At 44.5% G+C, this 576,716-nt stretch overlaps 1 protein-coding gene across 1 annotated transcript; it reads right to left on the minus strand.

Annotated features, from left to right (window-relative positions):
• Window positions 1-6,567: 6,567 nt before the first annotated feature.
• Window positions 6,568-483,482, minus strand: dclk2a (doublecortin-like kinase 2a). Its single transcript, XM_068041163.1, has 17 exons — window positions 482,259-483,482; window positions 383,375-383,706; window positions 220,526-220,628; window positions 209,648-209,752; window positions 208,499-208,546; window positions 170,498-170,592; window positions 115,084-115,156; window positions 108,943-109,051; window positions 90,628-90,685; window positions 86,051-86,170; window positions 81,555-81,701; window positions 55,132-55,265; window positions 51,822-51,899; window positions 49,838-49,934; window positions 42,424-42,504; window positions 30,058-30,171; window positions 6,568-13,228 (listed from the first exon to the last, which is right to left on the minus strand). Exons 1-17 carry the CDS (start codon window positions 482,701-482,703, stop codon window positions 13,088-13,090), a joined length of 2,280 nt encoding a protein of 759 aa, XP_067897264.1. The 5' UTR covers window positions 482,704-483,482; the 3' UTR covers window positions 6,568-13,087.
• Window positions 483,483-576,716: the final 93,234 nt, after the last annotated feature.

The raw sequence follows: 576,716 nt of genomic DNA on the forward strand, positions 1-576,716 counted from the left end.
GGGAGATGGTTAGATTCTCTCTTGTTGGAGATGGTCATTGCCTGGCACTTGTGTGGCGCAAATATTACTTGCCACTTATCAGCCCAAGCCTGGATATTGTCCAGGTCTTGCTGCATTTCTACATGGACTGCTTCAGTTTTTGAGGAGTTGTGAATTGTGCAATCATCAGCGAACATCCCCACTTCTGACCTTATGATGGAAGGTCATTGATGAAACAGCTGAAGATGGTTGAGCCAAGGACACTACCCTGAGGAACTCCTGCAGTGATGTCCTGGAGCTGAGATGATTGACCTCCAACAATCACAGCCATCTTCCTTTGCACTAGGTCTGACTCCAACCAGCAGAGAGTTTACCCGATTCCCATTGACTCCAGTTTTGCGAGGGCTCCTTGATGCCATACTCGGTCAAATGCTGCCTCGATGTCAAGGACAGTCACTCTCACCTCACCTCTTGAGTTCTGCTCTTTTGTCCATGTTTGAATCAAAGCTGTAATGAGGTCAGGTGCTGAGTGGCCTTGTCGGAACCCAAACTGAGCCTCACTGAGCAGGTTATTGCTAAGCAAGTGCTGCTTGATGGCACTGTTGATGACACCTTCCATCACTTTACTGATGATTGAGAGTAGGCTGATGGGGCGGTAATTGGCCGGGTTGAACTTGTCCTGCTTTTTGTGTACAGGACATACCTGGGCAATTTTACACATTGCAGGGTAAATGCCAGTGTTGCAGCTGTACTGGAACAGCTTGGCTCGAGGTGTGGCACGTTCTGGAGCACAGGTCTTCAGTACTATTGCTGGAATATTGTCAGGACCCATAGGCTTTGCAGTATCCAGTGCCTTCAGTCGTTTTTTGATATCATGCGGAGTGAATCCAATTGGCTGAAGTCTGGCATCTGTGATGCTGGGGACTTCAGGAGGGGGCCGAGATGGTTCATCAACTTGGTACTTCTGGCTGAAGATTGTTACAAATGCTTCAGCCTTATCTTTCGCACTGATGTGCTGGGCTCCCCCATCATTGAGGATGTGGATATTTGTGGAGCCATCTCCTCCAGTTTGTTGTTTAATTGCCCACCACCATTCACGGCTGGATGTGGCAGGACTGCAGAGCTTAGATCTGATCCATTGGTTGTGGGTTTGCTTAGCTCTGTCTATTGCATGCTGCATATACAGTTTGGCAGGCAAGTAGTCTTGTGTTGTAGCTTCACCAGGTTGACACCTCATTTTGAGGTATGCGTGGTGCTGCTCCTGGGATGCCCTCCTGCACTCTTCATTGAACCAGGGTTGGTCTCCTGGCTTGATGGTAATGGTAGAGTGGGGGATATGCCAGGCCATGAGGTTACAGATTGTCATTGAGTACAATTCTGCTGCTGCTGATGGCCCACAGCGTCTCATGGATGCCTAGTTTTACATTGCTAGATCTGTTCAAAATCTATCCCATTTAGCACAGTGATAGAGCCACTCAACACGATGGATGGTATCCTCAATGTGAAGGTGGGACTTCGTCTCCCTTAGGGCTGTGCGGTGGTCACTCCTACCAATACAGTCATGGACAGAAGCATCTGCAGCAGGCAGATTGGTGAGGACAAGGTCAAGTATGTTTTCCCCTCTTGGTTCCCTCACTACCTGCCGCACACCCAGTCTAGCAGCTATGTCCTTTAGGACTTGGCCAGCTTGATCAGTAGTGGTGCTACCAAGCCACTGTTGGTAACAAAGATCTAACCAAGGTTCTACTGCTTTTATATTCTATTCCTGTAAAAATGAGCCCAAATATTTTGTTTGCACTTTTTTTGGCCTTGTCAATGTGTGTTGTTACTTTGGTGTTTTATATATCAATTTATGTACCAGAGAGGTTGTCTGTGCAATAGGGCATCACCTCTCATCAGTCTCTATAGGAACAGGTCACTTTCCAAGAATGATCATCATTGGAAGAATGACTCATTGCCGTCTGTGAGGAACTTGAGGGCAGAATCGTAGAATGGTTACAACACAGAAGGAGGCCATTTGGCCCATCGTGTCCATGCCAGCTTGCTGCAAAAGCAACTCAGCTAGTCCCACTCCCCTGCCTTTTCCCCGTAAGCCTGCAAATCTTTTCTCTCCAGATAATTATCCAATTTTCTTTTGAAGGCCTCCATTGAATCTGCCTCCACCACACTCTCAGGCAGTGCGTTCCAGATCCCAACCACTCGCTGCATAAACAAATTTTTCCTCATCTCGCTGTTGCTTCTTTTGACAATCACCTTATATCAGTGTCCTCTGGTTCTGGATCCTTCTGCCAATGGGACCAGTTTCTCACTAGGTACTCTCTAGATCCTTCATGTTATTGAACACCACCATCAAGTCTCCTCTTACTCTTCTTTTCTCCAAGGAGAACAGCCCCAGCTTCTCCAACCTATCCACATAACTGAAGTTCCTCATCCCTGGAACCATTCTCATCAATCTTTTCTGCACCCTCTCCAATGCCTCAACGTTCTTCAGTCATGATAGCATATCACTGGAAAAAAAACGCACTTGGACTAAATTGTCACTTTTCGTCAATCCTAATGAAGTTAGTAGAGCAAAAAATTAGGTGGCTGATGGCTGTATGTATTTTTGAGGAGATCCTCTCATTAACTTCTTTTTAAATATCATTACGTACTCCCTCAATTATACAGTAAAATTCTCACTGTGATCCATTTATGGGATTTACCTCATATGTTCCAGTGTTTAAATGGTTGTTCAGTGTATTTTATTGACTGGAAAATATTCATGAATTAGCTGAGACTGGAAAAACTGAACATTGGAAAGAAAAGGGCAAAGAGGCCCAGAATGTATCAGGTTTAACTTAAAATGAACTGATCCCTTAACATTTGTTTTACTTCTTTGATCAGTAACTGTGGTGAGTTTACTGCCCTTCCCCCACCACTGCTGTGACTGATAGGCTTCTTTCTCCTGCTGTGCCTGTGACTGGCCATTAGTTATACAGGTTTTTCAGCTTCTAGTCTCCTCCTGGCCAGAAACTCGCTCCTTTGGGTTGAGGTTTACAAACCTCTGCAGCTTCTGAATTTTATGGTGCCCTCTAACTTTGCCATCATCTTTCTGATCCTGCAACTGACTCTGTACACCTCCTGCATCCTCATTCCCATGAAAATACCTCCATCAGTGTATCCTCTGATACTCTATTGTCAAATAGTTACACTCGGTACACCTGTTTCCAAATTTGGAGAACAGCTCCATGCTGACTCCACCCTATCTACCTCTAGTATCCCACAAGGACCTTTCCTTGGCCCCCTGCTATTTCTCATCTACTTGCTGCCTCTCGGCGACATCATCGGAAAGCACAGCATTAGTTTTCACATGTACGCTGACAGCACCCAGCTCCACCTCCCCACCACCTCTCTTGATTTTTCCACTGTTGCTAAATTGTCAGACTGCTTATCCGGCATCCAGTACTGGATCAGCTGAAATTTCCTCCAATTAAATATTGGTAAGACTGAAGCCATTGTTTTTCGTCCCCGCACTAAACTCAGTTCCAGAGCTACCGACTCCATCCCTCTCCCTGACAACCTTTGTGTCACATTTGACCCCTAGATGAGCTCATGACCTCATATTTGCACTATCACTAAGACCGCCTATTTCTACCTCTGTAACTCCTGTCACTCCAGAATTGGCCTTTATAGCCACTCCAGGCGCTGCTTCACAAACCACTGACCACCTCCAGGCGCGTATCCATTGTCTCTCGAAATAAGGAGGCCCAAAAGAAGAAAGAACATTGCCCAACTTTGTCCCTGTCTCAGCTCATCTGCTGCTGAAACCCTCATTCATGCCTTTGTTACCTTTAGACTTGACTATTCCAATGCACTCCTGGCTGATCTCCCACATTCTACTCTCTGTAAACTTGAGGTCATCCAAAACTCTGCTGCCCATGTCTTAACTTGCAGCAACTCCCATTCCCCTTTCACCCCTGTGCTCACAGACCTCCATTGGATCTCAATCAAGCAACTTCTTGATTTTAAAATTTTCATTCTTGTTTTCAAATCTCTCCATGGCCTTGCCCTTCCCTATCTCTATAATCTCCTCCAGCCCCACAATCCTCTGAGATAGCTGCGCTCCTCTAATGATGAAGGGTCATTGACCTGAAACGTTAACTCTGTTTCTCTCTCCACAGATGCTGCCTGATCTGCTGAGTATTTCTAGCATTTTCTGTTTTAATTATGTACTTTTACTACATTTACCTGCTATTGCTCCATGTCCCTTGATACTGTTACTGTTGAAAATTTCAATTGAACCTGTCCCAAAAATGAGCTATACTGAATGATGATTTGTTAATCCATCAGCTGGAAACCTGAATTAAATTTTTAAAAAGGAAAAAAGGAACAGATAAAAGGTGACTGCTAGCAGCTAAAATGGCTGCCACAATTTGCATCACTATACCCTACATTCCAATACATCAAGATGGAGACGGGTTGTCTGTCCAGTCCCCTCCAGAACAATGACCTAAAGAATTTTGAGTGAACTACCTGTCCTGCTCCCATTAACAAGACATTAAGGCAATCACTTTGGACATTAAACTGGTGGAGATGAAACACTCAAACCTAATCATTTGAACAATGGGATGGACCCTGGTTGAGAGAAGGAATTCCTAGACATGAACTGATTAAGTTGCAAGAGGGAATACACACTAATTGCCATCATGTTGAATCACTGGGTCATGACCATGTGATAGGTTCACCATCTGTGTCTTTAAGCTGGTGTTTTCACTGCAGCAACGAGACAAGCAGCCAGACACTGACAAGAAAATACCCAAGTGGGTCCTTCCTCTCTCTCTTTCCAGTCTACCTTACAAGCTTTGAGCCCTGCCTTGTGGCCGTAACCACCCAGGCCTATCACTGCTGCAGACAGAGACCCTGTGAAGGAAATCATCTGCATTGCTGTTTCCAGGAGAACCACCAAATCAGTGGTCCACATCTGCAAATTGGAAGCCTCAGGACTACTGAATTCAGCCTGAAGCCAGATGAATCACCAAACTCCACAGACTGTATACCCCTTTTTATTGTTTCGGACTCGAATCTGACCAATCTATCCTGCCCCACTCTGGAACCTATTTGTGTGTGTTTGTGTGTGGACCTCGAGTGTGTGTGTGTGAGAAAGTTGGAGTGTAGTTTGTTATTTAATTTAATTTAGATCAGTTTCAGTACAATAAAGCTAACCTCTTTCTTTGTTAAACTCAAGAAAACCTGTCTGACTGGTTCTTTTTATGATCATAGCACATTAATAGTTAAACACTCATTAAATTGGCAAGTATATCCACTTAAAAAAAAAATCTGTTATGGTCAAACTAGGAAAGGGACAAGAGGGGAGCCCTTCGCTCCCTCCTCACCTGATAGTAACAAACCATAATCCACAACCTTTTGGTTGTGTTCAAGATTCCCATTATTCTTTGTGTGAAAAATGCATCCTGATTTTACTTTTAACCGGCTTAACCTAATTTTAAGATAATGTCCCCCAGCCTATTCTGGAATCTCACCAAAGAGAATAGTTTCTTTGCATTTATTCTATTGAATTCCTTTATCATTTTAAACACTTTTGATTATATCATCTTCAACCTTCTAAACTCACAGAAATACAAGCAAGTTTTTGCAATTTAATTTTCATAATTTAACCCTTTAAACTTCAGTATCATTCTGGTGAATATGCACGGCACCCTCTCCAAGACCAGTGTCTCTTTCATGAGGTTTGGTGCCCAAAACTGAAAGCAGTACTCTAGATGGGATCTACATGAGACTCGTACAACGGAAGGATAACTTTATCACTTTTCTATTTCAACCTCATTGAGATAAAGGCAATATTCCATTAATCTTTTTGGTGCTTTTTGTATCTGTGAGCAGCAGTTGGTGATTTGTGTTCAGGGACACTAAATCCCTTTGCTTGTCCACAGCTCCTTAGCTTTCCCCATTAAGAAAATATTTTTATTTGTTTTTCTCAACTCCAAAGTGAATAATCTCATGCTTCTGCACATGGATCTCCATCTGCCACAGTTTTCCCCACTTTTACTATGTCCTTTTGCAACTTCCGGCTCCCATCTACCCTCCTTACCATGCCTCCCAACTAAGTATCATCTGCAAGCTTGGATATAAAACTCTGAATTCCTTTAGCTAAGTCGTTAATGTACATGATGAACGGCCCTACAGATCCCTGAGGTATACCACTTGTCACATTCTGCCAATCAGAGAATGTTTCCTTTACTCTCTGTCTCCTACCTCCCAACCAATTACTAACATGTCACAAGGTTATCTCCAATTCCGGACACTTTCATTTTTGATAATCTCTTGTGCAGTAGGTGGCACTGGAGAAGCTAGGAAAAAAGGATGAAAAATAAATGGGATTCCTTTCACTGTGGAATTTCCTACCATTAAATTTGTTCACTGGGGTACACTCTTAAGGATTGGCTGTCAAGCATCTATACATATAATGTGACCTTCTGTCCTGCAGATTGCTGAGTGCACTGGGGATATTTTTCAACCTTTACATCATATCAGGTGTGTGAAATGGACAGTTCAGTGAAAGAAAGAGACCACTGCAGTTGGTGGAGGAGAAACGTTTATTGTATGAATTTCTAATACAAAAACAAAACTAGCAAGAGAACTGAAGAACAGAAGACAGGACCGAAAGACTGCTGATGACAAGATAACACAATTTGCCATGAATGGTCTGATTGAGAATTCAGTATCTACTATTTGAATGCTTTGGTTAGTGTCTCCTTAATTCACTTCCTATACTGCTATTAGATATTCAGATAGTTGTCACCCCACCACCATCTAGTAACTTCCTGGCATTGGTAACTTCAGAGCAGGAGATGCTAAACAGCATCCTCAGTAGTGAATCAGTTAAGTAGAATTGCCAATGTTTGTGTAACATGCAGAATAGGTTACTCAAAACTGTCGAGCAAGAACTAGGTTAGAACTGTTTATTTTAAAGATTGTAGTGCAACAATGGGATAAGTGCTGAAGAATCAGATAAATAGCCAAAAAGAACAAATTCCTTTAGAAAACTACTGCACTTCCTTTTCAGGTTTTGCAGATATAAATACCTTTTATAAATTACCCCCAATAAATAAAACTCCAGTTCTTTTTATTCACACTCAGTGAGGCTGAACATGGTTCCCAACGAATGCTGGTCACATTTCTCTGACTTGCACATGATAAACATGGTCTGAAAGGCCTTTATTAGGAAAATGTTTGGAATGATTAGACTGTATCCAGGAAGGATTGGAATATTTCTGGAACTCCTTGAGTGCTTTGCCCAGTGCTGTACATAACAAATGCATCCCTCTTCACATTGATAAAGAGTTTTTGTTTCAAAATGCATATAGACAAATAAACATACTTTGATTTACTATTAATAATAAACATTGTTAACTGTGATCAGTATTTTCTGGAATTTCTGGAATTATCATTGTTTTAAATGAGAACTCACTAACCATTTTCAGTTGGGTAAAGGCCAATCTTATTAAATCCATCAAACCATGGACCTAACTCTGACAGCTGCATGCATACCTGCATTATTTAGGCAATGAGTCACTTACCACTTATATGAGATTTAATTAATTTCTACAAAGTTAGAACTGTGTGCCCAGACCTGTGAAAGTGCAGCAAGACATTGTGCAAGGAGAGTATTTAATCAACAAAACCTTTCTGCAATGAATCCTATGGAAAGGCAATTCAGCAAATGCAATTTTGCTGTCAATGTTTCCTTTATTTGATTGCCAATCACATCCAGATGAAAATGCAAAGTGTCTTGTAATTTTAACCTCAGTGTGATTTAACAACCCATTTATGACATCATCAGTATTTGATTTGCATATTTAAAGCAGAATCCCGCTGCCTTCCTGCAGGTGTCCTACTCGCCTGTTCAAAAGAGGTTAATATTGGGACCTGGTGGGAAGGCAACAGGATCACAAAGGACAATGATAGGTTGGTGCCCTTGTTGGGAGTTAAAATTTGGGCCCATGACTAGAGCACTGAAATTTAATGATGCCCACTTAGAAGTGTTTCATCTGGAAAAAATGACAAGGAGGGGTCTTTTTGTTGATTAGTAATGAGGAAAGGAGGGAGATTTAAAAAAAAATTGTGCAGCATAATGGTTGGAGGTAGCCATGATAATCTGTCACCAACCATATTCCCTGCACAGTGACTGAGTGCTGGAAGCTTAGTGACTTTTTAAATATTCTTTCACAGGATGTGAGTGCCGCTGGAAAGGCCAGCATTTATTGCTCATCCTTAACTGCCTTTGAGAAGGTGGTGGTGAGTTGCCTCCTTGAACTGCTGGAACGTATGAGGTGTAGATACACCAACAGTGCTGTTAGCGAGAGAGTTCCAGGTTTTTGACCCAGCGACAGTGAAGGAACAATGATATAGTTCCAAGTCAGGATGGTGTGTGACTTGGAGGGGAACTTGCAGGTGCTGGTGTTCCTATGCGTTTGCTGCCCTTGTCCTTCTAGGTGGCAGAGGTCATGGGTTTGGTAGGTGCTGGCGAAGGTGACTTGGTGAGTTGCTGCAGTGCATCTTGTAGATGGTACACACTGCTGCCATTGTGCACCAGGGTAGAGGGACTGAATATTGAAGGTGGTGGATAGAGTGTCAGTCAAGTGGGCTGCTTTGTTGAATGGTATTGAGCATCTTGAGTGTTGTTGGAGCTGCACCCATCCAGGCAAGTGGGGAGAATTCCATCACATGGCTGACCTGTGCCTTGTAGATGGTGGACAGGCTTTGGGAGGGGTGGGGGGGGGGGTCAGAGGTGAGTTACTTGCTGCAGAATTCCCAGTCTCTGACCTGCTCTTGTAGCCACAGTATTTATATGGCTGGTCCAGTTAAGTTTCTGGCCAATGATAACCCTATGGATGTTGATAGTGGCGGATTCAGTGACGGTAATACTCTTGATCGATAAGAGATGGTTAGATGCTCTCTTGTTGGAGATGGTCATTGCTTCACACTTGTGTGGCACGAATGTTACTTGCTACTTATCAGCCCAAGCCTGAATGTTGTCCAGGTTTTGTTGCATGTGAACCTGGACTGCTTCAGTATCTGAGGAGTTGCAAACGGTACTGAACATTGTGCAATCATCAGTGAACTTCCTCACTTCTGACCTTATGTCAGAAGGAAAGTCATTGATGAAGCAACTGAAGATGGTTGGGCCTAGGATACTGCCCTGAGGAACTCTTGCAGTGATGTCCTGGGGCTGAGATATTTGGTTTTTCACAACCACAACCATTTTCCTTTGTGCTAGGTATGACTCCAACCAGTGGAGAGTTTTCCCCCGATTACCATTGACTTCAATTTTGCTAGGGCCCCTTAATGCCATACTCGGTCATAGGCTGCCTTGATGTCAAGGGCAGTCACTCTCACCTTGTGTTTTGAATTCAGCTCTTTCGTCCATGTTTTTGGACCAAGGCTGTAATGAGGTCTGCTGCTGAGTAGTCCTGGCATATCCAAACCGAGCATCGGTGAGCAGGTTATTGCTAAGTAAGTACTACTTGATAACACTGTTAATGACACCTTCTAGCACTTTACTGATGATCGAGAGTAAACTCATGGGCTGGTAATTGGCCGGATTGGATTTGTCCTGCTTTTTGTGGACAGAACATACCTGGGCAATTTCCCACATTGTTGGGTAGACTTGAGCACAAGTCTTCAGTACTATAGTTGGGATGTTTTCAGGGCCCATGGCCTTTGCTGTATCCAGTGCCTTCACCAGCTAAGCTAAGAGGATGCAATGACACCTTATAACAATGACAGGTAAAATACATGTTTCAGAGTTGTAGCCACTTTGTTGTCACTGTGGGTGAGCACCATATACAGTGTATCTAAACATGAATTAGGTACCACATGGTCCTGCACACCCACTTTCATCGCCTGCAAAGCATGCTGGTTACCCTCTTCATGTGCGAGCCAAAACAGAGCAAGTCAGCGGGCTACCGAACAATAGGGCCATCACAGCAAAGCTTGGTCCTGTCCTCATCTGACATATTGATGCATTCTAAAGGGAATTAGACTGTTAAATGAAAAGGAAGAATGTGCAGGGTTACGGGGAGAAGGCGAAGGAATGGAACTGAATGATTTGCTCTTTCGGAGAGCTGGTGCAGACACGATGGGCTGAATTTCCTCCTTCTGCATTGTAACAATTCTGTGATTCTGCAATATACCAATAGAATACCCTTAGAAGTCAGTGTCCTTGCTGTATGACTGCACAATATTAAGAGGGGTGGGTGTATGTTTGCAGACTTGACAATGATGGACTTTATAGCTGAGAGCAATTAGCTGTGGTATCACTTTAAGTTTTAGCAGTAAAAGACCAGTCCGAATATTTTAAATTTTCTGCCACAATAAGTCATAAGAGCTACTAAAATGGCACGTCAGAAATATCATAAAATAGAATCATAGAAAGTTTACGGTACAGAAAGAGGCAATTTAGCCCATCATGTCTGCACTGGCTGAAAAAAAAAGCCATCCAGCCTAATTTCACTTAACAGCATTTGGTCCATAGCCTTGCAGGTTACTGCACTTCAGGTGCACATACAGGCATCTTTTAAATGAGATGAGATTTTCTGCCTCTACCGCCCTTTTTGGCAGTGAGTTCCAGACCCCCACCACCCTCTGGATGAAAAACCTTTTCCTCATCTCCTCTCTACGCCTTCTACCAATCACTTTAAATCTATGCCCCCTAATCACTGACTTCTCTGCTAAGGTATTTACCTTCCCATCTTCCCATCCACAATTTTGTACATTTCAATCAAATCACTCCTCAGCCTATCCAATCTTTCCTCATAGCTGCAATTTTCCAGTCCTGGCAACATCCTCATAAATCTCCTCTGCACCTTCTCCAGTGCAATTACATCCTTTCTGTAATGAGGTGACCAAAACTGCACACTACTAAAGTTGTGGCCTAACTAATGTTTTATATAATTCCAGCATAACCTGGAAATGTTGTACTGGTTTGGGGGTCAGGTTGAAAAGGCAGGAAATATCCAAAATGCAAACCTGAAAAATCTATCCTCTGCAGGCAATGAGTTTGTCTCTGAATCAGCTGATCTAGGATATAGTTATGTAGTTCTGTTTTTGCATTTTAATTGAATTCCCCCCACCACCCACAGCCACAAATGCCATTTGCCACAACCCAGCAAAGGAGGCAGCCAGCATGCTCCCAGATTCCTGACAATGGCTTCTTGAATTTGAGGTTGGCTCACATTGATTTTTCCTTCAATTTCTCTTCCTGGACTTAGCTCAGAGCTTTCCTCACTTGGTGCTTTCCTCTAGACGCCCTACCTCAAAGCTGAATGCTGTATGGGAAATAGTTAATGAACCTACATCCTACTATTGTGAAATGCAGAGTTGTACAGTTTCATTTTAATCTCAGTCCTAGATAACTGCAATTTATCACCAAAAATTTCCTTGGGACGTCTCCTACTCCTCTGCTGTAACTTTGGCATAAATCCTATTTTCCCACCTAAAGGGGGTTCCCACTGAACTTATGGCGATGGAGCAGAAGAAGCCCCAAGGACATTCCAGATGTGTTTAAATGATTCTGCTTAGCCCCAAGTGCTGCAGATAGCAATCCGGGCTAAACCAGCTTTATATCAGAAAGATATTTCTATTATTTTTCCCTAATCCCTTCAATCTGCTCCTCTCAATCGCAGCACTCCAGCCAGATTGTTGCTTATAATGAAAGGCTGTTTAGTGGAAGACCTGCAGAAACCCCCGTGAAAACAGCAAAGAAGTGGTTACATCAAATCTCTTAGTGTTTCTACCCCTTACAAGACAAATGAGTGTCTGGGGAGAGAGTGGAGTCAAGGGAGAGTCCCAAAACTAAAATTTACACTCCTGAGGCTCCCAGGAGACCTGGTGTTGTAGTGGTGGTTGGTAATGAGTGAGTTGTGGCATACCTGCCTCCACAGGGGTACATGTGGGCCCCACTGGTGGGTCCAAGCCCTGCATGCAGCTCAATTTTACAAATACTCATTTCTCAGCTGTTTTAGTCCTTCCTGCAGAATAAGTCAAAGTTCTTTCATTGGTCTGATGTTTAGTGTAGTGATAACTGTTATGCTGTGGGTTTACACCTCTCTCTATTCACCAATTAGGGAAACCATTTACACCAAGGGGCAATTTGGTGTTTTTCTCCTAATTAGAGGATTGCTTTAGTCGAACATCAACTAAACTGATTATTTTCTAACATTGAACCAGAGGTTCTCTATTGATGTGCCATCACCAGATTCGCTTACTAAGGAAAGTTAATTCACAAGGTACCACCATGAATGAAGTACACCAACTTCAAACAGCCTCGTGCTGATTGGCCTTTATCTAAATCAGCTAATTGGTGGCCCTGAAATTCGATGGCGGTTCTTCTGATCTCCTGCTGTAATTTTGGCAGAAAATCGCAGGAATCCCCCAGAGAAACTATCAATAGTGCCAGCAGCTGTGCTCGCTGTTTCTTTGTGGGAGGATCTGCCAGTATCCTGCAGAAGTCACAGAAGGAGATAGGAAGGTTTTTCAGAACCAGAGTACAGAAACAGTAATTTTGCTAATTCCAACGAGGTGTTGACAATTATTTCTGACCATGCTTCTCTTTTCTTTATCCCATTCTGGACAGATCACAAGATGATATGATCCATTTACTGAACAGCACAGCACTTAATCTCAGTCAAATGAGAGCTCTACCATGGAATTTGATGAGGGTTTGAGAAGTGGAAGTGTTGATGGAGTACCGTGCAGTAATGCAACACCTAAACCCATTTCAAACTTTTCTGACAGCCTTCTAGAGTCAGAGTTCAGTCTCACTCACATGTCTGCTGCTGAGAAACCCTGACTCTGCCAAATGCAATTCAGGTTACAGGTGGGTGGCAGAAAGTATTTTGACACAAAACCAACACTTTACAAGCAAGTTTGTTTAAAACTGATTCAGCTGTGGTTTCTTTTTAAATCTTGGATGTTTTGTTAAATAGAGTTTTTTCTAACACCAAGCTTCTAGAAAGCAGGATATTTTTAGTTCCTTGAGGTGTGGCTGTATCAGGCCTGCAGAGCACGCTCAGACAGTGGGTGCGGGGGACACGACTGGCTCAGATGATTAAGGGGAAAAGGTCATGGAGCCAGACATGGAAGGATCTTCGGCTAGGAAGGGCTGAGACGTTTGCTCCATACCAACTCCTTCAATATCTCGGTGGGGCTTACCACTGAATATCTGACTTTCTTTATCGAGAGCTGTGTACTGGAAAATAAAAAGGAAAGAGAGAATGAGCGAATGTATAAGATATAGAATGGATTGATGTACTTAATGTTTGGATTATGTTGGAACTGCAAAATAAGGAAGAGAGCATCAAAGACAAGTCTTCTTTGTGAGCCTGTAAAGCTCTTAAACATCATCTCCAAATTATGGAGGGGGTGACTTAGGGCAACATGCTGAATTCAATATAGTTTGACTTTGTTGAAAATTATGAAACCATTTTGATGCAGCTTAGATGATAGATACGTGAAGCACTAACAAGCTGTTTGATCGATGGTGCAGCACTTTGTGAAATGGACTGAGAGGGTACCTTATTTTGACCATACTCAGACATCACGAAGACATCTAGGCAAGCCTGCACTGGAGTATTGTCACTCTTTGATGCTGTTTAGTTTCAGATGTGGAAAATAGTTGTGTATTAGATAAACTGTAACAGTGTTGCATAATAAGAGTGTGATACACATTACTATATTTTTAGATATGAAAGGAAATAAAAGCAAAAAGAAAAATGATTACTCACCAATCTGCACCAATCACGAATAGGCCACCTATCTAATCTTGGGGTAGGAAGAAGAATCACAGGAATGTGTGTCCATTTACAACAACTTACATTTCTATCAGCTCCTCACATAGTAGAAAATGTCTCAGAGCACTTAGCACAGTGGAAAAGACAGACGTGAATGGAAAAGATACTTTTGGGAGTAATCGTGTGCAATCCCCTTCTGCACCTCGAGTACTATAGGACATTTCAGTTCACACTGGAGATACCAGCATGAGGGTAGCATTTCTCTGCTGCTGGGATCCAACATCTTCAACCATAACAACCGACATTCCAATTGTGTTCTTCATGTACAGACAACTCAACCACTTTACAAGGTGGAGGAAAGACAATTGGGGCAGATTAGAATGGAAAAGTTGTGGGGTGGGGGCAGGGATATGAAGGCAAAATCTGGAGTTTTCAGGCAACTTTTGAAAGCAGGACGGTAAGTGACAAGTGTAGGAATTTCAGTCAGACGGGAGCTCCAGAGGGCAGGGGGTGTAGTGACCGAAAGAAGCCAACAATGTTGGAGTGGAGAACAATGAGTACAAGAGTGTTGTGTTCAGGCAAGGACTTACACCTGGAAAAGACTGCAGGATTAGGGTGGGATGATGTTATAGAATGATTTGATAATGAGAATTGGAAGTTAGTATGCTAGGGCATGGGAAGAACAGGGTGATGGAAGTGCAGACCTTTGTATGGATGAGTACATGGGCCAAGTCATTCTGAGGGAATTGCAATTTATGCAGTAGACATAAGAGGCTGCCTAGGAGGGCATGACAGGTGAAGCTTTGTGGTGATAAAGACATAGATGAAAATGTGGCCAGCAGTAGGAGGGAGGCAGGGTAAAAGGCAGATGATGCTGCCTAAGTGGAATACAGTGGGCTGAACAATGGAATGGATGTGGGGCAGGTTCCTTTTGTAATGATGTTCATAAATAAACTATTTACCAAAATAGGTTAAAACACCAGGTTTGCACTAAATTATCTATTTACTAGCCCACAACAAGAAAAGAAAGACTGAACCTTTCATTACCTCCAGATATTCCAAAGCAGCAAATGAAGTACTTTTGAAATGTAGTCACTATTGTAATCTAAGGAAACATGGCAGCCAATTTGCACACAGGAAGGTCCCATAAAAGCAATATGATAATGAGCAGCTAATCTCTTTTAGTGATATTCGCTGAGGGATAAATATTGGTCAAGACACCAGAGAGAATTCTCCTGATCTTCTTCAAACAGTGTCAAGATATATTTTTCATCCACCTGAGACAGCATATGCCCCCTTGGTTTAATGTCTCATTTGAAAGATGAAGGTTATTACTGAACTGCCTGGAGAGAAGGTGAGTGGGAGCTTTGGTATATGGAGCAGATATTCACTTGAAAACAATGACTACATTTTTCATCCCTTCCACTCCACATACCATTGATGACCTTTACACCAGTGATGATTCAAGAATGAAGGAGAACTTGTTCAGGGTTTGAATTGAGGCTGGAATGACCAAAGCTCTGCTGAACCATGAATCCTTGTCAACAAGCTCAAGGTTAGCTTGTCGTGGCAAGTCTGCAGAGCAGGCCAGGCAACTGCTTTGCAGAAATGAACACATTAATTACCCTGCAAATGGTGGGGGGTCCATCACTACATTCTAGAGTATTAGTAGGAATCAATTGGATCAGGAAACATGTGTAACATCAAAGGTAAATGTTGCTATTGCCTGATCCTTGTAATTGTATTCTGGAACCTCAATCAGGTTGAATATATATGGGCGTGGCCTTGTACCTTGGGTTCCATTACATTGGTACCATTCATTGCTATGGCTCCATGTGTGTAGATATAGTCGCTCCAACATACCTGATAACTTGCAGTGGGGAGGGTCTACCTCATGGTTTGTAGTATCTTTTACAAGGTAATCATTCTTCAGTTCTAGATTCTTTAACATAGAGGGTACTAGCTTCTTCCTGAAACTCTGGTGAAATGCCAAGGTGTCCCAAGATTCTAACTGATCTGGAGTCTGCAGTCAGCAATTTATATAGCTTCTTAGACTTGTTCCCAAGCATGTGGTGCAATCTGTCCAGCCACATAGAGGAACCAAGACAGATGCTGGGAGATTTCAAACCATTGGTCATACTTGTTGATATTACATTGAAAACCTTGGTGAGTGTGGGAAACCATAACTGATCTCCCTCTGGAAAGGTACTGGATCCATAGGATCAAAGCCAACTGTGCGATACAGTGGTCAAACGTACTTCAGTTCATACCAAGACTATAATGTCTCATTCCTCCTCTTTCTTGAAAAGTGTCTTTTACTTTCTCTTCTTCTGTGGAAAAGCATCTATTTTGTGTTCCTCTGACATGGTGAATAATCTTAATTCTTAGGCATTGAAGGCACTGACATTCAAGGACCTGGGCGTGATGTTTACTTGGCACAGATTGATCCAGCCAATACATTCTATGGTTGGATACAGGGCTTAATGTTGAAGCCTGAACCTCAAATAGCAGAATCACAGAAAGCCAGTGGCCAATTCCTCTTGTGCACAGCATTGAAGTCTGTGCCAGGTTGGGTGGAGCGTCAGGTGAGTATTTCTGAGGTATTTTAACAAGATTTTGTCTGAAGTTGGTGGTGGCACTGAAGTTTAACTCCTCAGTAACAGTGCTAATAGTTCCAAAAATATGGAAATGAAGCACTAATGGCTTAATCATGATCCTTTAAATGATTTTGGCAGTTCATTCTCAAGAAAGCTTGTAGCAATTGAAGTCTGTTTTCCTAATTTCACCCTCTTCTGAAAAAATTGATACACTGGTAGACTGGAAGGTTTCTGCATTCAAAGATGCACTTAAACTTTGGTGAAAATACAGAAGAAATTGTACTTCTACAAAGTAGAATTTTTTAAACATTTCAGGCCCAAAAGACAAAAAAAGTTGATTTGTTTGACTGACATGTGGTTCTGTCCTATGTGATTGCAGTAACTACAGGAGGTGGCACAACTGCTAAAGACCACCTTGTACATTCCTATAAGACGGAAAGAATAACACTAGGTGGCTCCACCCAAAATTCTGTCAGAGGAAATCATTTTTCCTGTCTGCCAAGGTAATCTGCCTACTGTGTTTGTAGTATGTGAGTGAGGGAAGGAGTGAGTGAAGAAAGTGTTAGTTTTGTTCAAATGTCACTGTCTTCCTCAGGCCTAAACGTTCACACTAAAATGCTAAGAAACTTACACCTTCAAAATAAAGTGATTTTTCACACAGCCTTTCCAGGGATCATTGTATGTGAAATTATTATTGTTCTAGCTAACAAAAAATGAATTTGTAGTGCTTGACCACACATTGAAAGTGCAGGTAGAAATCATTCCACCTCTATAACCTTACCATAATACTCCAACATTCAATAGTTTCTCATTTCAACTATGTTAATGTTTTGCATGATTGCCAAAGGGGCACAGTTTCCATGAAAAAGTATTCAACAAATTTCTTTTTAATTTGTGGATTGCAACTTTGCATCATTGTCATCACAATGATATCACATGCAAATGATGCAATGGTGCATTTTGATGGAACATGTCCTTGTATCATGTCTCTATAAATGAATCAAATAGGGTTGTTGGACATTTCTTGAATAAGATGCTCCTTTAAAAAATGTTCTCTATTACTTTTAGCATGTATCCAATAGATTTTCCATATCATAGAGAACACTCACTAAAGACTACAGAGCTGAAGAATTAAAAGCATGCCAAAGAACATCTTAGTATGATTGTCACACTGCATTTGCTATCACTCTGTTCTGAACCTCAGGTTGGTTGGATTCTGAAATAATGCACACCTCCTTGCACAATGTTGTTCCATCACACATCTCCAAAAACAGAAATGTAGAACAGGGTTCACCCACTTTGTCAAAACATTCACAAACTAAGTGTTAAATCGGTTGGGTTGGGAAGCATGCAGGGCAAATAACAGTAATGCCAAACAAGCTGTTTCTCCTTTCCCCCTACATTTGCAATTGTTTTTTAAAAGGAAGAAGCAGTGTGCGTGCAGCAGAAACGTGAGCAGTGCTGATGCAGTTAGTACATGCCACTGTCTTGGACCTAATCGGAGAGAAGCAATGCAGCAGTGGGAGGGAAGAAGCACAGAGATAGAGACGAGTCACATTTCAGACACATTTATATTTGTATATCTAAAACACACGACAAATGTGGCTGCAAATGTTTTTTTTTTCAAATCGGTTTGCTGATTCCACTGCGAATGTCATAAATATTACCCCCGCCGATTACAGATTCCAATTCAGACATCGCACTGAATACAAAAACCTCAACACAGTTCTTACTGCTGGTGGTGACACTGGAGTGCAAGTTGGTTCAATTCTAATCATCTCCTTATTTTTGTGATTACATCATGCCAATTATTTGTACAGATTTTTGTTTAGAAGGTTTGTTTATGGAAACAGGCAGCAGTATTTGTAGTTGAAAACAATTGAAGTGATATGGGATGAAACAGCCCCTCCCTAAATATCAGACTGTTGTATGGCTGCACTACAGGACAATTATTACAGCTTGTACCTCATTGCAACATGCAAAGTACTTGGCTTCTAAAAATTGTGCTTTAATAAGGGTGGAGTGCAATTGCTTTTGCTAGCTAATAGATTATCCTGTAATTAAAAAATCACTTTGATCACATAATCATATCCTAGAGAACCAAGCATTCACATGAACATAATACATAATGCAAAGCATTCTAACAATCAGGGCTAAATGAAACATTTCTGAAAAAAGGGACATGGATTTAGTGGAAAGCAAATAATTTTTAGCAAAGCTTTTGACATAGCATCTGTTGCATTTCAGCCTTGCTAACACCAGATGGCACTCAAAGACCACTCTGCCCACTTGAAATAATTTCAGGTTGTCTTCCCTTTTTGGAAGTTCTTGGTTTCTTCTGTTATTTCTGGAGCATTTTTAATATCAGTGCTTATCTTAAAACCAATTCTTGTCCACGTACAGTTATGAAGTATGCTTTTGGCCTTTCAAATCAAGAGTTCACATGAGGTCTATTATGTGGTAGATTTTTCTGAAGTTCCTGTCAAATATTCAGCAGTCCAGAAATTTTTGATTCTCGAGTGAGTCTGAGGTGAACTTAATCCAGTATGAGCAACAGAAAAGAAAAGTATGTGCTCTCCCATAAACAGCAGCATCAGCCTGAATCCACACCATGAGAAGTTCTGCCTTGTGTGAGCTGGGAAAGCTTAGAAAAGGAGCTGTGAGGCACAAGGCGACAGGCCATGCAAATTTGGACCGGCTGGGAGTTAGTGAATGGTCCCCCTGTTAGGGCACTGCGTTCTATACCATGGTGTTGTTCCAGGTTTATCCAGTGTCTCAGTATGAGGATTGGAGCTCACCCTCTCCCTCTTATACTTCAAACTGTCAAAGGAAATGAAACATACAAAAACAAAACAAACATATCAAGGCCATTTTCAGAAGTCAATGCTGGTTAGAACTCCAATCAAATCCATGTCTGGGCAGTCTCCAGTTATTTGAAGTGGAGAGTATGTCCATACTCTTTCAAGGTATGGAAATGTAAGGCCCAATCACATTCCTTTGGTCTGTACAGTGAAACTGTGTTTAGTACAAATTGTTAACAAGAACAGGTGGCATAAACTCTAGCGTTTTGTATTACCCACCAGATGGTGGCAGTTCAAGAACCCATGGTTTTTCTCTGTCATAGTTGAACTATTTTGCCAGGCCTCAGGTCAGTCGCTAGCTGATAGGTTCATCCCTTTGCCAAAGTGGCATATTCTACATCCTAGGAGGAAAAACTGATATTGTAATTCCTCATCCTGTGTTGCATGATCATAAGTGGTATAGCAGATGGTGGTTTTGACTGTCTATGCTTTAAGCAAATACTAAGGAGTGGCACTGATTGGAGGAATCAAAAGTTTAAATCTAAAATAATTAATCTCTTATTGCAGTTTCTCCTCTCCAGATGGTAGTGACTCCTGTTGGGATACTGGCAGCCCTCTGGCACCTCATCCAAGTGAGACTATTCTGTTCCTTCCCACTCGGAGATATACCTAGGCCAATTTACTTGGTCTCTTCCCCACCCCTCCACCATATCCTTTCCCCTCCATTGCTTCTGTCTATAATGAAATCCAGAGTCGCTTGTCAGACTGAGACTCCTGTAAGAGCCTGAATGAGGAAACTCCTCGTGTACTGCACAGGCACTTCAGTGTATTGAACCACTGGGTACAGTCACTGTGCTCTTTAAAGGACAATCAACCATTTGTTGTTGATCAAGAATTTATCCAAAAATACTAACGTCTGGAATTTCTGTGGGTTCCCGATCTCCTGCCATAACTTTAGCAGAAATCTTAGCTCAAAGGCTTCTGCTGAAGTTACAGCCTGAAATCAGGAAAACCGCCCACCTGTCCCTCTCCCCAGCCCCCCAGAACCATGGGAATTCTATATCCTAATCTTGCTAGAGTGCTGGATCAGTGTTCCCAGCTGAGGCCAATGTTCCTGGTTTCAGCCACTATCACCAGGAAGGAAAACAACAAATGGGGCTGGATTTTCCGTAAACATCCAGCCACTAGGTCATGGATCATTATACATTCAAGGCTGGATCTCAGCACAATTCCTGGCAGCAAGTGAAAGACCACTGAAAGTCTTGGTTGAGGCCATGGCCTTCAGCAGTTGAGGGACTGCAGGGAGAGGTAGCCTCAATCAGGTTCTCTCTCTCTATTACTGAATTCAAGGACATAACCACTGTTTGCCCAGGCCTACTGCCACTTTTCACTTTGTGATCTTCGGGGGGGAGGGGAGGGGGAGGGGGGGACAGCAGTGAAAGTGGCAGAGATGAGTGAAATGGGCCAGGCACCCAGCCCCCATGCTGCTCTCCTAGCAACTAGATGTGTTTACTGGGAAGTGGCAGCTCGTGATGATCCTGGCTTGAGTGGGTGATGAAAAATCAAGGTCTTGGAAGGGATGTGGCAATAGGCTTCGCTGTTACTGCCAGTATTGGGCCTGATCTCGAATAGGATAGTAGAGGAAAAACCAAACCATTGAGTGCATAAACTTCATCTTATGGAAGAACGTTGCTGGTGGAGGTGAAATTGTAGAGGGGTAAAACTTTTTAAAAAGGAACAATTCATGGTTATCAAATCAATTAAGAGATCTGGTATGTGCTTCTTGTATCATATCAGTTTCAGAGGCAGAAGCAAAGAAGGAAATATGAAAATTATCCCAATAAAGAGTTCCACTGTTTTCATGTCATACAGGAACCATCTGATACACCATTCAGTAATTTCACTCACTGCACATCAAGAATTCATTTGAGAGAAATCTTAAGAGTAGCTCCCCACCATTGCTCAGCTGGTGAAGCAAACATTTAACTGAACTGTAAAAAGCAAAAGGTCTCAGGCTCCATATTCATTCTAGGTTAAACAAGTTACTCTTAGATACTGCAGTGATGGTCACCCCGACAACTGTCTTTACTAGCGGGGAGTGGACATTTATCCAGGGTTGCAGCTCCTGATCACTATCCAGTAACAGCTACTGGAAGTGCTTGTATGTGAGTATTGACTAAGGGCAGAATTAGGTTTGGTTATGCTGCCCTTTGATGTTAAATAGTTGCAGACACTGGAAGTAAAGGCTTACACATTAAGCGTGGTATTTTATGCTCTCCCCTGTGGTGAGTTTGGAGTTGGGGAGAGCATTTAATTAGGTGGGATGGTGGCGGGTGGGGACCCTGCCACCTTCCCGCTTCCACAGCAATAAAGTCCGTGGCGGGAAGGTCCGTGAACAATTGAGGCCCTTAATGTCTCTCCAGGTTTTTATCTTGCTACCTGAGTTGCTACCCCATTTTCTGCAGAACTCGAGTGAAAGCTGGCTGATAGTAGGTTCCTTGAGTCCCTTGACTAGGAACCAATGCTCTGTCATTGGAGCTGACAGGCAGCATGTGGTTGCTCTTTTATTGCTGGGATGAAATCTGGCCTAAAATGAATCAGTACAATGGTACCGCAGTAGAATTCAAAAAGTTAATCAACAATGTATTTGTGCCATCATTTGTCTATATCTTCAACCTCTTGATTCCTTGCTGATGCAGCACCTGATAGAAAAACACCATTACCCCTTCTAGCTCCATCAATTCTTATCTCAGACCTATCTTATAATTTTTTAGTGTCCAAAAAGGATATTAATCATTTCACTGCACTTCTTGCTGCGTCTAGCTAATCAAAAAAAGGGCTGACGCCTGTCTTTTTAAAAACAGTGATACACGGGCACTCTTGCAAAAGTGGCAACTTGAACTACTGTTTAAAATAAATAATGCTCCTTACTACCAGTAAATCGGAATCAGAAGCCATTGATTCTGTCTCTACTGAGCTGATGTTGATGCTCCCAGTCTCTGTACGCTGGGTAAATATTTACCATCGTTCCCAGATTCTATTGTTCTGCAGCAGTTCTCGTGCTGTAACTTTGGTGGGAGATCAGTAGAAGAACAGCGCTTATACTATTTCAGTGTGTCTTCTGATGATCTTGCACTGAAGTAATGAGGTAAGGTAGATAGGGAGAATCTCTGTGGAAATTCTACCTCAACATGTTCGCCTGCAGAAGAAAGAGCTGAATTTTGTTGGCGCGCTGGGTCCTGATGCTGGGCTGGAAAGCTAGGGCAACCCCAACTGTTTGGGGTCCCCGGCTACATTTTTCAGTGCTCAATTAACTGCCTGCCATCAGGACTCCCATTTCTTTAAAAGATGGCAGCCCCCCTCCATGTTGAGGTGCCCTCACGGTCTCCGACTTGCCTCAGCAGTGCCCACCTCTCCCGGTGGGACTGCTGAGGCTCCAGAGCTACTGGCTGACTGGGCCTGAACCTGCAACATCAGAATGAATTTGGAGGCCAGGAAGATTGCTGAGCTGGCCTTGCTCCTGACAAGTGTGGTCTTGGGACTGTCATTTGGTCCTGACATTGGGATCCTGAAGTCTGCAGTGAATCCAGCTCCTACTCTCAGTATCAAATGCTCCCAGGTCGGTTAGGTAAGGAATAAAATGAAACGAAAAGCTTCCTCTATCCTGCACCAACTGATTTTCCCCAACTCCAACCTCAGAAGAGAACCAGCCTCTGCAGCACTGCCAGATTTTAATTTCCTGACATCAGCCATTTATGTTGAGCGATGGTGCTGATTTGGGCCAAGTTTTGTAAGATTTTGCGTTGTGGGCCGACATTCTCTACTTACTAGGCTGTTCAAACTCATTTTACTGAGAACATTTACAGCCACCAGAGAGATGATCATAAGTTCCTACAGCAGAAAAGGAGGCCATTTGAAGGCCTTGATCCATTAGGCTGCAACGGATTTGAACCTAGGTCCCATATCTAAGGCAGTACCTAACCCACAGCACCTAATCCTCTGAGATACACCATTTTCAGCAGCAGGGAGAGAGAACAACCGGAAAAATCAAGTGCCATTTATGTTGCAATTTTATTTTTGTAGTGGGGGAGATTCTCACTGCCTCCATGGGGCAGAATCAGGCAATAACACCTCAAAAATTGCTGGTAATATTTCCTTTGCTGTTCTTTATCAAAGTACTTACACTTTCCCTACAAATATTGACCTGAGAAATAATCCCAAACTCATTTACGACATCACTAGATGTAGCGACAAGAAGAAATCAGGACCTAAATTTGTAGTAACTGATAATGGTGTGAAATTAGTGGCATGCTGGACTTATATGCCAGAAATGTGTGCCAATATTGTAGCAGGGAGGTTTGCTAATGCTGTTGAGGAGAGTCTGAACTAACTTGACAGAGGGATGGGAAACTGAACATAGGTTCAGAAGGAACAGCAAACCTGGAAATGGAAGGCAAAAAATTAGCAAGCGAGTATGGAGGAAGAGAAAACAAAGGCTAAAAACTAGACAGCAAATGAGTTGTTTAGTAATTCACATATCATTCAATGTAACTGTTTTAGTAAGTATGTAGCCAGCCTAACACAAGAAAGGACAGTTGTGGACTTAGTTTTTTTTATTTGTTTGTGGGATGTGGGCATTGCTGGCAAGGCCAGCATTTATTGCCCATCCCTAATTGTCCTAGAACTGAGTGGCTTACTAGGCCATTTCAGAGGGCATTTAAGAGTCAACCACATTGCTGTGGGTCTGGAGCCACATGTAGGCCAGACCAGGTAAGGACAGCAGATTACCTTCCCTAAAGGACATTAGTGAACCAGATGGGTTTTTACAACAATCGACAATCAGCTTTTAATTCCAGATTTATTAATTGAATTCAAATTTCACCTTCTGCCATGGTGGATTCAAACCCATGTCCCCAGAGCATTAGCCTGGGCTCTGGATTATAGTTCAGTGACATTACCACTACCCCACAGCCTCCCCTGTTTTAGGGAATGAAGCTGGGCAGGTGGCAGGGGTATCAGTGGAAGAGCATTTTGGTGGTAGTGATCATAATTCAGTTAGACTTAGCACAGTTATGGACAAGGACAACGATGGACCAAGAGTAAAAGTTTTAAAGGAAAGGTCAATTTTATTAAGCTGAGATGTGATTCGGCAAAAGTGGACTGAAACACCTACATGAAGGTAAATCAGTGTCAGAGCAGTGGGAGGCATTCAAGGAAGAGGTAGGGAGAGTATAGAACAAATATGTTCCCACAAAGAAAAAGGGTGGAACTCCCAAATCTAGAGCCCCAAATCTAGGCAAAAAGGGGAAGCTTATGCCAGATACCGAGAGCTCAATACTGCAGAAAATGTCCAGAGGAGTATAGAAAGTGCAGGGTGAAATTATAAAGAAAATTAGAAAGGCAAAGAAAGGCCATGAAAAAAATATTGGCAAGAAAAATCAAGGAAAATTCAAATTTGTCTTATCAATATATAAAGAGCAAAATGAAAGGAAATAATAGAGCCAATTAAATGCCAAAAGAGGAAATATTAAGGTGTTGAGCATCTTTGAAAGTGGAAAATTGCCAGGTTCTGATGAAATGTATCCCAGGATGCTGAGAGAAACAAGGGAGGAAATAATGGAGGCTCTGACCATCATTTTCCAATCCTCTCTGGCTATAGGCATGGTGCCATAGGATGAATTGAGAGGCCCGAGCACTGTCCTAAATTCGTTCTTAATCCTCATTAGAATAAATTTGATGAGTTACAGGCACCTTGAGAAAATCTGTAGTCTGAACCATTCAAATTTTGTCCATCTTGGATGCACAAACCAGCCCGCAGTTAAGTCTTTGGTGGGAGAGGAGGCACAAGTCAAATGGGAGGAGGCACATATGGGCCAGTAGTGGTCTGCAGTATTAATGTAGAGGCAAAAAAAAGCACTCCTGCTCCTTCTGGCTCCACAGTAAGGTAAGTTTACCTGTCGGATTCTTGGATGGCCTCAACAGTCCATTTAAGAACCTCTGATTACACCACCTTAGAACATGAAAAACTAGTCAGAGCTTCTGCAGAGCAAGCTTTAACTAGTCTTAGTAAATTTCCCCAAAATGGTCTCAGCACACTAAAATAAAAGCAAAATACTGCGGATGCTGGAAATCTGAAACAAAAACAAGAAATGCTGGATTCACTCAGCAGGTCTGGCAGCATCTGTGGAAAGAGAAGCAGAGTTAACGTTTCGGGTCAGTGACCCGAAACATTAACTCTGCTTCTCTTTCCACAGATGCTGCCAGACCTGCTGAGTGAATCCAGCATTTCTTGTTTTGGTCTCAGCACACTCTTATCAATATTGAAATGAGGCCTATGCTCATTTCAGGCAGGTGCCAGGGTGACCTAAAATAAGAGTCCCTGATGAATTTAATGGCAGCCTGAACCCATGTGTGAGCCATTTCGCTAATAAATTCATCACTGTTTAATTTGTTTCCACAAGGGAAAATGGGGGCAAGACCTCATTATTTTAGCAAGAAGAATAGAACAGCAGAATGTTATTTAAATGGAGAGAGACTGCAGAATGCTGCAGTACAGAGGGATCGGGGTGTGTGTCCTTGTACATGAAACACAAAAGGTTAGAATGCAGGTACAGCAAGTAATTAGGAAGGCAAATGGAATGTTGGCCTTTATTGCAAAGGAGATGAAGTATAAAAGTTGGGATGTCTTGCTACAACTGTACAGGGCGTTGGCAGGACCGTACCTAGAGAACTCCGTACAGTTTTGGTCTCCTTATTTAAGGATATACTTGCATTGGAGGCAGTTCAGAAAGATATATTGTATATAAAATGGCACGGCAAAAGTAGTGAGGCACCTCATGTTCTGCATTGAAAGAAACTGTTCTTAAAACAAAAGGGTTCTGAAGAAGGGTCACTGACCTGAAATATTAACTCTGCTTCTCTCTCCACAAGTGCTGCCAGACCTGCTGAATGTTTCCAGCATTTCTTGTTTTTATATCCTTTCTTAAATGTGAAGACCAAAATTGCACACAGTACTCCAGATGTGAGGAAAGGTTGAGCAGGTTGGGCCTATACTCTTTGGAGTTTAGGAGAATGAGAGGCAATCTTTTATTGAAACCTATAAGATTCTGAGGGGGCTGGACAGGGTAGATGTTGAGAAGATGTTTCCCCTCGTGGGGAAATCTAGAACTATATTATGTATGTTCTTATCCCTGCTCCAACCAAGTTTCCCAGCCACACCACCCCCCCAGCCGGGAAAGCTGCCAATCGCCCCTTCACGGTCCACCATGTGCAAATGCAGGTAAGGAGGTCGGCCTTGGCAAGCAGCTTGCTTTTCTTACTCAGTGTTACTTTATCTAACAACCCCAGGGGGGGTGGGGGGAATCCCTGGAATAGCAGCAGTGGCAAGTCCTGTAACTGGCTCTGTCCAATCCAAGGCCTTTGGTCAAATTAGTACAGCAATTACTAGGGACTCTTTGCCCCATTTAAGGTTGTTCCTCTCCCCTTCTGGTGCTTCAGCAGGTGTTTTGCTGCAATGTCACTACATTTTTCTCCTATGCAATGGTGGCCTCTCTCTTGGTGGTGCAGATCCTGCTGAACTCCTGCCTTGCAATTTAAAAATGTCTTGGAAAGGAAACTAGGCTGGGATAGGGGTGACAAGCTCGTCCCTCCTGCCCTGACTCTTATGGGGTGAAATTAGGGAAATCCAGCCCCTGTCTCGTTCTTCCACTTGCTGGTCAATAATGTATCAAAGGGGCCAGGCTTTAATGGATTTACATAATTTTTATAGATCTGGTTATAGGAGCTGGTATGGTTCAGATTGGGTAGCCTAGTGCATGAATTAGTAAAACATCACAGCAGGGGTTTCTCTTTTGAGTTTGGAGCAGAATAGAGGGAGCCTTGTTCTACAGCTGGCAGTGACACAGCCAACCACAGCGTGCTTGATGCTGACACTGGGTTCCCAAAGCATCCCATTCCCTAATATTCTCCATATTCTTCATCTCCATCAACACAACATTCACTGGCAAAAACAGCTTCAAAAAGAGATTTTTGAAACATATATAAAAAGAAACTACTGGAGTGAAATAGTACATTAGCAACTGAGAAGAGAAAAGATGAGAAAAGATAAGTTAATGTTTTGGATGCTAATCCTGCTTTAATGACTGGATGTTCTACATTAACCTCTGTTTTCTCTTTTCAGACCATGAGCAATCTGCTATTTCCAGCATTTTTGGTTTTAATTTTAGTTTTGTGTGAATTTTTCACATTAAGGCAGCCTTTCCTGCACCAGGTCCAGGTAAAGCTCTGTAGGCTGTCTAGTCACTTGAAGGAAATACTCAGCAGATCTGGCAGCATCTGTGGAGAGAGAAGCAGAGTTAATGTTTCAGATCAGTGATGCTTCATCAGAACTGTTCTGAAGAAGGGTCACTGACCTGAAACGTTAACTCTGCTTCTCTCTCCACAGATGCTGCCAGATCGGCTGAGTATTTCCATCATTTCTTGTTTTTATTTCAGATTTCCAGCATCCGCAGTATTTTGCTTTTATATTAATCACTTGAAGGTTTATGTTTGTTTGTCTCTTCCATACTGTAAGGCATTGGAATCCTGTCCCTCTGAAGACAGGACCCAATTTACAACAATAACAACTACTTCTATTTATATAGCACCTTTAACATAATAAAATATCCCGAGGCACTTCATAGGAGCATTATAAAACAAAATATGGCACCTAGTGATGTAAGAAGATAGCGGGTTAGATGACCAATAGCTTGGTAAAAGAGGTAGGTTTTAAGGAGTGTCTTAAAGGAGGAAAGTGAGGTCGAGAGGCAGAGAGGTTTAGTGAGGGAATTCCAGTGTTGTGGGCCGAGGCAACTGAAGGCACAGCTGGAGCAATTAAAATCAGGAATGCTCAAGAGACCAGAATTAGATGAGCACAGAAATCTCAGAGGGTTGTATATAAATCTGTATCAGTACTGATGAGACTGACTGCCATGTGTACACATTCTGGGATGGGGTCATTGGATAGAGTCAGGAGCAGGAACTCTGGCTGATCTGTTTTCCTCCCTAGTCCATGAGTGTCAGACCAATTGCTGTTCACCTCTTGTCCCGAGCTGAGGTCAGAGAACTTGGCACAGGCCCGCAATTTAATTTGGGGCTTTCCTGTTCTGTATAGTACTGCTTTCAAGGCAGTAAAGCCTCTGAGGAGCTGATTCTATGGCCTTATTTCAAGTTTGTGACACATAGATAATTCCAACATTGTGACAATGGGGATTAAGCTGTTTTTATAGACAACACAATTTGGAATAGGGGATGGTTCCACCTAATCTTCAGGGAAAAGGCTGGGGCAATCCAAATCATGGCCCTCTCTGTTACCACTGCCAGCTCCGGTCTGCAACCAATGGAATGAAGATACACTTGCAGTGGTATGATGTTGAGATATATTTTCCAACAGTAGCTGTGCCCGTGTGAACACTCAACGGCTTGTGCTAACTGGGCAATTTCCAGCATTGTACTACCAGTTGGAAACCTGGCCTGATTAAAAGTGCTGCTTAGTATAGGCCCAATTTCAGACATGCATTGCCAGTGGGTAAGTCTCAGTGCTGACAAATAAAGCCAAACAGTTACCCCTTCATTTTGTGTACTTTTTTAAAAACCCATTTAGGAATAGCATTGGTAGGAAAAGATACCATGTTTCCATAGTGAGGCTGAGCCCAGAATCTAACAGATTAACATATATACTTTTAAATCTAAAATGCAGTTGATTCTTATATTGCCAGCAATATACAACAAATGGACATGGACATATCTAACCAGTAGTCTTCCTTTAACTCGAGTGGGATATATTAAACTATTTGTATTTGGCAGATGGCTTACTGGCCACTTGTAGCCCATCTCCCACTCATTGCTGCTCCATACATTTCCCTGTCTCTGATCCTGAAATAGGAGGGGTAATTTTGACCTAACCCACCCAGCAGATGGGATCAGATTGGCACCCTGTTTTACACTCCACCCAACTTTACAATCCACTTACTTCAAGGGAGGAAGCAGGAGGGGAGACAGAAATAGAGGGAGAGGTAGAAGAGAGGAGGGAGAAGGAGGAAAGGGGAGAGAGGAGGAAAGGTTGAGAAAAGAAAAGGGGAAGGCAGGCAAGGGAGAACGAGGAGGAGGAGGAGGAAAATATAGAGTGAATGAATTACATAAAATTTACAGCACAGAAACAGGCCATTTGGCCCAACAATTCTGTGCTGGTGTTCATGCTCCAAATGAGCCTCCTCCCATCCTACTTCATTTAAATCTTTGAGCATATCCTTTCCCCTGAAGGAGCACAGGGGCAAGGACACAGTGTGATGAATGGAAAAGAGAGAAAGAGGAAGAGGAGGGTGAAGCAAAGCCCGAGAGGGAGAGAGAAAAGAAAGCAGGAGGAAGGCAAGAAACAGGGAGGATTAAACAAAAGATGGAAACAAAGAAAAAGAGAGAAAGCCAATAGAGAAGGGAAGACAATAAAAAAAGGGATAAATGGAGAGAATTTTCAATCCTTCCAGAAAGTGTAATTTACTTTTTGCTTCTTTTTCCAGCTGGACATTTTCTCCTTCTGAGATTATATTGTAGACTAGATCCTTGATCTCAAGTCTCTACCAGTGTCACTCTAGAGGTTGTTATTGCACTAAGGACACATTGCCCATATAGTTAGTCCCCCCTAATGGACTCAGTGTGGGAAATCACAGGCATGAACCTGCAACTCAACACTCTGAGGTGGAGCATGATGGAGCATTCATCAGTGGCCTTTGATCAAGACACTGCTTGCGTGGATGGTCATGGAGAAAAAGTTAGTAACACTGTTGAAACGGCAAATTTTTGGTTGAAGGTTTTTCTTAATTGACATGAGGTTTATTTGTGTATAGTTCGACTCACCATTATAACACTGACGCCAGCAGTACTGTTGCTCTGCTTTGCCACTGGATTAAAGTGCTTTCTCAATTTGCCAGTTACTGCTATCTGCATGTCTCGCTCTTGTGCCATATCATCCTGCAGGAAGGAAGCATTAAACAGATAAAATCTCCCATGGGCTTCTGCTGATACAACTGACACTGGACAAATACAGCAGTATTCTGTATCCAGAATAGGAAGCAGTATGTTTGGGCTAAACCTTGCTCGCAATGTGCTGCCACTAAACAGCAGTATTGCCATTGCCAGTGAAGTTGATACTATTAGTGACATGCTAAAGAAGCAATGTACTTTCAGCCTGCACTAGTCAAACATCTTTATTATTGTGACCTTAACCCTACACTATTAAAACAAACACCGGAAAGTCATTATAACAAAAAAAAGAGGGTAATTTTGACTTTGGACGAATGTATAAAACACGTACTATCAGGTCAGCCTGTTATTCATCTCCACTGAAGTCAATAAAGAAGAATTAGTCATAAAATCATCTTTTACTAGTTTGAACTAGTTCTACTTCCATGGTTTAATTTAAAGTAATATTTCAGACAAACTGTATCAATACCCTCAACCATCTTGTATAACTCTACAAGATCACCTCTCAGCTTTCCAGGCTGAAAAGTCCACATTTACCATTGAATGTACTAAAACTCCTAGGTTTCTGTCAGATTCATCCTTCGCTATTTCAACAGCATCCATAAAGTAAATAGGTTGCCTATTTTTCTTTTCTGTATGTAGCACTCTGACACTTACATAATTCATACTGCTCATTGTGTAATTTTGGAAATGCCTCCTCTGATTCCACTGCCCTTCTTAGTTTAATATTAACTGCACATTTCAGCATATTGCATCGAATTTTTGAAACCAGATCATTGTTTAAATTTAACACAGCAATAATCGCAGCTGCAAGTCCAGTCTGTACACCCACTCTCCCCAAACAATGACAAATCTCTTTTAGCCAGTACTGTTGTTTCCTCACCTTCAACCATTCTCAGGGTTTATCCTGAATCTACACAGCTTTGAATTTAATTAATGTGGAATTTCATGGGGAACTTTATCGAAAGCCTTTTGAAAGTCAAGATGCACCACACTGTACAACTTACCATAGTTCACTTGGCTTGTCACATCCTCAAAGACATCGAGGAGGTTGGCTAGGCAGGACATCTGTATCCATGCTGATGACCACAGCTAACCAGGTTATTGTTGTACAGATCATATCATAGAATCATAAATTCTGACAGCACAGGAGGCCATTCGGCCTATTATATTTGTGCTGACTTTTTGAAAGATTGTCTAATTTAGTCCCACGTTTCAGCTTTTCCCTTAAAACCCTGCAACTTGGTTCTCTTCAAGTTTATGATCAATTGCATTTGAAGGTTCCTATTGAATCTGCTTCCACCACTCTTTCAGCTAGTGCATTCCAGATTTCAACAATCCTCTCTATGAAATAATTTCTCCTCATTTCCCTTTTATTTCTTTTGCCAAATTATTTTAAATCTGATTATTTATGGTTATCGACCCACTTGCCAGAGAAAATCGTTTCCCCCTACTTGCTGTATCAAAGCCCCTCATAATTTTGAATACCTCTATTATGTCACCCCTTAACCTTCTCTGCTCTAAGGAGACAAATCCCAGTTTCTTCTATCTCTCCACATAACTGAAGTCCCTCACCCCTGGTACCATTCTAGTAAACTTCCTCTGCACCCTCTCCAAGGCTCTGATATCTTTCCTAATGTATGATGTTCAGAATTGTACACAATACACCATTTTAGGCCTAACTAGTGGTTTATAAAGGTTTAGTATGACTTCTTTGTTTTGGTATTCAATGCCTCTATTTACAAAGCCAAATAGCCCATAAACTTTCTTAACTGTCTTATCAACTTTCCCTGGCAGTCGCCTTTAGATATTTGTGAATATACACCCCCACGCCCTTCTGCTGTTGCACACCAATCAAAATAATATCATTTGGAATATACTGCCTCTCCATGTTATTCCTCAGTAATGCAAGACTTCACACTTATCCACATTAAATGACATCAGCCATCTGTCTGCGCATTTCATAAACCTGTCTAAGTCCTCCTAAAGTCTGCTACTATCCTGCTCACTACTTGCTACATTGCCAAGTTTTGTATCATTCGTAAACTTAGAAATAGCACTCCCTGTACCAAAGTCCAGATCATTTATATATAACAAGAAAAACAATGGTCTTAATAGCGACCCCTGGAGAGCACCATTGCACATTTCTCTCCAGTCAGAAAAATATTTGTTCGCTACTCTCTGCCTCCTATCCCTTAGCCAATTATATACCCAAGTTACCACCGCCCCTTTAATCCCATGTTTACTTCTGATAATCAATTCCATCATTTTATTTAAAATGGAAGTAAGACTAATGGGTCTGTAGTTGCCAGTGTTTGTTTTTGTCGCCCCCATTGAATATGGTCACCACATTAATATGCTTTGAATCATTTAGTACCTTCCCAGTGTCCATTGACTCATGATGATCAGTAGTGCCTCACAAGTGCCTCTCTGGTGTTTCTCAGAACTCTGGGATAAATGTCAGATATCCCTGAAGATTTACTTTTTTTGGGTTCATTTATCCGGTCTATGACTTCCATCTCATTTATAATTAAATCACTGGGATATCTTAGTCTAGAGAGAGCATGCTGCTTATGACTTCTCTTGTGAATACATGGAGGAAGTAATCATTCAGAATGTCTAACATTTTCTAGTCTCAGCTGTTATGCCTGTTTTTCCCTCTCCCCGAAGAATATGTAAAGACCATTTTTATTCTTCAGGTCACTTTTCGCTTGCTTAATATATTTACAGTCACATTTGCTTAGTCCTGGTTTTGAGAATGTATAGTCTGGATTTTTATTTACCTGTCTGGCCAGGTGTGGGCAGATCAGAAAGTGGCAGGGAGCCCCGAAGTCAGGATTCTCCTACCTGCTTGATCTTTTAACTGATTGGCAGGCTGGCTTCCAGTCAGACGGGGAACCGGTCAGGAAAGGTTGTATGACCAGGTTAAGTCTGCACTGGGTGAGGTTGGTGGGTGGCGGTTGAGGTGCAGGGGCAATTTCAGGGGGGAAGGGTGGTGGATCCTGTGGTGGGGGGTGGGGGGGGGCGTTGCTGATCCCGGGGTCCTGAGGTCAGGGGGAATCAGAGGGCTGGGGGTAGGTTGGAGGCCTTGTGGGGTTGGTGAAGAGATGCTGAATTGTGTGGATTCCTCAGGCAGGCATGTTGGATCCAGGAGGTAGGTGTTAGACACTCACAACCTGGATCCACCCAGTCCTCGCCTGGATGTAGATGCCAGGTTTCCCGAACCGACAACAGTTAAATTCGAAAAGCTGAATGACAATGAGATTTGAAGTCTTATCATCATATTTAAAGTTCCAACCCGCCTCCTCGGAGCGGGATGATCCCACGCCCACCTTCCCCTCTCAGGTAAAGGCAAAACTGACCCAACTGAGGTGATTTTGGGTCAGGAATCTGATTTTTAAGACTTTAATCTCCCAACCAACCCAAACCTGCACCTTTTTTGTGGTTAAAATTTCCTCCTATTTCTCCTGAATTCTCAGCATTATATGGGCATTTTCCCACGGCAATCCCACTCAATATCAGGCAGGATTGTGGTGAAGAAGGTCGGAATGTCCAGGCAGTGAGGTTTACTGTCATCTGGTTGCCCCCAAACTGGTTCTTCCTCCTCTCACTGCACGATTGCTGCTGGTTGGCCCTTCCTGCCTGCTCACAGAATCATAGAATAATACAGTGCAGAAGAGGCCCTTCAGCCCATCGAGTCTGCACAGATGCAATAAAGACACCTGACCTGTCTACCTAATCCCATTTGCCAGCACTTGGCCCATAGCCTTGACTGTTATGACGTGCCGAGTGCTCATCCAGGTACTTTTTAAAGGATGTGAGGCAACCCGCCTCTACCACCCTCCCAGGCAGTGCATTCCAGACCGTCACCACCCTCTGGGTAAAAAAGTTCTTCCTCAAATTCCCCTTAAACCTCCTGCCCCTCACCTTAAACTCGTGTCCCCTCGTAACAGGGCGGCACAGTGGTTAGCACCGCAGCCTCACAGCTCCAGTGACCCGGGTTCAGTTCTGGATACTGCCTGTGCGTAGTTTGCAAGTTCTCCCTGTGACCGTGTGGGTTTCCGGCGGGTGCTCCGGTTTCCTCCCACAACCAAAGACTTGCAGGTTGATAGGTAAATTGGCCATTGTAAATTTCCCCTAGTGTAGGTAGGTGGTAGAAGAATGGTGGAGATGTGGTAGAGAATATGGGATTAATGTAGTATTAGTAGAAATGGGTGGTTGTTGGTCAGCACAGACTCGGTGGGCCGAAGGGCCTGTTTCAGTGCTGTATCTCTAAATAAATAAATAAACTGACCCTTCAACTGAGGGGAACAGCTGCTCCCTATCCAATCTGTCCATGCCCCTCATAATCAGTGAAAACAACTCAAGCCTATCCAACCTCTCTTCATAGCTTAAATGTTCCAAACCAGGCAATATCCTGGTGAATTGCCTCTGCATCCCCTCCAGTGCAATCACATCCTTCCTATAATGTGGCGACCAGAATTGCACACAGTACTCCAGCTGTGGCCTTACCAAAGTTCTATACAATTCCAACATGACCTCCCTGCTATTGTAATCTATGCCTCGATTGATAAAGGCAAGTGTCCCATGTGCCTTTTTCACCACCCTATTAACCTGCCCTTCTGCATTCAGAGATCTATGGACAAACACGCCAAGGTCCCTTTGTTCCTCAGAACTTCCCAGTGTCAGGCCATTCATTGAATACTTCCGTGTCACATTACTCCTTCCAAAGTGTATCACCTCACACTTTTCAGGGTTAAATTCCATCTGCCACTTTTCTACCCATTTGACCATCCTGTCTATATCTTCCTGTAACCCAAGACACTCAACCTCACTGTTAACCACTCGGCCAATCTTTGTGTCATCCGTGAACTTACTGATCCTGTCCCCCCACATATATGTCGTTTATATAAATGACAAATAGGGGACCCAGCACAGATCCCTGTGGTACGCCAATGGGCACTGGCTTCCAGTCATTAAAACAGCCGTCTGTCATCACTCTCTTTGTTGAAATCCATGTAAACTACATCAACTGCACTACCCTCATCTACACATCTGGTCACATGCTCAAAAAATTCAATCAAATTTGTGAGGCATGACCTCCCTCTGACAAAGCCATGCTGACTATTCCTAATCAAATTTTGCCTCTCCAAGTGGAGATAGATTCTCTCCTTCAGAATTTTCTTCAATAGTTTCCCTGCCACTGACGTGAGACTCACTGGTCTGTAGTTCCCTGGCTTATCTCTACAACCTTTCTTAAATAGTGGGACCACATTAGCTGTTCTCCAGTCCTCTGGCACCTCCCCCGTGGCCATAGAGGAATTAAAAATTTGGGTCAGAGCCCCTGCAATCTCCACCCTCACCTCCCACAGCATCCTGGGACACAAATCATCCGGACCTGGAGATTTGTCCACTTTTAAGCCTGCCAAAACCTCTAATACCTTGTCACTCCATATGACAATTTGCTCAAGAACCTCACAGTCTCTCTCTCTGAGTTCCATATCTACATCCTCATTCTCTTGGGTGAAGACAGATGTGAAGTATTTGTTCAACACTCTACCAATGTCCTCTGGCTCCACCCACAGATTTCCCCCTTGGTCCCTAATGGGTCCTACTCTTTCCCTGGTTATCCTCTTCCCATTGATATACTTACAGAATATCTTGGGATTTTCCCCACTTTTACCAGCCAGAGCTTTCTCATATCCCCTCTTTTCTCTCCTAATTGCTTTCTTAAGCTCCATCCTACACTTTCTGTACTCCACTTATGCTTCTGTTGATTTGCTCTCCTTGTATTTGCTAAAAGCCTCTATTTTCCTTCTCATCGTACCCTGAATGTTTCTGGTCATCCTGCTGCATAACAACAACAAATTGTATTTATATAGCACCATTACTTCACAGAAGCAATTTCGACCAAAATTTGACAACAGGTCATATAAGTAGATATTAGGGCAGGTGATCAAAAGCTTAATCAAAGAGGTAGGTTTTAAGGATCAAAGGAGTAAAGAGAGATGGAGACGTAGAGAGGTTTAGGCAAGGGGCAGCTGAAGGCAGGGCCGCCAGTGGTGGAGGGACTAAAATCGGGGATGTGCAAGATAGAGTCTTTTTCGACATAGAAGGAGGCCATTCGGCCCATCAAGTCCATGCTGGCTCTCTGCAGAGCAGTCCAGTCAGTTCCACTCTCTCGCTCAATCCCTATAGCCCTGCAAATTTAGTTCCTTCAGGTGCTCATCCAATTTCCTCTTGAAATCATTGACAGTCTCCGCTTCCACCACCCTCATGGGCAGCGAGTTCCAGGTCATTACCACTCACTGCGTAAAAATGTACTTCCTCACATTCCCCCTTGCATCTCTTGCCCAAAACCTTCAATCTGTGTCCCCTACTTCATGTACCATCAGTTAATGGGAACAATTTTTCTTTGTCTAACTTATCTAAGCCTTTCATAATCTTGTACACCCCTATCAAATTTCCCCTCAATCTCCTTTGCTTCAGTGAGAACAACCCCAGCTTTCCAACCGAACCAAAAAACCCCATCCCTGGAATAATTCTGGTAACTCTCCTCTGCAGCCTCTCAAGGGCCCTCACATCCTTCCTAAAGTGTGGTGATTAGAACTGGATGCAATATTCCAGTCGGGGCCTAACCAGAGCTTTATAAAGGTTCAGCATAACTTCCCTGCTTTTGTACTCTATGCCTCTATTTATGAAGCCCAAGATCCCATATGCTTTTCTAACTACTCTCTCAATATGTCCTGCCACCTTCAAAGATTGATGCACATGCACCCCCAGGTCCTTCTGTTCCTACACACTCTGTAGAACTGTGTCATTAAGTCTATATTGCCTCATCCTATCCCTTCTGCCAAAATGCATCACTTCACACTTGTCTATTAAATTCCATCTGCGACCTACCTGCCGATTCTGATAGCCTATCTATGTTCTGTTGCAGGTGGTTCATATCATCCTCACTGTTTGCCACTCCTCCAAGTTTGGTATCATCAACAAATTTTGAAATTCTACTCTGTATTCCAAGATCAAAGTCATTTATAAATAGCGAAAAAAGCAGTGCTCCTAGCACTGACCCTTGAGGAACACCACTGTTTCCATCCTCCAGTCTGAAAAACAACCATTTACCGTGACTCGCTGTTTTCTGTCCCTTAAGCCAATTTTTTTATTCAATTGGACACTGACCCTCCATTCCATGAGCCTTAATTTTGTTAACCAGTGTTTTATGTGGTACTTTATCAAATGCTTTCTTGAAATCCATATAGACAACATCCACTGCATTCCCTTCATCAACCTTCTCTGTTACATCATCAAAAATTCAATGAGATTAGTCAAGCATGATCTGCCTTTTACAAATCCATGCTGGCTATCCTTAATTAACTCGAACCTCTCCAAGTGCCTGCTGATTTTTTCCCTGATTATTGTTTCTAAAACGTTACCCACCACTAATGTTAAACTAACTGGCAGAAATGGAAGAATGCAGAGATCTCAGAGGACTGGAGGAGGTAACAGAGGTAGGGAGGAGTGAGGCCCAGGGATAGGCTTCAACATGTTGCACCATTGACATTTGACAAAATTACTGACTCAGCCTCAGACATTGGGGCAATTAATCTGTATATAAAGTGTATAGCCAACCTAATGCCATCAAAACACAGTTCAATTTAAAACACATTTCTCCCTATTTAGTGAGATACCTGGCATTGTATTTGCTTGCACAAGTAGTCAATGATTCCCGCACACTTGATGTAACGATGCGGAAAATTCGGATAGATGTCCATCTGTCAGAAGTGATTTTGATCACTTTCTCTTATCTCTCTCTCTCCCTCTCCATATCCAAGCCTCTCCCCTCTGTGCCCATCTCTCTCCCCTCTCTGTGCCCATCTCTCTCCCATCTCTTTCTCTCCCCTTTCTGTGTCTGTATCTCTCCACTCTCTCTCTCTCTGCTCCCTGGATTGATGCTTATTTAAAGGGCTGCCTGACTCTCAGCGTGCTCCCTCAGTGCTGCGCCACACCTTTGGCCATTTGCTGGCCCACTTCCTGCTCTCCCCCTCCCCCACAGCAGCCAAAACAGCGAAAAAAGCACGGGCAGCTGATCCCAGCGCGCCTGTGCTTCAAACCGCCAATCAGCCCACTGTCAGTCGCAGACACTGAACAATCACAGACAGGTGGCCACTGTCCGTCAGATGCAGGTCCAGCCTAACCCGTCTGCCTGACGTACACTTTAATAGGAGAGCCGTCAATCAAAGCTGGGCAGCTCGCTATCAGTCACAGAGGATTGGGAGGCTGGATGGAAACCTTTGGCAGGCCGGATTCTGGCCACTAGGTTATTTTAAAACACGTTTAAAGGCTTGGAGCAAGACATTCAAAATGACCCTGGACACTGGTGTCTGTTCAGACACAATGTCAACCCCTGGTGAGGCCATGGAACGATTTAAAAACAATCATGAGAATTTTAAAATTGAAGTGTTGCTGCACTGGGAGCCAATGTAGGTCACAAGAGTGATGGGTGAACAGGACTTGGTGTGAGTTAGGAGTTAGGACACGGACAGCAGAGTTTTGGATGATCTCAAGTTTACAGAGAGTAGAATGTAGGAGACCAGTCAGCAGTGCATTGGAATCGGCAAGTCTAGGGGTAACAAAGATATGGATGAGGGTTTCAGCAGCAGATGAGCTGAGCCAGGGGTGAAGTCTAGCAATGTTAGGGAAGTGGAAGTAGGTGGTCTTGGTGATGGAGCAGGCATGGGATCAGAAGCTCACCTCATACAAGAGAGCATAGCCCTTATCTCTCCATTTCATCCCAGTTACCACTGCTTCTGGGGACTGGTTCAATGAAGAGTGTAGGAGGGCATGCCAGAAGCAGCACCAGGCATACATCAAAATAAGGGGTCAACCTGGTGAGGCTACAACCCAGATCTACTTGCATGCCAAACAGCGTAAGTAGTATGTGATAGACAGAGCTAAGCGATCCCACAACCAACGGATCAGATCTAAGATCTGCAGTCCTGCCACATCCGGATGTGAATGGTGGTGGACAATTAAACAACTGATAAGGAGTGGTGGCTCCGCAAATATCCCCATCATCAACGATGGGGGCGCCCAGCACATCAGTGTAAAAGATAAGGCTGAAGCATTTGCAGCAATCTTCAGCCAAGGGTGGCAAGTGGATGATCCATCTCGGCCTCCTCCTGAAGTCCTCAACATCACAGATGACAGTCTTAAGCCAATTCGATTCACTCCACATGATATCAAGAAATGAATGAAGGCATTGCATACTGCAAAGGCAAAGGGCCCTGACAACATTCCAGCATAGCACTGAAGACCTGTGCTCCAGAACTTGCCGCACCCCTAACCAAGCTGATCCAGAACAGCTACAACACTGGCATCTACCCAGCAATGTGGAAAATTGCCCAGTTATGTCCTGTACATCAAAAAAAAGACATATCCAATTGGGCCAATTACCGCCCCATCAGTCTACTCTCGGTCATCAATAAAGTGATGGAAGATTTCGTAAACAGTGCAATCAAGCAACACTAGCTTAGCAGTAACCTGCTCAGTAATGCTTAGTGTGGGTTCCGCCAGGGCCACTCACCCCCTGACCTCTTTACAGCCTTGGTTCAAACATGGACAAAAGAGCTGACCTCAAGAGGTGAGGTGAAAGTGACTGCCCTTGACATCAAAGCAGCATTTGACTGAGTATGGCATCAAGGAGCCGTAGCAAAACTGGAGTCAAGGGAATCAGAGGGAAAATACTGCATTGGTTGGAGTCATACCCAGCTCAAAGAAAGATGTTTGTGGTTGTTGGAGGTCAATCATCTAAGCTCCAGGACATCATTGCAGGAGTTCCTCAGGGTAGTGTCCTAGGTCATCAATGACCTTCCTTCAATCATCTGGTCAGAAGCGGGGATGTTCGCTGATGATTGCACAATGTTCAGCACCATTCGTTACTCCTCAGATACTGAAGCAGTTCATGTAGAAATGCAGCAAGACCTGGACAATATCCAGGCTTGGGCTGATAAGTGGCAAGTAACATTCGCACCACACAAGTGCCAAGCAATGACCATCTCCAACAAGAGAGAATCTAACCATCTCCCCTTGACATTCAATGGCATTACAATCGTTGAATCTCCCACTACGAACATCTTGGGGGGGTTACCATTGACCAGAAACTGAACTGGAGTAGCCATATAAATACCGTGGCTACAACAGCAGGTCAGAGGCTAGGAATCCTGCGGTGAGTAACTCACCTCCTGTCTCCCCAATGCCTGCCCACCATCTACAAGGCACAAGTCAGGGGTGTGATGGAATACTCTTCACTTGCCTGGATGGGTGCAGCTCCAACAACACTCAAGAAGCTCAACACCATCCAGGACAAAGCAGCCCGCTTGATTGGCACCCAACCACAACCTTAAACATTCATTCTCTCCACCACTGATGCACAGCGGAAGCAGTGTGTACCATCTACACTGCAGCAACACACCAAGCCTCCTTCGACAGCATGTTCCGAATCCACGACCTCGAGCAACTAGAAGGACAACGGCAGCAGATGCATGGGAACACCACTACCTGCAAGTGACCCTCCAAGACACACACCATCCTGACTTGGAACTATATCATTGTTCCTTCACTGTCACTGGGTCAAAATCCTGGAACTCCCTTCCTAACAGCACTGTGGGTGTACCTACCTCACATGGATTGTAGTGGTACAAGAAGGCAGCTCACCACCACCTTCTGATGAGCAATGAGGGATGGGCAATAAATGCTGGCATAGCCAGCTATGCTCACATCCGATGAATGAATAAAAAAAAAGGACTGCCAGCTGGACAGTGGTGCTGAACCCCAGGATGCAGCAGTAAAGGCCCACAGCTCCCCCAGTGAAGGGTGAGGGCTTTGTGATGTTTTCTTCTTCCTCCATTCAGCTCCAGAAACATTCGCTCCTAACACTTTGGTCTCAGCCAAGGCCTTCAGAGGGAAATTTCCTTCTGATCTTTGAGGTAGTTCTGCTCCTTTAGGGTCCCTTGTCACTTTTTCTGATGCTACAACAGCATCCCCTCTGTAGCACCAATGACATTCCTTGTTGCCTTTGGTGTGCTCCCTCTCAACACTGGGAATCCATTAGGAGCTTGCTGTTGCATTGTTAATGAGTCCTGACCCAGGAAAATGAGTCGGATTTAGTTTTAGTTTTAGTGATACAGCACTGAAACAGGCCCTTCGGCCCACCGAGTCTGTGCCGACCATCAACCACTCATTTATACTAATCCTATATTCCTACCATATCTCCACCTGTCCCAAAATTCCCCTACCACCTACCTATACTAGGGGCAATTTATAATGGCCAATTAACCTATCAACCAGCAAGTCTTTGGCATGTGGGAGGAAACCGGAGCACCCGGAGGAAACCCACACAGACACAGGGAGAACTTGCAAACTCCACACAGGCAGTACCCAGAATTGAACCCGGGTCGCTGGAGCTGTGAGGCTGCGGTGCTAACCACTGCGCAACTGTGCCGTTCCTCAAGGACAATACATGCCCATGCCCCGCAACCCGCTACTCCACCCCAAGGACAATGCCCCTGACATCTGTAAAGATTCCACTTGTTTTCTATTGACATGATATTAAACAACAATTTATTTGCTTTCGTTTTTTATTAGCTTTTATTTTTTATTAGCAACAATTTATTAGCTTTTCCGTTCTCACATACCTCTCTGATCTTTTCATAGAGAAAATGATCCTCCTTCTTATGCTGATCTGAAGGTTATATAGAAAACCCCCAGCGTTAGCTTTGATGTTTTGCACATAAGCAACATCTAACCAGAGCAGGTCATTTTGTAGCTTTCTACCTATTATGCCTTCAATTTCGTTTACCTTTCAGGTATTCCCGCCGTTGAGACAGAGCCCACCAATGCCAACAAGAAATGTCCAGTGGTTCTGCAGCAGGGATGTGCTGCTGTACCACCTCATTTTCTGCAAAACTCTCTCTTTTCTAACCCCTAAATACTCTGAATGTTGTATCCATTTCCATCCTCTTGATCGAGCCATGTTTCTGATATTCCCCCTGCCACAACAGACTCCAGTTCCAGCATCTTATTTCAAATAAATAGGCTAGAAAAAAAAATTGAATTTTTAATTCAGCAACGCAATGGTGCACTTGCTGTCACTGTCGATATCATCTATATTTTTCATAGTGCATTTTGTGCAGCCTATTCATACGTCTGTATTTCTCACAGTATTATCTTGATACTCACAGCCACCCAGGGATGAGCCAGAACTTTCTCAGCTGTGTAGCGTGCCTCGATGTTCACCTGCAACATTCGGCTAATCAATTCCTGCAACAAAATGACAGCACTGAAGCCATAGACATCTACAGTAAGAAGAAAACAGATTCGAGGTGTGTCCAAATAACCATATGCAGCTTCTGAATCATTTTACTGGTAAAAGTTGCTTTACAGGAACAAGACATTACTTGCAAAGAACAAACAGCACAGAAACAAACCTTCCAACCTAAGCAGTCCATGCCAGCATTTATGTTCCACTCAAGCCTCCTCCCAATGTTCCTCATCTAACTCTTTCAGCATAACCCTCTCTTCCTTTCTCCCTCATATGCTTATCTAGTTTCCTATTAAATGGATTTACACTATTCACCTCATCTACTCTCTGTGGTAAAGGAATTTTCTCTGGGTAAAGAAGTTTTGTCCAAATTCTCCATTTGATTTCTTGGTGACTATCTTATATTGATGACCTCTAGCTTTGCTCTTACACACAAATGTGCTTTGTGTCAATACCGTTCATAATTTTAAAGATTTCTATTAGGTCACCTCTCAGCCTTCTCTTTTCCTGCTGGGTATAACCTTGTATTTCTGATATCAGCCTTGTAAATCATGTTTCCACCTTCTCCCGTGCCTCTATAGCTATTTTATAGTATGGCGACCAGAATGGTACACAGTACTCCAGGTTTGCTTTATATTTACATCAGTCAGCCACTGAATTCAGTAATCAGCAGCACTCATTTCAGATGAGACTGAATAGGCCAGAAATACACTGTGAAAGAAAATGACTCACCTGCTCTCTTATTTGCAAGCAGAAAAATTAATGAACATAAGCATCTGAGGTAATGGTCCTCCTGTTGAGAACTTGCCTTATCACTCGGCCTTTAGTTGATGAAACAAGAAGTACAGCTGCTGTTCAGTCCAGTAGCAGTTAAACTGCACCAGTAAGAGACACGAAGAATGTTGTTTTACCTCACATTTAAACTCCTCAATTTATTTTCTGTTTATCACCGTCTGGGACAATGCATTCCAAATTCTCACAACCCTCTGAATGTGTTTTCAATTTTGAGATTACATCCCATGTTCTGGATTCTTCTACCTATCTTACACCTAAGGAATGACTTTTCCCTCTAGTAGGGAAGATGCTGAAATTTTCTCTGGTCGTATTGAGCAGGGCTCAGTAGCAGAGTCTGTTTCATAAGGTATTCCAAGCAGATTAGAAGTGGGTCTTTAAACGGGAATGGTGATGTTGTGGTAATGTTCCTGGATTAGTAATTCAAAAGCCTTGACTAATGCTCTGGGGACATGAGTTCAAAATCTCACCATGGTAGCTGGTGATATTTAAATTCAATTATTGAATAAAATCTGGAATTAAAAGCTAGTCTCAGTAATGGTGACATTGAAACTATCAGATTGTTGTAAAAACCCATCTGGTTGACTTTAAGGAAGGAAATCTGCTGTCTTTACCTGGTCTGACCTACATGTGACTCTAGACCCAAAGCAATGTTGTTGACTCTTAACTGTCCTCTGAAATGGCCTGGGAAACCACTCAGTTATACCAAACCACATAGAAACGTCAGGATGGACCACCCAGCATTGGCCTAGGAACCAGTAATGACAATGGTACACCCAACCCTGTCACCCTGCAAATTCCTCCTTACTGACATCTGGGGACTATCGCAAAAATTGGGAGAGCTGTCCCACAGACTAGTCAAGCAACAGCCTGACATAGTCATGCTCACTGAATCATACCTTACAACCAATGCTCTGGGGGCATGAGTTCAAATCCCAAATTCCTCCATCACCACCACTGGGCATGTCCTATCCCACCGGCAACACAGACCCAACAGAGGTACAGTGGTATACAGTCGGAAGTCCTCAACATTGACTCTGAACCCCATGAAATCTTATGTGATCAGGTCAAAATTGGGCAAGCAAACCTCCTGCTGATTACCACCTACTGCCGTCCCTCAACTGATAGATCAGCACTCCTCCATATTACATAATACTTGGAAGATACAGTGAGGGTAGCAAGGGCACAGAATGTACTCTGGGTGGGGGACTACAATGTCCATCACAAAGAGTGGCTCACAGCACCACTACTGACCGAGCTGGCCGAGTCCTGAAGGACATAGCTGTTAAACTGGGTCTGTGGCAGGTGGTGAGGGAACCAACAAGAGAGAAAAACCTGCTTGACCTCTCCCTCACCAATCTACCTGAGGCAGATGCATCGGTCAATGACAGTACTGGTAGGAGTGACCACCGCACAGACTCTGTGAAGACTTCATGCTAAGGATACTTCCATCGTGTTGTGTGGGACTGCCACCGTGCTAAATGGGATAGATTCAGAACGGAACTGGGCATCCATGAGGCACGGTGGGCCATCAGCAGCAGCAGAATTGTATTCAACCACAATCTGTAACCTCATGGCCCGGCATATTCCCCACTCTACCATTACTATTAAATCAGGGGATCACCCCTGGTTCAAAGAGGAGTGTAGGAGGGCATGCCAGGAGCAGCACCAGGCATACCTCAAAATGAGGTGCCAACCTGGTGAAGCCACAACACAGGACTACTTGTGTGCTAAACAGCAGAATCAGCATGTGATAGACAGAGCTAAATGATCCCACAACTAACGGATCAGATCAAAGCTCTGCAGTCCTGCCACATCCTGTCGTGAATGGTGGTGGACAATTAAACAATTGACAGGAGGAGGATGCTCCACAAATATCCCCATCCCCAATGATGGGGGAGCCCAGAACATCAGTGCAAAAGACAAGGCCGAAGCATTTGCATCCATCTTCAGCCAGAAGTGCTGAGTGGAAGATCCATTTCGGCCTTCACCAGAGGTCCCCAGCATCACAGAGGCCAGTCTTCAGCTAATCCAATTCACTCCACATGAAATCAAGAATTGGCGGAAGTCACTGGATACTGGAAAGGCTATGGGTCCTGACAACATTCCGGCAATCGTACCGAAGACGTGCTTCAGAACTAGCCGCGCCGCTAGCCAAGCTGTTCTGGTACAGCTACAACACTGGCAACTATCCAGCAATGTGGAAAATTGCCCAGGTATGTTCTGTCCACAAAGAGCAGAACAAACCCAACCCAGCCAATTACCACCCCATCAGTCTACTCTCAATCATCGGCAAAGTGATGGGAGGTGTTGTCGACAATACTATCAAGCTGCATTGAACAAAGAAGAATACAGCACAGGAACAGGCCATTTGGCCCTCCAAGCCTGCGCTGATCTTGATGCCTGTCGAAACTGAAACCTTCTGCACTTCTGGGGACCGTATCCCTCTATTTCCATCCTATTCATGTATTTGTCAAGATGCCTCTTAAACATCACTATCGTACCTGCCTACACCACCTCCCCCGGCAGCAGGTTCGAGGCACTCACCACCCTCTGTGTAAAAAACTTGTTTCGCACATCCCCTCTAAACTTTGCCCCTCGCACCTTAAACCTATGTCCCCTAGTAACTGACTCTTCCACCCTGGGAATAAGCTTCTGACTATCCACTCTCTCCATGCCACTCATAACTTTGTAAACCTCTATCATGTCGCCCCTCCACCTCCGTCGTTGCAGTGAAAACAATACGAGTTTATCCAACCTCTCCTCATAGCTAATGCCCTCCAGACCAGACAACATCCTGGTAAACCTCTTCTGTACCCTCTCCAAAGCCTCCACGTCCTTCTGGTAGTATGGCGACCAGAATTGCACACAATATTCTAAGTGTGGCCTAACTAAGGTTCTGTACAGATGCAGCATGACTTGCCAATTTTTATACTCTATGCCCCGACCGATGAAGGCAAGCATGCCGTATGCCTTCTTGACTACCTTATCACCTGCGTTGCCACTTTCAGTGACCTGTGGACCTGTACGCCCAGATCTCTCTTCCTGTCAATACTCCTAAGGGTTCTGCCATTTACTGTATACTTCCCACCTGTATTAGATCTTCCAAAATGCATTACCTCACATTTGTCCAGATTAAACTCCATCTGCCATTTCTCCGCCCAAGTCTCCAACCGATCTATATCCTGCTGTATCCTCTGACAATCCTCATTACTATCCGCAACTCCACCAACCTTTGTGTCGTCCGCAAACTTACTAATCAGACCAGCTACATTTTCCTCTAAATGATTTATACATAATACAAACAGCAAAGGTCCCAGCACTGAGCCCTACGGAACTCCACTAATCACAGCCCTCCATTCAGAAAAGCACCCTTCCACTGCTACCCTCTGTCTTCTATGACCGAGCCAGTTCTGTATCCATCTTGCCAGCTCACCTCTGATCCCGTGTGACAATAGCAATAACCTGCTCACTAACGCTCAGTTTGGGTTCCACCAGGGCCACTTGGCTCCAGACCTTATTACAGCCTTGGTCCAAACATGGATTAAAGAGCTGAATTCAATAGTTGAGATGAGAGTGACTGCCCTTGATATCAAGGCAGCATTTGACGGAGTGTGGCATCAAGGAGGCCTGGCAAAATTGAAGTCAATTGAAATCAGAGGGAAAACTCTCCACTGGTTGGAGTCATACCTAGTACAAAGCAAAATGGTTGTGGTTGTTGAAGACCAATCATCTAAGCGCCAGGACATCACTGCAGGATTTCCTCAGGGTAGTGTCCTAGGTCCAACCATCTTCAGCTGCTTCATCAATGATCTTCCCTCCATCATAAGGTCAGAAGTGGGGATGTTCGCTGATGATTGCACAATGTTCAGCACCATTCGCGACTCCTCAGATACTGAAGCAGTCCGTGTCCAGATGAAGCAAAACCTGGACAACATTTAGGCTTGGGCTGATTAGTGGCAAGTAACATTCACACCACACAAGTGCCAGGCAATGATCATCTTAAACAAGAGAGAATCTAACCATCTCCCCTTGACATTCAATGGCATTACCATTACCATTACCATCATCAACATCCTGGGGGTTACCATTGACCAGAAACTTAACTGCACCAGCCATATAAATACTGTGGCTACAAGAGCAGGTCAGAGGCTGGGAATTTTGTGTCGAGCAACTCACCTCCTGACTCCCCAAAGCTTGTCCACCATTTACAAGGCACAAGTCAGGAGTGTGATGGAATACTCTCCTTTGTCTAGATGTGCAGCTCCAACACCACTCAAGAAGCTCAACACCATCCAGAACAAAGCTGCCCAATTGATTGGCACTGTATCCACCACTTTCAACATTCACTCCCTCCACTACCGACGCACAGTGGCAGCAGTGTGTATCATCTACTAGATGCACTGCAGCAACTCGCCAAAGCTCCTTTGACAACACCTTCCAAACCTGCGACCTCTACCAACTAGAAGGACAAGGGCAGCAAATGCCTGGGAACACCTCCTGCCTGCTCCGCCATTTAATAAGTTCATGGCTGATCTGATTGTGGCTTCAAGTCTACTTTCCTGTTTACCCACGATAACTTGTGACTCCCTTGTCAATCAAAAATCTATCTAGCTCAGACTTAAAAATATTCAATGACCCTGTCTCACTGCTCTCTGGGGAAGAGAATTCCACAGACTAACAACCCTCTGAGAGAAAAAAGAATTCTCCTCATCTTCGCCTTAAATGGGAGACTCCTTATTTTAAAACTATGTCTCCTGGGCTGGATTTTATTCGCTCGCCGTGCTCCGCCCTCCGAAATATTATGTGCAGGGGCTGATTTAAATAGAGGGGGCAGAGTGGATGCCCCCGATGACCTCGAGAGGGCGGCCGCCGTGTCCCCGGAAACAGCATCTGGCGCCATTTTTAAAGGGCTTTAAGCCCTTAGATGAAATTTTAATTTTTCAAGGTAACGTATTCTGAAGTTTTAATTAACAGATAATAAAGATATGGAAGCCCTTTCCCAACACCCCCAATGGACATTTCAATACCTGATATGACCAACACTTGCCTTTTTCCTGACCCGAACCTCCCCCCCCCAAAACCTTCTAACTTTTGCCTTTCAACCCTTTTCCACCATCCCCACATCTAATAAAAAGTGAATTCCCCGCTCCCCCCACCTTTCCCGCCCTGAAAATTTTATTCCTCTCCCCTCCCCACCAGCTTCTCGCCTCGGAACGCCATATGGAGTTCCGATGGTGGCTGTAAAGTTGGCGTGGGACGTCTGCCGCCTGCAGGTAAGTTAATATACATGTCTTTATTGTTAATTTGAATATTCAGATGAAGGGCGGGCGGCAGGGGGTGGGGGGGGCCGCACAGAGGTCCCCCCACTGCCGGTAATACGCAGCGGGCCCTTCTCGACGTCGCGGGTTGAGGCAGAACTCTCCCCGCAGAATTTTACCAGCCCCCCGCCACGACCCACGGCATCGAGGTGCTGGCAAAATTCAGCTCCTAGTTCTGGTATCGCCCACAAGGGGAAACATCCTTTCAGCAACCACCCTGCTTCTAATGCAATTATATCTTTTCTCGTGTAAGGAGACCAAAACTGTACACAGAGTTCCAGATGTGGTCTCACTAATACCCTGTACAACTGTAGCAAAACTTCCCTATTTTTATATCCCATTCTCTTCAAGAGCAACTCACCCAGTTCCATTCCCCAGCCCTTTCCCTGTAGCCATGCAATTTTTTTCCCTTCGGGGGCTTATCCGATTCCTTTTTGAAAGCCATGATTGAAACTGCCTCCACCACACTCTCAGGCAGTGCAGTCCAGATCGCTACATAAAAAGGTTTATCCTCATGTTGCCATTGGCTCTTATGCCATTCACCTTTATTGGTGCTCTCTGGTTCTTGATCCCTCCTCCTTTCTTTCTTTCCCTGTCTTTCCTGAACACCTTGTATCCAGGAATATTTAATAGCCTGTCCTGCCTCTTTTCGAGCCATCAGGTAGCAGGAGTGGCAAACTGAACAGTAACAGCAAAAAACACACGATGTGAAATACAGACTATAATCATGTGTTGGGCAGAATTCTACGTTTTATTTAGGAGCTCAAATGTTGTGGATCTTTACTTAGCATAATAGATAACTGCACAAATGGAAATATAGGGATGAAAGCTTTGAGAAACTTAAGGAAAATAAAACTGTAGTAAACAAGTAAGATATTTGCTTGGTGTAAACATGGCTGCAAGGAGGTAACTGAGTAATAACCTCAACCTGATGAATTAGAGATCACATCTTCATGAAAATATGTTTGGCCTTTTTGTTTTCAGGACAGTAAGAAAAGCTAGAAGAATCTTGCCTCATTTTCAGCACAGTAATAAAATGTGCAAGTGACACAATCATCCAGTTTGATGCAATTTGCACTACTCCATCATGTGGTTCAACATATACAAGTAAATGTTTGCCAAACAGTTGTTCATGAAGGTAGTCCTCTTTAAGATCCTGTCATAATACTTCTTTTCCTGATTCTATGTGAAGTGATTAGGAATAGAACCCTGTACATACTTTAGCAGAGCCAGTGATGGTGTCCCAGTAGGGAGAGGGAAATTCCAGTCGACCAATGAGAATCTGGTCAAAGAGGTCCTCCTGGACATTGTTCTCACTGTAGGAACACAAAATTAGGATTATTCCAGTAAAATTTGAGAATGACTTGGAATCAATCCAGTTCATTTTCCATTTCTGGAATCTTAAACTCTCAATAAATACTGGAAAATAATTTTGGTTTCAGGAAATAGTTTTTTGTGTTCCTGGAAAAACCTGGGATTTAGAGAATAGGACACAGGAGAGATGTTTTAAAAGCGATGTGTCATATGGACTACCGTCAGCGCTCCTAATCTGTAAAATAAACAGGTCTGACAGATATACAAAGATGCTAGTTTGTGCTCTGAATACAGCTTTTGTGCATATAATGGATGTAGCTGATGGAAGGGCACCAATAAATACATTGGCTTGCATTTTGTGGTGAGAGTAGCAGTATGGTTATCAGCGCACACCATTATTAAGCAATAAATTGGACAGCAACGTCCAGTGTCTGCACATGCGTAGTTAAATGTGGAAATCAGGAAGTTGATGTCCGATTTGTCCTTCTCCTCCACAAGCTTCACTACATTGGTACCTTGCTGAAAGACTTTGGCCCTTACCTACTATATACCCACTAAACACACCAGAAAGAAATAGTTAGGGCTTGTCCATTCAAGTGTAAGTGAATTTTTAACAGCATAATATATCTTAATTACTGCCAAACAACCTCTTTTGGCACTGAAAATTAACCTTTAAAAGTGTTTTTAAAAAAAATTTGTTCATGGGATGTGGGCGTCGCTGGCTAGACCATCATTTATTGCCAATCCCTAATTGCCCTTGTATGAAGTTTCATTTCTTCAGATTTTAATTATTTCTGTAGATTGAAAAAAATGAACAAATTAAATTTTTTTAAACTTTTTTCTGTCTCTGCTATCTCATTTAAACCCATCTTTCGTTCTCTCTCTTTATTTTGCTTTTCGACCATGATTTTGCATTGAATTAATTATTCTAATTTACTTCCTGGTTTAGGCACTGCATGCCTCAAGAAGAACTCTTTAATCTGATTGGTTGAACAGACACGTCACCGTTTGCCCTGTCTGCCCCATTCACGCAGGTTCCAGATCCCCTGTAGAGGGCATCCCACTACATTAAGGATCTGATAACTGCAAGTTGTAATGTAAAAGCCGACAGAAATTTTTAGGGCAAGGGTAAGCATAATGAATGGCGAATGGCATTCGTTCACCACTGACCGTAAGATCTGGGCCAATTGCTTTGTCAGTGTTTAATGCTGCGATTGACACTAGAGGGAGCTATTCAATGCCGTAGTTATACAACGTAAGTGTACCACTGACATCACCTTAAGAGCAAGGTGAGTGCAGACACAAAGTTGTCCTGCCTACTCACATCACATGGGTAGTTGAGTGCAGGGAATTTAGCGCCCCAAAAACTCTTCATACATACAGACTAGAAGGGTCCCATGTTTGAGCCCCAGTCTGTGGTGGTCTCAGTGAGGGTGGAGGTCAGGCACTACAATTAGCATTAGCACCTCTGGGTTAAGTAGGGGAAAAATGCCCAAGATCCTGCTCCCGATCACTATCCAGCGAGCCAGTTGGAATTGTGGAAAGTCCTTGAGCAAATATGTTCCCCTAACTACAGACATTTTACACTGTTACTTGGGCCCTGCAAAAGTGGTACTTAGGCAGAGGCTGGTGACATTGGAGGACTGTATTTCCACAGCCTTCACTTGTGTTTTTGCACCTCCAGCTTTTGTTCTCAGCACCTGCATAATGTTGGAACTTCGGCAGCATCAAAAGTCAAAGTTCACCTGTGTCTTACTACTAGTGTGTCACCAACTGCAAGAGCAGCATGCTCCTGTCACCAGCTTCATACTGTCAATATAAATGTGCTTGTTCGTACTGGGATTGGAAAGAGTCCCATTCTTTACTGTGAGAAGTTTAATGCAGATTACCTGCGGAATGGGGGGAAGCCACACAGAAGGATGTATGTAATGACGCCTGCTGCCCAAATGTCAACCTTTAAGCCATATCTGTAAGAATATTAAGAACATAAAAACTTTAAAGAACAGGAAAAGGCAATTAGGTCCATCACACCCATTCGTTTTCCATAGATGAACTTCACATACCCACCTTCATTCCATTTCATTTCATCCCTTCTCTCCGCAGAAATGCATCTAATTCTCTTTTAAGCCCACTTATGCTAGTTGCATTAATCAACTTCCTTGGTAAGTAATTCCACAATTTTATTATGCTTTGATTGGTGGGGGCGGGGGCAGGGACAGGGGGCAGAATTTTGCCTGACTTCGTTTCTGGCTCTTAACTTTCTAATATTTAACTTGTGCCGCACAGTACTTGAACTCTTCACTACAGCAATACATTTGCCCGGATCAGCTTTGTCAATGCCCTACATTAATCTTGAAAACTTCAATCATACTTCAGCAGGAGACTGGTGGAAAGCCCACAGAAACAGCATGAATGACCATTAATACCAGTTGCTTGTTTGGATGACAGGAAAATAGCATCCCATTTTTATCTGGCTTAGCATTCTGAACCCTCTGGATAAGGGAAACAGTTTAATAAATGTCGGGAGCTGATACATGGGTATAGCTTTCCCGGGATGTGAACCAAGCATGTATCAATGTAAAATTGCCCCAAACTTTTCTTTCCCCATCAAATGGGAGGTTCAAGAAATGGCAGTACATAAAACAAGGTCCGTATTCACATGAGAAAGTCTGCCTGGTAAATAAAACTCATTTTTCCTTCTGGTATTTGCATTTTAGCGAAATATAATGGTCTGTAACAGTGCTCAGTGGACTGGTGAGAAGTAATAATCTCTGTGGACAGTTGCCTCCATTTGGGCAATAATGGGTCCAATAACAGGTTCATTGCAATTAAATCAAGTTAAAACAGATTTACTCGCTTTCTCACCAAACTATGACAATGGATTTCAAACTATTCTATGTGGGATCCTATTGAAAATTATCAACACATTTCCAGTGGCACCCTTGCAAATACTGACTCCTTATCCCAGTTTCCAAAAGAACATATCAGCTACCTAGAGGAAAACAGTCTTTTCATTATAGAAAGTTCTTTTTATTAGTGTCATGCAGACCCCAACCTGCCAAGAATGAGGCATATTAATTTTGTCATATGAACATTGATTTTAAACTGTTGCTGGAGTGAGGAAATGACTAGTTAAACAGATCAGCCATGGCTGGAAAAAACATTTACATACTAACAGACAGTGCTTGTGGAGACAAAGGACCATTCCCTGACATATTCAACCCACAATGGACTTTGATCATCAGACATTGAAGGTGAGGAAGCTCACATTCCAGGATGATTGCTAAGATGTCCAAATCCACAAACAGACATGGTCAAACCAGTTAGTCACATGACTAACCTGCTGGGAAACCTGAGTTTTTTTTTGAATTGTACAGACAGTTTGAGAGGAAGAGACTGTTTGCTCCTGGACTGTAAAGACCTCTCCAGGCTGCTTCCATCTCTTTCTCACAAGCCTCTGAACCCATAGAAGACACATGAATTTCAAGAGCGAAAAGTCTCCGACATCAAACAAGGTTTAAGAAGAATACTGGGCCCCAGTGAAAAGCAAGACCTACCTACAATCAAAGACTATACAGCAAGCTCAATGAACAGTAACCAAAACCATCTTCAGATGTTGCCTCAAAATTTTCCACTTCATTTCTTCTGCTCTTTTCTGTCTCTATCTGCATGTGTGTTTATCACGTATGCATGCTAGCGTGGGCGTGTCGTGGATCCAAAGGCATTAACCAAATTAGAGTTTAAGTTTAATAAATTTCAACCTTTCTTCGTTAAACCTAAGAAAACCTGTTTGTGCTGGTTTCTTTGCCTTATAATGGGAAAACAGTGAACAAGGATTCACCAAGGGGGAGCTAAAAACACGGTGTGTTTAAAATAAAACCCTGTTACGGCAAGACCAGGTAAAGGCTGAGAGGGAACCCTAGACCCCTTTCTCACCTGGTCGTAACATTTGCTTCATGAAAGTGGCATCTTGTCCTTAACGTCCCTGTGATTTTCATAATGTTGCTGCATTTGTATACTAATTGCCCATTAATCTCGTGACAGAAAGTTAAATCTAGTACCTAACAGGGTAATGACATGATAATGGTTGCCAATGAACCTCTCTTGCCTAGAAAGTGAATAATTACAAGTCGGATTTGCATTCCTTCAGGCTGTGAATTGTTCCAGGAGATTTAAAAAATGTAAATTTGAAAACAAGTTTTTCCCTTTCTGTCTATTTTCTCTCTTTTAATCCAATCGTTCTATTCCTTTCCTTATTTCTCTTTCGGTACCTGATTTAACATTGAATTCAGTCACTCTATTTCAGCCTTCTTTTCAGTGCTTCTATTTATTTTTCAATCCTTTCCATAGAACCACAGAAAAGTTACAGCACAGAAGGAGGCCATTCAGCCCGTCGTGTCCATGCCGGCCGAAAAACTAGCCGCCCAATCTTTCCAGCACCTGGTACATAGCCTTGCAGATTACAGCACTTCAGGGGCATGTCCAGGTACCTTTTAAATGAGTTGAGGGTTTCTGCCTCCACCACCATTCCTGGCAGTGAATTCCAGACACCCACCACCCTCTGGGCGAAAAAGGTTTTCCTCATGTCCCCTCTAATCCTTTTACCAATCACCTTAAATCTGTGTCCCCTGGTAATTAACTTCTCCACTAGGGGAAACAGGTCCTTCCTGTCTACGCTATCTAGGCCCCTCATAATTTTGTACACCTCAATTAAGTCACCCCTCAACCTCCTCTGTTCTAAGGAAAACAACTCTAGCCAATTCAATCTTTCCTCATAGCTGCAACTTTCAAGCCCTGGCAACATTCTTGTAAATCTCCTCTGTACTCTCTCCAGAGCAATTATGTCCTTTCCAGAACTGTATGCAATACTCCAAATGTGACCTAACCAGTGTTTTATACAGTTCCAGCATTACATCCCTGCTTTTGAATTCTATACCTCATATCCCTGCTTTTGAATTCTATACCTCATCACATTTCATCACATTAAAGAAATACGCTGTAGGTCCCGTTGTTTACCATGGTCCCAGCTGCCTGATTGTCCTTGCTGCACTGTTATCAGCTCACACTTCCAGCAAAAATGTGAGCAAAAATTTTCAAAACTTAAATGTGCACGAACAAGTCTGACTAATGGCAGGCTGCAAGATGCCCCATTCCAGCAGAATCTGAACTAATATTCAAAGGCTTCTGGTCACTACTTACCCACTTTCTGCGATGATCTCTGGAGCAACATATGTTGGTGTGCCACACACAGTGTAGAGAGGCCCATCCACCACAGTCGCTAGACCAAAGTCACCCAGTTTCAAGGACTTGGTGCCATCTACATATTCACATACCTATAGGAGAAGGGAAGAAAAAGTGCTGACTAAAAGGCATACGATCAGGCAAACCTAAAATTACTAGTGAATTTTCTTTATATTGAATGAGTATAATAATTAAAACCAATGCAATATTTTTTTCCTAAAATATTTTCAAACACAGTGATTGCATAATTCTCCAAAGATTATACCCATTTCAATTGACTACTTTAAAGTTCAATGTACAGCTCAATGTCATCCTTTTTCTGATGCAGCACTCAAATTCATTCAGAAGTTAATGTCTGAAATAAAGTTGCCATATTTTCTGCCAAATGATGACAGAAAGAAAAGGGTATTGTTATATTTCAACTTCTCACCAGAGGCTTTGTTCACATTGAAGGTAAAAGTCAACTCCTACAGGCAAGCACTCTTTTTTCCTATGATCCAAAGAGTAACTTAATCTACGATCTGGAAGAATAGCATGCCTTTGGCAAACATAAGATCTGTTTCTATGTCAAATTTCTACTACACACGCATCATTTCTGAGTGACATCAGATATGTTCATTGACTGAATTACCAAACAGATTTTTCAGAAATAGAGCTCCGGATTTTCAAAGTGGAGGTGGGAAACAGGAGTCTGACCTGGTTTTTGGTCTGAAACCTGCCACCTCTGGGAAGCTGATTCAGATTGCAATTTTCAAGTGGGAAAGCCATAATTGGTATGGAGACAGATCTCCTGTCCTCTCAGACCCATTCGGATTGAAAATGAGACTGGGTCAGATGAAGTGTGGGGCTCATGCAGACACCCCACAGCAGCCATCACTGAGGCTACTGGTTGTCCTGAGGGAGAGATCTGCCGTCCACAACACCAGAGATGTCACAGGGGAGGTGGAGGCCTGGCACTAGGGGTAGGGCAGAACCTCGCTTCTGATGCTGCAGGCCGTGAGGGAGAGAAGGGAGGCCAGCTCATCATGCAGCAGGGGCACCACTCTGTTCAGTGTTATCCTGCTCTGCCTCCCATCCTCCTTCTCACTTATCTCCTGCTCCTTCCAGCGCCTCGCCATCCTCAAAGTCCACACCTGTCTGGAGAGCCATGTTATGGAGAGTGCAGTGGACCACAACAATGACCAACACCCTTACAGGAGGGTATTGGAGGGTGCCACTTGACCAATCCAGGCACTGGAATTGCATCCTCAGAAATCCATGGGCCTGCTCAATGGTTATCCTGCTAAGCAGGTGGCATTGTTTGTTTCACCTCTGTGCCTCTGTCTGGGCTCTCACAGAGATGTCAGTAGCCATATCTTCAAGGGATTTCCCTTGTTCCCTTGGAGCCAACCATGCCCTTTGGGGGATGGAGTGAAAGACCGAGGCAGCCTGGACTGGTGGAGGATGAAGGAGTCATGGCAGCTGCCAGGAAAGTGAGCACAAACATGGAGGAAGCTCTTGTTGTGGTACAGTACCATTTGGATGTTGAGGGAGCGGAATCCCTTCCTACTAATGGATCTCACTGGCTGGTCGCTGGGTGTCTTGATGGCCACATGGGTACAATCGATGATGCCCTGCACCTGAAGGAATCCATTAATGGCGCCAAAACCCAAAGCCCTCTGTGCCAACGTAGGCCCATCTGTGTCAAAGTGGGTGTAATCCCTGCCCTCCTGAAAAGGGCATCCATTACCTGCCTGATGGCCTAATGAGATGCCAACTGTGAGATGCCACCTAGGTTCATAACTGATCTCTGGAACGATCCGGTTGCATAGAAGTTCAGGGCACCTGAGACCTTGATGGCTGCAGGTAGGGAACTGCCGTGGGGGCCGTGAGGCCTCAGGTTATTGTGGATCAGAGCACACAGGACCAACACCATCTGCCTGGATAGGTGTAGCCTACTACAGCACTGGCACTCTGTCATTTGCAGGTAGCTGACTCTTGGGCTGTGCACCTGAAGTCTTGGGTAGTGCCTTCCTCCCCTTGCAACCTCCCCGCTGTGCTCCTCTGGTCTCCAGCTGTCCAGGAGGTTGCATCTGCTGCCACTCATCCTGGCTGCTCTGTCCAATGTCAGAGTCACCTGTTCCCATCTGACCTTCATCAGCTAGGCCTTGAACGCTCACCAGGCCTTCCCATGCCAACTCCAGGTGCCACAGTGATGCCGGGGGCTCACTTCCCGAGCTGGTTTCATGGCAGTCTCCAAAGTAACATTTAACTCTTCCAGCTTCAACAATATCCACACTGAGATACATCTGAGGCAGCTCAGCTTTATTTGCTGCCTCTGCTTTAATTTAATCAGCCCTTTCCACAGCCCTGATGTCCCTCCACAATGCTTATGTCTTCACAAATGTGTTGTGCTCCCATGGTGTTTTCCCCGTTCCCAGACTTTAAAAATAACTCCCTGCTCCTGACAAGCCTGTTAATGAGCTCTATAGTGAGCTAAACAGGCAATTAATTGGATGCGGGCACCCAAACTGCCCCTCCCTGCCTTCTGAAATTTATAAATAGCATTGTGTTCCAGAGGCAGCAGAACCTAGTGCTAACCTCCGGGAACAAGGGCTTCAAATCACGTTTCCTGCCATTCCTGCTCTCAGCAGGCTTTGAAAATCCGGCCTAGTCACTTTTTTGGCAGCAGTAAATACAGTCAGCTGTTGAAGTATTCAGAACTGTGCAGGTCGTCCTAACTCAGGAGTTCACATCTTACCTACATGTCCAATGCGCTTGGTCAAAATTGCAACTAACTAGGATGATAGAAATATTTAAAATGTATACTTCTTATAATTTTTACTCTACTGTCTTGTCACATGTACAAAAGCTTGTCAAACATCCATGGGAGTGAGAGGTTGGCAAGGGCTATCTAAGCCAAGAAGATGCTGGAATCTGCAGCATGTCAGGCAGCATCTGTGAAGAGAGGAATTTATATTGTGGATGCAGACCCTTCGTCAAAACTCTTCTGACAAAGGGTCTAAACTTGAAAGGTTAACCTGTTCAAATGCCTCTCCTCCATTTCCAACAGACTGTGACTTCCATTTTCTTGTTCTACTCTTGCATATCCAGTCATAGTCAGAGAATCTCCTGCAAAGACTTCTCTTCCCGCTCCTGAATCATTACCTCTCGTGTCCTCCAAGGATCTATCCTTGGTCCCTTCTATTTCTCATTCACATGCTGCCTCTCGATAACATCATCCAAAGACACAACCTCAGGTTCCACATGACACCCAGCTCTACCTCACCACCATCTCTCTCAACACAACAGTTATCAGATTGCTTGTCCAACAGCAGTCTCGGATGAGATGCAATTTATGCTAATTACACATTGGGAAGACTAAAGCAAGTGTCTTAGGTCTCCACCACAAACTTGGTTTCCTCACCACGAATTCCAGCCCTCTCCGTAGCCACTGTTTGAGGTTGAACCAGACTGTTCACAACCTCTATGTCCTATTTGACCCTGGGTTGATCTTCAGATCCCATATCTTTTCTATCACAAAAACTTACTTCTATCTCTGTAACAACACCTGTCTCTGCCCCACCTCAGTTTATCTGCTGCTGAAATCCTCATACATGCTTTTGTTACTTCCAAGCTCAACTATTCCAATACTCTCCAGCAGACTCCCACCTTGTACCTGCTGTAAACTTCAGCCCATCCAAAACTCTGCTGCTTGTATCCTAACCCACACCAAATACCACTCACCCATCGCTCTCTAACCTACATTGGTTCAGGTCCACCAACACTTTGATTTGAAAATTCTTACCCTCGTGTTTAAGTCCTCCATGACATCATTCCTCCCTACCACTGTAATCTCTCCAGCCCTACAACACTCCACAAAATCAATATTTTGGAGCTCTTGTGCATCCCCCATGCTCTTCGCTATACCATTGGAAGCTGTGCCATCAACTGTACAAGCCATTAGATCTGGAATTCGCTATCAAAACCTCTTGCCCTCTCTTTCATTCTTTAAAACCATCCTTAAAACCTATATTTTAGCCAAGCTTTTAGTCAGCTGTCCTCATATCTCCTTCTTTGGCTTGGTGTCAATTATTGTCTGATTATGCTCCTGTGAAGCAACTTCGGGCATTTTTATACATTAATGGTGCAACGTAAATGTAAGTTGTTGGGTTTCCAGCATATTCTGTTTTGTTTCAGATTTCCAGAATCTGCTTTATATTCCTATCATCTAAGCTAAGATTTTCCTGAACAGTTTACGAATTCAGCTAATTGCTTGGTGAAGCCTGTTAAGTATCTCTCGCGCTTTGGTGATTGTTTCCCTCAGGCACTTTGGTAGCAAAGAACAGCTTGGCTAGCTTCTTTCTGATGTGCTTCAGGCATGGCCAATGAAACATGACCATCTTCTGAGCATGCAATGGCAGAGCTGTTTTCAGTGTATTACCCTCTTAAAAGAAACTGTGGCTTTAATCTACAGAACATGGCACACTGTGAAGATTGATAAATTATGGACACAAATCTTCATTTTTGTCACAGCAATGAGTGCATTTTTTTGCTTTAAAACTAATTGATAGAAGGACTTAACCATCATCAAAAATCACCACTTTAGAAGAATAAAATCAGCTGAAGTGGATAATGTGGATGATCAATTAGTAGTGTGCAGCAGAAAGGCAAACTGTAAGTCCAACTAGGAATGCTTCATACAGGAGAGCTACGTCTATACTCCACCCGTCTAATTTTCCAGTGAGTTCTACATTGCAATTATCAGCCATGAGATCTTAACAGAAAGTAAGTCTGACTCTCCACTGGATTATTCCTGAGTGTGATTGTTTGCAAAGTAATCTTGTACCAGGTGTGTAGCAGTTGAGTGGCTGCTCAAGGTCAAGTCTGTCAGCATTTCCGGTTTTTTTGCTTGTATACTCAGTGATTAAAGCCTTGCACTTAGTACATTTATGTAGAAAGGAGGTACATCTGGTGATTACCATTCACATCAGACCCAACAGAAACTTTAAGCTCTTAGTGCATTGAGAAAAACATGGCAACCAGACAGCAGCCCTTCAACAAGTGGTGCTAACATGGTAGTTTTCCTACCACACATTCAAAAATGAGCTATAATAGTTTTAATCTCAAAATGGCTAATAATGCTGCTGACCAAGCAGGTTTTTTGTTTCATTTGATGGCACGCCAGCTGTTCTTGCTCTCACACCTCATCTGGCATACTTCATAGTGAGTAAAACAAATTTAATTCTTATTTTAACATTTTATGTCTTCACTGAAAGGCCGTAACAGTTTGTCTGGAAAACTGGGAATTCATTAATTTGTGGAAAAACTCACATCTTTGGGTTACAGTTTTCTCGTACTTAAAGAACCATAAAGGACACAATGATGTGATACTTCCTGCAGTGCATGATAGAGGTGGGCAGGCTGCTTAAGGAACAAATGTTTCTTTGTTGTTGGTTTTAATTTGTTTTGTTGGTGAACACACGCAGTAGCTCAGTGGGTATCCTCCAACAGAGATGTGCTTGATGCCCAAGGTAATACACAGTCCTATTCTGGCACAATCAGTGCTTTCAAGCAGCTTTCCCCATGTCTGATGGTAATACTGCCAATGACAGGAAAATGTAAAATTACACTATCTCTCTACCCCCACACACATTTTCTGACAGCCTGCCTTCTCTCCCTTCTCTTAGCTTGAGCAACAGACATTTACTGCTCGTGTTAAGATAAAATTGAACATGTGATCTGGTAGCATTTTTGGATAGTAAGTATTCAAAAGCAACTAAGTCCTGATAAAAATGTTGACTTGTGCCCCTCTTCTAAAACCAATAAAAGATATAATCAGAAAAGAACCTGGCCTCAGGTCCAATAAAAAATAAGATCAGTAGTTTTATCATGCATTAGAAATAATGTGGTCTGAAGTCAGAGATCTGGCCATCTGGAGAACATTATTTTCAAAGTTCTTGACAACTTGAAGCACTTTTATCAAAAATGTAGCACTGGCCTAAATTGAAAGAAAAATAAGCATGTACAGGATCAGGAAAATGCATTTCAGTCCATCTGGTCAGTCAGAAAACATAGTTAACTACCAATATTCCTCAAATGATTTTCTCACCAAATTGAAAATGACTGATATTATCACTCTTGATTGCCTCCCGACGCAGTCTATCCCAAACACAAACCATCCTCTGTATGAAGTAGTTTTATCTGATCTGTATCACAGAATTACAGAATTGTTACAGTATCGAAGGAGGATATTCAGCCCATCGTGTCCACACTGGCTCTCTGAAAGAACAATTCGCTCAGTTCCATTCCCCTGCCTTCTCCCTGTAACCCTGCACATTCTTCCTTTTCATAAAACAGTCTAATTCCCCCTTGCATGCTTCAATTAAACCTACCTGCACCACATTCTCAGGCAGTGCATTCCAGACCTTGACCATTCTCTGTGTGAAAATTTTTTTGCTTATGTCACTTTTGCTTCTCTTACCAAATTCTTTAAATCTGTGCTCTCTCATTCTCGATCCTTTCATGAGTGGGAACAGTTTCTCTCTATCTACTCTGTCCCGACCGCTCATGATTTTGAATACTTCCATCAAATCACCTCTCAGCCTTCTCTTCTCCAAGGAAAACAGTCCTAACTTCTCCAATCTATCTTCATAACTGAAGTTCTTCATCCCTGGAACCATTCTCATGAATCTTTTCTGCACCCTCTCCAATGCCCTCACGTCTTTCCTAAAGTGCAGCGCCCAGACTCGACACGATACTCCAGTTGAAGCCAAATTAGTGTCTTATATAAGTTCCACATAATCTCCTTGCTCTTGTACTCTATGCTCCTATTAATAAAGCCCAGGACACTGTATGCTTTATTAACAGTTCTCTCAACCTGTCCTGCCACCTTCAATGATTTATGCACATATACACCAGGGCCCTCTGCTCCTGCACCCCCTTTAGAATTGTACCTTTTATTTTCTATTGTGTCTCCTTGTTGTTCTTACCAAAATGAATCACCACATTTCTCTGCATTGAATTTCATCTGCCACCTGTCTGCCCATTCCACCAACTTGTCTATGTCCTTTTGAAGTTCTACGCTATCCTCCTCACAGTTCACAATGGTTCCAAGTTTCATATCATCTGCAAACTTTGAAATTGTGCTCTGTACACCAAGGTCTCATCTTCATCTCATCTTTGGCCTCCTTGTCTCGAGAGACAATGGGTAAGCACCTGGAGGTGGTCAGTGGTTTGTGAAGCAGCGCCTGGAATGGCTATAAAGGCCAATTCTAGAGTGGCAGACTCTTCCACAGGTGCTGCAGCTAAAATTGGTTGACAGGGCTGTTACGCAGTTGGCTCTCTCCTTGCGCTTCTGACTTTTTTCCTGCCAACTGCTAAGTCTCTTCTACTCGCCACGCTTTAGCCCCGTCTTTATGGTTGCCCGCCAGCTCTGGCAATTGCTGGCAACTGACTCCCATGACTTGTGAACAATGTCACAGGACTTCATGCCGTGTTTGCTGACGTCTTTAAAGCGGAGACAAGGACGGCCGGTGGGTCTGATAGCAGTGACGAGCTCGCTGTACAATGTGTCCTTGGGGATCCTGCCATCTTCCATGTGGCTCACATGGCCAAGCCATCAAGGTCTAGGTCATTAATATATATCAGGAAAAGCAAGGGTCCCAACACTGATCCCTGGGAAACTCCACTACAAACCTTCCTCCAGCCCAAAATACATCCATTAACCACTACTCTTTGTTTCCTGTCACTCAGCCAATTCCATATCCATGTTGCTACCATCCCTTTTAATCCATGAGCTATAAGTTTACTCACAAGTCTGTTGCATGTCACTGTATCAAATGCCTTTTGAAAGTCCATGTACACAATATCAACAGCATTGCCCTCATCAACCCTCTCTGTTACCTCCTCAAAAAAAACACCAAGTTAGTTAAACATGATTTTCCCTAAAGAAATCCTGCTGGCTTTCCTTAATTAACCCTCATTTGTCCATGTGACTATTAATTTTGTCCTGAATTATTCTCTCTAGAAGTTTCCCCACCACTGAAGTTAAACTGACTGGCCTGTAGTTGCTGAGCTTATCTTTGCATCCTTTTTTGAGCAAGGGTGTAATGTTTGTAATTCTTGTGTTCTGGCACCACCCACGAGTCTAAGGAAGACTGAAAAATTATGGCCAGTGCCTCTGCGAATTCCACCCTCACTTCCCTCAGTATCCTTGGATGCATCTCATCCGGTCCTGGTGCTTTATCCACTTTAAGTACTGACAACCCATCTAATACATCCACTTTATCAATTTTAAATCTTTCTAGTGTCTGAAGTACCTCCTCTTTCACCATTGCCTGGGCTGCATCTTCTTCCTTGGTAAAGACAGATCCAAAGTATTCATTTAATACCTCAGCTACGCCCTCTGCCTCCATGTGTAAATCTCTTTATGGTCCCTAATTGGCCCCACTCCTTTTTACCACCCTTTTACTATTTATATGTCTATAGAAAACTTTAGGATTTCCTTTAATGCGAGCTGCCAGTCTCTTTTCATGCTCTCTCTTTCCCTCTGAACTTTCTATCTTCAGCCTGGTTCTCAATAGCATTTTCTACCTGGCATCTGTCCTAAGCACACTATTTCTTCTTTATCTTAATCTCTACGCCTTTTGTCATCCAGGGAGCTCTGGATTTGTTTGCCCTACCTTTCCCCTTAGAGGAAACATACCTTGACTGTGCCCGAACAATCTCTTCTTTGAAGGTAGCCCAATGTTCAGCTACCGGTTTTCCTGCCAACTTTTGACTCCAATTCATTCGCCCCAGCTCCATTCTTACTCCATTGAAGTTAGCTTTCCCCCAGTTAATTATTCTTACTCTGGATTGTTCTTTGGTCCTTTTCTATAGTCAGCCTAAACCTTATGATACAATGATCACTGGCCCCTAAATGCTGTCCTACTGATACTTGATTCACTTGGCCCACCTCATTCCCAAGAACCAGGTCTAGCAGTGCCTTCTTTCTCGTTGGACTAGAAACATACTGCTGTAGAAAATGTTCCTGAACACACTGTAGGAACTCTTGCCCCTCACGGCCCTTTACACTACCACAATACCAGTCTATGTTTGGATAATTAAAGTCCCCCATTATAAATACCCTATAATTTTTGCACCTCTCTGTAATTTCCTTGCATATTTGTTCCTCCACGTCCTTCCCACTAGCTGGTGGCCTATAGACAACACCAAGCAATGTAACCGTACCTTTATTGTTCCTTAGCTCTAGTCAAATTTATTCTATCCTCGATCCCTCTGGGATATCCTTTATCTCCAGCACTGCGATGCTCTCCTTCATCAATACTACCACCCCTCCCCCTTTTTTTCCCTTTCCTATCTTTCCTGAACACTTTGTATCCAGGAATATTTAACACCTAGTCCTACCCTTCTTAGAGCCACATCTCTGTTATAGCCACAACATCATATTTCCACATGCCAATCTGAGCTTGTACCTCACCAGTCTTATTAACAACACTCTGTGTATTCACATACATGCACATTAACCCTGATTTAGACTTTATTATTTTCTCCCTTACCTAATAACTTACTATTCCCTACTCTAGTGCTATCTATCTCCCCCAGTATTCTGTACACCTTGGTATTCCTCTCTGATAGAATCATGTTCCCTTATCTGAGCTTCACCCCACTCCACCTTGTTTACATTGCTGTTCTCCAGGCCATGGTAAACCGTTTTCTCATTATTCACATTGTTTATATACTTAAAGATCTTGAATATGTCAGTAATATCCCTTCTCAGTCTTCTCTACTGTAAACAAACTCAGCTTCTGCAGACTTCTCTTGTAGCTTGGGTGTTTGATGCCAGGTAACCGACTGGCTGCCCTTTGCTGCCTCTTCTCAAGTGCCATAATATGACCAGCAAATCTACACACATTACTCCAAATGGGAACAAACAAATGCCATGTATGGGCTCTCTGTCATATTCTGTGATTTTTTGTGTTCTATACATTACTAAAACCTATTTGCCTTACTCACTGCTGTTGCACACTATGCCAACAGTTTCAATGAAGTGTCCATCAATATTCCTATTACGAACTTTGAGTCTACTATCGATATTCTTTCAATGTCACCAGTCATTCCTATAAATGGACCCTTTGTCCCCTATCATCAGGAGTACACCTTTAGTTCTCAATATCTAGTTAAAAGATAGCGATACCCAGGTACTATTAATAATAAGATCCCTTTTGTGTGCACTGGACATTGTGATCTCACATGTGCCACAACAAGCATGTCTCCTATCTTTCAGAGGAAGGTTGATAAGCACTAGTGGGAAGAGGTGAATAGTACATCAGAAAATTGGTTTTATTATACATGAAACATGTTAACAACAGAATAGCAATTTCCTATTGTTTCTTATAACATAAAAATGATAAATTATGCAAACTTTGCTCTTGATATGGGCCTATCTCATTTTATAAATCAGTATTGTTAACTGTCTGGCACTGACTCAGATTGTCTTTTACCACCCAGAGGGAGAGAAAACCAAAGCTTAACTTCTTCCCTCCCTAGTTTTCTGTGTCGACGACTGACTTGCCACATTGCCTGTCAAAGCATCACCTCAAATAAGGAACCCCTTTCCCCTTGGTGTGAGAAATATGGTAATTACATTTCCTGGTAGGTCTCCTGCTGTGCTTAATGAATGAAATCAATCCTACATTATATGTGTAAATGTCTCTGGAATGTGCTGATGACATTGCCCTTCATTGCTTCAAGCTAATAACGGTATGCAAGAAACACTATTCTGAGATGGCTGGTTTTTCAGCTACTTAACCTGAAACATCATGCCAGATAGCTGAGGGTTTTCTGTGAGTTGACCCATTGTGAACCAAATTTAACCCTATAACACCATAATATAAATACATAAATGTACTCCAAAATCATTTTCAAGCCAATAGGTAAAAATCTCAAAATGTGATCATCTCTAGTCTTTTCCTGTGTTGTATCCTGTAGACTAACACTATTTATTCTAGTCTCTTTGCTAGTGTCATCAGTTTGCACTTGTCTACATTGAAATCCATTTCTCAGTTCAACTTCCCAATCTGTCTAGGTTCTTCTGCACCTGATCGGCATATTCTCCATTGTTACAACTGCCACCTCCCGTTGCCTCCCATCCAACATGGTCTCATGGGAAAATTTTTACAGTTTTGATTCCCTTTGCACTCCCACATCACTGATAAACAACGTGAATGGCAAAGGTTGCAGCACTGATCCTTGAGACACCCTGTTAGTCACATCCCACCATTCTGGTGGCATTTCCTGCATAACCACTCTCTGTCTCCTTTGATATAGTCAGTTTCTAATGCTCATCGATAACTGACTTCGATTTGTGCTTTTTTACCATTTGGAACATTCTTCACCACTCTCCTGTTGCAAAACTTTTGTTGAAGTCTAGGTAAAGAATGTCCATGGAGCTCTTTCAGTCATGTGCTCCAATTCCTCCTCAAAGAATTCGAATAGGTTTGACATGCATGGTCCTTTCCCAAAAACCTCTGTTGTCTGGCCCCAATAACATCATACTGCTCTAGGTGTTGAATGAGACTCAGCAGCTTCTTGCATGAACACTGAAGGAAGGAAGCTGATCCAGTAGCTGCAGGTGTCCTGCAGCAGATGACACAGTTCTGCAATTACCTTTCTGCTGACCTTAGAGCCTGTAACTTTGGCAGAATACCACTGAAATCCCAAAGAATCAGTGTAAATAGCCCTTGGTGCTGTTCCTGTGAGGGTTTTCACTGATCGTCCACTGAAGCTACAGGGGAGAGATCAAGGGACTCTGCAAATTATCCTCTGCATTTTTTAACCTTTTCAATTATAATTCCAATCCAATGGAGTCAAGATTTGGAAGCATTTCCCTCAACCTTAGGTGATTATTCTAACGGAGAATACTATGAAAAAAACCTGCAAAACGCATTTCTCAATGTTGTACGCTGGTACTGTGTGTGCTCTGTTTAAACAACAGATTCAATGGGGTATGCAGTTTGCAACTGACTGAAACAGGAACCAACATGAATACTGACAAATGAATATTGAGTGTTGAATTCTGTGGTAGAAACAATAGAAACAGCTGCTTACTCTGGTAAAATGACAGGAACTAGGATGGTCACGTCAGCAGGACTCTCACAGCACACAGCTGGGACACTGCTAATGTCAAGACATCTTAAAGCTAAGCTGTTGCCAAAGGAAGCCTGCAATTATTTTCTGGAACGATCTTAGATCTCTGCAGCTGCCTCACTGTACAGTGAATGGGCAGAAAATCAATGGCATGTGCTATCAGTAGGGACATTGGTTTATAGTGATTGAAAAAATCAAATTGAATGGGATTCTGGGACCTTTGATGGTGTTTTGGGATCACAATCTATAATTCCATCCGTAAAAACAAAACAACAAACAAATTGGATTCAAACAAAACTCCTTCTGCATTGAAATGAAGGTTCAGTGCAGTACATGTTGTCATGCAGGCCCCCACCTGCCAAGAATGAGACACATTAGTTTTGCCACATGAACAATTACTTTTTCAAACTGTTATTGGAGTAAAGAAATAACTTGTTTTTTAAAAAAAACCACCAGACCCTTGACTGAAAAGACATTTTTGCATAGTAACAGACAGTACTTGGAAAGGACAAAGGGGCCACTCCCTGCTCCAATTCAATCCACAATAGACTTTTGATTACCAGATTTTGAAGGTGGAGAGGTTAGCATTCCAGATTAACTGCTAAAATGGCCGAATACACAAAAAGACATGGTCAGATCAGTTTAGTCACATGACTAACTGGCTGTTGGAGTTTTTTGAATTTGAACTTGCCACAGAGAATTTGAACTCAAGAAAGCTGTCTGCTCCTGGACTGAGAATGTCTCTCTCCTGTCTGCTCTCATCTCGTTCTCACCAGCTTCGGAATCCATTGAAGACATATGAACCCCAAGAGAGAAAAGTCTCCTAAAGTGAACAAGGTTCAAGAAGAATACTGGGCCCCAATGAAAAGCAAGAACTACCTACCAAAGGACTACAGTGAGTTCGAAGCACAGTAACAAGAAACTCTTCTGATATTGCCTCAAACCTCTCCACTTTACTTTTCTTCTATTTTCTGTCTCTATTTGTATGTGCACATTGCGTATGTCTGCTAGCGTGGGGCGCAGCGTGTATCCGTAGCTGTTAACCCAATGAGAGTTTAAGTTAAAGTTTTAATAAATTTCACTTTTCTTCTTTAAACCCGTTTGTGCTCATTGCTTTGCCTTATAATTGGAAAGTGGTGAACAAGGATTCACCAAGGGGGAGCTCAAAACACAGTGTGTTTAAAAATTAAATCCTGTTACAATAAGACCAGGTGAAGGCTAAAAGGGACCCCTAGACACCTTTCTCACCTGGTCATAACAATGTACAAGACATGCTGTATCAACTGTCAGTGCTTGCATGATGGTTTTAGTACAGTCTGCGATTGAGATTTAGAGTGGCTCCAAACTGCCAGCACCATATATTTATTTTCTACCCCAGACTGTGAAATCTAGGCGCCCCTGGGTGTCAAAGAGCATACAGAAAAGGATAAGGTAAAAAAAAAGAAAGCTTATGTCAGTACCAATTATGCAATAGCTGAATACTGCAGAAAGCATCCAGGAGTATAGAAAGTGTAGGGGTGAAATTAAAAAGGAAATTAGGAAAGCAAAGAGAGGGCCTGAAAAAATATTGACAAGTAAAATCAAGGAAAACCCAAATATGTTTTATAAATACATTAAGAGCAAGAGGATAACAAAGGAAATCCTTGTTCACCACTTTCCAATTATAAGGCAAACAAATGAGCACAAACAGGACTTCTTAGGTTTAAAGAAGAAAAGTGAAATTTATTAAAACATAAACTCTAATTCAGTTAACGCCTATGGATACACAATTAGGGACCAAATAGGTAACTTGTGTGTGGAGGCACAAGATGTGGGCCTTGTTCTTAATGAATACTTCACATCTGTTTTCACAAAAGAGAGGGATGAAGTGAACTTTGTAGTTAAGGGGAAGGAGTGTGGAATATTGGATGGGATAAACATAGTGAGAGAGGAATTGAAAGTGAATAAATCACCTGGCCTGGATGAAATGTATCCCAGGCCAGGGAAGAAATAGCAAAGGCTCTGAACATCATTTTCCAATCTTCTCTGTTTCAGACTGGAAGACTGCTAATGTTGTGTCGTTGTTTAAAAAAGGAGGAAACAATTGAGTAATTACAGGCCAATCAGCCTAACCTTGATGGTGGGCAAAGTTTTGGAAAAAATTCTGAGAGATCGTATAATTCACCATTTAGAGAGGCACAGAGTATCAAACAAGGACAGTTAGCATGGATTTATTAAGGGAAGGTCTTGTCTGGCTAACTTAGCTGACTTTTTTGAGGAGGTAACCAGGAGGGTTGATGAAGATAGTGTGCTTGATGTCGTCTACATGGAAAAGCGCATGGGAAAGGCATCTGCTGCTATGTCCAGACTGGCCAAGAGTGTGTGGGAAAATTGCGCAAAAGTCCGAGTGTTTCAAGCCTGTGTCCTCAGTACCTTGCTCTACGACAGCTAGGCCTGGACAACGTATGTCAGCCAAGAGTGACGTCTCAATTCATTCCATCTTCACTGTCTCCAGAGAATCCTTGGCATCAGGTGGCAGGATCGTATCTCCAATGCAGATGTCCTTGAGGCGGCCAACATCCCCAGCAAGTACGCCCTACTGAGCTAGTGGTGCTTGAGATGGCTTGGCCATGTGAGCCGCATGGAAGATGGCAGGATCCCCAAGGACGTATTGTACAGCGAGCTCGTCACTGTTATCAGACCCATCAGCCATCCACGTCTCCGCTTTAAAGATGTTTGCAAATGCGACATGAAGTCCTGTGACACTGACCACATGTCATGGAAGCCAGTTGCCAGCGATCACCAAAGCTGGTGGACAGCTATAAAGGCGGGGCTGAAGAGAGGCGAGTCGAAGAGACTCAGCAGTTGGCAGGAAAAGAGACAGACGTGTAAGGAGAGAGCCAACTGTGTAACAGCCCCAACAACTAACTTCATCTGCAGCACCTGTGGAAGAGTCTGTCAGTCTAGAATTGGCCTTTATAGCCACTCCAGGCACTGCTCCACAAACCACTGACCATCTCTAGGCGCTTACCCATTGTCTCTTGAGACAAGGAGGCCAAAAAGGAAAGGAAAGGAAAAAAAGGAAAGGACATGGATTTTAGCAAGGCTTTTGATAAGGTCATACATTTTTTTTATTATTCGTTTGGCGGATGTGGATGTCGCTGGCGATGCCAGCATTTATTGCCCATCCCTAATTGTCCTTGGAAAGGTAGTGGTGAGCTACCTTCTTGAACCACTGTAGTCCTTAGGGTGTAGGGAAACCAACAGTGCTGTTGGGAAGGAAGTTCCAGGATTTTGACCCAGTGACAGTGAAGGAACGGCGATATAGTTTCAATTCAGGATGGTGTGTGGCTTGGAGGGGAAGTTGCAGGTAGTTATGTTCCCATGCATCTGCTGCCCTTGTCCTTCCAGGTGGTAGAGGTCACAGGTTTGAAAGGTGCTGTCGAAGAAGCCTTGGTGAGTTGCCGCAGTGCATCTTGTAGATGGTGCACACTGCTGCCACTGTGCGTTGGTGGTGGAGGGAGTGAATGTTGAAGGTGGTGGATGGGGTGCCAATCATGTGGGCTGCTTTGCACCCATCCAGGCAAGTGGGGAGTATTCCATCACACACTTGTGTCTTGTAGGTTGTAGACAGGCATTGGGGAGACAGGAGATGAGTTACTCGCCACAGAATTCCAAGCTTCTGACCTGTTCTTGTAGCCACGGTATTTATGTGGCTGGTCCAGTTCAGTTTCTGGTTAATGGTAAACCCCAGGATGTTGATAGTGGGGGATTCAGTGATGGTAATGCCAATGAACATCAAGGGGAGATGGTTAGATTCTCTCTTGTTTGAGATGGTCATTGCCTGGCACTTGTGTGGCGCAAATGTTTCTTGTCACTTATCAGCCCAAGCCTGAATGTTGTCCAGCTCTTACAGCATATGGACATGAGCTGCTTCAGTATTTGAGGAGTCGCAAATGGTGCTGAACACTGCAATCATCAGCGAACTTCCCCACTTCTGACCTTATGATGGAGGGAAGGTCATTGATGAAGCAGCTGATGATGGTTGGGCCTAGGACTGTACCCTGAGGAAAACCTGCAGTAATGTCCTGGGACTGAGATGATTCACCTTCAACAACCACAACCACCTTCCTTTATGCTAGGTATGACTTCAACCAGCGGAGAGTTTTCCCCTGATTTCCGTTGACTCCAGTTTTGCGAGGGCTCCTTGATGCCATTATTGGTCAAATGCTGCCTGATGTCAAGAGCAGTCACTTTCACCTCACCTCTGGAGTTTAGCTCTTTTGTCCACATTTGAAACAAGGCTGCAATGAAGTCAGGGTTTGAGCGGCCCTGGTGGAACCCAAACTGAGTGTCACTAAGCAGGTTATTGCTGAGCAAGTGCCGCTTGATAGCACTCTCGACGACCCCTTCCATCACTTTGCTGATGATCAGGAGTAGACTGATAAGGCAGTAATTGGTTGTGCTGGATTTGTTTTTATTCGTTCATGGGATGTGGGCGATGCTGGCTGGGACAGCATTTATTGCCCCTCCCTAATTACCCTTGAGAAGGTGGTGGTGAGCTGCTTTCTTGAACCACTGCAGTCCATGTGGGGTACCTACACCAACAGTGCTGTAAGGAAGGGAGTACCAGGATTTTGACCCAGCAACAGTAAAGGAATGGCAATATTGTTCCAAGTCAGGATGGTGTGTGGCTTGGAGTGGAACTTGCAGGTGGTGGTGTTCCCATGCATCTGCTGCTCTTGTCCTTAGAGGTGGTAGAGGTCGTGGGTTTGGAAGATGCTGTCTAAGGATCCTTGGTGTGTTGCTGCAGTGCATCTTGTAGATGGTACACACTGCTGCCACTGTGCGTCGGTGGTGGAGGGAGTGAATGTTTGTGGATGGGGTGCTAATCAAGCGGGCTACTTTGTCCTGGATGGTGTCGAGCTTCTTGAGTGTTGTTGGAGCTGCACCCATCCAGGCAAGTGGAGAGTATTCCATCACATTCCTGACTTGTGCCTTGTAGATGGTGGACAGGCTTTGGGGAAACAGGAGGAGAGTTACTCATTGCAGTATTCCTAGCCTCTGACCTGCTCTTGTAGCTAAGGCTACTCCAGTTCAATTTCTGCTCAATAGTAACCCCCAGGATGTTGATGGTGGGGGATTCAGAGATGGTAATGTCATTGAACGTCAAGGGAAGATGGTTAGATTCTCTCTTGTTGGAGATGGTCATTGCCTGGCTCTTGTGTGGCGTGGATGTTACTTGCCTCTTATCAGCCCAAGCCTGGATATTGTCCAGGTCTTGCTGCATTTCTACATGGACTGCTTCAGTATCGGAGGAGTCGGGAATTGTGCTAAACATTGTTCAATCATCTGCGAACATCCCCACTTCTGACCTTATGATTGAAGGAAAGTCATTGATGAAGCAGCTAAGATGGTTGAACCAAGGACACTACCCTGAGGAACTCCTGCAATGATGTCCTGGAGCTGAGATGATTGACCTCCAACAACCACAATCATCTTCCTTTGCGCTCGGTATGACTCCAACCAGCGGAGAACTTTCCCCATGATTCCCATTGACTCCAGTTTTGCTGGGGCTCCTTGATGCCATACTCAGTCAAATGCTGCCTTGATGTCAAGGGCAGTCACTCTCACCTCACCTCTGGAGTTCAGCTCTTTTGTCCATGTTTGAACCAAGGTTGTAATGAGGTCAGGAGCTGAGTGGCCCTGGCAGAACCAAAACTGGGTGTCAGTGAGCAGGTTATTGCTAAACAAGTGCCGATTGACAGCGCTGTCAATTACACCTTCTATCACTTTACTTATGATTGAGAGTAGACTGATGGGGCGGTAATTGGCCCGGTTGGACTTTTTGCTGCTTTTTGTGCACAGGGCGTACCTGGGCAATTTTCCACAATGCCGCGTAAATTCCAGTGTTGTCGCTGTAGTGGAAAAGCTTGGCGGGGGGGTGTGGTTATTTCTGGAGCACAAGTCTTCAGTACTATTGCTGGAATGTTGTCAGGGCCCATAGCCAGTATCCAGTGCCTTTAGCCGTTTCTTGACATCACGTGGAGTGAATTGGATTATGATACATGGCAGACTGGTCAGAAAGTTAAAAGCTCATGGTATCCAAGGGAAAATGGAAAGTTGGATCCAAAATTGGCTCATTGGCAGGAAGCAAAGGAGTTGATGGATTTTTGTGAATTGAAGAATCTTTCCAGTGGGGTTCTGCAGGGCTCAAAACTGGGTCTCTTACTGTTTGAGGTATATATCAATGATTTAGACTTCAATGTAGGGGGCATGATAAAGAAGTTTGCAGATGATATGGAAATTGGCGCTGTGGTTGATGGTGAGGAAGAAAGCTGTAGACTGCAGGAAAATATTAATGAACTGGTCAGGTGGGCATAAAAGTGGCAAATGGAATTCAGTTTGGAAAAGTGTATGGTAATGCATTTGAGGAGGACAAACAAGGCAGGGGAATACACAATAAATGATAGGATTCTGAAAAGTGTAATGGAACAAAGGGACCTTGGAGTGTATATCTACAGATCCCTGAAGGTGGCTGAGCAGGTACATAAGGTGGTCAAGAAGATAGATGGGATACTCTCCTTTATTGGCCAGGGCCTAGAGTATAAAAGCAGGGAGGTTAGGCTAGAACTGTGTAAAACACCACTTAGATCGAAGCGAGAATACTGCATAAAGCTCTGGTCACTGCATTACAGGAAAGATGTGATCACAGTAGAAAGGGCAAAGAAGAGGTTTATGGGGATGTTGCCAAGAATGAAGAATTTTAGCTATGGGGAAAGATTGGATAAGTTGGCATTGCTTTCTTTGGAACAGAGGAGGCTGAGGGGAGATTTAATTGTGGTGTAGAAAATTATGAGGGGCCTAGGTAGAATGGATAGGAAGGACCTATTTCTGTTAGAAGCAAGGTCAATAACCAGAGGCCATAGATTTAAAGTAATTGGTAGAAGGATCAGAGGGGAGTTGAGCTTTTTTTTCACCCAGAGGGTAGTGGGGGGCTCTGGAACACACTGCCTGAAAGGATGATAGAGGAAGAAACTCTCAATGCACTTGAAAAATACTTGGGTATTACGTAACCTACAGGGTTACAGACCAAAAGCTGGAAAGTGGGATTAGGTTGGATAGCTTTTTTCTGGCTGGCAAAGACACGATGTCTTCCTTCAGTGCCATAAATTTTTCTGTGTTTCTATTCTTCTATTTTCTATAATTATAGGCCAGTTAGCCTAACATCCCCATGGGAAAAATGTATGAGGGCAACAATAACAACTTAAAATGACTTATATTTATATAGAGACTTCAACATAATCAAACGGCCAAACGTGCTTCACAGGAACAATACAAAACAGAATATGACGCTGAGCCACATAAGCAGATATTAGATCAGATGACCAAAAGTTTGGTCTCTACCATAGCCAAGGTCTCTGAAAGCACGGCCACCAATGGTGCAGCGATTAAAATCGGAGATGCTTAAAAGGCCAGAATTAGAGGAGCACAGATACCTACACCCCAAGGACATCAGTAATTCAAGAAGGCAGCTCACCACCACCTTCTCGAGGGTAATTAGGGATGGGCAATAACTGCTGGCCTAGCCAGCGACACCCGCATCCAATGAACGAATAATAAAAAAGATTAGTCCCTAGCGGGTGCATTGGGTGGAAATGTCTGCATGAGAGTTGGATGAGTTGCTGCTCATTACAAATCAGCATTGGATGTCTCAATGAGCCCTTTGGAGAATGGAAAGAGAGGCATGTAGGAAGCTGTAGGTTTATCTAAGAGGAAGTCAAGGCTGGATGGCAGCAAGAGAGAAGAAAGGTCAAGGAGTACTGAAGGTTTGGGGTGGGGAATTTGGAGGGCCGAGTACATGAGAGGGGAGGTGAAAGCAGGCATGATGATAAAAGAGAGGGGTCTAGGAGGGGTAAAGAGTAAAGAAGTAAAACAAAGAGCCAAAGTGAAAATAGAGTGATGGGATTGGGTTCGGAGTGGCAGCCAACACGCGCACGCAAATGGACTTGGAGAAAGCTGAAGTTACATTGGCCTGGTTACAAAAAAATTAGGATACATAAAAACACGATGGTAAATGGGAAATAGGAAATAGATAGGAGATAACAGTAAAGAGATCAGAGGTCAGAGATCCCATGCTGGGATAATAATGATGTAATTATGGTGGAGCCAAAATGCTACATCGACGAACTGTTGTCCAAATTTGGGGACAGGTGTAGAGAGTGAAGCCCAATAGCTATTTGAAGGTAGAATATCAGAGGATGCACTGATGGAGGTGTTTTCATTGGAATGAGGATGCAGGAGGCGTACAGAATCAGTTGCAGGATCAGAAAGTTGATGGTGGAATTGGAGGACACCATAAAATCCAGAAGCTGCAGAGATTTGTACTTCAGCCCAGAGGAGCGAGTTTCTGGCCAGGAGGAGACTAGAAGTTGAAAAACCTGTATAACTAATGGCCAGTCACAGGCACAGCAGGAGAAAGAAGTCTATCAGTCACAGCAGTGGTGGGAGAAGGGCAGTAAACTGAACAAAGTTACTTTACATATTGGAAAAGTGCAGCAGATCAGAGACATGGGGCTGAATTTTATGTTGTTGCTGCCATAATCGGCAGCTGCCGTAAAAAATGGCGGCCCGCACATCTGGGCCTTCCTCCACGGAGCTGCCACAATATTAAATGCGGCAGCTCATTTACATGGCCAGGGCAGACTGCTCCTCCCCGCCACCCCCCCACACCCCCGCCGATGATGTCGAGGGGGCGGGCAATCCGTCCCCGGCAACGGCGTCAGGCACCATTGCGCAGGCGCCGATGCCATTTTTAAAGGGCTTCCAGCCCTTCAATTTAAATTAAATTTTTAAAGAAACATGAGTGTAAAAAATTTAAATAAAGTTATCCCGACCCTCTCCCACCTCATGCAATGACCATCAAATTTATTACTTGCCCTCTACCCCCACAAAAAACTTACCTTGTGCTCCAGACCTTCCCCGTCCAAATTTCATAAACTCTGAACTTTACCCCTTCCCACCACCCCCTAGATGAATCAAAAATGTTTGACTCCACTCCCCCCCTCCCAACCTGAAAACTTACCTGCTCCCCCCTCGCCACCAGTGTTCTGCCTCAAATCTCCGAACGGAGATCCGAAGGTATGGGAGTGTCGGCCACCACCACCACCAATATGGCACCAGGACCAATGGAAGGAGCAGGTAAGTATTTAATTCATTACTTTCAATACATTTACATATTTATATTTTGATGCTGCCGCCAAGTGATGGGGCGCTGCCATGAGGCCTCGCTGTCACCGGCAATATCGGACGGGCCTTCCCGGAGGCATTTTCCAAGCCCCGGGGGGGGCTGTAAAATCCAACCCACAGTCCTATGGTAGAGCCAATATAGTCCAGGGCAGAAGTGTCTTCTTGTTGTTGAGAGAAGTCCAGGAATTTTCAGCTAAGCTTGAGAGAAAATCTTGATCTGATTTTTCCAGATCTTTTCCACAGCTCACAGATAAAAGCAGCAGATTATAGACAGAGAAGAGTTTTACTGTTTATGCCAATGTAGTCCAGCGCAGAAACGTGGGGCAGAATTTTCCGCGCGGACTTTCGAACCCTGCCGCCAGGCTTAAATGGGGGTCAGAAGCCCACACTGTGTTTGAAAACAATCACTCAATGTGATTTTCTGTGAAATGTCTAATTAATGGCCAGAGGCCACGTTCACTGTCCAAATAAGGGTGGGGGGGCAGGCTCTCGAAGCTGGAGGGTCAATCAGAGGCCTTACAGTTTGAAAGCTGCAGCAGGATGCCATGGCAGAAAAGTGAGGGAGTGGGTGCTTCAAAATGGAGGCACTCTCTCCAAACTTTTCAAAGTTTAAATAAAAAATGGCCTTTGCAGCCATACCATTGTTGTGAGGGGGGCCCCTCTACAGGGCATCCTATTGATATTGCTGCACCCAGGCAGGCAGGGAAGACCTCTAAGCCTGCCTGGAGCGCTGGCCCCTGGTCTGCTGCTGGGAACCTGGAGGTTGACTGGAAAATCCCAGATGGCCTACTTCAATTGGGCTTAAGTGGCCCTTAACAAACTGAATTGGCTGTCCCCCCCCCCCCCCCCCCCCCCCGCATATCAGCCGAGGAAAATGTCCCAGGGGCAGATGGAGCCAGGAAATTGGCATGCTGGCCAGTGGTGCTATTTTTAACACCCACCCGCCTCCGTTCCCGACCCCGGTGGGGGCTGAAAATCCTGCTCATGGTTTTGATGTTCAGAGAAGGCAGGAATTTGAAGCCAGATTTGAGAGAAAATCCAGGTCCAGGTCTTTTCCAGATCTTTATCAGAGCTCACAAGTTAAGATCAGGGGATGGGGTTTGAACTAACAAATAGAGGATGTTTAAACTAACAGTTAACTTGAAGTTTGGGCTAAAATACCCCCACTGTTAGAAGCAAGGAAAGTTAAATAGTAGAAGAGAGGATATGGGGGAGAAAGAGCAACAGATGGCAGCAGATGGCCACAGATAAACATGGCTCCCTAGGGAGCTGATTGCCCAGGAGCCATCTTGCAGGCATTACAAGAGATGCTATAACTGAGCATTTAAAGAACACAGGTCTCATAGAGACTAGTTGGCATAGTTTTAGAAATAATAGGACACGCCTTACTATTGGAGTGCCTTGAGTGGACAAGTGGTAATTCAGCAGATTAATGTACTTGGACTCTCAAAAGGCAAATGACAAAGTTTCTCAAATGAAGCTAGTAAGGAAGCTTAAAGCTGGCATATAAATTGACAAATTGTCTAGATGGGTTGAGGACATCACTTGGCAGGGAGTGGTGGTAAATGGAAAATGCTCTGCCTGAGGAAAAATGACCAGCAAAGTTCTGCAGAGCTCATGTCTGGGACCGCTGCTGTTTGTAATATTCATGAAGGATATAGAACAAAGCATCTGTAACATTATTATTATATTTTCTGATGACACAAAGCTCTGGGGGCAAGTACTGAGCAGAACTGGGCCAATTATGTGGAAGGGTTGAGATATGGCAGATGGATTTTAAAATTGACAAATGTACAGTAATACACAAAGGAACAGGTAAGAAAGAAAGAATTTCATTTACATAATGTATTTCATGTCCTCAGGAAGTCCCAAAGCATTTCACTGTCATATGAAAAACATACAATGACTGAATCACTGTGACCAGATACACACAGAACTGGGCAGTGTGTGGATAAATTGGGGCTGATTTTAACTGCGACTGTCTGGTGTAAGTGGGGCAAGAGTGGCCTGAAAATGGTGTCAGGTCACTTATCACTGCCGCCATCTGGGTAGGAGCCTTTAGAGGGCAAATGGGACACTTGCCTGTTTCAGGCAGGAAGCAACTTAATCAACTGCTACTGGAGGACCATCAACTCGGCGAAAGCACTCTTTTGGTCTGCCCGAAACCTGCTGGTCGTCCAGTGCAAAGAGTTGTCCACGACCGAGTGTTGCAGACTAGCACATTCCAAGGTCCAGGACTACATGTGGAGGGACGCACTAAAACTTGGGGCAGCCGCTGCAAAGGCTCAATGAGGAAAGACCACTGTGTTCACTCCCGCCATAGTGAACCAAGGGTCTGGAACCTGTGTAAAGCCCCTCGGGCTGTATGCACCAAAATATGTTTTTGCTGTGTAATGCAAATGTTCATTGCATGTAAAAATGGAATGGCAAGAGTTGTGAGGAAACTCGCGTTCTGTATCGAAAGAATCTGATCTCTATTGCACTTTCTAAGATGTCAAGTTTGAACTGTTTTGCAATGTATTTTTAAAAGATTTTTATGAATAAAGTATACTTTTGGAAAAAAAGCAACTTGTAATATGAAAATTAGGGTCATATGACATGCATAGGATTCAGGTTGCAATTTTAAAGTACAAATGAGTATCGCATATGCTCTGCCCATTTGTACCAGCTCTGAGCCGTGATCCTTAAAGGAAACACTTAAGTAGGCTGGCCACTGACGTAGCTCAAGAATACTGGACACCAGATCAGCTGAAAACTGAACGTCCAGTATAAAACTGGATGAATGGCCACCCTAATTACTCAGTGCTCTCTCCCAATCATAAACAGGGGTTCGAAGTGGGCCGGTGCGAGCCTGGATAATTAAAATTAAAAAAAAATATATAAATCCAACCACTGACTAATCATAAATAAATGGCCCCTTTAAAGTTTTAGAAGTTTGCAGTATTGGGGTATAATTCAATGAGTGTTGTGATTTTCTATTGTCATGCTAGGCCCCCACCTGCCAAGAATGAGACACATTAATATTGTCATAAACCTTGATTTTAAACTGTCCCTGGAGTGAAGAATGGACTTATTAAACAGATCAGCAGTGGCTGGAAAAGACATTTGCATATTAAGAGAAGGTGATTGGAAGGACAAAGGACTATTCCCTGACACATCCAACCCACAATGGACCTTGATCACCAGGTATTGTGTGTAAGAGGAGCATTCCAAAGACTGCTGTAATCCAAGACGTGGTCAGACCAGTTAGCCACATGACTAACCTGCTGGCAACCTTTTATTTTCTGAGTTGCACAAACAGTTTGAACTCAGAGAGAAAGTCTGCTTGCTCCTGGACTGAGAAGATCTCACTCCTGTCTGCTCCCATCTCTTTCTCACAAGCCTCTGGACCCACAGAAGACACGTGAACCTCAAGAGAGAAAAGTCTCCTACATCGAACAAAGTTTAAGAAGAATACTGGGCCCCAACAAAAAGCAAGATCCACCTACAATCAAGGACTCTACAGTGAGCTCAAAGAACCGTAACAACAACTCTTCAGATACTGCCTCAAACTTTTCTACTTTATTTTTCTTCTCTTTTCTGTCTCTTTTTGCATATGTATATCGCGTATCGCTAGCGTGGGGCATGTCATATATCCTTGGGCGTTAACCTAATTAGAGTTTAAGTTTAGGTTTAATAAATTTCAACTTTTCTTCTTTAAACCTAAGAAAGCCTGTCTGTGCTGGTTTCTTTGCTTTATAATTGGAAAGCGGTGAACAAAGATTCACCAAGGGAGAGCTAAAAACATGGTGTAGTTAAAGTTAAAACCTGTTACGATAAGACCAGGTGAAGGCTGAAAGGGAACCCTATACCTCTTTCTCACCTGGTCGTAACACTATGTTTGGGTTTTTTTTAAGGGGCTCGTGGGGACTGGACATCCCCTTGGAGGTGCCGTACGGTTGCAAAGTTCCCAGTATCATTTTATTCAGAATATTATTTCTTGTATTCTAAATGCAGTCAAATTCTGCAAACCTGAAATGAGGAACTATGTTAGTACAGTCATGATTTTTATTAATAGTCTATCAGTTCCTATGGGTTGCTTCTTTAAATTCAGGGAAGAAAGGATGCATTTGTTTTACCAATGGAGAAGCTGAGTGATCCTGTTGTTTGATTAGACCATTCACAGGCTCAGGTAGCACTGGCAGTCACAATCCCAGGACTTCTGACCCGTCTCCCACTCTATTAACGTCGCCACAGGGGCCACTCCAGGAACTCACTACCTCGAGTGACGAGGGACTCAAAGTTCTCTCTCTGGGAAAGGACATGCACAGGCCCCTGCCAGTGTTTCAGTGTGAGGCACAGGGATGATCCTGTTCAGGGCAGCTACCGTCTGCATTGTTAGTGACCCTAAAATAAAAATACCGGACATAATGGCATCTGGAAGCTGACAGGGGACAGACCAGCTGAAAACCGGGCTATCCAGGATAAAACTGGACAAATGGCAGCCCTACACTTAAGCTATTTTCAGCTTTTACTTTTGTTGATCAGAAACAGCAGGATTGCCAGCCTATTCATGCCCACCCTCTGCCCCACCACTCGGGTCACTTCCCTTCTCCCAAGGCCCAAACTGTAATCCGGATCCCATGTAGTAGCCGGCTACTGGTTTGGTGCACGCAGCTCGCTGGATCCATTCAACTGAGGCTCAGGTCTCAGCTGAAGCAACAAAGCAGGGGAGAGGAGCCAAGAATACTCTGTGGCCAACTGGCAGTTTTGCAACAAATATTAAAATTGTCCCCATTGTTTCCTATCTTCAGTGCTGACAATATCAAGTCAATAGTTTTGTTGAAAAAAATTGATTTTAGTGTTTCCCACTCACTTTTTTGTTAAACGAGTCATAATTGTCTTTATATATACCAGCCATACTTTGCACACTGCATCCAATACAGATGAAATGAGAAGTGACATTTTGTTGCTCACTAGACACACATACCCTACAGGAATAAAATCATCTGCCGTATATTCCTCCAGGACTAATAACATACCAACAAGTTCTCCGGCTTAATGTCCCTGTGCACAATGTTGAGGCTGTGCAGATATTTGAGTGCAGAAACCAGGTTGTACACCATTGCACTGGCATCCCGTTCTGTGTACTTAGTTGATGATGTAATGGCATCAAACAGATCTCCGCCCTGCCAGGAAAGTGAAAGGGATATTAACAAACTGACAAGATATATATGAGCTATGTACCATAACAAGGAATGGTGTAACAGACTCTTTGGGGCTGAGAATCCAACAATGTAAGTTCAGCAAGAGTGCAGAGGAAGGGTCAGAATTTAGACTGGGAACCAGATGTGCTGAGTCTTGGCTTTGCAAGGGAATTTGTGCTTGTTATTCTAAGGGGTGGAGCCTCTACCTAACCATAGCAATCGCATAACGGGTGGGACCAGGGGAAGGGAATCCCAGGGTCAAGAACACCCATGATCCTGGCCTGGGAGATGTTGGGCAGGTGATCGCTAAGCCCAGAACGAAGCGGCATACAGTCCTCAGGAATGGCAGCTGTGAGGTCCACTTTGGGGCCTGAGGCCTGCATTCCTTGAGATTTTTTTCAAAGGTAGAATTATTTTGACCCCTAGGCCAGCGGACAGCTAAAACCTTCTTTTCAGGGGATGGTCTCTCCACACAGCTCCGTGGGATAAGTGGGTGCCCTAAATGTGCCTTTCATGTGCAAACAACCACAGGGGCCACATAAAGTGAGAGGGAGTGAAATTAGGCATGGGTGGGACAAAAAACAGATGGAATCGCTCTTGCTACCCATTATAGGACAGGGCTGATATTGACGTCAATGAAACTGAACATTGATTGACATATAACTAGCTACTGATGCAATACCACTTGTTTCTCAACCCCGTCCATGTTGAATCTCACCCCAAGACATTCCCCTAACTCTATCGAATATAGGTGGGGTCAGCACCGGATCTGCACAACTCAGGACTTACCCAGTGAATACACGCTACCTACCTTTTCCATGCACCCAGTCAAAATATTTTTCAAATGTCCTTTTCTCTTAGCAGTCAAAAAGGTACACAAGACTTGTTTCATTCATCAATAAAAGAGGTACGAAAATAAATATCTTATTCAAGAGGCTGATGTTCATTTTCATTACTATGCAACACCAGAATAATGTCTTTACATTCTGCCCTGGGCATTCTGTGAGAGAATTTGAGGTTAGCAAGAAAAATCTAAGCATATAATTGAACATATAAGTACTAGATCCTGAGGGCTACACACTTGAAATTCCAACATACATACAACTGTCATATTTATAACTTTTAATAGACATCTTTAATGAGATATATGCAATTGTAGTTAGTTAACAGAGGTGATATTCCCTCAGGTACTGTTTGATTGCAGATATATTGTTACTGATGGCTTTTGATTGATGGATACAATTACATTTTCACCTCAATTTTCCAATAAACAGCCCTGAAGTACATAATGATTTTCAGTATGGAGTAGTGACATTTAAAAAAATATTTTCAGAGTTTCATATGCAGGCTTTGTGGTTCCAAATTTAAAAACAAAAAAAATCACAAAGCAAAATACAGTATTTAATTTTTGGAAATTAATCTTTTGGTGCTGTTCCTTGTTCAGAAGTAAAATTGTTACATGGTCCATGACAAAGGACATAGGTGAGGCAAAAAAACAGGTAAAAACCCTGGGGCCAATAAGGAGGGGGAAAATATGGAAAATTCCTCTCCAATCAATACCAGTCCAGGGGATTGATTACATTGACCATGCTGAAGTTCCACTTTCATTTTATACAATGTGATCTCTGTCCCAAGATAGTGACATAATCGCTCCAAAACTGAGAAAATCATGATGGACTGACATCCATGCCTTATTTTCCATACTGCATTCTAATACAGTGGAGCTCTGGGTCAGAACCAGAGTCTCACAATTATAGAGCCAGTGAGTAGAGGGTGAATTTTCGAGACGGCCATAATACTCTTGTACAAAATGTATGAGAATTCCATCAAGGCTGTGAATCGCGTATAAATGAAGAGTAGTTTCCTAAAAGCAAGACTTTCCAATGCTCTCACTGGTAATGTGTTGCATACTCAGTTTACTTGGATAAAACAGACAAAAAAAGGTAGACATGTTTTCAGGCTTTCAGGTGTTCGGTAATTAAAGCTGTACTGCTGGATTTTTTATTGCTGCAACCTAAATTCTGAAAATGGGCATTGGGTTGAGTGTTTCTGTCTATTTGAGTTTTTTTTTTAAGTGGAAGAAAAGGATGGATCTGAGGCAGGTTCGCTTGCACCACGGATGGATTGCTGGTATCCAGCCTTACCCATGCAAGTAGGTGGGCAAGTGTATAGATAAAGCTACACCTATTTGGGAATGTCTTTGCTGGTTCTGATTCACCAGGGAGGCTGGGACTGAGGTGTGCTGTCTGCTGGAATCAAATCTTCAGACAATGCTTTGCTGTTTGTAGTATATATAAATGATTTGGAGGAAAATGTAGCTGGTCTGATTAGTAAGTTTGTGGACGACACAAAGGTTGGTGGAGTTGCGGATAGTGATGAGGATTGTCAGAGGATACAGCAGGATATAGATCGGTTGGAGACTTGGGCGGAGAAATGGCAGATGGAGTTTAATCCGGACAAATGTGAGGTAATGCATTTTGGAAGGTATAATGCAGGTGGGAGGTATACAGTAAATGGCAGAACCCTTAGGAGTATTGACAGGCAGAGAGATCTGGGCGTACAGGTCCACAGGTCACTGAAAGTGGCAACGCAGGTGGATAACGTAGTCAAGAAGGCATACGGCATGCTTGCCTTCATCGGTCGGGGCATAGAGCATAAAAATTGGCAAGCCATGGTGCAGCTGTACAGAACCTTAGTTAGGCCACACTTAGAATATTGCATATAATTCTGGTTGCCACACTACCAGAAGGATGTTGAGGCTTTGGAGAGGGTACAGAAGAGGTTTACCAGGATGTTGCCTGGTCTGGAGGGTATTAGCTATGAGTAGAGGTTGGATAAACTCGGATTGTTTTCACTGGAATGATGGAGGTGGAGGGGCAACATGATAGAGGTTTACAAAGTTATGAGTGGCATGGACAGAGTGGATGGAAGAGTCAGTTACTTGGGGACATAGGTTTAAGGTGCGAGGGGCAAAGTTTAGAGGGGATGTGCAAGGTAAGTTTTTTACACAGAGGGTGCTGAGTGCCTGGAACTTGCTGCCGGGGGAGGTGGTGGAAGCAGGTACGATAGCGACATTTAAGAGGCATCTTGACAAATACATGAATAGGATGGGAATAGAGGGATACGGACCCCGGAAGTGCAGAAGATTTTAGTTTAGACAGGCATCAAGATCGGTGCAGGCTTGGAGGGGTGAATGGCCTGTTCCTGTGCTGTACTGTTCTTTGTTCTTTTTTCTTTAATGGGGAGTGACCACAGCAATGAGCTTTTATGCCTCCAGCTCCTACCAAATGATATCATGTGATATGCGCATCATCAACACTCAATTGTACATCCGACCCCATATACATGATACAATAGCCTTTAGAAACAATAAAGGGCTCCATTGAATCTATGCCCACGCAAGAAGCAACTGGATCATACAGGTCAATGTTTACTTCCCAGACAACAATCATGATTCCTTCCTTTTACAGCAATCGTCTGTGCCTGGTTATTTGAAGGAGTTGGGAATTAGAAGGAGGTGGGAAAGGGGTGTTGAAATTAGATCCCATTGTGTGTAAAATGCATAAAAAACACCAATTTAGTGAGGCTATTTCCGTACCCAAATGATGTTGAAAGTATGTCTGAGGTCATATTAAGTCGGGTGATACTAAGGCAGACCTGAGTCCCTTTGATAATGAGGGGTCTAACGCCTGTTTCACAAACCTACTCCGAAATTCAATACCACTGAGTGGATCAAATGCCGTGTAAACTCCCCTCACTTTATCAGGTACTTCTGCAGCCTAACCAGTGATAAAGGAGCTGCTGGAGAATGCCAACAAAATGGTAATTTTAGCTTACCTTGAAGGAGGAGAAATAGTTATTCCTTGTTCCACAGTAAAACTGTAGGCTGCTGACAGCCTGTGCTTGTCCCCTCTCTAAGGATAACTGCTGGCATCACAACCAGTCCCAATTGGTCTCAAGCGATTGACATCTGTAGCTCGCAAGAGATGAGGCCCAAGGTCCTATTTGGGATGGGCCTTGGCTTCTGGTGCAGGTACCAAATGTGTCACCAATCTTGTGTCTGAAAACTGGCCAAAACCAAGTTCTCCCTGGTCTTCATTTTAGCGCTGGCTTGGACACTAACTATGCATATCTAGCCAGGGTCATTCCTTGCAAATATAGCAGGGTTGTCTGTTCCTATTTAAGGGAAGAGGTAAGGCTTGCATTGCACCAAATTCACAGCCTGCATGTTGGGACAGGAAAGCCTGCCTGTTATCAAAGCTCTTAATGAGTGAACAGAATTCTATTTTTTCCTCAACAGACAAGTTTCCAATCTCAGCAGGCCCTCTTACCTTGACTAACTCCATTACCAGGTAGAGTTCTGTTGGTGTGTCTACCTCTTCGATTAACATGATGATATTGGGATGTTTAACCTTCCGCAGCACCGCCACCTCATTCTCAATCAAGTGCTCCTAAAAATCAAAGCATAGTAGAAATCTCACCTACTGCAACAAAGTGGTCTTAATTCAAAACAATAGCAACCAAGCTTCATTTAGGAGAAAGCAGCAAGGCTCTACATCCAATTCACATCAAGGTCAAGCTCCTTTTCCCTAATATTACATCCATCCACAACTGGCAATGAGAAAAATCGATCTAATCTGTTCAGAATATTTGAATGGTCCTTGGATTCCAAGTTGCTCTGTTTTGCTGTAACTCCTTTCCTTCTACCTGCACACTAGACCTGCTCACTCTCACTGTCTTGGCTCACAGGTGAAGACAGGCTACTTGGTTGAGGTACTGAATGGAGCCTGGCACACATGAATCAAACGCCATCACGAGTCTGGACATTCATAAGTCGAAATAAATTGGAAGCAAACAATAAACTAAGGAGTCAAGATGCTTTGAAAGGACCAGTCTAATAAAGTCATAATCAGAACTATTTGTTCATTCTCACTGCTGACTCCTGAAAATAACTAGTTACAAATTGGGCAAACCTTACAATCTCTGAAATTATTCTGCCATCAGGACCAAGAGCGGGTTCTGACCCTGATAATGTCGGCTGGCCGCCCAATTAAGAGGCCACCTCTGTGTTCATCCAATTAAGGACGGCGGATGGGTTCCCGAGGCAGGAAGCCCAATGAGAGGGCTCAAAGCTGTGGACAGTCGACAGCCCCACAGGGAGAGGTGGGTGCTGCTGATGTATGTATGGGACAGCGAGGGCGCCTCATGATGGACGGGCTCTCTGAAGACCTCTGCAAAATTAAAAACAAAGAATGACTACAGCTATCAGGCCATCATTGTGGAAGGGGTCCTTGCCACAGGACTGCTTGTGGCCGTGACTGTGGCCCTCTGATCCCTGCAGCTTCGTGATGGGGGGATTGAGAGGAGGTGTCAATGGCCCCTCCATTGGGAGGCCACTTCCAGGAACCTGTCAGACTCTGTTCTCAGCGGGGGGCCTGTATGACATCAGGAAGACCCCAGCGGCAGCAGCATCTTGCCCTTAATTGGCCTCTAAGCTGGGCTAATTGGCTACAGGTCACTGCTGGGGGGTAGATACTGCCACGTTGACTCCACTTCTGGCAAGATCGCTCAGAGACAGGAATGCATCCTGATACGCTATTTTCTAATTTTACTCCCAACTGGCCTCCAACTCTTCTCTGCAGGACCGGGAAGATTGGACCCATTGTCACCAAGCTATATTTCAAATAACCATTAAGGATAGGCCAGCCTCCATCTGAGCCCAAAATGACACTGCACTCTGCTCAGAAATGTCCCACTTTCTTCACTATCTGTCACTGTCTCTGTTCAGCCTCCTACTGAAAACTTCTATCCAAGCCCAACATGTTCCCCGATAAGAATTCATGCATGATTTCACATCAAACTGGTCTCGTGCAGTTCAGATATCACCAGCATCACAGAGTTTGTTTCAGCCCAACTCTGGTACTTTTTCCGGTACGTTGACGACTGTATTAATGCCACTTCCTGTTCTTGCCCTAAACTGGAAAACATAATCAACTTTGCTTGCAATTTCCACCCTACCCTCAGCTTCAAATCGTTCATCTCTAACTCTTCCCTTCCTCAATTTCTCTATCTCCATTTTTAGTGCTTGGTTGTCAACCAATATCTACTATAAGTCCACCGACTCTCACAGCTTCCTCCCACCCTGCTTCCTGTAAGGACTCTATTCTATTCATCCAGTTTCGCCGTGTCTGGCATATCTGTCCTGATGATACTACCTACCATAGTAGTGCTTCCAGAATGCTTTCCTTTTTTCTGAACCATGATTGACAGGACCCTTGACCATGTCCTGCACTTCTTCCCCTCCCTAGCTTGCAAAACCACAATAACATTCCCCTCATCCTCACTCTTCAATCACCCCCAACACCCCTTCCCCTTCTCACAACACCTTCCTTTGCAGGTATAGGCAATGCTAAACTTGCACTTTTATCCCTTCCCTTCCCACTGTCCAGGGCTCCAAACACTCCTTCCAGGTGAAACAGCAATTTATTTTACTTCTTTCAATTTAGTAAACTGTATTCGCTGCTCATGATGCAGTCTCCTCTACAGTGGGGAGACCAAACACAGATTGGTTGATCGCTTTGTCAGACACCTCCATTTAGTCTGCAAGCATGACCCCGAGCTTCCAGTCGCTTGTCATTTTAATTTTCAGCCCCACTCCCGTTCCGACCTCTCTGTCTTCGAACTACCACACTGTTCTAATGAAGCTCAACAGAAGTTCAAGAAACAGCACCCCATCTTTCGATTAGGCACGTTACAAAGTTCTGGACTCAGTACAGATTAAAAAATTTCGGATCATGACCATTTTTTTCAGGTAGCAGGTGCTAGTAATGATTCTGCTCTGGTCAGTTTCAGCTCCTCTAGACCCATCTTTTGTTTCTTGCTGCATTACTACATCTTTTAGCCTTCCATCATCCCTTTTGTTATTTAATCTCCTGCTTTTCACCCTAACAGGGACCTTCCATTTTGTTCTATTCCCTTCTCCCTACTTTCCTTGTCTCTCTACTTAAAATCTGTTAAATCTCTAACTTTTTCCAGTTCTGATGAAAAATCATTCAGCTGAAATGTTAACTCTGTTTCTCTCTCTACAGATACTGCCCGACCTGCTAATTAATTCCAGCATTTTCTGTTTTTATTTCCGATTTCCAGCATCTGCAGTATCCACAGTATTTTGCTTTTGTAAACAGTATGCACTGCTGAGATACACTGCCCATGCAGATGGCACAATGGTACAATTAATATATGTGCATAAAATTGTCGTAAGTGTATATCTGAATTTGCGATATACACTCCCAGTGGGTAAGGCATCAGAAGTATGATTTCATAAAATCAATACTTACATTTTCATCACAAACTGACTTCATGGTTGTAGGTAAAACCTTTGTCCCTCATGCTCCAGCCAGTTTTTGTGAGGTGAAGATAGATTGTAGCATCTAAATTTTAGATGAATGCTTCACTACTGCTGCAATGGAGACTTTAAATTCAAAGCTTCGAAACAAGGGTAAGTTCTAGAAAATCCCCACCTTCCCATTTCTTTTCAGGTGTTTTTATAAGTATTGATGGATTTTTAACAAACATTTGCCAATAATCGACCATCCCCTCTCATTGCACACAAACCCTGCCTCTGAACAAAATCAGTGTTTCCGCTTCTAGTTTTCAGCAATCAAAATATTAATCATTCTTTGAGTAAAAAGGCGCTTTCTGATATAAAATCACAAGTTTTACTGCACAAAAGGAGACAATTCAGGACATTTGCTTTTCACTAATCTCAAATTATATCCTCTGGCCCTACTTTCCGGACTTATTTTGAAGTCAGAATCTATAGCTGTGACTTTGCTTGGAGCTGGTCCAGCTATTGTAACTTGACCGGAAATGTGGCAAAGGCTCCATTTGTATGAGGTTTATTCATTATTCGGATGAAGAAATGGTGGCAAAGCAGGAGAAACTCAGAGGAAATTCCCAGCCATCGTTTACCTCATCTGCAATAGTTTGTGCTTTATACAGTGTGATATACGTTCCAGAATGAAAAACTCAAACTTCTCTACTCTTTGCCGGTAGTTCGTTCCCTTTATACTTGTGATCGATATTATTGATCACCTCTGGATTGTTTAGGAACAAAATAATTAAATAACGGCCATCAGAATAAATTCAATCAATGATGTCTTGATTTCAACTGGAATGAGAAACAACTGGGAAACGATAATCATTGATTTCTGGATAAAACCAACTAGTCTCTCGTTTTCTTTGACTTCCATCTGGATGCATTATCAGACAGAACAATGTGAGCGTGTGAATATACAAAAATGACAGACAGGGATAGACCAGCTGATCCATGGAGCCTGTCCCATGCCATCATGGTTGTTGTATGAAAGGTTTAGTCTGGCTCACAGGGATTTCTGGGACTTCAGTAAAGTTGAACCATAACTGTTTATTACATTTCAGCAATTATATACATTTTACTTAAACATGTCTAACTCCTCTGATGGTCACGAGGCTTCTTCTTCTTCTCCTCACATCTCCTTCACATGTCATCTCTTACAACATCATAGTGGGAGGTGTTACTCACAGGGTGTTAACCCTTTCAAACCCTTATACTACAATGATTAACACCATGACACTCATCACTTCTCGACCCACCACTAAGCCTGGAGGAAAGGCAAAAAAACTCAGAAAAAAACTCGGCCAATTTCGGGGGAAAATGTATGAAATTCCTCTAAGACCCTCTAAGGTGATCAAACATATTCCAGGAGACACATTGTTCAGTACCCCATCTACCTTCTGTACACTGAGGTACCAAATAGTGCCGATTCCATGCTTATCGCCACTTGTGTTACTGCATGAGGAACATCAATCACACATTCCAGAGCTTAGCCGAATATCACAGATAAACAACAGACAGAAATCTTCTTACCTTACCACTGCACTTGGCCTTGTCGATTATTTTTAGTGCATACTCCTTGCCACTGGATCTAAGCAAAATACAGATAAATAAGTAACTTCTTAATGGTACCAATATAATTTTCACTCTCCAAAAATATTTTGAAATAGTTTTTCTCTTTCAAAGTGATATCTCACCCCCTCCCCCACCAAGCACTATATTCATATTATTATTTTCAGCTGAGGAACCAACACAGTCAAATTTTTTCATGTTAGCATTTTGGGTTCTGATCTGGTCCATTGCCAACCAACAGGGGAATTGTATAACTTTACAGGAGGGTTTTCATAAAAGCACATTTGTGGAAACTACACAATCCAATGCCCTGTGATTCTATTTACCCAAAGACATACTGTTTTTTTTAGCTGTGAAGATAGATAATTAGTTTTCCGACTTTTCACACCTTCTAGTATTAATAGACATCGTGGGCGAAATTTTATTTCGACCGGTCCGCTCACAGTGGGGAGGCTGGCTGCATGTCAGGAACCCATTTGTTTTAGCAGTGGGCTTTGCCATGGCTGTTTAACTCAGCCATGGCATTAGCATCCCACTTCCAGGTCTCCCGGCCAATGGCAGAGTGTGGCCGTGATGTGGACCTGCACTCTGTCAAAGGAAGGATCTCTATTTAAAGGGACCCTGGCAGGGGTCAGAATGGCTGCATCCTGCATTCTTTGTGAAGGCTGCAGGAAGAAGAATGACAGCAGGAAGACATGGGAAGGCTGCCCCTTACCCCCCCCACCACCCCCCTCCTCCCTCCGGTTCTCTGACTCTTCCCTGAAGCTGATGCTGGACAGGGCCAGAACAGAAGAGCTGTTTCCTCTGAATGGGAGGAAGAGGCCAGTCACCCAAACCAAACAGGTGTGGCTGGAGGTATCAGAAACAGTGAGCAGTGGGAGTGTTGTTCCTCACAGCTGGATGTGTGCTGCATGAGGTTTAATAACCTAATAAAGGCAAGAAAGGTGAGTGGTGTAACACTTGCAGGTGCCAGCCCCATTCTCTGACTTCCCCAGCATTCTCCAGCACAGCATTCCTCAGATCAACACAACTTGCAGCTCCACGCATTCCTCCCTCCATCTGAACAGCCAACACTCACACTCACCCTCATCTTATTGACAAATCACACCCATCCCTCTCAGTCACCCTACACAAATGGTATCATTTCATCCTCTCCACACGTTCTACTTCTCACACATGATTCTCTGCTTTCTCTCATTGCAGGAGAAGACAGCGCACAACTCCAGGGAAAGGCAGAGAACTGGGGGTGGAGCTACAGTCGTAGCCACATTGAGAGCTGCAGAGGTGGCGGAGTTAGAGATTGACAGAGTGGCACAGACCATAGGAGTAGACAATGGAGAGGTGGGGGTCTCCCACATACCTGGCAACAGCATTAGATATCACACTGCCACTTGGCACACAACACTCACTCATGCTGAATTAATCTCACCACTAACTGAAATGTCACGATATGCAAATAATAATAAGCAGTCCATCCGACTGCTCACCGCCTCTGGTCTAGTACACCTACTCAGCATCTATGCTCCAACACTCTGCTCCCCACCTGAAGCTCAAGACCAGTTCTACGAGGAACTCTATAATATCATTAGTAGCATCCCCAACACCGAACACCTGTTCCTGCTGGGGGACTTTAATGCCAGGGTTGGGGCCGACCATGACTCATGGCCCTCCTGCCTTGGGCGCTATGGCATTGGAAGGATGAATGAGAATGGACAGAGACTGCTTGAGTTGTGTACCTATCATAACCTATGGGTGGCGCAGTGGTTAACACTGCAGCCTCATAACTCCAGCGACCCGGGTTCGCTTCTAGGTACTGCTTGTGCGGAGTTTGCAAGTTCTCACTGTGATCGCATGGGTGCTCCGGTTTTCTCCCACAGCCAAAGACTTGCAGGTTGATAGGTAAATTGGCCATTGTAAATTGCCCCTAATGTAGTAAGTGGTAGGAGAATAGTGGGGATGTGGTAGGGAATATGGGATTAATGTAGGATAATGTAGTATAAATGGGTGGTTGTTGGTCAGCACAGACTCGGTGGGCCGAAGGGCCTGTTTCAGTGCTGTATGACTATGTACTATGCAACCTCTGCATCACCAACTCATTCTTTCATACTAAACCCTGTCACCAGGTTTCTTGGAGGCACTCAAGATCACATCATTGGCACCAGCTGGACCTCATCGTCACAAGGCGAGCTTCTTTAAACCACACACAGCTTCCACAGTGCGGACTGCGACACCGACCACTCCCTGGTGTGCAAACCAAAGAAGCTGCATCACTCCAAGCAGAAGGGCCACCTGCGCATCAACACGAGCAGAATTTCTTATCCACAGCTGTTACATAAGTTTCTAAATTCACTTGAAAAAGCCCTTCAAAACACTCCTACAGGGGATGCAGAGACCAAGTGGGCCCACATCAGAGGCGCCATCAATGACTCAGTAGTGACCACCTATGGCAAATGTGTGAAGCAGAATGCAGACTAGTTTCAATCTCACTTTGAAGAGCTGGAACCTGTCATAGCCACTAAGCGCTTTGCACTGTTGAACTACAAGAAAGCCCCCAGCGAGTTAACATCCGTAGCACTTAAAGCAGCCAGAAGCGCTGCACAAATGACTACTGGCAACACCTATGCAGTCATATTTAGCTGGCCTCCAACACCGGAAACAGCAGAGGAATGTATGATGGCATTAAGAGAGCTTTTGGGCCAACCATCAAGAAGATTGCACCCCCCCCCCACCCCCGCTCAAATCAAAATCAAGGGACACAATCACTGACCAACACAAGCAAATGGACCTCTGGGTGGAGCACTACCTAGAACTGTACTCCAGGTAAAATGTTGTCACTGAGACTGCCCTCAATGCAGCCCAGTCTCTGCCAGTCATGGATGAGCTGGACGTACAGCCAACAAAATCGGAACTCAGTGATGCCATTGATTCTCTAGCCAGTGGAAAAGCCCCTGGGAAGGACGGCATTACCCCAGAAGTAATCAAGAGTGCAAAGCCTGCTATACTCTCAGCACTCCACAAACTGCTTTGCCTGTGCTGGGATGAGAGAGCAGTACTACAGGACATATGCAATGCCAATATCATCACCCTCTATAAGAACAAGGGTGACCGCGGTGACTGCAACAACTACTGTGGAATCTCCCTGCTCAGCATAGTGGGGAAAGTCTTCGCTTGAGTCATTTTAAACAGGCTCCAGAAGCTGGCTGAGCGTGTCTACACTGAGGCACAGTGCGGCTTTCGAGCGATTGACCATTGACATGCTGTTCTCCCTTCGTCAGCTACAGGAGAAATGCCGCGAACAATAGATGCCCCTCTACGTTGCTTTCATTGATCTGACCAAAGCCTTTGACCTCGTCAGCAGACGTGGTCTCTTGAGACTACTAGAAAAGATCGGATGTCCACCAAAGCTACTAAATATCATCATCTCATTCCATGACAATATGAAAGGCACAATTCGGCATAGCGGCGCCTCATCAGACCCCTTTCCTATCCTGAGTGGCGTGAAACAGGGCTGTGTTCTCGCACCTACAGTGTTTGGGATCTTCTTCTCCCTGCTGCTCTCACATGCATTCAAGTCTTCAGATGAAGGAACTTTCCTCCACACAAGATCAGATGGCAGGTTGTTCAACTTAGACGCCCGTCTAAGAGTGAAGACCAAAGTACGGAAAGTCCTTATCAGGGAACTCCTCTTTGCTGACGATGCTGCATTAACATCTCACAATGAAGAGTGTCTGCAGAGACTCATCGACAGGATTGCGGCTGCCTGCAACGAATTTGGCCTAACCATCAGCCTCAAGAAAATGAACATCATGGGACAGGATGTCAGAAATGCTCCATCCATCAATATCGGCGACCACGCTCTGAAAGTGGTTCAAGAGTTCACCTACCTAGGCTCAACTATCACCAGTAACCTGTCTCTCGATGCAGAAATCAACAAGCGCATGGGAAAGGTGTCCGCTGCTATATCCAGACTGGCCAAGAGAGTGTGGGAAAATGGCGCACTGACACAGAACACAAAAGTCCAAGTGTATCAAGGCTGTGTCCTCAGTACCTTGCTCTACGGCAGCGAGGCCTGGACAACATATGTCAGCCAAGAGCGACGTCTCAATTCATTCCATCTTTGCTGCCTCCGGAGAATCCTTGGCATCAGGTGGCAGGACCGTATCTCCAACACAGAAGTCCTTGAGGCGGCCAACATCCCCAGCATATCCCCCCTACTGAGCCAGCGGCGCTTGAGATGGCTTGGCCATGTGAGCTGCATGGAAGATGGCAGGATCCCCAAGGACACATTGTACAGCGAGCTCGTCACTGGTATCAGACCCACCGGCCGTCCATATCTCCGCTTTAAAGACTTCTGCAAACGCGACATGAAGTCCTGTGACATTGATCACAAGTCGTGGGAGTCAGTTGCCAGCGATCGCCAGAGATGGTGGGCAGCCATAAAGGCGGGGCTAAAGTGTGGCAAGTCAAAGAGACTTAGCAGTTGGCAGGAAAAAAGACAGAAGCGCAAGGGGAGAGCCAACTGTGTTACAGCCCCGACAACCAATTTTAGCTGCAGCACCTGTGGAAGAGTCTGTCACTCTAGAATTGGCCTTTATAGCCACTCTAGGCGCTGCTCCACAAACCACTGACCACCTCCAGACGCTTACCCATTGTCTCTCGAGACAAGGAGGCCAAAGAAGAAGAACTTTGTCAGCAATAATTCATGCCTTCCAAAGGTCCTTCAAGTGTGACACAGGAACGGGAGCGGGAGGAAGCCGAGGAGTGCTCAGAGGAGGATGAGCACTCTGAAGAAGCATTGTGACACAACTCATTCACACTCTCCACCAGCACAGATACACACACTTTGGTGGGTACTATAATAGAAATAGGTTGTCACATGATGAGCTGCACATGTGAGCAGGATGTGAGCAGCAGCAGATGCTGGAGACAGGGGTTGCAGTGGAGAGTCCCCATTGGAGGGCGTAGGACACTCCAAGCTGTGCTGAGATGCTGAGCCTTGGGGGTCATCCATGAAAAGGGCATTTCTGCAGCAGCAATGGGAAATGTGCGTGCTTCTGTCAACATTTCCAGAGGCAGTGCACAACCTGAGAGAGAGACTGGAAGAGTCCGACTCTAGCATGAGTGCCATGATATCTCAGGTATTTCCTCTGATGTCCATCCACCTCCATGGAAAGTGTGGCCAGCTTCATGGAGAATCAGAAGCTGCAGGCAATTGAGTGCTTGCTGGCCCTGACCAATGGCCTGAACACTCTGTCTGCCACTTTACACAGGATGGGGGAAAGCCTCACCTTGGTGGCTCAGATCCTCACTGAAATGCAGCAAATTGCTCTCCAGCTGTTGGCCAGGAGAAAAGTACAGGTGGGTCATGAGAGGGAAGATGGAGAAAGGGCACATGGCAGTGGGGGCTCTTCTCAAGGAGTTCTCACTTCTCATCCTGTGCTATCACAGCCCCCTCAGACACAGCCCCACATGCTGCCTCCTGCCCTGATGACTGAGTTTGCCCCTGCACACATGCAGGTGGGGCAGTCTTTGGCGGGGCCCTCACTGGCTCCAAAACACAGAGGACGTTGCCACGGGCATCTCAGTTGTCAGTGCAGGGAAATGCACAGCCTGTCTCTAGCTCTGCTGAAGCCACAGGGGTTGCATCACTTAGAAGTGATAGGGAGCGGATGAGAAAGACTTTTTGGTTGCACAAGGGGATTAACTTGGGTGTGTATAACAATGTTTATGTCTTTATGTGTATGCTTATTTCAATGAAACACTTTATTTGAGCTCTTCATTCTCCTACCATCTACTTTATTGCATTCCAAATGGGCAGTATCCTTCAGGAGAATGCTATGACCAGGTTGGAAGATGAAGAAAGGGTGTGAATATAACGGTTGGAATTTTGACTGTGGGAATAATTTATTTTGGGGCAGCCAGAGGGTTTATGTTTGCACCACCATATGGCCTCACGCACTCAGATTAGCTGAACTGTGCCTGTATGAGGCTGTCGAGGGCTTCTCTGGCAACCTGGTAAGCGGCTGCAGGCACCATGTCCACATCTGGCTCCTCCTCCTCTGATGCCGAGCAGTTTGCACCTTCCTCCTCCTGCAGCTCCAGTTCTCTCTGCAGTGTGATGTTGTACAAGGCACAGTAGACCACTACCATTCGGTTACACACTGAAGGGGATCCCCAGATCGGTCCAGGTACCTGAATCACATCTTCAGCAACCTAATGACTTGCTCAATGATCGTTCTTGTGCTCCTGTGGCTCTTGTACCTTTCCTCTGCATCAGTGGCAGGGCGCGGCACTGGAATTAATGCTTGGTTCTCTGAGGGACTCCTTGTCTCCAAGGAGCCACTCGCTCACTCTGTGTGGGGGTGTGAAAACCTGTGGGAGATGTGACTGTCGAAGAATGAAGGACTCAGAGCAGCTTCCAGGATATCCGCACAGACAGTCATGAAAACCTTCCGGTGGTCACATACCAGCTGAACACAGAGGGAGTGGAATCCCTTCTGATTGGTAAATACTCCAAGCTGGTCTGAGGGTGCCTTGTTTGCTACTTGTGTGCAGTCAATGACTCCCTGTACCTGTGGTAATCCAGCCACTGCAGCAAATGTGAGAGTCCTCTGTATCTGACTGGCCTTATCAGTGTGAAAGTGGACATAAGTGGTGGCAAACATGGCATTGGTCACCTGGGAGAAACATCTGTGGGCAGCAGATTGTGAAATCCTGCAGATGCCACCAGCAAACCCCTGGAAGCAGCTGGAGGTGAAGAAATTCAGGACTGTGGTGACCTTGACAGCTACTGGCAATGTGTGATCTCCTGATCCTCTTGCAAGGAGGACTTGATCCAGAAGGCTGTAGATGTCAGCAATGACCTGCTGTTGAAAGCCTGACCCTCCTGATGCACTGCTGCTCTGTCACGTCGAGGAGGCTGATTTTCTGTCTGTACACCCTGTGCTGGGGGGTATTGCCTCCTTTGAGCTGGAACTCTATGTCTGTCCCCTCTGTCCTGTGGAGCAGCATGTGGCTGCAGAGAAGGCAGCTGCTTTTGGTCGTGTTGCTGCTCCTGTTGCTGCTGGTGCTGTTGATGTGGCTGCTCCTCTTCTTCCTCACCAGAGGTCCATGATGTAGCTGTACAAGCTGCTGGCAAGCTGTAGTAAAGGCTGGCAGCAGGGAAGTTCAAATCAGTAAGATCCCAGGTAAGTGAAATGACTTCCAAGAAGTTGGAAATCGCCTGCAAAGCAGTGAATCAGGCTCTCGGAACAAGTGCTGTGAGTGCAAGCCTTTCACATAGGCAAGACAACAGCTATGCAGTTTTACTGTTTACTATCAATGGCTCCCTGCTGTGCTCTCACCTTGTTGACCCTGGCGACTTCCACACAGCTCAGGAAACCAGTCCGTTGGCTGTTAAAACTAGAATCCTGAGTTAAAAGCATAATTAATTGCTTGTTTGAATATTTAAATGACTGACCTGTCAGTTCCACAGGTGTTTCCTGCTTGCCTCGGAATGCACTCTGGTTACACCCGGAAGCGGCAGGATTATCTCAGATTTCCAACACGCCGACATTTTTGAACTATTTAACCACCCCCTCCCAACCCACACCCGAGCCTGCCCCCCTCCCCCAACCTTGGTAGTTAAAATTCTGCCCTACGTGTGAACTCAGCATGAGAGACTCATGGAATGAGAAGCTCTGATTGTGCAAGAACCTCCAACTTATTATTGCTACATTCAAATATTTATCAGTTTCAGGCAGGTGTGTCACTGTATGAACATGAAGGCAACATCCTAACCATCAACCTACAGGCAATACATAGAGAGTTCTGCTTAAAAATGACACACAAGAAGTAATTCTTTGATCATGCACTTCCAATGGTGAAGCTACATTTGCAAAATCTCGACTGTGCTCCCCGTGAGTGCAACTTCCAACTGCAAGTTTGGTTCACCACTGGGAATCCAAGACTGCAGATGCACCCTTCCTGTGTATTAGTACTTTGTATCCCTCCTGAAAACAGGATTAGAGGAAGCTTCTGGGAGCACCGCATCTGTAATCAAAGGATATAGGTTCAAATCAACAAATTAAAAGCAAAATACTGCGGATACTGGAAATCTGAAATAAAAACAGAAAGTGCTGGAAATACTCAGCAGGTCAGGCAGCATCTGTGGAGAGAGAAGCAGAGTTAATGTTTCAGGTCAGTGACCTTTCATCAGAACTGTCACTGACCTGAAACATTAACTCTGCTTCTCTCTCCACAGATGCTGCCAGACCTGCTGAGTCGGTTCAAATCAAATAGTCTTGTCAGACATCCAAGCTTGCAGTCCTCTGCAAGAGAGGCCTTTATATGCAGCACTTCACAATAGCAAACAGGGGTGATAAAAGCATGCATGTTCTGTCCCATTCTAAAAAACTTCATGACTGTCAGCAAATTGGTTTGCATCTTTCCATCTATAAAAGATGACGGACAAGGAACAAACAATCCATTTAGATGGGGTGTCTTCTTTTTCTGCAGCTTTGTTGATGGCTGTGAAGACCAATCCTTGAGAGGCAGGTTCTGCCACAAGTGCCGCGCGTGCAACTGCCAAGTGACGCTGTGAGTTGTTGTCTTTGACGTTGGCACCTGTTGCCAACCTGCTGTAGCAACTGGTCATCATGGGTAGTGCACACCAGTCCACAGGATGTGTTGCCATTCCCCTCTTTTGCCAGCTACTGACTCCCAGGTGCAATAGTCGACATTTAGGGCCTTCATGTCATGCTTGCAAGCATCCTTGAAGTGGAGCTTTGGGCACCCCACTGCTCATCTGGCCCCGGCTACCTCACCATACAGAAGGTCCTGGGGTATGCGGCCATCTTCCATCCTGTGGACGTGTCCAATCCACTGAAGTCGCCTCTGTTTGATTAGTGCCAATACACTTGGGAGCTCTGCCTTTGACAGGATTGCCACATTTGTGATTTTGTCATACCAGGTGTTATGACTGAGGCGGGAGGAATGCACTGTTAATTCAGTCCCACTTCTCCATGTGTCACAGTATATCGTTAAAGATTCCCAGCTACCAAAAAACAGCCAATTACATACTCTATTTGTCCCCCAGAATAAAGCACACCAACCAGGTTTCTTTAATCAATAACATTAACTATTTATTATAAAAAACAAGCCTTAACCAATAATGAGATAACTCTATATACGAAAAGCTCCTTACTTCCCTAGCCCTCATGCACACACACATACATTCAAAAAAAATGGTTAACCGGGGAAAAAGGATTTTTTGGTTTACAGCTGTTTCATAGGAATGAAAGGAAGAATAAAATAACTTAGGTTGTCACGTTCTGGCAGGAAGTTTTTCAGTTTTGTGAGTTGTCCCAGAGTCGAATAGTTGGATGCCACTCGAAGTCTCTCCAGACGAGGTTGATGAACAGTCTGTGATGGGTAGGTATTCAAGGCAATTTGACTGCAGCAGGCTTCATATAGGTCTTTCATCAGGGGTGTATTAGGTTTTACAGCAGCAGGAAACAGTAAAAGATTTCTTCAGATTTCAGGATTTCTTAACACACAGGAGGAAACAGGAACCACACATGATGCAGGGATTCTTCAGAGACAGGAGGCAATAGGAATCTGCCACCTCTGAAATACAGGGTTTCTTCTCAAGAGATGCAGGATTCCTCCACAGAGAGAGGTAACACTTTTTCTGGGTCTTCCTCTCTGATCTCCAGGCAGGTCAAAAAACAAATTTCAAATTCTATCTCTTTGTCCAACTCACTGGCTTTTTAAAAGGTCCAAAGTGAAAGCAATCCTTCCTGAACAGGGCACATGTCCAGACATAGCATCTCCCTTGCCATTGAAAGAGTTACTCTGAGGAGGTCAAACCCCTTGCTAGTTTCCTTGAAATTGTCTGCTTTCCTGTCCTTGTATACAAAGTCAGCTTCCTTTCAAAGCATCCAAAAATTTCAGCTATTTTCAGGTGTCAATGTCCACTGAAAAATACTTTATCAGTTTTTTAAAACACACAGCATTCTAAATTTTTAATACAAAAACAAAAACCTTGCAACACAGAATATACCCATAATGCACCACAGATAGCGAAAATGGAAATTATTGAACTTCTTTTCCTGGTAGCTGTAATTCTCCCATGTTTCATAGCCATACAGCAAGGTGCTTAGAACACAGGCTTTATAAACCATCAGCTTGGTCCTAAGGGTCAGCTTGGCGTTATCCCATGCACGTTTTGCAAGACGACCAAGAGTGGTAATTGCTTTCCCTATGCGTATATCAAGCTCTGCATCAAGGAACAGATTGTCTGTCACTGTGGACCCAAGGTAGCAGAATTTGCTAACCACTTCCACTAGAGTGTTATTTAGTGTGATCAGAGCAGAGATGCAACATCTTGTCCCATGACCACAGATTTCTTGATGCTTATAGTCAAGGAGAACAAGTTACAGGCATGGTAGGGACGGTCCATGACAGTCCAAATTATGGCACAGCATTGAAGGCAGCCATGGACAAATCCTTAACCCAGGCTTCCGTATGGTAGTTGGAGATCATACCTGGGGATCTAACATGGGCAGTATAGTCAGTTCAACTCACAATCCACCACCATACATACAAGGATAGTAAGCCTATGGAACAAGTTGCCTGCTCATGCAGTGTAGATTTGCTGCATACCTTCAAAAGAGAGCTGGACCAGGCTAGGGTGGAGATCACAACATACAAAAGATGGGTGGAATACCAAGTAATATGAATCATGGTCAATGTGGTCTCCTGGACAAGTTCAGATTGCCAAAGGGAGTCGGAGAGAAATTTTTCACAATTTTTGTCCTCTCTAAATTGGTCTTGGAATTTTCATTTAATTTTTTGACTGTCCCAAGAGATTGCATTGCTGTTAGTGGGTGGGAGCAATGTGAGTCATGATGCTTCAGGCATCACGACTGTGTGGGCAGGCTTAATTGAGCAGTTGTTTTTTGTCAACCATCATTTTCATACGTTCATAAATGAAAGTTAAAAAAAGTCAGAATATATCTAGTCCTCTGCAATGTTTTTTATTAGATGGGTAAACAAGGCTGAATCAGGGCAACGACGAAAGAAATAACTTTTAGAATGTCTGCAGAACCAAATCTCTTTCCTGGAAAGAACAAAAATTACAGCTACATTTTTGCTTTTTAATTGGTTTTTCTAGCTCATTTGCTAAATATAAAACCAAGCTGCCAGCAGCCCCTGCATACATAGGTAATTTTATTAGACAACACATACGTTTTTCACAGCAATGATGTGTATTGGTAATTCCACCATGAGTGTGTGTAACATGAACATTCTTTTGGATGAGGGGAACATTTGACTCAGCAATGGATCATTAATGGTGTGATATTCTGGTTATGTTGTGAGGAACTTTAACATCCTTGTATTTGTTGATATTGTTTAAATGTACAGTAAGTGATGTTGGTAACACGGAGGACCAGCAATCCATCAGTGTGAGTCTTGCAGGTTGATAGGTAAATTGGCCATTATAAATTGTCACTAGTTTAGGTAGGTGGTAGGGAAATATAGGGACAGGTGGGGATGTTTGGTAGGAATATGGGATTAGTGTAGGATTAGTATAAATGGGTGGTTGATGTTCGGCACAGACTCGGTGGGCCGAAGGGCCTGTTTCAGTGCTGTATCTCTAATCTAATCTAATCAGGTTGTGCCAGTTGGGAACCTGCCCTGCACACCCTCCGGGAATATTTGGGGTAAGAGGAAGATTCCTTTGGTAAATATTCCTGGCAGGCACTGTGACACAATGGGCATCCACTAGACAGGGGGAAGGGAAGGCAGGAGAAGCAGGGGTGGGTGGCCCTTATTAGGTTTGCTGCAACCCAAAGCTGAAATGACATTTTGAAAGGGCCTTGTAAAAGAGGTCAATCAGGCTGAATGACAGACTTAAGTCTTCAGGAATCCAGGTTAAGAACCATGCCAGGCCACCACCCCCCCCCACCCCCGGTGAGCTCTAAATATGCAAGCCAGGAGGCCAGGATTCCTTCTTTTTCTTGGCAAACAGGCTGCCTAATGCAAACCAGACTAAGCATGTACTAATTTCCTACCTGGGAATTCCCACCCCCAGCCACAGGCCTCTCTCTGCTAATGGGGAATGTTTGGGAAGGATATCAGTTCAGCCTCAAATCTGAAAAATGTAATGCAGTGGCCTGATCTAAGTTCTGTGCCTTTGTCTACATCTTTGCTGGCCTTGTGGGAAAGCACCAGAAAGACTTGAGGATTTTTGGACTCACTGGGGTTAATTTAAACCCCCAAAATGGGTGGATTGTGTCACATCTCAGGCTAAAATGAATCACACTTGAAATCACAGCTGTAGTTTTAACAAAGATTTAATAAGTGTTTTATTAAAGTCTTCTGTAGAGTTCTTGCTTACTGCTCTCACTGTGCCTACAAAGCTATTTAACCTTACAACAACCCCAAGGTCAGGTGTTTAACCCAAAGCACAAAGCTACTTTCAGTTTCCCTTCCAAGTACCATATATTTATTCTCTAATACTCAAGTCGACACATAAAATCATGACAGATTGGGGTCTGGTGAGATGCTAACATTTAAAACATTTAAAACCTTACCCCAACCTGCCCAGTTCTGGGTTTGATGGAGATGGGATGGGGGCTCCCAGGGGGTGGATTGGGCTGGCCATTTAAATGTTATAATGAGGCTCACATTTAATCTGCTTTTTAGATTTAACCCAGCTGCTCAAGGGAGACGAGGTCAGCGTCACCTGCTCGTGGGCCAGAAAGAGCAGGAGTGCTTCACCCTCGACACCCCCCAAACTGACCTGCTTCCCTGGCACCGCATCCCCCCATCCAAAGGAACCCCTCCAACCCCACCCAGAATTGAACCCCAGGATGAGGAATTGAACCTCTTCTCCTGTGTCAGGAATTGGATCCCCACCCACACTCCCATTAGCAGCTGTGGGTTTCCTACCTGCAGATGTGTCCTGTTCTGGAGTGTTCCCTGCCCGATTGGAAGTCAAGCAATCTGGCTGACTTCCGGGCAGGGATGGTGTTAAAAATTTCCAGGAAAGATTCAGCAAATTAGTGTCTAATTATGCAATTCACTATCCTTATCTTCCTTGCCTGCCATTTAGCACTCTTTCATTTCTAAGCCCAGATAAACTGGATGTTCAGAGTTGCTAAGCACCCGAGCTCAGCAGAGAGTAAATTCAATTGCTACACTGTCGTGCCCCATTACTGAAGATTTACTCTCTTTTAATTTTTTTCCCCTATTGCCATTATGGTCACTGAAGAGCCTTTGTGGTGACTGCTGTGATGCTGCATTTTTTGCACTTCCTTGACCAAGAAGCAAAGTCTATGCAGGCTTTGATTAACCAGGGAAGCTGTGACAGAATTATCCCACATGCAGCAAGCAAAGCTGCAGCCAAAGTCCACCAAAGGTACAGCACTACCGTCGGAGGTAAAAGTCACAGCTACTATGAAGTCATTTCAAGCTATTGCTGTGGGCATTATGAGCATCAGACAATCAGGAGTGGATGGATGTGGGAAGCAAGACACAGGTATATCATTTTCTTCAGCCAAACAGTTCATTTTCTTCTCTGTGGCAAGAGGCTGAACAACGGTACACAGTGACAGTCTTCCTGACTATAATTTGCACCCACATGAGCCCTTGCAGGGATCTGTGGAAAGAATGGGACGAATTGAATAGCTGATCCACAGCTGGAAGAGGCATGATGGCTGATTGGCCTCCTTGTATGCTGTAAGAATTTATGATACATGCTCCCTCACACAATTCCATGACCTACATGAATGGAAACTATCAGCACTCCATCATGAAAGTCAGTTATTGTTACGCAGGCGACCATCACCATGGACAATATTCATTTTTAAATGTTTTCTTCCTGTTTAGGGTGAAATGATGAAAATGTACTGGTGCTTGGAAAGAGAAACTGCAGGAATATCCAGTGTGTTAAACAGGGATTTCTTGAAGTTTGGAGTTTCATGTAATGTCCCGCAGTTTCCTGTAACTGAGAAAATATTTGTCCCACATCCAGTTCTCCATTAACGCCTTGCATTCACTAATGTGTGCAGTACAGTTCTTCATCGCAGACATGACCTGTACCTGGTCAAACCTGATTTTAATTTAATGTTCATGTATTTTATGTAGCATTGTAACTGCCTGTGCAAAAAACCTTCACATACATTAAATATGAAGGAAAGAAATAGCTTGAATAAAAACAAATAGGTTTCCCAAGGCATTTACTCATGGGTAGGCTGCAACCTACAGCGCTGTTTCTGTCGTTTATCACAGTCGCCTGACAACATTAACAAAACAGCACTTTCCCCATCATTATACTGCAGCAAATTTACTGAAGCAATGAATGACACAAAATATTGAATATTAAAAACAGCGCTGTTAAATTGGATAGCCCCCGCCAATGGGCACGATGTGTGATTAGTCCCCACCTGTTACATGTAATGCAGGCACACACCATTTTCATGCTGCCTGCTCATCATTATGATTTCTGCATGCAGTCAGTACTAACCGTACTGTTCATTGGCTGCACACTGCAGCAGGGAGCCCAATATTGTTACTTGCTAGCACAACTTAAAGCTAGCCTGCACCTCTTAAAGGGAAGGCACATTGTGGCTGCTGAAGGTGCTGACATCACTGGAATCATGCTATGCAACAAGGAACACTGACTAATCATGGGAGAGGGTGTGCACCAATGTTTTCCAACACTGCACTTGAGGTCTTGGTGGAAGAGATGGAAAGGAGAGATCTCCTATATCCACAGGAGGGCAGAAGGCTCTCCAGACAACCATCCAAAAGGCAGTGGGAGCAGATAGCCGCAGAGGTCAATGCCAGGAGTTTAGTCCTCAACCTAGATGCAGTGCCGCAAGAAGTTCAATGACTGTACACAAGTAGTAAAGGTAAGTAAATGTATTTTCAAATTCCAAATTCTACTAACTGTACCACTACCCTCAGCCATTGCTCAATTTACCACATCACTCACCTATCAACAATCTCTATCCATCAAGACTCATACCTAACATTCATATGTTTCACCTCTCACAGTGTTGCAAACCTCACACCCACATCTCACAGCTTTCACACACTACCAACTATTCAACTATGACAGCCACATCACTCAAACATATTGTACAACACTAACTGATGCACTTCCTTGTCACGTTCAGGAGAAGGTGGCACCCAACCAGAAGCAGCAAGAATTAACTGGATGGGGAGACGCATGCCTGCATGGGGGAGACAGAGCTGAGCATTATGGGAATAGCTATTGCTGAGGCCGTGGCTACCAGCGAGGTTGAATCCATTGAAGATGTGGGTATCCATATACTAATGCTCCCTCTCTCATCCTTAATGCTACTTAACACATGTTCAGCTGTGCGGGGTTAAGAGAGGGTGAAGGCTGGAGCACAGAGCTCCAGAATGGCAGCACTGGCTTAAGTCTGTATTGCACACTTATTGACATCATGATCTGCTTGCTCTGCATACTTTCAGTGGATGTTAAGTGCACGTGCACTAACCCCCTTACCAAGATAGCATCTGATGTGCTTTGTGGCAGTAGTGGATGTAAACAGTGGACGCCATTTTGGAACCCTAAGGGTACTCATAGCACCCAAAAACCAGGGGCTACTGAGCCCAATTTTTCATCCTGTGTTGCTAGTGAAAGAAAGCAGCCTTACACATATATTTGCAATACTATTTACCAAACATTTTGCAAAGCTTCTGTTCATTCCCCCACCCCTCCCAAATCTTCTTAATCTCAGTTATACATATAATATAATGATACAGGTAAATTTTATGAATGTGTGATCCTTACATGGAGTTTTGTGCCACTGAAACAGATAATGGGAGGCCTTGGGCAAGGAAGCTGGCACGCCCTGCATGATTTTCAACAAACTCTGCATCGGGAATAATAATTTGTAAAATTTACCCTAGTTTTGATTCCATCAACCACCACCCCACCCCACCTCCCTACCTCTTGTACCTCACCTTAATTTGTAATTTTTTTGGTCTGCTTGTCACATGACATGCACTGTTCTAGGGCACTGTGAATATTGCAGTTCGACAGGAGCTAAGTGAAGACTAGGAATCCTCAGGTGCCTTTCTCTCTCATACAGAATTAATTAATAGGTCGAAATATCTGCTAGGTGGAAGGATTTTTTTACAACTTGCTTATCATGTCATGGATTGGCATTGTGCACATGGGGCACTGTAGTTCCATCGGAGCAGGATGAAAAAACACAGACCCTAACCCTAACTCTCTTGCACCTCCTTTCATGCAAACTCTCATGCTGTCATGCACATAATTTTTGTTCAAAGAAGCTGGAAATCTCCAGGCAGGGACTTTCAACATGTAATGACTATCTTTAAGAATAGATTTAATGATTTCAGTACAAGCTATTTTATTTTTACATGTTTTACGCTATAGATGTTACTCAAATGGCTGGATGCTCAGCTGTGTATGAAAATAAATTAGCAGCTAGGACCATTTTTTAAAAATAAGCTAAGCAAACTGCTGGGTCAAAATTGCAAAATTTGAATTGAATGCAACTCTGCGAGATCTTATCCAGATCTTTATTGAAGTGAAGCATTATGCTTATTACTGGGGCTGATCAAAAACATGTGACAATTTCACAAAAGTAACTTGCAGTTATAGAGCGTCTTTCACAATCGCTGTGTGTCCTAAAGTGCTTTACAGTCAACTTTTGAAGTGTGGTCACCTTTGTAAGTAGGAAACATGGCAGCCAAATTGTGCACAGCAAGATTCCAAATAGTGACTAGCTAATCTGCTTCAGTGATGTTAGTCAAGGGATAAATATTGGCTAGGATCCTTGGGAGAAGCATTGTTCTACTTTGAAATAGTACCGTGAGTTCTTCTGCCTCTACTTGGGTGGGCAGCCAGTTCCTTGGCTTAGTGTTTCATCTGAAAGACAGCACCTCTGACAATGCAGCACACCCTCAGTACTACAACAATGTGTTAAGCTGTACTTTGTGCACATGTCTCTGGAGTGGGTTTTAAACCCACAGCCTTCTGACTTGGAGGCAAGTATGCTACCATGTACTGAACCACAGCTGACACTGTGCCAACCTTACACATTTAGGGCTGGATTTTATTCCCAGCCCGACTTTGGGTTCCATAGGTGGGGTGGGGAGGGTGGGGCACATTACTGGAAAATCAGAGCGGAAGTAGCCACCATGGAACCCGACACCAAGATTGTCGTACTTGATCTTCACGGCTGCAGGGAAGCTCCATGGCAGCCCCTCCGCTGCTCTCCAACGGGACCCGACTTAGCATATTTAAATAACATATTTGCATGAATTAAAATATAAATAGCAGCGACCTTACTTTCAGTTTCTTCACGCGCCTTCACTTTCCCATCCAGGGAAAGCTGGTGCCACCAAGGTAGGGAAGGGGGTAACTCTGCACTCTAATGGGTGGGGGTGGGGAAGGGGGTAACTCTGCACTGTGATGGGTGGGGGGAAGGGGTAACTCTGCACTGTGATGGGTGGGGGGAAGGGGTAACTCTGCACTCTGATGGGTGGGGAAGGGGGTAACTCTGCACTGTGATGGGTGGGGAAGGGGGTAACTCTGCACTGTGATGGGTGGGGGGAAGGGGTAACTCTGCACTGTGATGGGTGGGGGGAAGGGGTAACTCTGCACTCTGATGGGTGGGGGAGAAGGGTAACTTTGCACTCTGATGGGTGGGGGGATGGGTAACTCTGCACTCTGCACTCTGCACTCTGATGGGTGGGGGGAAGGGGTAACTCTGCACTCTGATGGGTGGGGGGAAGGGGGTAACTCTGCACTGTGATGGGTGGGGGGAAGGGGTAACTCTGCACTGTGATGGGTGGGGGGAAGGGGTAACTCTGCACTCTGATGGGTGGGGGAGAAGGGTAACTTTGCACTCTGATGGGTGGGGGGATGGGTAACTCTGCACTCTGCACTCTGATGGGTGGGGGGAAGGGTAACTCTGCACTCTGATGGGTGGGGGGAAGGTAACTCTGCACTCTGCACTCTGATGAATATGTAAAATGGCCTCCTGCCATGTAATCGTGGTGGCGTGGGTCCGTGGGGGACGGTTGCCAAGTTCCACGCCCGGAATACAAAATCCAGTCCTTCATGTGTACATGCTGTCGGCAAGAGTTTTATTTATAACTTTAGATACAAAGAAAACTTCAGTGATGAGTCTTAAGTGAAAATTTGCTTGTGGACTGAATTACATCAGAGGCGTTCCTTGCTGGACTGTAAAGATTTCCATTGGTGACATTATTCTGACTTACCGTTCCACACATTCTTTAACAACTGCAAAATTCCCATCTCCGATCACCTTCCCAACTTTATATTTATCAAGAATAGTTGAAGCTGAAAAGGATCTATTTCCATTCACACCTGTGGAAAGATTGAAGAGAATCTAGGTCACTATTCTCAGGCCTAATTGCTCCAGAAGTATCCTCCACACCACTTAACTGAGGAATAACTTTTCATTATCAGGGATCCACCGACAAAGCACATTGGTTGTGGGCCTATCTTTTCCTACAGAAGTAATTAATGTTAGCTTGATAAGCTGATAGTTTAACCGTCAAAAATGAATAATGATTGTTTCATGCTATCTTGTAGCATGGGACCCACTTGTTAATCCTCTGATGGAGTTTTTAACTTTTTTCTATAATCTCATTTCTCAACAGATATTGAACTACCTTCTTTTGACCAATTGAGATAGCAATAGGAATAGTCCATTCAGCCCCTAGAACCTGCTCTGCCATTCAATTAGATCATGGCTGATCTGTGCTTCATCTCCATTTACCACCTTAGCTCCATATCCCTTGATACCCTTATTTAACAAAAATCTATCAATCTCAGTCTTGAAAGCTCCAATTATTTCAGCATTCACAGTTTTCTGGAGAGAGAATTCCAGATTTTTACCGCCCTTTGTGTGGAAAAGTGCTTTCTGATTTCACTCCGAAACAGCCCAGCTGTAATTTTAAGATTATGACCCCTCGTTCTTGAATCCCCCATCAGACAAAATAGTTTCTCTGTACCTACCACAGCAAATCATTTTAAAATTTAAAACATTTTGATCAGGTCATCCCTCAATCTTCTACATTTAAGCCATGTTTATGCAACCTGCCCTCATAATTTAACCCTCTAAGTCCCAGCATCAGTGTGAGGAATCTGTGTTACATCCCCTCTTTCCTGAGCTGTCATGCCCAAAATTGAATGCATTACTTTAGATGGGGGCTGACCAAGGCTTTATTGAAGCATTATTTCCTCCCCTCGGTAAGCCAGCCCACTTGAGACAAAGGCAAACATTTCGTTAGCTTTTTAGTGGTGTTTTGTACCTGTCCACCAACTTTAAATGATTTGTGTACTTGGACTTCCAAATCTCTTTGTTCCTCTAGTTTCTAGTATCTCACCATTTAGAAAATACTCTGATTTATCTTTCTGAGATCCAAAGTGGATGACCTCACATTAAACTCACTCCCTTAATCAGTGTCTATCCTTTTGCAACTTCCTGCTCCCATCTGAACTATTTACTATCCCTCCTCGGACTGCAGACATGGTGGGCCGAAGGGCCTGATTCTGTGCTGTATAACTCTATGACTCTAATTTAGTGTCATCTGCAAACCTGGATATACGACACTTAATTCCTTCATCCAAGTCATTGATAAATATGCTGAAAAGTTAAGCCCCCAGAACAGATCCCTGGGGAGCTCAGCTTGTCGCACCCTGCCAATCTGAATGCATACTCTTTATGCACACTCTCTGTCTCCTACCTCCCACGCAATCTGCAGGCTAATTCAAAAGACTACCTCCAAGTCCAGGCACTCTCATTTTTTCCAATAAGCTGTTGTGTAGAACCTGACTGAATGCATTCTGGAATTCCATGTAGAGAACATCCATAGACGTTCCTTTGTCTACCTTATCAGTGATCTCCTCCAAAAGTTCAACCAGATTAGTCTTACATGATTTACCTTTAACAAAGCCCTGTTGGCCTTCTACAATCAGCTCATATTTGCTTGTGCTCAGTCATTTTGTCCTTAAATGACAGATTTTGGTAGCTTTCCCACAATTGACATTAAACTGACAGGCCTGTAGTTACCTCATTTTGCTCTCCTACCCTTCTTAAATAATGGCGTGACATTAGCAATTGTCCAGTCTAACAGCACAATTTCCAAATCAAGAAAGCTTTGAAAGATTATAACTAATGCTAGAATCAACTACCTTCTCTGAAACTCAGTTCCATGTGTTCACTAATCTATGAGAATCTTTCCCCCCCTAATCTTGAACAATATTTGAGATGTGTGAATTTTACACTTATGTTCTCTCAACCTGTGCTCATTGTCTAAGCCTCCATTGCCTTCAATGGAACTGAAAATTGTGCTGGGTGTACAACCGTTGGGCAATCTGATGCCAGCAGATTTCTGCTCCACCGCAGTAGAAAGTTATCCCCTGCTATCATGAGGTCTTTATAAAGTAAATCATATTAAGGTATTTTAAGAAAAGCTTTTGACTAGAATTTGCCTTGTCCTCCTAGTACCTAATGCTGATGACAAGCAAAGCTAACACATTAAAATAAAGTGTTCCCAGCAAGCAGCTTTCCTCATCAAAACTGTAAACTTGGGCACACTTGAATTCCCAAATGCAATCCAGGTGTGCAAGGCTCCATGGCAGAAGTGGGATTTTGTAAAATCAGCCCGTGAGCTACAGCTCTGCAAGAGTTTTAGAAATAGTAATTTCATTGCACTTGCCCCTTTGAAGAAAATGCATAACACTCCTGAAGCATCAAAACGCCATGTCTATAAGCATCATTTCCAAATAAGAGGGATGAATTCCTGAAAATGGCCTTATGAATTTGTACATACTTGAAATATTGCAACTAATCTCGAAGGAAACAAATGATGAGTTCTAGAAAAATATTAATACAGTGAAATATTTTCTAAAGTTTTGACATCCCTAATAAGGACTTAAATGGGGCAAGGGATACTCCTCTGGGAAGAAATAGTACCCACTGGTAATACATTGTATTTCTGTTTCTATACATCAAGGCACTTTACCACACAAGCTAGGCTTGCCCAATAAGAACTGGATATGGACAGAATCATGGCTTGATTTATGATTTTGTTTTTCTGCTGATGAAAATACATTCCTAACTCTTGCCTGCACAAATGAGACACAGCAGAAAGTGGAAAAAAATGACTTCCATTTCAAAAACGGAACGTTTGGTTTCAGATTTTTATTTTAGAAACTTCCAGAAAGCCCACTGAAACATCAGTATCCTATCCAAAATTGAACAAACTAAATAGGGAGCTTGAGAAGATATTTTGTAATGTCATTGCATTCTTATCATCCACATGATTATGGTCAAAAAAAGTTAACAAATGAGTCTTAAAAACTGGGAATGATATATAAGAGCTGTTGATAGGCAGAGCATTCCAGTCCAAGAATTTTTCACATCACTAAGGAACAGAAGTTTTGTCTAAATTTTGTTTCCCATTTACTAGAAAAAATTCTGAAGCCTGAGGGAAATAAAATTCAGCTGTTCATAAAGACAAAGAAACTTAGCACTTCAAAGCCATTAGCCAGTCCATAAGAACATTTTTAATAGCATAATTATTTACCATTTGTATCTTTTCACTTATTGAGATTGGGATATTTGTTACACATTTGGCGCCCAATATCAATTTTATGTATTCCCTGGTCAGGTATAGAAAAGACTAAATGCATAATTAAAGTTCCCTCTGATTCGCCAAAGCAACCTACAGGGAAGATAGGGAAAATTATAGAGGGGGAGGAGTAGCTTTCAATAAGAGAGGTTATAACGAGAGGTAAGCAGGCAGTGGAGACTTTATGGGTAGAATTAAGAAATAGAAAAGAATTTAAGACCATGGCAGGTGTGTGTATAGGCCCCAGGTAGCACCTGTAAAGTGGTAGATTGTATAAATGCAGAGATTAGGCAAGCATGGCGATTTTAACTTTCACAAAGATTGGGATAAGCAGACTAGCTCATGTCAAAAAGGTAGTGAATTTCTTGAGTGTAAGAGGGATAGTTTTCTGCAACAATATGTCCTAGAATCAAAAAAGGAGCAGGCCATATTAGATTTAGTAGTAAGTAATAAGCCAGATTTAGCTACAGCCAAATGCTACATGAACATTTATCTAATAGAGATCATAATATGATGGAGTTCAAAGTAGTGTTTGAAAGGGAGAAACATGAAACAGCTTCTCAGATTCTAGATTTAGGTAAGGCTGACTTCCATACGATGAGGCAGAGACAGTCCACAGTAAACTGGGCAAATCTGTGAAAGGGTAAAATAACAGAAGATCAGCAGGTTGTGTTCATAAAATAATTTCTTGTGATATAGAACCTGTTTATATCCCTAAGGGGCAAGAGCTCTACTTGCCAAAAACAAACCAGCCATGGATGACTCAAGAGGTAAGGGACAACATAAAGCTAAAAAGAAAAACAAATGCAAAAATTAGGGCAGATCCTGGCAACTAGGAGAGATACAAAGAACAAAAAAGATGATAAAACAGATAAGCGATACAAAAAGGGAGGATGAAAAGAAACTCGCAAGGATATCAAAATCAACACAAACATTTTTACCATTTCATTAAGAAGAGGATGATTAGGAGCAATTGGGTCCCTTGAAAACTAATGGTGATGTTGTCAATTAACATAAGGAAATGGTTCACACGTTGGATAATTACTTTGCACCAGTCTTTACATTAGATATCCCAAGGAAACTAATATTGAAACAAAGATGGGGACTCATTAAAATTAACATAAGCAAAATAACAAATGAAGAAATTAATGTCACTAAAGAGCGGCAAGTTACCAGGACCAGATGGTTTCCATCCCAGAGATTTCAAAGAAGTAGGTGAGAACATTGAAGATGCCCTAACTATAATCTTCCAAAGTTCTCTTGATTTGGGGACCTATCCATTAGATTATAAAATTACGTATGTCACTCTGCTATTTAAGAACGGTGAGAGAGAGAAACCAGGGAATTATAGACCAAACTAGCCTTACATCTGTTATTGGGAAATTACTGGAGTCTATAATGAAGTATAGAGTGACTGAACACTTTGAAATTTTTCAGCTGTTCAGAGAGAGCCAGTATGGATTGAAAAAGGGTAGGTCATGCCTGTTGAACCTGATCGAAGTTTTTTGAAGAGGCACTAAAGTAGTGGGCAGGAGAATGTCTCTGGATGTTATTTATATGGGCTTCCAGAAAGCAACCGATAAAATCCCTCATATGACACTGCCAAATGGAACTGAAAGCAAGTTATTGACTTGTTTAGGAAATGGGCTGATTGGCAGGAGACAGAGAGTAGGGATAATGGGCAGGTATTCTAATTGGCAGGATGTGACTAGTGATGTCCTGGAGGACATGTATTGGAGCCTCAACTATTCACTGTATTTATGAACAATTAGATGATGGCATAGAAAGCCATATATTCAATTTGCCAACGACACAAAGATAGGCTGCATTGTAAGCAGTGTAGATGGAAGCATAAAATTATAAAGAGATATTAATAGATTCAGTGAATGGAAAAACTGTGACTAATGGATTTCAATGTCAGCAAATGTGAGGTCATTTATTTTGGACCTAAAAACAATAGAACAGAGTATTTTCTAAATGTTGAAAAGCTAGAGACAATGGAGGTCCAAAGAGACTTGGTGGTCCAGTTATCTAGATCATTAAAATGTCCTGGATGAGAAAATAATCAAGAAGGCTAATAGACACTGGCCTTTATATCAGGAGGACTAGAATACACGAGGGTAGAAGTTATGCTACAGCTGTACAAAGTCCTGGTTAGACCACACCTGGAGTATGGGAGCAGTTCTGGACATCATACCTTAGGAAGGACATATACAAGAATAATAACTGGACTCTAAGTGTTGTTACAAGATGAGATTTCACAAACTAGGGTTGAATTCCCTGAAATTTAGAAAGCTGAGGGATGATTAAAAGTTTTCAAGATTTTAACAGGAACTGATAGGGTAGATAGAGAGAAATTATTTCTATCGGCTGGGGTGTCTAGAACTAGGGGTCATAGTCTAAAAATTAGAGCCAGACCTTTCAAGAGTGGAGTTAGGAAACACTTCTACACATAAAGGGTTGCAGAAGTTTAGAACTCTCTTCTGCAAACTGCATTTGGTGCTAAGTCAATTGTTAATTCTAAGTCTGAGATTTATAGATTTTTGTTAACCAAAGGTATTAAAGGATATGGGGCAAAAGGAGGTATATGGAGTTAGGTCACAGATCAGCCATGATCTCATTGAATGTCATACAGGCTTGAGGGGCTAAATGGCCTACTCCTATTCCTATGGTCCTATATCTCAACTGCACCTTTAGAAGTTCATTGTGTGGGAAAGTCAGTCAACTGGCAGACTGTTCCAAAGCATGTCCACTTACTTTCAGGGCTGATGCCATTGGCTTGTTGAGGTACTCCATTCACATTGGTGGATACACCTAGCTGGTGAATAATCTATAAGATAATAATAATTTATAGCATTAGATGGTTACTGAGATCTCAACAATAACACCTTAAAAAATCTATTGACTGCAGGAAGTAAGTCTTAGAGTCACAAAGTAATATGGCAACATATTTCAGGCAGGAAAAGGCCATTTAGCCCTCTAATTATCTCCAATCTTTCCTGGATTACTATAGGGATTAAATTAAATTCAAATTAAATATCAACTCAGATCCATTTGGGCATGGTTAGAACAATTTTGTTAGAAAAATGGCAACAAATGGGGACAAATTACCAAAATGTTGTTCTATAATAAAACCTCCTGGCATCATCTTCAAAACACTTGCAATTGATTGCTGGAACCACATGAAGAAAGGTAGAAATGATCAGTATATAACTGTGCACCCTAATGGTCTAGTCTAGTGATAAGTATGTGGCTGGTATACCTTGGCGATAAAGCAGTCTACATGTACCCTGTAGGTTAGTATTTACTGTATAGGGCTGATTTTTCAAATGCACACTCCAGGCTGAACTCAGTGACCCCGTTGTGGGTCCCACCGGCAGACCCTGCAAGTGGGCGTCAGCTCCGCTCATCACATGCGCGGCAGACCCACCACAATCACAAGGTGGGCGGCCAATTACAATAATGGAGGCGCGGGGCCAATCCAATTCGTGGCGGAGCCGGCTCCAAGGCACTGATTACATCATTAGCTGATCCCTCAGCAGTAACTGGCGTCATATTTAAAACACTGCCAGTCCTGCTTGAATTGTTGCCTTTCAGTGAGGCAGTGAATTTGGAGTGCTGTTGGAGCCCTTTGATGGTACTTTGAACTGCTGGATCCCCCCACCCCCCTCCCCCTGGAACACTATTGTAGCTGCTGGTTCCTATGACTGCAACTCCTGGACCCCGCTGCACCAGGATTTCAGACCGTCTGAACAATGCATGATAGAACTGGGACCATGTCTGAGGCAAGACACTGGGTGGCTCCACGATTTAGCCATGCGTCCCTATAGATTCTCTTCCAGGCTGAAAGGGAAAATTGGGAGGTCCTCTTCGCCAGAGATGGCAAGAAGAGAACCTCCTGCCTGACAAAGCAAGCCTGGATGGTAGGTAACTCCAGCAGTGAACAAGGAGCTGCCACTAGCAGAACTGTTATCTCGCTTTTCCTGCTAAGACTTACCATCTCTCTTTCCACTTGCAGGAGAAGCGGGCCCATAATAGAATGGAGACCTCACGGACTGGCAGAGGAATAGCAGACATATGGCCTCTCTTGATGGCTGAGGAGGAGACACACGAGTGAACGGGCAACAGGGCGGCCACTCGATAGTGGATGAAGAGACTGAGGTCTCAGCGCAAGAGAATGAGGATTGTGTTCAATTGACATCCAACACCCTTCTGGAGATCCACATCATGCTTGGATGGCATGATGATCTGCACAGCCTAACCCATCCATGTCTGTGTTCTCTCGTGCAGGTCAGCATCCACAGGAGACTCCAGCAGAAGGGGGACATAATTCAACCTCTGAGGAGGATCCGGAGTCAGAGGATGCAGCGTCCCATGACTCTCCTGCACTTTTCACCAGCACAGATACTTTCACCTCAGTGGGATTCCGCTTGGCTTTAGAATCAAGGTCACAATCTGGAGACAGTACCGCACACGCGCCCGAGCAGCTGGCTGAGGCTGAGACAGCTGAGGCCACTGACAGTCAGAGGATTGTGTGCAACCAGGCCCATGATGAGCCCCGGGCTCATGACAAGCTTCTGGTACTGACAACACAGGGCATGCTGGAGTTGCAGAGAGAGGTACAGCAACATCTGGCAGAGATGCCAGAGGCAATGCACAGCCATGAGCAAAAGATGGAAAGGTCCATCCATGCCACGACTGCTGCCATGTCTCGGGCATGTGAGTGCATGGCATCCTCCATCTAGAGGTTGGCAACCCTCATGGTGAACCATATCCTGCAGGTGCATGAAGACCTGCACTGCATCGCCTTGGCCATGAGCTCGACGTTTCATCTTCAGTAGCCCAATGGCCTGCTCGATGGTCACTCCGGTAGAGCCGTGGCAAGTAGTGTATCTCTCCTCTGCTGCAGTGCGAGAGTTCCTCACAGGTGTGAGTAGCCAGCTCCAGAGGCCACAACACCTGAGGAAAGTCCTGCGACTGTGCAGGAAACCCTCAGGCAGCTGGTGCCCTCTAGGCCTCATGTATCCAGAGGACAGCTGCCAAAGTCAACCCAGGCCAAGGGGCAGTGTGATCAGCCCAGCTGTTAGTGCAGTGGTTATGCCTCCTAGAAGCAATCACGTGTAGTGTCTCCCACCCACCCTCCTCCTCTAACCAAAAAAAAGGACTCTGGTATGTTGATAAGGTAAGCTTTTTATTTAAAAAGTTCTGTCCGTCGGATTGCTAAGCTAACAAGTTTTGACTTTTTTTTTGGTTTTTCAGTAGATTTGTTGGGAATTTAGAATAGTGGGAATGGAGGTTAAGGCAGTTGTATGTTCCTCCTGCAGAACGTGGGAGGTAAGGGTCGCCAAGAGTGTCCCTGCTGACTGCATCTGCAGGAAGTGCACCCAACTCCAGCTCCTCGAGAACTGCGTTAGGGAGCTGGAGCTGGAGCTGGATGAACTTCGGCTCATTCGGGAGGCGGAGGGGGTTATTGAGAGGAGTTATGGGGAGGTAGTCACACCTCAGGTAAAAGAAGTAGGTAGATGGGTTACCGTCAGGGGAAGGAGAGGGAACCAACAGGCAGTGCATGGATCCCCTGTGGCCGTTTCCCTCAACAACAGGTATACCGTTTTGGATACTGTTGCGGGGGACGACTTATCAGGGGTAAGCAATGGGGTACAGGTCTCTGGCACAGAGTCTGTCCCTGTTGTTCAGAAGGGAAGGGGGAAGAGGAGCAGAGCATTAGTCATGGGGACTCCATAGTTAGGGGAACAGATAGGAGGTTCTGTGGGAATGAGAGAGACTCACGGTTGGTGTGTTGCCTCCCAGGTGCCAGGGTTTGTGATGTCTCGGATCGTGTTTTTGAGATCCTTAAGGGGGAGGGGGAGCAGCTCCAGGGCGTGGTCCACATAGGCACCAACGACAAAGGTAGGAAGAGAGATGGGGATTTAAGACAGAAATTCAGGGAGCTAGGGTGGAAGCTTAGAGCGAGAACAAACAGAGTTGTTATCTCTGGGTTGTTGCCTGTGCCACGTGATAGCGAAGCAAGGAATAGGGAGAGAGAGGAGTTGAACATGTGGCTGCAGGGATGGTGCAGGAGGGAGGGTTTTGGTTTCCTGGATAATTGGGGCTCTTTCTGGGGTAGGTGGGACCTCTACAAACAGGATGGTCTTCACCTGAACCAGAGGGGTACCAATATCCTGGGGGGGAGATTTGCTAGTGCTCTTCGGGGGGTTTAAACTAATTCAGCAGGGGAATGGGAACCTAAATTGTAGTTCCAGTGTACAGGATGTTGAGAGTAGTGAGGTCAGGGATAAGGTTACAAGGACGCAAGAGGGCACTGGCAAGCAAGAACTTGGTTTAAAGTGTGTCTACTTCAACGCCAGGAGCATCCGGAATAAGGTGGGTGAGCTTGCAGCATGGGTTGGTACCTGGGATCTCGATGTAGTGGCCATTTCGGAGACATGGGTAGAGCAGGGCAGGAATGGATGTTGCAGGTTCCGGGATTTAGATGTTTCAGTAAGAACAGAGAAGATGGTAAAAGAGGGGGGGGTGTGGCATTGTTAATCAAGGAGAGTATTACAGCGGCAGAAAGGACGTTTGAGGACTCGTCTACTGAGGTAGTATGGGCCGAGGTTAGAAACAGGAGAGGAGAAGTCACCCTGTTGGGAGTCTTCTATAGACCTCTGAATAGTTCCAGAGATGTAGAGGAAAGGATAGTGAAGATGATTCTCGACAGGGGCGAGAGTAACAGGGTAGTTGTTATGGGGGACTTTAACTTTCCAAATATTGACTGGAAATACTATAGTTCGAGTACTTTAGATGGGTCAGTTTTTGTCCAGTGTGTGCAGGAGGGTTTTCTGACACAGTATGTAGACAGGCCAACCAGGGGCGATGCCACATTGGATTTGGTACTGGGTAATGAACCCAGCCAGGTGTTAGATTTAGATGTAGGTGAGCACTTTGGTGATAGTGATCACAATTCGGTTAGGTTTTCCTTAGCGATGGGCAGGGACAGGTATATACCGCAGGGTAAGAATTATAGCTGGGGGAAAGGAAATTATGATGCGATTAGGCAAGATTTAGGATGCGTAGGATGGGGAAGGAAACTGCAGGGGATGGGCACAATCGAAATGTGGAGCTTATTCAAGGAGCAGCTACTGCGTGTCCTTGATAAGTATGTACCTGTGAGGCAGGGAGGAAGTTGTCGAGCGAGGGAGCCGTGGTTTACTAAAGAAGTTGAAGCGCTTGTCAAGAGGAAGAAGAAGGCTTATGTTAGGATGAGACGTGAAGGCTCAGTTAGGGCGCTTGAGAGTTACAAGCTAGCCAGGAAGGATCTAAAGGGAGAGCTAAGAAGAGCAAGGAGAGGACACGAGAAGTCATTGGCGGATAGGATCAAGGAAAACCCTAAGGCTTTCTATAGGTATATCAGGAATAAAAGAATGACTAGAGTTAGATTAGGGCCAATCAAGGATAGTCGTGGGAAGTTGTGTGTGGACTCAGAGGAGATAGGGGAAGCGTTAAATGAATATTTTTCGTCAGTATTTACAGTAGAGAAAGAAAATGTTGTCGAGGAGAATACTGAGATTCAGACTACTCGGCTAGATGGGGTTGAGGTTCACAAGGAGGAGGTGTTAGCAATTTTGGAAAGTGTGAAAATAGATAAGTCCTCTGGGCCAAATGGGTTTTATCCCAGGATTCTCTGGGAAGCCAGGGAGGAGATTGCAGAGCCTTTGTCCTTGATCTTTATGTCGTCATTGTCGACAGGAATAGTGCCGGAAGACTGGAGGATAGCAAATGGTGTCCCCTTGTTCAAGAAGGGGAGTAGAGACAGCCCTGGTAATTATAGACCTGTGAGCCTTACTTCGGTTGTGGGTAAAATGTTGGAAAAGGTTATAAGAGACAGGATTTATAATCATCTTGAAAAGAATAAGTTCATTAGCGACAGTCAGCACGGTTTTGTGAAGGGTAGGTAGTGCCTCACAAACCTTATTGAGTTTTTCGAGAAGGTGACCAAATAGGTGGATGAGGGTAAAGCAGTGGATGTGGTGTATATGGATTTCAGTAAGGCGTTTGATAAGGTTCCCCACGGTAGGCTATTGCAGAAAATACGGAAGTATGGGGTTGAAGGTGATTTAGAGCTTTGGATCAGAAATTGGCTAGCTGAAAGAAGACAGAGGGTGGTGGTTGATGGCAAATGTTCATCCTGGAGTTTAGTTACTAGTGGTGTACCACAAGGATCTGTTTTGGGGCCACTGCTGTTTGTCAATTTTATAAATGACCTGGAAGAGGGTGTAGAAGGGTGGGTTAGTAAATTTGCGGATGACACGAAGGTCGGTGGAGTTGTGGATAGTGCCAAAGGGTGTTGTAGGGTACAGAGGGAAATAGGCTGCAGAGCTGGGCTGAGAGATGGCAAATGGAGTTTAATGCGGAAAAGTGTGAGGTGATTCACTTTGGAAGGAGTAACAGGAATGCAGAGTACTGGGCTAATGGGAAGATTCTTGGTAGTGTAGATGAACAGAGAGATCTTGGTGTCCAGGTACATAAATCCCTGAAAGTTGCTACCCAGGTTAATAGGGCTGTTAAGAAGGCATATGGTGTGTTAGCTTTTATTAGTAGGGGGATCGAGTTTCGGAGCCACGAGGTCATGCTGCAGCTGTACAAAACTCTGGTGCGGCCGCACCTGGAGTATTGCGTGCAGTTCTGGTCACCGCATTATAGGAAGGATGCGGAAGCTTTGGAAAGGGTGCAGAGGAGATTTACTAGGATGTTGCCTGGTATGGAGGGAAGGTCTTACGAGGAAAGGCTGAGGGACTTGAGGTTGTTTTCGCTGGAGAGAAGGAGGAGGAGAGGTGACTTAATAGAGACATATAAGATAATCAGAGGGTTAGATAGGGTGGATAGTGAGAGTCTTTTTCCTCGGATGGTGATGGCAAACACGAGGGGACATAGCTTTAAGTTGAGGGGTGATAGATATAGGACAGATGTTAGAGGTAGTTTCTTTACTCAGAAAGTAGTAGGGGCGTGGAACGTCCTGCCTGCAACAGTAGTAGACTCGCCAACTTTAAAGGCATTTAAGTGGTCATTGGATAGACATATGGATGAAAATGGAATAGTGTAGGTCAGATGGTTTCACAGGTCGGCGCAACATCGAGGGCCGAAGGGCCTGTACTGTGCTGTAATGTTCTAATTCAATCGTAAACATAGAAAGAAACCAGCTAGAGACACTTGGGATTTTACGGGCGTTTGACATTTGTTTTGTCATATAAAGTTCTTTTGTTTTTGTAATTAACTTTCATTGTGTAGAAGTGATCATTCTATCATGCCTGAATTGTGAGATGCTGACTTCACCCTTCCTCTTTAGTGGCTGCTGGTATAGGTACAGCCCTCATTTGATTAACGTCTTCCATGGGCCACAGCGCCTAGTTAAACTGGGCACTATGCATGGAACCACATAGAAAGGAGGTGACAGACTGAATGCATTGAGGTGAATCTTTATTACTTAGAGAGGCCATCATGGTGGTTGGAAGCAGATAAGTATGAGATTGTCTCTTGTTTCCTTGGCCCATTGCTCAATGTGCCTGGTCTCCGGTGCAAGGAGTTCAAGATCCAGTTCTGTCTGCTTATCAGGCTCCTCCACATCCTCCTCGTCAGTTGAGGAGTGATGTTCAATCATACCTTCATCATGCAAGGCTTCCCTCCTCTGCAGTGCTAGATTGTACAGAGTACAGCAGACCACCACAATGTGTGAGACTCTTGCTGGGGCATACTGTAGAGCTCCACCGGATCAATCTAGGCAACGGAGTCTCATCTTCAGTAGCCCAATGGCCTGCTCGGTGGTCACTCCGGTAGAGCCGTGGCAAGTAGTGTACCTCTCCTCTGCTGCAGTGCGAGAGTTCCTCACAGGTGTGAGTAGCCAGGTCTTCAACGGGTTGCCTTTGTCCCTGAGAATCCATCCTGAAGGCAAGCGGGGTGGCTGGAAATGTTGTGGCACTTGGGACTGTCAAAGTATGTTGGGGTTGTGGCTGCTTCCTGGGAAGCAGGCACACACCTACAGGAAACACTTTCTGTGGTCACAGATCTGTTGAACGTTGATGGAATGAAAGCCTTTCCTGTTGATGAAGGCAGCTGGCTGGTCCATTGGAGCCTTGATGGCCACATGTGTGCCATCTATCACACCTTGCACCTGGGGGAAAATCCAGCGATGGCCCCGAATCAGATGGCCCGCTCGGCCTGACTGACAGGGTCGGTCCGATAGCGCATAGTCACCTCTTGAAGAGGGCATTGGTCATCTCCTTGATGCAACTGCCTGCAAGACCCTACAAATGTCCCCAGTGGATCCCTGAAATGATCTAAATGCATAAAAGTTAAGTGCCATGGTGATTTTCGATACCATGGGCATAGGGCACCCACCAATTCCCTTAGATTGTAATTCATCCTGCAGCAGGGCGCATGATTTGGTAATGGACTTGCTGGAGAGATGAAGTCTTCACTGACAATGCCATTTGGAAATCTGGAGATAGCTGACTGGAGTCCGATAAACTCTCCAGCTCAGGTGGGCCCTTCTTGCTATGGGTGGCGGCTGCTGCTCTTGTCTTGAAGCTTCACGGGCAGGCACAGCTGCCTCCGAGTCCTCCCTCCCTCGGAGGCGCAGCATTACCCCTCAGATACTGAAGCAGTCCGTATAGAAATGCAGCAAGACCTGGACAATGTCTAGGCTTGGGCTGATAAGTGGCAAGTAACATTCGCGCCACACAAGTGCCAGGCAATGGTCATATCCAACAAGAGAGAATCTAACCATCTCCCCTTGATATTCAATGACATTACCATCGCTGAATCCCCCACTATCGACATCCTAGGGGCTACCATTGACCAGAAACTGAACTGGAGTAGCCACATAAATACCGTGGCTACAAGAGCAGGTCAAAGGCTCGGAATCCTGTAGCAAGTAACTCATTTCCTGACTCCCCAAAGCCTGTCCACCATTGTGACTTGCAAAGCACATGTCAGGAGTGTGATGGAATACTCTGCACTTGCCTGGATGGGTGCAGCTCCAACAACACTCAAGAAGCTTGACACCATCCAGGACAAAGCAGCCCGCTTGATTGGCACCCCACCAACAAGCATTCACTCCCTCCACCACCGACGCACAGTGGTAGCAGTGTGTACCATCTGCAAGATGCACTGCAGCAATGCACCAAGGCTCTTAAGACAGCACATTCCAAACCCGTGACCTCTACCAACTAGAAGGACAAGGGCAGCAAATGCATGGGAACACCACCACCTGCAAGTTCCCCTCCAAGTCACACACCATCCTGACTTGGAACTATATCGCCGTTCCTTCACTGTCGCTGGGTCAAAATCCTGGAACTCCCTTCCTAACAACACCGTGGGTGTACCTACCCCACATGGACTGCAGCGGTTCAAGACGACGGCTCACCACCACCTTCTCAAGGGCAATTAGGGATGGGCAATAAATGCTGGCTTAGCCAGCAATGCCCACAACCCATGAATGAATTTTAAAAAATTACGCCGCGGCGGTCCAAATGACAGAGTGTATGAGACCCATGCCAGGTGATCAGTAGGCCTCCAGAGCACTGTCCTTGCAGATACAGACCCATCTTGGCAGCTTTCCCTTTGCTACTTCTCCCGGCAGACTCCCTAATGGCCCTCAGTGCCCACCTTTGCTGATAGCCAATCCTCTCGCCCAGCAGTACAGGCATCCGATACAGACACCCAAAGCTAAGCAACCCTTTCAGACCACCCGTGACCCTGCTCACCCGCTACTGCCACAGACTCAGCTCACCACGCAGACCACCCAAGACCCAACTCACCCCTGCAGACCACCCAAGACCCAACTCACCCCTGCAGACCACCCGAGACCCAGCTCACCCCTGCAGACCACCCGAGACCCAGCTCACCCTTGCAGACCACCCGAGACCCAGCTCACCCTTGCAGACCACCCGAGACCCAGCTCACCCCTCCAGACCACCCAAGACCCAGCTCAACTTTGCAGACCACATGAGCACCAGCTCACCCCTGCAGAGCACGCGAGACCTTTTTCAGCCTATCAGGCCACCCGAGTCCCAGCTCACCCCTGCAGACCTGCCAAGACCCAGCTCAACCTTGCAGATCACCCGAGATCCAGCTCAACCCTGCAGTGCACCCAAGACCCAGCTCACCCTAGCAGACCACACTAGCGCCAGCTCACCCCTGCAGACCACCTGAGCGCCAGCTCACCCTTGCAGACCACCCGAGCAACAACTCACCCCTGCAGACCACCCGAGACCCAGCTCAGCCTAGCAGACCAGCCGAGACCCAGCTCAGCCTAGCAGATCACCTGAGACCCAGCTCACCCCTCCAGACCACCCGAGACCCAACTCACCCTTGCAGACCACCTGAGCGCCAGCTCACCCCTGCAGACCACCCAAGCGCCAGTTCACTCCTGCAAACCACCCAAGACCCAGCTCACCCTTGCAGACCACCCGAGACCCAGCTCACCTCTGCAGACCACGCGAGACCCAGCTCACCCCTGCAGACCACCCGAGACCCAGCTCACCCCTGCAGACCACCCGAGACCCAGCTCACCTTTGCAGACCACCCGAGACCCAGCTCACCCTTGCAGACCAACCGAGACCCAGCTCAGTCTAGCAGACCACCCGAGACCCAGCTCAGTCTAGCAGACCAGCCAAGACCCAGCTCAGCCTAGGAGACCACCCGAGACCCTGCTCACCCTTGCAGACCACCCGAGACCCAGTTCACCCTTGCAGACCACCCGAGACCCAGCTCACCCTTGCAGACCACCCAAGACCCTGCTCACCCCTGCAGACCACCCGAGACTCAGCTCACCCCTGCAGACCACCCGAGACTCAGCTCACCCCTGCAGACCACCCGAGACCCAGCTCACCCTTGCAGAGCACCCAATGCCCTGCTCATTCTTGCATATCACCCGAGACCCAGCTCACCTGGTACTGCCACCTGAGACCAAGTTCACCCATGCAGAGCACAGAGCACTACAGGCCAACAATGGCCTCTGCTCCCCTCTCTTCCCCACAAGCAGTGCTGGTCATGGCTGCCTACCCGTCGCAGCTCTGAGGCCTCGCCTTGGTGACGCCAGCTTTCAACGGCCAGGGTTCTAAAGGCACGTGAAGGCTGTCCGCGTCCAGTTAATTCCAAGTCCCTCATTGAATCGCCTACAATTACAAATGCATTAAAACTAACAGTTCTACAACTTAAATTACACTCATGTCATGTAGGGGCAACAAGGCCACCTTCATGCTTTCCCACCACTGACTAGATCCGGAACCAATGTCATGCTGTTCTCCAGCCCACCTCGTCTCCATTGCCACTCCAAACTGCTGTACTAAATTCAGCCTTCCTTATGCAGAGCTTTGCCTGCTTGAGCATATCTCAGAAAAGCACAAGTGTGTTTCCTACAGTGGGTGGAAGAATCATGGGCACGGGTCTGCATTTATCCGGTATGCACTCCTTTTCGGTGGGACTCTGTGTATCTGTGTAGTTGTTGCACATGTGAAAGAGTAAACTGCCATTTAAGACAAAGTAGATTCCTCCAGCATGTCAGCATGGTGCACTGGGTAGATGGACATTCACCAAGATTGCTAGGTTTCCATTTCATCTTATTTGTAAGTATGTGAGTTATCACCTGAAATCTTGAATTTGGTACTGGAATTTGAATTTGATGCCCAGTGGTTCAAAGAGGAACAGAAACATAATGGTTCCACATTTTTCTGTTTATATTGCTGCAGTCTCTGATTGTGATTTCAGTCATGGGGTGATTTTGACCTTGGGTGATAGTGTAAGAAGTGGATAACAGGCAAGATTGGACCAGCCATCCGTTATACATCTCCCCTGACATTCACATCCATTGAAGGAATGGAAATGAAAATTGGGACTGGTCTGTTATCACACATATAACACCTTCACCCAAAGTTAGAAAACTCAGAGTTTTACAACTCAGAAGGAGGCCAGAAATAAAATAGAAACTACTGGAAATACTCAGCAGGTCAGGCAGCATCTGCGGAGAGAGAAACAGAGTTAACCTTTGAGGCCAATTAACTTTTGCCAGTTCTGATGAAAGGTCATCGATCTCAAACGTTAATTCTGTTTTTCTCTCCACAGATGCTGCCTGACCTGCTAAGTATTTCCAGCATTTTCTATTTTTATTTCAGATTTCTAGCATCTGCAGTATTTTGTTTTGTACCAAAGGAGGCAATGTTGAGAAGGGCAATTGTCCTAACAGTTACCATTAGGGATCAGCATTGCTTACATGCCTGCAGACCAAAGAACATTTCTAATTACTAGTTTCAATTTTCTGTCCTTGCTGCCCAATGCTCTGGGTTGCAGCCTAATGTCAAAGTATTCGGATTGGCCTGTTGCAGACCACTTAGAGCAGTTGCAAGGGTGGACTTGGTGGACTTGGCATCCTCTGGCCCATCCCCAACAGTGGCTATTCTTTCACTGAACTTTCCAGCCTCCCCACTGAGCGGGACCCCCTAGATCCACCCCTAGCGCTGTGAACACGCACCATTTTAATGACAGGAACTTCACCTGACACAGAGAATGTCCATGGGGTTCACAGTGGAGGCCCCAGGAGGGTGCATCTCAAACATACACTAACATGCAACCTCTGCTACGCATTTCAGTCCGTATATATTTAGTATTTCCCTTCACATAATCTGCCTGTGATTCTCAATAGCCTCTCTTAGCCTTTCTATTTTTTTTTTGCTTTTCGTCTATATTATCTATATTTGGCTTGATTTTCTTTTGTGTTCCACCCTCTAGATTTTTTATGAGCCTTTCTTTTAATTCTAATTTCTTCACTCATTAAAGAAACCCCAGCTTTTGCTGCTATTCCTGCTGTACTCCTTTCCTCTCCATCACCACGTACTGTCTGAATGATTGCGTGAGTATTACGCATAAAGGAACATAGGAACAGATGTAGTCAGTCAGCGCCTCAAGCTTGTTCCACCATTCAAATAGATTACGGCTGATCTGTATCTTAACCCCATTTACCCACCTTGGTTCCGTAGCCCCTAATACGCTCGTCGAACAAAAATCTATTCATAGAGGTTTTGACATTTTTAATTGACCTCGCCTGAAGAGCTTTTTTTGGGGACATAATTCCAGATTTCCACTATTAGTTTTGTGAAGAAATGCTTTCTGACATCACCCCTGAATGACTAGCTCTAATTTTAAGGTTATGCCCCCTTGTTCTGGACTCTCTCACCAGATGAAATAGGTTCTCTCTATCTACCCTATCAAATCCTTTAATTATTTTAAATTTATCAATTAGATTACCATTTAATCTTCAATATTCAAGGAAATTCAAGCCTAGTCTCGGCAACCTGTCCTCATAATTTAACACTTTTAGCCATGGTATCATTCTGGTGATTCTACATTACACTCCCTCCAAGGCCAATATATCGTTCCTGAGGTGCGGTGCCCAGAACTGAATGCAGTGCTTTAAATGGGTTTGAACCAGAGGTTTATATAGCTGTAACATAACTTCTACTCATTTGTATTCAGTCCTCTTGAGACAAAGGTCAACATTCCATTAGACTTTTAAATAATTTTTTGGACCTGTCCACTAGCTTTTCGTGATTTCTGTACTTGGACCCTTAAATCTTTCATCCACATGGTTCCTAAATTCTTGCCATTTAGAAAATACTCTGATATATCTTTCTTAGGTTCAAAGGGATGACTTCAGACTGTCCCAACATTGAACTTCATCTGCTAGAGTTTTGCCCACTCATTTAGTTTAGTTTAGTTTAGAGATACAGCACTGAAACAGGCCCTTCGGCCCACCGAGTCTGTGCCGACCATCAACCACCCATTTATACTAATCCTACACTAATTTCATATTCCTACCACATCCCCACCTGTCCCTATATTTTTCCCTACCACCTACCTATACTAGGGGCAATTGATAATGGCCAATTTACCTATCAACCTGCAAGTCTTTGGCATGTGGGAGGAAACCGGAGCACCCGGAGGAAACCCACGCAGACACAGGGAGAACTTGCAAAAGAAAATTACTTTTTAATCTACATGGAGTATTTTACTGGAGTAAGAAGCAAATCAAAAGGTTGGAACATGACTGACAGCTCCATTCAATACAAATTTGACAGTTCCACTGACATGTTCAATTCCAAATATCCTTGAAGCTATTAGCTTGCTTGACAGATTATAATCAAACACTTATCACCTCTCATATAAAGAAGTTATTTCTAATATATCTCTTTCAAACAAATTTTTCACTAACTTAAATGGACATCCTTTAGCTTAACGACAATAACAATTTGTATTTATATTCCACCTTCAACGTCTTGGGATTAAGTACGACACCAAGGTCACGAACAGTACGGTTCAGCCACAGACAGCTACAAGGAAGGGGATAGAATCAGCGGCTAGGGAGCAGAGTATGCGGCAGGGACCAAAGACAGTGGCTTTGGTCTTGTCAATATTTAGTTGGAGAAAATTTGTGCTCACCCAGTACAAGCAATCTGACAACTTAAGGACAGTGGAGGGGTCACCTTAGTTGGTGGTGAGGGGATTTAATCCATCTATGTCCCTTTGCAACTTTCTGTTCCCATCTACACTATTTACTGTGCCATCTAATTTAGTGTCGTGAACAAACTTAGATATATGGCTCTTTACTCGTTCATCCAAGTCATTTATAAATATAGTGAAAACCTGAGGCTCCAGTTCAAATTCCTGGAGACACAACTAGTCACATCCTACCAATTTGAATAAATACCCATTATCCCTACACTCTGTCTCCTACCTCCTAACCATTTCCCTGTCCAAGCTAACAAATTGCGTCCCATTCCATTCGCTTTCTTTTTTATTAGCAGTTTCTTGTGTGGAACCTTGGCAGATGTCTGCTGGAAGTTCAAATAAATAACATCCCTTACACTCCCTTATCTACCACGTTTGTTACATCCTCAAAAAATCCAACAAGGTCTTCTAACATGTGTGATAGAGTCCGCGGTCTGCTGGACCAGTGGGGGTGCATGTTTGAGCTGATGTCTGAACAAAATGACTTGTCAAATGTTCTGTGAGGTGTACTGACCCTGGTTTCAAAGTTTGCTTTTTTCTGAGACAGACTCTAACTGAAAGGGAAACTAAAACTGAAAGTAAAACTTGGGTTTCTGGGGAAACTGAAATTATTTCAACCCAGATAAAAGGACACAGAGCCATCGGAGCTCAGATCACGCAGGAGTGGAGTTCAGACAGGCTGAAGAAAGTGAAGGTCGGAACAAGGAGCTGGCCACAGGCAAATACGAGTTGTTGCAGCTTTTGCTGTTACTTAAAGTAACTGATTAACCAGACCCAGCCATACTATGCATAGGGTTGTCACTGAACGGCTCGGATAAAGGTAACACTGGTGGATCCACGCCATCAAGACTCTTCTGAGCAAAGCTGAGGAGGTACTGGAGAAATGTGCCATTCTGGGTGAAGACTGTAAGACCGTACCCGTGGAGTTCAGGTTGAAAGGGAACTGCTGTCAGATGAGAATCGGTGTTACAGGAGTTGAAGATCTACCTGAGGAAGTTCAGAGCTTTGAAGAACGTTGAGGCTGTAATTGGTGCTATATATGCTGAGTGGACTGCCCAGTAAATCCATGGGATCTATCTTTATTGTATCTGATACCTAATGTGTAATTTGAAATATATATTGATTGTGATTTGTCTGTTAATTCATGTTTATGTTGATTTTGGTTTGATTGTTAAAGTAAAAGTTATAAAAGTCAAATCTTGTCGATTTGTTTTTTTTATTGGGGTCATTCAGTAAATTCAGTTCTTTTGGTTTGTTGATCTCCATGGGGATCATAACACATGACTTAACCTTTATAAAACCTGGTTCTCTCTGATCAACTCATATTCACCCAAATGCTCAGTCACTCTGTCCCTAATAACAGATCCTACTTCCCCATAACTGATGTTCGACTAACAGGTCTGTAAGTTCCTATTTACCTCTCTTACCCTTCTTAAATAGTGGAATGACATTGGCAATTTTCCAATCCAAGGGAACGATTCCTGAATCGAGAGATCCATATTGATTCAAATGTGCTACTGGAAGTATAAGTAGCAGAAAGAAAATTTGCCACTCTGAAATCTCAAATCTGCAGGGGCACATAAGGGTTTAAAATGTCATTTATGGGAGCACTTGTAGAAAGTCACGGAAAGTTGTTCCTAATGACTATGGTCCTCATGAATCCAGTGACTGTGTTTTAGAAGCATTACAATGTCAACCAATACCTGTCAGGCAACTAGGAACAGCTAAAAAAAAAATTAGAATACAGTTCCCACTCAAGCAATCCTCGATGCATCAGATTGGCACAAGAGCTTTCTTTCTGGTGTGTATTTTTCTGCCACTACACCACCTCCTATTTTATGCATTAACTCAAAACTCATGATAGAAAATATAATTAATCAAAATGTTTTTTTTCCTTATTTCCACTTTGGAGTCCTGTTTCATTCATTCTCATTTGTTCATTTAAACCAGGATTGTCCAACATACGGCCCACGGGCCAGGATCCGGCCCGCCAAAGGTTTCCATCCGGCCTGCGAATGTATTTCAGAGATGAGAAATTTCCCATTATTGTCTTTCAGACTGGCTTTTTAAAAAATCTTGCTGTCAGTTTCACAGCTAACAGGTGCTGATATCGGGAACGGTGGTCTCCCAACTTCGGACAGATTCGGGGTTTGCCGGTGGGTTCCGACTATTTTTTAAAAGATTGCCAGAACATGTTGAATCTGTCTGAAGTTGCCAAACAGCTGTGCCTGCTCTCATGCAGGACCTGTCAGGGGTGAAACTGATAGCATGATTTTTTTAAAAAAGCTGACCAACCACAAAGCTGCTGTGCTGAAGCGCTCCCACTTCCTGCAACGATCAGAGAGAGAGATTGAGGGGCGGGGGACAGACAGTGAGAGAGTGATGGGGGGGTGGGGTGGGGGGAACAGAGAGTGATGGGGGAACAGAGAAAGAGAGGGGGCAGAGAGAGAGAGTGGGGGGGGGGCAGAGAGAGGGTGGAGAGAGAGGGGGGGGACAGAGAGAGAGGGGGGACAGAGAGAGAGGGGGACAGAAAGAGAGGGGGGGTCAGAGAGAGAGAGGGACAGAAAGAGAGAGGGGGGACAGAGAGAGAGAGGGGGGACAGAGAGAGAGAAGGGGGGGGGATAGAGAGAGGAGGGGACAGAGAGAGAGAAAGGGGGACAGAGCGAGAGAGGAGAGACAGAGAGAGAGGAGGGACAGAGAGAGGGGGGGACAGAGAGATGGGGGGACAGAGACAGAGATGGGGGAGTCAGAGAGAGAGGAGGGCCAGAGAGAAAGAGGGGGGCACAGAGAGAGAAGGAGGGGAGACCAAGAGAGAAAGAGGGAGGACACAGAGAGCAAGGACAGCACAGAGATGGGGGAACACAAAGAGGGGGGACAGAGAGAAAGAGAGAGAGAGAGTGATCAAGATCACTCCTGACAGATGGACATCTATCTGGAATACGATATTACAAGTGCTCAGGAAAACAATGACTACTTGTGCAAGCAAAGAAATGTCAGGTATCTCACTAAATCAGTGTCCGACATAGTGTTGAGAATGTAAATCAATAAATTAATCTTCTCATGTAAAGCTTCTTCACAAAAATGTACATTTGTTGTTGCTTTGATTAATAGTAAGATAAATTTTTAATGCCTTTATCTTTCCAAAATTGTCTCAGCAGCCCTCTATGTCAGACAAAAATTGTAATGTGGCCCCCCATGCAAAAAGGTTGGACAACCCTGATTTAAACTGAAATTCTGCACAGAATGTAGTTCTTGTTTATTGTATGCAATCTTGTGCACAATGTCGCTTTTGCTTAAAATGAACTGACCTATAGACAAAGCAGTTCTTGTTTAAACTATGCAATATTCACTTTCAAAGTACTGACAGAACAGGTGTGATCCTCAAAACGCTAGTAAAACTGCAGTCTTTCAATAAAAATAATTTTGTTTTATTCAGTCATTGCAAATCAGTGGCTCTACTAATGAGCAAAAACTGGACTGAGGCCGGCATTTTACGAGCCCCCCCGAGGCGGGATCGGAGGCAGAGGGGGACATGGAGTATCGCAACGGCTGGCTGGGGGAGGCTGGCCTGTCGCCTCCCTGTCGCCCAGCAATCTTCCCAGGGGCAGCATAGACCGACGACAGTCTTCCCACCCAGAGGCCAATTGAGGCCCTTAAGTGGCCTATTAATGGCCAATTAAGGGCCTCTTCCCACTGCCACTGGGATCTTGCCTGCAGCAGGGGGTGCCTCTGCCAAGCAAAGAGGGCGCCTTATAAAATGAGGCACATCCCTTGGGCTTGGGGGAGAGGCCCTCCTCTGTGGGCAATTTGTGGCTCACAGAGGACCCCCACTGGGAACAACTTTACCCCCTCAGGACCCCCTCTCCCCCTGGGCTGAATGACCACCCCTCACCCCCCTTGCCAGGGCTGGCCCCAGCGACCCCGCCTCACCGACCTGTGTTCCGGGATTCCACCGCTCCCAGTGGCGCTGCCAATACTGCTGAGCTGCCGGCCCTCTGATTGGCTGGCAGCTTTTGGAGGTGGGATCCCTGTCCCTCTAAAGTCTTTAAAGGTACGGGGATCCCACCTCCTAAAACTTTGAGTCAAAAGGACCGGAGGATCGCTCTGGGGTGCATGAAAAGGCAGAGGCGGGGTTGCGCCCGCCTTTTCTGCCCCGTGTTGGAAGCCCCGCGTCCAGCCCTAGAATTGAATTAACACTTCCACCTTACAGGCAAAAATCTAGCTGAGGTGGAGCAGAATGATTTAGATAGCATTCTGGATTACCCACCTTTGGCTACTTGTCCAGTCTCAGTTGATCTACAGATGATTAAGAGCTTAGGGCCTAGGCAACTGAAGGCATGGCCACCAATGGTGGAGCCATGAAAATTGGGGATGCGCAAGAGGCCAAAATGGGAGGAGTGCAAAGATCTCGGAGGGTGGTTGGGCTGGAGGAGGTTACAGAGATAAGGAGGGGAGAGGCCACGGAGGGTTTGAAGACAATGATGAGAATTTTAAAATTGAGGCATTGCCCTCATTGACCACAGGGGCGAGGATGAATGGGACTTGGACCAGGATTTCACGTGGAGGCAGCAGCCCACCTCCGGTGGCGCTGGACGCCATGACGTATTTAACGATCCTCAGGCAATTAACTGCCTGCAGTCCTGGCTTCCACCCCTCTGAGGCAGGATGTCCCGCCTCCAAGAGCTGCCAGCCAATCAGAAAGCCGGCAACTCTTCAGTTCCAGCAGTGCCACCGGCAATGGTGGCCAGTGCTGGGATTGCAGCTGTCCCCAGACCCAGCCAGCGATGGAGGCCAGAGAAGAAGGTAAGTGAGGTCAGAGCTTACTGGGGCCAATCAGCTAGGCCCCACAAGGGGGGTGGGGGTCAATCGCAAGATCGAGGGGTTGTTCCAGCAGGGCAGCCCATTCTGCTGGGGGGGGCAAGGAGGCCACCAGGTTTAACTGGGCAGCCTCCCCAGGTGGCGGTGCCCATCTACCACTGGTAAAATAGCAGTGGTGGCAGGAAGAGATCCTTAAGTGGCCATTAATTAGTCACTTAAGGGCCTCAATTGGCCTAAGGGTGGGTGGGCTGCCTGCCATCTCTCCCGCTGATGCTAAAATACCAAAGGGGTGGGTAGGCGACCTGCACAGCATCCCCTGCCATCCCACCTGATTTTATGCTCCCCCGCCTCCCAGCCCACTCCCGGGGGAAGTGGGGGGAAGCCATAAAATCTTGACTTTGGTATGAGTTAAGACCTAGGCGGCAGTGTGTTGGATGAGCTCAAGTTTATGGAGGGTGGAAGATGAGAGGCCGGCCAGGCGACCATTGAAATAGTCAAGTTTAGAGGTAACAAAAGCATGGGTGAGAGATGAGGAAAAGCAAATGATTGAGGCAGGGGCTGAGACGAACGATATTACAAAGGTGGAGGTGGAAGTAGCTGGTCTTGGTGATACATAAAAATAGCTTAATACCCGCATAAAATTAGCACAAACAGGAATGCATCATAAGTGTGTTAACTTGAACTTCATCAAATAGAAATTCGACTCTATTCTGTTATGAAACAGTCGTGTGCCATGCTTACTAATCCAGATTCTGTCACTTCCATTTGGACATTCCAGTTAATATTTGGTTGGCTTAAGTTACCCATTCCTACAACATTATTAATTTCACAAATTCTTCTAATCTTGTCACATCTGCTGTCAGATTACTAACAAAGTCCTCTGCCTCCACCTGGACTGTTACATTTTTCCTTTTCCTTGACATTGTTTCAATTTTCTCGATATCCAGATTATCCTCTACATATAAAGCAACAGTTCATCTCTTTCCAGCGCCCTGATATTTCCTGAATCACCCTTATTCCTTAAATTGAATTCAATCTCATCTTCTGAGGTGAACTATGTCCTTATGAACCAAACTTTCTGCTACATAGATTTCCAGTTGCACATTTGAATCAATATGGGCCAAATAGATTTTAAAAAATCTCATGGATCTGCACTGGCCCAAATGATCATTAGCTTTGGAACCAATTCATCCACGGCTGATCCTTCAGCTGAATCATACACACAACGACAAAAATACAATTAATCATCTGTCACGACATTAGTGTAAGGACATTATTGCATAACCAGGACCACAATTAGGAGTCATAAGTGTCACTCACTAGTGCACTCAGATACTGACCTCAACTGAGCTATGCTTTTATACCTCTAAGCCTTTAAGCAGGTCTCCAGGCGCTATGAATAAGGAGATTTAGGTCAACTACTTCCCCTACGTATCTAGAAATTTATTTCATCATTTTGTGTCCTCTATTAAAGGGAAGGAAAATCTTTACATTCAAACTACTTGCCTCCAACAGTAAAGTTCTCATTTAATGGAAATGTTTTATTATTTTATAAATGCAAGCTATTTGTTCAATATTTATCAGAGATGAATGATTCTGGCTCAGTGAATAAAGACACCATCTGGCATGATACCGAGTCAAACAGTCTGTGTAGAAATGCAGCAAGACCTGGACAATATCCAGGCTTGGGCTGATAAGTGGCAAGTAACATTCGCACCACACAAGAGCCAGGCAATGACCATCTCAAACAAGAGAGAATCTAACCATCTCCCCTTGGCATTCAATGGCATTACCATCGCTGAATGCCCCACTATCAACATCCTGGGGGTTACCATTGACCAGAAACTGAACTGGAGTAGCCATATAAATACTGTGGCTACAAGAGCAGGTCAGAGGCTAGGAATCCTGTAGCAAGTATCTCACCTCCTGACTCCCCAAAGCCTGTCCACCGTCTACAAGGCACAAGTCAGGAGTGTGATGGAATACTCTCCACTTGCCTGGATGGATGCAGCTCCAACAATACTCAAGAAGTTCGACACCATCCAGGAAGAAGCGGCCCGTTTCATTGGTACCCTGTCCACAAACATTCACTCCCTCCACCACTGACGCACAGTGGCAGCAGTGTGTACCATCTACAAGATGCACTGCAGCTGAATTAGCTAATCTCAGTTAGGGCCCTCAGAGTACTACCATCAAACCTCTGTGTGTTTTGCCTAGGGAGGGGAAACAAAATCGAAGAGAATTCCCTCTTGTGATCCTGTTGGCAGTCCATGGGGCTGAATTATAAGCCCTTAATGGGGGCGGGCATAGAGGCAGGTGGTGTGGAATTATTTTCTGCCAGCAGTCATGCCGGTTCCCTTGCTCCATACCACCATGGGCCATTTTCCCGGAGGCAGGAATCGGGTGGGAGGGGGTGGGGTGGGCAGCGGGTGGCACTTAAAGGCCTTTTAAGGCCTTTTGAAGGCCAAGTGGAATTTTCCAGTTGGCCTCCAGGTCCATGAAGGCGGGAGACATTGCAACTGCCTGGAGGTGGCCTCCCAGTGGCAGACTGCGGGGGTAGGGGGAGCCAGAATTCTGGGCAGGCCTAGAGGCCCTCCCTGCCTGTCTGGGTACAGCAACAGCCATAGGCCATCCCGTAGAGAGGTTCCCCTGACGACCACGATGGTGGCCCGGCTGCAAAGGCCTTTTTTTAATTTTGAATTTTAAAAAGTTGGGGCGCCCTCTCCCTCTCTTACCTGCCAAGGCATCCTGCTGCTGCTTCCAAGCTAGAGGACCTATGATTATTTTTACAGTGAGCCTGCCACTAATTGGCCAATTCGTGGAATATCACAGATGAGTGACTGTTCCCCAAACAGTGCGGGCTTCGGACCCCCATTTGATTCTGACGGCGGACTCCTGACACCCGAAGGGAAAATCCTACCCCATAGTTGTACATGTTGGGTGAGGACAGGAATGGACTCAGCGGTGATTCTGTCCATGGGTAAATGGCTTGTTGACATTCAGGCCCAGAAAATCCTCAGTGATGGGGACCTAACAGGTACAGTGGGATCGCACCTGACACTTAATGCTCTGGTAACCTCACTGGAGTTCACGGGTTAGGGGAAGGGGCGTCAACAAGCAGGTATTTGGCAGAGTACAGACACATGTGAGGCATCCCCCCATTGAAGAAACCCTGGCAGAAGCTTGCTTGCCTGGAAGGACATTTCAGGACAATCGACTCTGCCGACCCTCAGCTCCCAATATCAGGGGCCACTTTAAAGATAATACAGCATTTTGCCCCCTGATTTTCAGGGATTCCAGCCTCAATCCAGGTGTGGACCCCAAGGGGGCCTATTTCTGCTGGCCTTGGCAGCTGATACCTAGTTAGACCAGGCGAACATGCAGTGAGACCACGACAGGCAGCGACTAAAAACCGGGGTGTGGGAACACCTGACTTAGGGAGGTCCACTACTTCAGGCTGGCCCATCCTTTACAATGATGATCTCATAAGGGCTGGCAGAGGCTTCACCAGTACAAGGTCATTCTTGATATTAGACCCTGTGGCTGGAAGCGGGAGTATCCAAGTCTCAGGCATGTTTGTTGCTGTCCCTAAGGATGTTCAACAAACGTGCAGCCAGAATCCACCAGAACAGTTGAACAATTTTGTCTAGGCTCATACATGAAGCATAGCAACTTGGGTTAGAAACCAGAGGGCAGTCCATGGCTATGAAGATGTACCTCCAAATGAGACACAGCCTTCAGATGATGGGAGGAGAAAACTGAGCTTTAAAAGTGGTGCATGATGTATGGATTATTGGGGTACTGGCATTTTCACCAACCTCAACTATGGTACTTTGTACTACTGAAGGTGTACTTTTATTGTGAGCTGTTATTGATTCCTGCATTACAACAGTGACTGCACTTCAAAAAGTACTTCATTGACTGTAAAGTGCTTTGGGACATCCTGAGGTGCTATATAAATTCAAGTTCTTTCCTTATTTCAGTACTATTCCACCATCACTACCCATTAATGTTTAAAATCAGTGGAAGTTCACAATAGGTTTTGTTCTATTCATTTTGCCCTTTCTGTGGTACTTCTTTCAGTTGTGAATTATCACATCAGTCATGAGAGAGCACTGGGAATCCACTGTCACTGGTGCATTGCAACACAGTGTTTGGTCCTGTAATGTTTGGCAACTGTTCAAGTGAAATCAACTAATATTGATGCTTCAAGATTGTGTACATCTGTGTTCCTGTGGAAATTCAGCATGTGGCCACAATCCTGGATTCATCCTGGAACTTCCTGAGTACCCTTTGCCAATATATTACCATCATTTTCATATGAAAATAGCACCATGAACAAAACAATGAGCATTTTTGCACTCTGACGTAAATAAGAATGTTTACAGTACAAACAAATTAGCACTGGTACTAATGTTTCTCTCATGGGCATGAGACCAGCTTACTCCTAGTTTGCAGGCTGAAAATAAATGTCACTTCTTCCATCACTCTTGTTGGTTGGCTTACACTACTTCAATGTTTTATTAATGTCCTTGGTCTGTAAATCTTACCGCTAATTTACTCTCTCCTTGAACCACATTGTGGTTAGTACTACAAACAAATAATCAGTCAATTATGTCTCAGGGGGCAAGTGGTCTGTCAATGAATCCTGTCCATCTATCTTTAGCTCACAATGTTTACATTCATTTAAAAAAAAATGTCAGCCCAATTAAAAAGCTTGAATATTTCAAATGTGTACTGACAAACAGGATTTTGGGGAGCTCAGCAAGTAATCTCCTCTGTGTTCCTGTGCTGCTCACTGGACACATACCTTGGGAAATTGTGGGCAAGCTCACCATTAGGAGCATAAATTCAGAAAATTGGCCCTTTAAAGCCATCATATTTTATTGAACCATAATGGATCGGCCCTGGTGCTGCGCATGGTGAGTTGGAGGATATGTCAATTTATGCTGTGTAGTGCACAGTATATTAAAAGGAAAATGCTTGAATAAGTCAAATTTCATTTTTATTATTGATTATTATTTGAGGCATGTTAGACATATTTTCAGGCTCAAATTCTGGGTGTATTTGCATTGAAACTCGCAATCAGTAGCCTTTCATACTTTTAAACGTTTGTTTAACTATTTGGTTAATCTTATCTTTTAACCTTTTTAAAAAGGCAACAGTGCAGAGGAAGGTTATAGGGAAACTATTCCAAGTACGTGGGTGGTATATGGTAAAAACTGTGTACAGCAATAGCGGGACCTAGGTGTACTGAGGGCTGTGGTAATTTTGGGAGGGTGGTCCTGGGGTTTGGAAGTGAGGAGCATTGGGGGCTGCAATGATCTAGGAGACCCAACAGGGTGCTTGTGATATGTCACAGCACTGGGAGGGGCAGTTAAAGTGTTTGGAAGTATTGGGAAAGGAAGACCAGGGTCTGGGAGGAGGTGTGAAAGAGAATTGTCTCATTTTACCCCACCTTCTGTCTCTAAACCACCATAAAAAAGACAGTAAATGGGCAGAAAATCTAAGCCACTATTTCAGCACACCTGAGGTGGAAGGATCCTCATGATCAATGACATTAGTATGGGAGAAGTAGTAGATATCTCCATGGCAACATATTGTCTTCATGAAAATTGTCTGATGAGGTGTCATAGAGCCCCATAACATTTATATCACAGCGCCATCGCTTGAAAAGAAAGGAAAAGGACTATTTAAATAGCACCTTTCATGACATCAGGGTGTCCCAAAGCACTTTAGAACTAATGAAATACTTTTGGAAGTGCAGTCATAGTGGTGATATAGGAAACACTGTAGACAATGTGCACACAGCAAGCTCCCCAAAACAGCAATGTAACCAAAAATCCATTTTTTTTCAGTGGAGTTGGTTGAGGGATGAATGCTGGCCAGGACACGGGGGACCTCCATGAGTTCTTCTTCGAATAGTGCCATGGGATCTTTAAGGCGCACCTGAGAGTGATGTGCCAGTACACTTCAATGCAGTTTATATCACGGCATCTTGTACTTGTTAAAAAATGCAAAACGTTTACCAAATCCTTTTTCAGAAACACATGGCCTGTGCACAACACCCGTCCCCCAACACCCCTCCCCTAACACCCACTCCCCCCCCACCACCACCACCCCCCCAAGTTTCATCTGCCTTTCTTTCCTATAGGGAAATTAGGAGTCATTTTGGGGGGGCATTTTCATTTTTATTTCTGGGTAAAAGCAGGCATTGTGACTGGACAGCCCGCTTAATTCCTTGCCCAATTTTGTTTCCATTATGGAGGCTTTCAAATCCAGGAAACCACAGGTAATCAATGACAGATGGCCCCATAGCTCTTTTAGGGGAGGCCCCTCCTGGGATTCCCATGCACCATCATGGCGGAGGAGGTTACTAAAGTGTTCTTGCAAGTGTTGACAGCTTGCCCCAAGTGTGCTGATGACTCCTTCCCACAGATTGGTACTGAGTCTACAGTGGGCAGCTGGGAGTTCCACTCTACTGCACTTCAGTCAGCAAAGTAGATCTTCTGAAATTTCAGATCCAACACTTCTTTAATGTAAAGCAGGTCATGACCTTCATCATTTTCCTGGCACATAATATTCTATCTAAAAAAAAAACTGTCACCACGAGTCTAAGTCATAGGCATTCTCTCCCTAGTTCCTGACACTGACAAATGAGCAGATACTATATAGGTAAATTAAACAACTTTACAATTCACATCCTGATGCTGATGGAGACATTTACTGACTGCATTTTAAAATTACAGTTCACTCAGAGTTGAAAAATTAATCATATTTCCAGGAAAAATCTCATCACTGAAAATAAATTGCAGCACTTGTGGTTTAAAAGCCAATCAGCACCAACAAACTGGCCATGATGGAAACAGTATGAACTATGCCAAACACTTTCATTTGTTGCTTTTATTTAAAGTTAGGCTCATAGCTAAGCATAAAATTGGCCGGGATGCAACTTTAATGATATTAGGATATTTGTGTAGAGGACAAATGAAACACAAATGCTTCAGAACTGGGGCACCTTCTTAATCCTGCCAGACCTGCAACAGCATTGCTGCACCAAAATCAACACAATTACATCCTAGTCCAAGAATTCTATCAATAGAAGTTACAGCATCAAAGGAAGACATTTAGCTCATGATGACTGCAGCAGCTAAAGCAATCCAAACCTAATCCCACTGGTCTGCTCTCTCCCCATAGCTCTGTATCATCGTCTGCTTCAAATATGTATCCAATTTTTCTTAAAAGCATTTAATGGTCTCATCCCTCAACCCTGTAACAAAACATTTCATGCTCCACTCATCATCTGTGTAAAGAAAATTCTCCTAACTTCTTTCCTCAGCGACAAGTTTAAATTGATTACCCCACAACCACCCCCCCACCCCCCCCCCCACCCCCGTCACTGACTTCAACGACAGAGTAAAAAGGGTACGACTATATTCTATCAAAACCCTTCAACATTTTAAAAACTTGTTATACCTCCTCTGCTCCAGTGGAAATCATCACATTAACCTCGGGTTTCTGCAGCTCTCCTGATCTCCTGCTGTAACTTCATCAGGAAATCGGCAGAACCCTAGAGAAACCACAGAAATAGCTTGTTTTCACCTATTTACACTATTTCCCCAAGAATTCTGCTGATCTCCCACCAAAGCTATGCAGGAGATCAGGACAGTCTCCACAGAAATCCATACCCAGTATCTCAAGTCTTTCCATCACAACTTTAGTTTCTCATCACTGGCATCATCCTTGTGCATCTTAAAAAAGAAAGAACTTTCATTCATATAGCAACTTTCACCACCTTAGGGCATCCCAAAGCGCTTCACAGCCAATGAAGTACTTTTGAAGTATATTCGCTATTGAAATGTAGGGAATTTTCTATGTTGTGTGCAATCTATAGCTTTAAGGTCCTGTAATTTATTTTATTTCTGTACATTTCACTTTAAAATAAACATGGCAGCCTGGCTTGTCTTGCCTGGTGTAAGAGGTTTATGGGTTCAAATCCCACTCCAGGACCTCCGCACATAATCTAGGCTGACACCAGTGTCATACTGAAGGAATGTTGCATTGTTCCATGGCACTATTCAACTAAGTGTATGGAATTCACTCACTTTCCTCACTCTAATTCAACACTGTGGGATTTAGCTGTGTACAAATGGGCTGCTGAACCTCGTACATAATAAGTCATGACACTTCAAAGTAATTAATTGCTTGTGAAATGTTTCTGAGGTGTGGTGTATAAATACATGCAAGTTATTTCTTTGTGTTGCATTTTAAACTCATTCACCTTCAGAAAATTACTGAAAATAAAAAAATGAAAACTCTAAATCTTTTTTCTGCAGTAACCACAGGTTAAATACATCTACAAGCATTTCTGCCTCCCTGATCCTGTCTGAATTCTCATTCTAATGAACAGAACACATGAAATTCCAATACGCAAAAGGTCAGGGGGACTGTGCTGCATTAAAGGTACTTTTATACTGACAATTATTTAGTTCTGAGACAAGAGTCTGGCATCGATGGGCTGACTTTCAGCATTTGCACTGCTTAATCTAGTTGTTTTATCTTGGCAGCAGAATCACAGACCTACAACCTTTGGAAATACAGTTGTGTCACTGAGACAAAGGAGCTAGTTTTAACAGTGTAAATGCTTGGAGCTAACTCACAGAATGGAATCTGAAGTCAACAAGCAACAATGTAAAGGTGCCTCAAGATTTTTTTTTAAGATTCCTGCTTCAATAAGAACCAGGATCTATTTACTTGGTTGGATTTGGTGCTGTTTGATCCTTTTTTTGCTTGAGCTGTTTTTACAAATATATGTGAGTTTATAATGTTAAATTCAGCATTGTTTTCTCAGCATTGAAACCAGGCTGGTTATTCTATTGATTTGGAATTTATTTATTTAATTTTATTTATTTATTTAGAAATACAGCACTGAAACAGGCCCTTCGGCCCACTGAGTCTGTGCTGACCAACAACCACCCATCTATACTCCCTTTGGCTTCCTTGTCTCGAGAGACAATGGGCAAGCGCCTGGAGGTGGTCAGTGGTTTGTGGAGCAGCGCCTGGAGTGGCTATAAAGGCCAATTCTAGAGTGACAGACTCTTCCACAGGTGCTACAGAAAAAATTGTTTGTCAGGGCTGTTACACAGTTGGCTCTCCCCTTGCGCTTCTGTCTTTTTTCCTGCCAACTACTAAGTCTCTTTGACTCGCCACACTTTAGCCCCGCCTTTATAGCTGCCCGCCAGCTCTGGCGATCACTGGCAACTGACTCCCACGACTTGTGATCAATGTCACAGGACTTCATGTCGTGTTTGCAGATGTCTTTAAAGCGGAGACATGGACGGCCGGTGGGTCTGATAACAGTGGCGAGCTCGCTGTACAATGTGTCTTTGGGGATCCTACCATCTTCCATGCGGCTCACATGGCCAAGCCATCTCAAGCACCGCTGACTCAGTGGTGTGTATAAGCTGGGGATGTTGGCCGCCTCGAGGACTTCTGTGTTGGAGATACGGTCCTGCCACCTGATGCCAAGGAATCTCCGGAGGCAGCGAAGATGGAATGAATTGAGACGTCGCTCTTGGCTGACATACGTTGTCCAGGCCTCGCTACCATAGAGCAAGGTACTGAGGACACAGGCTTGATACACTCGGACTTTTGTGTTCCGTGTCAGTGCGCCATTTTCCCACACTCTCTTGGCCAGTCTGGGCATAGCAGTGGAAGCCTTTCCCATGCGCTTGTTGATTTCTGCATCGAGAGACAGGTTACTGGTGATAGTTGAGCCTAGGTAGGTGAACTCTTGAACCACTTCCAGAGCGTGGTCGCCGATGTTGATGGATGGAGCATTTCTGACGTCCTGTCCCATGATGTTCGTTTTCTTGAGGCTGATGGTTAGACCAAATTCGTTGCAGGCAGCCGCAAACCTGTCAATGAGACTCTGCAGACACTCTTCAGTGTGAGATGTTAAAGCAGCATCGTCAGCAAAGAGGAGTTCCCTGATGAGGACTTTCCGTACTTTGGCTACTTCCGTACTTTGAGTATCATCACCTCATTCCATGACAATATGAAAGGCACAACCCCTTTCCTATCCTGAGTGGCGTGAAACAGGGCTGTGTTCTCGCACCCACACTATTTGGGATTTACTTCTCCCTGCTGCTCTCACATGCGTTCAAGTCTTCAGAAGAAGGAATTTTCCTTCACACAAGATCAGGGGGCAGGTTGTTCAACCTTGCCCGTCTAAGAGCGAAGATCAAAGTACGGAAAGACAATCTATACTAATCCTACATTAATCCCATATTCCCTCCCACATCCCCACCATTCTCCTACCACCTACCTACACTAGGGGCAATTTACAATGGCCAATTTACCTATCAACCTGCAAGTCTTTGGCTGTGGGAGGAAACCGGAGCACCCGGCAGAAACCCACATGGTCACAGAACTTGCAAACTCCTCACAGGCAGTACCCAGAACCGAACCCGGGTCACTGGAGCTGTGAGGCTGCAGTGCTAACCACTGCGCCACTGTGCCACCCTCAATTAATTAGCTATTGAATGAAGGGACATTTGCATACATTTCTTCATCTGGCTGGATCTCATCAAGCTCTACTGGGTCTCACTCTCATCTGCCAAAACTGTCCTCTACTCTAGGATCATCCTGGAGAACAACTTTCATTTATGTGAGCCTTCATTCTAATTAAATGTCCTAAGGCATTAAACATGAGTATTATAATCAAAATTTGGCCACAAGCTACATAAGGAGATATTAGGACAGATGACCAACAGCTTGGTCAAAGTGGTAGATTTAAAGAAGCATCTTAAAGGAGCAAAGAGAGATAGATTTGTTTGGAAGAGGGGTGGGAGAATGACAGAGTTTAGGGCCTGGAACGTTGAAGGCACATCCACTAATGGTGGACCGATTGAAATCGGGGATGCTCAAGAGGCAAAAATTGAAGGGGTGCAGATAGCTCGGAGGGCTGTACGGCTGGAGAAGATTACAAAAATAGAGGGATTTGAAAACAAGGATGAGAATTTTAAAGTTGAGGTGTTGTTTAACCAGAAGCCAATGCAGGTCAGCGAGCACAGGGGTGATGGATGAACAAGATTTGGTGCAAGTAAGGTCACGGGCAGCAGAGTTTTGGATGATCTCAAATTTAGGTAGACACAAATAGATTATAGTAACTGCTTTCTGGTGGGCTACTTACAGTGTGTGTTGCCTGAAAATATCAATGCTGCAGCTCCCAACTCCCACAGCTATAACGAGCCTCTATTTGATTCTCTGCCACATTCTCACATGTAATTTTTCAACTCTCATGCAAAATCAGCAGAGTTGAGAATGTGTTAAAAGAAAAGCTATTCAGCACCTGGAGGATGCATTCAGAATGTCAGTCTCCTGGATAGCTCATTAAATCTCAATCCTTCAACCATCCCTCCTTAACCTCAGCCCCGAAGAATTGCAAAGTAGTAGCTAAGCTCAGCAAACAAGATTGTCACCATACTGCCAGTGATCAGTGAGCAGACTAACAAGGGTTGAATATATACTTAGATGGTTAGGAAATGGATGCCATGCTTAAAAGGCCAGGTGAGAAAGCTTGCTCGACCAACAATATCTCAATCGGATGTGCAAACTGACCATGGCACCGTGGTACAGGAAGCCATTCAAAAGGGGGAAGTAAATAGGAATGTAGTGGTAGGAGGGGACAATATAGTTGTTCTCTGCAGCCAACAGCAAGAGTCCAGAAGGCTATGTTGCCTACCTGGTGCCAGGGTTTGGGACATCTGCTTAGGGATGGAGAGGAATTTGCAGTGGGAGGGGGAAGATCCAGTTGTCACAGTCCTCATGGGTACGAATGACATGGGTAGGACTAGGAAAGAGGTTCTGCATAGATAGTATGAACTGCTAGGGGCTAAATTAAAAAGCAGAACCTCAAAGGTAATAATCTCTGGATTATAATCTCTGGATTATTACCTGAGTCACGAGAAAATTGGAGTAGGGTAAATAAGATTAGAGAGTTAAATGTGTGGCTCAGAGATTGGTGTGGGAGAAATGGGTTTCAATACATCGGGCACTGGCGCCAGTACTGGGGAAAGTGGGAGCTGTAACGTTGGGATGGTCTCCACCTGAACTGTGCTGGGACCAGTGTTCTGGTGGGTCATATAGTAGGGTTGTAGAGAGGATTTTAAACTAAATCGTGGGGGTGAGGAATCAAGTGAGACAAGATATGAAAAATTAAAGAGAGAGGACAAGGCAAGAGAGCAAGGTAGTAATTAGAGAAATAACAATCAGAGCATGCAGGAAGGGACAGAATATACAAAATTAAGAGCATGCAAGCAGCTAAGACTAGAGGTTGTATAAATAGTAAAAAGACACTCTAAAGGCTCTGTATTTGAATGTATATAGCCTTTGTAACAAAACAAATGAATTGATATCTCAAATAGAAATAAATATGTATGCTCTGATAGCCATTACAGAGATGACAAGATGACAAAGGCTGGGACCTGAATATTCAAAGCTCCATGACAATTTGAAAGGACAGGAAACTAAGAAAAGGTGGAGAGGTAACTCTGTTAATTAAGGATGACATTAGTACAATAGAGAGAGGTGAACTTATTTCTAAAAATCAAGATGTAGAGTAAGTTTGGGTAGAGATAAGAAATAGTAAATGAAGGAAGTCACTTGTGGGAGTAGTTTATAGGCCACCTAAAAGTAACCACACTGTAGGACGGGATATACAGGAAGAAATAATGGGGGCTTGTGAGAAAGGTACGGCGGCAATTATGGGTGATGTTAATCTACAGATAGATTGGACGAATCACATTCGCAAAGGTAGCCTGGAAGATGAGTTCCTGGAGTGTTTTCGGGACAGTTTCTTAGAGCAGCGCTTTCTCGAGCCAAGCAGAGAGCGAGCTACTTGCGATCTGGTAATGTGTAACGAGACATGATTAATTAACGACCTCATAGTAAAGGTGCCCCTAGGTAGCAGTGATCACAGCATGATTGAATTTTGCATTCAGTTTGAAGGTGAGAAGTGTGGATCTGAGACTAATGTTTTAAACTTAAATAAGGATAATTATTAGGGGTTGAGGACAGAGCTGGCGAAAGTAAACTGGGAAATTAAGTTAAGGGATAGGTCATTAGAGATGCAGAGGCACACATTTAAGGAGATATTTCAAAACACTCAGCAAATTTACATTCCAGTGAGAAAGAAAGACTGTAGGGGAAGGACACACCATCCATGGCTAACTAAGGAAGTTAAAGATAGTAACAATTTTTTTTAAAAAGCATACAATTCAGCGAAGAATAGTGGCAGGTCAGAAGATTGGACAGAATATATAAAACAGCAAAGAATAACTAAAACAATCATGAGAGAGAAATTAGAGTGCAAGAGAAAGCTAGCTAGAAATATAAAAATGGACTAAGAGTTTCTACAGGTATTTAAAAAGGAAAAGAGTAAGTAGAGTGTTGGTCCTCTAAAGAGTGAGTTTGGGGAGTTAATAATGAAAAATAAGGAAATGGCAGAGGAATTGAACAGATGTTTTGCATCTGTCTTCACTGCAGAGCAGGGTTATCCAACCTTTTTATGTGGGAGCCACATTACAACTTTTGTCTTACATGGGGGGCCAGTGAGACAATTTTGGAAAGATAAAGGCATTAAAATTAATCTTACTATTAATCAAAACAGCAACAAATGTACATTTTTGTGAAGAAGATTTAAATGAGAAGACTAATTTATTGACTTACTTTCTTGATCACTCTCTCTCTGAATCCCCTCTCTCTCTGCCCCCTCCCTCTCTCTCTCTGTCCCTGTATCCCCCTCCCTCCCTGTCTCTACCTTCCTCTTCTTCCCCTCCCTCTCTGTCCCCCTTTCTCTCTCTGTCTGTCCCCCTTTCTCTCTCTTTCTGTCCCCATTTCTCTCTCTCTCTCTCTGTCCCCCAACTCTCTCTGACCCCCACTCTTTCTCCTGCTTTCTCTCTCTCTCTCTGAGAGTTGCAGAGAGTGGGAACACTCAGCAGATGGTTGATCAGTTTTTTAAAAAAAACAGTGGGAGTCAGTTTCACAGTTGCTAACGTTGGGAACAACTGTTTTCCAACTTTGGATAGATTCGGGGTTTTCCAGCAGGTTTTTTAAAAACCCAGAATCTGTCTGCAACTGTTAGCTGTGAAACTGACACGATTTTTTAAAAAAGGCTGGTCTCCACGAAGAAGACAATGGGAAATTTCTCATCTCTAGTCACAGAATCCTGGTGAGTTTGAGGAAACGCCCTGGTGCAGTTTATATCTGCTGGCCAGATGGAAACCTTTGGCGGACTGGATGTTGGCCCGAGGGCCATATGTTGGACAACCCTGCTGTAGAGGATACAAATAACATCCGAGAAATAATTGTGAATCAAGAGTTGAAAGGGAGGGAGGAACTTGACACAATTACCATCACTAGGGAAAGGGTACTGAGAAAATTATTAGAACTAAAAGCTGACAAGTCCCCAGGTCCTAATGGACTACATCCTAGGTCTTAAAAGAAGTGGCTGCTGAGATAGTGGATGCATTGGTTTTAATTTTCCAAAATTCCCTAGATTCAGGAAAGATCCTATCAGATTGGAAGTTAGAAAATATAACTCCGCTATTCAAGAAAGGACTAAGACAGAAAGCAGGAAACTGCAGGCCAGTTAGCTTAACATCTGTCACAGGAAAAATGCTGGAATCTATTATTAAGAAGGTTATAGCAGGTCATTTACAAAACCTCAATGCAATCAGGCAGGGTCAACATGGCTTTGTAACAGGCAAATTGTGTTTAATTTATTAGAGTTCTTTGAGGAAGTAACAAGCAACATGGATAAATGGGCACCTGTGGTTGTGCTATACTTGGATTTCCAGAAGGCATTTGAGAAGGTGCCACATGAAAGGTTACTAAACAAAATAAGAGCCCATGGTATAGGGGGTAACATATTAGCATGGACAGAGGATTGGTTAGCTAACAGGAAACAGAGAGTAGACATAAATGGGTTGTTTTCAGGTTGGCAAGCTGTAACTAGTGGAGTGTCACAGGGATCAGTGCTGGGGCCTCAACTATTTACAATCTCTATCAATGACTTGGATGAAGGGACAGAAGGTATGGTTGCTAAATTTTCTGATGACACAAAGATAGGTAGGGGAGTAAGTTGTGAAGAGGACATAAGGAGTCTGCAAAGGCATATATACAGGTTAAGTGAGTGGGAAAAGATTTGGCAGATGGAGTATAAGGTGGAAAAGTGTGAACTTGTCCACTTTGGCTGGAAAAATAGAAAAGCAACATATTATTTAAATGGAGAGAGATTGCAGAACTCTGAGATGCAGAGGGATCTGGGTGTCCTCGTAGACGAAACACAAAACGTTAGTATGCAGGTACAGCAAGTGATTAAGAAGGCAAATACAATGTTGTCATTTGCTGCAAGGGGAATGGAATATAAAAGTAGAGATGCTACAGTTGTATAGGGCATTGGTGAGACCACATATAGAGTATTGTGTACAGTTTTGGTCTCCTTACTTAAGAAAGGATATAATTGTATTGGAAGCAGTTCAGAGAAGGTTTACTCAACTGATTCCAAGGATGAGAGGGTTATCTTATGAGGAAAGGTTTGACAGGTTGGGTCTGTTTTCATTGGAGTTTAGAAGGATGAGAGGTGATCTTATTAAAACATATAAGATCCTGAGGGGACTTGACGGGGTGTATGTTGAAAGGATGTTTCCCATTGTGGGAGAGACTAAAACAGGGGGCACAGTTTAAAAATAAGGGGTCTCCCATTTAAGACAGATAAGGAGAAATTTTCTCTCCCAGAGGGTCGTGCGTCTGTGGAACCCTCTTCCCCAGAGAGCGGTGGAGACAGGGTCATTGAATGTTTTTAAGGCAGAGGTAGACAGATTCTTGATAAACAAGGGAGTCAAAGGGTTAGGCAGGAAAGTGGAGTTGTGTCCACAAACAGATCAGCCATGATCTTCTAGAACGGAGGAGCAGGCTCGAGGGGCCGAATAGCCTACTCCTGCTCCTAGTCTGTATGTTCCTATGTATGTTCGATGACTAAATCCCCCATAGCATCAGAAATGACATATTCTGATCCAAGACAATCCAAAACAAAGACCTGCCCTGCCCAACAGACACAATGGTGATGTGAATGTTTTGGCAGCAGAGGCAAAACAGTATTCTTAATGCACGGGGGGGATATTTTAGAAACTAGTGACCTGAAATTGGTCCTTGGTGATAGTGTAAAATTGGAGGTAGTGAATCAACAACCTGTTTTATACTGTGCCTGATAGTCTTTTCCATTGACCTCAATGCTTAAATTGTCACATTTGCAAAACATGTTCTCAAAGCCAGCTTCTGTTTTAATTGTAGCAGGATTGACGGCATCTGAGTAACCCACTCTGGAGAGGTGGATCTATGATTCTCATATATAAATAAGGTTTCACTGCTGATATTTTGGCAGCCATTTAAATTCAATACTGGCTGGCCAGTTTTCCCAGGGCTAGGAAAACCCAGAAGCTTAAGGGAGATGGGTGCTGCCAGTTCCAACAGATAAGTGCTTTGGATTGCAGCCGCCTCAAACAAATCTTCTGTCATGATCGGGCACCCTCCCCCCACCAAACCCATAATCTTTGCCAGTCCCCCCTCCCTTCTGATTGCTGGTCTGGCTCCTTCCACAATAATTAATGCTTCCCTGTTACTAGGGTTGTGGCCTTCTACTATCGGCCAAATTAACAGGCTGGTCCACTGCCGGGTGGAAAACAAAGTAAAAAAAACGATAATGAGGTCCTTCTGTTAAATTCAGCAGGGCCTCCGCACCCCTGGTATTTCTGAGATTCCCCCCCACCCCCATCCGTCAACAGGCAACCCCCCACATTCCTCACCTCCCCATAAATATTGGAGCCAGGGAGTCAATATCAAATAACATTTTTAGGTCAAATGATTTTAGAAGATGCAATTAGAGGACAGGAAGAGGGAGGAGAAGCATGAAAGGCAGAGGAAACTGGAGGAAGAGTTTGGGAATCGGGGAGGAGAGGGAAAGAAGAGATAAGAGGATGGAGGAATAGGGAAGAGCAGGAGGAGGGGAGATGGAGGGCACAAAAGTGACAGAGGGAAGGGGAAGAAGGCAAAAACAGTGGAAGGGAACAGAGGATGGAAAGGGAATGAGGGGAGGAGAGAAGGAGTGGAGGGAGGAGGAAGAGGAGGAGGTGGAAGCAGGCTGAGAGGACAGACGTGAAATCAAAACAGAAATCAGAGCCATGCCGAATGTCAACCTGCTTCTGCTCCCCACATAGCAATGCACCGCCCCCACATTACAAAGCAGTTATTTATCAGATCACAGTGCTACCAGGAGGCTAAAGCCATGCTATGGACCTGAGTTTTACCCTTTTCTCATAATTGGCAGATATGCCATATTTCACTTGCATTTCCTGCTTTAATTTCATATGTGCTGCATTATCAGCTTGGCTTTTACATCTCATTTTTCATTTTCTCATTTTTTTAATATGGACCTCCTGTGTCGAATTAGCCTTTTTTATATCTGCACCATCTCAATGATAATTTTTAGGCCATTATATACTGGTCATGTAACCGATATAGTCCCTTCTCGTAATTGGTGCATCTGTTGACTTTCTCTTCCACTTCCTAAATTAACAGTCACTTAGACAAGTGTGGATTAATTAAAGAAAGCCAGCGCAGATTTTTTAAAGGCAAATCATGTTTAACTATCTTGATAAATTTTTGTTGAGGTAACAGAGAGGGTTCATGAGGATAATGTGGTCGATGTGGTGTACATGGACTGCCAAAATGCATTTGATAAAGTGCCACATAATAGGTTTGCCAGCAAAGTTGAAGCTATTGGAATAAAAGATACAACGGCAGCATGGATATGAAGTTGGCTGAGTGACAGGAAACAGAATAGTGGTGAACAGTTGTTCCTCAGACCAGAGGAAGGTATAAAGTGGGGTTCCCCAGGGGTCAGTACTCGGACCACTGCTTTTCTTGATATATATTAATGGCCTAGACTTGGGTATAAAGGGCGCAATTTCAAAATTTGCTGATGACACAAAACTTGGAAGTATTGTGAATTGTGGGGAGGATAGTGATAGACTTCAAGAGGACATAGACAGACTGGTGGAAAGGGATACGTGGCAGATGAAATTTAATGCAGGCGAAGTGATACATTTGGCTGGAAGAACGAGGAGAGACAATATAAAATAAAGGTTGCAATTCCATAGGGGTGCAGGACCAGCGAGACCTGAAGGTATATGTGCACAAATCTTTGAAGGCAGCAGGGCAGGTTGAGAGAGCAGCTAATAAAGCATACAGGATCCTGCACTTTTAAAATAGAGGCATAGAATACAAAAGCAAGGAAGTTATGATGAGCCTTCATAAAACACTGGTTCAGCCTCAACTTGAGTATTGCGTTCAATTCTGGGCACCACACTCTAGGAAGGACGTTAGGCTTTAGAGAGGGTACAGAAAAGATTTATAAGAATGGTTCCAGGATTGAGGGACTTCAGTTACGTCGATAGATTGGAGAAGCTAGGGTTGTTCTCCTTAGGGAAGTGAAGGTTGAGAGGAGATTTGATAGAGGTTTTCAAAATCATGAGCAATCTAGACAGAGTAGATAGAGGGAAACTGTTCTCAATGGCAGAAGGTTCGAGAACCAGAGGACATTGATTTAAGGCGAATGGCAAAAGAACCAATGGCAATGTGAGGAAAAACCTTTTATATGCAGTGAGTGGTTAAAATCTGGAGTACACTGCCTGAGAGTGTGATGGAGGCAGACTCAATTGTGGCTTTGAAAAGGGAATTGAAAAAACGTCTGAAGAGGAAAATTTGCAAGACTACGGGGAAAAGGTGGGGCAGTGGGACCAGTTGTGTTGCTTTTGCAGAGACCCAGCACAGACATGATAGGCCGAATGGCCTCTTTTTATGCTTGACCATTCTATGATTTCACCCCCAAATTATCTCTTCATTTGTCTAACCCCACTAAACTGCCTGTGTCTTTTACTCTTCAGTTCTGATGATAGGTTGCACACCCAGCATATCAATCACCTGTCTTTTCCTTCATAGGTGCCCATTTATTTGAGATTTCCAGCATTGCAGTTTTTCCTTTTTGTTTCACAGTTTTGTCATCATAACTTGCTTCGTTTCAGAAGCTGTAGAAAATAGATCAACCAAAATAGGAACTGAGAATGTGCTTCTATCAGATAAGCCAATCCAAGTTTTTCTACAGCATTCTTCTGCTAATGTGAGTGGTAGAGGGCAGGGTAGTTCTGATTCAAAGTGACTCCTGACAATGCAGAGCATGTGCAGAGCAATCGCGGACGTCATCATTGCGTGCGAACATTTGCTGGCTTGCCAGTATGAATGCGTGCTTGCGCGCGCATGATGTCACCACGCAATGACGTCATCACCCTTCAATTGCCGTCTCCATTCACCTGAACAGTACCCTGCTTCCCCCCACCACCCCTGCTTCAATCGCCTGCCCCCACTCGGCCACTTGCTCCCCGCCACACCGCTCCCTTCTCTCAGCCATGCGCACTCCCCAGCCCCCAGCCCCTCTCCCCGCTCAGCCACTCGCTCCTGCCCCCGGCCGCTCTCCCGCCTTGGCCGCTCGCTCCAGGCCTCACCGCTTCCCTCTCCCCTCCCCCAGCCACTTGCTCCCGCCCTCGCTGTTTCCGCCCCCCCCCCACCAGCCACTTGCCCCCACTCAGCCGCGTGCTCCAGGCCTCGTCACTAACCCTCCTCCCCGCCACCCAGCCACTTGCTCCCAGCCTTGCCGCTCTCCCCCTCCCCTCAGATGATTGTTCCCCACTGTGGCGCCCGAAGAAGCAAGGCAGGGAGTGAAGGCTGACAGGGTGTCGTGGGAGCGAGTGGCCGAGAGGAGGGAAGCAGCATGGCCTGGAGCGTGTGGCCGAAGTGGGGGGGTGGGGAAGTGGGGAGCGAGCAGCTGGAGGGGAGGGGGCGAAGTGGCTAGGCCGGGAGCAAGTGACTGAGGGAAGGCAGCGGAGAGTTAGCAGCAAGAAGATGGCAAAGGAGGGAGCAGTGAGGAGAAGCGCGATGGCAGGAGGCAGTGGAATAACATTAGGGATTTTTTGGGTTGAATTTGTTTTTTGTTATAAATTGAGCAATATCAGCTTTATTACTGGCAGCTGCCTGAGATGTAGCAGACAGTGACATTTAGGTGGATGAGGCTGCATTTGCGCATGTGCTAGTACTGCGCCACCTAGTGGTTGCATTGTCAGCAAATGAAGCCTTTCTGATTTTGTTGAAAATTGGACACACCACAAGTGAAGATAAAACCTGACCATAGAGAGGTTGGTTAGCATCCCTTAAAACCTTTCTCCCTCTGTTAACCCCATATTCCCTAGATTCTTCTCCTCTGCCTGCAAAATCAAACTTCTGGCATCACTTAATTTAGCCTTTTTCATACAGTTCTCCTCCACTCTGTATGCTTCTTTGCCTATGACAAGAAAAATTGCTCAGAATGACAAAACTGTGACTGGACCCAACTGAAACTTAAAACCCTTGCAGGTCAAATGAGCATGTTTGCTTGAACTTAGCGCATCGATCATAACTCAGTCACCTACACAGTAACCGATGTGCACAAAGTTACTATTCTTACATCCATCTCTTTAATCCTGGTCTGTGTATGATTGCTATGGTTCCTTGTCACTGTACTAAAACACAAAACTGAAAAACAAAATGCTTTAAAAAGAGAGACTGATGTCACTAAGTAGGCACTCATCTGATCAACACCAAATTTGGAATCTTTGTGAACAGTTCTAAAATAGACTACATCAGGTTTAAACTTTGAGTCACCACTCACAGATAACCATCGCTGTTTGAAGAACAAATTGCTTCAAAAGGACAGAGGATAAATGTAATTGTTAACTGTTCATTCGTCCTGCACTCAAATTTCAAATCTAGACAAGATAATGACGCTTCACTCTTGAAACACAATGTGGAAGGTGTTTCATTAGAAGTGCGAAGGCTGTCTGATTCCTTATTAGTGCAGATGTTTTTTCTCTCACATTTCATTGAAGATGACAGTTTTACTGCTATCATAAACTGGATGTGATAATTAATCCCAATTGTGCAGTGTCACCTCAGTGATAGAGCTGCAGCTTTCACCACACACTCTGTATCTGTATGGAACGCAGGGAATAAACATTTAAATCTAATGAATTTAATGCAGCAATTGCTTGACCACACTGCTGCCAATAGCAGTCCATGGTGGCAATAACAACAACAATAATAATACAAAAGTAAAATACTGCACATGCTGGAAATCTGAAATAAAAACAGAACGTGCTGGAAATACTCAGCAGGCCAGGCAGCATCTGTGGAGAGAGAAACGGAGTTAATGTCTCAGGTCAATGACCTGTCTTCACAACAACTTGCATTTATAGATCACCTGTAACGTGGGAAAACTTTCCAATATATTTCACAGATGCATAATTAGACAAAATTTGATACCGATCCACATAAAGAGGTATTAGAACAGGTGACCAAATGAGGTAGGTTTTCAGCAGCGACTTAATGAAGAGGTAAGGAGGCAAAAATACTTGGGGAGGGAATTCCAGAGCTTGTGACATTAGCAGCTGAAGGCAAAGCCTTCAATGGTACAGCAAAGGAAACTGGGATGTGCAAGAGGGCAGAATGTAAGAGTGCAGAGATCCCAGAGGGCTGTAGGGTGGGAAGAGGTTAGAGAGATTGGAAGGGGTGAGACCATGGGGGAATTGGAACATAGGCACAAGAATTTTAAAATTGAGATGATGCTGCACTGGGAGCCAATGTAGTTTATTGAGCACATGGGTAATGGGTGAGTGGGACTTGGTGCAAGTTTGGGTACAGGCACAACAGACTAAACAAGGCCCAACTGAAACATCTCCTTTGTAAAATCAAGGCAAGGTCCATTTCATTGGGCAATACTATTACCAGCCTGCTCCTTGTATTGGTTCTGTGATATGAAAGTGCTGTGTGAGAATTCAGTTCCTAAATGAAATACTCCTCCAATAGTGCCTCAGGTGATGTCGAAATGAAAAAAATTAGTTTCTACAGCAGCTGGAGCAATAGAAAAATAACTATGCAAATAAATTAAAAATTACTCTTTCGCCTGATGTCTTATTTTTGCTGCTATGTGAAAATATAATTACTGATAGAAACTATAATTCACTATAATTACTGATGCATAAAATTACACAGTATTTGTACAAAAATGTATTGGCACAAAAATTGAACTTTCAGGTTGATGAACCAAAATATTAGTGTGAAAAAGTGTACATTCACAGCATCGTAAGTAAATAACTAAACCAGCGACTCCAATGGCATGAGATTCGGATTGGTACCTCCTGTTGTTTCGGGGCTACAGTTGCAGTTTGGTATCCAAAATGGCATCGGGGCGCACATGCAACTTTTGGGGTGAGTCGTGCTGGATGCCATATTGTTGAGGGCGTTAGTGTGTTCAGTGAACAGCTGCCCAGAAGGGTGATGAGCAGGCAGTTCATAACGTATAACCCTCCCTGTTGCCAAACAATCTTCTCAGGGGTGGTATAGGCTGACGACAGCCTCCCTGCCCAAAGGCCAATTAAGGCCCTTACGCGGCCTGTTAACAGCCAATTAAGGGCCTCTTGCCTCTTCCCGACACTGCTGGGATTTTACCTGCGGCGACAGGGGGGGCCTCCACCACGTGGGGAGGTCGCCTTGTAAAACAAGGTGCCCTCCCTTTGGACTGGGGTGGGGGGTGGTTTCTCTTCCGTGGGCAATTTGTGGCCCACGGAGGACCCCCACCATGAACCAATTCGCCCTCGGACCCCCTGCCCCCTTGGCAATTTGTGGTCCACCGAGGGCCCCCACTAGGAACCAATTCACTCCGGGACCCCACTCCCCCTGGACTGCAAGACCACCCCGCAGCCCCTGTCACCAGAGCCTTCTGAACTGGCCCCAGTGACCCCGCCTCACCTACCTTGGGTCTGGGGTTCCATTGCTGGGCTGGGTCTGAGGCCTCTACAGTACCAACAGTGGCCACTGCTCCCTGTGGCACTGCTGATACTGCTAAGCTGCCAGCCCTCTGAATGGCCAGCCACTCATGGAGGAGCCCTGTCTTTAAAGGGACGGGGATCCTGTTTCCTGAAGCCTATATTTAAAAACACTAGAGAATTGCTCCGGGGGTGGGGGGGGGGGCCACAAAAATGCCGGGCTGTCCATTAAGAACTCACCCAAGTGCGGTTCCAGTAACTGCAACCCCAATTCCTCAATCACCAACAGTCCCACACTTTACCTTCTCTCTATTACTGACCATCATAGCTTGGCCAAAATGTTAAAATAAAAGCCACCACAAAATAAACATTCCAAATCAAATTTATAAAGGAAATAATTCCATATTGCATGCAAAAATCAACTAATCAGCCTTGTGCATTCCCTTGGTGCCTGTCTGCTGTGTGCATCTGCCTGTCCCAGTGCTCCTACGCAGAACTACCCCAGTGGCTGCAGCATGGCTGGTGGAAGGCTGCAGATGGTCTTGGAGGACAACCTCAAGCAGCTCTGAACTTAAGGCCTGGCTGTGGACTGCACCATCTCGGCATGGATGGTAGCAGTTTGGGCTGGCTGGCTGATGGACAATAACAAGAGCACTGGCAGTGTGGCAGTGGTGGAAGAATGAATGCTGCCATCCTGAGAGAGGACAGCAGGTTTGTTCTCCATGGAGCCAGCACCTCTTGCCTGGAGTGGAGCCTCAGCACTCGTATTAATTTTTTGGAGGACAGATTGCTGGACTGCTGTGACACCCTCCAAGTACCAATACACACTAATTCACAGCCATAACGACAGCAGTGTGAGCTTGCATGGCAGCAAGCTAACCTTGCATGACTTCAGGCTGAGCTTCCACTGCAGCACTCAAGCTTCTGGTGGAAGCTGCATGTGCTGTAATGGAAGGTCAGACATTGGCCATCAGACACTGCATCACACTAGGGTCCACAAGTGGAGTTGGCCACCACTTCTATGCTGGAAATGATGGGCTCCAAGCTCTGCGGAAAGCCCTGTGTGCAGTTGGTACTGGACTCATCTATGCTCCTGGACAATGAACAATGCCTTTCTGTAAGGCTTCCTAGCACTCTATGCATTTTGTTGTGCATACCCATCAGCCTTCTTCTGTACACTGCCCCATCAAAATGCTCATCTGAGTCCCCTGCAGCAGAACTCATGTGTGAACCATGTCCTCTAGTGAGTTGGCACTTGTGCTATCCTTGCCCCCTGCCTGGCTGAAGGCCACTTGTGCCCAATACCTTACCATTTGCAGATCCCGTCTCTAAACAATCCTCTAAATTACACACTGTCTGTATCTGAGTAGCTGGTTGTGAGTGTAAAATCAAGTGACAGTGCTGTGTCTTCATCTTCTCTTGCTGTTCCTCCACTGCCTGGTTAAGTTCCACCTCTTGGTATCTGAAAGGAGAAAGGCACAATGGAAAGGTTGTGGTGTAGGGAGGGGAAAAAAGTAAGAAGTGCATGTTTACAGCATCTGCAGCTTGTAAATCAGAAGTGAGTGTGGGATGTGGGGGAGGTGGGATGTGAGGAGAAGTAGGTATGATGACACTGTCAATTGCGATGGTTTCAGTGTCTCCGCTGGCCACTGCCTCAACAATGGACATCCTGATAATGGCCGACACTATCTCCTACATGGGGTTAGGATATGCAGGCATGCCTGGTCCCCTCTGGTTAGTTGCTGTGTCAACTTGTCCTGCAGGAGAGAGAGGTGTGTCAGTGAGTGTGGTGAGATGTGTTTGGGTGATGTTGCTGTCATGTTGAATAGCTGGCAGTATGTGCAAACTGTGAGATGTGGGTGTGAGGCTTGTTGCAGTTCAAAGTGTGTGAAGGTGCAGTCAAGCATATGAATGTTCAGTACGAATCCAGATTGATGAGTCTTTGAATATTTTAAAGGCAGAGGTAGATAGATTCTTGATAAGCAAGGGGGTGAAAGGTTATTGGGCTTAGGTAGAACTGTGGAGTAATCCGTTCAGCCATGAACTTATTGAATGGCGGAGCAGGCTCGAGGGGCCAAGAGGTCTACTCCTGCTCCTAAGTCGTATGTTCGTAAGAGATAGAGATTGTTGGTAGGTAAGTGACGGTAGTTTGGTGAATTGAGCAGTGGCTGAGGCTAGTGGTCAGTTGGTAGGATACTGAATTTGAAAATGCATTCACTGACCTTGACCACTCGTGTGAAATCATTGAACTTCTTGTGGGAATGCATCCAGGTCCTTGGGGCTTGATTCCTGGCATTGACCTCCATGGTATCTGTTGCTACTGCTTTCTGACCGTGTGCCTGGAGGGCCTCCTGCTCCCATGTGGGTACAGGATGTTGTATGATTGCCTTTAAGAATGATGTCCCTTTAAGATCTTAGTATGCCAATGAACTAAGTACCAGGATGCAGTCATGTAACTCACAGACAGAGCCACTCTGCAACTGTAACACCTAGAGGCAAGTTCTGTAAATGGTTAGATCGGTACTGTATATACTTGTTAGCTGTAATAAACCTGTTTGAGATCTTCAACCAACTGGACTCCACGTATCTCATTTATGTTGCATCAGACAACATAAAAGAACTCATTATATGGTGGCAGCTGTGGTGAGAAGCAAAAAAGTCTAAGCTTGAAGACCACAGGTAAAACAGCTCTGAAAACGATGATTCCTACAGTGACTAGAGAGAAAGTTCAAGAACAATCCTGGCTCAAACAGTGAAAAAAGAACTTACTTCAAGCTGTAGAAGACAGAGCACAGAACGACAGGCTGTAAAGAAATCGGGTAAGTCATTGTGCAGACGATCGAGGGATATTAGAGTCATAGAGTTATAGAGCACAGAAACAGGCCCTTCGGCCCTTCGTGATACTGCTTTAACAAAAATGCTTTGAAGTCCTTCAAATGATTGCTGTTTTCTAAAGACTCTTTAAAAAAAAGGGAAGACCCGACTCCTTTCCCGAGCTGATCAAGGTCGGTGCCATTACAGGAGGCGTCCATTAGAAAAAGCATGGGAAAACCTGATCACTGCAGAGCCTTCATCCACGCAGCCAAGTTAAAAAAAATGTATTAAACCACTCAGGCATGAATAAGAGCTTCCATTCATGAAGCCACTGTTAAAAAAAACATTAAACCACTCGAGCATGAACAACATAAACAATCTCTTAAAAATAACCCATTGATCTGCCTAATAAACAGCTGTGCAAACAGAACAGGCTTAAGTGCTGGAAGCAAGATAAACACACAGCACTGTCAAACACTTGCTTCTGTCAATCAAAGCAGCTAGTCTAAATAACAGTGTATTTCTTAAAGGGGAAACAGTGCAGAGTCATAGAACAAGTCTTAAAGCAAGTTTTCAGCAAAAGGGCAGCAGAAAGATGGATACCAAATTCCCTGCATGAACCGGAAGGCTACGGACATCCAAACTGTTCCAACAAAGAATGCAATTATGCTTCACATTCCAAGCAATGGTAGAACCAGAGAAACAGACTGTGAAGATACTGATAACAATTGGAAATGAGAGGGATTACATATAATCAATACCTCTGGATTATCTTCTGCAAAGATATGGAAAGTGCTGGAAGATCAGCTTTGATTAAGAGTGAATTTTAGAATTCACTGCATAGAATTGATGTTCTACAGGCAACAGCCACAGGAATCAATAGATCAGTTGGGGAGATGGTGGCGTAGTGGTATTGTCACTGGACTAGTAACCCAGAGACCCAGGGTATTGCTCTGGGGGCATGGGTTCAAATCCTACCACAGCAGAAGGTGGAATTTGAATTCAATTAATAACTATGAAATTAAAAGCTAGTCTAAAGATGGCCATGAAACCATTGTCAACTGTTGTAAAAACCCATCTGGTTCACTAATGTCTTTTAGGGAAGGAAATCTGCTGTCCTTACCTGGTCTGGCCTACATGTGACTCCAGACCCACAGCACTGTGGTTGACTCTTAAATGACCTCTTAGGGATGGGTCATAAATGCTGGCCTAGCCGGCGATGCCCACATCCCATGAATGAATTAAAAAAAGTTCGTCAGTGGGTGCCATACTAAGGGCAATGAATGCGATTTCTTAGAAACTGAGAATGCAGAGCAACTAAGGAAGCTGGTGATTGTATCAACACCCATTGAAGCATTTCAGAAAGACCGCTGAGAGAAAAAGAAAGGTCACAGTATTGATACACTACAACAGCACCTGTAAGCACTAGGTGCAGCTAACATTATCGGCACCATAACCAGGTCGAAATGAGCAAGCAAGCTGTGTGGTACATGTGGTTTGTCCCACTCACTGCGAAGTTGTCCTGCATGTCAAGACCTGTGTGCTGCAAAAGGACACTGGGCCCGGCTATGCAAAGACGCAGCCGGAAGTCACAGTAGGACACAAGCCAACAGAAGACAGGTGCGGCAACAGCAGCGAGGAAAGCGCCAGAGACCTGCGTAAACATAAGCCAATACATAAAGTCCACAGCAAAGCAGACCCGAAACTAGACTCATAGAGAAGTAATTCTCAGAAGATGATCAGCCGTTCCACATTGTGAACCTGACACATCATGTTGAAGAAGTCAAACAACTGGAAGCTTTCTCTACTATTAACATCATGTGCCCAAGGAAAGCTGGCAGACACACACTCAGGGTTAAGATTGACACCGGCACTAGTGCAAATATCCTACCAGTCTGAATCCTCAAAGATATGTAGTGGAGTCGTTGGAAATCAATGATACAACCAACAATTGTCAAGTTATTTGCATGTAATGGGTCACCCATACCTTGCAGTGGAACACAAACAATGCAATGCAGCTATGGAAAGTCGGCATGGAAACCACAAACGTTCTACCTAGTAGTCATGAGTGGACCAGAGGTGGCAGGATTACCAGCATGTAAGGACCTCAACATCATAACTATCCACAAGAGCATTGTCAAGGGGAAATCTCCAAGGACTGGAACCTGCTCGCAGATGCTGGCCAGCATCAATGGTGCAGTCTAGAAATCCAGCAACAGCACAACTATGCCGTGCCTTCACTTCTACTCTATAGAAAATCACAACAAGCCAGAACGGACAGGTACCTCCACGAGACCAAGTACTCTTTCCCCAACAAGTACTCAACCTTGAGCCCCAAGACCTTCAGACACGGAGGATGAGCAGAGGCGAAGAACACGCAATGTCCTGAAGAGGCAGAGGAAGAATGAGTTGAAGCAAGTTGAGATGAGGTGCCGGAACTGTTCAAGAATGACAAGGCCCCAAACATGGTCACCTTGAGAAAAGCAACAGAGTACGTTAGCAGGCTGAAGGCAGAGCAACAGAAACTGAATGCAGAAAGGGAGAAACCTCAGGAAAAAACCGCAACAGCTGAGACTCACACTCTCCGAGCAAGAGCTGTCAAACCACCAAAACGATATGTGGACTCTTAAGCCTCTGTACGTGTAAACTTCATAACCTCTATACCTGTGTAAATAATTTTGCTGTTATGTATTTTTACTTTTAGTATATAAGACTTATCTTTGGAAAGAAGAGAGATGTTGTATGATTGCCTTTAAGAGTAATGTCTCTTCAAGATCTTAGTTAGCTAATGAATTGCTCTGCAACTATAATACCTAGAGGCAAGTTCTGTAAATAGTTAGCTCTGTACTGTATATACGCATTAGCTGTAATAAACCTGTTTAAGATCTTCAACCAACTGGACTCCACACACCTCATTTATGTTGTATCAGACAACATAAGAGAACTCACTACACAGGACATCTCTCCTCCTTTCCACCTCCTTCACCAAGTTCTCCATTGCAGCATCTGAAAATATGGAGCCTGCTCTTTTGCAGGCTGTACCATTCTTTTTTCTTTGCCAGATAAGATTCAGCTCCGACAGGATTCCCAGCACCTTTCCCAACTACAATGCACATCCCCTTTAAAAGGTGCAAGCTAGCCTTAAACAGTGTAGGCTAGCTTTAACCGGTGCTAGCCACTCACAATATTGGCCCCTGCTCAGGCGTCTGCCAACCAACACTGGCGAGCAGCTAAAATCATGTAAAACAGCAGGCAAAACAAAGTTCGCCAACAGGCTCAAGTTGATCACTCATTGGGCACAAGTTGATCACACATCGTGATCTCTGTGCCTGATTTTGGGTCTATCGAATTTAGCCCCCCCCCCTTCACATGACATACTGCTTTACTCTACTAAAGCACTAGCCTTCTGAAGCCCAAATTTCTGATATTTCTGTTTCAGGATTCATTCATAGATGTGGGCTTCACTGGCTAGGCCAGCACTTATTGTCCATCCCTAATTGCACTTGAGAAGCTGATGGAGAGCCGCCTTCTTAAAACGCTGCAGTCCATGAAGTGAAGGTACTCCCGCAGTGCAGTTTGGAAGGAAGCTCCATGATTTTGGGCCAACATCGATATGTTTCTAAGTAGGGATGGTGTGTGACTTGGTGGGGAACTTGCAGATGGTGATGTTCCCATGCAACTCCCCATGCAACTGCTACCCTTGTCCTTCTAGATAGTAGAGGTCATGGGTTTGAAAGGTGCTGTCAAAGCAGCCTTGGTGAGCTGCTGCAGTGCATTTTGCTGATAGTACACACTGCTGACACTACGTTGGTGGTGGAGGCAGTAAATGTTTAAGGTGGTAGATGGAGTGGCAATCAAGAGAGTTGCTTTGTTTGGGATGATGTTGAGCTTCTTGAGTGTTGTTGGAGCTGCTCCTATACAGGCAAGTGGAGAATATTCCATCACCTGCTCTGGTAGCCACAGTATTTATGTGACTGGTCCAGTTATGTTTCTGGTGAATGATGACCTCCACTGGTGTAAGGATCCAAGCCAAGTGGTGAAGAATGAAGCTAGACACAGATTCTGTTCTTGATGGCCGGTTTATTCACAGAATGCAGCATTACATATCTCTGCCTCCTGCTTATCCCTCTGTGTCCCAGCAGGCTCTCTTTATATCCATTCTAATTCCTTAAGTAAACAATGCCCTTCATCTGTGTATCTTTAACAACATAATTAACACCCAGGATGTTGATGATGTGGGATTGAATGCTGGTAATGCCATTGAATGCCAAGGGGAGATGGTTAGACTCCTTCTTCGTGGAGATGGGCATTGCCTGGCACTTGTGTGGCATGAATGTTTCTTGCTACTTATCAGGCCAAGCCTGGATGTTGTACAGATCCTGTTACATGTGGACAAAGACTGCTTCATTATCTGAGGAATTGCGAATGGAAATGAACACTGTGCAATTATCAGCACGTTATGACCTTATGATAGAGGGAAGGTCTTGATGAAGCGGCTGAAGATGGCTGGGCCTAGGACACTGCCCTGAAGAACTCCTACAGCAATGTCCTGGGGTTGTGATAAGTGGCCTCCAATAACCACAACTATCTTTGTGCTAGGTATGAGTCCAGACAGTGCACAGTTTCCCCCACCCTGATCCCCACTGACTTAAAATGTACTAAGGATCCTTGGTGTCACACTGGTCAAATGCTGCTTTGATGTCATGGGCAGTTACTCTCATCCCGCCTCTGGAATTCAGCTCTTCTGTCCATATTCAAATCATGGTTATAATGAGGTCTGAAGCCGAATGATCCTAACGGAACCAAAACTGAACATATGTGAGCAGGTTGATGTAAGTGTCGCTTGATAGCACTGTTAACAACATCTTCCATCACTTTGTTGATGACTGAGAGTAGACTGATGGGTGGTAATTGGCTGGATTGGATTTGTCCTGTTTTTTGTGGAGATTTTCTGGGAAATTTTCCACTTTGTCTGGTAGATGCCAGTAGTGTAGCTATACTGGAACAGCTTGGCTAGGGCCGTGGCTAGTTCTGGGACACATAGCTTCAGCAACAAGCCAGGGATGTCGTCATCCCCGTAGCCTTTGCCTTACCCTGTGCGGTCAGCCATTTCTTGATATCATGTTGAGTGGATCAAATTGGCTGAAGACTGGTATCTGTGATGGTGAGGACCTTGGGAGGAGGCTGAGATGCATCATATACTCAGCACTTCTTGTTGGATATGGCTGTGAATGCTTCAGTCTTGTCTTTTGCACTGACGTGCAGGGCTCCCCCTCATTGAGGATGGGAATGTTCACAGAGTCTCCTACTCCAGTAAACTATATAGACTGTGCAGGTGGGCGCCAAAATTGGCTGGGTGACTTCTCCACCAATGTTCCACATGGATCCCCCCACCTTTAATTTTAACTTGCTGGTGGCAAGGGCATCCACCTGAAAGGTGGGGTCCTTTGTTAAATATGCAAATCCAGGTCCAAAGATGTCTTCGGGTAATTTTAACATGGCCTGGTTGGGAAGCCCCGTGAGACTCGTGTGGCATTAATAAAATTACATCCGCTGAATAAAATCGCTTTCAATTGGCCTCTAAAGTATTGTAATTACCTGCCGGCCACATTGATGTTGGACCTCTGCCCTCCATGTTTGCTCCTATTCACTAAATTGGGATGGGACGTCATGACGTCGGACTTGCTGTCTGACGTGTCCCGTTCCAATTTTATGTCCCTCCCCACGCCTCCATATTCATCCACTTTGTCCCATTAAAATTCAGCCCATAGTGTCCAGTGACTGCAATAGGAATAAAATAGCTTTTAGGTAATGGTAGTAGTGAAGTGTAGTTAAGGTTGATGCTACACTTTTTGAATTGCTGAGGCTGGCAGTCATCTTGTTTGAGGTTGTCTACCATTACTACATACTACATACAATAACATGGAGAATCACACAATCAGCCGTCCACTTGTGGATGGGATAAAGATAGTAACATTGTAAAATTAAGTAAAAGACTCTAAAGTGAAACTAGTTATCGTGTTTTAACAGTGAAAGTGATTATGGAACACCTTAGAAGAGGATAATCGATATTAAGGTAGTTTTTAAACTAAGATCATTGCTTCCTGTCACATCATAACCTAATATTATAAAGGTCATACTACCCTGTTTCTTGGATGAAAAATAATAATAATAGAATCTATTGCTGATAATTCAAAGTTTTTTTGCATGAAAAAATTGGAATGATTCAATAAACTGAATGCCAACATAATTCAAATGGCAATGTTAAAAAAGTGCAATAAATTTAGAATTATTCAGTAATTCAAATGGACTGACTTTCAATTAAGAAACAAGTGTAACTATATAGAGAGATGATTAAAGACCATCTGTAGAGCAATTGGCTACATTTGAATAGCACAGGTTGAAAAGTTGAATTGGTATTCTGATCTTTACTTAACTAACTTAGAATGGCCCTGATGGTGGGAATTTGTCCATTCAGGACATGAAATAAGTTGGATAGAATCCATTACAGGGTTGGTAAATGCATGGTAAAGAAAACTATTTAGATAGGTGATAAAATAATCTCAGTACTGGCTCTGGTTTATTTAATGTATCACAGTCAATAATGTCATCTGGGCTCTTTGATTGCACTGTAGGGTTGTCGCACACTATCATTCATATGCTACAAGGTTGATCTGACATTTATCACAATTTCTTTTATTCTTTTTACACACAAGTCCTGTTTTACCAAAACAGTTATGTGAAGATATAACAAACACTAGAATCAAGATAAGACATCCTGCTGCCATGTCTTAAAACTGAGACAAAGGAAGAGCACATAGTTGAATGTCAATACTAATGAATGCTCTCACAGATAATAACATGTTTCCAGTTTCCTGAGCTGTCACCTTCTAGGTTTACATTTCAAAACCAATTGTTTTCACTCAGATGGATGTTGTTCTTGGAAGGAACACCATGGATATAATAAGCAGTTATAGTGCTGTGTAATTCAATACACTTTGAAGAACAGTTGAATTTGACACTTTCACTGTTACTTTCAATGTGAATTCTTTAAACACTGGATCATTTGCAATTTGCAACTAAAGTCCCCATTACATTCAGCGCTGCGATGAATGGCAGCCTAGATTTCAGTCACAGCACTATAATGTAAAGAGGTAGCACTGCTGATTCTGGAAATGGACTCCTCTTGAAGCAGCAGCACAAGTGGTAAATATAAATGCTGTGTTCATCCACCAGGATTCCGTATGCAAGATTCCTGGTTCTATTCCCTGGTGCAAGCGGAGACCAGAAGTACTGGGTTTCACTAGGATGAAAAGCAACAAAAAGATATTACATACTGTCTACTTAGATAGCCTGCCAGATCATGGTTTTTTGCCTGTTAAGATGAGATGGGTGAAAATTCATGGGATTGTTACCACAGACGAGGAAAATCTGGATCCTTTTCTCTACTTTTGATTACCGGGGGAACTATAAAGTGAATATATATTCCTGAAGTTCTCCTTTAATGTTTCACACTAAAATTTCCATATTAATTAATTAATATGAAGTACATAAAAATGTATAATCCAAATGAGTCACAAAACTGATTTCCTGCAGCCCATGATATTTCTATTTGTCATCATGAGCTCTCCAGGGAAGAGTCAATGACACAAACTATAAATAGGAACTCTGCAATCAATAATATTTCAATGGGAAACAGTCTCAAACCGCAGCAAATTAAAGGGGGCACAGAGGTGAGGCAGTGCATTTGTAACAATATGACGGTTTGCACTTGTAGGTCCTTACAGAATGAGTTCTTAATCTCCAATATGCTGTCAAAGGGACAACAAATATAGAGAAGGACACTAAACTAGATGGAAAGTCATCTTGTGTCACACTTGTGCACCTCTTAAGTTTGGAACAAGTTGCCTTCCCACAGGTTTCATTGTAGAATGATGCACTGAAGAATGGAGAGAAAAAAAATTGAGAAAAAAGTACTGTGGATTATTCCAAGAATAGTACTAATTAAGCGTATTTCTCTTATCCTAATTACTTTTGTCAATATACAACCTGTGCAATCTGAATGCTGAACATACTTTATTTAGTAGTTTTAAAATAATTAGCCTACCACTGTTTCCAGTTCTAAATATGTGAATAACAATTTTTCCTGCCTTACATTTTCTTACAACTTGCAGTACAACATCTACACATCCTTTAGTCATTACTGCCCGATCATTAAGCATTGCCAAAAAGAAGGGCACAAAGGGAAACCTGGCAGGGGGGAGTGCACACGATTAACATGACCTTTTGGATTTTCGATTCATTCAATAAATTAAATGAGTTCTGTTCCCTGCATGTGATCCTCCCCACCAGGTTTTCCTCCATTTGTTCCACCCAGACGGTAAAACCTAAAATCTACCCAATAGTGTTCGAACAGGATTCCCTCCACTTCCCACTCCACCAATGACAGGATAGGAATTCCATGATTTTTACATCCCACCCACTTTTTTTTTCTAATCCCATTTTGCACTTTCGCCACAGAACAATTTCAGCACCAATAAATTGCTAAGTATGAAACTTATAATTTCTTTTCAGAATTAAAATGGATGAATGTCAGTGATGGAGATGTAATGCTACAGAAACTAGAACTACTTTAGAGATCAAGGGCTGGAATTTCAAAACAAGTTCAGGAACCTGATGCCCGGATAATTTCCGGGTCCTGACCTGGCGCCTCAACTATGTAGCTCACACGACGCTATTTTGAAATGTAAACATCCTAATTGGGCAGAAGGTGAACCTGATGCTCAATTAGTGGTGCTGAGCGTCTCCAGGAGGCAGGAGCTGCCTGTAGAGCATGAGCAGCAAAGGCAGTTGGCACCCATTTTAAGGCCTGCTGCTGCCTTGCTGAAGAGAGCAGGCAGCTCTTTAGAGGGCTGGCAGCATAAAAGAATAAGATGGTGTTCAAACACCCAAAACTGAGGTAATGTGCATGATCTGGTGCAAGATCCCCGAGGGCCCCATAATTTTCAACCTCAATTAAAAACGTTTCCTTTGTTCCACTATGAACCCAACAGCTGTGCATTAATGTACACGAGACTCATAGTCATAGACTGTTCAAGTTTGCCGGAATCCCATTTGAAAATTGCAGTCCTGACCTCCCTGGACCCTTGACAAGCTCTTCTAGGAGCTTAATGGTCCATTAATTGGAGGCAAGCCCTCACTTTAAAAATTGAAGTTTGTCCTGTAGGCGTCAGGATACAGAGGCATCCTCTGGGACCACGATTTTTAAATCCTGTCCGCACCTGCCTGCATTAGAAAATCTGGCCCCAAAAGTTTGTGTCTATAAAAGCGTAACTTGTCAGTGACTCAACTTGCAAACTGGAAATTCAAAGAACATACTGGGATTTAAGAAGATAAATCTCCTATTGTGCAATATAAAGTGCCTCATTGAGCCCTATTAATGCAATATTATCTGCTCTAGTTTTGGTAAGGTCTCCAACTGAAATTAAGTTGCTTTTTTCTGATTTATAACAATCAGAATTTTGATCAACATCTCACTATTACTCAATTGCTGTCTAATTTCCTTTCTTTGCTTTAAATTTCTGAAATGCTTTCATGAAATTTAATGATAACATAATCAACAATATTTAATTATCCACAACTAGAATGGGATAGCTAATGATGGAGAAGAGATCAAAGTCATTAGGGAGCGGGACAAGGGAGGAGGAGGATTGGCCAGTAATAAAGTTTTCTAATGTCAATGATTGAGGAGGCATTTCTTGTAGCATTACCAACTATTTTTGAAAGTCTCTTCAAAGATAGGATGGCAGTGTTGTAATGGAAGAATGTTAGTTCATGGACACATTTCCTCATAGTTTCCAGTCTGCAAGCATGCCAACAGCGAGAAGTACAAAACAAGAGGACAAACAGAGAGCAAGTCACTCATGGCCAGGCCCAGTCACCTAGCAGTAGAAGTGTTCTTGGAGATCCGGAGCAGCTTTCTGGCTTCTCTTGTCCAGAGAACTTGTATGGCAAAAAGAATATGAAAATCAAGAAACACAGGCCCCTAAGAACCAGTGGAAGACAATGGGGTGAATTTTACAGACCTCCCAATGTTGGGGGTCATGGCAGAAGGGGCCAGAAAATGCCTCCAGGTATGGACCTCGACGCTGGGAAGGCCCAGCCCCATATTGCCTGAGGCAGCGAGGCCTTGTGGCAGCACCAAAATTTAAATATGTAAATTTATTAAAAGTAATGAATTAAACAACTTGCTCCTGCCATCAGTCCTGGTGTGATAGTTGTTCTGCTGCCTGGCATTCCTGCACCTTCGGATCTCTGTCTGGAGATCCGAGGCGTAACACTGGTGGGGTGGGTGGAGCAGCAAAGTATTTCAGTGCGCGAGGTGGGGAACGGGGTCAAACTAACATGATTTGTGGAGGGGATGGTGGGAAGGGTTAAAGATACAAGTTTGTGAACTTTGATGGGGGGGCGGGGAAGGTCAGGTGCGCAAGGTAAGAATTTTGGGGGGGAGGGGACAAGGAATTAAGTGTATGGTTATGGGGAGGTGGGACAGGGGCTAGGAAAATATATTTAATTTTTCTGAATAAATTCTAACTATCCATTTCTTTAAAAATGCAAATGAAATGTAAAGGCTTGAAGCCCTTTAAAAATGGCGTCTGTGCAATGGCGCCTGATGCCGTTGCCAGGGACGCACAGCCCGCCCCCTCCACATCATCGGGGGTGGGGGGGGGGAGTGGTCTGCCCTTGCCATTTAAATGAGCCACTGTGTTTAATATCGCGGTGGCTCCGCGACAAGCAGTCTGCATGGGTGGATCGGCATAGTTTATGGCCTTGCCATTTCAACCCAATGTCTATACATTCACAAATACAAAGCTGCAGTGTATATGCATGACAACTTACAGAAACCAAACTTTCTTCATCCGTTCTCTCTGGTTTTTTTTTAGCACACTGTAGAGAATTTCAGCAAATGCCAATCTTTTACGAGTATGTTGACAGAAATTTATTTTTACCTTGTGAGCTCTCAAACTGCCAGGGCTGGTTGGGGAGGAGCTGGATGATTTCGTGGATTTGGGTGTTGACAGTTGACTGCTTGGTGTTCCATTCACTGTGCACCGGAAAAAAAAATTAAATAATATGAAAATTTGAACACAAAGCACCAGAACATAACCAGCATTATGGAAAGCCAATACATTTTTTGAATAGTGAGAGATTTCATACCGGTAATGACTGCAGAACACCAGGACCTTTCTCTTTACTCAAGAAAACAAAATACATTTATATTTGCTTCATTTTATACTGAATGACAACCAGGATTTATTTTGAATTCTACAAACTGAAAGCAATGTTATTTGTTTTCTTCAAATTACATTAAGGGTGGAATTGGTCTTTGCCAGTAGCGCAAAATGGGCTCATTGCAAACTGGCAGCCCATTTTACATTGTGCCCAATTTTCTTTTGCACTAACTTTAATGGATAAGAAAATCGGATTCAGTATAAAGCAGGCTGCCAGTTTGCTATGAGCTTACTAGCAAGACCACTGAGTTTCTGCAACATTTTCTTTTCAGTTTACTTCATTTAAATAAGGCAGTGGCCTTTTTTGTCCCTCGGCCATGAAGTTGCCATAGTTATTTTTCCCATTTCCCCAATTTATGCTGTGTATGTTACAAAGAAAATGGAAATTCTTTGCACAGTGCACAGGAGAGTCTTTGAAATTATAGGATCTGGCTAGGGTGACACTGGGTTGACCGGAGGACTAAGACAAACTTAATTTTCCTCTCCTTGCTTGCCTGCCTAATTCCGAATTCTTTGCCTCGCAACATTCAAAGCATAATTTTGTGAATCCACACTCCCTGTGGGGTGTATCACCTGCTGGAACGACATATCAAGAATTAAGATGCTCTTGCCATGATAGTCCATCCACTGAAATTAATAGGCAGAAAAGTGAAGGAAGCGCCCAGATTCTCATTATGTGATCCTAACAGGTCTTGTTCTCCAACCAGACTGAGATTTTATAAAATTACATTTGTCTGTCTTCTCAACCTAACTATCTGGTTCCCAGTGCTGTTCCTTCTTCTCCCAGTCTACTTGATTCCAGGTTTTCTGCCTGTATGTCCCTCCTTATCAGTCTATCCAGAGACATGGAACACTGGCAATGTCGCTGAGAAAAGCCATGAGAGATAAATGAGTGTACAATAACACATAGCACAAATACGACTTTGCAACATCAGAGCTGAACAGGTCACTGCCCTAGCTTTCCATGAATCATATGCAAGCTATATTACTGATGGAACATACCTTGTTATATATCATGTGAGGTAATGGTACTAGGCTCATATTGCAATGCTCTAAGTAGATCAACAGCACATTCCAGTCACCAACCTTTACAGTTTAAAAGTTTAAAAAAACTGAAATAAAAATTATAAAGGTAGAAGTTTACACTGCAGAGATTCTGACTAATTTGTCTTTTAATAAATTAAAGGAAGTGGTGCTTTAAAGCAGAATGTTAACTAAAACCAAATAAACAACAAATAATAAACATCGGAAAAGACGTCACAGTAATCGCTGACAATTCAATTCAAAACATTCAGTTTTACCTTTTATAGTTTATTTCAATCAGCCCATTACTACAAGGAATGACAAGCTGATTTCCACCTCTCCCCCACAGTAACTCTTGAAAGCTATATACTTTGCTACATCCTGCAGGCTCAAGTTGTTAAAATTGATTTCAATCCCATGAGGACTCCTGTAACATCAGTGCCTTTCTCTGCTGAAGCAAATTTATACCATGTTGCTATTGATTAATAACAATAATTGGGCTATATTCCACAGAGGGAAAATATTGGTTAGATTTACATGATGTTGATGGCTCTCGAAGCTTTCTAAAAGGGATGTTGTTTCAGATTTATCAATGTTAATCACACTTCACTGGCATCTTTTTTTCTTCTTTTATGAGTAATTTAAGGCATGATGTGTGGTAAGTGTCACATGCTTGGACTTATTCCTTGAGATTTTAACTCACTCAAAACCCATTCTCTTATAGAGTTAAAATTGGACCCATAGTTTCCAAAGCTTTCCACCACTTGGGGCTTTCCTAGCCTCATGCTTGGGTCTGCTGTAGACTAATTCATGGACATTAATTCTTATATTGTGAATAACTCCATTATCATTGTATCATGTGACTACCAGGATGACAGAAGATGAACGAGATGGACTTTGGCCTTTTCTCATCTAGCAGGTTTTATGTTCCTATGAGAATGGTACGAATACTCATCAGATTCTCCTCCTTCTTTGTGGAAAAAAGTGTGTCGATTCCACTTGGCATTTCCTCACCTGTCTCATTACAATAATGTGGCATACTGTTGGCTTGAGTGAATTCGGGAGAGATCGGAGTTTTGCATTTATCACACCCTACAGAGGTCTCTGAGCACAACGTGTCCATCAAGCCAGCTTCAAAGGTACAGTGGAGTATAGGTAAATGAGGAACAGAAGTAGGCCATTTCACCATTCAATTAGATCATGACTGACAAGCACCTCAACTCCGTTTTCCCGACTTAGCTTGATATTTGTTGAATGCCTTACCTAATAAAAATCTACCAATCTTCAAAGCTCCAAATGACCTAGAATCCACATAGCTTTAGGAGACAGAGTTCCAAATTTCTACTATACTTCCTGTGAAAAAGTACTTCCTAAGTTCGCTCCTGAATGGCCTAGCTCTAATTTTAAGACTGTGCTCCCTCGTCCTTGGTTCCTTGACTGCAGAAAATATTATCTTGCTATCCACCCTATCAAATTAAGCACCTCGATCAGATCACCACTTAATCTTCTATAGTCAAGGGAATATGCAATCTGTTCTTATAATTTACAACAACTGCAACTTATATTTGTAGAGCACCATTAAAGTAATAAAACTTCCCAAGGCGTTCACAGGAGCATTATAAAGCACATAAGGAACTATTAGATTTGGTGACCAAAAGCTTGGTCAAAGAGGTAGGTTTAAAGGAGTGTCTTAAAGGAGGAAAGAGAAGTAAAGAGGCGGATATAAAAACAAGAAATGCTGGAAATACTCAGCAGGTCTGGCAGTATCTGTGGAGAGAGAAGCAGAATTAATGTTTCGGGTCAGTGACCCTTCATCAGACCTGGAAAATATTAGAACTGTAAAAGGTTTTAAGCAAGTAAAGCGGGGGTGGGGCAAGAGATAACAAAAGAGGTGTTGATAGGACAAGGTCACAGAGAATAACTGACCAGAAGGTCATGGAGCAAAGGCAAACAGTGGAGAGTTGTAGGGAGTGAATTCCAGAGCTTAGGGCTTAGGCAACTGAAGGCATAGCCACCAATGGTGAATCAATTAAAATCGGGGATGCTCAAGAGACCAGAAATAGAAGAGTAAAGATACCTCGGAGGGTTGTGGGGCTGGAGGGGATTGCAGAGACACAGAGGGCCGAGGCCATGGTGGGATTTGAAAATGTGAATTTTAAAATCAAGATATTCCTAGACCGGAAGTCAATGTAAGTCAGCAAGCATAGGGGTGATAGGTAATGGGACTTGGTGTGAGTTAAGACATGGGCAGTAGAGGTTTGGATGACCTCAAGTTTACGGAAGGTAGAATGTGGGAGACCAGCCAGGAGTCCATTCAAACAGTCAAGTCTAGAGGTAACAAAAGCATGAATGAGGGTTTCAGCAGCACATGAGGTGAGATAGGGGCGAAGTTGGATGATGTTACAGAGGTTGAAATAGGTGGTCTTACTGATTGCATGAATATGTGGTTGGAAGCTCATCTCAGGGTCAAATGTGACACCAAGAATGCGAACAGACTGGCTTAACCTCAGAGTGTTGCCAGGGAGAGGGATGGAGTCGGTAGCTCGGGAATGGAGTTTGGAGCAGGGACTGAAAACAATGGCTTCAGTCTTCCCATCATTTAATTGGAGAAAATTTCTGCTCATCCAGTACTGGATGCTGGATAAGCAGTCTGATAATTTAGCAACAGTGGAGGGGTCTAAAGAGCTGGTGGTGAGGGAGAGCTGGGTGTCATCAGCGTACATGTGAAAACTAACACTGTGCTTTCAGATGATGTCACCAAGGGGCAGCATGTAAATGAGAAATAGGAAGTAGCCAAGGATAGATTCTTAGGGGATACCAGAGGTAACAGTGTGGAACTGGGAAGAGAAGCCATTGCAAGTGATACTCTGGTTGCGATTAAATAGATAAGAATGGAACCAGGTGACACACCCAGCTGGATGATGGTGGAGAATGGTGTGGTCAATTGTTCTAAAGGCTGCAGACAAGTCAAGAAGGACGAGGAGAGATAATTTACTTTAGTCACAGTCACATAGGGGTGTCATTTGTGACTTTGATATAAGCCACTCCGGTACTGTGGCAGGGGCCTGATTAGAACGATTCAAATATAGAGTTCCAGGAAAGATGGGCACGGACTTGGGAGGCAATAACTCTTCTGAATGCTGGATCTTGTAACAGGATTATTAAAAATTATGATTTTTTTTAAGTTCAAGATGGAGGCCAGAAGGTCAGGTGACCTCACCGCCACTCTGCGAAAGAATAAGACAGAAGTTTTGGTTACCAGGACAACAGAGAACAAAGATCAAAGACTTTCCTTTCAAAAGCAGAGACTGCAAGGACCTGAAGAACAATGGTTTTCACCCTCACAGACTTTCGGATCATAAAACAAGGAGTCAGAAATTCAGAAGATGTAAATGTACCTGGACTCTGCATTTTTGTATCAAAACAATAAGCTATTGATTTCTGAGTCCAGATAAATTTAACAGACTTTCTAAAAGCAACCGACTATAAGAGGAGAAACCAGGCGGTTGCGGCCTCAAGGCAGGCTGTAGGAAGGGAATGCAGAAGTGGCAGCTCGAGAGTGAGTGAGAGAGAGGATACACGTGCTCTCGGAAGTTCGATACAGCAAAAGGCTGCGAAGACTTGAACCTGTTTTGAAAGCTGAAGGTTATGGAGAAGTAGAGGATCAGCAGGATCACCAGGAAACACCTTATTCACAGATGTCTAGGTTGGAAGGGCTTGGAGAAGTGAACGGAGAGAACAATTGATTTTTGAAAAGGTCTGGGAGATTCAACCCATTGCAACTGGGAGGAGTTTGGGACTTTTAACCGTATTGGATTTCACCATCAAAAAGGACTATGTAAGGTACAAGTGTGGTGTGAGGTTTTCAAGTACGTTTAATAAATAAAGAAAATACCTTTCTTTGTAATTTGGGATATTAACTACTTGCAAAATACTATTTAGTTAATGGGAATTTCTTTTAGTTTAGTTGTTATAATAAGTCTTAAAACGTGAAATCTTGTGTAATTCTTGAAATTGTTCTGGGGTTTCATATCTAGTTTTTTTCATGTAAAATATCTCACTGAGGTCATAACACAACACGTTCAAGGACTTTGGAAAAGAAAGGGAGGTTAGAGATGAGGTGGTAGTTTGCAAGGATGGTGGGTGCCAAGGGTTGGTTTTTTGAAGAAGAGGTTGATGATGACAGATTTAAGGAGGGACAACATCTGAAGCAAGAGAACCGTTAACAATATCGGCCAACATGGGAACCAGGAGAGGAAGTTGGGTGGTCAGTAGTTTAGTGGGAATAGGGTCGTGGGAGCAGGAGGTGGGTCTTATGGACAAGAAGTGCATGAGGGGAGATAGGAGAGAAACTAGATAAAGATGCAAGTTTAGGGCTAGGGAAAGGGAACGTCAGAGGAAGTTTGGTGAAGCGGGCTAGTGGACGGGAGGGACACAGAAGAAGCAGCTGATCGGATTGTCTCGATCTTCGTGACAAAGAAGTCCATGAGCTCCTCGCACTTATTGTTGCAGGGGACAGTGGAGGAGACAGGGGAGAAGGGTTTAAGAAGATGGTACACAGCAGAGATAAGAAGCTGGGGGTTATCTTTGCATTCCAGGATGTTCCTGGAATAGTGAGCAATTTTAGCAGATGACAGCAGGACCTGATAGTGCTTTATGTGGTCCAGCCAGATCTGGCAGTGAATGGCTAAACCAATTGTTCGCCATATCCTTTCAAGTCTGCGTCTCTTGGACTTAAGGGAGTGGCTAGGGTGAGAGAGAGTACTGGTTTAATTGGGGACTAGAACACCACAGGTGGCGGTGAGGGTGCAGTTAAGCAAATCAGTAATTGCAGAAATGTTGTGTTGAATGGAGGGCTAAAAGCTAAGCAGTTTGGATTTTGAAACGGCAGTTGTAAGTGAATTGGGGGATGGTTTCTTCCACGGGTGGATACAGAAAGAGATAGGGCTCGGACGTGGAAGGGAGATGTGGGTCGCGAGTGATACAAGGAAGTGATCAGTGATGGCCTTATCTGTGATTGATACGATGGGACGAGCAAGACCACATGAGATGGCAAGGTCGAGGGGGTGGGGGGGTGACCACGAATATGGGTTGAAGAGCTTACAGGGAGGGAGAGATTTAGGGAGGATATGAGGGCAGTGAACTCAGAGGTAATAGAGTATGTGAGTTGAGATGGAGGTTGAAACCACCAAGGATGAGAAGTTGTTAGGTGCAGAGGCTGACGGAGGAAAACAGTGAAGCTATCTCGGTGAGAAAATTTTTATCGTACTTGGGAGGGTGGTAGAAATTATGATATTGAAAAGAGAGGTGAGAGGGGCAGAACAAGTTGAGATGCTCAAAGGCAGAGAAAGTGCCAGAGGAGTAGCGTGGGGCGGGGGGCAGGCCAAGGTGAGATTTGGTGATCAGCACTATATCACCACAATGACACTTTGACAGGACTAGTGGTGAAAGATATAGTCAGGTTGGGAGGCTTCATTAAGGAGAAAAGTGTCATCACCCCTTAGGCAGGTATGCCTGAAGGCCATGATGTTGATGCAATCAGTCCATGAATGGCAAAGGCCTTGTTCACAAGCAAATGGATATTCTGGAGAGAGATGCATAGAGAGCTGGAGAGAGCAGAGTTCACAGGGTCAGCAGTGAGAGGGGTGAGTTGGATAGAGAGGAGATTGACAAGATTAGCCCTCAGCTGGCACACTGAGTGGAAAGGTCTATGAGAAATTGGGATAGTGCAATTGGGGTTGTTACTCATAATGAGGTAGCGCCAAGTGTTTTGATGAGCCCTTTGGAGGATGTCAAGAGAGGCACAGAGGGAAGCTGTAGGTTTATCTAAGAAGAAGTCAAGGCTTGGAAGGTGGCAAGAGAGCAGGAAGGTTGAGGAGTACTGTAGGGTTGGGATAGGGAATTGGGAGGGCAGTGTACCTGAGAGGCGAGTTGAAAGAAGGTATGGCAATAGAAGAGAGGGGTCTAGGAGGGGTAAAGAGAAAAGTGAAAGAAAAAAAGAGCAAAAGTAGAAATAGAGTGATGGGCTCGGATCCTGAACAGCAGCTAAAACGCACTGTAAATGAACTCAGGGAAAGCTCAAGTTACCTAGGCCTGGTTACATAAAAATTAGGATACATAAAAATCTGATAGCAAATGGGCAATAGGAAATTGATAGGAGATAATAGGAAGGAGTTCAGAGTCAAGGTCAGAGGCCCCACGCTGGTAGAGCGATGGTTTAACTATTTAAATCACAGTATCATTCTGGTGAATCTGCACTACATTCCCTCATTCCCTTCAAAGACCAATATATCCCCCCTGAGGTGTGGTGTGGAGTACACAGTAATCCTGATGGGGTCTGACCAAAGCTCTGTCCAAGTATAACTTCCTCCCATTTGTGTGGAATCTATGTTTTGATGGTCCAGCTATTAAGACAATCGAGTTTGTAAGTTCACATTGTCTGACATCTGCTCATTTATAATGTACAAAATAAAATAGCCATTGCCTTCAAAAGATCCACATTTAGTTATGTATAGTTCAAAAGCAATTGAGCAAATCAAAATCTTTCACTGCTAGAAGAGAATTTCTGTTGGCATTTATGTGCAATGTTCTCAGACATGATTGTATTTGATCAAAACATGCACTGTACACCTGTACAAAAAGGAAATAAATCCTTTTCAGAAAGCAGTCAACAGAAAGCAATTAAAATGTTATAATTTGAGATACAATGGATTTCCAGCTTCGTCACAATGAGTATAAAGATTTTTTTTGCTAACACTAATGAACAGAGGAAAATACATCTTTGCCTTGGAGGAATGACAGGTATCAATCAATGTCCTACTACTCCACAACATCCTAGAGTTTTTATGGTCTGGGCACATTGAGAATAACGATGAAGCTAACAGCGCTCACAATGACAGCACCTCACTGATAGGCTCAGCATGGAAATCAGTGCAAGGGCGTGAAGTTGCAGTACTTACCCACTAGTTATCCACTGAACACAGTAAAGGTTAGGGCTGGTGCATTCAAGACTAAGCAGATTTTTAACACTGTGATAAGTCAGAATTACTGCCAAACAACCTTTTCGGCCCAGTTAATGTAATCTTGCAAGAATGAAGCGTTATGAAGGTGCTTCCATTATTAATATTTTTTGAGGGCTTGTGTTCGAAAGACTGTGGAAATAGCTGAGGAGATGCCGGACTTATTTTTTTAAAAAAAAACAATCACAGGAAGGACACTTGAGACTTTGTTTAAAAACACTTACTGGAAGTCACATGTCTTAAGCTAAGTAAACAGTAGGAGCCTTGCTGACTATCAGAGTTGTTTACAGAGAGGTGACATATCTAGATTTATGGTGGTCAAGAGTTGGTTTCATTTTTGAACTGTTTGTTTGGAGTTCAGTTGGGGTATAAGTCTGCTAAGAGAGAGAGACTACCAGCTCACCCTGTTCTACCTCTGTGAAAAACCCTGAGAATCCAGTGCGAGAACTGGAGAAACTGATGCAGCATTTCTCCTGAGAAGTTTCTGCAAGGCTTTCTTTCAACATCCCCTGAATGAACTGCTTTCTGAAAAGATCCCAGTGACCACCGCATGTGTCTAGTGAAACTGGATGCCACACCAAAGATCCATCTGGAACAATCCATATCTTATCCTTTTTCGTCAAGAATTAATGAGTATTTGGCCAAAGTACTTTTTTGCTTTTTTTGTAAAGTTGATCTCTGCAGAGAAAGCTTCTTTATTTTTTTCTTTAACCGGTGTGCATGTGCGTGTGTGTTCAGTTATTTAGAAGGGAATATATTTATACTTTCATATTTCATCCTGTGTCTTAATCAGCTTTGCATCTTTATTGAATGAGTCTTGTTTTATAATAAATTAATAACTTTGTTGTTTATAAAGAAACCTGGATGGTGGATTTTTATTCTGAAACTAGAATAGATAAAGTATATAACTGGCCCTATCGGTAACTGGGTAAAACATTTAAATATATGTTGGACCCATGGAGAAGTGGAACTAGAGAAAGACAGTACACTCCTTCATTCTCGGTTGTAACAGAAGTCTCATTCCTTCATATTTTAATTCGTGCTGAAGATTTAAAAAAAATTATTATTTGTACTTTTCCTGCCTGTCACTTTTATCTCTCTCTCTTTTAATCCCATCTTTCTTTCCCTCTCATTATTGTGTTTGCTGTAGATTATTTAAATTTGATTTATACCACCTGCTTTAGACTCTGTGGTCCTGATCGTGACTGGAGCAGGTTTTGTAAGTGGCAGTGTGGGGGGGTGGGGGTGGGGTGTTGGGAAACCTGGAAACCGAGAGGGGAGGGGGTCTGATCGTGGAAGGGACATGGGGTGGTCTGATTTCAGGGGAAGACCAATCAGGGGCAGTCAGTGATCACAGGGAGGGTCTGATCAGAGGGGTGTCAGTGATCACAAGGGGAGCCTGTTATCATAGCGGAGGTCAGATTTTGGGTGGGGTCAATGATTGCAGGGTGTCTGATTGCACAGGGAGTCGGTGATCAAGGGGGATTCTGATCAGCTTGGAGGTTGGGGGTAGGATGGGGTGGATGGGGGGGGGTGGTCTGATCAAAGGAAATTCCAATCCTGGGGTGATGGTGTGGGGCCAGTGATCACTGGGTGGTCTGATTGTGGGTGTGCATCTGATCCTGTGGGGAATGGAGATCATGGGGACAATCTGACTGCAGAGCGAGGGGTTTGATCCCGGGAAGGGGTCAGACTTTGTGGGGTGTCTGACTGTGGAAGTGGGCATGATTGTGGGAGGGGGGTCTCATTGTGGGAGGAGGACTGCTCGTGGAGGGACTGATCGCAGGAGGGGATCTGGTTGTGAGAGGAGTCAGATCGTGGGGGGGGGGGGCGCGGCTGTTCGCAGGAATGGTTCTGATCACGGGAGGGGTTCTGTTCATGGGGGTCTGATTGGGGAGGAGGTCTGATAGCAGGAGGGTTTTGATCGCGGGAGGGATTCTCATTGCAGCAGAGGGTCTGATCATGGGATGGGCTCATCGCTGGAAGCTGTGTGATATAGGAGAGGACCTGATCACCTGGAAGGTTGGTGATTGCAGGGGTGGGTGGGGGGGTGGTGATTGGGTTGGTGATCGTGGGGATGTCATCGCAGTGGAGGCAGGGGTGAGTGGTGGCTGGCGGTGATCACAAAGGGGGTGAGCTGGTGATCTGGGGGTGGAGGAGTGATCACGGGGATGGATGGATTGTGGGCAGGGAAGCAGGTAAGCTTGATGGGATGGAGAGAAGTACCTCTTCCATGCAGCTTTTCTCCTCGAGGTCAGGGAAACCCAGCCAGCCAGTGTTAAATCTGAAAGACAGGTTATATCTCAGGCACGCAGCCTCATTATAATATTTATATGACAAACCTGCCTCCTGGGAGCAAGTTGGTTTCCCGCAACCCCTTCCCACATCTGTTAAACCCACTAGTGGGTGGGTTTGAGATTTAAAATTTTTTTCCATCTCACCCAATGCAAATCCAGCTGTTTTTGGGGTGTTAAAATTCCCCCTGCATGTTTCACTGGGGATTCCTCAATCTGATTTGTTGAGCCACACTGTTGCTTGCCCTCTCACACATGCCACAGTTCCCCTGCAGATGACGCCGCACTGGATAAGACAACTGAAGAAAGCAAGTCTCTGCTCAAAAGCCCGCAAAAACTCTTGTGGGCAGCTGTCCGCATAGTGAACGGTGAGTGCCATTCGTTTGTTACTGACCACAAAATCTGGATCAATGTGTTTTGCCACATGATGTCCCAAAAGGAGAAGTTTTTAACATGTGCTGTTCCTCAATTTATGCTCATATTTTCGAAGAATCCAAAAAGTTGACATCACTGTTAATATGGCTGGAGCTATGATATTTTCAAGTTTAAAACATTTAATAATAATTAATGAAAAGCTTCCAAACCATCTGCTTCTTGAAATGAGCAGTTAAAGGGATAGTAAAGATTTTGGAGTCTTAAGAAGATCAATGCAAATCTCATAAAAATAAACTGAGATTTCCACAGGGGTTCTTCTGACAATCTGCTGTTATTTTGGCAGAAGATTGGCAGAAGCCCCAGAGAATCTACAGAAATGGTCATTCCTGCAGCATCTCTGGGATTTCAGCCAATCTTCCTCCAAAAGTACAGCATGCAGAAATGATACCCTGAAGTTTTAAGGGGAAAAAGTTCCAGGTAAGCTATTTTAACCCTCTGTCCAGTGACAAATATACTTTCACATGGGTCTTCTTAACCAGGTCTATTTTGAGCTAAGAAGTAAACTGTATGGAAATGGTTAAAGGGTAGATTTTAACTCCTGATTGGTGTCGTGTGGTGGAAATCTTTCCCAAATTTCAGTGCAGGTAAAATAGCAGTAGGGGCGGGTCATCGACAGGTATAGCACCCACTCCCGGGGGCATACAATTCTGGCCTTCAGTTTACTACAAATCTACAAGAACATTTTACCCATTTTAAAAACTACCTTGCCTTGCTATGTTACATTCTAATTGCTTGGTAGTGGCGGCATTTCTGGAATATATGAATAAATAAGCTCTAACATCATAATGAGGAATAGCAATAATAGGTAAACAGCCATAGTCATAAATAAACTTAAATAGGCTTAATGGTTCTGAAAAGGTAAAAGATTGGAATTGCTGGTAATAAATCTGCTCGCTGTGACATTCATAGACTCTTTGATAATCAATGCAGGAGTGGACCAGCACATTGTTGTGTGATAAATCGTGTGATAAATCAATTGCAACATTCACACAGAAGTGGCTAGCCAAAAAATACTGCAATACCTACAGGTGAGAGGTGGATTCCTCCCATGCATATGTAACATAATTAATTTAATATTATTCAATATCCAGCTACTAAAACCAGGAATTCCTCCAACCCACTGCAATTTTAAGGCAAAGATCTTCTGTTCCTCATCATTTGATGGCCCCAGGGATGTACTGCTCATCATTCATCTAAAAATACTGCTTTTCAGCTGGCTTGTAGTGATTCATCCTCCAGCTTTATTCTCTTTCAGTGCTGAAGTGCTGAACGTACATTAAGCATACCAGCTTAACAGCGTAACCAAAATGAAGAACTCAGCAAATGAGGAATTGAGAGCATTATGTGATGAAATGGGGCAATTTCTCACATATAGTTCTGAGATAGCTAGAAGCTGTCTTTCCTTCCCCAATTTAAAAATGGAAGCTTCGGGAAAAATTGTCTGCAGGACCAAAGGCACTTTGTTTGTTCTGAAAATGAACTAGGATACAGTATGGGCCGATAATTTTTACTTCTGCCTGTGACAGGCGCGGAGTTAGCAGAGCAACTGCTCCACATGCCCATCATGCCAACACAAGGCCCAATTTTGGGTTCAGTCCTCATTTGGATACAACTGGTGCCCTGTGGGAGGAAAGAGTTTGGCTGGTTTAGCTGGCAGGTCGTGTCTTTGGGGGAGTGGAGGGGGGGGAAAAGAGAGAAACAATTCGGGGCGGTGGGTGGAGCTTGAATGGGCTGGAGTTTATTTGTACACCCAGGAGGAGCACTTCAGTGTTATTCTGAGGGAATGTTGCACGGCCGCACAGAAACCCAAACGTCCCCACGCAGGCTGTGCATAATTTGCCCCCTTTAAATTAGTACATGTGCGCGGCCTCGCAGAAGAATTTAAAGGGACTGTGCACTTAACTCATCCGCACACTCTAAGACAAAAGAGGGAACATTGGTCAGAGATGTGATCCTTCAGATGAGATGTTAAACAAGGCTCCATCTGTAATCTGAAGATTTCTTGGCCCCTTTCAGAACAGTCTCTAGCTGTCCTTTTAAGAACTCCTGGCCTAGTCACGCAATGCCTCGTACAATTGGATGGAGCCAATGATTATTCTAGAGACCCTCACTGGTGAGTACTGAAGGTTGCCTCCTGACCTGTCCAGGAAGATGGTTGTGCTTGTTGGAGGTCAATCATCTTAGCCCCAGGACATCACTGCAGGAGTTCCTCAGGGTAGTACCCTAGCAGCATAGGAGCAGAAGTAGGCCATTCAGCCCATCAAGTCAGCTCTGCCATTCAATACGAACATGGCTGATCATCTACTTCAATGACTTTTTCCCATGCTATCCCCATATCCCTTTATGTCATTGGTATTTAGAAATCTACTCAATGACTGAGCTTTCACAGCCCTCTGGGGTAGAGAATTCCAAAGATTCACAACCCTCTGAGTAAAGAAATTTCTCCTCATCTCTGTCCTAAGTGGCTTCTCCCTTATTTTGAAATTGTGTCCCCTGGTTCCCATTCTGCTTTCCAGGAGACATTGGTCTGAATTTTACTAGCCCCTCGACATCGGGGATCGTGGCGGGAGGGGCCTGTAAAATGCTTGTGGGAGTGGCCCGCCACCATCTCCAATCCCGAGAAGGCCCCGCTGCATTTTATCGGTGGAGGCGAGGCCTCGGTCCTGCCGTGAAGCGGCGGGGCCCTTATTTAAATATTAAAATTAAGATAAATAAACATGCAGATGAACCTACCTGGTGCCAGCGGCGGTCCCACGCCGATATTACAGGTGCCGGTCACAACTCGCGCACCTTCGGAACTCCGTTTAGAGTTCCGAGGCGAGACACTGGTGGGGAGGGGGGAGGACTGAAAGCATCAGGGTGGGTGGGGGAGCGGGAATAACACATCTTATTGGTTGTGGGGATGGTGGGAAGGGGGGGAAGGGTACATGTTAAGAGGTTGCGGGGGTGAAAGTGTGGGTTGGGAATAAAGTTCCTTTTGATGATAATGCTCCAGAAACAAACATTGGTGAGGGGGGAGCGGGGGGGGGGAAGGGCCTCCAGTATTTATTGCATTTTTTATACATAATGCTGCACAATGTAACTTTAAATATTAAATTTCGCCTCAGGGCTTACAGCTCTTTAAAAATGGCACCAGCGCCTACACAGTGGCGCCAGATGCCGTTGCTGGGGATGCAGCAGCCGCCCCCGCTACATCATTGGGGGCGGCCGCTCCGCCCCCTCCATTTAAATGATCCCCTGCGCGAAGTATCGCGGGGTCTCAGCGGCGGCGCTTCCGCACGTGAAGACCACAGAGTTCAAAGCACGCCGCTACGATGTGCAGTGCGTTAATAAAATTCAGCTCATTAAGTTGAAATCACTGGCAACATCTCTGGCAAGGAGTCTTATTTAAATATCATCATGACAGACTAGCCTCTCCATTGCAGGTTTCTCAAACACCTCAAAAACTGGCGTGGTTAAAACGGAACATTTGCTGTTATGATGGGTTGGGCTTAGTATTCATGAAATTGACAATTTAAACCCCACCCCCCCCACCACCCCCGAACAGACCATCCCCTGCCCGTCATGTGGGAGTTAAAATTCCCCCCCAGTATGTACAAAGAAAGGGTATTTTAACCTGCCTATTTTTATTGCTTTTAAGGATTGTATTCTCAGTACCTTTCCATGTCTATTCCTTAACCTGTAACTATATCTTCATTTTATCCCATTCAAACTGGTCTGATGCATTTTTCAGCTTTCAAAGGAGACAAGAGGTCATGGTGGTCATCCCTCTGTACTATAAGAGTAATTTTGACAGAAAGCTTCGCTCACTGGAAGTGCACACTGAAGATTAAAAGCAGGCTGCACATGATTCTTTGACCATCAATTTAGATGGTCTTCGGTGACAGAAGATACCCGCAAATTCCACAGCTAAGCCGGCTGTGAAGACAGTAAAAGAACAGATAGAGGGAGAGAATGCCACATTAATATTACTTGTCTGTCCTGCAAGTCCCATGACAGATTTTTAATCATGTTTATGTTTTTGGCGTAAATCAACACCTTGGTTGTACAGCTTTTGAGCAAGGGTTTCTTGAAAATTTACGGCTCTGACTCTAAGTAGATTTTGCCTTCAGTTCAAATTGACGGAAGTAGAATTAAATCTGAACTTTTGTTCTTCTCAGTTGGTTCAGTTCAACATCGCCAAAGTTTCAAATATAAAAACCCAATGTATTCAGAATCAAAAGAAACATTTGAATTGTGCTTGTATTGCTCTCATCATCATAAATATGACTATCCCAAACTCCATTCATCAAAAGTTAATTCCTAGAACTTTGGAAAATAACAAATAAAAAGGCTCCAAGAACTAGCAGAGCTGTCAGGTTTCACTCATTTGAAGTGCAAATCCCTCATGTAGTTTCAGAATCTAAATTTGAACTTATCTCACTCTTAGAAATAAATGCAGTTCCATATGCAAAAATCTTCTTTCCCTTTGGACAATTACTATTCCATGTTAATGTCTTATCCTTGATACCCTCTAATAAGGGACTGTGGTAAAAGTGTCTGTGTTCTTGTGGTTTTGTTTAACAATTGATTTTTTAAGATCACAATTCTTCCATTTCATTGTTTAGTTCATCATGGCTCCTTCCACGATGTAAGGTGTTTTCTCCTAAACAATGTTGCCGCCGTCACATCTCTAGTTAGTAATTTCTGTGAGACAACACTTTCACTGTGTTCCAAAAGAAGATTTTTGAATTATATATTCATAATTTTTGGTATTAAACACTGACAGTACAAAACAGTTGAGGCAGAAACTGTTTAGTTTAGTTTAGTTTAGAGATACAGCACTGAAACAGGTCCTTCGGCCCACCGAGTCTGTGCCGACCATCAACTACCCATTTATACTAATCCTACACTAATTCCATATTCCTACCACATCCCCACCTGTCCCTATATTACCCTACCACCTACCTCTACTAGGGGCAATTTATAATGGCCAATTTACCTATCAACCTGCAAGTCTTTGGCATGTGGGAGGAAACCGGAGCACCCGGAGGAAACCCACGCAGACACAGGGAGAACTTGCAAACTCCACACAGGCAGTACCCAGAATTGAACCCGGGTAGCTGGAGCTGTGAGGCTGCGGTGCTAACCACTGCGCCACTATGCCGCCCATTCTGTGTTTAAAATTTATTTTTTCTATCAAAACATTTATGTAATACCCCTCCGCCTCTTCCCTGGTCCACTGCAAAATAATAAAACAAAATATACGCTGGACATAAGAAGATAAGAACGTAATAAATAAGAGCAGGAGTAGGCCATTTGGCCCCTTAAGCCTGCTCCGCCATTCAATAAGATCATGACTGATCTGCTTGTGGCCTTAACTCCACTTTCCTGCCTGATCCCATAACCCTTGATGCCTTTATAGATCAAAAATCTAATTCAGCCTTGGAATAAATTCAATGACCCAGCCTCCACTGCTCTCTGGGGTACAGAATTCCAAAGATTAATGACCCTCTGAGAGAAGAAATCTGTCTTAAATGGGAGACTACTTATTTTGAAACCATGCCCCCTAGTTCTAGATTCCCACATGTGGGAAAACATCCTCTCAGCATCTAATCTGTCACACTCCCACAAAATCTTCTATGTTTCAGTAAGATCACATCTCCAATGAGTATAGGCCCAAACTGCTCAACCTTTCCTCATAAGACAATTCCTTAATTCCCGGAATCAACCTAGTGAACCTTCTCTATATCGGTAGTCGGCAACATGTCCGTACACAGACACCAGTGCCTGTGGTAAACAATTTTGGGGTCTATGACTGGTAATGTCAGGGATGAGAAACTTCCCATTGGCTTCTTCAAACTAGCGCTCTCAGCAACAGTCAGAGAGAAAGCGAGAGGAGGAGACAGAGAGAGTGTGGGGTGGGAGAGGGGTACAGAGAGAGCAGGAGGCCACAGCGAGGGGGAGGTGGGGGACAGAAAGAGAGAGAGCAGTGGTGGGGACAGAGAGAGAGAGAGGTGGGGGGAGGGAGAGAGAGGTGGTGGGACAGAGAGAGAGAGACAGAGAGAGTGGGGACGACATGGGGGGGAGAAATGGCACAGTTTGGGGATGACATGGGGGAACACAGAGAGGGGGGGATGACACAAAGATAGGGGACGGTATGGGGAGGAAGCAACACGGTGGGGGGGGGGCATAACACAGAGAAGTAGGGGGAGGGAGATAGGGAGATGGAGACAGACAGACAGAGAAAGAGAGAGGAGGGAGAGAGAACAATCAAGATCACTCCTAACAGATGGACATCTATCCAGAATACTCTGCATCACTACACAAGTCTGCGGGCAGACATTGACTACTTGTGCAAGCAAATAAATACCAGGTATCTCACTAAAACAGTGTCCAACATAGTGACAAGAAAGTAAGTCAATAAATTAGTCTTCTCATGTAAAGATTCTTCACAAAAATGCACATTTGTTGTTGTTTTGATTAATAGTAAGATACATTTTCAATGATTTTATCTTTACGAAATTGTCTCACCGGCCCCCTACATAAGACAAAAAATTGTAATGTGGCCATTCAAAAAGATTGGACACCACTGCTCCAAGCCTTCAACCATGTGTTTTAAAATAACTTAGCAGCTAGATTATTTTAAAACACAAGTTTAAAGGCTTGCATTACATAAACTTATTTTAAACTGGCAAAAATCACTTCGGAAATGTCTTGATTTCAATACTCTGGCATTACTTTCATTTGGGACACAAGCTCAGTGATATGTTGAAAGTTACTGCAGTTTTATTTCAATGTAAATGTCACAATTCCGCTGATACACATTTGGAATCTCATTGTTCTAGAACTTGCATAAAGGGGAAAACAGGCAAGAAAATCCAAGGAATCTCCAGAAGTTGGCACTGTAAGCTCATCATGAATACAAGAATACAGTGTATTGGGGCTGAGTGATATTGGTGAACACAGGATGTTGCTGACCTATATACAATAGTCAGTAAATACAATGTAATGGTTAGCTTTAGTAAACCTTAATCTATGATGAACTACCTATGATTCTTTAACAAAATCCATGCTGCATTTGCAATTTTAAAAACTGTTGAGGAAGTCATAGTAAAAATTATGTTTCAATTACCACGTTAGCAACAGTCATTAACTGTTTTTTTTTCTGTGAATTGGATTAAAGGACAAGTTTTACAACTATGTCAAAGATCAGTAATTGTAATGTTTATCATTTAATATCCAGTTTGAGGGTAGATAACCTGAGTGGCCAATGCCATTTGAAAGTTGTCTGTTTCATTTAATTACATTATGTTATAAGTCCACCTATGCTAACAGGTTAAGTGATTTGGCTTGGACATAAATTGGTTAGTCTGGAGTACAATCTTACAGATAATGACTAAATATTTTGTAATTGAATAATACATGCAGTAACAACCGCTCAATGTTTTGCAGAAAAGCTTTTTGTTAATAATTATTTTGTCAGAGTTGAATCGTTATCGACAGTGATAGACTGAGATAGACATAAGTGAATTTAAGAGAATTGTTTTATTGGTGGAACTGAAGGACACTCTTTATTTCTAATGGTGTTTATTTAATTTTGTCACTAGCTTTGGTGAGCAAATGACATTTTGTCCATGAGAGATTCTATTGTTTCTGTATTTTAGAATCCAGGACCTAATTTAATATCATGTGAAGATGAATAAACTAGTTTTGGCTACCTACCATTAATCTTTCTGTCCCTTCTTACCCCACTCCGCTTTTCCATTTTACAAGACTCATCTGAAGTATTATCTGCTCCATTCTATAAAATTCTCCTAATTTGGAGATCACTGCCCTTTTGTTGGCTTCCCTGTCTTCAGACACATATTACAAGCAGCTGGAGAAGTTGCACAAACATTGAACATGGGTTAAATTGTCTTGCGACAACAGCAGTGTGAGAAATGGTCCGTCTTCCTATTGCTGATTTTTCTACTGCCTCACCTCAACAACCACAATAACAATCCTCTCCTTGACTTTTATGGTTTATTGGATGAATTTGCACTCCTGACACAGAATCACAGTATAGTTACAGCACAGAAGGAGGCCATTCTGGTCCATCATGTCATAACCCTGAACATTCCTCCTTTTCATATAACAGTCTAATTCCCTTTTAAATGCTTTAATTGAACCTGCCTCCACCACACTCTCAGCCAGTGCATTCCAGACCTTAACCACTCTGCGTGAAGAAGTTTTTCCTCACGTCACAGTGTGAATCCATAGAGGTAATCTGATAAGGTCTATCTACCACCCTGTGACATGGTGTAGCTAGCTCTATTCTGTCAACAAATGTAATTTGCATTGGCATTGCGTACTGTTTTGCTTGCTAGCTAGCTAATACAGATGTGCTGCTCTCCATTGATGTTTGTATGCTTAGTTACATTATTTATAGGGGGAAATGTGTTTTAAATTGGACTGTGTGTTGATGGCATTAGATTGGCTGTACACTTTATATACTGATTAATTGCTGAGTCAATAATTTTGTCAAATGTCCGTGGGGCAACATGTCAGTGCCTATATCTGCTCTGTACTGCCTCCAATCCAAGTATATCCCTCCTTAAGTAAGGAGATCAAACCTGTATGCAGCACTATATGTGTCATCTCACCAATGCCCTGAACTGCTGTAGCAAGACTTCCCTACTTCTTATACTCCACCAATAAACACCAACATTCCATTTGCCTTTCTAATTACTTGCTGTACCCGCATGCTAACTCACTGTGATTCAAATCCCTCTGTACTGCAGCATTCTGCAGTCCCTTGCCACTTAAATAGTATTCTGCTTTTCTATTCTTCCCGCCAAAGTCGACAACCTCACATTTTCCCACATTATACTCCATTGGCCAAATTTTTGCCCACTCACTTAACCTATTTATATTCTCACAACTTGCTTTACAACTTGCTTTCCTCCTATCTTTGTATCGTCAGCAAATTTGGCTACAATACACTTGGTCCCTTCATCCAAATCATTAATATAGATTGTAAATAGTTGAGGCCCCAGCACTGATCCCTGTGGCACTCCATTAGTTTCAGTTTATCAACCTGAAAATGACCCATTTAACCTGACTCTGTTTTCTGTTGGTTAGCCAATCCTCTAACCATATTACCTCCAACACCATGAGCTCTTGTCTAGTAACCTTTTATGTGGCACCTTATTGAATGCCTTTTGGAAATCCAAATGCACGACATCTACTGGTTCCCCTTTATCCAGCCTGCTTGTTACATCCTCAAAGAACTCTAATAAATTTGTCAAACACAATTTCCCTTTAATAAAACCATGTTATGTGCAGCTTGATGTCCACGTCATTTGTTAGGCTTTGCTCTTCAAACTCTTCCACAGCAAATGTGCCATGAAGGAAGATAAAATATCCATTAGCATAGGAACAGGAGTAGGCCATTCAGCCCCTCTAGCCTGCTCTGCCATTCAATGAGATGATGGCTGATCTGCAACCTAACTCCACATCCCTGCCTTGCCCCATATAGCCCTTAGTACCTTTGGTTACCAAAAATCTATCAATCTCAAATTTGAATTAACATCAACTGCCATTTTTAGCAGAGAGTTCCAAACTTCTACCACCCTTTGTGTGTAGAAGTGTTTCCTAATTTCACTCCTGATAGGTCTGCTTCTAACTCAGACTATGTCCCTCAGTCCTAAACTCCAGCAGAAATTGTTTCTCTCTGCTTGCCGTAGCTGTTCCCCTTAATATCTTGAAAACTTCAATCAAATCACCCTTTAACCTTCTAACTTCTAGAAAATACAACCCTAGTTTGTGTAATCTCCCCTCCTAATTTAACCCTTGGAATCCAGGTATCATTCTGGTAAATCTACACTGCACTCCCTCCAAAGCCAATCTATTCTTCCTAAGGTGTGATGCCCACAACTGCTCACAGTGCCTCAGGGTTGATCTAACCAGGACTTTGTACAGCTGAAGCATGACTTCTACTCCCTTGTACTCTAGTTGTCTAGATATAAAGGACACATTCCATTAGTCTTCTTGATTGTTTTCTGTGCCTGTTCGTGACATTTTAATGATCTATGTAGCTGGACCCCCAGGTCTCTTTGGACCTTCTAGCTTTTCACCATTTAGAAAGTCCTCTGTTCTATCCTTTGAGAATCCAAAATGGATGACCTCACATTTGCCAACACTGAAATCCATTGGCACAGTTTTTCCCATTCACTTATTCTATTAATATTTCTTTGTAATTTTATGCTTCAAACTAAAATGGCAGGGGGATGGGAACCTTTGCAAGGAGTCAGAGGAAGGGGGATCAAAGACAAGAACAAAAGACAGTAAGGGGAATAAGAAAAGTGATCGGCAGAGAAATCAAGGGCCAGAATCAAACTGGGCCACAGTGAAAAATAGTGGGAAGGGGCCAAGTAATGTTACAAAGACAAGCCTTAAGGCTTTGTGCCTTAACACATGGAGCATTCGCAATAAAGTGGATGAATTAATCGCGCAAATGGATGTAAACGGGTATGATATAGTCAGGATTACAGAGACATGGCTGCAAGGTGACCAGGGATGGGAAATGAACATGCAGGGGTATTCAGTATTTAAGAAGGACAGAAAAAAAGCAAAAGGCGGTGGAGTTGCATTGCTGGTTAAAGAGGAAAGTAACGCAATAGTGAGGAAATATATTAGCTCTGACGATGTGGAATCTGTATGGATAGAGCTGAGAAACACTAAGGGGCAAAAAACATTAGTGGGGGTTGTATATAGACCCACAAACTGTAGTGGTGATTCTGGGAATGGCATTAAACAGGAAATTAGAGATGCATGTGATAAAGGAACATCTGAAATTATGGGTGACCTTAATCTGCATATAGATTGGGCAAATCAAATTAGTCAATATGCCGTAGAGGAGGAATTCTTGGAATGCATACGGGATGGTTTTCTGGATCAATACGTTGAGGAACCAACTAGAGAACAGGCCATCCTAGACAGGGTATTGTGTAATGAGAGAGGAATAATTGACAATCTAGTTGTGCGAGACCCCTTGGGGATGAGCAACCATAATATGACAGAACTCTTCATCAAAATGGAGAGCGATGTTGTTGATTCTGAGACAAGGGTCCTGAATCTTAGTAAAGGAAACTATGAAGTTATGAGGTGCGAGTTGGTTATGATGGATTGGTAAACGTTACTTAAAGGGATGATGGTGGAAAGGCAATGGCAAACATTCAAAGAGCACATGGATGAACTGCAACAATTGTTTATTCCTGTCTGGCGCAAAAGTAAAATGGGAAAGGTAGCCAAACCATAGCTTACAAGCTAAATTAGAGATAGCATTAGATCCAAGGAAGAGGCATATAAATTTTCCAGGAAAAACAACAGACCTGAGGATTGGCAGCAGCTTAGAATTCAGCAAAGGAGGACCAAGGGATTGATTAAGAAGGGGAAAATAGAGTACGAGAGCAAGCTTGTGGGGAACATAAAAACTGACTGTAAAAGTTTCTGTCAGTATGTGAAGAGAAAAAGATTAGTGAAGACAAATGTAGGTCCCTTACAGTCAGAAACAGGGGAATTTATTATGGGGAACAAAGAAATGGCTGACCAACTAAATGCTTACTTCACAAAGTAGGACACAAATATCATACCAGAAATGTTAGGGAACACAGAGCTTAGTGAGAGAGAGGAACTGAAGGAAATCAGTAAGAGTAGAGAAATGGTGTTGGGGAAATTGATGGGATTGAAGGCCGATAAAGCCCCAGGGCCTGACGGTCTGCATCCCAAAAAACTTAAGGAAGTGGCCCTAGAAATAGTGGATGCATTGGTGGTTATCTTCCAAGATTCTATAGACTCTGGAACAGTTCCCACAGATTGGAGGGCAGCTAATGTAACCCCACCATTTAAAAAGGGACATAGAGAGAAGGCAGGGAATTATAGACCAGTCAGCCTTACGTCAGTAGTGGGGAAAATTCTAGAGTCCATTATCAAAGATTTTATAGCAGAGCACTTGGAGACCAGTGGTAGAATCGGACAGAGTCTACATGGATTTACGAAAGGGAAATCATGCCTGACAAATCTACTAGAATTCTTCGAGGATGTAACTAGTAGAGTTGATGAGGGGGAGCCACATGTGGTTTATTCAGATGATTTTCGACAAAGTCCCACAGAAGAGATTAGCATGTAAAATTAAAGTGCATGGGATTGGGGGTAGTGTATTGCGATGGATAGAAAATTGGTTGGCAGACAGGAAACAAAGAGTAGGGATAAATGGGTCTTTTTCTGATTGACAGGCAGTGACTAGTGGGGTACCGCAGTGATCGGTGCTAGGACCCCAGCTATTCACAATATATATTAATGATTTAGATGAGGGAACTAAATTTAATATCTCCAAATTTGTAGATGACACAAAACTGGGTGGGAGGGTGAGTTGTGAGGAGGATGCAGAGAGGCTTCAGGGTGATTTGGACAAGTTGAGCGAGTGGGCAAATGCATGGCAGATGCAGTATAATGTGGATAAATGTGAGGTTATCCACATTGGTCGCAAAAATAGGAAGGCAGATTATTATCTGAACCACTATAAACTGAGAGAGGGGAATATGCAACGAGACCTGGGTGTTTTTGTATACCAGTCGCTGAAGGTAAGCATGCAGGTGCAACAGGCAGTAAAAAAGGCAAATGGTATGTTGGTCTTCATAGCGAGAGGATTTGAGTACAGGAGCAGGGATGTCTTGCTGCAATTATACAGGGCCTTGGTGAGGCCATACCTGGAATATTGTGAATATTGTGTGCAGTTTTTGTCTCCTTATCTGAGGAAGGATGTGCTTGCTGTTGAGGGAGTGCAGCGAAGATTTACCAGACTGATTCCTGGGATGGCGGGACTGACATATGAGGAGAGATTGAGTCGGTTAGGATTATATTCGCTGGAGTTCAGAAGAGTGAGGGGGAGCTCATAGAAACCTATAAAACAGGACTTGACAGGGTAGATGCAGGAAGGATGTTCCCGATGGTGGGGGAGTCCAGAACCAGGGGTCATAGTCTAAGGATACGGGGTAAATTTTTCAGGGCTGAGATGAGGAGAAATTTCTTCACCCAGAGAGTGGTGAGCCTGTGGAATTCGCTACCATAGAAAGCAGTTGAGGCCAAAACATTGTATGTTTTCAAGAAGGAGTTAGATATAGCTCTTGGGTTTAAAGGGGTCAAAGGATATGGGGCGAAAGCGGGAACAAGTTACTGAGTTGGATGATAAGCCATGATCATAATGAATGGCGGAGCAGGCTCGAAGGGCTGAATGGCCTGCTACTGCTCCTATTTTCTATGTTTCTAATCTACACTGCTTATAATGCCGCCTATCTTTGTGTCATCAGCAAACTTGGATATGTGGCTTCTGTCCCATCACCTAAGTTGTTCATAAATTTGGTGAATAATTGAGGCCCCAACACAGATCCTTGCGGGACACCACTAGTCACATCCTGCCAATTAGAGTATCTCTTTCATCATCCAGGGAGCTCTGGATCTGTTTGGACACCTTTCCCTTGTGGGAATGTACCTTGACTGTACCTGAACCATCTCCTCTTTAAAAACAGCCCATTGTTCTGTTACAGTTTTGCCTTTCAATTTACCTGGGGCGGATTCGTTCTCACTCCATTGAAGTTGGTCGTCCCCCAACTAATTATCTTTACTCTGGATTGCTCCTTGTCTTTTTCCTTAGCTAACCTAAACCTTATGATGCTATGGTCACTGTTCCCTAAATGTTCCCCTACTGTCATTTGATTCACTTGACCCACCTCATTCTCCAGAACCAGATCCAGCAATGCCTTCTTCCTCATTGGACTGGAAACATACCAATGTAGAAAATTCTCCTGAACACACTCTAGAAACCCTTACACCCCCACCCCCCCCACCTCTGATTTTTACATTAATACTATCCCAGTCTATATTAGGACAATTAAAGTCCTCCATTGTAACAACTCTATAATTCTTGCACCTCTTTGTAATGTCCTTGCAAATTTGTTCCTCTATATCCTTCCCACTAGTTGGTGTCCTATAGAATACTGCCAGCAATGTCATGGTACTTCTATATTGTTTCTTAGCTCTAACCACATAGATTCTATCCTTGAACCCTCTAGGACAGCCTCTCTCTCTCCAGCACTGTAATATTCTTCTTAATCAATACAGCTACCCCTCCTTCTCTCCTTCCTTTCCTATCTTTCCTGAACACCTTCTATTCAAGAATATTTAATATCCAGTCCTGCCCTTCTCCCCATGGAGGAGACGATAGTCATTGTCATTGAGGCAGCAATGACTGAGGTTGTGTCCAGCAGTTGGGCTGAAACCATTGAAAATGATGGTATGCTCATACTTAATTCTCCTTCTCAAATCCCACTTACCACACATCCCATAATCTCTTCTAATTGACAAGCTACAGATGGTCCAAGCATTTACCTCTTGCTTTCCACCCCTCACCACAACCCTACCCATGCCCTCTTTCCTTTCGAACACCCAAGAGCTGTAACCTGGTCAGGCAGTGGTGAATAAGATAGAGGTGGAAGAGCAGGAAGACAGTGATGATGAAGAAACAAAACAGTCACCGTCTCAGATACTGACACTGAATATACTTTAGAGGAATCTGCACACGATGAAGCACTGGGCATGAGTGAGCTGCAGCCAAGGCAGGGGACAAGGGCAAAGTCTCACACCAGTTCTGCCACAGAGAACTTAGATGATGACCTTGGTGGGGCGGCCTATAGAAGAAGGCTAATGGGTGTGCACACTGAACTGCTTGGTGCATGGACAGGATTGACTGGCACCCCATCCACCACCTTAAACATTCACTCCTTCCACCACCAGTTCACTTTGGCAGCAGTGTGTTCCATCTACAAGTTGCACTGCAGCAGGTCACCAAGGTTCTATGATTTCTTCAACACCAGCTTCCAAACCTGCGACCTCTATTATGTAAGAACATTACCACTTGAAAGTTCCCCTCCAAATCACACACCATCCTGACTTGGAAATATATCGCCATTCCTTCACTGTTGATGGGTCAAAATCCTGGAACTCTGTCCCTAACAGCACTGTGGGTGTACCTACACCCTGTAGACTGCAGCAGTTCAAGAAGACAGCTCATCACCACCTTCTCAAGGGCTATTAGCGATGGGCAATAAATGCTGGCCTTGCCAGCGATGCCCACTCCCATGAACAAATAATAAAAACGGCTGCCAGAAAGCCTGCAGTCAATGTCAAAGAGCCCATCCTCTCCAGTGTGGAAATGGTGATCAACTCCAGGGGAACACTTGTGAATCCATCCATGATGCAAGAACTGATAGCTGATGTCTCAGCTTCCATTGCACTACAAGCAGAAGCTACCCAACATCTGGGTCCTGCATTGGAAGCTCAAACTGTTCTCATGCAAACTCTGCTTGCGACCACGAAGCCTCAGACTGCTGTCATCATGGCTACAGATACCAGTATTCAAAGAGGTTTGGAGGGTGTCATAGAAGAACAGAAATCTGTCCTCCAACAGATTTCTAGGATTGCTGAGGCACTGCCCCAGGGAGTTGCAGTAGTACTATTCAGCATGAACCTGCTGTCCTCTCTCAGGATGATCCTCCCACCACCACAACTTCACCAGTGCGCTGGTAGTCAGCCTGCCCAGACTGCTGCCACCCAAGCCGAGGTGGTGCAGTCTGAAGCGGGCCTTCTAGGGCCAAGGTTGCTGGAGGTTGTCCTGCAAAGCCAACTGCAGCCTCCTCCACTGAAAGTCAGCAGCCTTCCACCAGCCATGCTGCAGCCACTTGAGGTAGCATTACGTGAGAGCACTAGGACAGGCCAAGGCACACAAAGACAGGCACGAAGAGAATGCAGAATAGTGAATAGTTGACTTTTGTATATAATGTGCCATGGTTTGATTCATAAACTTGGTTTGGAATGTTTGTTTTCTGGTGGCTTTTATTTTAGCATTGTGGCCAAGAGGATGCACGATGGTCAGTTACAGAGGGAAGGGAAGATGTGGGTCGGTTGGTTAATGGAGAACTGAGTTCTCTTGGAATACTGGTCTCCCTAATGCAATAGTGGACAGTAAGCTGTTGCAAATATCACCTGCTCCAGCCTGAAAGGAGCCAGATACATAACAGTTCATGGCCATGGTCAGTTTCACAGCCACTGGCAACGCTGCCTTCGACCTGTTCGGACACTGCTGTTGTGGCTGCAGCAGGTGGAAGATTTCAGTAATGACGTCCTTAGTGAAACAGAGAGGCTTGACACATTTCTTCACTTAGACTCAGGTAAGAGAATTGTTCCCTGCTGAGAGCCCTTCTCCACCTCCTCCTTCTCCATCGTCCAGCAGCTTGGCATACTCTGCATGGCATCTACTCATTCTCTCTCTCTCTCTGATTCTGTAGTCCAAAGGGGATGCAAACTACTGTAGCCATGTCTGGGAACAAGTGGTCAGAGCAAAATCCTAGAAGTCAGGACAAGATCCTTCAGCATGTGCCACACCACTCCCTGTAGACTTCAGCAACTTTGAACAGCTCTGGAAACCACCAAACACTTCTACAATCACAACAAGAACCAGTAGAAATCAATCAGCCACTAACCTGAAAGAGAGTAACTATGATTCTGAGTCCGTCTGGTGGTTACCTACTGTGGCGACTTTCGTGTTCTTGCGGCCCACAGTTGAGTCGTGCCTCCACGTGGCCCCGCTGATAAGAATGATTTATTGTTGGCGAAATGACCGAAAGTAACATGAGACAGCTGGTGATCTGCAGAGATCAACTGCTCGAGAAGTCCAGGGCTCTTTTATTTTCAGAAAAAGTTATGACTATTCCTCGTAAATTATGCCTTTCCGGATGGGATGGGTCCCCGAAAAATAATGTTCCCATAGCGGTGTCACATATAGCGGTACGCTGCGAAAAATGTTTATGTTACATGTGTGCTAGATCGATGACTGAAGGGCTAGTGAGAACGTCCTCCTCCATCCAGACCAGTGAGGAGGATTTGAGATGTTTAACAGCTTACGACCTGCCCCATTGGCACCCGGTCCCGGTAGCCAGACACCATAGGATGAAAGGGCCAATCGGTGATAACAATCGTGTGGACATGGTGGAGGAATCCGAACATCCTAAGGGAAAAAGGGTACCGACGGTCATCCAAAAACAGACTTTTATAATAGGAACCTAGCGACCACCCTAGGTTTGGAAATTGAATCTACCATGGTCAATGTTCCTGTGGGTTCTGAAACAATTGATGGGAACACCTATTGTGAAGAGGTGGTTATTAAACCAGTATATGACAGGAACAAACTGGCAGATATTATTATCCACTGCCCTACAGCCGGGTTATTCTGTAATCGCTGCAATATGGTGCATCAAACAGTTGGCCTGTTGAGGGTGCAGTTGGCCAAGAAGCACCAAATTAAATCCCTGCGTACCAGATGCACATAATGTGTCAGGATATTGAAAGCTATTCAAACATGAGCCACTACATCAAATGTACTGGCAGAGGGCTGTCCCACGGTAGATCTCCCTGACCAAGAGGAGGAGGTGTATTCCAATGGAAACCAAAATCAGGTTAGGATCTCAACTAGAATAGTCAGACCACCGGCTAATATTCCAAAACATAGAGATTTATACAACCAATTAATTCAACAGAGGAATTACTCCAAGAACAGGATAATCCAGACACCAGGGCCCTTACTATTTGATTAATAGAGAATATTACTGAGATGGTGATTGAAAAGGTCAAACCTCATAAGACATCAAAGAGGGCGGGTAGTGATGAGAAGCATTGCCTTGGTGGGATGGCCAACTCCAGGGCTAAAAGAAGATGGGCAGCTAAGAAGGCCACTTACAAGACAACTCAGATACTATACAAAACTGACAGGAAAAGATTGGCAAGACTGATTATGGGGACACCCTCCACCAGGGTCTGTCGTCTTAGCAAAGAGGAGCTAGAGAGCTGTTTTAGGACTAAGTTGAACAGACCCAATAATAAATCGAATATTTCCAAATTTGCTAAGTACACAGAATGTATGGAATACACCACTTTGATGAAGGCAATTACAAGGAAGGAAATTGAGATGACACTAAATGGGATAGACCTGAGGAGTTCGGTTGGACCAGACGGTATGAAAGTTGAAGACATCTTCAATTTAAATGAAGAGGATGAGACCTTGCTTCCCCATCTCTTCTCTCTGTGGTTGGAATCAGGCACCATTCCAGAGATCATGGAGCTGGAGCTGCAGGTGGATTCACTGTGGAGCATCTGCGATGCTGAGGACATCGTGGATAGCACGTTTAGTGAGGTGGTCACACCGCAGGTAATGGCTGCACAGGCAGAAAAGAGATGGGTGACCACCAGGCGGAGTAGTAGGCGCAGGCAGGTATTGCAGGAGTCCCCTGTGTCCATCCCCCTCGCAAACAGATATATCGCTCTGGACACTGGGGGGGGGGGATGACCTCCCAGGGGAAAGCAGCAACAGCCAAGTTCGTGGCACCACGGAGGGAGGGCACTGCTGCACAGCAGGGGAGAAAAAGGGATGGAAAAGCTATAGTGATAGGGGATTCTATTGTAAGGGGTGCAGATAGGCATTTCTGTGGCCGCAAATGAGACTCCAAGATGGTATGTTGCCTCCCTGGTGCTAGGGTCAAGGATATCTCAGAGCGGCTGCAGGACATTCTGAAAGGGGAGGGCAAGCAGCAAGAGGTCGTGGTCCATATTGGTTCTAACAACATAGGCAGGAAGAGAGATGAGGTCCTGCAAAGTGAATATAGGGAGTTAGGCAGAAGGTTAAAAAGAGGACCTCGAGGGTTGTAATCTCAGGATTACTCCCTGTGCCACGTGCAAGTGAGGGTAGGAATAGGAGGATAAGCCAAATGAATGCGTGGCTGAAGAGCTAGTGTAGGCGGGAGGGCTTCAGCTACTTGGATCATTGGGATCGCTTCTGGTGCAGAGCTGACCTGTACAAGAACGACGGGTTGCATCTGAACTGGAAGGGGACCAATATCCTTGCGGGGAGGTTTGCTAGTACTACTCGGGAGGGTTTAAACTAGTCTTGCAGGGGGGTGGGACCCAGAGGAGCAGTCTCTCCAATGAGATAATTGAGGCAAATGTAGAGGTTAAAGCAAGCAAGTCCAGTAGGCAGGCCAGGCAGGGGCAGGACAAGGAGCATGGAAGGTCTGGTAGGCTAAATTGCATTTACTTTAATGCAAGAAGCCTTACAGGTAAGGCAGACAAACTCAGAGCATGGATCGGTACATGGGATTGTGATATTATAGCTATTACGGAAACATGGTTGAGGGATGGGCAGGACTGGCAGCTCAATGTTCTGGGGTACTCATCCTTCCGGCGTGACAGAGGTGGAGGTAAGAGAGGAGGGGGAGTTGCACTATTGATTAGGGAGGACATCACGGCAGTACTTAGAGAGGATATCCTGTGGGGAACGCCCAGTGAGGCCATATGGGTAGAACTTAGAAATAAGAAAGGAGTGATCACTTTGATGGGATTATACTATAGGCCCCCCAATAGTCAGAGGGAATTGGAGGAGCATATATGTAGGGAAATCACAGATAGGTGTAGGAATTATAGGGTTGTAATAGCAGGTGATTTTAACTTCCCTAATATTGAATGGGACTGCCTTAGTACGAAGGGATCAGATGGGGAAGAATTTGTTAAGTGTGTCCAGGATAGTTTTCTGAAGCAGTATGTGGATGGCCCAACGAGAAAAGGGGCTACACTTGACCTCCTCTTAGGAAATGAGGCTGGGCAGGTGGTTGATGTGTCAGTGGGGGAGCTCTTCGGGACCAGTGGCCATAACTCTATTCGCTTCAAGATAGTTATGGAAAAGGATAGGACTGGTCCTCAGGTTGAAGTCCTAAATTGGGGGAAGGTAAATTCGATGGCATCAGACAGGAACTCTCAAATGTTGAATGGGAGAGGCTGTTTACGCGGTAAAGGGACATTTGGCAAGAGGGAGGCTTTTAAAAGTGAGATCGGAAGAGATCAGGGCCGGCATGTTCCTGTTAGATGGAAGGGCAAGGCTGGCAAGTTTAGGGAACCTTAGTTGACGAGGGATATTGAGGGTCTGCTCAGGACAAAGAAGGAGGCATATGTCAGGTATAGGCAGCTGGGGTCAAGCGAGTTCCTCGAGGAGTATAAGGGATGTAGGAGTACACTTAGGAAGAAAATTAGGAGGGCGAAAAGGGGCCATGAGATTTCCCTGGCAGATAAGATAAAGGAGAATCCTAAAAGATTCTATAAGTATATTAAGAGTAAAAGGGTAGCTAGGGAGAGAGTAGGTCCCCTTAAGGATCAGTGTGGTAATCTATGTGTGGAGCCACAGGAAATGGGCGAGGTCTTAAAGTAATACTTCCCGTCTGTATTTACCGTGGAGAAGGTCATGGAAGCTAGTGAGTTCAAGGGAGGGAACACCGATATCCTGTCGCATATCAACATTACAAAGGAGGAGGTGTTGAAGGTTTTGAAGTGCATTAAGGTGGACAATTCCCCAGGGCCTGAGCAGGTGTATCCTAGGATGCTATGGGAAGCAAGGGAGGAGATTGCTGGGGCCCTGGCAGAGATTTTTGTATCATTGTTAGCCATGAGGTACCGGCAGACTGGAGGATAGCTAATGTTGTGCCTTTATTTAAGAAGGGCAGCAGGGATAAGCCAGGGAACTACAGGCCAGTGAGCCATACATCAGTGGTGGGAAAGTTATTGGAAGGAATTCTGAGAGACAGGATTTATATGCATTTGGAAAGGCATGGTCTGATTAGGGATAGTCAGCATGGCTTTGTGCGAGGGAAATCATGTCTCACGAATTTGATTGAGTTTTTCGAGGAGGTGACCAAGAGGATTGACGAGGGCAGGGCGATGGACGTTGTCTACATGGACTTTAGCAAGGCCTTTGACAAGGTCCCACATGGTAGGCTGGTCCAGAAGGTTCGAACACATGGGATCCAGGGTGAGCTAGCAAATTGGATACAAAATTGGCTTGGTGATAGGAGGCAGAGGGTGGTAGTGGAGGGTTGTTTTCAGATTGGAGGCCGGTGACGAGTGGTGTGCCGCAGGGATTGGTGCTGGGCCCTCTGTTGTTTGTCATAGATATTAATGACTTGGATGCGAATGTAGGGGGCATGATTAGTAAGTTTGCAGATGACACCAAAATTGGTGGTATAGTGGACAGTGAAGAAGGTTGTCTAAGGTTACAACAGGATATAGATAAACTGGGAAAGTGGGCAAGGGATTGGCAAATGGAGTTTAAAGCAGACAAGTGCGAAGTGATGCATTTTGGGAAGTTACACCAGGGCAGGACATATACAGTGAATGGGAGGGCCCTGGGGAGTGTCCTTGAGCAGAGAGACCTTGGGGTGCAAGTACATAGTTCCCTGAAAGTGGTAACACAAGTAGACAGGGTGGTGAAGAAGGCGTATGGCATGCTTGCCTTCATTGGCCGAGGCATTCAGTACAAGAGTTGGGACGTCATGTTACAGTTGTACATAACGTTGGTTGGGCCGCATTTGGAGTACTGTGTGCAGTTCTGGTCGGCGCACTACAGGAAAGATGTGATTAAGCTAGAGAGGGTTCAGAAAAGATTCACAAGGATGTTGCCTTGCTCGGAGGGCTTGAGTTATAAAGAGAGATTGGATAGGCTGGGTTTGTTTTCCCTGGAGCGAAGGAGGCTGAGAGGGGACATGATAGAGGTATATAAAATTATGAGAGGCATAGATAGAGTAGATAGCCAGAGTCTGTTTCCCATGGTAGGGGTGACTAAAACTGGAGGGCATAGATTTAAGGTGAGAAGGAGGAGGTTTAAAGGGGATCAAAGGGGTAAATTTTTCACACAAAGAATAGTGGGTATCTGGAATGAGCTGCCTGAGGAGGTGATGGAGGCAAGAACAGTAGCGACATTTAAGAGGCATCTGGACAGGTACTTGAATGAGCAAGGCATAGAGGGATATGGAATTAATGCAGGCAGGTGGGATTAGTATAGATAGGTATTATGGTCGGCATGGACGCGGTGGTCCGAAGGGCCTGTTTCTATGCTGTAGGATTCTATGACTCTATAAAAGTCGCACTGTTTTAATATCAAAATCAGAAAACACCAATTTCTTCATAAGTATTGATAACTGGCGACCAATTCCAATAGGACCAATGTTGCTGCAACTTTTCAATAAGATCATGACGAAGAGGTTTGGTGAGACAGTAACTCTTAAGAACCGCCAGAAAGGCTTCATAGCCTCTACGCCCGGATGTAATGAAAACATTTCCGTCTTGCAGAACATTATAAAGGGGGCTAAGAGGAATGAAAAAGATTTGGCTATTGTCTTTGTGGACTTAGCCAAAGCATTTTGATTCTGTTGAACAAAAAATGTTGACCAAAACCCTTGACAGGATGGGCCTACCCAGTAACTTCATTTGCCTGGTTGAAGACCTGTACAGTAATACTTTCACAGTGGTTATGGGTCATGGAACTCAAATGGAACCAATCCCTATCAGGAGTGGTGTTAAACAAGGTGATCCACTTTCTCCAATACTGTTAATATTGCTATGGACCCATTGATTTGCTCGTTGGAGAAGGCCAAAATGGGAGTGAAGTTGTGCCTACAAGATAGGTTAACTGCTCATCGCTGGCTTTCACAGATGACATTGCACTTCTCAGTGACTCTCATACCAGAATGACTAGGAATGTTAAGATTGTGCAGTCATTCTGTGACAAAGGATTGGAGATTAATACCAAGACAACTGTTGGCTTTCACTTTACTAGTAAGGGGAAGACCTTCCTTTTATAACCAACTAGAAAATTGGCATTTGAAAGGTGGCCCCATGCATTACACCCTGCCACCAGCAGCCCCCCCACCCCCACCTGGGGAAAATGAGAAATACCAGGGAGCCTGAAATAGATCTATGGGCAGGAATCACTGAGGACAAACGGGCGGCCAAGCTTGGTTCATGGATCTTGAGTCTGAGAGCGGCAGGACTCAAGCCATCAAAGAGAATTGTGCTCCTGAAAACTCGTTTCATTCAGAGAATGTATTACCATCTAATTCGTACAGAAGCATCCCAGAATACACTTGTTCAATTGGACGAATTAATCAGGAAAACAGCTGAAGAGATTTTGCAGCTTCCTATTTAAACTACTGATGGGTTATTATATGCCAGCAACCGAAATGGAGATTTTGGCCCCCCCAGGTTAGAAATTCATATTCTATCAGTGATAATTTGGAAACTAGAGTCCCTTGACGATTCCAATGATGAGGTCATCTGAGCATCACTCAAATACCAAGGGGAACGTAACACTGACTCCATTGCAAGGTACAGGAACCTGAAAACCTGAAAGAGGTCAAGGAGTTCCTGTGACTCAAGGATGGCGAAACCCAGGCAGCTGGCTAGCGGGTATTGAATGAATCGGTTAACATGCAGTGGGCCTCCATTCCTGAACCTGTAAGACTGAAACTGGATAACAGGTATGCAGAATGGCAAGATTGGGAGTTTGCCAAATGGGCAGACATTCAAAGCCGGGACTCTTCAAGTTACTTCAAGAACGATCCGGTATCTAATGCATGGACCAAAGCATGTTATAATATTGAGCAGTCACAGTTCATTAATAGCATGTTACTTAGATGCAATTTTTACCCAACAAGAACCACACTTTTACGTGGACGGCTCTAAGCAATCAAAACTTGCAGAAGGTGTGAGGTCCTAACAAGACCTTGGCTCACATTTCCGGTAGCTGTCGGTATGTAAAGAATGTGTCAGAATAAAATTCTTGAACTGCTTCAAAAACATGCAGGCAAATATAGTTGGACTTTCTACATGGAGCCAAGACTTAGGTCACCAGATGGATCACTTTGGAAACCAGATATTATTTTCAAGAAAGCTGTAAATATAGCTGCAGTAGACATTATAATACCGTTCGAGGATAATTATATGTCACTTGAGGGCATGGAAGGAGAAGTGTGATAAGTACAAACATCTGACCGCTGAAATTCTGGCCCTTACCAAAGGAGCCAATATTAAGTTCTTTGGTTTGTGATGGGGGCCTGGGGGAAATGGCTGAACAGTAAAAACAGATTCATGAAGTTTCCGGGAATCCATAAATATAAGGCATTCGCACAATAGACTTCAAGCCTAACTATTTCACTGACACCCGAGCTCCTTCAAGTCTTTAATGATAAGTGAGGATTTGAGAGACTAGACCATCAAGAATCGATGGCTACAATTACTTCAGAATGTGGTGTTGTATGGATGTTTTCTGGCTGGTGCCAATGGTGACACCAGAGCTCCTGGTGCTTGAGTGGGGTTTTACCACATCGGTCTGGTATTGTAATTGTTCATTATGTTTGTCATAACTCATTATTTTTGGAAGATGCATAATGCTGATGGTTCAAGACATAAACCTGAACTTGGTTGCATTTTCCGACTGGTGTGGTGTTCCTCCATGCTTGGCAACATTGAAGGATTTCGGTTATACAGCTGACTTTGCTCGACTGTGGTTTTTCTGGAGGTATATTCCACATGGACAAGCCATGTTAATACTCGGATTGGGCACTCGTAATATAGTGTAATAAAATAGCAGTGATGGGGGAGTCCTTCTTGCTACTGAACGTGTGTACAGCTGTGCAAGTTTGAGAAGGCATTAACTGGAGCATTGAGCTCCAAAATGGCAGCGTTTGCATCCAATCAGCATTACCTGATTGACGTCAAGATCTGCCTGTTCTGCATACTTCTGATTGACACTCCCTGCAGGTGCACGAATGCCTTCAACAATTTGGCGTCCGGTGCACCTAGCACCAGAAGTATGCATGAGTGCTTTTGATGCCATTTTAGAGGCAAAACAGCAACCAGGCACTACAGAGCCGAATTTCATGCCATTCGATACTGCTAATTGTTTAATTTTGTAATACTGTACAGTTTAAATAAACATGTCAGTGTGGATCACTGAGGAATCCTGTACTTCCTACTGAATATTTCATGGATCAAAATATTTGTAAATAAATATTTTCTCACATAAAGGTCTAGTTAATGCAACACAGTCCTGATCACCCATGTCAAGTTAAGTCTCTTTCTTAAATTAGCGGCATTAAAATGAGACTTAAGTAAAAGGTAATACTGTCAAGAGTGACACTGATTATTGAAGAGCTGCAGTTATCAGCACTGTAGCCAAGATGTTCTGCTCAGATTCCATGCAACTTTGGACAGACCTGGGGCAGGAAATCGCTGATAGCTGTCCTCTCTTGAATTTTCTGCTGTAAGTAACAATGGCTTTTGAATATGTCCACTCATATAAAGGCAGCTGCATTCAAATTACATGGGAATGATGAAGTGGCATTGTCTGTCAGATTTTACATCATTATTTCTGGTCACAAAGCAGGGCAGCACAGTTTTGGGGCCAGATTTTTGCTTTGGGGACAGGAAAGCTGGGACTGTTTCCCGATCCTGAGCCCGATCCTGGGGGGAAACAGTCACTCTTTGGGATTTTACCAGGGCGCCCCCTTAATTGGCATGGAGACAGGTTCCCTGTCCAATTAAGGATAGCAGGTGGGCTCTCAAAGCTGGAGAGCCAATCAGAGGCCTTCCAGCTTCAGAGGAGCAGCCAGCTGCAATAAATGGTAAGTAACTGAAAGGGTGCTTCAACACGAACATGCCTATCAGCTACTTAAAAAAAAATCAATTAAAAAATAGAAAAAGTAGGCAGATCACCATTGTGGGGGTGCTGAATCCCTATACAGAGTGGCCTTTGGCTTTACCTGCACCCAGTCAGGAAGGAAAATCCCAGTTGGCCTCCATTACGTACCCTTAACGAGTTTCTTAATGAATCTAATTAGTTGCCGGCCTCATGGACGTGGGCAGCCTTGCAGGGCCCAAACCTGCCTGCCACAAAATGGCTGGCACTGGGAAACCAGCACGCCAGTCAGCACCAATATTTTCAGGCCCCGTCTGCCTCCATTCCCGACTTTGGCGGGGCCCAAAACTCCTGCCTTGTTACCAAACTCCACATTCCAGTGTCAAGAACTGAGAAATAGAAAGGAAAACAAGGGGTTTAGAAACAAGAAAGACTATCTGGACTATCAAATCAAAGTCTTGCTCATGTATGCTCCAGACTTTTGAATTTATTTCAGTTTTTGACTCACTTCTGAGTCACCTTTAATACTCAGTTTAATCCTAAACCTGAGTCCATTTTCCCCTTTCTATTGCAGGATCTAATTCTGCAATAATAATCAAAGCACCATAGCACCAATATCGTTATTTGCACGGCACACTGCAAATTTATTATTCGATTTGTACTTTGGTGTTTCAGTTGTCAAACTTTCAGGTGCAAGTATCGTTTCTGTCCAACGGAGAAAAATTGGACTCCGTGGACTAAGTATCCTGTTTAAATGGTTGGTATTTGGAGGATGCAGAAGGATGGAATTGGTTTTGTCTGTTGCGTGAAATGGATGATAGCACTAGGCCTCCTGATTTTCACTGCGCCCTATTTTCTTCTGCAGTGACTTCAATGGGGTTTAAACAGCTGCTGATTTGTTACTGCGGATGCTGGAAATCTGAAATGAAAACAGAAAGTGCTGGAAATACTCAGCAGGTCTGGCAGCATCTCTCCACAGATGCTGCCAGACCTGCTGAGTATTTCCAGCACTTTCAGTTTTTATTGCTGGTTTGTTATTGTTTGTTTTGTGCTACTGTCCAAGTGCAATTTCACCCCCAGAATTTTTCAAGTTGTAAATGGGGTTTACACACGAAGAACATATTTGCTATTATTTATGCCATTGGTAATTATGCTAGCAATAGGATAGAGCTGGTAAAGTCTAGGTGATCGTAGCATCAACATCAACATTACATGGACAGGTACTCCTCCTCCTTTCAGCCATGAGTTAGCTGTTGAGAAGAGGAAATTCAGGCTCTTTGTGAATATTATTTTTGTTCAGACAAACCTGCTTGGTGGATCATAACCAAGTGTGAGATGGGATTGTATGAAAAGAGGGGCTCACCTGGGGATTTGACTGGAGAATAAGCTGTGTAGTAACCTCCTCTTTTAACTGTACTCATTCAGTTAACACACAAAAAGGAGAAAACATTAAGGAGAGATGTTACCACACAATCATAAATAGAACAGAATATCAAATCCAAAACACAAGGGTTAAAGACCAGGAGGAATTAGTACAATTGCAGACAACATTTATCTGAGCAACAAAGACTAATATAAGGATATGAAGACATATCAGTGATCACAAATATACAATCACACACAGGGCACAGTCCATTGCATTTACTGGCTCGGTATACAATTTTTAAAAAAAGTCAAGTAATTTGGAGAAACAGATCTGAAGCACAATTATTTAACAATGGCTGCAAGCCAACTATGTGAAAATAAGGCTTTGTGTTTCTATTCAAAGATTCAGAGTGTGTTTTTACATTAAACCTTTGTTCTGCCACATGGATAAGTTTAAACATGCAGGTGCCTTTTTTTGGTGCAGAATGAAATAATATGTTTGCAACTGGCTCACATAAATAAAGTGGGGGTAATTTTATTTTTGGGCAGTAGTGTAAGATTGCAATATCAAATTGGCCGCCTGTTATATAACCCACTCGATTTTCCTTTGTAACTGAAAGAAAAGTCTAGCAGGGTGATATAAATGGCAGTTAATTCAATATCGGCCATTTTATGCCATTGACCAAAGTTAAAATGAACCCCGGGGTTCGTTTGCTGGGAAAGGAAACTGTGCGTGTATCTGAGAAATGTGAGGCAAAGAAAACCCTAATGTGCTACGAATTCTAAAATTCCAAGGATTAAATGTTTAACAAGGTCTCCAATTCATAATAACCATCTGTAATATTTGGTGCTTTTTCTGCTAATCAGTCAGGGACACGATACACTTATTCACATTACTTACTTTGAGAATATTCAAAAGCCTTTCATGTGATGGAAACAGCAATTGAAGTGTAAGGGATAAAGGTCAGAAACGGGCACACGGAAAACAGCTTACAGAAAAGATAATACGCTGGGAATAGAGGAGTCTTTTTTTGTGCACACTGTTATTTTTCTGCCAACTCATTCACATACACAGTTTCCTCAGGGGTTTGTGAAAAGTAGTCCTTCACTTTTTTTTTTATTGTACTGCCATTTTAAAAAGCTGTACCTGATGCAGGAGACCTGCTTCGACGAGATGGCCCAGGACTTTTTGATCCGGAATGTCGTGAGGTACTACCAGAACGTGAGTAGGACGATTTCATCACACGACACTCTGAAAAGAAAGCAGCCCTATTATTTTATCCTTTGAATTTCAGACTTTATCAGTAAGTCGATTTTCACATCTTTAAATATGTTTTTATTGATTGAAAAATGCATAGCATCTTTATAATGCTGTAGCTGCATATTTGCCACATTTATTTAACTGTGGTGTCTTTAACATGGACGTGCAGTTTCATATCTGTGTACGGGAGCCTAATTTTCAGCTACAACTATCTAAGAGAAAGAATAACTTCAGTTATCAATGGAATAAACTCTCTGTATTTTGTTACCTTTGTTTTCAATTGTACAAGGTACTGTAGATCTGCTGTACATTCATAGTAATGCTATCCCTGCAAAGTTAAACTACCCAGGCTTATGTACAGTAGAAACTTGTACAAGTGCTTTTGTATTGTGTTAGTGCCACTGGGTACTTGAAACACGGCTCTCACACATACGGCTGCAAACCAAAACTAAAATGAATGGGATTCACTAAGACTGGCACATGGAAGACCCACTAAAACTGATGTAAGAGAGTTCTAACAGCATTTCATTTGACTTGCAGCTGTCTGTGCAAGACACACTTCAAACAGCCAGGGCAGAATCTTCCCTGTCCCGCAGAAGTGGGTTTGAAGGCAAGGGAACAAACTTGCAGATTAAGGCGTTGGGTCAACGGGCCAATGGGTTTCCGCCTTCAGGCGATCTTGCTGGAGGCGAGTGAGGAATGGAAGTAGCTACCCGCCCAACAATGGGTAGCCAATAATTAGCAATTAGGAAGCTAATGAGAGGGAGGAATCTGTCAGGATCTGATTGGCATTGGAGTGGCCTCCACTGAGTGCCAAAACCGGTAGTTCCTTGGAGGCGGCATCCCAGGTGAGGCTTCATGCCATGGGGCCCTGGGCTGGAACGGTCACTTCTGCCGCCCAAGTGATTCCTCCAGAGGGTTTTTCGTTCCGCTCCGAGGGGCCCGCCGACTTCAGCCCTCATCAGGCTTTATATTTTATGGACACTTTTGAGGGCGCCTCCGTTTTGAGGCACCCTCGCACTCTCCTTGCTGCCTGAGCAGCACCCACCTCTCCTGGTGGGGCTGTTGGCCTTCCAAAGCTGCAGGCTTAGGAACCCGCCTGTAGACTTGAATTGGTTGAGGTTCTTGGAGGTGGCCTCTTAACTGGCCATGTCCAGAAATTTCTTTTCTATTCTGTCATGGGATGTGGGTGTCGATGGCAAGGCCAGCATTTGTTGTCCATCCCGAATTGCCCTTGACAACTGCATGACTTGCTCGGCCATTTCAGAGGGCAGTTAAGAGTCAACCACATTGCTGTGGGTCTGGAGTCATATGTAGGACAGACCAGGCGAGGGCAGCAGATTTCCTTCCAGATTGCGCAGGCGGGTGGGTCTCACAGACCTTTGGGGACAAGACCCGCATGCGTCCCTGATGGAAGGATTTTTCTAAGGTGATAAGGTTCTGCTCCAGTATGAAAACACCTTACAACCAGATCAGAGCCTGTAACGGTTCTTAATTATAGCAACTTATATTTATAGTGAAGCATCCCACAATGCCTCACTTGCTGTTTATGTGGGGTGGGATGATGATGGGAGGAGAATTTGGACATTGAGCAGGGATTGGGAGGAGAATTAGATCAGATATGCAAGTTGAGAAGGTACAGTGGGATGACAGCCTTGGGGGAATTTGCACCTGAGGATTTGAAAATTAATATACTGGAGGATACAGAACCAATGATTGACCAGGATAGAAATGATACTTATGAAGTACAGATAAGAGCGCTGGAGTTCTGGGTGAGTTGGAGTTTGTGTCAGTTGGAGCTTGCAGTTTTGCCCTACTTGATGTTGCTACGAACATACGAATTAGGAGCAGAAGTTGGCCATTCGGTCCCTCGAGCCTGCTCCACTATTCAATAAGATCATGGCTGATCTGTTTGTGTCTCGAATTCCACACTCCCATCTACTCACAAGAACTTTGATTCCCTTGCCTAACAAGAATCTATCTACCTCCACCTTAGAATTATTCAATGTCCCTGCCTCCACCACCTTCTGAGGCAGAGAGTTCCAAAGTCGCACAACTCTCTGAGAACAAAATTCTCTTCATCTCTGTCCTAAAATGGCAACCCCTAATTTTAAAATAGTGCCCCCTAGTTCTGGACTTACCAACAAGAGGAAACATCCTTTCCACATCCACCTGTGGAATATTACTGAATAATAAATTACAATAAATGTAAATAAACTGCTACCTTGGAAACTGCCAAGCTGGCACTTTGTTTCCACCGGGTACTTATGCCTTGCAAGTCTAACATTCCTAGTGATGCAAGCCCCTTGAAGCCTGAGAAAGACACACTGCCCTGCATTTCTACCAGAGCAAACTGTACCTCCATTCCACACAGGACCCCCACAGACACTTATCAGGATTTCTACCCTTTAGTGACACAAAGATTTGGTTTCAAGAAAAACTGGACTATTTTCTTAACAAATTAAATGCGGTACAATGAGCCTTTAATTTAGTTCAGTGTAAGTTCTATCACACATAAATTGATATATTTTGAGCCATTGCTGCCTTTTACTGCAGACCTTTGTTTGCTGTTCCCTGTGAAGCAGCTTGGGATGATTTACTATGTTAAAGATGCTGTTTAAATGCAAATTGTTGTGATCCTCAACAGACTCAACAGTAACTCAATGATATCAAAAGCAACAGAATGACATTTCGTTTGAATTACCATTGCCTTCCACAGAACATATTACTAATAGATAATGTTAATAGTCAAACATGGCAAAATCTCTCAGCACACTTTAGCCCTCTTTTGTCATTTGTTTATCCTATCTCTTGCCAATATTTCCCCACTTTTCCTGAGAACACTGGGGTAGAATTTCCACCAGGGTTCTTCAATCTGCTGTCATAACTTTGGCAGATGATTGGTGAAAACCCCAGAGAAATGGTGTACATGGACACTTAAACCATTTCTCTGGGGTTTTTGCTGATCTTCTTCTGCGAAGTTTTGAATAATACATCTGTCAACTGTTTGCATGAAATGAGGCTCCGGCTGTCAGGTGGGAATAAAATATCCCACGGCATCATTCAGAGGAGAGCAGGGAGCTCTCTTGGTATTCTGGCCAACTAACACCAGTCAATCAGCACCATTATAAAGAGGTTAACTGCTCATTTATTTCAGTTGTTGTTTGTGCATAAATTGACTAATATATTTCATACAACGTAACAGTGACAATGATTCAAAAAAGGACACGAAGATGTCGATGGCATCTACACAGTAATAGTCTTGGCTCGATGGTAGCACTTGCCTTTGGGTCCAAAGGTTATGGATTCAGCCCTACCCAGAGACTTGAACACATAATCTTGGCTGATGCTTCAGTGCTGAGTAGTAGTGAGGGAGTGCTGCACTGTTGGAAATGCCAATTATTGGACAAGAGACTAAACTCATGATGGATATAAACAATCCCATGCCACGACTTGAAGAAGAATAGGAGAATTCATTTTTGCCTCAACCGACATCACTAAAATGAATTATTTTGTCATTTGTCTCATTGCAGTTTCAATGCAAGCTCTTTGTTCAACTTTCAAGCATTAAGACTAGTGGTAGGGGAAAACAAACAAGATATTTAATGTAAAATTGCTATCAGCAAAAAAAATGGTTGCGATCCTTTAAGAATTCCTAACCCACTTGCAGGAATCCAGCTTGCCTTTTAATATCTACCTTGAATGGGAAAACTTAATGCTGGGTATGATCTAAACCCAAAACTCAGAAAATAGAGAGCTGAACATGAATGCCCTCATTTAACTGCATTAAGCAGACAAAATTGTGCCCTTGCCACAGGCCAGGAAATAGCATGGTGCGAATTTAAACTGTGAGCCCAGTAGGATCACAACAGAAAATGCTGGTGGAACTATTCTGCAACACTGGCATTTCTGTACACATTTCTCTCATGTTAAAAACCTGTTTAAACAAAATTACCTCACAAATTTATTCTCAGGAAAACTCAATTTTTGGACAAAAAATTTAGTGAGTTGCTTTTAAAATAAAAAAGAATACATTACCGCTTTATTATAACAGCGACTTACTCAAATGTTGCCACTCTGATTATATGGTGCCTTTCAGGACCTCAGGATGTCCCAAAGTGATTTTATAGCTAATGAAGTACTTTCAAAATGCAGTCTCTGTTGTAATGTAGGAAATGCAGCAGCCAATTTGCACAGAGCAAGGTCTCAAAAACATCAAGGTGAAAATAACTATATAATCTGTTTCAGTGATGTTGGTTGAGTGATAACTTTTGAGGTCAGAGGAGATCATCTGCTGCACTTCAAGGGTGAAGTGTCCTCTCCATTTGTCTTTTGGTTACATAGCCTGGGCAGGTTTTGAAGACACAGGTTTTCCTCGCATCTGCATCTCCCTCTCGTTCATATAGACTGAATCCAGAGGAAGGGTGGGAGTCAATATGTCTGGAGCCCACTTGGTTTCAGAGATTAATACAGCAACTCCAGCAGTGCAGCATTCCCTCAGTACTGCACTGCTGGTAACCCTAAATTTATTGCTTAAGTCTCTGAAGTGAGAGTGGAATCCACAACCTTCTGACTCAGAAGCAAGACTGCTACCAACTGAGCCACAGCTGACACCTTAGTACAAGGATCATCATAATAACCACAGGATTTAATAAGTATGCAGAGAAAATCCGATATGTGACATTGGATCAACAAAGGTAAAAAATATTAAAGCTTATTACATTTTATTACTTTATCTAACATCTGGATGAATTTTTCTTCAGGCTGTGTCTGCCCTTTTGCTCTTTATAATTTGCTATTATACAGCTATTCAAGCAATTTAAGTAGAAGGTTTCAGAGTATTTGAATCTCAACGTGGGTACGAGCTACATAATTCATCTAATGTGACCCTTTTAACTCTCAAATTTAATATGTTGGCAACAAATGGGGCAAAATTGTACCTTGCCAGCACCAGTTAAAGCTAGCATACACCTCTTAAAGAGGAAGTATCTTGTGGCTAGAGCAGGTGCTGGCAGTTGTGCAGGAAGTCAATCTGACCTGGGAATCAGTGAATAATGGCACAACATGTGGTTTTCCTACACTGCATTGGAGGCCTTGGTGGAGGTGACTGAAAGGAGGAGCGATGCCCTGTATCTGCAGGGGGCCAAGAGACACTGTAGGCAGTGGGATCAGATAGTCATGGCGGTCAGTGGCAGGAGTCAAGCCCCAACGACCTGGATTCAGTGCCACAAGATGTTCAATGACCTCATAGAGTGGTCAAGGTCAGTGAAAGCATCTCTAAATGGATATCCCACCAACTGTACCAGTAAACTAATCTACTGCTCATATCACTACACCCCCATCACGCATCTACTAATAATCTCTATCAATCAGGCCTCATTTCTAACATTCATATGCTTCACTTTACCCTCACACACTTAGCAGTTCTGCAAGCCTCACACCCACATCTCACATCATGCACACACTGCTAACTATTCAACAATGACAGTAACATCTGCCAAACAGACTTCAAGACAGACCGAGTGACACACTTCCTTCTCTCTTGCAGAAGAAGGTGCTGCACAAGCAGAGACATCAGAGCTAAGGCTCGCAGGGAGACAGGTGCACCTGCATGTCCTGAACCCCATGGTGGAGGCAGTGCTCGCCATTATTGGAATGCCCATTGTTAAGGCCGTAGTCAGCAACTTGGCTGAAACCATCAAAGGTGACATTATCCTCACACCTAAGCCTCCTTCTCACATCCCACTTCCTCCTCTTCCCATAATCTCTCTGATTTACAAGCTCCAGATAGTAGAAGTATTCACCTCTTACCTTCCCCTCTACCCCTCACAATAACCTTATTCTTGTGCCTTTCTCCTTTCAAATACCCAAGAAGTGCAACCTGATCAGGCAATGGAGGAAGACCAAGAGGACAGTGTTGAAGATGATGAATTTTCATGTTGACAGCCACCAGCTCAGGTGCCAGGTCGCCAGAGGGCGAGGTTGCACATGGATTCCGCTACAGAAGACTCCGGTGAGGATGTCAATGGGGCAGCCTACAGAAGAAGGCTGATGGGTTTGCACAATGAAATGTTTGGTGCATTGGGAAGCCTGCCAGAAAGCCTGCGGTCAAAGTCAATGAGCATGGGAGAATCCAGCACCAACATGGCACATGGCTATGTGCAAAGCTTTGACTCCATCCTTTCCAGCATGGAAGTGGTGGCCAACCCCATTTGTACACTAATACCAAAATAAATTACTGCAGATGCTGGAAATCTGAAATAAAAACAGAAAACACTGCAAATACTCAGCAGGTCTGGCAGCATCTGGCAGTGGAGAGAGAAACAGAGTTAATGTTTCGGGTCTGTGACCTTTCATCAGATTTCTGAAATGTTAACTCTGTTTCTCTCTCCACAGATGCTGCCTGACCTACTGAGTATTTCCAGCACTTTCTGTTTTTATTTCTGCTCGCGCACTTGTGGATCCAACCATGATGCAACATCTGATGACTGAAGTTGCAGCTTCCTTTACAGCACAAGCAGAAGCCACCAAACATCTGAATGTTGCAGTGGAAGCTCAGACTGCTGTCATGCAAAGTCAGACTGCTGCCATCATGGCTGTGAATGACAGTGTGCAAACGGTATCACATCAGTCCAGCAATCAGTCCTCCAACACATTACAAGGATTGCTGAGGTGCTGCACTGGCGGAGTGGCAGTGGCTCCATGGAGCACAAACCTGCTGTCCTCTCACAGGATGACAGCATTCGTCCTCCCATCACTGCGCCACTCCGCCAGTGCCCTTGCTATTGTCTGTTCGCCAGCCACTTCAGACTGCTGCTGCCCTAGCTGGTGCAGTCTGAAGCCAGGCCCTGAAGACCCAGTGCCGTTCAAGGTCATCCTAAAGGCCATCTGCAGTTTCCTCCACTGAATGTCAGCAGCCATTCACCAGGTACTGGGGAGCATTAGGACAGACAAAGGCACACGGAAGACAGGCACTAATCACAAGAGTGATTAGTTGACTTTTCTACGCCATATGACACGAGTTCAATTATAAATTTGGTTTGGATTGCTTCTTTTGTGTCAGCTTTTAGTTTTGCATTGTGGCCAAGTGGACACTGTGATAGCCAGTGACAGAGGGAAGGTAAAGTGTGGAACTGTTGGTGACTGGGCAATTGGGGTTGCCATTACTGGCATTGCACTCGGCTGAGTTCTGCCCAGGCAGAAAGAGGCTGTCTAGGTTTCCTCCTCCCTTCCTTTCCTCCTCCTCATGCTCCTGCTCCACAGCTGCTCGTCATACAGCTGGTGGCAAGGGCTGTTCCCTCATGATGGTGAAATGCTCTGCTGCATGTTGACACCCACTTTGTCAAGTACGGAAGGGCTCCTCTGTAGCAGCCCAGGAAGCAGAACTGTTGTTTCAGCACCCCAATGATCTGCTCTATCACATTTTGTGTGGCAGCATAGCTTCCATTCTATGCATGCTGTGCACTTGTGTATGGGTTGTGCATTTGAGTCATCAGCAGTGTGGTCAATGGATAGCTCTTATCGGCCAGTAGCAATCCTCTGCTTTGCTGTGGCGACTTAAATGTAGCTGGCACAACAGACTTCCACAGAATGAGGGCACCATGACTGCTGCCAGGATACCGGGCGTTGACCTGAATGATTCTCTGCTTATGGTCACACACTCAGACTTTGAGAGAGCTGAATCCTTTCTGATCCAGTAAAGGGCCGAACTGACATGCAATGTCCACAGAGCAATATGTGTGTGCAGTCACTGTCACTCTGCACCATGGGGAAGCCTGCAATTCCCAGCAAAGCTGCATGCTCACTCCACCTGCTTGTATCTGGTAAGACAGAATGAAATGTAGTTAGCTCTCACTGAATAAAGTGCTTCAGTGACCTCCCTTATGCAGCAGTGGAGAGCAAACTACGAAATGCTGCAAATATCACCAGCTCCAACTTGGAAGAAGCCAGTCACACAAAATGTCATCATTGCAGTCACCTTCAGAGCCACTGGTGATGCAGTCTTGGCCCTACTTAAATGTTGCATTTGAGGCTGCAGCAGATTTCAGTGAAGATGTCCTTACTGAAGTGCAGATATTGCAAACACAGTTCCTTGCTGAGGTTCTGGTGGGAGAATTGCTCTCTGAACACAGTGGACAGTTATGTTCTCCTGCTGAAAGCCCTTTTCTGTCTCCTCCCTCTTCCATCAACTGGAAGCAACTGGTTTGCGCAGAAGCAAAAAGTCCTTTAGCACCTGCCACAGCACTTCCTGTAGACGTTTTCAACCTGAAACCAATATCGAAATGTAGCAACAGCCAGAAGAAATCAACAAGCAAACTAACCCTGAGTAGTTAATAATCCCTTTAGATAGTTCAGGTGAGCCACCCTTTCTGCTGCTGAAGTCAAATCAGTGTTAAATGCTATTTGACGTCATGATCTTCCTGCAGACTTCTGGCAGACGTTCACTGTGCACACACTAACGCCCTTACCAATGTGGCATCGGGTGTGATTCATCCAACAAGTGTGCGTGTACACCACGGCCACCATTTTGGAGCTTTAACGGCACTCATAGCACCTGGGCGTTAATGAGCCCAATTTCACGCCCTGTTAAGCTGAGCAGTCGGTAGTCAAACTTTTGTTTACATGTAATATCCAGTGCATGTCAAAAATCAAGACACTTATTTTCAAATGAAATAGTTATCAAACAGATCGTTAAAATTTGCAGATTTTTGCAGAGATCATGTAAAACAAAGGCTGTTACAATAAAACAGATTTAAAGAGCCTCAGAGCACAGCAGCTTTGAATTGATTATAAAGGTAGCCAATACAGTCCCACTTTTAACCTGGCCCTTCCAGCAATTTTGCTGGTTTCCTGACCTGTTCTCACCTGCCACCATTTTAACCCCACCGATTCTGATCATGACGAAAACACCTGCCACAGGTGCCTCATCAATATTTAAATACTGGGGTCCGATGACATCATTCAGACTCTGACACAATTTGAACTACCGATTTAACTACAGTGGAGCCTGGTACCAGAATCACCAGTGAAGTCTGACTGTGGTCAGAAGAGGCCTAGCTAAGTTGAATTTTTCGAATTTTAAGCTTTCCCCTAGGGATATAGAGTCATAATGGCATGGAAGGAGGCCATTCGGCCCATCGGGTTCAAGTGGCACTCTCCTCTGCACCCTCTCAAGGATCCTCACATCCTTCCTAAAGTGTGGTGACCAGAACTGGACACAATATTTATTTGGGGCCCGAACCAGAACTTTATAAAGATTTCGTGCTCAATACCTCTATTTATGAAGCCCAAGATCCCATATGCTTTGCTAACTATTCTATGAATGTGTCCTGCTTCCTTCAAAGATCTATGTACATGAACCCCCCCAGGCACCTCTTCCCTGCACACTCTTTAGAACTGTGCCGTTATGTATATATTGCCTCTCCCTATTCCTTCTGCCAAAATCACTTCACACTTCTCGGTATTCAATTCCATCTGCCATTTGTCTGTCCATTCTGCTAACCTATCTACATCCTATCGATGGGTTAGGAGAGGCAGGAATGTCCCTCAAAGGCATCCCCTGCCCAGGGCTTCTCTCCACTTCTCCTGACTGTATCCACCTCCAGACCTCCCTGCTTCCCACTTATCTTATGCCGGAGACCATTCCCATAGGTCCCCGACAGTGGCCTCCGGCTGCCCGAAATGTTGCTCCCACTTGCTGGCCTCCTCACCATTCCCAATGGGTTCAAGAAGGCTTCTGCCTAGCAGGATGCTAATGTGGCCCAGGAGTAAAATGGCCCAGGCTCACTCTTGACAACTTAATTTGGGTTTCCCTCCTGTCTCAGTTATTGCTTGCCATGTGTTAAAATCAGGCTTAGATTTTCACTGAAGTCATTTTAATACTGTTGTTAAACCACTTGTTTGAAATGAGCTAACACATTGGAAAATCTGATGTGCAGTCCATTTCAATCTGACCATCACAGCCATCCATTAATTAATATTTGGATCCCAGTTGAACAGGTTTTTATAAATGCCAGTGGCTAGTTATTCTTATTGTTTAAATGAAAGGACGCTTCTTTTCCCATTCAAGCTTCTCTTCTCTTTTTACCTCAGCGAAATAAGTTGATTCCTTGCTTGGGTAAAGATCCATGGGTGCCAATATTCCCCTGGTACCTCACACAAGTGGGCACTATCCATTTATAAGCCATGATAATATTTCCAAAAGGACATTCAATTCCTGAGGCATCACAGCCAAGCCTATACTTATCTAAAATAACAAATAATAGACTTCCAGCTGGGACACTGGATAAAGGTCAAAGCAAAGAACCCTGGCTGCCTTGCCCCTCTTTATCATGCAGCATAGAGGCAGCACCTCTGCTGCCAACTCAAAGATCAGCTAACCCAGCACAGACAAGGTATTCATCATGGGGCCTGCTTAGACTTCAAACAATTTCAGATAAATGCTATGTACATTTCCTATCTAAATATAAATTGAGCCTATCTGAGAGATGTCAAGAGATTCATTTGAATGCATTATAACAGAAAGACTTTGAAGGTATTTGTGTTAATAAAGGCAATCTGGTTAGAAGACAAGTAACAATTTTGTATAAAACAATTCACATAGGTTAGCAGAACTTCAAATAAAACAACCAATTTCATTACTTTTAAAAAGACAATTAATTACTCCTCAGATGCAGCCAAATGGAAAATCTCCTTGTCTTTTTAGCCCTCCTTTGTGGAGAGATTCAGTCTGAATCACATACAGAATAAGCCACAGAATCTCACCACTACTGTCCAGCAAAAAGTCATCCTGGGCATAGCGATACTTTTCTGGACCACATGCGACAAAGACATCATCGTCCCCAAAAAAATCCTGCAGGCAAATGATCTGAAAGAGAAAATATTAGATAGTAATCATCTGTTGGACAAATTGCATAAATCACAATATCGAAGTGTACTCTAATACTCTATTATTAATAGTAAGTGTTTTAATTGACATATTAGGACAGTGTTAATTTTAAGAGCCAGGTTTGCCTGACACTCTCATTTGACTACTTCAGTTGTGACTTTGGATACTTCTCAGGCAGGAGGACAAGTGCAATTCCAAGGACAAAAAACTTTGCTCATCTCACTTCATCACCAATGAATACTGGGAGCAACAAAGGAGGCCATGGTACCAAGAGTCTCACACCTGATCCTTATTTTTTGTTGCTGTTACAATCACACAGATCTGTATTCAGTAGGTTGCTCTAAATTATAGTCTATGACAACAACTTGCACCAACATGGCATTCTTAATATAGCAAAACTATATACCATCCAAAGAGGCAGCAGAAAAAAGAGAGAAGCGAAGGAGGAGTAATCAAGGGTATAGTTGCAAAGGAATGATTTGAAAAGGCATTGAAGGTGGAGAGATACAGCAAGGTGGAAGAGAATTCCAGACTGCAGAGTCATAATGACAGAAGGCATTGGCACTAATGGTGGGGCAAAGGGAAAGAGATGCACCGTTGTCCAAATTCAGGAGGACAGTGGGAGTGAGCTGGGTCATAGGATAGGAGGGAGGCCATGGAGGGAATTGGAGGCAAGTATCTTGAAACCAATTAGTTAGAAGATGGGGAGTGGAGGTTGACAAGGATTGGTGTGATGGGTAAACAAGACCTTGTATCATGAAGATACTGGAAACAGCTCTAGATAAGTTGGAGTTTGTTGCAGAGAGGCAAGCAGTTGCTGCTAAAGCTGTGCATCCCTAACTGATGTGATACTATATTTAATGGGTTATGATGTGTGTCCATTCTGTCATCATTGGATCATAGCAATGCACTTATATTTTATAATCAGTTTTGCTGCTCATTACACCACTCAAGTGGAGACTTGACCAGGGGGGTGGGGGGACAGACTGGATAAAGCCTGATAACAGTTGTGGGGATCGTGATGCACTATTTATCCACATCTGTTCGTTGTGATGTACGCAGCACACAAACTTCATGCTGCCTGTGCTTAATGATAGTAGTATGCAGTCCAGCACCAAACACGCTGCTGAGTGGCTGCATACCTTGGTACGGGGTCCAAGTTCATGCGAGGTTATCACTATTTAAAGCCAGTCTGCACCTCTTAAAAGTGAGGTGCATGCTGGCTGCAGCAGGTACTGGAAGGGCTGGGGAAGAAACAATGCAAGTGGTGCAACAAGGCACAGAGTGTGTTCCAAAGTTATGCAATGCAGCACTGGAGTCATGTGAAATAGGTGGACAGGAGAAAAGAGGTCCTCTGTGCACAGGGGACCAGGAGGCTCTCCAGACAAGCATTGAGAAAGCAGTGGGAGCAGACAGCCATTCTGGCCAATGCCAGGAGTCTACTCCTAAGGGACTGGGTCCGGAGGGACACGATGTTCAAACCTCTGGATAAGGGCGGGAAAAATGTACCCAATGTCGCCCTCATCCTGATGACCACGTTCATGTGCGGCTGCATCAAGCTGTGCATAGAGCCCCAGTACACAAACACCAAGTGTCACTACGTGCTGAGGTTCTATCTGTCCCTGGTGTTGCGAAGGTTGGGTCTGGTCACTTTGCCGTGGAACGCTCCAACCAGTTGGACCATGCCGTACCACCTATCCTTCGTGGGAAAGTTTCTGCGGGAAAACACCTTTGACCACCAATCCATCAGGCAGTGGTCTGCATGGAATGTCCACAAGGCCCTACGGGAAAAGGCGATGGTAGATCCTGTCGGATGGTTCCCCGAGCAGACTGCCAAAGTCATTTGGCAGAATGCCTCATCACCTTTCAAACAAGCATCAAGACGTAGCTTGGCTGGTGGTTGAGAAGGGCCCTCCCCGTCAGATCCTTCATGCACGCCTGGAGTCTCGCCCCCTCCACACGCTGCCCGTGAGGTGGGTGCAGTGGGGAAGCGACAGTTGCCCACCTCTTTCAGGAATGTGCCTTTGCAAAGCAGGTGCAGAAAAAGATGCAGTGGTTTTTAGTTGCAATGCGTACATTTATTTATAACATTGATTCCTGCTTTTTCTGTGTTGTACAACTTTAATAAACTTTTCTCTTTATGATCATTGCAAGGATTAAAGAAAACAACAAAGCTAAGGAATGGGTATTATGGGAAATGATGGCTAATACAGTTATGGGTCAAGGGATTAACAGTAAATACTGATATGGGAAAGAATTACAGAAAGCAGGAGGATGGAGAACAGAGATTATGGGAACTAAAGATAGGCTGCTTCAAATATAGTTTGAAATTCCACATATTTGTACAACAAATTTTTACACCTAGAATTTCCTACATGGCAAAGTGCCATTCATAGCTGTGCCATCATTGGCACAAGGCAAATACGTTTTTTTAGCTATTTATGCCATAACTTCCACCAACCTCCCACCAGAAGATCGGGAGAGCCCCCACGGAAATTATAGTCACCTGTCTTCTTAAATATATTAATTTTGATATGTGTCAGACTATACATTAATCATGCTTTTCTAATAAACATATTTAGTGATAATTTTTACGAATGCATGTTGAAAAATGCACATAATCTTCATTTTGTTTTGGCGGTGGGGCTCCTGGTTGAAAAGGTGGGGGAAAGCCCACCTCAGCCTTTTCATGCTCCATGCCCTCCCACCCCAGAGCAATCCTCCGGTCTTTTTAAATCTAAGTTTCACGAGCCAGGATCCCCATCCCTTTAAAGATGGAGATTCCGCCTTGAAGAGCTGCCGGCCAGACGGCCAGCAACTCAACAGTATAGGCATCGTTATCAGGCGCGGTCGCCACTGCTGGTACTGCAGAGGCCTTGGGGACACAGGACCAGCGCTGGAACTCTGGACCTCAGGTAAGTGAGGCGGAGTTGCCAGGGCCAGTCTGGCAGGCTCCGTTGAGGAGGGGGTGGTCATGCAGTCCGGGGGTAGGGGGGGGGGGGTTCCAGGGGGTAAAGTGGTTCCCAGCAGGGATCCTCTGTGGGTCCCTGCCCCACCCCCCCAAGCCCACAGGGAGTGCGTCTCGTGTTACAAGGCACCCTCCTTCCCGTAGTGGAGGCACCCCCCTTTCACCCCCCCACCCGCTGGTAAGATCCCAGCAGCGGCAGGAAGAGGCACTTAATTGGCTGTTAATAGGCCACTTAAGGGCCTCAACTGGCCTCTGGGCGGGAAGGCCATTGTCGGTCTATCCCGCCCTTGGTAGGATCACACGGCGACGGGGAGGAGACGGGCCCTCTGCTCCCGCAACCCGATTCGATACTCCGTGACAATCTGTCTCAGGGAGACCCATAAAATCCAGCCCAATGAGTCAGAATTTGCTGAAAAAAGTAAGAGTGTGTGACTGACATACAGCATTATTAGTGTGCAAACCAGCCAGCAGCTTGTGGCGAGGAAGAGAGACCTTGCGAGTTGTGAATCATCACAAGTTGCTTGTGATTTGTGTCGCTCCATCTTTGTGAAAATGGCATCTCGCCCTTAAATTCCCGATGATTTTCATGAAGTTGCTGCGTTCACTCATTAATTGGCCATTAAACTCACCACAGAAAGTTAAGTTTAGTATTTAAGAACATAAGCATCCTTTTAACAATGTGATAATTGTTCATTACTGCCAATCAAACTCTATGGCCCAGAAAGTGTTGAGACCCATTCCTTCAGGTTTTGAATTAATGTTGGAGCTTTTAAAAATGCCAGATTTAATTTTTTAAAAATCACACAGTACCTTTCTGTCTTTTTTTTTTCCTCTCTCTTAATCCAATTCTTTACCCTCCCTCTCTATTTTTCTTTCTGTACCTGATTTGACATTGAACTCACCCACTCTAATTTTCCCTCCACAATCCTTCCTCTGTATATTTCCCAATCCTTAAATCTCATTAAGGAGATATGCTGTTTATCCCATTTTCCATCAAAATCCGAGAGGCCCTGTTGCTCTCGCTGTGCCGTTATCGGCTCACTGTTCCAGCAACAAACCGAGCACGACATTTTTGAATTGAAGATTGCAGGAAAATGTCTACATAACTGATGCCCTGCTCCAGCAAATTCCAGCTCATTAACTTTAAGTGAAACCTCGACCTTTCTATGTTGCAATACATTCTTCAGGGAAGGTGAGGATAGTTTGCTGCAGCAGAATCTTTTACCTCATTCCCTCTAAATTACATTCACAGCACCAGTCTGGCAGGAGCCTGCAGCAACTAATCTCATTTCAATATCATTAACACACAGCTGCAATCTATTCTCTGTTTGAGAGTGGCAGAAGCATACTCCGATTGGTTAATAAAACCCCTGCCTATCATTAAGCCAGAGGCCAATAAACATGCTACACCACCTGGAAATGATTTGCACCAAACAGGAAACCTGCTTCCTTGCAGTTGCAAGTGATAAAATTGACTAATATAACAATTCTGGCTATAATCACCCCTATAAACCAACATTGCAGACCTGAATTTTGCAATAATCGGTTCCAGACTGGAAATGAGATGAGCTTTCATATTGATCCATTAATGGCCTCTGCTGCAGGGAAATATTAGAAACATGGCTGTTCTCTTTTCCTTCCCAGATGGATTGGAGCAGCAGCCCCAGAGGAAACCCAGTGATATTATCCTACCGTGAACACTCTTTAGTGGGGGAGTGGGAGTCCTATCTTTGTAAACAGGGGTTTTATACTAATAACTACAGAAAAAATGACTATTTTTAAATGTAAATCGCATTTGCACAGATGCACGAGCTGGAAATTGGAGTCACTAGGTTGGGGGGGGGGAGGTGGTGGTGTGGGTGGGGGGGCCATTAATATTTGGGTGATAATGTAAAATGGGCGATATCGATTCAGGTGCCTGTTATACATATCTCCCTGATTTTCAATTCTGAATCGATAGCTCCCATTTAACACTATCACTCAAAGTCAAAATGTCCCCCACTGCTTTTAAAACATACCCAATCCTTCTTTACAAGTCATAAACTATCAGTGTTATTGGATCATCTCTGAAGAATCAATCTGAAGTTGAAAAGGAAACTTGCTTCTTAATACCAAGAGAGTTAACGAGAAGCAACAAGGACATGCCAACATGTGTAAACTGCTTAGATGACAAATGCGTGAAAGAGAAAGGTGGGTGTGTTCTCATGTCACCAGTCTAAAAGTGTTTTTTAACGTAATTTGGCAAGGCGGGCAAAGGAGAGAGGAATTTCACTACTTAGGTCCGGGAGTTTCCATTAGGTTGCGTTGTTACTTTTTCAGGTCAATTCGCCCAAAATTAGATAAACTAGCACAAAAGATCATGGAATTTCAAATGCAAATTACGTCCAGCGCAAATCCAGTTTTCTCATTTTTCTGAGCTAGTTTAAAAAACATCGGACTGGAAGCTGACCCCTGACCACAAATTGCTTACGTCACCAAATTGAATTAATCACCATTGTGACTTTTCACTAATTACGTCCATTTGCAGGGCTTTGAGAAGGCTGTTAAAATTAAACTGGTTCTTTTGGGCTCAAGGACATTAATAGGCACATTTTAAAAGCTTCTGAATCTAATTTTTGTTAATATACTAAGAAACAGACTATACCAGTGTCAACTAGAAACTGGCTCTGTATAGTTCTTTTTAAAGTCATTTTCATCCTTTTAAAATTGGGTTACTCACAGGTGGTGGACTAGACACTTCGGATAAAAATGCATATTTTTGGTGATAAACCCATTAATAAAACTGCACCAAGTTACCACTTTTAAATATATCAAGGCTTTTTTTGTAAAGCAAAACATTAAAAAAAATTAAGTTCTAAAACTGCCAATTGCGCTGGTACGTTGTAAATTTCATATATGGCGATATGCCAATATGTTTGAGTGGAAACTAGAGAAAAAATACTTCTCAAAACTAGTGCAATTTTGCATGCAATTTGTGTGTGGATCAGCAATTGCACCCAAACAGGAAACTCTACCCAGCTGATCACAATAGCTGAACTTTTACAATTGGGCAGTGAACAAATTACAGCGTGGTGTTTCACTTTCTGATTCCTGATATTATTGTTGTGACAACCTGTTTTCAGTCTTTTTCCAGCAAAATGCGCAGTGAAATACAAAAGAGTAACAAGGCCTTCATTCACATCTACCAATATTTTAACAGTGACAAATTCTTGGTTTTAGCATTGCTTTACAGAAATATTCAGTTGTCAATGCAGGAGGCCAGGGTTTTCCAAATTGTTGGAGCCATTAATAAATACTCAATACTGGCAGACTGTAGCTGGCATTTAAAGTCAAAACTTCCAATCTATACCAGTAACAAACCACTGAATACCTGTTTGTTCTATAAACATGCAGAGATCAAATTCACTCAATTTTGATATTTTGCAGTGAAATAACCACAGGAAAACACTAATAGAATTGGCTGTGCAGCATCCAAGCTGGGCCCCAATTATGGCCAATTACTGTTACATCAATAACCTGCAACCAATTCTCTTATCACAAAAATTTATTACAGCAAGAGTTGTATTTTTGAATTTACCTGTTCGAAAATGCTGATGTGCATTTACTAAAATGGGAACATAGGAACTGGAGTCGGCCATTCAGCCCCTCAAGCTTATTCTGCCATTCAACAAGATCATGGCTTATCTGTACCTTAATTTCACCTACCCAGCTTATTTCTGTAACCCTTAACAACTTTGCCTAACAAAAATCTATCAATCTCATGATTGTAAACTCATGAAAGTATTTGTTATAAACAAGTTATGCTGTTATCTGTTATTTGAACTGGCTGCAACTGTTTGATGTGAGCTCTTATAATCTCCTTACCCTCAGAAACTTCCAATTTTATCATGTTCAGCAATGAGCTGATAACACTAACCAAAGTGGCAAATTTGAGGAAAGATCAATTATTATCCTGTAATGAACCAGACATCAATCTCAACATATTAACTATGTGTACTAAAACTGCAGCCACCTCCCCCCTTATTTTTGGGACAAAGTATTCTCGGGCTTAGTAAATCAGAGGTCTGGCAAAGAGTACGGAGGACTGTGGATGACTTGAGGAGGACAAAGACAGGATAGCGAAATGGCAGATTTAATGTGGATAAGTGGGAGGAATAAAAACAAGGAATGGGTGTATACATTCCATGGAAAGATAGTGAAGGGTGGTGATGAACAGCAAGACCTCAAAAGTGTGAATGTACTTCACTTGGCATCTGCCTAGTGGCACAACTGAAATGAAGAGCTCACTCTATGGAGGACCACAGACCCTGTAAGCCATGGTGCACTATGTTGTGGCAGTTTTCAGAGTGGCTCTCAAGCAAGGCACGGGTTGTGATTATGACTCTTTTAACAAAAGGTTAGTAAGTGACACAGGACTACAGATCTATTCCTCAGTGCTTGCTGTGCATCAAGACTGCAGGTCAAAACCTGGTCAGAATTTTTTGGCGGGACACAATTTGAAGTTCTAAATTATAGCTTCATAATAGTTTAAGAAAGTTATATCTAAATATGAAATTATCACAGTTTGTATGGAGTATGTTGGCAAAGCTAAAACACAGTTGAGGCCAATTTCATAACTTACAAGACCAAAGTTCAAGCAGTTTGTGAATTTCATCTGAATCATCTAATTTACTTACTTTAATTTAACTATAACTCTATATACCTACAACAACTACTTGCATTGATATAGCACCTATAATATAGAAAAGAATCCCTAAGCACTTGACGGACCCAGAATCAACAAAATTGGACACTGAGCTAAAGAAGACGATATTAGGAGGAATGATCAAAAACTTAGTCAAAGAGGTGGACTTTAATAAAAATCTTAAAGGATGAGGGAGAGGTGGAGAGGCAGAGTGGTTTGGAGAGGGAATAACAACATATATTTATATAGCACCTTTAACATAATAAAGCATCCCAAGGTGCTTCATAAGAGCATTTTAATACAAGATATGACACTGAGCCGCTGAAGGAGATATTAGGTCAGATGACCAAAAGCTTGTGCAAAGAGAAAGATTTTAAAGAGAGTCTTAAAGATGGAAAGTGAGGTAGGGAGGCCGAGAGGTTTAGGGAGGGAATTCCAGGGCTTGAGGCCTAGGCAACTGAAGCACAACCACCACTGCTGGAATAATTAAATTGGGGATGCTCAGAGGCCAGAATTAGATGAGCACAGATATCTCAGAGGGTTGTGGGGTTGGAAGTTATTTCAGAGATAGGGAGGGGCAAGGCCATGGAGGGATTTGAAAACAAGGATGACAATTTTAAAATCAAGACGTTGCTTGAATGGGAGTCAATGTAAGTCAGCGAATACAGGGCTGATATGTAAATGGGATGTGGTGTGAGTTAAGACACAGGCAACAGAGTTTTGGATGACCTCAAGTTTACAGAGAGTAAAATGTGGGAGACCAGCCAGGAGTGCACTGGAATAGTCAAGTCTAGAGGTAACAAAGGCATGAATAAGGGTTTCTAAGCAGATGAGCAGAGATGGGCGGAATCAGGCAATGTTACAGAGGTGGAAATCGACAGTCATAGTGATGGAGTTGATTTGTGGTCAGAAGCTCATCTCGGAACCAAATATGATGCCAAGGTTGTAAACCGACTGGTTTAATCTCAAACTGTTGTCAGGGAGAGGGTAGCTAGAAAACAGAGTTTGGAGCAGGGACTGAAAACAATGGCTTCAGTCTTCCCATTATTTAATTGGAGGAAATTTCTGATCATCCAGTACTGGATGTCACATAAGCAGTCTGATAATTTAGCAGCAGTGGAGGAGTTGAGAGAGGTAGTGGTGAGGTAGAGCTGGGTGTCATCAGCAGACATGTAAAAACTGATGCTGTGCTTTTGGATGATGTCCCTGAAGGCCAGCATTAGATGAGAAATAGGAGGGGCCAAAGATAGATCCTTGGGGACACCAGAGGTAATGGTGTGGGAGGAGGAAGAGAAGCCATTGCAAGTGGCTATGATTAGATGGCTAAGAATGGAACCAGGTGAGAGCAGTCCCACCAAGCTGGACAATACAGAGTATTAGTCCTAGGTATTTGAAGGCACAAACACCAATGGTGATTATTTGGTAGTGATAGGATTTAAACACCATGGATGAGAATTTAAAATCATAGGCACCGGAGAATCGGGGGCCGATTTATTTTATTGAGGTCAGTGGTGTCGGATGAGCAAGGCCATTTATGAGCAGCAGAGTGGTGGACAATCTGAAGTTTATTGAGGGTAGACGATAGGAGGTCGGCATTGGAATAGTTGAGTGTGAAGGAGACAAAGGCATAGATGAAAGTTTCGGCAGCATGTGGGCTGAAGTAGGGAAAAGGTGGCCAATGTTGTGGAGATGGAAGGAGCTGGTCTTTGGTGATCGAGAGAATATGGGGTTGGAGGCTTGGCTGTGGATCAAATAGGCTACTGACCTCATTCTGAGGCTGTTACAGCACTGTTAATGCCAGGAGAAGGCAGTGAAAATTGATTCCATTGTATATAGACACAGTCATATGAACAAATTAAGTTAGTAAACTCATTCGCTGCTTCCTTATGATAATATCCTGCATACCTGACTCTTGACTTGTACCTATTCTTCCTCCAACCTTTATGTTCTTCAGTAGTATAAAGAGATTCACTTTTTAAAAAATTCATTCATGGGATGTGGGTGTCACTGGCTAGGCCAGCATTATTGCCCATTCCTAATTGCCCTTGAGAAGGTGGTGGTGAGCTGCCTTCTTGAACCGCTGCAGTCCATGTGGGGTAGGTACACCCACAGTGCTGTTAGGAAGGGAGTTCCAGGATTTTGACCCAGTGACAGTGAAGGAACGGCGATATAGTTCCAAGTCACGATGGTGTGTGGCTTGGAGGGGAACTTGCAGTTGGTGGTGTTCCCATGCATCTGCTGCCCTTGTCCTTCTAGTTGGTAGAGGTCACGGGTTTGGCAGGTGCTGTCTAAGGAGCCTTGGTGTGATGCTACAGTACATCTTGTAGATGGTACACACTGCTGCCACTGTGCGTCGGTAGTGGAGGGAGTGAATGTTTGTGGATGGTGTGCCAATCAAGCAGGCTGCTTTGTTCTGGATGGTGTTGAGCTTCTTGAGTGTTGTTGGAGCTGCATCCATCCAGGCAAGTGGAGAGTATTCCATCACACTCCTGACTTGTGCCTTGTAGATGGTGGTCAGGCTTTGGGGAGTCAGGAGGTGAGTTACTCACTGCAGGATTCCTAGCCTCTGACCTGCTCTTGTAGCCACGCTATTTATATGGCTACTCCAGTTCAATTTCTTTGAATTTCCAATTCAGAAGGAGGCTCTATGCTTGAAATGTTAAACTACTTTTTAACTGCAGAAAACCTTCTGTATTTTCTGGTTTTACTTGAACAAGATCGTAACTAAATTCAAATGCTGAAAAATACTAATTTTCAGTGGCTTGTCCTGAAACAGACACTGATGCAAGGCAACTTAGTTGGTACAGCAATGAAGCATGGCATGATGGCATGACTCTAGAGTCCAACACTTATAGCAGCAATACTCTGCAGGATCCAGGCAAAGAAACAAAAATTAATAGTTCAGGTATTTAACAGGACTGGGTAATTGAACGTCTTCAAAATGAACAGTTGGTAGAGGCTTCTGAGGTGAAAGCACACCATGCAACATTACTATGCAGGCACGTTAATGCATATGCATAAATTCATAATTTAATGAACCCATTTAAAACAGATCAATGTTTCATTTAAAAGAGCAGACAAAGAAGCTTCATTCTTTGTATGCTACGATTGCACAGTACATTTTTGTTTTATTGATCTCATGTACGTGATAAAACGTCAACAACTGGGTTAATACATTAAAACAGCTTGACACTTAATGGGAGATGATCTTGCAAAATATGATCCAAAAGGAGCTTTCGTGTAAAAGATAGGGAATAAAAGGCTGTAAGTGTGCATTACCTGCGTGAAGCCTCACCTGTCAGCAGCCCTTTATCAAACATTGTGCACACACTGCCATGATTTTCTGACCATTGTGATGGAAAATTATGAGCAGCAAACACCATAATAATATTCACACTGATCTGTGCTACCACCAGGACAGCTTCCTTGCCACCACCACCAACAACTTGTATTTATATAGCACCTTTAATGTAGCATAACATCCCAAGGCACTTTACAGGAGTGATATCAAACAAATGGTGATAGCGTGCCATATAAGGAGATATCAGGCAGGTGACCAAAAGCTTGGTCAAAGAAATAGGTTGTAAGGAGTGTGTTAAAGTAGGAGAGAGGTAGAGAGGCGGAGAAGTATAGGAAGGGAATTCCAGAGCTTAGGGCCCAGGCAACTGAAGGCCACCAACTGTGCAACAATTAATATCAGGGATGGGCAAGAGGCCAGAATTGGAGAAGCGCTGAGATTTCAGAGGGTTCTAGGATTAGATGAGGTTTACAGAGATCGGGAACGGTGAGGCCATGGAGGGATTTTGAAAACAAAGCTGAGGATTTTAAAATCAAGATGTTGTCAAACCGGGAGCCAAAGTAGTTCAGTGAGCACAGGGGCGATGGGTGAATGGGACTTCGTGTGAGTTAGGATATGAGTTTATAGAGGATGGAAGATGGGGCCAGGGGAGCACAGGAATACTCAAGTTTAGGGGTAACAAAAGCATGGATGAGGGTTTCAGCAACAGATGAGCTGAGGCAGAAGTGGAAATGTGCAATGTTACAGAGATGAAAGTAGGTGGTCTTGGTGGTGGAGCGGATATGGGGTTGGAAGCTTAGCTCAGGGTCGAATGGGTTGCCAAGGTTGAGAACGATCTGGATCAGCCTCAGACAGTGATCAGGGAGAGGGCAGGAATTGTAAAGTGACTCCCTAATTTAAACTTTCCCCCACACATATTGTCACAGATATGATGGCAGTTCTGTAGTACTACTATTAAGTATGGATTTATTGAGATGTTTTACATTGTAACTTATTTGGTTTTCCTTTATTCATGTCATCTGCATTGTATACTGCTACTAATTTTACCAAGACAAGATGGGTTGTGTTGGCATCCTTCAATCTACAAAAGATGATGGACACTCAGCAAACAATCCATTTAGGTGGAGTGTCTTCTCTTGGTGCACCTTTGTTGATGGCTGTGAAGACCAATCGTTGAAAGGCAGGTTCTGCCACAAGTGTTGCACGTGAAGCTGCCAAGTGATGCTGTGAGTTGTTGTTTTTAACCTTGGCACCTGTTGCCAAGCTGCTGTAGCAACTGGTCATCGTGGTAGTGCACACCAGTCCACAGGATGTGTCGCCATTTCCCTCTTTCACCAGCTAGTAACTCCCAAGTGCGATAGTCGACTTTTAGGGCCTTCATGTCAAGATGTACTAAAGGATATTAACAGGTGAAGTTCTTTCTTCAGAGCTAGATTAAATATTATATCAGGCGGATCAAATTTAGTTTGTTTCTCCTGCTGCATTGTATTTAATCCTAGCATAAAGCAGGATGAATGAAGCACAAAAGAATAAGAATTCCACCTCAACAAATCTTTCTTCTTTTAAAGGCTACAGTACCATGTGAGTGTATTTCTTTACCACAGGAATGGACTTCCACCTTGTGCACTCACATTTGAATCCTCCTCACAATTATTACTACTTTTAATGGTTTTCCTTGTTCTCAATCACATCAGCACCTCGAGCTTACTGACACAGATACACAGAATGATCTCAATGTGGGATTCCAAGTTAAGCCTGTGTGGGTCTCAATGATATTCAATGGACTTCATCAGCCTGGGGCTCTTGATATGTGGTATAATATTTTTTATGATTTCTGTTCATTTCTGATTTTGCTATGTTTTTGGAACCTTGCAAAGCAAGGTTACAAACTCCACTAAAGTGGCTAGCTCCTGGGGTCGCTTTGCAGGAAGTTTAAATCAGCTGTTTCTCATCAGCATGTGTGAAATCAGTGAGACTTGGGATCAAACTCTGAATGTAGGAAACATGGATATTTGGCAAGAAAGGCCAGGCAATCAAATTCTGAGAGCTTATAGGCACAGATGAGTGCTGGGAGATATACTACACTATATCCATATCTCTTCAATTGACAGAGAATAGTTCTGAAAACCCTCATTAGCACAAAGCCTAGGCTTCTCAGAGATATGAGACCCCTCCCCCAAGACGAACGTTTTAAACATATACAAAATTTGGTATTAGTAATTTATTACATATTTGGCCGGATTTTGCAGTAAAATAACAATAAGGCCAGCAGCACTCAACATTATTGTGTAAATCGGGCAGCAACTTCCAGGGACCACACATGTGCAGTTAAATGAGGACATCAGGAAGCTGCTGTCCGAAATGTCCCAAAATCTGCACCGTGAGACACATTATGTAACGGCGTGAAGTAGTTATGTAATATACATACACTAAACTCACCAAAAAAGGTTAGGACTTGTCCATTCCAGTGTATAAGTCCTCTTACTGGTGCAATAAGTCTTAATTACTGTCAAACAACCTCTCTGGCACTGAAAATTTACTTTAACCAGTATGGAATCTCATTCCTTCAGATTTGAATTACTGTTGGAGATTTTTTTTTAAATTTAAAAATTACTTTTCTTAATTTTCTCTTTCAGTCTAATTTTTTTCTCTCTCTCTAATCCAATCTTTCTCTCACTCTTTATTTTGCTTTCTGTACCTGAATTGAACATTGAATTAAATATTCTAACTTATACTTCCTGGTTCGGACTTTGTGATACTGCAATCTGATTGGTTAAGGAGCCTATATAGGTGGAGCTCAGACATAAAAAAGGGGCAGCCACACTACTAGGAGTGTACAATAGACCCCCAAATAGTGAGAGGGAGGTAGAAGAACAAATAGGTAGGCAAATCTCTGAGTGCAAAAACTATAGGGCAATAATAGTTGGGGATTTCAACTACCCCAATATCAATTGCGATACAAACAGTGTGAAGGGCACCAGAGGGGACAAAATTCTTGAACTGCGTCCAAGAAAACTTTTTCAGCCAGCACGCAACAAGCCAAAAAGAGGGGGCACAATTCTAGAATTAGTCTTCGGTAATGAAGCTGGGCAACTGGATGAAGTAACTGTTTGTGACCATTTTGGAGATAGTGACCATAATACAGTAGGTTTTAGCATAATCATGGTAAAGAACAAAAATAAGACAGGAGTAAAAGTTATAAATTGGGGGAAGGCAAATTTTAACAAACTGAGAGGTGACCTGGTGAAAATGGACTGGATACAGCTACTTGACGGAAAATCAGTGGCAAACCAGTGGGAGGCATTCAAAAGTGCGATACTACAGATACAGTGTAGGCATGTCCCTACAAAGATAAAGGGTGGTACTGCCAAATCCAGAGCCCCCTGGAAATGTAGAAGCTCACAGGGTAAGTTAAAGGAGAAAAAGAAAGCTGATGATGATCACAAAAATCTTAATACTTTAGAAAGCCTAGAGGAGTATAGAAAGTGCAGGGCGAAATAAAAAAGGAAATTAGAAAAACAAAGAGAGGACATGAAAAGTTATTGGCAGGTAAAATCAAGGAAAACCCGAAGATGTTTTATCAGTACATTAAAGAGCAAGAGGATAACTAAGGAAAGGGTAAGGCCTATCAGAGATGTACAAGGGAACTTATACGTGGATGAAGAAGATGTAGGCAGGGTTCCTAATGAGTTTTTTGTCTCTGTCTTCACAAAGGAGAGGGTTGCTGCAGACATTGTAGTTAAAGAGGAAGAAGGTGAAATATTAGATACGATAAGCATAATGAGAGAGGAAATCCTAGAAGGTCTGACATCCTTGAAAGTGGTAAAATCGCCAGGGCTGGATGGATTGCATCCCAGGCTGTTAAAGGAAGCCAGGGAGGAAATAGCGGATGCTCAGAGAATCATCTTCAAATCCTCACTAGGTACGGGAAAGGTACCGGAGGATTGGAGGTCTGCAAATGTTGTACCATTGCTTAAAAAGGGTGTGAAAGATAGGCCAAATAATTATAGGCCGGTCAGTCTGACTTTGGTGTTGAGCAAATTGTTAGAATCTATTCTGAGGGACAGAATAAACTGCCATTTAGAAAGGGATGGATTAATCAGGGATAGTCAGCATGGATTTGTTAAAGGGAGGTCATGTCTTACTTATTTAGAGATACAGCACTGAAACAGGCCCTTCAGCCCACCGAGTCTGTGCCGACCACCAACCACCCATTTATATTAACCCTACAATAAACCCATATTCCCTACCACCTACCTACACTAGGGCCAATTTACCTATCACCTGCAAGTCTTTGGCTGTGGGAGGAAACCAGAGCACCCGGCGAAAACCCACGCAGTCACAGGGAGAACTTGTAAACTCCGCACAGGCAGTACCCAGAATTGAACCCGGATCCCTGGAGCTGCGAGGCTGCAGTGCTAACCACTGCGCCGCCCTGAAACAAAGTCTAACTTAATTAAGTTTTTTGAAGAAGTAACAAGAAAGATTGATGAGGGTAGTGCAGTGGATGTGGTCTACATGGATGTTAGTAAGGCCTTTGACATGGCAGACTGGTCAGTAAAATGAAAACCAATGGGATACAGGGGAATGTGGTAGGTTGGATCCAGAATTGGCTCAGGGACAGGAAACAAAGGATGTTTTTGTGAATGGAAAGCTATTTCCAGTAGCGTTCCACAGGGTTCAGTTTTGGGTCCCCTGCTGTTTGTAGTATATATTAATGATTTGGACTTAAATGTGGGAGGCATGATTTGGAAATTTGCTGTTGACACAAAAATTGGCCGTGTAGTTGATAGTGAAGAGGATAGCTGTAGACTCCAGAAAGATATCAATGGTTTGGTTGAGTGGCCAGAAAAGTGGCAAATGGAATTCAATCCAGAGCAGTGTGAAGTAATGCATTTGGGGAGGCAAATAAAGTGAGGGAATACACAATAAATGGGAGGATAGTGAGAGGTAGAAGAAGTGAGAGACCTTGAAGTGCATGTCCACAGGTCCCTGAAGGTGGCAGGACAGGTAGACAGAGTGGTGAAGAAGACACATGGAATGCTTTCCTTTATTGGCCGAGATATAGAATACAAAAGCAGGGATGTAATGCTGGAACTGTATAAAATGCTGGTTAGGCCACATTTGGAGTATTGCGTACAGTTCTGGTCACCACATTACAGAAAGGACATAATTGCTCTGGAGAGAGTACAGAGGAGATTTACAAGAATGTTGTCAGGGCTCAAAAGTAGCAGCTATGAGGAAAGATTGGATAGGCTAGGGTTGTTTTCCTTAGAACAGAGGAGGCTGAGGGGTGACTTAATTGAGGTGTACAAAATTATGAGGGGCCTAGATAGAGTAGACAGGAAGGACCTGTTTCCCCTAGTGGAGGGGTCAATTACCAGGGGGCACAGATTTAAAGTGAATGAAAGAAGAATTAGAGGGCACATGAGGAAAAGCTTTTTTACCCAGAGGGTGCTGGGTGTCTGGAATTCACTGCCAGGAATGGTGATGGAGGCAGAAACCCCCAATTCTTTTAAAAGGTACCTGGACATGCTCCTGAAGTGCTATAACTGGCAAGTCTATGGACCAGGTGCTGGAAAGTGGGATTAGATTGGGTGGCTAGTTTTTTCGGCCAGCACGGACATAATGGGCTGAATGGCCTCCTTTTGTGCCCTAATTTTTCTATGGTTCTATGGCTCTTTGGAGATACACCATTGCTTGCCCTGTTCACACAGGTCCTAGCTCCCCTGTAGAGGGTGCTGCAATTTTTGGCTCCAACTTACAGTAAGTTTCAGTGCAAAACCCCATAGGACGTCTGTGGGAAAGTGCAAGTGTAACGAATGCCTGGCAACATTCTTTCATTGCTGGGAGCAAAATCAAGCTGACTAAAATTGCCAATGGATCACAACATTCCATTCTAAAATACATTAAAAAATCCTATGTCCGACTTAATCAATGGGAAAACCCATTTTAAAAGTATCATTGTTTAGCGGCAGTACCTGTTGCACCTGTAGGTGGCCCTATAGTATGGGTTATCAATGCCATGTGACATTAGCTCCTACAGTGCGGGTACCTGGGGCTACACTACGCATCTCTGGGGGCAGAACAGTGGAGAATTTTTCTAATGATGGATTCTGCTCTCTTGTTTGTTTTCTTCCATTTCACTTTAACTCGTTGCGATTTGCATTAAATAGGAACTACAGACTGTCAGTCATCGGCATTGATAGCAGTAGGGGCAGTTAGATAATAGGCGTCAGGGTTTGCTGACAGCATTTGATTGGGTTTAAACTTTTTGGTATGGTGAGCTATCGCTTGCTTTGTTAAAATAGTTTAAAATTAAAAGACTTGCAATTAAGAATATTCCCAAAGTCACTACTGACCAGACATTACTGGAGGTGGTGGTGGAAGGTCGCAAATGTGCTGGAAAATTCCCTGGGTTATTCAGCTTTTCAAAAGAATTCTTGCTTGTTGTTGCCCAAGATTTTCTCCTACTTTGTAATGCCCTTCCCTATCTTTCAAGGTGCTGGTTTTGATTTTTATTCTAGACCTTTTGCGATGAATTCAAATTATTTTATGTTTTGAAAGCAGTAATTTTATCGAGAAAATTTTAACTTACTTTTACCAACTTCACAGGCTGGCCCATCTGTTTTCTTTGTAAAATTGATGATTTTTATTAAGTATGCACTGATTCCAATTTAAATCTGAAACTCATAATTTGACTAAGAAACACAGTGTCATTAAACTGTGAAATGTTTAAAGCTAAAACGTTAATACTTCAAGGAAACAAAATATTCAAAGCAACTATGTAGGCAATCCTACTTTTAGATGTGGCTGATAGTAAGCACATTAAGAAGCTTTAAAAATAATGCTTTTGGAGGAAGAAAAAAGTTCACTTAAAAGGGGGGAAGTGTTGCAGTTTGCAGGCCCAGTGGTTACAGGACTGAATGACACTGAGTGCTGAGAATTCCATTCACTAAAACGGCTGTAACGTACCCAACATTGACCTCATCCTGATGGTCACCTTTGTGCACAGCTGCATCAAGCTGTGTGTAGACCCTCAGTGTGCAAACACCAAGGGGGAATTTTGTGCTGGCGGTGGGACTCTCGATGCCAGGGGAAACTAACGCCAAGATCCGCGCATCAACTCTTGTATGGAAGGCCCGCCAAATGTAGAGCCAGTCAGACACTTAACTGAACAGCAGCGGGCCTTCCGCACAATTTCGGACACTGCTGCTGGAAGTCCCATGCCTGACCCCGCAGCCGAGAAGCAGGCCGCAAGGTTTTTTGTGCCGTGCTTCCTGTGTGACGACAGGGCTGCCCACTGCATGGGTAATGTGGCTGTGGCGGGAAGAGGCCCTTAATTAGGCGTTAATTACCCAGCTAAGGGCCTCAATTGATGACGGGGGGGGGGGAAGGCCGTTCACAGGCCTTCTCGCCCCAGACTAGATTTTGTCAGTGACGGTGTTCTCCCCCCGCCACCATCCCACCTGATTTTTATGCCCTCCCCACCTCCAAACCTGCCGCGGGGGACAGTATAAAATTCCACCACAAGTATCACTACAGGCTGAGGTTCTCTGTCCCCGGTGGTTTTTTTTATTTATTTAGAGATACAGCACTGAAACAGGCCCTTCGGCCCACCGAGTCTGTGACAACCAACAACCACCCATTTATACTAACCCTACAGTAATCCCATATTCCCCTACCACCTACCTACACTAGGGGCAATTTACAATGGCCAATTTACCTATCAACCTGCAAGTCCTTGGCTGTGGGAGGAAACCGGAGCACCCGGCGAAAACCCACGCGGTCACAGGGAGAACTTGCAAAATCCGCACAGGCAGTACCCAGAATCAAACCTGGGTCCCTGGAGCTGTGAGGCTGCGGTGCTAACCACTGCGCCACTGTGCGTAGGATGGGTCTGGCCATGTTGCCACAGAACGCTCCATTCAGTTGGACCATGCCGTACCACCTGTCCCTCGTGGAAAAGTTTCTGCAGAAAAGCCCCTTTGACCACATGTCCATCAGGCAGTGTTGCACACGTAATGTCCTCGAGGTCCTGCAGGAAAAGAAGATGGTGGATCCTGTTTGATGGCTCTCCGAGTAGACTGTCAAACTCATTTGGCAGAATGCCTCATCACCAGAACTTTCAAACAAGAACCAAGACGTAACTTAGCTGGTGGTGAGAAAGCCCCTCCCTGTCAGATCCTTCCTGCACACCTCGAAGTGTCACCTCCTGCACACATGCCCTCGAGGTGGCAGTGGTGGGGAAGAGTCTGTCACCCACCTCTTCCTGGAATGTGCCTCTGGAAAGAGATGCAGTGGTTTGTGTCGAGGTTCATCTCAAGCAGCTTCGTAACACAGGAGTCTGTGCTCTACGGGCTGTTCCCAGGGACGCACACCGAGATAAACATCAAAAGCTGCTGGAGGTCCATCAACTCGGTGAAGGATGCACTCTGGTCTGCCCAAAATGTGCTGGTCTTCCAGTGCAAAGAGTTATCGACGACCGAGTGTTGCATACGGGCACATTCCAAGGTCCGGGACTATGTGCTGAGGGATGCACTAAAGCTTTGGGCAGCCGCAGCAAAGGCTCAATGGGGAATGCCCACAGCTTAAGGCCCTCCCGCCATGGTATACTGGCTGGAAACCGTGTAAAACCCCTCAGGTTGTATGTACCATAGAATGTTTGACACAAGATGTAAATGTGCATTGTAAATATAACCTGCAATGGTAAGTGTAGTGAGGCACCTCATGTACTGTATTGAAAGAAACTGATCTGTATTACACTTCATGTAATGCCAAATTTAAACTGTTACGTAATGTACTTTTACAAATTTTACGAACAAAGTATATTTTAGGGAAAAAAGTGGGGTAAATGTGCTTCTGGGGAAAAAAGCTCCCTCTACATTCTTGAAGTTTGCAGTATTTGAAAATGTTTCCGGGAAATGTGAAGTAGAAAGGAATGATCAAAATATAGTGGGGCCTTAATTATTAATAGTAGATTCACGTTAAAGAATCGGGTCTGTCATGCTAGATGTAGGTGAAGCTGGCGGGAGAGGTCCGTACTGTACCCAATGAAAAGCAAACAGCTGGATCTGCTAGCCTTTCACAACATTTTCTGCAGTATCCATGCAACCTTGTCCTGGACATCTCAACTGACAGCGGACTCAAGATCGAGTCCCCAAAAAAGCAGTTGGCTAAGTTTTGGATCCAAATGTGAATCGAGTTCCCCATATTGTCCAATAGGGCTGTCAAGGTTTTGATACCATTTGCAACAACTTACCTTTGTGAAAGTGAATGTTCATCACACATTGGAAAAAAAAATCAAAGTATCATCACTGTGTAGAAAACAACTTACGTCTCAAACTATCACCTATCACTTCAATTAAGTATCATTAAGGCATTCTTTAAGTTGGAAATGTGTATTATAATTTATACATTTTGTATAATGCTTGGGCATTAAAAGATTTAAAGTATCAAACCTGTATGTTGGTAGGCAGCAGGTAGCTCTGGAAGTGGGTATACAATAAGTAAAGTTTGGGGATCTCTGCTAGTCAACAGTAAAAAAAAATGGTTGTGTCTGCATGCAATTGTAGTCTCTCACCAACAAGTGTCACTCTGGAGCATCCTAAAGCTCTGAGCCTTAATCGTACCTTTTGGTATAAATAAAGAAAGAGTAAAGAAGGAACTTGTACATGTACATTCAGTTCCCCACCCCTCTCCCAGGCTTCCTTAAGTCCCATCCTAACACGCTGTCTTTCCTCATGGCCTCTGCTTCCAGCTTCAGCCCTTTTGGAGTGCTGTCTCCCTACTCCCACTGGGCCCTGAGCCCAAAAGCCTCCGCCCTCACTCCAGTTGCCCTGTCTGCCTCTGTTGCAGCCGACACTGCTAACACTGTAGTATAATGCACATAAGCTGTTGCTGGGCAGATTATGTATAAAGACCTTAAGCATCACCACAGGATGTGATGTCATGAGTCTGTACCTCATGCTGCTCAGTGTTCATGTAGTTACCCTAGTAAGAAGACCCCTGTAAATAAACTCCTGTGACTTTGACCCAGAGTCTACTTTCCTCATTCAATACTAACAGCACACTGACAAGATAGTACAGAAACCTGAGCATTATCCCCTCAGTTGGCCTATTCAGTGTTGTTATAGTATATGAGGAACATCACCTGTTTGTTGTGATAACAAGAGCAAGCTACATTTAAGAGCCTGTGTGACTTGATGTGAGCCTATTTATATTGGCTCCCTCTAGTGGCTAGGGCCACACAGACACATGAGAATAAAGATGGATGCTTACATAGTGAAGTACATGTTAGATTGCTGAAATTTGTACAGTCTTTTGTGTCAAACAAACCAAACCAAACATGATGTCAGAAGTCACGGATTTCATCACAAATATGAAAGTTTAGGTCATTGCTAACATGTTGGGAGCAGAGGTTTAGCAGCCTGAAAGATTTGCAGCCTCTCTTTACACAAAGTTCGGAGCAGTGAGTACCGTCTGAATGACTTGATCATAGTTCCATGTAGTCAAAATGGCATATTGTCAGATTTTAGCACCACAGTCAATGTGCTTCAAGGGAAACTGAGAGGCAAACTGCAGTTTTTAGAGGATCCTGGAAAGATTATCTAGTGGCTACACAACTGGATAAGAAACCAAAGACAGTCCAGATAGCTACCCTGAGAGCTGTGATGCGTCAGGAATGTAAAGAGAGATTGAACACGCTTGGAATGAGTGAGGATGATGCAAAAGAACCAAGCAAGGTAATTAACAAATTATCTGAACATTTTGCAGCTTCAAAGAATGTTTTGTATGACAGATACATTTTTCATAGTGCCAGCCAGCTGTCAAATGAGAGTGTTGATCAATTTGTGGTCCAGTTGAGAGAGTTAGCTGATCCCTGCAAGTTTGGTACACTGGACGAGATGTTAAGAGATAGGCTGGTGCTAGGCTTCAAGATAAACAGGCTCAAGCCAGTTGTTTAGAGAGCAGGATACAGTATGTGATCTCAAGAAGGCTATCACAGTCCTTGAAGTTAGTGAGGTTGTTCATAAGCAACTCAAAATTGTTGGAGGGCAAGAAGAGCTGCCCTGCAGCCATGACAAGTTACCTTCCAAGCCCAAGACGAGGTCAACAGGCTCCTCAATGCAGACTTACAGCGTGAAGAAATGTCAGCAAAAGACATCACACAGTCAAAGGCCCACACAAAGAAGCCGCATGGTTTCCAAGATGTGTTACTACTGTAGAAGAAGTCATGAAAAAGGACAAGAAAAATGTCCAGCCTATGGAAAGGTCTGCAAGCTATGTGACAAGGCGAATCATTTCCAGACTGTCTGCAAAAGGAAAGCTCCAGCACTACATCAAGTACAGGACGATAATGACATGTCAGAGTCAGAGGATGAGACATATGCTATGGAGGAAGTCGGAGCTCTCCACATTCATGATGAAGGAAAGAAATCAAGTGATAGAGTGTCAAGTTGATACAGAAGCAACATGAAATGTCATCTCATTCAGGCAGTTGTACAAGATTTGACAAGACACCCAACGCTTTGACCTATGATGGAACTACTATTACTGTAAGAGAGAGTGATCTTTCTTGCCAACATGAGGGTCAAGTGCACGAGGTCACTTTCAAGGTAATGGGTGTGCAACAGATGTCTCTTCTGTTAAGCAAAACATCACTCCAGATGGGATTGATTATGATAAACACCCCACAGGCCTTGAACAAAGTTAACTAGATGGGAGTAGAGAAGACTATACATGATGTAATCAACGAGTATGCTGATGTTTTCGAAGACTTATGCTGCCTTCCAGGAGAGTATCACCTTGATGTGGATGTCCCAGTACCTACAGTGAAGCATGCAGCTTGGAAAGTAGCTATTCCCTTGAAACAGGAACTGAAGCAGAAGCCCTATGAACTTGAAGAATGGGGAATCTTTGTCAAAGTAACGCAACCACCAGAATGGATCAGCAGTGCAGTTATTGTGAAGAAGCCTAATAAACTTCAAATCTGCATTGACCCTAGGGACTTGAGTGAGGCTGTGAAGTGCCTGCACTACCCTATTCCCACTGTGGATGACTTCTTACCGAGACTATCTAAACCCTGTGTCTTCTCAGTTCTTGATGCTAAAGATGGGTTTTGGAAAGTGATACTATATGAGGAAAGCAATCTTCTCACAATGTCTGCTACAGATGGGCATCGTATACCGCTTGGGATATCAACAACCCCGGAAGAGTTTTAATGACGCCAGCATGAAATCATTGATGGTGTTGATGTCATAACTGATGACATTCTGGTATTTGGCAGTGGTCACATCCACCAGGACATGGTAGCAGACCATGACAAGAACATAGCCAAGATCCTGTAGAAAGCAAGAGAAGTCAACTTGAAGTTGAACAGGAAGAAGGTTTGTTCAACTTTGTCTCTCATCAGTGCCTGATATGGGACACCTAGTGACAGAGGATGGCATATGCCCAGATCCGGACAAACTAAAGGCCATCATGGAGATGCCAGCCCCTAAAACCAAGAAGGCAGTACAGTGTCTTCTTGGGCATGTTACATACCTGGCAAAGTTCCTACCCAGATTGTCCCATGTTGTACAGCCACTAAGAAGATTGATGGAAAAAGATGTTCACTTTGAGTAGCTAGAACACCACACTCAAACACTACATGAGCTCGAACAACTCCTCACACTATCTCCAGTGCTGAAGTACTACAGCTTGCATGAAGAGGTCACAATCCAGTGTGATGCATCAGAGAAAGGACTTGCAGCCACCCTTCTTCAGAATGGCCAGCCAGTTACTTTTGCCTCACAAGCCTTGAGCAAAGTAGAATGCAACTTTGCTCAAATAGAGAAGGAATGTTTGGCCATAGTCTTCAGCTGTGAGAGGTCTGACCAGTACATACAAGGGAGGAAAGTCACAGTGCACACTGATTACAAGCCACTTGTTCCAATCTTCAGCAAAGCTATTTACTGTGCATCAAAGAGTAATGCTGATATTACAGAACTACCAGCTAGATGTCAAGTACTGTCCTGGGAAGGAGATGTACATAGCTGATTGGTTGAATCGAGATTATATACATGAACCCTGTAGCAGAAAAGCTGATCCAATTTACAATGAAATTGAACAGATTAATCAGGCAGACTACCTGAGAGTGAGCGATGCAACATCCATCCAGCTCCAGAAAGAGACTTTAAGGGATCAGACACTACAAACTCTGACGTCCATGGTGATGAATGAATGGCCAGATGCCAGAGCAGAAGTAGCAGTTTCTGTTTGAAAGCACTTCAATTTCAGAGAGGAGATAACAATGCAGAATGGAATTCTCTACAAGGGCATGAAAGTCATTGTTCCTAAAGCAATGCAGCCACTGATGTTGGGCAGAATCCACAACACCTTGGAGTAGACACTTTCGTCCGAGCCAGAGATGTTCTTTTCTGGCCAGGAATGTACCAATGTGGCATGTGCAATGCATTTCAGGCAAAGCAGCAGAAAGAGCCAATGATGTCATATGACACACCATCCCAGCCCAAGAGTGTTGTGTCACAAGACCTGTTTAGCTACTGGAGTAAGGATGACCTATTACAGTAGATCACTACAGTGATTACTAAGAGGTGGATAGGCTAACAGGTGGCACCACAACTGCAGTAGTAGTCAAATACACAAAGGCCAGATAAAGTGATAACTGACAATGGGCCCCAATTTGTGGCAAGAGAGTACGAAGAATTTGCACGAAATTGGGTGTTTGAGCATATCACAACATCACCATTACACAGCCAGAGCTGGGAAGGCTGAATCAGCAGTAAAGATAGCAAAGAATATTCTCAAGAAGACATCAAGAGAAGAACGAGATGTCTATCTAGCAGTCCAAGGTGGGAACAACATACCCAATGAGAGTGGAAGCAGCTCGGCAGAGATAGATGTCTTGTCACACCAGCACACTGAGGAACGACTGAAAGCACATGAAGGAGTAGCTGAGAACATCCAACACAGAAAACAACAAGCAAAGAAGTAGCATGACAAAGTTGCAGCCGCTGTTCCAGAGCTGGAGATAGGACAGCCAGTCAGAACCCAGCCAGACAGTCAAGGCCAGGAATGGAGGCTAGGCTGGGTGTAAAGAGAAAGTAGAACCCAGATCTTAACTAGTTCAGAGACTGGACAAGTCACAGGAGAAATCGTAAATTCTTGAGACTGATGGGTGAACTGATAAAACCTCCAGCTTAATGTGAACCAGTCAGTCAGCCCACACAAAAGAATCAGTGAGAAGTGCAGATCAGAAGGTGGCTCAGAGCGGCGAGAATAAGGAAAGCCCTTCCTATGCAGCAGCAACTGCTAGTATACCAGTCAAAGCTGTGACAGACAAACACCAGCTTCAGAAACATGAAGGAGCATCTGCATCTACAAGACCCTGAGTGGAGAAATCAACTGTCACAATATTCTTGACAGCAACACAGCAGAACTGGCCGAATAGGTCTACTAGATCGAGGCAGAATATCAAGATCTCATCCAAATAGGAGCAGTTTGTCAGCAAGTGAGCTGAGTGTACCTACTAGAGCATAGGGAATTCTTTTATAAAGCTCACGTTTTCTTTTTGAAATGGTCCATTCAGTTTTGAGATCACGTTCGTCAATCGCGAAAGAGAACACTGTATACACATTTATTGATGCACAAAGACGTGGTTTTATTGACTCATTGAACTGAAAAGAATACTATGAACACTCAAGGACTCAGTTGAAACAACATATACATTTGTTGTTTGTTATTGTGCCGTAATTGGGATCATTGTACGCTTTCACTTTTGTTCTTTTGGACAAGTAATTCAAAACAAAAGGGAGATGTTATGATATGTAAGGAGAACATGACTTGTTTGCTGTGCTGTTGAGTTAACCAGAACAGGCTACCTTTAAGACCCTGCATGTGACTTGATGTGAGTCTGTTTATGTTGGCTCCTTTGAGTGGCTATGGACACACACCCACACAGACACACGAGAATAAAGATGCATGCTTACAGAGCAAAGCACATGTTAGGATGCTGAACCTTGTGCTGTCTTTTGTATCAACTAAACCAAACCAGTGTCTGCCAGTCACTCAGAGTCTACACCTCCAACAGTCCCCAGCTGTTTACAGCCAGCAGGCAGCCTGGCCCCTGTGCTCTGATTAATTTCTCTGCCTTGCACTGTTAATATCACTTGTAGCATTCAGTTTCCAGCCATTCGCCCTTTCCTGGTCGACTGCATTTTTTCCCCCCCCCAAATGAGAGCACTTCCTGTCCCAGACACTGATTGCTTCCTTCCCCAGTAACTGGGTTTTGCAGGCTGAGGCCTGATACACAGTGACAGACTGTAAATAACACCACCCATCTCCCCTCAATCCTTACACTGAACAACATTTTGGCCTGGATTTTGTGGGTCCCCTGAGGCGGGGAAGGCAGCGGGGGCATGGAGTATTGTGATGGGTAGTGGGGGGGGGGGGTGATGGGGCGGAGGGCCCATCGCCAAGCGATCTTCCTGGGAGAGAGGTAGGCTGATGACAGCCTTCCCGCCCAGAGGCCAATTGAGACCCTTAAAGTGGCCTATGAGTGGCCGATTAAGGGCCTGATCCTGCCACCACTGGGATCTTACCAGCAGCGGGGGCAGAGGGTGCCTCTACCACGTGGGGAGGACGCCTTGCAACACGAGGCACCCTCCCTGTGGGCTTGGGGGATGGGGCAGGGGCCTCCTCCATGGGCAATTTGTGATCTACGGAAAACCCTCACCGGGAACAACTTTACCCCCAGGACCCCCCTTCCCCTGGGCTTCACAACCCCCTCCCCACCCCCCCTCACAGGGGCCTTTTGGACTGGCCCCGGTGACCCTGCCTCACCATCTCTTGTCTCGGGTTCCAGCGCTGGTCCTGAGTCTGAGGCCTCTGCAGTACCAGCAGTGGCCACCACTCCCGTTGGCGCGACCGATACTGTTGAGCTGCCCACCCTGTGATTGGCTGGCAGATCATGGAGGCGGGATACCCGTATTTAAAGTGAATCTTTAATTGAAAAACACTGGAGGATTTCTCCAGGGGGCCACGAAAATGCCTCCCGCCTTTTTGGCCTGGCACAGAGATCCGCGTCTCCTACACAAAATCCAGCCCTTTGTTTCTAAATGCACCCCCTCCACCCAGCCACCCCCAACCTCACAATTTGGTCCTGGATCTCATACCTGTGTCAAAGGATGCCGTTCTCGTGTGCCTAGAAGCTACAATGCATGAAGGAGAACTGACTGGATTCGTCTCATTTATGTAGATTCCCATCACGTCCAGCATTATTTTAAGTCAATATCAGCAACTTTCTCATGGTCATGGGTATTGCTTGAAACCCATCGAAGCTATTTTTTGGGGCCAATAATGTCACACAATAAGCAATCTTCAGCAGAATACAAGACTACAACTTTGAATATTTATACTGCTCTGTGTGCATTCTCCATGCTGTTCCTTGTGGTGAAAGAAAACAAGCTTTTCTTTCTGTTCAGTTTCAAATTTGCATTTATCATACTGGAAAAATCAATTAACTTGCAATGAGAGCCTTAGTGCAATGGTGGCTGAGATAGGAAAATCTTTTACATAGAGGCATTATATTCACCAGATTGAAGATTTCCAGTTCCCTCAATGGGTAGTATTGTGATGTCCAGATGACTAAATAGTAGCCTTGGATTGAAAGTAAACAAAATAAAGCTTTGTCTCATCATTGTTCAACTGCATACAAATGCTTTAAAGCAAAGTTGCCGCATGATGCATTGTTTTACAACACCGTTGCCTCATTTTGGAATAATCAAGGTTGCTCCTGCGTAAATGCTTTTCACATCTCAGCATCCCATTGTACTCATTACAAGTTGACTGTTTTCTCAGATATATAAATTAACTCACAGAATGCCTGGTAATAGCCAACAAGACTAGGATGCAACTGAGGAATTAAGGTTACATCATAAACCACAGCAGCAAAGGGCAAGTCATTTATAATCATAATTTAAACCTCAAAATTGTAATGCGGCTTTGAACTCACCATCTGCATCTACAGTTTTGTACAATATGATATTGTTTTATTGTATATTTCAGCTGTATACATGCCTCTGCCTAACACTGCATATTATGCCTTTTACGTATGATGCCATTCACACTATTAATGCTACTTCATATCAGCAAAATCTGAGGAAATTTGACAACTAAAGAAAACAGAAAAGTCTCCAAGCAGACAGTAAGAATGAAACAAAAACAGAGAGGAAATGGTGCAGTGAAATAGAAAGAGAGAGAAAAAGGTGGGGCTCAGGTCCCAGGCGATTCTCCTGGTATCACTACCAAGCATCCATTTGAGCATCGAGCTCTGAGGCTGGTCGGGAACATCTGAAATATTGAGTTCACCAACTGCACCATCCAGATCCTTCCTTCAACAGTCAATGACATCCGCCTAATTTAACACATTTCAGGAAAGTTGCACAGTTTTTAAAAGCATTTTTAAAGTTATTTTGTTGAACTAATTAGGCAGGATCTGAGCCCCTACTGGGGCTGGGAACGGAGACGGCAGGAGGTGAAAATAGCCCCTGCAGCCAGCACGCCGGTTCCCCAGGAGCAATAGTCCCTGCTGGCCAGCATGCCGGTTCCCCAGCTCCAATAGCCCCAGTGGGCCAACATGCTGGTTCCCCATCTCCAATAGCCCTGCTGGCCAGCATGCCGGTTCCCCAGCTCCAATAGCTCTGCTGGCCAGCATGCCAGTTCCCAGCTCCAATAGCCCTGCTGGCCAGCATGCCGGTTCCCCAGCTCCAGTAGCCCTGCTGGCTAGCATGCCGGTTCCCCAGCTCCAATAGCCCTGCTGGCCAGCATGCTAGCTCCCCATCTCCAATAGCCCTGCTGGCCAACATGCCTCTTCCCCAGCTCCAATAGCCCTGCAGGCCAGCATGCCGGTTCCCCATCTCCATTAGCTCTGCTGGCCAGCCTGCCGGTTCCCCATCTCCAATAGCCCTGCTGGCCAGCATGCCGGTTCCCCATCTCCAATAACCCTGCTGGCCAGCATGCCGGTTCCACATCTCCAATAGCTCCACTGGCCAGCATGCCGGTTCCCCAGTTCCAATAGCCCTGCTGGCCAGCATGCCGGTTCCCCATCTCCAATAACCCTGCTGGCCAGCATGCCGGTTCCCCATCTCCAATAGCTCTGCTGGCCAGCATGCCGGTTCTCCAGGACCAATAGCCCCGCTGGCCAGCATGCCGGTTCCCCAGCTCCAATAGCCCTGCTGGCCAGCATGCCAGTTCCCCCGGACCAATAGCCCTGCTGGCCAGCATGCCGGTTCCCCAGATCCAATAGCTCTGCTGGCCAGCATGCCGGTTCCCCAGATCCAATAGCTCTGCTGGCCAGCATGCCGGTTCTCCAGGACCAATAGCCCCGCTGGCCAGCATGCCGGTTCCCCAGCTCCAATAGCCCTGCTGGCCAGCATGCCAGTTCCCCCGGACCAATAGCCCTGCTGGCCAGCATGCCGGTTCCCCAGCTCCAGTAGCCCCGCTGGCCAGCATGCCGTTTCCCCAGCTCCAATAGTCCTGCTGGCCAGCATGCCGGTTCCCCAGATCCAATAGCTCTGCTGGCCAGCATGCTGGTTCCCCAGCTCCAGTAGCCCTGCTGGCCAGCATGCCGGTTCCCCAGCTCCAATAGCCCTGCTGGCCAGTTCCCCAGCTCCATTCTGCCTCCGGGCCATTTTTGCGGAGGCGGGATGGGGGCGCTGCAGGGCTACCTGCCTGCATGCAGCAGGCAGCTGACACGCTCATTAGGGGCCTATTGACGCCAATTAAGGGAAGCTGACTAGGATTTTCCAGTCGACCTCCAGGTTCCCTCAGGCAGCACGGACCAGTTTAGTTGCTTGGAGGAGGCCTCTCAGTGGCAGACAGGGGAACCTGTGCTCCAGGCAAGGCCTAGAGGCTCTCCTGTGTGCAGGAACAGCCACAGGCCACCCTGTAGAGGGTCTACCCCCACCTCCACTCCACAGTGGTGCAAGATCCATTTATTTTATTTAAGATTTTAAAAAACCTGGACAGAAGGCACCTCCATCTTGAAGCACCCTCTCCATTACGTACCTTCTATTGCAGGCTGCTGCTTCTTTCAAGCTGGATGGCCTCTGATTGGCTCTCCAGCTTCAAGGGCCCACTCACCATCATTAATCAGACGGCAAGCCCATCTCCAGGCCAATTAAAGGGGCACCACCTTGAAAATCATAATCAGTGTTTCCCACTGGGGCGGTTTTGGCATCCAGAAACAGTCCTTACCTCTGTTTCCTGTCCTTGCAGGGAAAATCCTGCCCATTGTGTTTGTGGAAGGAGTAGTTTGCTGGAAATGACATCAGGGGATATGAGGATAGTGTGGGAAAAAGGCATTGAAGTGGATGATCATCCATGATCATATTGAATGGTGGGGCAGGCTTGATGGGCTGAATGGCCTACTCCTGCTCCTATGTTCCTATAAGTACAGCTTTAAATGGGATCTGCATGACAATAACCAATCTCACCTCTCAGTTAAGAGGCTAGTTCCCATTGTTCTCAACAGAAATATTACTGCTTTTATCACTGTCTTTATTAATAACAGACATCCTGGAAGTCATTTTCACCTTCACTGCTGGGAGTGGGTGTTCTATAACAGGTAATTGGCTCCACCAGGTGGTGAAGGTAATTTTAAGAATGGAAATACTTCTTTGAACAAACTTGTTTCAGCAAAGTAAAATGTTTTTTGCAGTGCTACAGGCTTACATCATCTTTTCCCATCATCAACTCCCTGTGGATCAATTTAATCAAAATTAAAAAGGTTGTGTAATGGCTTACAATATTACCCCTGCACCTATGAGACCCGAGTCAGAATATATTCTGGTTGCTATTCAAAATCAGTTTGCGTAAACTCAACCCAGTTTCTAGTGAGTTTAAAACAGGCCATCAGTTGGCACTAAATGGTCAGTCTTGCTCAGATTGCTAATGCAGCCATACTGATACAGGAGGGAGACTCTCCTAAGAGTGGAGTAAAGAAATATACTCTGGATTTGCTTTTGCAATACCTGACTAGGACTGGCTATTTAATTCGCCAGCCTTGGCACTCACCATTGAATGCAAATTTTTACCAAAATATGTAATGTTTAAACAGACAATGACATTACAATTTCACTTTTACTTCTGCCAAACACCCAGATCAGTGTACTTAAACTAGTTTTTTCATTACCACTTTTGCCTAAGCTAGAATATTGGCAGTATATTTAGTACTGGCATCAAGTAATTAAAAGAAAACTAGACTGAGCTCACTGTCTGAACTGGGACCTGACGCAAAGGACCAATTACCAAAATTCTTTATAAAATAATGTCTGATACTAAGTTAAATTTTTACAAAATTAAATACTTGTTAGATATTGTAACAATGAAAATCAGCTATGTATATGGATTTAAAATGGAAATTTCTCTACAGGTGTGACTATATTCGGAAAGCAGATCCTTAATAACATCAATGTGATGCAAAGCTAACCTATGTGTTTAAGCTCATTCCCATACCTGTCAAAATGCACCATTATGTTATGTTTGCATGATTCCATCTTGACAAAAATTATAGTCAGGTGTACTGTACATCATCCTCAACAAGAAAACGAACAGGTTTTCCAATCCTCTGAATGAACTGTCTCATTTATATGTAATTAGGCCACAAGCACTACAGGCAAAATAGTCTTTCTGGTGATCTCTGATGCTCTGAGATATGCCAAAGATCGATCTGGTTCCCTACATGATGAGGCCAGGTCAATCTCCGCCCAAAAATTGGTCTTTGGAGCTGCCTGAGAGGCAATTAGGTGCCAATTGTTCCAAAGGGGCAACCCAGGTGGGACATTTTTTTTAAATTCGTTCTTGGCGTGTGGGTGTCACTGGCAAGGACAACATTTACTGCCCATCCCTAATTGCCCTTGAAGGTGCTGCTGGGCCGCCTTCTTGAACCACTGCAGTTCATATGGTGTAGATACATCTAAAGTGCTGTTCGGAAGGGAGTTCCAGGATTTTGACGCATCAACAGTGAAGGAATGGCAATATAGTTACAGGTTAGGATGGTGTGTGGCTTGGAGGGGAACTTGCAGGTGGTGGTGTTCCCATGTGTCTGTTGCCCTTGTCCTTTTAGGTGGTAGAGGTCGCAGTTTTGGAAGGATATTAAAAATAGTAAGCATTTAGTCTTATTTCTAAATTAAAACAAATTGAAAACCTAGGCTGGAATTTTACCCTTATCGGACTGGAGCTGTCCAGCTGACCGAAAAGCCAGTGGCGATCCCAGTCCTGCCTGGCCTGGGGTTCCAGACCACATTTTACGGTCCACAGGCCTACTAATTGGTCTGAGGCGGGATTTCCACCTCGTTGAGATAGGATGTCCCACCGAATAGAGCTGCTGGCCACTCAGCGGGCTGACAACCCTCTGTCCCAGCAGTACCACTGGAAGTGGTGGCCACTGCTGGAACTGCAACCCAGCTGAAGACTGAAGATGTCGGGTGTCCTGGAGAACGGGTAAGTTTTTGGGGCCTCTCCGGGGGCAATTGGTTGGGCCCCTGCGAGGCAAGGGGGGTCGATTGGTGGGATGGGGCATGTTGGGCTTTGGGGATGGTTGGGGCGTCGGGGCGGCCCTCCATCGGGCACAGGGTGCCTGACTAGGAGGGCCCCTCCCCCAGGAGGGCCCCCTCCCCCAGAAAGCCACCTACTTTTAACAGGCAGCTTTTCGTGGGCCTGGGCCACCCGCTTGCCAATGGTAAAAGCCTCGTGGTGGCGGGCAGAGGCCCTTAAGTGGTTGTTAACTGGCCACTTAAGGGCCTTGATTGGCCTGGGCGGGCGGGCCATTCTTCGCCACTGCCGCCCCACATAAAATGGCAATGGAGGCAGGAGCGGGTTGGGAAGACCCCCCCCCCGAGCCTCCCATTCCATTTTGCTCCCACCCACCCCCCCCCCCCCCCCCACCTTCACTGTCACCTTCCCAGTCTTTGGTGGGGATGGGGGGGTGGCATAAAATTCTGGCCCTAGAGTAGCTACTATTAGTTTGAAAAATAATACAAATAATAAAATTATGAGAGAAAACACGGAAGAAGAATAGGGAAAGCGACAAGAGAATGAACAGAAATGAAGGGCAGAAATTTCCCTGCAGGCTTCAGGACCCCGTGTCAGGGTCAAATGGGGGTCAGAAGCCCACAGACTGAGTGGAGAATAGTCACCATCTGTAATTTTTCCTGAATTGGCCAAAGGGTGGGCTCGTTGTTCAATTAAGGACTGACTTTCATGGATGAAATTCGTAATCCACATATTCATTTGAATTTTACTTTACTTGTCTTACGAACATTAAACTCTCCTTCAATCCCTCTCCCCGCCAGCCCACATCCAACAAGTACAAGGTGCTCATGGACTTTGTCACTAACATTAGGCTGAATTTTTGCTTCGCATGTGGGAAATAGGAGTTGGGACTCTTTCCGGGTCGCAAACCCGACCTGAGGTGGGAAACAGTCACCCTTTGGAGGTGCCCCCTTAACTGGCACGTAGACAGTTTCACCGTTCAATTAAGGGTGGCAGGCGGGCTCTCGAAGCTGGACGGCCAATCAGAGGCCGTCATGGCAGAAATGGAGTCAGCATCCATGTATTCAATGACAACACTCAGCTCTACTTCTTCACCACCTCTCTTGTCCCCTCTGCTACCTCTGTGTTGTCAGGCTGCTTCTCCGGCATGTGCTTGGTCCTACAGTCTTGTTTAACTTGAAATAGTGCTCTGGATTAACATCTGAAATTTCAGTTTGTACCTTACATACATTTATAAAGGTCCCTTTTTATTTGCCTCCTTTTGATGCTGAAATTGGAATTTTTCTAGCGTTTCCTCATTATAAAGTCCATTGACACTAGAGATTAAACCAATTGCCCTTCTCTGCATTACATCTAGGGCTTGGATATTTCCTTTGTGCTTTGCTGACTAGAACTGAACACAGTATTCAAGGTAGGCCTGACAAGAGCACTACACATTTTCTGTATGATGCCTTCAGACCTATGCTCTACAAATTTCACAATATAGTATTTTGTTTGCTTTGCTGATTGTTGTTCTTCAATGACTAGATGTGGTTATGTGTTGAGCCTACGAACTTTCCCAGATCTTTTTCAGTCTGTCCTCCAGCTGGTTAAATACCATTTATTGACTAAATGTATTGGGCTGAATTTTATAAGCCCGCTGCCGATCAGCGGCAGGCAAAAATAATGGTGGCCCGCCTGCATGGGCCACACGTTGTGGAGCCACTATGACCCTAAGCACAGCGGCTCATTTAAATAGCCAGGGCGGGCTGCACCCCCCCGATTATGTGCAGGGGGCGGGCTGTCCGTCCCCGGTAACTGCATCAGCTGCCTGTGCTCAGACACTGACGCCATTTTTATAGGGCTTTGAGTTCTACCGTTAAATTTAAATATTTAAAGCACAAGGAAATAAAAATAGACATTTCTTCTGCCTCTCTCCCAACCCCCAAATAACAAGTACATTAATTACTTGTCCTCTCCCCACAAAACACTTACCTTGTCTACCTGACCTTCCACCCCCCCCAAAGTTCATAAACTTTAACCTCAAACCCATCCCACCATCCCTTACACCAATGATGTCACTTTGACCCTGATCCCCCTAACCCCCGTACTGAGAAACTTACCTCCTCCACCCTCCCCTCAGGTTTTCTGCGTCGTTTCCCTGGACGGGGATCCGAAGGCGCGGGAGAGCCGGGCACTGTGCCGAAGATTGCAGCGGGAACTCAGGCGGGGACGTAAGTATAATTAATGCATTAATTTACATTTATCTGAATATGCAAATGGGGATCCCATCGCTGAGTGGCCGGGGTGGGACGGTTGCCGCCATGAGACCTCGTCGCCGCTGGCAATATTGGGCTGGGCCTTCCCGGCGTCGGGTTGCATGGCGGCCCTCTCCCGGAGGCATTTTCCAGCCCCCCAGCCATGAAGCCCGACATGGGGGCGTGTCTGTAAAATCCAGCCCATTGACTCGAGCTTCATGAAGAAGGGGCTTAGGCAGAAGAGGACAAGGGAGGATGAAGCTGCATTAATGTATTTTCTTTGGCAACAAGACTTTCTGGTTAGGGAATGTAACTGTATGGATATAATAGTGCCACAAATTAGGAAGTGCATGAGAAATAGAAGCAGGAGTGAGCCATACAGCCCTTTGAGCTTATTCTGACATTCAATAAGACCGGGGTTGAGCTTTGACCTCGATTCCACTTTCCCACCTGATCCCCGTATCCCTTGATGCCTCTAGAGTCCAAAAATCTAACAATTTCAGCCTTGAATAGACTCAACAACTGAGCATCCACAGCCTTTTGCGGTAGAGAATTCCAAAGATTCACAACCCTCTGAGTAAAGAAATATCTCCTTATCCTCCGTCTGAAATGATCAAACTCTTATTCTGAGACTATGCCACTAAACTCCACAGCCAGGGGAAACAATCTCGCAGTGTCTAACCTGTCAAGCCCTCTCAGAATCTGATAAGCACCAATGAGATCACCTTTCATTCTTCTCAACTCTAGACAGTATAGGGCCTATTTACTCAACCTCTCATCATTGGATAACTCTCTCATCCCAGGAATCAATCTAGTGAACCTTGATCTCTTTGTCTAAGTCATTAAATACAGATTGTAAACAGCTTAGGCCCCAGCACTGATCCTTGCAGCAGCTGACTAGTTATATAAAAGCAAAATACTGCGGATGCTGGAAATCTGAAACAAAAACAAGAAATGCTGGATTCACTCAGCAGGTCTGGCAGCATCTGTGGAAAGAGAAGCAGAGTTAACGTTTCTTCCGAAGAAGGGTCACTGACCCGAAACGTTAACTCTGCTTCTCTTTCCACAGATGCTGCCAGACCTGCTGAGTGAATCCAGCATTTCTTGTTAGCTGACTAGTTATAGCCTGCCAACTTTAAAATGCCCAGTTTTTCCCTATTTCTGCTTCCTGGCTATTAACCAATCCTCTACCCACGCTAATATATTACCCCAACCCCATGAGCCCCTGTGGAATTCCATATATACTACATCCACTGGCCCCCCTTTATCTACCCTGCTAGTTACACCCTCAAAAAACTCCAGCAATTTTGTCAGATGTGATTTCCCTTTCATTAAACCATGTTGACTCAGAAAAATAATATGATTAGGTAAAGTGCCTTGTTAACGCACCCTTGATAATATATTCCAGCATTTTCCCAATAATTGATGTCAGGCTAACTGATCTCTAGTCCCCTGTTTTCTCTCCCTTCATTCTTGAATAGCGGTGTTATATTTGCTACCTTCTAGTTCTAGAATCTTGGGAATTTTGGAAGATCACTAACATGTTGACTGAGCCCCTGAATCCTACATAGAGGAGGCTCACCAGCCCAGCCCTGCTATCAGAGCAGGAGCTGAGTAGAGACTAAGCGCCTCCCAGGAGGGAAGGAAAGTTGAATTGTAGACAGTTTTGTATGTCTATCTCAAAAACAACACTGGTGGAAACTTGGAAATAGGAGCCTGCAACTTTCACAGGGGTTCGGCAGAACCCTGTCAGAGAAACAGCTTAATCTGTTCGTTTTAGCTGTTTGTACTGCTTTTCTGGTAGTTCTGCCAATCAACTTCTTCTTTCTTTCTTTTGGGCCTCCTTATCTCGAGAGACAATGGATACGCGCCTGGAGGTGGTCAGTGGTTTGTGAAGCAGCGCCTGGAGTGGCTATAAAGGCCAATTCTGGAGTGACAGGCTCTTCCACAGGTGCTGCAGAGAAATTTGTTTGTCGGGGCTGTTGCACAGTTGGCTCTCCCCTTGCGCCTCTGTCTTTTTTCCTGCCAACTACTAAGTCTCTTCGACTCGCCGCATTTTAGCCCCGTCTTTATGGCTGCCCGCCAGCTCTGGCGAACGCTGGCAACTGACTCCCACGACTTGTGATCAATGTCACAGGATCAATGTGCCAATCAACTACCATCGGCAAAACCCCTCAGAATTTTATGGCCAGGATCCTTTCCTGCCTTCTTGGCTGGGGAATGGTGCATGGTAAGTAACAAACTAATGGGGAAGGGATGGGTAAGAAATTAAAATAAATAGAAATGGATTTTTCAAAAAAATCAATAATATAAAATATACAAATTTTATCCAATACTGAATTTTTATATTATCAACACAATCTGCTCTTTTCACTTCTAAGTGAATGTTTCCAATCTTTTTAATGCTTCTTTTATGGTTCTTTGGTGTCTATGTATGTGTATGTCAACATGTGCACTTGTTTCTTTGGAGCCATTGGCCAACTCAGCCCTGCTTTTTAGAATTCAATTCTTTGACCCCTCCACCCAGTTACGTCTCTCCAAGTCTTTAAAAGCCTCTTCAAAACCTACCTTTTTGACCTTGGTGTAGCTCATTTCTCCTACAAATGCTTGTCTGCATTTTTTTGTCTTTGCAAAACACCCTGAGATAACGTTAAAGGTATACAGATGTAAACTAATGTCAAATCTCCGAAGTTATACAACTCTGAAGTGCTACTGATTGCAGAGACTCTCTGACTTGTTGTCTTCTGTTCCTCTGCAGAGACAGAAGCTTTAGTCCCAATATTTGATTGATGAAACTTGGCACCTCTGAATGAAATAAGTACTTCAAGTGATGGGAACCATGGTACCAGATACAAGGCCAGCCTTGTTCAGGCAAAAAAAAGCCTGGGAATCTGATGAGAACATATGGGCCAGAGAAGCTTTAAAGTGGTTCAATTCTCTAATAAGTTAACAGAAGCAAAGTACAGAGAAGATACTGTAATGGAGACTGCTACGTGTAAAGCAGAGCAACATCAATGTTTATGCTGCCAGTGGGGAACCTCATCCCACCCCAGGTACCATTATTGTGAAATGATGGTATGGTAATTGCAATGTTCTGTCCATTATAATGGAATATCGAGGCCAGCACATTGCTGATTTCCTGATATCTGCAGCTGGCAGGGAGAGGCTCCCCACTGATGCATAAACTAGGAAATTCAGCCCTTAAATGAAAATCTGATGTAATGGTCACATGGTGAGAATTAACTTATACACACCTTGCTAGAACCCCAATATGTAGGGCGAGGGATTTACTATGCCTTACTTAAATTGTCGAGATCCTCCCAAAAATCAGTATTTTTTTTACTGCCTTCAGGACTTGCTAAATTGCAATTCAGAGGCAGCAGATTAAACAACACATTACAAATGCAGAAACCCATGGTATTTCTTGCAGGATATTGTGCCAGAAGCCACTTGCTTTGCTGCTAAGTATGTTCATCAAAGATTAGCAGCAACAATGTCAGGATGAAAAACAATTCATTTACAGGAAGGCACGCAATTACTCCTCCATCAACTCAGGTACAACAAGCAAAATTAAGGTAAATTGTATGATTTTGCACTTCTGGAGCACAGTTTCCCATGATAGGAGCACATATTGGGAATTCAAGCATGGAAGTCATTGAACCCATAGCATCTTACACCATTAATTTGAATGAATGCAAAATCCTGTGCAGCCAGCTGACCAATTTGTCCAAATTCCTGATATACTCTCCTGATACATGAAGCTACCTATTATATAGATTTTTCTTGGAACCCTGTAGCTTGAAACTTCCATATGCAAAAAGGGTTCATTCAAAGTTTAACTGCAAATAGATATCAGTACAGAGAAGGGAGTGGGTTGTGCAGTGGATTGGTCACTGGACTTGAGATCTGGATACAAATTCAACCCAGAGTGATGGGATGAAAATATCCTCAGTTTGACGGTTATAAAAGTCCTATATGAAATGAGTTTGGGAAATCTCGGTCAGTTTCTGGTGGACATGGGCTAGAGTACAAAACAGACACGAAACTGGCCTTAATCTTGCAACCTCATTCAGAAAAGCCACAGGGTGCTTGTTGTAGGAAATGGAAAAATATCACAATAGGGAGTGCTATTCTGAGGCGGAGACTCGTGCACATTTCTGGCACTGTGTATCTAACCTTGTAACATGACCATTGAAGTGTTCATGGCATGCAGCATGGTTAGATGTGGAGTCAAGCTGCCGTTCCAACAATGTGTCTTAGTCCGTTATTTAGTTTAGTTTAGTTTAGAGATACAGCACTGAAACAGGCCCTTCGGCCCACCGAGTCTCTGCCGACCATCAACCACCCATTTATACTAATCCTACACTAATTCCATATTCCTACCACATCCCCCCCTACCACCTACCTATTTTAGGGACAATTGCTAATGGCCAATTTACTTATCAACCTGCATGTCTTTGGCATGTGGGAGGAAACCGGAGCACCCGGAGGAAACCCACGCAGACACAGGGAGAACTTACAAACTCCACACAGGCAGTACCCGGAATTGAACCTGGGTCGCTGGAGCTGTGAGGCTGCGGTGCTAACCACTGCGCCACTGTGCCGCCCACATTATCCAACATTAACATGATTGAAGATTACATCTACAACTAAAAAGGTGCAAGAATCAACCTTAATATAAGGTAAAAGGGTGGAGCTACATATACAATTGTATGCATCCTCATTCCTTCTCATACTTCTGGTTTGTCTCCTGTCCAATGTAATCTAAACCATGCTCACTGCAGTTCATGGCAAAGTAATTGACTGCAGTGTAAAATGGGCTGCCGATTCGCAATAAGCAGTTTCACGTTTTCACTGGACACCAATTTCATCTCTGATATATTTTTAGTCAGTGTCTATTGACATCACTGTGTCAGCTAATGAGTTGGATGCAAGGTAAGAGTAAGGAAATACAGTACAAAAGTGTATTTTATAGCAAAGTCTATTTATTCAGTAAACAGCAAAGTCTATTTAGAGTCTTTTTAAAAACCGTCTCTACCGATGACAGCTGCAAAACTGCAGCACCTTCTCCAATAAAAGCATGGTGATTTCTCCAGTAAAATGCAGTGAGTTGAGGACAGTTATGTAATACAATTATGTGTGTAAAATTAATCCCAGTCACTTACACCAATGTGGGCTCTAAACGTGATTGGCAGGGGAAATATCCAATTATCTCCATTCTGGTTGGGACTATACAGCCATTTGTATTACCTATTTGTGAGATTTTTGCTGGAGGAGATAGACATCACTGTCTGGAATGCAATACGTCACTTCACAGGCATTATCAGTATGCAACTTCTTCTTTTGGGCCTCCTTATCTCGAGAGACAATGGATACGCGCCTGGAGGTGGTCAGTGGTTTGTGAAGCAGCGCCTGGAGTGGCTATAAAGGCCAATTCTGGAGTGACAGGCTCTTCCACAGGTGCTGCAGAGAAATTTGTTTGTTGGGGCTGTTGCACAGTTGGCTCACTGTGTGTGCAGTATGCAACTACCTTTTGATTAAAAAGCAAGTGAAATCCATTTAACATAGCTGTTTGCTTTGTCCCGAAATCAATAAAGTGATGTGTTGGGTTTTGCATCTGGGTGGAGTTCAGGAAGTAATTATGGAAAGCACAATTTTTTTTAGCACCCCAATTTTCAACTTCAAAGCGATTGAGAGAGGATGTGAGGTATATTCCAGGCGGCGTGCTCCCAGTTCATGGGTTTTTCTTGTATAAACCTATTGCGTCTCATATGGAAATGGTCTCTTGGAGATCCGTGAGCCATTTTGAATCCACTTGCTGAAGAGTTATGATAGTCAGAATTAGTAGTGCGAGTAGAGTTAATAAAATGTCTCGCGTTGTCCTATTTTTGTATCCAAAGAAGCAGAGGGAGTTAAAAGTTGTAAAAAAAAAGTCTGCAATCTCTTGCTACTCTTTGCTGTTATTAAGCAAATTCCACAGTTTATAGCCGACATCATGTAGTCTGAGAGTGACGATTCTACCAAATTCAAAGCTAAATGCAATAACAAGGGCTTCTGTTTGCTCACTGGGCAATACTACATTACCAGCTGCTGTGAAGTTCGAACAGACTTTGGTTTGTGAGAGTAGAGAAGCCTTTCTTATCTTTTAAATGTTAACATATTGGGGCATGAGTTTCAAGAAGATTTACTAGGCTGATTCCTGGGATGGCAGGATTGATGTATGAGGAGAGATTGGGTCGACTAGGCCTATTCAGAGTTTAGAAGAATGAGAGGGGATCTCATAGAAACCTATAAAATTCTAACAGGACTAGACAGGCTAGATGCAGAGAGGATGTTACCGATGGCTGGGGAGTCCAGAACCAGGGTCACAGTCTCAGGATACGGGGTATGCCATTTAGAACCGAGATGAGGTGTAATATCTTCACTCAGAGGATAGTGAACCTGTGGAATTCTCTACCGCAGAAGGCAGTGGAGGCCAAGTCATTAAATATATTCAAGAAGGAGATAGATATATTTCTTAATGCCAAAGGGATCAAGGGATATAGGGAGAAAGCGAGAACAGGGTACTGAATTAGACGATCAGCCATGATCTTTTTTGAATGGCAGAGCAGGCCTGAAGGGCCAAATGGCCTACTCCTGCTCCTATTTTCTATGTTTCAATGTTAAACCTCTGGCAGTTTCTTTTGCACCTTAAAAACTTGAGGCTGATAGCTGAATATCGATGGCTGGGGGAGGAGGATTGGGGTGGTACCTTGGCTGCCCCATGGACATGCAAGGCCTACCTAAAGCAATTTCCAGACAGGCCTGCAAATGGACAAGCAGCACACCTGGCTGTTTCGTGCAGGAAACTGCTTAAATGTGTAAATCAGCATCCAATGCCAGTTGTAGGACTTCGATTGCACTTTTTCAGGTACAAATGGGTGAAATACGTCCCAAGTTTTCTTTGCCTCTTCATATCAGGTATTAAGCAGCCTAATCAATGATCCTTAAAGGGACCACTGGAGGCTGGTCTACAAAAGGTCTGTAATTTTTTGTGGGGGGAGATGACTTTTTGAGAGAAGCCCAGGAGAAGCTAGACTCCTCCTCGCTTCACAGAAAAATACTGCAGTCTATTGCTCCTGTTTGTCCAACTCTGAGATCAGCTCCTTCCCACAGGTACAACCTACAGGCCAGCTCAGCAATAAAAAGCCAGCTAATTTCCTCCCTCCACCCCCATGCTGGAGTGGAGCACCCATTTGGTGTTTGTATCTCACCAGCGACAATCAAATAAAGCCTAAACCTCAACATGGGTCAGGTGCTCAATGTTGGCTTTATGTGGGTGATGCAGCTGCTACACCAACTTCATGCCTGTATCAGATGGAAGTCGAAACCCTCCCCACCCCGCCCCCACCAGAGATTTGTTTAGTTACAGCTTGATTTGTTTCTTTCTGATCCATTCTCCTCTTTTTGATTTCACACACATGCATGGCCAGAATGATGTTCCACGCCCTCTGTAAAAGCTACACAGCAATTAGTTGGTGGAAACATAGTAAGATAGGGGTAGGAGTAGGCCATTCAGCCCATCGAGCCTGCTCCGCCATTCAATACGATCATGACTGATCATCCACTTTTTTCCACACTATCCCCATATCCCTTTATGTCATTGGTATTTAGAAATCTGTCAATCTCTGCTTTAAACATACTCAATGACTGAGCTTCCACAGCCCTCTGGAGTACAGAATTTCAATGATTCACAACCCTCTGAGTAAAGAAATTTCTCCTCATCTCTGTCCTAAATGGCTTCCCCTTATTTTGAAATTGTGTCCCCTGGTTCTAGACTCCCCAACCAGGGGAAACATCTTACCTGCATCTACCCTGTCTATCCCTTTTAGTATTTTGTAGGTATCAATTAGATACCTCTCATTCTTCGGAACTCTAGAAAGTACAGGCCCAGTTTCCACAGTCACTTCATAGGACAGTCCCACCATCCTGGGAACTAGTCTGGTAAACCTTCACTGCACTCCCTCTATGGCAATAATATCCTTCCGAAGGTTAGAGGACCAAAACTGCACAGTACTCCAGGTGCGGTCTAACCAAGGCTCTATACAATTGAAGCAAGACTTCACTACTCCTGTACTCAAATCCTCTTGCGATAAAGGCTAACATACCATTAGCCTTCCTAATTGCTAGCTCCACCTACATGTTAGCTTTCAGTGACTTATTGACAAGGACACCCAAGTCCCTTTGTACATCTACACTTTCTAATCTCTTACCATTAAAGAAATACTCTGCACATCTATTCCTCCTACCAAAGTGGATAGCCTCACATTTTCCCACATTATATTCCATCTGCCACGTTCTCACCCACTCACTAAGTCTTTCCAAATGCCCTTGAAGCTGCTTTGCATCTTCCTCACAATACACATTTCCACCTAGTTTTGTGTCATCCGTGAACTTGGAAATACTACATTTGGTCCCCACATCCAAATCATTGATATCTATGTGAACAGCTGGGGCCCAAGTACTGATCTCTGCAGTATCCCACTACTCACAGCTTGCCAACGCGAGAATGATCTGTTTATTCTTACTGTCTGTTTTCAGCCTGTTAACCAATCCTTAATCCATGCCAGTATATTACCGCCTATCCCATGTGCTTTAATTTTGGGCTGCATTTGCTGACAACGCTACCACTAGGTGGCGCTGCAATGGCACATGCGCAAATGCAGCCTGTGCCACTAAAACACCACAATCTGCGACGTCAGGCACCTGCCAGGATTAAAGATGGCGCTGCTCAAATAATCACACGATAGCAACCTAAACACATGGCAGCACACAATGGCTCGAGGGGAGGGAGTGAGCGGGCCGGGGAGGGGAGCGAGCGAGTGAGCCGGCGGTCGTGGGAGGGGGGGCTGTGAGCGAGCGGGCAGGGGGCTGTGAACGAGCGGGCGGGGGCTGTGAGCGAACGGGCGGGGGCTGTGAGCGAACGGGCGGGGGTCAGGAGCAGGCAGCGGGGGAAAGGAGGAGAGCGCACCCGCCACCAGCAAGGTCTTCGGCCGCGCTCTCCCTGCACCCGCTCTCTACCCGCTCCCCAGACCCCCTCTCCCTACCCCTGCTCTCTCCCCGTTCCCCAGCTCTCTCCCGCTCCCCAGATCCCCTCTTCCCCCCCACCCCGCTCGCTCCGGCCCAGATCCCCCCACCATCTGGCTGCGTTACGCGTTGACGTCATCTGCGCATACGCCAACCCCACCTGGCCGCGTTACGCGATGACGTCATCTGCGCATGTGCAAAGGGTAGGAATGCCTGTGCGCAGATTGGCGCAGTCGGATGATGTAAGCTGCCGGCTGCGTTGTCAGTAATCACTTTGTTAATTTTGCTAACCAACCTCCTGTGGGGGACTTTATCAAAGGCCTTCTGAAAATCCAAGTATACCACGTCCACCAACTCCCCTTTATAAATTCTGTTAGTAACATCCTCAAAAAACTCCAGGTTTATCAAACATGATTTCCCATTCATAAATCCATGTTGACTATGCCCAATCAGATCATTATTATCCAAGTGTCCATTTATCACATCCTTTAGAATAGATTCTAGCATTTTCCCAATGACTGATGTAAGGTTAACAGGTCTGTAATTCCCTGTTTTCTCTCTCCCTCACTTCTTAAATACCAGGGTGACATTTCCAACCTTCCAATCTGCAGGAACCGCTCCAGAATCTATAGAATTTTGGAAGATAATCACCAATGCATCAACTATCTCCATAGCTACCTCTTTCAACACTCTGGGATGTAGAATATCAGGTCCTGGGGACTTATCAACCTTCAGCCTCATTAATTTCTCCAATACAACCTTCTAACTAATACTAATTTCTGTCAATTCCTCATTCTTCCCAGTCCCTTTGGCCTCTAATTCTGGGAGATTTCTTGTATCTTCCTCAGTGAAGACAGACACAAAGTAATCGTTTAGCTTCTCTGCCATTTCTGTGTTCCCCATTATAAATTCTCCTGACTCTGCCTGTAATGGACCTACATTAGTCTTAGCCAAATGTTTCCTTTTTACGTACCTATAGAAGCTTTTACTGTCTGTTTTTATAGTTTTTGCTAGCTTACATTCATATTCTATTCTCCCTTTCTTTATCAGTTTGAATGTGCAACAGTAGCTCTGATATTCCATCCTTCCCAATGGAGTTGGAGTGCTCGCTGTTTATTATCTTGCCACGATGTTATGGCCGAGACTAGGGAACTCACTATGACATGTTAAGTGTTTCAATCAATAATCCGGTGCTCCCAGAGGGAAGCAACACTCACACATTTTGGGAAGCCTGGGCACATAGACTGTGATTTTCTGTCCATTACAATTAATGTGTCTGCTCATGGAATTACTGCCAGTACATCGGAGCTGCAAAATAATCTGGGTGATTCTATTATCACTGGATGTAGATTTGTAATTTGAGTTCCTCAAATTAGCTTCCATCATCTTGGTTAATGCTAATTGAAGATAATTAGCTTGGTATAATCAGCTGTTGTCAGGAAATCAATAATTCAAAGAATTTTGCTCTAATTTCCATGTGGTCCAAGCCAATGTTAAATGTATACCTCCTTTAAGAACTTGACAAAGGATAGATTATCCAGATGCTCTTGTCTCTATTACATTCTCTTTGTTCTGCCTCAACTGTAGATGGAGCTATTTGTCACATTGCACACATGACTGCTTTAAATTGCAAACCAGACTTAAGGAATTTGAAATAAATCTGGATTTCATTTCTTGCAAATGCCTTTAATTTCCTAGTGTACCATTTCAAGTGACAAAGCTGCTCATTATGGAATTTCTCACTTTTATCATTGGCTTTTTGGGAGAACTGCAACAGTTTTGTATGTACTCTATTTATTTCTTATGTAACATTTCTAGTTAAATAGATGTAATATGGAATTGGGGAGGTTTTGCTCTGGTCAATATGTGTTAGCGTTATTGTAAACAAAGCTGGAAGACTGGCTCTGAATGTACCTTCCAGCAAAATCTGAAACTTGTTTTAAAAGAGCATGTTAACAATTTTACTAGAAATGGTGAACAATGGAAGTTGCCCTGATAACGTTTACAGTGTCACTTCCCCCAATATTATCCACACGGGATCTTGAACAAAATGTAAAACAAACGAGAATTTACAATGCTGTAGTTTATCCAATTTGAGTTATCGACAGTCATGAATGAAAGTTTTGTTACTAACCTGACATATTCTGAAATGCCACACCAGCCATTAAAAAGCAAATGTAATAAATATTGGATGACAAATTTCTTCCAAGTTATGAGTGCAAACCATCCTTTTATGTTAGCAAACTATGTTACCCTTTTGAATTCCATATATGGCTTCTAAAAATATTCTGTAATTACGATGATACAGAACTGAAACATCATGCCGTAAATCTTCACAGCTTAAAACACAGCACTGTTTAAATGAAAGAAAATGTTTACTTACTTGCAGCTGTAGAAGAGGAAAAGCAGGCATCATGATCATTATTTGCTTTACATGTGCTATATCATATTGCCATGTCATGTAAACTCTCTGCTGTTTATGACAATCATTATGGAGCTCTAAACTTAACTACATTCAACTGTAAGTGAGTATTCAGTGAAATCCAAAACCTGAGGAAAGTATGTAGTTTAAGCCATTTTTACTCAGCTTGTTGGGGTTTCCTTCTCACAAAAGTCACACAAGATATGGACATGGAAGGCCATTCGGCTCATTTTCATTTGTCCATTCGGAACAACCCTGCACTCTTCCCATTACTGCATTGAATGGTTTCTTAGATGATTCCAGGGTTTTTGCCTCCATCGCTTTGCCCAGAAGTCCATTCCAAGGGTGGATCACCGTCTTTGTGAAGAACTTCCCAATGATCAGGACATTCTGAAGGGGGAGGGTGAATAGTCAGAGGTCGTGGTTCACATTGGTACCAATGCCAAAGATAGAAAGAGGGATGAGGTCCTGCAACAAGAATTTAGGGAGCTAGGTAGCAGATTAAAAAGCAGGACCTCAAATGTTGTAATCTCTAGATTACTCCCAGTGCCACGTGCTACTGAGTATAGGAATAGGAGGGTAGGGCAGATGAATGCGTGGCTGAGGAGATGGTGCAGTGGGGAGGGCTTTAGTTTCCTGGATCATTGGGTCTGTTTCTGGCGAAGGTGGGACCTGTACAAGTTGGATGGGTTGCACCTGAACCGGAACGGGAACAACATCCTTGCTGGGAGGTTTGCTAGTGCTGTTGTGGGGGTGGGTGGGTGCAGGTGGGGTTTAAACTAATTTGGCAGGGGTATGAGATACAGAGTGGAGGTACAGTAGGAGGTGATGCACAGTCAAATATAGAAGAGAAACTAAGTCAGTCTGGAAGGCAGAGCAAATATAGACCTGTTAAGGCACAAGCGAATAATGCAAGGCTGGATTGCATTTATTTTCACGCAAGGAGTATTACTAGTAAGGCAGATGAATTGAGGGCATTGATTAACAAGTGGGAATATGATATTATTGCTATCACAGAGATATGGTTGAGGGAAGGGCAGGACTGGCAGCTCAATATTCCAGGGTATAGGATCTTCAGGTGTGACGGGAGGGGTGGGGGGGGGTGTAAAAGAGGTGGCATTGCACTGTTGATCAAGGAGTCAATTACTGCTGTAAGAAGGGATGATATCTTTGAAGGTTCATGAGGCCATGTTGGTAGACTTTAAAAACAAAAAAGGGGCAATCACTTGGCCGGGAGTGTACTACAGGCCTCCAAACAGTCGGAGAGATAGAGGAGCAGATATGTAGGTAAATCTCAGAGAGGTGTAAAAATAATAGGGTAATAATAGTAGGGGATTTCAACTTCCCCAATATTACCTGAGATAGTATTAGTGCAAAAGGCTTAAAGGGGGCGAAATTCTTAAAGTGCACACAGGAGAGCTTTCTGAGCCAGCACGTAGAAAGTCCTACAAGAGATGGGGCAGTACTGGACCTACTCCTAGAGAATGAAGCCGGACAAGTGGTAGAAGTATCAATGGGGGAACATTTCGGGGATAGTGACCATAACTCTGTAAGATTTAAGGTAGTTATGGAAAAGGACAAAGATGGACCGGAAATAAAGGTACTGAATTGGGGGAAGGCCGATTTCAATATGATAAAACAGGATCTGGCCAAAGTGGACTGGGAGCAGTTACTTGTAGGAAAGTCTACATCAGACCAGTGGGAGTCATTCAAAAAGGAAATAGAGTTCAGGGCCAACATGTTCCCGCAAAGGTGAAGAGTAGGACCAAGAGTAGGATCAAGGGATATACAGGATTGGATAAGGAAAAAAAGGAGGCTTATGGCAGATTCAGAGCACTGAAAACAGCAGAGGCTCTAGAGAAGTATAGAAAATGTAGGGGGAGTACTTAAAGTAATTAGGAGAGCTAAGAGGGGGCATGAAAAACACTGGCGGGCAAGATAAAGGAAAATCCCAAGGCGTTTTATAAGTATATTGAGGGCAAGAGGATAACTAGGGCAAGAGTAGGGCCCATTAGGGACCAAAGTGGCAATCTGTGTGTGGAGCCGGAGGATGTAGGTGAGGTTTTAAATGATTACTTTTCATCTGTGTTCACTATGGAGGGGGATTGTGATATACATATTAGCATTGAAAGGGAGGAGGTATCAACGGTTTATTGGGCTTAAAAGTGGATAAATTCCCAGGCCCAGATGAGATGTATCCCAGGCTGTTATGTAAGGCAAGGGATGAGATCGCAGGGGCTCTGACACAAATTTTCAAACCCTCTCTGGCCACAGGAGAGGTGCCAGAGGACTAGAAGACAACAAATGTGGTACCATTATTCAAGAAGGGTAGCAGGGATAAACCAGGTAATTACAGGCCGGTGAGTTTAATATCAGTGGTAGGGAAACTATTGGAAAAAATTCAGAGGGACAGCATTATCTCCACTTGGAGAGGCAGGGATTAATCAAGGATAGTCAGCATGGCTTTGTCAGGGGGACATCATGTCCAATAAATTTGACTGAATTTTTCGAGGAGGTGACTAGGTGTGTAGATGAGGGTAAAGCAGTTGATGTAGTCTACATGGACTTCAGTAAGGCTTTTGATAAGGTCCCGCATGGGAGATTGGTTAAGAAGATAAGAGCCCATGGGATGCAGGGCAATTTGGCAAATTGGATCCAAAATTGGCTTAGTGGCAGGAGGCAGAGGGTGATGGTCGAGGGTTGTTTTGCGATTGGAAGCCTGTGACCAGTGGTGTACCGCAGGGATCGGTGCTGGGACCCTTGCTGTTTGTAGTGTACATTAATGATTTAGACGTGAATATAGGAGGTATGATAAGTAAATTTGCAGATGGCTGCATCGTAACGTGATATCTCGTACCCATCACACCCCCATCAAAGCATTAGTACAGATGGTGTACTACCACTACCAGTCGCATCTTCCCCTCCCTTCCCCTGTCAGCATTCCGAAGGGATCGTTCCCTCCGCGACACCCTGGTCCACTCCTCCATTACCCCCACCACCTCGTCCCCGTCCCAGGGCACCTTCCCCTGCAATCGCAGGAGGTGTAATACCTGCCCATTTACCTCCCCTCTCCTCACTATCCCAGGCCCCAAACACTCCTTTCAGGTGAAGCAGCAATTTACTTGTACTTCTTTCAATGTAGTATACTGTATTCGCTGCTCACAGTGTGGTCTCCTCTACATTGGGGAGACCAAGCGCAGACTGGGTGACCGCTTTGCGGAACATCTCCGCTCAGTCCGCAAGCAGGACCCTGAGCTTCCGGTTGCTTGCCATTTCAACACTCCCCCCTGCTCTCATGCTCACATCTCTGTCCTGGGATTGCTGCAGTGTTCCAGTGAACATCAACGCAAGCTCGAGGAACAGCATCTCATCTACCGATTAGGCACACTACAGCCTGCCGGACTGAACATTGAGTTCAATAATTTCAGAGCATGACAGCCCCCCATTTTACTTTCATTTTTAGTTATTTTTTCTTCCTTTTTTAAAAAATTCTTTTTTACATTTTTTACTATCTTTTTTTGCATTTATTTCATTTCATCTTAGTTCGTTCAGTTTGCTTACCCACTGTTTTTTTCAGGGTTTTTTTCAGGTTTGCACTTGCTGCTGTTCAATATTCAGTGTATTCACACCTAATCTGTACTAATGCTTTGTCTTTCAACACACCATTAACATATTGTTTGCCTTTGCTCCGTGACCTTTTGGTCAGCTATGTGGCCTGGTCCAATCTGCACCTTCTCCTTTGTTATCTCTTTCCCCACCCCCACCTCACTTGCTTATAATCTGTGACATTTCTAATATTTGTCAGTTCCGAAGAGGGGTCACTGACCCGAAACGTTAACTCTGCTTCTCTTTCCACAGATGCTGCCAGACCTGCTGAGTGATTCCAGCATTTCTTGTTTTTGTTGTAGGCACACTGATACTTCGCTAAGAAGTTTACTGGTACAGTCAAATTCTTAATAAATGCTAATTCACCATAACTCCCTTACAATAATTTGTTGGGGAGTTTGTGCTGCAAGAAATTCATCCCCTGTTACTGATATTATTGTGAACGCTTTTTTGTTTTTTTGTTGTTTTAGCATTTAATTTACTTTTTCATATGGAAGACATCTTCAGCAATGACATCATTGCGCTCTCTGTTTACTAATTGATCAATATGTCTAGAAAGACAGATTGAGGAGAAAGCAATGCCCTTTTAAGCACTTTTGTACAAACTCAGCCCAACCTATCTGCAGCAGTTGCAAAATATCACTGCTTTTAGGTTCAGTTAAATGCTGATAAACTACCTAACAAACTTGCCAAGAAACATATTGCTTGGATCCAGACTTGTACATTATTAAAGTGAACAGGAATACTAAATTTAAATTCCGGACTGCACCAGAACTAGATATAATTTATTGATAGATTTCAGTCTTGACATTGAAGGACAGATTGGGAGAATTCCCTTTCTGTTTGAAGTTGTTAGTAATGAAAAAAGGGGATAATAATTGCATCCAAACCCCCAAATTCCAAGACATTTCAGGGTGAAATTTCTCTCGGCATTTAATATACACACATTATACACCAGAATGAATGCAGTGCTATGATCCAGAGAGTAATCGGTCCAACTTCTCAACACACAGAGCCAGCATTACAATTTCTTTGGCTTGGTAAGCACCAATTACCAGTGAACATACAAATTTACTCAAGCTCCCTTCCATTCATTGTGTTAATGAGACTTGCATAAAAGGTAGTATTAAGAGGGTATAGTGTTAAGTCTTTAACACGGATAAAGAGATGTAGAAAGGAATGATTCAAGTGTTCTGTTAACACAGCAGCATGGGTGCATCAGGAATTCTCACGATGTTGCAGAAGGAAAAACAGCATGGATGGGCGAGAGAGATCATTGGAGGAGAACAACTTAGAGTCATTACTAGCCTGGGCAGGATGCCAACAAGAAGCAATACTGAGGAATATTATATGAGTAGGTTGTGCTTAACTCAAGAAGCAACAGGTGAATTGTGCCATTTCTTGGAAACAGACCTGCAGCCACCAGTTCTCAAAATCTATTTCCAATCAGCAATATAAGCACTGGTCTGCCAGTAATGCTAAACCTGGTGACAGCATTCAAGCTTTTTGCCATAGGATTCTTCCAGGCAACAGAAAAAGACTTGGTTAGGATCAGTGACATTATCCAGGCTACCGGTGCCCTGTTCTGCATCGAGGAACAGATTGTCTTCACGGTGGACCCGAGGTAGCAGAATTTGCTAACCACTTCCAGTGAGGTGTTATTTAGTGTAATCAGGGGCGGAGATGCAACACCTTGTCCCATGACCATGGTTTCCTTGATGCTTATAGTCAAGGAAAACAAGTTATAGGCAGGGGAGAGATAGTCCATGAGTCGTTGTAGCTGAGTTTCCGTGTGAGCGACTAGTGCAGCATCATCAACTTAGAGGAGTTCTCTGATCAGGAGGTGATGTGTTTTTGTCTTCGCTTTCAGCCTTCATAGATTGCAGAGCTTGCTGTCTGACCTCGTGTGCAAGTAGACTCTTTCCATATCTGCAGGGAAGGTGAAGGTCAGGAGCATGGAGAAGAAGATGTCAAACTGAGTGGGGGCTAGGACCCAACCCTGTTTCATTCCAATCTTCACTCCGAGACTGTCCCTTGATGCAGAGCTCGATACATGCATAAGGAAAGCAGATACCACCTTTGGCCAAATTGCAAAACATGTGTGGGATAACACCAAGCTGACCCTTAGGACCAAGCTGATGGTTTATAAGGCCTGTGTTCTCAGCATCTTGCTGTATGGCTGTGAAACATGGGCGACTTACAGCTACCAGAAAAAGAAGCTCAATAATTTCCATCTTCACTGTCTGCGACGCATTATTGGTATATCCTGGCAAGGCAAAATCACAAATGTAGCAGTCGTCTCAAAGGCAGAGCTCCCAAGTGTGCTGGCACTAATCAAACAGAGGTGGCTTCAGTGGATCTGACACATCTGCAGAATGGAAGACGGTCGCATACTCAAGGAACCTCTGTATGGTGAGGCAGCTGGGTCCAGGCAACCAGTGGGACCCCCAAAGCTCTACTTCAAGGATGCTTGCAAGCGTGACATGCAGGCCCTAAATGTCAACTATCGCAGCTGGGAGTCACTAGCTTGCGAAAGAGGGAAATGGCGACACATCCTGTGGACTGGTGTGCACTATGATCAGTTGCTACAGCAGCTTGGCAACAGGCACCAATGTCAAAAACAACAACTAATAGCGTCACTTGGCAGCTTCATGTGTGGCACTTGTGGCAGAACCTGCCTCCCAAGGATTGGCCTTCACAACCATCAACAAAGGTGGACCAAGAGAAGACACCCACCTAAATGGATTGTTTGCTGCGTGTCCATCATTGTTCGTAGATGGAAGGATGCCAATGAGGTGCCCTGCTTCAACATGCTGGTAACTACATTAAATTCAACACTAGGTACAGCAAGAACAGGAGAGGCACACAAGGTTTTGGAAATAAAAAGAAAAATACTGATGCTGGAAATCTGAAATAAAGAGAAAAAGCAGGAAACGCTCAACAGATCAGACAGCATCTCTGGAGAGAGGACGGTAGAATGAATGTTTCAGGTTAATGACATTTCATCAGAAGATTTTGCAAAGATTTGCAATTCCCACGGTACAGGAAGCTATTGAATGTACCCACATGGCCACTCAAGCATCTGTGCAACACCTTTACGGTGTTTATCAACTGAAAAAGTTGCAACTTTATGAACATACAAATGGTGGAATGCATAGTTTCCAGGGAGTGTCCACAATATCCATATCTTGAGAATCATGGGTTCTGCACTTACTCCAGCATGACAGGTGTAATCAATAGTTCTTTGGTGTTCTGGGCTACCTGGATGACACCATTACACAATCCTTACACAGTTCAGCAAAGAACTGACAATGAAGCGCATGGAGACAGGAGCCTCATCAAACAAACATCTGAAATGTTTAAAATGGTTATGATGTTTTGAGGCTGCTTTATAATGTACCCTATAGGCAGCTGACACTGTATGCTGCAGAGCAAAGCCTTGGAAAGAGAAATAAACCTGTGTGATTAAAGTGAAGTATTTTTCTCTATGACTTTGCATCGAATTGGTTTCTTTAATTTATCGAAGTACATTAAGGATTGAAAATTAATTTCACTCACATACGAACATTCCAGTTCATTTTGTTATATTTTACTGCTGAAGTTGCTTTATCCATGGACAAGTGCTCGGGGCTGGAGGGGAAGCCATTAGATTCAAATGCACACTTTTATGTGATTTAGTGTTTGGCACCTACTTTTTAAAATGTGTCATTTAAATTCTGCGTGGCCCTTGTCACCATTTTGAAGATATTTGCCTTTTTTAAATCAGAGAGATTACCTGCAGCCTTGGCAAAGAGTCTGACAATCCTTCAAATTGAGTTAATATAACAACTCGGAAGAGAATTAGTTAAGCTCGATAACTTCTGTATTTGGTGAGAAAAAGGAACAAGAACCACTAAGAAAGAAAATCAATTACAACATAGTTCAGCAAAGAAGCTGCAAATTACTAATTATTTTTGATTACATGGAGCAGCCAATCAAGCACAACAACTACTGTGAAACTCTTATGTTACTGCTACTATTTCCTTGTTCTATTACTGTGTAATATATTTGTTTGGCAGTTGAAATCCAAGAGAAAGTCTGGTATAATGTCATTCTGCCATTTTCTGAAGCTAAGGAGGAGCCCATGAAAGCACAGGATAGAACTAGTAGCTGAAATAAACTGAAAAGGGTCCTTAGCTCAATACCCAGGCATGGTATGAATTTTACCTAGAGAGCAGGATGAATGGAAATGCTCTCCGGGACCTAGGGAGCTGTAGTTCATCTATTAATCTGAAAGACAGAAGCCAAAATATCGAGAGTAAAATAGTAAAATAAACTGAAAAACCTAATCATTGTGGTTGGGGACAAAAAAAATAATCCATGAGGTTAGAGGAGCAGAAAGAGGAAGATGACAAAAAACTGCATAGAACAGTGCACCTAATCCAGGATAGGCACTGAGTAAGGAACACAGGCATACAGGAATAAGCCATTCAGCTTCTCAAGCCTGTTGCATCATAATTGGATCATGCTAACCTGTACCTTAACTCCATTTTGCCACCTAACAAAAATCTGTTGATCTGGGTTGTGGAAATCTCAATTCTGCCAGCATTCAAAGCAGTTTTTGGGGGAGAGAGTTCCAGATTTCCACTACCCCTTGTGTGAAAACGTTTTGTTCTGGATTCCCTCAACTTACAGAATCAGTTTATAATTTTACGATTTTAAAGACCTTGATTTGATCACCACTGAATCTTCTAAACTCAAGGGAATACAAACCAAGTTTATGCAACCTGTCCTCACAATTAGGAACATAGGGGCAGGAGTAGGCCATTCAGCCCATCGAGCCTGCTCCACCATTCAATACGACCATGGCTGATCATCCACTTCAATGCCTTTTTCCCAAGCTATCCCCATATCCCTTTATGTCACTGGTATTTAGAAATCTGTCAATCTCTGCTTTAAACAGACTCAATGACTGAGCTTCCACAGCCCTCTGGGGTAGAGAATTCCAAAGATTCACAACCCTCTGAGTAAAGAAATTTCTCCTCATCTCTGTCCTAAGTGGCTTCCCCCTTATTTTGAAATTGTGTCCCCTGGTTTTAGAATCCCCAACCAGGGGAAAAATCTTACTTGCATCTACCCTGTCTATCCCTTTAAGTATTTTTTAGGTTTCAATGAGATCACCTCTCATTCTTCAAAACTCTAGAGAGCACAGGCCCAGTTTCCCCAATCTCTCTTCATAGGACAGTCCCGCCATCCCGGGAACAAGTCCCTTTAAGCCCTGGTATCATTCTGTTGAATATTTGCTGTACCCCTCCAAGGCCTATATCTTTTTTCTGAGGTTTGGTGACCAAAACTAAATGCAGTGCTCCAGATGGGGTCTGACCAAGGGCTTGATTTTTCGGCCCCGCTGGGACCAGAATCAGAGGCACTCAGGCGGTAAAAATAGCATTGCTGGCCTGTGTGCCGGTTCCCCTGCTCCATCCCGCCCCCTGGCAATTTTCGGTAGGGGCGGGACGGCCAATTAAGGTAATTCATGACCACTTAAGGCCAATTAAAGGAGGCCACTTGGGAATTTCCAGTTGGCTTCCAAGTTCCCAGACAGCGGGGACCAGTTTAACTGCCTGGAGGCAGCCTCCCGACGGGGTGTGGGGTGGTTGCAGTGCATCTGGCAGGCCTAGATGCCCTCCATGCCAGCTTGGGTGCTGCAGCAGCCACAGGCCACCCTGTAGAGAGGGTTTCCTCCCACCTCCCCACCAGTGGTGGCCTGGCTGCAAAAGCCGTTATTAATTTAAACTTTAAAAAAGTTGGAGGGCACCTTGCTCTGGAAGCACCCTCTCCCTTACTTATCTTCCATTGCAGCCTGCTGCTCCTTTCAATCTGGAAGGCCTCTGATTGGCCCTCCAGCTTCGTGAGCCTGCCCGCCATCTTTTATTTGGACGGTGAGCCCACCCTCTCTCTGGCCATTAATTGGCCGCCCCAGAGAAAATTACAATTAATGATGACTGTTTCCCACATAGAAGGGAGAATTTTATTCCGATAGCGGGGGTCTCAACGTTTGGAGAAGCCACGCTAAGATACCCACAGTGCCTCTTTACTGGAAGGCCAGCCGAATTTAGTGCCAATCAGGCACTTAAGTGGACAGTGGCTAGCCTTCCATAGGATTTAGGACCTCATCGCCAGAAGTCCCGCCCTTGAAGAGCTGCTGACCAATCAGAGGCTAGCAGCTGCAGCCACCGTCCTGGAGGCCGAGGATCATCACTGGATCCAGGCATCAGGTAGGTCAAGACGGAAGGGGTCTCGATGGTGGGGTGGGTCATGGGGATGACAGCTAGGTCAGGGAGGTGGCCCTCAGCAGGCCCCTCTCTCCCGATGCCGGGTGCCTCATTCAGGCGCTAACCACCCCAGCTCCCTCCCTCATGCCATGCTTCCCATGTGGCAACAGGGCCGCCCGCCGCACAGCTAATTGCAACTGCGATGGGAAGAGGTCTTAATTGGGGTTAATTACCCAGTTAAGGGCCTCAATTGGCAGCGGGGTGGGCAGGTCCTTCATCGGCCTCCCCCCGGATTAAATATTGGCAGAGGCGGGATGGTGGCAGGAACCACCCCACCACCATCCCACCCGATTTTATGTTCTCCCCACCTCCAAACCTGCTGCAGGGGAGAGCATAAAATTCCCCCCAGTGTATTCTGACTTACATTTGAGCCTGATGGTGGCATTCAGAAGCTCACAGGGAAAATCCTGCCTCAAGTCTCTGTGCACCTTAAGTATAATTTCCTAATTTTTGTAGTCCAAACTCTTTTAAGATAAAAGTGAATCTCCATTAGTATTTTGATTACTTTTTGTACCTGTATACTAGATTTTAATGATGGGCACCGAAATCCCTTTGCCCTTCCACAGCTCCTAGTTTTTCAACATAAAGAGATAATTCAAATTTGTCTTTCTTGGATGTGAAGTAGATGACTTCACACTTTTAGTTTGTCCCTTAATGCCTACCATTACATTTAATTGGATGCTATTTTCTCCTTTTTCTTCAATGATTCTTTATTACTATTATTTATCAGGAAAACTTAAATTGGAAAGGAATTCAACAAACACAAAGTATAGCAAGTTCCATTAGAAAATGTCATTAAAAGCAAAAGCAGCTCTTGGTTATATAAATCAGGACATGATCACTGAATTTGCACACAACTTTGGTTAGATTGCAGTTCAAGTACGATGTGTAGTTCTGGGCACCCTATTATAGAAAGTATATTGAAGCCATAGAAAGACATCAAGAATGAGAGATTATGGATTGGAAATTGCTTTAGGCCCATCTGCACCACATTAACATGCATTGGGTGAGTTGCCGGTGCCTGTTGTGCCTCCACAGGCAGATGAATTTAAAAAGATAGCAGTCCGAAGGTAAGTCCCAGGAGGAAGGTACAGAGTGGCAACTGGCGGGGGATGGGGTGTGGTGGGATACTTTTCCACTGAGGACGTTCTTCCTGGCTTCACAGTAATGGTTTAATCTTTTTCTTTTAAGCTACCCTTTCAGTGGCAACTGCTGCTTAGGCTCCTGAGTGGAGCAGGCCTGATTCCTGGTCCACTCATCAGTATTGAATGTGGCGGGGGGAGGGGCTTCGCATATATTAGGCATCTAACTCCTGTTTTTGGCAGCTGCCAGGGGTTTGGCTCAGACATATTTGCGATGGCCATGGTGGGACAGCGGTTCTTGAAATTGGCCCTCCTTGTGCCTCTTTTACATCTAGCGTATCAATTTCTACCTCTATTAGGAAATGCATTAAAAATTGGGGTTTTTTACTGGACCAAAGGAGGATAAAGTGATTTCTCATAAAGATTTTCAAAATTATGAAAGGTCTTGAGATGGTTTCAACTGGTTTGTGAATCAGTGAAAAGGGGACATAGGCAGGAATTTTACCTTTGGCAGACGGGAGCTTTCCACTGACTGGAAGGTCAGTGGCGACCCCACCTCTGCCTGGCCTGGGGATCCTATCCACATTTTGCGGTCCCCAAGCCTATGACTGGTCTGCGGCGGGACTTCCACCTCACTGGCAGCGGTGGCCACTGCTGGGACTGCAACCCAGCTATCACAAAGAAGATGTCTGGGAGCCCCTGAACCAAGGTAAGTTTTTGGTGCCTCGCCGAGGGTGATCGGTTGGGCCCCGGCAAGGCAAGGGTGGTTGATTGGGGGGAATGGAGGGGCATGTTGGGTGTTGAGGGTGGTTGGGGTAGCGGGGGTGGCCCTCCGTCGGGCCTAGGATGCGTGATCATGACGGCAACCCCCCGCAGGCCGTCAGAGAGCCGCCTGCTTTTGTCAGGCGGCTTCTCTTCGGACTGGGCCGCCCGACCGGTCATGGGTAAAATCCCCGTGGTGGTGGGCGGAGGCCCTTAAGTGGCTGTTAAGTGGCCACTTAAGGAGCTTGATTGACCTGGGGCGGGTGGGCCATTTCTCGCTGCAGTGGAGGGAGCGGGTCGGGAAGGGCCCCCTGAACCTCCCGCTCCATTTTACGCCCCCCACCTTCCCGCTCTTTGTGGTGGGGGGGGGGGGGGGGTGGTAAAATTCCGGCCATAGACTGAGATTATTTATCAGAATGAAGATGGAAGTTAGAAAAAAAATGTCTTCTACACAAAGAGTTATTCGAACAGAGAAAGCTTTACCACAAATTAAGAGTACAAAAGAATGGAGATGGGATTACAGTACATAGTCCCAGTTGAAAATCTGGAACTGGCACTGCCACAATAGCTTCCTTCCATACTATAATTTCAATGATTCTATCGTTGAACTCAGGCAGAAAATATATTGCCTCAGTGAGCACAAATACAAGATTATACAGGTTCACAAAGCGGTTACAAGTCTCAAAGATTTGCTTGGCAGCTGTGGTGTTAGCCTCTTGGTGACAGGAGTGGGACACTAAGACATTAATTAGCAGTGACAGCAAAGACAGTCCTGGTTAAGAGGATCTACATCATTTCTGCTGCAGTTCTTTAATACTTATGGAAGTATCACTGGAAGTAGAAGGAAGTATTTTCCATATATTTGGAAGAGGTTATTAACAGGGAGGTTGCAGGTGAGGCTGAAAATGGTTGAATAACTGGGCAAGACCAAAGACGCAGAGGTCATGATCTTAACAGCGGGACTTCTAATGACTCTAACAGCCTGCAGCTCCGCCATCTGCCTGGCAACGAACCAAATGGTCAGTGGACGGGAGGAAACACTAGCAGTGAAGTGGGGTGGGGGGGGGGGTGCTGCAGCTGGGGATCCTTTGGAACAGTCCCCATCAATCGGGAGGGAGGTGGGGGTCTGGGGAATTCAGCAATCCGGAGGTGGGAGAGTGGGGAACTGGAGATTGAGGCTGGGGTGAGGGAGGCTGGTAATCAGGCCTTCCTTGAGGGGTTTGGGGGAGCATTCCTGCTCCTCCTGGCCCAGAAGAAGTGCTGAAAGAAACAGTAAGCTTGGGAAGCCAGCAGCTCCCACCTCCCTTTCACTGCTGAATTTCACATTCCCAGGAAACCTGTGCATCAACCTTAAGTTTCAAATCAGGCTCCCAATTGCAATGCAGCAGCCTTATTTCAATGTGTTAATAAGTGCCCCGTCTCTCCATGGCAGGACACTCAGACTTCCTGATAGCTACCACCATAAAAATGGCAGGGGTGTGTGCATGGTGGATTGGGGTTGCATTCCATGCATTTTACTTTTGAACTCTCCTCTTCCGCTTTTCATGGGGGGAGGGCATTAATAAGGAGGTATAATTTAATTTTTAGATTTTAATTTTTATCCCTTGGCAGCAGCATGTTAGGTTCTATGAAACCAGTCCTGAAAGCTGGGGGAAAATGTCACTCAGCCGACATCAGCACTGGTCCAGTCGTGAGGGGCAGCAGAGCACAAGTTCAATCAGCATCCTACTCAGTGCAGGATAGTGAGACTAGAAGCAGTTTAAAGACACTGTTTTGGCTGGTTACTGCGATTCATTGAATCTGTACTGAGTTTTAAAATACTGCCTCTTTAAATAAATTTTGGAGCCGCAATTGCTGCTGAAGATCTTTCAGTGTCAGATCATGTGTGTGACTGGCAGTTCCGTGGAAGTGAGATTATCAATCACACCCAGAGAGAAGTAACAGAAAGCAAAAACATACACATTTTCAGCTATCATTTCTTTTGTTGCCTGGAGATATAACTGTTAATGAACTTTCATTGTCTTGGCAAAGTTCTATAAAAACAGTAATCATTTCTACGTTATTTTACATTTTTACCATCTGGCTCACAGCATGAACACCTCAAACCTCGGTGTAGGTGGCAGATTTCCTAACAACGATAGTTTCCCACAGCGAAGTGGAATGTCTGACAGGCTTGTTACAGAAATATGCAATATGTTAACCCTTACCATCTATAGATACTTATACTGTGATTTGTTTTTCTTGACAGCCTCTAGCTTTATTTAATACCTGTCAATTTCAAGTGGTTCCAAAAATGTAATGGACTTATCAGCATTATCATTCACATTGGTTCAACAAAAACTGTTACCAGCAAAGTCTTCTACAGTACAGACCTCTTAGTGGATTATTTCTATGACAAAATGTTCCCAGTACTCAGAAATTCCTTTGAAGAAAACATCATAAAATGGATTAGTGATCAATTAATGTATAATTCCATTACCTGGTGGATATTTGCCAGATATTGTCTGGTTCCATTAACAGGAAACCCTATTATTGCTTGGCACCATAATTAGCCATTAACAGGCTGAACAGTGACTGAAAAAAAACTTACATTTGTTGAATGACTGATCACATCTCTTTAATTTGAATTAATTACTTATGAATTGAATTGATTTTTCGTACGCTGTTTGCAGCCTCGGCATCCTATCTAGGCCCAAACTGAGCATCCAATCCCATAATCTCGCCATCACAAAGGCTTCCAGCTTTATAATATCACCCGTCTCCACCGCTAACGCAGCCCATCTTCCACTGAAACCCTCAGCCATGCCCTTTTCATCTTCATACTCAGCTATTCCAAAGTCCCGTTGGCCAACCTCCCACCTCCCACTTTCCACTCTTCATAAACTTTAACTCATCCACAACTCTGATACCTGCATGCAACCCCATATTATGGGTTGGATTTTGTGCAGGAGTTGGGCTCCCAGCCGAAATGGAAAGGTTCTGCATTTTTGCAGCCCCCCCCAGAGCGATCCTCCGGTGTTTTTCAATTAAAGCTTCCCTTTAAAGATGGGGATCCCGCCTCCATGAGCTGCTGGCCAATCAGAGGGGCAGCAGCTCAGCAGTATTGGCAGCTCCACTGGGAGCAGTGGCCACTGGCAGTACTGCAGAGGCCTTGGACCCAGGCCCAGCACTGGAACCTCAGACAAGAGGTAGGTGAGGTGCGGTCGCCGGGGCCAGTCCCGAAGGCGAGGGGGGTGGGGGTCCTGGGGGGGGTAAAGTTGTTCCCGGTGGGTGTCCTCTGTGGGCCACAAATTTGCCACGGAGGAGGCCCTCCCAAGCCTTCAAGGAGGGTGTCTTGTGTTGCAAATCGTCCTCCCTGTACAGTGAAGGCCTCCCCCCGCTACTGGCAAGATCCCAGTGTGGCGGGACCAGGTCCTTAATGGCCACTTAAGGGCCTCAATTGGCCTCTGGTGGGAAGGCCGTTGTCAGGCCATCCCACCCCTGGGAAAATTGCTTGGCGCCGAGCCCTCCACCCCGCCGCTTCCACACCACCCATCGTGATACTCTTTGCCCCCCGCCTCAGGGGGGCCCATAAAATCCCAGCCTAAGTCATGCTCACCCATCGCCCTTGTTCTAATTGGCATCCATTAGTGACCTGTTCCAATGGAGCACACTTGACATTCTCCTCCTCAAGTTTAAATTTCTTCATGGTCTTGGTCCTCCCGAACTCTTTTATCTCTGGCTCTGCAATCCCTCCTGAACTTTCAGTTCCTCCAGTCTCCTCTTATGGTCCCCTCCCTTCGTTCCAACATTGGCAGCCCTAGCCCGCATGCTCTGGAATTTCCTTCCTAAACCACTCAGCCTCAATCTCCTTCTCCTTCTTTAAGATTCTCCCTAAAACCCACCATTTTGACCAAACTTTTTGTCACCCCTCCTAATACTTGGATGGCTCGACGTCCATTTTTTTCTGATTACAGCTTTATGAAGTGTCTTTGGATGTTGTGCGGCATTAAAGGCGCTAAATAAATGCAAGTTGCTCTTGTTGTTGTGGTAAGCAAGCTTGGAAGGCATTTTGTCTACAGCAAGGTTCAACAGTGCCGCAGTGGTTAGCACCGCAGCCTCGCAGCTCCAGGGACCCGGGTTCAGTTCTGGGTACTGCCTGTGTGGAGTTTGCAAGTTCTCCCTGTGTCTGCGTGGGTTTCCTCCAGGTGCTCTGGTTTCCTCCCACAGCCAAAAGACTTGCAGGTTGATAGGTAAATAGGCCATTATAAATTGCCCCTAGTATAGGTAGGTGGTAGGGGAATATAGGGACAGGTGAGGATGTGGTATGAATATGGGATTAGTGTAGGATTAGTATAAATGGGTGGTTAATGATCGGCACAGACTCGGTGGGCCGAAGGGCCTGTTTCAGTGCTGTATCTCTAAATCTAAATCTAAAAAAGATAGCACCTCCAACAATGCTATCTAACTTATATATTCAAGTTCTGAAGTGCAGTCAAGAATGTTATCATTAACATTATGTCTTGACTGATTTGTAGGAAGGTTTAAATAGCAGCTGAAAACACCAGTGGACTGCTTTATTCAAGAGACACGATCTGTAAAAGGCTGTCTTTTGTTCATATATACTAGCTTTTAATCCAGACCCCATGTTTTACAACCCATTCCATCAATTAAATCCAGGCCCAATGTTTTAGAGTCCATTCATGAATGTGACTGATACCCTTCCTTTTACCATGTCTCAGCTCCTGGTCTATTCTATTGTGTTTTTTGTACTATAGCATTCTGACACAGCTTCTAGGAAGGAAAGTGTGGAGAATGTTTTTCTTTCTTATTTAATCAGAGAAGTTAATTTTGTCTGCAAGGGATCAAGAGGCCGCTTGGCCCTGCCATCCCCTGAAGTGGGCAGATGGCGAAATACTCACCCTCAGAAGTAAACAGATGTCCCGCTGGGCTGAACACTACTGTGCTGTATTCCTGAGAGTCAGACATCTCCCAGTCTGCGCTTGATGTTCTTCTGAAACTTCCTGTCATGGATGAGTTAGATGAAGAACCCTCATCACTGGAGCTCGAGAAGGCCATAGACCGCCTAGCAGACAAAAGGGCACCAGAATCCCAGCCAAACTGCTCAAGCACAGTATGTCTCATCTATTGCTACACGTTTATGACTTTCTCCTTCTCTGCTGGAAAGTAGGTTCTGTTCCACAGGAGATGTGTGATGCCAACATCATCACACGATACAAAAACAAAGGCGACAGAGGAGACTGCAACAACTACAGGGGCATCTCACCTTTTAGCATCACAGGAAGGCCTTTGCTAGGTCATACATTAAAAGACTCCATTTACTTGCAGATTGAGTGCACCTAGAAGCGCAGTGCAGTTTCCATGCCAGCAGATCTACTGCGGAAGATCTTCTCCATACGCCACCTACAAGAGTAGTGTAGGGAACAGAGTATACCCCTTTACCTCACTTTTGTAGATCTCACTAAGGCATTCAACACCATCAGCAGAGCAGGGCTTTACAAGATTTTGGTAAAAATTGGCTGTCCACTGAAGCTCCTCAGTCTCATCTGCTCCTTCCATGACAACATGCACTGCACTGTACAGTTTGATGGCTTCAGTTCCGACAATTTTGAAGTAAAGAATGAAGTGAAACAGAGTTGTCTCCTAGCCCCCACGCTGTTTGGCATCTTCTCCATTCTCTTGATCTTCGCCTTCCTGCAGATATGGAAGGCGTCTACTTGCACACTAGGTCAGCTCTACAATCTATCAAGGCTGAAAGCGAAGATAAAAACACATCACATCCTGATTAGAGAACTCCTCTACGTTGATGATGCTGTGCTAGTCACCCACATGGAAATTCAGCTAGAAAAACTCATGGACTGTCTCTCCCATGCCTGTAAGCTGTTCTCCTTGACTATAAGCATCAAGAAAACTCTGGTCATGGGACAAGATGTTGCATCTCTGCCCCTGATCACAGTAAATAACACCTCACTGGAAGTGGTTAGAAAATTCTGATACCTTGGGTCCATGGTGACAGATAATCTGTTCCTTGATGCAGAACTCAATACGCACATAGAGAAAGCCCAACTCGTGAAATGCGCATGGGATAAAACCAGGCTGACCCTCAGGACCAAGCTGATGGTTTATAAGGCCTGTGTTCTCAGCTCCTTGCTGTATGGCTGTGAAACATGGGCAACTTACAGCTACCAGGAAAAGAAGCTCAATAATTTCCATCTTCGCTGTCTGCGGTGCATTCTGGCAGGACAAAATCACAAATGTGGCGGTCCTCTCAAAGGCAGAACTCCCAAGTGTGTTGGTACTAATCAAAAAGAGGCGGTTTTGGTGGACCAGACACGTCCGCAGGATGGAAGACCAAGGACCTTCTCTAAGGTGAGAAAGCCGGGTCCAGACGACCAGTGGGGCGCCCGAAGCTCTTCTTCAAGGATGCTTGCAAGCTTGACATGAAGGTCCTAAAAGTCAACTATTGCACTTGGGAGTTACCAGCTGGTGAAACAGAGAAATGGTGACACATCCTGTGGACTGGTGTGCACTACCATGATGACCAGCTTCATGTGCAGCACTTGTGGCAGAACGTGCCTCTCAAGGATTAGTCTTCACAGCCATCAACAAAGGTGCATCAAGAGAAGACACCCCACCTACATGGATTGTTTGCTGCATGTCCATCATCTTTTGTAGATGGAAGGATGCCAACCAGATTTGGTTCACACTAAGATCTCTTACAGAGAGACCATGCTCTTAATTTTATTAACTATACAGGGTTATACACCTCAATATAGCTTGTCATTATTACAGAGGTACATTATTCAGGAGTAGCCACTTAAGTTTTTGGCAGAGATATTATCAGATATTATCTTTGTCTTTAATGGACAATCTGGCCCACAACATGGGGCGGCACAGTGGCGCAGTGGTTAGCACCGCAGCCTCACAGCTCCAGCGACCCGGGTTCAATTCTGGGTACTGCCTATGCGGAGTTTGCAAGTTCTCCCTGTGACCGCGTGGGTTTTCGCCAGGTGCTCCGGTTTCCTCCCACAGCCAAAGACTTGCAGGTTGATAGGTAAATTGGCCATTATAAATTGCCCCTAGTATAGGTAGGTGGTAGGGGAATATAGGGTAGGAATATGGGATTAGTGTAGGATTAGTATAAATGGGTGGTTGATGGTCGGCACAGACACGGTGGGCCAAAGGGCCTATTTCAGTGCTGTATCTCTAAACAAAAACATGCATACCTCAGAACTCGCCATAAAATCAGTGCACTTGGCAGTTATGTAGATTGCCAGTAGAATCAGAGGCCTACACAAAAACATAAGTGGGGCCTGAATGGAAGGAAAAGTGGCTACTACAAGGCCCCCTCCCTCCATTGGGGAAAGCCAGCGTCATTACCGTGACTTTCCAGGGCCGACTGCCACCTTCCCCATGGCAGCCCCGGGAAGTGGTGGTAGGTGGAGTGGACAAGGTGGAAATACTTGGCGACATGGGGCTCAACCCCTGTCACTAATTTTATGCAGTGGGGGATATTGATGGGAAAGCAGCAGTTCTAGCAGGGGAGGCTGGAGGGAAATTCGGATCTGAGTGGTGAGGTCACAGTGGGACTCATGCTTACATTGTCTGTTATTCTCCTGCTCAGTTTTGCTCTACAATGCAGAGGAAAGTCCCAGCTATGGTCTGGCTATACTAAATGCAATGAAAGAGTTAATAAGGGAATGTTCACTTATCCCTTCCCTAAAAGGAAACCAACCAATATGACTGAATGCTATTAACAGTGTATGACAGTAAGAATAATCATCCTTATTGTTGGAATCTGTAAAATCTCAGTAATGTGGTATATGGCATTAAAAGATTAAATGTTTGCATTGTAAGGATTTCCTCAACAAATATCATATTCTCCTTTGAGTCTCTGAGTGCTGTTATTAGTTGATGTATTTCATGCATTTGAAGAAAAATCCTTGAGATTCAAGAAATATCGAACATTGCTGAACACAGCATGGGCACATTTGCTGGTCCTTAACGTTCCCTTTTTGGGATCTTCATGATCTGTCTTTTTCTCTAATATTTTCCTGTCAGTTTCCATGTACCTCAATGACAGCAATATTTTCACACATTTTTCCTTTCAGCGCAGCACAATAGAACAGTAATACAGCCCAAGAGTCTCTGCAGTCAGACCGCCTGATGCTGTAGACATTTCAGAATCTCATGGAAATAACTGAACAATTAGAGTTGCCAATTTGTCCAACGGGAGGCCAACTCGATCAGTTTTTGTACTAATTCTTAATTTCCTAAAAGTGATGTGTCCTCTTAATATCTTAAATAGGAACTATGAAAGTTTTTAAAAATATACAGTGTAGATCAGGGGTTGTCCAACCTTTTCACATGGGGGGGCCACGTTACAATTATGTCTTACGTGGGGGGAAGGGGCGATGAAACAATTTCAGAAAGATAAAGGCATTAAAAATTTATCTTACTATTAATCAAAACAACAACAAAGGTGCATTTTTGTGAAGAAGCTTTAAATGAGAAGACTACTTTATTGACTTACTTTCGGGTCACTATGTTGGACATTGATTTAGTGAGATACCTGAAATTTTTTGCTTGCACAAGTAGTCAATGTTTGCCAGCACACTTCTTGTAGTGATGCACAGTATTCTGCATAGATGTCATTCTATTCAGGAGTGATCTTGATCACTCTCCATCTCTCCCTGCTCCCCCTCTCTCTGTCCCCCCTCTCTCTCTGCCCCCTAGTTGTCTCCCTTCCTATCTCTCTGACCCTCTCTCTCTGTCTGTCCCCCTTTTCTCTCTCTCTGTCCCCTCTCTCTCTCTTTCTGGCTGACTCCCTTTCTCTCTGCCCTTGTCCCTCTATCTCTCTCTGCCCTCCTCTCTCTCTCTGCCCCCCTCACTCTCTCTCTCTGCCTCTCTTACTCTCTCTCGCTCTCTCTGACAGTTGCAGAGAGTGGGAACACTCAGCAGATGCATGATCTTTTTTTAAAAATCTCAAGTCAGTTTCATAGCTGACAGATCCTGACGTTGGGAACAACAGTTTCTGAAGTTCGGACAGATTTGGGGTTTTCATTGGGGCTTTTAAAAAAATCCTGAATCTGTCCAAAGAAACTGCCATTCCCGATGTCAGGATGTGTCAGCTCTGAAACTCAGTGCGATTTTTATTTTTAAAAGCCGGTCTGTAAGAAGAAGACTAAGGGAAATTTCTCATCTCCAGTCACGGACCCCTGATGAGGATGAGAGTGTCCCGGGGTACAGTTTACACTCGTGGGCCGGATGGAAACCTTTGGCTGGCTGGAACCTGGCCCGTGGGCCATATGTTGCACAACCCTGGTATAGATAAAAGCAAAGTACTGCAGATGCTGGAAATCTGAAATAAAAACAGAAAGTGCTGGAAATACTCAACAGGTCTGGCAGCATCTATGGAGAGGGAAGCAGAGTTAACATTTCAGTTCTGTGACCTTTCTTCAGAACTGGCAAAGGTTAGAAAAGAATTAGGTTTTAAGAAAGTAAAGGGGGTGGGCAGGGTAGTGGGAAAGAGAACAAAAGGGGAGGTGTGTGATAGGGCAGAGGGCAGGATAGATCAAATTACAAAGCTGTCTTGGGACAATGGCAAAGATTGTGTTAATGCTTGTGATGAAAGACAAAGCATTAGTCCAAAGAGCATGTTAATGGCAGAGTAATGAGCAGCTCTGTCTATATGAAAAACAGGCGCATAGTTAAAAAATAAAATAAAATAATATAAAATGAAAATATAAAACTATAAAAAAGGTCAGTCATGCTCAGAAGTTATTGAACTCAATGTTCGGTCCGCAAGGCTGTAGAGTGCCTAATCGAAAGATCAGGTGCTGCTCCTCGAGCTTGCGTTGATGTTCACTGGAACACTGGAGCAGGCCAAAGACAGAAATGCGGACATGAGAGCAGGGGGGAGTGTTGAAATGGCAAGCGAATGGAAGCTCAGGGTCATGCTTTCGGACTGAGTGAAGGTGTTCCGCAAAGCAGTCACCCAATCTGCATTTGGTCTCCCCAATATAGAGGCGACTGCATTGTGAGCAATGAATACAGTGTACTAAATTGAAGGAAGTACAAGTAAATCGCTACTTCACATGGAAGGAGTGTCTGGGGCCTTGTACGGTGAGGAGCGAGGAGGGAAAAGGGCAGCTATTACACATCCTGCAATTACATGGGAAGGTGCCGTGGGAAGGGGATGAGGTATCAGGGTGATGGAGGAGTGGCCATGGTATCGCGGAGGGAACAATCCCTTCGGAATACTGACAGAGGAGGAGAAGGGAATATGTGCTTGGTGGTGGCATCACGCTGGAGGTGGTAGCAATGACAGAGAATGATGCTTTGGATGTGGAGGCTGGTGGGGTGGAAAGTGAGGACAAGGGGAACCCTTTCGCGGTTCGGGGAGAGAGGGGAAGGGTGAGGGCAGAAGTGCGGGAAATGGGCCGGACATGGTTGAGGGCCCTGTCAACCACAGTGGGGGGAATCCTCAGTTGAGGAAAAAGGATGACATATCAGAAGCGCTGTTGTGGAAGGTTGCATCATCAGAGCAGATGTGTCGGAGACGGAGAAACTGGGAGAATGGAATGAAGTCCTGACAGGAAACAGGGTGTGAGGAGGTGAAGTCAAGGTCGCCATGGGAGTCGGTGGGCTTATAATGAATATTAGTGGACAGCTTATCCCCAGAGATGGAGACAGAGAAGTCGAGGAAGAGAAGGGAAATGTCGGAAATAGACCATGTAAAGGTGAGAGAAGGGTGGAAATTGGAAGCAAAGTTAATGAAGTTTCCAGTTCGGGGCGAGAGCCGGAAGTGGCACCAATACAGTCATCAATGTATTGGAAAAAGAGGTGAGGGAGGGGGCCTGAGTAGGACTGGAACAAGGAATGTTCAACATATCCTACAAAAAGACAGGTATAACTAGGATCCATGCGGGTACCCATAGCAACACCTTTTATTTGAAGGAAGTGAGTGGAGTTGAAGGAGAAGTTGTTCAGTGTAAGAACAAGTTCAGCCAGATGGAGGAGGGTGGTCGTGGATGGGGACTGGTTGGGCCTCTGTTCAATGAAGAAGCGGAGAGCATTCAGACCGTCCTGCTGGGGGATGGAGGTGTAGAGCGATTGGACATCCATAGGAGGCGGTCAGGGCCAGGAAACTGGAAATTATCAATGGTATAGATAAACTGGTACTGTCAAACACAATGGGGTAATTTTAACTTTTATTGCAGGCTGACAAATGGATGCTCGTGGGAACTGGCATGTGTTTTACACTCCACTTGGTTCTTTTTTCCACTGGAGTGACTGGTATATTCTCCTTCTCTGAAAGTATTGACTGCCTAGTGCACATTAGAGTAAAGAAGGAAAGAAAGTGAAGAATAGCTAACAAGAGATAATGAAAAGCACAATCCTTTCAACATGTGACTGTAAGTGTGCTCAATTCTTTCAGTGTGTTTCTGCTACTGATAGTAAAGGCTGTGCAAACAGTGAACAGAGCTGAGCAAGGCAATGACAGCCATTTTAGTGCAATACAGGGATTATCGTCCATGCTAAAGCATGTGGTCGCATGTGTGATTACACGAAAAATTTATGAAAGCTTATGGTACTGTCCAGCAGAAGATGAATAAGCTTGAAGTAATTCCTGCCTTTGTCACTGCAACTGTCCTAGTTCGCTTTCTGTCCCTAAACACTCTCTTTAATACTCTTCACAGACAAATGAGCAGCACAATCATTGAGTAAAAGATGAGATAGCAGAATGTGCTGAACCCTACTATGTAGAGGTCTGATAGGGCAGCAGATGTTTCATAGCTCCAGTGTTTAAGATATTACACCAGTGAAAATGGAATCCGCAGCATCATTTAGCACGACTAACAGTTGTCAAGATGGTGGTTTCTCAAGCTCTGATGTATGAACCCTGCTGCTATTTTTAGGAAATTCTGCAAGCAGCTGTGGGTTTACAAGAAGTATTCCTTTCCTCCTTTTGTGGGGCTTTGTGACACTTGTTTTAAGCACTCTGTATAACCAGCACAAATGACAATCCACAGTGAGGCCCGCAGGTTTCTATCAACTGCTGAGCGATGAAATTTAGTTAGTAGGAAGCAAATTTTCTGCCTTGTCACATGAGGGCTGATTTTCCCATGTCCTGCTCCCAAATTGTGTCCAAAATAGGTGCAATCCAGAGGAAAAAGGGATGCTAATCCTTTGCTCCCATTTTACTCCTGAATAACACTGTGTACAAACTTCTTGCTGTGTTTGGAAGAACAGGAGGAACCATAAAGGGATGCCAGGAAGGTCAGGTTGTTCGACAGCTGCTCGGTGCCCACTTTGATACCCACACATCTGCAGCAAGGTACAAGCATGGCTCATTTTGAGAATTGATTAGTGCAGTTTGACTGTCCTCTTGTCACAAAGGAAACAGACAGCAGACCTGATGTCACCACTAAGTTTATGTGAGTTCCTAATTAATATTGCATGTTTTCTCAGACATACCCTCAACACAGTACGTTGCTGCATGAAAGGAGGAAAGTCAGAGTGATCTACAGCCAACATAGCATGATTGGCCAGGCTCTCCAAGATGTCACCAACCATTTTTGCAGGCCCTGGCACATCAATTTGGCAATGACCATGGGAAACAGTCTTCTCAGGGTCTGGGTCAGCAGAGGGGCAGATGCCAAGCTGTATTACCTGCTGCATGGACATCTGTAGGTACCATGCAGCATAGAAGTGGCGCTGTAACAATCAGTTGTGGCCTGAGCTTGGCTGCACACCCATGCAGTTATGCCACAATGCAGATGTATGGGAATGATGTCTTGAACTGGAATGGAGGACCATTGTTCTCGCAACCACCGCAAGCAACAACACCTCCACTCCAGCAACCATCACACGGGGGTGCAGGGGGTTGGTTCTGGGTTAACACTTGCCTGCAAACTCATATCTGCCCCTTGGATTTCCACTCTGTTCACTATTACAAAAAACAATAGTATGTTGTTAGTTCTCTGCCCCTTCAGCATTGAAGAAGGCTTTCGAGCCTTTGCACAGATTTTCAGAATTTTTGGCCCCTTTATTATGACATTCAACTTAAATTTTGTGCATCCTTTTACATTTTTCTTGCATACTATTTTCCTCTCAACACCAGTGAGTACCTTAGATCTGTCCAAATCGTCACCAGAAACAATGCTAATGGTCTGAGCTAGGGCAGTGGGTGCAAACTGCACACTTCCATGTGAGTAGTGTAAAACCTGCCAACAGCCATAAATGACACGAATTGAGGCGAACTTAAGCTACACAGTCCTTAGAGAAGGCAAGGCTCTCTTACACAGACATGCACACACACAATTATCAGATCTCAGGAAGCTGGTATTCAGATATTTCTCGTTTTCTATCAAGCGTCTTTAAAGAAAAGATTGGACTTCATCCCTTGGAAACTCTCCAAATAGTTGGAAAAACAAGAATTTCTGAGGAAGAATACCTCAAAAGCAATACAGCATGTCATCAACAGATCCATCTGAAGAGGTAATTTTATGATTTTAACTATGGGCTTGTTTTCAGCGAGTGAGTTTGGTGTCAGTTAAATCACAAGCCTTATCGAAATGCTGATTCTCCAACCGTTCCAAACGGGAAGTGGTGAATACCTGTGTGCTTCTCATCCATGTCCTCACTGGGCTATATTGACATGAATCTCATTGCTGCTTCCCACTCAGGCCACCCAGGAACAATTGTAGCCAGGTTTCGATGATGTCATCAAGATCTGACTTGCATGTGTTAAAAAGGACCTGCTGTTTTTGGACACAGTTGGACCAGGTTCAACCAGCACATGGTCAGCTCCCTGCAGCTCCAGGGAGGGTGAACTGAAGTGGCTAATTTTATTGGTTGGGTGGGGGTGGAGGGTGTGTGTGGGAAGGGTTAAAATTCACTCCCATCAAACAAGACTTGCTGCGATGTACCCCCAGTGCAGTCAATAAGGACATTTTTAAAAGTGTTAGTTGACAGTTCTAATGGGATCAGTAAAAGCTTATTTATAATTTTATGGTTCCATGGCTGTATGCCCCCTTTTGCATAATTCTGGGAATCAGGTCTTACAGCCATGAATTTGGATGTTGGTTTTTCTTTTACTGAACATCAGCTCAGGCCCAACTTATTGTATTTGTTGTATAACCCCTGCGGGTGCATTATGATAGAGCTGCTGAGAGGTTAAGCTTGAAAAGCATTTTTATTTCTTCGTTAACTGGTAAGAGAATATATAATTCTGACCACGCTTTATGAATGTGCATCTGTTTCACACCCAATTTGCTCACTAAGAGCCTAAACATGTAACTCCTCAGATAATGAAGTAGCTCGTGCCTGCATGCAGCAAGACCCGTACAACATTCAAGCTTGGGCTGATAAGTGGCAAGTAACATTCGTGCCACACAAGTGCCAGGCAATGGCTACTCCAACAAGAGACCGTCTCACCATTTCCCCTTGACACTGAAAGGCTTTACCATCATTGAATCTCCCACCATCAACATCCTGGGTTACCATTGACCAGAAACTTAACTGGACCAGCCATATAAATACTGTGCCTGCAAGAACAGGGAAGAGGCTGGGAATTCTGTGGCAAGGAACTCACCTCCTGACTCCCCAAAGCCTGTCCACCATCTACAAGGCACAAGGCAGGAGTGTGATGGAATACTCTCCACTTGCCTGGATGAGTGCAGTTCCAACAACACTCAAGAAACTCGACACCATCAAGGACAAAGCAGCCCATTTAACTGGCACCCCATTCACCACCTTAAACATTCATTCCTTCCATCCATCAGTGGCACTCTGGGGCAGCAGTCTGTACCAGCTATAATATACACTGCAACATCTCACCAAGGCTCCTTAGCCAGCACCTTCCAAACCCATGACCTTTACCACTTAGAAGTTCAAGGGCAGCAAGCACGTGGGAACACCATCACCTACATGTTCTTCTCCAAGTGACACAACATCCTGACTTGGAACTATATCGCCGCCGTTCCTTCACTGTCGCTGGGCCAATATCCTGGAACTCCCTTCCTAACAGCACTGTGGGTGTACCTACCTTACATGGACTGCAGCAGTTCAAGAAGGCAGTTCACCACCACCTTCTCAAGGGCAATTGGGGATGGGCAATAAATGCTGGCCTTGCCAGTGATGCCCATATCACATGAACTAATAAAAAAACTTTATCAAGTATGCAGGGGAAGAGCTGTACACCACAGTAAAGCTTGACATGATCACAAATTTGAGTTATTTAGGAGTCAGCTGTTAAAGCTTGTGGATTAAGTAACCACTTTAAATATTATTTTATGCATTTAATGGTCCCAATTGCTGCAGTATCTCAGGAAAATTGATATACTTTGTCAAGATTAAATCTAAGTATAGATAATGTGAGTAAGAGGAGGTGTGAAATAAATTGTAACTATTTGTTACAAGAAAGAAATGAATGTTAAAAAAACCTCAAAAAATAATACTGCAAAGGATCTGAGAAATGTCATACTTGCTAATCATGAAATGCATATATGATTAAAATGAAGAATTAAATATCGAAAGATGGAAATAATGGTTTGAGGCACCAGAATGGAATTTGCCAAAATAAAATTTTCTAAGCTATTGTGGGAAAACATTCTGGCAATAATGTGGACGCAGCGAATTCAGGTTGTTAAACATCACCAAACATGGCCGATTGAACAGATGAATATCAATAATGTAGCTATTTTACAACTGATGGAAAATGTAGAGCTTCCGGCAAGTTCCCTTCCTGCTGCACAGAAATTTAGCTTCTACTTGCAATGCCATTTTGCCATTAATTAGCATCTCTGAAATCCTTTAAATTTTCATTTCAAATCTCTCCTGCTATCCCTTTCATGCACCTGTAGTCACTGTGGCATTGTTAATGGGGCCTATTCTTCAAGGTCCTGTTAAGATGTTTATGGCTTTCATTCCTGTCAATCAGGAGCACAGCCAAATCCACAGTTGAGTGGCTCCAACTAGCACCTACAGAGACCTGACAAGGATGACGCACTGTCAGCTGTGCTGCAGAAATAGGTCAGGTTCCAGCTTATGAGTTATTCCCTCCTCACTACAAAAAAAAAATTGAATGTTGCCATGGCAACAGGAGCTCGTCAGATACTGCAAGGTCACCAAAGGGTAGTGCACAAAGGTTTTGTGAAATGAAGGAAAAAATCATTCCGGTATAGTGAAATTGCTGCTGAAAAATTCTTGTAGGCACAAGAGTAAAGGAAAAACAATTTAAAAAGATGGATTTCATGCAGAAACATGTGCCAAAATATTTAGGGGCAGTAAATCAATCACAGCTAGCCTGAATACTGCATTCGTATTTAATACAGTTGATCCTGCCCTCCCAAATCTCCATTTCGATGACAGAAATCGTTTGACGAAGATAAATTAACTTTTTGCTCTAATAATACTGATGCTTTACTGAGACAACGATGGTTAGCAATAGGGATTGTATTTTTCAGCAAGGGTATTTAGTTAAGTGAAGTTAAATTTAATGTTTTTGATGTGTATTAGTTATGAGTAAGAGAAATTAGAATATCTTTAACCATTCCAGTCATTCATTTTCAGAATAATGCAATATTTTAAAATGTGTGATCAGAAGTGGGTGTTTACACATTTTTAGCCCTCATTTTAACCATCCATGCCAGACATGATCAGGCGTGCAGGGGGCTAAGATCATGGCAGCGTGCTGCACACCTTCTTCAAACTACAATCATGCCCTGCACCCTCTAAACAGGCACATTCTGGACAGCTCCAGAGGTCCCAACTTGTCAGGCGAGGGCCACATTAAGATACAAATGTTGGACACTGATCCATAAGAACATATGAAATAGGAGCAGGAGTAGGCCATTCGGCCCCTCAAGCCTGCCCCGCCATTCAATAAGATCATGGCTGATCTGCCCTGACCTCAACTCCTCTTTCGTGCCAACTCCTCATAGCCCTCAACTCCCCAATATTTCAAAAATCTATCTACCTCCTCTTTAAATACTTTCAGTGATCTAGCCTCCATAACTCTCTGGGATACAGAATTCCACAGACATTCACTACCCTCTGAGAGAAGAAATTGCTTTGCATCTCAGTTTTAAATGAGTGTCCCCTTATTCTGTAACTATGTCCCCTAGTTCAAGATTCCCCTACTGGCAGAAATATCTTCTCAACATATACCCTGTCGAGCCCCCTCAGAATCTTGTATGTTTCAATAAGATCACCAGTCATTTAATTTAGTTTAGAGATACAGCACTGAAACAGGCCCTTCGGCACACCGAGTCTGTGCCGACCATCAACCACCCATTTATACTAATCCTACACTAATTCCATATTCCTACCACATCCCCACCTGTCCCTATATTTCCCTACCACCTACCTATACTAGGGGCAATTGCTAATAGCCAATTTACCTATCAACCTGCAAGTCTTTGGCATGTGGGAGGAAACCGGAGCACCCGGAGGAAACCCATGCAGACAAAGGGAGAACTTGCAAACTCCACACAGGCAGTACCCAGAATTGAACCCAGGTCGCTGGAGCTGTGAGGCTACAGTGCTAACCACTGCGCCACTGTGCCGCCCATTCTTCTAAACTCTAATGAATAAAGGCCTAACCTGTTTAGCCGTTCTTGATAAGTCAACTCCTTCATTCCATGAATCAGCCTAGTGAATCTCTTTTGAACTGCCTCCAATGCCAGTATATCCTTTCTTAATTACAGGGACCAAAACTATACACAGTACTCCAGGTGTGGCCTCACCAACACTCCCTACAGTTGTAATAAGACTTCCCTATTTTTAAACTCCAACCCCCTGGCAATAAAGGCCAAAATTCCATTTGCTGCCTTCATTACCTGCTGCACCTGCATGTTAACGTTTTGTGTTTCGTGCACAAGAACACCCAGATCCCTCTTTGCTGCACTTTTTTGAAGTCTCTCTCCATTTAAATAATAGTCTGCCTTTTGATTCTTCCTACCAAAGTGCATGAGCTCACACTTTCCTACATTAAACTCCATCTGCCAACTTTTTGCCCATTCATTCAACCGATTATATCCCCTTGCAGATTCCTTATGTCCTCATCATGCCATGCCCCCTCCTCCAAGTCAATAATATAGATAGTAAATAATTGAGGCCCTAGGACTGATCCTTGTGGCACTTCACTAGTTACGTCTTTCCAACCTGAAAAAGATCCATTAATCCTGACTCTCTGTCTTCTGTGTGTTACCCAATCCTCAATCCATGCTAATACATTACCCCCAATACTGTGAGCTCCTATCTTGTGCAATAATCTTTTATGTGGCACCTTATCGAATGCCTTCTGGAAATCCAAATACACGACATCTACCGGTTCCCCTTTATCAACTCTTGCTTGTTATATCCTCAAAGAATTCTAGCAAATTTGTCAAACATGATTTCCCTTTCACAAAGCCATGTTGACTCTGTTTGATTGCGTTAAGCTTTTCTAAATGTCCTACTATTTCTTTCTGAATAATGGACAGTAGTTAGGCTGACTGGCCTGTAGCTTCTTGCTTTTTGTCTCCCTCCCGTCTTAAAAGGGGTGTCACATTAGTGGTTTTCCAATCTGCTGGGACCCTCCCGGAATCTAGTGAGTTCTGGAATATTTCGGCCAATGCCTCCACTATCTTTGCAGCCACTTCCTTTAAACCCTTGGATGCAGGCCATCAGGTCCTGGCGACTTGTCTGCCTTTAGTCCCATTAGTTTGTTAAATACTCTGCCCCTCGTGATAGAGACTGTTACAAGATATTTCCTCCCATTAGCTCCTTGCTTATATGATATTTGTGGGATGTTTATAGTGTCCTCCACCATGAAGACCGATGCAAAATATTGGTTTAAATTATCTGCCATTTCCCTGTTCCCTGTTATCAATTCTCCAGTCGCATCCTCCAAGGGTCCCACACTCACTTTAGCTACTCTCTTTCTTTTTATATACCCATAGAAGCTCTAGCTGCTTGTTTTTATATTTCTTGCCAATTTACTTTCAATCAATTTTCTCCCTCTTTATTAATTTTTTAGTCATCAAGCTACTGGTTCCTAAAAAATTCCCAATCCTCTGGCCGACCACTAGTTTTCACCACTTTCTATGCCTTAGTTTTTGATTGGATACTCTCCTTGACCACCTTTGTTAACCACGGGTGGTTCATCCTTCTCATCGAGTCTTTTTTGACCGGAATAAATTTTTGCTGAGCTTTATGAAATATCTGCTTAAATGTCTGCCACTGCTCATCCACTGACCTTCCCCTTAGTCTATTATCCCAGCCCGCTTTAGACAACTCTTTCTTCATCCCTCTGTAATTGCCCTTGTTTAAGTTGAGAACACTGGTTTGAGACCCGAGTTGCTCGCCCTCAAACTGAATTTGAAATTCTACCATGTTGTGATCGCTACCCCCCGGAGGATCCTTAACTACGATATCTCTTATTAATACTACCTCACTACACATTACTAGATCTAAAATAGCCTGTCCCCTGGTAGGTTCTGCAACGTATTGCTCTAAGTAACAATCCCTGATGCACTGTACAAATTTGTTTTCCATGTTACCTCTGCCAATCTGATTTGTCCAGTCAATATGCAGATTAAAATCACCCACAACAATTGTAACGCCCTTCTTACACGCCTCCGTTATTTCCCGATTTATACTTTGTCCTACAGTGAGGCAATCTTCGGGGGCCTACAGACGACTCCCACCCGTGACTTCTTCCCCTTGCTATTCCTTATTTCCACCCAAACTGATTCCACATCACGATCTATTGAACCTATATCACTACTCACCACTGCACTGATACCTTCCTTTATTAACAAAGCTACCCCACCTCCTTTTCCTTTTTGCCTACTTTTCCAGAATGTCGAATACCCTTGAATATTGAGTTCCCAGTCTTGGTCACCCTGCAAGCACATCTCTGTAACAGCTATCAAGTCATATTCATTTATTTCTATTTGTGCCGTCAACTCATCTATCTTGTTACAAATGCTGTGTGCATTCAGATAAAGAGCCTTAAGCTTTGACTTTTTGCCATTATTACTCATTCTGGTTCTAATTTCTGCTGCACTCTTCTGCTTATATTTTCTGCCCCTTCCTGTCATACTTTGATTACCGTTCGCCCCTTCACTACCCTGCACCTCTGCTCTCTCCCGCTATTAGTTTAAAGTCCTATCTATAACCCTAGTTATACGATTCGCCAGGACATTGGTCCTATCATGGTTCAAATGGAGCCCATCCCAACAGAACAGCTCGCTCCTTCCCTAGTACTGGTGCCAGTGCCCCATGAATCGGAACCCATTTCTCCCACACCAATCTTTGAGCCATGTGTTTACCTCTCTAATCTTATTTACCCTATGCCAATTTGCACGTGGCTCAGGTAGTAATCCGGAGGTTCTGCTTTTTAATTTAGCCCTGAGCTGCTCATAGTCCCTCAGCAAAACCTCTTTCCTAGTTCTACCTATGTCGTTGGTACCTACGTGGACCATGACAACCGGATCCTTCCCCTCCCACTCCAAGTTCCTCTCCAGCCCAGAAGAGATGTCCTTAATCTTGACACCAGGTAGGCAACACAGCCTTCGGGACTCCCTGTCTTTGCTGCAGAGAACAGTATCTATTCCCCTAACTATGCTATCCCCTATTACTATTACGTTTCTCTTTTCTCCCCCCACTTGACATCATTCAGAGCCCACTGCTATTTTAAACCCAGGCCATGTGGCTCACACCCAGTGTTGATTGTGCCTGGGGAAGCTGGTGTGAGTAGGCTCCAAGCCCAGGTAAGTAAAAATTTGTAATTTTAGGATGATTTTCTTTTGGGCCAGGAGCAGCAGGAGTGTTCCTTTTTGTTCTACAAGAAAATGGCCCTGGCCTCACGCTAATGGGTTAGAGTGGGCATGCCACTTACCCCACAGAGTTAAAATCAGGGTAAGTGTCTTAGTGCTTTGCCATACTGTGCTATGCAGAACTGAATCAGCATCCACACCCTCATCTCAGCTGTGCTGTAATGATCATTTTCTAAATGAAGGTCAGGGCATTTCCTCAAGGGAAGGAGCTAAATCACCTCTGAGCTGTTCTCACAAACTGCCCACTGGTTAGTTATAGAGCAGCTTTGCTCAGATCCCGGACGACATGCCTATCTTGCCCCATAGCACAATTATATCTTGTGGAATATTTCTTTTTCATTATATATCTATCTTTACCATCACCAGATACTTTTTAAATAATGTATTCTTCTCAGCCTCAATTGTTTTTGTTGGGAGTTTGTCCACATATCAAGTACTCTATAAAAAATACTCTTCCTACCAAATATACCCATATATGAAAGATAACCCCTCGACCCCTTACATTCCAAGCAAGTTGGCAGAGATTTTTGATTTTAGCTTCAATTGACAGAAGAGCCACTCTTTCAAGAAATTGAAACTTCTCATGCTTTGGGGAGCTGCCCTATCATTCATGATGTTTGCCCAACACAGGAAGTTTAATTTCATGTACTGCAGAGAATGGAATAAAATGTACATCTATATTTGAAGGCTGGGGAGTATTTTATACAGAAAATACTCCATCTGGCAGCTGTTCCTTCTCCATTTTGGTTATTCTGGCTTTCCAATAAGAGGAAATGTTTAAAAATGATTACTTCTCGTCATGATGTGGCAGGCACTCACTCTGGGCTGGACTTTTAGCCCACACCAGGGCCAAGCACAGAGTCAGGTGGGTGCAAAGTTTCACGCTGTTGTTCTACAAGAAAATGGCTCTGGGCTCACGCTGGTGGGTTAGAGTGGGCCTGCCACCAGGCAGGCTTAGAGGCCCCCCCAACACCAGCTGCCTGGATGCAGCAGCAGTCGCAGGCCACCCTGTGGATGGACTTCTTCCCCTTTCCCAAAAGTGGTGGCCTAGCTGCAAAGGTCATTTTTAATTTAAAGTTTGTAAAAGTTGGAGGGCAGCTCCATTTTGAAACATCCTCTCTCTCACTGACCTGTCATGGCATCCTGTTGCTTTCAAGTTGGAAGGCTTCTCACTGGCCCCGAGCTTCAAGAGCACACCTACCGTCTTTAATTGGATGGCGAGTCCGCTCTCTGTTCATTAATTGGCCACACCAGGGAAAATCAGATTGAGTGACCGTTTCCCACACAGTGCGGGCATTTGACCCGATTTGAGCCTGACGATGGGGTTCAGAAGCTTGCAGGGAAAATTGTCCCCCCCATGTTGGCTCCCACTCACTGCACTCCGTGTACAGGCTGACACCAGTACTTGATGATTCTGTGGTCTAACATAGGGCCCAACTCCATACAGTATCACAAGCACAGTTGGTGCATACAGTAATGAACCTGCACACAGATGGCTTAACAGCACAACAGAATAAGTGCAGATAGTGCTAACAGGCCATTTCCAATTTTCCTTCCTATATTTTTCATTTTACAGCAAACAGAGTGAAAAATTGCCTGGTGAGCTTTCCCCAATTTGAAATCTGTAGGTTTTTTACCTGTATTCTAGGCTGTATTCTTACTGTAACCCCAAAGAGTGGTATATATCTTTTTTTGTACAATGACTATAAATGACAGTAATCTCCAGTGTCACCTGAGGCTCTTTAATATTAAGCCTGTAAACTCTTCTCCTCTGTGCACTGTGATGCATGTACCATTAAATATGGGAAAAAAGTTGTGTCTTTAATTAATGTGAGGCATCCTAAAGAATGCACACTTTTCATACAGTTACAAGAGTTTCCATAAATTTTGTTAAAACTTGGAATCTCTATTTTTGAAACTGAAGAGGCTGAACTTTGGGTGTATTTTTTAAAAAGGAAGTTCAACAAAAAGTTGACCAGTAAACAAGTTTTTACTGGAAAACATGTGATTTCAAGTAAACACCACAGGGGGTTCTAACCTGAAGGGACAGATGTTTACAAGATAATGACAGACCATGACATATGGCTGTCACAGGATTGTTGCTGAACTGTTTTTGGTTTCACTTTGAACCTTTAAAAGCCAGCTGTTTTTTGGGCTAAAGGAAGCAGTTAGAATTTGATTACTGACCTGCCAGGAGATTAGAAGATAAACCAGACACCTGTGACCTCTCTTTGAAGAATCCCTGCTCTTGAAAATCAAAAGCCTGAATGAAATTGTACTCTTGCTTCCTGTACTTTGAAGACATCCTGAATGGTTGCCGAAACCTTACATTTTTAAAAAAGGAGTTTGCATCAAATGTGCGAAGACTGAAACCTCTGTTGCTGCAAATTGCTGTAAGACCTACGTGAAGCCTTCTGTAGTTGAATTCATTTGAACTCCATTCCCAAGCAGATTGTTCATCAATGTCACCTGGAAAGATTCCTAGTAGCAGCCACCTATTCGACTTTGGGACACCCCACCAAAACAAAGGACTTCCATATTCAGTATAAGTTATTTTTTTAATTCCTTCTATTTCTTTGTTACAGCTGTAAGCAGAAAATCCCTTTTTATCCCCCGGTTAACTGGCTTTTGGATGTATGTGTGTGTGCATGAGGGCTAGGATAAAAATACGGGGCTTTAATATCTCAATTCGCGAATATATTTACTTTGGTTAAGACTTGGTTTATAATAAATGGATAATTTTGTTGTTTATTTAAGAAACCTGGTTGGTGTGCTTTATTTTGGGGACAAATAGAGTATCTAATTGGCTGTTTCGGTAAGTGGGAAAATTTATTGATATATTGTGACCTATGGAGAAGTGGGACTGATTTAACAGTGAACTCCTCCCGCCTCGGTCATAACAATATACACCACCTCACATTTCATCATAAAAACCTAATGCAACAAATAGCAACAAACATCAGATGGATCATTTTGATGACTTTCCTGCCACCTACAGCAGCATTTATGCCTGTTTTCATTTTGTTGCACTCCATAAAATAAGCATTGCTGTAACTATGAAGTCTTCACATTATTTATGTAGGTTTGATGAGCTTTTCACACCTTCCTTCTTCAAGATTTTTCCCATCACATCCTGCTCTGGGACCAGTCAATGAAACAGGGTGGTATTTTTTGCATCTTAACTTCAAGTATCGTTAAACTAATATTTTTTTCAAAGATAAAATGTAACTTCTAAAAAACATTGTTCTCATCAAGGGCAGTAATGCTCACAGTAAAGAACGAGCCACATTCATCCTTACATTTACAAAATACAGAGTAAAAGGTTGATTTTCAGAGCCCTTGCATGTGGGAAGGGAAATCACAAGTAGCATGCACACATCCATGATGTATACTTGAGGTGTGCAAGGTATCTTGCCATATGTCAGGGCTCAGATAATCTACCCTGAGTGTTCTGTCTGCTCTTCCCCAGCCTCAGAAAAACACCCCAGAGTGCAGCAGGGTGACGATTTCTGATTTCTTACACCAGTTTCAAGATCTTCACGCTATGATCTCCAAGTGAAACTGCCAGGTTAGTGAGGAATTAGTTAGAATTTTATTTGCAGACTCCCACCCACTACCAATTGAATTGAGAATGCCCAAACGTTTTTATATAGGACCCACATAACTCCAAGGACACTTAAATCCCACAGTTAAGAACAGATTTGACCCCATATCCTAGGGGAATGCTTCAGTCAGTCCCTCATTGATATTATATTTCTAAAAATTAAACATAAAAGATGAAGTAAAGAAATTTATTGGACCTTGAAGGCATGGTGACACCACTTTTTGTTATAAAAGTTGATTTTCTAGATACTTTGTTGAGCACAAGCAGAACCTGGCCATGATGTTTCGTGAATATTTAAGAGTAATTTTACAAATGCATAATCCTGGCATGAAGCTTCACTATGTGTATTCGTAAGACTTACTCCATTGCTTTATTAAAATTAATGGCCCAAATTTTGCAGTCAACAGCAAAGCAAGGGCACTCGCTGTTGACCTTGAAGAAAGCTGCCCACAAAAATCTAGCCATCTCTGTGACGTAGTTTCCCCCTTTCCTGACAGCTGTTTAAATTTGGTGCCAAACCAAGAGGATGTCTTGGGGTTCAGCAGCAGTGATGTCAGCAAACAGGTAAGCAGCCAATCGCATTGAAGTATTCACACAAGCAAACCAGGAAGTTCAAAGCACATCATTTCCTTCACTTTTAACTTAAATTTTTGGAAAGCGAAATATTTGACTAAGATTGGATTAAGATAGAAGCTAAAGTAAAGGGAAACAAACTAAAAAAAAAGATATTTTGATGTTTACAAAATGTGAAATTGTTATTATTGAGAAATTTGACATTCCACAACTATGAAATCAGCTTCTCAGAAGTGACGGTGTTTAGCAGTAAGATGTGACTTTTTTCCAGGGTTCATACAGCAAGTTTAATAGCACTGAAGTGGAAGTTTTTGTGAAATCATGATTGCAATGAAGACAGCAGGCTGTGGGAACCTCTACAGTGCCAAGGAGGAGCGTAGGCTCACAGACAGCAACTTCTAGATTTCTGTGTTATTCTGCGCATGTCCAGACTCCCGAAGTTGCTGTCAGTTCAATGGAGTAATGACGGTGAACACAGACAGTTTTGCAAGCATTATCACAGCAAAATCCAAACCAATGTTTTTCATCCTTTCCCACAAAACTGCCCCTCGAAGCTTCATATATTTCATTTTTAAAGGACCATCATCTTCATAAAAGATTCTTCTAAAAATTGTTTACAAAAATATTTTGCAATATGCAGATGATACAAAACTTGGAACTGTTGTGAACCGTGAGGAGGATAGTGATAAACTTCAAGAGGACATTGATAGGTTGGTTCAATGGGCGGACAAGTGACTGATCAAATTTAATGCAGAGAAGTGTGAAGTGGTTCATTTTGGCAGGAGGAACAAGGGGAGGCAATATAAATTAAAGGGTACAATTCTGAAGTGGGTGCAGGAACAGAGACACTTGTGGTTATATGTGCATAAATCATTGACGGTGACAGGGCAGGTTAAGAAAGTGGTTAATAAAACATGGGATCCTGGGCTTTATAAATACAGTACAAAAGCAAGGAAGTTTTGATAAACCCGTACAAAACACTGGCTCGGTCACAACTGGAGTACTGTGTCCAGTTCTGGGCACTACACTTTAGGAAGGATATGAAAGCATTAGAGAGGGTGCAAAAAAGATTCACGAGAATGGTTTCAAGGATGAGAAACTTCAGTTACATGGAAAGATTGGGGAAGCTGGGGCTGTTCTCCTTGGAGAAGAGAAGAGCAAGAGTAGATTTGATAGAAGTGCTCAAAATCATGAGGGGACTGGACACAGTAGGTATGGAGCAAGTCTTCCCATTGGTGGAAGGATTGAAAACCAAAGAACACCAATTTAATGTGATTGGCAAAAGAAGCAATGGCGACATGAGGAAAACCTTTTTTTACACATTGGGTGGTTAGGATCTGGCATGCACTGCCTGAGGGTGTGGTGGAGGCAGGTTCAATCGAGGCCTTCAAAAGAGCATTGGATAATTATCTGAAGAGAAAAGAATTTGCAGGGCTATGGGAAAAAGACGGGGGAGTGGGACCAGGTGAGTTGCTCTTGCAGAGAGCCAGCATAGGCATGATGGGCCAAATGGCCTCCTTCTGTGTTGTAATCATTCTATAATTCTATGAACATATATCTCATTGAAAAGCATCACTTGCTTGTAATATCATGAAGAAAATGACATTTGACTTTACTCTTCCCAAAATGTTCATGAATCCAGTGCCCCTTCAACACTTCCAGAGCATTTATTTTGTGAGTAACTCCTTCATTTTCCAGTACAAGATCAAAAATCCTGAGCAAAGAGCTTATGCTATCATTCCAGTAACAAAGACACAGTTATTACTTTTAACTATCAAGGACACTACTCAAGTGAGCAGGTTATAGCACAGCATCTTCTATTTCATTACACAGCAGCTTTAGGTGTTTGCTGTGCAATGTTAAAAATAACAATCTCTCCTCCCACCACGATCCTACAACTGAAAGCTTATTGATGTACAAGATATATAAAGTGTCTTTTTTCTAGGTCGTGCACATCATGACACTGATGATCAGTAGCCTTTCCCCAGCCTGCCTCTCCTTCCTGTCCCCTATAGTGCTTTGTTCCTGCACTTTACCATTTGGACAAAAAGAATTAGCACAGCTTTCAAGTGAAGAAACAATTCATGAGAACTCTAGTGCTGTCAATAACTCAACATGGTGCTGCTTACAAAGCTAGTGTGCAGCAAATGTGGTACGGCAGCTGAGGAACGTACAGTGAAGACTGCACTGGGAGCTAAGGATGTTGACTGTGAACAGTGGTTCATTAGAACAGTATTGTCACCATTATGTCAGAAACAAATTAACAAAGTAATGTTTCCCTTTCTGTGCACTGGAAAATAACAAAGTCAGTACTGCCCTGAACAAATCCAATGCAACAAACTTAAAACAGCATGTTACATCTCAATTCTTATACATGCTTTACTCTTCTGTAAATAAGTCCAGTTTCTTAGTGCTATTGTAGGGCTCTTTCCGCACTGCGTGCCCTAGCAATGATCATCCTTGTCCCTGGCAAAGAAGAATACAGCTCTCAGTTTAATGTGTTCAGAATTTTATAGAACTCGGGCTTATTCAGCCTATAAGCAAAAACATACCTTTAATATAGAAAAAACAACCCAAGGTGCTTCATAAAGGCATAAGGGAAAAATGAACTAAAAAGCACAATAATGATGCAATGTTAAGAATTATTGCAGCTTTTTTTCATCATTATCCTACTTGGCATGCTCTGAAACAAAACAAAAGAACCAATTTCAGTCTGAGTAATTCACATGATCTCTGCTTCGTGGTAACTTGCTCTGACTGAGAAGATGACCTGGATAAAATGCTCAGTAAATGTGGGTACCTCCATATGGTGCACTGTGTTGAGCTTGTTGGGATTTGTAGTTTATTTTACCCCCATGTTTTAAAGCGGCACTGTTTTAATAAAAATTTTACTTGCAAAGCTTTTCTCAATTGTTTAATATATATCAGGGGTATCCACCAATCCTTTTGCGTGGGGGCCACATTACAATTTTTGTCCTACATAGGGGGCCAGTGATTAAATTTTGGAAAGATAAAGGCACTAAAAATTTATCTTACTATTAATCGAAACAACAACAAATGTGCATTTTTGTGAAGAAGCTTCAAGTGAGAAGACTAACTTATTGACTTACCTTCTCGTCATTATATTCAACACTGAGTTATTGAGATACCTGGCATTGTTTTTGCTTGCATAAGTAGTCAATCACTGCCCGCACACAATGCAGCGATGCGGAGTATTTTGGATAGATGTCCATTTGTCAGGAGAGATCTTTATCTCTCGCCCATCTCTCTCTGTGTATCTCTCTCCCAGCGCTCTCTGTCTCTCTCCCCTCCACCTCCATCTCTTTCTCCCCCCTCTCACTCCCTCCCCTTCCCTCTTCCTCCATCCCCTTGCTCTCTCTCCCTCCCTCACTCTCCTTCTCCCTCCATCCTCCCTCACTCTCCCTCCCCTCCCTCTCCCTCCCCACCCTCACTCTCCCTCTCCTCCCTCTCTCCATCCCTCACTCTCTCTCTCCCCTCTCTCTCCCTGCCCCCTCTCTCTCCCTCCTCCTCTTTCTCTCATCTCCCTGTCTCCCTCTCTCTCACCCACTGCCCATCTCTCTCTCTCACCCCACCTCTCTGTTTTCCCCCCCTCCCATCTCTCTCTCCCTGCCTCTTTTCCTCCCCACCACTGACTCTGTCTCGCCCTCTCCCCCTCTCTGTCTCTCTCTCCCCCTCTCTGTCTTTCTATACCCCTCTCTGTGTGTCTCTCTGCACCCTCTCTCTGTGTCTCCCTCCCCCCTCTCTGTCTCTCTATACCCCTTCTCTCTCTCTCTCGCTATACCCTCTCTGTCTCTCTATACCTTTCTCTCTCCATCTCTCTTCTCCGTGTCTCCCTCACTTTGTGCTCCCCAGTCCATGTTCCCCGCGACATGCTCCCCACAGCAGCCATTCCCACAACCTTATACTTACTATGTTTTATTTAAGTTGGAATGAGTGGAGACAGGAATCTGCCCAGCGTGCAGGATACATGACATTTACTGAACTGTGTGACAGCAGCAGGGGCAGCTGATCCCAGGGCACCTGCGTCGCATTCCACCAATCAGCGCTAACCCTGCTCGGGCAGCCCCTGTCAGTCACAGAGAGTGACTAATGACAGACAAGGGTCCACTGCCCATCAGGCGCAGGTTCCGCCTACCCCCTCCGCCTGATGTACAGGGGAGTCGTCAATCAGAGCCGAGCCACGGGCAAATTGTCAGGCTGATGGAAACCTTCGGCAGGCTGGATTCTGGCCTGTGGGCTGTATGTTGGACAACCCTGTTCTACTTTAACTCCATCTTTCTGCCCAACCCCCATACCCCTTGATTCCCTGAGTGCCCAAAAACCTATCAATCTCTATCTTAAATATACTCAATGACGGAGTACCCCCAGCTCCATGGGGTACCGAATTCCAAAGATTCACAACCCTCCGAGTGAAGAAATTTCTCCTCTCAGTCCTAAATGACCAACCCCTTATTCTGAGACTGTTATTCTAGTTCTAGACTCTCCATAAAAGGAAACAGCCTCTCAACATCTACCCTGTCAAACCCTCTAAGAATTTTATACCTTTCAATGAGATCACCCCTCACTCTTCTAATGTTCAATCAATGCAAAGCAGAAATCAGCAAAACCGAAAGGGCGCTGAAATATATAATGAAAATGGTTAAATATGTCAAAAGTATACAGAGTTATGGTCAAACCATAACTTGAATACTATATCCAGTTCTGGTCATCAAGACACAAGGGAGCTATGAAAGCACTGGAAGCAGTGCAGATGAAAATCATGAAGCTAGCCCATTCCACTAGAGCGCAACTCAGGTCATCTGAGTCTAGTTACTGCATTGCAGTTATTTTGGTTCAGAATGCACCCCTGATTTACTGAGAGCCAAATATTAATATATATGTATGATTCAAAGACTTGGATCTAATATATCACACTATCATAGCATCACACCTCAATAGCATCATACATTCAAAATGCAAACAAATCATTATCAGCTCAAATGACTATTTTTTTGTTAAGTAATTATGCCGTTGACTCAAATACCCCACTGACTAAACTGGAATCTAGTAAAAACCCAATTCCATTTAATAGAGAAGTAGGAAAAGCAAGGAATCAACAACTACCAACAAACACAAAATCAACCAATCAGACTTCTCATTTTTGCAGAGCTACCATTCACAATTCACCATAATCATGGCCAATCTGAGATATGCACATTTTCAGTTTCAGTACTGTATGTAATATTTTTACATCGCTGATACAGTACTTCATTAAACTTGGTTGTTTATAGGAATGGGCAAACTGTTGTGACATTGAGAATGCTACAGGGACACTGCAAACATCAGACACTTCACTCCAGATCTTTTTTTTATTCACTCACAGGATGTGGGCATTGCTGGCAAGTCCAGCATTTTATTGCACATCCCTAATTGCCCTTGAGAAACTGTGGTGATCATGTTCTTAAATACAACTGAGTGGATTGCTAGGCCAGTTCAAAGGGCAGTTAAGGTCAACCGCATGTGCTCTGGGTCTGGAGTCACACATAGGCCCAAACTGAGTAAAAACAGTAAATTTCTTTCCTTAAAGGACATTTGTGAACCAGATGCATTTTTACTACAATCCAGTAGTTTGCTGACGCTAGCTTTTTATTCCAGATTTATTCAATTAACTGAATTTCGGTTTCCGATCTACCATGGTGGGATTTGAATTCATGTCTCTGCAATGTTACTCCAGACCTCAGGACTATGAGTCCAGTAGCATAATCACTATGCCTCTGTATCCCCTTGGGCTACCCATAAACAATGCCTGATGAGATCTATTAGGGCATTAAAATTATTGAGGGAAAATTTCATTTTAAGCCTATTTTAACCAATAAAAACTCCAGCTCATCACATTGTACATAAGACATCATAAAAACTGGTTTCAAGAACTAAACTATTTGTATATTGCAAATACACCCTAGATTTAGAAGTAGGGGATGGCGGACAGCGTTACTGAAGTGTGTGCAGCTTTGTAAAGAGATTTTTTTTACAATATATGTTATGCCACAAGGGAAAAGTGTACTGTAATATGTTGAAAATAAAGTCTTTTGTTGTTCACTGGAAATCTGAAATGAAAACAGAAAGTGCTGGGAATACTCAGCAGGTCTGGCAGCATCTGTGGAGAGAGAAGCAGAATTAACATTTCAGGTCAATGACCTTTCAGCAGAACTGGCAAAGATTGGAAATGTAATCAGTTTTAAGCAAATAAAGGGGGTGGCGGTGGCGGAAAAGAGAAAAGAAAAGGTGTTGATAGGACAGAGGGCCAGAGAGATTAACTGACAAGGTCGTCATGGAGCAAAGGCAAAGGGAGCTAATGGTGTGGTGAAAGACAAAGCATTAGAGCAGAGTGAGTGTTAATGACAGAATAATGAGCAGCCTTAGCCAAAAGCACAAATATGAAAAAAACAGTAGGCAGGCACATGGTGAAAAACAAAAAAAAGATGGAACAAAATAAAAATAAAAAAGGGCCAGTCATGCTCTGAAATTATTGATCTCAATGTTCAGTCCAGTAGGCTGTAGCATGCCTGATCGGAAAATGAGGTGCTGTTCCTCAAGCTGGCGATGGTGTTCACTGGAACACTGCAGCAGTCAAGTACAGACATGTGGGCATGAGGTCTTTTGTTCTCATGGGCAGCAATGTCATCTTCTATTATTTCAGCCTCTGAATGCACTGGCCACAAACTCAGCAATTGTCACTCCAATGATGGTAAGCACTGTTGGCTGCATGGGGGTAAGAACATGCAGCTGTGCCTGCACCTCCCCCACCCCCCACCCCCCAACCACCCCCCCACCCCCCCACATCCTGCCACTGGTTAGAATCTGCTACCTCTGGTTGTGCGCCACCTTTTCCTGTGGTGCAAGCTGTCTGGCTGATATGGCTGTCATGGTTGAATTGTTGGCAGTGTGTGCAAACTGTGAGTTGTGGTTATGAAGCCTGCAGCAGTGCTAAGTGTGTGAGGGTGAGGTGAAACTATGAATGTTCGGTATGATTCTTGATTGATGGAGATTGTTGGTAGGTGAATGATGGGGCTGTGGTGCATTTAGCAGTCTCTGAGGCTAGTGGTATAGTTGGTGGGATGAGGCATTTGCAGATGCATTCACTGGCCTTGACCACTCAGGTAAGGTCACAGTGTGTTTTGTGGCACTGCATCCAGATCCTTGGAGCTTGACTCCTGACTTTGACTGCCACAACTACCTGCTCCCACCGCCCTCTGAGAGTTTGTCTGGAAGGCCTCCTGGTCCCATGTGGATAAGATGATATCTCTCCACTTCTGCACCTCCTCAACCAAGGCCTCCAGTGCAGCAATAGAAAATCTTGGAGCCCGTTCTCTCCCATGATGTGCCAATATTGTGTTTCCTAGGTCAGAATCATTTTTAGAACAACTTCCAGCACCTGCTCCAGCCACAATGCTCCTCCCCTTTAAGAGGTAAAGGCTGACTTTAAGTAGTGCAGGCCAGCATTAACTGATGCTAGCTTGTCGTGATTTTGGGCCACCTACTGAGGCAGGGAGCCACTCAACAGTGTAGTTAGCGTTGGCTGCATGCTACAATCATGTTATTTAGCAGGCGCCATCAAGTTAGCCCACTGCCTGCATCAGAATCAATGTATTCAGGTTAATCCTGCATTGCGATCCCCTTGCACTTTTACTTTGATTGTTATACAGATCATTTGTCTCTATTTAGTGTTACCTAACTGTTTAATCACATGCCAAAAGTAAGAAAAATTATCGATGTAGACAGAAATAAGGCCTACTATAAAGGTCCGTTCAAAATTCGAGAGGTAAATGTATAAAAGCTGGGTTTTGTCAGGCTGGGTTCTCTTAGCCATCATTTGTTCTTTATCCACAATCATTCAGAAATGCTTACAGAAGCACCCAATCCAAAAATTCCACAACAGCTCAATAGAGTACTTCTTCACAAAATGCCACTTGCTGTTCAATTACTGCTATACGTATATGAAATGTCATAGGGCGAAAGTCAACTATCAGCTTTATTCAGTGACCATAAAGAAACTCCTCTTGAGAGCTAGAGATATTACTGGAGTAGCAAATCACGGGTCTAGTATTTTCTCATGACGAGTTGGCTGTTGTTACACCAATGGCCTAGAGAGGTATTTAGATACGTGTTTCCTGTCATTTATGTACCCACTGGAGCAGTCATTGATATCAATCCTGTATAAAATGTATGTAATCAGCAGGGGGGCATAGTAACTGTAGTACATTCTTTGAAATTCTTATTAAAGGAGACAGCATTGGACTTGGTATGAGACCTGAAAAAATCTTACTGAAGGATAACTATGATTTACTGAAATACCCATGATCTAAGACACTATACAGAGAGATCTGCATATTCACCAGTGTCTTGTACCACATTTTATGCTTTAGAACTGCTGGTCATAGGCAAACAGGGGGAGGTGTTTTGCATAGAACTGTTCTCCTGTAACATCATGAATCCCTACAAAATTCTTTGAAAGGTAGACTGCAGATAGATAAAATCATCAAAAAGCCCAGTAGGTTTTTAAGTTTTATATAAAGGAGCATAAGAGTACAAGCACAAAGAGATTATGATGAATTTATGCAAAGCATTGGTTAGCCCACAGATGGAATAATATGTGCAGTTTTGGGTTTCCCATAATAGAAAGAACATTAAGATCATAGAGAATGTACATTGTGGAATCAGCAAGATGATGCAGAGACTGGAAACTATAGTTATGAGGAAAGACTTGAGACACTGGGACTATTTGCACTGGAGTAGTATTTTTTATTCTTTCATGGCCAGGCCAGCATTTATTGCCCATCCATAATTGCCCTTGACAACTGCATGGCTAGCTAGGCCATTTCAGAGGGCAGTTAAGAATCAACCACATTGCTGTGGGTCTGGAGTCACATGTAGGCCCGACCAGGTAAGGATTTCCTTCCCTAAAGGACATTAGTGAACCAGATGGGTTTTTATGACAATTGATAATAGTTTCATGACACTGTTATTGAGACTAGCTTTCAATTCCAGATTTTTATTAATTAATTGAATTTAAATTCCACCAGCTGCCATGATGGGATTTGAACCCGTGTCCCCAAGGCATTAGCCAGGGCCTCTGGATTATTAGTTCAGTGACATTACCACTATATCAGCAAGAGCCAATTAAGGACCTGCAGGTGGAGAAGCCAGACAATTAATGGTGGCGTGCATATCCCAGTGCCGGCAGCTCGCTCGCAGCCGCCATTTTTAAAGGCACATGTGCAGCAGTCGGGCAGGCTGAGGACACAGGCAAAAAGAAGGGGGTCTATAACAACAGAGGCAGTGGAGGAATGGCGTCAGAACGAGGAAGTCCCTTTTGCAAGCAGTCAGAGAAAGGAGACAGGTCCTGTTTCCAGCAGATGGGAGGAGGAGGCCAGCTGGTCTCAAGAAGGCGTGGCTGGAGGTAGCAGACATTGTGAGCAACTGAGTGGTTAGTGAAAGAACCTGGATCCAGGAGAGGAAGAGATTTAGGAACACAGGAACAGGAATCGACCATTCAGCCCATCGAGCTTGCTCTGCCATTCAATTAGATCATGGCTGAACATGTACCTCAATGCCACTTTCCTGCGCTATCCCCATATCCCTTGATGTTATTAGTATCCAGAAATCTATTGATTTCTGTCTTGAACATGCTCAATGATTCAGCTTCCACAGCCCTCTGGGTTAGAGAATTCCACAGATTCACCACCCTCTAAATAGGAACATAATGGTCTGATGGTCTAAGGTAGATAAGTCCCCAGGGCCTGATGGAATCTACCCCAGAATACTGAGGGAGGCAAGGGAAGAAATTGCTGGGGCCTTGACAGAAATCTTTGCATCCTCATTGGCTACAGGTGAGGTCCCAGAGGACTGGAGAATAGCTAATGTTGTTCCTTTGTTTAAGAAGGGTAGCAAAGATAATCCAGGAAATTATAGGCCGGAGAGCCTTACGTCAGTGGTAGGGAAATTATTAGAGAGGATTCTTCGGGACAGGATTTACTCCCATTTGGAAACAAACAAACTTATTAGTGAGAGGCAGCATGGTTTTGTGAAGGGGAGGTGGTGTCTCACTAATTTGATTGAGTTTTTTGAGGAAGTGACAAAGATGATTGATGAAGGAAGGGCGGTGGATGTTTTCTATATGGACTTCAGTAAAGCCTTTGACAAGGTCCCTCATGGCAGACTGGTACAAAAGGTGAAGTCACACGGAATCTGAGGTGAGCTGGCAAGATGGATACAGAACTGGCTCAGTCATAGAAGACAGAGGGTAGCAGTGGAAGGGTGCTTTTCTGAATGGAAGGTTGTGACTAGTGGTGTTCCGCAGGGATCAGTGCTGGGACCTTTGCTCTTTGCAGTATATATAAATGATTTGGAGGAAAATGTAGCTGGTCTGATTAGTAAGTTTGCCAATGACACAAAGGTTGGTGGAGTTGCGGATAGCGATGAGGATTGTCAGAGGATACAGCAGGATATAGATCGGTTGGAGACTTGGGCGGAGAAATGGCAGATGGAGTTTAATCTGGACAAATGTGAGGTAATGCATTTTGGAAGATCTAATGCAGGTGGGAAGTATACAGTAAATGGCAGAACCCTTAGGAGTAATGACAGGCAGAGAGATCTGGGCGTACAGGTCCACAGGTCACTGAAAGTGGCAACGCAGGTGGATAAGGTAGTCAAGAAGACATACGGCATGCTTGCCTTCATTGGTCGGGGCATAGAGTATAAAAACTGGCAAGTCATGCTGCAGCTGTACAGAACTTTAGTTAGGCCACACTTAGAATATTGCGTGCAATTCTGGTCGCCACACTACCAGAAGGACGTGGAGGCTTTGGAGAGGGTACAGAAGAGGTTTACCAGGATGTTGCCTGGTCTGGAGGGCATTTGCTATGAGGAGAGGTTGGATAAACTCGGATTGTTTTCACTGGAACGATGGAGGCGGAGGGGCGACATGATAGAGGTTTACAAAGTTATGAGCGGCATGGACAGAGTAGATAGTCAGAAGCTTTTTCCCAGGGTGGAAGAGTCAGTTACTAGGGGACATAGGTTTAAGGTGAGAGGGGCAAAGTTTCGAGGGGATGTGCGAGGCAAGTTCTTTACACAGAGGGTGGTGAGTGCCTGGACCTTGCTGCCGGGGGAGGTGGTGGAAGCAGGTATGAGAGCGACGTTTAAGAGGCATCTTGACAAATACATGAATAGGGGCGGCACAGTGGCGCAGTGGTTAGCACCGCAGCCTCACAGCTCCAGCGACCTGGGTTCAATTCTGGGTACTGCCTGTGTGGAGTTTACAAGTTCTCCCTGTGTCTGCGTGGGTTTCCTCTGGGTGCTCCGGTTTCCTCCCACATGCCAAAGACTTGCAGGTTGATAGGTAAATTGGCCATTATAAATTGCCCCTCGTATAGGTAGGTGGTAGGGAAATATAGGGACAGGTGGGGATGTGGTAGGAATATGGAATTAGTGTAGGATTAGTATAACATGGGTGGTTGATGGTCGGCACAGACTCGGTGGGCCGAAGGGCCTGTTTCAGTTTCAGTGCTGTATCTCTAAAGGATGGGAATAGAGGGATACGGTCCCCGGAAGTGCAGAAGGTTTTAGTTTAGGCAGGCATCAAGATCGGCTCAGGCTTGGAGGGCCTGTGCTGTTCTGTTCTTTGTCTGCTGAGGTCTGGAAAGGTGAGTGACATTTAGAGTTTCAAACTGGAAGTCCAGCATGAATTAAAAGACACCCATGAATGTGAGGCCAGGTGGTAGACCCACGCATGGGGGAAGATGAGACACCAATGTCCACATTGAAGTGCCCAGTTCACACACACCCGAACCCCATGCTCAGGCATGGGTGAATGCTGGATTGAGAAGGCTGTATGGCTACATCACCATGCCATCCCAGTGACGTGGTGCTGCATGTTTACAGTGCCTCAGAGTGACCAGCAGACATGGGCCATGAGGGAGGAGTGACACTGCATATGTCTTTGTTTGCAGGAGAAGTGTGGTCAAAATGCCAGGGAATGTCAATGAACCAGAGGTGGAGTGCCTTTGATTGCCGTGGTGACAGTGATGGAGGAGGAAGTGATGGAGATTGGGTGGGTCACAGAGGGGCAGCCTTTCGCTGAGGGCCTAGCAGGTGTGAGAGCTGTGGAGAGTGAGTAAAATGATAGCTACGTCCAACATTCCCGATACCATGTATGGCCTGTAGCACTTGCATGGTCCTTTAATGCCACTGGGAGCTGCTGACCAAGGGGAGACATCAGGGGTTGGTTGAAGGAGCAGCTGTTCAACTTAAATCATTTCTTTCCACCGGATGCAGCAGCAGATGAGGAACAGACCAGGGCTCCCGCTACACTGGAAAGCTCACAGGACACAACACCATCTCAAGATACTGCATCACTTTATTCCAGGACACGCTTCACCAGCGCAGATACACTCATGCCAGCGGGCTTGGTTGCACATGTAGACCAGGTGGCACAATCTTGTGAGCACGGTACAGACACGCAGGATGAGGTGACGGAGCCGGTGACAGCTGAGGCCACTTCCCCTCGGAAGAGTGAGAAGAGACCCAGTGATGCTGAGTTCCATGCAGATGGAGAGCCTTGGATGTCATCAGCAAAGCAGCAGATGCTTCAGCAGTAGCGTCGAATGTGTGAATGTCTGTCAGAGCTTCCACTGCAGCCCCAGGCACAAACAATGGAGGAGTCCATCCATGTCATGAGTGGCTCCATATCTCTGCCATATGAATGCATGGAATCCTCCTTTGAGACAGTGGGACCCACATGGAGACACATATGGAACATAGCACCGAGTGGATGCAGGGGGTGCACACAGACCTCCATAGCATGGCCTTCTTCCATGAGGTCTGTGGAGCAATGGGTTGGCAAGATGGGCCAGCCATGCACCTCCCTGTTGCCAGGAGCTGAACCATTCCAGGCAACCACAGGAGTGCACGTGAGGCATGAAAGGGCAGAAGAGGGGCAGGCTGAAGGCAATGGGGGCATTCCTTAAGGCGCTTTGATAGCTGAAGGGAGATCCTCGGCTCATTTATGCTGGGCCCCAGTAGGGCTCAGCCATCCAAATTAAGCAGGCCACGGGCGTCTAATGCACTGGGGCAAGAAAGGCAGCAAACTGCTGCCACATCAACTCGAGGCGCAGGTGGAGCACCGTGTAGAAGTGACCATAAGCAAGCGCCTAAATGCATAGACCAGCACTTGGGGTTTCACTGGGTTATAATTTGTTAACTGCAGAAGAATTTAATGTTTAATGTAAATTAAAGGTCTTGACATTCAATGTCACTGTCATGCTAGGCCCCCACCTGCTAAGAACGAGGGCAGATCAATTTTGTCATGAACATTGATTTTTAGCTGTTGCTGGAGCGAGGATAGGCCTTGGCGCAAAATTTTTTTTTACATACTAACAGACATCGAAGGTGAGGAAGCGCATTCCAGGGCTTGCTAAGGAGGATACAATCCACAAGGGCCAGGACTGGTTAGACCAGCTGGTCACATGACTACCTGGCTGTTCCAGGGTTTTCTTTTGAACTGGCCACAGAGAGTTTGAAGGCAGGAAGTCTGTTTGCTCCTGGAGTGAGAAGTTCTCTCTCCTGTCGGCTCCCATCTCTTTCTCACAAGCCTCTGAATCCACTGAAGACACATGAACCCCAAGAGAGAAAAATCTCCTACAGCGAACAAGGTTTAAGAAGAATACTGGGCCCCAACGAAAGCAAGATCTACCTACAATCAAAGACGCTAGGGTGAGATCGAAGACCCGTAACAAAAACTCTTCAGATATTGCCTCAAACTTTTCCACTTTATTTTTCTTCTGCTCTTTTCTGTCTCTTGCATGTGCATATGCATGCTAGTGTGGGCACATCGTGTATCCATAGGCGTTAACCAAATGAGAGTTTAAGTTTAAATTTAATATATTTCAACTTTTCTTCTTTAAACATAAGAAAACTTGTTTTTGCTGGTTTCTTTGCTTTATAATTGGAAAGCAGTGTTTAGTTTAGTTTAGAGATACAGCACTGAAACAGGCCCTTCGGCCCACCGAGTCTGTGCCGACCATCAACCACCCATTTATACTAATCCTACACTAATCCCATATTCCTACCACATCCCCACCTGTCCCTATATTTCCCTACCACCTACCTATACTAGGGGCAATTTTTTTTATAATGGCCAATTTACCTACCAACCTGCAAGTCTTTTGGCTTGTGGGAGGAAACCGGAGCACCCGGAGAAAACCCACGCAGACACAGGGAGAACTTGCAAACTCCGCACAGGCAGTACCCAGAATTGAACCCGGGTCGCTGGAGCTGTGAGGCTGCGGTGCTAACCACTGCGCCACTGTGCTGCCCCAGTGAACAAGGATTCACCAAGGGGGAGCTAAAAACAGTGTGTTACAGTAAGACCAGGTAAAGGCTGAAAGGGAACTCTAGACCTCTGTCTCACCTGGTTGTAACAATAGTGACTCATGTAAATAAAAGTGAGGGCCTCATGAACGTCTCTGTTGACAGAAGGCTTTGGCATATAGTGCTGATGGGCACAGAGAGATGCTAACGGTCTCTGATGAAAGATCAGAAAGGCAGCCTCTGGGAGAGAACTTCTTGATTTGGCGGCCCCTTGTGCTTGTCCTCATGTGAAGCCTCTGCTTATCAGAGAGTCGCGAATCTCCCTGCCACGCATGTCACTGTCCTGTGAGCTGGGCCCCATGGTGCCATCTTCATCAGCTGCCACCTGTTGAGGTACATCATACTCATCTTCCTTCTCACTCAATGTCTTCTTCTGGTTCCAGTGCCATTCCCCTCTGGAGCACCAGGTTGTGCAATGCACAGCAGATGACAATGATGCAGGATATCCTTGAGGGTGCACATTGCAGGGCTCCCCCAGAACTATTGAGACATCTAAATCTTCAAAATACCAATGGCCTGCTTGATGGTGGCGCTTGTAGTCATATGGTAGTGGCTATATGTGTCGTCTGCCTGTGTGTTGGGGAGTCTACATGGGTCAGAAGCCATGACTTCAGAGGATACCCCTTTTCCCCTTGGATCCAGCCATAATGATGTTTGGGTGGCCTGAACAGCTGAGGCAATTGGGACAGTCTAAGGATGTAGGAGTCATGGCAGCTTCCCGGAAACCTCGTGCACAGTTGCATGATCAGCTTACCGTCGTCACAGACGACTTGAACGTTGAGTGAGTGGAACCCCTTCCTATTCACAAAGGCACCTGGCTGCTCTGAGGGAGACTTGATGGGACATGAGTACAGCCAATGACCCCCTGCACCTGGGAAAATTAAGCCATTGCCCCGAAGCCAACTGCCCTCTCAGTGTGACTGACCTGATCAGTTGTGAACTTGATATATTGTCCAGCCCAATGGTACATGGCATCTGTGACCTCCTTGATGTAGTGATGGGCCGCTGACTGAGAGATGCCACATAGATCTCCAGACAATCCTGAAACGAATCACAGGTGAATAAGTTGAGTGCCAACATCACCTTTAAGGCTACAGGCATTGTGTGTCCATCACTTTCCATTGGCATCCATTCCCTCTTCCAGCATACCGCACAACTCTGCCACCACCTCCCTGGCCAGATACAGTCTTCATTGACACTGGTGCTCGGAGATCAAGATGAAGTTGAGCCTCTGGCGGTGCATCCTTTCAGCTGGGTAGTGCCTTCTGTGACTAAGGGGCTACCCTCTTGCTCCCATGTGCCCTCCTCGTTCCCATCCAATGACTCCCTTAGGCCGCTGCACAGCTTCTCCATGTGACTGCCTCCCCATTTCTGTGCCACTTTCTTCCTCACTAGAGGAGCCGAGGTCTGAAAGAATTGACCCCATGGACAGATGAAGCCTCCACTGCTGTGGAGCTGGGAGACACCTATCCACCAACAGCACTTCACTTTGGCACCACCGTCTTCAATGCTTCCAAACTTGAAACGTTGTTTCTTGAAGACGCTGTACAGCTGCCAGTTCTCTCCACAACATAGCTGCCGCTGAGATCTCACCTTGTTTGAGTAGGCGAGACTCTGAGCCTCTGTGCATCCTGGGCGCTGTTGTTAAAATCAGAGAATGTAGGAAAATTCCTGATAATTGGCTGTTTAATGACCTTAATTACCTGCCCACCACCAATCTGTCAGCCACCGATCCGTCCCACCGCCCACGTCCGGTAAAATTGGTCATTGGCGGGAAGAAGTCGAGGAGCTGGCCCAACGTGGGCCATTTTACTGGCCCCCCACATCCATTCCTCACTCCGCACGGCTAGTAAAATTCTGCCTAAGAGGTCAATGAATTATAATTCCCACTGAGAGCAAAGTTAAAAGATAAGGAATTTGAGCATATGAGCATATAATGCTTTGCCAGAGAGAGTGGTTGAGGCAGAGATGATTGCATAATTTATTGCAAAAGTAGATAAATATTTGAAGCACAGGAAGATGCAGAGCTATGGCGAGAAAGCATGGCAGTGGGATTAGTTCTGAATTCCGCTAGTAGAGCCAGCATAAACTCAATGGGCTGAATGGCCTCCTTCTGCATTGTAAACATCTAATGTTTTAGAGATGTAATGCTTTAGAATGTTGGTGAGTGGCATTTTATTTTACTTACTACATGTAGCTGTATTTTATGGCTTTAATTAAAACTTTAACACTAGCTCCCTTCACAAAATGAAAGAAATGAAATGAACCCTTTGGTTGGTTAGGCAATTGCTTTTGATAATTGTTCTTTGAAAATAAATGACACTGAGGCTTTCATTAGAAAAGCAAAAGAACAGAACATTGCAGACTCAGCTCAGTTTTTCTTCTTGAATTATTATGCGCTCCTTATGGTTTAATGAAAAAAGCACAACAACACTCAGCCTGGAATATTTAATTTTAATGCAGACTGGAGAAGACTGCTGGATGGACTCGTTTAACAATGACAAAGAGCTGTATTTTATCAGCCCTCTAGGGACGGACTGGGAGATGGGGGCATAAAGTGGCGAGGGAAGGCAGGGCGTGGCATGCCCGTCACCTTCCTGGCACTATGGTATTTTACCAGGGGCGGGGAAGGTCGAGGACGGCCTTTCCGCTTAGAGGCCAATTGAGGCCATTAAGGGCCTCTTTCTGCCGCTGCTGGTATTTTACCAGCAGTGGGGGCCCTCTGCCACATGGGGAGGCCACCCAGTATTCTGGGGATCCTGGGGCTTCAGGGGTGGGGGCCTTCCTGATCGGGAACCCTGTGGCCCACAGAGGGCTCCCCCAGTGGCAAGGGCCGTCCCCCCCCCCCCAGTGAAGGACACCCTCCCTCGTTGAGGCCTGCCTGAGTGGCCCGGGTGAGCCTGACCCCAATCACCTGTCTTCTGGGGCCTCCTCCATAGCTGCTCCTCTGGGCCTCCTGCAGTACCAGCAGTGGCCACCACTCCCAGAAGCGCTGCTGGGATTGCTGAGCTGCCAGCGCTTGAGGAAGGAACCTGTCCCTTAAAGGGGACTGCTGGAGATCTGACAAATGGCCTACGTGGGGTCGCACCCCATTTTCTGGCCTGTCACCAGGTCTCCTGCTGCCAAAATAAAATCCAGCCCAATATCTGAAAAATATGAGCAAAGTCGTCATATGAACCCATAGTGTTTATTCTGAAAAAATTTTTTTAGTCCAAACATATACATATTTAACTAAATTTTCTGACTCTGGGTCAGCAATCAGCCACCTCACCCACGTCAACTGCACTTTGGAAGATTGCAGACATTTAACAAAACAGTTAATATTGGTGTAGCATAGCTTTGTTGCCCTTTTAGTTGCCTCTTGGACTTGACTATACATGGAAAGTGACCAGCTTAGCTACCGACAACCAGATATGACTCAAGCATTCCAATCGTACCCTTTCAATAGATTGGTTCCTGAAATGAGAGGGTTATTGTAAGATGAGAGGCTGAGTAAATTGGGCCGATACTCTCTGGAGTTTAGATGAAAGAGAGGTGATCTCATTGAAACATAATAAAGCATTCTGAGGGCCTTGACAAGACACAAACAGGTTGCTTCCCCGGCTGGGGAGTCTGGCACTTGTGGGCACTGTCTCAGGGAAAGGGGCTGATTATTTGGAACTGAGATGAGGAGAAATTTCTTCATTCAAAGGGTTGTGAATATTTGGAATTCACTACCCCAGTGGGTTGTGGATGCTCCATCATTGAACGTATTCAAGGCTGGAATAGATAGATATTTGTAAGGCTTTTGATAAGGTCCCGCCTGGGAGATTGGTCAAGAAGATAAGAGCCCATGGCATCCAGGGCAATTTGGCAAAGTGGATCCAAAATTGGCTTAATGGCAGGAGGCAGAGGGTGATGGTTGAGGGTTGTTTTTGCGATTGGAAACCTGTGACCCGTGGTGTACCGCAGAGATCGGTGCTGGGTTGTTTGGAGTGTACATTAATGGTTTACACATGAATATAGGAGGTATGATCAGTAAGTTCGCAGATGCATGAAAATTGATGGTGTAGTAAACAGTGAGGAGGAAAGCTTTAGATTACAGAACGATACAGATGGGCTGGTAAGATGGGCGGAGCTGTGGCAAATGGAATTTAATCCTGAGAAGTGTGAGATGATGCATTTTGGGAGGACTAACAAGGCAAGGGAATATAAAATGGATGGTAGGACCCTAGGAAGTACAGAGGGTCAGAGGGACCTTGGTGTACATGTCCATAGATCACTGAAGGCAGCAGCATGAGTAGATAAGGTGGTTAGGAATGCATATGGGATACTTGCCTTTATTAGCCGAGGCACAGAATATAAGAGCAGGAAGGTTATGATGGAGCTGTATAAAACGCTAGTTAGGCCACAGCTGGAGTACTGTGTACAGTTCTGGTCACCACACTGTAGGATGGACGTGATTGCACTGGAGAGGATGCAGAGGAGATTCACCAGGATGTTGCCTGGGCTGGAGTGTTTCAGCTATGAAGAGAAACTGGATAGGCTAGGGTTGTTTTCCTTAGAGCAGAGAAGGCTGAGGGGGGACCTGATTGAGGTATACAAAATTATGAGGGGCATAGATAGGGTAGATAGGAAGAAACTTTTTCCCTTAGCGGAGGGGTCAATAACCAGGGGGGCATAGATTTAAGGTAAGGGACAGGAGGTTTAGAGGGGAATTGTGGAAAAATGTTTTAACCCAGAGGGCGGTTGGAATCTGGAACGCACTACCTGAAGGGTTGGTAGAGGCAGGAACCCTCACAACATTTAAGAAGTATTTAGATGAGCACTTGAAACGCCACAGCACACAAGGCTACGGGCCAAGTGCTGGAAAATGGGATTAGGTGCTAGATGGCCGGTGCGGACACGATGGCTGAAGGGCCTGTTTCTGTGCTGTATAACTCGATGACTCTAATCTTTCAGGGAATTAAGGGATGCGGGAGCAGGCAGGAAAGTGGAGTTGAGGGAGAAGGTCATCCATGATTGTATTGAACAGAGGAGCAGACTCAAGGAGCCATGTTTTCTACTCCTGCTTCTATTTCTTAACATCGTCATGTTCTCATAAATCTTCCTCCTACCCCAAAATGATCCTGTAAATTAGGAACAACCCTAAGATCCTACTTTCTACCACAAATCTTTTTTTTTTCAATCTTCCTCCATCAGATTCTCAGCCCTTAACTAGTGCAAGCCTTTGTACTGAATCCTCAATTGCCTTGTGCCTTTTCTAATACCTACCCTCCCTCCTTAACTCCAAAACAGCTCAAAAGCCAGCTGGCATATGTTTACATTTAGATTCACTTTATCACTCTAAACTGGAGACTTGATATCGTTCTTTTGATAGAATTTCAGTTTCAAAGCTTCCTTTATGGCTTGCTAACTCTTAAACATCATCGTTTTTCTGTACAACCTGAGACAAGAGAACATCAGAATGGAGATTGAAAGTGGGTAAAGGATTGTAAAATGAAGATGCCTATCGAGTGGGGTAACTAGAAACAATATAAATGCAAATGTAAAAACAATAAAATCATAGCCATGGTTTGGGGGATAAAGAAGGGAGATCGCTGGATGGTTGCGATGTAATGTGTGTATCTGCTATGGCAAGCAACATCTGTGATCTTAAGTGTCGGTCACGAGTATGTGTAACGTTTATTCTTTAATCAATCTGCAAGCATTTTTGATGTGGCTTTTGGACTTGTTACTAACATAGACACAGGACTGCTGCCTTTTGGTGTATATATTATTACAAAATTCACATTCCTATCACTAACATCATCAATCTATCTCTATTTCCCAGCACTGACCTAGTCCTCAAAATAACATCACATTCAATTCTTCCTTTCTCTTCAATTACCATTCTATCTCTCAGGTCCATTTCTCTCCAAAGCACTGCAGTGCATCATTACCTGGCAACTGCACTCTCACCTTCCTCTCTTTAAGACCCTGCAGCTTCCAGCCCACCCACTTTACTGAGATTGTACTAGTCAAAGTCACCTGTAAAATTCCTCTCCCACCACCACCCCACTTCCCACAGCCCATATCAGTGATGGACACCAGGAGCACACCAGCATTCCTAGCACCCAGCATTGTTAGGGCACAAATGATGGGAAATGTGTCGTATGATCTTTGGATGGTTGCATGAATGTGCATGCCTGCTATGGCAAGCAACATCTGTAAACACATCATATGACACATTTCCCATCACTTGCATTCTATTACATGACAGGAAACAAAGGGTAATGGTCGACGGATGTTTTTGCGAAAGGAAGGTGGTTTCCATTGGTGTTCCACAGGGCTCAGTGTTGGGTCCATTGCTATTTGTGGTATATATTAATGATTTGGACTTAAATGTGGGAGGCATGATTGGGAAATTTGCAGATAACACAAAAATTGGCCGTGTAGTTGATAGTGAAGAGGATAGCTGTTGACTCCAGAATGATATCAATGGTTTGGTTGAGTGGGCAGGTAAGTGGCAAATAGAATTCAACCTAGAGAAGTGTGAGGTTATGCCTTTGGGGAGGGCAAACAAAGCGAGGGAATACACAATAAACAGGAGGATATTGAGAGGGGTAGAAGAAGTGAGAGACCTTGGAGTGCATGTGCACAGGTCCCTGAAGGTGGCAGGACAGGTAGATAGAGTGGTGAAGAAGGCATATGGAATGCTTTCCTTTATTGGCCGAGGTATAGAATTCAAAAGCAGGGATGTAATGCTGGAACTGTATAAAATGCTGGTTAGGCCACAGTTGGAGTATTGCGTACAGTTCTGGTTACCACATTACAGGAAGGACATAATTGCTCTGGAGAGAGTACAGAGGAGATTTACAAGAATGTTGCCAGGGCTTGAAAGTTGCAGCTATGAGGAAAGATTGGATTGGTTAAGGTTGTTTTCCTTAGAGCAGAGGAGGCTGAGGGGTGACTTAATTGAGGTGGACAAAATTATGAGGGGCCTAGATAGAGTAGACAGGAAGAATTTGCATCCCCTAGTGGAGACAGGTCCATTACCAGGGGGCACAGAATTAAGGTGGTTGGTAAAAGGATTAGAGGGGACATGAGGAAAAGCTTTTTCATCCAGAGGGTAGTGTGTGTCTAGAATTCACTGCCAGGAACGGTGGTGGAGGCAGAAACCCTCAACTCATTTAAAAGGTACCTGAAGTGTTGTAACCAGCAAGGCTACGGAACAGGTGCTAGAAGGTGGGATTAGATTGGCTAGTTTCTTCAGCCAGCGCAGGCACAATGGGCTGAATGGCCTCTTTCTGTGACGTAACTTTTCTATGGTTCTATAATATGACTACCTATATCTGAGAAGACTTACTCTACTTCAAATGTTGCTTCTGGTGGGAAATCCCAGAAATGGCATTGAGTGGTCATGACAAGTGGAGCAGATTAAGAATTGATCCACCAACCCAAAATTAGGCACCCATGTGGCTGCACGGGCCATCAGCAGCAGCAGGATTATATATCACTATAATCTATAACCTCATGGTATAGCATATGCCTCATTCCTTCATCTCCATCAAGCTGGGAAAACAAATCCATTTCAATGTGGAGTGTAGGAAGGCATGTCAGGAGCAGCACCAAGCATGCTTTAGAATGAGGTGCCAATATACGAAAGCTACTGCACAGGGTGGTCTCCATGTTTAACACCAAAAGCAGCATTTAATAGACAAAGCTAAGAAGTTAATGACCAATGGATCAGAGCAAAGCTCTGTAGCTCCACCACACCCAGTCAAGAATGCTGGTGAATGATTAGGCAATTATCTGGAGTTAGAGCCCGAGCACACACTGCAAAAATCACGACAAAAGGAATGTAGTATGTTGGGGGTCCAGATCCATGGGTGTAATTGCCTTCCGATCCCTTTCTAAAGCAACTATTCTTTCTGTGATCCCTTAGAAAATGAGAGGGTCAAATTCGGTAGGGTTCTGCCATAACTTCCGTAGAAAAGTCATGGAACTATTTTTCCCAGGTTTTTATAGCCCTTCTGCTGAGGTTAAAGTGAGCAGAGGAATGAATTCTCACAGAAATTTACCCAGATACATTGGGTTTCAGCCTTCCCCAGCAGTTTCCAGTGTGCCTTCTTGGTGAAATCACTGCCTACCCTAAACAAGGACAATAGAGCAAGAAGTGGGGGGGGGGGGGGGGGTGGGGGTTGCATGCTGGGGGTTGGACTCACATAGGAGTTATCGAGGGAACTTTAATGCAAAAATAGGTGAATTGGGGCCGATGTGTGGGGGGGGAATTTTAAAATTCTGAACCATGACTCCAACCTCCCTACTTCTGGATTTACGGAGGTGGGACAAGGGGTGGGGCAGACAACCTGCTCCCAGGAAGAGGGTTAGCCATTTAAATATTTCAATGAGGCTGGTAGCCTCTGATATTACTGATGTACAGGTTTTTACTATGGGTCGCCAGGTATCCCATGCCTTGAGAAGCTGGGCAGCCAAAGGAAGGGGTGGACAGCTGGGGGGAGAAGGTAAGTGCCTTTACAGCATTGTTTGTGGGCCAGGAGGAGAAGGAATGCTTCCCCTACCGGCCCCAAGCTCACCTCATGATCAACCCCCCTCCCCCCACCCCCACCCTCCGATCTGCCTCCCCAGTATCATTATTATGCATCAGACCTACCTGGTCTTAAGGTCTGCTCACAGTGCTCCCCACCCAACTGGAAGCCAAGCCTGCCAATCTGGTTGGCTTCCAGTGGGGAACCTGTCAGGGGTATATGATGCATGCAGTGGAGGTCACGTGCAGGGAAACTCAGACTTTCTCATATGAAACTCCACCTCCCCTGCCTATGTAACCCAGACGTTAATATCCAGGCCATAATGTCTCAGCTTTGTGGAGCATGTACATCAGGTGGCAGCCCTGGATGATTGCTGAAATTGTTGCGGTTAGTTTAGCCATCTTACAAAAAGCAAGTGGGTTGTCTTTAAAGAATGCAGGGACTTGTCATTCCTTGGCAAGATCAGCACCAGAGGCTGGTCGTAAGCAGATCCTCATTTACACTGGGATGTAAAGCCCATAGGTTTTCAGGCCCGAGGAGTTTGAGGATGGTATGGTCGAGATGCTTAAAATAATGACGGGAATAAACAAAACTGTTATGTAATAACTTTTAGTTCTAGCGAAGGAGTCCAGAACAGAAGGACATTATCTTAAAATTAGAACTAAGCCGTTTAAAAGTAGATTGAGGCAAAATTTCTTCTAAGAATTGTAAGCATGTGGAATGTTCTACCCTCGAAGATCATCGATACAGAATCAATTGCTGCACTGAAAAGGGAGAATGATATTTATTTGGGGATAAAATGTATTAAGCCATAAAGAGCAATGGCAGGAAAATGAGAGCTGGAGTTGTTATTGCTATGAAAATCACAGAGCAAGCTCAATGAGCTGAATGGCCTATTCATTTTCCTGATACTATGAGCAGCTGATGGTAAATCTATTTACAGGCTGATAATAACTTCTTTTGCAGGTATTGTACGAGGATGATTTAATGTTTTACTATATTTTCATTTACTAGAAACAGTTGCACAAGTTGCAATAGAAAACATATGGTCATTTGAAACACATAAAAGATTGGCAGCACTTGATGTTTTCAGTTCAGACAGTTGAAAATAACTGCTGAGTTTTGTGACTGCTTCATTTTGTCTGACACATCGAAGCAGCAGTTGCTTCATCTGTACATCCAGGTTTGTAAAAAAATTAGCCCCATGGGAAGGTGAAAAAATATAAAATATAGATTACTTAGACTGTCTTGACAAACAGAAACTAAAAGCGTCAGTCATATCCTGATTTAGTATTTTGTTTCTCCAACTGAATACCAGAAGCATCATTATGAATGCAGAGCATGTAGTTAGTGCATATATTGTGTCTAATGACTTGCCAAATATTAAATTCTGACGTAGCACAACAGCAGTGCTGTTTTAGAACAGCAGCCAGTCTCACTAACAGCCTGGTGCTGTGAGAAAAAAAATATTTTGAATCCACGAAGTCTGAAATAAAAACAGAAAATGCTGGAAACGCATGAAGAAATGCAGAAAATAAAGGTAGATTTTTTTTTGGAACCCTTAGCAGTCACTATCCAATTTGGACAAGTCCATCTATTGGCACTTGAGCAGTGTAGTCTGCATTGTGCAAACAGTGCAGTCAGCACTGTGCCAGCAGGACTTGAGAAGGTCAACCATGGAGTTGACACCTGGAAATTATATCAAATAATGTTCTAAAAGGTTCACTGATATCTCCAATGCAAAATACTGAACTCTGAGCCATCACATAAATTCATAATAGTGTGCTGTATCTAAACATCGGTTCATCCTCTAAGTTATGTAACCATGATGACTTTCAGCTGCATCCACACCATTATTTTATTGGAATAAAAACAGAAAGTGCTGGAAATACTCAGCAGGTCTGGCAGCAACTGTGGAGAGAGAAACAGTTAACGTTTCAGGTCTGTGACCTTTTATCAGATTCAGTTCTGATGAAAGTTCATTGACCTGAAACGTTAACTCTGTTTCTCTCTCCACAGATGCTGCCAGACCTGCTGAGTATTTTCAGCACTTTCTGTTTTTATTTCAGATTTCCAGCATCTGCAGTATTTTCCTTTTATTATTTTGTTGGCATTGTTCTATTGGAGATAAATATTGTTCAAATGTGATCTATTTATGTAAAAGAGTTGAGAATATCCATCATTTTCCAGATGCCACATTCCAGACATCACACTTTGTGTAAAAACATTATCAAATCATAACTGAGCAGTCTTTAATAAAAGTATCCAAAAAGAGAAAGAAACCCAGTCATTTCCTGTTCACCTAGAGAAACCAGTGCAGTCCATGTGGTGTAGGTACACCAAAGTGCAGGGTGTGCCTTTGTCATCTCCGGTACCTGGGTCAATGTCGGATGGTCTGTCCAGTTTTATTCTTTTTGACTTTTCTGCAGCGGGTTGAGACAACTGAGTGGCTTGGTAGGCCATTTCAGAGGGCAGTTAAGAGTTAACCAAATTTCTGTGGGCCTGGAGTCACATGTAGGCCAGACCAGATAAGGACAGCAGACCTGAAGAGAGAAAATTTTCAGGGCTAAGGGGAAAGGGTGGGGGAGTGAGACTAGCTGAGATCTTGCAGAGAGCTGACACAGACATGACTGGCCGAATGGCCTCCTTCTGTGCTGTAACCATTCTATGATTTTACAAAACCTGTCTCTCTCCCCAAATATAGAGAAACTTCAAACAACAAGCTCCATAATTAGAGTCTAATTGACCTCAGCACCAATAAAGACCACTTTCTTCCTGGGAGCACTTGAGCAATGACTTCAAAGAGGCAGATTAGCAACTAAACCTTAAATGCTCTAGACTTTAAACTTCTGACAAGGAATACCATGGAATGTCAGCCATGTTTTTCAACATGGATGAGTTGTTTTAATCAGGAGCTTCGAGAAGCATGTAGCATGGGTAATAATATGGTAATCATGGGTGAATTCAATCTGTATATAGACTGCGTAAACCTAAGGAGCACTGATGCTGTGGAGGACAAGTTTCTGGAGTGTGTTAGCGATGGTTTTCTAGAGCAGTGTGTTGAGGAACCGACTAGAGAACAGGCTATTTTAGATCTAGTATTATGTAATGAGAAAGGGCTAATTAATAATCTTGTTGTGAAAGAACCTTTAGGGATGAGTGACCATAATATGATAGAATTTTACATTACGTTTGAAAGTGAGGAGTTCAATCTGAAGCCAGGGTGTTTACTTTGAACAAAGGAAATTATGAAAGTATGATTGCAAATTGTCTGAGGTGGATTGGGAAAATACACTAAAAAGCATGACAGTACATAGGCAATGGATAGTCTTTAAAGAATTATTACATAGTTTACAGCAACTATACATTTCTTCAAGGCACAAAAACCCAGAAAGAAAAGTCCGTCAACCATGGCTAGCAAAGGAAGTTAAGGATTGTGTAAGATTAAAAGAAAAAGCCTATAAAGTTGCCAGAAATAGTAGTAAACCTGAGGATTGGGAGGATTTCAGAATACAGTAAAGGAGGACCAAGAAACCTATAAAGAAAAGGGAGTGTAGAATATGAATGTAAACTAGCAAAAAACATAAAAATGGACTGTAAAAGCTCTTATAGGTATGTAAAAAGGAAATGTTTGGCGAAGCCAAATGTAGGTCTATTACAGGCAGAGTCAAGAGAATTTACAATGGGGAATAGAGAAATGTCTTCACTGAGGATGATACAAGAAATCTCCCAGAATTAGAGATCCAAGGGACTTGGGAGAATGAGGAATTGAAGGAAATTATTATTAGTAAGAAGGTTGTATTGGTGAAATTAATGGGGCTGAAGGTTGATAAGTCCCCAGGACCTAATATTCTACATCCCAGAGTGTTGAGAAAGGTAGCTATGGAGATAGTCGATGCATTGGTGATCATCTTCCAAAATTCTATAGATTCTGGAACGGTTCTGTAGATTGGAAGGTAGCAAATGTCACCCCACTATTTGTGATAAAGGCTAACATACCATTAGCTTTCCTAATTGCTTGCTGCACCTGCATGCTAGCTTTCAGTGACTTATTGACAAGGACACCCAGGTCCCTTTCTACATCTTCAGGGAGGGAGATAGAAAACAGGGAACTACAGACCTTAGCCTTACATCAGTAGTACGGAAAATGCTAGAATCTATTCTAAAGGATGAGATAAATGGACATGTGTATAATAATGATCTGATTGGGCATAGTCAACATGGATTTATGAATGGGAAATCATATTTGACAAACCTGGTGGAGTTTTTTGAGGATGTTACTAACAGAATTGATAAAGGGGAATCGGTGGACATAGTATACTTGGATTTCAGAAAGCTTTTGATAAAGTCCCCCAGAGGAGGTTGGTTAGCAAAATTAAACAGGGAGTAGGAATAAACGGGTCATTCTCCCATTGGCAGGCTGTGACTAGTGGGGTACCGCAAGGATCAATACTTGGGCCCCAGTTGTTCACATATATATCAATGATTTGGATGTGGGGACCAAATGTAATATTTCCAAGTTCGCACATGACACAAAATTGGATGGGAATGTGTGTTGTGAGGAAGATGCAAAGTGGTTTCAAGGGCATTTGGAAAGACTTAGTGAGTGGGCAAGAACATGGCAGATTGTGAGGTTATCCACTTTGGTAGGAGGAATAGATGTGCAGAGTATTTCTTAAATGGTAAGAGATTAGAAAGTGTAGATGTACAAAGGGACCTGGGTGTCCTTGTCAATAAGTCACTGAAAGCTAACATGCAGGTGCAGCAAGCAATTAAGAAGGCTAATAGTATGTTAGCCTTTACCGCAAGAGGACTTGACTACAGGAGTAGTGAAGTCTTGCTTCAATTATATAGAACCTTGGTTAGACCGCACCTGGAGTACAGTGTGCAGTTTTGGTCCCCTTACCTTAGGAAGGATATTATTGCCATAGAGGGAGTGCAACGAAGGTTCACCAGACTTGTTCCCAGGATGGCAGGATTGTCCTAATGAAGAGAGATCGGGGAAATTAGGCTTGTTTTCTCTTGAGTTTCGAAGAATGAGAGGTGATCTAATTGAAACCTACAAAATCCTTAAAGGGATAGACAGGGTAGATGCAGGTAAGATGTTTCCCCTGGGTGGGGAGTTTAGAAGCAGGGACACAATTTCAAAATAAGGGGAAAGCCACTTGGGACAGAGATGAGGAGAAGTGTCTTCACTCAGAGGGTTGTGAATCTTTGGAATTCTCTACCCTAGAGGGCTGTGGAAACTCAGTCATTGAGTATGTTTAAGCAGAGATTGACAGATTTCTAAATACCAATAACATAAGGGGATATGGGGATAGTGTGGCAAAAAGGCATAGAAGTGGATGATCAGCCATGATCGTATTGAATGGTGGAGCAGGCTCGATGGGCTGAATGGCCGACTCCTGCTCCTATGTTCCTATGACAGCATTATATATCAGCTTCATGGGAAATAGTTATGACAATATCTCTAATTTAAAAAGAACTTCCAATTTCCAATATATATGTAATAACATATATATTTATGTCTAATAAATATGCCATAACATATATAACCTCATTGGTGTTTGTGCATGGTTTCTGCACAGAATGCTGCCCCAAAACCTACATAAGTCATTGGAAAAAAAAATCTACTTTTGTGAAGCATTTTGAGATGTTTAGGTGTCATAAGGTGCTATATAGATGCAAATACAGTTTTCATCACTGTCACAGAACAGAATCCATGCTTACTGAGTTGTAATCTGTTAGAAACCTCCAGACTAAGCCACAGTACAATCCCAGAATAGTTCACAACACCATAGGTTTAAATAGTTTAAAAAGCCTGAAGAATTTTTTTGTATGTAGGTAAGAAGTTGGGCGCATTATCACTGCATTGCAGATAAATAATTAGGCAAACTCTCTGGCAATACAAAACCATCAGCAGCCAAAGTTGTCGACATTGAAAAAATCTTGTGTGTGAATTTTTCAGTTACAAGCTGTGCCCAAGGGCTGGCAAGTTGCATGAATATATTCTTCCCCAATCTACTTTTCCTCGCTTTCTCTATCCTATTTTCTATCTTAATTATTCTCCCTTCACAACCAACCTGACTGGGATTGCAAGGATTTTCTCTAGGCCCTTTACTCTGAATAGTGATCTTTCACTATCACTATAGCCCCACTTCATTAGCGGTCTCTTGACAAGATAACTGGTATGGTCCCTCCACATGAGAACTGCAATCCTCAGATAGGAAGGTTGGAGATTGCAATTCTCTAGTGAGATTCCTGCTGAATATGGAAAAGTTGATAAGCCTATTAACATAGAAAATAGAAATAAAAACAAGAAATGCTGGAACCACTCAGCAGGTCTGGCAGCATCTGTGAAAAGAGAAGCAGAGTTAACGTTTCGGGTCAGTGACCCTTCATGGGAACGCTTTTATTAACATAGAAAATAGTCTGGTTTATGCAATAATGTGGTGAGTCAAGTTCATCTATCAGCAGTAAACTGCAGATTAAAGATAGGAGGATATAGCACACACTTTTAAACCATGGAGGGAATTAATGGGATGGACTGGAGAACCAAAGAAAATGATTATGACCTGAAGAAGCATTGAACTTGAAGCGTAAATGACTTTACACATTGGAGTGATTCCATGATCCCACGCCTGCAATGGGAACCATAATCACAAGGAGCACAGGTTGGAAATTGAGGAATGCCATTTTGTTGCCTGATCTCCAACCAGCTGTCCCTGTGAGCATGGCTCTACATTGGGGACATAGGATCACAGAATCACCCCCAATCAATAATTTATGGAATAATTTATATATTTAACAAATATTAATACAACTGCAGTAGTCAGAAAGAGAGTGTATTTCTTTCTGATTCTAAGAAAGCTACAGAGGGTACCCCAGACATATCGGTTTGGAGTAGGAAATAGGAGGAAAATGTCAGATCAAGTTTTGAAATAGGAACTGATGATGGAATGAATGGGCTGAATGGCCTTTTCTAATTCCTGTATTCTCATGTTCTTATGAAAGCTCTCCAGTTATAGGCTCAGAAAGGCAGGTAAGCCCACTTTTGGGCTCGCAAGGAGCATTCCCTGTGCCTGATTGGTGAGGCCTGAGGCTCCCCAGGTATTGGACCTTATTATAATGAAGCTGGCAAGGTGCAACAGCCCACTGTGAAGAGTAGTGAAAACTTGGGCTGCTGCAAGCATTGAAGCAAATCTCAGGTGAGTGAGTGGAGGAACTCAGACCCAGGCAAATAAGGGGTCAGAGACTGGGTGCTAGGGTTCAATGGTCTTGGAATAGAGCATGGCTACCTGACCCAAACCCGATGGGACCTGACGTCTTGTGTCTGGTTTGGATCGGGTCGGGTTGCTCTTCTGGGCCAAGCATTCGGGCTCGGCTCAGGTTGGCCTGGGTCAGACACACTCTATCACCACCTCCGGTACATGGCTCCAATCTTAAATGTACTTTTTAAACAACCTTTCAAGTCCAGTTACAGTTTTTGTTGCTTATCTGCACAAGCTTAATAAGTGAAAAATGGAAGCTAGGTTAACTGAACATTCTGGTGGTCGGGTCGGGTTGGGTCAGGCGTGGGAATAAATGAAAGGACTTGGGCTGGGTCGGGCTCGGGTCGGATCGTGGTTATGTCAGGCTCGGGTCAGGTTTCATTTGGAGGCCCGAGCTGGCCTTTACCTTGGAATATGTGGCCAGGGATCAGGGGTTGGGGCCAGCAGATCGGAAATCATGGTCAGAAGCAGGATAATTAGGGGTCGGGGTGATTGCGGGGAGGGAGCGATGGTGATTGGTTCCTTTAATGTTGAATGGGACAAGCACTCCTGCTCTCCCGACTCCACATTCAGGTAAGTTACTTGCCTTCCTGTCCCAGTACTGGTGCCAGTGTGCCATGAAATGGAACTCCTCTTTTCCACACCAGTCCTTTAGCCATGTGTTTACTTTCCTAATCTGTTTGTTGCTTTGGCAATTTGCACATAGTTTGGGTAATAATCCGGAGACTATTGGGACCATCAGACGATCCCTAGACTTGGTTTTGCTGAGCGGAGCCTGCTGGCAGCCTCAGGGAAAACCAATCAAAGGGCTTCAAACAACCATCAGGCATGGTGCTGTGCGGATCAATTTCTAGACCATATTCTTTACTGAAGAGGTGCTTTCTTTTTTCTTTTACCTAATCACCGTAGCATTGAAAGTAGTGCAGTGCCAAACAGATTGAACAGAGTACCCATTTACTCCTTGTTGCTTTTGTGAATGTTGTACATGAAATTATGGAACACATATTACCAAATGTCTTTCATTTAAGAAATAAATCAAAAATTCTCCATACATTTCCTTGCGTTTTTTGTGTGCCACCATATAAGTCACTGGAAAGAAACCTAGAACACAGGGACACAGCCTCAGGATCAGGGGTCGATTATTTAGGAATGAGATGAGGAGAGACTTCTTCACTCAGAGGGTTGTGAAGCTTTGGAATTCTCTACCCAAGAAGGTTGTGGATGCTCTATCATTGAGTATATTCAATGCAGGGATGGATAGCTTTTTGATCTCTCAGGGAAACAAGCAATATGGGGAGCTGGTGGGAAACTGCAGCTGAGGTAGAAGATCAACCATGATCATACTGAATGAGAGAGCAGGCTCGAGGGGTCTACTCCTGCTCCTATTTATGTTCTTCTGTAGAAAGGGAGGGCAAAGATCCAGTTGTTGTCGTCCATGTCAGGACAAATGACAAACGAAAGAATATGAAGGATGTACAGATGACAATCAGGAGCTGGGAGCTAATTTAAAAGGCATTACCTCGAGGGCAATAGTCTCTGGATTATTACCCAAACTATGTGCAAATTGCCAAAGCAACAAACAGATTAGGAAAGTAAACACATGGCTAAAGGACTGGTGTGGAAAAGAGGAGTTCCATTTCATGGCACACTGGCACCAGTACTGGGACAGGAAGGAACTGTACCCTTGGGATGGGATTTACCTGAACCAAGATCCTAACTGAAAGGATTAAGAATTCTGTAAAAAGGATTTTAAATCAATAATGGGGCAGGAGGTCCCAGATAAAAATAGAAATAAATGTGAAAATAGCGTAAAGATAAGCAAAATTGACAGGATGCAGAGCTGGGCTGAGAAGTGGCAGATGGAGTTCAACCTGGAAAAGTGTGAAGTGATTCATTTTGGAAGGTCAAATTTGAATGCAGAATACAGGCTTAAAGACAGGATTCTTGGTAGTGTGGAGGAACAGAGGGATCTTGGGGTCCATGTCCATAGATCGCTCAAAGTTGCCACCCAAGTTGATAGGGTTGTTAAGAAGGCGTATGGTGTGTTGGCTTTCATTAACAGGGGGTTTGAGTTTAAGAGCCGCGAGGTTATGCTGCAGCTCTATAAGGCCCTGGTTCGACCACACTTGGAATATTGTGTTCAGTTCTGGTCGCCTCATTATAGGAAGGATGTGGAAGCTTTAGAGAGGGTGCAGAGGAGATTTACCAGGATGCTGCCTGGACTGGAGGGCATGTCTTACGAAGAAAGATTGAGGGAGCTAGGGCTTTTCTCATTGGAGCGAAGAAGGATGAGAGGTGACTTGATAGAGGGGTACAAGATGATGAGAGGCATAGATAGAGTGGATAGTCAGAGACTTTTTCCCAGGGTGGAAAGGGCTATCACCAGGGGGCATAATTTTAAGGTGATTGGAGGAAGGTTTCGGGGAGATGTCAGAGGTAGGTTCTTTACACAGAGAGTGGTGGGTGTGTGGAATGCGCTGCCAGCGGTGGTAGTAGAAGCAGATACATTAGGGACATTTAAGCGACTCTTGGATAGGTACATGGATGATAGTAGAATGAAGGGTATGTAGTTAGTTTGATCTTAGAGTAGGTTAAAGTTTCGGCACAACATCGTGGGCCGAAGGGCCTGTACTGTGCTGTACTGTTCTATGTTCTATGTTGTTCAAAAGGAATGAAAGCGAAGTCAAGAGCACTTATTAAATACTTCGTCATTATATAAATACTTGCGGTTCACAGAAAAATACAAAATAATAATAGTGGCTGATAAAAATGCAACAAGACTAATGAAAAACATGGAGTGTGATGTTAAAATGTGAAAAAAAAAAGCATCAGGGACAAAGGGCAGGGTAGGGTAGGGTTTGTTGTCCAATTAAGAAATCTGTGCATTAATGCTTGTATGGAAGGAATAAAACAGGTGATTTAGAAGCACAAAGAGTACAACTTAGGGGGCTGTCGCTGGGACCTACCGACAAGATGGGCATGACCAGGGCGGCACAGTGGCCTCACAGCTCCAGCAACCCGGGTTCAGTTCTGGGTACTGCCTGTGTGGAATTTGCAAGTTCTCCCTGTGATCGCGTGGGTTTCCGCCAGGTGCTCCGGTTTCCTCCCACAGCCAAAGACTTGTCGGTTGATAGGTAAATTGGCTATTCTAAATTGCCCCTCGTGTAGGTAGGTGGTAGAGAGTATGGGATTAATGTAGGAGGGAATGTGGTAGGGAATATGGGATTAATGTAGGATTAGTATAAATAGGTGGTTGATGGTCGGCACAGACTCAGTGGGCCGAAGGGCCTGTTTCAGTGCTGTATCTCTCTATGACCAGGAGATAAATATACAGGCAGTATAAACATTCTGGGTAGAACTGAGGAATGGAAAAAGGTGAAAGACTTTGGTGTGAGTTGTCCATATACTTCTTGATAGCAGTGATGAAGTAGCGGGATTCCTGAACATTTTTTTTATTTGTTCCTGGATGTGAGTGTCTTTGGCAAGGCCGGCATTTGTTGTCCATCCCCAATGGCTATTGAGAAGGTGGTGGTGAGCCACCTTCTTGAAACCCTGCAGCTCATGTGATGTAGGTACACCCACAGTGCTGTTAGGAAGTGAGTTCCAGGATTCTGACCCAGCAACAGTGAAGGAACGGCGATATAGTTCCACATGAGGATGGTGTGTGACTTGGAGGGGAACTTGCAGGTGGTGTTGTTCCCATCTGTCTGCTGCCCTTGTCCTTCTAGTTGGTAGAGGTTGCGGGTTTGGAAGGTGCTGTCTAAGGAGCCTTGGTACATTGCTGCAGTACATCTTGTAGATGGTACACACTGCTGCCACTGTGCGTTGGTGGTGGAGGGAGTGAATGTTTGTAGATGGGGTGCTAATCAAGCTGCACTCCTCCAGGCAAGTGGAGAGTATTCCATCACATTCCACACTTGTGTCTTTTAGATAGTGGACTGGCATTGGGGAGTGAGGAGGTGAGCTACTTGCCACAAAATTCACAGTCTTTGATCTGCTCCTGTAGCCAGAGAAGCTTGTTGTGAAACAGAGTGGTAGTGATGGAAGCCTTTAATTTTCACATAGAATGGGAGAGGCATAACATCTTAAGTTCCAAACTTCATGACTTTCTTGAGCGTATTCAAGGCAACTTTTTGAAACAGTATGTTCTTGAACCAACAAGAGAACAGGCCTTATTAGATTTATGAGTAATGAGCCTGAATTAATCAATATTCTAACAGTAAGAGAATACCTAGCTATCTCTTCTTCTTCTTCTTATTTGGACTCGTCGTTTCGAGAGACAATGGGTAAGTGCCTGGAGGTGGTCAGTGGTTTGTGAAGCAACGCCTGGAGTGGCTATAAAGGCCAATTCTAGAGTGACAGACTCTTCCACAGGCGCTGCTGATAAAATTGGTTGTCGGGGCTGTTACACAGTTGGTTCTCCCCTTGCGCTTCTGTCTTTTTACCTGCCAACTGCTAAGTCTCTTCGACTCGCCACACTTTAGCCCCACCTTTATGGCTGCCCGCCAACTCTGGCGATCACTGGCAACTGACTCCCATGTCTTGTGATCAATGTCACAGGACCATACAGAAGGGTGGTGAGGACTACGGCTTTGTACACTGAGTTTGGGCTGTGCACTGGGGCTGTGATTGCTCCACACTCATTTGTAGAGTTTGCTAAATGTTCTGTTTGCTTTTGAGAGCCTATTGTCCACTTCCTTGTCTATGGTGGCATCAAATCAGATGACGCTCCCCAAATAAGTAAATTGCTTGATGGCATTCAGCTCGGTTCCCTCGATGACAATGCTTGGTGGTCTATATTCTTCATGGTGTGCAGGCTGATGCAGGATTTCAGTTTTCATAAAACTGATTTTTAGTCTGAAGAGTTGTGCCGCCTTGGAAAAATGTGTTGTTGTATGTTGCAGGTCTGACTGACTTTGGGCCAGGACAGCACAGTCATCGGCGAAAAGAAGTTCACGGATGAGTTTTTCTTGTGTCTTTATGTGAGCCTGAAGACACCTGCAGCTGAAAAAACCTCCATCAGAATCCCAAAGACTAGGAGCAATATAAACAACTGCAAGAAGGGTAAAAAAAAAAGCTATGAACTGCAAAAAGGGAATATGAGAAAAATCTTGTGAGGGTTATCAAGGACAACATAATAAAATTTTACAGGTGTATTAAGAGAAAGAGAGTGACTAAGACTAATGTGGGCCCCTTATAGACAGACACAGGTGATAATGTATTTGACAATCGGGAAATAGCAGACTTGCGAATTGTTGACTTTGTAGCGGTCTTCACAGTAGAGGATGAGAATACAGTACCAGAGATTCGAGGAAAAGTAAAAAATGAAGGCGAGGAACTTACTAGGTTTAATGTAAGTTAAAAAAATGGCAACGGAGAAAATAATGAGACTAGAGATAGACAAATCTTCAGGACCTAATGGATTCCACCCCAGGGTATGAAAAGAAACTGAACTGCAAAAGGAGGTAGAGTAGTTCTGTTAATAAAGGATGAGATCAGTACAATAGTGAGAAATGATCTTGGTTCAGAAGGTCAAGATGTAGAATCAGTTTGGGTGGCGATAAGAAATAGCAATGGAAAGAAGTCACTGCTGGGATTATTTTATAGGCCCCCTATCAGTAGTTACAAAGTAGGGCAGAGTATACATCAAGAAATAATGGGGACTTGCAAGAAAGGCACAACAATAATCGTGGGTGATTTTAATCTTCACATCGATTAGACAAATCAAATTGGCAAAGGCAGCCTGGAGGATGAGCTCATAGAGTGTATTTGGGACCATTTCATAGAAAAATACATTCTAGAACCTAACATGGACCAGGCTATTTTGGACCTGGTAATGTGCAATGAGACATGATTAATTCAAGTCCTCACAGTAAAGAATCCTCCAGGCAAGAGTGATCATAACATGATAATTTCACATTCAGTTTGAGGATGAAAAATATGGGTCCATAACTAGTGTCTGAAACTTAAATAAAGGCAATTACAAGGGTATGAACACAGAGTTGGCTAAAGTGGACTAAAATAGGTAAAAGGTAAGATGGTAGAGAAGCAGTGGAAGACATTTAAGGAGATATTTCATAACTCTCAACAAAGATATATTCCATTGAGGAAGAAAGACTCTACTAGAAGAATGCACCATCTGAGGCTAACTAAGAAAGTTAAGGATGGTATCAAATTGAAAGAAAAGGCATACAATGCTGCAAAGATTAGTGGTAGGCCAGAAGATTGGGAACATTTTAGAAACGAACAAAGGATGACTAAAAAAACGGGAGAAATTGGAGTATGAGAAAAAACTAGCAAGAAATATAAAAAGTCAGTAAAAGCTTTCAGAAATATATAAAAAGTAAAAGAGTAGTTAAAGTGAGCATTGGTCCCTTAGAGGGTGAGACCGGAGAATTAATAATGGAAAACAAAGAAATGGCAGAGGCTTTGAACAAGCATTTTGTATCTGCCTTCACAGTAGAAGACACAAAACGCACCCCAAGAATAGTAGAAAATCAGGAGGCAAAAGGTACGGAGGAACTTAATCACTATCACTCGACAAAAAGTAATGGGAATACTAATGGGCTAAAGACTGACAAGTCCCCTGGACCTGATAGCTTGCACCCAAGGGTCTTAAAGGAACTGGCAGATAGTGGATGAATTAGTTGTAATCCTCCACAATTCCCTAGATTCTGGAAAGGTCCCAGCAATTGAAAAACTGCAAATTTAAGACCTCTTCAAGGAAGGAGGGAGACAGGAAGCTGGAAACTATAGGTCATTTAGCCTAGCGTCTGTCATTGGGAAAATCCTAGAATTCATTATGAAAGAGATAGTAGCAGGACATCTAGAAAATCACAATACAATCAGGCAGAGTCAACATGGTTTTGTGAAAGGGAAATCGTGTTTGACAAATTTATTAGAGTTCTTTGAAGATGTAACAAGCAGGGTGGATAAAGGGGAACCAGTAGATGTAATGTATTTGGATTTGCAAAAGGCATTCAATAAAGTGCCACATAAAAGATTACAATACAAGATAAGAGCTCCTGGTGTTGGGGGTGATATATTAGCATGGCCAGAGGACTGGCTAATTAACAGGAAAACAGAGAGTCGGGAAAAATGGGTCACTTTCAGGATGGCGAACTGTAACTAGTGAAGTGCCACAGGGATCAATGCTGGGGCCTTAACTATTTATGAGCTATATTAATGGCTTAGATGAAGAGACCAAGTGTATTGCAGCCAAATTTGCTGACGATACAAAAATAGGTGGAAAAGGATACAAAGACTCTGCAAGGATATAGATAGGTTGAGTGAGTGGGTAAAAATTGTCAGATGGAGTATAATGTGGCAAAATGTGAGGTTGTCCACTTTGGCAGATTATTGTGGTGTACATGGAATTCCAAAAGGCATTTGATAAAGTGCCACCTAACAGGCTTGTCAGCAAAGTTAAAGCCCTTGGAATGAAAGGGACAGTAGCAGCATGGATACAAAGTTGGCTGAGTGACAGGAAACAGAGAATAGTGGTGAACAGTTGTTTTTCTGACTGGAGGAAGGTATACAGTGGGGTTCCGAGGGGTCAGTACATAGGAACATAGGAAATAGGAAGAGGAGGAGGCTATTTGGCCAGTCAAGCCTGCTCCACCATTCAAACAGATCATGGCTGATCATCTACCTCTACGCCATTTTTCCACACTATCCCCATATCCCTTGATGTTATTAGCATCCAGAAATCTATCGATTTCTGTCTTGAACATGCACAATGATTGAGCTTCCACAGCCCTCTGGGGTAGAGAATTCCAAAGATTCACCACCCTCTGAGTAAAGAAATTCCTCCTCATTGCAGTCTCAAATGGCCTGCCCCTTATTCTGAGACTGTGTCACCTAGTCCTAGGCTCACCAGCCAGAGGAAACATCCTATCCACATCTATCCTGTCACGCCCTGTGAGAATTTTGTAAGTTTCAATGAGAACACGTCTTATTCTTCAAAACTCTGGAGAATACTGGCCCAGTTTCTGCAATCTCTCTTCATAAGACAATCCCGCCAAACAGGGATTAGTCTGGTGAAATTCCATTGCACACCCTCTATGGCAAGTATATCCTTTCTTAGATATGGAGACCAAAACACAATACTCCAGGTGTGGTCTCACCAAGGCTCCATCTATGTTGCACTGAAGGCCAACATGCCATTTAATTTCCTATTGCTAAGCCTGCATACTAGCTTTTAGTGACTCATGAACAAGGATACCCAGGTCCCTTTGGACATCAACATTTCCCAACCTCTCTCCATTTAAGAAATACTCTGCCTTTCTGTTTTTTCAACCAAAGTGGATCACTTCATACTCATTCACATTACAGTCCATCTGCCATGTTCTTTTTCATTCATTTAGCCTATCCAAGTCCCCCTGAAGCCTCCTTGCATTCTCCTCACAACTTACATTTCCACCTAGTTTTGTGTCATCAGCAAATTTGGAAATATTACATTTGTCCCCACATCCAAATCATTTATATAGATTGTGACCAGCTGTGGCCCAAGCACTAATCTTTGCGGTACCCCACTGGTAACAGCCTGCCAGCCTGAGAATGACCCATTTATTCCTGCTCTCTGCTTTCTGTCTGTTAACCAATTCTCAATCCATACGAGTATGTTACCCCCAATCCCATGTGCTCTAATTTTATTCACTAACCTCCTGTGTGGGATCTTATCAAAAGCTTTCTGAAAATCCAAATACACCACATCCACTGGTTCTTCTTTATCTATGCTAAAAGTAACATCCTCAAAAAACTCCAACAGGTTTGTCAAACATGATTTCCATTTTATAAATCCATGCTGACTCTGCCCAATCATATCTTTATTTTTCAAGTGTCCAGTTATCACATCCTTTATAACACATTCTAACCTTTTTATCTACTACCAATGTCAAACTAACAGGTCTGTAGTTCTCCATTTTCTCTATCACTCCCTTCTTAAATAGTGGGGTTACATTTGCTACTTTCCAGTCTGCAGGAACCCTTCCAGAGTCTATAGAATTTTGAAAGATAACCACCAATGCAACCATTATCTCATTAACCACTTCCTCCAATACTGTGGGATGTAGCTCATCCAGTTCAAGGGATTTATCAACTTTCAATCCAGTTAATTTATAGAGTACTACCTCTTTATTGATGCCAGTTTCTCTCAGTTCCTCTTATTTACTTGCTTCCCGAATATTTCTGGGAGATTTTCTGTATCTTCCTTGAAGACACAAAGTAATTGTTTAGTCTTTCCACCATTTCCCCATTCTCCACCACAAATTCTCCTGTCTCTGTCTGTAATGGATTCACATTTGTTCTTGCTAATCTTTTACTTTTCACATACCTAAAGAACAACCCCACTGCCTTGTGGGTGTCTCGGGAGAGACCAAGGCTAAGGGAGTAAACCCTAACAGAAAATCTGGAGCGGAACCTCGAAGGCAGTCATGTGTCACCTTTGGCATGTTTCCGGCAGTTCCTGCAGCCATACGTCATGCTCTGCACTCCTTTGGATCCCACCAGGAAGGCCGAGAGGGGGGTTTGGCCGCTTGGGCAACTCACAACCTCCAAACATCTGCCCAGGCATGCACCATGAAGAAATCACTCCATAGTCGCCTCACAGCGACCGAAACAACATGGAAGGCAGCAGTTATGGGTTGTAAGCCCAGCTCAATTGGCATAGAGATTGGACGCCATGGGTTGCCTTTGTCGGTGGGAGAGGTCATTGCATCTCACTGGACAGCTACCTGCAGCCTCAAACCGGGCAGCCCCCGGTCAGTAAGGTTCTGTCCCGCCACAATCCACCTGCTTCAATGGGTGCTTGGAGCTCAGGGTCATTGCCCAACAAGTGGACTGTAACACTGCACCAAACAGCATGACAAAAAAAGGAAAGAAGGTACCAGCCCTTCGTTTTGCAAGCTGGCATGTCAGAACTATGTGTTCTGGCCTGTCGGAAGACCTTACACAAATCAACGATTCTTGGAAGACTGCCATCATTAACAATGAGCTCAGTAGACTCAATGTGGACATTGCAGCACTTCAGGAGACACGCCTCCCTGCGAGCGGATCTCTAACAGAGCAAGACTACACCTTCTTCTGGCAGGGTAGGGATCCTGAAGAACCAAGACAGCATGGAGTGGGCTTCGCCATCAGAAAATCCTTGCTCAGTATGATAGAGCCACCTTCAAATGGATCGGAACGCATACTGTCCATCCGACTGCTCACCGCCTCTGGTCCAGTACACCTGCTCAGCATCTATGCTCCAACACTCTGCTCCCCACCTGAAGTTAAAGGCTAGTTCTACGAGGAACTCCATAATATCATTAGTAGCATTCCCAATACCGAACACCTGTTCCTGCTGGGGGACTTTAATGCCAGAGTTGGGGCCAACCACGACTCATGGCCCTCCTGCCTTGGGCGCTATGGCACTGGAAGCATGAATGAGAATAGACAGAGACTGCTTGAGTTGTGTACCTATCACAACCTCTGCATCACCAACTCGTTCATTCATACTAAACCCTGTCACCAGGTTTCATGGAGACGCCCAAGATCACGTCATTGGCACCAGCCGGACCTCATCGTCACAAGGTGAGACTCTTTAAACAGCATTCAAATCACACGCAGCTTCCACAGTGCGGACTGCGACACCGACCACTCCCTGCTGTGCAGCAAGGTTACACTCAAACCAAAGAAGCTACATCACTCCAAGCAGAAGGGTCACCCGCGCATCAACACTAGCAGAATTCCTTATCCACAGCTGTTACATAAGTTTCAAAATTCACTTGAGAAAGCCCTTCAAAACACTCCTACAGGGCATGCAGGGACTAAGTGGGCCCACATCTATGACTCAACGATGACCACCTATGGCAAAAGTGTGAAGCAGAACGCAGATTGGTTTCAATCTCACTTTGAAGAGCTGGAACCTGCCATAGCCGCTAAGCGCATTACACTGTTGAACTACAAGAAAGCCCCCAGCGAGTTCACATCCGTAGCACTTCAAGCAGCCAGAAGCGCTGCACAAAGAATAGCCAGGCGCTGCGTAAATGACTACTGGCAACACCTAAGCAGTCATATTCAGCTGGCCTCCGACACCGGAAACATCAGAGGAATGTATGATGGCATTAAGAGAGCTTTTGGGCCAACCATCAGGAAGATCGCCCCCCTCAAGTCTAAATCAGGGGACATGATCACTAGCCAACACAAGCAAATGGACCGCTGGGTGGAGCACTACCTAGAACTGTACTCCAGGGAAAATGTTGTCACTGAGACCGCCCTCAATGCAGCCCAACCTCTGCCAGTCATGGATGAGAGCTGGACGTACAGCCAACAAAATCGGAACTCAGTGATGCCATTGCTTCTCTAGCCAGCGGAAAAGCCCCTGGGAAATTCAGCATTACCCCTGAAATAATCAAGAGTGCCATGCCTGCTATACTTTCAGCACTCTACAAATTGCTTTGCCTGTGCTGGGATGAGGGAGCAGTACCACAGGACATGCGCGATGCCAATATCATCACCCTCTATAAGAACAAGGGTGACCGCGGTGACTGCAGCAACTGCCGTGGAATCTCCCTGCTCAGAATAGTGGGGAAAGTCTTTGCTCGAGATGCTTTAAACAGGCTCCAGAAGCTGGCTGAGCGTGTCTACCCTGAGGCACAGTGTGGCTTTCGAGCAGAGAGATCCACCATTGACATGCTGATCTCCCTTCGCCAGCTACAGGACAAATGCCGAAAACAACAGATGCCCCTCTACGTTGCTTTCATTGATCTCACCAAAGCCTTTGACCTCATCAGCAGACATGGTCTCTTCAGACTACTAGCAAAGATTGGATGTCCACCAAAGCTACTAAGTATCATCACCTCATTCCATGACAATATGAAAGGCACAATTCAGCATAGCGGTGCCTTATCAGACCCCTTTCCTATCCTGAGTGTCGTGAAACAGGGCTGTGTTCTCGCACCTACGCTGTTTGGGATCTTCTTCTCCCTGCTGCTCTCACATGCGTTCAAGTCTTCAGAAGAAGGAATTTTCCTCCACACAAGATCAGATGGCAGGTTGTTCAACCTTGCCCGTCTAACAGCGAAGACCAAAGTACGGAAGGTCCTCATCAGGGAACTTCTCTTTGCTGACGATGCTGCATTAATATCCGACACTGAAGAGTGTCTGCAGAGACTCATCAACAGGATTGCGGTTGCCTGCAATGAATTTGGCCTAACCATCAGCCTCAAGATTGTATCCCCTGATTTAGACTTGAGGGGGGCGATCTTCCTGATGGTTGCACAGGATGTCAGAAATGCTCCATCCATCAATATCGGCGACCACGCTCTGGAAGTGGTTCAAGAGTTCACCTACCTCGGCTCAACTATCATCAGTAACCTGTCTCTCAATGCAGAAATCAACAAGTGCATATGTCCAGACTGGCCAAGTGAGTGTGGGAAAATGGGGTACTGACACAGAACACAAAAGTCCGAGTGTATCAAGCCTGTGTCCTCAGCACCTTGCTCTACGGCAGCGAGGCCTGGACAATGTATGTCAGCCAAGAGCGATGTCTCAATTCATTCCATCTTCGCTGCCTCCAGAGAATCCTTGGCATCAGATGGCGGGACCGTATCTGCAACACGGAAGTCCTCGTTGCGGCCAACATCCCCAGCATATACACCCTACTGAGCCAGCGGTGCTTGAGATGGCTTGGCCATGTGAGCCGCATGGAAGATGGCAGGATCCCCAAGGACACATTGTACAGCTAGCTCGTCACTGGTATCAGACCCACCGGCCGTCCATGTCTCCGCTTTAAAGAGGTCTGCAAACACGACATGAAGTCCTGTGACATTGATCACAAGTCGTGGGAGTCAGTTGCCAGTGATCGCCAGAGCTGGCAGGCAGCCATAAAGGCGGGGCTAAAGTGTGGCGAGTCGAAGAGACTTTGCAGTTGGCAGGAAAAAAGACAGAAACGCAAGGAGAGAGCCAACTGTGTAACAGCCCCGACAACCAATTTTATCAGCAGCGCCTGCGGAAGAGCCTGTCACTCTAGGATTGGACTTTATAGCCACTCCAGGTGCTGCTTCACAAACCACTGACCACCTCCAGGCGCTTACACATTGTCTCTCGAGACAAGTAGGCCAAAGAAGAAGACCTAAAGAAGCTTTTACAGTCTGCCTTTATGTTTCTAACTAGCTTGAAGTAGTATTATTTTTTCCATTTCTTTATCAGTTTCTTGGTCCTTCTTTGCTGGATTCTAAATTGCTCCCAATCCTCGGTCTTACCACTTTTTCTGACAACCTTATAAGCCACTTCCTTTGATCTAATGCAATCTTTAACTTCCATTGTTAGCCACGGTTGATTCACCTTTCCTGTTGGGTTTTTGTGCCTTGGAAGAATGTACATTTGTTGTAAAATGTGTAATACTTTTTAAATACTAGCTGTTGCCTGTCTACTGTCAAATCTTTTAATGTATTTTCTCAATCCACCACAGCCAACTTGCACCTCATACCTTCATAGTTTCCTTTGTTCAGATTTAAGACCCTAGTTTCAGAATGAAGTATATCTCTTTCAAACTTAATGTAAAATTCTATCATATTGTGGTCACTATTTCCTAATGTCTCCTTTACAGCAAGGTTATAAATTAGACCTTTCTCATTACATAATACTAAATCTAAAATAGCCTGATCCCTAGTTCGTTCCTCAAAATACTGCTCCAGAAACCCATCTCATACACACTCCAAGAATTCATCCTCCACACATTAGTGCTAATTAGGTTTACCCAGTCCATATGTAAATTAATGTCGCCCTTATTACTGTATTGCCCATGCTACATGCAGCCCTAATTTCCTGATTTATACCATGCCCAACATTACACTACTGTTTGGTCAGTATTAGAGCCACCACTTTTCCTGATCTATATTAATCAACATCCTGGGGGTTACCATTGACCAGAAACTGAACGGGACCAGCCACATAAATATTGTGGCTACAAGAGCAGGTCAGAAGCTGGGAATTCTACGGCGAGTAACTCACCTCCTGTCTCCCCAGTGCCTGCCCACCATCTACAAGGTACAAGTCAGGAATGTGATGGAATATTCTCCACTTGCCTCCAACAACACTCATGAAGCTCAACACCATCCACGACAAAGCATCCCGCTTGATTGGCACACCATCCACCACCTTCAACATTCACTCCTTTCACCACCGATGGATAGTGGCAGCATTGTGTACCATCTACAAGATGCATTGCAGCAACGCACCAAGACTCCTTCGACAGCACCTTCCAAACCCGCGACCTCTACCACCTAGAAGGACAAGGGCAGCAGATGCATGGGAACACCACCACCTGTAGGTTCCCTTCCATCCTGACTTGGAACTACACCGCCATTCCTTCATTGTTGCTGGGTCAAAATCCTGGAATTCCCTTCCTAACAGTAATGCTGGAGGACCCCAAGGCCTGCAGCGGTTCAAGAAGGCAGCTCACCATCACCTTCTCAAGGGCAATTAGGAATGGGCAATAAATGATGGCCTAGCCAGCGACACCCACATCCTATCAAGGAATAAAAAAAATGACCTTGACTTGAGTGTGCAGGGCACAAATTCAAAATCTGCAGATGACACAAATCTTGGAAGTATTGTGAACTGTGAAGAGGATAGTGATAGACTTCAAGAGACAGACAGGCTGGTGAAATGGGCAGACATGTGGCAGGTGAAATTTAATGCAGAGAAGTGTAAAGTGATACATTTTGGTCAGAAGAACGAGGAGAGGATATAAAAAAATAAAAGTTGCAATTCCAAAGTGGGTGCAGGAACAGAGGCACAGGTGTGGGGGGCGGACGGTGGTGATAGCTATAAGTGCATGAATCAGTGAAGGTGGCAAGGCAGGTTGAGAAAATTGTAAATAAGGGATACAGGTTCCTGCACTTTATAAAGAGAGGCATAGAGGACAAAAGCAAGGAAGTTATGGTGACCCTTTATAAACACTGATATGGCCTCAACCGGAATACTGGGCTGGATTTTATGGGCCCCTTGAGGCAGGGTTGGAAGCGGGGGTTGGCCCACTGAATTGCGATGGGATGGCCTGTCACTGCCCTGCTGCCAAGCGATATTGCCGGGGACGAGATAGGGCAACAACGACCATCTCTACTATGGGCCCTTGAGTGGCCTATTAATGGGATCTAACGAGCGGCAGGCGGTGCCTCTGCCATGCGGGGAGGGCGCCTTGTAAAGGCCTGCCTGCAGCCTTGGGGGATGGGGACCCTCCGTCGTGGGCAATCTGTAGCTCCCCTCCCCCTGGACTTCACACCCACCCTCTCACCCCTCTTGCCAGGACCTTCCGGACTGGTCCCGGTGACCGGCAACCCTGCCTCAATTACCTGAAGTCTGGGATTCCAGTGCTGGGCCTGGGTCCAAGGCTTCTGCAGTACCAGCAGTGGCCACTGCTCCCGGTGGCGCTGCTGATACTGCTGAGCTGCCGGTCCTGTGATTGGCCGGCAGCTCTCGAGGGTAGGATCCCCATCTTTAAAGGGATGGGATACCTGGCAAGGGCACTTAGGTAGCAAAACGATGGAAGATCACTCTGGAGGGGGCACAAAAAGGCCGAGGCTTGAGCCCAGTGCCGGGAGCCCCACCTTCTCCATAAAATCCAGCCCATTGTGTCCAGTTCTGGGCACCCCACTTTAGGAAGGATGTGAAGGCATTAGAGGAGGTGCGGAAAAGATTTACAAGAATGGTTCCATGGATGAAGGATTTTCAGGTATGTGGATAGATTGGAGAAACTGGGGTTGTTCACAGAGAAGAGAAGGTTGAGAGGGAATTTGATAGATGTGTTCAAAATCATGAGGGGATTGGACTGAGTAGATAGGGGTAAACTGTTCCCATTGGTGGGAGGGACGAGAAGCAGAGGACACAGCTTTAAGGTGAATGGCAAAAGAATCAATGACAACATGAGGAAAAACGTTTTTACGCAGTGAGTGGTTAGGATCTGGAATGCACTGCCTGAGAGTGTGGCGGCACAAGATTCAATCTTGACTTTTAAAAGAGAATTGGATAATTATCTGAATAGAAAAAATTTGCAGGGCTGCAGGAAAAAGGCGAGGAAGTGAAATGAGCTGAGTTGCTCTTGCAGAGAGCCAGCATGGACATGATGGGTCAAATGGCCACCTTCTGTGCTGTAACCTATGGTTCTACATTCATTTCCCAAAAGCAGAAATAAAAGGAAAAAAGGATGAATAATAATTGTAGAAAGTGAAGTTGGGATGTGTACAGGGTCCAGTTAATGGGATGGAAAGGGTTTATTGGAGAGTTACTGTGCACTGAATGTAAATGAATGGCTTGAATGTGACTAGAGATATACAGTAACGCATTTACAAGCACATTGTCAAAGCACAAGGACGGGCCAGCAGCAGTGACCTCCTCCTTCAGCCCTGTCTTTTGTCCTTTATGAGCAGTACTGTCAATATGTCACGCAAGTTGGCTCGTACAGTTTGTCTGCTAGATAACGTGTAAAACACTTTCTTTTTCTTAAACATCTGAAACCTGAAGCTTATAGAACTAAAATCATAAGGGGAAAGGACAATTTAACAAGGAGGAACAGTAATGCGTTTGTTTCACTTCCCATGGGAATCTCACATTTTGAAATGTGCAGTTAAAACCTGCCAAATGGGTGGTAATTGTTTTCAGACAGTACACTGCTTCATTGTTGCTGCAACAGCACAAGCTACATCGCGCCAATTGTAGACCCAACATGAATAATGTCTCTATACCCCACATGCACTGATATATATGACAGTTTTCAAAAATAATTTCAAAAATGACATTTTCTTAATTTAAAACAATAAGGTTTGTCCAATAGTTCAAAATGGCATCAGCAGGATGAAGCTATTTATAATTGGCTTCACTCACATTTACTGGGCAACGTGACATGACAGCAAACATCTCCTTAATGGAACATGCATTCCAATAAAGTGGGCCTCAGAAAAGGTCCCACAATGTTAAAGAGCCATGTAAAAGGCTGCATTCATTACAATCTCATTGCCTTGCTTTACAGAACAGAACTGTACCTGATAAGGGCCAAGTAAAAGAATTGGTGATGACACAAATTAGGCAAAACTAGCAACTAATGAAAAAAGACATGGGCGGGTTGTTTTTTTTACAGACTAGATTTTGCTGCCATACATTAGCATCAGGCAACTCTTAGTTTGCTATGGTTATGGAAGCACCAATGCTTGTGTCCCTTCCAGTACCCACCATTCACAGTAAGGCGATAAGCTAGATACTATTGTTAACATAGAAGAATATTTTCAAAGTGTGTAAATTCATTAGAATGAACTGGTAGTTAATAGACAGCCAAGTGTGAACTTTTCATTTACAGTTAGTGCAGTAATGCACCCCGTATCATTGATCTGAAACATGTGCAGAAACCAATGTGCGGAGACAAACTGCAGTGGGCATGTTGTAATGTCTCTAAGTAAAAAAAAGTTAATGTTGTAGTAAATATGAAAAACTTATTCCTCAATTTTTGGGTGTTTCAATTCATTGATTTGCAAGCAAACTGATAAATCTTTTTCGACTGCCTGACTGCTGCTGCCGATTGCTCCAGTAGATCATCAATGACCTCAAACAGATGAATTATAATGCTGTTAAATTAGAAAAAAAATCAGCATTCCTGCCCAAGTAGTTCAGCAGTATCTGTATAATAATAACCTAGTACAATGTTATCCGGTATATTAGCCACTCATGGCTAACAAGGAATTCAGATGTGGTTAATCACATTTTTGATTAGCAAATTAAAAAATGAGTAAACAGACACCATCGTTGGGCACATGATTTCAGTGCATATATTCGCACGGTGTAAGTATGTGTACTTTAACCTTTTGGTGCATTCATTGATAAAATGAAGACAAAAATCAGACCGTGCAAGTATTCTTTGAACATTGTGCATACTTCATTTCCTTGATCACTACTTATTGGTTATCTGCTAAAATGGTATGTAGCACAGGTGAAAGCGCATGACTTCAGCACCTGGTAAAAGCAGGAACATTATACAGAGCAGGGAACAATCATCATAGTCAGTTCAACTAAATGGAATAACCACTCCAAGCAAAAGAAAGCAAGTCCAACCAATAATTACTAATGGCAAAGCAGCATCCAATCACATTCTGGATGGAGAGCAGGGTGGGTAAGGGGCATCGCATTGCGCAAGTCAACATTCTTAGCAATCACTCTGATGAGGTCAAAATATTACTCACAAGATCAAAAGCTAAAGGCTGCATAAAGATGTGTCGTGTCTGACAAATTTATGCCAAAATTTGATGAAAGAAAAAGACTGCCAAGTTTTGTCTTCAGCAGTGGTAGATATTTGTTAAGTAAACATACACACAAAGTACATTTACCTGTTTTGTGTGGAAGACATTTTGCATTAAAATAAGTACATGTGGCTTAAACGGTGTCACTATAAATAGTCAACGAGTCAGCAATTTAGATTAGACAACACTGACCTAGTAAGCAGTAACCAATATGGATTCAGAAGGAGAAGGTCATGACTGATAAAACTACATGACTTCTTTGAGGAAGTATTAACCCAAGTCGACTGTAGAAAGCCCTATGACATACTGGACGTAATTTCCAACTTCAGCACCTGGGCAGTAACTTGGCAGAGCGGATTGCCCGACTGCTGTAGAATCCACTTGATTTTCATCCCTTTGATTTCAAGATGATGAGTCATACAGTTCATACAGTCATAGAGTTATACAGCACAGAAACAGGGCCTTCGGCCCATCGTGTCCGTGCCAGCCATCAAGCACCTAACTATTCTAATCCTATTTTCCAGTTCTTGGCCCGTAGCCTTGTATGCGATGGCATTTCAAGTGCTCATCTAAATACTTCTTAAATGCTGTGAGGGTTCCTGCCTCCACCACCTCTTCAGGCAGTGCGATCCAGATTCCAACCACCCTCTGGGTGAAATTTTTTTTCCTCAAGTCCCCTCTAAACCTCCTCAATTTATATTATATTTAGAGATACAGCACTGAAACAGGCCCTTCGGCCCACCAAGTCTGTGCCGACCGTCAACCACCCACTTATACTCATCCTACATTAATCCCATATTCCTACCACATCCCCACCTTCCCTCAATTCCCCTACCACCTACCTATACTAGGGGCAATTTATAATGGCCAATTTACCTATCACCTGCAAGTCTTTGGCTGTGGGAGGAAACCGGAGCACCCAGCAAAAACCCACGCAGTCACAGGGAGAACTTGAAAACTCCACACAGGCAGTACCCAGAATTGAACCCGGGTCGCTGGAGCTGTGAGACTGCGGTGCTAACCACTGCGGTTGATCTGCCCTGCCATATTACCAGCAAGGTGGACTTCGAAAAGTCTTATGAAGGACTATCAGTCAATCTCAATGTCATGGGAATTCATGGTATATCCTGGGAATGGCTAAAAAAAAACTGGTGAAAGTTAGAAAGCAACAACTACTGGTGAGAGGAAGCAGGTTAGGGGGAAGGGAGAAGCACTGAAGTTAAATGCAAAGTGGTCAGATTTGTTGATGGTAACCAAACAGAGAGTGGCAGTGGTATCAGATCAAATATTAGAGAGGGAGTTGAACAAAACAAGTACATGGGCAGATAAATAGCAGAGGAAATTTGAACGCAGAGAAGTGCAATGAATTGCACATAGGATGAAAAAGTAGACAACACACATACTCCATGAATGTTGTTGAAATAGCTATGGATAAAGTGGAATGAGACCTAGGAATCTTAACTTGGCTAAACATGTCCAATAATGCCAAAACAATAATCAACAAAGCCAATAGAATATAAAAGTACATAATGAAAACAGTTGAATATAAGAGAGAATCTAGCCATCTCCCCTTGATTTTAAATGGCATTACGATCATTGAATCACCACCATCAACATCCTGGGGGGTTACCATTGACCAAAAACTGAACTGGACCAGCCACATAAATACTGTTGCCACAAGAGCAAGTCAGAGGCTGGGAATTCAGTGACAAATAATTCACCTCCTGACTCCCTGAAGCCTATCCATCATCTACAAGGTACAAGTCAGGAATGTGATGGAATACTGTCCACTTGCCTGGATAGATGCACAGTGGCACAGTGGTTAGCACTGCAGCCTCACTGCTCCAGCGACCCGGGTTCAATTCTGGGTACTGCCTGTGTGGAGTTTGCAAGTTCTCCCTGTGTCTGCGTGGGTTTTCTCCGGGTGCTCCGGTTTCCTCCCACAAGCCAAAAGACTTGCAGGTTGGTAGGTAAATTGGCCATTATAAATTGCCTCTATTATAGGTAGGTGGTAGGGAAATATAGGGACAGGTGGGGATGTGGTAGGAATATGGGATTAGTGTAGGATTAGTATATATGGGTGGTTGATGGTCGGCACAGACTCGGTGGGCCGAAGGGCCTGTTTCAGTGCTGTATCTCTAAAACTAAAAAACAAAACTCAGGAAGCTTGACACCATCCAGGACAAAACAGTCCATTTGATAGGCAGCCCATTCACTCCCTCTACCAAAGTAGCAGCAGTGTGTACCATCTACAAGATGCACTGCAGCAACTCACCAAGGCTCCTTCAAGAGCACTTTCCAAACCCACGACCGCTACTACCTAGAAGGATAAGGGCAGCAGGTACATGGGAACACCACCATCTGTAAGTTCCCCTCCAAAGCACACAACAAGGTGAGAGTGACTGCCCTTGGTATTAAGGCAGCATTTGACCGAGTATGGCATCAAGGAGCCTGAGCAAAACTGGAATCAATGGGAATCAGAGGAAAACGTTTCCACTGGTTGGGGTCATACCTAGCGCAAAGGAAGATGGTTGTGATTGTTGGAGGTCAATCATCTCAGTCCCAGGACATCACTGCAGGAGTTCCTCAGGGTAGTGTCCTAGGCCCAACTATCTTCAGCTGCTTCATCAATGACCTTCCTTCAATCATAAGGTCAGAAGTGGGGATGTTCGCTGATGATTGTACAATGTTTATCACCATTTGCGACACCTCAGATACTGAAGCAGTCCATGTAGAAATGCAGCTAGACCTGGACAACATCCAGGCTTGGACTGTTAAGTGGCATTCGCGCCACACAAGTGCCGGACAATGACTATCTCTAACAAGAGAGAATCTAACCATCTCCCCTTGACATTCAATGGCATTACGATCACTGAATCCTCCACTATCAACATCCTAGGGGCTACCATTGACCAGAAACTGAACTGGAGTAGTCATATAAATATCGTGGCTACAAGAGCAGGTCAGAGGCTAAGAATGAGTAATTCACCTCCTGACTCCCCAAAGCCTGTCCATCATCTATCTACAAGGCACAAGTCAGGGGTCAGCTCCAACAACACTCAAGAAGCTTGACACCGTCCAGGACAAAGCAGCCCGCTTGATTGACACCCCATCCACAAACATTCATTTCCTTCACCACTGACACACAGTGGCAGCAGTGTGTACCATCCACAAGATGCACTGCAGCAACCCACCAAGGCTCTTTAGACAGCACCTTTCAAACCCACAACCTCTACCACCTAGAAGGACAAGGGCAACAGGTGCATGGGAACACCACCACCTGCAAGTTCCCCTCCTAGTCACACCTGACTTGTACTGTATCGCTGTTCCTTCACCGTCGCTGGGTCAAAATCCCGGAACTCCCTTCCTAAGAGAAATGTGAGTGTACCTACCTCACATGGACTGTAGTGGTTCAAGAAGGCAGCTCACCACCGCCTTCTCAAGGGTAATTAGGGATGGGCAGCAAATGCTGGCCTTGTCAGCGATGCCCATATCCCACGAGCGAATAAAAAAAAAACATCCTGACTTGGAAATATATTGCTGTGCCTTCACTGTTGCTGGGTCAAAAACCTAGAACTCTCTCCCTAACAGCACTGTGGGTGTACCTACCCACATGGACTGCAGTAGTTCAAGGAGGCAACTCACCATCATCTTCGCAAGGGCAACTAGGGATGAGCAATAAATGCTGGCCTTGCCATCGATGCTCATATCCCATGAATGAATAAATAAAAACAAAGTAAGACAAAGTGATGTTCAAAGTATACAGTGCTCTGGCCAGACCGCACCTTAGCTTCTGTGTCCAGTTCTGGTCATCAGAACACAAAGGAGACATTAGAGCACTGCAGGCAGTGCAGCGAAGAGCCACATGGCTGTTCCCTTGTCTCGGGGGTCTAAGATATGGGGAAGGACTGACAGAGACAGACTTTTCAACCTGGAAAAGAGGTATATGTGTGTTGTATATGTGATGTGATCTCTGTGGTATGCATTGTAAACGGTGAAAAGGCAAATCCACACTTGATTGAAAATAAATTATGGGAGTAAGATACAAGTTTAAATTTGTAAAAGGATGGGTATCGGGAGTTTCTTCTTCAAGCAGAGTGTGGTCAACACTTGGAACGGACTTCCAGGTACAGTGGTGGAAGTGAAACCCTGGGGCTGAGCTTTTGTGAGGCCCCCTGAGGCAGTATTGGAGGCAGGGGACACAGAGCAATGTGACGGGTGACGGGGTAGCAGAGGGGCAGAGGGCCTGGTCGCCTCCCCATCGACCAGCGATCTTCCCGGGGCGGGAGAGGCCGACAACAGCCTTCCTGCCCACAGCCAACTGAGGCCTTTATGTGGCCTATAAGGAGCCCCCTCCCCCTCGACCGCATGACCATCCCCACCACCCACCCTCGTCAGGGCCTTCCAGACTGGCCCTGGTGATCCCGCCTCACCTACCTCTGGTCTGGGGTTCCAGTGCTGGGCCTGGGTCCGAGGCCTCGGCAGTACCGGCAATGGCCACTGCTCCCAGTGGTGCTGCCGATACTGCTGTGCTGCCAACTCTCTGATTGGCCAGCATCTCTTGGAGGCAGGATCCCAATCCCTTTAAAGTCTTTAAAGGGACGGATATCCCCCTCTTGAAACTTTGATTTAAAAAGAGCAGAGGATGGTTCCGGGGGTGGCATGAAAAAGCAGAGGCAGGGTTCGCCAGCCTTTTTGGCCCAGTGCTGGGAGCCCCACCGCCAGCACAAAATGCAGCTCTGGATGTGGTTAAGACACAGTAAATTCCAATAATGGAGAGGTCTGTAGGATGGTTTATGATAAATGAACTAATTTTTGCTATTGATGATTTTCTGTAGTGATCTTGTGAAGCTGGGACCGCTGCATGAGGGGAGGGCCTCCACGATTATTGCTGACGACCACATACACTGACAGTTGGTGGGAACCAGGGTGGGGTGAAGGCAGGCGGCAGGATGGACAGCACTGTTAAGGCAAGAGAAATGTTAACCTATTAATCCTTGTGCTCCAAAAATTATTTTCCCCAAACTTTGCTTTGTTCACCTTGAATCAACATTAGGAACTGAGGAAGGGTATCAACATTTTTGGGCCCACCATGGGTGGAAGTGAAGGTGGGCGGGGCCCAACAATACCAGTGCCGGCCGGCGTGTCGGTTTGGAGATGCCATTTCTGTCAGGGGGAAATGTTCACCAGGGTGGTGGGAAAGGTGGGACAGCAATCCAGCTCACCTCCTGAGTAACGCCAATTAAAGTTGTTAAAGAGCTCATTGTGAGCTCGTTAAAGAGGGATGTTGAAATTTTCACAGGGGCGCATGGGTTACACGCACTGTCTGTTGCTGACCAGCTGAAGGGAGGTGGGTAGAGAGTGGAGAGCTAGTCATGGCCGGCCCAGGGAATTACTCTGGCACATTCAGCACTCGGATATTGAATAGGGTCGTCACCCCCTAGCATTGCGGGGGCAGAAGAGCAGGAAGAAGGGCTGCCAATCACAATAGGGCGCCCAGCTGCCCAAAAGGAAGGCTGCAGCTAGCAATGATGGCATCAGTGGCAATGAGGGGCAATACCCTTCTCAGGAAGCGCAGAACCCCACGCAGCAGCAGGAGACAGGAAAGGGAAGAGGGGCAGGAAGACAATGGAGGCTGTACCCTCAACACAGGATCTAACACCGAAGATGGAGGACCTGGAGATGACCGAGATCCAGTGCCACAGAAGGTTGCAACTCTCCAGGTAGATGGTCACCTGTGACCACGTTGTCAAAGACCTTGCACCTTGCAGCATTGATTACCATGCCCTGCCAGTAACCATCAAAGTTACTGTGGTCTTGAACTTCTTTGCTTCTGGCTCCGTCCAAGAATCAGCTGCGGACCTTGGTGGCATCTCACAAATGGCAACACACCACTGCGTCTTGCAGGTTACTGATGCCCTATTTGCCAGATCTGGACAGTACATTCAATTGGGGCTGCTCAGGTACAGAGGGCAGTGGGTTTCACCATCATCACTGGATTCCCCCAGATGCAGGGCCTCATCGATTGCACCCATTCAGCCATCAAGATACCCAATGAGATTCATCAACGCGAGGGGCTTCCAGTCCCTCAACATCCAACTGGTCTGCAACCAGAACAAGAGCTTACTCTACGTGTGCACTCGCTTTCCTGGCACTTGGCAATGACTCCTCCGTCAGTCTGCACTGCCTCAGATCCTCACTCCAACCCCCAAAGTCCGAGGGTGGAGTCTCGGGGACAAGGGATATCCCTTAAAGACATGGCTACTCACCCCACAATGGGAGCCCCAGACAGAGGCATGGAGGCAATACAACCAATGCCACCTGCTCACTAGGACAATCATGGAGCAGGCCATCGGGCTTCTCAAGATGCACTTCTGCTGCCTGGGAAAGTCGAGTGGTGCCCCCAATAACTTCCTGCAAGGTTTCAGTCATTGTGGTGGCCGGTTGCATTCTCCATAACATGGCCCTCCAGAGAGGTGTGGACCTTGAGGATAATGAGGCCCTGGAAGGACAGAGCTCATTGAGGGAAAAGCACAAGCAGGTGAGAGAGGAGGAGGAAATGGAGGTGGAGGGAGACGATGCTGAACAGAGAGGTGACCCTGCTGCCCTATGTGATGACCGGGCACGGCTCAGTGCAGAAAGGGCTTGTTAGGATGCCATGAATGTCAGGAACGTTCCAGCTGAGCCCCTCTGACCCAGGTTGAGGGACATAGCATGGAAGGGAGTCTGAAATACCTGCACTAAGACATGCATGGAAGATGCAGCCTGGAACATTCAATCAGTTACCGCCAATGACAGAAGCACATCTGCCCAGAGGCTTTGCCCTCACCGTGGAGGATCCCATTATCTCTTCCACCGCCTCACACACTTTTTCTGTCTTGGCAGCAATAAAAGGAGTCCTAAACATGTGGGTTAAAGTGTCATCATTTATACAGTGCAAAAAAAGGAAAACACAAGGCAGAGACTGTGTCCCGCGTGACGCGGTGGCCTTTGCACTTGGCCACTTCTAGGCTGTGCTCCCCTTGCGGCCTTGGAGGCGGTGCAGGCAGGCTGCTTATTGGTCTCGGCTTGCTGATGTGATGCATGTGGTGGTCGTACTCATCATGGAGGTGCCCATGGGGGCATCTCCAGAGGCTGCCCCACCTGCATCTTTGCAGGGGCAGCCTCCGTCACTTGGCCCTGCTGCACAGATAGTCCCTCAGTCAGAGGGGCCATGGAAGTCGAGGCTGATGAGAGTGCCCCGTTAGGGGTGGCACTCACATCCTTCTCAGTGTCATTCGCAGCCTTGTTGGGTGCTCTGGATGCCTGGAGGAGGCACAAGCTGGGGCATAGCTGGCATCCCCTCCAAAGATCTCTGCGCTACCAGTGCCACTGACTGCTCCACGCTACCCAGTGTTTCATGCATCCTGTGTACGTCACTGTGCAGTTCCTGCATGCGCTCTGAGTGATCTGCATATGGTCCTCCATGGAGGAGCTTGTGCACTCATAGCCCTGAGCCATGGTAGTGCACATGAGCTGGATGGACTCCTCCATTCTCTGCCCAAGACCCTGCACTGCCTCAGGGAGCTCTGACATGCAGGAACACATCTCGTGCTGCTGTTCAAGGTTGAGCCTCCTTTCCAGTGACTCCTGAGGCCCTGCATCTGTGCCCAGCTGTGCGGACTGTATCTGTCCTTCCTCCTCTGAGGGGAACTGACCACAGCTCCCTCTGCCTCTGGCACCTCCTGCTGCCCATTAGCGCTGTGATCATCACCCTGTGCCACCCTATCTACACGCATGCGAGGACCCACTGAGGAGAATGTATCTGCGCTGGTTGATGATGTTTGTACAGTGCGATGGTGCTTCTTTATCTCTATCTTGCAGCTCTGGGCCCCTGGAGGGAGGGGTTTGGACAATTGGAAACACAAGAGGAGATTCTGAGACCCAGCCTAGGAGAGCAGAAACTGCTGCAGTGCTGAGGCTACCCAATATTACTCAATGCGTGACACGCTATTGGATGGGGCAGAGTGCACTGTATCCCGTTAATTACGTTACCATCTAAATTGCCAGTTCCACCAAGAGCTCCTGTTTCGCCAAACCCGACTGCTTCCTCTTCCACAATCCTGGCTACCTCCATTGCTGTCTGCTCCACTGGGGTGATGCATGGAAGAATGGCACCCCTCCTCCCATCTGGACCCTCTCCTGGACATTGTTGTCCTCTGTGGCCCATGTCATCTGCCCTTATCCATTAGGAGCTGCATGTCTCAGTAGTGACAGATCCTCAGCACCACTATGGCTGTGAGCCATTCTTAGGGGTCAGAAAGTGCCTTGGGCACCCACCCCTCCCATGTTCAGGAGCAGCATGCACCCTGAGGCTCCTCAGGTGGTGGGTTTGCTGGAGGAGTGCAAGCCCTAAGACCTGTCTGGAGGGTAGGGGGTTGTACTCACCTTGCCAGAATATATGATGTGATTGAACCTTTTATGCCACTAAATCCAGGTTCTTCTAGTCTCGCTTCTGCCACTGACAGCAGCAGCAATCTGAATCCAGGCCTGTTTGGTTTCGGCTGGTGGCCTCTTCCTGCCACCCTCCGGGAAGAGGATCTCCCTCCTCTCTCTTACGATCTCCTGAATTATATCCAGGTTGGTTCCCCGGGTGCCAGGCATTGGCAAAATCAGAGATTTCTCCCTTAGGACAACGAGCAGTCTCAGTGATGGCTGCCATGGAGAGTCTAAATCAGTTGTACACTTCATCTGACCTGCCTTCATTCCCACCCCCACTGGCTCTAATTGGACATATCAATTAAGGGAAAATCTGAACTTTAATCAGTTTCCCACCAGAGGCGGGTTCAGGACCCGAAAACAATCCCAACTCCTGTTTCCCACCTCCGTGGGGAAAATTCAGCCGAACAAGTCAGATTTCCACAGGATTATTCAGATAAAACGCCAGGCAAATTGTTTGGCATTCATCATATTTTATGAACATAAGAAAACATATGAAAGGAAAAAGGAAATCGGCCATCTATCCCACTCTTACCACATACTGAATATAATTACCTACAAGATGACCCACATTCAAGACCTCTTTTCCCTCCCCCTCCCCTGCTTTCAATATCTTTGAACAGCACCAGCCCTACCTTCCAAACTACAATTCGTAAAAATAACATTAACCTTTCTGGTTTGCAGTTTCCTTCTGGCTGGCTCCTAAGTTCTGAATCACATGCCTCTGGTTCCTGGACTCCTGCTCTGATCACTCTGGCTCCTGCTCTCTCCTACCTAATGTCCCTATCCTGAGATATGTTGATACAAGGTGGCAGCAGTGTATAGAAGAGCTAGCACAAGTATTAAATCCACATTTTTCAGAAGTGTTAAAATTAGTGTACCGAGGAAATTAAACTCACTAACGTCTTTATGGAGGGACCCAACACCACTTTTGCTCTGTACAAACTTCCCCAGTATATAATGCATGCTATCTGTCCTTTCATGAGTGACCTCTGATTTGTTTAAATGTTTTCATACTGAGTGCTAAAAATTGATCCACGTAATTTTTTGGGTGTAGGGGTTGCAATACACAACCTGACCATCCCCATTACCGTGGAGGTAGGCATTTACCTAATTGGAGCATTGGCCCGAGGTGGTGGGTGGGGGGTGGGGGGGGGGGGGGTGGTGGGCAATGCTGCTGGCTGTATGTGTGCTCAGCAGGAGATCAAGCAGCATTCACAGAGAGCACATGGTGCAGCCAGCCTGCTCCTCTTAAAGGCAGTCTATCCCTCTTGAAGGGTCCCACACTCAGTGGAAGGGAGCTGCTGCTGACGACCTGTACTCACACTGCCTGCCTGTCAGAGCAGCATAAATGGAACATTAGGGAAGAGAAAGGGCTCCTAGGGTCACAGATACAGCGCTGAAGGTCTTAGTGGCGGAGGTGGACAGAAGGAGAGAGGCCATGTGTCCGCTAGGAGCCAGGAGGCTCTCTAAGACCACCCTCCGAAGGGAATGGGAGCAGCTGGTCAGGACGGTCAATGCGCGGAATCTGGCCCTGAGGACATGGCAGTAGTGCCACAAGAAATTTAATGATCTCACATGGATGGTCAAGGTCAGATGAATGCATCTTCACATGACATCTCCCACCCACCACAACAACCTCTTACGCTGCTCAATGCACCACACCCCCATCACTCACCCAGCAGCACTCCCTGGCACTCAGAACACATGTCAAACATCCAGATGCTCCACCTCACTCTTTCACACTTACCAATGCTGCCAGCTTGACACCCACCTCTCACAGCTTCCACATACCTCCAGCTATTCAGCTGTGGCAGGTACATCCCCAAACACAGTGCTACACAATCACTGATATTCTTCACTCTCTCTTGTAGAACAAAGTGGCACACAATAGAAGGGAGCAGAGTGAAACCGGTGAGGGACAAGCACGCCTGCATCTCCTGAGCCCTACGGAGGAGATGGTTCTCCAGGTCACGTGGCTGGGCGCACAGAGCCCATGGCATCTGGCATCGCTGAGAACATTAAGGATGATGATATGTTACTGCCTTATACCCCTTCTCAGCTCCCAGCTCGCCCTCACCCTGCTGTCTAGCATGATGAGCAAGCTGCTGATGGTGTAACCATGGACCTCTTGTCTATCTCATCTGAACCTCTCCTTCACCCCAACCTTCCCCTTTCTGATATCTACTTTCAGACACCCAAGAACTGCTGCCTGCTGAACTATAGCACACCCAGGAGGAGAAGAGACAGCAACAGCACAGCACTGATGAGCTCCATCACTTGATCTGACACTCACAACCACCAGCTCAGACACTTAAAGACTTGTATAAAGTTGGCTCCTGTATGTGGTGAGTCACCAGGTTTGAGTGGCCCGAAGCCAGACCAGGGTAAAGGATAGTTTGAGTGCTAGCTCACAGGAAGGAGAGGTTGCAGATGAGTTCTGATACAGGGGACTCAGCTGAGGACCTCAATGGGGCAGCATACAGGAGAACACTGATTAAGATGCACACCAAGATGCTTGGTGCATCGGCTGGCCTGCTAGAGAGCCTCCTGTCACTGTCAAGGAGCATGGAGAGTTCAGCTCCAACTTGGCAGAGGGCATCACACAGAGCTTGCCCTCTCCGTAGCCTCTGCTTCATTTCCTTGTCGTGGTGTAGACCAAAAGATACTGCAACTGATGCCCCCATATCTGTCACAGCTGTTGTGTGGACAGATCATCAAATCTTCTGCCCTCCCTGTGAGGATGCAACAACACTCCCTGCCAAATCCAGGAACTCACAATAACAACTGCAAAATCACCCCACAGTACTTCCAGAGACTTTGCAATAGCAGATGGTATTCTAAATTACCTTATCTGTAAGTTGGGTGCCTGGCTCTTTAAATAAAACTAGTGCTGGGCCCCTCTTGCAGCTCAATGCATGTCCTTTGGTGAGAGACAAGTGAGTATGTTGAATGAACCTGCGTGCGGCAAGCTTGTGAATAGAGCCTCAAGTCAGTCGGTAGCGCTGTTTGATGTCATGACAGCATCTGTTGGGAGGCTTCCAGCCCACCCAGAGGCTGAAGGCACTGTGCACCCCACTCAGACAGCCTCCAGCTTCTCTCCTGCCACTGTTTCATGCCCTGAATGTTGTTTATATGCTTCTGAGTACTGGCACGTTAAATAATGGGTTCTTGCTCAAATAAGGATCAGGATTTTACACCTAAATTGCAGCATTCTATTCTTCATGCAATATTCCTTTTTATGTCTAAACATTTAAAAATGTATCCTGTAAATAGTGTCATAGATGGCATAAAAGGATGCCATTCAGCCCATCGAGTCCATACTGGCTCTCCATGGAGCAATCCAGTCAGTCCCACTCCCCTGCTCAATCCCTCTAGCCTTACAAGAATCCACCAACAAAAGTAGAATAGGTTGAATTAATACAGAATAATGGAGTAAATCGTTTGCCGCTGTCTGGGAGACGTTTGTGCTGGTGGGGTGTAAGACATCTGTAGTTTAGAACAAAAATAAAATGCAACGTCTTTAAGGTCAAATTAATAAACCCTTTTAGAATTATGCAAAAATTTAAGTGTCAAAACCCATTATTTGGCTTGTTTTCAAAATATGGTTAAAACTTAAAAGTAAGCCTTTGTTTAAAATGCCTTGACAAGAAGACACTGCTGCTTTCATTTGCAGGAGTATGTGAATTAGCCATAATTTATAATTCAGTTATATTTTTAACTTTGTGTAAGTCCTCAAAAAGTTTGTGAAGTTCACATGCTGGTGTAATATTGAACAGCATTGATGATAAGTTCCCATACATTGTGTTATTGATCCAAGTTGACCCCATTGTTGAAGGTTGCTGAGTAACAAGTAGATACTTCATCACAGAGTTAAGAAGGAAAACTGGAGAAGAGGCTCTCTTGTATGCTCTTGTGCATCCCCTACCTGCTGATTTCAGAGGCAGAGGGATAATAATAGTCAAATGCACCCATGTTTTTTTTTAATTCATTCATGGGATGTGGTTGTGACTGATGAGGCCAGCATTTATTGCCCATCCCTAATTGCCCTTGAGAAGGTGGTGGTGATCTGCTGCAGCCCATGTGGGGTAGGTACACTCAGTGCTGTTAGGAAGGGAGTTCCAGGATCTTGACCCAGTGACAATGAAGGAACGGCGATATAGTTCCAAGTCAGAATGGTGTGTGACTTGGAGGGGAACTTGCAGATGGTGGTGTTCCCATGCATCTGCTGCCTTTGTCCTTCTAGGTGGTAGAGGTCGCAGGTTTGGAAGGTGCTATCGAAGGAGCCTTTGTGCGTTGCTGCATTGCATCTTGTAGATTAAAATGTGGTGCAGTGATTGCAGGAGGACAAAGGGAAGCAGGGAGGAGAGTTGTGAGGCTGGAGTGTGAACAAAGAGTAAGAGAGCAGTATTTTTACCCTTGGTGTGGTAACTGAACTTCTTTCTGCATTGTAGCCACGTCCTGGGACCTACGGTGCTGGCATTGACCTCCTCAGTGACCTTTTTCCACTGGTGGTGATGGTGTTGCTTGGAGGGCTTTCTAGCCCCGGGAGGAACAGGATCTTCCTGTTTTCCTCCTGCACCCACAAAAAACTCCATTTACTGGCCCATTTGAGGCTCCGCGGCATCGCCTAACCTCCAGGCCCGGCCTGTTGCTTGGATAAGCATAGCAGAATAAACTTTGTACTGTTTGTGGGACCTTGCTGTGCACAGATTGGCTACAAAGTTTCCCCGCATTACAAGATTGATTATGCTTCAAAAGTACTTCATTGGCATCCTGAGGCTGATGAAAGGCCTATATAAATGCAAGCTCTTTCTTCCTACTAGCATTTTTACATCAGCGTCAACTTCCTGCTATAAAACACCTCAGAAGAGGAGCCAAGCTGACAATCTGATCCTGGTTATTGCTGAGCAAGCAAGTTCTGTTTAATTATACTTATTTAGAGTCATACAGTCCATGCTGGCTCTCTGTAGAGCAATCCAGTCCATCCCATTTAGCTGCTCTATCCCCCTAGCCCTGCAAGTTTATTTCCCTCAAGATCCAATTTCCTTTTGAAATGTTGTCTACCTTAGCTAAACCTGTTCATAACCTCGTACATCCTATCAAATCGCCCCTCAACCTCCTTTGCTCCAAGGAGAACAAGCCCAGTTTCTCCAATCTAACCTTGTAGCTAAAGTCCCTCATCTCTGGAACCATTCTGGTAAATCTCTTCTTCATCCTCTCAAGGACCCTCACATCCTTCCTAAAATGTGGTGACCAGTTGTGCCCAACCAGAGCTTTATAAATATTCAGCATGACCTCCCTGCTTTTGTACTCTATATCTCTATTTATGAAGCCCAAGATCCCATTCGCTTTGCCACCTATTCTCCCAATATGTCCTGCCACCTTCAAAGATTTACGTACATGCCCCCTCTGTCCCTGCACACTCTTTAGAACTGTGCCATTAAGTATATATTGCCTCTTCCTATCCCTTCTGACAAAGTGCATCACCTCACACTGCCATATGTCTGCCCATTCTGCTAACCTGGCTATGTCCTGTTGCTGTCGACTGGTATCATCTTCACCATTTACCACACCTCCAAGTTTGGTATCATTGGAAAATTTTGAAATTTTCCTCTGTATACCAAGATCCAGGTCATTTATATATAGCAAAAAAAGCAGTGATCCTGGCACTGACCCTTGGGGAAAACCACTGTCTACCATCCTCCAGTCTGAAAAACAACCATTTACCACGACTCGCTGTTTTCTGTCCTTAAGCCAATTTTTTAAAATCCAAGGTGACACTGACCCTCCTATTCCACAAGTCTCAATTTTGTTAACAAGCCTTTTATGTGGTGTTTTGTCAAGGTGTTTCTTAAAATCCATATAGACAACATCCACTACATTCCCTACATCAAACTTCTGTGTCACTTCATCAAAAAATTCAATTAGATTAGTCAAACATGATCTGTACCACATCTATTATAAGGCCATGAAACATTAAAGATGATTATTTGTTTCCAGCTACATACTTATGTTTGCACTCACAAATTAGTGTGGCAAGCAGAGAAGCCAAACTAAGTGATCAAAGAAAAACATGCAAAGTATGCAGAAGGATTCAAGCTGAGGACTGAGATGTTTGTAATGCTTTACAGATCTGGAATTTCCGGCCTTTAGGAGAACAAACCTCATTTAAGCTCAGTATAGAATTAGCAATTATCATGATGTACTCGGATACTGTACTTAAACCGGACTTTGAACAGGCAGTAACTACACAGAGGGCCACTAATGTCTGCATCAGTGAAATGTACTATTTTCTGCCAAATACTACTGAAATGTGGTCTTTTGCCAGCTCAAAAGTAGTTTATAATAACGGGGGTGAAATAGTAGTGAGATATACCGTTAAAAAGTACTGCCAGAGACATCTGTCAAGCTATAGGTATCTATCAAGGTTGCTGCAAAGGAATCTATACCATGACGCCCAGATATAACCGGCAGGCCCTGAACCTCAAAGTTATAATTGATTATTTTTAAAATAAATAACTACCTTTGCGGAGGTAACTTATTTTAGGAATTGGGGGAAAGAAGGAGAAAAAGCTATGATTGACACAAATGGAAAATTCAATCCAGACTGAGAGAGTAAGGGACAGTCTCTTTGTGCATCTGCCATCTGCAGATTGTCCTCCCATCATTGTTCTAGTTTTGATATGAATTGATTTAACCACCCAAATTTATTGATCGGGTTCAATCAACCTGGTTACACATATACCTGTGTTATTAGTTATTTTAAAAATACTGGACATGTTCAAACTAGCTCTAAACTAGGAACATAGGAAATAGGAGCAGGAGTAGGCCATTTGGCCCATCAAGCCAGCTCCATCATTCAAACAGATCATGGCTGATCATTTACCTCTATGCCATCTTTCCCCACTATCCCCTTATCCCTTGATGTCATTAGTATCCAATAGCACATTGGCATTAATGACACATTTTGATAATTGTGGTTATCCAGAGAACATAAATGCAGACTTTCTTGCCTAATGAATATATGAACCCCAGATACATTATTTACAGGAATTTGTAAGTATGGCTTGAAATTGACTTAGAATCATTGAGGCATAGAAGAAGGCCATTCAGCCCATCAAGTCCATGCCAGCTCTCAGTACAGCAATCTAATCAGTCCAATCCCCCAGCTTGCTCCCTGTAGCCCTGTACATTTATTTCTGTCAAGTGCCCATCCAATTTCATTTTGAAATCATTCATCATCTCTGCTTCCACCACCCTCGTTGGCAGCGAGTTCCAGGTCATCACTAGTTGCCGTATAAAAAGGTGCTTCCTCATGTTCCCCCTGCATCTCTTTCCCAAAATCTGAAATCTGTGTCCCCTAATCCTTGTACCATCAGCTAATGGGAACAGCATTTCTTTGTCTACCCTATCCAAACCTGTCATAATCTTCTACACCTCTGTCAAATCTTCCCTCAATCTCTTTTACTTCAAGGGGAACAAGCCCAGCTTTTTCAACCTAACGTTGTAACTAAAATCTCTCATCCCTGGAACCATTCTGGTAAATCTCCTCTGCACCCTCTCAGGGACCCTCACATCCTTCCTAAAGTGTGGTGACCAGAACTGGCCACAATACTCAAATTGTGGCTGAACCAGAGCTTTATAAAGGTTCAATATAACCTCCTTGCTTTTGTACTCAATACTTCTATTTATGAAGCGCAAGATCCCACATGCTTTGCTAACAACTCTTCCAGTATGTCCTACCACCTTCAAAGATCTATGCACATGAACCCCCTGGGTCGCTCTGTCCCGCCTACACCACATATAGAACGGTCCAGTTTGGTCTCTATTGCCTTTCCCTATCTCTTTTGCCAAAATGCATCACCTCACATTTGTCTGTATTAAATTCCATCTGCCACTTGTCTGCCCATTCTGCTAAACTATCCATATCCTATTGCAGTCAACTGATATTTTCGTCACTGCTTGCCACACCTCCAAGTTTGGTATAATTGGCAATTTTTGAAATTTTACTCTGTGTTTACTCTGTGTTCCATATCCAAGTCATTTATATATATATATCAAAAAAGCAGTGATCCTAACACTGAACCTTGGGGAACACCACTGTTTACCATCCTCCAGTCTGAAAAACAACCATTTACCATGACTTGCTGTTTTCTGTCCTGAAGCCAATTTTTTATCCAAGCTGACACTGACCCTCCTATTCCATGAGCCTCAATTTTGGTAACCAGTCTTCAATGCGGTACTTTGTCAAAGGCTTTCTTAAAATCCATATAGATGCATGTTAGCTAATCTTCCCACTTTAATGTCAAGCTAGTGAATAATCCAGCCAATGTTATCTCTCACAGAGACGCAAATATTAGGCAGAACATTAGACGATAAACCAAAGTGATCTTTAACCACACAGGACACGTATTGTCCACAAATTTTCGTTAGAGATGCCAAGACAGTCCACAATTTGTCAGCTTAAAAGACAATGAATTATTATAGCGTTTACATGCAGACTAATAATATTGTAATAATTGCACTCATAATAGCAGGCCAAACCATAATTGTGGTAGACCATATACTCTGCATAATTGTAGGCTGTTGGGTGTCAAATTCTTGATGTAAATTCATTTACAGCAGATGAAAGCTAGTCCTGTTAAATGAAAGTTTAATTTGGATCTTGTGTAGTGTTTGACAGGGAGAAACACAAAACAGCTACTAAGATCCTAGATTTCTTGTTAGGCAAGGGAATCAAAGGTTATCGGGGATAGATGGGAGTGTGGAATTCGAAACATAAACAGATCAGCCATGATCTTATTGAATGGTGGAGCAGGCTCGAGGGGCCAAATGGCCTACTTCTGCTCCTAATTCGTATGTTCATGTGTGTTTTTTTGGTACATTTGTTTCAGGAATAGTTCCCTTACAAAATTACCTTTCCACTGCTAATAATTGATCCCAGAAGTGGTTCACTGAATAAGTTGCTTCTCGGCAACTGTGAAACACAGCATTGTAACATTCTAACAACTGCAGGAAAATATCAGACAGGTTAGCGGTCAGGCATATCTAACTTTCTTCTCTTTACAGTCTGTACAAAACCTTGCTTTGAAAAGCATCACTTCTTGGGTGGACATCAACGTATCTTCTAATTTTTTTTCTGCAGTGCGCAGGCAATTTAAGTGCACAGGCCCTTTAAATTTGTGTGGCCGCATATGTGCGGTAACTTAAAGGGGCCGACTTGTGTGAGGTCTGCACGGGAACATTTGGGTTGATGGGCAGCTGGCAGCTTGAAGGGAACACTGGTAGTCATAGGTTGATGCATTAAAATAACTTGAACTTATAAAACAACAACTTGTATTTTAATAGCTCCTTTAACATAGTAAAATGTCTGAAGGCCCTTCACAAAAGTATTATCAAACAAAATTTGACACCAAGCCACAAAAAGAGCTTTTATGGCAGATGATCAAAAGCTTGATCAAAGAGGTAGGTTTTAAAGAGCATCATATAATTGTTACAGCACAGAAGGAGGCCATTTGGCCCATCATGTCTGCACTGGCTCTCCGAGTGAGCAATTAACTTAGTGCCATTCCCCTGCCTTCTTCCCGTAACCCCACACATTTCCTGTTCAGATCACAGTCTAATTGCCTTCTGAACGCTTCAATTGAACCTACCTCCACCACCCTCTGCAGTGCATTTCATACCTTAACCACTTGCTGCGTCAAAAAGATTTTCTTCGTGTCACTTTTGCTTCTTTTACCAATTATTTTAAATCTGCTCTCATTCTCGATCCTTTCATGAGTGGCAACAGTTTCTCTCTACTCTGTCCAGACCCCTCATGATTTTGAATATCTCGATCAAATCACCTCTCAGCCTTCTCTTCTTCAGAGAAAACAGTCCTAACTTCTTCAATCTATCTTCATAACTGAAGTTCCTTATTCCTGGAACCATTCTCCTGGATCTTTTTTGCACTCTCTCCAATGCCTTCACATCCTTCCTGAAGTGTGCCACCCAGAACTGGACGCAATACTCCAGCTGAAGCTGAACTAGTGTCTTATACAAGTTCAAATAACCTCTTTACTCTTGTACTCTATGCCCCTATTAATAAAGTTCAGGATACTGTATGCTTTATTAACCACTCTCATAACCTGTTCTGCCACCTTCAATGACTTATGCACATATACACCTAGCTCCTACACTCCTTTAAAATCGTGCCCTTTATTTTACATTGTCTCTCCTTGTTTTTCCTACCAAAATGAAGCACTTCACATTTCCCAACATGAAACATTAAGCGTCTTAAAGGAAGTAAGAGTGATAGAGAGGCGGAGAGATTCAGGGAGGGAATTCTAGAGCTTTGTGTCTCAGCAACTGAATGCACGACCACTAATGGAGGAGTAATTAAAATTATGGATACTCAAGAGGCCAGAATTGGGTGAGCACAGATTTCTGGGAGGCTTGTACAGCTAGAGGAGGGAGCGGCGAAGGAAAGGAGGAATTTGAAAACAAGGGCTGGAATTTTACCTTCATCGGACGGGAGCAGTCCACCAACCAAAAAGTCGGTGGCAATCCAGTCTCCGCCTGGCCTTGGGATCCAGACCACATTTTATGGTCCTCAGGCCCTTATTGGTCAGAGGTGGGACTTCCACCTCATTGAGGCAGGATGTCTCGCCGAATGATCAATCAGCAGGCCAGCAGCTCTCTGTCCCAGCAATGCCACTAGAAGCGGTGGCCACTGCTGGGATTGCAACCCAGCAGAAGACTGACGTTGTCGGGGAGCCCCGTAGAACGGGTAAGTTTTTGGGGCCTCGTCAGTGGCAATCGGTCGGGCCCCGGTGAGGCAAGGGGGGGGGGGGGGGGTCGATTGGGGGGACGGGTGTCATGTTGGGCATTCAGGGTGGTTGGTGCATCGGGACTGGCCCTCCATTGGGCACACAGTGCCGAACCAGGAGGGGCCTCCCCCAGACTATCAGAGAGCCACCTGCTTTTAACAGGCAGCTTTTCTCGGGCCTGGGCCGCCTGCTTGCCAATGGTAAAATCCCCGTGGTGGCAAGCAGAGGCCCTTAAGTGGCCGTTAACTGGTGGCGGAAGCAGGTTGGGAAGGGCTCCCAGAGCCTCCCACTCCATTTTAAGCCCCCTCCCGCCACTATCCCACTCTTTGTGGGGGTGTAAAACCCCGGCCAATGATGAGAATTTTAAATTCAAGGTGTTGCTTAATTGGGACATAATGTTGGTCAGTGAGCACAGGGATGATAGGTGAATGGGATTTGGTGCAAGTTAGGACATGGACAGTGGAGATTTAACACATTGTTTTAACATAGTAAAACATCCCAAGGCACTCACTATCCATAAGGCTGTAGGTTGCTTTTTAAATGGAGTCCTCTATCACACATTGTTAGAACTACTTTCTTTGTTATTATGGTTCATTGAAAATGTGCCTCAGAACAGTAAACATTTATATGCAAAAAATAATTGACAGTGCTTTATTATCACAGATTGCATTTATTTTACAAAAGCACTTAAAAGTTCCTGGTCTCAAAATTCCACACCATTTGTGGTAGTTCTCCAGCATAAAATCAGGGCAAGTATTTTTTCTGGACAGCAAATTTGAGCAGAAGCTGAACTGCCCTATTTCCTGACATGATTTGGCCACACCGATGACCCAGCTCCCCAGTTCCCTGCATCTAATTAAAGTGCATGTAAATGAAGGCCAATGCACTGGCAACCTGAATTTCAAGGTTTTCACTCACCACGTACGTGGAGTAAGTCAGATTAAGAAATATACAATGCAGATGTTTCCAAACTCAGCTGACACTGGTGGAAGTGATGAATTTTTGAGGCAGAGGACTGGTGGAAATTAGTCTAACAATGACTGCAGCTGGGAATGATAATTTCCAGTGATTCTTTTTTGGCATTCAGCCTGGACAGTCTTGAACTGGATTCTGACTATCACCCCCCACAGGGAGCAGGTGTGGCATTCCTTATAGACATCATGGAGGAGGAGCAGGAAAGGATGAAGGAAATGGGAGCCAGGCAGTATTTAAAGAGGATGTACTCCACAACATATTACTGCCACAACTCAGAAGAATTTACAGATGACAGAGAACTTACTAAAATCTTAGTGAAGAGATGTGTATTAGAACAGAGCACTTCACCAAAGTAGTAATATGGAAGCAGTGCCAGAAAATGCTTCTATATTGAGTCAAGTGATTTTGTTCTGTTTGTTAAAACAGGGTAGACACACATGGTTAATCCCAGTATTCCCTTGACAGCAATTAGCTGTTGTGTCTAGCATAAAACATTTAATGAAAATAGTGCTTTGGCACTCAAAAGCCAAAAAGAGAGAGATTCAGAGAACTGGAGCTAGAGGCAGAACCATGCATAGGACAGACAAAGAGGGGGAACTAATTGGGCAGTGACTTCTATGGCGCAGTGCAGGAGACACTAGCCTGAATGCCTGATTTACCTTGGAAGAGTAATATTTTTCTGACAATTTATAGGTTTGAGCAGAAAATAATTAGCAGATTGACAGATAATTAAGGCAGATATTCCAAATTAAAAACACCATAACAGAAGACATGCAGAAATTTGTGGTGCTTGGTAAGGACAAAAGGTTCAGTCTCTAACAGGTTTAACTGCATTCTGCAGCAAATCATTAAGTATGTAACACAATCATAACTCAACATCAAGGAAGAAATCTCTAGAATCTGGAACTTACTGCTGCTGAAGAAAATCCCCGATGACATCAGCATTCTTTGAGGATTTCCTGCAGCTTAAACTCCTGTCTGAATAATATTTATTTTAAAGCACAAGTAACAAATTGAAACTAGAAGGTCTTCATTTAACATTTATGAAAAGTGCAATCCATATGACTTGCCCTTCATAGTCCCTCTGCTGCCTCAGTGTTTTACAAGTCCCTGAAATAAATCAGTGGTTGACTAAGAAGGGCTTGCCTCATCTAAGAGGCACAGCAACCTTTGGAACTGCTTATATCTAATGGCTAATACTTCCTATTTAAAGAATAAATGAATCAATATTATCTCAAGCCCATCTTTGTATGCTGTCTCACAGAAAACTGCCTGAGAATAGGAGATGGGAGCTCATAATGCAGTAAAGTGCACAGATGAACACAATTAACTAATTAGTGCCCAAAGCCAGACAATGTTCAGTGGTGAGCACACAATGTGCACTCGACATTTTGAGGTCAATTGCCAGCACCTACTTTAAAGATAGGATGATTTCTTAAACTAACAGCTCTTTGTCCAAATGCAACAAAAAAGAAGTATTTAGTTACAAACAAAACTCAGGCTGGTAAAGAGCTGTGTGTTTTTAGAAAGGGAAGTAAGCAGCAGGATTTTAAACAGGAAAGGCAGCAGAAAGGAAACCATATGAAATGTGATGTAGAAACATTCTGCAAGGCCTGGTGTGAAACTTGGTATGGGTGACTGCAATGGGAAGAGGATTATAGCCACAGACTTTCAGTACTTATTTTTATTTTATTTAATATTCACCACATGGGTTGAACTGCACAATAAATGGGACCAAGGAATAAAACCCACACTGTGAGGAACCTGTTCCTACTTTCTAAAATATCATGTTATTTAAATCTCCCCCAATCTGCTCTTAATGTACAAGGCTGTACATCTTTGATGACTGCAAATATCCCCATCCTCATTGATGGGGGAGCCCAGCACATCAGTACAAAAGATAAGGCTGAAACATTTGCAACAATCTTCAGCCAGTAGTGCCGAGTGGATGATCCATCTCGGCCTCCTCCTAAAGTCCCCAGCATCACAGTCTTCAGCCAATTTGATTCACTCCATGTGAAGACACTGGATACTGCAAAGGCTATGGGCCCGAACAACATTCCGGCAATAGGACTGAAGACCTGTGCTCCAGAACTTGCCGCACCCATAGCCAAGCTGTTCCAGTACAGTTGCAACACTGGCATCTACCCGGCAATGTGGAAAATTGCCCAGGTATGTCCTGTACACAAAAAGTAGGACAAATCCAACCCAGCCAATTACCGCCCCATCAGTCTACTCTCGATCATCAGTAAAGTGATGGAAGGTGTCATTGACAGTGCTATCAAGCAGCACTTGCTTAGCAATAACCTGCTCAGTGATGCTCAGTTTGGGTTCCACCAGGGCCACTCAGCCCCTGACCTCATTACAGCCTTGGTTCAAACATGGACAAAAGAGCTGAACTCAAGAGATGAGGTGACAGTGACTGCCCTTGACATCAAGGCAGCATGTGACCGAGTATGGCATCAAGGAGCCCGAGCAAAACTGGAATCAATGGGAATCAGGGGGAAAATTCTCTGCTGATTGGAATCGTACCTAGCATAAAGGAAGATGGTTGTGGTTGTTGGAGGTCAATCATCTGAGCTCCAGGACATCACTGCAGGAGTTCCTCAGGGTAGTGTCCTAGGCCCAACCATCTTCAGCTGCTTCATCAATGACCTTCCTTCAATCATTAGGTCAAAAATGGGGATGTTCGCTTATGATTGCACAATGTTCAGCACCATTCGCAACTCCTCAGATACTGAAGCAGTCCGTGTAGAAATGCAGCAAGACCTGGACAGTGTCCAGGCATGGGCTGATAAGTGGCAAGTAATATTTGCGCCACACAAGTGAAAGGCAATGACCAAACAAGAGAGAATCTAACCATCTCCCCTTGACATTCAATGGCACTACGATCGCTGAATCCCCCACTATCAACATCCTGGGGGTTACCATTGACCAGAAACTAAACTGGAGTAGCCGTATAAGTACCATGGCTACAAGAGCAGGTCAGAGGCTAGGATTCCTGCGGTGAGTAATTCACCTCCGGACTCCCCAAAGCCTGTCCACGATCTACAAGGCACAAGTCAGGAGTGTGATGGAATACTCTCCACTTGCCTGGATGGGTGTAGCTCCAACAACACTCAAGAAGCTCGACACCATCTAGGACAAAGCAGCCCGCTTGATTGGCACCCCATCTACAAACATTCACTGCCTCCACCACCGACGTATAGTGGCAACAGTGTGTACCATCTACAAGCAATGCACCAAGGCTCCTTAGACAGCACCTTCCAAACCCACAACCTCTAACACCTAGAAGGACAAGGGCAGCAGTTGCATAGGAACACCACCACCTGCAAGTTCCCCTCCAAGCCACACATCATCCTGACTTGGAACTATATCGCCGTTCCTTCACTGTCACTGGGTGAAAATACTGGAACTCCCTTCCTAACAGCACTGTGGGTATACCTACTCCACACGGACTGCAGCTGTTCAAGAAGGCGGCTCACCACAACCTTCTCAAGGGCAATTAGGGATGGGCAATAAATGCTGTCCTAGCCAGTGATGCTCACATCCCATGAATAAATAAGAAAAAACTACTTACTACATGCAAAGGTAACATCAATATCACACTGAATGCTAGGAATGGGGGTAGAATTTGTGCTAGGTTGTGCTGGTTTTTGCACTGCAATTCAACAACATTGGAGTAACCTTTGCAAAAGACTGGAATTTTAAGTGCGATTTACATTCAATGCAATCAAGTTTCTGTGAACTGTGCTAGTTTCAAACACATTGTATTGGAAGTTGGCCCTGCCCACATAACTGGCCACATCCCAGATCAAATGAATCACCAATTGGTGTTTTTGCTAATTGCATTTGTTTGCAGGCCTTTGAAAAGCTTGTTTTTTTGGGTGAAAGGATGTTAAGGTATGTTTTGAATGTAATTTTTTTCATTATTATGAAACTGACTACAGCACCCTGGCGCAGACATGCTAGGCTGAATGGCCTCCTTCTGTGCCGTAATTTTTCTATAGTTCTATAAATAGCAAATGGTTCTATACATTTTTGAAAGTAATTTGCAGTAATTGAAAATTGGGTTACTCACAGGTGGTGGATTGACACTGTGGTTAAAATACCTTTTTTTGTGATAAATCCACTTTCAGCTGTATTGGAAATCACAAGCCGTTAAATTCAGTGGGACCTCAGCCTTCCCAGTATTTCCAGGTTTTCTGGCTGCTGTCACATGACCCTCCTCCCTTTCAGCTTCCCTACAAATATTGGGGCCAAAGATGGTTGCACCAGTTTAAGCCTAAATGCTTGTTTTATACCTTACATTTGACAAAAACAGGGCACTGCTCCCAAGTTAACTATTTCCTAAACATAGCCCAGCAAGATTCAGTATAATCTACATTTCCTTGGCATGGATTACAAGGTGTGTGTGCTTCTGTACATTTGTTAGTCAAAAGCTGATTTTTTTGCTTGTATTGACCGTGGCAGAAGCCCTCACAGATTATAACCCCGGTTCTTGATACAAGCATTATAGGGTTTCAAAGTGAATGTCTTCTTGGAAGCCAGAAAGTGCACCATTACAAATTCATATGAGACCTTCTCTGAGTTTAACCTCTGAAGAATCAAAGTCATCTTTTGAAAGCCTTAAGAATCACTATGCAATATCTTAGTCTAAGTCAAAAGGTTCTTCCTTTAGAGATCTTAACAGATTGGTTAATGTTGGAGGACTGAAAGATCCCAGGATAACATATCCTTCATCAGTGGCCAATGTCAGGTCTGCTCATATCGTCTTGTTAAGATGTTGAGAGGTGGAATTTTATGCTCTCTCCCGCGGTGGGTTTGGAAACGGGGAGATCATGAAATTGGGTGGGATGGCGGAGCAGCAGGGGGAGGGGGGGGTTTGCTACCACCATCCCGTCTCCGTCGAAATTTAGTCCAGGGTGGAAAGGCCTGTGAACGGCCTTCCTGCCCCGCCACCAATTGCAGCACTTAACTGGGCAATTCACCCCCAATTAAGGGCCTCTTCCCACCACAGCCGCAATTACCAATGCAGTGAGCGGCCATGGTGCCGCACGGGAAGCATGGTAGGAAAAACCATACAGGTTGGTTCCCAGCTCCGGGTGTGGGGTGGGGAGGTCCCTCGTTCGAAGGCACTTAATGCCTGAATGAGGGACCTGACATAAAGAAGGGGGAGGGCCAGCTGACAGCCACCCACCTCCCCTTGCTGCCGAAACCCCTCCCTCCTCCCCCACGACCCCCAACCCGCCAGACTCCTCCCACCCTGACCTACCTGAGGCCTGGCTCCAGCGACGCTCCTCAGCCTCCAGTACGTGCAGCTAGAGCAGCAGCCACCACCTCCACGGTGGCGCTGCACCTGCCGGCCTCTAATTGGCCGGGACTTCCCGCGATGGGGTCCTAAATCCTATGGAAGGCCTGCCGCTGTCCACTTAGGTGCCTGATTGGCACTAATTTCGGTGGGCCTTCCAGAAAAGAGGCAATGCGGGGATTTCGGCGTCAGTTCCCCCTGATATCGACACGCCTGCCGTCGGTATAAAATTCCCCCAAATAGTCAACAGGAGAATTTAATAGACTGCAGTACCTCCTTGACCTTGATCTCAGCACTCACCTGGATCACTATCAAAGTTGAGCCCAAAACAACTACTTCATGCAGTGCTGAAGGTTGAGCAGATGAAAAAAATAAAAATTACCTCAATATTGGTCAAAGACTTATGAGGAGAATCACCATGCATCTTTCCTCATAGCCACCTCAAACTCATATGTAAATACACTTGTTGGAACTGACTAAAATCTATTTCTTTAGGGCTGAGATAAATAGCATTTGTTTGTGAAAATATCTGATGATTTCAATTCACTGTATAATTGATAAAATCCTGAGAAAACAACTGATATTCATTTTTGTTCACTAATAGTGCCCATTGATATAGGACAGAGAGGAATTTGATGCGTATATTAAGCACTTGAACAACACATGACTGAAAGTAGTTCCTGCCCCTAAAGATTTGTCAGGTCATGTGTATAGTTCCTTAGGTAATAAATTGCTGAATGAATCACACACAGTGATTTTTATTATTTTAGTAATGATTTAATAGCTATACATGATACCCTATCACACCAAGATCCACTCCACTTTCATTATGTGCACGTGCCTGCGTTTTTTTCCACAATGAGCCACTAGTCTGATCCCATTCTCCTTCTGGCTCCCCACATCCTTTGAAGATTCTCGTTTTCAAACAATTACTTAATTCCTTTATAGAAGAAGTTATGGAATCTGCTTCAACACAGGTTTGTGGTAAAGAATTCCACATTCAAACTAACCCCTATGTAAAGAATAGTTATTCTGGCACGCATCTTAATTTTGAATGGATTTCCTGTGGCATGAAAATAAATACACAGGAAATCATGTCTACAAACAGAATATACTGAGCTAACCAGTAGCTGTTAAAAAAGTTGTTCTCAGCAATCAAGTGGAGCTGAGGCGTGCAATTTGGTGGCTGGAATTGTATGCTGTCTACAGTAAGTCAGCAACAGTGCCAATGCCATCATTTACAATGGTGCTGCACTCAGCCTGCCTTCCCATCATCTTCCTCTTTGTCAATCACCTCCTCTTTCTCCTCCTCGTCCTGGGGTGCTGCAGATACCCAATCCTCTTAGCCTATCATGTGCATTGCTTTTCTAATGACTAAATTGTGAAGCATGATAATCTTGCTCACTGTGGCTAGACGGTACAGCAGCACCTCTCCAAAGCAGTGCAAACAGCGTTAATAGTGGCATGGGCCTTACTGTATTGCCACTGCTGTGTGCGAGTTCCTGATGGGGCTGCAAAGGGTAGTCTAGTCTTTCAAACACGATTTGTTAATTCTGTGGGGCCCCCCAAATATTTGTGGTGCTCTGGAATGCTGTAGAATGAAAGTGTTATGGGAGTACCTGAGGAAACAAGCTTTTTGCATATAGGATGATGTTTTAGTGGTTATTAATCATTTGCACATTTACGTAGGGGATCCCTTTGCTATTAGTGAAAACATTTGAATTCACCTGTGGAGCTATAATGGTCACACGGGTACTATCCACGATGCCCTGAACTCTCGAAAATCCTGTTAAGTGGAAAAAGTCTTATACTGTCTCCAGTTTCTGGGTCTTTCCACCGGGAAAGTTACCAAGATGTTTCCCTGGCAATCGTGGCATCTGTTACTTGCTTCACACATGTGTGGACAACAGACTGGCTGATAAATCTTGTGGTGATCTGGAAAGAGGCTGTAGTATAAAAAGTTAAAACCATTGTTGTAGTGATTTACAGTCCTCAGCACTTGGACTATCGCTGGTTATCACAGATAGCCACCTATATTGGGCAAACACCACTATTTGTCATCATTAAATGAGTCAATCACAGAGTAACTATTTGTTGTCCCGCATCACGTTGCCCATGAGCTCCGGCATCTCAGCGGTTAGCTACTCAAGGACCACAACGAAGTAGACTGGGTCCCTGGTCCCAATGTTTTTGTACGGCTTTGCCCTTGGAAGGTGAGAACTCTTTTGCACCACAGCACAGTTGTATATCTGTTTATAATGTGCTGCATATATATATTAAGATAAAGCCAACAAGGGATTCAGCCAAAACAAATGTTCATCTGCCAACTTGTGTAAAAAAGGTACCCTTTTTAAATTTCTTGGTTACATCATCCACTATGTATAGTGGCCAAATCACATGGATAATAACACAACCACTATAGGCAGTGGTGACTGTACCAGATCTTGAAGTAGTCTGAAGATTAATCAGCAGTTGGTGGTATAGCTCATTCACTGCCTCTGGTAGAATGGAGGTACCAAAGACAGGACTCTTCAAACATCTCTAGGTTCCACTAGCATGGTCTGGATACTCAGGACCTGGAGTTTTGCTGAGCGGAACACATTGCTCCTGAGGAACCTTTGAAGAAAGTGTGAACTGAAGAATATGCCTTCTTCATTCAGTTTGTGCAGCGCAATTTAAATAACCAATAGGAATACTCTCATTTAACTGCACCTCGTATAGCAGCTGTACAGGCCAAGATGTGTGTCTGCTGCAAAAATGCAGGCTGCAGTGAAATCACCCACAAATAAAAGTGACCTGACATACACAGGATGTATAATTAGGGTTCCCAATCCTCCCACTTTGGGCAGCAGTCTTCCAGAATGAGTGGTTAGTCTCTCATACGCTACTGTTGGTGACTAAGGAGAAACCATCACTGTTGTGCAGTTCATGTAAGCACAGCAAAATGTCACATGATTAAACATTGTTTGAGTGGTGTCACGCGAACACAACACAAGAACACAAGAAATAGGAGCAGGAGCAGGCCTTTCAGCCCTTTGAGCCCACTCCGCCATTCAATGAGATCATGGCTGATCTACTTCAACACCATTTTCCTGCACTATCCCCATAACCCTTGATGTTTTTAATATGTAGAAATCTATCAATCTCAATCTTGAACAAACTCAACGACTGAGTCTCCACAGCCCTCTGGGGCACAGAATTCCAAAAATTCACCACCCTCTGAGTGAAGAGGTTCCTTCTTATTTCAGTCCTAAATGGCCTGCCCCTTATTCTGAGATTGTGTCTCCTGGTTCTAGACACCATAGCCAGGGGAAACATCCTTCCTGCATCAACCCTGTCGAGCCCTGTAAGAATTGTGTCTGTTTGAATGAGATCACCTCTGATTTTTCTAAACTCCAGAGAATAAAGGTCCAGTCTATTTAATCTTTCTTTATACAACAATACTTCCAACCCAGGAATTAGTTTGGTGAACCTTCGTTACACTCCCTCTATGGCAAGTATATCTTTCCTTTGGTAAAGAGACCAAAACTGCACACAATACACCAGGTGCGATCTCACCAAGGCTCCATATAATTGCAGTAAAACAACTTTGCTCCTATACTCAAATCCCCTTGTAATAAAGGCCAACATACCATCTGCCTTCTTAATTGCTTGCTGTACCTGCATGTTAGTTTTCAGTGACTCATGAACAAGGACACCCAAGTCCCTTTGAAATTCAACACTTCCCAGCTTCTCACCATTTAAAAAATACTTTGTATTTCTGTTTTTCCCACCAAAGTGGCTAACCTCACATTTCTCCACATTGTATTCCATCTGCCAAATTTTTGCCCACTTGCTTAGCCTCTCCAAATCCCCTTGAAGTGTCTTTGCATCCTGCTCACAACTCACACTTCCATCTAGTTTTGTATCATCTGCAAACTTGGAAATATTACATTTAATCCCCACATCCAAATCATTGATATAGATTGTGACTAGCTGGGGCCAAAGCACTGATCCTTGCGGTACCCCACTAGTCATAGCTTGCCCATCCGAAAATGACCTATTTATTCCTACTCTCTGTTTCCTGTCCATTAACTGGTTCTCAATCCATGCCAGTATATTGCCCCCAATCCCATGTACTCTAATTTTGTTTACTAACCTCTTGTGTGGGACCTTATCAAAAGCTTTTTGAAAATCTAAATAAACCACATCCACATGATCCCCCTTATCTATTCTGCTAGTTACATCCTCAAAGAAACTCCAAAAGGTTTGGTAAACATGATTTCCCTTTCATAAATCCATGTTGACTCTGCCCAATCCTACCGTTATTTTCCAAGTGTCCTGTTATCACATCCTTTCTTATAGAATCTAGCATTTTCCCTATGACTGATGTTCGGTTAACAGGTCTGTAGTTCCCTGTTTTCTCTCTCCCTCCTTTCTTAAATAGTGGGGTTACATTTGCCACCTTCCAATCTGCAGGAACCATTCCAGAGTCTGTAGAGTTTTGAAAGATGACCACCAATGCATCTACTGTCTCTACAGACACCTCTTTCAACACTCTGGGATGTAGATCATCAGGTCCAGGGGATTTATCTACTTTAAGTCCCATTAATATAAAGATCTTGCAGTTCCTTGTTTACACTAGTCCCTTGATTCTCCATTATTTCTGGGAGGTTTAAGTATTTTCCTCCGTGAAGACAGACACAAAGTATTTGTTTAGTTTCTTTGCCTTTTCCCTATTCCCTATTATAAATTCTCCTGATTCCGCTCGTAAAGGACCCATATTTATCTTTGCTAATCTTTTCCTTTTTATATATATACAGAAGCTTCTACAGTCTGTTTTTATGTTTTTCGCTAGTTTACTCTCGTATTATATTTTCCCTTTCTTAATCTTAAACTTTTCCTTGGTTGAATGCCATGTATTCAAATGTCACATGATCAAGTCTCCAGGAATATGTCAAAGCCAAGTTGGAAACCCTATGTACAATGCAGCTAAGCAGAAAATGCTCAGTAACCAAAAACTGCTCTGAAATCATAAATCACAATTCTATAACAACTTAGCTTTGAAGAGTTCTCGAAAGGGGGCTAAGCTCATTCTCTATAGACATGCCCTTTTTATATGAAGGAGGAGCACATTTCGGGTGTTGCCCCGACAGTTGTCGGGGGGCGTTAATGAGGGTGGGGGGGGATGCGGGGCAGACTGTGGGGTGGCCATTGCCACTGGGGAGTCCCACTGTGGGCCATAGAATGCTCAAATAGGAGGGCCCACCCCACCAAGCCCACAGGGAGAGTGCCAGGGTTTACCAGGCAGTCTCCCCACAAGGTGGAGGGCTGACCCACTGCTGGTAAAATGCCAGAAGCAGAGGGGAGAGGCCCTTATTTTGGCCACTTATGTGGCTCGATTGGTCTCTGGGCAGGAGGGCATCCTCCAGCTTCCTTGCTGTTGGTAAAATGGCATGGCGGGGGGAAGACAATGGACACTCCATTTCTACGCCTTCCCTCACCATATATGACCACCCCCACCCCCCGAAACACCTGAAATTTAGGCAAAATGGCAGTCATGTACCAGTCATGGGTTTACAAAGCCTAACCATGGCTGTTGCACAAATGTGAACATCTGACATTCTTATTCTGTATAAAGGCTGTATGATCAAGGACTCAGATCAGAGAAGTTGTTTTTTCCTACCTGCTTTCCATCAAGTGTGTACAGCCTTCTGACTGCTCCAGAATCTAACTTTATGGCATCTGTGATGTCATTTAACACCTGTTCGAATGAATGAGCCGTCTTCTTATTTAGAAGAATCCTGACAGCTTTCCGTGGTTTTACGCCACTGCGGATAACAGTCACCAGTTTGGGCCTAATAAAATCCTTGGTTTCTTTTCCTTCACCTCTTGATGTCAACGATGAGAGAGAGCGGGACGTTCCTGCCTTGATATTGACTGACCAGTTTGGATTGACGTTCTTGGCATAGTCTACTTTACGGAATGGCTCATTGGATGCACAAACATAGCTTTCACCTGTTAAAAAAAGGACACTCTTTTAAAGCAAAAATTCAGTTTCCTAAGAAATGTATTCTTGATTTTACTTTTACAACATCCATAGTGAAACTGGGTACTCATTACAACATATAAATTATGTCTCGAGGTTTTCACTGAAAAGACATTTTTAAGTGTATATATTAAATATTATGGATCTTTTCACATTCTGAGTTACATTACTGTATCTAGTTATTTGTCTGAAGAAAATCAGTGAAATACTTAAATACATGCAGCAGATTAATTTTTATTGCAGGACATAGTAGCTTTTCTCTTCATAAAGCCTGGGGAATATGGCTGTAAGAATTGTCACATGGTGTAAGTTACAAATATTATGAAAAGGTTAAATTTAACATACTGTCTGAACTATATAACTACATTTATAACGTATACCACATGACAACTGCTAACTCTGTATTTGTGGTAATAAATTGCTTGTGGTTCCCTTGAAAATGAGCATGGATAAAGACACATAACAGTAGCCAGAGTGCACAATTTAAATTAGTTCAATGTGAAATAATAAAAAGGTGGATATCAAGATTAAACAAAAGAAGAAGAATAATTAATAAAGACGTGGAAGTGAAGGAGGGAATCATTTTACATTATTTCCTGGGATCGCTAGTTGATTCATGGCCTCAATTTAAGAAGGCAGGCTAAATGTCAATCTAGGAAACAAGCAAAAGCTAACCAACAATTTCAAAACAACTAAAACAACCCCATAAAAGCAGACACAACTCCTAAAAAGCTGACACAACTTATACTGCAGATGCTGGAAACCTGAAATAAAAACAGAAAATACTGGAAATACTCAGCAGGTAAGGCAACATCTCTGGAGCGAGAAACCGAATTAATTGGCTGAATTTTATTTGGAGTCAGCAGGTCCCAGCATCGGGACCGAAAGTGGGTGTGACATCCGTTGGGGCGATGAGCGGCTGACTGGGTGATGCCGCAGAAGCTCCAGGTGCCATATTGAAAGGGCTGACAGCCCTGTCTGCCTGCTACTTGGAATAATACAGCCCCTACCTGACTGTTGCCTGGAGTAACACAGTCCCTGCCTGACTGTGGCCTGGAGTAACACAGCCCCTGCCTGACTGCTGCCTGGAGTAATACAGCACCTGCCTGACTGCTGCCCGCAGTAATACAGCACCTGCCTGACTCCTGCCTGGAGTAAAACAGCCCTTACCTGACTGCTGCCTGGAGTAATACAAAACCTGCCTGACTGCTGCCTGGAGTAAAACAGCACCTGCCTGACTGCTGCCTGGAGTAATACAGCACCTGCCTGACTGCTGCCTGGAGTAAAACAGCACCTGCCTGACTGCTGCCTGGAGTAATACAGCACCTGCCTGACTGCTGCCTGGAGTTATACAGCCCCTGCCTGACTGCTGCCTGGAGTAATACAGCACCTGCCTGACTGTAGCCTGGAGTAACACAGCCCCTGCCTGACTGCTGCCTGGAGTAACACAGCCCCTGCCTGACTGCTGCCTGGAGTAATACAGCCCCTGCCTGACTGCTGCCTGGAGTAATACAGCACCTGCCTGACTGTAGCCTGGAGTAACACAGCCCCTGCCTGACTGCTGCCTGGAGTAACACAGCCCCTGCCTGACTGCTGCCTGGAGTAATATAGCACCTGCCTGACTGCTGCCTGGAGTAATACAGCCCCTGCCTGACTGCTGCCCGCAGTAATTCAGCACCTGCCTGACTTGCTGCCTGGAGTAAAACAGCACCTGCCTGACTGCTGCCTGTAGTAATACAGCACCTGCCTGACTGTTGCCTGGAGTAATACAGCCCCTGCCTGACTGCTGCCTGCAGTAATACAGCACCTGCCTGACTGCTGCCTGGAGTAATACAGCACCTGCCTGACGGCTGCCTGGAGTAATACAGCCCCTGCCTGACTGCTGCCTGCAGTAATACAGCACCTGCCTGACTGCCGCCTGGAGTAAAACAGCACCTGCCTGACTGCTGCCTGGAGTAATACAGCCCCTACCTGACTGCTGCCTGGAGTAATACAGCACCTGCCTGACTGCTGCCTGGAGTAATACAGCCCCTACCTGACTGCTGCCTGGAGTAATACAGCACCTGCCTCACTGCTGCCTGGAGTAATACAGCCCCTACCTGACTGCTGCCTGGAGTAATACAGCACCTGCCTGACTGCTGCCTGGAGTAAAACAGCACCTGCCTGACTGCTGCCTGCAGTAATACAGAACCTGCCTGACTGCTGCCTGGAGTAATACAGCCCCTGCCTGACTGCTGGCTGGAGTAATACAGCCCCTACCTGACTGCTGCCTGGAGTAATACAGCCCCTGCCTGACTGCTGCCTGCAGTAATACAGCACCTGCCTGACTGCTGCCTGGAGTAATACAGCACCTGCCTGACGGCTGCCTGGAGTAATACAGCCCCTGCCTGACTGCTGCCTGCAGTAATACAGCACCTGCCTGACTGCCGCCTGGAGTAAAACAGCACCTGCCTGACTGCTGCCTGCAGTAATACAGCACCTACCTGACTGCTGCCTGGAGTAATACAGCCCCTACCTGACTGCTGCCTGGAGTAATACAGCACCTGCCTGACTGCTGCCTGGAGTAATACAGCCCCTACCTGACTGCTGCCTGGAGTAATACAGCACCTGCCTCACTGCTGCCTGGAGTAATACAGCCCCTACCTGACTGCTGCCTGGAGTAATACAGCACCTGCCTGACTGCTGCCTGGAGTAAAACAGCACCTGCCTGACTGCTGCCTGCAGTAATACAGAACGTGCCTGACTGCTGCCTGGAGTAATACAGCCCCTGCCTGACTGCTGGCTGGAGTAATACAGCCCCTACCTGACTGCTGCCTGGAGTAATACAGCCCCTGCCTGACTGCTGGCTGGAGTAATACAGCCCCTACCTGACTGCTGCCTGGAGTAATACAATCCCTGCCTGACTGCTGGCTGGAGTAATACAGCCCCTACCTGACTGCTGCCTGGAGTAATACAGCCCCTACCTGACTGCTGCCTGCAGTAATACAGTACCTGCCTGACTGCTGCCTGGAGTAATACAGCACCTGCCTGACTGCTGCCTGGAGTAAAACAGCACCTGCCTGACGGCTGCCTGGAGTAAAACAGCCCCTACCTGACTGCTGCCTGGAGTAATACAGCACCTGCCTGACTGCTGCCTGGAGTAATACAGCCCCTGCCTGACTGCTGCCTGGAGTAATACAGCACCTGCCTGACTGCTGCCTGGAGTAATACAGCCCCTGCCTGACTGCTGCCTGCAGTAATACAGCACCTGCCTGACTGCTGCCTGGAGTAATACAGCCCCTGCCTGACTGCTGCCTGGAGTAATACAGCACCTGCCTGACTGCTGCCTGGAGTAATACAGCCCCTGCCTAACTGCTGCCTGCAGTAATACAGCACCTGCCTGACTGCTGCCTGGAGTAATACAGCACCTGCCTGACTGCTGCCTGCAGTAATACAGCAACTGCCTGACTGCTGCCTGCAGTAAAACAGCACCTGCCTGACTGCTGCCTGGAGTAATACAGCAACTGCCTGACTGCTGCCTGCAGTAATACAGCACCTGCCTGACTGCTGCCTGCAGTAAAACAGCACCTGCCTGACTGCTGCCTGGAGTAAAACAGCACCTGCCTGACTGCTGCCTGGAGTAATACAGCCCCTACCTGACTGCTGCCTGGAGTAATACAGCACCTGCCTGACTGCTGCCTGCAGTAAAACAGCACCTGCCTGACTGCTGCCTGGAGTAAAACAGCAACTGCCTGACGGCTGCCTGGAGTAATACAGCACCTGCCTGACTGCTGCCTGCAGTAATACAGCCCCTACCTGACTGTTGCCTGGAGTAATACAGCACCTGCCTGACTGCTGCCTGCAGTAAAACAGCAACTGCCTGACGGCTGCCTGGAGTAATACAGCACCTGCCTGACTGCTGCCTGCAGTAATACTGCACCTGCCTGACTGCTGCCTGGAGTAATACAGCCCCTACCTGACTGCTGCCTGGAGTAATACAGCACCTGCCTGACTGCTGCCTGCAGTAATACAGCACCTGCCTGACTGCTGCCTGGAGTAATACAGCCCCTACCTGACTGCTGCCTGGAGTAATACAGCCCCTGCCTGACTGCTGCCTGGAGTAAAACAGCACCTGCCTGACTGCTGCCTGGAGTAAAACAGCACCTGCCTGACTGCTGCCTGCAGTAATACAGCACCTGCCTGACTGCTGCCTGGAGTAATACAGCACCTGCCTGACGGCTGCCTGGAGTAAAACAGCCCCTACCTGACTGCTGCCTGGAGTAATACAGCACCTGCCTGACTGCTGCCTGGAGTAATACAGCCCCTGCCTGACTGCTGCCTGGAGTAATACAGCACCTGCCTGACTGCTGCCTGGAGTAATACAGCACCTGCCTGACTGCTGCCTGCAGTAATACAGCACCTGCCTGACTGCTGCCTGGAGTAATACAGCACCTGCCTGACGGCTGCCTGGAGTAAAACAGCCCCTACCTGACTGCTGCCTGGAGTAATACAGCACCTGCCTGACTGCTGCCTGGAGTAATACAGCACCTGCCTGACTGCTGCCTGCAGTAATACAGCACCTGCCTGACTGCTGCCTGGAGTAATACAGCACCTGCCTGACTGCTGCCTGCAGTAAAACAGCACCTGCCTGACTGCTGCCTGGAGTAATACAGCCCCTGCCTGACTGCTGCCTGGAGTAATACAGCACCTGCCTGACTGCTGCCTGGAGTAATACAGCCCCTGCCTGACTGCTGCCTGGAGTAATACAGCCCCTACCTGACTGCTGCCTGGAGTAATACAGCACCTGTCTGACTGCTGCCTGGAGTAACACAGCCCCTGCCTGACTGCTGCCTGGAGTAATACAGCCCCTGCCTGACTGCTGCCTGGAGTAATACAGCCCCTACCTGCCTGACTGCTGCCTGGAGTAATACAGCACCTGCCTGACTGCTGCCTGGAGTAATACAGCACCTGTCTGACTGCTGCCTGGAGTAACACAGCCCCTGCCTGACTGCTGCCTGCAGTAATACAGCTCCTGCCTGACTGCTGCCTGGAGTAATACAGCCCCTGCCTGACTGCTGCCCGGAGTAATACAGCCCCTACCTGCCTGACTGCTGCCTGGAGTAATACAGCACCTGCCTGACTGCTGCCTGGAGTAATACAGCACCTGCCTGACTGCTGCCTGGAGTAATACAGCCCCTACCTGACTGCTGCCTGGAGTAATACAGCACCTGCCTGACTGCTGCCTGGAGTAATACAGCCCCTGCCTGACTGCTGCCTGGAGTAATACAGCACCTGCCTGACTGCTGCCTGGAGTAATACAGCACCTGTCTGACTGCTGCCTGGAGTAACACAGCCCCTGCCTGACTGCTGCCTGGAGTAATACAGCCCCTGCCTGACTGCTGCCTGGAGTAATACAGCCCCTGCCTTACTGCTGCCTGGAGTAATACAGCCCCTGCCTGCCTGATTGCACCCTGGAGTAACACAGCTCCTGCATTCAGTTGTGCCAAGGATCCAATCAGAAGCCTACAGGCAGAAGGAAGACCCCAGGTGGTCTCATGGTTGAGCGATGCCTCTCTCCAGACTCTCCTCCAGGCTGCAAGTGAAAGGGACGGGAGGAGGAGACCTGCCTGCCTGACCAAGCAAGACTGGACAGGGATATCAGAGGACATCAGCAGCTCTGGATTCTGTGCCGGAAAACGGTTAATGACCTGAACTGGTCATCCAAGGAGAGTGTTCCATACATTTCCAACCTTTTGGGCCTAGCTTGTGTCAGAGCAAGAGACTGCGTCTGGTGGAGAGGGACTGATCACCCAGCCATGGCAATGGGATTATGGAGTCAGAAATGGAGCCAGAGTCATGGCTGTACCTCAGTGAGTGATGCCCGTCCGTCAATGCCTTCCTCTGCATAGTCCCTCGAAAGTCACCCGATGCAGGTGGAATATGTGATTCCCCCATCATGTTTCACTGGATTATCATCATCAGAGGTCTGCGGCTTTTACCTGCTGGGAGACTATCTTTGTTCATTATTGTTTCTGCAGGAGAAGACAGCCCACAATTGGAAAGAGCACGCCAAGACCAGTGGTGGACTTCCTTATATCGATGTCCTAACCCCTGATGGAGGAGGAAGCCATGGAACTGGCAGGGCAACAAGACAGTTCTGCCATAGCTGATGGTGAGACAGGGGCGCCCACCCAAGAGAGTGAGTGAGCATCTCCTGGGGCACAAGGGTGTAACTGGTGTCAAAGAGCCATGTAGCACATGTGATCCCACTGCATCAATGGAGAAGCATATTTGGGCTGGTAGAAATGTCACAATGAGAAGACCCTAATCCTTCTATGTCTATGATTTCTCATGCAGATCAAGATGAACAAGAAGAGAGAGCAGCTCGAGAGGGTGGGGGCAGCCTCAGAGGGTTCACCGTCGTATCATTCACCTGCACCCTCACTTCCTCAGATACTTTCACGTCAGTGGGTAGTCACACACATTTAGATTTTGTTGCATAACCTGGTGAGCACAGCACAGACGCGCCAGGGCAGCTGATGGAGGCTGTGACAGCTGAGGCCACTGGCAGTCGGAGGACTGTGGGAGGCCAAGCCCATGCTGAGCCCCAGGCTGATGATGTGCCTTTGGTGTTGGCAGCAACAAGGGAAATGCTGCAGCTGCAACAAGAGGTGAGGCAACATCTGACAGAGATGCCAGAGACTATGCATACCCAAGCATGGACAATGAAGGAGTCTGTCCAGGCCTTGGGTGCTGCAAGATCTCTGCTGATTGCGCATCTGACGTCCTCCATTGAGAGATTGGTGAGTCTCATGGAGAGCCAGATCCAACAGACCAATCAGTGGCTACTGGAGATGTGTGCAGACCTGTACACCATCACATTGTCCATGAGCTCCATGCAGCAGTGACAAGACAAGAGGGTGGTGAGGCGTCTGGAGACCCACCAGGTCTACGTCCGTCTCAGGTCAGCAGGGACGTACAAGTGTGCCTTATAAGGGGGGAGGAGCAGCTACCTTCCACATCTAGGGGCTTCTCTCAGGGTGTTCCTCGTGTGGGCAGTAGCTCTAAAGCCCCTCTGCCAGTGATGCCAGTGCCTCAATCATTCCGCTGACTCAGGTTGTCTCTGCACCTTTGCAGGAGGCTTTCAATATGTCGGGGCCCTCCAGGACTCAGGCAGCCAGAGAATGGCCGCCAAGGTCATCCCAAGCCAGGAGGCAGCAAGGTCAGCAGCCTGCCTCAACCTCAGCTGACAGTGCAGGGGGAACACCACATAGGGCACCTGGAAAATATTTAAGAAGAGCACCTAGATGCACTTAAGAGTATCGCGGATGAAAATACTATAGAAAAGGGTATTCCTGCGATGGTTGTGATGCGTAATAAAATTATGATGTTCGCTCACCACGTCTCCTTTCGGCTGTTGATGCCCTTTGGGGATTCATTTAAAACCTTCCTCCCAAGGGGCTGGAAGTGAAGGACAAACCCAAGTGCTCAATGCTTCAGTCTGGGTGCTGCAGTACAGAATGAAGGAGGCGACAACAGGGCTGCTTAAAGATAAGGCTTTATTGCTGTGGTTCCACAAGGTGATAAGGCTCACAGGAAACGTGAATGTATACGGGCATCTCATGCTTCCCTTGCACGTACCTCATGGCGTCTTTCCTGCTGTGCCTGGAGTCCTTCATCATGCAGTGCCGGGGCAGCATCCTCCTCTGCATCTTCATCATTGGAGCAGGCATCACACTCCATGATATCCTCACTAGTCAAATCCTCACCCGCTGTAGTGCTCGGTTGTGCAGAATACAGCAAACCACCACGATACGTGAGACCCTCACCGTGGCGTAGTGAAGGGCTCCACTGGATCGAATGAGCACCTAAATCTCATCTTCAGGAGACTAATGGCCTGCTCGATGGTCGCTCAGGTGGACCCATGGTAGGTGTTATGCCTCTCCTCTGCATCCATGCATGGATTCCTCATAGGCGCCTCCAAGGATCCATTACTGAAGGCGTGCGGGGGGCACAAATAAGGTCTGGCACCTGGGACTGCCTTAATGCGTAAGCGTCGTGGCTGCTTCCTGGGAATTGTGCACACACCTGTAAGATCAGTTTTCTGGTCACAGACCATTCATACATTGAGGGATGGAAGTCCTTTCAGCTAATGAATGCAGCAGACTGGTCTGTGGGAGTCTTGATGGCCACATGCATACAGTCGTTGACCCCCTCCACCTGGGGGAATCCAGTGACGGCACCGAATCCTAGAGCTGTCTCAGCTTGACCGTTTGGATCAGTGCAGAAGCGCACGTAGTCACCGGCCCTCCTGCACATGGCATTGGTGACCTCCATGATGCAGTGATTCACCACAGACTGGGAGATTCCACGCATATCTCCAGTTGATCCCTGGAATGAGCCTGTGGCATAGAGGTTTAGTGCCACGGTGACCTTCAGCATGACTAGCATGGAATGCCTACCAAATCCCAAGGGCCTCAGCTCATCCTGCATCATGGTACCTACAGCATTGATGGCCTCCCCGGAGAGATACAGTCTTCGGAGACACTGCCACTCAGACATCTGCAAGTAGTTCTGCTGCAGCCGGTAGACCCTCCCTGGTGGTAGCTTCTTTTGAGTGCCAGAGGTCTTGCGTGTGTCCCTCTGCATCCTTCCCCAGGCTTCCGTGCCCAAGGCTGGCCCTCCTGTGGGCCTCCAAGTTTCTGGAGTTCTCCTGCTCCTCCCTTTCTGTTGCTTCTCTTCATCCTGGCTTTGAGGTACCGGAAGAATAAGTCCCATGAGAGGTTACCTCTCCCTAAGCGCAAGGCCTTCAGGCCAAATAGACCTCCCGCACCCCTCACCCTTACTCATGAGCTTCAATGAGGTGGCAGTGCCCCAATGCCACCCTGGTATGGCTCCCCCGCATTGTTGGCACCTTGGCCCCCACTACGCAGTGTTTCCCGATGCTCCCGCGACCCTTCCTGCCAAGCGCCGCTACCCCACCTGATGGCTTCCCACCGAAGCCAACACTGAGTTCCCGCCTACTTGCTGCCTCAATCCTTTCACCAGGCAAAGCCCTGAAGCCCCGTGGTGCCTGTGTGCCATCAGGAAAATTTGAAACTCTGAATAAAATTGCCCTGTACTGAGTTTTTAAATACCTTAATTGGCTTCTTGCCTTGTGAATGTGCAAAGTCTGCCCTCCATGTCGGCCGCCAAATCCGAAAGGGGTGTCACCACAGGGGACCTCCTGTCTGACATCTTCCATTCCAATTTTATGCCACTCCCCCCACCCACCTCCCTTCCCGTTTCAAATGGCCCATTAAAATTCAGCCCAATGTTTCCGGTCAATGACGTTCCGGCAGAATGATGAAAGGTCACAGAGATGCAACGTTAACTGTTTTTCAGTCAACACATGCTGTCTGCCCTACTGTGTATTTCCATCACTTTTTGGGTCTATTTTGATCTATTAGACTGAATAGATTAAATTTCTCTATCCAAAATGTTTTACACCTAGGAAGCACATGCGTCTCACACATTTCAGGTGTCGTATTTGATATGTAAATCACACTTCACACTAGCATCTGATAATCTCAAATGTTACATTCATGTCACAACTACAGATTATAGTTGAAGAGCTTGGCAGTATACCAATTAAAGCTACCAATCACACAGTGCAAAACGGCCAAACTCAAATTGGCAATCAGCAAACAACCTACTACTGGCAGGGAACAAAGGGGGAGCTAAATAAATCATTCCAATTTAAAAAAAATATCTATTTGGCTGACATCTTGGCTTCTTAATAAGTCAAAGCCTTCTTAGTGGAAGTAAGATTTGCAATAAAATAAATGCGTAAAAATAATTATAACACTTACAAGAAAAATATTAAACTTATTTATAGACGAGCTATAGAGGTGCTTGAAATGTTACTGACAATCACTCTCAGCAAAGGCCTTTTCCTCATTAAAAAAACAGGCAGTGAGATATTAGATATTGTATAGAATTCCATAGAATCTACAACAGAGAATCAGGCCATTTGGCCCAACTGGTGTATGTCGATCTTTACACTCTGCACAAGCCTCCTCCCCCTTTAACTTATTGTGCTCCTATATTCCACTACTCTCTTCTGCCTCACGTTCAGATCATGCCTCCCCTTAAATGTGTAAATGCTATCTACTTGAACCACTCCACATGGCAGCGAGTTCCATATTCTCACCACTCTCTTCATAAACATCTTGATCTTCTGAGCGTACCCTGACCAAGAGTGAACACAACTACGCGCAGATAGAGAAGAAAGCACTTGGAATCATCTTCAGAATCAAAGTTTCACCAGTTTGTGTAGGGTAGAAACTTTACGCTAGTTATAGATCATAAACCCTAATAGCAAGTCTGGGTCCAAAGTCTGCAATACCGACCATTTCAAAATGTGATCCCAGCGAGGGATGATGCGAAACTTGCGCATGACCTACTTGATAGCGAGTTTTTGCCAGAGTGTGAACTAGTTCAGACTTTGGCATCTGAAGTACCAGCTTCAGAAAAAGAAACAAAATCTTCTGTAAGTCCTGAACAGAAACCAAACAGTCCAAAACCTGACTCTACACCAAAACCTGCGAGAAGATCAGGAAGAAATCAAAAACTGGTTGTTAGACTTGATTTATAGATATCGTTTAAAGAAAAAGAGTTATTTGTTATTTTGCCAAGTGTGCATATTCTCAAAGATTTGTTTGTTTTTGAAACTGTATCTGGAAATAGTTTATTAATTTTTTTAAAAGGGGGAAGCAGTGTAATGTATTTCTATGTTTTGAGAATGCTCAGTGTGTGATAATGTCATTTGATATGTGATCTGGCCATCTCGGTGCCTGTCTTGCTTTACTAGTTCCTCCCAAAATGAACAGAGACCAGAACTGTGTACAAATGCTTCAAGTATTGTCTGGCCTAGGTCCCATTTAAATTGACATTATCACCCTGCTTTTGCATTCTATTCCTCTAGAAATGAATTCCAATATGCTGTTTACCCTTCTATGGCCCTATCAACCCTATGTTGCTACCTTTAGTGATTTAGCCATTTCTGTATTTTTATTACAGTATCTCTTTGCCCCTCTGCCCCATTTAGTTTATCTTCTATAGACGCTTCCCTTTACCTCCTCCCAATATGAATCACCTCCCCTTTGCCGTACTGAATTTCATTTGTCATTCATCACCCACTCTGCAAGCTTGTTTATATCTTCCTGTTGTCTTCCATGTTATTTGCTGTACCCGATATCATCTGCAGATTGAGCTCACGGCTATTACTCTGTCAAATGAACAATGAGGGCCAACCAGTTAGGAGAATACAACTCTTAGAATACCCTGTCACTTTGCATAAGCACTCTGTGAACAAACTCCCAGAACACATTAGTGTCAGTCTCTACAAGCAATCTGTACTTAGAACTTACAGTACTTTTCTTATGATTGACAACTAGACAGGCCCTGCAAAGCACACACCAGGATTTGGTGGTTACAAGCCCTAGCCATTCCTCGCTCATCCAGTGATGATAAAGTACCAACAGAATAAATAGCCCGGAAGTCAGTACTAGAAATAGCTAGGTAACTAATATTTGTTGTAGGCTTTTCCTCACTGAAAAGTCAGTATTTGAGCTCAGGGCTACCTGCTTTAAATAGTTTTCTCCTGTCTGACCTCATCCAGCTCCTGAACTCACAGAGCCTCCAGGTAGTCTTATCTGTCTACAGTGGGTAAGAAAAGCACTATTTATTTATCTTGTAGAAATCAATCACAAAACAACAAAGGGCTAAAGATTCATTCCCTCACATTTTCAAGCACAGGCGTTGTGATTTTGTGATCTGCCAGTGCCTGGATCCATTGAGGCAGACAGCATACAAATGCAGTGCTGCCTTCTCATTTGGCTGATTGTAGCACTCAGTCAAGCACCAGCTGCACTGCTGGCTGGCTGAACACTCAACAGGGGGACCAGCATGTGTGGCAAGCATGTATTCCAGCTAACCTGCACCTCTTAAAGGTAGCCTACCCTCTTAAAGGGAAGCTGCACTCAGTAGAAGGAACCTGCTGCTGACTGCCAGTTCTGCAATTGGCTGCAAGCAGAAGCTGAATAAATTGAGCACCAGGGAACAGAGACAGCTCCAACATTCAGGGATTCAGTGCTGGAGGTCTTAACGATGGAGGTCAACAGGAGGAGAGAGGCCATGTTTCCACAGGGGCGAAGAGGCCCTCAAGGAACACTATCAGAGGACATTGCAGCAATGCCATAAGAAGTTCAATGACCTCATGTGGGTGATCAAGGTCAGTGAATGTATCTTCAAAGGACATCTCATACCCATCGCACCACCAACTTCTCATGCTGCTCCATGAACCACATCCCCCATCACTCACCTAGCAGTAGTCCTTAGCAGTTAGGACTCACAGCTAACATTCAGATACTCCACCTCACCCTCTCACACCCACCATATACCTCTAACTATTCAGCTATGACAGATACATCACCAAAACACAATGTAATACAATCATTGACATTCTTCCCTCTCTCTTGTAGGACAAGCTTACGCACAATTACAGGGAATAGAGCAGAACCAGTGACGGCCAGGCACACCTACATCTCCTGAGAATTACAAAAGAGTGGAACACCACACAATGGGGCCAGCTGCAAAAGAGCACATTGCATCTGATATCGTCAAGAACATTGAGGATGACAGCATGTTCCTGCCTTATGCCCCTTCTCAACTCCCACATCACCCTCAATCTGCTATCTGACATGAAATGCAAGTGCTGATAGTGTGATAGTGGACTTCTTTTTTTAATTCATTCATGAGAGCCACCTTCTTGAACAGCTGCAGTCCATGTGGTGTAGATACAACCACAGTGCTGTTCCGGAGGCAACTCCAGGATTTTGCCTGCGACAGTGAAGGAATGGTGATATCGTTCCAAGTCAGAATGGTTTGTAACTTAATGGGGAACTTGTAGGTGGTGATCTTCTCAAGCCCTCCCCAAATGTATTACCTCAACTTCTCCAGATTGAATTCCATTTGCCATATACTGCCCACCTGACCAGTCCATTGCAATCTTCCTGCAGACTAGGGTGGAATTTTATGGGCCCCTGGGAGACAGGATAGGAGGGGGGGGGTGTTGTAAGACAGTGACCAAAGGCGAGGGGTGGAATTCCCACCACCTTCCCGTCGCCCTGTCATTAAGGTGGGGGTGAGAAAGGCTGAAGACAGCCATCCTGCCCAGAGGCCAATTGAGGCCTTTAAGTGGCCAATTAATAGCCACTTAAGGGCCACTTCCCACCATCACTGGAATCACACCAGCAGCAGGGGGCCTCTGCCACATGGGAAGGTTGCCCAGTAAAACAAGATGGCCTCCCTGCAGGCTTGGTGAGGTGCGGGGGGTGGTGGGCAGGTGCTCGTGTGTGGGCAACCTGTGGCCCAAGTGGGCCCCCCGCAGCAAAGACCACCCATCTGCAAACACTCCCCCCTTACCATCAATGACCAACCTACACCATTGAGGCCTGCCGGACTGGCCCTGGCAACCCCGCCACACTTACCTGCAGTCCAGTGCTCTAACACTGGGCCTGATCCCAAGCCTGGTGCAGTAACAGCCCTCTGATTGGCCGGCAGCTCTGGGAGGCAGGCTCCCCATCGTTAAAGGGATGGGGACCCTGGTGCCGGGCAGCTAACCGCCTGAGCGCCATTAAATTGCACTGGTGTTGGGGGGAGGGGCTCCAAAGGGCCAAGGCGGGACTCCCCTCACCTTCTCAGCCCGGGGTCAGGATGCCCGCTGGCTCCACAAAATTCAGCCCTACAGTTTCCTTCCTCGCTATCAACCACACGACCAATTTTTGTATTATCTGAAAACTTCATAATCATGCCCCCTATATTTTTTTTGTTCGGATGCAAGCATCGCTGACAAGGCCAGCATTTGTTGCCCATCCCTAATTGCCCTTGAGAAGATGGTGGTGAGTCACCTTCTTGAACTGCTGCAGTCCATGTGGGGTAGGTACACCTACAGTGCTGTTAGCAAGGAAGTTCCAGGATTTTGATGCAGTGACAGTCAAGGAACGGCGATATAGTTCCAAGTCAGGATGGTGTGTGACTTGGAGGGGAACTTGCAGGTGGTGGTGTTCCCATGTGTCTGCTGCCCTTGTCCTTCTAGGTGGTAGAGGTCATGGGTTTGGAAGTCCAAGGCTGTCGAAGGAGCCTTAGTGAGTTGATGATACACACTGCTGCCACTCTGCATCGGTGGTGGAGGGAGTGAATGTTGAAGGTGCTGGATGGGGTGCCAATCAAGCAGGCTGCTTTGTCCTGGATGGTGTTGAGCTTCTTGAGCGTTGTTGGAGCTGCACCCATCCAGGCAGGTGAAGAGTATTCATCACACTCCTGACTTGTGCCTTGTAGATGGTGGACAGGTTTTGGGGAGACAGGAGGTCAGTTACTTGCTGCAGAATTCCCAGCTTCTGACCTGCTCTTGTGGCCACAGTATTTATATGGCCACAATTAAGTTTCAGATCAATGGTAACCCTCAGGATGTTGATAGTGGGGGATTCAGCAATGGTAATGCTGTTGAACATCAAGAGGAGACGGTTATATTCTCTCTTGTTGGAGATGGTCATTGCCTGGCACTTGTGTAGCGTGAATATTACTTCTCACTTATCAGCCCAAGCCTGAATGTTGTCCAGGTCTTGCTGCATGCAGGCATGGACTGCTTCAGTATCTGAGCAGTTGTGAATGTTACTGAACATTGTGCAATATTCAGTGAAAATCCCCACTTCTGACTTTATGATGGAGGGAAGTTCATTGATGAAGCAGCTGAAGATGGTTGGGCCTAGGACACTACCTTGAGGAACTTCTGCAGTGATGTCCTGGGGCTGAGATGATTGGTCTCCAGCAACCAGAACCAACTTCCTTTGTGCTAGGTATGATTCCAATCAACGGAGAGTTTTCCCCCTGATTCCCATTGACTTCAATTTTACTAGGGCTCCTTGATGCCACACCTAGCCAAATGCTGCCTTGATGTCTCACCTCACCTCTGGAGTTCAACTCTTTTGTTCATGTTTGGACCAAGGCTGTAATGAGGTCTGGAGCCAAGTGCCGCTGGCAGAACCCAAACTGAGCATCGGTGAGTAGGTTGTTGCTGACCACTTGATAGCACTGTCGATGGCACCTTTCATTACGTTGCTGATGTTTGAGAGTAGACTGATGGAGCCGTAGTTGGCTAGATTGGATTTGTCCTGCTTTTTGTGGACAGGACATACCTGGGCAATTTTCCACATTGTCGGGTAGATGCCAATTTTGTAGCTGTACTGGAACAGCTTGGCTAGGAGCCCGGATAGTGCTGGAGCACAAGTCTTCAGTACTACAGCCGGGATGTTGTCAGGGCTCATAGTCTGTGCTGTATCCAGTGCCTTCAGTTGTTTCTTGATATCATGTGGAGTCAATCGAATTGGCTGAAGACTGGCATCTGTGATGCTGGGGACCTCAGGAGGAGGCTGAGATTGATCATCCACCCGGCACTTTTGGCTGAAGTTTGTTGCAAATTGCACTGATGTGCTCGGCTCCACTGTCATTGAGGATGGGGATGTTTGTGGAGCCTCCTCCTTCCGTTAGTTGTTTCATTGTCCACCACCATTTATGACTGGATGTGGCAGGACTGCAGAGCTTTGATCTGATCTGTTGGTTGTGGGATCGCTTAGCTCTGTCTATTGCATGCTGCTTCCACTGTTTAGCATACATGTAGTCCTGGGTTATAGCTTTACCAGGTTGGCACCTCATTTTTAAGTTATGCCTGGTGCTGTTTCTGGCATGTTCTCTTACAATCCTCATTGAACCAGGGTTGATCCCCTAGCTTAATGGCAATGGTACAGTGAGGGCTATGCTGGACCATGAGGTTACAGATTATGGTTGAATACAATTCTACTGGTGCTGATGGCCCACAGTTTTGAGCTGCTAGATCTGTTCTGAATCGATCCCATTTAGCACCATGGAGGGTATCCTCAGTGTGAAGACTGGATTTTGTCTCCCCAAGGTCACTCCTACCAATACTGTCATGGACAGATACATCTGCAACAGGTAGATTGGTGAGGACGAGGTCCAGTAAGTTTTTTTCTCATGTTTGTTCTCTCACGACTTGCCGCAGGTCCAGTCTGACAGATAGGCCCTTCAGGACTCGGCCAATAGGCCAGTAATAGTGCTACTGAGCCAGTCTTAGTGATGGGCATTGAGGTCCCCACTCAGAGTACATTCTGTGCCCTGCTACCCTCAGTACTTCTTCCTAGTGTTCAACGTGGAGGGGTACTGATTCATCAGCTGAGGGAGTGCAGTAGGTGGTAATCAGCGGGAGGTTTCCTTGCCCATGTTTGATCTGATGCCAGGAGATTTCATGGGGTCCAGAGTCGATGTTGCGGACTCCCAGGGCCACTTCCTCCCAACTGTATACCACTGTGGCACCACCTCTGATGATGAACGGGTCTGGGACATTGGCTGTAAGGTATGATTAGGTGAGTATGATTATGTCAGGCTGTTGCTTGACTTGTCTGTGGGACAGCTCTCCCATTTCTGCATAAGACCCCAGAAGTTAACGAGGAGTATTTTGCAGGGTCAACTGGACAGGATGTGCCTTTGTCATTTTGGTGCCTAGGTCAATGCTGCGTGGTCCATCCGGTTTCACTCTTTCTGTAGAGGTTTGATGCAACTGAATGGCTTGCTAGGCCATTTCAGAGTCAACCACATTGCTATGGTTCTGGAGTCACATGTAGGCCAGACCGGGTAAGGACAGCAGATTTCCTTCCCTAAAGGACACTAGTGAACCAGATGGGTTTTGTGACAATCCGGTCGTTTCATGGCCACTATTACTGAGAGTTGCTTTTTGTTCAAGATGTATTAGTTACTTAAATTTAAATTCCACCAGCTGCCGTGGTGGGATTTGAACTTGTGTTTCTAGAACATTAGTCTAGGCCGGATGGATTACCACTACATTACACTACCATTAAGTCTAAATCATTGATATATATTACAAAAAGCAAAGGACCTAAGACTGAGCCCTGCAGAACCCCACTGGAAACAGTCTTCCAGTCATAAAAACACCCAAGTATTATCCTTTGCTTCCTGCCGCTGAGCCACGTTTAGATCCAACTTGTCACCTTCCCTTAGATCCCACGGCTCTTAACTTTCAGACCAGTCTCTTACGAGCGACCTTATCAAAAGCCTTGCTAAAATCCAATGTAGACTATTTAAACTCACTACCCTCATTGACCCTCCCTGTTACCTCCTCATAAAATTCAAACTAATCAGACGTGACCTCCCCTTAACAAATCCATGCTGACTGTCCTTGATTAATCCATGCATTTCTAAAAGATGATTTATACTGTGTCTCAGAATTGTTTTCAGTGATTTTCCCACTTCTGAGGTTAGACTGACTGGCCTGTAACTGACTGTAATCGTGACAGGCCTGGTCTATCCCTTCCTCCCTATTAAACAATGGAGATGAGGTGAGATCCATGCTTACTGCCATGGAGGCTCAGATTGCTGCCATCACGGCTGCAGATCTCAGTGCTCAAAGGGGCATGCAGGCTCTCACAGCAGTACAGCGTTTGTCCTCCAACTGATTGCTATGATTGCTGAGGCACAAACCCAGTGGAGTGGCAGTGGCACTGCAGAGCACGAACCTGCTATCCTCTTTCAGGATGACAGCATTCGTGCTCCCCACTGTCACTCTGCCAGTGTTCTAGCTGGTGCCCCTCAGCCAGCCAGCCCAGACTGCTGCCGCCCATGCTGAGGTGGTACAGTCCAAAGCTGGGCCTTCACGTGTCAGAGCTGCTCGAGTGCATCCTGCAAGACTATCTGCAGTCTCCCCCAGCGAAAGTCAGCAGCCTTCCACCAGCCGTGCTGCAGCCACTGGGGGTAGCATGTACTAGGAGCATTAGGGCATGCACTAAGGGAATGCACAAGGGTGAGTAGTTCATTTTTATTTTTATAATTGGATGTGCTGTTGGATAAAGATGTTATGGCCAGGTTTTTATTGGTGGCTTTTATTGCAGGATTTTGGCTAAGGACACCGTGATGGGACATTGCAGATGGATGGGAAGGCAGGGAATAGTGGAGCACTGGTGGTGAAGGGATGACATCCTCAGGGAACCAAAGTCTGAATAAGCACTCACATGCAGCCTGTCCAGAGGGAAGGGATCCAGGATGCCTCTTCCTTGCCTCCTCTTCTTCCTTCTCCTTCTCCTACCAAGCTGGCCTCCAGATGCCTGGTGGCAATGGCAGCCCCCTCATAATGACAATGTTGTGAAGGACGCAGTAGACCATCACGAATTGGAAACATGCTCCAGACAGGACTGTTAAGCTCCCTCAGCAGTCTAGGCTGCGAAACCATTACTTCAGAATATTGATTGGCTGCTCCACGATGTTTCTGGTGGCAGCATGGCTCTCATTGTATGCCCATTGTTCTCATGTGGTCAGGCAATGAGGGGTGTTATCAGCCATGTGTACAGGGGGTATCCCTTGTCTTCGAGCAGCCACCCTCTGGTTCTTCATGGTGGCACGAAGAAAGTGGGAATGCAGACTGTCTCAGGTTGAAGGCATCATGGCTGCTGCCAAGACAGCAGGCATTTAGCATGGTCACACACCAACTGCACATTAATAGCATGGAACGTTTTGTGGTTCCCATACCTTTTTCCATTGACATCTTGGGTCCGTAGAGTCATGTGCGTGCAGTCAATGGCTCCATGTACCATTGGGAATCCCACACTCTGGCAAAGCCATATGCCCGCGCATCCTGCTTCTCTGCTTAGAGAGAAAATGATGAATTCGCCTCTCCTCACACACAAGGTCCTGGTTACCTCCCAAAGGCAGTGATGGACAGGTACTGGGATATGTTTACTATGTCCCCTTATCCCAGCTGGAAGGATCCAGTCACATAGAAGTTTGGAACGATGGTGACCTTGATTGCCAGTGGCAGCATAGTCCTGCCCTGCTGTGAGGTTTCAGGTCCTGTTAAAGGATGTGGCACAGTTCTGCGACCACCTCCTTGGTGAATCTCAGGCAATGCTCCTGGGTGAGGGGTAGGTGAAGTGCTCCCTGAAAACCCATGGTGGCTTTCTATGGAGAGGCATCCTCCTTCTCCTCCTCCCTGTGTGCAGAGCTTCCCCACTCCGCAGTCTCTGCTCCATTTGTCTGTCATGTTACAGACCCAGAGACCCTGCAACCACAGCCCCCATACTTTTGCAGCCTTTGTGTGACGAGGTCACCAGGTCCTCTTCCTCCCTGTGAGGATGCACAAACTCACTACAATGCCTTCAAATCCAGCAACTAACCATAACACCTCCAAAAACATTTCACAGTACTTCCACAAACTTTCAATGGCAGAAGTAAATCAAAGGTACCTCATCTGCAAGTTGAATGTCTGTCCCTTTAAATAGCGCAACTAAGGTTTCCTGGTGTAGCGGAACACATATTCAAATGTGAGTGATTAGTGTTCAATGGACCTGCCCGATCCAAGTTTCAAAAGTGTGAGTCATATCAGCCGGAACCGCTGTCTGATGTCACAGTGTGCCGACGTTGAAAGCTTCCAGTATGCATGGCAATAGTGGCCATCGCAGAATAGGGCACTGTGCAGCCCAGCCGGTAAGTGGCCAGAAGTACAGCGCATACTATTTTCTAAGTTTGGGGCTTCCTTAGAGCCGGCACCAGCATTGTGGCCAAATACCTGCTTTCCACATCACTGTAACCACTGACTCACTGTGAGGAGCACAACACGAGATCCACGAGTAGCTTTAGGAAATGAAAGTGGTGCAGGAAAGAATGTGGGTGAGTGAATGTATGGTATATGGGGATATGTGTTCACATTACCCATGAATCGCATTGTTTGTGGGATCCGCACACAATGGGCTGGATTTTGTTCCCAGCCCAACGCCGGGTTCCATAGAGGAGGGGCAGCGGCCGCCATGGAACCGGATGCTGGGATTGCCAGGCCCTCGGAGGCGGGGAAGCTCCGTGGTGGCCCCTCTGCCGCTCTGCGACGGGACCCTGCTTTCGAAATGCTGATTAGATCTTCCAATTAATTTAAATGTAACTGCAGCGACCTTACCTTCAGTTCTTGATCTTCAACACAACGTGCGGCACTCAGGCGCCTTCACTTTACTGTCCAGGGAAAGCTGGCACTACTGAGGTGGGGAAGGGGTCAACTCTGAACTATTTGTATAGGGAAGGGGTCAACTCTGCATTTTGTTGAACTGTCTGCAGGGCTGGCAGCCTTTTAAAAATGGCACCAGCACCTGCTCCCGCATTGGATGACGACGTGAATGGCATTGCCAATGTTGCCCCCACCATGTGATTGGGCGGGGGAGTGGCTGTCATCGATATACTAAATGGCCACCTGCCGCAGAATTGCAGTGGCACAGCAACACGGGCCACCATTTTCTGCATCTGCCCAGCGGCGGGACAACAAATTCCAGCCTGATGAGTTAAAAGAGCTTTCAGTTCTGCTGAACAGGGATGCTTTGTGCAGGTCTAGTTGAAGGAAGATCATTCATCCATGTTTCAAGGGTCTGGGACATGTTGTTTGGGTCACAGTTTATAGTCATAAAGTGATTGAAGAGCTTAGGTGGACTATATAAATGGATCATTGGATGAGACTGAGATGAACATAAGTCTATCTTGTTGGTTCCGTGTTATCTGATGTCTGACTGTGTGTCTATTAATGTATTGTAATTTAGCATTAGTATGCATGGAGTGTAGAGATCAAAAGGTAGAATTGGTATAAGTGTTTTGAGTAAACCACTGTTTGCTGTAGTAAAGCGTAGTACCTGAGTGCTTAAAGTGAATCATGAACTCAATAATTATTATGTGGAATGATGTTGTATGCTTTGACTGAGTACTCATGTTGGATTGTGTAACATGAGCTTGTTAAAGACAAATAACTGATTCTGTGGTTCTGACAACTGATGTCTGTGTTTAAAGTAGTGAAACAAAATAGAACAGGAAAGCAGTCCAACATGGTACATGGAAACAGAGGGAAAATATGGGAGTGTAAGGGAATAAGAGATATAGGGGAGTCAGAGTGTAATGGAATACAAGATGTATGCAAGGCAGACCTTGAGGGAATAGGAGATGCATGAAAAGCAGAGTGAGGGAGAACTCAAGGTGTATGGAGATAGATTGTGATAGATTAGGAGGCATATGGAAGGCAAAGAGGAGGGAATGAATGCAAGTTGAGTAGAAGGCAGTGTGTGAGGAGATTTGCAGCAGGAATTAATCAGATTTGTCTCTTCCCAATAAATGCTCTCCTGTCCACCTACAACTTATTACTGCATTAAATCGACATTGGGGTTTGCAAACTGGCACTAATATTGCCTAGAATAGCCTTAAGACTTACATGCCATTTATCACATGGTAGTAAATCGACAAGAACATTACTGATGGTCAGTATACTGCCCCCGTGTTACTAAAACACAGCTGGACAGCTCATAATGATGACAAGTTTATTGAGGGTCAAAGAGTCACTTTGTAGAGAAGTCTTGGTATTGAATCTGAAACCTCACAGGAATTGTTCAATTTTTCATGCCCTTGAGAACTTCTGCAAATCATTGAAAACTTAAGTTACTAATACGATTCAGTCATTTTCAGCATAATTACATTCAATGTATGATTTTCTTTACCATCAGTTTTCAGTTGTAGTTAGTTGGATTTTAATTGGAGAGGGAAATAGCTGATAATTGCTCCCATCTTGTAAAGTTTTAAAGTGGAAGCAGATGCTCAGTATTAATTGCTGAGTCTCAGGCTGGTGAAAGAGCTGCTTGGTGCATTGGGGGACAGCATCTCATGATTCCAGTCACATCCCCACATCCATTCTTATTATGCTTTAGCTTTCCAAGAGGGCATTTAAAGGCAATGTTGAAGTATGGAAATGAAAGATAAACTTTACTAAGTTCTCTTATATTCTTTCATTTAACAGGAATATTCCAAGTCAGTGCAGTTCAGTACGAAAGTTCTCACAATTGAACAAACTGTTGTGATCTTCAACTGCAGTTTTGTGATTTGGTTGAAGCCTGGCTAATGGAAGCAATCCTCTAACAGCCTGCTTACACTTTCAATCCAAGGGAGATTAAGGTGCTGCTAAATTACAAATCTAATACAAACAAACTTTGCTGCTGCATTCACCAGTTAATGATTTTCTATCCATTCATTTTAATGGAGGGAAAATCACAGGATGACAAGCGCAGAAGTGGATTTTCTAGCCCTAGCTTACCAACTTAAATCAACAGAAGGTTTGCATCAATTATTTATACTTGTGGTATCTGCCTCACAACACCAAACAGCCCTTTGGAAGAGGAGAAAGCCGAATAAGGTTGCACACAAAGTCACTCCTATACACATAACTGATTGGATTTTGCTGCTCCAGTGTTGATAGCATAAATTATCTGTACATGAGCTGGACTGTCATGAGTAGACATGTAGAGCTTCTCCACAGAATAGAGGGGGGCAAAAACCATGGCCACTTTCGTAGTTTGACTTTAAAAGAGACCATAAAATTGCTTTGCAAGTCATATGCAAGCAGAAATTTATTTTCATAATGACTTTCTTTTACTATACCAAAAGCTACTCATTCTGACCTGTGGTTTCATACTGATCACGGCTGAACACGTCATTTTAAAGAACTCAATCATAACCTCCTAAAATTCACATTTCTCAGTGAAAAAGACTCACTTCCCTGAACCTATACGAATGACTTTTTGATATAATTCTGGTAGCACAACTGTGGGCCATTTGTAGCACCACCATGTAAGGGAATCAAAACAGGGGACAATATTCTACATATGGCCATACCAAAGTCTTGCAGAGTATTTTATTTCTAATTTTGTATTTGACCTAGCTATATGATCTATTCACTGTTTCTCCACAGCCTCATGGCACTAGAGATAAACATTCAATGTCTATAAACCAAGGCCCCATTGTCCCTCTCCTAAAACTCCTCATCCCTGGAGACTATCACTATATGCCCTCTATGATTTTTATTTGATTTCCATAATGGGATGCCCAGAACTATACACAGTCCCTTAACTCTGACCTAACCATTGCTTTGTGCAGATATAACATGATCTCTTTGATCTTGTATTTCATACTCTTCTTTATAAAACCTAAAATTCATTGGCATTCTTCATGGCTCTATCTACCTGCACTCACATTTTCAAGAGTTGCGTTTAACTCAAGGCTGGTTTCAAGCATGTGAGTAGAGCTGTGAGTTAGGAACTCACCTGCTGCTCACCACTGCTCTAGTTATGAGGCTTAGGGTATTTTAACTCCCGCCCTCATTAAAATATGGCTGGCCAACGTCCTCCAAATTCTGGAAAGGAAGTCAGTGGAAAGCATCAGAAAATTGCCAGTCTGGAGGTTGCCTGCTGACAGCAGCTTGTGGGAATGGCTGCTGGCGCATCCCGTAGGAGTCTCATAATTGGGAAGGGGAGACCTAAGCTTTCCTGCTGGGATCTTGTGGAGCGCTCCTGCTCCTCCTGGCCTCACAAGAAAAGTTAAAAAAAAATTAAAAACCTATCCGTTTAGGCCTCTTCTGGCTCTGGGTCCTTTTCTCCCCCGGCAAGAAAGCCACTGTGGTTTCTCACTCAGGCCATTGGGTTCAAATTGAGTCAAAATGTAAGAAAAGATCCTGCTGTCTTTGGGTGGGTGTCCTTGCCACCTGATCAGTTAAGTAGGTTACAATCAGGAAGGGTCAGCTTTCGGTGGCTCCAAGGCAGGTAAGTAACAGGGAAACTATAGCAACCGACCTGCCTGATGTCCATCGGGTGGGTAGGTCAAAATTGCCCAAATACATTTCAAACCCGAGGTCTCTCTGCTCATTCGAGCCCTTCAGCCTCTTTCTCTTCAAATGTATATTCTCATTCCTTGTTTTTCTTCCCAAATTCCCAACTTACTTCACTTTTTCCACATTAAATTCCATCTGCCATCTGTATTCGAATTCTGCTAACTGGTCTATTTGCCTGGAGTGTTTTACAATCTGCCTTGCTTGGCAAACCACCTGCTTTTCTGTCATGAGCAGTTTGTAATTGTGCTCTGTGTGCTCAGGAGATTTTGTTTTCTTTCAAAATTAAATTGACTTTTTTTTTAAAAAAAAGATCCCAAAGTAGGTTGAGGAAGGAAACTGTTTACCTGCCTCTCTTCTCAGAAAACAACTATCAAGTGCAGTTCCATGATTCAGAATCCTAGAATGAAAGGATCTTTAAAAAGAAAAGGGAGAACACTAATTAGCCTGTCCTCTGGTACAACACTCTGACCTCACCATTCCCAAAGGCAAATGACCTTTGTTTCTCTATACATGGTGGCCAGTAGGTTATTAGAAAGTGACAGGTAAGGAAGATATCAACAACCAATCATATTAGCTGTTTTACTTTTCTGATAGTGCAATCAGTTATTAAAACAAATGTAACATGTTCGGAGAGTTTATAAATACCGGTGCCTTGTCAATTATCCAAACAGCGAATAATTATCCAAATGTTCAATGCTGTTAGGGGAAGACAAGTCTCTCAGGCTGCAACTAACAGAAAGTGACTTCAAAGTAATATTCTGGCTCTACTACTTTCACAATCATTTGTTGGCATTGCAGCAAAGAACTCAAAAGACCTTTTACTTGTATTCTGAAATACCAAGTAAACAGTGTTGCTGATTCTGCATAATAATGCTCCATTGCTACAATGAGCTATCTCCATCTTACTTTCAAATATCCAATTTATTTGGATATCTTTGCAAACTCAAGTCACAGAAGCTTCAAAAACCATGGGTATTCTACATACAAGAACCAGTTTATACATAATACAGGCCTTTTTCCTAAGACAGGTAACAACATACTCTGACAGATCTTCGAAAAAAATTGTTTTTATTCATTCTTGGGATGTCAGCTTTGCTGGGAAGGCCAGCATTTATTGCCCATCCCTAATGCCTTTTGAGAAGGGGGTATTGAGCCACCTTCTTGAACTGCTGCACTCCATGTGATGGAATTACACACACAGTGTTGTTAGGGAGGGGGGTTCCAGAATTTTGACCCAGCGATAGTGAAAGAATAGCAATATAGATCCAAGTAAGGATGGTGGGTGACTAAGAGGTGACTTGAAGGTGGTGGACATACACTCACAATGGCACAGAAGGAAGCCATTCATCCCATTCAGTCCATGTCAGCTCCCTGTAGAACAATCCAATCAGTCCCATTCCCACGCTCTAACCCCGTAGCCCTGCAAGCTTATTTCCCTCAAGTACCCATACAACTTCCTTTTGCCACTCGAATCAATAATAACAGCACACATAAGAAACAATTCAACATAAAATATTATTTATGCCGAAGGGCATAACAGTGATCACCTCATTCATGTTAATCTGACCCACATATAAAAGAGCACTGACATTACGGACAACTGCATTGCCCTCATCAACCCTCTCTGTTATTTCATCAAAAAACTCAATCAGGTTAGGTAAACATAATTTGCCTTTAACAAATCTGTGCTGGCTTTCCTTAATTAATCCACATTTGCCCAAGTGACTGTTAATTTTGTTCCGGATTATCGTTCCTAAAAGCTTTCCCATCACCGATGGGCACAGTATCTTCTCCTCTGGAGGTTCAGTGGTGGGTTTCCCAGTCAGTCAACGAAGCAGCTGTTCTGAAATTCCAGACAACTGATCTTCTCATCTCAACTGATGAAACAGATGAGGAACAGGTGGTGAAGAGAATCTGAACCTGCTAATATGCTTGTTCTTAATGCAAAGTATCCTCAGGAAAAGGTAGCATAGAGACTCACAGTGAAAGACTAGTCTCTACCTTATCATTCCTGGATGCCCACCCCAAGCAGCTAGGCAGGAGCTGATATTTGGAAGTCAGACTGAGGTCAAAATGAGGTGTCAACCTGGTGAAGCTGCAACACAGGACTATCTGTGTGCCAAACTGCGTAAGCAGCATGCGATAGACAGAGCTAAGCGATCCCATAACCAACGGATCAGATCGAAGCTCTGCAGTCCTGCCACATCCAGCCGTGAATGGTGGTGGACAATTAAACAACAAACTGGAGGAGGTGGCTCCACAAATATCCCCAACCTCAATGATGGGGGAGCCCAGCACATCAGTGCGAAAGATAAGGCTGAAGCATTTGCAACAATCTTCAGCCAAAAGTACTGAGTTGATGATCCATCTCGGCCTCCTCCTGAAGTCCCCAGCATCACAGATGCCAGACTTCAGCCAATTCGATTCACTCCGTGTGATATCAAGAAACAACTGAAGGCACTGGATACTGCAAAAGCTATGAGCCCTGACAATATTCCGGCAATAGTACTGAAGACATGTGCTCCAGAACCTGCCGCACCCATAGCCAAGCTGTTCCATTACAGCTACAACACTGGCATCTAACCTGCAATGTGGAAAATTGCCCAGGTATGTCCTGTACACAAAAAGCAGGACAAGTTCAACCCAGCCAATTACTGCCCCATTAGCCTACTCTCAATCATCAGTAAAGTGATGGAAGGTGTCATCAACAGTGCCATCAAGCAGCACTTGCTTAGCAATAACCTGCTCAGTGACACTAAGTTTGGGTTCCGCCAGGGCCACTCAGCTCCTGACCTCATTACAGCTTTGGTTCAAACATGGACAAAAGAGCTGAACTCAAGAGGTGAGGTGAGAGTGACTGCCTTTGACATCAAGGCAGCATTTGACCGAGTATGGCATCAAGGAGCTCTAGCAATGGGAATCAGGGGGAAAACCCTCCGCTGGCTGGAGTCATACCTAGCGCAAAGGAAGATGGCTGTGGTTGTTGGAGGTCAATCATCTGAGCTGACATCACTGCAGGAGTTCCTCAGGGTAGTGTCCTAGGCCCAACCATCTTCAGCTGCTTCATCAATGACCTTCCTTCAATCATAAGGTCAGAAGTGGGGATGTTCGCTGATGATTTCACAATGTTCAGCACCATTCGTGACTCCTCAGATACTGAAGCAGTCTGTGTGGAAATGCAGCAAGACCTGGACAATATCCAGGCTTGAATTGATAAATGGCAAGTAACATTCGCGCCACACAAGTGCCAGGCAATGACCATCTCCAACAAGAGAGAATCTAACCATCTCCCCTTAACATTCAACAGCATTACCATCGCTGAATCCCCCACTATCAACATCCTAGGGGCTACCATTGACCAGAAAATGAACTGGAGTAGCCATATAAATACCGTGGCTGCAAGAGCAGGTCAGAGGCTTGAAATCCTGAGGCGAGTAACTCACCTAATGACTCCCCAAAGTCTGTCCACCATCTACAAGGCACAAGTCAGGAGTGTGATGGAATACTCTCCACTTACCTGGATGGGTGCAGCTCCAACAACACTCAAGAAGCTCGACACCATCCAGGATGAAGCAGCCCGCTTGATTGGCACCCCATCTACAAACATTCACTCCCTCCACCACAGACGCACAGTGGCAGCAATGTGTACCATCTGCAAGATGCACTGCAGCAATGCACCAAGGCTCCTCAGACAGCATCTTCCAAACCTGCGACCTCTACCAACTAGAAGGACAAGGGCAGCAAATACATGGGAACACCACCACCTGCAAGTTCCCCTCCAAGTCACACACCATCCTCATGCGGAACTATATCGCCGTTCCTTCACTGTCGCTGGGTCAAAATCCTGGAACTCCCTTCCTAACAGCACTGTGGGTGTACCTACCCCACATGGACTGCAGCGGTTCAAGAAGGCAGCTCACCACCTCCTTCTCAAGGGCAATTCGGGATGGGCAATAAATGCTGGCCTGGCCAGCGTCGCCCACATCCCATGAATGAATTTTAAAAAAAGACAGGAAATGTCCAAGAAGGTGTGGACACCAGCCCATACCACTGGTAAGATCTCTGTTCAACAAATACAAAGGTTAAGGCTCAATGGCCACTGCATAAGGTTAAAAGTGCAAGGAAAGAAGAAATAAATTAGGATGTCGTAATTAAGTGACATCAAGGTTGAGATTGCCAAAGAAAAGGAGAAAATTGATTAAGAGGTATTATTAGAAAGGCTGGCTGTACTTGAAGTTGACCAGGACCCTATCACCAGGATCCAAGGACACCAAGGGAAGTAAAGGTGGAAATTGCAGAGGCACTGGCCATTACCTTCCAATCCTCCTAAGATACAGGGGTGGTGTCAGAGAAATGAAAAATTGCAAATGTTACACCCTTGTTCAAAAAAGGGCGTAAGGATAAACCCAGCAACTACAGGCCAGTCAGTTTAACATCAGTGATGGGAAAGCTTTTAGGCAATAATCTGAAACAAAATTAAGTCACTTGGACAAATTTGGATTAATTAAGGGGAAAGCCAGCATGAATTTTTAAAGGCAAATTGTGTTTACCTAACTTGATTGAGTTTTTTGATGAAGTAACAGAGAGGGTTGATTAGGGTAATGTGGTTGATGTGGTGCACATGGACTTTCAAAAGGCATTTGATAAAGTGCCACATAACAGGCTTGTCAGCAAAGTTAAAGCCCATGAAATAAAAGGGACAGTAGCAGCATGGATATGAAGTTGGCTGAGTGACAGGAAACAGAGAGTAGTGGTGTACCGTAGTTTTTCGGACTGGAGGAAGGTATACTGTGGGGTTCTCCAGCAGTCGGTTCTAAGACCACTGCTTTTCTTGATCTATATTAATGATCTAGACTTGGGTGTACAGGGCACAACTTCAAAATTTGCAGATGACATAAAACTTGGAAGTTTTGTGAACTGTGAGGAGGATAGAGATGGACATCAAGAAACATAGACAGATGGTGGAATGGGCAGACACGTGGCAGATGAAATTTAATGCAGAGAGGTGTGAAGTCATACATTTTGATAGGAAGAACGAGGAGAGGCTATTGTAAAATAAAGGCTACAATTCTAAAATGGGTGCAGAACCGGAGAGACCTGAGGGTATATGTGCAGAAATCGTTGAAGGTGACAGGGCAGGCTGAAAAAGCAGTTAATAATGGGCTTTTTAAACAGAAGCATAGAGTACACAAGGAAGGAAGTTATGGGGAAGCTTTACAAAACACTGGCTCAACCTCAACTGGAGTATTGTGTCCAATTCTGGGCACCACAATTTAACAAGAATGTGAAGGTATTAGAGAGCGTGTAGAAAAGATTTACGAGAATGGTTCTAAGGATGAGGGACTCCAGTGATGTGAATAGATTAGAGAAGCTGGGTTGTTCTCCTTAGAGAAGAGAAGGTTAAGAGGAGATTTGATAGAGGTGTTCAAAATCATTTGGGGTCTGGACAGAGTAGATAGGGAGAAACTGTTCTCATTGGTCGAAGGGCCGAGAACCAGAGGACACTGATTTAAGGTGAATGGCAAACGAACCAAAGATGATATGAGGAAAAACTTTTTTACTCAGTGAGTGGTTAGGATCTGGAATGCACTGCCTGAGAGTGTGGCGGAGGCAGTTTCTATCATGACTTTCAAAGAGGAATTAAATGATTGTCTAAATAAAAATAATTTGCAGGGCTACAGGGAAAAGGCAGGGGGAGTGGGACTAGTTGAGCTGCTCTTGAAGAGAGCCGTCAAAGACACGACCGGCCAAACGGCCTCTTTCTGTGTTGTAACTATTCTATGATTCTGTGACTGCAGGAGGTAAGCAGTTCTCGGTTTTTGAGATTTTGGTAAAGAATGAGTAAGAGTTCTGATAAGCAATAATCATTGTGGTGTTGGTAACATACAGATAAACCAAGTTGCAGCTGAGAAACGCAAGTTGAAGGTTAGAGCTGAGGAAAGGACTGAGTCTGATCAAAAATTTGTAATGTGGGGTTAAACTTTCACTAGAGTTCTCCCAACCATGATGCATAACTTTGGTGTAAATGATGTTTATGCCATTTTTCTGGGATTTCTGCAGATCTTCCATCAAAGTTACAGCTGACGATTCAGAAAACCTTCCTGAAACTCAGTATGGGACTGGCAATGTTTATTCGTATCAGAATGAATGGCACATTGACTTCACTGCTGATAACTAAGCTTATCTGGCTGTAGCCTCACCACCAAGATTCACCAATAGTTTTCCCCATAAATCTCAGAAGACCCAGCAACAACTAAATGTCAGACTTCTGCTGTGGGTCAGGTTTAACCTTTGCGGGCACAGAGAGATATTAACTACTGCTGCATATCTCCTAATATCCAAATTAAAAGTAATTATTGGAAAGCCTTAAAAGAAGCCACCTGCCCACCCATTTAGTTGATAAATATATGGTATTGGGACTAGAGTTAGAGGAATTAACTGAAAGGGAGGTGAATTGGTTTATTTCCACTTGTTAGAGTTGTCATTTTTGAAACTAATATAACTGGACGTTGTGACTTGCAGCTTTAGGGTAACACAGCACAGTTAATATCCAGTTAACCAGAAAAAAGCTTTTCAGTTCACAGATTTTAATTATTGCCTGATTTAATGCACTGAGAGTGGCGGGAAACAGCGAAAGCAGTGCGGGGCATAAAGAGCCCGGGAGAGAGAGAGAGAGAGAGAGGAAGCGAGAGAGTTCACTGACAGCGACGGGAAACAGTGAGAACAGAGCGGGGCATAAATAGCCCAGGAGAGAGAGAGAGAGTTCACTGACAGTGGCAGGAGACAGCAGGAGCACAGCAGGACATCTAGAGCCTGGGAGAGAGAGCAAAAGTTCTCTATGAGACTGGCGGGAAACAGCGAGAGCGGAGCTGGGTATAAAGAGCCCGGGCGAGAGCGAGAGTTCACGATGAGACCGGCGGGAAATAGCGGGAACAGAGAGAGGCATAAAGAGTCCAGGAGAGAGTGAGAGTGCACTATGAGACTGGCATGAAACAGCAGGAGTGGAGAGAGGCTAGCTGCTGCCATCGCCACTGCCAGTCTGTAGTTTTAGAGTCCACGTTCGGAAAGAAAAATTTAGTTGTGACATCACAGGGAAGCAGGTAGGTAGTTGGCTGGTGAGTATTTCCTATTTATCTGATCTAAAATATGGAATTACTTGGTGATTCCTATCTTTTTATCAAAAGTAAGGTTTATTACTACTCATAAGGTGCATTAAGTATTAGTAGAGTTTATCAATATTAATAATCAGTAAGGTTTATTAGCATTAGTAAGGTTTATTAACAATAGGAAGGTTTATTAGTATTGGTAAAGGTTTATTAGCAGTAGTAAGGTTTATTAGCATTAACAAGGTTATTAACTAACAGATAAAGGGAAGACAGGGCTGTTCCAATCTCTGGAGTGCACATCCTGTGCTATGTGGGAACTGCAGGATGCTTCTTGTGTCCTGGATAACCATATGTGCAGGAAGTGTCGTTAGTTGCAGCAGCTTCAGCTCTGAGTTTCAGAACTTCAGCAACAGCTGGGGTAACTGTGGTGCATCCGTGAAGTTGAAAGCTTCGTGGATGGCATGTTTATAGATGTGTTCATCCCGCAGCTTAAGAGTATGCTGGCAGAGTGTGAATGGGTGACCGCCAGACAGCCAAGAAGAAACAAGCAGGTGATGCAGGAGACCTCTGAGTCTGTCTCACTCTCCAACAGGTATTCAGTTCTGAATACTGAGGAAAATGATGGATCATCTGGGGAGTGTAGCCAGAGCCAAGGCCATGGCACCACGGGTGGCTCAGCTGCTCAGGGGGGCACAAGGAAGACTGGAAGAGTGATAGTGATAGGAGATTCGATAGTCAAGGGAACAGACAGGCATTTCAGTGGCTGCAGACATAAATCCAGGATGGTGTGTTGCCTCCCTGGTGCCAGGGTCAAGGATGTCAATGAATGGCTGCACAGCACCCTGAGGGGGAAGGGTGAACAGCCAGCAGTCATGGTCCACATTGGTACCAACGACATAGATAGGAAGAGGGGTGAGTCTGCAGAAGGAGTTTAGTGAGCTAAGTAAACAATGAGCAAGCAGGACCTCAAAAGTAGTAATCTCTGGATTATTTCCAGTCGTCATCGCCATCAGCTGTCCCTCAATTCGAGGATGACGTCTACTCAAGGTCAGTAATTTCTGCCATGGGTCTACAGGTGACAGAGCAGGCGGTTTCTCGACCCGCAGATCTTTGGACACATGGGGCAGGATGTCCCAAGAGGTAGTGGGATCCAGAGTGCAGGATTTGCTTCCTTTTCTTTCCTTCTCTGCTGTCGCTCTGCCTCATCATTAGGGAGTCTGGATTCAAAGCATGATGCAGCTTGATGGACAAGTTGTCGCCATTTTGAACGATTGGTAGGAAGCTCCCCCCAATCATCAATGTCAATACTTCTCCGCTTCAAAGAGAGCTTCAGAGTGTCTTTGAAGCGTTTTCTTTGCCTCCCCTGGAGTTCCGGCCATTTGAGAGTTGAGAAAACGGGACCTGGCGGGGGAGACGGTTTTCAGCCATCCAGACACAGTGTCCAGTCCATCGAAGTTGGTTTTGCAGGAGTTTTGCCTGAATGCTTATGGAGCTGGTTTCAAGAAGGACAATAGTGTTTGTTCAACGATCCTCCCACTGAATCCTGAGGATGCGGTGGAGGCATTGCTGATGGAATTTCTCTACCTCTCCTATCTGTCGCTGATACACAGTCCAGGTGTCACTGCAATACAGGAGTGTGGTGACAACAACTGCTCTGAACACTCGGACTTTTGTTGACTTGCGGAAGTCTTTGTTGTCGAACCCTCGCTGCCGTAATTTGTAGAAGTCTGAGCTGGCACAGCTGATCCGGTATTGGATCTCCTCGTCAATGTTGGCCTTTTGAAAGAGACGGCTGCCAAGGTAAGGGAAGTGCTCAACATATCCCAAAGTCTGTCCTTCAACATATATGGGAGATGAATAATTGGCTGACCAGGTGTGGATTGATATATGAGTTTTGTTTTGGCAACATTCAAGGACAGGTCGAATCTCTTGTAAGCAGAATTGAAGAGATCGAGAGTGCCTTGCAAATCTGGCGCAGAGTGGGCAACAACACTGCAGTCATCTGCAAACTGTAGATCATGAATGTCTATGGTGGTCAGTTTAGTTTTGGCACGGAGGCGACTAAGGTTAAAGAACAGCTTCTGCCGCCCTCCTGACTGACCCCCACCCCCCTCGCCGACGACCTAAACCCCACTAACCTTTCTCGGAGCCAGTGTCTGGGTGCAGTCCCAGCAGTGGCCACCACTCCCAGTGACGCTGCTGTGACTGAGGAGCTGCCGGCCCCCTGATTGGCTGGCAGCTCTTGGAGGCGGGACCTCCTGCCTCAGAGGGGCGGAAGTACGCCAGAGGCCAATTAAGGGCCTGGGCCACGTAAAATCTCTGCGTGGCCCCAGGCCCCCAACTTTTAAGCCGGTGGGCGGGGCTTCCACCCTCTCGGAAAATCCCAGCCAATAACTCAGGACCAAATTAATATTCATGTGGACAAATGCGGGTAAATTAAGGAAAGCCAGCACGAATTCGTTAAGAGAAAATCATGTTTAACTAACTTGCTGGAGTTAATTGAAGAGGTAACAGAGAGGGTTGATGCGGGCAATATTGTTGATGTGGTGTACATGGACTTTCAAAAGACAGTGCCACACAACAAACTTATAGCTCATGGAATAAAAGGGACAGGAGCAACATGGATGCGAAATTGGCTGAGTGACAGGAAACAGAGAGTAGTGGTTAATGGATGTTTTTCAGGCTGGAGGAAGGTTTGTAGTGGAGTTCCCCGGGGTCAGTGTTGGGACCCTTGCTTTTCCTGATATATATTAATGACCTAGACCTTGGTGTACAGGGCACAATTTCAAAATTTGCAGATGATGTGAAACTTGGAACAATTGTGAACTGTGAGGAAGATAGTGTAGAACTTCAAAAGGACATAGACAAGTTAGTGGAATGGGCAGACAAGTGGCAGCTGAAGTTCAATGTGGAGAAATGTGAAGTGATTCATTTTGGTAGGAAGAACATGGAGAGAAAATATAGAATAAAGGGTACAATTCTAAAGGGAGTGCAGGAGCAGTGGGACCTAGGTGTATATGTTCATAAGTCACTGAAGGTGTCAGGACAGGTTGAGAGAGCAGCTAATAAAGAATACAGCATCCTGGGCTTTATTAATACTCTTGCACAGAGTACAAGAGCACAGAGGTTATGTTGAATTTGCATAAGACACTAGTTTGGTCTTAGCTGGAGTATTGTGTCCAGTTCTGGGTGCTGCACTTTAGGAAAGATGTGAAGGCATTGGAGAGAGTGCAGAGAAGATTCATGTGAATGGTTCCAGGGGTGAGGAACTTCAGGCATGAAGATAGATTGGAGAAGTTAGGACTGTTTTCCTTGGAGAAGAGAAGACTGAGAGGAGATTTGATAGAGATATTCAAAATCATGAGGGGTTTGGGCAGAGTAGATAGGGAAAAAACTGTTCCCACTCGTGAAAGGATGGAAAACGAGAAGGCACAGATTTAAAGTGATTGGCAAAAGAAGCAAAAGCGACATGAGGAAAAACTTCTTCACACAGCGAGTGGTTAGGATCTGGAATGCACTGCCTGACAGTGTGATGGAGGCAGGTTCAATTGAGGCATTCAAAAGGAAATTAGACTGTTATCTGAAAAAGAAGAATGTGCAGGGTTATGGGGAGAAGGCGGGGGAATGGCATTGGGTGAATTACTCATTTGGAGAGCCAGTGCAGACACGTTTGGTCGAATGAACTCCTTCTGCACCGTAACAATTCTGTGATTCTGTAATTTAAATAGTTTCAATTCAAATGTGCATTTTGATAAGGAGGCGGTCATAATCATTTTTTTTCTACAAGTGTGCCAGTAAATTAATTTATTTTACTGTAAGATTAACTTGACAAATACTTATCTGGCAGCAGCTGGATGAGGATTCACAGACTAAAACAGCCCTCTTCAATCTGAAGACTTCAGCTCCGTTCAATATCACTGATTGTGAACTTCAAAGTTCTCAGTGTCACTGCCATAGCAACAAGCACAACAAATCCATTCTAGATTAACACCTCTCAACTGTACTGCATGATGTGAAACACATCACATTTATTTTCAAGACACAAACTGGTTAACAGTTTAGCATTTCTTGCCAATGAGCTCAGTAATCCACTACAAAAATACTAATGTCACCTCAAAGCAAGGTAGGATGCATGTTATCATGAACTATCACTGAAAAACATCTGCACAGGTAAAATGACTCCAGCTGTCTATATTTTCAGTAAAAAATTCATATTTGTCAAATCTCTGCCAGTTAGTTTATTGGAATTGAAAATTTTACAGATTGAGGTACAGGACAGTGAGGCAAGCGCTTCTGAAAATAACAGAGTGCAGGTCAGTAAACCAGGTCTGAAAGGAGTTCATCCTGTAAAGTATTACAAAACACTGGGACTACCAAGAAGACACAGTGAGGTGTGAAAGGAAGGAGTGTACTTTTCTCTCTCTTTCCATTTTATGTTGCTCAGGTTTCTTGATTGCTTCCTTATTAAGAATGATCATATCACCTCCCGAGAGCCGTGCAGTTCCATTTATTTCAAGGTTTCTCACATTCTTTCACATTAATTTGTACTCTCTCATGCATCTGTTTTGCACCTCAGATTTGCGTTCCCACTTTCTAAAAATCAAAATGAAACATTAGAAGCTTATTTTTAAATGCAATTGCAAATTTTTAAATTAGCAACTCTTAATTGAAGGGCTAAGCATTTTTAAAATATTCAGATATGCAATTTTAGCAGAGCATGAGCTCAACTCAGTGATCGCATTCTTGAGTCAGAAAGGTTGCGGGTACAAGTCCCAGTCCAGGAATTGAGCACATAGTATAGGCAGTCCTTCATACAGCACAGAGGGAAGGTTATATTGTTGGGTGTGCTGTCTTTTGAAAGAGATGTTAAACTCTTTGTCTCCTTTGGTGGATGCAAAAGATCCCATACTATTTAAAAAAAAACAGGAGATTCTCCTAGTACCCTAACCAACATTCATTTCTCAACCAATGTAGATTAATTGGTAATTTCTCTCCTTTGCTGTTAATGGGACCTTGTGGTATACAAACTTGCTGCCACATTTGATGACAAAGTAACAGTGACTACACTTTATAAATAATTCATTAGCTGCAAAGTGCTTTGGGACATCTTGATGATGAGAAAAGTGTTATATTAATGCAAATTATTTTCTTCCTGTATCCATAACTGAAGTAAGACAAGTACTTTTGATGCAGATTTCAGACGTCACTTATAAAAGGCTGGTTTGCAACCTTTCAACGTTGAAATTTCAGAAGAAAATTCTCAAGGCCTCACACTGACACAATGGGCAGAATTTTACCAGCCCCATGGCTCGGGAACGGAGGCTGGGAGACTGGTAAAATAGCAGGGAGTCACGTTTGGACTGCTCCCCAATGTAGTCCCACCACCAGGGAAGCTTCCCAGCAGCAGGCAGGATTGCTGATCAGCTGCCCGCTCCATGGAGGTGGGCAGTCGATTTGCCAATTATGGGCCATTTTTCGTTTTTTTGGGCATTTTGCTGGCAGAGGGCCCCACTGCCACGTGAGGAGGCCACCAGCTTCATGGAGGCAGCCTCCCTGCGACAGGCTGGTGGTGGGGGGGGGGGGGGGGAGGGTGCCATCAGAGCTAAATGGCAGCCCCCGTAGCCCCAACGATCTCCCCAGAGGGGTTTTCCCCTCCAATCGGCAGGGCCTTCTGCCCTCTGCCATCCAGAATTTTAAGTTATATTTATCTCTCTGAGGGCATTTCCATTTTGAGGCACCACCGAGGTCTCCTAGCTGTCTCAGCAATGTCCATCTTTCCCAGTGCAGCTGCTGAGGCTTCAGGAGCCTGCCCGCCGTCCATTGTACAGTGGGCCTGGAGGCAACCAATTATGAGGCCACCTCTGGAAATATCCCCGAGTCGGTGCTGGTGCCAGCAAATGCGGGCTCGGGACCCCCCTTTCGTCCCAACATTAGGGTCTCAAATTCCGCGGTAAAATTTAGTCCTATCAGTTCATCCTTTAAGTAGCATTTTTGAAAACAACTGTAAAATAATTTTATGTAAACTCTTTGAGCTTAATAATGTAAAGAGACAAACATGAAAACATGCAATATTTTGGAATTCACAGTATTACTTGGGTAAAGCAAATAAAAAATGCCTGTCATGTTGGTGTAGGCTTATAACTATAATTCATATAAGCGTTGGGGGAGATTGTTCATTCCTAATACTGTACTCACAATCACTAGTAACCACTTACATGAAGCATGTGGGTGGATGACATCCACTGAGTGCAAATGAGAAACTGCATACAAAGGAATAGCAATGAGCTGATACTTTATTTTTATTTTATTTATTTATTTATTTAGAGATACAGCACTGAAACAGGCCCTTCGGCCCACCGAGTCTGTGCCGACCAACAACCACCCATTTATACTAACCCTACAGTAATCCCATATTCCCTACCACCTACCTACACTAGGGGCAATTTACAATGGCCAATTTACCTATCACCTGCAAGTCTTTGGCGGTGGGAGGAAACCGGAGCACCCGGCGAAAACCCATGCGTTCACAGGGAGAACTTGCAAACTCCGCACAGGCAGTACCCAGAATTGAACCCGGATCCCTGGAGCTGTGAGGCTGCGGTGCTAACCACTGCACCACTGTACCACCCATACTTCATGTATGTTAATCTCCAGAATGATCACAGCCAAGAACGAATGGGGTTTCACGTGACTCAGAAGCCAGCTGTGTCATAATCTGGTTATTCTATATAAATATAATTCTTCTAAATGTTAGGCTTTTTAGATGAATTAAATTAAATACTAAAATGCAGCCAACCGTATATTGATGATGTGACTTCATTTGTATTTAGACAAATATGCTTTATAATCTATTTCCTCATATGGAATTAGAAAATTAACACTGCACACCATGTGTGAAGAATATCTAAGTGGAGAGTATGGCTGAGCTGTTCTGGCTTATGGGATGCCAGCTGTCTAAAGAAATGATACTATTTATTCTAGAACAGTATATTATATCTATTAACTATATTTCCCAAAATTTGTATAGTCTGAATGCAAATACATAGATTGCACACAAAGCAGTGCTTCAAAATGTTCAAGTTAACCCTCACCCTGCCAGAAATGTTTTCTTCTGTGGACACCAGGAGATTTTCAGCTCAATGCATTCTAAGGGCTTAAGTAGTAAGATAATTAATTCTTATCCAATATGAATGGCTGTCTCACAGACAGTTGTTGTGTACAGCAGTACCTGAGTACAGGTAATTGAAGAGAAAATTGAATTAATACAATGGATAATGAATAAGCTTTCCTTCTGTTGCCCAAGAGTGAACCCTACCGGGAACATCAAAGTTTTTCTGTTACTTTTGGGAATGACTTCCATCTCCATAGTGATGGGATCTGTTTGCCATCTACCTAAATGATAAAACATTTCCTTCAGTTTCTGAGACGCAGGATGGATTGAATGCCAAATTTTGTTCAAAATAAAGTACTTCTATCAAGACATACTGACTGACTTGCTGAGTATTTCCTGTATTTTCTGTTTCAGATTTCCAGCAGTTGTAGAATTTTTTCTTTTTATTGGTAAGACCCTGTCATCCCCTGCTTAGGGGTGGGAGATATATGACTGATGGCCCCTCAATTTAGCATCCTACTTATTTTGGAACGTGAGCAAACAATTCACGAAAAAGTAAGACAGTATACTTGAAATTAAAAGGATACTGTTGGTCGGATCTAAGATCTAATAATTTCTCCCTGTACTGACAAAAAATAATTAAGGTTCAATAGTGGGCTCCATAGAGTCCCACTGCTTACCCACTGTTTTTTTTCATGTTTGCACTTGCTGCTGTTCAATATTCAGTGTATTTACACCTAATCTGTACTAATGCTTTGTCTTTCAACACACCATTAACATATTGTTTGCCTTTGCTCCATGACCTTTTGGTCAGCTATGTGGCCTGGTCCAATCTAGACCTCCTTTGTTATCTCTTGCCCCACCCCCACCTCACTTGCTTATAACTTGTGACTTTTCTAATATTTGTCAGTTCCGATGAAGGGTCACTGACCCGAAACGTTAACTCTGCTTCTCTTTCCACTGATGCTGCCAGACCTGCTGAGTGATTCCAGCATTTCTTGTTTTTATTCCATCGAGTCAATGATGGGCAACTGCTTATGAACTCAATTTACAAACTGAGCTATGTTGCAATACATAGATCAAATACCTGACCTGAGAGAGCTGGGACGGAGTACTCAAAGCCCTTGCATTCCTCAAAAGGGCCATCATAGAATCATAACATGATACGGCACAAAAGGAGGCCATTCGACTCAACGAGCCTGTGCTGGCTTTTTGAAAGAGCTATCCAATTAGACTAACTCCCCTGCTCTTTTCCAATAGCCCTGTAAACTTTTTCTTCTCAAGTATGTATTCAATTTCCTTTTGAAAGTTATTATTGAATCTTCTTCCAAGATCCTTTCACACAATGTATTCCGGATCAAACAGCCTGTTGTATAGTTTTCCTCACGTCACCTCTAGTTCTTTTGCCAAATAATTTAAATCCGTGTCCTCTGGTTCTTGACCCTTCCGTCACTGGAAAAAGCTTCTCCTTATTACTCTATTAAAGCCATTCATGATTTTGAGCACTTCTGTTAAATCTCCCCTTAATGGAGTTGGTTGTGATCTTGGCCAACATCAACAATAGTGCAACTCCTTTGCATCATATCTATCACAGAAATGAAATTCAAAGGATTCCAACAACTTTCCACCTGCTCCCAAAAGCATCCTTCTGTCATTTGGAAGCTGAATTCATTTCCTAGGCTGGATAGCAAAAGATTAACCAGCTATATAATGCAACAAAATTCTATGAAGTAGCTACCGAGTCAAGGACCCACACTGCAGTACTGCAGCATGCTGGGCGACATTAAAGGGCATGAAATGCTTCCTAAAACTTAGCTAGACCTAGCCACTGAAGACAGTTTCATTCCTCTGAACCAAACCTGATGATAAGCCAGACCTGCTTGAAGAACTTTATGCTCATAAATCTCATGCCCCAGGATGTCTATACATTCTGGCTCTCACTCAGGCAGTTGAGGTATCTAACTCTTGGGTAAGTACCTTTCCATAATGAAGGATAGTTGCTGCAGAGTCTACTGCTGGAATCTGATCCAGAGAATCTGTTAATTCCTGGGTGTATACTGCACATTTCTATCCGAAGGATGGCTGCCATAATCTTCCTTACACCCAATCCCAGTCCTGTAACATTTAACAAAGGGATAAGGACATGAGAAACCTGTTAAGTGTGACAGGCTGTGGCCAGTATGGTATCTGAAAGACTCCTCTTGATCGACAAGCGTTAAATGCCTTTGTAAACCTAGCAATAGTTTCTGTAGTGTGAATGGCATGCGTACCCTGATTATCAGGAGGTGGATCAATAGAGAAGCAGTGGCAGACATTTAAGGGGATACTTCAGAATACTCACAATAAATATATTCCTACCGTAAAGAAAAATTCTAAGGGGAGGACCCACCATCCGTGATTAACTAAAGAAGTTAAGGAAAGCATCAAACTCAAGGAAAAAGCATATAATTGCGCAAAGATGAGTGGCAGGTCAGATGATTGCTCAGATTATAAAGAGCAGCAGAGAATGACTAAAAGGCTAATCAGGAGAAAGAAATTAGAGTATGAGAGGAAGCTAGCTAGAAATATAAAAACAGATAGCAAAAGTTTCTACAGGTATTTACAAAGGAAAAGAGTAAGTAAAATGAGTGTTGGTTCTCTAGAGAGTGACAATGGGGAATTAATAGATAACTGGGAAATGGCGGATGAAATGAACAAACATTTTGCTTCTGTCTTCACTGTAGAGGATACAAAAATTATTCCAGTAATAGCTGTAAATCAGGAGGTGGAAGGAAGAGAGGAACTTGTTGAAATTACAATCACCAGGGAAACGGTACTGAGCAAATTGATGGAGCTGCAGGCTGACAAGTTCCCGGGTCCTGATGGGCTTCATCCTAGGGTCTTAAGAGAGGTGGCTAATGGAGTTGGTGTTAATTTTTCAAAATTTGCTGGATTCTGGAAAGGTTCCATCAGACTGGAAAGTAGCAAATATAACCCCTCTATTCAAAAAGGGGGAGGAGGCAGAAAACAGGTAACTATAGGCCAGTTAGCTTGACATCTGTCATGGGGAAGGTGTTAGAATCGATCATTAAGGAGGCTATAGTTGGGCACTAAGAAAAACTCAAGGTAATTGAGTAATAGTCAGGTAATAGTCAGCATGGTTTTGTGAAAGGGAAATCATGTTTAACCAATTTATTGGAGTTCTTTGAAGGAGTAACATGCGCTGTGGATAAAGAGGACCCTGTTGACGTGCTGTACTTGGATTTCCAGAAGGCATCTGACAAAGTGCCACATAAAACGTTATTGCGCAAAGTTGGAGCTCATAATGTAGGAGATAACACATTAGCATGGATAGAATATTGGCTGGCTGGCTGGCAGAAAACAGAAAGTATGCATAAATGGGTCCTTTTCTGATTGGCAGGATGTGACAAGTGGAGCCCCGCAGGGGTCTGTGCTGGGGCCTCAACTTTCTACAATTTATATCAATGACTTCGATGAGGGGAGCGATGGCTTGGGTAGCTAAATTTGCAAATGACACAAAGATAGGTAGGAAAGTATGTTGTGAAGAGGACATAAGGGGATTGCAGACAGATATAGATAGGTTGAATGAGTGGGCAAAAATCTGGCAGATGGAGTATAATGTGGGAAAATGTGAAGTTGTTCACTTTGGCAGGAAGAATAAAAAAGCAGAGTATTACTTAAATGGCAAACGACTGCAGAATTCCGAGGTGCAGCGGGATCTAGGTGTTCTAGTGCATGAGTCACAAAAGGTTAGTATGCAGGTACAGCAAGTAATAAAGAAGGCTAATGGAATACTATCCTTTATTACGAAAGGAATTGAAAATAAAAGTTAGGATGTTATGCTTAGTTATACAGGGCATTGGTGAGAACACATCTCGAATACTGTGTGCAGTTTTGGTCTCCTTATTTAAGGAAGGATGTAAATGCATTGGAAGTGGTTCAGAGGTGGTTTACTAAATTGATACCTGGAATGAGCGGACTGTCTTACGAGGAAAGGTTGGACAGACTGGGCTTGTTTTCACTGGAGTTTAGAAGAGTAAGGGAAGAATTGATTGAAGTATATAAGATCCTGAACGGTCTTGACAAGGTGAATGTGGAATGGATGTTTCCTCTTCTGGGTGAGTCCAGAACTAGGGGGCACTCTTTTAAAATTAGGGGTTGCCATTTTAGAACAGAGATGAGGAGAATTTTTTTTTCGCAGAAGGTTGTGCAACTTTGGAACTCTGTGCCTCAGAAGGTGGTGGAGGCGGGGTCATTGAATACTTTTAAGGCGGAGGTAGATAGATTCTTGTTAGGCAAGGGAATCAAAGATTATTGGGGGTAGATGGGAGTGTGGAATTCGAGACACAAACAGATCTGCCATGATCTTATTAAATGGCGGAGCAGGCTTGAGGTGCTGAATGGCCAACTTCTGCTCCTAATTCATATGTTTGTATTTGTATGTTCGTATCATCATCCTCCTTAATATCTTCCTAATTTTTCCCTTCCATTTCCTTTTCCTTCAGGACATGCCGTGCCGACAAAGCATGAAGTCAGTGGAGTTAATCCAATGAATGAATTTCTCAAGCTTCATTCAGCACTCATGGTAATCAATTGCTGATTTGAACTGGAAAAAATAGATGCAATAGCATAATCCAAACTAGGAACAGATTGTGTAATGAACAGAATTTGCTCATTGACAGAGCACTGCCAATCTCTGATAGCCCCATCACCATGTACCCAGCTCTCACAGAGGTATAAGACCATCTACAATGGGTAGCAACCCTGCAGAGTGAGGAGATGGAGAGTGGAGTGCCTTTGAGGGTGGCTTTCATAACCCACCAAGGGTGCCAAATCCAGACAGTTACCCAGTCTCTCCCCTAAGAAGGAGACTACAAATCTTCCAAGGGATCAGCCCTAAGGCAAAGGGGTAGAGCTCATCTGTCCTGAGGATGTGTGAACACATGCCTGAACTGAGGAGGAGATGATCAGCTGAATAGGATAGGCTGTAGTAAAGAGGCTGAAATAGGCTTCTTGTGCTTATTTGGAGAATAAGATGTTTTGTTCTAGTAGAAAGGGGCAGTAAAAGGAACAAAGCCATCTACAGCTCATCTTGAATAAATTCTTGGGGATGGGAACAGGACCGAATAAATTGATTTATGCTTTTAAAACTACTGGCTAGATGAACACTTGAAGGTGAAATCACATGCCTTGTATGTTTAGCTGCTTCCTGCAGATAACATAAAGGCAATTTCAAGGTTGACTGATCAGATGCTGGAAAAACAATAGCTGTGAGACATACCCTTTCTACCTAAGGTAGGCCAGATGGAGCAACTAATAGCTTCTTGATGCACTAGTGACATACCTTGTTCCTCCACTGGGAAGGAAGAGTCTACACTTTCTGGTCAGAAATGTCCAATATTTCAGGATATGAGAAAAGTTCAAACTACTTCTCTGCCTCAGGACTCAGACAATTTTCAAATTTGTATTCAGTGTGATTTTTAATGCTGGAACGTTTCTTTGAGTTTTGCTTTGTTTTAGTTCCTAGTTCCAGGATGCTGGATCTGGCTGAGCAAGAAATTTGCCAACTGGATGGATCTCAAGTTAGGGAGACACAGTTTGTGCAGCTGCAATAGAAAATGGACGATCACACCTTGCACTACTGATACCTTTTGTAACCATAGGGGCACCATATCTTTTTACCTTACCTTCTTGTAATTACCATCTAATGTTCATATTTCCTTCTCTACTTTCAGTCTCCGAACATTGTATAGTTCTATAATTACTGATTTATTTTCATTGATCACCTACCCAGCAGCCAGAACATGGCTGATTAAAATATCTCATATGCTTTCCCTTTCATCCTATAATCCAAGATTACCTGTATTAAAGAGAAACTCAATATTGTTAAACCCCTTTTTGGGAGTAAACTCAATGCTGGGGGAACCATTTTCAGGTCCACATCTCCCATGCCTGGTCTTTCCTGGAAGCATGTCAGGTGCCAATTTGGAAACTGGCAACTTCACGATATGCCGTGTTTGGCACCTTTCTTCATCCATTTGTGTCACAAGACCAGCATTTACTGCCCATCCCTAATTGCCCTTCAGAAGGTCACGGTGAGCCACCACAGTCCATGTGGAGTTGATACACCTATAGAGCTGTTAGGAAGTGAGTTATATGTTTTTGACCCAGTGACAGTGAAAGAACAGCAATATAGTTCCAAGTCAGGATGTTGTGTGACTTGGAGGTGAACTAGCAGGTGGTGGTGTTCCCATGCGCCAGGTGGTAGAAGTCATGAGTTTGGAAGATGCTGTCAAAGGAGCTTTGGCAAGTTGCAGCAGCACATCTTGTAGATTATACACACTGCTGCTGCAGGTGGAGTGAATGCTTGAGGTGGTGGATGGGTGCCAGTCAAGTCGGCTGCTTCATCCTGGATGGTGTCAAGTTTCTTGAGTGTTGTTGGAGCTGCACCCAGCCAGGCAAGTGGAGAGTATTCCATCACATTCCTGACTTGTGCCTTGTAGATGGTGGAAAGGATTTGGGGAGTCAGGAGATGAGTTACTTGCCCAGAATACCCAGCCTCTGGCCTGCTCTTATAGCCACAGTATTCAGTCCAGTTAAGTTTCTGGTCAATGATGACCCGCAGGACGTTGATGGTGCGAGATTCAGTAATGGTAATCCCATTGAAAGTCAAGGGGAGATGGTTAGATTCTGTCTTCTGGAGATTGTCATTGCCTGGCATTTGTGTGGGGTGAATGTTACTTGTCACTTATCAGCCCAAGCCTGAATGTTGTCCAGGGCAGGGACTGCTTCAGTATCTGAGGAGAGTGAATGGTACTGAACACTGTGCAATAATCCGAAAACATCACCACTTCTGACCTTATGATGGAGAGGTCACTGAAGAATCTGCTGAAAATTATTGGGCCTAGGACACTGCCATGAGGAACTCCTGCAGCAATATTGGGGCTGAGATGATTGGCCTCCAACAATCACATCCATCTTCATTTGTGCTAGGTATGACTCCAATCAGTGGACTATGAGGTTGGAAGCTGTAGAGGGAAGATCTCCAGAGGAGATGAGGTCAGTGACAGTCCTTTGGACGGTAGCTTGCTGTTCGGTGGTGGGGTCATGGTCCCACAACCCCGGACAGCCCGCTTCTACCTCCTTCCCAAAATCCACAAACGGGACTGTCCCGGCAGACCCATTGTGTCAGCCTGCTCCTGCCCCACTGAACTTATTTCTTCCTATCTAGACTCTATCTTTTCTCCGCTGGTCCAGTCTCTTCCCACCTACATCCGTGACTCTTCTGGCGCCCTACGTCATTTTGACAATTTCCAGTTTCCTGGTCCCAACCGCCTCCTCTTCACTATGGACGTTCAATCGCTCTACACCTCCATCCCCCACCAGGATGTTTTGAGGGCTCTCCGCTTCTTCCTTGAACAGAGGCCCAACCAGTCCCCATCCACCACCACCCTCCTCCGCCTGGCTGAACTTGTTCTCACATTGAACAACTTCTCCTTCAACTCCACGCACTTCCTTCAAGTAAAAGGTGTCGCTAGTTATGCTTGTCTTTTTGTGGGATATGTCGAGCATTCTTTGTTCCAGTCCTACTCAGGCCCCCTCCCCCAACTCTTTTTCCGGTACATTGATGACTGTATCGGTGCCGTTTCCTGCTCCCGCCCGAACTGGAAAACTTTATCAACTTTGCTTCCAATTTCCACCCTTCTCTCACCTTTACATGGTCCATCTCTGACACTTCCCTTCCCTTCCTCGACTTCTCTGTCTCCATCTCTGGGGATAGGTTGTCTACTAATATCCATTATAAGCACACCGACTCCCACAGCTACCTCGACTACACTACTTCACACCCTACCTCCTGTAAGGACTCTATTCCATTCTCCCAGTTTCTCCGTCTCCGACGCACCTGCTCTGATGATGCTACCTTCCATGACGGTGCTTCTGATATGACCTCCTTTTTCCTCAACCGAGGATTTCCCCCCACTGTGGTTGACAGGGCTCTCAACCGTGTGCGGCCCATTCCCCGCACCTCTACCCTCACCCCTTCCCCTCCCTCCCAGAACCGTGACAGGGTTCCCCTTGTCCTCACTTTCCACCCCATCAGCCTCCATATCCAAAGGATCATCCTCCGCCATTTCCGCCACCTCCAGCGTGATGCCACTACCAGTCGCATCTTCCCCTCCCTTCCCCTGTCAGCATTCCGAAGGGATCGTTCCCTCCGCGACACCCTGGTCCACTCCTCCATTACCCCCACCACCTCGTCCCTGTCCCATGACACCTTCCCCTGCAATCGCAGGAGGTGTAATATCTGCCCATTTACCTCCTCTCTCCTCACTATCCCAGGCCCCAAACACTCCTTTCAGGTGAAGCAGCGATTTACTTGTACTTCTTTCAATGTAGTATACTGTATTCGCTGCTCACAGTGTGGTCTCCTCTACATTGGGGAGACCAAGCGCAGACTGGGTGACCGCTTTGCGGAACATCTCCGCTCAGTCCGCAAGCAGGACCCTGAACTTCCGGTTGCTTGCAATTTCAACACTCCCCCCTGCTCTCATGCTCACATCTCTGTCCTGGGATTGCTGCAATCTTCCAGTGAACATCAACGCAAGCTCGAGGAACAGCATCTCATTTACCGATTAGGCACACTCCAGCCTGCCGGACTGAACATTGAGTTCAATAATTTCAGAGCATGACAGCCCCCCATTTTACTGTCATTTTTAGTTATTTTTTCTTCCTTTTTTAAAAAATTCTTTTTTACATTTTTTACTATCTTTTTTTTGCATTTATTTCATTTCATCTTAGTTTGTTCAGTTTGCTTACCCACTGTTTTTTTTCAGGTTTGCACTTGCTGCTTTTCAATATTCAGTGTATTAATACCTAATCTGTACTAATGCTTTGTCTTTCAACACACCGTTGACATATTGTTTGCCTTTGCTCCGTGACCTTTTGGTCAGCTATGTGGCCTGGTCCAATCTAGACCTCCTTTGTTATCTCTTGCCCCACCCCCACCTCACTTGCTTTAACCTGTGACTTTTCTAATATTTGTCAGTTCCGAAGAAGGGGCACTGCCCCGAAACGTTAACTCTGCTTCTCTTTCCACAGATGCTGCCAGACCTGCTGAGTGGTTCCAGCATTTCTTGTTTTTATTTCAGATTTCCAGCATCCGCAATATTTTGCTTTTATTACATATAATTGGGGGCTCTGTGTGGGATAATCCAATGCCAAAGATGTGCAATTGTAAGTGGGGTAATAATAATTTTTTTTAAAAAGGAAAAACCATGTTTCTTGTGCATTCGAGTAAAGTTTACACTACCGGAATGACTGCATTTGTTGCTATGACCTTTCTGGGAAGGAGCATTTATCCCTGAGTGATTTGAGAAACTTAACCAAGGTTAGACGCAAGGATTTGTTGGCATTAGAGTTAAAACCAGGAGCTAAGAAAGCGGACGTAACTGAAGTTAAAGTACAGCATTTGCAATTTGAAGAAGGCAAACCAGATAGTAGTGCAGTTGAATTAGCTAAAACTCAGTTACATATGAAACAGCTTGAACTTGAGGAAAGGGCAAAAGAGAGAGCATTTCAAAGGGAGCAAGCAGAATGGCAGGAGAGCAGAAAGGGCAAGAGAATGAGAGGAAAAGGAGAGAGAAAGGGAATACCGGATTAGAAGGCTGGAACTAGAGAAAAAAAAGTATGCCCATGACCCCGATGAAAATTCAGGTGGGGTAAGACCTGTCTCCAGCCCAGGAGCCAGTAGAGAGATGTTTAGATTTGTACAAGCCCTCCTGAAATTTGAGGAAAGGGATAACAAAGAACAAAGAACAAAGATAATTACAGCACAGGAACAGGCCCTTCGGCCCTCCAAGCCTGCGCCGATCCAGATCCTCTCTCTAAACATGTCGCCTATTTTCTAAGGTTCTGTATCTCTTTTCTTCCTGCCCATTCATGTATCTGTCTAGATACATCTTAAAAGAATCCATCGTGCCCGCATCTACCACCTCCGCTGGCAATGCGTTCCAGGTGCCCACCACCCTCTGCGTAAAGAACTTTCCACGCATATCCCCCCTAAACTTTTCCCCTTTCACTTTGAACTCGTGTCCTCTAGTAATTGAAACCCCCACTCTGGGAAAAAGCCTCTTGCTATCCACCCTGTCTATACCTCTCATGATTTTGTACACCTCAATCAGGTCCCCCCTCAACCTCCGTCTTTCTAATGAAAATAATCCTAATCTGCTCAACCTCTCTTCATAGCTAGCGGCCTCCATACCAGGCAACATCCTTGTGAACCTCCTCTGCACCCTCTCCAAAGCATCCACATCCTTTTGATAATGTGGCGACCAGAACTGTACGCAGTATTCCAAATGTGGCCGAACCAAAGTCCTATACAACTGTAACATGACCTGCCAACTCTTGTACTCAATGCCCCGTCCGATGAAGGAAAGCATGCCGTATGCCTTCTTGACCACTCTATTTACCTGCGTTGCCACCTTCAGGGAACAGTGGACCTGAACACCCAAATCTCTCTGGACATCAATTTTCCCCAGGACTTTTCCATTTACTGTATAGTTCACTCTTGAATTGGATCTTCCAAAATGCATCACCTCGCATTTGCCCTGATTGAACTCCATCTGCCATTTCTCTGCCCAACTCTCCAATCTATCTATATTCTGCTGTATTCTCTGACAGTCCCCTTCACTATCTGCTACTCCACCAATCTTAGTGTCGTCTGCAAATTTGCTAATCAGTCCACCTATACTTTCCTCCAAATCATTAATGTATATCACAAACAACAGTGGTCCCAGCACGGATCCCTGTGGAACACCACTGGTCACACGTCTCCATTTTGAGAAACTCCCTTCTACTGCTACTCTCTGTCTCCTGTTGCCCAGCCAGTTCTTTATCCATCGAGCTAGTACACCTTGGACCCCAAGCGCCTTCACTTTCTCCATCAGCCTGCCATGGGGAACCTTATCAAACGCCTTACTGAAGTCCATGTATATGACATCGACAGCCCTTCCCTCATCAATCAACTTTGTCACTTCCTCAAAGAATTCTATTAAGTTGGTAAGACATGACCTTCCCTGCACAAAACCATGTTGCCTATCACTGATGAACCCATTTTCTTCCAAATGGGAATAGATCCTATCCCTCAGTATCTTCTCCAGCAGCTTCCCTACCACTGACGTCAGGCTCACCGGTCTATAATTACCTGGATTATCCCTGCTACCCTTCTTAAACAAGGGGACAACATTAGCAATTCTCCAGTCCTCCGGGACCTCAGCCGTGTTTAAGGATGCTGCAAAGATATCTGTTAAGGCCCCAGCTATTTCCTCTCTCGCTTCCCTCAGTAACCTGGGATAGATCCCATCCGGACCTGGGGACTTGTCCACCTTAATGCCCTTTAGAATACCCAACACTTCCTCCCTCCTTATGCCGACTTGACCTAGAGTAATCAAACATCTGTTCCTAACCTCAACATCCGTCATGTCCCTCTCCTCGGTGAATACCGATGCAAAGTACTCGTTTAGAATCTCACCCATTTTCTCTGAGTCCAAGCATAACATTCCTCCTTTGTCCTTTAGTGGGCCAATCCTTTCTCTAGTTACCCTCTTTCTCCTTATATATGAATAAAAGGCTTTGGGATTTTCCTTAACCCTGTTTGCTAAAGATATTTCATGACCCCTTTTAGCCCTCTTAATTCCTCGTTTCAGATTGGTCCTACATTCCCGATATTCTTTCAAAGCTTCGTCTTTCATCAGCCGCCTAGACCTTATGTATGCTTCCTTTTTCCTCTTAGCTAGTCTCACAATTTCACCTGTCATCCATGGTTCCCTAATCTTGCCATTTCTATCCCTCATTTTCACAGGAACATGTCTCTCCTGCACGCTAATCAACCTCTCTTTAAAAGCCTCCCACATATCACATGTGGATTTACCTTCAAACAGCTGCTCCCAATCTACATTTCCCAGCTCCTGCCGAATTTTGGTATAGTTGGCCTTCCCCCAATTTAGCACTCTTCCTTTAGGACCACTCTCGTCTTTGTCCATGAGTATTTTAAAGCTTACGGAATTGTGATCACTATTCCCAAAGTAGTCCCCTACTGAAACTTCAACAACCTGGCCGGGCTCATTCCCCAACACCAGGTCCAGTATGGCCCCTTCCCGAGTTGGACTATTTACATACTGTTCTAGAAAACCCTCCTGGATGCTCCTTACAAATTCTGCTCCATCTGGACCTCTAACACTAAGCGAATCCCAGTCAATGTTGGGAAAATTAAAATCTCCTATCACCACCACCCTGTTGCTCCTACATCTTTCCATAATCTGTTTACATATTTGTACCTCTATCTCACGCTCGCTGTTGGGAGGCCTGTAGTACAGCCCCAACATTGTTACCGCACCCTTCCTATTTCTGAGTTCTGTCCATATTGCCTCACTGCTCGAGTCCTCCATAGTGCCCTCCTTCAGCACAGCTGTGATATCCTCTTTGACCAGTAATGCAACTCCTCCACCCCTTTTCCCTCCCTCTCTATCCCGCCTGAAGCATCGATATCCTGGGATATTTAGTTGCCAATCATGCCCTTCCCTCAACCAATTCTCAGTAATAGCAATAACATCATACTCCCAGGTACCAATCCAAGCCCTAAGTTCATCTGCCTTACCAACTACACTTCTTGCATTAAAACAAATGCACCTCAGACCACCAGTCCCTTTATATTCATCATCTGCTCCCTGCCTGCTCTTCCCCTTAGTCACACTGACTTCATTATCTAGTTCCTTACAGGCTTTTGTTACTACCTCCTTACTGTCAACTGACCTCAATTGGTTCCCATCCCCCTGCCACATTAGTTTAAACCCTCCCCAACAGCGTTAGCAAAAGCACCTCCAAGGACATTGGTTCCAGTCCGGCCCAGGTGTAGACCGTCCAATTTGTAATAGTCCCACCTCCCCCAGAACCGGTCCCAATGTCCCAAAAATCTGAACCCCTCCTTCCTGCACCATCTCTCAAGCCACGCATTCATCCTGACTATTCTTTCATTTTTACTCTGACTATCACGTGGCACTGGTAGTAATCCTGAGATTACTACCTTTGAGGTCCTACTTTTTAACTTGGCTCCTAACTCCCTAAACTCTGCTTGTAGGACCTCATCCCGTTTTTTACCTATATCATTAGTGCCTATGTGCACAATGACAACTGGCTGTTCACCCTCCCCCTTTAGAATGTTCTGCAGCCGATCTGAGACGTCCCTGACCCGTGCACCTGGGAGGCAACATACCATTCGGGAGCCTCGTTTTCGACCACAGAACCGCCTATCTACTCCCCTTACAATCGAATCCCCTACGACTATAGCCCTTCCACTCTTTTTCCCGCCCTTCGGAACAGCAGAGCCAGCCACGGTGCCATGGACCTGGCTACTGCTGCCTTCCCCTGGTGAGCCATCTCCCTCAACAGTATCCAAAACGGTATACTTGTTTTGGAGGGAGATGACCGCAGGGGACTCCTGCGCTGCCTTCCTGCTCTTTCTCTGCCTTTTGGTCACCCATTCCCTTTCTCCCTCAGCAATCCTAATCTGCGGTGTGACCAATTCACTAAACGTGCTATCCACTACCTCCTCAGCATCGCGCATGCTCCAAAGTGAGTCCATCCGCAGCTCGAGAGCCGTCATGCGGTCTAACAAGAGCTGCAGCTGGACACACTTCCTGCACGTGAAGGAGCCAGGGTCATCAGCCATGTCCCTGAGCTCCCACATTGAGCAAGAGGAGCATGATACGGGTCTGAGATCTCCTGCCATTTTTAATCTTAAGTTTAAACTTAGTTAAATGAAAAAGGAACGAAAAGTTTTTACCAATCACAATAAAACCAGAGAAATCGAAAAAGCCTTACCTTATAAACACCCCACCGAGTCCTTTTTTTTGGTTAGAGGAGGAGGGCGGGTGGGAGACACTACAAGTGTGGTGTCTCGGGTTCAGAAACCGCCCAAATATATAGTGTTTTACTTACCCAGCAGCCCCCTGGCCTCCGCCGAAAAACAAAAGGAAATTAAATTTACTTTCAAACTGACTTTTCCAGCTGCTCACTCGCTCACACGCTGCTCCCGAAAAAGCTGCTGCACTGAAAGGAAAGTTATTTTAAACCGCCCAAATATATAGTGTTTTACTTACCCAGCAGCCCCCTGGCCTCCGCCGAAAAACAAAAGGAAATTAAATTTACTTTCAAACTGACTTTTCCAGCTGCTCACTCGCTCACACGCTGCTCCCGAAAAAGCTGCTGCACTGAAAGGAAAGTTATTTTAAACCGCCCAAATATATAGTGTTTTACTTACCCAGCAGCCCCCTGGCCTCCGCCGAAAAACAAAAGGAAATTAATGTACAGGCATTTTTCATTTATTTTGGAAAGATAGCCAGATAGATGAAGTGGCCGAAGGAAAGCTGGACACTGCTTATACAAAGCAGATTTTTGGGCAGAGCTCATGAAGTTTATGCCATGCTTTCTGAGGAGACTTCTGCAGAGTATGAGATGGCAAAAAAGGCTATTCTTGCAGCTTATGAGTTGGTCCCTGAAGCATACAGGCAGAAATTTCAGAACCTCCGGACACAGCCTGGGCAGACTTATATAGAATTTGAGAGGGTAAAGAAAATTAATTTTCATTGTTGGATGCAGGCACTAAAGGTAGAAGTCATGTATGAGAACCTTAGGGAACTAATTCTCCTGGAAGAATTTAAAAATTCACTCCCTCCATTAGTAAGAACTCATGTAGAGAACCAGAAAGTTTCAACAGCCAGACAGGCAGTGGAAATTGCTGATGTTTACAAGTTTGTCTACAAGCCCAAATCCTTTGTTCGTCATGCCCACAAACCCAAGAAGGATAGAAGGTGAGAGGGTGAAAGGAAGGCATGTAGCCCAGGACAAGAAGGGACAGCTGGGAATGTCCCAGGATCTGCTCCTCAGGCCAGAAAGGAAACTGCTGAGAGTGGAAGTGAGGTCCAAAAATCTAAATGTTGCCATTGCCACAAGGTGGGACACCTTCATGCAGAATGCCAGAAGTTGCAGGGTAAACGCATGGGACTTATTGGGGTACACAAAACCAATGTAGAGAAAGGGACCCTGACTGAGAGTACAACAGATCAGGCTGTAGCTCTGAATGCAGCTGTAAGACCAAGTCCAAAAACTGCTGTGAGTGCAGGGGACGTGACTAAGATATGTGAGAGTTACAGGGAATTCTTGTCAAAAGGAAAAGTAACTCCTTATCCCTCAGTGACGCAGGTAAACCTATAGTCATACTTAGGGAAACAGGAGCCACCCAAACTCTTTTGCTGGGAAAAGTTTTAACCTTTCCACCAGAGACTGCACTGAATGCCAAGGTTTTAGTGAATGGTATTGGGGGGCAGTATATACCCATACATTTGCATTGGGTGTACCTGGAATGTGACCTAATGTCTGGAACGGTAACTGTAGGAGTTGTCCATAGTTTGTCTGTAGACAGAGTTGACCTACTCCTGGGGAATGATTTGGCCAGAGTGAAGGTAGTAGCTTCTCCAGGAGTCACGGAAAGACCAAATGAAGTCAAAGAGACAGAACAGTTGCAGGAAAAGGTTCCAGGAATGTATCCTTCATGTGTAGTGAGCAATAGCTAAACAGGTTCCATTGTCGGAGGTCAAATTGGGACCACAGAGAGATAGCCAAATATCTGAACTTTCTTTGGGGATTTGGATAATCCGAAGGAAATGTTCAGCAAGTCCTCTCTAATCAAGGCTCAGCAAGCCGATCCAGAGTTAAATAAAGTGGTACAATCGGCTCTAACGGAAGCTGAGGCAAAGGGAGTTCCGGAAAGCTACTATATTAAAAATGGGATTCTGATGAGGAAGTGAAGACCTCCTCACAGACCTGCAGACGAAGAATGGACAGTTATTCACCAGGTACCGCCCAAGTATCGCCAGGAAATATTAAGGATGGCGCATGTAATTCCTATAGCAGGACATGTGGGGATCTGGAAGACCCAATCATGTATAAGTCGACATTTTTACTGTCAAGTCTTTCCAAGGATGTGGTGCAGTTTTGTAAAACATGCCATTCATGCCAGATTGTGGGGAAAACCGCAACCTGCCATAAAACCGGCACCTCTAATTCCCATACCAGTTTTTGGGGAACCATTTGACTGTGTAGGACCTTTACCAAAAACGACACCAATATATACTTACTACCGTGGATATGGCTACTCGGTCCCCGGAGGCCATTACCTTGAGAACAATTTCTGCTAAGGTAGTGGTAGCGAAGTTAACCCAGTTCTTCACTAGATATAGATTACCGATTGAGATTCAGTCGGATCAAGATTCCAATTTTATGTTTAACATTTTTCAGCAAGTTATTGATAACTATGATATAACACAGTTAAAGTCTTCAGCCTACCACCCACAGACACAAGGAGCTTTAGAAAGGTACCATCAGACACTCAAAACGATAGGATCAGGGCATACTGTCATGAATATCCCCATGATTGGGACAAAGGACTAGAATTTATTTTGTTTGCCATTAGGGATTCACTTAATGAGTCTACCGGTTTTAGTCATTTTGAATTAGCTTTTGGACATGAGATAAGAGGTCCTCTAAAAACTAATCCAAGAAAAGTTTTTAGAACAGATGGACGAATCTTCTGTGTTAGATTATGTATCCATGTTCAGGGAACGGCTCACGAGAGCCTGCAAAGTGGCTCAAGAATACCTTAAAGCTTCCCAAACAACCATGAAGAAATGGGCAGAAAAGCATGCCAAGACCCAAACATTTCAACCAGGGGATGAAGTGTTAATATTACTGCCTTTTCAGGGTGAACTGCTGAAAACACAGTCCAGTGGTCCATATAAAGTGGTCAAAGGAACTGGTAAAGTAAATTATTTGATTGACACCCCAGATCGCCAGAAAAAGAATCAGCTTTGTCATATCAATATGTTGAAACAATATTATCACCGGGAGCAGGCTAAGCAAGCAGAGGTATGTCAGGTAGTAGGGACAGTGAAGGATGAAAGGGATAGTGAAGATGAGGCAGAAGGAGGCCTAGACTATTCTCAAATTGAACTCCCTACTATCCGGTTCGCTAATACTGAACTGTTAGGAAGATTGGACACTATGCTTTCATATTTAGATGCAGGACAACGAGAAGATCGAACAAGGTTACTCACAGCATTTAAAAGAGTCTGCAGAGACAAACCAGGATGTACAACCTTAGCCGCACATGATGTGTATGTAGGGGAATCCTTTCCTATAAAACAGCATCCTTATCGCTTAAGTTGAGAGAAACAGGCCCAGGTAAAAGCAGAAATCCAATACATGCTGGAAAACCACCGAATTGAACCCAGTCAAAGCAGCTGGAGTTCCCCAGTGATATGTGTGCCTTAATCTGACGGTTCAACTAGATTCTGCATAGACTACAGAAAGGTTAATGCATAAACAAAGGCACACTCCAACCCAATACCTCATATGGAAAACTGTATTGACAGAGTGGGCAATGCCACATTTCTTACAAAAACAGATTTGTTAAAGAGACATTGACAGATTCCTTTAATACCCCGAGCTAAAGAAATATTGGCCTTTATCACACCAGATGGTCTTTTCCAATGCCAAGTGATGCCATTTGGGCGAAAAAATGCCCCAGCCACTTTTCAGAGACTAATGAATCAAGTAGTAGCCAGTGTTCCTAACTGTGCGGTTTACCTTGATGATGTGCTGGTTTACAGTAACACTTGGAAGGACCACTTGAAACAACTAGAAGGTCTGTTCAGAAAATTACAATCGGCTGATTTAGTGACAAACCTTGCCAAAAGTGAATCTGCAAAAGCCAGAGTGACTTACCTCAGGCATATAGTGGGGCAAGGACAAGTGTTGCCAAGAACAGCAAAGGTACAAGAGTTGGTGGAGTTCCCTACCCCTAATACTAAGCGAGAAATCATGAGGATCTTGGGGATGTGTGTTTTCTATTGCAAGTTTGTACCAAATTTTAGTCCTATAGCTGCTCCACTGACAGATATTCTTTCTTTCTTTCTTTGTCTTTAAAAAAACAAGATAGTGTGGTCAGGAGAGTGCCAAGCATCTTTTGAGAGGCTGAAAGCCATTTTGATTAATGAACCAGTGTTGGTTGCTCCAAATTTCACTAAGTCCTTCAAGGTGGCAATTGATGTTAGTGACCTGAGGGTCAGTGTGGTCCTGTTACAAAATGATGCATAGAAAGGCCAGTGGGATACTTTTCCAAAAAGCTAAATGGACACGAAAAAGATATTCACCAGTGGCAAAAGAAACCCCAGGCTTATTACTAGCTTTTAAGCATTTTGAGGTCTTTGTCCGCCATGATTACAGAGAGTCACTGGTATATATTGATCATAACCTTTGTGCAAAAGTTCAAAAACCTGAATGACAGGCTATTCCGATGGAGTTTACTATTGCAACCTTATCCCTTAAAGGTTATCCACATTGCAGGAAAAAAAATGTAATTGCAAATGCTTTGTCTAGGATTTAACTTTGCTTTGAGTTATCTGAGTGCAAAGATTGTACAAAGCAGAACTGTATTAGCTATAGGTAAACAGTGAATGAGTATGAGTGTGAAGATGTGTTTGAAAATATTTTTCATCTTCTGTTTTTTCCCACTCTTTGAAATGAAATACATTTGAAAATGGCATTTCATCCCTGCAAGGATGGAGGTGTTATGATGGTGCTTACATTTTTTTCTAGTTTTTTTGAGGATCAATATACTTCAGAATTATGGAAATTGTTTTATTTGGGAAAACTGAAAAGGATTCCATGAATTTCTTTTTCACTGAGGTCATTGAAAGGACACTGAGAGGTCTTGTTTGAAAACAACATTTACTGAAAGACACCTGTCTTCAGATAAATACCCAGCAGGGGCTTTTCGACTTGGGGAAGATGTTTACAGAGAGGTGACAGGTCAAGATTTATAGGGGTCAGGAGGTTTGACTCTTGAGATATTGTTTTTGGTTTCACATTGGACAGTGTGTTGGGGTGTGACCTGTTTTAAGGCAGTTGGAGAAAACCAGCCAAGAGAGCAGTCACCATCAGCTCGCCCTCTTCTATCTCTTTGGGAACTTTCTGAGAATCATGTGTAAGAAATAGAGAAACTAATGCTGCGTTTCTACTGAAAAGCCTGCCAAACTAATCTTCAATGTCGCCTGAAAAGAAGTGTTCGAGAAAGATCCCAGTGATAGCCGTCTATGTGTATTTGGGTCGTCAAACCTAAAAGGAACAACTGATATCCTTCCATATCTTCTCGTTTTTCTTCAAATATTATCAAGTATTTGGCCAAAGTATTCTCTCCTCACTATCCCAGGCCCCAAACACTCCTTTCAGGTGAAGCAGCGATTTACTTGTACTTCTTTCAATGTAGTATACTGTATTCGCTGCTCACAGTGTGGTCTCCTCTACATTGGGGAGACCAAGCGCAGACTGGGTGACCGCTTTGCGGAACATCTCCGCTCAGTCCGCAAGCAGGACCCTGAGCTTCCGGTTGCTTGCCATTTCAACACTACCCCCTGCTCTCATGCTCACATCTCTGTCCTGGGATTGCTGCAGTGTTCCAGTGAACATCAACGCAAGCTCGAGGAACAGCATCTCATTTACCGATTAGGCACACTCCAGCCTGCCGGACTGAACACTGAGTTCAATCATTTCAGAGCATGACAGCCCCCCATTTTACTTTCATTTTTAGTTATTTTTTCTTTCTCTTTTTTACATTTTTAAAAAATGTTTATTTCATTTCATCTTAGTTTGTTCAGTTTGCTTCCCCACTTTTTTCATGTTTGTACTTGCTGCTGTTCAATCTTCAGTCCTTTAACACCCTATCTGTACTAATGCTTTGTCTTTCAACACACCATTGACATATTGTTTGCCTTTGCTCCATGACCTTTTGGTCAGCTATGTGGCCTTGTCCAATCTACACCTTCTCCTTTGTTATCTCTTGCCCCACCCCCGCCTCACTTGCTTATAACCTTTGACATTTCTAATATTTGCCAGTTCCAAAGAATGGTCACTGACTCGAAACGTTAACTCTGCATCTCTTTCCACAGATGCTGCTCGACCTGCTGAGTAGTTCCAGCTTTTCTTGTTTTTATTTCAGATTTCCAGCATCCGCAGTATTTTGCTTTTATTCTTTTTTGTCTTTTTTTTTGTTACAGAGCTCTAAAGAGAAAATCTCTATTTTGTCAGTTAACTGGGGTGTATGTGTGTTATGTATGTGTGAGGGGATAAAGTAAAAGGGAACTTTCATATTTCACTCTGTGTCGTAATGCTTTGCTTCGTTACTGGTTATGTCGTGCTTTATAATAAACTGATAATTTTGTTGATTATTAAAGATACCTGGTTGGTTATTTTATTCTGGAATAAAGAGTAGAGTCCATGATTGACTGTATTGGTAACTGGGTAATGTTGTGACTTGTGGAGAAGTGGAACTAGCAATCCTCGGGCGCAACACAATATTTTGGTGCATTTTCTAGCATTTGGGAACCAGTCCTACACCTCGACTTGAGCATTCAGGCAGTGCTGCTTTGTAAGAGATAGTGATTTTCGCCTGCAATGTTAAAATTATGTTAACTGTGGCTCAGTGATGCTACTCTTGTTCCTGATCCAAAGGTTGTGAGTTCAATTCTCACTCCATAGGCTTCAGCATGTAATCTAGGCTGACACTTCAGCACAATACTGAGGGAGTATTGCACTGCTGGAAATGCTGTCCTTTGGATGAGATATGAAACCAGGGCCCCATCTACCCTTTTGGGTGGACATAAAAGATGCCATAGCACTGATCAAAGATGAGCAGAGTTCTCCCAGTGTCCTGGCCAACATTTACCTCTCAACTATCACCTAAACAAACAAATGATCTTGCCATTTATTTCAGTGCTGTTTGTGGGACCTTGTTGAGCACAAATTAGCTATTGCGTTTCTTACTTTGCAAACGTAGCTACACTCAAAAAAAGTACTTAATTGGCTGTAATGCACTTTAGGATATCCTGAGGTCATGAAAGGCACTATATAAATGCAAGCCTTTCTTTTTAAACTATGGTCTGTCTAAATAGATGTCAAAGAACCCGGAGTGCAACTTGAGGAAGAGCACGGACTTCTCTTGCGCTCCTGGCCAATATTATTCCTTCAACCAATACAACCAAAAGCACATAACTGGTCTTCAATAAAAGCAAAATACTGCGGATGCTGGAAATCTGAAACAAAAACAAGAAATGCTGGAATCACTCAGCAGGTCTGGCAGCATCTGTGGAAAGAGAAGCAGAGTTAACGTTTCGGGTCAGTGACCCTTCTTCGGAACTGACAAATATTAGAAAAGTCACAGATTATAAACAAGTGAGGTAGGGGTGGGGCAAGAGATAACAAAGGAGAAGGTGCAGATTGGACCAGGCCACATAGCTGACCAAAAGGTCACGGAGAAAAGGCAAACAATATGTTAATGGTGTGTTGAAAGACAAAGCATTAGTACAGATCAGGTGTGAATAAACTGAATATTGAACAGCAGCAAGTGCAAACCTGAAGAAAAACAACCTGAAAAAAAGTGGGTAAGCAAACTGAACAAACTAAGATGAAATGAAATAAATGCAAAAAAGATTGTAAAAAATGTAAAAAGGAATGACGGTGCTTCTGATATGACCTCCTTTTTCCTCAACCGAGGATTTCCCCCCCACTGTGGTTGACAGGGCCCTCAACCGTGTCCGACCCATTCCCCGTACCTCTACCCTCACCCCTTCCCCTCCCTCCCAGAACTGTGACAGGGTTCCCCTTGTCCTCACTTTTCATCCCACCAGCCTCCATATCCAAAGGATCATACTCCGCCATTTTCGCCACCTCCAGCGTGATGCCACTACCAGTCGCATCTTCCCCTCCCTTCCCCTGTCAGCATTCCGAAGGGATCGTTCCCTCCGCAACACCCTGGTCCACTCCTCCATTACCCCCACCACCTCGTCCCCGTCCCAGGGCACCTTCCCCTGCAATCGCAGGAGATGTAATACCTGCCCATTTACCTCCTCTCTCCTCACTATCCCAGGCCTCAAACACTCCTTTCAGGTGAAGCAGCGATTTACTTGTACTTCTTTCAATGTAGTATACTGTATTCGCTGCTCACAGTGTGGTCTCCTCTACATTGGGGAGACCAAGCGCAGACTGGGTGACCGCTTTGCGGAACATCTCCGCTCAGTCCGCAAGCAGGACCCTGAGCTTCCGTTTGCTTGCCATTTCAACACTCCCCCCTGCTCTCATGCTCACATCTCTGTCCTGGGATTGCTGCAGTGTTCCAGTGAACATCAACACAAGCTCGAGGAACAGCATCTCATCTACCGATTAGGCACACTACAGCCTGCCGGACTGAACATTGAGTTCAATAATTTCAGAGCATGACAGCCCCCCATTTTACTTTCATTTTTAGTTATTTTTTCTTCCTTTTTTTTTTACATTCCTTTTTACATTTTTTACAATCTTCTTTTGCATTTATTTCATTTCATCTTAGTTTGTTCAGTTTGCTTACCCACTGTTTTTTTCAGGTTGTTTTTCTTCAGGTTTGCACTTGCTGCTGTTCAATATTCAGCGTATTCACACCTGATCTGTACTAATGCTTTGTCTTTCAACACACCATTAACATATTGTTTGCCTTTTCTCCGTGACCTTTTGGTCAGCTATGTGGCCTGGTTCAATCTGCACCTACTCCTTTGTTATCTCTGGCCCCACCCCCACCTCACTTGTTTATAATCTGTGACTTTTCTAATATTTGTCAGTTCCAAAGAAGGGTCACTGACCCGAAACGTTAACTCTGCTTCTCTTTCCACAGATGCTGCCAGACCTGCTCAGTGATTCCAGCATTTCTTGTTTTTGTAACTGGTCTTCAATCAAGTTACTGTATGTGCAAATTGTGCTCCCATGTTTGTGTAAATAACAACAGTGACTGTACGTGAAAAGTAATAGATTGGTTTGGGAAACATTTTAGGATATCTTTAGGACATGATCAGGCGATATATAAATGTGAGTTCTAACTTCTTTCTTTATTGTAATGCTGACGTTCAAGCCAAAAATAATTTCTCCTGGAAAGGCTACAGATATTTTAAATCTGGGAATAAAATTAATTCTGGCAACTTTAACTTTTAATTGTCCAGTTCTTTTTATTGGAAATCTTAACTCAGGTATCCAGGTATAATCATGGTTATTTATGAATTGAAACCTTTCTCCCAACCAGCAGTGAATTCTTAATTCATAAAACTGGATCATTATCACATTAGTGCTTGTCCTGGACTTCATAGCAGCTCAGTGACAGGCACAGAATTCTATGCTAATTTTACTGCTTTAAATAAACAACTTTTATTTTTGAGTGTTGCTCTGTGCTCTTTTTAAACCATTTGCAGGTGCTCCTGCATGGTGTGATCCCAGCAGCAGCAGCTGGGCTGCAGGCAGGCTGCTGATCAGGCTGCCCCTTGGCCTGTGATGACTTTGGCGGGCGTCCTCTACTGCCTGAGGCCTGGAAGTCTCCGGCTGCCTGGGGGTGTCCCTGACTGGTGCAGAATTCTACTCAGGCATCACAGCTGCTGGAGCTGGGCTCACTGGCGAAGGGGCTGAGGAGCTGGTGTCCACACACGGAGCTCCCTGAGTGAACCCCCAGACGTAGCTGTTAGCCTCTCCTTCTCCCTTTAAAGGCTCCCTGCTCACCAGAGAAGGACCAGGAGCTTCAGAATCATCTGGGCTCCTGTTCCTTCTCTCACCTTGCCACTGCTGTGTCGAGCTCATGGCCATTGCGATGGTGTGCAGGTCAGCGTGGATCTGTGCGATCTGGGTCTCCATGAGGGTCGCCAACCTCTCAATGGAGGAGGCCATGCACTCACATGCCTGAGACATGACAACTGCCATGGCATGGATGGACTCCTCCATCCACTCATGGCTGCGCATGGATTCTGGCATCTCCGCCAGATTTTTCCCTATCCCTCTCTGCAACTCCAGCATGCCCTGAACTGTCGACACCAGAGGCTTATAGTCATCCTGGAGCTCAGCACTGGCCTGGCCACCCACAGTACTCCGATTGTCGGAGGCCTCAGCTGTCTCAAATTCCGCCAGCTGCTCGTGCGCATGTGTGGTGCACTCACCAGCTTGTGAACTTAATTCTGAAGCCGAGCAGGTACCCACGAGCTACAAGTATCTGCGCTGATGAAGGTTGCAAGAAAGTCATGGGACAGTGCATCCTCTGAGTCATCCTCCTCAGAGGAGCAGCTAAGATGATCGAAGGCACGGTAAAAGGTTTAGAAGGGGCGGCACAGTGGCGCAGTGGTTAGCACCGCAGCCTCACAGCTCCAGGGACCCGGGTTCGGTTCTGGGTACTGCCTGTGCGGAGTTTGCAAGTTCTCCCTGTGTCTGCGTGGGTTTCCTCCAGGTGCTCCGGTTTCCTCCCACATGCCAAAGACTTGCAGGTTGGTAGGTTAATTGGCCATTATAAATTACCCCTAGTATAGGTAGGTGGTAGGGAAATATATAGGGACAGGTGGGGATGTGGTAGGAATATGGGATTAGTGTAGGATTAGTATAAATGGGTGGTTGATGGTCGGCACAGACTCAATGGGCCGAAGGGCCTGTTTCAGTGCTGTATCTCTAAACTAAACTAAGTCTGTTGAGGATGGAGAGAAGAATACAAAGGCAGAAGAATTTAGGATGAGAACTCCAGAGTGTAGGCATGGTGACTGAGGTGATGTCCTCAATAACGCATTGGCTACAGGTCACAGTGAGTTTTTAATGCATAGGTCAGAAAAAATCATCAGAAATGTTGTCAGTATTCAGAGGCCAGTGAGTAGCATTGAGTAAGCATTGTTCCAACTGAGGCAGGAGGAGTGCACTGTTTATTCTAGTTCCACTTCTCCACGGGTCACAACATATATTTAAATTTTTTTCCCACTTACTGATTTCTTTTCTTTCTTCTTTTGGGCCTCCTTATCTCGAGAGACAATGGATACGCGCCTGGAGGTGGTCAGTGGTTTGTGAAGCAGCGCCTGGAGTGGCTATAAAGGCCAATTCTGGAGTGACAGGCTCTTCCACAGGTGCTGCAGAGAAATTTGTTTGTTGGGGCTGTTGCACAGTTGGCTCTCCCCTTGCGCCTCTGTCTTTTTTCCTGCCAACTACTAAGTCTCTTCGACTCGCCACAATTTAGCCCTGTCTTTATGGCTGCCCGCCAGCTCTGGCGAATGCTGGCAACTGACTCCCACGACTTGTGATCAATGTCACACGATTTCATGTCGCGTTTGCAGACGTCTTTATAACGGAGACATGGACGGCCGGTGGGTCTGATACCAGTGGCGAGCTCGCTGTACAATGTGTCTTTGGGGATCCTGCCATCTTCCATGCGGCTCACATGGCCAAGCCATCTCAAGCGCCGCTGACTCAGTAGTGTGTATAAGCTGGGGATGTTGGCCGCTTCAAGGACTTCTGTGTTGGAGATATAGTCCTGCCACCTGATGCCAAGTATTCTCCGAAGGCAGCGAAGATGGAATGAATTGAGACGTCGCTCTTGGCTGGCATACGTTGTCCAGGCCTCGCTGCCGTAGAGCAAGGTACTGAGGACACAGGCCTGATACACTCGGACTTTTGTGTTCCGTGTCAGTGCGCCATTTTCCCACACTCTCTTGGCCAGTCTGAACATAGCAGTGGAAGCCTTACCCATGCGCTTGTTGATTTCTGCATCTAGAGACAGGTTACTGGTGATAGTTGAGCCTAGGTAGGTGAACTCTTGAACCACTTCCAGAGCGTGGTCGCCAATATTGATGGATGGAGCATTTCTGACATCCTGCCCCATGATGTTCGTTTTCTTGAGGCTGATGGTTAGGCCAAATTCATTGCAGGCAGACGCAAACCTGTCGATGAGACTCTGCAGGCATTCTTCAGTGTGAGATGTTAAAGCAGCATCGTCAGCAAAGAGGAGTTCTCTGATGAGGACTTTCCGTACTTTGGACTTCGCTCTTAGACGGGCAAGGTTGAACAACCTGCCCCCTGATCTTGTGTGGAGGAAAATTCCTTCTTCAGAGGATTTGAACGCATGTGAAAGCAGCAGGGAGAAGAAAATCCCAAAAAGTGTGGGTGCGAGAACACAGCCCTGTTTCACACCACTCAGGATAGGAAAGGGCTCTGATGAGGAGCCACCATGTTGAATTGTGCCTTTCATATTGTCATGGAATGAGGTGATGATACTTAGTAGCTTTGGTGGACATCCGATCTTTTCTAGTAGTCTGAAGAGACCACGTCTGCTGACGAGGTCAAAGGCTTTGGTGAGATCAATGAAAGCAATGTAGAGGGGCATCTGTTGTTCACGGCATTTCTCCTGTATCTGACGAAGGGAGAACAGCATGTCAATAGTCGATCTCTCTGCACGAAAGCCACACTGTGCCTCAGGGTAGACGCGCTCGGCCAGCTTCTGGAGCCTGTTCAGAGCGACTCGAGCAAAGACTTTCCCCACTATGCTGAGCAGGGAGATTCCACGGTAGTTGTTGCAGTCACCGCGGTCACCTTTGTTTTTATAGAGGGTGATGATGTTGGCATCGCGCATGTCCTGGGGTACTGCTCCCTCGTCCCAGCACAGGCATAGCAGTTCATGTAGTGCTGAGAGTATAGCAGGCTTGGCACTCTTGATTATTTCAGGGGTAATGCTGTCCTTCCCAGGGGCTTTTCCGCTGGCTAGGGAATCAATGGCATCACTGAGTTCCGATTTGGTTGGCTGTATGTCCAGCTCATCCATGACTGGTAGAGGCTGGGCTGCATTGAGGGCAGTCTCAGTGACAGCATTCTCCCTGGAGTACAGTTCTAGGTAGTGCTCAACCCAGCGGTCCATCTGTTTGCGTTGGTCAGTGATTATGTCCCCCGATTTAGATTTGAGGGGGGTGATCTTCTTGATGGTTGGCCCAAGAGCTCTCTTCATGCCATCATACATTCCTCTGATGTTTCCGGTGTCTGAGGCCAGCTGAATATGACTGCATAGGTGTTGCCAGTAGTCGTTTGCGCAACGCCTAGCTGTTCTTTGTGCAGTACTTCTGGCTGCTTTAAGTGCTGCGGATGTCAAATCGCTGGGGGCTTTCTTGTAGTTCAAAAGTGCAATGCCCACTTACTGATACGATCTATCAAAGACTCTATTTTTATCCCAGAATAAAACACACCAACCAGGATTCTTTAATAAACAACAAAATTATCAGTTTATTATAAAACAAGTCTTAACCAGTCATGAAGCAAAGCAGAACACACAGATCTAAATATAAAAGTTCCCTTTTTACCTTAGCTCCTCACACACACACACATACAATGGTTAACTGAAAAAATAAAGATATTTACTCTTTAGAGCTCTAGTACAAAAAGACAAAAAAAATGAATAAGTTGGCTGAAATACTTGCCAATTCTTGAAGAAAAAGAGAAGATATGAAAGGTTGACAGGAGTCCTTTTTGCTTTGGCGTCCCAAATACATATAGACGGCTGTCACTGGGATCTTCCTAGAACAGTTCTTGATAGGTAATGTTGAAGATCAATTTGGGCAGGCTTTCCATGGAAAATGCAGTAACAGGGGTTTCAGGCAGTTTCTTACACTTGCTTCTCAGCTGCTCAAGAGATGGTAAACAGGCAGGCTTTTTCAAAGAGCTGGAACAGATTGAGCTGGGTGTTGCTCACTTGGCAAGTTTTCTCCAACTATCTTATCAAACCATTGTCCATATCTCAACTCACTGTCCAAAGCGAAACCAAAACCAATGTCACAAGAATCATGCCTCCTCACCCCTATACATCTTGACCTGTCACTTCTCTGCAAACGTCTTCCCTACATCAAAAAGACCCTGCTGGATAATTATTTGAAGGCAGGTGCCTTTCAGTAACTGTTTAAAGTCCAGACCTCTCAGTAACCCTTGTGAAAAAAATCCATGAATTCCTTTTCAGTTTTAAACCACAAATCTTCAAAATTTAACCAAAAAAACTGGACTTGTTAGTATCCATTTTTTGCACGAAATGAGTGCCCTCAGAGCACGGTGTCGCTGGCATCTATGTAGACTTGTGGGGTGAATCACACCAGATGCCATACTACTGAGTGCTTTAGTGTATGTGCAGTGAATATCTGCCAGAAATATGCAGAGCAGGCAGATCATGATGTCAATCAGCATGCAAAACTGATTTGACACCAATACTGCCATTTTGGAGCTCAATGTTCCAGCTATCTCTCTCTCTCTCTTACCCTTGCATAACTGAACACGTATTATGGAACAGAAGGAACCTCCCCCCCTCCCCCCACCAGCACTATTTAATGAGATCATTAAATACTTATAGCCTAGCTCCAATTTCTCATCTGCGTTCTGCTCCTTGGCAACATTATACAAAAACACAGCATTGGTTTCTATGTATGCTGATGGCACCCAGCTCTATCTCAAGACCAGCTCCCTCAACCCCTCCACTGTCTCTAAATAATGAGTCTGCTTGTCCAACACCCAGTACTGGATCAGCAGTAATTTCATTCGACTCAATATTGGGAAGACCAAAGCCATTGTCCTTGCTCCCCGCCACATAATCTGTTCCCTAGCTACTGACTCCATCCCTCTCCCTGGCAACTGTCTGAGGCTGAACCAGATTGTTCGCAACCTTGGTGTCATATTTAATCCCAAGATGATTTTCCAACCACACAACCATGTTATCACTAATACCACCTGTTCCCATCGGCGCAACATGGCCCATCTCTACCCTTGCCTCAGCTCATCTGCTGCTGAAACTCTCATCCATGCCTTTGTTACCTCTAGACTTCACTGTTCCAATGCTCTCCTTGCTGACCTCTCATGTTCTACTCTTTGTAAACTAGACATCATCCAAAACTCTGCTGTCTGTGCCCTAACTCACACCAAGATCCATTTACAAATCACCCCTGGAGCTCACCGACCTATAATAGCGCTTGGTTAAGCAACATCTCGATTTTAAAACTCGAATATTTGTTTTCAAATAGCTCCATGGTCTTGCCCCCCACCTATCTTTGTAATCGCCTGCTCTGCAACCACCCGAAATAATTACGCTCATCTAATTCTGGCATCTAAAGCATCCCCAATTTTAATCACTGTACCATTGGTGGCCATGCCTTCAGCTGCTAAGATCCTAAGCTGTGAAATTCCCTTCCTAAACCTCTCCACCTCTCTTTCCTCTTTTTAAGTCGTTCCTTAAAACATACGTCTTCGACCAAGCTTTTGGTCATCTGCCCTGTTTTCTCCTTTTGTGGTTCGGTGTTAATATTTGTTTGATAGTGCTCCTGTGATGCACCTTGGGAGGTTTTAATACAGTAAAGTAGCTACATAAACAACAGTTGTTGCTATTGCTTGATTTCTTCTGGCCATTGTTATGATTTTATATGTCTTTGATACTTTCTACAGTTGTTTCAAGTTGCTAAAGTCTATAGGGTGTGTTAGATGCCTGTTGTGGTGAAATTGACCACTCTCGAGCCCATGGGATTCAAGTAAGAAAAGTCCTTTATTTCAAGCATTTCAAGTCACCCAAGGAACTTCTCCCTAATACAAAGTTTGCAGCACATGATTTTGCTACAATGTTTGCGACAGTCATTAATCCTTAACCATATTATTCCAGCACTTATACCACATGACTCAACCTCCTTGTCTGGTCTTCAGTTCCCCTTATCTCCTTCCTCTGTGTAGCAATGAATAGTATGTTTACACAGGCTGTTAAGGTTAGTATGCAGGTACAGAAAGTAATTAGGAAAGCTAATAGAAAGTTATCTTTTATTGTGAGGGGAATTGAACACAAAAACAGGGAGGTTATGCTTCAGCTGTACAGGGCATTGGTGAGACCACATCGGGTGTACTGTGTACAGTATTGGTCTCCTTATTTAAGGAAGGATGTAAATGCGTTGGAAGCAGTTCAGAGAAGGTTTACTAGACTAATACCTGGAATTGGCGGGTTGGCTTATGGGGAAACGTTGGACAGTCTAGGGCTTGTATCCATTGGAGTTTAGAAGAGTAAGAAGCAACTTGATTGAAACATATAAGATCCTGAGGGGTCTTGACAGGGTGGATGTGGAAAGGATGTTTCCTCTTGTGGGAGAATCTAGAACTAGGGGTCACTGTTTAAAAATAAGGGGTCACCCATTTAAGACAGAGATGAGCAGAATTGTTTTCTCTCATTGCCCTGAGGAATGAATCAGCGAATGGCTGTTACTTATCTTGTTTAGCTGAAACAGGCTCAACGTGTGTACATGTTCTTTCTGTCTGCAATAAGTAATAGCCATTTGCTGGTTTATTCCTCAGGGCAATGCCGTGACCAATCAGAGTCAAGCTGCCTGGTTTAAATTTCAAACAAAGCTTGGCAGTTAACTGTCAGTCATTATAAACTGGTGCATTCTCCATGGCAACACTTCTACCATTCAGAGTTCACTTGCTAACCAATCAGCACTCTCTTCTCAACCATATGGTTGTTGCTTTCCCTTACATTGGTATTCTTGTGGATTGTCCTGATGAGTGCAAGACGAAAGGTTTCTATTTTCAGCAAAGCTACTACATTATTGGAGATGTTGCTGTTCAGAAGAGACATTAAAATGAGGCAATGCAATCAACACCGCCAAAACAAATGAATTGGTCATTTATCTCTTTTTTTGTTTGTGTTTTAACTTTATTTAAAGATGGAAAATAAATCAATTGACATAGGCATATATACACACCCATTGGAACAAAGGAACATAGGAACAGGAGTAGGCCGTTCAGTCCTTGGAGCCTGTCCCGCCATTCAATGAGATCATGGCTGATCTGTGGCCTAACTCCATATACCTGCCTTTGGCCCATATCCCTTAATATCTTTGCTTAACAAAAATCTTTCTCAGATTTAAAATTAACAACTGCTCTAGCTTCAACTGATAATTGGCCATTATAAATTGCCCCTAGTATAGGTAGGTGGTAGGGAAACAGGTGTGGATGTGGTAGGAATATGGGATTAGTGTAGGATTAGTATAAATGGGTGGTTGATGGTCAGCACAGACTCGGTGGGCCTGTTTCAGTGCTGTATCTCTAAACTAAAAACTAAACTGCTGTTTGTGGGAGAGAGTTCCAAACCTCTACCACCCTTTGTATGAAGAAGTGCTTCCTAACATCTCTCCTGAACAGTTTGGTCCTAATTTTTAGACTATGCCCCCTAGTTTTAGAATCTTCAACCAGTGGAAATAGTTTATCTTTATCTAGCCTGTCTTTTCCTGATAATATCTAGATCCAATTTCCCCCAGCAGCGAGTACACCTTCACTTGTACCCACTGTGGGAGAAACTGACGGTCACAGATAGGCCTGACTAGCCACCAGCAAGCAGGCCTGCAACCGATGACTACAACCTTCCCAAAATCTTCGTCCACGAAGAAATGTCAAGAAGAAGTGAAGATATACACACCCAAGTTAGATTAATTAGCAAGTAAGCTGGTAAATTTTAAAGCTGAATGCTCAGTTCCGATGCTGTTCATTGTTGTTTGTGGGATCAGTTTCTGTACAAATTGGCTGCTATGTTTACATTCAAAGTAACAGTGGCTACCCTTCAAAAATAAATCATTGGCTGTAAAGCACTTTTGGATGTCCTCGGGTGGTGAAAGCAGCTCCATAAACTCTTTCTTTCTAGAAGCAGTGGCTCAATTAACAGAATGGAATATTCAGCTTCTCATCCACATTTAACATTTCCACGCTGACACTTCATGGAATCCTGACAGCCTCTGTGCCAATATACAAGAAAGGAACTGAGGAATACAGGGTATCAGTCCCAGCAGTTCCTCACTCAGTTCTGTCATTTCAAAACTAGTATAAGGAAGATAAGCAGATACCATTTGCAATCAAATAGCGCACTAAAAATACTTTTTAGAGTGACATATCAGGCTTCAAAAATATCAGAGCATCATCTCAGACAGCTGACTCAGATAAATTACCCACTTTAGTGACAAGGCAGAACTGTGAACCTGGCAAACAGTATCCTCTGTTAAAAATCCATTGCAAATGCAATAAACTCTAAATACACGCAAATGACAGATTAGTGATAATATTAATTATTCCTCTCTCCTGGGCGGCTTAGGCGTTGAGTTTCATTTGCTAGATAATATAAACAAGCTTGGTCCTAAACAACAGAGACATATATTTAAGCAATTAAACTATTTGTTGTGACAGGGAACTGTTTACAATCAATCATCATAAACAGGGATGCCATTTCCTTTTGAAGTGAGCATCTACATCTGAGACAGGTTTACATATTTCTGACCCTCCCCTATACACAGACCAACAGACACACACACACACACACACACACACAATAAACACACACACACACAAAAGACATACAGACAAACAGAAATGCACAGCTGTCTTAGAAAGAAGGCACAGAAAACAATTTAAAAATTGTTCTAAAAACTGGCAAGCTACTGATTTCAAGCAAAAAAATTACATTATGGTCATATTAAGTTTAAAAGCATCCTTGACTGGCATTCAAACTCATGATGTCATTCACAGTGGGGTAAAGTGATGCACAGTAATAACGTCCATCTCCCCAAACTTCCAAAAATAGTGATGGAAAACATCCTAATATCTGATATGTCTGCTTCAGCTATAGATATAATTTAGATCTCAGTAACTCTTTCAATCTAATACTCATGGTAATGGTTTTCAACATCCACTTTTTAAACATTTTTTCTTAAATCAAGAACTAGATTGAAAAAAGTATGCTGAAGTTAGAAATGATTCTTTGTAAATGTTTTCTTTAAAAATGAATACTAAATGTAATTCCCTTTCTTTTGTTCGCCTTCAACTGTGATGGAAAAAAAATAGCTTTCAAATACCCTTAGTATATAGAAGAATTTGCCAGTACATATCTATGATGGATATTTTATCTTTCATGCTGCATCTGCACATGGAGACATAATTGAACTCATATCTCCCATTCCCCAAATAGTTGCTACAGCAGCGAGAACTTTGTTCATGGTCTTGCCTTAGTGAGGTTGCAACACAACAATTGGTGTTAAGTGTCTTTGATCAGACAGACATACACCAACAGCACTGTCGAAATAAAATGTGAAAAATACACTGAAGCTGTTTTTCAATGGCAGCTATTAAAATGAAACATACTATTGATACCAATTACCTAATATTTTTATTGTATGAAACAAGTGTAACTTAAAGCCTCATTGCAGTCTGTAGGGGTGTGTCTTCTTCAAACATAAGAACATAAAAAAAGTATGGAGTGGGAAGTGATTTGGCCCACTGTCCCTATTTCATCTACAAACCTCCAGAATATCTAAATTAGCTTACATTATACATTTGCTCTTACCCTTGAGCAGCAGCTGGCTTCCTCCATATGACAGCTGAGATTTTCCACTTCAGCAGCTATGCTGCCCTGAGCATTGGGGAGCCTAGTGGGGGAGGGGATGATGCATACAATCTCTGTTCCAGCAAGACTCTGGTACCAGCCACAGTTTAAAGCAGTTCTTCTTCTTCAGGCCAGGGAAGAGCACCAGATTTTGTCCTTACTGGCCTGGAACAGGATGAATGCCTGTTATATACCTACGAGGTTCCTTATACAGGAGGTTCCTTACCTGAAGGTTGCTATGGCAGTAATGATGGAAAATGTGACATATGAAAGGACTCCATTATTATCACCTTATTAGGTCACACCTGCTCGTTTGTGGGCAGGTGCTTTTGGTGTTTATAAAAAATGATGCTGGAAGATGGATGGGGGTGTAAAGAAGAACCAATAGCATGAGTCCTGATCAATATTTTTCCCCTCACCGCCATACATCTATCATTAAACCGGTGGTTACACAACAAATGAAAACCTCCCTAACACTTCAGTGACCCAAGAGGGTCTCAGTCAGCCTTGGCTCAGTGGTAGAACATTTACATTTGAATTAGCAGATCATGGGTTCAAGCTCCACTCCAGAAACCTGAACATATCATCACTTCAGTCCACTAATAAAGGAATCTTTCAGATGAGATATGAAAGCCAGGCTGTGTCTGCTCTCTCAGATTATCATCCAACTTTCTTTCAAGATGCAGCATAGCATTGATTGCTTTTTGCTGCATGTCTGTTTTAGATATCTAAGACTGGATTTTCCTCTGCTGTCCTGCCTGCAGTCATGAAAAATCAACCAAATTTGGGTGACAAAGCCCAGCATCATCTCTCTGCTCTGAACTTAATTTCTCCCACCATGCCCTTTCCAGGACTACTTCTGATTACTCTCTTCCCTTACCGACAGATGAAAATGGCACAAAGGAAATGGAGCCCATATTTGACTGTCATCCGCCCCTGTTACCACTGCTCTCCAAGACCATCAGAAGAAAGTTTGTGGTAGTCCCTGGTGTCGTGGCAAGAAATGTCAGGATTGAGTTAGAGTGGCTAGTCGCGGCCTCCTTTCTATCCTATGCAGTCCTACATACTCAGGTTCGTAAGCTTCAGTCTTGGCTGAGACCAACAAAAACTCCATTTAGATACTTACTTGGCCCTTCTGACTCTTTAAGTGGTCCTTATCCTTCTTCTAGTGCCAAAATGGCAACCCAGGTATACAAGCAACAAGATTTTGCATGTTGACAGCAGCAGGCTCTCTCTTGGTGGTAGAAATCCCAATGGAAGCCTCTCCTGCATGTTAAGTGACTCCCAACTCAGGAGAATGCTTTACAATGAGTTTGTAAAGGTTGCAAAATTCCCACTTTGCCACTAACCTGCTGAAAAGAGAAAAATACAGCCCATTCTGTTCTCTTGGGAAAATTATCCTTCTAATCTCAGCACTTAATTGAAGCGTGATAATTTTCTATGTTCTCTGGTTCTGTAATCACAATCCAAACTCAATACCTTGCTTGTATATGTATTATCCATTCTTCTTGATATTTTAAGACATGAATCATGTCTGTTCTCAATCCTCTTTTTTTTTCTAATGGCAACACGTTTAGATGGTTGTGTCTCACTTAATAATTTAAGGCCCTAAATCTGAGAATCATCCTTGTCATGCTGAACCCTCTCCAAGGTATTGCCATCCTTTTGAAGTAAGACTCCTCTGAAACTCCACATCAACAAACAATATTCTAAATGACAAAAGCAAAATATTGTGGATGCTGGAAATCTGAAATAAAAACAGAAAATGCTGGAAATACTCAGCAGGTCAGGCAGCATCCATGGAAAGAGAAACAGAGTTAATGTTTCAGATCGATATAAAAAGGCAGCAATGTGTCAGGTTTAAAGCAAGTACACAGGCAGAGATGGGAGGGTGGGGAGAGAAGAGGAAAGAACAAAAGGGAAGATCTGTTATAGGGTGAAAGGCAGAAAAGATTAAACGACAAAAGGAATGTTGGTGCAAGGAAAAAGGGGATGGAAATGGGATAAGTAAAGAAACAAAAGATGGCTCTAGAGGAGGTGGATGGGAATAACAGAATCGTTACCAAAAGATACTGTATTAAAAATTGGGGACATTGATTATGATCTGAAATTGCTGAACTCAGCGTTGAGTTTGGAAGGCTGTAAAGTGCCTCATCGAATGAAGTGCTGTTCTTTGAGCATCCCTTGAGTTTCACTAAAACAGTATAGGAGGCGGAGAACAAAGAGTTCTGAGTGAGATTGGGACAGAGAATTAAATGATTTCTGAATGAGTCAGGAGTGCTGTATTTCAGATAAGAGATGTTAAATTTTCTCTCAGATGGATATAAATTATCTTGCGGGCTGAATTTTGTACGGGTGCCACAGAGCGCGGGGGCACCCTTTGAACTCAGCGGCGTGCCTGCATTCAGCAGCCACCACCGAGCCCCTATGATATAATGTGCGGGGTCTCATTAGCATCACTGCGATGAGCCACCCTCCCCATATTACGTGGGGAGAGGCGGGACATCCGGCGCAGTGAAGAACCATTTGACAGCTGTGCAGCAGGTGCCGGGGCCCTATTTTATGCGCCCCAGCACCTGCTTCCTGAAAGCTGTCAAAGAATACTTACCTCACAGTTAAAGAGTGGGGCTGCTGTTAATCTGGCAGCAAAGCAGAAAGTGCTGGAGAAACTCAGCAGGTCAGGCAGCATTTGTGGAGAGAGAAGCAAAGTTAACATGACCAAGTTCACAGACCTGAAAGTTAACTCTGCTTCTCTCTCCACAGATGCTGCCTGACCTGCTGAGTTACCCCAGCACTTTCCGCTTTGTTGCCACATACTTACCCTGCTATGTCCCAGTGTCCTGTGAAGTTGCGATCCTCTTCTTTCACTCAAGTGTAACATTCCTTCTTGTAGGCGTGCTGTACCTGGGTGAATAATCTTAGTTTTGCACATTCCAGGATGTGAAACTTAAATGTACCATAAAAGGCAAATACACAACAGAAATAAAACCATAATTGAAGAATATTTACATACTATGGGCTTCTAATCATCTGAGTGTGAAAAGCAGCAGACGAATATGCATTTGGAATCTGTATTCATTTCTCTGATGCCTGTTATGTGAAAAGACATACAACTGCAATTAAACGATCTTTGTTAAAAAACAGGAAAAAATTTTCATATTCTAGCTGCATTGCCAACTAGAAATATTACACCAATAACTATGAGCAGCTGCTGCAGAAGCAATGTGTTTGTGAACATGCGTCAATGTGTAATAGTTGCAAAACCATGACAACAGCACAGATTTCCTCACTAGTCCTGCATTGGTTTTCAAACACGTGCAAGACAAACCTTGCAGCCAGAAGTTACAGCACTTACACAGTGGAGTCACCTTTGCATTTAAAGGACCACACCAAAAGCCGAGGATGGCAGAGGCATACTCTAGGGTGACCCACAGTTCAGCGATGCCTCCCTGCTCACTCTTCTCCTGTGCGGGCAAGGTGGGAGATCCTTTTCACCAGTGACGGTAAGAAGAGGCCCTCCCGCTTGAACAAGGCAGTCTGGCTGGAGATGGCAGAGGAGGTGAATAACTGTGGACCATCCGCTGTCAAAGGGTCCAATGCTGGAAGGGGATGAACGAGCACTCCTCCAGCCAGCTGGGGCTCACAAAGCCTGGTGTGCACAGGGTATGAGCATCAAAGTCATCTACAGCCAAAGGGCAATCAGATCAGCAGCCTTCCTCCAGTCAGGCTGCTAGTGTAGAGGTTGCACTGAGAAGGGGCAACCTCTCCATTTACAGAGAACACACTGACACAAATGGGAATGCATGGGTGTCACAGCAATGTAAATACATCTTTCATTAAATGTCCCTCACCAACATGTGTGTCCTTTTCTCTGTGTGAATGATGTGTGACAGCATGCAGCGCCAATGTCACATCCCTTTTCACCATTGGCCCTTCAGAAGAGCCAATGTATGCAATAACATCACTGCCGTGCCACCATTACTCATGAGCGTCTCCACAAATGGTGACAGGGACATTGACTCAGTCAGCTGATGCCTCCAATGGTTTACACAGGGATGCTGCAGATAGAAGCACAGAAAATAGGAGCAGGAGTAGGCCATTCGGCCCTTCGAGCCTGTTCCACCATTCATTATGATCATGGCTGATCATCCAACTCAGTAGCCTGTTCCAGCTTTCGCCCCATACCCTTTGATCCCTTTAAACACAAGAGCTATATCTAACCCCTTCCTGAAAACATACAATGTTTTGGCCTCAACTGCTTTCTGTGGTACAGAATTCCACAGGCTCACCACTCTCTGGGTGAAGAAATTTCTCCTCATCTGAGTCCTGAAAGGTTTACCCCGTATCCTTAGACTATGATCCCTGGTTCTGGACTCCCCCACCATCGGGAACATCCTTCCTACATCTACCCTGTCAAGTCCTGTTAGAATTTTACAGGTTTCTATGAGATCCCCCTTCACTCTTCTGAACTCCAGCGAATATAATCCTAACCGACTCAATCTCTCCTCATACGTCAGTCCCGCCATCCCAGGAATCAGTCTGGTAAACCTTCGCTGCACTCCCTCGATAGCAAGAACATCCTTCCTCAGATAAGGAGACCAAAACTGCACACAATATTCCAGGTGTGGCCTCACCAAGGCCCTGTATAATTGCAGCAAGACATCCCTGCTTCTGTACTCGAATCCTCTCGCTATGAATGCCAACATACCATTTGTCATTTTTACCACCTGTTGCACCTGCATGCTTACCTTCAGCAACTGGTTTACGAGAACACCCAGGTCTCGCTGCATATTCCCCTCTCAGTTTATAGCCATTCAGATAATAATCTGCCTTCCTGTTTTTGCTACCAAAGTGGATAACTTCACATTTATCCACATTATACTGCATCTGCCATGCATTTGCCCACTCACACAACTTGTCCAAATCACCCTGAAGCCTCTCTGCATCCTTCTCACAACTCACCCTCCCACCCAGTTTTGTGTCATCTGCAAATCTGGAGATCTTACATTTAGTTCCCTCATCTAAATCATTAATATATATTGTGAATAGCTGGTGTCCTAGCACCGATCCCTGCGGTACCCCACTAGTTACTGTCTGCCATTCAGAAAAAGACCCATTTATCCTTACTCTTTGTTTCCTGTCCGCCAACCAATTTTCTATCCATCGCAATACATTACCCCCAATCCCATGCGCTTTAATTTTACATGCTAATCTCTTATGTGGGACTTTGTCGAAAGCCTTCTGGAAGTCCAAATAAACCACATCCACTGGCTCCCCCTCATCAACTCTACCAGTTACATTCTCGAAGAATTCTAGTAGATCCGTCAAGCATGATTTCCCGTTCGTGAATCCATGCTGACTCTGCCCGATTCTACCACTGGTCTCCAAGTGCTCGGCTATAAAATCTTTGATAATGGACTCTAGAATTTTCCCCACTACTGACGTCAGGCTGACTGGTCTAAAATTCCCTGCTTTCTCTCTACCTCCCTTTTTAAATAGTGGGGTTACATTAGCTACCCTTCAATCTGTAGGAACTGTGCCAGAGTCTGTAAAATCTTGGAAGATGACCACCAATGCATCCACTATTTCTAGGGCCACTTCCTTAAGTACACTGGGATGCAGGCCCTGGGGATTTATCGGCCTTCAATCCCATCAATTTCCCCAACACCACTTCTCTACTAATACTGATTTCTTTCACTTCCTCTCTCTCACTAAACCCTGTGTTCCCCAACATTTCTGGTATGATATTTGTGTCCTCCTTTGTGAAGACAGAACCAAAGTATGCATTTAGTTGGTCAGCCATTTCTTTATTCCCCATAATAAATTCCCCTGTTTCTGACTGTAAGGGACCTACATTTGTCTTCACCAATCTTTTTCTCTTCACATACCTATAGAAACTTTTACAGTCAGTTTTTATGTTCCCCGCAAGCTTACTCTCGTACTCTATTTTCCCCTTCTTAATCAATCTCTTGGTCCTCCTTTGCTGAATTCTAAACTGCTCCCAATCCTCAGGTCTGTTGTTTATCCTGGCAAATTTATATGCCTCTTCCTTGTATCTAATGCTACCTCTAATTTCCCTTGTAAGCCATGGTTTGGCTACCTTTCTCGTTTTACTTTTGTGCCTGACAGGGATAAACAATTGTTGCAGTTCATCCATGCGCTCTTTAAATGTTTGCCATTACCGACCCACCATCATCCCTTTAAGTAACGTTTCCCAATCCGTCAGGGCCAACTCGCGCCTCATACCTTCATAGTTTCCTTTCCTAAGATTCAGGACCCTTGTCTCAGAATCAACTACATCACTCTCCATCTTGATGAAGAATTCTATCATATTATAGTCACTCGTCCCCAAGGGGTCTCACACCACTGGACTGTCAATTATTCCTCTCTCATTACACAATACCCAGTCTAGGATGGCCTGTTCTCTAGTTGGTTCCTCAATGTATTGGTCCAGAAAACCACCCCGTTTCCACTCCAAGAATTCCTCCTCTGCGGTATTGTGACTAACTTGATTTGCCCAATCTATATGCAGATTAAAGTCACCCATAATTACAGATGTTCCTTTATCGCATGCATCTCTAATTTCCTGTTTAATGCCATTCCCAACAGCACCACTACAGTTTTGGAGTCTATATACAACCCCCACTAACGTTTTTTGCCCCTTCGTGTTTCTCAGCTCTACCCATACAGATTCCACATCGTCAGAGCTAATGTCTTTCCTCACTATTACATTAATTTCCTCTTTAACCAGCAATGCAACTCCACCGCCTTTTGCTTTTCGTTTGTCCTTCCTAAATACCGAATATCCCTGGATATTCATTTCCCATCCCTGGTCACCTTGCAGCCATGTCTCCATAATCCCGACTATATCTTACCCATTTACATCTCTTTGCGCAATTAATTCATCCACTTTATTGCGAATGCTCTGTGCGTTAAGGCACAAAGCCTTAAGACTTTCTTTTTAACATTACTTGTCCTCTTCCCAATATTTTTCACTGTGGCCCTGTTTGATTCTGGCCCTTGATTTCTCTGCCTATCACTTTTCTTATTCCCCTTACTGTCTTTTGTTCTTGTCTTTGGTCCCCCCTCCTCTGACTCCTTGCAAAGGTTCCCATCCCCCTGCCATTTTAGTTTAAACCCTCCCCAACCACTCTAGCAAATACTCCCCTAGGACATCAGACCCGGTCCTGCCCAGGTGTAACCTGTCCAGTTTGTACTGGTTCCACCTCCCCCAGAACCAGTCCTAACGTCCCAGGAATCTAAAACCCGCCCCCTCACACCTCTTCAGCCACGTATTCATCCGATATGTCTTGCTATTTCTACTCTGACTAGCATGTGGCACTGGTAGTAATCCTGAGATCACTACCTTTGAGATCCTACTTTTCAACTTACTTCCTAGCTCCCTATATTCTGCTTTTAGGACCTCATCCTTTTTTTTTATCTATGTCGTTTGTACCAATGTGTACCACGACCACTTCAGAATGTCCTGTAACCGCTCTGAGATATCCTTGACCCTAGCACCAGGGAGGCAACATACCATCCTGGAGTCTCTTTTGCGGCCACAGGAACGCCTATCTATTCCCCTTACAATTGAATCCCCTACAACTATTGCATTCCCACACTTTTTACTCCTCCCCTGTGCAGCAGAGCCAACTGTGGTGCAATGAATTGGGCTGTTGCTGCTTTCCCCTGAGAGGCCATTCCCCCCAACAGTATTCAAAGCAGTATATCTGTTTTGCAGGGGAATAGCCACAGGAGATTCCTGCACTGCCTGCCTAGTTCTCTTGCTCTGCCTGGTGGTCACCCATTCCCCTCCTGCCTTTGGGGGCTGAGCCTGCAGTGTGACCGCCTCTCTATACGTGCTATCCACGATACTCTCTGCCGCGTTGATGCTCCACAGTGTCCCCAGCTGCTGCTCCAGCTCCGAAACCCGGACTTCCATGAGTTGCAGCTGGACACACTTCCTGCACACATGCTGGTCTCGGGCACTGGAAATGTTCCTGGCTTCCGACATGGAGCACGAGGAGCACACCACGGCTGTGAGCTCTCCTGCCATGACTTAATCCTTTAAATTAAATTAAACCTTCTGGAAGATATATCAGTTACTCGAGGGCCCTTCTTCCCTGGTCCTCATTACTACAGAACTCCCTAAAAAAAAAGATGTGGACTAGTGCACAGCAGGTGAGCGAGGGTGATGTGTTGCTTGCAGAGCTCATGTCAGTTCCTATGGAGCAGACAGCCTTTGTCTGATAAGCCACTGTCGTACATCCTTACCTCACTGCTAGCCCTGTGTGCAGAGCCTGGGTGCCATCTGCCCTCCCATGCGTCTTTCATGTTGTAGATCCTCAGTGTTCTTATAGTCTGAGGAGGAATCCTGTTGACGTCTCTCGTCATCATGCCAGGCCTGGCCCCTATTGGGTGCGTAGTTGTGCAGACACAGCGAGCAGCAAAGAAAGGAGCTGGCCTTTTCGGCCCATAGTAAAAGGCATCACCCTATCCATACAGGCATTGGAAGTGCTCTTTCAGCATGCTGATTGCCTGCTCAATGGTAGCTCTTGTAACTCAGTGGCTGGCGTTGTATCTCTCCTCTGCAGCAGTGGTGGGGTCTGTCACTGGTGTCGGGAGCCACATCTGCAAGGGATAGCCCTTATCTCCAAGAAGCCATCCCTGCATCTGAGTCAGTTCAGTGAACAGAGGTGGCAACTGTGACTTGCGCAAGACCCAGGTGTCATGGCAGCTGCCTGAGAAGGGGTGACAGATTTGCATGAAGCATCTCTGATGATGAAATACCAACTGCACCTAGATTGACAGGATTCATTTAATTGCAACGTCTGCAGGTGGCAGCCTGGCAAAAGGCCTGATGGCCACATCAATGCAGTCTATGAACCCTGAGGCCTATGGTTCTCCGGCCGAGACCGATGGCCCTCTGGGCCTGGCTGTGAGGATTCGTCCTGAAGTGGACATATTCACTAGCCCTCCGATGCAGGACATCGGTGACCTCCCCGATGCAGCGGTGCGCTGCTGACTGTATGACCCCACAAAGGTCTCAGGTTAGTCCCTGAAATGCTACACAGGCATCAAGCTTGAGAACTGCTGCCGCTATGAGGACCACAGGCATAGGATGTCCACTGAAGCCCATGGGCTGCAGGTCATCTTTGAGCAGGGCACAGAGACGTGTCACCATCCTCTCTACATGCGCAATTGCCTCTGACACTGGTGGTCTGACATCCGATGGCATGTCATGTGGGGCCTGTAGATGCACAGTGACCATAATGGCGAGCTCCCCTTGGGGGCTGCTGCTCATGACTGGGGGCCTCTATGTGCACTGCACCTGCCTGTTGATTTTGCCTCTGGTGCATACAGATCCTCAGGAGAAGCGGATTGCACAATGTAGGATAAGCCACACCCATGTCTATGTGATAGATAAAATTGTACCCTTCATTTATTGGAAGGTTCCTAACAGGGCATGGATTGGTATTGATGGGTACATCAGGTGCTAGCATGGATCAACTACATGGCGTGGCATGGCAAGGCAATGTCCATCTTGGCTAACACTCAGAGTGGCACAGCATGGCCACATCAAGATCCTCCCAGCTGCATCGATTGCCCCCACCATCCATATAACCTTAATGCCCCTGCGCTCTCTGGCACCCTCCCCACACACAGGGTGACTAGAGTGCCATTGCTCCCTCACAAACACAAACAAATGCAGAGGGTACACTATTTATAGAGGGAGGGTACACCGTATCTCCATTCATGCCTGCAGAGCTTTCCCTCCAGTAATCCCAGACCCCCTCCCTCCTCCCTTTCAGTACGCAGAATGAGACCCCTGAATATCTGAACTTACCTTCGGTAGAGAAAGCTTCTACCTCTGATGACCTGCTGGCTCTTCTGTTTGTGAACGGGACGGCACGTGACGGCCGCCCGTTCAATGTAAAATCCGGAAGTGTGGAGCATGAGGCGGCGGGCTGCATAATCTGCAGAGGAAAGTACCGTTTTGAATATGGTAATTGGGGTGCTGCCGCCGAGTGGCGGGGGGGGGGAGCACACCGAGACACCCCCCGCCGCCGGTCATTTGCGGCAGGCCCTTCTCGACGTCGGGGGTTGAGGCGGGCCTCTCCCCGCAGAATTTTACTGGCCCCCACGCCGCAACCCGCAGCGTCGAGGGGCCAGTAAAATTCAGCCCTGTGACACTATTCAACGAAGAGCTGGGGAGTTGTCCTAATTTCCCGATCATCATTTATCCCTCAGCCAATTTCATTATGAAAAGACTGTTTACCTCATTGATGTTTGGAAGACTTGCTGTGTGCACTTTGGCTGCTGTGTTTCCCTACATTTTAAGTGATTACACTTCAAAAATACTTCATTGGCTGTCATGTTTTGGGACAGCCCAAGGTCATGAATGGTACTATACAAATGCAAGCTTTTATTTTTCTATCAAAGTAAAACCTTCACAGTATTCTTCCATGCCTCCTTAGTGTTAGATCAATTGCTTTGCGTGATTATTTTTTAATCATGTTCGCACAATTCTTGTTCTCTTTTCCTGGACTCATCTCAGTGTTGACTTTATTGACTTAATGCAATTCTTTATGTTTCTAAAATTAGTTTTGTAAGTTGCAAAATGACACAAGAATTCATATTATAAAAAGAACAATTGAAGCACTACAAATGTAGCTATATATTTATTCATTCTTAGGTTGTGAACATCACTAGTAAGACCGGCATTTATTGTTCATCCCTAGTGACCCTGGTGGTGGTGGGCCTTCTTCTTGAAATGTCTTGTAGTGAAGGTGCTATTCTTTGTCGTGCTTTGATAGAAAGAAAAAAGTCTTGCTTTATAGCCAATGAAGTGCAGTAACTGTTGTAATGGAGGAAATGCAGGATCCAAATTCTGCACAGCAAGATCCCACAAGCAGCAATGAGACAAGGACCAGATAATCTGCTTATTTGATGTTGAGTGAGGAATAAATGCTACCCAGGACACCAGGAGAACTCGCTGTTCTTCTTCAAATAGTGCCATGGGATATTTTGCATCCACCCAAGGTTACAGATAGGACTTCATCCAAAAGACAGTACATAGTCCGACAGTACAGCACTCCCTCAGTGTTGCACTGAAGTGTCAGCCTATATCATATCCTCAAGTTTCCGGAATGGAACTCAAACCTACAACCTTTCGACTGAAGTGAGAGAGCTACCACTGAGCCAAGGTTGATATTTAAATAACTGTGGCTTTCTAGGCTTCATATTAGTCATTAAGAGTCAACTGCATTGGCATGGAACTGGAGTCTCACATAATCCAGACCAGGCAAGCATGGCAGGTTTCCTTCCCTCCATGACCTGAGTGAACCAGTTGGGCTTTTGCGATAATCCAACAGCTTCATCGTCACTTTGACTGATACCAGCATTTTTTAAACTGAATCCAAATGTCAAAATTTAAACATGCCTTCCCAAATGAGATGATAAATACACTGGAGGTCCTTTCAGTGTAAAATTTGTCCGATCTAAGTAAATTTAAAAAAAAACTACAGACTCCCAGAGATAAAAATGAAAAAAAACCACAAATGCTGGAACACTGAAATAAAAACAGAAAATGTTAGAAATATGTAACGGGTTCATCAGCATCTAAAAAGAGCAAAGGTAGACTAAGGACTGAATTTTACAGCTCCCCCCCGACGTTGGGGGGACGTGGTGGGGGCGGGGGTTGGAAAATGCCTCCGGGAGAGGCTCGCTACATGCTTTGACGCCGGGAAGGCCGGCCCGATATTGCCAGCAGCGGCAAGGCCTTGTGGCAGCGGCCCTACCGTTCAGCAAAGGGAACAAAATTTAAATATTTACATGTATTTAAATAAATGAATTAATTACTTAGCCACTCCCGCTGTCCGTTCCGGAGTAATATTGCTGCCAGTGGCTCGCACACCCGCTCCTTCGGATCCCCGTCTATGGATCTGATGCGGGAAACTGGTGGGCGGGGGGTGGGGGGGTGGTGGGAGCAGGTAAGTATTTCAGTGTGGGAGGGGTGGGAGTGGGATCAAACTCATCCGATTGGTGTAAGGGGATGGTGGGAAGAGATATAGTGCATAGTTTATGAACTTCGCTATTTTTGAAGTCCACCACCAAATCCAGCCCTAACATTTTGGGTGTAGACCCCAACATGAATTCAAATGAAGTGCCAACATTCAAAAAGTTATCTTGTTTATTCTCTTTTGAGATACTGTTGTGTATTTTCAGTACTTAATTTTCTCATTACTTAGAACCTCTATCTTTTAAAAAAAAATGGGTCATTCCTTTTCTTCATAAAAATCCAGCATTCTAGGTCTTGTGGCCAAAAGGGAGGAAATGTGACATCAGCTGTGGGACCTGCAATGCAGATCAGCTTCCTTCCCAGTGCTGACTGCAAAGTGTCTGAGTCAGCAAATATCTGTACTGACTAGTTTTAAAGCAAAAATACACTGCACATTATAAAGACAAATTTAGAAGACTTACCTAACTCGAAATGATTTTGAGATTGTTTGTAAACAACAATTTGCCTTTATATATATATTTGTATACTGCACCTTTAATCTAAAGAAATTCCCCAAGGAGTTTTGCAACTAGGTGCAAGGAAACAATGCTGAGCCAAGAAGGAAGAGATTAAGAGAAATGCCAGAAAGCTTGGCCAGAGAAATGGGGCTTGAGTTTTTAAAAAGTGTAGGAGGTACAGAGACAGAGAGGTTTAGGGAGGAGCAAGAAAGCTCTGCCAACAGTGGTGCGAAGGGCAACCCACAGAGGCCAGAATCAGCAGAATGGGGCATTCAGGAGGCAATATAGGACTGTAGCTGGTCACTGTTGGGACCACTGCTCTTTTTGATATATTGTAATGACCTGGACAGAGCATAATTTAGAAGGTTACAGATGACACAAAACTCAGAAATGTAGTAAACCGTGGGAAGGATAGAAACAGACCTCAGGAGGACACAGACAAATTGTTGAAATGGACAGACACATAGATGAAATTTAATGCAGAAGAAGTGTGAAATGATTCCTTTTGGTGGGAAGAATAGGAGAAGCAGCATAAACTAAATGGTACTATTTTAAAGGGGTGCAAGAACAGAGAGACTGCTGATAGATGTCCAAAAATCTTTGAAGGTGGCAGGACAAGTTGAGAAGGCAGTTAAAAAGGCAGATGGGATCCTTATAAACAGAAGCATAGAGAACGAAAGCAAGGAATTTATGCTGAGTCCTTATAAAACACTAGGTAGGCTTCAGCTGGAGTATTGCAGTCAATTCTGGGCACCACACTTTAGGAAGGATGCCAAAACCTTAGAGAGGGTGCAGAGAAGCTTTATTAGAATGATACCGGGGATGAATGACTTCAGTTACATGAAGAGACTAAAAAACAATTGGGGTTCTTCTCCTTAGAGCAGAAAAGATTGAGGAAAGATTTGATAGAGGTGTTCAAAATCATGAAGGGTTTTAATAGCGTGAATAAGGAGAAACTCTTTCCACTGACAGAAAGGTCAGTGAAGAGTGTAGGAGGGCATGCCAGGAGCAGCACCAGGCATATCTAAAAATGAAGTGTCAGCCTGGCGAAGGTACAACACAGGACTACTTGCATGCCAAACAACGGAAGCAGCATGAAATAGACAAGGCTAAGCAATCACACAAACAACGGATCAGATCAAAGCTCTGCAGTCCTGCCACATCCAGTCGTGAGTGGTGGACAATTAAACAACTGACAGGAGGAGGAGGCTCCACAAATATCCCCATCCTCAATGATGACAGAGCCCAGCACATCAGAGCAAAAGACAAGGCTGAAGTATTTGCATCTAACTTCAGTCAGAAGTGCCAAGTGGATGATCCATCTCGGCCTCCTCCTGAGATCGCCAGCATCACAGATGCCAGTTTTGAGCCAATCTGAATCACTCCACGTGGTGTCAAGAAAAGGGTGAAGCAATGGACCCTGCAAATGGAAGCAATGCAAAGGCTATGGACCCTGACAACATTCCGTGAATAGTACTGAAGACATGTGCTCCAGAACTAGCTGCGCCCCGAGCCAAGCTGTTTCAGTACAGCTACAACGCTGGCATCTACTTGGCAATGTGGAAAATTGCCCAGGTATGTCCTGTCCACAAAAAAGCAGGAAAATCCAACCCGGCCAATTACCACCCTATCAGTCTACTCCCGATCATCAGCAAAGTGATGGAAGGGGTCGTCGACAGTGCTATCAGGCAGCACCTGCTCAGCAATAACCTGCTCACTAACGCTCAGCGTGGGTTCCGGCAGGGCCACTCAGCTGCTGACCTCATTACAGCCTTGGTCCAAACTTGGCAGGTGGAAGGGATACAGAATGGAGGTACAGTAGGGGGTGATGCACAGCCAAATATAGAAGAGAAACTAAGTCAGTCTGGAAGGCAGGATTGCATCTATTTTAACGCAAGGAGTATTACAAGTAAAGCAGATGAATTGAGGGTGTTGATTAACACATGGGAATATGATATTATTGCTATCACAGAGACATGGTTGAGGGAAGGGCAGGACTGGCAGCTCAATATTCCAAGGTATAGAATCTTCAGGCGTGACGGGGGTTGGGGGGTGTAAAAGAGGAGTTGGCATTGCACTATTGATCAAGGAGTCAATTACTGCAGTAAGGAGGGATGATATCTTAGACGGTTCCTCAAATGAGGCCATATGGGTAGAACCTAAAAACAAAAAGGAGGCAATCACTTCGCTGGGAGTGTACTAAAGGCCTCCAAACAGTCAGGGAGATGTAGAGGAGCAGATATGTAGGCAAATCTCAGACAGGTGTAAAAATAACAAGGTAATAATAGTACGGGATTTCAACTTCCCCGATATTAACTGGGACAGTCTTAGTGCAAAAGGCTTAAAGGAGACGGAATTCTTAAAGTGCATCCCCAGGAGAGCTTTTTGAGCCAGTATGTAGAAAGTCCTACAAGAGAAGTTTGAGGGTGTCGGATGATTTCTTCTTGATCTCATGCCGAGCTCGTTTATACTCTTTGGCATGGTCCTTGTCAAGCTGATTGGCGGATTTCTTCCAGTCTTCTATCCTCTCCTGCAAAGGGTTGGACCTAATCTTAGGGAATGAAGCCAGACAGGTGGTAGACGTGTCAGTGGGGGAGCCTTTCGGGGATAGTGACCATAACTCTGTAAGATTTAAGGTAGTTATGGAAAAGGACAAAGATGGACCGGAAATAAAAGTACTGAATTGGGGGAAGGCCGATTTCAATATGATAAAACAGATTCTGGCCAAAGGGGACTGGGAGCAGCTACTTGTAGGAAAGTCTACATCAGACCAGTGGGAGTCATTCAAAAAAGAAACAGTAAGAGTTCAGGGCCAACTTGTTCCCGTAAAAGTGAAGAATAGGACCAATAAGTCAAGGGAACCCTGGATGTCAAGGAATATAGAGGATTTGATAAGGGAAAAAAAGGCTTATGGCAGATTCAGAGGGCTGAAAACAGCGGAGCCCGAGAGGAGTATAGAAAGTGTAGGGGGTGCTTTAAAAAGTAATTAGGAGAGCGAAGAGGGGGCATGAAAAAACACAGGTGGGCAAGATAAGGAAAATCCCAAGGCATTTTATAAGTATATTAAGGGCAAGAGGATAACCAGGGAAAGAGTAGGGCCCATTAGTGGCAATCTGTGTGTGGAGCCGCAGGACGTAGGTGAGGTTTTAAATGATTACTTTTCATCTGTGTTCACTATGAAGAAGGACGATGTAGGTGTAAAGATCCAGGAGGGGGATTGTGAAATTCTTGAACAAATTAGCATTGAAAGGGAGGAGGTATAAGCAGTTTTAGTGGGCTTAAAAGTGGATAAATCCCCAGGCGCAGATGAGATGTATCTCAGACTGCTATGTGAGGGAAGGGAGGAGATTGCAGGGGATCTGACACAAATTTTCAAATCCTGTCTGGTCACAGGAGGTGTCAGAGGACTGGAGGACAGCGAATGTGGTACCATTATTCAAGAAGGATAGTAGGGATAAATCAGTGGTAGGGAAACTATTGGAAAAAATTCAGAGGGACAGGATTAATCTCCACTTGGAGAGGCAGGGATTAATCAAGGATAGTTAGCATGGTTTTGTCAGGGGAAGATCATGTCTAACAAATTTGATTGAATTTTTCGAGGAGGTGACTAGGTGTGTAGATGAGGGTAAAGCAGTTGATGTAGTGTACATGGACCAGTCAGGCTTTTGAGAAGGTCCCGCATGGGAGATTGGTCAAGAAGGTAAGAGCCCATGGGATGCAGGGCAATTTGGCAAATTGGATCAAAAATTGACTTAGTGGCAGGAGGCAGAAGGTGATGGTCGAGGGTTGTTTTTGCAATTGGAAGCCTGTGACCAGTGGTGTACCGCAGGGATCGGTGCTGGGACCCTTGTTGTTTGTAGTGTACATTAATGATTTACACGTGAATAAAGGAGGTATGATCAGTAAGTTTGCAGATGCCACGAAAATTGGTGGTGCCGTAAACAGTGAGGAGGAAAGCCTTAGATTACAGGACGATATAGATGGGCTGGTAAGATGGGCAGAGCAGTGGCAAATGGAATTTAATCCTGAGAAGTGTGAGGTGATGCATTTTGGGAGGACGAACAAGGCAAGGGAATATACAATGGATGGTAGGACCCTTGGAAGTACAGAGGGTCAGAGGGACCTTGGTGTACTTGTCCATAGATCACTGAAGGCAGCAGCACAGGTAAATAAGGTGGTTAGCAAGGCATATGGGATACTTGCCTTTATTGACCGAGACATAGGATATAAGAGCAGGGAGGTTATGATGGAGCTGTATAAAATGCTGGTTAGGCCACAGCTGGAGTACTGTGTACAGTTGTGGTCGCTACACTATAGGAAGGATGTGATTGCACTGGAGAGGGTGCAAAGGAGATTCAGCAGGATGTTGCCTGGACTGGAGCATTTCAGCAATGAAGAGAGACTGGATGGGCTATGGTTGTTTTCCTTAGAGCAGGGAAGGTAATAAATACAGGCCTAGCCAGCAATGCCCACATCCCAAAAACAAATAGAAAAAAAGTAACCAGAGGACACAGATTTAAGGTAATTGGCAGAAGAACCAGAGACGTCTTTTTTTTTATTCGTTTATGGGGATGTGGGCGTTGCTGGCTGGGCCAGCATTTATTGTCCATCCCTAATTGCCCTTGAGAAGATGGTGGTGAGCTGCCTTCTTGAACAGCTGCAGTCCATGTCAGGTAGGTACACCCACAGTGCTGTTAGGAAGGGAGTTCCAGGATTTTGACCAGTGACAGTGAATGAACGGCGATATAGTTCTAAGTCAGGATGGTGTGTGACTTGGAGGGGAACTTGCAGGTGGTGGTGTTCTCACACATCTGCTGCCCTTGTCCTTCTAGTTGGTAAAGGTCGCGGGTATGGAAGGTGCTGTCTAAGGAGCTTTGGTGCATTGCTGCAGAGCATCTTGTAGATGGTACACACTGCGGCCACTGTGCGTTGGTGGTAGAGACACTGAATGTTTGTGGATGGGGTGCCAATCAAGTGGGCTGCTTTGGCCTGGATGGTGTCGAGCTTCTTGAGTGTTGTTGGACCTGCACCCATCCAGGCAAGTGGAGAGTATTCCATCACACTCCTGACTTGTGCCTTGTAGATGGTGGACAGGCTTTGGGGAGTCAGGAGGTGAGTTACTCGCTGCAGGATTCCTAGCCTCTGACCTGCTCTTGTGGCCACGGTATTTGTTTGGCTACTCCAGTTCAGTTTCTGGTCAATGGTAACCCCCAGGATGTTGACAGTGGGGGATTCAGTGATTGTAATGCCACTGAATGTCAAGGGGAGATGGTAAAGATTTAGATTTAGATTTAGAGATACAGCACTGAAACAGGCCCTTCGGCCCACCGAGTCTGTGCCGACCATTAACCACCCATTTATACTAATCCTGCACTAATTCCATATTTCTACCACATCCCCACCTGTCCCTATATTTCCCTACCACCTACCTATACTAGGGGCAATTTATAATGGCCAATTTACCTATCAACCTGCAAGTCTTTGGCATGTGGGAGGAAACCAGAGCACCCGGAGGAAACCCACGCAGACACAGGGAGAACTTGCAAACTCCACACAGGCAGTACCCAGAATTGAACCCGGGTCTCTGGAGCTGTGAGGCTGCGGTGCTAACCACTGCGCCACTGTGCCGCCCTTAAATTCTCTCTTGTTGGAGATGGTCATTGCCTGGCACTTGTGTGGCACGAATGTTACTTGCCACTTATCAGCCCAAGCCTGGATATTGTCCAGGTCTTGCTGCATTTCTACACGGACTGAGGAAAAAACTTTTTACACTGTGAGTTGTTATGATCTGCAAGGATGGTGGAAGCAGATTCAATAATAATTTTCAAAAGAGAATTGGATACATACTTGAAAGAGAAAAAAATTGTTGGGCTATGGGGAAATAGCAGGGGAGTGGGACTCACTGAACAGCTCTTTCAAAAAGCCAGTGCAGGCACATAGGCCTAATGGCCTGCTTCTGTGCTGTCTCATTCTATGATCCTAGGAAGAAGATCACAGATACAAGGTACACAGGTTCATCGGAGGATATTTAGATAAGGGCAGGTTTTTGAAATTCATACACTGGAGGTTGGAAAATAATGTAGGTAAGTGATAACAGGTGATGGATCATCAGACTTAGTGTAGGACAGAGGACGAATAGTAGAGTTTTGGATATGTTGAAGCTTATTGTTGGTGCAACCTTTGGAGAACACCAAGGAAAGAAATAGGGTGACAAAGACATGTATATTTAGCAGCAAAATGGTAAAGTCAGGATGGAGATGGACAATGTTGCAGAACTGGAAGTGAGCAGTCTTGCTGATGGGTAAGGTATAGGGTTTAAAGTTCAGCATCGAGAAGCCTTCCCATTAAGATACATGAGGTCTGGACAGGTATTAACCATCCAAAATTTACCTCTCTGTGGTAGTAAAAGAAAATTATGGAATTTGGTAGAACACTATCACTTGACATTTGCACTTCACTTTAATAGCATGGTGAAGAGAACAAAATACAATAAAGTTTTATCCTACTTTATGACTTATATTTTAAAAGTAATACTTGTCAGTTGTAGTATAATTTACCATATTTTCTTATTGCCACTGATGTACACTATTTGTTACATTTCTGATACCTTTTGAACCAAAAGTTGATTTTTATTTCCACAGGTACTTTCATTCTGTATGTTTGTGCTCTTCCTTCAACAGAAACCATCAAGCACATATGATAGAAGGATTTTTTTTTTTTTGATTTAGAGATACAGCACTGAAACAGGCCCTTCGGCCCACCGAGTCTGTGCCGACCATTAACCACCCATTTATACTAATCCTACACTAATCCCATATTCCTACCACATCCTCACCTGTCCCTATATTCCCCTACCACCTACCTATACTAAGGGCAATTTATAATGGCCAATTTACCTATCAGCTGCAAGTCTTTTGGCTGTGGGAGGAAACCGGAGCACCCGGAGGAAACCCACGCAGACACAGGGAGAACTTGCAAACTCCACACAGGCAGTACCCAGAATTGAACCCGGGTCTCTGGAGCTGTGAGGCTGCGGTGCTAACCACTGCGCCACTGTGCCGCCCAACTGAGCAACCAAACCTGCCACCCCTTGAAGATGCTCCCATGGGGATCTTTGGTTGGGAAGCTGCATATGGCAGGGGTGACATGCAAGCATAAGGAGAGGAGTATGAATAATTATAATGTAACACATTCTCTGTGTAAATGTGTTTCAGCAGGTGGAAAGCATTGCATCATGAAATGTGCTATTTACTGTCTGCACAATAGCAACAAGATGCCTAACAATGCTCATTAACTTATCAAGCACCCTTTTCTTTTTAATATGGAATACAATAACTCCAGGAGCAGAAAGCTGACTCCTCTCACCAAAAAGCCTCACCACAAGTTGCAGCATCATCATCTCAAGCAGGCATCAACCCAGGTACACAGTCGAAGGGTTTCCATGTCTTAGAAGAAGCACATGGTAAGTTACTTCTTATAGGTATGGAAAGGGCAGAATTGATGGTTGTAAGAGTGCTGTTTCCTGTTCAGCAGAGGCATAGTACTAGCATGCTCTGTTAAGTCACTCCTTGGATCAGTCCTCAAGAGAATACTGTGAAATGGAAGATATTTGATTAAACTGACAGAGAGCACAATTAGACCTTCCACTGATGGTGTTGAAGTTCACATTCCATGGCATAATAACGTGTCCTACTTTGAGACAGACTCCTAATGAATATGTGAGGAAACCAGAGACTTCAATGTATTGTGTTTAAACAGAATATTGGCCCAAGTGAGGACCTGGATTCCAATATGGATACATGGCTTGAAGCATTGGAATGGCAAGTGGCTTTGAAATCACTGCCAATCCCTTGACTGCAGCTGCCTCTGGACCAGGCAAACAGAAGCATTCAAAATCAAGTAAGCTGCTTTCCCTATCTCCCCAAAAAACAGGTTGTTCCCATCACTTGGACAGGGCTATCAGGATCTACCTGCCGACCAGTGGGAAGGCTTAACATAGTACAACATGTAGGAATAGTTGAGTACAAATACCATGGTGCACTAGGTTACCTATGGCAAAAAGTAGGTAAGATGGTACATACCCTACACCTTCACTGGTACCTTCAACAATGTAACAAAGCATTACCTCAAATTAATGATTTCCAGATATTACTGAGGAATGATGCTTTGTATAAAAACATATAATAAAACATACAGATCGGCCTTGAGGAAAGAACTGCTCAATCAGAGCCTGCAGGTGTGGCTCAGCTTCTGCTGGTTCCTCATTATCATCTGCCATTTCGTGTCTTCTTTCTCCTGTACCATGGTTTGTTGCTGCCCATCTTTCACTAATATGCAAATGTCTTTTTAGATGGCTATAATGTTCAGTCCACAGCACTCCACTACAATTCTGCAGCTTTCTCTAGTGCATATTTAAGAACATCATTGTGCAGTCCCAATATAATTAAACTGTTGTTTCAGCTTGCTACTCGATAATATTCCTCCCTCAAATTGGGTTCTTGCATGTAATTGTTTGGGGTATGAGGTTCTGTACTGTGTCATGAACTATTTTTCAAGTCATAGAGTCATAGAGTCATACAGCATAGAAACAGGCCCTTCAGCCCACCGCATGCATGCCGCCCATAATGCCTATCTATACTAATCCCATTTGACTGCATTAATTCCATATCCCACTATGCCTTGCTCATTCAAGTACCTGTCCAGATGCCTCTTAAATATCACTACTGTTCCTGCCTCCACCACCTCCTCAGGCAGTTCATTCCAGATACCCACTATTCTTTGTGTGAAAAATTTACCCCTTTGATCCCCTTTAAACCTCCTCCCTCTCACCTTAAATCTATGCCCTCTAGTTTTAGTCACCCCTACTATGGGAAACAGACTCTGGCTATCTACCCTATCTATGCCTCTCATAATTTTATACACCTCTATCATGTCCCCTCTCAGCCTCCTTCGCTCCAGGGAAAACAGACCCAGCCTGTCCAATCTCTCTTTATAACTCAAGCCCTCCAAACCAGGCAACATCCTTGTGAATCTTTTCTGCACCCTCTCTAGCTTAATCACATCTTTCCTGTAGTGCGGCGACCAGAACTGCACACAGTACTCCGAATGCGGCCTAACCAACGTCATGTACAACTGTAACATGACGTCCCAACTCTTGTGCTGAATGCCTCGGCCGATGAAGGCAAGCATGCCATACGCCTTCTTCACCACCCTGTCTACCTGTGTTACCACTTTCAAGGAACTATGTACTTGCACCCCAAAGTCTCTCTGCTCAACAACACACCCCAGGGCCCTGCCATTCACTGTATATGTCCTGCCCTGGTTTAACTTCCCAAAATGCATCACTTCACACTTGTCTGCGTTAAATTCCATTTGCCAATCCCTTGCCCACTTTCCCAGGATCTATATCCTGTTGTAACCTTAGACAACCTTCTTCACTGTCCACTATACCACCAATTTTGGTGTCATCTGCAAACTTACTAATCATGTCCCCTACATTCACATCCAAGTCATTAATAAAGTAGCTAATCTATATTTCCAAGGAACTAATTTTCCAAGTAGTCCACCCTGGAATAAGCAGAGAATTCTCAAGTTAAGGGATCATGCGCATCACATGTAGTCCTTTTATATATGTGTATTTCTTTGAGAGTGCTCACATGCTCTTTAGAAATTCATCAAGTGCTATCATTTTCTGTCAATGGGTGCATGGAATTTTACTTAAATATGTGCTTAAATAATGACATGTGTGCAATCAGTGACCACTTTTGCTGAAAAGCATTGTTAGCCTCTCCTGCCACTGTTGCCGCCTATTGGTATTGATTTAAGTGTAATCACCATCATGTAGAAACCAGACATCTGTGGTCAACTTAATGCAGCAGTGTAACATAAATCAGATGATTTCAGCCAGGTTTTTTGCTTTGTCGGGCAGGGAGATGTGGCAACAAAGATTAGTACGATTACCACTTTTATTGGTATTGTAGTGTTGATATTGGTCCTTGTTCCAGGAAATGGCACAATTCATCTATGAATTCAGCTATTGTTCGTCAGTAAAGTCCAGGCCAAATTTTGTTGCTAAATGGAGAAAACCTGCTTGTGGCCTTCCTTCTTTGGCCTTAGATCTCCATAGCCCTTCTCTGCTGCTCATCCTCATCCCCTACTCCTACAGTCTGTCCAACAGAGCAATATTTCCAGATATACTCATACTGCAGTGTGGAGTTAAACATCTGAGTCACTCTTTACAATGCCTTCTACTCTTTCTTTGTGCTGGATCTTTATCAATTCTTTCTGCTGTTTTAACATTTTTCTAGCAGGCCTCATTAAAGTGATATGACTGGAAAGCAAACAGGTTCAAATTGTACCCACGAGCAGGTAATATATTAAATAATGGAACACTTCTCAAGATAACACCAGATCTGTCAAGTGTCATGAAGACCCCCACCTGCCAAGATTGAGGCATAATGATTTCGTCATATGAACATTAATTTTAAACTGTTGCTGGAGTGAAGAAGTGACTTGTTTAAAGAGATCACCAGACATTTGGCTGGAGGACATTTGCATACTAAGAGACACTGCTTTAAAAGTCAATGGGAACTGCTCACTGATTCAATTAACAGTGATTGGTCTGGGCAATGGCGATCCATATTTTGTTGGTGTAAGAGACAGCACTACACACCCCCCCCCCCCCACCCCCAGCGCAGGAGTTTGTTCGAACAGTGAGTCACATGACTAACCTGCTGGCCCAGCTCTGGTTTTGAACTGCTCACAGAACAGTTTTGAAGACAGACTGCAGATTGTAACTGAAGCTGGAACAGGAGAGCCTCTCTCCTGGCTGGCTCTCTCTCGCTTTCTCACAAACCTCCAGACTCACTGAAGTCACTTAAACCTCAAGAGAGAAAAGACTCCTACATCGAAACAAGTTAAAGCGTGCACTGGGCCCCAACGAACAGCAAGATTTACCAGCAACCAAAGACTCCAGATCAAACTCAAAGGTCTGTAATTACAACCCAGCTATTGCCTCAAACCTTTCCCCTTTATTCCTTCTACTTTTCTGTCTCTATCTGCGTATGTGTTTATTGTGTATGCATGCTAGTGTGGTCGCGATGCATATTCGTAGTCATTAACCGAATTAGAGTTTAAGATTAATAAACTTACACCTTTCTTGTTTAAATCTAAGAAAACCTGTCTGATTTGATTTCTTTGCCTTGCAATTAGAAAGCAGTGTACAATAATTCACTGAGGGGGTGTCAAAACCACGGTGTTTTTAAAATTAAACCCCGTTACGGTTAAACCAGGTAAAGGCTGAGAGGGAACCCCTAGACCCCTTCTCACCTGGTCGTAACACAAGCAAATAATTCAGATCCAAATACATCCATCTCATGGAATCACTCAAAAATATGATTCAGGCAATTTTTTGAAACATGTTTATAATCAGCGTTATGAAGTGTTCTTCTTGGAGAATTTCTCAATGGTTAAGAGATGCTCCACTCAGTTTAGTGGTGGGATTAGTAAGAGGGCAAGCCATACTCTGAAACAGTTCATCTCAGCACTCAGCCTTACAAAACATTAGAAATGTTGGTCTTCATCAGAAGAATTTATTTATGTTTTAATTGTATAAATATATCAAATTATCTTTTCTAATTGTCATAATTTTTGCAATGAATACCTGATAACAAGTTATAGACATATCCAACTCAATATGTGAAATCAAATATTCACATACTTTGAATATTACATGCACTTCCTGCCCACATTACCCTTACATCATGCATCATGATTTTTGAGTATGTCAATATATATTAAATTTTCTACAAATATCATGCACTCCTCATTTGAGCATCACCACTGTGATATAAAACCACACCTGTAGCTACACACTTCTACTACTAGATGGGACATCATGAGCTCCAGAAGCTTCAGATCTTCATATCTATGCCTACAGGAATATTAATGTACTGTGGAATATTTGCTGTGGCCTGACTTTCTGTGTACATTGCAAAAGGGCATCCACTATCGTATAATCTAAAAATCACATTCTGAAGTTCATAATCAAAAAAGATTATCTAAGCATCTGCTTACATCTCTGGCGACTAAGTGCACAAGTGCAAGTCTCCCACCACTAAGTGGTGCTATGGGGTTAAGTTTTTTTTCTCACCCGATTTTCAGGAGTTGTGTCCTGTTTAAGAACCAACTTTCACTTTGAGTGGATTCCCCTACCTAATCAACCCATTTAGGGCCACCCAATTTCAGGCAAAACAAAAAGAGAGTGTGCCTGTTTATGTTTATAAAAAGAATGATAGACTGTAATGATTACAAATTGTAATGTACTCTAGGAACTTTGAAAAATATAAGCTGAAAGCAAGAAACAGAGATTTGAATTTTGAAGGGAAGTGGAAATGCCTTAATTACTACTGGATTATCAACCATGTTTTATTGAAAATTAGCAAATTTAAATATTCCAATTATTAACAGCTGTGAGATACACAGAGACAATCAGATACTGAGACAGACAGAGAGAGTCCTTCCTCATCCTATTCGGAGATCCTTTTTTCCTAATAAAAAACAAATGAATTGAATTTTGAAAGGAAGCAGAGAAGTTCTATCACCTGCATTTAAGGATTGCTGGTTAGGTTACATGTGGATTTGGTTCTCCTGAACACAGTAGACCTGGCACCAACTGCATTCAGGGTTGCCCAATTTCGGGAAAGGGGCATCAAGCACATATTAGGCCTTCTATTTGTAAAAGCAAAGGGCCTAAGCCTTTTAAGGTGTGAATCCTAGATATCTTTACTGGAGCCTTTTCCACGGTGGTGGGCAGCACACAGTCATTGACCTACATGTTATCCCCTACATGGCATAAATAGCCCTATTGTTATAAGACAACATACACTTTGACTCACCATGAGCGACCCCATAAGTTTAGTTTAGTTTAGTTTAGTTTAGAGATACAGCACTGAAACAGGCCCTTCGGCCCACCGAGTCTGTGCCGACCATCAACCACCCATTTATACTAATCCTACACTAATTCCATATTCCTACCACATCCCCACCTGTCCCTATATTTCCCTACCACCTGCCTATACTAGGGGCAATTTATAATGGCCAATTTACCTATCAACCTGCAAGTCTTTGGCATGTGGGAGGAAACCGGAGCACCTGGAGGAAACCCACGCAGACACAGGGAGAACTTGCAAACTCCACACAGGCAGTACCCAGAATTGAATAAGCTTGAGCTTATTTTCCTATCGTTGTGTAAAGCACACACTTCTTTTGTCAGACTTACTTCTTGTAACATTTTTCTGTCACACTTTTTGGTCAGCTCATCCTTTTTATAGAAGTAAATGAGTCCTGCCAGAAATTTATTTTTAAACGTTTTAATGTCAATTTTACCAACAATATTAAGACCCTTAAATCAGGTCTTTCCTTCCTGCTGGGCTACTCCAGTAGTTTACAAGAGGCATTATAGAGCGACTCCATTGCGAACAGCAGAAAGGAGCAACTTCAAACATGAAATACCTTAGGATTTTTGTTATGTTAATAAGCATTAAATAAAATGGAAGTTGTTATTATTGTTGGTGTTGGTCTGACAGTCACTTTGGAGCAACCTGATCTTGGGAAACCATATTACAGGCTTGGATATCTGCATCCTGAGCTGCAGTAAGGTTTTCCAAAACTGGATGACACTAAAGTAGCTCTCAGATCACCAACAAGAACTATAACAATTTGTAATTACACAATTCTTTTCTAGTAAGAAATTGTCCCAGGGTTACTCCTCCTTACTGCTTACAATTAAGTTACTCCAGGATGCTCCTTGTAACTGCACTACTGAGTGGCCTAGCAGGAAAGGAGAACCTGACTCAAGGATCTCCGTTTTGCTGATAAAATGTCTTTTAACGTCAAAGTAATTTGGGGTAAAATGTTCTTCTATAAAAAAGGTGAGTACTTTGAAGAAAGGGTGGTTCGCCCTAGACTTGCCATTACCTTTAAGTTGTTCATCTTCCTTCTTTTCAAAGATCATAATATCAGTAAAGTGTCTTGGAAGGCATTGCACCAAGTTTGTAAACATAGGAATTTGCCTGCTGACTTAACTGATGACATAATAATTACATCACACCCAGCAATTGTATCTGATCTGAAAATCCCATAGTCATATGTAAAGTTAAAATAAAAGCTCATATGGAAACACAGAAATCACCATTTAAAACTCTGTTCTGAAAAGCAATAAGATAAATTCTGGCAGACCTTTCTGAAGGAAACTTCCAAAATCAGAACCCCAAAACTCCCCAATGTGAAAAGTGTCCCTTATTTTAGTTGCAGCAGCAAAAACAATCGGTAACGCTAAACTGGCAGAAATTCTAATCAGGATTTTTTACTTAATTGATTTTTAAACACCCATAAAATCTGATCAAGAACAAACCTTTGTTTCCATGCATTTTCGAGGAACTTGTTTTGCGACTATTGTAATAAGAGTAAATAAATCTAGCCTACTGCCCAAAGCAAAGACAAGCTTTCTGTGCTTGAATGGGGAACTTGTCTATCGTATTGTGTTGTGTTTTTAATATTACTTGAGTGCAATGCTGTTCAAAATCAGATTTCTAACTTTGGTATAATTTAAGTTGACCTTCCATGGATGGAAATGTCTATGTCTCTTTCTCACTTACCTTCCAGCAACTCGTCCAGGCTAGTGATCTTCTTGTTCCCATCGATACTGTAGATGGTCCTGACTCCTTGGGACAGATTGACATTATCTGAAAGAGACTTAGTCAGTTCCACCAGCAAAGCATCTAAGGACCTGAACCTGTCTGAGGAGATGGCATATACGAGCCCTTTAAAGTAACGGTCTCCATTCCGGTAAAAGCGGACCTTTTTGGCTCTTTTCTCCTGGCTGAGTGCCTGCAGGGTGCGGGTCCGATAGAAACTGCAGTGAGCGCTGTGAGCTGGGCTCGGTAAACCATTTCCCCGGGAGCCTCCTCCACCGCTTCCTCCTCCTCCACCGCCTCCTCCTCCACCCCCTCCTCCTCCGCTACCGCTTCCACGCCGAGAAGATCGGTGACCCCGGCTCCTCTCTTCAAAGTGCTCCAGCTCGATGCTCCGATCATGCGACATAATTAAAAGTGTAATAGGAAATTAAAATTAAAAACAATCTTTTTTTTTGCAAAAAAAACCTGTTATTTCTTTAAAGCTGCTGATAATCCTGATCCCTTTCTGATTGGCAGCTCTGATCCAGCGAAAGCACCACCTTCCCAAAATCATATACAAGGTCACTCTAATGATCCTACTGTGGCATTCAATTTCAAATATGTGAATAATTATTATCCTTTAAAAAAAAGAACAATGGCAGTAGGTTGCTTTGATCACCAGAGACAATGTGTTGGGCTCTTCAGGCTGTAGATCCAGGATGCAGGATCTCTTACCACATCTTATATCGCTGTTAATGGGGTTGACGATGCCCAAAAATGAAGAGGAAAGTGGATCAGAGGAGATTCCGCTGTGCACGTAGCCCAGTCTCGGCCTCTTTGCAGATGATGGGGCTGAGTTAACTGATGAGTGGAGGAGACGGTGGAGAAGATGCACGGAGACGGCAGGATGCTGTGCTTTTCTGCTGTGGTCCACTGCCAATTGGAGCAGCGAGCGAGAAAGAGAGCAAGTCGGTCTGATCCAGCTCCACAGTGACTTGACACTAAAACGGAAACAGGAGCAAGGCGATCCTAGTTGGGAGGTGGGGGATGTGTTCGTTTTTAAAGGATGGGGAGTGGGTTTGTTAAACGCCTGTCGCCATTTAGAAGCAGTAAAAAAGAGATGTCTGGCAGAGAGGCATGGCTGCTGTAATGGAAGTGTAAATGTTCGAGCTTCTCATCCTCTTTTTTATTTGGCAGTCTTCCCAACGTGCCGCTGCCGCAACCACAGCAGCAGCAGGGCTCTGCGCTGAGCCGCAGTGTGCGGAGGAACTCGCTGCAGCTCCACACACAAGAGCTTCCTCCAGGTCTTAGTGCCGCAGGGGCTTACTTTCTGACAGCTTCTCAAATTATTGCCAAAGACTTTTCCTACCCTTTTAAATTCTAACCTACTCATTGATTTCTAATATTGCTCTCTGATTTTTTTAATGGTTTGGAATTTTTAATTGGATATTTTTAATCCACAATATATTAAAAAGTCCCAAATAATACCTCAGTATTTTACAGCATTTATTGTGTTATAGTGAAAATGAAAGTGATTTTTTGCGATTATAATTTTAAAAAGTATAATGTATTTAACTAAATCTATTTGAAAATACTTCACATGATGGTTTAAGTTCAGTCAAATACTGCATCAGGTTGTTTGTACCTTCGTGATGAAAATGCCACACCTTCCAAAACAAAATAAGTTCGCCCAGGAGTGCATAGGCCAGACAAAAATGAAAAAAAGAATATGAGGTATAGAAAAGCTAAATGCAAACAAGATGCTTGGACCTAACAGGATTCATCCAAGGATCATGAGGGAAATGGGAAAGAAATAGTGTGGCCCGAGAATTAATATTTCAGGATGCTATCTAGGGTGGATGTGTGCTGGAGGATTGAGAGTAGCCAATTTAAACCCACTTTCAAAATGAAAGGCAAAACTAACTTGGGTGGTTATAGGTCAGTTAGTTTAACATCTGAGTTAGGATAAGTATTGATATTTTTAATTAAAGATGAAGTGCTAAATACCTAAATTAAGAGAAAATAATTAGAAGCAGCTAACATGAATTTTAAAAGGGAAATCATGCTTGACAAACTTTATGTGGTGGATGAGGAAAATTCTGTGGTGTACATTAACTTTCACCAAGTCTTTGACAAGGTACCACACAGAAACTACTGGATAAGATTAAGGGTTCTGGAATTAGGGGAGGGTAGGAAATTGAATTAAAAACTGATTAGAAATAAGGAAACAGAAAGCAGGAGTTAAGAGTTGTTTCTCAGGAGCAGTTGGTAGTTAGTTCTGTTCTCTATTCGTTGTGTACGTCAGTGATTTCAATATAGGGCTAGAAGGAGTTGTGGCCGTATTTCCAGAAAAAACCTAAAATAGGAGGCATAGTAAATAAATCTGGGGACTAAACAAAGCTGCATGGGGATATTGGTATGATGGTCAAATAGGCAAAAAAGTGGCAGATGGAATTCAATGTCAGGAAATCTGAAATAGTATTTTTGGTAAAAATATAAAAGTAATTAGACTATTAATGAGGAAGGTTTGAAGATATGGAAGAGCAGAGGAATTGGGAGTTCAGAATTTAAAAGCATTTCAAGTGGATAAGCCAATATAAATGTCAATGAAGTACTGGGTTTTATGGAAAGAGATGTAGAATATAACATTTGAGAGGTAATGTTAATCTATATAAAATGTTAGTAAGTCTACGGTTGGACTACTATATACAGTTTTAGACTTGACACTATAGGAAGGATGTTGAGGCAATAGAGAAGTTATGGGCAGAGTTACCAGGATGCTACCTGGCATGAGGAAATATAAGTGCAAGGAAAGAATTAGATGATACGAGAACTGAGAGAACATATTTATCAGGAAAGGCTGCACAGGCTGGGGCTCTTTTCTCTAGGAAAGAGAAGGCTGTGGAGTGACCTGATAGAGGTCTTCAAGATAATGAAAGGTTTGATAGGGAACACACTTGTCGGGGAGTCTAAAATGGGATGTTATAAATATAAGATAATCACCATTTAATCCAAAAGGGAATTCAGAAGAAACTTCTTTACTCGAAGAGTGGTAAGAACATGGAATGTGCTACTACAAGGAATAGTCGAGGCAAATAGCATAGATGCACTTAAGGGGGAGCTAGATAAGTGCATGAGGGAGAAAGGAATAGAAGGATATGCTGATTGGGTTAGATGAAGTAGGTTGGGGGGAGGCTCATGTGGACCATAAAAGCCAGCATAGACCAGTTGGGCCAATTAGCCTGTTTCTGTGCTGTCTTCTTCTTCTTCTTTGGCCTCCTTCTCTCGAGAGACAATGGGTAAGCCCCTGGAGGTGGTCAGTACACTGTGCTGTACACTCAAAGAAGCTCCATGTGAATTTGGAATTGTTTTCATTCAAATAAAGGAGATCGAGGGGTGATTTGATAGCTATGATTTTAAATTATGAAGGGATGGGACAGAGCAGATAGGAACAGACTATTTCCAATGACTGAAGTGTCTAGATAGAGGAGACATAGATATAAGATTAAATGTAAGAGATTTAGAACAGAGAACAGGACAAGCCATTTTACACTAAAGGTTATGAGGCTGTGGCATGCACTCTCAGAGTTGGTGACTGAAGCACAGACCATATTAACATTTTAAAATAAGGTAGGTAAGTAGATAAAGAAAGAAACAACTTGCATTTATCTGGAGCCTTTCACAACCTCAAGATGTCCCAAAGCACTTCATAATCAATGAAATGCTTTTGAAGTGTAGTCACTGCTGTAATATAAGTAACTGCGGCACCCAATCTGCACACGGCAATGTCCCATAAACACCAGTAATATGATTTGGTTGAGTGCCAAATCTTGGCCAAGATACTGGAAGAACTCCCCTGCTCCTCTTCAAAAGGTGCATTGGAATCTTTTATATGCACTTGAGAGAGCAGACAGCACTTTGATTCAATATCTCATCTGAAAGTCAACAACTCAGACAGTGCAGCACTCCCTCAAAACAGCACTGTCAGCCTGGATTATATGCTGACGTCCTGGACTGGAGATTGAACCCACAACCATTTGACTAAGAGAGGAGAGTACTACCACTTATCCAAGTAATTTGGGAGCCAGGTGAGCACAAGGGGTTACAACTGCTGCTTATGTGGAGGATGAACATCAACAGGAAGTTAGACCAAACAGCCTGCTTCCATGTTGTAACTTCTTTGCAATTCTATGTTATCTAGCAAGGGTCTGTACTTGATGGGAAATGTATGTCTTACTTCATTCATGTCACAGAATGCACATGCAAGATCAGACCCTGTTTCCAGTTTCTCTATTATCTTTGTCATTTTATGCAGTACTGGATTATATTCATGTTATTGCTGTGTGTGTGGGTCTACATCTTGCATTTTATTTGAGGTTCAACCTCATAGGGCCCTGACCCCATGGCCTGCAAATGTATAATGAAGTCCTATTTTCCATTTTACCCATTTTTATACAGTAGGGAATCATTTTCTTGTTTTATTTTCTTCTAATGTTTATTTTGACCATTTAATAACTGTTCTGTATTTATGTTGAGTAATTATACAATTATAATTTGATCTCCTTTTGTATTGTGCATGACAACGTGCTTTATTCAGATCAAGCAGAGCTATATGGTAGGAGGATAATTAGAACCAGGTAGGGGAAGTGAGAAGGAGGAGGATTAAGGAGGCAAATAGCAGGAGGGAAGGAGAAGGTGGGCTAATTTGGAGAGAAAAAAGGGTGAGTACTGGGGCTTCATGTAATGCAGGGTTAAGAAATAGTGACATGATAGGAATTACAAAGCTTACCTTGGTAACCCTAGTCAAGTCAATAAACTTTTCCTGCATTGCAAATCAGGGCACCCAATATTCATGCCCCCTCCACCCCTCGTCATTAGGTAAGATGTCAATTAATAGCTCTATTAACTGTGGCAGCCTGCCTAATTAATGATAATAAGATCCCTGATCAATATCACCTCTTAATTGAGTCCACATGATCAGGCATCCTACCAGATGAATTTGTATTGTTACGCCAATGTGTTTTTTTGAATGATAATTTTCTTTGGTCCACTGGCTGGAGATCTGAATTTGTATTTTTTTTAAAAAGACATTTTAAAAAAACAAGCTGCCAGCAAAGTCATCCTTTCAGCTTAAGATGATCACCTGGTTTGCTACATTGTATCTTACATTGCAAAGGACTGTGAGGAGAGAGACGAAATGTCTGCTCAGTCCCCAGCAAGAACCAAGACCCAGGAAGTTTAAAGGAACTACCTATTCTCTCAGCAAGCAGAGAAATACTGCTAATTGCTATGTTTGAATGACTGAGTGACTGTCACATGACAAGCCATTCCCCATCTGTGGTTTTAAGCTGGTGTTTTTCTCTGCAGCAGAGGAGAAGCAACTGGATGCTGACATGAGCACACCCTAAGTGGGGGTTCCCCTCTCTCTCTCTCCATTCCAGCTTGAAAGCTTTCAAATCCTGCTTTCTGACTGACCACCTTTGCATACTCTGCCTACATTCAGAAACCCCATTGGAGGAAATCATCCGCATTGCTATCCCCAAGAGACTCATCGAACCAGTCATCTAACTCTTCAAACTAAAAGCCACAGGGCCACTGAATTCAGCTAGAAGTCAGCCGAATCACCAAACTCCATAAATTGTATACCTTTTTTATGGACTCTAACTCAACCAATCTACCTTTCCCCACTCTGTAGCCTATTTGGGTGTGTGTAAACCTCCAGAGTGTGTGTGTGATAGTGAAAGTTGGTGCGTTGTTTATTGTTTTATTAGTTCAGTTTAGGTACAATAAAGTTAACCTCTTTCTTTGTTAACTCAAGAAAACCTGTCCGATTGGTTCTTGTTATGATCATAGCAAGTAAGTAATGAAACATCTACTGAATTGGCCAATACATCCGCTTTAAGAAAGAATTAAACCTGGTCAAACAAGGAGAGAGAAAGAGGGAAGCCCTTTGCCCCCTCCTCACTTAACTGTAACAGTATCCATAAAGTGGAATACATAACTTAGAAGTTTATCTTGTCTTCAGTGTTTTTGAAAAATAACTGTTACAGGGTGTTTAGGCTTATTATTAAACAATTACGGCAGGAGGTAAAATTCTGATGCTATTCTCAGTAAATTCTCCACCCTGAATCAGCAAGGCAAAAAATTGGATTTTAGGCAGTAATGTGTTTTTCTGCTTAACTTCTCACAGCTTGAGTCTTCTACTCTATCTTTATATGAGGGAAGTGAGTAGATTTTTCTCTATCAGTTAAAAACTTTCCTTTTGTTTCAGCCAGATCCAATCTCCTTTAGATTCACTGTAATTGTCCTCTATGACTGTTGTCTTCCACAAAGAAAGGAAAAAGATAGTTTCACTTCACAATGTAATGATATGTACTAGCCTATCTCCTATGGCATTGCTCATGGTCAGTTGAAGAGTAGAATGGTGAAGGATTGAGAAGAGTTGGGTGAGGTGGATGGCAATGAACCAATTTAAGGTTTTGGCAGAGCAAAAAAGGATTTAAACATCTATATATTGTTAAAATCGTACATCTGTGCCCACTGCCTAGCTACAAAACCTACCTTCCTGTTTTGTGTCAGTGTTTTAACATTATAAATTCCAGTTTCTGCATTTATAATAGGATTTGGCTATGCCGACTTGATACTGTGTAATTGCAGAATACCTCTATCAGTTGATAAGCAGATTGATGGTGAAGCACGATTGCAGATACAGATTTATTGAAAGTTTTTTTAACCTGCAGGGAAACCAGAGAAAAAAAAATTAAATAGTGACCAGAATTGCGGCCCTCACTGGATGAGTTGTGCCATAATTTCGCATTGTAGCACCAGGCCTGAAACTACATCATGCCAAGTAACATTTACATAGGAAAATTACCCTTCTAAATGTTTGCATAGAGGTGATTTAAATTGTAAATATTAACATAAGAAATAGTACTAAAAATCATGGGAACAGAAAGTTAGAAAGAAAGTGCCTCAGTGTGCAAGATTTTAAACAACATATAGGAACAATTTTGCAATTTGGTGCTCCAAGAGGGAAGTGGTTCTGCATCTTGGGAAATTGTGGACATACAACTCCTGATCTGCCATCTATTCATTGTAATGTGCTCTGCAGTGGGAGTAGCAGATAGTGGAATCACTCCATATGTTTATATTGCATCTTCTGTTAGAGATAATCATAATAATAAACAAATGAGCCAGGGAACTGCATGGTGCAATGGATTCACACACATTAACATATGGACTCCAGGTTTGAATTCAACCCAGTCTGATGGGATGAAAATCTCTCTTTGAAGGCTGCGATTGTCCTGTGTCAAACAGGTTTAGGCAGTCTTAACCCTGTTGTAAATATTTTACATTAATTTGTTAACCCAGAATTCTCTAATATGTGCCAACTGAGAAAAAAGTATTTTTCTTCTAAGCTATTTGAAAATGTTTGTTTATTTTACAGATTATTAATTTAACTGCATGTGGAACTTTGAAAGGAATGCTGAGCAGAAGTGTCCTGCACATCTACCCACGTCAGCATAGAGTGGACCATCAGCCACAGTGCCTCTGAATGACTGCATGGTATTGCGCCAAGATAGCATGACACTGAATCATTGGAGGTCTGAATGACAACATTGTGGCATGGTAAGGAAGACTGCTGGATCTGCACAATTGTTTAGTTTAGTTTAGTTTAGTTTAGTTTAGAGATACAGCACTGAAACAGGCTCTTCGGCCCACCGAGTCTGTGCCGACCATCAACCACCCATTTATACTAATCCTACACTAATTCCATATTCCTACCACATCCCCACCTGTCCCTATATTTCCCTACCACCTACCTATACTAGGGGCAATTTATAATGGCCAATTTACCTATCAACCTGCAAGTCTTTTGGCATGTGGGAGGAAACAGGAGCACCCGGAGGAAACCCACGCAGACACAGGGAGAACTTGCAAACTCCACACAGGCAGTACCCAGAATTGAATCCGGGTCGCTGGAGCTGTGAGGCTGCGGTGCTAACCACTGCGCCACTGTGCCGCCCCAATTGTGTTCAGCATATTGATCAGAGGAATAACCTATTGCTGGCTGTACCCTAAGATAATGCATTTTGTAATCTACTCTATGCTTATTTGATCACACTCTTGCCATTGAGTTAGAGGCTTGTGTGTTCAAATTCTGCTCTGCAACTGAAGCTGTATGCCTTTAGGACAATGCCATTAAGCCGCGGCCTTCTGGCAACCTGTTCATGTGAATGTTAAAGATTCCACACATGATTTGAAGTTTCTTGGTGACATTCCTCTCTCAACCCAAATTATGCAAAATCATCCTAATCATCAGTGTCCAATTGGATAAAAAATTGGCTTAAGGACAGAAAACAGCGAGTCATAGTAAATGGTTACTTTTCAGACTAGAGGAGGGTAGTCAGTGGTGTTCCTCAAGGGTCAGTGCTAGGTTCACTTTTTTTTTTGCTATATATAAATGACTTGGGTCTTGGAATACAGAGTAGAATCTCAAAATTTGCTGACGACACCAAACTTGGAGGTGCAGCTAACAGTGAGGATGATATGAACTGCGTGCAACAGGACATAGGTAGGCTAGCAGAATGGGCAGAGAGATGGCAGATAGAATTTAATACTGACAAGTGTGAGGTGATGCATTTTGGCAGAAGGAATAGGGAGAGGCAATAAAAGCTTAATGGCACTGTTCTAAGGAGTGTATAGGGACAGAGGGACCTGGGGATGCAGATGCATCAATCTTTGAAGGTGGCAGGACATATTGAGAGTGCGGTTAGTAAAGCATTTGGGATCTTGGGCTTCATAAATAGAGGCATTGAGTACAAAAGCAGGGAAGTTATGCTCAACTTTTATCAAGATCTGTTTAGGCCCCAACTGGAGTATTGCATCTAGTTCTGGTCGCCAGATTTTTGGAAGGATGTGAGGCTCTTTGTGAGGGTGCAGAGGAGATTTACCAGAATGGTTCCAGGGATGGAGGATTTTAGTTACAAGGTTAGGTTGAGAAAGCTGGCTTTGTTCTCCTTGGAACAAAGGGGATTGATGGGAGATTTAATGGCAGTGTACAAGATTATGACAGGCTTAGATAAGTTAGACAAGGAAAAACTGTCCCCATTAACAAATAGTACAAGCATTAGGGGACACAATTTGAACATTTTGGGCAAGAGATGCAGGGGAAATATGAGGAAACACTTTTTTACACAGCTGTTGGTAATGACCTGGAACTCGCTGCCCACGAGGAAGCAGAGATGATCAATAACTTCAAGTTGGATGAACACCTAAGAGATATAAAAGCAAAATACTGTGGATGCTGGAAATCTGAAATAAAAACAAGAAATGCTGGAACCACTCAGCAGGTCTGGCAGCATCTGTGGAAAGAGAAGCAGAGTTAACGTTTTGGGTCAGTGACCCTTCTTCGGAACTGACAAATATTAAAAATGTCACAGGTTATAAAAGATATAGACTTGCAGGGCTACAGGGATTGAGCTGGGGAATGAGACTGACTGCATAGCTTTGTGGAGAGCTGGCAAGGCCTTGATGAGTTGAATAGCCTCCTTCTATGACACTTTGTGTTTTGTGGGACCTTGTGTGCATGTTCCACAAACACATTTCTTGCATGGTTTGACTCCTTAGCCAATCACACTTTGTGATTTATTCCCAAGTTGATACATAGTGATTATATTATTAGATTGGCATATTATACATGAATCCACTCATGTTTACAATTAACATTTAACATGTGCATAAGCTTATCAGATGGCAGTTGGGAAAAACTTGATGGGTTCTTCAAAAATGTCTTGCTTTTAATAGAATTATGACAAGGGTGTAATAAAACAAATAAATTAGCTACAGTTTTCAGACCAAATCTGGCAAGCTATTGGCTCTGGGGTTACACTCCTGAGCTGGAGGGTGCACAATGCTCTTAGATCTGAACAGTAAACAATATATGAAACTTGGCCTTTCCAGCAATCCCCAAGTCAACAGTTTACCACTACTGCTTCAACGCTACTGATGTGTGTCTGATGTATAAAACAAATGATAAAGTAATCAACTGCTATTTGAGTCATGCTCTCGGGCTGTTAGGTGGTTTATGGTTTGCCAAAGGATTCCCAGACCTGTGGAACAGAAATGTTTTTCCATCTTCTTGTTATGAATAACCAGTTCCAAATTACATCTTTTATCATTGTAGCTATGATGTTCCTTTGTTGTGCTTTTGTCATTAATAATATTATAAGCAATGATCAGTTAAGATTCTATGAACAGTGTAGCCATAATGGGTCCCCAAGATACATACTCTAGGGCATTGTGTTATGAGGAGTCACAATGTTGGGGATATGACTTTGAAAACTGATATTTAAAAAATGGCAATTTCACAGTTTATATAACAATAAACATTTTCCCTGAACATCGACAATACTGTACATTACATCAAAAGCCTATCTTTAGTCCATCTATATTAGCTAGACTATGTGAAAGAGCTTTTATTGGATGGGTCTAATGTTTGCATGGCTGGCAGCAATATAAACATTAATTCATATCTTACCTTACAAGCATGGGTCAGTGGTACCACAGCTTCATCAAATTCCAGTCATAAATATCTTATAAATCATGACCTGTGTGAAAGAAAAGTAGTTTGCAGTGCTCAAAATGAGTAAATATGGAGTTTGCTGTAAGGTTTAATGGACAACAAATAATAGAATTAAAAGTAACAATGGAGAGATATAAGTTCTATTATAGATTAAAAAGACAAAACATTAAAAACCTCACTATTTTAAAAGACAGTTCTAAATATAAACAGTAAAGCTGATTTCATTTTTATGTGTGAGGTTAACAAATAATAATTTGGGGCTAGAAATTGGATAGCCCAGTTTTTTGGGCATGGGGTCACAATTTGTGACCTGCCTGTGCTGTTTCCAAATGAGGTGGGCAGCACATAAAATTGGTGCACCCACCTCATTTCCATGATTGTACTGTGGCCCCTGCGCTGCACTGCTCTCTGTAGCACTGCTGGCAGCCTCTGCATACTGCAAGGGCTGAATAGCGTAGTGAGACAACCACTCCAGGCAGCCTTCCCTTTTTAAAGGCACATGTTGCACCGGAGGTCCGGCGCCTTCACGTCGTTTCCACATTTTCCCAACGGCAGCCAACATGGTAGAGGGCACTGCACATGGAAGTGGCAGGAAGATAATTAAGACAATTGGCCAATTGAGAGGAATTTTACGGAGGTTTTTAAATTTTACTCGCGCGCACAGAAACCAGGGGGCTTCAGAGCCTTTCCCAGTAAAAGGAGGCGGCAAGCAAGCGGGAGCTGAGTGCTGGCTTCATCTGGCAGCCATCAAGGGAGCCAGTGCGGCATGGCAGGGAGGGTGGAGCAGCAAGGGCAGCAGCAAACAAAGCCAGGAGATAAGGTGCCAGCACTGCTGGAGGCGGGGGAGCGTGCTGTCAGAGTGCCATTAGGACAGTGGCACTTGAGCAGAAGAAACGGGTGGGTAAAGGTGGGGGGGTACTGTTTGCATAAAAGGCCTTGCATATTGAGAGAGGCCACCTGCCATGGTTCTCACTCACCCAGGCTTCGGGCCCCCTGTTGAGGAGGAGGAGAAGCAGAAGAGAGGGAAGGAGTTCCAACCACAGATCAGCAACCTCTGGGCCAACAGGACCTCGAGGTTGGGATGCAGGAGAAGGGGGCAGAGGGGCACATGAACAGCTTCCTGTGCGTAGAAGAGGCTGCCCTCCAGAGATGGTCTCCCCTCTGAGGCTTAACTACCTGCAGATGTCTGGGTGGCAGTATCTCTGAGGGCGCTGCTTCTCCAGGGAGGCCGTTACTGATCTGTGTGCCATGCTGCAAGATGAGCTGAGCCCCTTGGGAGCTGGTGGCCACCCAATGCCAATGGTGCCTCCAGATCTTTCCAGGGATCCACTGGAGATATATTGGGATCTCACAATCTGCAGTGCATAGATGAATCAAAGTGGTGACCAATGCCCTCTTCAAGAGAACGGCGAGTATGTGCATTTCTGCACTGATCCAGACAGTCAAGCTGAGAGAGGTAAAATAAAAGCAAAATACTGCAGATGCTGGAAATCTGAAATAAAAACACAAAGTGCTGGAAATACTCTGCAGGTCTGGCAGCATCTGTGGGGAGAAAAGCCAAGTTAACGTTTCAGGTCTGTGACATTTCATCAGAACTGGCAAAGGTTAGATAAGAATTAGAAACAAGTAAAGTTGCGGGATGAGGGGTGGGGGGGATGGTGTTAGTGGGAAAGAGAACAAAAGGGAAGGTATGTGATAGGGCAGAGCGCAGGGGAAATTAAATAACAAAGCTGTCCTGGGATAAAAGCAAAGAGTGTGTTAATGCTTGTGATGAAAGACAAAGCATTAGTCCAGAGAGAGTGTTAATAGCAGAATAATGAGCAGCTCTGACTACATGAAAAATAGTCACATGGTTCAAAACATTTTTTTTTTAAAGATATTTTAAAAAGGCCAAACATGCTCTGAAATTATTGAACTCAATGTTCAGTCCACAAGGCTGTAGAGTGCCTAATCGAGAGATCAGGTGCTGTTCCTTGAGCTTGCATTGATGTTCACTGAAACACTGCAGCAGGCCAAGTACAGACATGTGGGCACAAGAGCAGGGTGCTGAGTTGAAATGGCAAGCAACCGGAAGCTCAGGATCATGCTCTCAGACTGAGCGGAGGTGTTCCGCAAAGCGGTCACCCAATCTGCATTTCGTCTCCCAATATAGAGGTGACCGCATTGTGAGCAACAAATACAGTACACTAAATTGAAGGAATTACAAGTAAATTGCTGCTTCACCTGGAAGGACTGTTTGGGGCCTTGGATGGTGAGAAGAGAGAAGGAAAAAGGGCAGATATTACACCTCCAGTGATTGCATGGGAAGTTACCGTGGGAAGGGGATGAGGTGTTGGGGGTGATGGAGGAGTGGACCAGGGTGTCGCGGAGGGAACGATCCCTTTGGAATGCTCACAGGGGAGGAGAAGGGAAGATGTGTTTGGTGGTGGCATCACGCTGGTGGTGGCAGAAATGGTAGAGGATAACCTCTGGATGTGGAGGCTGGCGGAGTGGAAAGTGAGGACAAGGGGAACCCTGTCGCGGTTCTGGGAGGTAGGGGAAGGGCTGAGGGCAGAAATGCAGGAAATAGGTCCGAAACGGTTGAGGGCCCTTTCAACCACAGTGGGTGAGGAATTCTCAGTTGAGGAAAAAGGAAGACATGTCAGAAGCGCTGTCATAGAAGGTTGCATCACCAGAACAGATGCTTCTGAACAGTCCCTTCCCTTTCTCGACTTCTCTGTCTCCATCTCTGGGGATAGGCTGTTTACTAATATTCATGATAAGCCCACGACTCCCACAGCTACCTTGACTACACTTCCTCACACCCTGTTTCCTGTAAGGACTCCATCCCATTCTCCCAGTTTCTCCATCTCCGATGCATCTGTTCTGGTGATGCAACCTTCCACAACAGTGCTTCTGACATGTCTTCCTTTTTCCTCAACTGAGGATTCCCCACCCACAGTGGTTGACAAGGCCCTCAATTGTATCCAACCCATTTCCCGCACTTCTGCCCTCCGCCCTTCCCCTACCTCCCAGAACTGCGACAGGGTTCCCCTTGTCCTCACTTTCCACCCGACCAGCCTCCACATCCAAATGATCATTCTCCGCCATTTCCTCCACCTCCAACATGATGCCACCACCAAACACATCTTCCCTTCCCCTCCGCTGTCAGCATTCCGAAGGGATCATTCCCTCCATGACACCCTGGTCCACTCCTCCATCACCCCTGACATATCGTCCTCTTCCCACAGCAACTTCCTCTGCAATCGCAGGAGGTGTAATACCTGCCCTTTTACCTCCTCCCTCCTAACTATCTAAGGCCCTGAACACTCCTTCCAGGTGAAACAGCGATTTATTTGTACTTCCTTCAATTTAGTATACTGTTTTCAATGCTCACAATGCAGTCACCTCCATATTGGGGAGACCAAACACAGATTGGGTGACTGCTTTGTGCAACACCTCTGTTCAATCCGAAAGCATGACCCCAAGCTTCCAGTTGTTTGCCATTTCAACTCAGCACCCTGCTCTCATGCCCACATGTCTGTCCTTGTCCTGCTCTGGTGTTCCAGTGAACATCAACGCAAGCTCAAGGAGCAACACCTCATCTTTCATTTATGCACTCTACAGCCTTGTGGACTGAACATTGAGTTCAATAATTTCAGAGCATGACTGGCCTTTTTCTATGTTTTTAATTTTTTAATTTAATTTAATTTTTTAACCATGTGCCTGTTTTTCATGTAGTCATGGCTGCTCATTATTCTGCCATTAACACTCTCTCTGGATTAATGCTTTGTCTTTCACCACAAGCATTAACACACTCTTTGCCTTTGTCCCAAGACAGCTTTGTTATTTAATCTCTCCTGCACTCTGCCCTATCACATACCTTCCCTTTTGCTCTCTTCCCTTCCAAACCGGACACCCCCTCACCCACCATTCCCCACCCCCCCACCACTGCCCCCCGGCAATTTCACTTGCTTAAAACCTAATTCTTTTCTAACCGTTGCCAGTTCTGATGAAATGTCACAGACCTGAAACATTAACTCTGCTTCTCTCTCCACAGATGCTGCCTGACCTGCTGAGTATTTCCAGCACTTTCTGTTTTTATTTAAGCTGAGAGAGATATTGTGTTTGATGGGTTCAGTATGCCCCAGCGAGGGTCTTGCATAACGTGGTGGTCTGCTGTGCTCTACACAATCTGGCACTACAGAGGGGGAAGACGTTGAACAATGAGGATCTTCTGGATTGCGTGCCTCCTCCGATGATGAAGATATGGAGAAAGCTGCTGACCGGCAATGAATGATGAGGGACTTGAGGGACCACAGGCAAGGTGCAATGAGATATGTGCAAGGGGGTTAGGGAGGCGCTGATTTACAAAGGTTTCATATGACCCTTACTACCTGTTGGATCCATATCAATAAAGTGCCACCTTTCTGCAACCCTGCTGTCACCTCCTTCATTTACCAATTCATCACCCAGTGCCCAGGTGCACATTGCACAGTGACAAGGTTGAAGCATTGATTGCATGCTATATGGACCTTCGTGACCAGTCCCTTGAGGGAGCCGGGGAATAACTGAAGTCCCAAAGGGCAGCAAGAATTGGAAAGAGATGAGAAAACATTAATCCTTTACTAAGAGGCACAAGATATTCAATGCTGAACATTTTGGTACTCATCACCTGTGAACCCCAAATGCAGCTGAGGTGGAGGCAGGCTGCTGACCTTGTGGCCCCTGGCTTGAGATGACCTTGGCATTCTTCCTCTGGCTGCCTGAGGCCTGGAAAGCCCCAACATGTTGACAGGCTCCTGTACAGGTGCAGGACCCTTCTCTGTCATCTCGGATACATAAGGCACTGGTGTCATCAGTCGAGGGACTGAGGAGCCGCTGTCCACACCAATAGTGCCCTAAGAGGAGTCTCAGATGTGGAAGGCAGCTGCTTCTCCTCCTTTGCAAGGCACACTTGTATCTCCCTGCTGACCTGAGAAATATGAGGACCTGGTGGAGACTCCAGGTTCCCATGTCTCCCTCTCTCCTTACCACTGCTGCATAGAGCTCATGCAGGTCTGCATGCATCTCCAGCATTCACAGACAGGTTTGCTGGATCTGGTTCTCCATGAGGGTCGCCAGTATCTCTCTTTATGGAGAAAGCCAAGCACACACACGCCAGAGACATGGCAGCCTTGGGTGTGCATAGCCTCTGGAATCTCTGCCAGATGGTCCCTTACCTCACACTGCAGCTGCAGCACTAGCCATGTTGTTGATGACTCCAGAGGCTCGTCATCAGGCTGCGGCTCAGCATCCTCCTGACTTCCCACAGTCCTCCGACTGTCAGTGGCTTCGGCTGTCATAGCCTCTGTCAGTTGCTTGGGAGCTTCTGTGCTGTGCTCCCAGGTTGTGTGCCCTAATCTACGCATGAACAGATACCCACGTGACAGTATCTGCGCTAGTGAAGGGTGTGGGGGAATGATGTGATGGTGCATCCTCTTAGACTCCCTCGTCCTCCTCAGAGTCAACCAGCTGTCCCCCGGTCTCTCCAGCTCACCACTCTTCAGCCTGACACAGACTTGTATGGAAGAACAAATAGACTGAAGGGTTGAGGGCTTCCCTTGCGTCATTCCAACTATCCCTACTGTGGAGCTCCATGTGTCCAGTGCCTCATGTGTGGCAGATGCACCCTTGTGCCCCTGGACTCGTCCACTTACCCTCTTGGGTTGACACTCCTGCCTTGCCATCAGCAATGGAGCGGCTGCCATTCTGCCCTGCCAGCTCCAAGGCCTCCTCCTCCATGTGGGTCAGGATGGACAGGTATGGTACGCCTCCTCCGGTATTGGCCTGTTCCTTTAAATTATGGGCTGTCTTCTCCTGCAAGCACATAGATGAACACTGTTAGTTTCCCCCCGGAGAAAAGCACAACACTTCTGCTGCTGATAGCCCAGCGGTCCATGATGGGGCTAGAATGCCTCCTGCATACGGTCATTCTCGAGGGACATTATGGAGTCAGCAATGACAGACAGGCGCCTCTCACCGCGATGCAGCTATGCCTCTGGCAGGAAATGCCACTGTTTGACCCCATTGCCTCCGACTGGGTGGTCACTCCCTCTTCACCAAACATGCCCTCTCGCATAGCTACATGCAAGGCCAAAAGGGAGAAGAGCTCATCTTGGCAGACTGAATAACGTCACTGACATGCTTGCGGCACTGGATCCAGGTTCCAAGGGGTGACCCCACGACTGCTGACCTCCTCCGCAGTCTCTGTCCAGGGTTGCTTGGTCAGGTAGGCTGGTCTCCTCCTCCCGTTCCTGGGGATGAGGACCTCCCACCTTGCCCTTGTAGCCTGGAGGAGAACCTGCAGGGAGGTATCGCTGAACCGTGGGGTCAACCAGGGCCTTTCTGCTGCCGTTCTGGCTTCAGGTTTCCTTAAACTTCTATGGTCTCCAGGCAGTCCCCCTTACATGCAGTGCAGGTAGCCCTTTAAATGTGGTGCCAGCACCTGCTGCTGCATCACCCGATGCCACCTCCGCCGCCTCCCATCCCAACTCCTCTCTCTCAGTGATCGGCTCGTGCAGTATAAGGGACTGAAAGGGTTAATGTTGAGAAAATGTAAATTGCTCCCACCATGATGATGTAAGAGATCATGGGCTGAATTTTACAGACCCCCTGATGTCGGAGTTCGTGGCGGGGGGGTGCTGAAAAATGCATCTGGGAGAGAGCCGCCACGCACCCCGCGCTAGGAGGACCGGGCCCGATATTGCCGGCGGCAGTGAGGCCTCGTGGCGGCCCCCTGCTGCTCGGCAATGGGACCCCCATTAACATATTTAAATAAATGAAAATTAATGAATTAATCATACCTACGCCACCACCTTCCGTCCTGCTGCAATCCCCCTGCCAGCACTCCCATGCCCACAGATCCCCGTCCGGGGAAATGAGGTGGAACACTTATGGGGAGGGGGGAGGAGAGAGGTTTCTCAGTGTGGGGCAGGGTGGGGGGGGGGTGAACGGAGTAAAAGTAACATTGTTGTAGGGATGGTGGGAAAGGTTTGAGGTGAAAGTTTATACATTTTGGGGGGGGGAAGATCAGGTGGACAAGGTAAGTTTTTTGGCTGGGAGAGGGCAAGTAATTAATTTTATGGTTTTGGGGGGGAGGTGGGAGAGGGGCAAAATAAATGTATTTGTTTTTTTATTCAGTGCAGCTTTATTTAAATTTAACACGTAGGGCTCAAAGCCCTTTAAAAATGGCGTCAACACCTGCGCACAGGCAACTGACGCCATTGCCGGGGATGGACAGCCCACCCCCTCCACGTGATCGGGGGACGCGGCCCGCCCCGGCTATTTAAATGAGCTGCCATGCTTAGGTTTGTGGCGGCTCCACGCCTTGCGGTCTGTTTTCGCCCGCCATTGATTTCGGCGGTGGACTTGTAAAGTTCAGCCCCATACGTGAGAGAGACTTGGAGGGAGATGCAGAGTGCCTGCAGAGGAATCACACAGACTGGGGTGAAGCTGAATGTAATAAAGAGTTAATGTTCAAAGTACTGAAGACTCAGAGATCTCTCTAAGCTAGACTAAGTACATTAAGGTGGCAGCGGACATGATGAACAGTGGTGGGATGGTGAACAACGGTGGTTCTTATCATACAATACCCAGAAGAATTTGAAGAAATACATTGAAGGAAGCCGACCTGAGAAAAGTGCCAAAACTGCAGAATTCAAGAAGAGGCTGTGAAAAAACTTCTGAGCTGCTCTGTGGACAAAGGAGGCACAGAGAGTCAGGGAATCGACTTGCAGAGTCATTCAGGCTGCACCATAGAGGCAGGTAGTCTGTGAAAAAAAATTCTGGTCCAGTCGCAGAACCAAGCAATGATCAGGGATCTGGTGAGCAACCCTGAAGGAGGGTAAAAATTTGTTCCTAATGACACTAGGCAGGCAGCACCAGGAAAACCAAAAGTCCTTAGCGAGGATTCGCAATCAAGCTCAAAATTGGTCACTCTGGCAAGCATGATTTCTGAGATACAGAATTGCTTGCAAATTAGACAGCCAGTCTTGAGAGCAAATTGGCACATTGTTGTATTCCACTGGAGCAATAACAGATGATGTTATTGCAAGACAAGGCATGAATGAGGTATCAGCCAAATTTGATAAAGTTTTAAAAGCCTTTGATAGCTATTTCAACCTAAGGAGCAATAAAATTCTGCAAAGGGCAAGATTTAACAGAACAGTCCAGAAACCAGGTGAAACAGTTAATGCTTCTATTAATGATCTTTACCAACTAGCAGAAGGATGTGAATATGGAGACCTAAAGGTAAAATTAATAGGAGACCACATTGTAGTAGGTATTAATGATGAACCCCTTTCAGATTTATTGCAGTGTAAAGAAGACCTCATCCTGGACAAAGCAATTCAGCTGGTGAGATAAGCAGAGGTCTGGAAGGAGAACAGAGCAATCCTGAGAGGTGAAGAAAGACCTTGGTTCAGGAAACCTCCAGCCACTGTACAGTTCCTTAATCAGAGGGCTGCAAAAGAAGCACCAGAATAAAAGGTACATTGGGGTGGGGAAAGCGCAAGACACCAGGAAATCCTACCAGTGCTGAGGCACCAGAAAGACCCAGGCATGAATCGTGTCCTGCAAACAAAGCAGAATGCTTCCAAGGTAAGAAAATATGGCATTTTGAGAAAATGTGCCAAAGCAAAATCTCTACTCCCACAAGTCTGAACGAAAAAGTCTTCAAGCATTGAGTTGTTAGCGAAGTTGAACAATCTTCATCAAGAGAGAAATCAAAAAACTTACTTGGTGAGATCAATGATCCTAATCAGGCATTTCGGTCTGCAGATATACATGTCAATGGACATATCACTAATTTTAAACTGGACACTGGAGCAAGTGTACTGGCCTTATCAGACAAAGAGCCGTGGTTATCACTACATTACCTGCAACCAACAGGGTTGATTGAACTGGAAGTTGAGGGAAAGCTACAGGAAACACTCCAGTAGAAGGGAAAGCAGATATTAGAAACACTGTATGCTGTATGGAATCAGGCATTCTCTCTCAAGTAGAAGAGCTTAAGACCTTCACCTTATCAGGAAAGTGGAAGAAGTTAAGCAACAAGAATCCAGGATTCACTTCCAAAAAGACTTCCCAAAATGATTTACTGGTCTAGGAAGACTGAAGACTGAACTTTGTGAAAAGATGCTAAACCAGTATGTCTTTTCACACCTAGGAAGATATCACACCCACTAATAGAGCAAGTCCAACATCAGCTAGAAGAAATGAATTTCTCCTGTCACTGAACCTACAGATGGTTTTGAGAATGGTTTCAGTTCTTAAACCTAAAGGTAATCTTCACATTTGTGTCAACTTAACTGAATTTAATAAGGCTGTGGCAATAGAAGTTCATCCGATGTCTTCAGTGGATGAAAGTTTGGCAAAGTTATCCACAAAGCTTGACGCGAATAGTGGCTTTTGGCAAGTTCCACTGAATAAGAAGTCAAGGTTATTGACAGCGTTCATCACTTCGTTCAGAAGATCTTGTTTTAACTGGTTACGATTCGGTATAACATCAGGACCGGAAAATTTCCAAAGAACTATGTCGAACATTCTACAGCAGTGTTGTCCAACATATGGCCCACGGGCCAGGATCTGGCCTGCCAAAGGTTTCCATCCAGCCCATGGGTGTAAACTGTGCCTGGGGCAGTTCCTCATCCTCACCAGGGCTCAGTGACTGGAGATGGGAAATTTCCCTTTCCCTCCTTCTTGCAGAGCAGCCATTTTATTAATGTCACACTGTCAGTTTCACAACTCAGCTGCTGAAGCAGGAAAGTGCTTTCCAACTTTGACAGATTCAGGGTTATCGGACTTTTTTAACAAGCTCACTGGATAACCCTGAATCTGTCCAATGACTATTAAAACTACAGGAGCAGGTTTCCTGGAACAATGTGTCATGATTACTTATGCAAGGATACAAAGGATTATCGAAAAATAGTCCTTTTTCCAGGAAGCAAAATACACTGAAATTATTTTACTGCAATTCTTGGTTGAACGCACTGTCAGCTGTGAAACTCAGCTCAATGTTTTTAAACAAACTGACCAACCACAAAACTGCTTTGCTGAGCACTTCCGCTCAGTGCAACTGTAGGGGGTGGGGGGGGGGGGGGGGGGGGAGACAAAGAAAAAGGGGGGCTAACAGAGAGAGAGGGGGAAACAGAGAGAGGGGGCAAACAGAGAGAGGGGGGAACACAGAGAGAGAAAGAGGGAAACAGAGAGAGGGAGGAAAACAGAGAGAGAGAGGAAAACAGTGAGAGAGGGGGGACAGAGAGTGAAAGAGAGGGAAACAGAGAGAGAGGGAGAGAGAGGGGAGAACAGAGAGAGAGAGGAGGGAACACAGAGAGGGGGGAACAGAGAGAAGGGGAACAGAGAAAGGGGGGGAAACAGAGAGAGAGGAGAACAGAGAGAGAGTGGGAAACAGAGAGAGAGGGGGGACAGAGAGTGAAAGAGAGGGAAACAGAGAGAGAGGGAGAGGTGGGGAGAACAGAGAGAGAGAGGAGGGAACACAGAGAGGGGGGAAATAGAGAGAGGGGGGAACAGAGAGAGGGGAACAGAGAGAGGGGGAACAGAGAGAGAGGGGGAAACAGAGAGAGAGGAGAACAGAGAGAGAGTGGGAAACAGAGAAAGAGAGGGGGGAACAGAGAGAGAGAGAGGGGGGGAGAACAGAGAGAGAGGGGAAAACAGAGAGAGGGGAAACAGAGAGAGGGGAACAGAGAGAAAGAAGGGAACACAGAGAGAGGGGGGAAATAGAGAGGGGGAAAACAGAGGGGGAACAGAGAAAGGGAAAACAGAGAGAGAGGGGGGAACAGAGAGAGAGGGGAAAACAGAGAGAGAGGGGAAAACAGAGAGAGGGGAAAACAGAGTGGGGGGGACAGAGAGAGAGATGGGGCAGAGAGAGGGGGGAACAGAGAGAGGGGGAGAACACAGAGAGGGGAGAACACAGAGAGGGGGAACAGAGAGAGAGAGGGGGAAGAGAGAGAGAGGGGGGAACACAGAGCGAGGGTAACACAGAGAAAACAGGAACAATGCATTGAGGGGGGAGCATAGGGAGAGAGACAGAGACAGAAGGAGAGAGAGATCAAGATCACTCCTGACAGATGGATATCTATCCAGAATACTCTGCATCGCTACATCAAGTGTGCAGGCAGAGATTGACTAATTATGCAAGCATAAACAATGCTAGGTATGTCACTAAATCAGTTTTCAATATAGTGATGAGAAAGGAAGTCAATAAATTAGTCTTCTCATTTAAAACTTCTTCACAAAAATGCACATTTGTTGTTGTTTTTATGAGTACAATAAATTTTTAATGCCTTTATCTTTTGAAATTTGGTCTCTGGCCCCACCCCGGGCTGAGCAAACATCATAATGCGGCCCTCCACTCGTAAAGGTTGGACAACCCTATTCGACAGGGCCTTAAAGGAGTAATGTGCCTAATGGATGACATCTTAGTTCACGGTGAGTCCACTGAAGAACATGACCTGAGAGTTAGAGTGGTTTTACAAGACAAAGGCCTAACACTTCATGAAAAGTGTGAGTTTTCGAAAATGTCTATTTGTTTTTCAGGACACATTGTTAGCGGCAAGGGCATAATAGCAGACCCACAAAAGACGAGAGCCATTAGTGAATTCCCACTTCCTACTTCTGTCCAAAATCTTCAACGATTCCTTGGAATCGTCAATCAGTTGGCACAATTTTTACCCAATCTAAGCAAGTTACTGAGTCTTTACGACAACTATATAGGAAAGCTCAAGCATAAATTTGGGATGCACATCAGGAGCAAGCATTTCAAAGGATCAAGGAGATGCTGATTTTGCCAGATATCTTAGTGCATTATAACCCCTCACTGCCAACCACAATTGTAGCTGACGCCTCATCTACATGGTTAGGGGCAGTCCTTTTTCAAGGACAGCCAGATGAAACTCGAAGACTGATTTACTATGCGCCACGAGCATTGTCTGAGACTAAGACAAGATACACTGTAATAGAGAAAGAAGCTCTCGCGGTTACATGGATTTGTGAGAAGTTCTCAGATTATGTTATCGCCTTAAAGGTTGGCATAGAGATAGATCAAAAACCCCTAGTTTCCTTACTTGATGAGAAGAAACTCGCTAGGATGCCTCCACAAATCCAGAGATTCCAGGTTGAGGCGAATGAGGTTCATGTACAAGATGGTATATGTACAGGGCAAGCAACAAACGACCGCAGATGCATTGTCCAAGCTACTGTCGACCATCCTAACAACAGGATGTTAACTTTATTAATGAGATTGAGTCATATTCTCAGTTTATTGTGTCACAATGGCTGGCAAGTTTGAAAAAGCTCCAAGAAATTCATCATGCTCAGATGCAAGATGAAGAATGCATCTATATCCACCAATATTGCAAGCAAGGCTGGCTGTAGCAGGATTCCAGTGGTAAGAAGATGAAAATCTTCTTTGAACACAGAAGACACTTTATTACAGTGGATGATTTGCTGGTATATGATGAGAGACTGGTGATTCTAGCCTTGTCGACCCTGCCCAGCCCTGTCGACCCTGCAAAGTCCTCCTTACTAACATCTGGGGGCTTGTGCCAAAGTTGGGAGAGCTGTCCCACAGACTAGTCAAGCAACAGCCTGACATAGTCATACTCATGGAATCATACCTTACAGACAACGTCCCAGACACTGCCATGACCATCCCCGGGTATGTCTTGACACACCGGCAGGACAGAGCCAGCAGAGGTGGCAGGACAGTGGTCTACAGTAGGGAGGGAGTTGCCCTGGGAGTCCTCAACATTGACTCCGGACCCCATGACGTCTCATGACATCGGGTCAAACATGGGCAAGGTAACCTCCTACTGATTACCACCTACCGCCCTCCCTCAGCTGATGAGTCAATACTCTTCCATGTTGAACACCACTGAGGGTGGCACGGGCACAAAATGTACTCTGGGTGGGGACTTCAATGTCCATCACCAAGAGTGGCTCGGTAGCACCACTACTGACCGAGGTGGCCGGGTACTAAAGGACATAGTTGCTGCTAGACTGGGTCTGTGGCAGGTGGTGGGGAAACCAACGTGAGGGAAAAACATACTTGACCTTGTCCTCACCCATCTGCCTGCCATAGATGCTTCTGTCCATGACACTATTGATAGGAGTGACCACCGCACAGTCCTTGTGGAGACGAAGTCCCACCTTCACATTGAGGATACCGTTCATCGTGTTGTGTGGCACTATCACTGTGCTAAATGGGATAGATTTCGAACAGTTCTAGCAATGCAAAACTGGGCATCCATGAGGTGCTGTGGGTCATCAGCAGCAGCATAATTGTACTCAACCACAATCTGTAACCTCATGGCCCGGCATATCCCCCACTCTACCATTACCATCAAGCCAGGAGACCAACCCTGGTTCAATGAAGAGTGCAGGAGGGCATGCCAGGAGCAGCACCAGGTATACCTCAAAATGAGGTGTCAACCTGGTGAAGCTACAACATAGGACTACTTGCATGCCAAACTGCATAAGCAGCATGCAATAGACAGAGCTAAGCAATCCTGTAACCAACGAATCAGATCTAAGCTGTGCAGTCCTGCCACATCCAGTCGTGAATGGTGGTCGACAATTAAACAACTAACTGGAGGAGGTGGCTCCACAAATATCCCCATCCTCAATGATGGGGGAGCCCAGCACATCAGTGCGAAAGATAAGACTGAAGCATTTGCAACAATCTTCAGCCAGAAGTGCTGAGTTGATGATCCATCTCGGCCTCCTCCTGAAGTCCCCAGCATCACAGATGCCAGACTTCAGCCAATTCAATTCACTCCACGTGATATCAAGAAACGACTGAAGGCACTGGACACTGCAAAAGCTATGGGCCCTGACAATATTTCGGCAACAGTACTGAAGACCTGTGCTCCAGAACTTGCCGCGCCCCTAGCCAAGCTGTTCCAGTACAGCTATAACACTGGCATCTACCCGGCAATGTGGAAAATTGCCCAGGTATGTCCTGTACACAAAAAGTAGGACAAGTCCAACCCAGTCAATTACTGCCCCATCAGCCTACTCTCAATCATCAGCAAAGTGATGGAAGGTGTCATCAACGGTGCTATCAAGCAGCACTTGCTTAGCAATAACCTGCTCAGTGATGCTCAGTTTGGGTTCCGCCAGGGCCAATCAGCTCCTGACCTCATTACAGCCTTGGATTCAAACATGGACAAAACAGCTTAACTCAAGAGGTGAGTTGAGAGTGACTGCCCTTGACATCAAGGCAGCATTTGACTGAGTATGGCATCAAGGAGCCCTCGCAAAACAGGAGTCACTGGGAATCGGGGGAAAACCCTCTGCTGGTTGGATTCATACCTAACGCAAAGGAAGATGGTTGTGGTTGTTGGAGATCAATCATCTGAGCTCCAGGACATCACTGCAGGAGTTCCTCAGGGTAGTGTCCTAGGCCCAACCATCTTCAGCTGCTTCATCAATGACCTTCCTTCAATCTTAAGGTCAGAAGTGGGGATGCTTGCTGATGATTGCACAATGTTCAGCACCATTCGTGACTCCTCAGATACTGAAGCAGTCAGTGTAGAAATGCAGCAAGACCTGGACAATATCCAGGCTGATAGGTGGCAAGTAGCATTCGCACCACACAAGTGCCAGGCAATGACCATCTCCAACAACAGAGAATCTAAACATCTCCCCTTGACATTCAATAACATTACCATCGCTGAATCCCCCACTATCAACATCCTAGGGGCTACCATTGACCAGAAACTGAACTGGAGTAGCCATATAAGTACCATGGCTACAAGAGCAGGTCAGAGGCTCGGAATCCTGCAGCGAGTAACTCATCTCCTGACTCCCCAAAGCCTGTCCATCACTTACAAGGCACAAGTCAGGAGTGTGATGGAATACTCTCCACTTGCCTGGATGGGTGCAGCTCCAACAACACTCAAGAAGCTCGACACCATCCAGGACAAAGCAGCCCGCTTGATTGGCACCCCATCCTCAAACATTCACTCCCTCCACCACTGACGCAAAGTGGCAGCAGTGTGTACCATCTACAAGATGCATTGCAGCAACACATCAAGGCTCCTTAGACAGCACCTTCCAAACCCGCGACCTCTACCACCTAGAAGAACAAGGGCAGCAAATGCATGGGAATACCACTACCTGTACGTTCCCCTCCAAGTCACACACCATCCTGACTTGGAACTATATCGTCGTTCCTTTACTGTCACTGGGTCAAAATCCTGGAACTCCTCTCCTAACAGCACTCTGGGTGTACCTATCCAACTGCAGCGGTTCAAGAAGGCAGCTCACCACCACCTTCTCAAGGGCAATTAGGGAAGGGCAATAAATGCTGGCCTGGCCAGCAACGCCCACCTCCCATGGATGAATTTTTTAAAAAGTTCTGAGGCCTCCTGACTGATTGCATCTGTGAGACCTCGGGGGAGATGGGGTAGTATGTAAAATAAATATGTGAATGTATAAATGTATATATTTGGATAAAGACTTGGGGCAGGGGAGATGTAGTATAAGGGTCTGAAAGGGATAATATCGAAAAAGTGTAAAGAATACCTCCCATCATAATGATGTAAGAGATCACATGTGAGAGAGACTTGGTGGGAGGTGGAGTATGGCTTCAGAGGAGTCACACAAACTGGGGGTGGCACTGTAAATAGTTTGAATGTAATAAAGAGTTAACGTTCAAAGTACTGAAGACTTAGTAATCTCGCTAAGCTGGACTAACTAAGTATATTAAGGTGGCAGCGGACAAACCAAACATACAATTTGATGAACAGTGGTTGGATGGTAAACAACGGTGGTTCTTACCATACAACACCCTTTGGGGTAACACTCTGTAGCGGCACTAGGCCAGGCAAGAGCTCCCACAAGTCAGGCACTAAAAGGATACACAAGGGTGAGTTTTTTATGTATTGTTGATGTGTTGCTGGATAATGTTGTTGAGTCAAGTTATTTGCTGTTGGCCTTCATTGAATGATGTTGGTCAAGGGGACTTGGTGATGGGAAGTCTGATATGGATGTAAGGTTGGGGAATGCTGGATCCATTTTGGGGTGGGGAAGTTCCTCTTATCTGAAGCGAAGCCTCACAATGCAGTCCCTTTCAATCGGTCCAGTTGGATGTGGTACGTGTGGTCTCCTCCATGCCTCCTCCTCCTCTTCCTTCTCCTCCTCCTCCTCCTGAGGTGGCCTCTGGATTGCAGGCAGTAATGGCTGGGCCCTCATAATTACAAAGTTGTGGAGGACACAGCACACTGCCACAAGCATGGAGACCCTCTCGGGTGTGCACTGCAGAGATCCCCTAAGCGAACTAATCAGTGAAACTGTTGCTTGAGGAGGCTGATGGCTTGCTCCAAAGTGTTGGGTGTGGCTCCATGGCTCTCATTGAAAGCCCTCTGACCTTGTGTGGTGGGACAGTGGAAGAGGGCCATGAGCTATGGTTGGAGGAGGTAGCCATGGTTGCCAAGCAGCCATCCTTTGGTGCATCTTGAAGGCCTGAAGATGGTCGATATGGTGGACTGGCACAGAATAAAAGCACCTTGGGATAGTAGGCATTCACCGAGATGAAAGTCTTGGTGTGGTCGCACACCAACTGCACATTGACCGAGTGGTAGCTCTTGCAGTTACGGTATCACTCCTGGGTGACATGGGGAGCCCGCAGAGCCACGTGCATGAAGTCTGTGGCATCCTGCGTCATCAGGAAGTCTGCTATCCTAATGAATCCACATTTCCTTTCATCCTGCTGTTGCCTCCTCAGGGAGAAGATGAAGATCCATGTTCTGTACAGTGTCTCTGTGATCTTCCTGATGATTCTATGCAAACTGTCATATGTTACTGATGTCGCCTGCTCCTGCCTGGAAGGATCCAGTGGCATAGAAAGTAAGATAAAGGGTGACCTTCGTGACTACTGGGAGAGCCGTCCTCACCTTGGTTTGAGGCTCCAGGTCAGTGTGAAGGAGATGGCACAACTCTGTGAGGACTTTCTTTGTGAATCGTAGCCTCCTCAGGTGTTGCTTCCGACTCATGTTCCTTGAACACCATTTATGTATAGGACCTTCTATGGGGAGCCCTCCCTCTTTGCAGAGGTTCCCCTCTCTGCCTCCCCCTCTCAATGTCCTAGTCATGTTGCAGAGTAAGTGGCACTGCAACAACTGCCCCCATGCCTATGTAAGGCATCATCAGCAAAAACCTCCAAATTGCTCCAGCAATTCACTAACTACTACAGTGCTTCCACAAGCTTTGCCTCAGCAAAAGTAAGTCAAAAACACCTAAGCAGCAACTTGTTGAGTGGCCCTTTAAATAGCCCCAGAACAAGACCCAACTTGCTTCATAATTCTTGTTGCTTCAGGAGTGATTAACTGCCTTACATGCATTGACCAAATTTGCTTTCTTGGCATTGCATTAGCCTGTTTGTGTCACTGAAATAGAATCATAGAATCACAGAATGTTTACAGCGCAGAAGGAGGCTATTCAGCCCATCGTGTCTCTGCCAGCTCTCCACAGCAGCAACACAGCTGGTCCCACTCCCTTGCCCTTCCCCTGCAAATTTTTTCTCTTCAGGTGCTTATCCAATTCCCTTTTGAAAATCATGATTGAATCTGCCTCAACAATACTCTCAGAAGCTGGATTCCGCATCCTAACATTGTGCTGCATAAAAAAGTTTTTCCTCATGTTGCCACTGGTTCCTTTGCCAATCATGCAATCATGTTAAATCAGTGTCCTCTGGTTCTAGACCCTTCACCAATGGGAACAGTTTCTCTTTATCTACTCTGTCCAGACACTTCATGATTTTGAACAACTCTGAAGTCCCTAATCCCTGGAACCATTCTCGTAAATCTTTTCTGTACCCTCTCTAAACCCTTCACATCCTTCCTAGAGTGTGGTGCCTAGAATTGGACACAATACTCCAGTTGAGGCTGAACCAATATTTTCTAAGGGCTCATCATAACTTCCTTGCTTTAGTATTCCATGCCTCTATTTAAAAAGTCCAGGATCCTGCATGCCTTTTTAACCACTTTCTGAACTGCCCTGCAATCTTCAACGATTCTGTTCCAGAAGCCCCTTTAAAATTGCACACTTTATTTTATATTGCCTGTCCTCATTCTTCCCACCAAAATGTCTCACTTCACACTTCTCTGCATTAAACTTCATCTGCTGCCAGTCTGCCCATTCCACCAGCCTGTCTGTGTCCTCTTGAAATCTATCACTAATCTCTCCCCAAGTTTTGTGTCACCTGCAAATTTTGAAATTGTGTCCTCTACACCCAGGTCTAGGTCATTAATATATAACAAGAAAAGCACTGACCCTAATACTGAACCTTGGGGAACCCCACTGTATATTTTTCTCACTCCAATTAATTCATGGTGTGTGTGCCGTGCAGGAGGCAGCGCATTGCACACATGGAAACTTCCAGTGGCCTCGGTCGCTCTACTAGAAATGACGTTGCACAACTGAAGTTTGCATCCTTTGTTCTTTACCATAATTTGGAATGTTTGATAATGATTGTATAATAGGTATGTTGATATGACCTTCAGCACCAGTAACACTGCTGCATATTGGGTGATGCTTCATTGTATTGTGGGACATTGAAGCCTGAGGTCTAATCAGTACCATGTGTACATTGTGATTTGCTATTTGCTGACATTTGGATGTATGCATTACTTGCCAGAGATGACTTCTGGCAGAAACACGAGGCAGCTGCTGGAATGATTCCCTGCATGCTTTTCCTCCTTTGGCTATCAAGGTTTATTTCAGTTTATTGGTGTATCTACCCAATAGAATGAGCCCTTGATGTTCAGCTGTACAGAAGAGGAAGAGGTTAGATTGTTTGGAAGCATGATGGAGGAGGGGACTGAGATTTTGCAGAGCTGGTGGGGCGGGGGGGGGGGGGGTGGTGGGGAGTGGGGGGTGAGTGGGGGGGGGGGTTGGAATGTGAGCTTTGGCTTGCTCGTGGGTTTGTGGGTCTGTCACCTGTATGAGTCTGACAGCATAGTGTGGGGGTCCTGGGTGTGGCAGCCCTGGCTCCAAAGTTTGAAGTGGTGAGTTAAGTTTTTCATCATTGGTTCCTATGAAATAAGCCATAGATAAATACCATAGAACCAGAGAACCATAGAAAAGTTATGGCACAGAAAGAGGCTGTTCAACCCATCATGTGTGCGCTGGCTGAAAAAAATTAACTGCCCAATCTAATCCAACGTTCCAGTACCTGGTCCATAGCCTTGCAGGTTACAGCAGTTCAGGTGCAGGTCCAGGTGGCTTTTAAATGAGTTGAAGGTTTCTGCCTCCACCACCAATCTGGACAGCAAATTCCAGACACCCACCACCCTCATGTCCCCTCTAATCCTTCTTCCAATCACCTTAAATCTGTGCCACTGGTAATTGACCTCTCCACTAGGGGAAACAGGCCCTTCCTGTCTACTCTATCTAGGCCTGTATACCTGTGTATACATGTAAATGTGGGAAAAAATGTGTTAGCGTTTTCTTTAATTTGTATTTTTTACACATTGCGATGAAATGCATTTCAGGAATGGCGTTTCATTCCGCCAGGGGTGGAGGTGTTATGATCCTACTTTTTTTTTATATCTGCGGTGTGCCTTTAAGGCTGTAAAAGGATCAGTACTGCTTTAAGAACAAGCAAGCCTCAGAAATTACTAAGAAGAGGAATTTTGGTTGCCTTTGGATACAACCATATGGAGAGGAACCAACCAGCTTCAAAGAATGCATCCTGGTTACCCGGCAACAGCCATTCAGAGACTGGGAATTGATATACAATGTTGCAATTATCTTTTGAACTGGCTTTTTAGTTGAAACAGACTGCTCTGACAGACAGACAGCTGGACCAACATGAACTAACAGAGTTCTCTGATGATTTAAACTGAAGGAAGGTGAATTTTAGACTGATCGCTTTTTCACCCTTCAATACAATTCTAAAACCAAATTGATTCATTGAAAAGTGTCTGCAAGTTGTTGATTGCTGAATTCATCGCTGGAAGATGAAGAGCATCACTGCAATTGGAACTAGACTACTGAGTGTCCTACTGTTGAAGAACCTTTTTTCCCCCATCGGACGGCTGTGAGGACTTCAAGCAACCTTGGACAATTCCTCATTGGAAGATTCCACTTCAGCAGGAGCGTAAATCTGCAAGCGCACTATTTTTTTCTATTTTAAATGTTTTTTTTATATCTAAGTAGTGTTTAAGAATTTAGTTTTTCTAATTAAGCAGTTAATTTGTTGATCTAAAGACACCTAGTTTGGTAAGCCTCATTCAGGGGTTAATAGATGGTCAATTTGGCAGGGGTTTTCTTTAATTTGGAAAGTTTAAAGTGATATGTTAGGCGATCTGTGGAGTGGCAGGACTGATTTGACATTGCGTTGCTCCCACCACAATCAGAATCGTATATTTTGATTGGGGGCTTTGACTTGAGCGGTCGGTTGTAACACTATCCCCACATCCCTTGCTGTGGTTGGTATTTAGAAATCTGTCAATCTCTACTTTAAACATACTCAATGACTGAGCTTCCACATCCCTCTGGGGTAGAGAATTCCAAGGTTCACAACCCTCTGAGTAAAGAAATGTTTCCTCATCTCTGTCCTAAGTGGCTTCCCGCTTATTTTGAAATTGTTTCTCCTGGTTCTAGACTCCCCAACCAGGGGAAACATCATACCTGCATCTACCCTGTCTAACCCTTTAAGTATTTTGTAGGTTTTAATGAGATCACCTCTCATTCTTCGAAACTCTAGAGAATACAAGCCCAGTTTCTCCAATCTCTCTTCATAGGACAGTCCCACCATTCCAGGAACAAGTCTGGTGAACCTTCGTTGCACTTCCTCTATGGCAATAGTATCCTTCCTAAGGTAAGGAGACCAAAACTGCACACAGTACTCCAGGTGTGGTCTAACCAAGGTTTGATACAATTGAAGCAAGACTTGGCTACTCCTGTACTCAAATCCTCTTATGATAAAGGTTAACATACCATTAGCCTTCCTAATTGCTTGCTGCACCTGCATGCTAGCTTTCAGTGACTTATTGATGAGGACACCCCAGTACATCTTTGTACATCTACACTTTCTAATCTGTTACCATTTAAGAAATACTCTGCACATCTATTCTTCCTACTAAAATGGATAAACTCACATTTTTCCAACATTGTATTCCATCTGCCATGTTCTTGCTCACTCACTACGTCTGTCCAAATCCCCTTGAAGCTGCTTTGCATCTTCCTCACAACACACATTCCCACCTAGTTTTGTGTCATCTGCGAATTTAGAAATATTACATTTGGTCCCTACATCCAAATCATTGATATATATTGTGAACAACTGTTGCCAAGTACTGATCCTTGCGGTACCTCACTAGACACAGCCGGCCAACGTGAGAATGACCCGTTTATTCCTACTCTCTGTTTTCTGCCTGTTAACCAATCCTTAATCCATGCCAGTGTATTACCTCCTATCCCATGTGCTTTAATTTTGCTAACCAACCTCCTGTGGGAGACCTTATCAAAAGCCTTCTGAAAATCTAAGTATACTACATCCACCAACTCCCTTTTATCAATTCTGGTAACATCCTCAAAAAACTCCAACAGATTCGTCAAACATGATTTCCCATTCATAAATCCATGTTAACTATGCCCAGTCAGATCATTATTATCCAAGTGCCCATTTATCACATCCTTTAGAATAGCTTTTAACATTTTCCCTACTATTGATGTAAGGCTAACAGGTCTGTAATTCCATGTTTTCTCTCTCCCTCCCTTCTGAAATAGTGGGTGACATTTGCTACCTTCTAATCTGCAGGAACTGTTCCATAATCTACAGAATTTTGGAAGATGATCACCAATGCATCCATTATCTCCATAGCTACCCCTTTCAACACTCATGGATGTAGAATATCAGGTTCTGGGTATTTATCAGCCTTCAGCCCCATTAATTTCTCCAATACAACCTTCTTACTAATACTAATTTCCTTCAATTACTCATTCTCCCTAGTCCCTTGGACCTCTAATTTAGATTTCTTGCATCTTCCTCAGTGAATACAGACACAAAGTAATCATTTATCTTCTCTGCAATTTCTCTATTCCCCATTATAAATTCCCCTGACTCTGTAATGGACCCACATTTGTCTTAGCCAAATGCTTCCTTTTTACCTACCAATAGCAGTTTTACAGTCCGTTTTTATGTTTTTTGCTAGTTTAGATTCATATTCTATTCTCCCTTTCTTTATCAGTTTCTTGGCCCTCCTTTGCTTTATTCTAAAATCTTCCCCATCCTCAGGTTTACTACTATTTCTGGCAACTTTATAGGTCTTTTCTTTTAATCTTATACAATCCTTAACTTGCTTTGTTATCCATGGTTGACTGCCTTTCATTTTGGAGTTACCAAAGATCAACTGAGGAGAACCAAAACAAATATTACAAAGAAGTGAGAGAGTTACTGAGGAATGAAAGGGGTAATGGTCAAATCACCAAAAGCAGAAAAAGAGGCCAAAATAATTCATTTGGTTATTTGGGAGCAGTGAAGTGTAGAAATGCAGTTGTTATAGGATATTCCATAGTCAGGGGGACAGACAGGCATTTCTGTAACCGTCGTGAGTCTCGCATGGTGTGTTACCTCGCTGGTGCCAGCATAACGGACATCACAGAGAGGGTACAGGATATTCTGCAAGTGGAAGGAGCGGGGGCGGAGGTGAGCTCGAAGTTGTGGGCATGTTGGTACCAACGACATAGCAAGGGCAAGTATTGAGGTCCTATGGTCAGATTATCAGGAGCGAGGGAGGAAGTTAAAGAGTAGGACCTCGAAGGTTGTAATCACTGGATTACTCCCAGTGCCACGTGCTAGCGAGAGTAGAAATAGGAAGATAGGGAGGATCAATGCGTGGCTTGAAGCATGATGCAGGACAGAGGGCTTCAACTTGTTGGGACATTGGGACCAGTTCTGGGAAAGAAGGCACCTATTCAAAAGGAACGGGCTGCACCCCAACAGGACCGGAACCAATGTCCTCACAGGGAAGGCACCAGCAGACAGAAGTAAAACGAGGAATAAGGTGCATAATGTGACAGTGTTGGACAGTAAAAGAGAAGGGAATATTTCCATATTAGATAGGAGCAGAATGAGAAGGACTACGAGCAATGCAAAGACAGGATTACAACGCATATATGTAAACTCACAAAGTGTGGTGTATAAGGTCGGTGAGCTACAAGCACAAATAGCAGTATGGGAATATGATGTAGTGGCAATAACAGAAACGTGGCTTCAAAATGGTAAGGACTGGGTGCGTAATATACAAGGATATAAAGTGCTCAGAAAAGATAAAGAAGGGAAAAAAGGGAAGTGGGTGGCAGTACTGATTCGGGAAGACATTGTAGTGTTGGAAGGAGAGGCTGCCCTTGAGGGGGCAAGGACAGAATCCATTTGGTTAGACTTGAGAACAAAAAAGGCATGATCACACTACTGGGGGTATTCTATAGGCCTTCAAATACTGAGAGAGAGATAGAGGAGCAAATATGCAGGGAAATCACAGAGAGGAGCAACATCTATAGAGTGATGATACAGGGGGATTCTAATTACCCAAATTTTGGGCTGGATTTTCAGGAGTCCTTGACGTTGGGATCCGTGGTGGGGGGGCCTGATGATGGCCCGGATGAGGCCTGCCACGGACATCAACGCCAGCAGGGTTTGGCCTGATCTTCCAGTGGTGGTGAGGTACCATGGAGGCCTCCCCGCTGCTGGGCAACGGGACCATAATTTGAATATTTAAATCAATTAAAATAATGAATTTAAATAAAATTACATTGCCTCTTGATAACCCGCAGCAAACTTTGGCGGCCGGCATTCCCATGCCTTCAGATCCCAGTCTGGGGAAACGAGGTGCAACACTGGTGGGGAGGGGGGAGGAAGTAAGTTTATCAGTGCGGGGTGGGGGTGGAACGGGGTCAAATTAACGTCATGGGTGTAGGGGATGGTGGGAAGGGTTGTAGTTTAAAGTTTATGCAGTTTCGGGGGGGTGGGGGGGAAGGTCATATGGAAAAGGTAAGTGTTTTTGAGGGGGAAAGGGCAGATAATTTATTTAGTTGTTATTGGGGGGTGGGAGAGGGATGAAAGCAATGATTTTACTTAATTTAATTCATTCTATCTTTAAATATTTAAATTAGCCAGTAGGGCTAACAGCCCTTTAAAAATAGCGTCAGCGCCTGTGCACAGGCAGCTGACACCATTGCCGGGGATGGGCAGCCCACCCCCTTCACGTGATCAGGGGGATGGCCCACCCCGGCTATTTAAATGAGCTGCCATGCTGTAATCGTAGTGGCTCTTTGGTGTGCAGCCTGCATAGGCAGGCTGCCATTTTGAAGCTCACCATTTAAAAAATTCAGCCCATTGATTGGGATAATTTTAGAGTAAAGGGAAAGAAGGGAAAGGAATTTCTGGATTGTGTTCAGGAGAACTTCCTTGATTGGCCCAACAAGAAAGAAGGCATTGCTGGTTCTGGTACTTGAAAATGAGGTGGGCCAAGTGGACCAAGTGTCTGCCAGGGAGCATTTGGGTAAGAGTGATCATCGTACCATAAGGTTTAGACTCGTAATGCAGAAAAACAAGGAATGATATGAGGTAGAATGGCTAGATTGGAAGAGCGCTAATTTCAAGATGAGGAGAAGAGATCTAGCCAGCATGAAATGGAACCAAAGACTGATAGGAAAATCTGTAATGGAACAATGGGTTATCTTTAAGGAAGAGATGCTTCAGGTACAGGGTAGGTACATTCCAACAAGGGCAAAAAGTAGGGGAACCAAAACCAGGGCTCCTTTGATGACGAAGGAGATAGAGATTATGATGAAACAAAAAAAAGGGTACATGATGCATGTCAGGAGAATTCTTCAAGTGCGAACCAGGCCAAATACAATAAGTTGAAAGGGGAGGTGAAGAGGAAAATAAGACTGGCAAAGAGAGAATATAAAAATAGAATGGCAGTCAACATAAAAAGGAACCCAAAAATGTTCCACCAGTATGTAAATTGTAAGCGGGTAGCAAGAGGTGGAGTAGGGCCTATTCGGGACAACGAGGGTAATATATGCTAGAGGCACAGGGCAAGGTTAGAGTACTTAATAAATACTTTGTATCGGTGTTTACTAAGGAAAAGGAATCTGACAAAATATCGGTAGAAGCAGCGAGAGTAGAGTCAATGAATAGGGTAAAAATTGAGAATGAGGATGTACTGGAAAGGCTGGCAATGCGGAAGGTAGATAAGTCACCTGGTCCGGATGATATGCATCCCAGATTGCTAAAGGAAGTGGGGATGGAGATAGCAGAAGGGTTTGCCATAATCTTCCAATCTTCCCTAAATATGGGGGAGGTACCAAAGCATTGGAGTGTGGCAAATGTGACACCCTTATTCAAGAAAGGGTATAAGGACAGTCTTAGCATCTACAGGCCAGTTGGTTTAACATCAATGATGGTAAGGTTTTAGAAACAATATACAGGGAAAAGCTCAACAGGCATTTGGAGAGGTTTGAGTTAACTAAGGATAGCCAGCATGGATTTGTAAAAGGCAGATCATGTTTGACTAATCTAATTGAATTTTTTGATGAAGTAACAGAGAAGGGTGATGAAGGGAATGCGGTGGATGTTGTCTATATGGATTTTAAGAAAGCGTTCCAAAAAATACCACATAAAAGGCTGGTTAATAAAATTTAGGCTCATGGAGGATCAATGTGGATTTAAAAAATGGCTTAAGGACAGAAAATAGCAAGTCATAGTAAATGACTTTTTTTTCAGACTGAAGGATGGTAGACAGTTGTATTCCCCAAGGGTCAGTGCTAGGACCACTGCTTTTTTTTTTTTGCTATGTATAAACAAATTGGATCTTGGAATACAGAGTAGAATTTCAAAATTTGCTGATGATACCAAATTTGGAGTAGTGGCAAACATTGAGGATGATACGAACCACCTGCAACAGGACATAAATAGACTAGCAGAATGGGCAGACAAGTGGCAGATAATATTTAATATAGAGAAGTGAGGTGATGCATTTTGGCAGAAGGGGTAGGGAGAGACAATGTAGACTTTCGTGCAAAGTTCTAAAGAGTGTGCAGGAACAGAGGGACCTGGAGGTGCATGTGCATCGATCTTTTAAGTTGGCAGGACATATTGAGAAAGTAGTTAGCAAAGCATATGGGATTTTGGCCTTCATGAATAAAGGAATAGAATACAAAAGCAGGGAAGTTATGCTGAACCTGTATAAAGCTCTGGTTAGGCCCCAACTAGAGTATTGCATCCAGTTATGGTCACCAGACGTTAGGAAGGATGTGAGACTCCTTGAGATGGTGCAGAGATTTACCAGGATGGTTTCAGGGATGGAGGATTTTAGGTTAGGTTGGGAAGGCTGGGGTTGTTCTCCACAGAGCAAAGGATATTGAGGGGAGATATGATAGAAGTGTACAACATCATGGCAGGCTTAGATAAGTTAGGCAAGGAAAAGCTGCTCCCATTATCTAATAGTACAGGAGTAGGCAACACAGATTGAAAGTTTTAGGTAAGAGATGCAGGAGGAATGTGAGGAAGAACTTTTTTACGGAGGAGTGGTAATGACCTGCAACTCACTGCTAATGAGGGTGGTGGAAACGGAGGCAATCAATGACTTCAAAAAATATTGGATCGGCTCTTGAAGGAAATAAATTTGCAGGGCCACAGGGATCGAGTGAGGGAATGGAACTGACTAGATTGCTTCGCGGAGAGCCAGCATGGACTCGATGGGCCGAATGGCCTCCTTCTCTGCCATAAGTGATTCTATGACTCGATAAGAGCTTTTCAAAATATGAGATCCTTAAAGGGCAAGTTGGGTAAAAGTATTTAAACTACTTTAGATAGTTACCTAAGCGTAAATATCTTTGTTGCTGCCTGAGTGATATTGTTGTAGATTTGGATATTTGATATCTTAAATTATCAGCGACAGTTATTTAAAACACAGTTGCAATTATCAGTTTAGTACTGAAAAAAGCAGGTCATGAGGCAGCTGAATCCGATAAGCTACTCGGCATTATTTATACCACCAGCCTATTTGGCAATGTCCAGCAAAAACACAGAAAACCAGGAAGGCCTGCTTTACACAGCAAGAGGTGACCCTTATAGAATTGATCATATATTTCCCGGAGGGTACTTGCAGCAGAATTCCATCCCTTGAACCCATATGACAGAATAGAGGCCTGGGAGGAACCTCCCTCATGGTTAAATTCAATTTGAATGAACAAAGGAACTGGTGCAACGCCAAAAACTGTTCAGTAATACAAACAAAGGAACATTTAACTCTCAGACGAGAAAAACAAATGGGGGAGAACTAAAACAAATTAAGGAATTCATCAGTACTATAAAGAATGTTCTTCAGCTGCTTTGCTTCGAATGTGTAGAGGGGATGGCAACTGCTGATATTCGGGACTCAAGCATTGAGTCTGCAAAGAAATTTGTACAAGACTGTTTTGACTTCAAGAACAAGTAATTCAAAATGTTAGTGTCTCTTAATAGACCAGGATAACAGTGGATAATGACGCTCTGCATTGCACTAGCTCATACACAGATATGCACTTCACTGCCAATGTCATCACAAATCGTTCTTTTTATTCATCTGTGGGATGTAAGCATTGTGAGCAAGACCAGCATTGCTGTTCATCACTATTTGCTCTTGAGCCACCATCTTGAACTGCTGCAGTTCATGTGGTATAGGTACACCCACAGTGCTCTCAGAGTCATGGAGTCATAGAGTTATACAGCACAGAAACAAGACCTTCGGCCCACCATGTCCATGCTGGCCATCAAGCACCTGTCTATTCTAATCCCATTTTACAGCACTTGGCCTGTAGCCTTGTATGCTATGGCTTTTCAAGTGCTCATCTAAATACTTCTTAAATGTTGTGAGAGTTCATGCCTCTACCACCCCTTCAGGCAGTGCATTCCAGATTCCAACCATCCTCTGGGTGAAAACATTTTTCCTCAAATCCCCTTTAAACCTCCTGCCCCTTACCTTAAATCTATGCCCATGGTTATTGACACCTCAGCTAAGGGAAAACGTTTTTTCCTATCCACCCTATCAATGCCCCTCATAATTTTGTATACCTCAATCAGGTTCCCCCTCAGCCTTCTCTGCTCGAAGGAAAACTACCCAAGCCTATCCAGTCTCTCTTCATAGCTGAAATGCTGCAGCCTAGGCAACATCCTGGTGAATCTCTGCTGCACCCTCTCCAGTGCAATCACATCCTTCCTATAGTGTGGTGACCAGAACTGTACACAGTACTCCAGCTGTGGCCTAACTAGTGTTTTATACAGCTCCATCAAAACCTCCCTGCTATTATATTCCATGTCTCGGCTAATAAAGGCAAGTATCTCATATGCCTTCCTAACCACCTTATCTACCTGTGCTGCTGCCTTCAGTTATCTATGGACAAGTACACCAAGGTCCCTCTGACCCTCTGTACTTCCTAGCGTCCGACCGCCCATTATATATTCCCTTGCCTTGTTGGTCCTCCCAAAATGCATCACCTCACACTTCTCAGGATTGAATTCTTTTTGCCACTGCTCTGCCCATCTTACCAGCCCATAAAGGGAGACGGTGGCATAGTGGTATTGTCACTGGACTAGTAACCCAGAGACCCAGGGTATTGCTCTGGGGACATGGGTTCAAATCCCACCACAGCAGAAGGTGGAATTTGAATTCAATTAATAAATCTGGAATTAAAAATCTAGTCTAATGATGGCCATGAAACCATTGTCGATTGTTGTAAAAACCCACTGGTTCACTAATGTCCATGAGGGAAGGAAATCTGCTGTCCTTATCTGGTCTGATCTACATGTGATTCCAGACCCACAGCAATGTGGTTGACCCTTACATGCCCTCTGAAATGGCCTAGCAGGCCACTCAGTTGTATCTGACCGCTCCGAAGTCAATAGAGGAATGAAACCGGACGGACCACCCAGCATCGTCTTAGGCACCGGAAACGACAATGGCAAATTCAGCCCTGTCGACCCTGCAAAGTCCTCCTTACCAACATCTGGGGGCTTGTGCCAAAGTTGGGAGAGCTGTCCCACAGACTAGTCAGGCAACAGCCTGACATAGTCATACTCACAGAATCATACCTGACAGACAATGTCCCAGACACGGCCATCACCATCCCCGGGTATGTCCTGTCCCACCGGCAGGACAGACCCAGCAGAAGTGGCAGCACAGTGGTACACAGTGGGGAGGGAGTTGCCCTGGGAGTCCTCAACATCGACTCTGGACCCCATGCAACTCATGGCATCAGGTCAAACATGGACAAGGAAACCTCCTGCTGATTACCACCTACTGCCCTCCCTCAGCTGATGAATCAGTACTCCATGTTGAACAGCACTTGGAGGAAGCACTGAGGGTGGCAAGGGCACAGAATGTACTCTGGGTGGGGGACTTCAATGTCCATCACCAAGAGTGGCTTGGTAGCACCACTACTGACCGAGCTGGCCGAGTCCTAAAGGACACATCTGCTAGACTGGGTCTGCGGCAGGTCCTCACCAATTTACCTGCCACAGATGCATCTATCCATGACAGTATTGGTAGGAGTGACCACCGCACAGTCGTTGTAGAGATTAAGTCCCGCCTTCACATTCAGGATACCCTCCTTCGTGTTGTGTGGCACTATCACCGTGCTAAATGAGATAGATTTCGAACAGATCTAGCAATGCAAAACTGGGCATCCATGAGGTGCTGTGGGCCATCAGCAGCAGCAGAATTGTACTCAACCACAATCTGTAACCTCATGGCCCGGCATATCCCCCACTCTACCATTACCATCAAGCCAGGGGGTCAACCCTGATTCAATGAAGAGTGCAGGAGGGCATGCCAGGAGCAGCACCAGGCATACCTCAAAAGGAGGTGTCAACCTGGTGAAGCTACAACATAGGACTATCTGCGTGCGAAACTGCGTAAGCAGCATGCAATAGACAGAGCTAAGCAATCCCATAACCAATGGGTCAGATCTAAGCTGTGCAGTCCTACCACATCCAGCCATGAATGGTGGTGGACAATTCAACAACTAACTGGAGGAGGTGGCTCCACAAATATCCCCATCCTCAATGATGGGGGAGCCCAGCACATCAGTGCAAAAGATAAGGCTGAAACATTTGCAACAATCTTCAGCCAGAAGTGCCGAGTTGATGATCCATCTTGGCCTCCTCCTGAAGTCCCCAGCATCACAGATGCCAGACTTCAGCCAATTCCATTCACTCCGTGTGATATCTGGAAATGACTGAAGGCACTGGATACTGCAAAGGCTATGGGCCCTGACAATATTTCGGCAAGAGTACTGAAGACCTGTGCTTCAGAACTTGCTGCGCCCCTAGCCAAGCTGTTCCAGTACAGCTATAACACTGGCATCTACCCGGCAATGTGGAAAATTGCCCAGGTATGTCCTGTACACAAAAAGCAGGACAAGTCCAACCCGGCCAATTACCGCCCCATAAGCCTACTCTTAATCATCAGTAAAGTGATGGAAGGTGTCATCAACAGTGCCATCAAGCGGCACTTGCTTAGCAATAACCTGCTCAGTGACGCTAAGTTTGGGTTCCGCCAGGGCCATTCAGCTCCTGTCCTCATTACAGCCTTGGTTCAAACATGGACAAAAGAGCTGAAGTCAAGAGGTGAGTTGAGAGTGACTGCCCTTGACATCAAGGCAGCATTTGACCGACGATGGCATCAAGGAACCCCAGCAAAACTGAGGTCAATGGGAATCAAGGGGAAAACCCTCCGCTGGCTGGAGTCATACCTAGCACAAATGAAGATGGTGTGGTTGTTTGAGGTGAATCATCTGAGCTCCAGGATATCACTGCACGAGTTCCTCAGCGTAGTGTCCTGGGCCCAACCATCTTCAGCTGCTTCATCAATGACCTTCCTTCAATCATAAGGGCAGAAGTGGGGATGCTTGCTGATAATTGCACAATGTTCAGCACCATTTGTGACCCCTCAGATACCGAAGCAGTCCGTGTAGAAATGCAGCAAGACTTGAACAATATCCAGGCTTGGGCTGCTAAGTGGCAAGTAACATTCGCGCCATCCAAGTGCCAGGCAATGACCATCTCCAACAAGAGAGAATCTAACCATCTCCCCTTGACATTCAATGACATTGCCATCACTGAATCCCCCGCTATCAACATCCTAGGGGCTACCATTGACCAAAAACTGAACTGGAGTTGCCATATAAATACCGTGGCTACAAGAGCAGGTCAGAGGCGGGGAATCCTGAGGCGAGTAACTCACCTCCTGACTCCCCAAAGCCTGTCCACCATCTACAAGGCACAAGTCAGGAGTGTGATAGAATACCCTCCACTTGCCAGGATGGGTGCAGCTCCAACAACACTCAAGAAGCTCGACACCATCCAGGACAAAGCAGCCCGCTTGATTGGCACCCCATCTACAAACATTCACTCCCTCCACCACCGATGCACAGTGGCTGCAGTGTGCACCATCTACAAGATGCACTGCAGCAACACACCAAGGCTCCTTAGACAGCACCTTCCAAACCTGTGACCTTTACCTACTCGAAGGGCAAGGGCACCAAATGCATGGGAACACCACCACCTGCAAGTTCCCCTCCAAGCCACAGATCATCCTGACTTGGAACTATATCGCCGTTCCTTCACTGTTGCAGGGTCAAAATCCTGGAACTCCCTTCCTAACAGCACTGTGGGTGTACCTACCCAACATGGACTGTAGCGGTTCAAGAAGGCAGCTCACCACCACCTTCTCAAGGGCAATTAAGGATGGGTAAAAAATGCTGGCCTGGCCAGCAATGCCCTCTTCCCATAAATGAATTTTTAAAAAATCTTCCTGTAAACTAAGGCTTTCCTCCTCACTATTTACAACACCACCAATTTTCATGTCATCTGCGAACTTACTGATCATACCTCCTATATTCACGTCTAAATCATTAATGTGCACTTCAAACAGCAAGGGTCCCAGCACCGATCCCTGCGGTATGCCACTGGTCACAGGCTTCCAATCACACAAACACATCAGTGCGAAAGATAAGGCTGATTGGATTGCCATTGAACATCAAGGGGAGATGATTAGATTCTCTCTTGTTGGAGATGGTAATTGCCGAGCACTTGTCTTACTTGCCACATATCAGCCCAAACCTGAATGTTGTCCAGGTCTTGTTGCATGTGGGCACGGACTGCTTCATTATTGGAGGAGTCACAAATGGTACTGAACACTGTGCAATCATCAGTGAATATCCCTACTTCTGACCTTACGATGGAAGGAAGGCCATTGATTGATGAAGCAGCTGAAGATGGTTCGGCCTAGGACACTACCCTGAGGATCTCCTGCAGTGATGACCTGGAGCTGAGATGATTGACCTCCAACAACCACAGCCATGTGCCTTTGTGCTTGGTATGACCCTATCCATTGGAGTGTTTGGCCCCTGATTTCCATTGACTTCAGTTTTTCTCGGGCTCCTTGGTGCCACACTCAGTCAAATGCTGCCTTGATATCAAGAGCAGTCACTCTCACCTTGCCACTGAAATTCAGCACTTTTGTCCATGTCTGGACTAAGGCTGCAATGAGGTATGAAGCAGAGTGCCCCTGGCGGAACCCAAGCAAAGCATTGGTGAGCAGGTTGTTGCTGAGTAAGTGTCACTTGATAGCACTGTTGATGACGCATTCCATCATGTTGATCATTGCCAGTAGATTGATGGGCCAGTAACTGGTCAGATTGGATTTGTCCTGCTTTTTGTAGACAGGGCATATCTGGCCAATTTCCCACTTTGTAGGGTAGATGCCAGTATTGCAGCTGTACTGGAACAGCTTGTCTAGGGGTGTGGCTAGTTCTGGAGCACAAATTTTCAGTACTACAGCTAGAATGTTGTCAGGGCCCATACCCTTTGCAGTATGCAGCGGCTTCAGCCGTTTCTTGATATCATGTGGAGTGAATCAAATTAGCTGAAGACTGTTGTATGTGATGCTGGAGGCCAAAATTAATAATTTACTCAGCACTTCTGGCTAAAGATGTTTGCAAATATTTCAGCTTTGTCTTTTGATCATCTACAGTGTTAAATTTCTAATATTTATATCCTCTTTTACAATCAGTCGAGGAAAGATTCTAGGTCTCCCCTCTCGGCCTTTTTCTGGTTTGGCTGTAACAGGGTTTAACATATAAAACACAGTGTTTTTAGTTTCCCCTCAGTGAGTCCTTGTTCATTGCTCTCAAATTGTAATTGCAAAGAAATCAACCAGACAGGTTTTCTCAGATTTAAACAAGAAAGGTGTAAGTTTATTCACTTTAAAACTCTTTTTCTTTGGCCTCCTTGTCTCGAGAGATGGTCAGTGGTTTGTCGAGCAGCTCTTGGGGTGGCTATAAAGGCCAATTCTAGAGTGACAGACTCTTCCACAGGCGCTGCAGGGAAAATTGGTTGTCGGGGCTGTTACACAGTTGGCTCTCCCCTTGCGCTTCTGTCTTTTTTCCTGCCAACTGCTAAGTCTCTTTGACTCACCACTCTTTAGCCCCACCTTTATGGCTGTCCGCCAGCTCTGGCGATTGCTGGCAACTGACTCCCATGACTTGTGATCAATGCCACAGGACTTCATGTCGTGTTTGCAGACTTCCTTAAAGCGGAGACATGGACGGCCGGTGGGTCTGATACCAGTGACGAGCTCGCTGTCCAATGTATCCTTGGGGATCCTGCCATCTTCCATGTGGCTCACATGGCCAAGCCATCTCAAGTTCCGCTGGCTCAGTAGGGTGTATATGCTGGGGATGTTGGCCGCCTCGAGGACTTCTGTGTTGGAGATACGGTCCTGCCACCTGATGCCAAGGATTCTCCGGAGGCAACGAAGATGGAATGAGTTGAGACGTCGATCTTGGCTGACATACGTTGTCCAGGCCTCACTGCCGTAGAGCAAGGTACTGAGGACACAGGCTTGAAACACTTGGACTTTGTGTTCCGTGCCAGTGCGCCATTTTCCCACACTCTCTTAGCCAGTCTGGACATAGCAGCGGATGCCTTTTCCATGCGCTTGTTGATTTCTGCATCGAGAGACAGGTTACTGGTGATAGCTGAGCCTCGGTAGGTGAACTCTTGAACAACTTCCAGAGCGTGGTCTCCGATATTGATGGATGGAGCATTTCTGATGTCCTGTCCCATGATATTCATTTTCTTGAGGCTGATGGTTAGGCCAAATTCATTGCAGGCAGCTGCAATCCTGTCAATGAGTCTCTGCAGACACTCTTCTGTGTGGGACGTTAATGCAGCATCGTCAGCAAAGAGGAGATCCGTGATGAGGACCTTCCGTACTTTGGTCTTTGCTCTTAGACGGCCAAGGTTGAACAACCTGCCATTTGATCTTGTGTGGAGGAAAATTCCTTCTTCTGAAGACTTGAACGCATGTGAGAGCAGCAGGGAGAAGAAGATCCCAAACAGTGTAGGTGCGAGAACACAGCCCTGTTTCACGCCATTCTGGATAGGAAAGGGGTCTGATGAGGCACCGCTATGCTGAATTGTGCCTTTCATATTGTCATGGAATGAGGTGATGATACTTAGTAGCTTTGGTGCACATCTGATCTTTGCTAGTAGTCTGAAGAGATCACATCTGCTGACGAGGTCAAAGGCTTTGGTGAGATCTGTGAATGCAATGTAGAGGGGCATCTGTTGTTCACGCCATTTTTCCTGTCGCTGGTGAAGGGAGAACAGCATGTCAATGGTGGATCTCTCTGCTTGAAAGCCACACTGTGCCTCAGGGTATACACGCTCAGCCAGCTTCTGGAGTCTGTTTAAAACGACTCGAGCGAAGACTTTCCCCACTATGCTGAGCAGGGAGATTCCACGGTAGTTGTTGCAGTCACCGCGGTCACCCTTGTTCTTATAGAGGGTGATGATATTGGCATCGCGCATGTCCTGAGGTACTACTCCCTCATCCCAGCACAGGCAAAGCAGTTCATGGAGTGCTGAGAGTATAGCAGGCTTGGCACTCTTGATTATTTCAGGGGTAATGCCGTCCTTCCCAGGGGCTTTTCCATTGGCTAGAGAATCAATGGCATCACTGAGTTCCGATTTTGTTGGCAGTTCGTCTTGCTCATCCATGGCTGGCAGAGATTGGGCTGCATTGCGGGCGGAATCAGTGACAACATTTTCCCTGGAGTACAGTTCTAGGTAGTGCTCCACCCAGCAGTCCATTTGCTTGTGTTGGTCAATCATCATGTCCCTTGATTTAGACTTGAGGGGGAGCGATCTTCTTGATGGTTGGCCCAAAAGCTCTCTTAATGCCATCATACATTCCTTTGATGTTTCCGGTGTCGGAGGCCAGCCGAATAAGACTGCATAGGTGTTGCCAGTAGTCATTTGCGCAGTGCCTGGCTGTTCTTTGTGCAGCGTTTCTGGCTACTTTAAGTGCTATAGATGTTAACTCGCTGGGGGCTTTCTTGTAGTTTAGCAGTGCAGTGCGCTTAGCGGCTATGACAGGTTCCAGCTCTTCAAAGTGAGATTGAAACCAGTCTGCATTCTGCTTCTCACGTTTGCCAAAGGTGGTCATTGCTAAGTCATAGATGGCGTCTCTGATGTGGGCCCACTTAGTCTCTGCATCCCCTGCAAGAGTGTTTTGAAGGGCTTTTTCAAGTGAATTTAGAAACTTATGTAACACCTGTGGATATGAAATTCTGTTAGTGTTGATGCGCGGGCGGCTCTTCTGCTTGAAGTGATGTAGCTTCTTTGGTTTGAGTCTAACTTTGCTGCATATCAGGGAGTGGTCGGTGTCGCAGTCCACACTGTGGAAGCTGCATGTGATTTGGACACTGTTTATAGAGGCTCACCTTGTGACGATGAGGTCCAGCTAGTGCCAATGACGTGATCTTGGGTGCCTCCATGAAACTTGGTGACAGGGTTTAGTATGAAAGAACAAGTTGGTGATGCAGAGGTTGTGATAGGTACACAGCTCAAGCAGGCTCTGTCCATTCTCATTCATCCTTCCAATGCCATAGCACCCAAGGCAGGAGGGCCATGAGTCATGGTCGGCCCCAACCCTGGCACTCAAGTCCCCCAGCAGGAACAAATGTTCGGCATTGGGAATGCTATTAATGATATTATGGAGTTCCTCGTAGAACTGGTCTTTAACTTCAGGTGCGGAGCAGAGTGTTGGAGCATAGATGCTGAGTAGGTGTATTGGACCAGAGGCGATGAGCAGTCGGCTGGACAGTTTGTGTTCCGAGCCATTTGAATGTGGCTCTATCATGCTGAGCAAAGAGTTTCTGATGGCGAAGCCCACTCCATGCTGTCTTGGTTCTTCAGGATCCCTGCCCTGCCAGTAGAAGGTGTAGTCTTGCTCTCTTAGAGATCCGCTCGCAGGGAGGCGTGTCTCCTGAAGTGCTGCAATGTCCACATTGAGTCTACTGAGGTCATTGTTAATGATGGCGGTCTTTCGAGATTCGTTGGTTTGTGTAAGGTCTTCCGACAGGCCAGGACACATAGTTTTGACGTTCCAGCTTGCAAAACAAAGGTCTGGTAACTTCTTTCCTTTTTTTGTCGTGCTGTTTGGTGTGGTAATACAGTCCACTTGTCGTGCAATGACCCTAAGCTCCAAGTACCCATTGAAGCAGGTGGACTGTGGTGGGACAGAACCTTTCTGACCGAGGGCTGCCCGGTTTGAGGTGGGCAGTAGCTGTCCAGTGAGATGCGATGACCTCTCCCACCGACAAAGGCAACCCGTGGTGCCCACTCTCTACACCAATTGAGCTAGACTTATAACCCGTAACTGCTGCCTTCTGTGTTGTTTTGGTCGCTGTGAGGCGACTATGGAGTGACCTCTCCATGGCGCATGCCTCGGCGGAATGTATGGAGGTTGTGAGTTACCCAAGCATCAAAACCCCCATCTCAGCCTCCCTACTGGGGTCCAAATTAGTGCAGAGCATGACGTTTGGCACCAGTATGGCCGCAGAAACTGCTGGAAACATGCCAAAAGTGACACATGACCGCCTTCGGGGTTCCGCTCCGGATTTTCTGTTCGGGTTCACTCCCTGAGCCTTGGTCTCTTCCAAGATGCCCACAAGACAGTGACCTTAACTCTAATTCAGCTAAAACTACTAAAAAATATGTGACGCGACCAAGTTAGCATGCATATGCGATAAACACACATACGAGCAGATACAGAGGAGGAGAAAGAATTGAAAGGGTGGGGGGAAAGTATATGGAAATTCAGTTACTGGTTTTGAGTTAGATGTAAAGTCTTTGATTGAAGTTAAGTCTTGCAGTTCTAGTTGGGGCCCAGTGTGCACTTTCAAACTTGTTTCGCTAATCTTCTGTCTTGAGGCTTAAGTTACTCCCGTCAGTCCCTGGAACTTTGCATGAGAGAAAGAGAGAGAGGGAGAGAGGTGCTCTGTTCGTGTAGTTCAATTGCAGTCTGTCCCAAAAGCTATTCTGTGAGCACAATACAATTAACTCCAGGTGGGCCAGCAGGTTAATCATGTGACTAGCTCCCTGTTTGAAACAGCCTCCCCTGTGAGTTTTGTGGATTATTCCAAGCTTACCAGACACTCTCAGTGGGGAGAGGGGGCTGGTGTAATGCTGGCTATTACACAGTCAAAGACTCTCAATTTCTTTTGATCATCACTATTGACAAAACCCATCTGGTTAATTGAATCTGGAAGTACTCCCATTGTCTCTCCATGTCTTTTAGAATGCAAATGTGTAGCCATGTTTTCAGCCACTGTTCTGTGGTCTTTTTAAACAAGTTTGTTCACCGTCCCGTAATGGTTCAAAAATAATGTTCCATATGACAAAATTAATATGTTTCATTTTAGCAGGTGTGGTTTCCGTCACACCTCCACATCCAGCTGAATGAAATGTGAGATCAGGGGAGCATTTCATTAGAAAATAGAAAGAAGAGGAAGTGCAGGAAAGTGCACATGCATTTCTCTCATTCATTCAGAAATGTTAAAAATCGTTAGAGTCGGTCTTTCCTTTATAGCAGTGCTGCTTTAAACTGCCCCTTTTCCCTTGAGGTAGGTCTGAGATAGTTATGTGTTGCCCAAGGGGTTTAAAGTTTCTTCACTATCAGCCTGCGATATGTTGGGAATGGGCATCCCAATAAACATGTGATTTTTGGGGAGGTTTGCAATTTGCACATTTCCATGACTGTCTAGGGTGCCTTTGTTCCTGTTGAGGTCTGCAGGGGGAGGGATAGATTTAATTAGCCCTAGTTTGGAGTTCTGCTCATGGGAGTTTGCAGTGGGTGGATCCACTCTGATCTCTCTTTCAGTGTTCTGATGAGTCATGCAAGTGCTTTTCACTTTCAGAGTGATTCCTGACAACGCACTGGCCTGCTGACATCATCAAAGTGCACCAAGCTGCGCACATGGGCAGCTACATCTTGCCAGGACTTAGTGGCGCATGCGCGGGATGACGTCATCATGCAGTGCTAACGCCATCGTGCATCTGCGGCAGGTTCATCTTCATGTATACGCGATAAAGCCTCATTGGGTATACAGCCCCTCACTGGGCTGGAGGAAGCAGCTGAATGGGAGACTTTGAGGCTGTAGCTCTCCCCTCTCGCTCCAGGCCTTGACACTTCCTCCCTTCAGCCATTCGCACTGGACCTTGCTGCTCCCCTCCACTCCCTGGCCAATTGTTCCTAACTTCGTACCACCCCGCTCTCCGGCCGCTCGATCCCCGCAATTCCCCCACCCCCCCCCCCCGCCAGCCGCTAGCTCTAGGCCGCGCTGCTTCCCTCCTCTCGGCCACTCGTTCCTACTTTGCCCCTTGCAGTCCGCCTTGATTCTCTGGAGACTGATCAAACATAGGAACGAGTGGGCGAGAGGAGGGAAGCAGTGCGGCCCAGAACTCGTGGCTGGAGGCGGGGGGGCGGATGAGTGAGCGACTGACCAGAGAGCGAGGTGGCACGAACGGGGAACAATTGGGCAGTGGAGTGGGGGGGGGGAGCAGCAATGTCTGGAGCGAGTGGCTGAGGGTGTTGGGGGGGGGGGGGGGGGCGGCCAGTAGGGAGGGGGAGAAAGCGAGGTGCTGAGGGGGGAGAGTGACCAGTAGGGCGGGAGCTAGTAGCTGCATTCAGGTGAAATCAGTCCTGGTCAGTCATATAAATGAGTCACAATAACGAGTTGGCAACACATTTTATACTTTGCCCAGTTTTCTTTTCCATCTGTCAGGGTGCCAATTCACTATCTTCCAATGCAAATTCAATCATAAAATTCCTTTTGTATTTAATAGGATTACTGGAATATTAAATGGTTCTGAGGATTACAGTTAGTATCCTATAACTACATAGTAGCATATTACTGGGCTTCCATCCAACTTAATATAATGTTAGCTTGCTAGAATGATCTAGCCATGAGCATCTTTAATCCTGGCAGCTGCCTGAATGTCACAGATCTTGACGTTCCAGTTGAAGAATCTGAATTTGCGCATGTGCAAGCAGTGCGCCACTTAGTGGTCGCGTTGTCAGAAAACACAGCCTTTCTCTTTAGGGGATGCTTGGTTTCATTTTCTCTTGACTGTGGGGGTGGACTCTTTGCTAATCTTCCCTTTGTTCACTGGGACACTCCTGCTTGCAGGTATTTGTCCAGATTCTACTGCACTCCCCTGCGGCACTTCGACTAGTTGAGGCACCACCCTCACAGTTTCTCTTCCCTCTTGTTGACTTTCTTTGTCCCTGCAGGTTTCTGTAAATGCTGTTAGCAATTCTGGTGGGGTGCTTCAGGTGTCTGCATTTGCATAGGAGGATGTGGAGTCCAATTTTCCAAACATTTCGGGGTTGGCTGACAGTAGAGGTTTTTATTTGGGAATCCTCCCGGACTGCCCTCCAATACCATTTACTAACATTCTGGTATTTACTGCACTCTCTGGGGGAAAGGTCAGGCCTTTTCTCAGCAAAAGGGATCTAGTGGCCCCTGTATTCCTGAGTATTAGCACAGGTAGATAAGGTGGTTAGGAAGGCATATGAGATACTTGCCTTTATTAGCTGAGGCATAGAATATAAGAGCAGGGAGGTTATGATGGAGCTGTATAAAATGCTAGTTAGGCCACAGCTGGAGTACTGTGTACAGTTCTGGTCATGTGGTTGCACTGGAGAGGGTGCAGAGGAGATTCACCAGAATATTGCCTGGGCTGGAGCATTTCAGCTATGAGGAAAGACTGGATAGGCTAGGGTTGTTTTCCTTAGAGCAGAGAAGGCTGAGGGGGGACCTGATTGAGGTATATAAAATTATGAGGGGCATTGATAGGATAGATAGGAAGAAACTCTTTCCATTACCGGAGGTGTCAATAACCAGGGGGCATAGATTTAAGGTAAGGGACAGGAGGTTTAGAGAGAATTTGAGGAAAAAAGTTCTCACCCAGAGGGTGGTTGGAATCTGGAACACACTGCCTGAAAGGGTGGTAGAGGCAGGAACCTTCACAACATTTAATAACTATTTAGATGAGCACTTGAAACTTCATAGCTTACAAGGCTACAGGCCAAGTGCAGGAAAATGGGATTTGAATAGATAGGTGCTTAATGACCGGCACAGACACGATGGGCCAAAGGGCCTGTTTCTGTGCTGTATAACTCTATGACTCTATGATTACTATGGGCTTGCTTGCTCCACTCATGGTTACTATCCCTTCGGATACAAAATCCTGATAACCTTTAGGAATCCTGTTAAATTTTCCTGCACCCGCAGCAGTATGTTTTCTGGGCCTTACTATTGCTGCAGTTAAAGCCACAGCTTGCTCAGCTGTGCTTTCCATCATGATCCTTTCTCCTTCACTGGGTGGGTGTGCCCTAATTAACTATACAGGCTTTCCCCCTAGTTTCCAGCAGTCAACTCTTAGATGACCTGCTTTATTACAATGGAAGCACACAGGTCTCCAGGTCTCACTCCTACTTACAGCACCTTCCATTTTGGCTGGAGTAGAGCCCCCTGTGTCTCCTGCTTTTCTTTCTCTCCCAGGACTGCTTGGGCTCCCATCACCTTCCAACCTTTTGTCCTTTTTGGGTGTGTAGGGGTGACTAGGAAAGGTTTTTTCCTGGGAAACTGACTTGTATATTAGAGCAAACTCATCAGCCAGAACTGCAGCTTGCCTCGCTCTATGTACTTTTTATTCCTCCACATGGGTCTTTATGGAGAGGGGGAGAGAGTTTTTAATTTCCTCTAGCAAAATTACCTCTCTGAGGTTTTGCTAGCTGGGTTGCACTTTAAGAGCCCTCAACCACTGGTCAAAAGCCAGCTGCTTATTTCTCTCAAACTCCAAGTAAGTTTGATCAACCTGTTTCTTGCGGGTTCGGACCTTCTGGCGTAGGTTTCTGGTACTTGCTCATATGCCCCGAGGATAGTATTTTTTGTCAGTTTAAAATTTGATGAACTCTGATCTGGCAACATGGAATAAACCTCATGGGCTTTTCGTGTTCGCTTACTTTGCATCAAAAGAGTCCAGGTCTCAGCCAGCCATTTTAACTGCCTTGCCAGTTTCTCAAAAGATACAAAAAATGCTTCCACGTCTCCCTCATTGAATTTTGGAATCAATTGGGAAAATTTTTTAAATTCCATGCACAGCCCCGCACTTGTATTTTCCATGCTTTCACTGGGGTTACTCTGTCGCCCCCTAGTTAACTCAAGCCACCTCAGCTGTCTTTCATCCCATTCCTTCTGGAAATTTCTTTCTCTTTCTCTCTCATTTTCTTTCTCCTCTAACTCAAGTTTCCTCTATTCCAGTTGTATCTTTGCTAACAAAACCCTTTTGGAGTCTATTTCTAATCCTGTTTCTGTTTCTTCAGGTTCGAGGGAAAATGGTTGGCCACTAGTCTTAGGAGTTCCAATTTCCTAGCTTTGGTATGGAAAGTGATCCCACACCGCTCAGCCATATTCCTCAACTCTTCCATAGACAGTGTCTTTAACTTATCCCAGGTTACTTCACCCTGGCTGGAAAGGTATTGGCTTCAGTCGCAGACATGTTAGTATTCTAGCACACATAACCACAAGAACATCTGTATTGAAATCTTTTCTCTTTTTGATTGGGATCAATTTAATTTCCCACTTCCAATTTCTCGTTTGTCTGTGGGTCCAATCTGGGACTCTAACCCCCAAATTTCTGTTACAACCAGGTGAGGAGGGGTTCTAGGGCTCCCCTCTCAGCCTTTTCCTGGTTTGACCGTAATAGGGTATAATTTTTAAAACACAGTGTTTTTAGTTTCCCCTCAGTGAATCCTTGCTTATTGCTCTCTAATTGTAATTGCAAAGAAATCAACCAGACAGGTTTTCTCAGATTTAAACAAGAAAGGTGTAAGTTTATTAACCTCAGCTCTAATTCAGCTAAAACTACTAAAAAATACGTGACACGACCACGTTAGCATGCATATGTGATAAACACACATGCAAACAGATACAGAGGAGGAGAAAAAAATTAAAGGTGGGGGGGAAGGTTTGAAGTAGCATATGGAAATTCAGTTACTGGTTTTGAGTTAGATGTAAAGTCTTTGATTGAAGTTAACATAGAACATGTGTTAAGTCTTGCAATTCTCATTGGGGCCCAGTGTACACTTTCAAACTTGTTTCGCTGGTCTTCTGTCTTGAGGCTTAAGTTACTTCTGTCGGTCCTAGAACTTTGCATGAGAGCTAGAGAGAGCGAGCGAGAGAAAGAGGTGTTCTGTTCTTGAAGTTCAATTGCAGTCTCTCCCAAAAACTATTCCGTGAGCACAATTCAATTAACTCCAGGTTGGCCAGCAGGTTAGTCATGTAACTAGCTCCCTGTTTGAAACAGCCTCCCCTGTAAGGCTTGTGAATTCCTCCAAGCTGTAATGCTGGCTGTTACACAGTCAAAGACTCTCAATGCCTTTTGATCATCATTATTGACAAAACCCATCCAGCTAATTGAATCGGGAAGTACTCCCATTCTCTCTCCATGCAACTGTATTTTAGAATGTAAATGTGAAGCCATGTTTTCAACCGGTGTGCCGTGGTCTTTTTAAACAAGTTTGTTCAATGTCCAGTAATGGTTCAAAAATAATGTTCCATATGATGAAATTAATATGTTTCATTTTGGCAGGTGTGGTTTCCGTAACATCTTCTATTCACAGAGGAATTTGGACCATCTGAATTCCAATGATGCATTACACTACACTTGGAACAAAGAACAAAGAACAGTACAGCACAGGAACAGGCCATTCGGCCCTCCAAGCCTGCGCCGATCTTGATGCCTGCCAAAACTAACACCTTCTGCACTTCCGGGGCCCATATCCCTCTATTCCCTTCCTATTCATGTATTTGTCAAGATGTCTCTTAAACATCGCTATCGTATCTGCTTCCACCACCTCCCCTGGCAGCAAGTTCCAGGCACTCACCACCCTCTGTGTAAAAAACTTGCCTCGCACATCCCCTCTAAACTTTGCCCCTCGCACTTTAAACCTATGTCCCCAAGTAACTGACTCTTCTTGACTACCTTATCCACCTGCATGGCCACTTTCAGTGACCTGTGGATCTGTACGCCCAGATCTCTCTGCCTGTCAATACTCCTAAGGGTTCTGCCATTTACTGTATACCTCCCACCTGCATTAGACCTTCCAAAATGCATTACCTCACATTTGTCCAGCATAAACTCCATCTGCCATTTCTCTGCCCAAGTCTCCAACCGATCTATATCCTGCTGTATCCTCTGACAATCCTCATCATTATCCGCAACTCCACCAACCTTTGTGACGTCCGCAAACTTACTAATCAGACCAGCTACATTTTCCTCCAAATCATTTATATATACTACAAACAGCAAAGGTCCCAACACTGATCCCTGCGGAACACCACTAGTCACATCCCTCCATTCAGAAAAACACCCATCCACTGATACCCTCTGTCTTCTATGACCGAGCCAGTTCTGTATCCATCTTGCCAGCTGATCTCTGATCCCGTGTGACTTCACCTTTTGTACCAGTCTGCCATGCGGGACCTTGTCAAAGGCTTTACTAAAGTCCATATAGATAACATCCACTGCCCTTCCTTCATCAATCGTCTTTGTCACTTCCTCAAAAAACTCAATCAAATTAGTAAGACACGACTGCCCCTTCACAAAACCATGCTGTCTCTCGCTAATAAGTTCATTTGTTTCCAAATGGGAGTAAATCCTGTCCCGAATAATCCTCTCTGATAGTTTCCCTACCACTGACGTAAAGCTCACCGGCCTATAATTTCCTCGATTATCCTTACCACCCTTCTTAAACAAAGGCACAACATTAGCTATTCTCCAGTCCTCTGGGACCTCACCTGTAGCCAATGAGGATGCAAAGATTTCTGTCAAGGCCCCAGCAATTTCTTCCCTTGCCTCCCTCAGTATTCTAGGGTAGATCCCATCAGGCCCTGGGGATTTATCTACCTTAATGCTTTGCAAGACACCCAACACCTCCTCCTTTTTGATAATGAGATGACTGAGACTATCTGCACTCCCTTCCCTAGTCTCATCATCCACCAAGTCCTTCTCTTTGGTGAATACTGATGCAAAGTACTCATTTAGCACCTCGCCCATTTCCTCTGGCTCCACACATAAATTCCCATCTCTGTACTTGAGTGGGCCAACCCTTTCCCTGGTTATCCTCTTGCTCTTTATATATGTATAAAAAGCCTTGGGATTTTCCTTAATCCTGTTTGCCAATGACTTTTCATGACCCCTTTTAGCCCTCCTAGCTCCTTGCTTAAGTTCCTTCCTACTGTCTTTATATTCCTCAGGTGCTTCATCTGTTCCTAGCCTTCCAGCCCTCACAAATGCTTCCTTTTTCTTTTTGACTCGGCTCACAATATCCCGTGTTATCCAAGCCTCTCGAAACTTGCCAAACTTGTCTTTCTTCCTCACAGGAACATGCTGGTCCTGGATTCTAATCAGCTGACATTTGAAAGACTCCCACATGTCAGATGTTGATTTACCCTCAAACAGCCGCCCGCAATCTAAATTCTTCAGTTCCTGCCTAATATTGTAATAATTAGCCTTCCCCCAATTTAGCACCTTCACCCGAGGACTACTCTTATCCTTATCCACAAGTACCTTAAAACTTATGGAATTATGGTCACTGCTCCCGAAATGCTCCCCCACTGAAACTTCGACCACCTGGCCGGGTTCATTCCCCAATACCAGGTCCAGTACGGCCCCATCCCTAGTTGGACTATCTACATACTGTTTCAAGATGCCCTCCTGGATGCTCCTCACAAATTCTGCCCCATCCAAGCCCCTAGCACTAAGTGAGTCCCAGTCAATATAGGGGAAGTTAAAATCACCCACCACTACAACCCTGTTACCTTTACATCTTTCCAAAATCTGTCTACATATCTGCTTAATGACAACTAATCTATATTACTACACTAAGATTTTTATGTAAAGCACACAGTTCCTGCTTATGGTTTTGAGTCTCATTTTTTAATGCATTCATTGCAAATCCCTATTGTCATGAAAACCCTATATGCCAAATGGGAAATATTAATTTCATTGGTTGTAACCTTGCATTCAAATTTTACTGGAAATTCTTACAAGTATTTTTTTGAAGTAAACTGACAGCCAAGATGGCCACTGCAATTTATATTTGAAACACCAAAAGATCAGACTGGAGATGGCAAGTCTGATTCAACCTAGCCAGAACAATGGGGTGCTCTCAGAGATTAAATTAGCTGGAATGGCCTTATCAGCAAGTCATCAGGGCCATCTGCACCCATCGACTTTGAAAGAGCCAACCCACCCACCACCCCCCCCCCCCCCACCCACCCCCACCCCCAAATGTGACTGGATAGCTTGAGGTGGAGCACTTTGAATCTCAGAGAAGATTCCAGAAAGACCTAATTAAAAAACAAAGGGGCTTGATCTTGTCATGGGACTGCCTGTGCAGCTCTGGGGAGACTGTAAGCTTTGTCACACAGAAAGCAGACAGATGTAACTGAAAAGCCATCAATGAAGCAGGTCTTTCTCTCTCCTGCTCTCTCCAGTAAGGATCGAGAAGATCTGGTTGCAACTAGGAAAGCTCCCTACAGACTGCCACAGCCAGCAACCAGGGCATGAGAATGAACCCCCTCTTCTGCCTTCAGGAGCCCTGAGAAAAGCAAGTCCACAACCATGCATGTGGCCCAGCGAGGACTTCAGGAATACAATTTCAACTAAGGACTTTGGGACTCAGATACCGTATTTAAATTCCATTTATTCAAGACTTTAATCCAACTACCAAATCTGGTTTCCTTCTGTAAGCTATTTGTGCGTGTGTGACTGTCGTGTGCATGTATGCGTGAATGTATAGTGAATGTTTTAGTAATTTTAACAGAGTTAGACTGTTAAGAGTAATCATCTTACATCTTTCTTGTTTAAACTCAAGAAAACCTGTTTGATTGGTTCTTTTGCAGCTACATTAGAGGAACAGGAGCAAGCGCTCACTGAGGTGATCGGTTCAACCACTGTATTAAAAAAGGATAAACCCTATTTAAATCAGAGTAGGGGCGAAAGGGGAGCCTGAGACCCCCTCCTCACCTGGCCGTAACACTATATATATATTTATAATGGGAAAATTCAGCAATAACATCCATTTATATAGTGCCTTAACATAGTAAAACATCCCAAAACACTTTACAGAAGTTAAATTTGGCTAATTATCTCCTGTTAAACACTTTGGGTTGTTTTGCTAGGTTAAAGGTGCCATATAAATGCAAGCCATTGTTTTTTATTTCAAAATTGCTGGACTAGCATTTGTTGTCCCATTTCTGTCTCTGTTGGCTTTGGCCACAGCTTACATTGCTCCCTCTCCACTGCCACTACCAGCCCTGGCTGCAGCCCAATGTGGCTTTCTCTGAATTTTTTGCACCTACTTCCCTGCCGATATGACTTCCTTATTTTTCCTGCTGCCTTAAAGCCTGTGCCTATTCCAGCCCCACCCAAAATGACCTGGCTTCCTACGTTGTCCTCATCCCCACCTGATATGGATACTTAACCTATTAGGGCCTTGCTGCTTCTGACAGCTCTGGCCCAACCCAATATTTACTCTCTTCTATACTTCCTTTCTATTCTGTCCCCCTGGAATAATTGGCACTCTCTGTGGCCCAACAGCACCAGCCCAATATTGTTGCCCCTTCTCAATCATTTCCTGTTTTGGATCTAACTCCATTCCCACCCCGTTTTAGAGCTCCCTGTCTCCCATTCTACATCATCCCCCTGTTGTGAATTTCTTGCCTCTTATGGATCTTACTTCTCTGTTATGGATCTAGCCCCATTTCCCATTGTAGCTTCTTGCTATAGATCTCCACCACACTTGCCTCTTCCCCTTGCCCATGATAAAGGTTTTTGTCATAAATATTTTGAAAAAAGTTTGATATTACATTCTACCTGAACATTTCATTACACATATGTATCTGCAGTTGACTCACTGGGCTGAATTTTGTGGTACCAACGGGGCTCCTGGCGCCGGGCTGAAAAGGCGGGGGGATACCCGTCTTGGCCATTTGGAATCCCCTGGTGTGATTGTACGGGGTTCGGGGAATTAACTGCCCAGCGCTGGGATCCCTGTCCATTTAAAGAAGGGGATACAGCATCCAAGAGCTGTCGCCCAATCACAGGGCCAGCAGCTCAGTAGTATCAGCAGCGTCACCTGGGGCAGTGGCCACTACCAGTACTGCAAGAATCCTTGGGCCCAGGCCCAGCACTGGAGCCCAGTCCCATGGCGAATGAGCCGGGGCCAAACCAGCAGGCTCTGGCGAGGGAGGGGGGAGGATGGATATTTAGTGCAGGGGAGGGAGTTGGCGTAGATAGATTTTTTAAATCCAGCAGTGGCAGGGAGAGGCCCTTATGAGCCCAGTAATAGGGCACAGTCAGGCCATTTGTCCACCTATCCAGCCCCCGGCTAAATTCAGCTGCGATGGGAAGGCAATGGGCCGTTCGCAACCACTGGCTCCCATCACAATTCTATGGGCCCTCCCACCTCTGAATTTGTCTCTGGGGTGGGGGGGGGGGGCCATAAAATTCAACCCACTGTGTGCAATGCCATGGGTCATCAATTATTGTCAATAATAAATGTGAACAGATTCCCTGTAGCATTGCTCAGTGAATCAGAGGATCTGCTAATTTAAACACTAGGGGTGCATATGGCCACTGATGCTACTGATTCACATTGACTGAATCAGTCAAATTCCATTTTTATTAAATTATGTTATTCTGGGATTTTACCAGTGTTTGGAGACTCATGTAAGCCCAGAATTTCTACTCTTTCATGGGCAGGGATTCAGGTATTACGGCAGCAGAGGGGTTGGGAATTGTCACAATAGAGAAAGGATTGGAAGGGTATTCTGAGAAAAAGTAAGGCGGGAGGAGGTTCTTGTGGAGCATAAACACCAGCATGGACCTGTTTGGCTAAATGGCCTGTTTCTGTGCTATAAACACACTGCAAAACTGTTTCTGTATGCCTGCAGAAAGTGAATCAACTTCCGTATGAATCTGGGCCAAGCAACAAGGAGCAATGATGAATTATCTGGCAATGGTATGAGCCTTTGTTTCTATTAACCTGTAACATTTTCTCCAGACTGGCAAGGTTTTATTCCATTAACCTGCCATGCCTGCTGAGCAGGTGACACTATAGCACAACTACTAACTTGATGCCTTACCTATAAGTTAATGACTGCATCCTTGGAATCGAACATTGGGCTGGGCAACAGCGATGCTGGAACTTCTACCCTCTGATATTTAGCAGTACTGGGTGGGAGCAGTGGAGTTCAGCTGTACTGAGGATGGTTCCTGGCATTTCGTAATGCTGTGAAGATTTGGGGTTTTGGTAACACTGAAACATGGTCCAGAGCTTTGGTAAAACTTGGGTGGGGATCCCAGAGTTTGGTAATGCTACAAAAAAAAACTTGCATTCATAAAACGCTTTTCATGACCTCAAGATATCCCAAAGCTTTTTACAGTCAATGAAATACTTTTGAAGTGTAGTCATAGTTGTAATGTAGGAAATACGGCAACCAATTTGTGCAAGGTCCCACGAACAACAATGTTATAATGACTAGATAATCTGTTTCAGTGGTTTTAGTTGAGGGATAAATATAAATACAGGAAGAACTCCCCTGCTCTTTTTTGACGTAGTACCATGGAAGATTTTATGTCCATCTGAAAGGGCAGATGGGGTTTCGGCTTAATGTCTCATCCAAAACCCAGCATCTCCAATAGTGTAGCACTCCCTCAGTACAGCACTGGTTATCCTGATCAGAGCCATAAGAAAAGGTCACGGATTCAAACTCTCTAGACTAATAAAAACAAGAAATGCTGGAACCACTCAGCAGGTATGGCAGCATCTGTGGAAAGAGAAGCAGAGTTAACGTTTCGGGTCAGTGACCCTCGGAACTGGGATATAATCTAGGCTAACACTTCAGTGAGTACTGAGGGACTGCCTGTTCAGGTGAACATAAAAGTTCTTATGGCATTATTCAAAGAAGAGCAGAAGAGTTGTTCTGGTATCCTGGCCAACACTTATCCCTCAAACAACATTATTAAAACACATTAACCAGCCATGTATCTCATTTGCTCTTTGTGGGATGTGCTGCATGCAAATTGAATGCTACTTTTGCTAAATAACAACAATGATTACCCTTCAAAAATAATAATTGGCAGCAAAATACTTTATAAGAACATAAGAAATAGGAGCAGGAGTAGGCCATACGAACCTTCAAGCCTGCTCCATCATTCAATAAGATCATGCCTGATCTAATTTTGGCCTCAACTCGGCAAGACTGCCATTTAAATTGTTCAATAGGGTCATTTTAATACGTTTGCATGGAAGTAATTGTGATTTTATGGGGTGTTTTAAATTTTGTCAATGGTGCACGGGGATCACATGTCTTCTGATCTCTGGCCATTTAAAGGTAGTGACACTGAAGTGAGGCCTCAGTGAGGCCTTGGGAAGGCAGCCATGAGAAGCAGTGGATAAGGGAAGAGGGGCAGAGTGGAGGCCATTGTCAGCCTGCGGTGCCGGTCTCTGTACCAGCTGGGCTATATCTTGGCTACTGGACTATCTGCAAGGGTGGGAACTGAAGGGCACTGGTATGTATTCCAAGGGGATTGGAAAGTGAAAGTTGCCAAGGCATGTTCGCCTCTGCAAGGACAGAGCTGTGGACAGCTACTGATCAACTGGCAGGGGTCTCATACACCATGTCGTTCTGGACCCATGTGCTGCGTTGCAGCAGCTCAGAGGGAAGGAGGGCCAGGATGTAGATGTGCCCGCCCATGAAGCACCAATAAGCGAGGGCAGCAGCCAGCGATGCCAAGAAGGGCCTACCAGTGCCAGAGAGTTTTTTTATTCTTTCACAGGTTGTGGGCATCGCTAGCTAGGCCAGCATTTCTTGCCCATCCCTAATTGCGGTGAGCTTCCTTGTTGAACTGCTGCAGTCCATGTGGTGTAGGTACACCTACAGAGCTGTTAGGAAGGGAGTTGCAGGATTTTGACCCAGCGACAGTGAAGGAACGGCGATATAGTTCCAAGTCAATTTGTTGTGTGGCTTGGAGGGGAACTTGCAGGTGGCAGTGTTTCCATGTGTCTACTGTCCTTGTCGTTCTAGGTGGTAGAACTCAGAGGTTTGAAAGGTGCTGTCAAAGGAGCCTTGGTGAGCTGCTGCAGTGCATCTTGTACATGGTACACACTGCTGCCACTGTGCATCAGTGGGGGAGGGAGTGAATGTTGAAGGTGGTGGATGGGGTGCCAATCAAGTGGGCTGCTTTGCCCTGGATGGTGTCAAGCTTCTTAAGTGTTGTTGGAGCTGAACCTATCCAGGCAAGTGGAGAGTATTCCATCACACTCCTGACATGTGCCTTGCAGATGGTGGAGAGGCCTTGGGGAGCCCAGAGGCGAGTTACTCGCCACAGAATTTCCAGCCTCTGACCTGCTCTTGTAGCAACAGTACTTATGTGGCTGATCCAGTTCAGTTTCTGGTTAATGGTAACACCCAGGATGTTGATAGTGGGGATTCAGCAACGGTAATGCCATTGACTGTCAAGGGGAGATGGCGCGAATGTTACTTGCCCAAGCCTGAATGTTGTCCAGGTCTTGCTGCATTTCTACACGCACTGCTTCAGTATCTGAGGAGTCGAAAATGGTGCTGAACATTGTGCAATCATCAGCGAACATCCCCACCTCTGGCGTAATGATGGAGCTAAGGTCATTGATGAAGCAGCTGAAGATAGTTGGGCCTAGGACACTGCCCTGAGGAACTCCTTCAATGATGTCCTGGAACTGAGATGATTGACCTCCAACAACCACACCATCTTCCTTTGTGCTAGGTATGACTCCAATCATTGGAGAGTTTTTCCCCTGATTCCCATTGACTCCAGTTTTGCTCGGGCTCCTTGATGCCACTCTTGGTCAAATGTTGCCTTGATATCAAGGGCAGTCACTCTCACCTCACTTCACATCTTGAGTTCAGCTCTTTTGTCCATGTTTGGACCAAGGCTGTAATGAGGTCAGGAGCTGACTGGCCCTTGCAGAACCCAAAATGAGCATCAGTGAGCAAGTTATTGCTGAGTAAGTGCCGCTTGATAGCACTGTTGACGACAGCTTCCATCACTTTGCTGATGATCGAGTGTAGACTGATAGGGCAGTAATTGGCCTGGTTGGATTTGTCCTGCTTTTTGTGTATAAGACATACCTGAGCAAGTTTCCACATTGTTAGGTAGCTGCCAATGGAGGTCTGCTCAGGTCGGGAAAAAAGAACCCGACTCGAACCCAACCGAACCACAGCGGACCCGAGCCCAACCTGGCCCGAATCCCTCCAATTTTGCCCCGAGCCCAACTCGACCCGAACCCACTCTAACTCGACCTGACCTGAGCCCGACCCGACCATCCATTTACTTACCTTCCTGACACCGAACCTGCAAGAAGCTGCAGCGCATGCGTGATGATGTCATAGTGACGTCACTTGCTCACTGCGCAGACTCAGTTTTGTCCCAGACTCCCAGCTCAGGTAAGTTTTTTAATTTCAAAACTTACCAGCAGAGCAGTTACCGTGTGTGTCCGACCTGAGCTGAGCCCAAAAGCCGTACCTGGAAGATGGGCCCGACCCGACCCGACCCGAACCCGACACAGGTCGTCGGGTCCCATCGGGTTCGGGTCGGGTAGCAGGCCTCTAGCTGCCAGTGTTGTAGCTGTACTGGAACAGTTTGGCTAGGGGTGCAGCCAGTTTTAGAGCACAAGTGCTATTGCTGGAATGTTGTCAGGCCTTTGAAGTATCCAGTGCCTTCAGCTGTTTCTTGATATCAGACAGAGTGAATCGAGAGTGTGCCGGGCTAGACTCAGCTACCTCCAGATATCCAAGCGCGGTGTCAGCCAAGACTGTGGCTTGCCAGGATGGCTGACTTTTGTGCCATGCTGAGGATGAACTGTGACCTGTGGGCTTCAGTGGGCACCCAATGCCTGTGGCCCTGAACATCACATGGCACTCAACATCTATGCCTCTGGCTCTTCCAAGGATCCACCAGGGACATGTGTGGGGTCTTCCAGGCAGCAGTCAACTGCTGCATCAAGGGGGTGACTAATCCCCTGTTTAAGAGGGCCGATGACTATGTGCGTTACTGGACCAACCCAACCCTGACAGCCAGGCAGAGAGAGTCACTGTGTTTGGGGCAATTGCTGGATTTTCCCAGGTGCAAGGTGTCATCAACTGCGCGCATGTGGCCATCAAGGTTTCCATGGAGCAACCAGCTGCCTTCATCAACAGGAAGGGCTTCCATTCAATCAACTGGCCTGCAACCACTGAAAGCGTTTCCTGCAGGTATGTGCTCACTTCCTGGGAAGCAGCCACGACACCCACATACTTCGGCAGTCCCAGGTGCCACAGCTTTTCTGGCCCCTCCCCAGCTCACCTTCAGAGATTGATTCTCAGGGACAAAGGCTACTCATTGAAGACATGGCTACTGTTGCTATGAGGAGTCCTCGCACTGCAGCAGAGGAGAGATACACCTGCCACGGCTCCACCCGAGCAACTATCGAGCAGGCCATTGGGCTGCTGAAGATGGGATTTCGGTGCCTGGATTGATCCGGTGGAGCCCTGCAGTATGCTCCAGTGAGGGTCTTACATATGGTGCTGGTCTGCTGTGCTCTGCACAATCTAGCACTGCGGAGGGCGGAGGCCATGCATAAAAAGCACATGGTTGATCTCCAGTCCTCATCCGACGAGGAGGATGAGGAGGATGCTACTGAGCAGGCACCACTGGAAATTGATTCCCTTGCAGCAGAGACCAGGGCCATTGAGAGACGTGCAAAGGAGGCAAGAGACAATCTCATACATACCCGGTTCCTTCCACCATGATGGCCTCTCAAAGTGGACTCAATAAAGACTCAATAAATGGACTCAATAAAGACAATCAAGACTTACTATATTCCATCTGTCACCTCCTTTCTATCTCAATTCCATGCCTAGTGCCCAGCTTTACCAATTGATCAGGCACATTTGAGATGCTTACCAAATGCGGCCTGTGCCTACATTGGCAGCCTATTACGGGAACAAGGCTGATGGAAGCATTTCCCAATTCAGGCATGAAAGAATAAGCATTTTACAACAATGAATGTGAACTCTATAACACCAATTTCAAAAAACAATATAAAGGGCAAATGTAATACACCTGTGAATCCTCAAGTGCATCTAGATGCTCTTCTTTATATGTTTCCGTGTGCTTCTATGTAGGGTGATCCCTGTACTAGAATCTGAGATGCAAGCAGGCTGCTGATCAGGCTGCCCCTTGGCCTGTGATGACTTTGGTGGCCGTCCTCTGGGTGCCTGAGGCCTGGAAGGCCTGGCTGGCTGATGGGTTGCTGCACAGGTGCAGGAGCCTCCTTAGTCGTCATGGATACAGGAACTGGGCTCACTGATGGAGGGGCTGATGAGCCACTGTCCACTCTCAGAGTGCTCCGAGGGCAGCCCCCAGATGTGGAGATCAGCCTTTCCTCCCCCTTTTCAAGGCACAATTGAACCTGCCTGCTGACAAGAGAACAACGAGGACCCAGAGAGGACTCCAGGCACCTTGTCCTTCATCGCCTTGCCACTACTGAGCTGAGCTCATGGCCAAGGCGATGGTGTGCAGGTCTATGCGCATCTCTGGGATCTGGCTGTCCATGAAGGTTGCCAACCTCTTGATGGAGGAAGCCATGTGCTCACATGTCTGAGACATAGCAGCACTCATGGTATGGATGGGCCCCTCCATTGTCTGCTCATGGCCACACATTGCCTCTGGCAGCTGCACCAGGTATTGCCTTACCACTCTCTACAGCTCCAATCTGCCCTGTACTGTTGATACCAGAGGCTTGTCATCAGTTGGGGGGGGTGGGGGGGGGGTCACCATGGGCCCTCCGATTGTCAGTGACCTCGGCTGACACAGCCTCTATCAGCTGCTTGGGTGCTTGTGTGGTGCTTTTACCAGCTTGTGACCCTGAATCTAAGCCCAAGCGCAAAGGCACCGAGGTGAAAGTATGTGCGCTGGTGGAAGGTGCTGATGAACAATGTGATAGTGTATCCTCTGACTGCTCCTCCTCCTCAGAGGTTGATGTCAGACACCCTGCACTTGCTTCTGCCTTTCGACGACCTGCGTGGGAGAACACAAACATTTGTGGGTCAGGTTGTGCAGATCTATTCATGCCAACCATGCGTGATGTGGATCTCCAGAAGTATGGTGAAGGTCACATTAATACAATCCTCACTCTCTTGTGTGGACACTCCAGTCTCACCGTCCATGATTGAAGGGCCACCCTGGGCCCCCACTAGCTCCAGTGCTGCCTCCTCAGCTGACATGAGGACAAAGATCAGGGATCTCTCCGCCGGTCCTCAAGGTCTCCCTGGTGTGATGGGTCTGTTTGTCCTACAAGTGGAAAGAGGGACATAGTTAGACTTTGCAGGAAGAGCAACAGAATAGTTATGCTAGTGGCAGCCCCACATCCCATGATGCTGTTTCCTATATGCCTCTTCCCCATGTCTGCTCTCGGTGGACGCAATGAGGCTGAACTGTGAAAGAAGGCAGCCTGTTACTGAGAAGCAGCCATGCATCTGGCAGGGTGTGATGATGCCTAACCTCCTTGTTACTGCCTTGGTGGTCACTCCCTCCCCGTGTAGTGCTCCGTCTCATGTAGTCACATGCAAGCCCCAAAGATAAAAGTATGGAGGACTCATCTTGGTGGAGCGAAGGGGGTCATTGACCCTCTTCCGAAACTGGACCTGCAGTATAAGGGGCTGAAAGGGTTAATGTTTGAGACAGGTAGAGTAACCGCACCCCCTGTAGTGATAATGATGTAGTCGTCATATGGGTATTAGGCTTGGAAGAAGCTAGGAGCATCATGAGAGGTGCTAGCTGGACATGCTCAATGAGAGTGTAAATAGTTATGTATATAAAATAAATGAGTTACTATTAGGCCATACAAAGACTCTGGGACATCTATAAACAATGATAAAACTAGGCTAACAACAATATACAACATAGTGGCAACGGTGAACACACCCAGAAATCATTGAAAGACCTCACCTCGTACAGTAGTGCCAAGAAGACAGCAGATCTCAAAAGGAGAATGTGAAGAGCTCCAGAGCGGCTCTGCAGCCGAAGGAAGACATGGACAGTCGGTGAGTCTGCTGTGCAGGCATTCAGGCAGTACCGCAGAAGCGTGGTGGTCTGCGAGCTGAAACTACGTCCAGCAATCGGGCTGCAAGTCCATTCAAGATTTACAAAGAATGCACCCAGTTTTCAACAGAGAGGAAGGTTGCAAGGAAAAGCTGTCTTACGTGTGAGGGACAACATGGTTCCTTCTTTAGATCCACCAAGGAAATGTTACACCATGTCATGAACAAACTGAAGCAGAGCTGGATACTATGGAGAGGCTAGGAATCATCAGGTGGGTTCAACAGCACACAGATTGGTGTAGCTCGATAACAGCTGTAGTCAAGAAGAATGGCACCATCTGGGTCTGTTTGGATATAGAAACATACGAACATATGAATTAGGAGCAGGAGTAGGCCACTCGGCCCTTCGAGCCTGGTCTGCCGTCCAATAAGATCATGGCTGATCTGATTGTAACCTCAACTCCACATTCTCGCCTACCCCAATAACCATTCACCCTCTTGCTTATCAAGAATCTATCACTGCCTTTTAAGGAAGAGACTCACGACCCTCTTAGAGAAAAAAATTCTCCTCATCTTTGACTTAAATGGGCGACCCCTCATTTTTAAACAGTGACCCCTAATTCTAGATTCTGCCACAAAGGGAAACATCCTTTCCACATCCACCCTGTCAAGACCCCTCAGCATCTTATATGTTTCAATCAAGTCGCCTCTTACTCTCCTAAACTCCAGCATTTACAAGCCTAGCTTGTCCAACCTTTCCTCATAAGACAACCCGCCCATTCCAGGTATTAGTCTACTAAACCTTCTCTGAACTGCTTCCAACACATTTACATCCTTCCTTAAATAAGGAGACCAATACTGTACACATTACTCCAGATGTGGTCTCACCAATACCCTGTATAACTAAAGTATTACCTCCCTACTTCTGTATTCAATTTCCCTCACAATAAACAGTAACATTCTATTAGCTTTCCTAATTACTTGCTAAACCTGCATATGAACCTTTTGCGATTCATGCACTAGGACACCCAGATCCCTCTGCATCACAGAGATCTGCAATCTCTCACCATTTAGATAATATGCTTCTTTTTTATTCTTCCTGCAAAAATGGACAATTTCACATTTTCCCACATTATACTCCATTTTCCACATCTTTGCCCACTCACTTAACCTATCTATATTCCTTTGTAGCCTCCTTATGTCCTCTTCAAAACTTACTTTCCTACCTATCTTTGTGTCATCAGCAAATTTAGCAACCATTCCTTCGGCCCCTTCATCCAAGTCATTTGTAAAAAGTTGAGGCTCCAGCACTGATGCATGTGGCACACCACTCATTACATATTGCCAGCCAGAAAATGACCCATTTATGCCTACTCTCTGTTTCCTGTTTGCTAGCCAATCTTCTATCCATGCCAATATGTTACCCTTTAAAAGTTCTCCTTTATCCACAGCACATGTTACTTCTTCAAAGAAGTCCAATAAATTGGTTAAAGATGATTTCCCTTTCAAAAAACCATGTTGACTGCCTGATTACCATGAATTTTTCTAAGTGACCTGCTTTAACATCCTTAATAATAGCTTCAAACATTTTCCTTAAGGCAGATGTTAAGCTAACCGGCCTATAGCTTCCTGCTTTCTGTCTCCCTTCCTTTTTGAATAAAGGAGTTACATTTTTACATTTGCTATTTTCCAATCTAATGGAACATTCCCTGAATCTAGGAAATTTTGGAAAATTCAAACCAACACATCAACTATCTCACAAGCCACTTCTTTTAAGACCCTAGGATGAAGTCCATCAGGACCTGGGAACTTGTAAGCCCGCAGCTGCAACAATTTGCTTAGTACCACTTCCTTGGTGATTGTAATTTTCTTGAGTTCCTCCCTCCCTTCCATTTCCTGGTTTACAGCTATTTCTGGGATGTTACTTGTATCCTCTATAGTGAAGACTGATGCAAAATACCTGTTCAATTCATCTGCCATCTCAATTTTTCCCCTTATTAATTCCACTGACTCATTTTCTATAGGACCAATGCTCACTTTGTTAACACTTTTCTTTTTAAAATATCTATAGAAATTCTTACTATCTGTTTTTATATTTCTAGCTAGCTTTCTCTCATACTCTAATTTTTCCCTCCTTATCAATCTTTTAGTCATTCTTTGCTGTTCTTTATATTCTGTCCAATCTTCTGACCTGCCACCCATCTTTGTGCAATTATATGCTTTTTTCTTTAAGTTTGATACTATCTTTAACTTTTTTAGTTAACCACAGATAGTGGATCCTTCCCTTGGAATTTTTTTTCTCATTGGAATGTATCTATTCTGTGTATTCTGAAATTAGCCAGCGGAAAAGCCCCTGGGAAGGACAGCATTACCCCTGAAATAATCAAGAGTGCCAAGCCTGCTATACTCTCAGCACTACATGAACTGCTATGCCTGTGCTGGGACGAGGGAGCAGTACCCCAGGACATGCGCGATGCCAACATCATCACCCTCTATAAAAACAAAGGTGACCGCGGTGACTGCAACAACTACCGTGGAATCTCCCTGCTCAGCATAGTGGGGAAAGTCTTTGCTCGAGTCGCTCTGAACAGGCTCCAGAAGCTGGCCGAGCGTGTCTACCCTGAGGCACAGTGTGGCTTTCGTGCAGAGAGATCGACTATTGACATGCTGTTCTCCCTTCGTCAGATACAGGAGAAATGCCGTGAACAACAGATGCCCCTCTACATTGCTTTCATTGATCTCACCAAAGCCTTTGACCTCGTCAGCAGACGTGGTCTCTTCAGACTACTAGAAAAGATCGGATGTCCACCAAAGCTACTAAGTATCATCACCTCATTCCATGACAATATGAAAGGCACAATTCAACATGGTGGCTCCTCATCAGAGCCCTTTCCTATCCTGAGTGGTGTGAAACAGGGCTGTGTTCTCGCACCCACACTTTTTGGGATTTTCTTCTCCCTGCTGCTTTCACATGCGTTCAAATCCTCTGAAGAAGGAATTTTCCTCCACACAAGATCAGGGGGCAGGTTGTTCAACCTTGCCCGTCTAAGAGCGAAGTCCAAAGTACGGAAAGTCCTCATCAGAGAACTCCTCTTTGCTGACGATGCTGCTTTAACATCTCACACTGAAGAATGCCTGCAGAGTCTCATCGACAGGTTTGCGTCTGCCTGCAATGAATTTGGCCTAACCATCAGCCTCAAGAAAACGAACATCATGGGGCAGGATGTCAGAAATGCTCCATCCATCAATATTGGCGACCACGCTCTGGAAGTGGTTCAAGAGTTCACCTACCTAGGCTCAACTATCACCAGTAACCTGTCTCTAGATGCAGAAATCAACAAGCGCATGGGTAAGGCTTCCACTGCTATGTTCAGACTGGCCAAGAGAGTGTGGGAAAATGGCGCACTGACACGGAACACAAAAGTCCGAGTGTATCAGGCCTGTGTCCTCAGTACCTTGCTCTACGGCAGCGAGGCCTGGACAACGTATGCCAGCCAAGAGCGACGTCTCAATTCATTCCATCTTCGCTGCCTTCGGAGAATACTTGGCATCAGGTGGCAGGACTATATCTCCAACACAGAAGTCCTTGAAGCGGCCAACATCCCCAGCTTATACACACTACTGAGTCAGCGGCGCTTGAGATGGCTTGGCCATGTGAGCCGCATGGAAGATGGCAGGATCCCCAAAGACACATTGTACAGCGAGCTCGCCACTGGTATCAGACCCACCGGCCGTCCATGTCTCCGTTATAAAGACGTCTGCAAACGCGACATGAAATCGTGTGACATTGATCACAAGTCGTGGGAGTCAGTTGCCAGCATTCGCCAGAGCTGGCGGGCAGCCATAAAGACAGGGCTAAATTGTGGCGAGTCGAAGAGACTTAGTAGTTGGCAGGAAAAAAGACAGAGGCGCAAGGGGAGAGCCAACTGTGCAACAGCCCCAACAAACAAATTTCTCTGCAGCACCTGTGGAAGAGCCTGTCACTCCAGAATTGGCCTTTATAGCCACTCCAGGCGCTGCTTCACAAACCACTGACCACCTCCAGGCGCGTATCCATTGTCTCTCGAGATAAGGAGGCCCAAAAGAAAGAATTCTGAAATATCCCCTTAAATGTCTGCCACTGCATGTTTATTGACCTATCGCTTAACCTAATTTTCCAGTTCTCTTTAGTTAGCTCTGCTTTCATGCCCTCATAATTGCACTTATTTAAGTTTAAACTGGTAGTCTTGGACCCATTCTTCTCTCCCTCAAACTGAATGTAAAATTCAATCATATTATGATTGCTGCTACCTAGGGATGCCTTCGCTATGAGGTCATCACTTAATCCTATCTCATTGCAATAGTCTAGTTGGATCCAGAATGTGCTCTTCTAAGAAACTATTCCAAAAACATTCTATGAGCTCCTCATCTAGGCTACCTTTTCCATCTGATTTTTCCAGTCTACATGTGGATTAAAATCCCCCATGATTATCACCATACCTTTCTGACAAGCTCCCATTATTCCTTCCTTTATACGCTGTCCTACCATGTGGTTATAGTTAGGGGGCCTGTATACCACTCCCACAAGTGATTTCTTGCCTTTATCATTTCATATCTCTACCCAAGCCACTCCTACATCCTGGTTTCCTGAACATAGGTCATCCCTCTCTAATGTGCTAATACTATCATTAATTAACAGAGCCACCCGTCCACCTTTTCCTCGCTTCCTGCCCTTCCTAAATGTCATATATATTCAATATCCAGGTCCCAATCTATGTCATCCTGCAGCCATGTATCTGTAATGGCTCTCAGATTGGACTTAATTATTTCTATTTGTGCTGTCAGTTCATCTGCTTTGTTCTGAATGTTATGTGCATTCAGATACAGAGCCTTTAGTTTTGTCCTATTATATGTTTAACGTCTAGCCTTGACTGCTGGTTTACGTGTAGATTTGTACTCTTTACCCCTTCCTGTCACAGTCTGTTCATCATTTTCCATATTAATACCTTTCTCTCTTGCCTTGCCTCTACCCTTTGATTTGCCATATCTTCCCAAATTTGATCCCTTGCCCCCATTATTTAGTTTTAAACCCTTTCTACTTCCCTAGTTATGTGGCTCGCTAGAACTTAACCCCATCACAGTTCAGGTGTAGACCGTCCCAATGGTAAATCCTCCACTTTACCCAGTACTGGTGCAAGTGCCCCACGAACTGAAACCCACTTCTACCATACCAGTCTTAGAGCCATGCATTCATTTCTCTAATCTTGTTTGCCCTATGCCAATTTGCACGTGGCTCAGGTAATAATCAAGAGATTATTACATTTGAGGTTCTACTTCTTAATTTGGTGCCTAGTTCCTAATACTGAGAATGCAGAATCTCCTTCCTTGTCCTGCCTTTGCCATTGGTACCCACATGGACCGCAATGACTGGATCCTTCCCCTCTCACTCTTCTTCGGAAGAAGGGTCACTGACCCGAAACGTTAACTCTGCTTCTCTTTTCACAGATGCTGCCAGACCTGCTGAGTGGTTCCAGCATTTCTTGTTTTTATGTCCCTTCTGCTGTTCACAATGGGCAAGATACAAGCCGTGCCCAACCAGCTCGTGCTTGCAAAACTCAAAACACAGTGTCCAACATTAGATGTGATTCCTCGGTGTGTTAAGGATTACACTGACAACCAATTTAAGGCTGTCAGTAGGGCTCACAGTGTGATGCATTTTGTGCGTACTGGAGGCTGCATATATTGGTACACAGGGCACTATTCTTTGCAGACGGAGGGAATATGTACAAACATTGCGCCTGTTTCAGCTAAACAAAATAAGTGACAGCCATTCGCTGCTTCATTCCTCAGGCAATGCCTTGACCAATCAGAGCCAAACTGCTTGGTTTAAATTTCAAACAAAGCTTGGCAGTTCACTGTCAGTCACTGTTAACTGGTGCATTCTCCATGGCAACACCCCTACTAATCAGAGTTCACTTGCTAACCAATCAGCTCTCTCTTCTCATACAGTATGAATTTGTTGTTTTCCCTTACGTTGGTATTCTTTTGGATTGTCCTGATAAGTGCAAGACGAAAAGCTTTGACATAATGTCTCTATTTTCAGCAATACTTAAGTAGATTACCTAATCCCCGAAGTTGCGAAGATGTTCCACTGGATGTCCAGGTTGACGAGGTTGACATGGAACTAGAGGATGTATACCAGATAGATTTGATGCATTTTGGGCAAAAGAAGAATGAAGAATAACAGAAAGAAACCTCAACAGACCCAGTTTTGAAGATGCTATGGCAATTCATTAAAGGATGGCCTGACAGCATGGAAGAGGTCCCCCACAGAGCTCAGAACTTTCTGGCCATACTAGGATGAGTTGGGCATTTCTAGCGGTGTTATCTTCAAAGGCAGGAAATAATTCTGCAGATGCTTCGCCCTGACATCCTCTCACAGTTACATATCAGCCATATGAATTTTGAGAAATCAAGAAGACTTGCGCGTGAGATCGTCTACTGGCCAGGTATGAACAGTGACATTGGGCAAGTGGTAAAGTCATGTGATGCTTGCCAGCAGCATCAACCTTGCCAGCATAAAGAGCCACTCCTTCCTCACAATATCCCATCGCACCCTTGGTCAATGATAGCCACTGACCTCTTCATAATCAAAGGCAACGATTATTTGTTGGGTCACCGATTACTACTCTAAATTTCCGGTAGTACATCAATTAAGGGACACTTCAAGTGCATCAGTTGCCAATCCCATCAGTGCAATTTTCAGCTTGCTTGATCTCCCGGAAGGGATAGTATCAGACAATGGTCTGCAATACGCTACCAAGCCATTCCAAGATGTGCTGGAGATGGGGTGTAAACCATATCACTTCTTCATAGCTTTACCCGACGTTGGATAGCATAGCAGAGAGAATGGTACACACATTCAAATAGTTGATTCTAAAGTGATGTGAAACAAAATAGGATCTACGTATAGCCATGTTACACCTGAGGGTGGCACCAATCGACACAGGGCTGCCTACCCTGCAGAAATCATACTTGGAAGACAGGTCTACACTTCCAACTCACCATCTCATGAAATCCTCCTCATGACAAAATAGGCTCCTAGCAAGACAAGAAAGGATGAAGACGAAGTATGATAAGCACATGGGTGTGGAACTACCGCTGTTACAGATCAGGCAGAAAGTCAGGGTAAATCATCCACAAGAAAAAGTGTGGTTACATGCAGAAGTGTCGAAAGTCTGCAACAAACCAAGATCTTATGAAGTAACCACCCCAAAGGAGCAGTGCTAAGAAGAAACTGAAGTCAGCTAAGGGAACTAGCTAACAATATTGTGCCTGACAACCCTATTGCATCAAGAACATGGTCACATTCAGATCTGTCGAATGTAGCAAGAGAAAATGACCAGCATGATAATCGAATGCACACAAATGTGAAGCCAAGAAAGCTGATAAGTCGAGTTCTCCATCAAGTTACACATGACAAGATCAAGTTGAGACAGTAGACCATCTGAATGGTTAAGAGACACTTAGCTAAAGAAAATTAGAGTTAATGGATGTATAAATATTTTTCAAAGTTGTTTCATTCCATTATGTACATTGTTTATCTTTTGTATATTTCCATTTTAGGAAAGGGGGATGTTGTCATATCACTTTAACAATGTAACACTCCACACAGTATCAGAGGAAGTGATGCTACTCAGCATATGATCCGTTAGTTGGAGTTAAGCGAGTCACATGTCTAAGACAAAACTCTCTTGTAAATATGTTACTCTACAAATGAAGAAACCACAGTTTATAACTACTCAACTTAAGATTGTTTGGTTCTTTACTGCTACATAAAAGCAAGAATTCAAGGTTCACAGAAGTGAGGATGCCCATTGAGTGGCAGGCAATTCATAAACAGTAGTTGCACTTCATTATATGCAAAGTTTGGCTCCTGCAGCATTCCATCAATTATCCTGTTAAGTGGCTGACAATGTTGTTTTTGGTCATTCAACAACCACTTCCCTTTAAAAGAAAGAAGGGCAGAGGCTGGGAATTCTATGGCGAGTAATTCACTTTCTGAATCCCCAAAGCCTGTCCACCATTTACAAGGCACAAGTCAGGAGTGTGATGGAATACGCTCCACTTACCTGGATGAGTGCAGCTCCAACAACAATCAAGAAGCTCGACACCATCCAGGACAAAGCAGCCCGCTTGATTGGCACCCCATCCACCAACTTCAACATTCACTCCCTCCTCCACCGACGCACAGTGGCAGCAGTGTGTACCATCTACAGGATGCACTGCAGAAACTCACCAAGGCTCCTTCAACAGCACCTTCCAAACCTACGATCTATACTACCTAGAAGGACAAAGGCAGCAGATGCTTGGGAATATCACCACTTGCAAGTTCCCCTCCAAGCCACACACCATCCTGACTTGGAACTATATCGCCGTTCCTTCACTGTCACTGGGTCAAAAACCTGGGCCTCCCTCCTTAACAGCACTGTGGGTGTACCTACACCATATGGGTTGCAGAAGTTCAAGAAAGCAGGTCACCGCCTCCTTCTCAAGGGCGATTAAGGGTGGGTTATAAATGCTGGTCTAGGCAGCAATGCCCACATCTCATCAAAGAATTAAAAAGCTCCAGAAAATCCTGACTCTCCAGAGGCAGCCCAAAATCCAGACAGAATTGCATTCCAATGATTCATTAAAGACTCAACCCAGATGTTCAGGTAGGAATGGTACATACATAGGAAGGATACTTCATTACACACCATTCCCATTCCGATGTGCATTTCTAACTCAGTACTGAAACATAGTTATGAAATACCTTTTGGAATAACCAAACCTTTCTGTGATCTTAGTGAATCTCCATTATAATCTGCAAACTAGCTTGAACATTGTTCATTGGAACATTTTCTGATGAGAACTCCTTTGCTAGTACCCATCAATTGTTAATGATAAGATCTGGTTTTATAAATACATGGATGTGGTTAGGGATTGAACCTTTAAAACCAGTATTTTGTATGTTTCACAGCTTTTGCCTCTGTTAAAGAAAACAAAGACATTGAATGTTATAATTAAAGCAGCTGTTCATCGGTGACAAGAACTTGAAACTATCAGTTAAATGTGGCAGCTCCATTTGAGTTAATTGATGACTGCGGAAATAATTCATATCATTAAAGAAGTAGCACAAATAATTGCAGAAGATTTCCTGAGGACTGTAATGAGTTGTTAAATCAAGAACTTTCTGTTCTTAGTATCCTGCACTTCTTATTGAGAAGGGAAAATAGCAGATGTCTATTTCTCACTAACCTGAGTGGACTGCTTGTAATCTCAAGCATCTGCCTCACTACTCAGGCAGAGATGAACAAAAATTGACTTCAGTAGCAATCGACCTTTCAGCTCACGCACAAGAGTAATTTATCATCTTTTTTTGGAGAACTATTAAGTAGCTAATATTTAAATGGATTTGTTATTCAGTTCACACAAGCTACCAAAGGAGATATCAAGAAACGACTGAAGGCACTGGATACAGCAATGTTTATGAGTCCTGACAATGTGCTGACTATAGTACGGAAGACTTGTGCTCCAGAACTAGCCGCATCCCTAGCCAAGCTGTTCCAGTACAGCTAAAACACCGGCATCAACCCGACATTGTGGAAATTCCCCAGTTATGTCCTGTCCACAAAAAGCAGAATAAATCCAATCCGGCCAATTATCTTCTGTTACAGATAGGTTGTCAGCGGTGATGGTAACTTCCACTCTTCATTTCACAACTGACCGCAATCGTGTTTTTTTAAAAATAGTGGGTTAGTCCCTAAGTGTTTTTGGGTCAAATAAACAGACAAATGGCAGGTTTTCTCATAGGTTTAAAAAAGATTAAATTTATTTAAACAGCAAAAACCCAAATTTTGCAACCTTCACCCACTTACACATTCACATGCATACACAAGAATAGATTAATAGAGAGAGAAAGGGTAGGATGCAATTTAAGTTCAAAGGAAGGGAAGTTTTAGAGATACAGCACTGAAACAGGCCCTTCGGCCGACCGAGTCTGTGCCGACCATCAACCACCCACTTATACTTCTTTTGGGCCTCCTTATCTCGAGAGACAATGGATACGCGCCTGGAGGTGGTCAGTGGTTTGTGAAGCAGCGCCTGGAGTGGCTATAAAGGCCAATTCTGGAGTGACAGGCTCTTCCACAGATGCAGCAGAGAAATTTGTTTGTTGGGGCTGTTGCACAGTTGGCTCTCCCCTTGCGCCTCTGTCTTTTTTCCTGCCAACTACTAAGTCTCTTCGACTCGCCACAATTTAGCCCTGTCTTTATGGCTGCCCGCCAGCTCTGGCGAATGCTGGCAACTGACTCCCACGACTTGTGATCAATGTCACACGATTTCATGTCGCGTTTGCAGACGTCTTTATAACGGAGACATGGACGGCCGGTGGGTCTGATACCAGTGGCGAGCTCACTGTACAATGTGTCTTTGGGGATCCTGCCATCTTCCATGCGGCTCACATGGCCAAGCCATCTCAAGCGCCGCTGACTCAGTAGTGTGTATAAGCTGGGGATGTTGGCCGCTTCAAGGACTTCTGTGTTGGAGATATAGTCCTGCCACCTGATGCCAAGTATTCTCCGAAGGCAGCGAAGATGGAATGAATTGAGACGTCGCTCTTGGCTGGCATACGTTGTCCAGGCCTCGCTGCCGTAGAGCAAGGTACTGAGGACACAGGCCTGATACACTCGGACTTTTGTGTTCCGTGTCAGTGCGCCATTTTCCCACACTCTCTTGGCCAGTCTGGACATAGCAGTGGAAGCCTTACCCATGCGCTTGTTGATTTCTGCATCTAGAGACAGGTTACTGGTGATAGTTGAGCCTAGGTAGGTGAACTCTTGAACCACTTCCAGAGCGTGGTCGCCAATATTGATGGATGGAGCATTTCTGACATCCTGCCCCATGATGTTCGTTTTCTTGAGGCTGATGGTTAGGCCAAATTCATTGCAGGCAGACGCAAACCTGTCGATGAGACTCTGCAGGCATTCTTCAGTGTGAGATGTTAAAGCAGCATCGTCAGCAAAGAGGAGTTCTCTGATGAGGACTTTCCGTACTTTGGACTAATCTTATACTTATACTAATCCTACACGAATCCCATATTCCTACCACATCCCCACCTGTCCCTATATTTCCCTACCACCTACCTATACTAGGGGCAATTTTTAACGGCCAATTTACCTACCAACCTGCAAGTCTTTTGGCTTGTGGGAGGAAACCGGAGCACCCAGAGGAAACCCATGCAGACACAGGGAGAACTTGCAAACTCTACACAGGCAGTACCCAGAATTGAACCCGGGTCGCTGGAGCTGTGAGGCTGCGGTGCTAACCACTGCGCCACTGTGCCGGAAGAATTTGTGGTTCACAAAAAACCTGTTATATCTTCTCGGGAGGAAAATTCTTTTCAAAGTGCAAGCCTGGATGTTTGTAGTTGTGAACTTGCTGAGGTGTTGAAGATTTCTGGTGGTTAAAACTTCAGACTGGAGGCGGTGGTCACTTTAAGTTCTCTGCTGCAGCAAGTTGAAGTGTAGAATTGAAGTGAAGTGTAGCAGTAGGGCTTCTTCCTTGTGCTGGTTTGATCTCACAGCCTTTGGCTGGACTGGCTTTTATTGTTTTTTTGTTGATCTCTCCTCATGGTGTGATCACACAATGGACCAGGATATGGAAACCATGGCTATCTGTTGATGTCTGAATGGGGACCATTCTGTTATAATGGTGCTACTCTACACCTATTCATTTTGTTTTGGGCTGTGAGTTAGCTTGTTTCCAGAACCTTTATTAGTTTCTTTATGTAGATAGGAGTCATCAGTATGCAATGGTTCTCCATTCAATTTCAATGGGTTCTCCCCAGAGCTATTCAGACATAGTTAACGGGTTTCATCTTTGCAGACAAGTTTGTTGATTTCCAGTATAGGAGGGGTCACTTGACCACCACTCCATTTTGACTATGGTACAAGTGTCCATGCTCTTGTTGTTTAGTTTAACAGCATTTTTGTAATTTTCAGAATTCCTACAATTCATTGTTCATTTCATCACAGTTCCTTCCATTCATGACACATCCCCACAAAGGGAAAAAATTAAATTCCTTAGTATTACATTTTTTGTTGGCTCTTGTTTTTCAGGAAGAAGGAAAGTAAGATATAGGGTAACACACATTGTACACATTCTTCCCATGCACTCCTCAGGATTTTTGGTTGTACAGTGTGTTATATTCTAGACAAGGCATCTGCTACAATGTTGTTTTTCTCTGCTGTATGTACAAGTTTCAGGTTGAATGGCTAGAGAAGTAAGCTCCATTGAAACAGTCTGGCATTTTTAACTTTGAATTTTTCCAGGAATGTTAGAGGGTTGTGCTAAGTGTAAATTTTAATTTCTTGGTGTCTATTATTGGCACCAACTTCAAAATTTTGAAGGGCTAGCAGGACCCCGAATGCCTCCTTTCCGATTGTGAAATATTTTCTTTGATGTTTGTGTAGTTTTTCGAAAAATAACCAATTGGCATTTCTAAGCCCAAATCATCATCTTGGAGTAGGACTGCCCCTACTCTAATAAAACTGGTATCGATATCCATTTTAAAGGCTTGTTGAAATCTGGGGCTGCTAATACTGGGTCATTTGTTAAGATTGCTTTTAACTTTTTGAAAGATCACACCACTTTTACACTTTTCTTCAACAAATCAGTTAAAGGTACAGCTGAGGTGCTGAAATTTGGAACAAATTTTCACTAAATTCCACACATTCCCAGGAAATGCATGATTTCCCTTTTTGTTTTTGGAATGGGGAAATCTACCAGGGCTTGCACATTTGCTGCCTTGGCAAAAGCTGACCTTGGCCTACAATGTGACCTAAATATGTGACGTTAGACTTAGCAAACTTGCTCTTTGCTAAAATAAAAGCAAAATACTGGAAATCAGAAATAAAAACAGAAAGTGCTGGAAATACTCAGCAGGTCAGGCAGCATTTGTGGAGAGAGAAGCAGATTTAACGTTTCAGATCTGATCAGGGTAGCCATTGTCATGCAGGATGTCTTTGATTCACCCTATTTCACCATCAAGCAAATGGCTCGGGCCCGTTCCTTCACGTACTAGTTAAGGCCAAGTAAAAAACCACAGTGAGTGTGGGAACGTGAACAAGATACCTGAGAGTTATAGGGAATTCTTGTCAAAATGGAAAAGTAACTCCATATCCCTCAAGGCAGGTAAACCTATAGTTATACTTAGGGATACAGGAGCCACACAAACTCTTTTGCTGGGGAAAGGCATAACCTTTCCACCAGAGAACGCATTGCATACCAAGGTTTTAGTGAATGGTATCGGCCGGGAGTATATACCCGTGCCTTTGTATCGGGTGCACCTAGAGTGTGACCTAATGTCTGGAACAGTAACTATAGGAGTTGTCCGTAGTTTGTCAGTAGACAGAGTTGACCTACTCCTGGGGAATGATTTGTCTGGAGTGTAGGTAGTAACTTCTCCAGTAGTCATGGAAAAACCAAGTGAAGTCAAAGAGTTGCATGAAAAGGTTCCAGGAATTTTTCCTTCATGTGTAGTGACCCGAGCAATGGCTAAACAAGTTCTATTGTCGGAGGGAAAATTGGCACCACAGTCAGATAGTCGAATATCTGAAACTTTCTTTGAAGATTTGGATAATCCAAAGGAAGTGTTCAGCAAGTGTTCTCTGATCAAGGCTCAGCAAGCCAATCCAGAGTTAAATAAAGTGGCACAATCGGCTCCAATTGAAGCTGAGGCAAAGGGAGTTCCAGAAGGCTACTATATTAAAAATGGGATTCTGATGAAAAAGTGGAGACCTCCTCACAGACCTGCAGATGAAGAATGGACAGTTGTTCACCAGATAGTGGTACCGCCCAAGTATCGCCGGGAAATATTAAGGATAGACCCTGTGATTCCTATAGTGGGACATGTGGGGATCTGCAAGACACAATCACGTATAGGTCGAAATTTTTACTGTCTAGGTCTTTCCGAGGACGTGGTGCAGTTTTGTAAAACATGCCGTACATGCCAGATTGTGGGTAAACTGCAACCTGCCATAAAACCGGCACCTATAATTCCCATACCAGTATTTGGGGAGCTATTTAGTCGGGTGTTGGTAGACTGTGTAGGACTTTACTGAAAACAAAAGCAGGACACCAATATATAATCACTATCATGTATACGGCTACTCGGTTTCCAGAGGCCATTCCTTGACAACAATTTCAGCTAAGGTAGTGGTAGAGAAGTTAACCCAGTTCTTCACTAGATTTGGATTACTGCTTGAGGTTCAGTTGGATCAAGGTTCCAATTTTATGTCTAAAATTTTTCAGCAAATTATGGGTAATTTGGGTAGAACACAGTTAAAGTCTTCAGCCTATTACCCACAGACATAAGGGGTTTTAGAAAGATACCATCAGACCCTCAAAACAGTGATCAGGGCATACTGTCATGAATATCCCTATGATTGGGATAAAGGGCTAGAATTTCTTTTGTTTGCCACTAGCGATTCACCTAATGAGTCTAATGGTTTTAATCATTTTGAATTAGTTTATGGACATGAGATAAGAGGTCCTCTAAATTAATTAAATGAAGGGTTTTAGAACAGAGGGACAAATCTTCTGTAATAATAGAAAAGCAAAATACTGCAGATGTTGGAAATCTGAAATAAAACCAAAAAGTGCTGAAAATACTCAGCAGGTCTGGCAGCATCTGTGGAGAGAGAAGCAAAGTTAACATTTCAGGTCAGTGACCTTTCATCAGAACTGGCAAAGGTTAGAAATGTAATAGGTTTTAAGCAAATAAAGTGGGGGTGGGGCTAAAGAGAACAAATGGGAAGGTGTTGATAGGACAGAGGGTCACAGTGAATAATTGACAAGGAAGTCATGGGGCAAAGGTAAAGACAAAGAGTGTGTTAATGGTGTGGTGAAATACAAAGCCTTAGTGCAGAGATTGTGTTGAATGACCGAATACTGAAAGCCCTAGCCAAAATCAAAACATGAAAAAAGTAGGCAGGCACAAGGTTAAAAAAAAGTGTAATTGTGAAACAAAATAAACTAAAATGAAATAAAAACAAAAAATGCAAAGTAAAACTAAAAAAAGGTAAAACTAAAAATAAGGGGGCCAGTCATGCTCTGAAATTGTTGAACTCAATGTTCAGTATGTTAGGCTGTAGCGTGCCTAATCGGTAAACGAGGTGCTGTTCCTCGAGCTTGCGTTGATGTTCACTGGAACACTGCAGCAATCCCAGGACAGAGATGTGGGCAAGAGAGCAAGGGTGAGTGTTGAAATGGCAAGTGACAGGAAGCTCGGGGGTCATGTTTTTGGACTGAGCGGAGGTGTTCCGAAAAGCGGTCACCGTGAATTGCAGAGTGCTCATAAATTTCAGCCCAATATTTCTGTATTTTTCATTTTTATGGTGGGGGGTTCAATGTGAGAATTTTCTGTGTTCTCTTCCTCACCTGCTTTGTCTTCACTCGGACAGTCTTCCTCTAATGCTCTTAATATTTAATATACACTTACTGGTCCATCTGATTCCGGCCTTGGTATTGTTTTAGCATATTGATGTGGCACAGTCTTTGCTTTTTTCTCAGGTCTGGGGTATTAATTAGGTAGTTCACCTCACTGACATTTTTCCCTATACTGTATGGACCACTGTATCTGGCTCTCAGGCATTCACCTTGTAATGGTAACAGTAGCAGAACCTAGACCCTGATTTAAATTCTCGGGCTGCAGCCTTTATGGCTGCCTGCCTTTTCATAGTCTGCTGCGATGTTTTCAGGTGTTCTTTTGCTGCAGCACAGGCTTTCAAAAGGCTTTCTCGAAAACTGGACACAATACTGAGGTTACCTCCTTTTGATCCAGGAATTTTTCCTAACCAGTTCCAGAGGACCTCTCACCTCATGTCCAAAAAACAATTCAAATGGGATGAAGCCTGTGGATTCATTTGATGAATGTTTGCTAGCAAACAGCAAGGCAACTATTCCTTTATCCCAGTCATGCAGGTAATCACAGCAATATGTCCTGATTTTCAGGGTTTGATGGTATCATTCCAGAGCCCCTTGAGACTGTGGGTAGTATGCTGAAGATTTCAGCTGTTCACTACCAAGGCTTTATACTACTTCTTGGAATGTTCAGGACATGAAAGTAGTTCCTTTATCGGACTTAATTTCTTTTGGCAAACTATATCATGTGAAAAATTGGATTAGCCCCTCAACTACAGCTTTGGCAGTAATTTTCCTTAAGAGTATGGCTTCTGGGAATCGGGTAGCCATATCCATGATGGTTAGGAGATGTTGGTAACCTGCCCTAGTTTCAGGTAGGGGTCCCACCCAATCAACCAGAACTCTAATGAAGGGTTCCATGAAAGCTGGATAAGGATTAGTGGAGCAGGTTTGGTTATGGGTTGTGGTTTCCCAACAACCTGATAGGTACGGCAGGTCTTGCAAAAGGTAACCACATCCTTGTGGATTTGAGGCCAGTAAAAATGTCGACTTCTCCGGGCCTGGATCTTTCTGATACACATGTGTCCAGCCATAGGGATTTCATGGGCAATCCTCAAAATCTCCCTATGATATTTAGGGGTGACTCCAATTTGGTGGACCATTGTCCACTCCTCCTCTGCAAGTTGTGGCAGTGATCTCCATTTTCTTATTATTACTCCATTTTTGAAATAATAACATTCAGGAATTTACTTTGCCTCTGCCTCAGAACAGGCAGTTTGCCCTATTCTTGTTAACTCATGGTCTGCCTTCTGTGTATATTTCCTGCTCTTCCACTAAGTCTCCAAAAACTGTTTCAGCCAGCCAGACCTTGGGATTATCTGGCTGAAGTCTTGGTTCAGCTTGCTCTGTTGGAGCTTGTTTAGCCATGGACCTAGTTACCAGACAGTCAGGGAATATTCCAGGGAATTCCTCCTGTATTTGTTCTGTCTCCTTGGCCTCATTTAGCTGGTCTAAGACCACTGGGGCTGCTATCATTTTACCTCCACCGAAATCAGTTAGGACAAATTCAGAGCAGGGAACGGGAAGCAGAAAATTAACGAATGACTCTGAAAGACAGAAGAAACAAAGGTTAAAAAGTGTGCAGCACAGGAATTTGGCAGTGTTAAAGGGTATTTATTTAAATACAAGGAGTATAGCAAATAAAGCTGATGTGCAGAGGGCATAGATAGACACATGGCAGCGTGATGTCATTGCTATAATGGAAACTTAGCTTTAAAAGGGGAAAAAATGGCAGCTCAACATCCCTGGATATAGAGTTTTCATGCGGGACAGAGGGCAGGATTAAAAAAAGGGGATGTAGTATTATTGGTTAAAGAATCAATTAACAGCTCTGAAGAAGGATAATATGCAAAATGAATCATCAAATGAGGCCATATGGATTGAGCTCAGACATATAAAAGGGGCAGCCACACTACTAGAAGTGTAGTATAGACCCCCAAATAATGAGAGGGAGATAGAAGAACAAATATGTAGGCAAATTTCTAAATGCAAAAACAATAGGGCAATAATAGTTGGGGATTTCAACTACCCTAATATCAACTGATATACAAAAAGTGTGAAGGGCGCAGAAGGCATACAATTCTTGAACTGCATTCAAGAGAACGTTTTAGCCAGCACGTAACAAGCCCAACGAGAGGGGGCGCAATTCTAGATTTAGTCTTAGGAAATGAAGCTAGGCAAGTGGATAAAGTAGCAGTGGGTGACCATTTTGGAGTTAGCGACCATAATACAGTTAGATTTAGCATTATTATGGAAAAGGACAAAAATAAAACAGGAGTAAAAGTTCTAAATTGGGGGGAGGCAAATTTTATGAAACTGAGAGGTGATCTGGTGAAAGTGGACTGGATACAGCTACTTAAAGGAAAATCAGTGGCAAATCAGTGGGAGGCATTTAAAAGCAAGATTCTACAGGCACAGTATAGACACGTCCCCACAAAGAAAAAGGGTTGTACTGCCAAATCTAGTGCTCTCTGGTTATCTTGAAACATGCAGTGTAAGATAAAGCAGAAAAAGAAAGCTTATGACAATCACAAAAAACGGAATACTTTAGAAAGTCTAGAGGAATGAAGTAAGAAAATAAATTAGGAAAAGAAAGAGAGGGCATGAAAAAATATTGGCAGTTATTATCAAAGAAAATTGAAAAGCATTTTATTAGTACATTAAGAGCAAGAGGATAACGAAGGATAGGGTAGGGCCTATCAGAGATGTACAAGGTAACTTACGCATGGTTGCAGAAGATGTGGGCAGGGTTCTTAATGAGTACTTTGTCTCTGTCTTCACAAAGGACGGATGATGCAGACCTTGTATTTAAAGAGGAGGAGTGTGAAATATTAGATACGATAAGCATAATTAGAGAGAGGAAGTACTAGAGGGTCTGACATCCTTGAAAGTGGATAAATCACGAGGGCCGGATGGATTGTATCCCTGGCTGTTAAAGGAAGCCAGGGAGGAAATAACAGATGCGCTGAGGACCATCTTCAAATCCCCACTAGATACAGGCGAGAATTGGAGATCTGCGAATGTTGTACCATTGTTTAAAAAGGGTGCGAGGGATAGGCTAAATAATTATAGGCAATTCAGTCTGACTCCTGTGGTGGGCACATTATTAGAATCAATTCTGAGAGATAAGATAAACTGTCACTTAGAAAAGCACAGATTAATCAGGGATAGTCAGAATGGATTTGTTGAGGGAAGGTCGTGTCTTACTAACTTAATTGAATTTTTTGAGGCAGTAACAAGGAGGATTGATGAGGGTCGTGCATAGATGTTGTCTACATGGAATTTAGTAAGGCATTTAATATGGTCCCACATGGCAGACTGGTGAGAAAAGTAAAATCTCATGAGATGCAGGGGAATGTGGTGAGTTGGATCCAAAATTGGCTCAGCAACAGGAAACAAAGGGTAATGGTTGACAGATGTTTTTGTGAATGGAAGGCAGTTTCCAGTGGTGTTTCACAGGGCTCAGTGTTGAGTCCCCTGTTGTTTGTGGTACATATTAATGATTTGGATTGAAATGTGGGAGGTATGATTGAGAAATTTGGAGATGACACAAAAATTGGCCGTGTAGTTGATAGTGAAGAGAATGGCTGTAGACTCCAGAATGATATCAATGATTTGGCTGAGTGGGCAGAAAAGTGGCAAATGGAATTCAGTCCAGAGAAGTGTGAGGTAATGCATTTGGGGAGGACAAACAAAGCAATGGAATACACAATAAAAGGGAGAATATTGAGAGGAGTAGAGGAAGTGAGAGACCTTGGAGTGCATGTCCACAGGTCTCTGAAGGTGGCACAACAGATAGATAAAGTGGTGAAGAAGGTATTTGGAATGCTTTTCTTTATTGGCTGAGAATACAAAAGCAGGAATGTAATGTTGGAACTGTATAAAGTGCTGGTTCGGCCACAGCTGGAGTATTGCATACAGTATTGGTCACCACGTTACATGAAGGACATAATTGCTCTGGAGAGAGTACAGAGGAGATTTACAAGAATGTTGTCCGGGCTTGAAACTTGCAGCTATGAGGAAAGATTGAAGGGGAAAGTTACCTCGACATTTTGTACCAGGAGGCGGTCACACTCCTTTGGATAGGATCTTCTGATTTGGTCAGTGGTCAGGAATAGGAGAGTGTGGCTGCAGCTGAGGAAGGTAAGGGGTCTCAGAGGGCAGGAGTGCAGGAGCCTCAACCTTTGTAATTGCCCAACAGATTTGAGATTCTTTCAGCTTGTTTGGATGAGAGTGGGGGCTGCAGGGTGGATAAGCAACCTGACCATGGCATCATGGTATAGGAAGCGGAGGGAGAAAAATGGAATGTAGTGGTAGTAGAGAACAGTATAGTTAAGGGGATTGACACAGTTCTCTGCAGCAAAGAGCACAAGTCCGGAGGGCTGTGTTGCCTGCCTGGTGCCAGAGTTCGGGACATCTACTCAGGGCTGGAGAAGAACATACAGTGGGAGGGGGAGGATCCAGTTGTCATGGTTCATGTAGGTACCAACAACACAGGCAGGACAAGGAAAGAGGTTCTGCATAATCAGTATGAGGAACGAGGTGCCAAATTAAGAAGCAGAACCTCAAAGGTAATAATCTCTGGATTATTACCTGAGCCACGTGCAAATTGGCATAGGGCAAATAAGATTAGAGAAATTAATGTATGGCTCAAAAACTGGTATGTAGAAGTGGGTTCTGATTCGTGGGGCACTGGCACCAGTACTGGGGAAAGTGGTGGCTGTACCATTGGGACGGTCTATACCTGAACTGTGCTGGGGCCGGTGTTCTAGTGAGCCGCATAACTAGGGAAGTAGAGAGGGTTTTAAACTGAATAGTGGGGACAAGGGAAAAAAATTTGGGAAGATTTGGTAAATCAAGGAGTAGAGACACGGCAAGAGAGAAAGGTATTAATATGGGAAATGATAAATGGACTGTGACAGGAAGGGACAGAGCATACAAATCTAAGAGTAAATCAACAGATAAGGCTAGAGGTTACAAAAATAATAAAAAGACAAAACTAAAGGCTCTGTATCTGAATGCACGTAGCATTCAAAACAAAACAGATGAACTGAGAGTGCAAATAGAAATAAATAAATATGATCTGATAGCCATTACAGAGACATGGCTGCAGGACGACATGGATTGAGACCTGAATATTGAAGGGTACATGGAATTTAGGAAGGACAGGATGCTACGAAAAGGTGGAGGGGTAGGTCTGCTAATTAATGATGGTATTAATGCAACCGAGAGGGATGATCTAAGTTCAGGACACAAGGATGTAGAAGAAGTTTAGGTAAAGATGAGAAATCATAAAGGCAAGAAATCACTTGTGGGAGTGGTGTACAGGCCACCTAACATTAACCACACTGTAGGACAGGGTAAAAAGGAAGAAATAATGGCAGCTTGTCAGAAAGGCACAGTGATAATTATGGGGGATTTTAACCGACATATAGACTGGGAAAATCAGCTGGGAAGAGATAACCTAGATGAGGAGTACATAGAATGTTTTTGGGATATTTTCTTCGAACAATACATTCTGGAGCCAACCAGAGAGCAGGCTATACTAAACCTGGTATTGTGCAACAAGATAGGATTAATTAATGGCCTCATAGTTAAAGCACCCCTAGGTAGCAGCGATCATAGTATGATTGAATTTTACATTCAGTCTGAGGGACAGAAGAGTGCATCCAAGACTAGTATTTTAAATTTAAATAAGGGCAATTATGAGGGCATGAAAGCAGAGCTAGCTAAAGTGAACTGGCAAATCAGGTTAAGGGATAGATCAATAGATATACAGTGGCAGACATTTAAGGGGATATTTCAGAATACACAGAATAGATACATTTCAACAAGAAAGAAAAGTTCCAAGGGTGGGACGCGCCATCTGTGGTGAACTAAAACAGTTAAAGATAGTATCAAACTTAAAGAAAAAGCCTATAATTGTGCAAAGATGGGAGGCAGGTCAGAAGATTGGGCAGAATATAAATAACAGCAAAGACTGACTAAAGGATTGATAAGGAATGTAAAATTAGCATGACAGAAAGCTAGCTAGAGATATAAAGACAGATAGTAAGAGTTTCTACAGATATTTAAAAAAGAAAAGTTAACAAAGTGAGTGTTGGTCCTATCGAAAGTGAGTCAGGGGAATTAATAATAGATAATAAAGAGATGGCAGATGAATTGAACAGATATTTTGCATCGGTCTTCACTATTGAGGATACAAGTTACATCCCAGTATTAGCTGTAAGTCAGGAAATGGAAGGGAGGGAGGAACTCAAGAAAATTACAATCACCAGGGAAGTGGTACTGAACAAATTATTGGAGCTGGGGGTGGACAAATCCCCGGGTCCTGATGGACTTCATCCTAGGGTGTTAAAAGAAGTGGTTAGTGAGATAGCCAATGCGTTAGTTTTAATTTTCCAAAATTCCCTAATTTTGGGTAATGTTCCATTCGATTGGAAAATAGCAAATGTAACTCCTTTATTCAAAAAGGGAGGGAGACAGAATGCAGGAAACTATAGGCCAGTTAGCTTAACATCTGTCTTAGGGAAAATGTTAGAAGCTATTATTAAAGACGTTATAGCAAGGCATTTAGAAAAATTCAAGGTAATTAGGCAGAGTCAACATGGTTAAGTGAAAGGGAAATCATGTTTAACCAATTCATTGGAGTTCTTTGATGGAGTTACATGTGCTGTGGATAAAGGGGAACCAGTGGATGTATTGTACTTAGATTTCCAGAAGGCATTTGATAAGGTGCCACATCAAAAGTTATTGCAGAAAATAAAAGCTCATGGTGTAGGGGGTAACATATTAACATGGATAGAAGATTGGCTGGCTAGCTAACAGGAAACAGAAAGTAGGCATAAATGGGTCATTTTCTGGTTGGCAAGATGGAACGAGTCATGTGCCACGGGGATCTGTGCTGGGCCCTCAACTTTTTACAATTTATATAAATGACTTAGATGAAGGGACCGAAGGTATGGTTGCTAAATTTGCTGATGACACAAAGATAGGTAGGAAAGTAACTTGTGAAGAGAACATAAGCAGGCCAGAAAGGGATATAGATAGGTTAAGTGAGTGGGCAAAGATATGGCAAATGGAGTATAATGTGGAAAAAGTGGGAAATTGTCCACTTCGGCAGGAAGAATAAAAAAAAAAGCATATTATCTAAATACTGAGAGATTGGGTGGCACAGTGGCGCAGTGGTTAGCACCGCAGCCTCACAGCTCCAACGACCCGGGTTCAGTTCTGGGTGCTGCCTATGCAGAGTTTACAAGTTGTCCCTGTGACCGTGTGGGTTTCAGCCGGGTGCTCTGGTTTCCTCCCACAGCCAAAGACTTGCAGGTTGATAGGTAAATTGGCCATTATAAATTGTCCCTAGTGTAGGTAGGTGGTAGGAGAATGGTGGGAATTTAGAAGACTTGATTGAAACATATAAGATCCTTAGGGGTCTTGACAGGGTGGATGTAGAAAGGATATTTCCCCTTGAGGGAGAATCTAGAACTAGAACTGGTCGCCCATTTAAGACAGAGATGAGGAGAAATTGTTTCTCTCAGAGGGCCGTGAGTCTTTGGAATTCTCTTCCTCAAAAGGCAGTGGAAGCAGTCTTTAAATATTTTTAAGGCAGAGGTAGATAGATTCTTGATAAGCAGGAGGGTGGAAGGTTATCAGGGGTAGGTGGAAATGTGGAGTAATCAGTTCAGCTGTGAACTTATTGAATGGCGGAGCAGGCTCAAAGCGCCGAGTGGCCTACTCCTGCTCCTAATTCGTATGTTCGTATGTAAAGATTGGATAGGTTAGAGTTGTTTCTTTAGAACAGAGGAGGCTGAGGGGTAACTTAATTGAGGTGGACAAAATTATGAGGGGCCTAGATAGAGTAGACAGGAAGGACCTGTTTACCCTAGCGGGGAGGTCAATTACCAGGGGGCTCAGATTCAAGGTGATTGGTACAAGGATTAGAGGGGCATGGAGAAATACTTTTTCACCCAGAGGGTGGTGGGTCTCTAGAATTCGCTGCCCAGATTGATGGTGGAGGCAGAAACCCTCAACTCATTTAAAAGGTACCTGGACCTGCACCTGAACTGCCGTAACCTGCAAGGCTGCAGATCAGGTGCTGGAAGGTGGGTTTAGATTGGGCAGCTAGTATTTTCAGCCGGCGCAGACACAATGGGCTGAATGGCCTCTTTCTGTCCCATAACTTTTCTCTGGTTCTAACTGCAAATCTATTCCAGCCATAGGTAGACAATGAACAATCCCTACTGTAACTGGTCCAGATACTAGGTCACACTGTAGGTGGACCTGATACAAGGGCATTGTAACCACCTTCAATGCCTCTTACCAGGACCTTTGCCTTGAGCGAGCTCTCTGGTGGAAAGGTCACAGCTTTACTTAGCATTAAGGATTGAGTGGCACCTGTATCTCTGAGCAGGGCAATGGACGCCTATCTTATCAGAGGAGTAAGGGGACACCTTTCCCTTTGAAATAAAATCCTGATAACCTTCAGGAATCTTTTCTACTTGTGCCACATCTAGGGCAGCATTCTTTGAGTGATCCATTACTGTGGTTAGGGTTACAGGCTTGTCTGCCTTGTTGCCTGCTTGGGCATCCTTTTCTAGGCTAGCTTTGTGAACTGCTACAAAATTTATTGGCTTCCCCTTCAATCTCCAGCAGTCAGCTTTCACATCTCCTGTTTTACTGCAATGGGAACACACAGATCTGTGGCGCTTGGGCAACTCTCAACCTCCATACATTTGCCCAGGCATGCGCCATGGAGAGGTGACTCCATAGTCGCCTCACAGCGACCGAAACAACACGGAAGGCAGCAGTTACGGGTTATAAGTCCAGAATATTGGCCTTTATAGCCACTCCAGGCGCTGCTCCACAAACCACTGACCACCTCCAGGCGCTTACCCATTGTCTCTCGAGACAAGGAGGCCAAAGAAGAAGAAGAAGATTCCTGCCCTCTGCACTTTCTTTCCTTACTGGTGGAGGGGTGGGGTGCTTTTTGCATTCTCACTTTTGGTTCCCTTTTCACTAGCACCCCATTTTTTCCATTATTTTCCCACTTTCTTCCAGGGCCTCTGGGGATTATTATGGAAGGGAGAAAAGGATTTATAAGTAAGATCATAATTGTCTACCATAGCAGAAGCTTCTTTTACCCTTGTAATTCTTTGCTCCTCAATATAAGTCTTTATATTAAGGGGAGTAAAATTACTTCTTTCAAATTTTCATATGAGAGGTCTAACTTGAGAGATCAGATGCAGCAATTGAAAGCCATGGGTTTAACTCTTTCAAATCCAATAAAGGTTTGGGCAAGTTTGGGCATTTCGAAACTTGCCGATCGTCTTCTGGGACTAACTCATATGCATTTTAGAAAACAGTATCAGTCTGTTTGTAATTGAGGGATCTTTCTGCTGATAACATGGACTGAGCTTCAAGAGCTCTACCCACCAATGTTCTTTGTAAGAGGAGGGTTCAATATTATTTTGGACACTTAATTAATGATGGTATTCGCACATTAGAGAGGGATGACCTAAATTCAGGAAACCAGGATGTAGAAGTGGTTTGGGTAGAGTTGAGAAATGTTAAACGCAAGAAGTCACTTGTGGGAGTGGTGTACAGGCCCCCTAACAGTAACCACACAGTAGGACAGAGTAGAAACGAAGTAATAATGGGAGTTTGTCGGAAAGGTACGGCGATAATCATGGGGGATTTTAATCTACGTATAGACTGGAAAAATCAGATGGCAAAGGTAGCCTGGATGAGGAGTTCATAGAATGTTTTTGGGATAGTTTCTAAGAACAGCACATTCTGGAGCCAACTAGACCTGCTATTGTGCAGTGAGATAGGATTAATTAATGACCTCATAGTGAAGGCACCCCTAGTATTAGCGATCATAATGTGATTGAATTTTACATTCAGTTTGAGGGAGAGAAGAATGGGTCCAAGACCAGTATTTTAAACTTAGATAAGGGCAATTATGAGGGCATGAAAGCAAAGCTAGCTAAAGTGAACTGGCAAATTAAGTTAAGGGATGGGGCAATTGAGATGCAGTGGCAATTTCCAAGTGGAGGACCCACTATCTGTGGTTAACTAAAAAAGTTAAAGATAGTATCAAACTTAAAGAAAAAGCATATAATTGCACAAAGCTGGGTGGCAGGTCAGACGATTGGATAGAATATAAAGAACATCAAAAAATGACTGAAGAATAGATAAGGAGGGAAAAATTAGAGTACGAGAGAAAGCTAGCCAGAAATATAAAAACAGTAAGAGCTTCTATAGATATTTTAAAAAGAAAAGTGTTGACAAAGTGAGCGTTAGTCCTATAGAAAGTGAGTCTGGGGAATTAATAAAGGAAAATAAGGAGATGGCAGATGAATTGAACAGGTATTTCGCATCAGTCTTCACTATAGAGGATACAAGTAACATCCCAGAAATAGCTGTAAGTCAGGAAATGGAAGGGAGGGAGGAAGTCAAGAAAATAATTATTACCAGGGAAGTGGGACTGAGCAAATTGTTGGGGCTGCAGCTGACAGGTCCCTGTGTCCTGATGGACCTCATCCTAGGGTCCTAAAAGAAGTGGCTTGTGACATAGTTAATGCGTTGGTTTTAATTTTCCAAAATTCCCTAGATGTGGGGAAGTTATGAGATTTCATCGGTTTCTTTTGTAAAATATGTTTTAAAGAACCTATAGTTGAATTATGGACATTGATTCATCTGGAGATTGTTGAACTTTGTGTTTTTTTTAAAAAAAGGAAGGTCAATAGGAGGTTTGGGACTGAGTGAAATGCCAACAGACTGGAAGGCATCTATGTCCAAATAACCCAGCAGGGGTTGTACTTTTGACTTGGGGAAAAATGTTTGCAAAGGACTGCCAAGATTTATGGTTGTCATGTGACTTGCTTCTGAACAGCTTTGGTTGGGAAATAGCAAATTTAACTCCTTTATTCAAAAAGGAGGGAGACAGAAAGCAGGAAACTACAGGCTAGTTAGCTTAACATCTGTCTTAAGGAAAATGTTAGAAGCTATTATTAAAGACTTTATAGCAAGGCACTTAGAAAAATTCAAGGTATTCAGGCAGAGTCAACATGGTTAAGTGAAAGGGAAATCATAATTAACCAATTCATTGGAGTTCTTTGAAGAAGTAACAGCTGCTGTGGATAAAGGCGAACCGGTGGAGGTATTGTACTTAGATTTGCAGAAGGCATTGGATAAGGTGCCACATCAAAGTTTATTGCAGAAAATGAAAGCTCATGTTGTAGGGGTAACATATTGGCATGGATAGAAGATTGGCTAGCTAACAGGAAACAAAGAGTAGGCATAAATGGGTCATTTTCTGGTTGGCAAGATGTAATGAGTGGTGTGCCACAGGGATCAGTGCTAGAGCCTCAACTTTTTACAAATGACTTGGATGAAGGGACCGAAGGTATGGTTGCTAAATTTGCTGATGACACAAAGATAGGTAGTAAAGTAACTCGTGAAGAGGACATAAGGAGCTACAAAGAGACATAGATAGGTTAAGTGAGTGGACAAAGATATGGCAAAGAGAGGATAATGTGGGAAAGTGTGAAAATGCCCATTTTGGCAGGAAGAATAAAAAAGAAGCATATTATCTAAATGGTGAGAGATTTCAGATCTCTGAGATGCAGAGGGATCTGGGTGTTCTAGTGCATGAATTGCAAAAGGTTAGCATGCATGTTCAGCAAGTAATTAGGAAAGCTAATAAAATGTTACCATTTATTGCGAGGGGAATTGAATACAAAAGTAGGGAGGTTATGCTTCAGTTATGCAGGGAATTGGTGAGACCACATCTGGAGTACTGTGTACAGCATTGGTCTCCTTATTTAAGAAAGGATGTAAATGCGTTAGAAGCAGTTCAGACTAATACCTGGAATGGGCAGGTTGTCTTATGAGGAAAGATTGGACAGTCTAGGCTTGTATCTGCTGGAATTTAGAAGAGTAAGAGGTGACTTGATTGAAACATATAAGATCCTTAGGGGTCTTGACAGGGTGGTTGTGGAAAGGATGTTTCCCCCTGTGGGAGAATCTAGAACTAGGGGTCACTATTTAAAAATGAGGGGCGCCCATTTAAGACAGAGATGAGGAAAATTGTTTCTCTTAGAGGGTCGTGAGTCTTTGGAACTCAAAAGGTGGCGGAAGCAGATTCTTTAAATATATTTAAGGCAGAGGTAGATAAATTCTTGATAAGCAAGAAGGTGGAAGGTTATCAGCGATAGGCAGGAATGTGGAGTCGAGGTTACAATCAGATCAGCCATGATCTTACTGAATGAAGGAGCAGGCTCGAGGGGCCGAGTGGCCTAATCCTGCTCGTAATTCATATGTTCGTATTTTAGCCTGGTAGCTATTTTCTCAAAGGAGATAAAATAGGACTCAGCCTATTCCTCATTTAATCGTGAGTGTCTCAAAACATCAAGATTTTGCTCAAAATTTGGGATAAGGTTTGAGTGGTTGGTGGCATTCTCACCTTGTGCTTGTAGTCTTTCTAACTCAAACTTTCTTACTGCTTCCTCTCTTCTCTTTCCTTCTGCAATTGCATTCCTTCTGTTCTCAGCTGCATCTCCTCGCTTTCCTTCTGAGTTCTACCGAGGGCTATCCTTTCAGTTTCAGATTCCATGCTTGTTTCTTCTGGTTCTGAGGTAAAATTAAAATGGCTAGCTAGATTCTTCACTACTTCAGGTTTCTTTGTTTTTTTGTTTGCAAGTGACTCCCACCTGGGCAGCTAGGGTTTTTAAATCTTCAATACTTAATTGATTTAACTTTTCATG

Source organism: Heterodontus francisci, chromosome 1 (assembly GCF_036365525.1).
Source record: "Heterodontus francisci isolate sHetFra1 chromosome 1, sHetFra1.hap1, whole genome shotgun sequence".
In the NCBI taxonomy this organism is placed as follows: Eukaryota; Metazoa; Chordata; class Chondrichthyes; order Heterodontiformes; family Heterodontidae; genus Heterodontus; species Heterodontus francisci.

What these genes read in the sequence shown, in the direction of transcription:
- dclk2a (XM_068041163.1), bottom strand. Translation starts at nt 482,703, where the DNA reads ATGTCGCATGATCGGAGCATCGAGCTGGAGCACTTTGAAGAGAGGAGC. An exon ending in CCTGGACGAGTTGCTGGAAG is followed by an intron (nt 383,707 to 482,258) that starts GTAAGTGAGAAA and finishes TTTTTTTAACAG; the next exon opens with GTGAAAGCTATGTTTGTGCA. An exon ending in GAGATCATCGCAGAAAGTGG is followed by an intron (nt 51,900 to 55,131) that starts GTAAGTAGTGAC and finishes ATATTCTTACAG; the next exon opens with ATATGGCTTAAAGGTTGACA.